The sequence below is a fragment of the Clarias gariepinus genome, chromosome 17 (genome assembly GCF_024256425.1).
Source record: "Clarias gariepinus isolate MV-2021 ecotype Netherlands chromosome 17, CGAR_prim_01v2, whole genome shotgun sequence".
In the NCBI taxonomy this organism is placed as follows: domain Eukaryota; kingdom Metazoa; phylum Chordata; class Actinopteri; order Siluriformes; family Clariidae; genus Clarias; species Clarias gariepinus.
The window spans coordinates 17,232,459-17,809,174 of record NC_071116.1 but is presented as its reverse complement, the minus strand read 5'-3'; the positions used below and the strand labels follow the sequence as shown (position 1 = coordinate 17,809,174).

The 576,716-nt window shown below is 38.3% G+C and overlaps 4 protein-coding genes across 8 annotated transcripts; 2 read left to right on the top strand and 2 right to left on the bottom strand.

Annotated features, from left to right (window-relative positions):
• Nucleotides 1–120,367: 120,367 nt before the first annotated feature.
• On the top strand, nucleotides 120,368–502,365 carry cadm2a (cell adhesion molecule 2a). 4 transcript variants are annotated; one of them, XM_053476343.1, is made up of 11 exons: nucleotides 120,368–120,642; nucleotides 399,753–399,779; nucleotides 419,377–419,526; nucleotides 453,909–454,061; nucleotides 456,061–456,198; nucleotides 474,524–474,685; nucleotides 477,080–477,170; nucleotides 477,386–477,564; nucleotides 481,861–481,965; nucleotides 495,522–495,644; nucleotides 496,272–502,365. In XM_053476343.1, exons 1-11 carry the CDS (start codon nucleotides 120,582–120,584, stop codon nucleotides 496,388–496,390), a joined length of 1,308 nt encoding a protein of 435 aa, XP_053332318.1. In that variant the 5' UTR covers nucleotides 120,368–120,581; the 3' UTR covers nucleotides 496,391–502,365. The 4 variants fall into 4 exon arrangements, with proteins under 4 accessions (XP_053332318.1, XP_053332319.1, XP_053332320.1 ...); XM_053476346.1 differs by lacking the exon at nucleotides 120,368–120,642 and adding an exon at nucleotides 399,907–399,962 and having other exon boundaries at nucleotides 399,768–399,779; XM_053476344.1 differs by lacking the exon at nucleotides 399,753–399,779.
• A 31,789-nt stretch (nucleotides 502,366–534,154) lies between these two features.
• Nucleotides 534,155–563,312, bottom strand: ltn1 (listerin E3 ubiquitin protein ligase 1). Its single transcript, XM_053516260.1, has 30 exons — nucleotides 563,182–563,312; nucleotides 562,251–562,457; nucleotides 561,958–562,056; nucleotides 560,890–561,120; nucleotides 560,731–560,783; nucleotides 560,381–560,561; nucleotides 560,082–560,255; nucleotides 557,325–557,515; nucleotides 556,416–556,563; nucleotides 554,867–555,625; nucleotides 554,255–554,296; nucleotides 553,428–553,626; nucleotides 552,962–553,201; nucleotides 552,457–552,610; nucleotides 550,637–550,784; nucleotides 550,127–550,334; nucleotides 549,712–549,871; nucleotides 549,409–549,513; nucleotides 547,553–547,695; nucleotides 545,623–545,758; nucleotides 545,048–545,192; nucleotides 544,739–544,952; nucleotides 540,801–541,038; nucleotides 540,542–540,622; nucleotides 539,979–540,165; nucleotides 539,627–539,798; nucleotides 538,247–538,467; nucleotides 536,262–536,456; nucleotides 535,336–535,503; nucleotides 534,155–535,233 (listed from the first exon to the last, which is right to left on the bottom strand). Exons 1-30 carry the CDS (start codon nucleotides 563,221–563,223, stop codon nucleotides 535,171–535,173), a joined length of 5,304 nt encoding a protein of 1,767 aa, XP_053372235.1. The 5' UTR covers nucleotides 563,224–563,312; the 3' UTR covers nucleotides 534,155–535,170.
• Nucleotides 563,303–570,548, top strand: nle1 (notchless homolog 1 (Drosophila)). Of its 2 annotated transcripts, none has more exons than XM_053516261.1 (13): nucleotides 563,303–563,387; nucleotides 564,618–564,776; nucleotides 564,918–565,135; nucleotides 565,570–565,649; nucleotides 565,755–565,831; nucleotides 565,910–566,007; nucleotides 567,639–567,831; nucleotides 568,020–568,155; nucleotides 568,559–568,605; nucleotides 568,690–568,892; nucleotides 569,716–569,875; nucleotides 569,995–570,065; nucleotides 570,170–570,548. In XM_053516261.1, exons 2-13 carry the CDS (start codon nucleotides 564,642–564,644, stop codon nucleotides 570,180–570,182), a joined length of 1,431 nt encoding a protein of 476 aa, XP_053372236.1. In that variant the 5' UTR covers nucleotides 563,303–563,387; nucleotides 564,618–564,641; the 3' UTR covers nucleotides 570,183–570,548. The 2 variants fall into 2 exon arrangements, with proteins under 2 accessions (XP_053372236.1, XP_053372237.1); XM_053516262.1 differs by having other exon boundaries at nucleotides 563,363–563,406.
• Nucleotides 570,549–571,899: 1,351 nt separating this feature from the next.
• On the bottom strand, nucleotides 571,900–576,499 carry slc25a1a (solute carrier family 25 member 1a). Its single transcript, XM_053516491.1, has 9 exons — nucleotides 576,219–576,499; nucleotides 574,791–574,898; nucleotides 574,493–574,592; nucleotides 574,267–574,405; nucleotides 573,942–574,026; nucleotides 573,459–573,563; nucleotides 573,236–573,351; nucleotides 573,061–573,134; nucleotides 571,900–572,432 (listed from the first exon to the last, which is right to left on the bottom strand). The coding sequence occupies exons 1-9, from the start codon at nucleotides 576,418–576,420 to the stop codon at nucleotides 572,318–572,320; spliced, it is 1,044 nt and encodes a 347-aa protein (XP_053372466.1). The 5' UTR covers nucleotides 576,421–576,499; the 3' UTR covers nucleotides 571,900–572,317.
• Nucleotides 576,500–576,716: the final 217 nt, after the last annotated feature.

Sequence of the window (576,716 nt, the reverse complement as noted above, 5' to 3'; positions counted from 1 at the left end):
GTTGCAGTCATTGTTGTATTTACTCTAATGTTTGCTTTGATTCCTCTTTGGGTGCCAATGTGCAACCTGCCATGCTGATAGATTTGTGGCATGAATCAATTAGCTAATTTCAGTGTTGTTAAAGCAAACACTGTGGAACATGGATTTAGCCCCTGTTACTGATCACAAGTGGCAAATATCCTAGATTGCAGAATGCACAGTATGTGATGCTATAAATTCCAGGCTGAACTCTTATTGCAGTTCCATTTCAGCTGCTGTCTCTTCTGATGTGAAAAGAAATAACTGCTATCAAAGAAGCTGTCATGAAAACTAGTTACCCTCTATTTTTTTCTGTTTTTCCTGGTCTCTCTTTTTGATTTAACCGTTTCATTCAGTTTTTATCCTTTTGCCTATACTTCTACCGAAATGATTATGTTGTCTTTATAGAGTTTGTACGGTTCTTTAGTTTAATTCAGCTTAGTTAAGTTTAATTTTAGGGCTTTGTTGGTATTGTTATTCTAGCTTATACTTGAATGTTCATCCATTTATTTGCAGTGACTTCACAAACTGACTTTATGCTGGATATATGGACAGATATTATTACTTACTCATTACACTGTGCTTTGTTACCAGCTGAGACAGATTAATTCCTGCAGTAATCATCCAAACAAATACTTTTAAGAACATTTTTATTTAAAGGGTTTAAATGTTTTTTTTTTTTTTAATTGCCCAGGTAGCCGATATAAAACTATTAAACCATCATACAAAAAAAAAAAAAAAAGGAATTGGGCTGTAGCATATTAGAAAGGGCATCCTGCATGAAAATTGTGTAAAAATCCAAAATGTGCCAGTCAGTTGATCTGCTGCAGTGACCCTAATAGAAGCAAATGAAAAAAGAACAAGATGATATACTTTCATGTCATTATTGTGATTGTTAGAATTAAGTTAATGTATTTTATTTTTAGAACTGATTTATTTCAATACAGCTTTACTATGTGTGTGTGTGTGTGTGTGTGTGTGTGTGTGAGTGAGTGAGTGAGTGAGTGAAAGAGAGAGGGAGAGAAAGAGAGCTTGAATATAGCAGACAGCCTTGGAAATAGAAAGAAGACAGTATATTCATTATGTTAGATTGTAAACTCCCACTTTCAGCTAAGAGTGCAAACTCCATTGCTAGCAACTAAAAATAATGTACAGTATAAGAGTGTCAGCATTTTGATAGGTAATAAGCAACATGCAGCCAAATTTAGATGATAGATCCCCATGAAGGCATGACATTTCTGGGTTTTTTTTTTTTCACCAATATGTTACACAAAATATTGGTGTAAAAGTTGGTAATACAAAAGATCCTCTTTTTCCAAAATTGTAATTTTAACTTGACTTAAATTTAAATGTATTTATTTGTTATCATTCTTAATGAGAATAAATAACTTATTAACAAATAATATATAATATCTTATTCATTAAATTATATTATAGAAATAGATCATAAACATTTTAGAATATTTATTAAATTTATTTATTTTTGTATAGGGAGGTAATATATCCTGGTAAATAAGTGTTCTTCTAATTTCATTTAATTTTGTCAAATGTTAAATAAATTAAAAAAAAATGTCCCACTGAACCAGATTCATCTAGACTGTCTTAAAATAATAATGTGGGTTGAATTGTCATGGTTGGTCCCACATAAGCAGCCTCATGAATTGTTTCAGATGTGCACTGCTGATGGTTTCTTGTTAACAGTCCCAGGGCAGGAACCAGATGGTTCTGTCAAAATTGAAAATTAGGCATACTTGCTAGCTCGTACCAAACAAGAAACTGTTTACACAACACATTTTTTATCTTAATAGCAAGTGAAAACATTGCAAAAACAACACAATCAACTTACATTATTCTGACTACATGGCATTCCTTGTTGTCAAGGTGTAAACATTCATTTGGTGTTTACATTAAAGTCGACTTTGGTGATTTTTTTTTCATTGCAGCATGTCTTCTCAAAACAGTTCCTTACTCATGTTCTTCCTTCATGCTTTACCACAATTTTGTAAACAATTTGACAACACAATGAGATAAATTTCACCCTCAGACTAACCTTTTTTCATTACCAGACATGGTTCATGGTTTTTGGTCCCTAAATATTTCAATCTCTTTTGTTTGTTAGTTTTAATTTTGATGAGTATGGTTTTCTGCTCATGAAAAATCAGCAATGCAATATCTCAAAATATTAGAATATTTCCTAGGTTCAATCACAAAAAGAATTAACAATACAAAAAAAAAAAAAAAAAACCTGAGTAAATGATCACCCTGCTTTTTAGAAGTTGAACTTTCCTGTATTGTTAATCCTTTTTGAGATTTTTGTGATCTGCCATGCTTCATAAGTATTGGATTAAAAAAAAAAAAACTTATTCTTTATACTCAAGCATAGCATAATATTATTTCACATAAAAATAATTTGCTGACATTTATTCTAAATTCTTCTCTAATTATTATTATTATTATTAGTAGTAGTAGTATATTTTTTAGCTAGGCCATTAAAATCTCACCTGACAGAGTCTGGGTGCCTTACTAATATTATTATGGATCCTCAGGGTTCTGTGAACAGATAGTGGCTTTATATTCATCTGACTAATTCTTTTCAATCAGATCAGTAAGCTGAAGGTGAGCTGGGTCTCCTTGTTGTTTCTGTTTGTTCAAAGCAATAATCTCCACACATAAGCAATGTTTCAGCATACCAAGGACAGAGTGTGGTGCAATATTGTGGGCCTGCAAGCCAGAGCTTACATGGCAGTTCAAAGATTCTAAAGATTGTCTTAAATATTTATTAACCCCTCTTAGCTCTCTGACATTTATGAGGACTTCAAAGAAGACCTACATTGCTCTTTAGTTCCCAGTTCTGCCTTACAGTTACAGCAATTCTTCTAGCTCCAAGTCGGTTTTCCACCAAGGAGGTATTTTACTGATTAAAAAATTAATGAAACAAATGGAACTTGACAGAGTTCATGAAAGACTGCAAACATGTTTGCCATTTCGGAACATTTTTATACATTAAACATAATACACACTGAGGACCATACACAGTTCTTCAGCCAGAGATATTTTTAACCAAGGATAAACTTGGTAAGATGTTCAGTTGAAAGTACAAAAATAAATTCGAGAAAAATTGTTATTTGCTATTATTACAAATCTATAGAGACATTTCAATAATAGACAGATTAATAATGAATATTATTGCATATTAAACAGTACATGGCTTTAATCCATCATTATAATTATCAAAGCAGTCTTTTACAAACTCTTGTGAAATATAGCCTTATTAATATATTTTATTTTTACTATACCTACATATTCGGTATTCATCTTTGTCTTTAAAAGACTTCTCTTGTTTTCTTTAACACAGAGCTCTGCTGCGAAGCATTGGGTCAGAGGGGTGATAGTTGGCCTTTTGGAGCTACTGAAGGAGCATAACCAAGTTGTTGAAGTTGCTGTTGTGTTGTAGGGTGCTGTAGTTTATCGTGGCCTGAGTGACACTGCAACAACTTTAAGAGTGATGTTTGGTTGGGTCTGTGCTCTGAACGTTGAATTCCAAAAGGTTGGATGGACACCTTTGAAGCCATTCAAACGATTTTTACTGGACTTGGAGAGACACGCTCCCCTTGGATTCACATGTTGAGGAACAAACTCTCATTGCCATAGATTTTTTTTTGGTGTCTAATACATACAAAAAATATTTTTTTATGCTAAAAAGTAAAGTAAAAAGTAAGAGACTGATAATCAGTTGGTGTTATCCACACTGTAAAAGCTTCAACTGGATAAGTGTTGAATAAATTTATATTGTATTTTTGGCCCAATTGTTTTACAGTGGTATTTGTTAGGACAACAGGTAACACTGTGTTCTTGAAAACTTTGAAGACACTTACTAAATAAACTAAAAAAGTCAAGTTGAGCCACCAATTTACCTTCCCTGAGATGCAACCATGTGATTGGTTAAGTATTTATATATATATATATATATATATATATATATATATATATATATATATATATATATATATTTTTTTTTTTTTTTTTTTTATAAAATGTGTTTCAATTAGGGGAGCATGGTGGTGTAGTGGTTAGCACTGTCGCCTTGCACCTCCAGGGTCCAGGTTCGATTACATGCCAGGCTCAATTCTTGTCTCCATGTTTGCATGGAGTTTGCATGTTCTCCCTGTGCTTGGTGGGTTTCCTCCAGGTACTCTGGTTTCCTCTCACAGTCTAAAGACCTGGAGATTAGGCTAATTGGTGTTTCCAAATTGCCTGTAGTGAGTACAGTATGTGTGTATGCCCTGCGCCTCCTAGGATAGACTTCATGCCCCCCTACCCTGAATACAGGCTAAAGCAGTATAGACAATGAGTGAGTGAGTGATGTTTTAATTAGCTTACAGGTATTACAGATGTGTTTTCCGCTTATCGTTATACGAAGGCAACTTACAGTAACAATACTGAGATGAGCTTAGCTAACATTAGGCTCCATGTTACCCCACTGTACAGGAGTATGGGAGCTACTGTAATTGTTAACCGTATTAATCTTTTTCCAACTTTTGCCCAACAACAGCGCCCTGCTCCAGCCCAGCACACATGACCACCCAAGCGCTCAGCTAACGAAAGTTCGAGAAAAATTTGAAATATTTAGCACTTAAGGAATAGTGGCGCTTTAATACTCAGTTAGTTAAGGGATATAAAAATGTTTGTGTTAGTTTGGCTTAAGAGTCACTAATGCTCATCTATGAGTGTTATACAGTATCTGTTAACTTATTTGTATGAAAACCAAATTTAGCAAATACACGGTTCATTTAAAACATCACTCCAAACATGTAGCTACTCCTGAAAATGACACAGTAAGACCCTTGACATTTTCAAACTCATTCAAATATATGACACAATACTTAGCTTTAACTATTCCTTAGAATTCCAAAAAACAGTCAATTACACAATCTTGTGGTGTATAGCCTTATTAATATATTTTATTTTTATAATAACTAGATATTGTGTTAAATGTATCATATTTGTCTTTACAAGGCTTCTCTTGTTTCTTTAATCAGTGCTCTGATGTGGGGGATTGGGTCAGTGGGGTGACAGCTGACCTTTTGGATTTTCTGGAGAAGCAAGGACAAGCTGTTGGACAGGATTGTAGTTCTTGAGGGCCTTGGTGATTATGCAGTAGCTTTATAGGAGTGAGTTTTGGTCAGATTTGAATTCAAATATTAAATTCCAAAAGGACTCGATGTACGTAGACCTACTGTATGTGAGAGCATGTCTCTAAGCCTACAACCAATATTGCTTGAGCAGACTTAAATATTTAAATTACCAGTACAACTGGGTACATGTTGTTTCATCTAAACAGCAATGTAAAAAATTTTGTTTGGCCAGCAAATTTAAAGCAAAGTAAAGTTAAGTAAATTTTAAAAAGCTGTATTACTAAACTTTTACGTTAAGGTGGTTTATTTTTAATGACCTTTAAGCAAAATAGACCATACTGTAAATTCTCCTGTTTTATGCAAATCACTGTTTTAACTGTGATGTTTGTGTGTTTTAATTGTTGGAGTATTTTTGGACGACTTGTTTTTATAGAAAAAAATATAGAAAAACTTCTTTAACAGAAATCTGTCTTGTCTCAGCTAGTCAGCTAATTAGGTTTCTTAGTTAGCTAGTTAGTTTTGTTAATTTATACCACTAATTTATGTTGTAGGAGAAATATTGTTTCATTTTATTGTGTATGGCACTGTATTATATATATATGGTGCAATATATATATATATATATATATATATATATATATATATATATATATATATATATATATAATTTAAAAAATTTAAACGAGTGAATAATTAAAAGCATCAGAACAGAGACATGTACGGTTTGTTTCAGTACCACCATTATCTCTCTGGCCTGGCTGTGTATTTCGAGCTGAAGAAGGCCTTTTTTTTTCTAGGACCTTTACCAGAGCCCCCAACAGCACCCCCTGTTGGTCATCTTTACATGTGTATGCTGGCCAGGTTTCACTTTTTAAAAGTAGTGCTTTTTTGGAGGAGTGGATAAATAGTAATAAATAGTACCTGTTTTTAACCAAAATGCCCAAAAGTATTATATAATAAAAGGTAATTGTAATACAATAATATAATATATGATATTACTCATATGATATCAATCAAAAGTAAACTATCATGTTATTAACTTAGACACACACGCACACACACACACACACACATATATATATTGTATATGTCATTATATTGTATTTAGTAGACGGATGATTTATTTAGTAAGGTTTTATTTTAGATACATAATTTACTTAAGTGTTTTAGGAATTAGCTAAAATAATGCTTAAGTACACTAGCTAAGTTAGAGGGGTGTTGAAGTCAAACTGGGACTTTTGATTGTGCCTAGTAACAAAACACACTATGAGGTCATGCAATGTCCTGCAAAATCAGAATGACTGCACTGGGCTCTGTATGGTTTTCTTTGAAATGCTTGCACCATTCAAATGTTTTACTGTGGCTAAGCATCTCATCACTGTACTAGTCTTCTGTAAATGTAAATTGTTTTTTGCACCTTCATTCATGAGAAATTTGATCACAAGTCCCAGTTTGGCTTAAATGCCTCTTATACAATTACACTGGTACATCTATCCCTTGTGTAGAGTTAATATCATACTTGCTTTGTGTAAAATTACAGATTTTGCTAAATTACATTCAGTATTGAACTTTTGGTAAATTACAATACAGCACTGAGTAAGAAATACTGGGTAGTAGTATAAGTATACAATAAATATATCACTGCATATCACGATTTTTCCCTAGGGAACATATTGTTTGCAAGAGGTGGATGTCATGTGTGAAGCTTATCATATACCAACTGAAAGGCCACTTCGGCCCAAAGCACTTGGCTTTCAAAGGTCAAATGTCACCATCATTAAAAATACGATCATAGTGTTTTGAAGTCCACTTCTTCCCAGAATCCTCCTGTCTTAATTGAGATTTCTGTCCTCATTATCAACCACAGCTTGTCTTAATGTCTGTACATGCACATCTTTTTCTGAGGACAGAACAAGGACTAATGAGTACAAATTGTGAAAATGATCACCTTGCTAAAGTTTTACTGTCCCTTTTTCTTTGAATTTTTTCGACTTGGGTTTTTAGATATATGTGTGATCTTAAAAATTTAAATGAGAAATTCTCATAAGACCTTGTAGTGACCTGTAGAGACTAACATTACTTTCTGTGTGTTCTAGTACACACACACACTGCACATTTTCATATTGAATAAAAGCATTTGTACAACACTTTTTATGATCATCACCAAAAACATCCCCAAATTTCACATTATTAAATCGCTTTAAATAAGAACAGGTCTTTTGGTGGGAACTTAGATTTTTTTTCTTTGTGTTTCCGACCAAGGCACTTGAATAAGGACGCAAAAAGTCTCATTGTATATATTGTTGTTGTTGTTGGTCTTTTGGCTGTTCCCGGCAAGGGGTCGCCACAGCGGAATACCCAGTCCGCACTACAACTTGGCACAGGTTTTACGGCAGATGCCCTTCCTGACGCAACCCTCCTATTTTATCTGGGCTATATATATATATATATATATATATATATATATATATATATATATATATATATACATACACTCACCTAAAGGATTATTAGGAACACCATACTAATACAGCCCCTTTCGCCTTAGAACTGCCTTAATTTTACGTGGCATTGATTCAACAAGGTGCATCCCAAAGTTGCTCTATTGGGTTGAAATCTGGTGACTCTGGGGGCCATTTTAGTACAGTGAACTAACTCATTGTCATGTTTAAGAGACCAATTTAAAATGATTCTACCATTTAAATATCTCAACAGAAATTGAGACTTATCAGACCAGGCAACATTTTTCCAGTCTTCAACTATCCAATTTTGGTGAGCTTGTGCAAATTGACCCTAGAAATGGTTGTGCGTGAAAATCCCAGTAACTGAGCAGATTGTGAAATGCTCAAACCGGTCCGTCTGGCACCAACAATCATGCCACGCTCAAAATTGCTTAAATCACCTTTCCCATTCTGACATTTAGTTTGGAGTTCAGGAGATTGTCTTGACCAGGACCACACCCCTAAATGCATTGAATTAGATAATTGCATTAATGAGAAATTGAACAGGTGTTTTTAATTATCCTTTAGGTGAGTGTATACAATATATATATATATATATAGATAGATAGATAGATAGATAGATAGATAGAAAAAAGCAGAAAAAAAGAAAAGGTATTAACTCAAAAGTTTTTAAATAATGTTTTGCAGTTGAGCAGGTATTTGTCTAAAAAAAAAAAAAAAAAAAAAATATTAAATGAGCCCAAAAGTGACTACTGTAAGTTTAGATTTATTTGGCGTATTTGGGCCAGGTATCCAAAATGCTTCAAGTCTATTACCTTTTACCTTACCTATTTCTCAATGTACCTGTTTTTTCAAATGTTTTTCTTCTACATGCAATTATATTCAACCCTCTAAAATTTTAGGACAAATTTACATTTACAAAGTCTTTGACTTTTTAGAGGTATTACAGTACATAAATAAGGTAAATAAGGAGAGAAATTAAAGACAATGGGGACTTAGAAATACATGCTGTTGATCAATTGAAAGAAAAATAAGAATGATCTTTTCCCCCTTTCAATTCAATTCAATTCAATTTTATTTGTATAGCGCTTTTAGCAATTTTCATTGCCGCAAAGCAGCTTTACATAGTCAAAAGAATTATTTAGGTTTGTATGAAATGTGAATTTGTATGAATCAAAATGGTCAGTTTGTCCCTGGTGAGCAAGCCGAGGGCGACAGTGGCAAGGAAAAACTCCCTGAGATGGTAAGAGGAAGAAACCTTGAGAGGAACCAGACTCAACAGGGAACCCATCCTCATTTGGGTGAAACAAAAAGCAGTAAATGATCTGCATTTATACAGTGTGTAGGGTGGGAGGCAGTTCAGCTATAATAGCTGATGTTAATTGATGTTAATATGGAGTCCAGGTAGTTATTGAAGACCCAGGTAGACTTGTAAGAAGTTCCAGTCATGAACTATCGAACTGTCAAGTCCCCAGAGAAACAGTTGCCAACACCAGTCAAGGCCAGAACCATTTTCTAGGTAGAGAGAATCATTCCCAGACACCAGACGCATCCCAGAGAGACACACGGGGCATCCATGTGACGAGATCTTCAGCCAGAAGCGGGGCACCAGGATGGGTCAGACAGGTCCGGAGGGCAGAGGGAGTCTGGATCACTGGCAGCTCAGGAACGACATGTGTAGCTCGACAGAGAGAGAGAGAAAGAGTGAAAGGGGGGGACAGGAGGAGAGAGGAAAAAGAAAGAGGGGGGGAAAGAGAAGAAGAGGAGAGATGGCAGTTAGGTATGGTCACAGTCACACAATGTATAATGTGAATGTATATTAACTGTAGCGTGCAAGCAGAGACTCCGGCAGGACTAAGTATGACAGCATAACTAAAAGGGAGGAGCCAGAAGGAAACACAAACATGAGGGCTTCCTGACATGTAAAGCAAACAATCACCTCACCGTCAGCAAACCTGAGTGATCAATGAGAGTGAGGAAGACAGCATCCAAACATACCAGTTTACCATAATACTCTACGTCCATGAGTCCCCCAGATCTGCTCCTTTACCTATGGCAAATCTATTTATAAAAATGCTCGGCTAAATAAATAGGTTTTTAGCCTGGACTTAAACACTGAGACTGTGTCTGAGTCCCGAACACTATTTGGAAGACTATTCCATAACTTTGGGGCTTTGTAAGAAAAAGCTCTGCCCCCAGCTGTATTTTTCATAATACGCGGTACTGACAAGCAGCCTGCATCCTTTGATCGAAGTAGGCGTGGCGGATCGTAAGACACTAGCAGTTCGCTCAGGTACTGCGGCGCGAGACCATTTAATGCTTTATATGTCAAGAGTAGTATTTTAAAATCAATGCGAAATTTCACAGGGAGCCAATGGAGTGAAGATAAGATAGGGGTGATGTGCTCATATCTTCTGGTTCTGGTGAGGACTCTCGCTGCTGCATTTTGGAATTGGTGCCCAACACTATCACAAAAGCATTTGAGCTACCGGCAACATCACTCAATGTTAGTGTTTAAGTTCCTGAAACAATTAAAATGGCAGTAAGGTTCACCCCAAGGGCTGAGACAGGCAGGCATGCATTTATACTTAATAGGATCAGGACACTTCTGATGTCTCTGTGCATTCTGCTTCTGAACATCTCTGATGCAGTCACTCTAATTAGCATGCATCATAATGCCAGAGTATACTCCTTTCTCTGGATTCAAATTTAACAAGCACTTTAGAATATGAATTATTTGTTTACAGAGACCTCATGGGAAATGCTGATACTCCAAAATAGTGCATTTCAGAGATCCAGTCATTCGCTGTAATTTGACTGTTTGTGGGAAATAATGAGTGCAATTATTGTAGACTAAATAAAAAAGATTTTTATTGTTAATGTATGTAAATTAATGAAGAATATTTAACAAGGACAGTAATTTGCACCTTTAAAAATCCTTGGCATATTTGAAATGTGTTACTTTCTTTATTCCTGTATGATTTTCAAAAATGGTATGTACATAAAAAACGATATCACTAACAGTCACATTTTTTCGAGCCTTCTAGTGACAGCATTTATTGCTTTCTTTTTTTAGTCTTTTATTCCACCCTGCATCTGATTCTCTCTCTCTCTCTCTCTCTCTCTCTCTCTCTGTCTAAAGCAGAACAATTTCATCACTTCTTTTCTGGTATGTTTAGTATTGGCTGTGAGTTTTGTTGTCTGTCATTGTTAGATCTGGCAATTAACAGCTGCTAATTATAGAATAATTCACAGCATTGTAAACGACTTATTGGTCTTAACATTAGTTTATTCATGTTTATTAATTATTTTATCCTGGTCAGGATCATGGATCTGGAGGGACACACACTGCAGACAGCATGTACACAAACATGTACACACACACTTAAGGGAAATTTAGCTCAGTCAATCAAATTAACAGCACGCTTTAGGCAGAAGACCAGAGAACCCATATTAAAACAGGAAAAGGTAATACATTACAGTCAAAATTAAACCAGAGATCCTGTATAAAATAAAAATTGAATTGAATTAAAATTGAATTGTATCTATGAGATGGAAATGTTACCTCACATTGCACCACTAATACAACAATAAACAGGCTAGAATAATTTTAACAAATGACATAAATGCAAAAAAAAAAAAAAAAGTGCAAGTGGAGACGGTTGTCACAAACTCAGCCACGGTGACTCCCTCCGATCACCACCAGAGGGAGCCATCGCCGGAGTACTAGTTCCCATTTGAACTCCATTACCCACAACCCCGTGCTTGGGGCTGATCACCAACACAGGTGTCAGGCATTATCCACAAACCTTAAAAGAGCCCACTCACACTAACCATGTCGCAAAGTTTTGTTTTGCTGTTGTGAACATTTCTGATCATTTAACCCTGTTTTGATTTCTCGTTGCCAACCCCGATTGTCTGTTCATTCCTTACTGTCTGCTGCCTGTCTCTTGACCCTTGCTTTGCTTACTGGATTTACTCTATTGGATAGCCGCCTGCCTCTTCTGCCTAGACTTTTGACTCTGCCTTTGGTTAGCCTAAATTGCTCGGTTTACTCCTACTTGACCCTGATCTGCATAGTTATTAGTGTTGTTGTTATTAAAGTTGCATATAGATCATAACCCTGCTGACTCCGCGTCACAAAAGACTTTGCCGTCTAACGATCCAGCAACTATGTTCCAGCTCATCCAGTGCATCGAATACCGTGGTCTTAACGAGATGAGAAGATGGCGGCGTGGCAGTAGCACTCAGCGGCCGCTCCGGAGCCAAAATGGTGCTACGTTGTTTACGTTGTTTACTTTTTGTGTGTAACGCGTTTATTTTACTCTGTGTATGGATACCGTCGTGACTGGTGTCCGTACATACAACAGCCAGACACTTTTGTTCCTAAATAACCCGGGTAACGACATCCATGATGAGCTGCGGGAAAAGCTACCCGACCTCGGCTTGCTGCGCGAACCAGGCCTCAAAGCCTTGGCGTTGCCTGATGCTGGCGGCCGGAGAAGGGGACTTCGGAAGCGGTGCGCGAGGAAGCGGAAGCGCGGCAAGCGGGCGGGAGTCTGTGCTAGGCTAAAAACAAACTCTAGTCGGCCGGCTCTCCCATCCATTATCCTATCCAACGTCTGCTCCCTGGACAATAAACTGGACTACATCCAACTCCAGCAGGCTGCACAGCGTGAGGTTAGAGACTGCTGTCTTTGTTTTTTACGAAGACAGGGCTCAGCTACAGAGTACCAGACGCCGCTATTCAGCTAGACGGGCTAGCCTCGTTTCGCGCCGACAGAAATGCAGCTCTGTGCGGTAAGACTCGACTTTACATCAACACAAAATGGTGCAAGAACTCTGTGGTAGTTTCTAGTTATTGCTCATTGCCAGTGGAGTTTGTGACTGTTAGATGCAGACCTTTTTATTTACCACGGGAATTCACCACTGTTTTCATTATCGGAGTGTACATTCCACCTAGCGCTAATGCTAAGGAAGCGCTATGGGAACTGTATACTAAGATCAGTGAACTGCAAAATAAACACTCGAATGGACTGTTTATTGTTGCTGGAGATTTCAACCATGCAAATCTCAAGTCAGTGCTTCCTAGATTCCTTCAGTATGTCGACTTTGCAACGAAAGGGGAAAACACGCTGGATCTTGTTTACACAAACATCCCCGGCGCATATCGGGCAGAGCCCTGCCCCACCTCGTCTACTCAGACCACATCTCTGTTATGCTAATTCCAGCATACAGACCACTCGTCAGGCGCTCAAAACGGGTTCTAAAGCAGGTGAAAACCTGGCAAGCAGGAGCCATCTCTGCTCTTCAGGACTGTTTCAACAGCACTGACTGGAACATGTTTAGGGAGGCTGCAACTTACGGCGACTTTACTGACTTGGACGAGTATACGTCATCAGTGACCAGCTACATCAACACGTGCACCGATGACATCTCACGTTCCAATCAGAAACCATGGATTACTGCGGAGGTGCGTGCTCTTCTGAGAACCCGAGACTCTGCCTTCAGAGCGGAAGACAAGGTGGCTCTTAGAAGAGCAGGGGCCAAACTTTCTCAGGCCATCAGAGAGGCGAAGCGCGCACACGCCCAGAGAATCCAGAACCACTTCATAGACAGCGGCGACACACAGCGCATGTGGCAGGGCTTACAAGCCATCACTCACTACAAGATGACATCACCTGCCTGTGACGGTGACGGCTCCCTCCCAGATGCGCTGAACAACTTCTACGGTCGGTTCGACAAGCAGAACGACGTGGCGGCGAGGAAGACCATCCCTTCTCCGAACGACCAGGTGCTGTGTTTCACTACAGCTGAGGTGAGGAAAACTCTACGGAGAGTCAACCCACGTAAAGCTGCTGAACCAGACAACATCCCAGGCAGAGTGTTCAGAGAATGTGCTGAACAGCTGGCCGATGTTCTCACCGACATCTTCAACATCTCTCTGAGCAGCGCCGTCATTCCCACGTGCTTCAAAGCCACCACCATCGTCTCTGTGCCCAAGAAATCTACTGTGTCTCAATGACTACCGTCCCGTTGCACTTACACCCACCATCATGAAGTGCTTCGAGCGGCTCGTCATGAGACACATCAAGTCCCTGCTGCACCCCTCACTGGACCCACTGCAATTTGCGTACTGTCCTAACCGCTCAACAGACAATGCCATCTCCACTACACTCCATCTTGCCCTCACACACTTGGACAAGAAGGACACATATGTTCGAATGCTGTACATAGATTTCAGCTCAGCATTCAACACTATCATTCCCCAACAACTGATCGGGAAGCTGAGCCTGTTGGGCCTGAACACCTCCCTCTGCAACTGGATCCTAGACTTTCTGACCGGAAGGCCTCAGTCAGTACGGATCGGGAACTACACCTCCAGCACCACCACACTGAGCACTGGGGCCCCACAAGGCTGTGTGCTCAGTCCCCTGCTGTTCACACTGCTGACTCACGACTGTGTGGCAACACACACTTCGAATCACATCATTAAGTTCGCTGATGACACGACCGTGTTGAGTCTCATTAGGAAAAACGAGTCAGCGTACAGAGAGGAAGTGCAGAGGCTAACGGACTGGTGTAACAACAACAACCTGTCTCTGAATGTTGACAAGACAAAGGAGATGGTTGTTGACTTCAGGAGGACACGAGGCGACCATTCTCCGCTGAGCATCGACGGCTCCTCTGTGGAGATTGTTGAAAACACTAAATTCCTGGGTGACCACCTGGAGAAGGACCTCAACTGGTCCCTCAACACCAGCTCCCTACACAAGAAAGCCCAACAGCATCTCTTCTTTCTAAGAAGACTGGCCCAGCTTTCACCACCGATCCTGAAAACCTTCTATAGAGAGACTATCGAGAGCATCCTAAGCGGCTGCATCACTGTCTGGTTTGAGAATTGTGCCATATTGGACCGCAAGACCCTACAGCGGATAGTGAGGACAGCGGAGAAGATCATCGGGGTCTCTCTTCCTTCTATTGAAGACATCACACGCTGCATCCGCAAAACCACCAGCATTGTGGCTGATCGGACACACCCCTCTCACACACACTTCACACTCCTGCCATCTGAAAAAAGCTTATTTCTTTTTGCACAATATTCATTACTTTTTGCACTAATTCCTCAATTCTTGCTTCTATGTCTACTACCTCAACACCATATTTTATGTTCTGATATGTTGTTGTCGCACTGTCACTTTGTTGTTGCTCGTTTGCACATTTGCACGTGCACTTTATGTTGTCTGTAAAACCTGTAGATAGTCTTCCTTAGTTAGTTAGTTAGTTAGTTTTAGTTAGTTTTTGTTAATTTATGTTGTAATTTATGTCAGGACTATCTGTCTTGTCTCTGCTAGCCAGCTAACTAGGCCTCTTAGTTAGCTAGTTTAGCTGCTCTGTTAATTTAAGTTTATGTTGCATGTAGCACCTTGGTCCTGGAGGAACGTTGTTTCGTTTCACTGTGTACTAACTGTATATGGTTAAAGTGACAATAAAGCCTACTTGACTTGACTTGACTGTCAAGTTCCGCTACCCACTCCCCCTGGTCCCGGAGGCCTTGGAACAACTACGCACTGCCAAGTTCTTTACCAAACTGGGTTTGCACAGTGCCTACAATCTCATTCGCATAAAGAATGGGGGATGAATGGAAAACCGCTTTCTCAACTAACACTGGTCACAAGTACCTCGTCATGCCTTTTGGACTTGTCAACAGCCCGTCAGTGTTCCAGGCCTTCATCATTTATGTCTTCAGGGACATGCTTAACCACCGGGTCATCGTTTACATTAAGGATATTCTTATCTACTCTTACTCTCTCCACGACCATGTAAGTCATGTCCGATTAGTACTTCAACGTCTCCTGCAGCATCAATTATATGCAGAACTAGAGAAATGTGAGTTTCACCAGACTAAGATATCGTTCCTAGGCCCATCAGTCCTGAGGGAGTTGCCATGGACGACTCTAAGGTACACGCCATGGTTAACTGGGCCCGACCTACCCTGATCAAGAAACTCCAACGCTTCCTAGGATTCGCCAATTTGTACAGCAACTTCAGCGCCATCTCCGCACCCTTAACATCAATGATCGGGAGAGGTAAACAACGCCTCTCCTGGATGCCACAGGCCATCAAAGCATTTCAAAAACAGGTTCACCACAGCCCCTATTCTGCACCACCCAGACCCAAATCTGGAGTTTATATTGGAAGTAGACGCTTCAAATGCAGGCATTGGAGCCATACTTTCACAAAGACAGGGCAATTCTCCTAAGATGTACCCCTGTGTGGGCATCATTATTTAAATTACTAAACATTAGTGTCAGCCTTACATCAGGGTATCATCCACAGTCTAACAGCCACGCTAAAAGACTAAACCAAGAACTCAATCGCTTCCTCAGATCGTATTGTCAACAGAATCAAACAGACTGGAGTCGTTACCTCCTTTGGGCCGAATATGCTCAGAACTCTTTCCGGAAGCCCTCAAACAATCTCGCACCATTTCAGTGTATCCTGGGATTCCAACCACCACTCTTTCCATGGTCCGGCGAGAATTCCAAACTCCCAGATCCGTCGAAGCGAGAAGACGTTGAATCAAGCACACCAGGGAACAGGCTGGTGAGACACCCAAACCTCACCTACTGTATCATCCGGGTCAGTGGGTTTGGCTATCTACCCGAGATCTCCGCCTTCGGCTTCCATGCAAGAAGCTCAGTCCCAGGTACGTGGGTCCATTCAGAATACTTAGAGAAATAACTCCGGTTTCATTCAGGTTGGCTCTACCCCGAAATTACCGTATCTCACCCACTTTTCATGTCTCTCTTGTTTTGCTGTTGTGAACATTTCTGAGCGTTTAACCCTGTTTTGATTTCTCGTTGCCAACCCCGATTGTCTGTTTATTCCTTACTGTCTGTTGCCTGCTTCTTGACCCTTGCTTTGCTTACTGGATTTGCTCTATTGGATAGCCGCCTGCCCTGACACTTCTGCCTGGACTTTTGACTCTGCCTCTGGTTAGCCTGCATTGCTTAGTTTACTCCTACTTGACTGTGATCTGCATGTTTATGAGTGTTGTTGTTATTAAAGTTGCATATGGATCATAACCCTGCTGACTCCGCGTCACAACGGCTCTAGTAATTTTAAAATGCAATTATGTTTTTTTCTTTATTTGTTGTGGCTGGGTTTTTTATTACTTTTTTTTACTTTATATAGAAACCTTCTGTGTGGCGGCACAATGGTTTAATGGTTAGCACTGTTGCATTGCATCCTCAAGGTTCCCTGCCTCGGGTTTGTGGGCATGCTGTTTGCATGTTCTCCCTGTGTTTGGTGGGTTTCCTCCGGGTACTCTATTTTTCTCCCACAGTCCAAAGACATGTAGATTAGGCTAACTGGCAATCCCAATTTGTACGTAGTGTGTGACTGTGTATGTATATGTGTGTGCCCTGCAATGGATTGGCACCCTGTATAGCATGTACCCAGCCTCATTTCTGGAGCCTGGGATAAGCTCCAGGCTCCAGGCAACCCCCTGACCCTGTATACACGATAAAGTGCTATAGATGATGAGCATTATGTTGTTGTAGTGATACAGATACGTTTTTGAAAAGTATCTTAATGTTCTAAAGGGACAATTAATTAGTCCACTTACGGCTTTTATGCAATTTAGTTTTTCTGTGTGAATAAGTTCAAACAGAGTGCATTTCTTTGTTATTAAAATGTATATATAGTGTGGAAAAATGCACATTTTACCAGAAAGAACAGCTAGTGGCTGAGTATGCCAAAAATATTTTACAAGGTTGAGGTCACAGTTAGTTTGTTTTTATTTCTATAAAGGCATCTCTGCTTTATTCCATTTAAACTTGCTCTAAAATCTTTTGCAAACATTTGCTTTGCACAGATGATAGTCAGAGACAAATCAATACATTTCCAAGTAGTACAGAGTGTGAAACTTTTGGTTAATGGATTGTCTTTAGAGCCTACTGACAAAAATATATTGTGGCGTGGGCGGGGCGGCGGCTGACGACCAGCATGCCTTGCGGGGATGTCGGTGTGTTCACCATGTTGGGGAAAGGTGTTTTGGTCAGTGGCTTCGGCCCTGTTGTGTGTGAGGGGGTGGTGATGTGTGAAATGTGCTCCAGTTCAGGCTGACGCTGAATTGGATGTAGGCTCCTGAGTGAAGGTGCTGCTCATGCCATACCTGCTGTGTGCTAATAAAGTACTCCCAGCCATTGCATTGGGCACCAAAGAAGCTCACTCGTCTCTCCAGCATTCTTTCCGGCGTAAAAACGCTACATTGGTGTCAGAAGTGGGATGGAGAATAACGGGTTCGAGCGCACAAAGGAGGACCTTCTAAAAATCCAAGCGGGCCGCCGAGTAGCGGAGCGACTACTCGCGCAGAAGAAGCGCTTCCCTGGCGGAGCTAGCGCGAGCACACCACGTCAACCAACGCGGAGCGGGAAGCAGAAAATCCCGGCGCTGGATCTCGGGGCGGAGGCTGGCGCTGCGCAAGCGCCGGAGCAAGATACAGTTCCGTGCGCCGTTAGCCGGCAAAGCGACCTGCCACTGCGCGAGGCCGAGCGCGCTGAGCCCATATCGGCGGCACATCGCGGCGGAAGAGCCGAGCGACCACCCGCAGCTCAGTGGCGCTCGGTTCGTGAACCTAGCCGGGGACAGGGCTACCCGTCGCGTCTAGGCAACGAGCAGCTCTCCGACGTTTCGCGGCGAGGCGACGGTAAGTGGCGCTTGGTAGGTGAACCTAGCCGGGGACAGGGACCGCCGGACTACCTAGCCGGGGACAGGGACCGCCGGACTACCACTGCAACGTTCTCAGGCCTGAGGGACAGTCGGACTACCGCTTCAACGTTCTCAGGCCTGAGGGACAGTGTACACCAGCAGCTGCTAAACTAGCGCCGGGTGGACGGTTGGGGAGCCCCGCGGGGCTTTACATTGACTGTGTGCCGGACGGCGTCTTACACCGCTGCAAGACTTTTGGGTGGGGGCACCTATGGTGCGAATGGGCGTGGACACTCACAGCCAGCTCGGCTCTCCGATGTCATCTACCGGGTGCGGTTGGCAGGGCGGGCACGAGTTTTGCTCCACCGGGACCGTCTTGCGCCTCACCAGCTGCACGCAGGGGAACCATCGAACTCTGGAGACTTCCCTCCGCCTGCGCCGACCGCCTCCACGCCGCCAATACAAAGTTCGTCATGGTGACCAGGGACGGTCACAGCTCGGGTGGGGGCAGTGTGGCGTGGGCGGGGCGGCGGCTGATGACCAGCATGCCTTGCGGGGATGTCGGTGTGTTCACCATGTTGGGAAAAGGTGTTTTGGTCAGTGGCTTCGGCCCTGTTGTGTGTGAGGGGGTGGTGACGTGTGAAATGTGCTCCAGTTCAGGCTGACGCTGAATTGGATGTAGGCTCCTGAGTGAAGGTGCTGCTCATGCCATACCTGCTGTGTGCTAATAAAGTACTCCCAGCCATTGCATTGGGCAGCAAAGAAGCTCACTCGTCTCTCCAGCATTCTTTCCGGTGTAAAAACGCTACAATATGTAACTCTCTTTACCATAGGCTCGTGAGAGTAAGGGTTCTGGATGCTGTGATTAAGACAATTCAACCCACTGTCTTGATTCTGGTATCAATCCAAATAATAAAAGGTACATCTTATTGTAAAATAAACCGTCTAGGGTAAATTATAATTCTCGCTTTATCCTGGGACTAAATATAAACCCTTGGGCACCTAACTTCTAACAACCTAGGAAAGTAATTTACATACATACCACCTGTTTAACCTTCAAAACTTTTGCATCGAGAGCATGCAAAAGTTGACAATTGCATCCGTGGACACGAGGCACGCGGTTTTAGAAAGCTCAGTCCGCATTCAGCAAACTAAACTCCAAATTTACACACTCTGGAGCGTATCACCTTGCAAAGAATTTATAGCATGTAACAAAAAATGTTCTTCGTTATATTAAGCAAAAAAAAAAAAAAAACAGTGCACTCGCAAAACCTTGACAATATCCACTCATATGTGCACGGCTTCAAGCTTGGGGGACAGCATGCACAGAGAACTCTAAATGATCTCTATCTTGCCCCGAACACGGATTTCTATGTTTTGTCCCATCATACTTTTGACATAGAGCTTTTACTCCTCCTGGAGATACCTCCTCCCACTGTCCTTTTGCTACAGTGTGGACGGCGGGTCAGAACGTCTGCGTCAATGTTTTGAACTCCTGATCTATATTTAAGGTTAAAATTGTAGGTGGATAAGGGAGCAAGCCAGTGATAGCCCGTTGCATCCAATTTTGCAAATGTCAACATATAAGTTAACAGGTTGTTGTCAGTTTTCACCTCAAACTTTGCCCCATACAGATAATCATGCAATTTGTCAACTACTACCCACTTAAAAGCCAAAAATTTTTATGAGCAGGATAGTGTCGCTTAGAGGGTGCAAGGCTCCGACTTATAAAAGCAACTGGTCTCAACTCTTCACCTTGATCTTGGTAAAGCACACCACCTAGACCTTCTCTGCAAGCATCTACAGTATATGCAATACATAGGGTAACTGTGGGTTTGCAAAAGCCAACACAGGTGCTCGAGTAAGCATCCCCTTCAGCTCTTTAAAGGCCTGCTTACATTTTTCATCCCACCTTTGATCAAAAGGCTCTGACGGACTTAGGTAGGTTTTGTCCAGATGTCTTGCCAGTTGGGGTATAACCTGACAGCAATTGGTTCAGCGGAAATGCTACTTTGGAGTAAACCATGGAACGATCTCAAAGCGGATACACTGGTCAGTCGTGGCCAGGTGGTGACTGCTTCAGTTTTCTTTGGGTCAGTAGAAATTCCATCCTGAGAGATAATATGACCCAAATAAGTCACTGATGGTCAACAAAACTTGCCTTTATCTCTCTAACAATCAAGCACCTTTAATAGTCTTGTCTCATGTTCTTTGAGTGAGAACCAAACACGATAATATCATCAAGATAGAGTAGAACCTCAAGAAGATTCATGTCACCAACATTATGTTTCATAAATCTCTGGAAGGTAGCCGGAGCTCCGGATACTCCTTGTGGCATTTTTTTTTTTTTTCATTTCAAACTGATAGAAACCAACTGGGCAAATGGAAGCAGTTTTGTCCTTGTCAGTCTTATTTATAAGAACTTGGTAATACCCACTCCAGAGATCCAACACACTAAACCATTTGCTGCCACATTGTCCCCTCAAAGGGTTCATCAGGTGAATCTACTAGAACAGCTTCAGTACATGGCTGTCTCTGAAACTTGGGTAAAGGATCTGTACAGCAAGGTCACTTGAGAACCAGTCTCGAGCTTTAGCATACATGCCCTTAATCTGCACTGTTATTGCTAGGGCCACTAAGGTTTCGGGAATAGCATTTTCTACTTCCTTCGCTGAGTTGATGCATTTTGTGGACCGTGTCTTTTCAACCGGGACACCAGGCCGTTCCTCTACTGGGCCTGATAGTTTCCCGTTCTTCCCGCCTAAGTTTTATGAGGCGCTTGTTGACTTTTTTCAAGTTCTCCTCTCCGTCAAAATCTCACTTAAAATGTCCATCCTCCCCACACCTGTAGCAGAACGCTCCAGATCTCACTTCCTTTGAATTAGCCCTCTGGGAGGGTTTAAATCTTTTATGCCTAGTCTTGGAAGAAATTTCAGGCTGTGGACCCCTAGTATCAGGCTGAGGTGTAGCTAAAACCGCTTTGAGGTTGCTCATTTCAGCTTTTATCACGCTAATATCCTTTCTCAACTGTTCTACTCCAGGATCGACTTTATTTTCAGGAACAGGCTGAGCAACTGGGATTATGGTCCTTGACCATTTAGACTTTCAACTATCCTCTGTTTTTTTGCCTTGTTACGCCATTTCTACAAAAAATGGATTGTCTGTTCTGCCCAAGCTTCATACTCCTCTTCCCCACTTGGGGTGTGTTTTACACCGAAAAATAAGTTTTTGATAACTCTGTGTAGCAGCGGGCACCGCATTACATTTGTCCATTTGTCCACTAGCAAACTAATAGCATTAATCAGCGCAGTGTTGATGTCTAGGGGTGAGGGATCAATTAAACCCTTTATATCAGTAATAGTCTTTCCCTCATGCTTGAGGAATGACATGAATTTAGTTTTAAACTTTTCCCCCTCAATGGAAGCAGAGAGCACTTAAACAGGCCAAGGACCAGCACTTCCAGGAAGTCCAACATGATCTGGCACAGTTTGCATAGTTAGATCACAGGACATCTGAAACAACACAAACTGCGTTTTAGGAACTGTGCCTAAGCAGCGGTCAACTATTTAGCTTTCACAATTACCTTAACCAAATTCAGAGCTTCAAGCTAAATATCATCAGTGACATCATAAACATTTCCTAAAACTAGTGCATTTTTAGGAGCAAACTACACTTTTTTTTACACCAAGTTTCTAATTCAGTGAAATCCATTGTGTATGTTTTGAAAAAAATAAAAATTACATATGTTTAAGCACACTGTGAAAGTGTTATTCTATCAGCACAGCCCAACTGAATGATCTACAGTATACTAAGCAAAAGATAAATCTGATTGCACACAATTATTTTTTTAATTTAACATAAAACAATCCTGGACGATGGCCTCAAGAATGTAACCCTTTTTACCATAGGCTCGTAAGTGTAAGGGTCCTGGGTGCTATGATTAAGACAATTTAACCCACCGTCTTGATTCTGGCATCAATCCAAATGGTAAAAGGGACATCTCAAATTCACACACTCTGGAGCGTATCACCTCATGAACTCAATAGCGTGTAACAAAAAATGTTCTTCGTGATATTAGGCAAAAAAAAAAAAAAACAGTGCACTCGTGAAACTTTGACAATATCCACGATGCACTCACACATGTGCAGCTTTACTACACGCCATATTCTCCTCTCCTCTTTTCTCTTCGCTCAATCCACTTAACTTCTTGTGCACCACCCCAGGAGGGAAACTAGCCTACATTTCGTATTTAAAACATAATTCAGTGAAACATTTTTAAACTAACTTAACTCAATATAACTCGTAAATGCACTTTGCCTAATGCACATTAACATACAGTATAGTTTTGTATCTCTTCCATAACCCTTAAAGAAAAAATAAGAAACAAAAGAAATGCCTGATGCAAATCAGTTTGTTACATATAGAACTTTGCAGAGAATAGAATAAACTTTACACTATAAAGTATTAATAAAATGTTACATCATTGTGGTCTTCACCATTTGCAAAATGGCTACCTAATGTTTTTTTTTTTTTTTTTTTTTACAACTAAATTAAATTATCCACTAATTCCTAAACAGAGCAAGCTTGCTGGCTATGATTTAGCTAATAAGCCAAACCCTCAAAACCTTAAAGTCTTAAAATCTCAGCTTTCTCTTATAAGGATGCAATTCTGGGTTCCTAACAGTTGTTAATAATATCTTAACCTGCTTTCATAATTGTGGCATGATGTATAATGTATGAGTCCACACATTTGTGTCACACCTGACCCAACTGCTACAATTTTAGGTCATATTTCCTTTTTTGTGTGACTTGCAGCAGTGAATGAGCATCATAATTTAGAGTATTTAATGTTTTTCTTCAAAGTCTTAGTTATGCAATATCTAAATATTGTTGGTAATTTGTATTTTTTAAAAGCCTACTTCAGCAGTAACAAATTGTGTTTATAACCAGTTTTGTATTTGAATGTATTATTTGTCCTACAGAACCAACATACTGATTCTATTTCTTCCTGAATTAGCTGTCACATGGTAAAAAAGCCAACCTTTATTTTTAGTGTATGGGCAAATCTATGTCTGAAATAAATGCACACACACACACACACACACACACAGACACAAAGGAGAAAGTTTTATAAACAACCACAAAGGATTATCCATTTTAAAAACAACAATGAGCTTTCTTGTCGAATCTTACTTTGAAATGGTGCCACTGAGCAAACCGCTTTCATCAATGGCTTAAACACTGTCAGAATTTCTCCCTAAATAAACACGCTATAAATTCGAATGAAGAACAAGCTCTAAAATGATGAACATTATTATTATTATTATTATCATTATTATTATTATTGTTGTTGTTATTTCGATTGATGAATGTAAACCAGTCCAATCTGGCAAAACTTTGGCTTAAATATTGAAATCAATATTGGCCAAACTATATCAGAGAAATACACTCACTTGGTAGATTGGCACATTGCTATGTACATTTTCTGTACCACTTTGGCTTTGTCTCCTTAAGACTTTAAGTCATGATGATGATGATGTGGATACTCTAAGCTGCAATGTCTTTACTTTCCTTTTTGCTGTTTTGGTAAGGGCAATGGCATTTGGACTGACTCAGTGGCATCCAATGCAAATGTCACAGTTCTCCATCAAGAAGTGTGTAATTGATTTGTGTTTGCAGACACCTTTGTGGCATCCCTTTGAAAGGGCAGGGCAGAAGAGGGTAGAGGTTGGCCTTTTGCACGCTGATGATCTCGACTGGTCTGCACACACACCCACACACATACACACACTTACTTCTTGGACAAAAGAGGCCCAATTTAAGGAAGCGTCTGTCAGTTAAAAACCTGCCAACAGCTCTGGCGATTAAATCGATGTGACTGCGAATGGAAAAAAAAAAAATTAGGCCAAACAAAATGAATGTTTGCTATATTTGGAAAGGTAAAAGAAAATGTGTTTATCTATGACCATGTGACAACATAATGTATAAAGTCAGGATGATTATAAGTCAATAGCCATGAAACATCAGTCTGTGCACAAGGAAGGAGCAATTTACATTTTTTTTTTATATTCCATTCATTTATTCATCTTTCTAATCACATTACTGCAATCAGGGTGGCAGTGGAATTGGAGCTGACTCACAGAAATAAACCCTGGGTGGGATGCCAGACTATAACATGGCACACATATACTGTATACTGTCATTCCCTTATTTCATTGTCTTAGCAGTTCTACAGTACCTGCTGGCATGGTCTTGGGAGATGAGAGAAAAATGGATTACCTGGACTAATTCCCAGTGAGCACATGAAGCACACAGAATTAAATCTAGTATGTAATTATTTGTATTCTTATATCTTAAAAGAATCTCTGATTATCCAGTTATGCATTGCACAGCTGGGTTACCAGTGATCTGCACTCCTTCTACTCTTTGGACCTAAATGATCCACCCGGTGCCCTACTTGTGGTAGGAGACCACTCACTGCTGCTGAAGATTGCCCTATATGGTCTGCTTAGAGATACCTGTGACTCCTAAGGACAGTAGAATCAATTATAAAGATCCATTTTGAATCCATTGGATAGAGTTTTGCTTATTACACTTTTAAGTTGACATAAGTTAAGTGTTTATTTTTCATATACTGTATACACATTACAGGACAATGAACTCCTTTTATTTTCATTTCCCAGCTTGGGGGCTGAGCACAGGGCCAGCCATGATATGGCACCCGTGGAGCAGACAGGGTTAAGGGCCTACAATGGAAGGCTGGTGGAGCCAACCTGGACAGTAACACAGAGCCTTAAACCACTGAGCTACCAAATCCCTAAAGGAATTTGAACCATGGACTAAAAGTCTGATGCTCTACCGACTGAGTTATCCAAACTTGTACCTACATCTCCATCAGTGAACAGTAACCTCCTCAAAGTGGAATTTGTAGATGAATGGATGGATGGATAGTATACAATATACAGACAGGAAATAAACACCAGCAATAAGGTACGCTAGCAAGTTGGAATACTAATAGTGAGAATAAACTACCAAGTTAAAAAATATATTTAAAAATAAAATAAAATGTATAAGAATAATATAGCACACAGTTTTAGAAAGGATTCATTTATGGTCACAGTATCCAACATCACCCTAATAAAGATGTGTTCTTTTTTGGGACTGGTTCCTCTCAAGGTTTCTTTCTCACATCTAAGAAGGTTATTCACATTGGTAAAACTATATAGCTATAAATCTACATATTTCTTAATTTTTAAGACTCATATTAGAACTTGCTTTGTGACAATACCTATTCTTAAGATATAATTAACTTAAAGTGATTGGCAGTAAGGAAAAGACATCCTGGATTTGTATTGTACATTAATGCCACACTATAATTAATTATTCTCTTATGGGTTGGATGTTGGTTAATTATTGAAAAGTTTAAAATAGACTATATTATATACTGTATGGTGTAACTCTAACTACCAGGAAAATGGGTTTCTAAATAAATCTTTGATTGATTAGTTGTTAATTATAATTAAATAGGTTGTTCTATAGAGGTTTATTTTTGCCGGGGCAAGTGCAAAGTTGAATCACAACAAAGCAAAAAGAATCTAGCACATTCATGTTGCGTGATGAGTGGGAACAGAGAGTTGCTGATCTGACACTTATTGAAAGCCTGTGCTATAAGCGAGTGCTACTGTATACTGTATGCTGTGTGAAAGGTCTAATTAGAGGATGTTGTTATACCAAATTCAAAAGATTGTTCAGCTGAAATTTTAAAACTGGAGCTGACAACATGCTTTTTTTTTTTTTTTTGCTTATAGACAATGATTACATTGTGTTGTTTCAAGTTTTACAGTAGAAAGTATTCCAAAATTCAGAGCTTCCTCCACACACGTCTGTTATTCTTCCCACACATGCACATCCCACAGATACATGGCACTTAGCAGATGCTAGAGTCATGTTGAGTGTGATACTCCAAACTGCTGTGCTGGAATGAAGCACTGACAGTGTGCTTTCTCTCCGAGCCCAGCTTCCCCACCACATATAACATGCCAATATCTGTCACTAGAGAACTTCCACTGAATAGATCCCAAAAATAAAAATTGGCACTAAATGAATGCCAGATAAAAATATAGTAAGCAATTTTATATGTTTGTTTTATTTATTTTTTTAAATAAGATACAGCTTTTTGGGTTGATGGTTTGCTCTTAAAAGATTGTCAGACCTAAAATGCATTGTGTTTCATTCAAATTGATATTATAAACTATAACCGAACACTACAATAGAAGACTTTTTTTGTGCATCTTCCTGAATGTCTGACTATTTCCCTGTTGTTGTGACATGCAGAAGTGAGAGTACAGTAGGTGTTCATCAAATGTGAGGCACCAATCTGTCATGCTAGTACTTCTTTCATTCATTTATCTTCAGCAAATGCTTTATCCTGTTTAGGGTTTTTGTGGATGCAGTAAATTCCAGTAGACACAACTGTACACCTAAGAGCCAATGGGAAACTATTGGAACTTTCAATTAAAATTATTTTTAAAAATAGAAAATACGAAGAATTAAACTTGTCTCCCACTTTATTTTAAACGCTTATATGATAATCATGCATAATTATGCACTTAACCAATCTGCCAATTATGTTGCAGCAAAGCAGTGCATAAAATCATGCAGATAGAGATTTAGAGCTTCAGTAAAAATGTTTGGCATCAAACATCTATGCAAAAAAAAAAAAAATGTATTTTTCTGTGTGATGTAAATCATGATTTTACCACATGGTCTAGTTTGAGTTTTCCATAAATTTCTGAATCACTGGGAGTTTCAGGCAAACATTTTTAGAGGCTTCCCAGAACGGTGTGTTTAAAACAGACACACAAAGAAACAAATAAAACGTTAGTAATAGGAGGATCTGCTGGCTGAAATGGCTGAGGGAGGTCTAACGAAACTCAACTAAGAATTTTTCACATCTGTTAAGAACGGAAAAATACAACGCATCAAATCAGGCAAGCAGCAGATGATTGCATCAGATTCATCAGATACTGTAGTTAACCAAGAACAGGAATGTGATGCTCCTCTATCATAGACACAAACTTACCAAAACTGGACAGTTAAAAACTGGAAATCGATTTGTTTCCTAATGTTCTTGTGTTTTACACACATTTCTATTTAAATTCTAAAGACTGTTGTTCCCATGAGAGCAGCTGTTACTAAAATAATCAATTACAGGCCTGCATTGCACTGCTGCTTTATGATTGGCTGACTGGATAACTGCATGAATAAGAAGCTGTAGTGGTGTTCCTAACAAAGTGGATAGTGAGTATGTATTATAGCAGTGAACACAACAAAAACCCTGTAAAATAGTCATTGCATGCATTGCATTAAAGTGTTTTCCCAAGAGGAACAATTCAATTTGAATATATAATCAGACATCCCAATACTGTTAACATTTGCATGTAGTTGATGGTGGCCTGGTAAAAGTAGACTTGCCTGGACTTGTTTATAAGATTATGTTGCATGAACGTTATTAGGAAGAATATTGCTGTGCTATTTCTGGAATGATGTTAAGACCTATGGTGGTTTATTAATTATATACTTTAGAGACTTGAATGAGCCATGGTATGTAGTTATTTTTGAGACAAAAATGAACAAATAAATAAATTAAAAGTATGATGGATAGTGACAGTGGTTAATTCACATTTTATGATTTGTTTCTCTATATCCAATGTTTGTGCATTATATGCTTTTAAAATAGCATATAATTTGTAATTTCGTAGAACTTTGTAAAAGGTTTTTACAGAAGCTTAACTTTAAAGTTAAAACTTACCAGAAAAAGATCAAGCTTTTGAGATGCCAGTGAAAATGTAATATATTTTTCTTAAAAATATTGATTTGCTGATATTAATGAGGTAAAATCACCAGTACATCCCAGTCTCCCAGCTTACTCCAAGTGTCTTCATTTGCCTTTGTGAATTATTAATTACACTATGGAGGTGCTGCTTTGAAGTTCTATGAATTTGCTTATTAGGCTCAGAATCATTAAGTAACATGTTGCAACAAAAATGCAAATATCTTTATAGGATAAAAAATGAGACAGTGCATAGCTGATTTAAAAGCGCATTAGAAAAAAATACTTAAAACCTTCTCTCTTTAAGCATAATAAACCATATAGTGAATCACTTTGCACTCTTTAATATCTGTCATGGATATGCAATGTCAGTGTCTGAACATTTGTGGAGAACTCTTATTCACTGAACAGCTCCATGTCTAGGTTTTGCAAAGGTCACAGCAGGAGAATAAATACACAGACAGTGCATATTAGTGTGAATCCTTTCACAGAAAAAGACACACACACACACATACAGAAATTCTGCTGTAGTTTTGCTAGGCACACTTTCAAACTGCTGCGACTGAGCAGCAGCAGAGTAAATATGCTTTTCCCACTGCTATTTGCCAAATCTCATATCTACTGCCTAAGTAACAGGGCTGATTGTGCTGTAGTGAAACAATGACAGAGACTGATAGACCATGTAACAGAAACAACAAGCAGTATTTGAGTGGAAAAGTTTTTTTTTTTTCGTTCCTTGAACAGCCTCAGATTCGCAGATTCATGCAACTTTATATTCTATTCTCCATGGAAAAAAATATCATATTCGCTCATACTGTATGGCATTTTTACATGGTCATACAGAAAGTGACACAGTTGCCAATTTTGAAACAATTTTACAATAAAAACTCGATTTCAATGTCAGTGTTAGGTGCAAAACTAAGTGTTGGCAATGAGGTACCTTTTTATAACATTAATAAACTCCATGCATATGAAATCCAACCATGTCATTCATGTTTGTTCATATTGGTACAAAAATGGAGGTTGTGAATCTCGAAAAATTTAGCTTCTTTGGCTTGAGAATGTGAATCGATATAGCCCTTGTTCTGGGGTCAGAGATCATTATATTTGTTCTTTTAAAATGGCTAAAATAAAATTGCTCATACACACACACACACCCACACACACACACACACATACACACACACACACAGAATCCTTCTCCTTTGTTCGTGACAAGGTGAAGAAGGTGTAAATTGAATTCTGTGGTGATTTCTGCACGGCCATTAGGATGTGTGCTGATTGAGCGACCAGTTCTCTCTGTGAGACAGCTTTGATTTTATGTCACTTTCTGAGCCATTTTCCCCCTAATTTTATCAAACCTCCTGTTTCTTTACAATGCTCACACACATTTAACTATTTAAACTGTATATACTTTGTAAGCGATAACCCCTGAAGGGTGCTACATGACCCATAGGACTAAGTGTTTTTTTTTTTTTTCAATTTGACATGGGTGTTAGTTCTTTTTGCTGCACAGTTTTCTGTTTCAGAAATATTTTTGTTTAGTCTTTTGATTATTTGTATTATTTAAGCCCTGGGTTAGTTCTGAGTCTTTGTATTGCATTTGTTATGTTCCATGGTATCATTTCCTGTTAGTTTCCTGTTTTCTGCACTACTGTTTCGGGTCTTGTTTCTATATTGTCTTAGTTTATGTTTGTTTATGCTCATTACTTTAAAGTCTTCTTATCTGTGTTTATGCCTTGGCTGCAACCATCAATTTCATGACATACTTCATTAACTTCCATCTATATCCTTAAGCACACAAATACTGTGCCAGTATAGCCTCAGATTCCCATTCTGCTTCAAAGGTTCCATGTTTTGTATTCTGAAATGCTTTTCTCCTCAACATGGCTGTACATAGTAATTATTTAAATTTCCATTGCTTCTGGGCAGTTCTAGCAAGTCTGATCGTTTTCCTCTGCCAGGCTATTTTGTGCATCCATACCATGGTCAAATTCACTGAGAGTCCCCTTTTTTATCTATGTTGATGTTTAATATAAAAACTAATAATAATATAAAAACATATGAACATCATTTTATGCATTGTCCCACTGCTACATAATTGATAATTTAAACAATGTTGTATGTTCCTATTAAAGTGGACAGTGAATTTGAATAAACCAAGCAAGGCCATTTTACTGTAAAATGGAATTTCTATTCAAATGATGTGGGCAGTAATGTGGACTGTGCTTTATAATCCGTTTAAACAAATCTTCCAAATGTAAACCTTTGAATTGGATTACTTTCGCAGTTGGAATATTTACACAGATTGTGAAAAAGAGCTTTTCCATTATGGTGCCTACTGAGCAATTCGGCAGGTGCAAAAAAGAGCTAGTGTTGTGAGGAATATTTTATAATATTCAATTGTCAACTGGAAATTCCACCATAGATAAACTTTGCTCTAGTCCATGCCTCTAAAATGTTACAGTGTTAGTGTTATAATCAATTAAAAACACTAACAACATATATGGTTTCATTTATTTTTTTACCATATACATTCACCTAAAGGATTATTAGGAACGCCTTAACTGCCTTAATTCTACATAGCACTGATTCAACAAGGTGCTGAAAGCATTCTTTGGAAATGTTGGCCCATATTGATAGAATAGCATCTTGCAGTTGATTGAGATTTGTGGGATGCACATCCAGGGCACGAAGCTCCTATTCCACCACATCCCAAAGATGCTCTATTGGGTTGAGATCTGGTGACTGTGGGGGCCATTTTAGTACCGTGTACTCATTGTCTTGTTCAAGAAACCAATTTGAAATGATGCGGGCTTTGTGACATGGTGCATTATCCTGCTGGAAGTAGCCATCAGAGGATGGGTACATGGTGGTCATAAAGGGATGGACATGGTCAGAAACAATGCTCAGGTAGCCCGTGGCAACGATGCCCAATTGTCACCAAGGGGCCTAAAGTGTGCCAAAAAAAACATCCCCCACACCATTACACCACCACCAGCAGCCTGCACAGTGGTAACAAGGCATGATGGACCCATGTACTCATTCTGTTTACGCCAAATTCTGACTCTACCATGAATGTCTTAAATTGAGACTCATCAGACCAGGCAACATTTTTCCAGTCATCAACTGTCCAATTTTGGTGAGCTTGTGCAAATGGTAGTCTCTTTTTCCTATTTGTAGTGAAGATGAGTGGTACCTGGTGGGGTCTTCTGCTGTTGTAGCCCATCCACCTCAAGGTTGTGCATGTTGTGGCTTCACAAATGCTTTGCTGCATACCTCGGTTGTAACGAGTGGTTATTTCAGTCAAAGTTGCTCTTCTATCAGCTTAAATCAGTCGGCCCATTCTCCACTGACCTCTAGCATCAACAAGGCATTTTCGCCCACAGGACTGCTGCATACTGGATGTTTTTTCTCTTTTCATACCATTCTTTGTAAACCCTACAAATGGTTGTGCGTAAAGATCCCAGTAACTGAGCAGATTGTGAAATACTCAGACCGGCCCGTCTGGCACCAACAACCATGCCACGCTCAAAATTGCTTAAATCACATTTCCTTCCCATTGATAAGTTTGGAGTTCGGGAGATTGTCTTGACCAGGACCACACCCCTAAATGCATTGAAGCAACTGCCATGTCATTGGCATATGATTAGATAATTGCATTAATGTGAAATTGAACCGGTGTTCCTAATAATCCTTAAGGTGAGTGTATACAGTACAGATAATTCATAATTTAATTACAAGCTTAGTGACATCTGCCTGTTTTCTATGGTTAAAATGTAAGTGACATTTTAATGGCCATATAGCATAGCATTTAAGTTTTACAACATAATTACAGTATGTCATATAATTTGTAGTGAGATGTGCTAGTTAAGAGAAATGAGCACCAAGTAAAAAAAACATTACTGTAAGTAAATTTTAAGAGAATACAAAATGCAAATATAAAAAAGCATGATATTGCTTTTTTTAATTGTTATTGTTACCAAATCCAGGCAGGCCAAGAAATCAGAAAAAAAAAAAAAAAGCAAAAACCCATTAAAAATCCATAAAATCTTTATTGGCGCTGTCTGCCTTTCTGCCGGTCCCTCTGTGCATGGCTGTCATTCAGTGTAAGTGCGTGTTTCAGGACTGGGCAAATACAGGTTAATGCACACTAGTTAATGTGCGTTACTCTTCTACAGTAATCAAGGCTAACTATAGTGCGCTGCAGAGAGATGCTCAGTGGTGAAGAAAACGGCAAAAAGTAAACAGGGGCTAAAAAAATTAAGAAAGCATTAGAAGCACAGGCTTTCAAATGTATAAAAAAACTAATAAAAGAAATATCCTAAAGTGTCCAGCCATGTTTTTGTGGAGAACATAAAAGAAGTAAGATGAACATCAAATTATAGGCTAGTCTATGTGTTTAGTTGCAATTTGCGTGTGCTTACAAAACAAGCTCGCTGATAGACAACACTTTATTTCATACTGTATATGCTGATGCATTTTACAAGTATGTGTGATGGAATCTCCTGGAGTAGACATTATATGCCTTTGATATTAAGAATCACCTATCAAGGATAAAAGACTAGCAACTGGTAAGAACTATGATGTTTACTGGGCTATAAGCTTGAAACTGCAAGCCTATACCGTGGGACAAAAAAGTATTTAGTAAGCCACCAATTGTGTAAAAACCTTGTGAAGACTTACAGAAAATGTTTGACCTCTGTCATTGCCAACAAAGGGTATATAACAAAATATTGAGATTTTTTTATTGACCAAATACTTATTTTTCACCATAGTTTGCAAAAAAATTCTTTAAAAATCCTACAATGTGATTTTTCTGGATTTTTTTTTTGTTTTGTTTTTTTTTGTCTCTTATAGTTAAGGTGTACCAATGATGGAAAATAACAGGCCTCTCTCATCTTTTTAAATGGGAAAACTTGGATGACTAAATAGTTTTTTCCCCCACTGTATATTTAAAACAAGCACATGAATTAAAAATACAACAACAACAATAAAATAATCATAATAACAATAATTATAAAAATTAAACTTATTATTATTATTATTATTATTAAGTTTAGGCTTTTAGTATGATGGCAACAGGAAGACATCCTTTTGACTTTTATAAAAATACATCAGTTCATGTGTGCAGTTACTGTATGTTTCCATTTATATATGTAAGACAGCCTTATTATTAATAAGTAATGATTTAAGATTTGTGTTGTTTAATTTTATATTAATGAAAGAAACAAAAAAATATCCTTTTTGTGTAGGATAGTGTTGCAGTGTATACTTTTCTTTTTTACTGTAATTGTATTACCTGCCTACACACACACACACACACACACACATAACTGACTGTAGCTACTGAGAATTACAATTGATACAGTATGAGCCGGAATTAATTAATAGTTATTGTAAATGAACCATAGTTAGCTAGCAGTTGTGTGAGACAAATGTCTGACTCCCTGTGTAAGTAAGACTCAGTGTAAGACCCCCTTGACTTTAAGACTTAGTAATTTCGACTTTGGACTCAATTACTGCTTATTTAATAGCAAAGACCCACCTATTAACAAACCTACTCTTTTGTAGTTTCATTGTAAAATATATAATTGTTCCTGAGTTGCAGGACAGTGCATTAGTGCGTTACTGTTTATTTGTTTGTTTGTTTGTTTGTTTGTTAGTTTTTTAATTAATTTAATTTTAATTTAATATCAGAGGCAATGCAGTAGAAAATAAAATTCACTTTACCTGTTAGTTTTAAAATCAAGCTTAGAGTTTTTTTTAGTTACTTTGTGTTTCTGCAAAACACTATATGATTTTGAATCCTGTTCTTCTAGCAGTAGATATACCCCCTCTTTATGGAGAGAAGCCAGACTAGGAAAAAGCAGAGCTGCTGCTCATATGTGTGGGAGCGCATATGCACCTGTCCCTCGACATGAGCCGCTGCCTTAGATCCTAAAGTTTTAGCCCAAATTCAGTGCTGGAAGAGAATCTTAAAAGTTGTGTATTTTCAGGCACACCCACTCCCAGGCAGAACTCTTCAACAGAATTCTAAAAGAGAGAAAGAGAGAGAGACAGAGAGAGAGACGTTCTGTACCACATAGGCTCATAGTTTTCCTTGCCATTGGCTTTGCAGTCCCCTTGTGTGTAAGGAATAGTTCTGTAAAACATGCATACACACACAAAGAAATAAATACAAACCCGCTCTCTTCTTTTGCACAGCGAGCTTTATATAAGCTAGAGAGGAGGCGTTGTATCTTCCAGAGCAAGTTCAAGGGGGAAGTGAGACTGTGGATGAAATTAATGAGAGTAGGCTGCTCATGTTCATCACCCACGTTGTGCAAGTGTTAAATATTGAAATAATAAATAAATATTTACATTAACCTGTGATTTGTACAGTAGAATTATCTGCGAACATTGCACAGATTCTGATGATAAAGCTCCTATTTATCCATAGCATTTTAAACTGGTTGCGTGATTCTTAATGACCACAGATTACTGTTAGTGTGTAATGACAAAGAAAATTGGAGCTAATTAAAAATTAACGTAGCGGTCATGGATATGCTTTTGTAATTGTCTTACAGTCTATTAGCATTAATTTACAGTATCTGTTGCTTATTAAGAAAGCATTAATGAAAGGCCTCCAGCAAAACCATAAGCATCAATGAGCCGTGTGTGTGTGTGCGCGTGTGTGCATGCACGTGTGTGTGTGTGCGCGTGCCAGTCTTTGTGAAGTGAGGCTCCAGAAGGTAGAAGGTGTTATTGAGGGCAGAGAGAGGGTGAAAAGAAGAAGCAGGGCATGGTGCCCTTTCAGCCATATGGGCACTGCTAGGACTGGGGCTAGACTGAGCCTGGTCCGGCCTTATCCTCATCACCATGTCCAACCGGAGAGAGGAGCCATCTGTGTGCTGTGCCCTTTGAGCCAGAGGGTCATCAGCTCAAACGGAGTTGACAGAAACATCCAAACTTCTTTAGGGCTTTTGCTCTCTCTCTCTCTCTCTCTCTCTCTCTCTCACTTTGTTCTGTCTTTCTGTTTCTCTTTGTTACTTCAATTAATTTACCCTCTTTGCAGGATTTTGATTAAAAAAAAACATCCAGTGCTATGCCCTACACACTTCTACAAGTTAAAAAATGTCTTATACTTTTAAAGTTTTGTTTCTATCAAAAGCTTTGTTATACCATGGGGCATACATAGATAGGATTTTTTTTTTTTTTTTAAGCTGGCGCTTGTAATAAAGTTAAGCTACATGGAAATGAACTTGATTCAATCCTGACGTTGTTTTGTATGCCTTAGGATCAGGATGCCAAGATGGGATTATTTTTTACATTTACCTTTTAAATTTGTCCTGTGTTTTAAAAAGCTGAATAAGTATGGATATGGATATGGCTGAGCTAATTTGCTGTGGATTTAAATAGCTAAGAAAGCTACAGAAAGGTGGTCTCTGATGGTCTTATAGCACAGCCTACACATTGCATTGAGTCTTTGCTGACATTCACAGAGGCGCACACAGAGGATATGAAGCTTAGCCATATCCACTTCCACAGATGGCACAGAGATGCTAAAACTGGGTGTTTTAGTGTGTATTTCCGGTGTGGTGTCATTGGGTCATAAACAAGCTAAGTCTTGCTGAATATTACAGTGTGCAGTCTGCCTAAAGCAAAAGAACTGCAGCTGTATTTGTTTTTGCCTAGAGATTGCACTGAAAAAATATGCAGTTTATGAGCTGTTTAGAAGCCCAGAACATGGGAAAATCCAATTTTCTCTCTGTTCTTACCCTGACCTGTAAACTGACCGCTGCTTGACACACAGCTTAGAATTGTTTTGTGTTCTGAATTTCACACAATATCTATTTACTAGCCAGGATGGCCTAAGGATTCAAATAGCTTTATTGAAAATGTAGGCAATAAACATTGTTTTTTTTCCTCTCTCTCCTCTTTAAGTGTAGGCCTTCAGAGTTGATGAATTTTGCAATATTTGTGTAGGAGTGAATTTAATGAAAACCCTTGTGTCTGCAAATTCACACGGAGGAAAAAAATACTGAGTGTTATTTTTTTTTAATGATTTTATAAATTAATTTTCCTTATTAACTGGGGAGGGACGCTTCAGATAAAAGGATGCAGATCCTTTATCACCAGCGCACAATTCCACTAGGCTAAATTTAGCCCAGGCCTCAATAGTCCAATAGTGTATCTAAAGATGTAGCACAGTCAAGAAAATTACTTAAGATATACATATATTAAAAAAAAAAACAAAACAGCTAAGATCCTGTACACAGTTATAGTGCGGTTTGCCTTGGCAATTAAAGGAAGAAAAAAAATGGCAAACAATGCTTTTCTTGTTATGGTATCGGTCAGTTCACGAACTAATTGGATCCCAAAAGTCCTCAATCTTGGGAAATTGTTGCCAATGGGCTGAAGCCTTCATCTCAGTGGTTTTTCCCAGTCATACACTCAAGTTGTCAAATTGTGGTTTTACGAAGGCAGAGTTTTTTTTAAACTGTCCTGAATGACTCTTTTAATATTGGTGGATTGCCATGAATTTCCCCTGGAATAAATGCAATACACAGCTTTTCCCATTATTAAAAATGTTAATAAAAAGAATGTGTGTTTGTTATTCGAAAGATAGAAATGAATTTTTGATTAGAGCTTTTGCATAGTCAGGTCTCAGACTGTCTGTGGTTCTGAAGGAGTTTGAGCATTCAAATTAGATTAGACATTAATAAATATGGAAATGCGGGTAGCTTTCTCATTGTCAGTCTAATTTGACTTTATCGAAGTGTATAATTCTGCTTGATTCCAGCTTTAGTGCTGGATTGTGTTCATGTCCAGGAAAGCTGGGAGACAGTAAAAAGACTGTGTGAAAATATCACTACACCAAAAACAGACCCAGTTTGCTGGATCTACTGCTAGAGAAACTGCAACACAATATTACAACAACAAAAAATAAAAATATATATTTATTTATTACATAATAATAATAATAATAATAATAATAATAATAATATTTTGTGATATTATTATTTCAGGTTGAAGCCCACATACATCTCATAAAATACAAAGAAATAAAAATTTGTGAGGTGGAGTATTTTACTTCTTGTTTACACTTTATTGTGATTCTTTCATCTTCAGCCAAATACACTCGCTGTTTAAAGTAGATTATTACATCCAGCACATAACTTTTTATAACATCACTTTTACTCAACATTTTGATTTGAGCAGCTAACACTCTCAGTTCAGATATTTTACATGCCCTTCACCTCGGACTTGTGCAGATATGTTTGCTCTAATGACCTGTGTTTTATCTCATAAGAGTAAGATTTCATTCAGTTCTGTCAAGCCAATTTTGCCTGGTGCTAAAACAAAATCTGCTGGACAGATATACAGCATAGATTTACAAACAAAAACTTTTCTATATAGATAATAAATTACTGAGAAATATAAGCATTTTAATAGAAGGGATGACCATACACTATTTTTATTGAAATAAATTATATTAATAAAATTTTGACAGTTGTAAAATAAGGAAAAACGTCTCAGGTTACTTTACTGTAACCCTGTTTCCTGAAAAAGCGGAAACAAGATGCTGCGTGAACACATTATGGGTGCATATTTCTGTGTTGCCGGTTGTGAAGCATGTGTGTATCAAACACGCAAAATTTTGACATATATAACCTCGGTCAGGTGACATCATCTGATGAAGCACACTTGCAGGTTATAAATAGCAGTGAACCAGAAACATTCCTCAGATCAATTTTGTCTGAAAGGACATCCAGTCATGCAAGCAGTGCGGCATTGGAGAGCAGCATCTCGTTCCCGCCTTTTCAGGGAACAGGGTTACAGCAAAGTAACCCGAGAGGTTCCCTTTCAAAAGCTACACTCGATGCTGCGTGAAAATACTATGGGAACGAGAATATCAACGCCGCCGCACTGCAAGTGTCTGGACCCCCAAAGTTGTGTAGCGTGTGCACACAAGGGCCAAGGAGGTCCTAGAGCTAGCTTTGGGAGGCTAACTTGCGGAAACGTGAGCCCGGAGTAGCATGAACATCCAGACTATAGAATCTAACAAATGTGTGCGGAGAGGACCAACCTGCCGCATTACACACTTACTGCAGGGGAACACCTTTTGCCAACGCAAAAGATAAGGAAATTTCCCTGGTCGAATGAGCCCTGATTCCTAGAGGCAAAGTGAGACCACGCACCTCATAGGCTAGGACAATAGCATCTCTCACCCAAGATGACAACGTTTGTGCAGTGGCGGCTGTCCCCCGGTTGCGACCACTGGCTAGTGCGGTGGACGTAAATCTGAAGAGCACGTACTGGACACAGTAAGTGAAGTCTTTCCTGCTCCAGAGCTGTAAAAGGCGGAGGACAGAATGCTTCAAGACCAACTGGGTGCATGGTTGAGAATGGAACTTTCGGAAGATTCGGGTTAGGATGCAGAACAGCTTTGACTAACTCAGGGGCAAAGTCTAGGCAGGATGGGGAGACTGACAAAGCCTGCAGATCTCCAATTCTCTTCAGAGAATCAACGGCCATGAGAAAGACCATCTTAAGAGTCAGAAACTACAGTAGACTAGCAGGCGCTGACTCTAGTGGTTCGAAAGGGGTGTTAATCAGACCTTCAAGCACAATAGTTAAGTCCCTTCCTGAGGACAATGGCTCTTGTGGGCGGCCTCACCCATTTAGCTCCACGAATAAAATGGGCAACTAAGGGGTGCTTACCCACGGAAACCCCATCAATCAGAACATGGCAGGCAGAAATAGCGGCTACGTATGTTCTGAGAGTACTAGGGCATAAGCCCGAGGACAACTTTTCTTGCGGAAACTCCAGCACTGAAGCAATTTGGAAGTGGACTGGGTCTACATGTTTTGCCATGCACCAATTTTTAAATATGTTCCATTTGAGGGCAAAAGTTTTTTTAGTGGAGGGAGCCCTAGCACTTAAAATAGTTTCAATTATGCTGGCTGGAGGACCAGTATCTCTTAGTTGGTCCCCTTTAGGGGCCAGACATGAAGGTTCCAAAGCTCCGGTCGGGGATGAAATATCGTCCCCTGCGCCTGAGACAGCAGATCCCTCCTCACTGGAATCACCCAGGGTGAGCCGTCGAGGAGAGAAATTAGGTCCGAGAACCACACTTTGGTCGGCCAACGGGGTGCTATCAATAAGAGACGCAAACCCTGTCGACGAACCTCGCTAGGACTCCCGGGAGTAGAGCTATTGAAGTAAAGGCGTAATTTGGGCCACGTATGGGCCATCGCATCCAGACCCAGGGAAGCTAGAGGAGTCAGAGAGTAGTGGAGGGGACATTGTGCTATCCCTTGGGAGGCGAAGAGGTCCACCTCTGCTACGTAAAAACTTTCCCAGATTTGACTGACTGCTTCAAGGTGAAGTTTCCATTCCCCGTGTGTCACAGCTTGTCTGGATAGCTAGTCTGCTCCCACATTCATATGCCCTGGAATGTAAATCGCCCTGAAATGTTAATTGAGATTTATGCCCTCAAATGGAACATATTTGAAGATTGGTGCATGGCGAAACATGTAGACCCAGTCCACTGCCGAATTGCTTCATATACCCTGGAATGTAAATCGCCCTGAGGGACAGGAACTTGTTCTGTGCCCAAAGCAAAACCTGGTGCGCTAGCTTGTTCAAGCGGCGCGAGCGCAGTCCGCCCTGGCAATTTATGTATGAGATCACTGTAGTGTTGTCCAGCCGCACTAGGACATGGTAGCCTCTCAACTGCTGGAGGAAGTGCTTCAGGGCCAAAAATAGAGCCATCATTTCGAGGCAATAGATGTGCCAAGCGAGAAGATGGCCTCTCCAGCTTTATTGGGCTGCACAGCAATCTAAGACTGGCAATGGTGCCTCCTACAGAGGCACCATTGAAAGCATTCTGACCAGCTGCATCACTGTGTGGTTCGGCGCCTGCAATGCGTCCTTCTGGAGAACACTCCAGCGACTTGTGAGAGCAGCTGAGAAAATCGTTGGTGTCTCTCTCCCCTCCCTCCTGGACATTTACAACACCCGCCTCACACGAAAAGCTCTCAACATCGCTCGTGACCCTACCCACCCGACTCAGAGCTTCTTTAGTCTGCTACCATCAGGGAGGAGACTAAGGAGTCTCCAAGCCAGGACAAGCAGACTGAAGGACAGCTTCATCCATCAGGCGATCAGGAAGCGAACTCCCTTCCAGCTCTGCCTTCCCTGTGCTCTTCGGCCTCTCCCACCGTTATACTCTAAATCCTTCATTTCACACACACACACACACACACACATGCACAGACACACTCATTCAAACACACACACACACACACACACACACACACACACACACACACTCAGACACACAACACTCACACAAACACTTACACATACACTCAATCACACACTTGCAACTGTCACTATATGCGCCATGCACCATATTTTTTTTAAATGTACATATCTTGTTCATACTGTATTTGTACCCTATTTTGCTATACTCCTTTAAATTGCTCTTTATTGTCACTTTAATCAACTAAAATAAGCACACTTGCACTGTTCCGTTTTGCTCTAAATCAACCTTCTGTGTTGTTAACTGTCCCTTTTTGCAGGAAAGTAACTCAATTACCTCACCTCTGTTGTTTTTTATTAGCTTGTGTTATTTAAGTTTTTTTCAGTGTTATTCGTAACGAGGAAGAGAGAAACATAATTTTGATTCTCTATATGTATGCACTGTACATGTAGCAGAATTGACAATAAAGTTGACTTTGACTAAGACTGCGCCCCAGCCCGTAAGGGAAGCGTAAACCTTATTTGCCCTCGGGGATTGGCCTTTGAGTGAAATACCCTCAATCACAACTGAAACGTTGTCATGTGCAGGAGGCCCAAAGGTATCACCATGGATGCAACTGCCATGAGGCCTAGAGATCTTTGAAAGTGATGAACAGTCATTTTCTGGTCTAGCTTGATTTCCTTTAGGGTATTGGGAATAGATTTGACACAAGCTGGAGACAATTGTGCCTGCATAGTGATCGAATCCCATGTGACACCCAAGTATTTTGTCCTCTGAACCAGAAAGATAGCTCTTTTCGTCGTGTTGAGTCTCAATCCTAAGAAACGGAGATGAGCTAGGACAACATCCCGATGTCGAAGCGCTAGCTCGTGGGACTGGGCCAGAATCAGCCAGTCGTCTATGTAGTTCACAATACGTATGCCCCGGAGTTGCAAGGAACCCAGGACTGCATCCATGCATTTTGTATATGTGCGGGGTAAAAAAGCTAGACCAAATGGAGTGCAGGAGAGACCTCTACTGGTAAGCTTCGCCTTAGGAACATCCTGTGTTGTGGCAAAATTTCTATGTGAAAATATGTGTCCTTCAGATCTATTGTCACAAACCAATCTCTTGGTTGGATTTGTAAAACGATGATTTGGAACCTGTACAGTACTTTTTGAGATCGCGGTTCAGCCTGCGAAGATCTAAACTTAGACGCAGCCCCTCGTCCCTTTTGGGAACCAAGAAATACCGGCTGTAGTAGCCTGACTCTCCGTCTGGTAGGAGAACATGTTTTATAGAAGAAGGGGTAGAAGTTTGGCATCCTAAGCTACAGCAGGAAATGACCGAAGAGCTAACCTCATGTTGGAGAAACACCAGTGGTGGCGGAGCATGAACACCGAGCTCCTGGGGGTGCCAGGGAGAGCACTTTATTCTTAATGGAAATTTTAGGTGCCCCTCCCCTGGGGGAGCCACCCTCACAGTCCTGGGCGCATGAGCCTCAGGGCTTCTTCTTAGTGTACAGTAGATGACAGTGCGCCGGTCCGTCCTCTTTGAGGCGGCTTGAGAAGGGTGGCAGGCCGTACCCCAGTCTTTACGAAGGTGTGTGCGGCTGCTAACGCTCTCTTTCTGCGCCTCTCGCCTGGCGAAAGTCAGACCTGGTATATTATATAAACAGGCCTTCGGGAGATTTCTCCGTGCTCAAGAATCGGGACTGTCGGCCATCCAGTCCCGATTCTTGAGCACGGAGAAATCTCCCGAAGGCCTATTTCTATAATCTCGCCTCCATAAACCTGGTGGTCACAGAATTAATGGCATCACCGAACAGGCCAGAGGGCGAGATAGGGGCATCAAGGAAGAATGCACAATCCTTATCCTTAATGCCAGTAAGGGTTAGCCACAGGTGCTTCTCAGTGGATAACAGGGAAGCCATAGAACGGCCGATAGCACGGGCCGTCTGCTTGGTTACGTGGAGAGACAAGTCTGTAGCTTGGCGTAATCCGAGAAACGCCACATCATCCACAGTGTCGCCAGCACTCAAGTCTTTTAGCAGATTAGTCTGGTATGCTTGCAAGACCGCCATGGTGTGCAGTGAAGCACCAGCCTGACCTGCTGCCTGAAAAGCTTTTTCCACCAGGGCAGATGAAAGACTGCACAGCTTGGAGGGAAGTGTTGGGTTTTTCAGGGAGGATGAAGTCCCAGGAGAAAGATAGCCCGCACGCGTCTCTTCTATCTGGGGCATCATCATATAACCTCGCGTTTCCACATCAACGATATTCGAATAAATCGAAGTCTGTGGCACGAAACCACGGGATGAATAGGGCTTGCTCCAAGAGCGAGTTAATTCACTATGGAGGTCATTAAAGGAAGGGAGAGAGCGTCGTTGAGGCTCTGTCCCCCGGCCACCCGACAGTTAAGAGTGCTTGGGGTAAGCTTGCTGCTGCGGTCAGTCAATATGCAGCCGCTCAACTGCACGTGTTATTACTTCAAGTAGCTCCTCAAACTCTCTGTCTTGAATAGAGGAGGGTTCTGAGGAGGCTATTTCCATTGCCGCAGAAGCAAGGGAGGAGATCTCTCCTGCACACTCACAAGAAGTGCTGAGGCACGTTTGTGAAATGGACGGAGAAACTTCCTGATCCGGTGAGAGCGTGAGAGAAAGAAGAGAAGACTCCGTCTTGTGAGCCTCTTCCAGATCTGCACGTGAGCCCCAGGAATGTACCACGGCTCATGGTTTCTTTTTAAAGAAAGCGAGGCGTGCGCGAAACACTTTTATGGGAAGGAGGTCAGAGTGCTCACAGTCTCATTGAAGCCCACGGAGAGCGTGATCTTCGCCCAAACACTGGAAATAAAAAGTGTGGAGATCGCCCTCCGGAAGAGGTGTATCACACAGAGGCACACATCTCGCTTAAAACTTATCGGTGAGTTAAACACTTTTCTTTCTTTTTTTTTTTGCTTGTACACACATGCGAACACAATGCGGTCCTGAAGGCAAAAAGTTGCCGGTTCACTCCTATTTATAACCTGCAGGTCCACTTCATCAGATGACGTCACCTGACCGAGGTTATATTTGCCAAAATTTTGCGTGTTTGATACACACATGCTTACAACCGGTAACAAAGAAAGATGTTCCCATAGTGTTTTCACGCAGCATTGAGTCTATGCTTTGAGACTTAACTGTCTTAACTGTCTGCGCCTAAGACTTTTTTGCTCTATTTAGCACTGTATTTAAATTCTAAGTTTTTTCTTTTTTTTCGTGTCTAGCATCTTTTGCGTTTACCAGCCTGGTGTTATTCCCAGAGTTGGTATTTATAGTAGCTCCTGTTTTAAGATCTAGCTCCATAGTGACTGTTCCTGTTTGTGTTATCCACAATGCTGATTAAACAGAAATTCTGCATTTGAATCCAATACTTCCTTTGTTTCTAACGCTTTAATATGATACAATATAATAAGCAGTCCAAGATTTTTATCTATCAGATTATAATGCCAAGCCAAATAATATTTGATAAATGTGGAAAGAAAATGTAACATATACTTACTCTCTTCTTTATTAAGAACCATCATTGGCATTAATTGAAGAATAGTCTGACTTGAAAAATAGTCTGCCCTTTTCTTGGCTGAATGTGGTCTTCTGATGTTGTTGCAGCCCATCCACCACAAAATTTAGAGTTAATCTGGAACTCCTGTCAGCTCAGACCAGTCTTTGCGTTTCCATCTAATCTTTCTCTCTTCTACAAGATATTTCATCCTGCAGCCCCTACACTCACAAAATGTTTTATTTAGTTCGTTTTGCCCCAATCAATGCTAAACTCTAGAGACTGTTTCATATTTTCCCAGTTCTAATGTTTGATGTGGACAATCACTGAAGCACCTTTCTTGTTCCAGCATGACTTTATGTATTGTACTACTGCCAAATGAATAGTTCATTGGATAACTCCATAAATGACCAGTGTACAGGCATCCTATTAAAGTGGCTGGTGCATGGCAGCAGTGCAATAAATAAAACAATACAAACACAAAGTGCCTTGTTTTTGTTTGTATTTTTTTCTCCTTCCCAGACTCACAATGCAATGTAGCTCAGTGGTTAAGGCATTGGACTACGGTTCGGAAGATCCCAGGTTCAAACCCCACAACCACCAAGTTGCCACTGTTGGGCCCTTGAGCAAGGCCCTTAACCCTCAACTGCTCAGATGTGTAATGAGATAAAAATGTAAGTCACTCTGGATAAGAGTGTCTGCCAAATGCCTAATTGTAAACGCTTTGTGAGACCGGGTTGGAGTTTTCAATCTGTAGAGTTTATGCAGGGACAAATTAAGACTCAGTGCCTTACAGAAAATGCTTTGTTGTGGTCAGAGGAGAATGGCAACTGGTTCAAACTGAAAAGATATGGCAATGCAAATAACAGCTCGTGATGAGCAGGAGAACACTTCAAGCCTTGAGAGCTTTGAACTTCTGTCAGTCAAAAACTGGAATCCAGGGCTGCAATGGGCAAATGCTTATTGAAACTGGACAGCTTATTGAAACTCTGAAACACTGAACTAAATTTTACAGTATATGTGAATTTAAAGAGTCTGTATCATTTGGTCCAGAGGAAGGTTTAGTATGGGTGGAAAAATAAAGGTCAGAAGTGTCAAAGAGAACAAGCAGGGAAAAAATGGAGAGTTTAGACCTGTGAATTATTTATGGCAGCCTATAGACTCTATGTGTCTGTTTAGTCCTAGTAGGCAGTAGATTACTACAGAGTGACAGAGAACCTGCAGAGATAGTGAGGTACTGATGGTTAATCTAAAAGTGTATGAATGCGCTGTCCTGGGCAGAAGGTGCACAATATGTTTGGAGGAAAAATGATGTTCCACAAATGTCAAGCAGGTTGTTACAACCATCAATCTGTAGGTTTTATACTGTATAAATGACAGTTTAGCCAAATAGGTTATAAGAAAATTGTGATCATAATCGTACATGAGGACATGACAGCGCAGCACTTCCGCATCCATAGTGTCACAAAGAGACGATGGCATTACAAATCAAAAACAGTACTTCCATTAGACAGGTTTTGACAAAATAAACAATGTAGGATCGCACTTGTAGGTAAGCAGGCCTCCTGCAATATGCCTAACTGTCCCTCTGAGTTACTCCTAGAGAGGAGAAAGCAGGGAAAACAGAAGGCCAGAAGGCCTAAAATGTCATCTAGCCCACAGGCCAGGCAGCTCAAGAGGCTTAAGTTGTGATATTTATCCTGGAGGTCTGAAGGGGAGGGCAGAGGGGGGGAAGAGAAGGGGAAAAAAAAGAAAAATGTGTAATTTCACGGTGCCTTCAGGAGAAATTTGATTTCTCCTCAGTGACAGGTTGATAAATAGCAACACAGCAAACACAGTGTCCTCCCAAACTTGAGTCTGAAAAGAAATCTTTGTCAGAGTGTGTCAAGAATAAAGTAGAGACTTTCTTTACAACATATAGTTGAAACATAAATAGATATGAAGAGTTAAATGAGGTAGAAAATTATTGACTTTTCCATGAGTGGTGTTTCTTACAGATAGTATGAGGTATGAGCCTACAGAGATGTGTTATTATTTTCTGTTTATCCCATCATCATGATTCTAGATCACTCATTCAGGGTGAATTACTCGAAAGAGGCCCCGAATATTCTGTACTTAACTCTCGATAGGACAAAGCAATCTGAACGAAGCAACATGCAATTGTGCTCCTAAATATACATATGGAGCTTTAGACACGCCAGGATGCCCCTGAGTCAAGTACTGTACCAGACAGCCATTGCACGTGTAACATTGTACCTCTTCACTCAGTCATGTGACTTTTCATTAAGATGGTGGTGTACAGTAATGAGCACCACGTCTTCATAGTGTGAACCTATTGGATCAACAATTTGTTTAAGCGATGTTGGAGTAAGTCCAACAAGAAATATGGTGTTCATGATGTGTCCCCAAAAAGTGGTATTGAAATGATGGTACAGAAACTGGAAATAATGGGATCGATTGATCCCTTCTCATGGCGGCGGCTGTCTAAAAATGACGCAGGACACAATCGGTGACGTGCAACTTCGTCTGCAGCAATCGTCTACAAAATCTCTGAGACGCCTCGTACAGGAGACTGGGAGCTCTTATTCAACAGGTCAAAGAGTAGAGAAAAGGGCAAAATTGCATGCGTATCATGTCGCCATCATTTAGGAGCTCAAAGCAAGTGATATGGAGAAAAAAGTCAGAGAAAGTCACTGATTTCAAGATGTTCAGGAACATAGAGCACTGCATCAAAATATGTCTGGCAGGAACCTCTTCTGTGTGAATCACTGTGTGCATTTACTGTATACAGATTAAGAAATGTATAAAGGAAGCTTCTGTTGCTTTTTATCTGGCTTTTACAATAAAAAAGCATATGAAAATTCTGTTACCTTACTATATTTAATAGCCTACTTACTATAACTTTAGTACAGTAGTGTTTAGTAGTGTTTAGTGTTTTTGGGTCAAAATATGGGCCTACATAAAGCAAAGAAAACAACTAAGGAGATTTGAAATAACGGGCATGGATTAAATCAGATATGGAAGCCAATCATACAGTACCTGAAAAATCTGGCGTCATTATTATTTTGCGTTTACAAAATAATAATGTGAATGCTGGCCAGTGAGGAAGTTTAGAGGGGGAGTAATCGTTCCTGAGCATGGTACAAATCAGTCGTGCCTAGTGTAAAAGTGCCCTGTTTAACTCCTTGGTAGTCAAACTAATCAGAAAAAAAATAATGAAAAAGGGCTTAATTTTTCTAGGGAGTGTAAAGATTGTACTTTGAAGCAATGATAAATGGTCATGTGGTCTGATGAACCCAGATTTGCCCCATTCCAGAGCGACGTGAGCCACTGCAAACCTCTGGAGACAGTATTACAATGTGTGGTTGATTCAGTTGGTCAGGTCATAGACTCAGAATGCAGTCACTGAATGTAAAAAATTACCAGGTTACCCCATTCATGTATTTTCTTTCTGTGAAAGAAAGGCCATATCCCAGGACTAAAATTGTGAAAGTGTGATTATGGCAGAATGAGGAATTATTTTGATAATTGAACAATTGAATAATTCTAGGATTAAACAAACCTTACAATGTGAAATCTTTTTTTTTTTGGTAAGGCAGTGTATTTTATATCTAATATTGTAGCTTCAGATCTTGAGATCATGTTACTGTCCATTTGGAGTCCATGTAGATTTTTTCTAGGTTTCCTTCCACTTCCTGAAAACTTGTTTATAGATGTATTCGTCAGTTACTGTAGTAGGCAGGTATGTACAGTATGTGTGTGTCTGTACGTGTGTGCATGCTGCCCTGCAATAGACTGACATCACATCCCAGGTGTGTTCTTACTTTTTATACACAGAGAATAGAAATTACTTCTTTGAGTTGAAAAAAAAATTCTCTGAGTGAAGAGGTTGTTACAAGCGTCCCTGTTAAGATGATGAGCCTGGGCCAGGGGAATTGTATCCTCCCAGAAGAGTCCTCCCATAAATCTTGCATGCTCACTCCATTAAACACTTTGAATGCTAAGTAGTCTAGTAGGATCATCTTTTCATGCAAACAATTAAATATTGGTTGATCATAGCCTTCTATATCTTAATATTTGCATGATTTTTTAAATCATTTGGAAACAGGTTTATTCTGCATCTCCCTCTGGCATCCCTTGATATGCAATTCTACTAGAACACCTACATTTTCCCCTAACCACCTTTTGGCAATAGTTTTAAAGTGCATCTTGCTAAGGTTTTCTAAAACCTTATTTTGCATATAGGCCACAATTTCAGATTTCAGAAGCACTGGATGTTCTTATTTGCAAAAGAACATCTAGGCCTTCTTAAATCTGTAATACTTCCTACCTTTTATTCTGTGATGAGGACAAAAGGACCCACTTTACATTTACATTAATGTTCAGCTAATTGGATCTGAGGGTAGTAAGTTTAAATCATGGTTAAAAATGGCTGAGAGGCACCTGAGTGGCATGACATAAAGGAGTTTATGCTTTCATCAGGAATGTGAATCCAGAGACCGCAGCAGCCATCTGTGACTTGGAGCCTAAAAGAGCCAAACTGGCCATGTTTTCCAGGTGGGAGACTAGCCATTGGGAGGGAACTGGCAAATGACAAACTGGGATAATTTTACAGTAGGTATTTTTAAAGGATCTTGAGGTCACTGCTGTATTCTCTCCATCTCTAATTTCTCCCATCGTACTCCCAGACCTACTTACTAAGCCATGCCATAAAAGTTAATAACTTATAGATAGCAATATTTTCTAGTTAATAGTATTGTACCTTTGAAGTCCAATAAAGGTTGTTAATTTTACATAAAAGAAACATCATCTTTACATGAAACACTTTTACAGTATCTTGAGGATTAAATTTTTGTAAATAAAATTGTAGATTAAGTTAAAGTGAGCATTGCAGATTATTCTAACAAAACAAATCCAGATTATTGGTCGAACTGTCAGCACATTTTCTAAACAGGGAATGTAACAGTAACAAAAATCTTGTCATTATTCTACTAATTCAAACCTAAATAGCAACATAAACGCATGACGAAGTAGGCCACATTTTTTTTTAAAACATCATATCTTGCTCACTTTAATCTATATTGAAATTGAAAGCAACAAAATTAATGGCATATTTAGTCATTTAGTCATTTAACATTTTCAGGCATAATGAGAGAGACAAATGCTGGTTCTGAAAGTCAGTGGTCTAGATACTATTGAGGAATCCCATGTTTGATCCTCCATATTATATTCATATTCACTTCCTGGCCTTAAAAAGTCACCACTTAAATTTTACTTAGCAAATAGGTTGAGCTGGTGACAAAATTATCATAATTATTTAACCCTAACAGATGCAAGAAGATGGCGGCATGGTGGTGTAGTGGTTAGCACTGTCGCCTTGCATCTCCAGGGTCCAGGTTTGATTCCCGGCCAGGCTTGATTTCCGTCTCTATGTGCATGGAGTTTGCATTTACTCGCCGTGCTTGGTGGGTTTCCTCTGGTTACTCTAGTTTCCTCCCACAGTCCAAGTAGTGTGTGAATGAGCGACGATGGATTGGCAACTTGTCCAGGATGTACCCCGCCTTATACACTCGACCCTGAATACAGGATAAAGCCGTATAGAAGATGAGTACAGTAAGTGAGTGATGCAAGTGATTTTTCTCATTAAAAAAAAAAAAAAACATGTCAGAAGACATATAGTATGCTGTGATTGGGGCAAAAATGTTACTGTTTTAAAAGGATCAAATCATTGTCTTGAAAAAACTGAGGAGATTGCTGACAATACTATACTTGGGTTAAGAACTGTACTGTAAAACACATTATTAAAAACTGAAAGGATATTGTTGAACCATCATCTTCAGGGATAAAATGTGGATGGAAAAAGATCCTGTATTCGCATAATAGGATATGAATTAAATGGTTATTAAAATCAAATTGTAAAAAAAGAAAGAAAAAAAAACAGTAGAACTCAAGTCTATGTTTAATACTGAAAGTTATACAGGCATATGTGTACAATGCAAAGAGAACTCAAGGGAATGGGACTAAACAGCTGTGTTTAGTATTAGAGGCTAATCAGAAAAAAGGCTTCAATTTGTTAGGAAGCATAAAGAATGTTTTAGGGTAATGGCACATCAGGGTAAGAAGCGAGGTGGAGGCAGTGATGCACCCACCATGCCTAATGCTTACAGTACCATGCAACACTGTGGGGGCAGTGCTATGATGTGGGGTTGTTTTTGTTGGTCAGGTCCAGGGTTACCAAAGTTATATGTGCCCAACAAATGAGGTCAGCCGAGTACTAGGGTTTTCCATCAATTGATTTTTTTCTTCCCCAATGGCATACACATATTTAAGATGACAATGCCTGGCTTCATCAGGCTCAAGTGGTGAAAGAGTATTTCAGGGAGCATTTTTACATATGGATTGATCAACACAGAGGCCAGACTTTAACACCATTGAGAACCCTTGGGATGTGCTGGAGAAGGGTTTACACGGAGGTCCATTGCTTCCATCATCAATACAAGATCATGAAGAGAAAATAATGCAAAATTAATGTTGTGACATTTTATATCTGTAAGCTAATCAAAACACTGCCACAGCAGTCAAAGCAAAAGGTGGTTCAGCAAAATATTTGTAACTCTATCTTTGACCAAGCAGTGTATATACAGTATAGTACATACCCTGGGTACATACAGTATGTGCTTTTTATGCAAATGTTTCGAGAAGTTTTTATAGTTTCATGCTGCCACTGACAGTTGAAATAATAAGACTTGGCCAACCTTGATGATGCGTTTCAGGTTTATGTGTGCTGCATGTGGCATGTTCTGTTGGCTGTTTGGACACTCAGCCAGACCAGGAAGCACACATAGTATGTGATGTTTGGAACAAGGCCATCCCTGTCCTTTGGGAGATCAGGAACCTGAAGCGGGATTTTTCAGTGTGGCACAGGGAGATGAGGATACGCTGGGTAAGGCACAAAAACAGGTGTCCTCTGACATGCTTTAGACAGCAACATCATTTGTTACTGCGTGTCCTCTTTAATCAAGAAAACAAGGTGCCCTCTGTGTCTGCACTGAAGAGCAGTTTGAATGGTTTGAAAAATATGTATATAGGACTTTGCAATTATATCAGATAAAACAACAGAGACTTGGAGACTCTTTCTTGTTCCTTCCTCTTACTTGTCTTATATTCCTAGGCTGACTCTGAGAGTTTTCATATTCATGGGTTGCAGGACTTATGCACACATTGGGTACGACACAGCACAGGCAACAATGGAAGATTCAGTAGACCAAAGCTGTGGTACACAATTCAGAAATTAAACATCAGTGTTGGAGTGTTTAAGTTCTGAATACAAAAAAAATATTTCTTGTTGATATGACACTCTTACTGGCCCTCACACTCTCTCCATGTTCATTTGATGAGGTGTATCTCAATAAAATTGAATATCATAGAAAAGTTAATTATTTCAGTAATTTTATTTAAAAAGTGAAACATAAATTATAAGTAATATTTATATTATAAATTATAATATACACACAAATTGATATATTTCAAGTGTTTGTTTCTTTTTATTTTAATGATTATAGCTTACAAATAATAAAACCCCAAAAATTCTGTATCTCAGAAAATTAGAATATTAATTAAGACCAAAAATATATATATATTTATAAACACAGAATTGTTGAACTGCTGAAAAGTATGAATATGTCCTCACTCAAAACTTGGTCTGGGCTCTCTTTGCATAAATTACTGCAGCAACGCAGTGTGGCATAGAGGCGATCAGTCTGGCGCTTTTGAGGTGTTATGAAAGCCCAGGTTGCCCTGATAGCACTCTTCTGCATAGTTAAATATAATAAAAATTATATTCTTATCTTTCTTGACCACAGATGGCACTTAACTATATATATATATATATATATATATATATACAGTATAACTAAGGACTGTTCAGAAAGCTGACTTGCAATTGTGATTTCATGGGTTGTTGGGTGAATTAATGTCTCGAGACAAAACAATTCAAAGCGCTCAGCTTTGTTTGGTTTGCTCATGACCATCCGTCTTCATCTTGATCACAGGCTTACTATGACAGGGTCATTATCTGTCAGTCTTTCACTCACACCTTGATTTACTTGTCTGTGTGGCATGGAACATTGTCCTGTTGGGGGGAAAAAAATCAGGTTTTTAGAGTTGGGGGACATGGTAAGAGCAGAAGGAAGCAAATGTTTCCCAGGAATACCTTGTACATGCCTTGACTTATTATATGTTTCAAGACAAATTCAGCTTTGCTGAAGCACTGGACTGCCTCTGCATTTCACAGTTGATGTGAGACTCTACCTGCTGTGCCAGGTACCTGCTTAATCTTAAATGACCAGGTGTCGGCCCAAGCTGAAAACTGGACTCATCAGAAAATATGACCTTACTCTAGTTTTCTACAGTCCAATACCTGTGGTCTTTTGTAATCCTGGCTCATCTTTGATTCTGATTGAAAAAGGGCTTTTTTTCTGGCTTTGCATGACTTTAGCCCCACCTCTAGGATCCTGTTCGAACTGTCATCACCATCCACTTCACCCAAGCTTTAGTTTGCCACTATGTTTGTAGGTCAATCCTATGTTTATTAAGTGACTTTTGAATGAGTTTTTGGTCATCCCTGTCAGCAGAAATTGTTTTTTTGCCTTCAGCCAGTCTGTAGCATTGATGGCCTCAGTGACTGCTTCTTGACCTTGTTCTTGTGTACTGCCATATTTAAATTTTTAAGGATGGAAGCGTGATGACACTCACTGTATCTACAGTATGTGTCAGCAAAGCCAAGACAGAACCCCTTCTCTTCACTCCAAACATTTAAACATTTCAATAACAGTGGTTATTTTTAAATTTCTCTTTACTTTTGAAGTACTGCTAGCACTGTTTTCACCTTTCAGCAACAATGGTTTTTATACTTTTCCTGAGTAAATAAGATTTGATTTAGGTGATCAGGGGTGTCAATTGTAGAGATTCTTATTTAAGAAAGACTTGCAGTGGTCTCAGAGGTGCTGTTAATAGGTGATTTTAAATTCTGATAACTAGATGAATTTCTCTGCAGCAGAGGTAAGTTTCGGTTTTGCTTTCCTTGGATGATTTTCATGAGATCCAGTTTTATCATGGTGCTTGATGGGTTGTGCAAATGCACTTGACACTACTGTTTTTGCAAGAACTGTTCCAAACCTACAGTAGGAAAATGATCTAGGACCACATACACGGAAATGACTCAGATCTGATGTGAAACACATCAGATTTGTGTGTTCACACAGCCCTGTGTCACATTCACACTGTTAATGTGGAAGTAGTCTAAAAGTTCATGCTTCTTTTTGAAAACTTACTGATCTTACTGATATCTTACAGTGGTCAGATACTGTATAAAGCTTGAAGTGGTGAGAAGATATATATGAAGTTTAGAAGACAAAGAAAGTCCACGATCATTAACATGAACATGGATTGTGTAATGCATTTAAACTTTTCCTTCATTCACCATTGATAACTACCTGGTTTACATTAGGCTGCTAGATAAAATATGTACAGTATATTCTGAAAAATAAAATAAGTACATTTGTTATAAAATACCATGGGTGATACAAACAGGAATAGTTTCAGGAGTCATAGGGTTTATACTAAAATTAAACATTTACTGTTTAAATGCAAACGCAGATAAAAGTTACTGTACATACCTACAGAGCAAATGTTCCTAATATTTATTTTCAGGGCATTATTGTCACAGGGGGGCAACAAAGAGGGAAAAGATAATGTACAGTAGGAAACCTAAAGGGTAGAAAGCATTCATAGATTTTAATAAAAAGCCTGTCCAGAAGGTCTATTTTGAATGGCTAAGATCTGTAATTACAATGCATTATGCATTCTGCACTTTTTCTCTAAAAAAGACTCAAGCTAATGGTTTTTCTCCAATTTTTGTTTTCATCTTCTGTAAGCTGCTGGTCCAATAATCGAACTTACATTGGGTCAGTGTCTATTAGCAAAATTACATTTCCACATGCTTTTCAGAATATGTTGCATATTTTTTTTCACTCCATTTTTACATACTATAAACCATCTAAATGTAAAAAAACAAAAATCATGTTTAAATCTAAGCACTATTCAAAAATATCTTACAAGTAATTAGATTCATTTCTAAGCAGTATTGTAAGGTTAAATTTAAGGAAGGTAATGGAAGCTATTGGGAAAATTATAGCTGATGAAACCACAGAGGACAGCAGGTTCAGCTCAGCTGGAAGTCAAGAGATTTTGTTTCCTGGGATTAAAATGGCAGGGTATGTCACCTTTATATTGAGGAAATGAGCTAGATAGAGAAAGCCAAGAAATAATAAACACTTTGGCATTTATTTTCTTCAATTTGAGTATACCCCCTCTGGCCTGTATTAACCTATTTTTTTTTTATCACAGTTTTCCTAAATTGCTAAGTTCACTTATTTCTGCTTTTGCATTGATAATTTTTTGCCTTGGCATAGCTATGACAATTTTTTTTTCAGTCTGATCTTAGGTTTCATTTAAGGATCAACATCAGTGAAGCATATCAGCATCTCTGGAACACATTTCTTACATTACAGACTTAGATGCCTAATTATTCAACTGGATTGGCAAGTGGTGATATATAGTACTGTATATAAATATATACAGTATATGTACCTTTGACAAATCTCACAGAGACTTTGGCATTTATGAAACAATCAACTTTTGAAAAATACTTGTTATTTGGTTTGCTGTAAATATGTTAATAGCTCCTGAAATATACAGACCATTCTGGAGATATAAGCACCTTAAAACTGTCATTCCACACATAATGTGCAAATTTTGCTTTGGTAAATTTAGGTTTTTTTTTCCCCATCCATCCCTATAAATAAATGAATAGTGTACTATGAAACATCCTTTATATTTTATTGTCATGTTCATGAAATTATGATTATCAACATCACTATCACCTTAAGATGTATATATATATTTTTTTTTATGAATTAGTGCCTTTCCCTATTATACTGTAGTCCATACAAAGCCATTTGGCTGGGTCCCATGAGGCTGGCAATGTCCTTCTTTTTGGGCAAGCTGTTTGAGTTCATGACTTGGTGCTCTGGAGCAGAACCATGGACAGGCAACATGACATTTGTTGCTGGTGAGGGTTCAGAGGAACACTGGCCAGTTTGAGGGAAGAGACCACAGGCCTTGAGGCCTCCCGAGGCCACATGGCCATGACGCATCTTCCCTGCTGCCACTTCAACACTCCTTCATCTGGTGCAGCAGAGCCTTCTCAACAGCCCTCACACTACCCTCCAGTTGGGTGGTTCATTGGGGATTAATTAGGACAAACAGAGTTGGCTAGAAACCTGCACACACAATGTGGTTTAATACAAATCAGTCTGGATCACAAAAAAAATCTGATGAGAAAAGATCAGCAGAATTGCAGAAATCTTGTTCACTAAGTCATTATTTTATTCTATGATACATCTTACTGTAAGTACCTGCCATAACTGCTTTGCCCTTGTCCGGATAAGCATGCATGCACACACACACACACTCACAAATGCACAGGGGCATTTTACTGTATAATACCCCGAATTTACCAATAATACAGTACATCCAGCAAGTTTTGGAATCCAAAATATTTGAAATAAGAGAAAAGCCGATCTAGTCTCTGCACCATTCTACTTCCCAGAACTGTTGTTTTGCATGTCATTTATTTGACTGATTCTTTCATCATAGGAAATAAAGTGAAGCAGAATATATTTTAAGCATCTAATTATAAAAAGAGTTTACAAGGATATAACGTTGCAGAATCAGGTTTCTCTCCACCTTACAGAAGCAAGAACAGGACAGTTATAGGAATAACAGTAAGAAATCCTAGTATTCAGAATGTTTAACAAGGAAAAAAAAAATCTTCAAAACGATGTCAAAGGGCAAGTAAATACTAATGACCTGTTGTTGTTTTTTTTTATATATGAACAACAATTGGACATGATTTTTTTATAGTCTCTTTGTGCTATCTTGGACCCCATAATTATTGCTTTTTCTTCTTACAAATATACTGTATATCGTTAGGTATCAAACTTCGGCAAATACAGTAATGGTTTCAAACTTAGTGCCACTAGATCATTCTTGGGAACGTCTGCAAGCAAAAGTAAAATAATGTTTTTTTGGGCTGCTAATACACGCTTAATGTAACTGAAATCCACTTAATTATTATCATCATCATCATCTTAGTACAGCACATTCATGCTATTGTGTTAACACTTAAAAAAAAAAAAGTAATCAGTTCTTTTCGATATCTTAAGTTGCCACTTTTTAATTGCTATTTGCAAGAGACCGGCGGCACATATTTGTGTAGCCATGGTAGAAAGGGGCCAATATCAACATCTGTGCTGCCATCTCCAACAATGGTGTTCTCTGCAACATACCCTGCTGCTAGTCCATACAAAACAGAATGCCTCAATATATTTCTGCATGCACTGAATGAAAAACTGATTCCACCTACAGACAGAGGGCAATTGAGGTCTAACAAGTCTCTGTATGTTATCATTTAGCAATGACAATGTAACCTTTCACCACTCTCACCCTGTGATGGAATGGTTGTAGCACACCCCCTGCATGATGATGCAATACCTTCCAGCATACTTTTTTTTTTTTGTAAACCTAATTAAAGACTTTTTCTTTGCTTTGAGATGAAAGGTGAATGATAAATGATCATATGACCATATGCACTTCTCGGACATATTAAAAGCAGTAGTTTGCATTTTGTTGTCTATTTTGTAAAGATGAATTTACTAAATTAAATCATTTGAGCACAATTTTTGGTTTTGATCTATTCCAGCCTCAGGGTCTGTGTGCATGGAGTTTGCATGTTTATATTTATATATATATATATATTTATATATATATATATATATATATATATATATATATATATAGATAGATAGATAGATAGATAGATAGATAGATAGATAGATAGATAGATAGATAGATAGTTTGACTACATATACTCCCATGGTTTGTGGTCCCATAAGGTTATAACATTTTTTTATAACAGTTCATAAATCCCAATACAGAAAAAGAGTAGCCGATATGAGCAACATAGCCCAACAGCTTCCTACACCCAGCATATCCATTTCAAGTCTCTTGTTCAAAGCTTGTTCTCTTGCATATCTTCAAAGTGGTTTAACAATATCTCTTAATTGTTTTTTTAAAATACATAGATTGCTTAAGCCCATCATTCCTCCCAAATGCAACAAATCGGTCATAATGATAGCAGGATCAAAAGTAAAAAAACATGCATGATTTGGAGGATTGCACTGCAAACTTATTTTACCAGAGTGGCTACATTACAGTATACCACACAGCTTTGGTGAATATTTTACATGGTCTTCACACAACATCTAAAACCCACAATGTCCTCTTGCACAGAATGTATCAGGAACATTAGGCGAAATATACAGTACTTGTTCGTTTCACTGATCATGTGACAGAAAGAAGCTATGCAATTGGATCTTTGGAATGTGTCAGCTTTTGAACTGAAATGCAGCTACAACCTGTCAGGGTTTGTCTAAAACGTAGACATTTAGGGCTTAAAAGTAAAGGAGTAAAAGTCTGTGTGTATTGTTGCACTTTTTTAAATTAAACATTTTGTTATGAACAACATTCAAAGAAAATTATTTGCCAAAATAAGTAAAAGTCTGAAGATGGCATTTATTGCTTTTGCTGTCAAACTATTTACATGCTTTGTTGTAATTATTTATTAGCCAACATTAGAGCACTTTGTCAACAAAATTTATTAATTTGTCCGATAAATTCAGTTTAGGCCTGGGTGAAAACAGTTTTTCAAGAAGGAATTTTTTTGGACAGATGTGTTCCTGCAAATCAGAAAAATTGTAAGTGATATTAAAGTCACTTTAATTAGCAGATTTATTTAAATACATTTTAGGAGATCTTCATTGAGTTAGACTTAATAGTAAAATGTATATTCTCAACCTGGCCATACTGCTGTGAATCCTATAATAGAAAAAAAGCTAAATTTAAAAAAGCACTATTTTTTTTTAACTATGTGTTTTATAAACCATATTTAGACCCATAATTTATTCAAAAGAAATTAGATAGTTAAATAATCTGTTTTAATCTTTGTTAATTATTATTTTTGGCAGGTAACCTTGAAAAAATGTGTAAAAGTAATTTCATCCTCATTTTTCCTTAAAATGTGGACTTGTTTTTATGAAGCTAGCTAAATTATTTTTTAACCCTGGAGCTAGGTAGTGATAAAATGCTAAGTCATAAGTTGTTAAAATATAATAATAGTTTTATATATATATATATATATATATATATATATATATATATATATATATATATATATATTCAATCATATGGTTCTTGGTCAAGCCAATTTCTGAAGGAGAAGTGAGCTGCAAATTTTTACTGTTGTGTAATTTCTACTGTGGCCTCTGACTAAGAAATGCATGTGGGAATTACTCTCCAGTAGATCTGGTAATATAAATGCCTAATGACACTGAAACAGAATACTGTATGTTATTGCAGGTTTTAGACAAACAAGGAGAAGCGAAGTACCAATGTTTGCACACAGGACAACTTTTTACATGACTTGATAATTTCAGCTTGGGTTGTGTGTCATGTGTTTAACAGGAGATTAACATGGCAATTAATGTGGTAGTCAAAAACTTAGCACTGAACAGCATGTGTGTGTTAGTAATGGGGGGCATTTTTTAGCATGTCTTATGTGTTTGTGTATTTGTGTTTACATGTGTGCATTGGGGCGATCAGTGAAACATGAAAAGATATTCGTTGTGGTTGGAGAGCGGCAGGATCTTTTGGGAGGGGTGACAAGAGGTTCAGAAAAGAGCAGATGGCTTGAGAGAGAGAGAGGGAGAGAGAGATGTACAGTAGCCCTAAGTTCAAGTTCAAGTTCAAGTAGGCTTTATTGTCATTACAACCATATACAGTTAGTACACAGTGAAACGAAACAACGTTCCTCCAGGACCAAGGTGCTACATGCAACATAAATCTACAACATAAATTAACAGAGACACTAAACTAGCTAACCAAGAGGCCTAGTTAGCTGGCTAGCAGAGACAGGACAGAGAGACCTAACATAAATTACAACATAAATTAACAAAAAAAAGTTGTAAGTCTGTAAGCTCCGATTTATTTTTTTAATTTAAGGAAGGTTTTCCTCTGCATAGACATCTAAATAATCCGGACACGCTGCTGACAATAAATACTACAACTGATTCACTAAATCACTAATTCACTATTAGTAAATGTTATGTAGGTGCGTGGCAATTTCTTTCTTATTTAAAGATTTAGCACATCAATTTGTTATGCTTTAACAAATAGATTTTAATTGTGCTTTTATGAAGATATGATTTTCACTTTTTGCTTATATTCTTTTTTTCTTTCTTAACATAGAAGCTTTTCATGGTTTCAAAAAAATTTTGTGCGCTATATTTACTGGCATGTGCTTTTAGGATGAATAAAAGCATGCCAGGTCAAAAACTGCCTTTTATATGTAAAGTACAGTATTTGCATTGCTAAGAGAGTCTGTACTCTAGTGGGGTGTGAAGTTTTACTAATTGCCTCCATCTAAAATGCCAGAAATGCATGATTAATTATCCTGCTTATCTAAAGCAAGTTACAAGAAATGCAATAGATATCCAGTGTGACACATAATAGGAGGAACATCTATTAGCTCTCCATCATCCTGCTGTCATTGGCTACCTAAAAAGGCCAGCCATGCCTCAGTAGAGTGGGTAGTGGATCTTAGGTACAAAATTCTGGACACTCTCCCACACTTACCGAGGAAGGGTAAGCACCAGACTGCCTCCTCTGGTTCCTCATCTTTAGCCTCCGTCAGCAGTGACCATCCAGTTCAAAAGCCAAGGAACTGCACTCTCTGCACCTTCCTCACTGACTCTCACCCCTCATCCTCTTTTCCTGCCACACTTTTTTTGCTAAATATAACAGCACTTTTGTTCCTACACCTCCAAGTATCTGTTTTTTTAACTTGTATATAAGTTTATATATAAGTGGAAAGTTTGCATTAATTTAGATCTCTCACTAACTATAGTTAGTTTGAAAGGACAAATACTTTATGCATGCCACAACAATTGTTTACAAATACATTACATCATTTCACTTAGAATTCAATATATCTAATTTCCAATAAATCAAAAGTTTACAAATAAACAGGACCAATATTTACCTAATTTGAAATACTGCTCAGAAAGAGTGGCACAGTGGTAAAGTGCATCGGCCTGTTATGCTGTAGCGTCTCTCAGCCAAAGGCCTAGAGAGAGCTCATTGGCTGAGCTCTCTCAGCAGAGTGGGATAGGAGGCACTTAGTGCTCTATTCTTAATTCGGTCTCTATGGACAATCAGAGCTCTCCTCCGAGTTTGCTACGCTGCCCCCAACAGTGCATGAACATGCAGTTCGAAAAGATGCAGTTGGCTGTCGTCACGTGGTTCAGAGGAATCACGTGATAGTTTTTAGCCCTCCTGACTGAGTGGTAGTAGGGTGAATGTGGGAGCCACTAGTGATGGGGAGGAATTGAATATGACTAAATTAGGGAGGAAATCTGAGAAAAAAGGATGAGGCCACTGCTTTAAAAAATTGCAATATGTTTTTTTCCTGCACATGGCAACCTTATTTTGGAAGAAATGTCCTTCGGCCATCATTGTCTGGAGGGCAAAGGGAGAAGCTTGCAAGCCAAAAACACCATCCCAACATTTAAGCATGGGGGTGGAAGCATCATGTTGTGGTCTTTGCTCCAGAAGCGACTGATGTACTTCACAAAATTAAAGGCATCATAAGAAAAGACGACTGTGTGGATATATTGAAGCAACATCTTAGCCAGGATGTCAAAGCTTGATCACAAAAAATTGTTCCAAATAGACAGAAACCCCAAGCAAGCTTCCCAAATTGTGCCAAAATGGCTTAGGGACTCTAACATTAAAGTATTGGAGTGGCCAATAGGAGCCTATTGTACAAATCAGTTCTGTCAGATGAAATGGTCTAAAATTCCAGAAGACATTACCACATACCTGATTAAGGCATTGGACTATGGTTCAGAAGTTCCCAGGTTTAAATTCCACGGCTTCCAAGTTGGCCCCTTAAACAAGGCCCTCAACTTTTGACTGTTCACATGTATAATAAACTACAAATGTAAGTTGCTCTGGATAAGGGTGTCTGCCAAATGCGTACTGTAAATGTAAATAATAACTGTGTGTATGTAAACTTCTGACCCCCTGGGAATGTGATAAGAGCTGAAATAAATATTTGGCTCTACTATTATTTTAACATTGCACATTCTTAAAATAAATTCCTAAGTGTATTTGGCTGATATATATATCAGCCTAAGTGTATTTGGCTGATATATATATATATATATATATATATATATATATATATATATATATATATATAGTTTGACTACGGGTGCACCACCGTCACAGACATAAGGCAAGATCCTAAACAATGTATTTTTTTATTAAATGATGAAAGGTGCAAGTGAGAGACATAGGGAGAATCAAATAAATAGAAGAAACCTAAAATTTAGAAAAATATAATTAAAATAATTAAGAAATATAGTGAAGATGGTGAAAGTGTGCAAGTTTGGGTCAGGAAAAAGGCTTGATGTGGTAGCGGAGGCTAGGTAGAGTCAAAGATAAAGAGATAAAGAGCCGATGTGGCCATAGCAGTTCATAGTAGCTAGTCAGTAGTGGCCGCATATTTGAAATCTGAAATGAGGAAGCGGCTATGGCTGTTATATTTTTGTGGTTGTGCTTACTGGTTGCAACTAAAGGCATTGCCATGGCAGGTTGACAAGATGGGCATGTAAGGCATGGAGGTGGCACTCGCATGCTCGTTAGCAGGATGTCTGCATTGGAGCCCTGAAGACCATTCACAGTTTAATGGTAGAGGCAACAGGCCAGGTTTAAAAAAGCAAGTGAGCCTACATATTGTAGCTATGCAGTCCAGTAGTGGTGACAGCTAGCATTAAAAGCATAGTAGCCATTCATTGGCAGTGGTGCTGGAATATCCTGGAATCTGACACTAGGAAGCAGATGTGACTGCATTCCAGGGGCTACGGAGGCAGTTTGGATCTGGGGACATGCATTGTTGTAGTGACTGATAACTTTAACACGGCTGACTAAGCACAGGGAAAACATTCAAACTCCCTGCACACAGACCAGAGAGAGGAATCGAGCCTCGACCCTGGAGGTGCAAGGCCCATCTGCTTACTACTAAAGATAACATCCCAAGGAAGACGAGATATTCAGCAGGGCACTCACAGCAAACCATTTCTAGCCCAGCGTTTTACGGATTTTCTCTTAAATGCTGAACTGATCTTTTTTGCTTCCTTTTATAGAAAGGAGAATGTTCAAGGGGCTTCAGCCATAATGCAGTGCCAGCCATGTCATGTTTATTGGCCCCAGCTTTGAAATCTCAAGTAATGTTCAAGAATGTGGAAAAATAAATCCAAGCTTGTGTCCAAACTTTTGACGGGTGCGCTACAGTATATTTACAGTGGGGAAAAATTTATTTAATCAGCCACCAATTGTGCAAATTCTCCCACTTAAAAAGTAGCGGGTATAAAAGATACCTGTCCACAACCTCAAACAGTCACACTCCAAACTCCACCTTGGCCAAGACCAAACAGCTGTCAAAGGACACCAGAAACAGAACTGTAGATCTGCACCAGGCTGGGAAGACTGAATCTGCAATAGGTAAGCAGCTTGGTGTGAAGAAATCAACTGTGGGAGCAATTATTACAAAATAAAAGACATACAAGACCACTGATAATCTCCCTCGATCAGGGGCTCTTCACAAGATCTCACCCTGTGGGTGTCATGCACACTTGGCCCGCGACCGGCACTAGGACCCGGAAGTTAAGCGGTCGTATAAAAGTATAAAAGAAGAAAACAAACCATAGCACCTCGCTCAGTCATTGAGTCTAGCCGATGCTACGTCGGATTTATTCTTCTAATCGTGAGTATTTACTTTCTTGGCTCTATTTCCTGATCGAGTGCGTATTTATAGGACGCGGGTTAGATTGTGTTTTTCCCTTGCTCCCCATTTGTGAGAGTCCTTAGATCAAATAGCGTGATTATCCTGCCTATTCATGTTCTTCCGCATTTGGGTTTACCATTCACGCAACAAAGGGCTAACCGCTAAAGCTACGTCTTCTGGTCACCTCAGGTTAGTTCTTGACAGAGGGGTCAAAATGATCACAAGAACTGTGAGCAAAAATCCCAGAACCACACAGGGGGACCTAGTAAAAGACCTGCAGAGAGCTGGGACCAAAGTAACAAAGGCTACCATCAGTAACACACTGCGCCGCCAGGGACTCAAATCCTGCAGTGCCAAACTGTCCCCGTGCTTAAGCCAGTACATGCCCAGGCTATCTGAAGTTTGCTAGAGAGCATTTGGATGATCCAGAAAAGAATTGGGAGAATGTCATATGGTCAGATGAAACCAAAATAGAACTTTCTGTTAAAAACCCAACTTGTCGTCTTTGGGGGAGAAAGAATGCTGAGTTGCATCCAAAGAACACCATACCTACTGTGAAGCATGGGCGTGGAAACATCATGCTTTGAGATTGTTTTTTTGCAAAGGGACCAGGAAGATTGATCCGTGTAAAGGAAAGAATGGATAGGGCCATGTATCGTGAGATTATGAGTGAAAACCTTCTTCCATCAGCAAGGGCATTGAAGATAAAACGTGGCTGGGTCTTTCTGCATGACAATGATCCCAAACACACCGTCCGGGCAACGAAGAAGTGGCTTTGTAAGAAGCATTTCAAGGTGCTGGAGTGGCTTAGCCAGTCTCCAGATCTCAACCCCATGAAAAATCTATGGAGGAACTTGAAAGTCTGTGTTGCCCAGCAACAGACCCAAAACATCACTGCTCTAGAGGAGATCTGCATGGAGGATGGGCAATGGGCCAAAATACCAGCAACAGTGTGTGAAAACCTTGTGAAGACTTACTGTACAGAAAACGTTTGACCTCTGTCACTGCCAACAAAATGTATATAACAAAGTATTGAGATTTTGTTATTGACCAAATACTTATTTTCCACCATAATTTGCAAATAAATTCTTTAAAAATCCTACAATGTAATTGTTTAAATTTTTTTTTTCTTATTTCAAATTCAAATTTTCAAATTCAAATTTCATTTGTCACATAAACAAATTTTGTCTCTCATAGTTGAGGTATACCTATGATGGAAATTACAGGCCTCTCTCATTCTTTTAAGTTGGAAAACTTGCACAATTGGTGCCTAACTAAATACTTTTTTGCCCCACTGTACAGTATATACTATGTACGTACACACACAAACCACTTTTCTTGATTGTCTTTTGTATTGATTATAAGAATAATAAGAGATACGATCAAACAGCTGGGTAATATTTTAAGATTATATATTTAGACTCACTATCCACTTTATTGTTTACTACTTATCAATGGCTGTCCATGATCAGAGCTTCAGTTAATGTTCACATTAAACATTAGAATGGGGAAAATATTATTTTGTTGTGTATGTAAATCCCAAAAGATTATCAGCCCATCTGGTTCCAACAACCATGACGCGCTTAAATCACAGTGATCACATTTTTTTCCACTGCGATGTTTAATGTGACTATTAACTGAAGCTCTTAAGGCTCTGTTTACACATTAAATTGCTGATTCAGGTTATAAAGTAAAATAAAATGTTTGCAATGTTCTTTGCTAGAAAGTTTTTATTCATTTTTATTATAGTGTAGTGCAGGAAAATGCAAATGTACAAAAGTTGTAGCAGAAGCGGTTTGGCAGCGGCAGTAATAGGGGACTATGCAAAGGACGTTTGTATAGCTCATTAGCACATTTTAAACATGCAACAGACATTCAAGAAAAAAAAAAACGTGTGATTTAAATAAAGTGGGGCCTGTGCCCCAGTGGAGCTTTATGTTTAACAATGTCCCTGATCATAGCCAGCAATAATTTTTTTTTTAGCAATTTGTGCATCGGTAACTCTAGTTAATGTTCTGTCTAATTTGTGCATCGGTAACTCTTGTTAATGTTCTGCTCACCACACACAAAAAAACAGCATTATTTTTGTCATGTGATCAATAATGCATAACTTCCAGCTGTGCGAAATAGTGGCTACCATGAATAAACTAAATAAGTTCAAAGGAATTTTGGTGCATGATCAAGCCAAAAAAAAAGCATTTAGTGGATGTTACTGCTATTGCAGTTACAGCCTCCTATGATAAGGCACAGTCACCAGCTTCTGAAATAGTACAGTACTGTAGGTGCAAATGTGGTATTGCTAATCACGACAATGTTGATAATGCATTGGAAACTCAACTTTTATATTGTTTTAGTCTATCTTGTGATAAACAATCTTTGAATTTAGAAAGTTTTTTTTATTGTTCGAATTTGCTGTCAGTATGACTTTCTACAAAAATAGTAAATGAATCACCGCACGAGTTTCTTACTGTATACTGTAGTAAAGTATACTGTGTTTAAACTCAAATCTTAGAATTTCTTTTGTATATTTTAACTTTTAACACCCTTGTGACCCAAGGCAAACAAACAATGTACAAAATAGTATTTATAACTTCATTAAACCTTTGCAAAAACTCTCAATCTGCTAGAATGGCCAAGCCAAAATTACATTAATTTATCTGATTTTGTAATGAAACCCAACTTTTTGATACTAAATTATATATAATCCCTGAAATGAAAAGCAAAAATGAGCATTTTGCAAGACAAGCAAAATTTTAAAATACATTTTAACTCCATAACCGAGCCTGGTCTTGATATACGATTACTGTATATGTATACGCTTTAATAATAATAATAATAATAATAATAATAATAATTATAATAGATTTTATTTGTAGGTGCCTTTCATAACACTCAAGGACACCTTACACACCATAAAAATAAATAAATAAATGAAAAATATATAATAATAATAATAATAATAATAATAATAATAATAATAGACAATATACATACAATGCAGTGTTAAAAGTATGTCAGCACCTGGTTTCTTGAGTATAGGAGTCATTGATGCAGTTTTAAAGAAATTGGGGACGATGCCAGAAGTCAGAGAAGAGTGGATGATCTCAGTGATGAATGATAAGAGAACCGAAAGACAAATTTTGACTAATTGAGTTGGAAGAGGGTCTAATTGACAGGTAGATGGTTTCAATTTCCGAATAACAGAAGGGATCTCATCAGCTGTAGGTAGTTTAAAAGTAGAGAGAGGAGAGTTGAATACATGTGAAAGAGTGAAGGAAAAAGGAACTTGAAGAGGATCAGAAACGAACAGAGATTTATGTATGTTCTCTGTTTTTTCAGAAAAAATAAATGAGAAGAGTTTTACATAGTTCAGCTGTATGTAACTGTACAAGTAGAGAATCTGGAGGCTTTGAAAATTTTTTAACAACAGTAAAGAGAGTTCTTGTATTACCTTCATTAGATGTGATCAGATTTCAATAGTATTCAAATTTAGCTGTCCGGTTAAAAAATACACAGACGTTCTAGATGGCGACCTTGAGCTTTTAGCCTACGCAGATCAGATGTAAACCAGGGAGCAGAATTAACAAATGAAACAGATCTGGATTTTATAGGCGCATGCATATGAAATGATGACTGCAGCGCTTCATTGTAATGAGGAACCAAACCATCCGGAGTTGCTAAATAGTCTTTCATAAAAAGAGTAGTAAGGTCAGATGTAAATGCCATTAAGTCAATCTTCTTAGTATTCTTAGTGGCCTTTCAGATGAGTTGGAAAATCAGTGTATTGCTGTATGCCAAAACTGTCAAGACAAGACGAAAAATCCTTTGTGCATGCACTAGATTCATTGTCAAAATGTATGTTAAAATTACCAACCAGAATTACATCAGGAGACAGAGAACTAATATAGGTTAAAAATGTTAAAAAATCATTAAAAAAGTTATTATTAACCTTAGAAGGACGATATACATTAACAAGAATGGTCGGAACTGGACTATTAATTTGTATAACCATGGACTCAAAAGAAATAAACTCAGGTGCAGAAACATTTCCATTTCTCGCGATAAATCACTGCTAGACCTCCACCGCGACCAGTTGTGCGAGGTTTGCAAAAATAAGTATATTCTGTTGGAGTAGACTGATTAAGCTTTGTAAAGTTATCCTTATGCTGCCAAGTCTCAGTTAAACACAGGAAATCAAACTTATGTTCACATAGTAAATCAAGAAGCACAGAACCTTTAGTTGTGAGTGATCAGATTTAGTGACCTTTAGTTGTGAGTTAGGCCAAAAAAGAGAATAGCACTAGAAACAGTACCTGTATCAGCAGACCTGATGGGGTGCGCCAGCACGTTGTGGTCAACAGATTGTATAATTTTTCTTGGTGGATGAGGTTTTGAAGTCCAGAATGATCGCATTGCGAAGTTGTAATTCTGACGAGAGCCCCGGTGGACATATTTACGGCGAGGTATGTAAATGATATTCTTATATGAGGGCAGTGCTGATGGTGGCTGAGAATGACAAGACCGAAGTTGAAGAAGTTCTGATGCCGTATACAGTATCGTAGGATTGAAGCTACTGGATTAAAAATTAGTGAGAGAATGATCCAAGCAGATATAGCCAGGACCTGCAAGTCAACAAGCCTCCTATTCCGCCGAAAAAAACTTTCTGCTCCAACAATCCTCATCTTGTGGGTAATCCTCAAAAGGAGGCAAAAGCAAGTGTCATTAGAAGGTTCTATGTTAAAATTATACAAAAGGAAGATTCCAGTAACCAGACAGAGAGCAGTGATTTAGCTATTTGTTGTGCGAGTGTGCGCGTGTGTGTAAGTCATCCTACAAAGTAGCCCTTCTCTTACTCTTTCTTCTCTTGTCTTATACCAGCCACGATTCTTTTCAAAGGTAAAGTGAAGGTTCATTTCTTTTATTTTTTTCTTTATATTTTGTATTAATTATTTTTCTATGAATATTTTTGGGTTGTAGAACAAATCATCTGAGTTTCCCTTATTTCTTATGGGAAATTCTGTTTGATACATGAGTGCTTTGATATACAAGCACATTTCCGGAACAAATTATGCTCGCAATCCAAGGTTCAACTCTGTTGATTTGAGGCACATGAAGCTTTACAACCAGATCCTTTTAAACAGCTGCTTATGAGGTCACAGGGCAACACTATCCCAGATAGCACACTGCCAAAGGGCCAAAGCTGGGCCAATGGCAGTGCATACATTGGGCCAATGTTGGCCTCATTTTTTGACCCAATGTCATTTTGTCCATTGGCCCAACGTTGGCTCATTGGTGGGGCCAAAGATAGGTTGGCCGAATGTTGGCACAACGTTGGTTCAGTACATAATGGCAAGGTTGGCCCAATGTTGGCACAATATTGGGTTAGTTGATAATGGCAGGGTTGGCCCAATGTTAGCACAACATTGGTTTTGTAGATAATGGTAAAGCTGGCTGAACGTTGCTTTAGTAGATAATGGCAAAGTTGGCACAATGTTGGTACAATGTTGGGTCAGTAGATAATGGTTGGCATGATTGGAAACTGGAAATGAAATTGAACTATTTTCATCATTTCCAGTAATACGAAAACACAATTATAAATCCAGAAATTTATTTTTTAATTTTATTTGTGACAAAAAGTAAGAAAATATATGTAACCATTATAATGATAAACTACAAAATAAACACCTAGTGCAAACACTTTTTTTCTCTCAGCTAGGATGAAAGTCTTTGGCTCTGCATCCTTCTTATCGTCATTCACCTCAGTACTTTCACCATCAGCTTGGTCACTGTTGCCCAGCGTTCTTTATTATCATCATCTTCATCGTCAACATTACAGCACTTTGGAGAACTATTATTCTAGTCTGTGTAAATACATCAGTAATTTAAGCATTATACAGTACATTAAAATGTACTTTAAAATATGTTCTTCTAAATACGTATATTTTTAACCAGCAAAATGATCAAAAAAAAGCAAACATTTTTCACATTTGGCTTAACTCAAACAGTTCCAGTACTACAGCACACATATTTTTCCCCAGATGAAACAAAGTAAACTTAGCAAAATTGTCAAATGATATGTTTCATATGCCGACTACCTTAGTACATGTATTCAACATCCGCATAAACATACAAAAATGCAGTGCCCTAAAGCAAAATAATATGTATTGTATTTTAGACCTTTAACGTTTCTGACACTTACTATGAGGACAATCCCTATGGTTTTAACCTCGCTATGGCTCTGTATGCCACTGTATTCACAGGCAACAGGTCAAATAGCCTAACATAATGGTGCATAGCTAAATATCTATCACCACATTACAGCAAAACTACTAACTGCATGCTTTTCATGTTATTACCACAGACTTTCCCTCTTATATCTTAGTTAAGGGTTTTTACATCTCATTTGGAGGAATATTAACCCACCTGTAGTTAGGAGCAAAGAGGCACAAAACTTTAGCTGTGTTTAGCTTGGCTAACATAATCAGCAGCACCTGGCCTCCATGGGGTTTTAGGTTACCCCTTAGCGATAAGCGCCATTTAGTGACCTGTTTGACAGTGTTCACAGTTGAGAACAAAGTACAACGGATTTAACATTTATCATTTTAGAAAATATAATAAAATAAAATTTAAATATTGGGGTGTTACAGTAGTTAGGGTCCACTGAGTTAAAGATATAGTTCTTTCAATGGCATTTATGAACTAGATTGATAACCAACCCTTACACGAGTTCCTGATTTGATGACATCATTGAGAGAGCCTGAGCCACAAGGCTAAAGCAATATAATTTAATTCTCAATTTTCAACTTTGCCATTATCTACTAAACCAATGTTGGGCCAACCTATCTTTGGCCTCAACAATAGGCCAACAGTGGGCCCATGGACAAAATGACGTTGGGCCAATCACTGATGCCAACATGGGCATCAGAGCACTGACAAAAGGTTAGCATTATTTTGCTGACTGCTTTGCTGACAAAGCAGTGCTATTTGGGAAAAGACACTGTAAAACACACTATCTACCCTCTTTCAAATACAATCTTTGTAAGCAGTTTCCTGTTGTAACACTCAGAATCCTGTACAAGTTTTAAATTAGAACTGATAAAAAATATTATATAATCTTATAAACGTAAAGAATTCACAGCAGCTGTTTTACTCAAGTCTACAGTCTATTATGCGGTGGTTACTATTAAATGTCTGCTATTAAAATACATATTTTTAAATTTAATATTGCTCAATGAAATATTTTGTGATAGCCTAGAGACAAATATAAATTCTGAATAAACTTGTCTAAACAATCTGTTGGATTTTTAAGGCTGGGTGCCAACTATGTTTTGTCGGGATATGTTAATAATCATTCCATTCTCGTTCTACTCACATTTTTATTCTATGTCATTTTTTTTACAATATCTCTGCTTGAGTGTGACAAAGTATGAAAATATTCTATTTAAAAACAAAATGTTAAGCATGTGGAATTAAATGGAACACAGATGCAATTCATTTAATCTAGCAATTAAGAGCCTACATGCCTTTATTCAAAGGTGACTAACCCTTATTATTATCAAAGTTTGTGAAAAGGAAAACTAGAGAGGGAAAGGAGTAAAAATTCCAACTATATTTTAGTGAGTAATATAAGTAATTATGCATAGTGCATTCAAGGGAGATTGCTGCATAAATAATAATTCATGTATTTTTATAACAAGGGCATATGCAAAGGTAAGTGTTATTTAGATTAGGGCAGAAGATGAACATGACAGTGTTAGAAGGTCAAAAAAGAAAGTGAGATGTTGGGGAGGTGAGGATGTTTTCGAATGTTAATTAGCAAATGAGATGTGATAATTAGAGTTATTTGTCCAATTTGGGCATGTATATTAAATCATGCATATTCATTTCTGAATATGCATGATTTCTGTTTTGGGGCTGTGGTTGAAGCTGTGAAAAATATTTGTTAAATGTGATATAGATTTTAATTTGATTTGCATATATTCCTCCCATTGGACGGCATGGTTCTGGGTACAAAAAGTGTTGACTTTATGTTATGTGCTTTTATGTACTGTATAGTGCCATGAGCTTTTGTATCAGTGTCCACCCTTGTCCTGTCTCTGGTGTGTTTCCTAATTGTGACTAGGTGTTTAGTGACAAGTCTTCAATTACTTGTCTTTATACATATATTTTTGCAATAAGACCTTCACCAATTGGTCTCATTGCAAAGTAAGTCCAAATCCAATATTAGTTTTATATTGTTTTATTTGTATAAATTTGATTTCCCCTCTCCACCCCTTTGTGATTATAGACCACCTTGACTTATTTACTAATAGGAAAAGTCTCTTTAAATAACAATATACGTTACTTTTTCCCATTATTCCATTCCATTCCATATTATGACATATTGTCTGCAGCTAATGATGGTATTCATAAATTTTCTGCAACTTTTCTCCAGGTATATCCATTGTATCCTTAAGTCTTATTATCACAAAAAATTGTGAAAGTATATTTTTATCAATGCATCCAAGAAGATCATTTGTAAAATTATTATTGCCTCATTTCGTCAGGAATACATAAGGTAAATACATTACACTTTGCTAGTGGCGAGCAAAATACTAATAATCTGTTCCGAAAAGAAAGTAGAGTTACCTGATAACATGCTACTCAATTAATTGGCGTCTTCTAGTCACATACACTGCCAAGCCAAAAACCTTTGCACACTCCTGTTTATTGTTGGACCAGACTTACTGTAGCTTTGATTATACTATACATTCACCATGGCATTGTTTCAACAGCCTTACACAATGTCATAACATTTATTTCTATCCAGAATTGCATTATCTTTGGCTGAGGTCCTGTATCGACGACAGGAGAGTTAAGTCACTCCATAAAGTCTTCTTCAGCACATCCCACAGACTTTCAATTGGGTTATGGCCAGCAGTCTCAGGCAGCCAATTTATGCATTGAAATGATTCCTCATGCTCCCAAAACCAGTCTTTCACAAATTAAGCCCAAGGAACTTGGTATTGGAATATGACTGTGCCTTCAGGGAAGACAAAACTTTGAGGGGCAAACTTGGTCATTCAGTAAGTTTAGGTAGTCAGCTTCATTAACCATTTGATGAGTTTAAACTAACTGAAGCAAACCTGGATCATAACACTGCCTCCAGAGACTTGTACAGTGCACACTACCGTAGGATGGGTGCATAACTTTATGCGTTCCCCTTTTTTATCCATCACTCTGGAATCGGGTAAACCTTGACTAGACACATAGCCTTTTCCATTGCTTCAATGTCCAATCTTTATGCTCCCTGGCAAATTAAAACGGATTAGCTTTATTAACAAGCTACTGTATCTTATGGCCACACAGCTGTTTAGTTCCAATCCTGTAAGTTCTTATCACATTGTGCAGATGAAAATGTTTTTAATTTTATTATTTAACTAGCTGTGATTTTTACTGTCAAGCTTTTTCAGTGATGGAACTTTTATTTTTAAGTGATCTCCAATCACAGTCATTCTTTTTTCTACAGTTCTTCTTGAAAGTTAATAGCTCAGCAGTATGCTTTTTTTAAATTTTAATGTTGACAGTTGGAACGTTTTTAGCAAAATTTTAGTAATTTCTTCAGTCTCCTTTTTCATAATAATGCAAAATGTCTTTCACCGTGGTTGTTGAAGAAATAGAAAGCTACACATTGTATTAGTTAGAGTGAAAAGAATTGGTACCAGCTGAAACATAGCAATTACTGCAGTAATTAAACAAACAAATACTTTTTGTATTTGTAAATCAGAAAAATTGATTGATTGATTTAATGGTTAATTGATTGATTGATTGATTGATTGATTGATTGATTGATTGATTGATTGGCTGGCAGGAATGTAATTACTAAGTTAAAGTGTAAACATAACTGCTTTTTACTGTACTTAAGGATTTCTAACAGTTTGGGTTTGACATACTGTAGTAAGTATTGCTTGACCAAAGTGCCACCAGTACTGTAAGTGTGTCTGACATTCTGTTTTTCCAAACCACACACATTCCAACTCCATCAGAGCTCCCTAATGAATTATGCAATTAATATTTGTGTGATGACATTTATATATTAAAATGAGTCCCATTATTGCCCCTGCATTTTCTAGATTAATTTTGATTACACAATTTAATAACAACATTTCCATAGCTAATGAGATGAAAATGATCTGTGATGTTAGGGGCAATTTTCCACAGCTTTTCCCAGAGAGGATGCTAGCTAGCTTTAAAAGGGTGCAAAATGCTCTAAGAGTCACCTAATTTGATCAAACCCATCAGAAGTTCATGATGCAAGACACTTTTTGAGGTTTGATAATTCTGCAAGGTCAAAACTGTCCATTTCATCTAGTTAGCTCTGATTAATTTGTCGTAATAACTCAACAGACATGGTTTATCTTTATCTGTGCTGATAATTTTCCCTATGATTTTATTATGATTATTATAAACAAGACAAAAATAAAATAAAAAAAAACATGTTTGTTTGTTTGCCTGCTTGTCTCAAAAAAACTGCCTGTGATATGAAATTATTTTTAATCATCAGACTTATAGTGACTGGTTCCAATTTATTAGCAAACAATCATGTCATGCCTCTATCATTAATTACTTGCTAATGTTAAACTCTAACACCATGTTTGCTTTGAATGACCCAAATTATAATTGCTAAATCCAAAATTTGGTCTAACCAAGATGAGCTTGGAGTACACCAGCAAACCAGTGTGAGAGCATGTAAATAGGTTCATTTCATCCAAACCTGGCTGTGTATAAGTACATGCATGCTTTCATCATGGCCACATGTGTAGTATCTTATTCATTTGTGATTGTGTAATGTAGAAAAGCAGTTGAGCTCCCTGATCTCTTCTCATCAGTGAGTGCACAGAGGCCCTAAATGTGCTGCTGGAAACCTTGGAGAGCAATTTCATGCAGTGCCATGGAAGGTAAGTGGCTTCTCCAGAAGAACAAAATGGGATATGCTGCGACACAGTAACTCTGGTGTATACGGTAGTGGTGTAATAATAAGCTAGAAAGGCCTATAATGGGACAAATAGCTACCACGTTCCATCTTTTTCTATATTATGAATGTGTATCTATCAGTAATATGTGTTTACCTTCCAAGTTTTAAAAGTTTGTTTGCCATTTGTTACCTGTAGAAGGATGGGTAATCGAAATTAAACCTGCCTGCAGCACCTAGAGCCTATATATAAAATGTATAGGCAATGTACAGTACAACATACAATGTACATGACACACACAATATTTTATTAGAAACACAAACTATAAAATGTATTTTAAGTAGGTAAAGTGCATAATGTGCACGTTAGATTTTAGTATGCAAACAGTTCATACTTTCAGCTTTTTACAAATGTGCCTAATTCAATCATACAGTAAATAAAAGCCAAGAACTCAAGTATCTTTGGTGGAGTGATAGTGTGATGCTATAACAAGGTTACAGCATCTCACATTGTTCAACTTGTCCCCACAGTTTTTTTTCTCTGTTGTCTCCAGTTTATGATCTGAACCATGGTATCTTACTATAGTCAAGAATACTCCTCTTTTCTGTAAACATGTACAAGAAAAGTAACAGAAAAACAAAAAGCCTTCAGAAATGAGTGAGTAGCTGTGAGTGAATCTGTGTGTATAAATGCTTGAAAAAGGGACAAGCCAGAGTCTACAGCATCAATTTTCAAAGCATCCCATTGTGCCGCTGGCATCTACTGTATCACACAGACAGAGAGTGGTGCAGCCAGAGCCCAGAGGACTTGAAACAGGGAGTGAATCTAGGTGGAGGTGGAACAAACCGATGAGGTATGAAAAACCAGGAAAAAGGAGAGGCAGAAATAGAGGGTAATAGAACACCTGCTGGGCTCTGTCTTTCAATTACTTCCTACACAATTTGAAACTAATAAGGTTAATTAGCCGCTATAATTAGTTAAACTTTTTTTTTCACTGCAATAGAAATGCTCAGCACTCAGGTTTCGTTTTATTCCTGGGAGTTCTTTTTATTCCGTCTGTATTTCCCAGTAGTGCATGATCAGGTTAGGGCTAGCATAAGTAGGAAAACCTATGCGCTAACTGCTGCACCTAAAGTACTTAAGATTTTCCTTTTTTATGCAAAAGACTCAGACTCTGATTAGAATATTGGATTTGTAGACAGCCGGAGAACATATGAAGCACAGACACTTTTGAGGAAGGCCGATATGAAAAAATATGTTTTTCAATAATGAACCAAAATACCACAAACATAATAATGGGGGGGGGGGGGGGGTATAAACTCAGCAGTAGCAGATAGTTTAGTCAGCAGCAAAGGAGGAAAATTGGTATTTGTTTCTATTAACTGCTTTAATGACATGATGGATAATTGTTTAGATGCCATAATAGTTATTCGAGGTATATAAATTGTTAAATATATTTAGGCCAAGATATTATATTTAAAACTGTCAAAAACAATTTGTGCCATGGTCATGAATAACTCTTTAGTTAATGAAGTCGTAACCATGTATTGTATAACTTAGCCTATGACTTGTGGGAACATTATAATTTACATAAATTTCAGTTTTGGCTGAAAATTCACATTGAGAATTAGTTCAAAATGAGACATGCAAATTGTACAGTATATTCATGTTGCAATATTGCTGTTACTCCTGTCTGTGTGGTATGTGTTCTTTTAGTTTTAGTGTGGGGTTCCTCCTAGTTTCCTACCACCTTCCAAAAATACATGCTAGTAGGCAGATTATTTACATGAATTCCCCTAGGTGTTAATTAGTATTTGGGAATGGCTGTATTGGTGCCTTCCGATGGACTGGCATCCTATATACTGTATGGTTTATTCCTGTTTCATGATTAGTGTTCCCATGATTGGGTACACGTGGCTACCAGATCCTACATGGTGGCCAATCCACATGTGAAAAACATTGCTGCCATATGCTCATGCAATTAAGGGGAAAACTCCATACCCTGGGCATTCAGTACATTTAAGTAGTAAGCAGACTTGATTTTATTGCTATATTACATTGCTGAGCCTAGACCTGACCAATTGATGCAATCTTAGATCATAACACTGCCTCCAGTGTGCACAATGTACAGTTGGTGCTCTCTTTCTTATCCTGACATGCTCATCAATCTGGAATAGGGTAAATCTGGACTCATCAGACCATATGACCTTTTTGTGGTGTCCCAAAGGCTAATCTTTTTCTACCTAGCAAATGCCAACCTTTTTTTTTTCAATTATCCATACTGGCAAGTGGTTTTCTTATGGCCTTCTTCACAGTTTTAATCATGTGATGGACAATTTTTAACCCAATTTCAGTATTTTTTAAATGTTGTCTTTACTCGATCCAGACTAAGACCCTTGTGCAATGGCAATTTTTTTTGCACCAGGCAGTGTATATTACTTCATGACCACACATTATTAAAAATAATTACCACATCACCTCAGGGGCTTTGTGTGCAACTAAAAAAACTACTGTACTGTATGGAAACCAATAATTTTTCTTTCTATATTTCCTTTAATTGTACTTTTTTTGCTGCAGCTGCCAAAGAAAAAAAAGAGATTCTTTTTCACACAGGACATTAGCAATGCAACTCTAATTGACATCACATAGTCTTTTGAAATAACAATAATAAAACGGATGAAAATTTTGTGATAAAAGTTTAATTAATACGAAGCTTTGGAGAACAGTAAGGAATTTTAAATGGAAGCAGAAATGTGAAGAAATAAATGTCTCTTGGAAATAAGCTTGGCATTTAACGGTGGCCATTAGTGATTCACCACAGGTTTACAAAAACCTGATTGCAAAAGGAGTTTTTTTTTTCTCTCTCTCTCTCTCTCTCTCTCTCTCTCTCTCTCTCTCTCTGATTTCTAGAATCTTAAATCAATGCCAACACTACAGTTGCTCATTTTTCATTTTCTGATTCTACATCTTATGGGCACAGAAGGGCTCATTGAGTTCAAGTGGCAACACTTCATTGCATGGACTGTGGCTACATTTCAATTCAGTGTGATTTCTCACAGTTTTTCTCTGCTTTGTAAAACATGTTGCATTATATTTAGACATCCTGAGATATATAATTAGGAAGGTATATTACATAGGCTTATGTTCTGAAGGTACTCCTTCTGTAATCTGAAAACCAGCCTTCTCCTTTGCAGGCTTCTAGATTAATGCAGGCGTATTTGCATTTGTGGTCTTCAAATTAATATGTATAATTAAATGTGAAGTCACAACCATTGTAGCAGCACATACTTTAGCCTTAGCATAGTAAAAGAATTCCGCTCCTAGCTAGCCTGCCAGAGTGGTGCTGAATAGACCACTCCGGTGTAGCATAAGTGGACAACACAAAAGCAAATGGCTTCAGGGTGGGGTAGCATGACTCAGCTTGGATCAGTGTTTACCTTCCTGAACAGTATAAGACCTCCATTTATAACACTGCACAGTACAGTATAAGACCTATATGTATTTCAGTACTTCCTTTAACTGCAGATCCCTATGTCTGTTTTAGGATTCTAATAAAAAAATAATAATAATAACACTATCTTCCCAGCAGAAGAAAATGTTGGGACAGAGCCGCCCTTACCACCATTTCTCCATGGTACACGTTGCCCTGGACAACTGCTTGTGGAAGCCTTTTGGAACTAACCTGAACCTTTTTACTGCTTTCTCTCTTCCTTGTTTGCCCTTTATTCTTTTGCCCTCACACTGCTGATTACATGGCATTGTTCAATTTTACTGAGCAATGCATTTTCCTGAATTTGTGTGTCCTCACATGCTGTGGGCTAACCTCCTGCAACGTCAACTCAATGATCTTTTGACAATAATAAAATACTCTATGCAGCTGACCAACTGTTTCACCAGGAAATCACAGAATATGTAGCTATGAGTAAGTTTCTCAGGGCCTTACCTTTGAAAGAGATGAAATAGAGAAAACATTACACCAGTGTCCTTTCGCATCTCCTTTTTTTGTTTACAAAGAGTTATCCTCATGTGCCCAACCAACACAAGCACCCCACTCGATAAGCTCATAACTGAATAAACAGGCTACACTGACACCCAAAGCTCTTGCTACCAGGTTATATGCATCACTTGCTTCTACAAATCCACACCCCGACCACCACAATTTAACTCTGCCTGAATGGCATTTTCATTCTATTCATAACCCTTAGCCCTCCCTCAAAAAGTGAAATCCACTGACTCATCAAAAGGTTCAACCAAAAGGCACAAAAATGCACAAATCCTTACAGCAAGTGGCCAATAAAAAGTGCAGAAACTGGGATTTCTTCCTGTCATATGTCCTCTTTGCTGTATGGGAAACACTGCAGGACTTCATACAGGATTTTACTACCATTGTGCTGTTGTTTGGCCAAAGGCCATGAGGGATCCTCACTGTAGCCAGAGAAGCAACCTTCTTCATACTGGTCCCTTGTCAAATATGTACAATAGAAAAGTAATCACAGTCACCCCAATTTTGCAAAGACACAAGAAACAGGCCCAGGCCAACCATAAAATGTTTATAATCATCCTTCTAACTCTAAAGAATAACAGCTGCAAGACCAGATAAAACCGTTGCTCACTTCTGTTTGGGTACATTTTAATTGTTATAATCCTAAATTGGTATCACCACAGCAACAATCGCTGCTGACCCCATCGCAGAACTGTGGTCTCATTTTCATCAACTTGGATTTAAATAACAAACATTATCCAGAGATGGGTTGCTTTACAGATGAACACCTTTGTGCTTTAGCAGCATGGCCAAAAAGGTTGAAGTCTGAGAACAGAGTAAATCAATCTGTTTTTCTTACTCCATCAGATCTTATTGAGTTGAACAATTGGTGCCTTCAAACCTCCTATAGTGCATGTTCACCCTCTTTTACTTCTCTTCCCTGTCAGTCCAAACCATGTCACTTTTTCTCCCCCTTGCTTCATTGTGCTATAATCCTCTCTTTGTAACTGTAATCTTGTTTGTATTTCTGATATAATGGGATGAAGCTTGCTGTCATTGCAGACTGACACTTCAATTGTTGCCCGCAAGCCTTGTTTACACCGGTCTCGGCAGTGCTCAGTGCATTCTTTTCTAGGAAAGAATGGGATAAAATAAAAGCAAGGACAAATTCTGATTTTGAAGCATGTCAACTGACCAGGGTTTAGAATCAGTTCTTTCTGGGACTGGAAGTGCCGGATGACAGTTGCAGAGTTTGACAACACATGCTCATATTCTTGCTTTACAGCATGCTTGACAAGCTAAATGGCTTTTGCCTATATTCATACATGTTTACTGGATACTTAAAAAACATTGTAGTAAAGTAAGGCAGATTTTTATAACAGTATATATTTTTTATTTTAATATATGGTCCCCGAGCTTGGTGGGTTTCCTTCGGGCACTCCGGTTTCCTCCCATAGTCCAAAGACATTCAGATTAGGCTAATTAGCATTTTAAATTGCCCGTGGTGTGTGAATGACTGTATAAGTAAGTGTACAGTATGTGTGTGCCCTGAGATGGATTGGCAACCTGTCCAGGGTGTACCCTGCCCCGTGCCCTAAGGTCCAGGTCCCCTGCAGCTCTGGATACAGAATAAAGCGGTATAGAAGATGAGTGAGTGAGTGTAATATATGGGGGGAGGGTAGAAAAAGCTACATATACAGTATACACTGCATGTGATTTTACATGCTTCTCATGAACGCCATCAAAAGCAAAAATATGATTTAATGTCAGTTGTTATGAACACACCAGGACCAGCACTCCAAGACACTTCCCAAAACACTGCATGGTATAGAGGTTCCATGAACTTTAGCATACGTTTGCTAGATCTTCAATACTGATTCAATACTGATTGTCCTCACTTGTTGCAAATTACCTCACTACCCATTATATGTTGCCAAATTCTGATTTCCCTGTTTGTTTTGATCATTTGTGCTAAGTTTTTGTTTAACTCGATTCTACTTGTACTTGTGTCCCTCAGCCAAACCCCTTACGTCCTTACATCAAATGCCCAGCAAGAGAAATGATTATCAGGTACATGGGATCACTTTTTCTGTTTTGCCTGTTTGTTTGGCGGCATGGTGGAATAGTGGTTAGTACTGGTGCCTTTGGCAGGTTTGATTCCCGCCTCGAATCTGTGTGCAAGTTTTCATGTTCTCTCCATGCTTGGTGGGTTTCTTCCAGGTACTCCGGTTTCCTTCTACAGTCCAAAGACATGCAGAGTAGGATAATTGGTGTTTCCAAATTTGCAAACGTTCCCTTATGCAAATGAGCGTGTGTGCGTGTTTGTATGTGTGCTCTGCGATGGATTGGCACCCCATCCAGAATATACCCCGCCTTGTTCCCATGAACCTGTATACAAGATTGAACCATGTAACAACTGACCCTACACTCCCCATCAATAACTAGAGACAACAACTTTTGAATAAATGTGTCTGAGCTTTTCACTCTAACCCTACAAAAGCGCATGTTGTGACATTACAATGACATGTACAGTACCTTCTTAGTACTTTATTAGTAGAGCCATCAAAACTTTATATAATAAAGAAAAGCAGGGCAGTTTGAAGATAATGATTAACAGAGGCATTGTGGCAGTCATGGTTACTGGAGGAGTTGAGCAACAGACTAATGCTCAAGGCAGTTTAAAATTCAAGTACACATATAAATGTTATACACTGATGACGTCAAAGGGGTAAAAATAAAATGAGCCAGAGTTGTAAATGCCATCTCCGCTGCTTGTCTGGCAAATCCTTTTTCCCTAAGCAAACACCAACCAGCTCTTTATTCCAAAACATGATCTGGCGGATGGTTGACTTTTGAAGTTTGGTTGAGAAGTGGGGGACAGCAGGCAGCTCAGTGCAATTTTGCGCTAGCAAAAAGACAGGAGCGGCACAGTTGGGTCCCTGATGAACTTCCCGCTGAGCTTATTATCGGAATCAAAATTCATGTCGGGATGCATTTTCTACTATAGAACTGGTCTGTGGTGGGGGTTGGGGTGGCTGGGTGGGTGTATGTGTGTACATGCAGTAATAGCAAAAAGGGGTTTTGAATGTCCTTTTGTTCATGCCTCTGTGTGCATACACCCAAAGGATGAATGGACTGGATGTGTGTGCATGACATTTCGTGCTTCTCCCCTGTGTGCATATTAATGACGTTTGGTATTTTTGAAGCCCTATAAAATATGCCCCTTGATCGCGGCATGGGGATAGTATTAGAGGCAATGGGAGTTCACTGGAAGAGCTGCTTTCAAAGGTGACCTGCCTGTTGTAGGGTCTTCGAGAACACTCACAGTGTGATTGGAGAGGAGCGCTGAATGCGTGCACCTGTCTCAGTGGATTAGCCTCACTGAACATCTGTGGTTTACCAGAACAGATATGGTCCACTTTGTGTGTACATAAATGGGTGCTACCCTATGTTTAAAATTTCATTTTACCAGACAAGGTAAATAGATGTCTTTCCACTTATCTGAAGGGCCTCATTAGTTCTGTTAAATGAAAGACTTTTCAAAACATCCCAAGCTATTCAGTGTAAGAGAAGCACCTTTGTGTAGAATTTATCCTATTTGAATCAAACTCATGTCCGAGACTCATGTTGAAAGAACATGGTTAGGTTAAATTGCAGCAAGAACAAGTGCAAAGCCTTATTCATCCCAATAGCTGTTATTCATCCAAAGAGATAAAGTAAGGGGCAATGTTTTATGAAAAGAAAAAAGGAAGAAAAAGGCTAAATTGTGGGTTTTTTTGCAGTTATTTATTAGCCTTAGTTTCTTCATTGATTCCCTGATTCATTAAGTCATCACTTCATTCAACAATGTGGAAACTACAGTATTTGCACTTCTGGTAAATGATAAACTTGCTGAGCATCTGTACTATGCAATGGCAATACAGTTAAATCTATCTATCTATCTATCGAATTTAAACATATAAGAGTATATGGAGTTCTCAATATCGATTCAAAGGATTTTATGGTACTTCAATTCAATTCAATTCAATTTTATTTGTATAGCGCTTTTAGCAATTTTTCATTGCTGCAAAGCAGCTTTACACAGTCAAAAGAATTATTTAAGTTTGTATGAAATGTGAATTTGTATAAATCAAAATGGTCAGTTTGTCCCTGGTGAGCAAGCCTTACTTTTACTTCAATTAAAACATGTTCTGTTTCCTGTTCTAAAGTCATTGTTAACCAAATATTAACTTGTCTGTCTTTCTTGTTTGCTGGTTTAACACCAAAATGTAAATTTTTTAAAAATAAATTATATACAAATATAACATATATTCTTCCTTTTTTTGTTTTTGTTGTTTTTAAAAAACAAAATGTTGTACATTGTGGGATTGTTAAATTGACTTTAAAATAAGGGTATTTTTTATGTTTTCAAAAATAATTATTATTAGTAAATGCATTTGAAACATTATGTTATGGTTATTTATATAGTGTTATCCCCATGTCATTTAACTGAATTAAATTTTTAACTTTCAAAATCAAAACTGTCCCGATGTGTTTTGGTTGGATGTCATTGAAACCTAATTAGAATGTCTACAACAATGTCAAACAGAATTAGGGCTCCTGCTGTGTGCTTTACAGTAAAGCCTTTAAACAAACAAAATCAACACACTGTTTTCATCAAATTATAGTGCCAGAGCTCAGCTTCACTTGCCACTCACATTAATCCAGGTTGTGGAAACTGTACTCACCAAGGTGGTGGGAGGATTTAGAAAGTGATGATAACAGGCTAAACTGTTAGATGTGACCAGACAGGGAACAAATGATATACTATAGTTAATAGTACCGTGAAAGTTAAATTTACATATATTTTATATGTACTGTATTTGCTAAATTGTATGTATTGTTTGTTTGTTTGTTTGTTTGTTTGTTTGTTTGGTGATTAAAACTTGCTGTTTTTTTCCATATTTATGTCCAGTGAGTAAAATATTTTTTTTGCCCTCCACCTTTAGTATATTCACTGGTAAATGTTTTTGTTTGGTTTGTTTAATTGGCATGAAGATGATATGGAATGAACAGAAAACAAGATAAACAAATTTATTTTACTCTAATTCAGATCATGCAGTGGCCTTAGATTCAGTCCAGAAAAAAAATCTTTAAAAAAGAGGAAGATAATCACATTCTGCATGTATATGGCACCTGTGTGTGAGCGAAAGCCCAGCAGCAGCTGTTTCTGATAGGTTTGCACACACACACACACACACACACACACAGACAGTGTGTGTATACACAGCGGGAAGTGTCTCTCTTTTCCTCAACATTATGTGTCCGTTTATTCAAGCTTTTGATTCCACTCATCCCCTTTTCAATTCCTGTGACATCATTAAGAGGGTGCTCTATATGCTATTTAGTAAACCTTAGTTTATCCAGCCTGGCAGGAGATATTAAGAGGCCTACTACAAAATGGTTTGAATGAGATTTATTTCCTACTTTCTGGTACAATACTGGAGATTTCAAATCTATGAAATTGCACATATGGAATTAGGTAATTATGTACCAACAACAAGCACAAGTCACGCTTAAGATATGAAGGTCAGCTGTTTTGGAATAGTTCTTGCAAGAACGGTATTGTCCAGTGCATTTGCAAAAACCATCAAGCACCATGATAAAACTGGTTCTTATGAAGACCATCCAAGGAAAGCAAGACCAAAACTTACTTCTCCTGCAGTTCATTTAGAGTTACCAGCCTCAAAAATCACCAATTAACAGCAGACTAGAGCCGTTATGAAGGCTTTATGAAGCATACAGTAAGTAGCAAACATGTCTCAGTATCACTATTCAAGGGAGATTTTTTTGCATATTTTGGTCTTTGTCATTGCTATATAAATGTAGAAAGAAATAAAAATCAGGAAAGACCATTGAAGTAGAAGGTGTGTATACGTCTACATATATTGTGTAAATTCTTTAAAAACACCAAAAGAGGCCTCTTGAGAAACGACTCCACAAGACCTCTAAAGGTGTGCTGTGGTGTCTGGCACCAGGACATTAGCAGTCCTTCAAGTTAAAAGGTGGAGACCAGATAGGATCCGCGGATCAGACTTGTTTGTCCTTCACATCCCATGGATGCTTGATCGGATTGAGATCTAAGGAATTTGGATCAAAGCCGCATCAACAACCTTGAACTGTTTGCCTGCTAAGCCCCTGATGCAGCAGACTGTGATGCACTGAGTGTTCTGATACATTTCTATCATAGCTGCCATCCACCTTTTTTTGGCAATTTGTGCTACATTAGCTTTTCTGTGGGATTGGAGCAGTTATCCCCGTTGGCATAAATAGGCGCCCATGATTCTGACACCAGTTTACTGGGATATAATTGATAATCAATAATAATGTACTGTATGTTGTATGTACTATATATACTTAATGGCTCTTTTAGAATTGTTTTCTCTTTGGGTCTACTGAATTCCTTAAAAAAATGACAATAACTGTATTGATATTGAAAACAATTATCTCAGGTAATTGAAGCTTTGCATAGGAGAAGAGATAGATTGGTGTTCTGTGTTCCTGCAGCGAGCAAGAGTGGAATTTCTGTTTTTAATGTGCTTTAATGATTTAATTGAAAGGGATGGGCCATGCTGTCAAAGCTCCTGGGCAATGCGACATGCAGGGAACGTGCAAATTGAAGAGCAGAGGCTATAATTGTGACTCTGAAGCTTATCACATTACATCAGCATGTAGGGATCACATTGTCTTCTAAAGAGTGAATAGGTTGTTCGAAGTTGGAATATCTGAAAAATCTTATGACATAGGTTCACTTTTCCATATAACTGGCCTTCTGACACTTTCCTTACTGGCATTAAACTAGAACTCAGTTCAGTCCACTGTCTTATCATTTAAGAGCATAAGAATTTTGCATTTGGAAAAGCATTAGTCAGTTATATGATGTCGTCTTATTAAATCAAAGTTAACGTCACCTGCTGAAAACCATAGCAAACTCTGACAAAAACACTGCCGTCTTCGTTGACGCCATCTGTCCAGTGACAAATGTTACTGATCCCTTCTTTAAATGTTAGATGCTTGCATGGTTTGTTTATAGCCATTGACATGGTAGTTACAATCTGTTGACAAGGGAATGCGTTTAGGTGGCAGATCAATCAGCAATCTGCCAAGCATATTTTGTTTTCAAAATGGACATGGAGGATTAAAGTACATTAATAACTGGTGTCATTAATGATTTCCTCATCGCAAGTTAATTAAGCAGATATAAGGAGAAATGCAGTACAAAAATGCTTTATAGTTTAAATTAGGCAGAATTTTTGTCTTTACATTAAAATACAGTACAGTATAACAAATTGCAAGTTCAGGTCAAGTGGAACTCCCACACACTGTTTCACACACTGAGAGGCATGTTTGTAAAGGTAATCTGGCATGAATGTTTAATTGCTGTTGTTCTTTTAATTTGATATATTTTGGATGTCCATTTTTTATGCTGTACTGTGGCATGATGGCATAGTGGTTAGCACTATGCCCTCGCAACTCCAGGGTTCGATTACTGCCTCAGAATTACCTACATGCATGGAGTTTGCATGTTCTCTCTATGCTTGGTAAGTTTCCTCTCACAGTCCAAAGACATGCAAATTAGGCTAATTGGTATTTCCAAACTGACTGTAGTGTATGTGCTTGAGTGCACTGTCATGGATTGGCACCCTGTCCAGAGTATCTGCCTCATGCCCTGAGTCCCCTGGGATAGGCTCCAGGTCCCTGCACCCCTGTACAGGATAAGCGGCCCAGTGAATGTGTAGGATTTGGGAAAAAGTTAAGTTTCAATTACTTGGACATGTGACCCTTAAGCCCTTTCCTGCTGGGCCCCATGTACAGGGGGCTGTGGTGCACTGGGTGGCACCAATTTACTTGTACAGTGGGGAAAACAATTATATGAGTCATTACTAATTATAGGTCTATAATTTTTATTATAGATTTATTTTAAAAGAGAGAGACAGAATGTCAACCAAAAGTCCAGAAAAAGTACAGTATACAAAGGTTATAAATTGATTTGCATTGCATAAAATATGAATATAAGTATTTGATCCCCAAGCAAAACACTTAAACACTGACTTATTGTAGTAACTGATGGAGAGAACCTGGGTGGCAAGCCCAGAGGTAAAAGAAAAAAAAAAAAAAAAAACAATGGTTTGTTTGATGACTGTTGTCCCAGCTGCCTTAAAATCATTATCAAGCTCTTCCTGTCTAGTTCTGGGCTGATCCCACACTTTATTTATGATTCCTCCTACCCCATGAGGTGAAAACGTGCACAGAGCTCCAGACCAAGGGCAATTGATGATTATTTTGTATTTCTTCCATGCGAATTATCACTCCAATAGTTGCCTCCTTTTCACCAAGTGTCTTGTTGATGATCTTGTAGCCCATTCCAGCCTAGTGCAGGTCTTCAATCTTGTCCTTTTAACAGCTGTTTGGTCTTGTTTATGGTGGTGAAGTTTGAATAGGAACTAGAGATTCTGTGGACAGGTGGCTTTTATACACATAATAAGTTGCTGTTAGTAGCACCTTCATAAATTCATCTGTGTACCACATGAGCACATAACCAGTTTGTGGGAGACAGAATTATTGTTGGTTAGTAGATGGTAAAATAATTATTTTACTTACTGAAATACAACTCAATTTATAACATTTACTATATTATTATATTTTTGGATTTTTGATTGATATTCTGTCTCTGTCCTTTAAAATAAACCTAGGATAAACATTATAGACCCTTCATTTCTTTGGAAGAGGGAAAATGTACAAAATCTGCAGGGGATCAAATAATTATTTTCCCTACTGTATATAATTAATAATCAATATTAATGTTTTACTGTTCTGGCTGATTGGAGTATGGGGAAATAAATTTTTTTGGAACATCCTTCCACATATTATTATGAAAAACATACCGTTTTTCAGGCACTACCCTTGCCTGAGCTTTCCACAGCTTTGAGAAAAGTAAAGGACGCTATTTAATAAAAGGACACTAGGTTGTATCATGGGCGTTTATCCACTTAATGTTGCCTCTAGTCAAAACAAAATGTCATATAAACATTCGATTGGTTGTAATTGTTTTCCTGTACCCATGAGATATAAACTTGATTGATGCTTTATAATCTTAATTCTGAAGTGTCACAGTCCAGTCAATGCTGATCACTCCATTGACTTTGATTTGACCATATTTGGGTAGTTTTATTATAAACTGAACCAGAATTAAATAACAATGCTATGAAAGAAAACAAAAAGCTTTTTATTATGTCAGACTTTGAGATTTGCCCTTCACCGGGCTATTTGGATGCTCCAATCTAAATGAAGGTGAACATATATAGTATTGGATACTGAATCGCATTATGTTTCTTCTGTGGTCGATGGGCACTCCAATAAAGCTGGATGCAATCCAGCTATTAAAGCAACCTGCAGCAGACTTTACTATCATTCCCATAAAAATCTGTAATGGTGGAAATATGTAAAGGTTTATGAGTTCACATGCAGACCTGCAAATGCTGCTTTCCAGGTGAATAGTTCTTAGAAAGTGAATAGATCACTGACCCTGAAGTGTGGTAACAAACACAAGGGCAGGCATTTTTCTTTCTTTACAACTCTCTGTAAAAGTTATTAGTTAAAAATTTTAAAAGTAAATGAAATCCTGATTTTGAGTGCAAACTTTAAAAATGAATCACATTATTTTTGTGTAATGTGTTTTTGTTCAATGGTATTCTTTGAAAAATGAATAAATAATCATACACTTTTTCTTGCAGAACATGCCTATTTCTGAGATATTCTTTGGCCATCTTGCACGCACAGTTTATACTGTATGTACTTACCCCTTGCATTTCTTTATTAGTTAATAGTGACTTTTAAGGCATATTTAAGCATTTTTAAGAGTATGGTCCGGGGACATTGTCATGTTGTAGAAGGCTAACAAACTTATGGTTTAGTTTTTGCATACAATTCAATTCAATTTTATTTTATTTTATTTGTATAGCGCTTTTAGCAATTGTCAATTGTCAAGGAAGAAACCTTGAGAGGAACCAGACTCAACAGGGAACCCATCCTCATTAAGGGTGAAACAGAAAGCAGTAAATGATCTGCATTTATACAGTGTGTAGGATGTGAGGCAGTTCAGCTATAATAGCTGATGTTAATTGATGTTAATATGGAGTCCAGGTAGTTATTGAAGACCCAGGTAGGCTTGTAGGAAGTTCCAGTCCTGAACTATCGAACTGTCAAGTCCCCAGAGAAACAGTTGCCAACACCAGTCGAGGCCAGAACCATCTCCTAGATAGAGAGAATCATCCCCAGACACCAGACGCATCCCAAAGAGACACACGGGGCATCCATGTGACGAGATCTTCAACCAGAAGTGGGGCACCAGGATGGGTCAGACAGGTCCAGAGGGCAGAGGGAGTCTGGATCACTGGCAGCTCAGGAACGACATGTGTAGCAACAGTACAACAGTTGTTCAATTTGTTGTGAAGTTACAAGTAAGGTTTTCTGATGACTCTTTCAGGCAGATCAAATTTGTGCAAGCAACACTGCATACTGAATACTGTACATGTTTCAGAGGGCATAATTTCTTTGGGCAGGGGCATCAGCATGCATATGCACCTTCTGGAATGTAAGCAGTTGTTAAAAACTAAGTACTTCATTACAATACTAAATAAAGTTAATTAAGTAATAAAATATATATGTAAGTTAATGTAAGGCTGAATATAGCCAGTGCAGATGGTCACATGAAGATGTGCAAGACACATTTTATTCTGTAGCATTAAGTGAGTGTGATGTGTCTTTCAAAATATGCTAACATAAGTCACACCAGCCACATCATTTTTCACTTGCTGAGTAGTCATTCTATCTACTTGTTTTGACTGATAGATCCTCATTTCAAAGTGTAACTTTTGCATTCAACTCAGCATTTTCCTCCTTTATTCTATAAAATATATTGGCTAATTTAATTTAAACACCTATGCATTGCTTTAAATACACTATGTACACCTCGATGTACAAATATAAAAATTCAGCCAATCATATGACATCATGCATACATGCGTTTTACAATATATACGGGTAAAAGGAAAGAACTGTGACATGAGTTGCCTTGACCATGGTTTGGTTGATACTGCCACAAAGGGCTCGTTTAAATTTTTCAGAAATGGCTGATCTGGGCATTGTTGCACACAACCATGTATAGGGGAAAAAAAATCACCAGTTACCAGATTGCAGTCCTCTTAGATGTTGTGTTTACTTGACAAATCTGCAGCTATTATTTTATTTCTGTCATGTCGCCAATGATTAAAATTTCAAAGGAAAGCTTCCATTATTTTGTGGAATCTGTGAAATAAAGAAGATTTTTGTTTAGCGGGTTTGAGAGAGCAAAAGACCTAATAAAGTGACCAGAGAGAGATTAGTTTTTTGGTTGTCTTCTATTATTATTATTATTATTATTACAGTAGTAGTAGTAGTAGTAGTAGTAGTATGCAGAGACACCTGTATAGCAAATGTCGTGTGGTGTAGTGTAGTGATTGATTTTACCTGATACATTTCCATTCACTAGAAAAGTCCATTCAGATTTATGTTTATTATTGAATTAGCATGAATGGAAATACAGAGGGAAGAAAACAAAATAGTATAGAATAATGCTATAATTTCTACAAAGGTTTTCACTCACATCTTGAAGTTGCATTGTTGCTATGGCAATCTATACCCCCTGTGGTTAAACACACTCACTCACTTACACATTCACTCACACATTCAGGCAGAAGAAGAGATGAAGAGAAGGAGAAAAAGCATGAGCAAATGACAGAAGAGTGCTTATCGGAAAATTTAAACTCTTAAACCTTGTTACGCTTGAACTGTTTTTTTTTTTTACACCTAAAATGCTCTGTGAGAGGAAATACGTCAAGATCACAAATCACAGACAAAAAGGTCTGCATTTTGTTAGTTTCAATGTTTTGTTTTGTTTTTTGGCAAATTTCTTGCACTGCAACAAATATAATGTACCTCTCTTTCTCAGCATGAGTTGCAGATTTCGGTGCAATGAGCCGTGCTTGCTTTTCCTCCATGTGCTTTTGTTTATTTTACAGGCATGTGGCTTTATTTTTGGTTTTAGCTGTGTCTTCATGCTTGTAAAATGATTGGTGTGTTACCCAATTACACTGCCTTGCCAAAAAGAATTATAATAATTTCATTCAATCGCCTTTAGCTCTGCTTACAGCACACTGTGTGCTGGCCAGTTCATGTGTGAAAATGATTTCTCATGTTCCCAAAACTAAACTCTTTCACAGTTGTCCTGGAATATGCCTGTGCCATCAGGGAAAACCTCCACTGATATGATAATCTGGTCATTCATTACATTCAGGTCATCAGCTGACTTCATTTTATTGCTATATAATGTTGTTGAGCCTAGACCTGACCAACAAGGCTCTCTTGACAAGACACACATGTGAATTGAAAACCTTTTATCTGAAATCTAATGAAAGAATTCGATGGGTGTGCTAAATTAATATCTAAGCTAAGTAGCTAAATGTATCTATTTTGGACAATCTTAAATATGAAACATTCTGGGTTGTTTAACATTTTGACAAAAGTTTTCTTCATAATTACCTGTATGTTCTTTTATATTTTAGATGTTTTCAGTATTAATATATAATGTTTAAATAATATTTATGAAAAAAATAATAATAAAACTGAAAGGTGTTCCCAAACTTTTGACTGGCTTAGTTTTTACTGTTGATTTTTACCATGAAACTTCACTTGATGATTTATCGTTCACCTTCCAGGGTTTGAAAATGTGTTGAGTATTCTTTAACCAGTTCCACTAAATATAAATCCCCTTAATTTTTTTTCCTTTGCTTGATGCAACCTAATAATTTGACCATTCTGAAAAAGATGATTTATTTATTTTCTTTCTACAGTGTACAGTATATTCTGTTCTGTTAAGCTTTTAAATAGTTTATTAATTTATACCATGCTGTGTCTTAGTCTCACTGTGAAGTTTCTTTGACTGTCAAGAAATCTTTCTTTGTATTTTAGCCTCTACTGTACTATATGCTTTCTGGTTTTAACTTTTGCTTGTGTTTTCATTTTTAAGATGGATTATATCTGTCTATTGATGTCTGTGCATCAGATTCTTAAGGGGACAAAAAAAGGTCTGGTGGACTCCATGGTGGCATCTAAATCCCTTCTGGCAGACATCTATGTTGTAGACACTTTTCTTTTTCTTTTTCTTTTTTTTACTCTTTTTGTAAACTCTCTTAAGCTAACATGGCAAATGGTGTTAGTGGGGGAAAAGCAACCATGTGTGAAACAATGTGTGACATGATCTGAAATTATACAAAAAGCAAAATAAAAATAACAGAAGAGAAGAGAAAAAATTGCCTGTAAACTTTAGCCAGATTGGCTTAAATAAGTTGTGAACTCTTTTTTTCTGTATCCTTTTTAAGCATATAAACACATTAAATGTAGAACACATTAATGTGTTTATATAGAAATCTTTCTTTGTTTTTTTGCCTTGACTGTACGTTTTCTGTTTTTAACTCTTACTTGTGTTTCCATTTTTAACATGGATTATATCTGTCTATTCTTGTCTGTGTTTTTATATAAACACATTAATGTGTTTATAGCTAGCTTTTATAGTTGGTTCATGCCACAGGGGCTTAGTGGTTATCATTGTTGCCTTGCACCTCCAGGGCCCCGGTTCCATTCCCACCTCTGAGTCGGTGTGCATGGAGATCGCATGTTTTTTTCCCATTTGTAGGTTTTCTCCAAGTACTCTTCTGGGTACTCCAGTTTCCTCCCACAGTTCAAATATATGAAATGGGAGTTTATACAATGGTCACCATTGGCCTTTACACTCCCTAGTTGGATAACAGAGGGTCCTAGATGAATGATAGATGGTCATACATGGTTAGGGAGAATTAGATAACAAAATGCTAGCTGGCTACCACAACTAATGCTATGACCCTAAGAGATGTGGCTTGGTAAACATGGGCATGAATAAAGTCAAGGAGAAAACCTACAAAGCACATATGCGGTCTCACTTTTTAACTATCAATCAGGAAAAGGGTACAAAATGTTGAAAACATTAAATGGAATGCAGTGAAGCCATCATCAGAAAGTGGAGAAAATGGGTTACCACAGTGACATTACCAGGAACAGAATGTCCCTGCAAAATTGACAAAATGACAAAAGGGGAAAACCTATCAGGAAGCCTGCCAAGAGACCTACAGTAACAGCAAAGGAGCTGCAGGGATAGTTGGCAAGTATTATCACCCTTACCCATGTGACACACAGAAAGAGTGGAGGTTCAGTTGCTCTTATATGCATTCCACTGGTGGTATACTGAGCATTTCACCATTTTTCAGCCAAAATCTTGACTATTGTTAAACCCTCATTTTTTTATTGTTTTTATTCTTTTCTCTTTCTAGGTATAAGAATCAAAAGGCTTAGCAGCATCTGATATTTTTGCCAAAAAGCAGCTAAGTTAATGAAAGTACAGTAAGTAAGCAGTGTCTCAATCAACATATAAAAAAAACACATTTTTTAAATTAATGCAAATAATTTAACATATCTTGCAAAAGTTATTTCACCTGGTGCTGATATGTTTAAGATACCAGTCATGGTTATTACCTTTTCAGTGATTGGCAGTTGGTTACTAGGTTACGCCCCATTAAAGGCCTATTAATCTTCATAAAGAGAAGATGTGCTTCCAGGGAATACAAATAAAAGAGTGCACCAACCAATAAATACTGAGATGTTTTTTTCTATGCAAAACCCACTTGCCCACACTCATTCACCCAAAGTGAAGCCTGTGTGTCCAGGCACGGCTCAGAATGATAGAATGGGCTGATTTCCTTTGTCCCATTAAAACACATTGTACTTAAATCTGCCATGGACACCCAGAAACACATGGGCTTCTTTGAGTGTCTTTTAGCACAGTGTCAAATGCTTCAAAGAGTTTTTAGTTGTTGTGATATTCCTGAGATATTTCATAAATTGATTCATTAAATGTTGAATTCCATCGCAATTGTGAATAGTATAAAATATGGATTTCTTATATATAGTAGTCATATAGCAATCACCTGTGACTGAGACAAAGGTAAAGCTTTATGGCCATAATACTTGAAAATGTTGCACACAAAAATAAGAAAGCAAAGAAATCTATTTTGGTACAAAAAACTTGTTGGTCTTTGTTAAACAGCTGAAGAGAAAGAACGGCACCACAGTCGGCCCAAAGAGAAATCCAAGTCCTTGACCATTCGGAGAATAGTCTGAAAAGAAATTCCTCAAAGTTTCAAAATGGTCCATTTAAAGTCCAGATCTAAAACTCATTAAAAACCAGTGAAAGGACTTCAAGATGGCTGTACACAGGAGATACCCTTGCAAATTAAGATTAGATCTGAAGCAAGTTGGAGTAGAATAGAATACAACAATTATAATGACTAAGTATGTTTTAGAAAAAAAATTCTAGAATTGTATTGGTTAAAATCACATTAAAGCTGCAAAAGAGTCATTTTTGTTTGTTAAAAATGTATGCATTTTCACATTTAAAAACTCCTACAGTATTTTAAAAGCATTGTTCAGTGTTTTATATTCATGAGATCTTTATTAAGCACATTCAGTAATACATTAGCAATTCTGCTGTGGGTAAACATTTTGGCAGCAAATTGGAATTATTATTATAATTCAGATTTCTCACCTTCTCTTGCTGCAAACAAAGTTTGCCATGAGCTCGACATCCATTCATGATATGCTCATATTGGACATAGTTTCCACAGTTACCTCTTTGTGTTTATTTTCCCTATATCCTGTAACAATTTATAATATTGTAGCGTTTTTACGCTGGGAAGAATGCTGGAGAGACGAGTGAGCTTATTTGCTACCCAATGCAATGGCTGGGAGTACTTTATTAAGCACACAGCATGTAAGGCATGAGCAGCACCTTCACTCAGGAGCCTACATCCAATTCAGCACTAGCTTGAACTTGAGCACATTTCACACGTCACACACTTCAACACACACACAACAGGGCCGAAGTCACTAACCCAAACACCTTTCCCCATCATGGTGAACACACCGACATTTCCGCAAAGCATGCTGGTCGTCAGCCGCCGCCCCGCCCACGCCACACTGCCCCCACCCGAGCTGTGACCGTCCCTGGTCACCATGAAGAACTTTGTTTCGGAAGCGTGGAGGCGGTCGGCGCTGGCGGTGGGAACGCCGGCGTCCTTTGGCAGGTGAGAGATGAACGCAAACGTAGTCCTGAGGCGGTTCGGCCTCCACAGAGTTCAATGTTTCCCCGGCGTGCGGCTGGCAAGGTGCAAGACGGTCCCGGTGGAGCAAAACTCGTGCCCGCCCCGCCAACCGCACCCGGTAGATGACATCGGAGAGCCGAGCTATTACCGTACAGGGGCCCACCCAGTGAGACACACGCCCGGCCGAGAGCCCCCTCCTTCTCCTTCCGGAGGAACACACCCACACCTGCTCGCCAGCAGCAAAATCTCGCCCCTGGCTGTGAGTGTCCACGCCCATTCGCCCCATAGGTGCCCCCACCCGAAAGTCTTGCAGCGGTGCCCGCGAGCGCTGGGTGGGGCCCTTCTGCCTGGCGATGAGCGGTTCACAGTTCAGCTGTGAGACCGGCGGAGCGACTGCGGGTGACGCAGTAAGACGGCTGCATGCTGGCTTGGACGGCTGATCACCACCGGAGGGTCTGGAGGGCTGCACAGGGGAAACGTCCTGCGTCGAGGGTTCTACGTCGGCTACCGGGAGTTCCATTTCCCGGTGTGCTGCTAACCTGTCCGGCTGTGGTTTGGGTCCGAGCAACCTGGCTACCCCGAAGTTACCACGCAGAGTTCCGCTGGACAAGTTCAGCACCGCACCCCATCTATGCAAAATGTCCAACCCCAAAACGCAGTCCTCCTCGACACTCCCCACTAAGAACTCGTGTGCGGAAGTTCGACCACCCACCTGGACTCGCACCGTGCGACACGCCCGTACCTTGACGCAGCCCCCAGCAACGGTGCGGATGCTGAAGGCAGGATCAGGCCGTCGGCGAACACGCTTGCTTTGCCCCAGTACTCCAGAGCGCAGCAGCGAAACAGTGGAGCCGGTGTCCACGAGCGCCCGCAGTAAGACGCCATCCAGCACACAGTCAATGTAAAGCCCAGCGCGGCTTACCACGCGTCCTCCCGGCGCTAGTTTAGCGGCTGCTGGTGTACGCTGTCCCGTGCCTCGGCCTCGCCGCGAAACATCGGAGCGCTGCTCGTTGCCTAGCCGCGACGGGTAGCCCTGTCCCCGGCTAGGTTCACGAACCGAGCGCCACTGAGCTGCGGGCGGTCGCTCGGCTCTTCCGCCGTGATGTACCGCCGATATGGGCTCAGCGCGCTCAGCCTCGCGCAGCGGCAGGTCGCTTTGTCGGCTAACAGCGCGCGGAGGTGTCTCAGAGCAAGAGACACCTCCGCGCGCTGTTAGCCGGCAAAGCGACCTGCCGCTGCGCGAGGCCGAGGGCGCTGAGCCCATATCGGCGGTATCGGAGGGATTTTCACCTCGCCGCTCCGCGTTGGTTGCCGTGGTGTGCTCGCTTTAGCGCCTTTGGGAAAGCGCTTCTTCTTCGCGAGTAGTCGCTCCGCTACTCGGCGGCCCGCTTGGATTTTCAGAAGGTCCTCCGTTGTGCGCTCAAACCCGTTACTCTCCATCCCACTTCTGACACCAATGTAGCGTTTTTACGCCGGGAAGAATGCTGGAGAGACGAGTGAGCTTATTTGCTACCCAATGCAATTCAGCACTAGCTTGAACTTGAGCACATTTCACACGTCACACACTTCAACACACACACAACAGGGCCGAAGTCACTAACCCAAACACCTTTCCCCATCATGGTGAACACACCGAGATTTCCGCAAAGCATGCTGGTCGTCAGCCGCCGCCCCGCCCACGCCACAATATCTACTATCCACTATCTTGTCACTCAACCCATTTGTCATTCTGGGGGAGATTTTTTTATTTGTTTTGTTTGTTACAGATCTAAACACAATACTACATACAGATTTTTGTTAAATCTGCAATGTAAAAAGCACAAATAACTAATAATTTAACAAAATAGTTGCATAAATGTGTTTAATAATATTGTTATCCACTAATTTCTATGTAAACATTCAAGACATTTATTCTGGCATTGGATTTTCACATAAAAGTATTATTTAAACGAACACTTTAGTCCTGGTTTACGTAAGTTTTTACATGCTTTGTAAGAGTAAAATTTTATATATAACTATTTACTGTAGGTGCTAAAATAAGTTGATTATCATATGGTCTTTGATATAATTTTTTCATACACATAACTGTATGCTTTATCATTGTTGCCAGTTTCTAGTCGAGCTTCTCATTAGTATGTTAGGGTGAATGTGCATAGGGATTGAGCACACCAGGGATGTACTCTTAGCCTCTGGCTTTTCCATCGCCGCTGTCTGTCCTTTAATTACCGTGCACAGGTTTGCAAGGCCTGCAGGTCTGTTTAACCATAGGTGCTCTACCCATCCTGTTCTCAGAGCTGTAGGGGAACAGGCTCTGGGCAACTAAAATGGTCCTTTCAACGGGATAATTGTTTAATCATAAATTGTTACAACTACATCAGAAAATAGGCTAAAAAAATCTTATTAATTAGTCTATAAGGCATCTATAACACTTTTTTTCTTTTTTTTTTATGCCATTACAATTTTATGTTCTTACTTTGATTGTTAAACCATGCCTAGAGGTATCTAGGAGAGTTTCCTGTGCTCTGCAGCATAAATGATGGAAAAGGCTATGACTGTTCTTATATATGGTCTTTTAAATGGTATTATGTTCAGTAATTGTTATTAAAATGGAATTACTAATCCAAATTGGAAGCAGCATTCACAATCTTTTTTTATAATGAAACCATAAAAATGACACTGCTGAATTGTGCTCCAAGAATAGCAGCAGAACATTGGAACTAATGCTACCACACTTAGCACAGATGTGTAAGATACAAGATTGGAGATGAGAGCCATTAGATTAATTTTTTTCTTAGTGACCTATTGCAGCAGGCCTGTTGTACTACTCTGGCAATTAGAACATTGGCTTATGTATAGTGTGGCTGATTGTGCATTCTTTAAATTTTTGTAAAAAAATATATTTTTTAATTACTGGTGGTCAGTTTTACATGTGATTCTGCAATCATTTTTGATGTTCATAGCAGTCTGGGTCTCTTCTGCGTCCCCCAGCATTGCGATACTTTTAACCTTAACGTTAATTTTCCTTTTATTTATTATATATAGAAAAGCACACATTAGAAACCCATACCCCACATTTAACAAAGAAATTCACCACACAATTCAAATCATTGTAACAATTCAAATCATTGTCACATTTATCATTTGGAGCTAACCCAGCCGCTTCTTTTTTACTAAGACTGTAAATATACACAACATAGGCTTAAGTAAATATGACAATATTGCATATTTTGATGTAAAAAAACATAAACATACTCTATATTTTACACTTATATCCATATTAATCCATAGAATACACATAAAGTATACTTTTTTTTTTGGGGGGGGGAGGGGGGGGATCAGGGAAAAAAGGCAGTATGTAGACTTTTATTCTGTCAAAGTTTTTAAACATCAATACTTTGTGATTCCGGCTTTGTGCTACAGTATCTAGTCAGAATTGTATGAGTCAGAATTAAATTTCACCCGAAACTGATAATCATTTTCAGTGATCTTGGTTTGTAAATGTAATTAATCATTGTCATACAGCAGAGTCAGATAGTGTGAGTTGTTTATTAACAATCCAATCAGCAGATAAAAAAAGAAACAGGAATTGAACTTCTGAAACAAAGTGCTAGGAAAATAAAATCACAATGAAGTGAAGAACAATGTCAAAAACCAAAAATAAACATGCCCATTGAAATCCCTAACCCTATTTCATAAAGATAGGTAATTAATAAACTAATATAGATACATAAAAAGCAAGCTAATGTGTGGAGTGTAATTTATTATGGGTTTGTGTTTGATTCTTGATGGCGAGAATTGATGGATGCTGAATTATGAATTCATGAAATAAAAAAAATAAATGAATAATAATAATAATAATAATAATAATAATAATAATAAATTAAATTAACTTTTCAGACATCACTGCAACATGAATTTGTTTACCAATAGATGTCAAATATGTACAACTTCAAAGGGGTGATAAACTGAACAATTCTGCAGATTAGTATGTGATTAGGTCCTTGACAACATAGATTGAATGGCCTTTTACTGAATTAAATAAGTTTTTTCTTCGTACATAAAGGACACTGCCTTGCCGGCATATGGCACATTCACCATGGAGTCACAAACTTATGGAACTTCAAATTTATGTTCATCCAAAGTTAGAATAACATTTGGCCAAAATATTGCATTGATGATGGCAAAGTCAAACCACTCCATAATGTCCTCTCCAGCTCATTCCAAAGACTTTCAATTGGGTTGAGGTCTTGATTCTATGGTGGCAAATTCATGTATGAAAAAAAAAATTATTGTGGTCCCAAAACTCTTTCACAATCTGAGCCCAATGAACCTTGGCATTGTTGTCCAGCAATATGTCTGGTAAATCGGTACATTTAAGTCATAAACCATAAGCATTAAGTCATGAGCTGACTTAATTTTTTTGCCACATAACATTGCAGGGTCTGCTGACCAATTAAAGCAACCCCATATCATAACATTGCCTCGCATGCATGATCAGTGCATTGCTTCTCTTCTTGAATTGGCATACCCATCCATCTAGTGTAGTTTACATCTGGACTCATCAAACCACATGACCCTTTTCATTGCTCAAAAGTCCAATCTTTATGCTCCCAAACGAATTAAAGCCTTTTTTTTTTAATAAACCTCCCTAAAAAGTGCTATTCTTATTGCCACATAGCTGTTTATTCCCAATCCCATAAATTCGTGTGTGTGTGTGGAGATGATTTCCAATGGTGGTCAATGCTGATTTTTGTTTTTTGTCTGACTACATTTTTTGTTTCAAGTTGGTGGTTGACTCAAGTAACTTAAGCATTACATCTCATTTATTTATTTATTTATTTATTTATTTATTTATTTTGATACAGGACAATAATGGACATTTTTCAAGACCAAGGTTGTTTAAGAAATCAGAAGCTACTTAATGCTCTTAATGCAAATATCTAAGGCTTTAAAACTGTTCTTACAAACTGTGACTTTTTTGCCCAGACAATATATTTCAAGTTTTATAGAAATGAGAAAAATGTTAAATTCTAGAGTTTTTTAAAGACATGTTACATAAACAACACACAAAAAATGTTAAACTTAAAACTTAAAATTTTAATTACATATAATACATTTAAAATAAATAAAGTAATTAATATGCATGATTTAAAGAAATGGGAACAAATATTTTAATGTGACAGGCTGCACAGTGTCTTAACATTCAATTAAAAAAAAGAAATTATTGTTTATTAACCAACCTCAGCACCAACCTCATTTACCCTTTCATCTGTTCCAAACACTAAACATTCAGCATCACCAGTATACTAATAAATCCCTGGTTCTTGCCTTATGTTAGACTTTTTTTGTGCTTCAATGATTCATAGGTCACTGTCTGGCATAACAAACATAAAAAATGTATTTGAAACTGGTCAGTTAGAGGGACTGGACTTAAAAATGAAAGCCAAAAACTTGCAAAAAATGAAAAGCAAAAAAAGTCCTTCAGAAAAAGCCTAGAGAACTATTGCTCAACACTACATTAAGAAATACAAGAAAGTCTGGCTCTTTGGAAACAAATCTGAAGAAGTGAGGTGCAGCTTAAGACTTGTACTTTACTTGTACTGCACAGTACATTTTAAATGAACATACATTTATACCTCAAAGACATACTGTTGTAAAAAGTAATAACATTTGTTTCTGTGAGCTATTTGACAAACCACAAGATAGTCACTGCTACAGGTTGAGACCAGTGAAATATTAACATATTGTAATTTAATACAATAGAAACGTTTAGATGCTTTTCATAACTGTGGATTCTGGCTGTCAGGCAACATAAAAGAGTCAAAATCCATTTTATAAGCTGCTGAATAACATATTTATACTCAAATCTTAAAGGTCAGAGTGGCCACTTGTTGGCTTTTGTTTTAAGCCTGTATAAAAAATGAATTTTATTTTAAGGCGCACATGTTCCCTGGGGTTATTAGGATGGCATAAAAAAGGAGATCACACGGAGGTCAGAGCTTCAATATTTCCCTGCCATAATCTCAGAATGGACTTCATGCTCCTGCTGTGTCAGTGAGCGTCTACAGTATGCCTCTCTGGCATGCTTAACTAGAGCTCAAGAGAAACCCTTGACCAGACCAGTCCAAAATGAGTCATCATTGTAGTTTTATATGCAATAAATGTAAATGATGTTTTTAAGTGCATACATTCCCTGAATACGCTGTCTAAGATATTTGAATATATTATAATGAAGGCAAAACATGGATGGACTCTCATGTACTTCAGACAATACCATGACTTGGTCTATCGCAAAATGATCTACACCACTATAGAAAATTTCTTAGGAGTATGGAAAAGTAAATTCTTGCTGCATCATTGACATTAAAGAAATTGTAGCAAATAAAATGTGGCTCTATCACAACTGTACCAGCTCAGTGGTTTTTCTTCATGCAGCCAAACTGAAGGAGATGAAATGAAAGAGGAGCTTAAAAGGGCAACAACCGTAAGCCTGACTTATACAGCAAATGCCTAGTTCTGATTTTCCTTCACCGTCTTAACCTTGAGAAGCACTGAGAATCATCTGAATACCTTCTTGTGCATATGTACAAGCATAACAAGACCTTTAACAAAGACGGTATGGCATGGTATTTCATGCATAATATTATTATCATAAGGTCACTTTTCCATTTGTTTTTCACTTTATGCATGTGCTGGACCCAATAAGTTTACCGGTGTCTTCAGTCACTATCAGAAGTGTCTGATAGACATCCATCATTTTGTACCTTTGTTAGCTTCTTAGCCTATAACTTATCTATCACTCCTGCTCTGTGTAAACGTTAGCTGAAAACTGATCTGTTGCTCAGTCAAGCACCAGGTGTGCCTTTAAACTCTCTTTGGTTTTTCACATTGCCACTTTTCTGTAAGTATGACGATTACATTGGCCACTCTCAGTAATGTAAGTGCAGAAGTCATGTCAAAACACCTTACCGATAGGCAAGAGCTCTTAAACCTGCATTCACCATTATCTTTTAAATAATACATAAGTTTGTCATCCCTTTGTCCCCTAGTGGCCAAGCTGTCCTTGTACTGTACCTTGCCTAATGACAAACAGTGTCTCTGCCAGCAGTCTTTAATGTACAGTAGGTTGGCTCGCTGTTATTATGGGTGAAAAATCAAGCTAAATATTTTTTGTCTATGTTCTGATTCCGGTCATTGATCAGCCATTTCCTATCTTGTCATGGCTGTGGACATACGTACATTCACTTTTTACCACACTTAGTGGCCATTCACAGAACCAAAATGATAGCTGGAGCTAGCATGCTACGACCCTGGCTTGTTGCCTTGCAGGTGGCATGGGTTGATTAAAGTGCTTGTCTCAGCATATACTCTGAGACTCTAATGTAGCATTAAACATTTAGATTCTGGGTGCCCATTAATGGTAATAAGGTAACCAGGTGCAGGGCAATGAAGATCAGTGTGATCGATGAACACCAGTCTTTCCTGGATTATATCAGTTTGTATCAGTGACTTCTCTTTAGTTTATGCTGTGTTTAGATTCATGAGCCCTTTTTGAAGTAGTGGTTTTAGTTATACTCAATTTGGTGCTTACAATAAAAAGCTTTGGAAGGGAAAGATAGCTGGTAAAGATGAAAGAGAATGTAAAAAGCAGAATATTAAAAAAAAAGTAATTTAGGAAAGTGTTCACGGTTGTAAATGTACGACTATAACTTATCTCATATTCGGATATTTTCTGGGGGGAAAGATGAAAGAGTAATTGCACGTGTGTGTGTGTGTGTGTGTGTGTGTGTTTGGAGTGGTCCTTTTTTTTTTACCTCATGTACTAGTGTTAAAATTAAAACGCTACCCCTGCTGTGTTATTAAAGCACATCAATCACAGTTTTGAACTCCTCTACAACCGACATTACTTAGCTGGTGACACTGCTTCAAGCTTGACTCCCTTGTTACATATTCATAGTCCACGGTGGAGATTTACCCAACGTTTAAGCTAGCAAAAGACAAAAAACAACCAAGAGACAACCCGTCGTATTCTGTGTATATCTACGACACAGTGAATTCAATGACAGGTGTAAAGTGAAAAATCCAAATAATTGGCACAAATTGTTCCTCCGACCTGTCCTGAGGCGCATGTGGTCCAACATTTATTTAGCACAATTTTAGATTCTATCCTATTTATTTACTATTTGATGTGTGCACATGAAAGAGAACCTTAAAATATTGAATTTGTCTTATTTTGGTATTAAAGAGCATCTCTTATTACATTTGTATAGATATATACAAAAAAAGAATTGAGGACAGAAGTAGAGATTATTGTGTATTATATTGCTATTGTAAAGTATGTACTTGAAATTATTGTATGTATATTTACCCTGCTAATATAATTAGAATCAATAGAAGTTACTGTGTGCGTGCGTGCGTGCGTGCGTGTGCGTGCGTGTGCGTGCGTGCGTGTGCGTGTGTGTGTGTGTGTGTGTACAGTGGTGGCCAAAGTATTAAAAGAAACTGAAATTCAATGTTTCAATAACATTTTCAATTTTTCTTAATAATGACAACCAATATAATAAGAGTAACCTGTTTCCGATGCAATAAAATTAACATATCAATATTTAGTATAAAGTCCTTTATTCTTTAAAACTTGATGGAAATAGAAGATGTCTACAGTACTTTGGTGTCACTTGTTCAGTCCACATTATATATGCAATTCACAATTTACTTTAAAATTAATTCGGTTTTAGATCTTTTAGTATAGACTTGGACACCCCGGCTTCTGAAAGTAAAAGTCTTGCCACATATTTATTTGTTCCTTTAGCTAAAACCAGCTGATTATAATTAGCAGCTAGATACTGTAGCAGCTAGAACTAATTACTGTAGTGACTGTAGTCACCTGTTTTGTGCACAGGGAGAACTACAGTATAATAGACAACATATGGTGACTAAATACTGTTGGACACAGCTGTATATTTGCTGTAATACACTGTTATATGACTTAAATCGTAGCTTGTGGTGACAATACGTTTTAGTGTTTGGACCCAACTTTTGATGTTGCCTGACATGCACTCCCATACATAACCCAAAAAAATGAATCAAAGCATGCATCTTAAAAAAAATATGTTTTACCTGCTCATGGTGCTATTTTATTTGCCTTTACTAATTGTAGATTTTATCATATCTCTTTTTTTATCATGTTTTAACACACTTTTCAACAGCCCATAAAATATTTGTCAGGAGACAGGTGAGAAATTGCATTGAAAACTTCTCATGTTCTCTCTAAGTGAAAAAACACATACGCACACACACACACACACACACACACACACACACACACACACACACACACACACACATTTCATACTTTAGTTATGGTGTAATTATTTGGTAAAACTCCAAATTCTGCCAGTTAAAGCAAATGTACAAGGAGAAACATATTCATAAAAAGAATCAATCTTACTTCAGAATAACTAATTTCCTTCATTGTGAGAAATTAAATACTCAAGACTCACTGGCAAACAAAGCACACTCGACAACTGGCATAAAATGTAGTGATGCCATGCTGGGGCATTTTCTTTTTAGCATAGTTAGTGAAGTGATCAGAGGGTGTAAAAACATCAATTCCACTCCTCACACAGAACGACAGATGATGTGTCCTTTCACTGGACCATGGGGAATTAATGGCCCTCCTGTGCCTTGAGAATTGATTGACCATGCCGCCTTCAGCAGAATGAAAAAAAAAAAAGGATAGAGAGAAAAAGAGAGCAAGGCCGAGAGGTAGGAAAAGATGGTTCGGAAGTGAATAAAAAGTGAAGTGAAGATAGTTGCAAAAAGAGAGCAGTTGCTGACTTTGTGACACCCCACTGGGAGCTGACAGACACAGAACCCGATGGTGTGTTTAACCTTCAAATATCGTTCGCTCATCTTCAGTGGTTTATCGCATTTCACACACATTTTGAAAAAAGGAGCTTTTTTATTCACCAGACCTAGGCCATACTCCCAGGACAATGGGACCCAAATGGCCTCTCTATTCTTGACGAGACTGCTTGGAGGGCTCAGGCAGGATTGCATGAGGGATCAGAATAAGACTCCATTGTATGACATTCACAGATATCATGACATGAAGGGATATAGTCCTACGGCTGAGTGTTTCTCTTAGGGGCCATTCTAAGCCTTCTGTCATAGCAGGCTTTCAGCTTTCCACTTTAAATCATCACCTTTGTGTAGTAGAATTTGTATATTCAGATTACCTAACAGCCATATTTTAAATACGCCATCTGAAGCAAGAGAGTCTGATTTGAAGGTATGCAAAAGAAAAAGTGTTCAAGTGTACTATTTGATACAGCAATGTGGTGGTACAGTGGGTTGCATTTCCTTTTCACAGCTCCAGGGTTTTCACTTTAAGCTAGGTCGAAGCCTTTTTTGTGCAAGTTCTCCCTACTGGATCTTTGCACGGGTATTATCAGCTCATGCCCAGTGTTCCCAGGATGAGCTTCCGATCTGTAAAATTACCCATTAAACGATACTTTTACTTTTACTCAAGTGTCACTTTCAAGTACTTTATATAAGAAAGCTGGGTTACTTGTCATTATAAAAATGTAAGTGAAAAGTAAAAAAAAAAAAAAACTAAAATTTAAGTGAATAAATAAAATAAATTTAAAAAAAACTAAAATTTAAGTGAATAGTGGACACTAAATGCTCACTTTTAGTCACATGGCATGTCACATGGCTTAACATTGCATTAAAATAGAATCTTGAACTTTTTTTCAAGTTGGTTTACTTTGATTACTTACTAACCACATTAGCAAGCAAAGCTATTTTAAAATGTTACTGGCATCTAGGCGGCACAGTGGTGTAGTGGTTAGCACTGTCACATCGCACCTTTAGTGTTCAGGTTTGATTCCCGCTTCGGGGTCTGTGTGTATGGAGTCTGCATGTTCTGTCCATGCTTGGTGGGTTTCTTCTGGGTACTTCGGTTTCCTTTCAAAAATATGCAAATTAGGCTGATTGGCAGTCCCAAATTACCTGTAGTGTGTTAATGAGCGTCTGTGTATGAGCACTGAAATGGATTGGCACCCCATCCAGGGTGTACCCTGCTTTATGCCCTAAGTCTTCTGGGATAGGCTCCAGTCCACCCCGCAACCGTGTATACAGGATAAGCAATATAGACAGTGAGTGAGTACTGACATCTATGCCCAGTAGATGGTGCTATTTTTTGAGGCATTTACCTAAAGATTCTGATTTTGTCTTTTTTTTATATGTAAATATACCAAACAAAAGCTCATTGGCTGTGCTGGGTAAATTTGAGGTGATTGCGGGTAGGTGGCCAATGTAATCAATTTAAAAAATTTAAATTTATGTTTTCGCATACCTATCACCTGATAAAATTACTACCTTAATATACAGTACATACAGTACACCTTAAATGTGGGTTACACTGCTACAACTGGAAGTAAACTGAAATGAAAACTAATACCAGTAATATTTCCTTCTCTAATTAAACCTAGTAGGAAAACAGATACATTACAGTACTGGATGCGCAGTCTACCGTGTACATTATATGACTCCATTATGTTGATGAAGCACCATGATTATATCTCAGTAGCATGTAGATCGCCATAGGAAATCTCTGCTGGTAGAAACCACTTACTGCTTATTATTCTTGATCGGTGAAAGCCGAAGCAAGAGACATGAGAGTGGGATGTCTAGGTGAGAGTAGTCCATAGAGAGACTGTATAGCAGCTTTAAGGACTTCTTAATGGCAGAAGCTTGAAGTGGAAAGCATTTTCAGGCGGTGCATATTCTCCTGCCTTCTTAATGATACTGTACATGCAAAATCTTTTGAAGGAAAGGGTTTTTGCAGAGATTAAGATAAGTGCACATCATGTAAAAAACTTGGGCTATGGAATTTTTAAACAAGTGGTACTGTATATGGCCATTGCCTAGAAGACAGAAAAAACCTCAGTGTATAAAGGGTGTTCAAGTCAAACCAAGATTTGTGATGGATTTTTTGGTTATTGATGAAACTGATTGATGAGACAGTGATAAAACTTTTAGCTGCAGCAAAACATGATCAATGCAAAGCAACAGATAACTTGTCACCAACTTGTACGGAAAGGATGCATCTGTCTGTAGAAACTGTACACATAGTCATTCAATAAGACCACTTGTACATTACAGGAGCTCAACTGAAAATTATTGCCATATCCCCTATTTGGCAACAGACAGGGTCATGGATCCAGCATACTGAGAAATATAGTTTAGTATAGTACAATATAGTATTCAAGTACTTGTGAAACACCGGAATAAGTACATTAGTGTTGCAGGGGATTATGTAGAAAAATAAAGGTAGTTTTTACTTTACTAGAATAACTGTGTTCTATTATTCTGCATAATCAAAAGCCCCAGTACAAGGCACAACTATTCTATCTTTTCCTTGAGAAAATCAGATATCTTAATGCTCTTACATTCTCTGAGTTTACAGTAACTACCTTACAAGGCCTAAGCTGATGCACAAAGATAATGTTATTTAGATTAATGCTTTTCCAATAATTCCAATTGTTTTTTAAATCTCTTCATCAGCTTAAAACTATTTGTCTAAATTTGTTAACTTGCTCATTTTCTCCAGCTCTCTTAGCCTGCTATAATTGTACTAAAACTTTATCTGTTTTAATTTGATTTAGCCTACTGATTTCCATACTCGTATTTGTGGTCACACACTTGACACGATATTCCCCACTCATTTGTGTCCCTGGTTTTGTGCGTAGGGTTTCTGATCACATTTTTATTGAAGCTTGTTTCAATTTCCCGACTATGTCTAACAATCGTTTCTTTCTTATTGTAATAAAAAGAGTTGGTCAAACTGTCAAGCATCTCCCCTCAATACTGTGACTAAACGTTCCTGTTTTGATGAAAATGTTTAACAATATTATAAGAATGCTAATTCCTGACATATTTGTTCATGTGGATCTGCTACAGTCTGGGCGTTTTGCCTCAAACCGCTTCTCTCTGGGGGTTAGTCCTCAATTCTATGTACTGACAGCCGCAAGTTGGTGTCTATAGTATGTAAATAAGAAAATGAGTTCTATTATTCTCTAAGTATTCTACTTAGACCATATGCATATGTATAAAATAGCTGTACAGTAAATACAGCTATTTTCTGGCCAAAGTAATGGAGAAAGATGTAGCTTCAAAGCTACAAACCTTAGAAAGTAATAATCATCTTGTTTGAACTTCTTTAGTCTGGTTTCTAAACACAACATTGTACTGAGAATTATCTTCTTCATCTCTTAAATGATCTTCTCTTCATCGCGCATCATTCCTCCTTGCTCTCCACTGCCTTTGATATGGTAAATCACGAAATACTCATTTCTCTTCTCAGTTATTGGGGTTACAGGTTTTGCTCTTGTCTGGGTAAAATCTTATCTTACTAATAGACATCATTTGTCTCCATCAACATAAATAAACCCAACCACTACTACCGTGGCTCAGGATGTTCCCCCAGGCATAATCAGTTTTTGGGGCTATCTTTTCTAATATTTACCTTTGGCTCATTTTATAGTACACTGCTATCTGAATTTTCACACCACCACATTTATAAAACCTCTTATATCAATCATTTTATATATTTAATATACAGTACAAGTGTAGATGAAATCTTAATTTTTAAAACCTGGTGCTGCTTAAATGTTAATTGCTTAGAGTACACCTAGCTACATCTGGCTATCAACAATGAAAGGTGTCATTGTTGTACACTGTGGCTGTGTTTTCAACACAAAATAAATAGTTTCTGGTCAAACATTGTTCATACAAAAATAAAAACAACAACAACACAAAAACACATATTTTACAAACTCTCTGTAAAGGCCAAGACAATATATTGAAGAAGCAATGCCAAAAACTGAGAAGTTTAAGTGTAAACATCAATAATTCTAAGAAACGTCTCAGTTGGTACAGAAAACCTTTCGAGACTGGACTGGAGTGTGACCGTTCTATTAGTTGAACCACTAATTCAACTTCAAAGCTTCACCCTAAAAGTTAATTAAATGCATGTTCTCATGTAAGAGACGAAATTAATACTAATCATACAAAAGATAGACTCTTAATGTTACCACCCCAGTGACAAGGAAAAGTCAAATTTAATGGCTTCATTTTTAAGACTAAATCTATAGTGCAAAAAAAAATTCTCTCTTTAGTTCCTCCGATCCATCTATCTAGGACATCTCTAGTCCTACTAGGGACTGTGGAGGCCAATGGTGACCATTGTATTTATTCCCATTTTTACAGCTGTGGTAGGGCATCTGGTCAACATTCACACATTGGGGGCAATTTGGGAATGCCAATTAGTGTGCATTGTTGGTCTATTGTTGTGTTTTGAACAGCAACATCAGAAACTAATTACAACCAGGATGGCTCACATGCTGAGCCCAAAGAATGAAACTTTGGTCCATGTTTTTATCACTACTTGATTAGTAAACGTACCACTTCATTAGGTTTCTGGCTAAAATGAAGTAGCAGCAGCGATCAGCATCCAAACTGCTTCCAAACTCCCGCTAATAACAACACCTTACATGGTTTTGTTCAATTTCATCTCACCTTCCTGAGCCCCTGCATCCTCACATCTCTGTACTTACTGTCAGATCTTTTGACACTTCAAGCTGTCACTTTTAGCTTGTCAACTGTGGGAAGCAGAACATTTAGTGTCTTAGCACTTAAACTTTGGTACACAATCCGTAAATCAGATGGGACCTGCTTTTCCATTATCTCTTTTAAACCTAAGCTGAACTGTTCTGTTTCTCATCTAGTTTATAGTACTTCCTCTGTAATATGATCTCGGGTCTGAGATAGGTGATAGTTTTCTTAACATGATAAATGTATTCATACTGACTCTCCATTAAATTTACTATTTGAATGATTTCATACACAGAATGTGGAATACAGAAGAATTGAAAGCAGTCTTTCTATTAAAATAGCCTACACCTTTTACTTTAAAAATCTTTTTCACACTGTGGGCTGGCTGTGTACCACAATTTTATTCTGAACCTCTCAAGCCCCCACCAGCACGAATACTTAAATCATTCTGCAGGATATTTTGCATACAAGCTATGTGCAGTTGACTCTCTTATGCACTAAAATGATGGAAGCTGGTTTTCTAATTTCCATCTTGTCCTTAAATAAAATGCATCTAAAAAGTGTTGACACATAATGCTGAGCAAATACTTTTCTAAACAGGAACTGCTAATTGGGGAAAAAAAATTGAATAAAAAGCTTCCTCAAAGGTGAGAAACTTAGAGCTTTTTAGAGTTGTAAATTGAAAATGTACCAGGTCAGGTCACATTACATAATTTTCATAAAACTATCATTTTAAATGAAATGGTGAATTTTTTTACAGCAATATATGAATCCCTCTTTTTAAAAGACAAGACAAGATTTATATACACCGATGAGCCATAAAAAAATAGATTCACACCATTAAGCCTAGTATTTTTGGATTCCCCTTGTGCCACTAGAGCAGCATTGGCCCCGCATGGGCCTCTGTGGCTCTCTCTTGTCCTGCGCTCCTGAGGTGCTTGACTGGACCAGGGTCTGGGGAATTTTGGAGGTTGGCAAACACCCTTGAATTCTTAGTCCAATATCCGACAGGCAGTAATGCACCATGGTCAGGGATAGCTACAGTACTTGGACTACTGATTGAAAGGATTCTGGTTTAAACCCCAACACCACCAAGTTGCCATTGCTGGGCATTGCCCTTAACCCTCAATTGCTCAGATATTAAAAAATGATATTACATGTAAGTCACTCTGAATAACTATTACACATTTTCTCACATTTAAGTAGACATCTTAAAATAGTGCAGGATCATCACTATTAAATATTTAAGAAATGCTATTTTTACTTTCTGTATTTTAAATATTTTGAAAACGTAGATTTAAGATTTATGCTATTTCATTATATATACAGTATGTGTTTCGGCACAAGAGAATGAAGTAGGTGAAAGAGATGAGACTATGAGCAGTTATAGTCATTGTGCTGCCACTGCTCTCAGGTTGACAGAAGCAGCGGACTAGAACAGCTGTGGTTGTGCGGTACAGAACACTCATTTAGGGAATGATATGGCAGACAGGCTGGCATTTAAGCCACGGATAAAACGGCAGAGAGACGGCCATGGTCACGAAATTGGATGAAACTCAGCATGGCCAGGCGGGATGTTAAACCGAGTGTAACATCCTCAGTGGTCTAAAGCCAGGACCAAAGGGTTGAAGCAAGCTTGGTTTATTGCAGAGAAGAAATACTGTCCAGACATTTGGAAATGAGATAGATAGACCACTTCAAAAAATAGCACAACCCACGGCAAAAAAAAAAACCCTGGGCAGAGTCCAGAGTACAAACAGGATAAGAGAACAAATATAAATCATTTACAAACCTTTGGAACATGTGTCTGACCAGGAAGTCCTTATATCGTACTTAGCTGAAAGCAGACACACATGATTGTGGTTGTTCCCAGAAGGAGGTGTGACAGGTGGATTTTTAGAAAGCGAAGGGCTAGTGGTCAGTGCTCTGGCGCCACTTCAGAGCCCCATCTGTGAAGTGCCATTCTCCTATTTTTCACCTGGCACAAAAGTGTCCACAGACGAGGACAAAATATGCCAGACTCCAGTCTCAATGCCCACTGCACTACGGTTCATATCAATCTCTACAAGCATATGAATTAATACATTAAATGATGAAAAATATATATAATCTGACTTTAATATGTGAGAAATGCATTTACAAATCATGCTAGAGAGCTAGGCACACATCAGCACACAACTGTTATAAAATGGCCACACTGTAACACTAGAGATCAGACATAATCTTAGGTTTATCACTTGATTATTTTGGAATTGTTTAGCTATTCTCGCTGTGATCCATTTAGTTGGCAGGTCATTTTTGGCACTTGGAAAATAGCTGGCTCTTTAAGTATGGACACTGGCATCTCTCACCCTAAATGAGCCACGTTATTGCTAATCTATGGCTACTCAGAATCATCCTGGAGTTTACATAATGCAATCCAGGTGAGAGATGTATTTAGTTTTGCACATTTGCATATTCATATTCATGAGAACATTTTCATCAAAATGAGGGAAGGGCTTGGAGTGGCCTTCTGGAGTGCTCGCGCCATTGAGTAACCACTTCTGCATAAGAGAGGCTCATTCGACCCTACATAGCTCCTTTCCCCCTATTAAACCCTTCACTCACCCTTTAACCACTTTCATTTCCTGCCCTTGTTCAAGTAATTTTTTTCGCACAAGTGCGACTAATCATTTTGTATTAATAATATCTTGGTATCCAGCACCTTTTTGTCAAATTGCACCAAAGAATTGCTTTGTTTGGTTTATTTCATTATGATTCATTTTAGCCTTACCATTATAATTTCTCTATTCATAAGAAACAGGAAGACTGATTACTTAATACTTCGGCTGTGTAATTGTTATATATACAGTATACAGTATATATACAGTATATATATATATATATATATATATATATATATATATATAGTATACAGTGTGAATATATATATATATATATATATATATATATATATATATATATATATATATATATTTATTTATTTATATATGATGTGTGTTTGAAATAGTACTTACTGTACATATGAAACAGTTTAACATTCAAAATCATTATTTATATATTTAGTTAGTTAGTTGATTAGTTATTTAGTTCGTATTTTAGTTTTATAAAAATAATAATAACAGGACTTATAATATCCTATAGGTGTAAAACACATTAGCAAAATAAAATGGACAACAGAGAAAAAATTAATTTGCCACAGCAAATTTAACACATGAATATTAACTTAAAACAGAAGGGATAAGTTCTTACTAAAGCTCACATGCTTACTGCTGTTATTTAATCAGCCTAAAAATAAAGCTTTAATTCAAAGTGACATATTACTATCATTATTATTAGTAGTAGTAGTATTACAGTGAAGGGAGAGATTTATATTGTGATCAGTTTACGTTGATAATGTGAATTGATAATGTTCACTTTATATAATTCGATTTTGTAATAAGAAACTTTTTATTAAGTATAAATAATAGATTTCAACTTGGAATTGAGGATATTGTTGCCTCCATATGTTGGCACTGCTATTCAGCAGAAATTCTGAGTATATCAAAATTTTAACTTTTTCCAAAAAAATTATGCAAACTACCGTATATCCAATATATTCTCTTTAATCTTCCCAATTACATTGTCCCTTTTTCAGAGTCAGAGTTCTGGTTTGAGTTAGGGTTGATACAGTATGTTTCTGATTCTGCTGTTGTGTTTTCACATGTTTTATAATGTTTTCATCTTTGTCTTTTGTATTGTAGCGTTTTTACGCCGGGAAGAATGCTGGAGAGACGAGTGAGCTTATTTGCTGCCCAATGCAATGGCTGGGAGTACTTTATTAAGCACACAGCATGTAAAGCATGAGCAGCACCTTCACTCAGGAGCCTACATCCAATTCAGCGTCAGCCTGAACTGGAGCACATTTCACACGTCACACACAACAGGGCCGAAGCCACTAACCCAAACACCTTTCCCCAACATGGTGAACACACACCGACATCCCCGCAAGGCATGCTGGTCGTCAGCCGCCGCCCCGCCCACGCCACACTGCCCCCACCCGAGCTGTGACCGTCCCTGGTCACCATGACGAACTCCGTTTCGGAGGCGTGGAGGCGGTCGGCGCTGGCGGTGGGAACGCCGGCGTCCTTTGGCAGGTGAGGGGTGAACGCGAATGTAGTCCTGAGGCGGTCCGGCCTCCAGAGTTCGATGGTTCCCCGGCGTGCGGCTGGTGAGGCGCAAGACGGTCCCGGTGGGGCAAAACTCGTGCCAGCCCTGCCAACCGCACCCGGTAGATGACATCGGAGAGCCGAGCTGGCTGTGAGTGTCCACGCCCATTCGCCCCAAGGGGCCCTTCTGCCTGGCGATGAGCGGTTCACAGTTCCACAACCCGTGGGAAACAATGGAGCCGGTGTCCACGAGCGCCCGCAGTAAGACGCCGTCCGGCACACAGTCGATGTAAAGCCCCGCGGGGCTCCCCAACCGTCCACCCGGCGCTAGGTTAGCGGCTGCTGGTGTATGCTGTCCCTTAGGCCCGAGAACGTTGCAGTGGTAGTCCGGCGGTCCCTGGCCTCGGCGTCGTCGCGGAATCTCGGAAGCGGTGTCGAGGCCTAGCCGCGACGGGTAGCCCTGTCCCCGGCTAGGTTCACGAACCGAGCGCCACTGAGCTGCGGGCGGTCGCTCGGCTCTTCCGCCGCGATGTGCCGCCGATATGGGCTCAGCGGCAGGTCGCTTTGCCGGCTAACGGCGCACGGCGCTGTATCTTGCTCCGGCGCTTGCGCAGCGCCAGCCTCCGCCCCGAGATCAAGCGCCGGGATTTTCTGCTTCCCGCTCCGTGTTGGTTGACGTGGTGTGCTCGCGCTAGCTCCGCCAGGAAAGCGCTTCTTCTGCGCGAGTAGTCGCTCCGCTCCTTTGTGCGCTCGAACCCGTTATTCTCCATCCCACTTCTGACACCAATGTAGCGTTTTTACGCCGGGAAGAATGCTGGAGAGAGGAGTGAGCTTATTTGCTGCCCAACGCAATGGCTGGGAGTACTTTATTTAGCATACAGCAGGTATGGCATGAGCAGCACCTTCACTCAGAAGCCTACATCCAATTCAGCATCAGCCTGAACTCGAGCACATTTCACACGTCACACCCACCTCACACATAACAGGGCCGAAGCCACTAACCCAAACACCTTTCCCCAACATGGTGAACACACACCGACATCCCCGCAAGGCATGCTGGTCGTCAGCCGCCGCCCCGCCCACGCCACAGTATTTATACTTGTACAGTTAGTAGAAATCACAGGAATGCTTAAAAGTGAAAGCGTTTCCACACACAATGTGACAAGATTAGGACTAAACCACTGTGTGCCTTAAGTTAAAAATTTGACAGTGAGACTAATCAAAACAAAAGGCTTCAGCTTCCTAGGTTTAAATAAAAAAAGGATTTTTCAGCAGTGGAAAAAGGTCATGTGGTCTAATGAGCCCAGACTGACCCTATTCCAGAGCGATTGACGTGTCATGGTAAGAAGGGAAGTACAATAAGTGATCCACCCATGCGTAACATTATGATGTGGGGTTCCTTCAGGTGGTCAATGAAGTCAGCTGATGACCCGAGTGTACTGAATGTCCAAGTTCCACGTCACGTGTCCACGTCAGTGCATTTTTTTGTTTATTCCCTGAACATTTTTCCTTCAGGATAACAATAGCAAGATTCATTGGGCTGAGATTATAAAAGAGGGGTTCTGGGAGCATGAGGATCCATTTTCACACATGAATTGGCCACCATAGAGTCCTGAACTAAACCTATTAAAAGCCTTTGGGGTGTGCTGGAGAATATTGTAAATAGTGATTTGACTCTCGGTATATGCACATCGTAATAAAAGTTGATCAAACTAAATTTGTGACTTGTATGACCAGGTATTATATTTAAATATACAAGAAAAATGTTTTCAGTTTTCCAAAAGGGTCATAAAGATGATCCTATCGTATAGTACTTACAGTATGTCTTTAAAGATTTCACACATTTTATTGGTCTCTCACTCTCTCTCTCTCTCTCTCTCTCTCTCTGTTACACATGCTGTAGTATGTTTTCTCAGTAGGGAGATGTCATCTGAACATAGACTCTCACAGATGGCAGAGGTGCTTCCTATCGGCAATTTGTTATGGTGACATATATTTAGTGTTCTAGATAGAAACACAGCAGCATTTTAAAAGGATATTTTATAAAGTCTTCTAAATGCATTCAGCAAAGGAATTATGAATAAAAATCTAACAAAGTGGAAAAAACACAAAGAAAAGCACTTTGATCCTTGTGTTATTAATTAAAATATTCATGAAAATGCTTTTTATTGATGGCTTAAAGGAAGTTTTTAACATCACTTCATGTTGGCTTGAAAAAATAATAACCTAAATCAATATGCATCATATGTTGTACCAAAGTGGCTCACAAAGAAAAAAGAAAAAAGAAAAAAATCTTTCAGCATGTTCATATACAGATTGTATGCTTCTCATTTAAAATGTCCAAAGTGTAAATTCTTTAGTAACAGTCTGACTGGTGGTGATTACTCAACAGCATGGAGATTTGTCATGCCAGCAAGGAAAAAAGAAAACATCAAGATGCTGTATAAACTGTCGGATACATATTTCATATATCTCGTTTTGTCTGTACAACAGGTTGAATTGTTGTCAGTGGCAACCAGATTTTGACAAACATTACAGGGAAATGAAAATGCGTTGGCACCAGTTTAGATGAGGATGTGTGAAAAGCATGTTCTATGGTCAAGCTGCATTACTCCTCAGAAAAAGATGTTTTTTTTTAAATGCTCAGAAATTGCATTTTCTTTTAGAAAGTAAAGTAAAGTCTGTAAAGTGCCTGTCTTAGTCAAAGTGGCTTAAAGATTTATTATTTATTCTTGAGCTGGTGAAGTTGAAATATACACTGAGAGGTCCTATTCAGACGTTCTATTATGAATGGCAAGCAGTTATATCTGATTTCATTAATTTTCTGGTATTGCCTGATTAAATGCTTGCACTGGGACATATGTCAGAATGCATGTACAATTAATCTGCTGACACATTTGGATCTGTCTGAGCCAGGAGATGTGGAATGTGCCTGTGTGTTCTTTTTTCACTTGTTATTTTTTCTTATTTGGTTGCATATTAAAAAATGTCAACAGTTATACTGTTTCACTTGATTGATAATCTTGTACTGCAATCGTTCAATAAAACAGTGTTTACATAAATGAAAACTGACCTACTCAAACAGCCCCTTGGGAGTAAAATCCCCTGTGGTCATGTGAGCGTAATATCAAATTTCTATCCAGTGGTTTCTGGTGATGCTGTACAGTATAATAGTACAGTTTGTACTATATATTAAGTACATTTGTAAATTAAAGCCTCTTTCCTCCCAAAGACCTGCAGGTTAGGCTAGTTGCCGTTCCCAAAATGCCTATAGTGTGCGAATGAATGTGTAAGCGAATGTGGCCAGACTGATGTAACTGTGACATACATGCTCATTTTATACAATTTGCAAGGGAAGGGGCGCTCACCTAGCACCCTCCTCTGTACATTTTTTTTTCATTCTTTACCAAATTATTAACCCATTGTAATCTAATTTTTTCCAATAAATTCACCCATTATAATTACACCTCGTGCTTATATTTTTTCCCATTATATTTTTTTTTCTTACAAATTACTTTTCATTATCTTGGCACTTCTCTTGTTTAATTACAAAAATATTGGGGTGGCGCTTATTTTTACTTTACATTCCTAGTTTTTCCCGGTTTACTCTACGGTTCTCAAGAGACAGGCCATGAGTAAGCATCTTTGTCGCATTATTTTAATTACTAGTCACATTTTTCCCAATTTGTTGTATTTACATATTTTATTTTTTATGTTATGGCTAATTGTAATTGCTCAAGTGCTTACTACATCCCTCTGGATGACTCGGACAGCCAGGGCAGTCCGGATTACAACCCTACTAAGGACTACAACCCTACTGAACCTGTCATGGGCTGGGCCTTGGTGAGTTTTATCGAGGATAAGCCTGAGCCATCTGGATCATTGATGCAATTTCTACAGGAGAAAGGGCTTACTTATTTCAAGAAGAATGACTCCAAACTTGGTCCTTTTTTGGTCTTTCCCGTGCTTTTAGACCTGTAAGGCCAGAATTTAGTAAGACTTCAGGCCCCTCGGTCCTAAAACCTGTTTGTCATGTCAGTGTTGGCACTTAGACCGATTTTAAGATGTCCTCCGCCGCCTGTGCCACTGTTAGATCGCGGCATTTCTGCTTTTGTTCCCCTCACTGATCTTCCAATCGGTGTTGTTCTGCCTCAGAGAAGGTTTGATATTTAATTTTATATCCATTTTATTTTCCTATTGAAATCAAATAGGATCCCTGTATTTTTATACTTTTATGTTGGGCCTTATACTTTGTATTTTATATTACTCAATATGTAGATGCACATACTATTTTATTTTTGTGTCCACTCTTATTAAACTTTTTATTCATAAAACTGATTGTGTGTCTTTTTGGTTATTGTCTATGCTTCTTTAATTAGGTATGTGTACGCAACTGTGGGGGCACATGTTGCACGTGTATCCAACACCTGTTACGTCATAGTTAAGATCATCCCAAGATACATCATGTCCGATCTGCTGATTTTACATCACATCTGCTGATAGTAAATTATGTCTGCCAAGCTTATATCGTGTCAAGGGTTACTATATCATGTATTTGGGTATACACTGCACACTGAGCATCTCATGTCTAAGATGGCAACATGTCTAGGGTTCGTTGAGTACATACTGTATACTGAACATCAATACCTCATCATTACCTAGTCTTTTTCTACTATGACATCATGTCTTTATGTCGTTTGCATTGTTTCGTCACCTTATTTAACTGAGATTAATATTCTATCGGTTATATATTTCAACAAATATATTTCATTAGAATATGCTTACAATACCTTAAATGAACTGACATACACTCTTATATTACTACTACTACTATAAGCTACTTACTACTACTGCTACCACCACCACTACTACTACTACTACTACTAATAATAATAATAATAATAATAATAATAGTAAATTGTACATCAGAATGTGGAAAAGTGATCACCATGACTGTGGCAAAATAACAGACTGTTTTGACTATTTCAAAAACTGCTGTGTTTATGCAGAAACAAAAATGTATTTTTGATAATAGTGGTCAGGGCAACAATGACCAGACTGGTTCGAGCCAGCAGGAAACCTTTGGTAACTCAAATTACAACTCTTTACAACTCTGTTTGTAGAAAAACATCTCAAAACACACCCATATTACACATTAAAAGGGAACCTATTATGCAAAATTTACTTTTCAATAATTTTTAGATATTCAGATGCCACTCCAATGTATGTGCATGAAAAAAAAAAAAAGTTTTTTCTTTTCAGTTTTTGTATTGACCAGGGTTTAACCAAGACAATTAGATTTTTCTCATAATGTGACCTCATATAAAAAGATCCCCCCCCCCCCCTCCTCCAGCTTGTTGCTCAGCTTTGCTAAGCTGTATTCAGCTCTGGTGTTTTATGGTGGGTCATATCTCAACAGTATCTCATTTACAGAGACACTCATACAGTGCATTTTGAAGAGAAGTGAAATACACAGTGTAAGGTATGAAAAAAGGCCTTATCTGATGGGTTTTTCAGCTGAAGTATTAACACACACACACACACACACACACACAGATACACTTTGGGGGAGTTCTGAGACCTATGGTAACTTGTTAAAGAAATTGTAAAATATGGGAAATTTAAGGCATGTGGCTGCAACAATAGAAGACTACATTGGCTTTCACCCCATTAGCAAAGAATAGGAATTTGTGGAGCTATACTGCTTTACCCAGTATGGTGAAGTCAACAAGATGTTGGGGGGGAGTCAACTCTGCACACTGTGAGAAGATTAATGCATCAGTCCAGTATGTTTCAATATCTTGTCCAACCATATATTAATTTGGTAGGTCACATAATCTTCACATATGAGCAAATCACATAAGATTTTTGAACACTTCGAAGAGTGTCATTCACTTTATGAGAAAAATTTAATTGTAACGCTGGTCAATACAAAAACTGAAAAGAAATTTTTTTTTTTATTATTTATGCACATACATTGAAGTGGCATCTGAATGTCTAAAAACTATTGAAAAGTAATTTTTGCATAATCGGTTCCCTTTTAATGTTTTGGTGGCTCATTGTGTGGTTTCTTGCATACCATGCGCAAGGCCTCAGTTCAATTCCCAGTCAATGCCCAAACCCCAGCCACTGGATGCAGTGCGGTCCCAAGCCAGGATAAAATCGAAGGGTTATGTCAGGAAGGGCATTCGGCGTAAAAACCTGTGCCAAGTTGTTGTGTGGGTCGGATGGTCCGCTGTGGCGACCTTTCAACAGGAGCAGCCGAAAGACCAACAACAACACATTTGTTTACATGCAACTGATTTTCTGCATGCATGTCTAATTCTTTTCAGATGATTTTATACACAGTTTATTTTCTATTACATTTGTTTTACATGCATGGCAATAAGGCATAATGCCCTTATGGAAAAATTGCGTTTACATGATTATATTGCTTGCTATAAATCATTACATACATATGATGTGGAAGTACAGTTCTATGTTATACCGTGAAGCCGCCAGTTGTTTATTCTCACAAAGTCAAAGAAACTGAATGGAGTCTAACCACATCACCCTAGCTAGTTTTTTTTCATTGGATCTTAGCACCTACATTTAAAAACAAACACTATTTTTTACACTATACTGATCTTCCCAACAGGGCTTTTTAAATTTACTTTATTATTATTATTATTATTATTATTATTATTATTATTATTATTAATAATAATAATAATAATAAATTATACAGATAACGCTCTTAGTCCCTGGACTAGTGAACTACTATAAAGAAGTGGTTTTGAGACAAACCACAACACACTTCTGCACATCACTCTTAATAAGGGCATACATTTAAATGCAAATGGAAATAGAAATACAAATGCAAGCTCACGTCAACAAAAGTGAATATGATTTTTCAATAAGAGCACCTTTACATAGTGTACTTTTCCTTGTGCATCCTCAAGGGTACATCATTTGTATGTATAGAGTGCATCTTTTACCTTTAAAGCCAATTAAGGGTCCATTAGTGCCTTTAAGGTCCAGATATGTCCCTTAAATCGTTTTAAAGGTACATTACATTCACATTAAAATGTATGCCTTGCACATTAAGGTACACAAGATGTATAAGGGAAAGTTACAGTTTAGTACTTTTTTTTTTGAGTTTCAAAGCTTAAAAGTAGAGAAACGCATTCAAAAGCCATGCAGACACTTTTGCATGTGTGTAATCTGCTAAAAATGGTTCATCGATCGAATACAGCTCGTTTTTATTTGTTATCTGTCAAGAGCATGCTGTAATAATATATTCTGTAATATATTCCGCTCGCGCATGTAGCGGGTCGCGTGTGTGAGCGTTGATTGGTCAACGTCCTCGGTCTGTCAAGCTGCGTGGGCGTGGTTTCGGCTGCTCGCATTCGGAGGGAAACGAGAGAGGCACAGAGCTGCACTCTCTCTTTCGTGCACACACACACACGCACGCACGCACACACGCGCAGCGCTGCGAGCCAGAGCATCGCTCCTCCGGTTGCACAGCTCACTTCTTTCGCCTAAGCCGACAAACGACGCGGAGGGAACTGAGAAGTCGCTCTAAGGAGCCGGGATCGATCGCGACGCACACCTGGATAAGCGCGCAGGGAGCAGCGAAGGGGGCCAGAGCGCGTCGGGTTTGGAACGCGTAACATCATGCTCGGCAAGCAGCACATGCTCTTCGCCCTGTACGGCATCTGCGGGATCCTGCTGAAAGGTAAACGCGCCTTTCAACTTCTCTACACGCGACGGCGGCTTGCTGTAATTACTGTTACTGTCTCGGGGAAGCTGGCTCAGCATCGCGCCGCGCTCGAGACGCGCACAGTGCACAGGAATGCCGCGCGCGCGCGCACAGGCATACACCCCGCGCGCACGCATGTACATACAGTGCATACATGCGCATACAGTATAGTGCTCTTTTATTATTATTATTGTTAGTTTATTTATTTTTGTTTTGTTTTATACGTGCTGGCGATGAACCTTACACAATTGCACATGATTGAGCCTTTAGCCAAAGTGGAAACTCGTTCTGTCTTGCACTCCTGACTCATGGTTTGTATTCCTGAGCAGCGCATATTGATATTTCAAGCGCAGGAAAACTTTGCGTAGGCTATTTGATGATCGGGTTGGTGAAGTTACCACAGGGCTGAATGGTTTGCTTTTTGGGAACGACGTGAGCATTACGTTAATATGCCGCAGGGAAATGCATTAATTGGCACAGCTATTGTAGTCTGTTTTCATGTTTAAACCAGAAGCATTGTCATTTTTGTTTAACAGTTTTATTATTCTCTAGTGGTTAAAGTGTTACAGCAAATTGATGCTCCCTCAGCACAACTGCAGCACTCGATGCCGGTGATTATTATTTTTCCTTCCCCCCACTATAGTTACACTGGCGGTTGTAACAGAAAATAGTTCTCAATCGGGAATGTTATTTCCATCACTTGGGGTCGTAGTAGCATCAGCTGTATGTATGCACGTATGTGTGCATGCATACATGGATGTACGTATTTATTTATTTATTTATTTATTTATTATTTTGTTTATTTAGCCCAACCCTACGACCTGGCTGTTTTTTTTAAAGAGTAAGCACAAAATGAAAGGCGAACCCAAGCAAGCCTGCATTAATAGCTGCTTAATGAAAGCATCGGAATAGTGAAAGCACTTAGTGATCTAAAGGGATCTCAAGTAAATATCATTATTGAAAATACCCCCCCCCCCCCACACACACACAGTCACACACTAACACTTCCCCCCAATATTTTAATTTCATGACCTCACATAACTTTTTTCCTTATAAAAAAGATCAATCTTTTGATCTCCTGTATTTGGGGAAAAAACCCTCACATATCCATTGGTGTGTATTTTAATACGTGTTTATTGCTTTAAAAAGGGTAACATATAGGATACCTAGCCTCAAATGGCCTCAAATGATCTCAAATGGCCTTGTTGTCAGGGGATGGGTGTGGTCACATATGTCATTCTGGTCGAGGGGCGTGACCATTTTACAAATTAGTGTCTTTGACACTAAAGATAGAAATGTTTTCCTCACAATAGACTAAATCGCCAATCTGTCCCTAATGCTCCGCAATGTTCTAATAAAATAAGGAAAAAAGAATTAGGAGGAGAAACTGACGATAAAGCAGACGAAATGTGTGAAAGCAAACCAAATGTAGGATATGTGTCCCTTGTTTGTGTGACCTTGATTCCTAGCTTTTTGTGAAATAATGAACAGGTTTATAAAAACAACAAAAAACAATTCAGATCTGATGTACCCGTTTTCCTATATATCATGCAGCATCTCTGACTGAGTGTAGCAGTGAACTGTGCTGATTAGCCCATGTGCTTGAGATGCATGTAATCAGTTTCATCTGTCATATCCTTCAAATGAGTGTAAATATGACTCTACTGTCGCAAACTGTTTACATATCAAACATCTCAGCTCGAGGCGCGTCAGGCATCTGTGTGCTCAGGACACATGCTGCCGTGCATGAAGAGTGACTCGTGTTTGCTCGGGTGAGGGGGAGATTGAGATAGAGAGGTACGTGCACACATGCATGCGTGTGACGCTGCATGTTTTTGGCATAATACCTAGAGCTGCATGTAGATGCTCAGTTAGAAAAGGGAGTCCATTAATAATCACAGATAATTAAGCACATTCCTCAAGGCAGCACTTTTAATGAGTTGTCTGTGTGGAGCGACGTATTGATCTCCCAGAGCCTTCTCCCTGCCCGTAAATCAGCCTGTCCGCTCCACCGAGTGAGAGAGCGGCCAACTGAGCCCTGTTGAAGTCCAGCTCGGCTCAGACTAGCCATGGCAGCACAACACATCCTAAATGCCAGGATGAGAATTTTTACAAGGAACAAAACCGTTGCAGACCTAAACAGTTTGTGTTTGCGAAAGTCAAAGTTTATATTCTGAATATTTAAAAATAGAAGCCAGTAAATGTTACGAGTCTTACGCAGGGAAGGCAGTTAAAATGCTGTTAAACAAGTCACATTCCGATTGTGTCTGTGCAGGATATCTGCTTTCATAAAATTCTGCTTCATAAACAGTGCCAAATATGAATTATAACATGTACATCAGTACAATTCCGTACATGAATTCAAACTATGACGAAGCATTTCCTGTTTAATCTCTATGCAGCACCTTGTGGCAACCGCCAGCAAGCCCCAGCTGACATTCATACATCCATTATTGATGCCACCTGTACGGATGGGTTTTCCTTTCTCTGTTGTAAAACTCAAGTCCAGGCAGACAGTGCTAGGAACTGCAGCCAGGTGATGATGAGCATCATGCTTATGGGGAGCTTGTGGCATGCACAAGCGCCATTCCCTCCTTCCTTCTGGGACTAGAGAATAGCTTAAATCCAAGTGTTATCATCCACCCTTATACTGCCTGGGAACAGTATCGTGCTGCACAGTTAAAATCAATTGTTACATAGTCCTGAGTTAAATATTGACTTATTTCACGACAGTAAATTTACTTAAGTAAATTAAATGTGATGGTTTTTACCATATGTTATGTTGTACTATAGGAATGCATAGTGTAATGCTCATTGATATTCACTGGCATTAGAATATGATTTTTTTCTTTATAACTATGATTAGAATACTGATTTTATAGTCACATTTTTAAACAGGAAAACTTATTTTCACATGTTCACATCATTTATGTGCACACATTTTAACTTATTTCATGCACATGGTTCCAATGTGGCGTAGTTAGCACTGCACCTCCAGGGTCAGGGTTCAATTCCCACATCGGCGCAGTGTGCATGGAGTAGGCATGTTCAATGCAGGTTAGGCTGATTGGCATTCCCAAATTGCCCGGAGTGGGTGAATGACAATCCGCATCATGCTCATAACCAGACCGATGAAGTGACTGCCATAGAAATGACAGCTAGTGGGGAGTATCCAGTGTCTCATGTACAGATGCCACATGGATGGACCAAAATCTTATATACTGTACTATATACTTAGCAATTGGCCATGTTTCTTTCATATTCTATGGTTTTCTTCCCACTTTTAAAACGTATCTGTAGGTGAATTGTTGATTACCACACATATCTGTTTGAAAGGTAATCCGAAGTATCTCTTTTTTGTATTTCGGCCATATGTCTAGGCTCTGAATCCTCTTTGACCCTGACCATGATAAAGTGCTTACTGAAGATGAATGGCTGCTGAAGTTTTCTTTTTTTCTTTATTCCACTTTCGCATATTCACGTCGATAATATTTCGGAAATATGGAGCCAAATGCGTCTGGTCAACCTGCCCTTTGAGTTACAGTAGACAACACTTGGCTATCAACAAGTAGAGCAAAGACAAATGCAAAGGCAGATGCGAGTTGAAAAGCTTCTGGCTCTTTTGAGCTTTGTATGTGTGTGAGCGAGCGTGTGGGTGTGTTGGGAGGTAATAGCTTTTTCTTCATCGTTGCTCTTCTATCTTTGTCGTTCAGCAATAGTGGGTCTGTGTGTGTGTGTGTGTGTGTGTGTGCGCGTGCATGTGCAGGTGAGCATCGGCACAGGTGAATGTGATCAGACAGGTGAGAAATGGAGAGGCACGTTGTGGCCTGACTGGGGTGAGCTTTTGTTCGGTGTTTATTTCTAAAGGAATAGCCTTTGTTTTCCTTCGCAAGCAAAGAGACATAGGGCGCATGGCCCCTCTCCCTGTGCGCTCCCTATGTGTTTGCTTGGTTGATTAAACTGGATAGAGAACAGGATTACAGGTGAATATCCTCTCGCTTTTTTACCTCGGCGTGTTTCCGAACGGCTCACAGTTACCGGTCTGTTTGTATCTTTTTTTCCCTTTTGTTCTTCCCTCCATGTTTTCCTTTCCTCTGTCACTCTCTTCTAAGCATCTGGGTTTCTGAAATACCCTCCCACCCCCACCCCACCCATAATGTGCCAGCGTAGCTGTGATCAGGCAGGATTTCCCGTGATCAAAGGCCCTCTTTTGTTCTTCCAGGTGTTGAGGAAAGTTAAAACAGAAAGTAGGCGGAGGCATCATCGAGTCCTCTTCAAGAGAATTTTTCTTTTATATTCAACGTCAGTGTTCACTGTCATCAGCGCTAAGCCCACCTTTCTTCCTCCTACAGTAATATCCGGGACAGAGTCAGTTTGATTCGGAATATTGAAAAACTAGTGCAGTTTGCAACTTTTATAAGCTCTTCATATCGGCCAGTCGGAGTCAGTATACATAACCGATTGTCTACAGGTTTTTTTTTTTTTTTTTTTTTTTAAGTCAAGTAAAGGAAATTGCATTAATACATGATGGATTTAAGTTCCAGGAAATACCAGGGTTGGGCAGTATCCAGTCTTTGATACCGTAAAATCTTTCCTAAAATATCCGGTATTACCGTCTGCCTCACTGACTGAGGAATTACTCATCCTGTATACGCCTGGATTTCCATGAATTGTTGTGTGTTCACTTGTGAACTTTTAATTCTTAATTATTTCAGGTTACTGTTTTGTACAAAATTAAAACGTGTGGCTTTAGATTATCCAGGAAAAACAGGTGTTTAAAGGTGTTTGTCTTAGAAGAGTTGCATACTGTTTTTTTTTAAGCATCCATCCTAACTTTTTTGCTCATTAACTAAGTGGACAGAGATGCCAAGACACTTAAATCTAAATCATATCCACTATTACCAGATCTCTAATCGAGCAGATTACATCGAGCTGTTGAACAGAAGCTCACTGTTATGCATGCACGCACACACACACACACACACACACACACACATGCATGCACGCTCGATCATTCATCATTATTATTAAAGCACTTTAAATTACTTTTCCAAAACTTTTTTTGATTTTTGATGACTTTTCCACTTTTTCCACTAAATTCCGTGATTTAATGACCATGTGAACCCAGCTATAAAAGTTTTTTTGGAACATAAACACCGTGCATTAAACGACAGTTTTTTTATGACAGTAATAAAAGTGATAGTATTGTTTTTTTTTTTTCTTTTAATACCTAGGGATACGCAATTACCACCCAATCCAGGAAGTACCCCATTTAATATTGACCATGTGCTTAATTTGCCTCACACTTTAGCATCTGTCTCAACAGTGGATTGTTCTCTACCTGTGTGCACCTGTTATTTGTTTAGCCCTTGAGTATTTAGCAGTTTTCCGCATTGTTGTCTCTCTTTTTTTTTCTTTCTGTTGCTACCAGATTTATTCACCAAAACTATAAATTGTACCTTCCTCAACTAACCACATTCATTTGTAAAGAAGTTACTGTATGATAAGTTGCATTTACATAAATATTACTTTTCGGCATGGTTCCATAGCATCTGTGCAATCTCAGTGAAGACACTGTAAAAAAAATGCATTGAAGCAAAGTTTGTGCAGATTTATCACAACATCAAAAGTCTCAAGTCTGAAAGGGATATAAACCTCCCACAAATATGTCTGAGTCTTTACATCAGAATACTGAAGGACAAGGTCTTCCGTCTAGAGCCTTGAATAGAAGCTATTCCTTTTCATGTCTTATAGCCATTATTGAGACAGAGCTTTTCAGGCATTTTATAAGTCGTAGCTTTTTCAAAGAGACAAACCAAAAACAATATTAGACATAGCCAGAGGATGTGACCCTGGGAGAAATGAAATCAAAATTAAGACCTTGGAGCACTGGAACTGAAAGAGAGCAGTTATCTTGTAGATGTCGTTGGAGATTTGGCTGTTTTAATAATGATTTCTTGGAGAATTAGTGACCTTCTCTTACAAATGATCTACTCTTTTTTTTTTTTTTTTATTCCTCCATGATCTTTCAGAAAAAGGCAATACCTGCTGCAGGGGCTTGTGGCAGGATTGGGCAATCAATCACGTTTATTGACGAAGCCAGATGAAAGCAGGCGTGCGATGGAAACAAATGTCCGTGGCAGAGAGGGTCAGTAAATCAAACGGCCTGAAATAACAGCCTCCGGCTCGCCTACGCCTTGGATTACCTATAGAAATCTGTTAGCCTCTGCCATCGACCATCACTCCCTCTGTAGCAGCCAGCTTTTCTTCCATGCATAGACAGAGACACATTGTTTAAAGTTGGACACATAAAGGAGCGAGACAATTAAACTTTCTGCTTCACAAGCCCAATATTGCTGCCAGCTAATGCGAGGTTTAATGACATTCGGAGTCACACTGAGGACATCATTAAATGGCACTACGATAAACAGACCTAAATTCTCTGTCACCCGCCGGTGGATGGATGAATCAAATGGAAAGCCTCGTGTAAATAATGACAAAGCTACACATAGGTCCATGCAGAACACATCCAATAGCCATGACAAAGACGTTTTTTTTGGTTCTGTTCTGTCTTACTAGGTTTCTACTTCAGCATATTACCTCGGAGCAGGTGTGTATACCAGCAGTATAGCGTGCAACGTGTACGCCTAAGTCGAAACTAACATGTGGTGTGTCCGGTCAGGGTTTCCAAAGGCCATCTGCCTCTGCTAGATGAAATTTAACACCTGCAAATACAGCAAACAATCAATTAATCAGAAGCTGGGGGACCAGCTATGGGGACCGAGTACCTGCCGAAGTCTGCATACACACAGATGCACGCACACATAAAATTGCATGCTTACTCATTTTCACGCTTATGGACACACAATCAGTTATGCTTACTTTTTAAAGCCACACACACACACACACACACACACACACACACACACCAGTTTTTATATTGGAATTTCATAGAATAACATGTTCCTACTTAATTATTATATGATTGACAAGCGGTATGCATGTTTTTTTTGGTTGTGACATCACTATGCAATGGCAAAATGCGCAATGAAGAGGACGGAGGAAATCAGTAGGAAAATCTGTTGGTTAATCAGAAACCTGTCTATTAGGTTTAAACATTTGTAAAAAACGTATAATGTAAATAAACATATCACAAGCAAGTACCGGCTTTTTTCTTTTAAAAAGAGTCAAAGAGGTTTATTTAAAGTGATTTATATATAAAAACACACACACAAACACACACACACTACCATTCAGAATTTTGGACACACCTTCTAATTCCATTGTCTTTCCGGATATTTTCACTATAATCTACTCTGCACAGCTGGGATTGAGATGTATTAACTGTGCAAAGAAGGTTATTGCATAAATATCTAGAAAAAACATATATAAGTTAATATCTGCTACTCATGTTTTGTAAAGCATTCATAACAGCTATACTGTACTGTATATAAACCTATAGGCATGGTTGAATATTTAATACTTGGAGAAGAATGCATGTTTAAACCATGGAATACTATGAATAAATATGCGCCAAATTGTATGTGGAAATGGTGGGTTGATTAGTTAATTACAGTACTGTTTGGAGAACTATCAGGTTTACAGTTTAATTAGGCAAACTTAGGGTTATACTCCTCCAACACACTTCCAGTTTGCTTATGATGTATCCTTTATCATATAAGAGAATCAAATCAGTCAATCAATCAATCAATCAATCAGTACTCAGTGGACCAAAAAAAAAACAAATTATAATTTGATTTGCTTGAATGTGTGTGGATCCAACTCGTTGCCTCGATAAAAATTCTGTATTTCACCTGATTGTTTACTATAATAAGAGATTGAAACGCCTGTATGTTTTATGTTCCGTGGTCAGACTGGTTGTTGTGAAGTCCGAGTAGTTGTGTGTGTGTGTGTGTGTGTGTGTGTGTGTGTGTGTCGTGTATGTTAGAGGTCTAGAGTATGTGTTTGGTATTTTTATATCGTTTAGCGCAATGGCATTTTCTTTTTCAGAAATGGACAGTAAAGTTATCAATCATTTAATGGCATTAATGAAAATACTTAGGCTTAATTCCGCTTTGATATCTAGCCTAGCTAATGAGCTGCCATTATTTAAAAGCTATTAATGGTAATGTCACTCAACAGTGCTTACATGTGACTTATTCCTAATTTAGAGCAAATAATGTCTACACTTACAATTTAAACACATAAACAGCTGTCCATTTGAAGACAGAAGATTTTGTTTGCCAGATATTCAGCGAGCCTCTTGAGAACTTGGCTAGGTCTGGAGACATCATTTTGTAAAGTGTCAACAGCCCACTGTCAGCGGTGCCGTTCTTGGACTATGATATACCGTCAGACGTGGCCAAATTTTGTACAATTTTGCAAATTGGAAAAATCATCCATGCCGAACACAGAATGTATACCATCAACAGGAGACAGGATTCTGCCTGCTGACAAATTTAGTGTTTGTAGAGGTTGTTAAATAGGTACATGGATATATGAACTTAAAAAATATAATACACAATTGTATTATTAATATAAATCATTATAGCATGAACCTGTAAATTGTCAACAACTTTTAAAAATGATAATAAAGATGCCCAATGATAGAAAAAAAATATGAGGGGTGTTCAAGTCAAACTGGGACTTGGGATTTCTCATGAACAAAAAGGTGTAAAACTTGACAAATTGATTGAAACTTGTTGCTAACTTTCATCTGTAGGAAGTATACACACCATCATGCACATTAGCACAGAAACTCGGCTGGAAGTTATTGCCACATTCCCAGTACTGTCCTGACCTCAATTCAAGCCTTTTCCATATGTTTGGGTCATTAAAGGAGTCCCTGGGAGGCCAGCTCTTCAGATGTTAACCAGGCTGTCCAATTATGACTACGGCGTACTGAGAAAACTTTCCAAATTGGTGGTATCCAACCACTAGTGAAATGCTGAGATTAAGTGCATTAATGAAGCAGAGACTTATATACAGAAATAAAAGGTAGTTTTTACTCTCTGTGTTCTGTTATTCTGCACAATCAAAAGTCCCAGTTTTGACATCTGCACAAACTTTTGTTACATGAGATGTAATACTTTCCATGTTCAAATGACAAGCTTAGATGAATTATGTTTTAAAATCTACAGAATAACCAGCTGAACCAGCAGGCGATATTTCAACGAAACAAACATTTAACATGATTAGACTGGCAATTCCAAAAAAACTTTTTTATAATTATTTAAAAGTTGCAGGTTTCTTTACAGTATATAATAGTCATCCTGAAAGATTAAAGATAACAATGTTGAATTATATATGCTATAGCTTCCAGTCAGCTGCAAAAGTGAGTAGTAGTACTGCAAAAAGCAACAGCTCAAGATGCATTTCAATTATTAAAAAACACACAGTATTCCTAGCAATCGATCGTAGGCAGATTTTTAGTCAGTTGACATATCCTGCATAGCTTTCTGCTTTGCTGATCTTCCAGTGAAGTGTACAATGTTGAACATACTGTACACACTGCATTTGCATTGATTCTAAATGTAGAAAAATGCATAATGAACCTATGGTTCAATTGGTTATTGATCAATTAGTTGTTTTGATCTAAGCCCGATCTGCCTCATGTTTCCAGAATTTTTATAGAACAACGGTCTGTTTATTCTGCAGGCAAGCTCAATTATTCAAAGTTCTAATGCAAATGTATTCAAATATCCAAGAAAATAAAATGGCACAACTCGCTCTTTCCTTTCATAAACGTGTGCGAAAATGTCTATCGTCGAATCATTCACACGTTCCTGTGGGGAAGGGTTGCTTTGAGTTTGTTTTGGAGACTGAAATGGTATATGCAACGAAAAAGCAAAGAGACAGAGCGAGTGAGACGCAGAGAGAGTCATGCATTTGTAATGGTTATAAACACGTGTCAAACTCGGTGCCTCTGGGCCAAATACGACCTGCTGCCTCATTTTATTCAGGCCTCAGAAACTTGCAAAGAAAAAAATACCGAGATAGCCTGTAGTATTCAACATTTTCACACTAAGCCTGTAAGTCACACCAGACCCAAAGCATAGCAACCAGCGAAAGCAGCACGGAGCTTCACAGCACATCTCGGAGCACTCATATGAATCTCAAATGTCATAGCATTTCTTAAAAACACTGGTTAAAACAAACTTTTTTATTTTTTTGTTGACCAACTTCTCAGAAATATGTTGGGGGTTACTAGTGACTCCGAATGCTCAAATGTATCACTCAGTGTGGAGTTAGAAAATAGTCGCTGGCCTGCGAAAACGACAGAGGGCAATTCCATGCAAAGGTCAACCTTACTATGGGAGACAAGCAAGCATAAAAAACAAGCAGCCATACTAAAACTAAACTCTCTCTTTCTCTCACTCACTCACTCATTCTCTATACTGCTTATGTCATACAGGGTCAAAAGAAACCTGGAATGTATTCCAGAGGACTCAGGGAACTCATGTACACCCTGTATGGGGTGCCAGTACATACTCACTCACACACTACGGGCGATTTGCATACGCCAGGTAGCCTAATCTGCATGGCTTTATGGGAGGAAACCAGAAGGCCTAGATGAAACCCACCAAGCATGGGTAGTACAAGAAAACTTGCATGCAGACCAGAGATAGGAATTTAAGGAGGTTTGAGGCCACAGTACTAACCACTGTGCTGCATTCTCTATAGTCTATAAACTGTTCATTCTAAACATGACACAAACATGATGAAAACCACAAAGACAGAGGAAAGGACCAGAAACATGTCAGAAATTATTGATGATTTAATAAATTCATAGTGTTTTTTTCCTTCATGTGATTCATGTTAAAATTTTTAAGCATTTTTTTAAGCTATAGTTAATAGAGGACTGATTCAGATGCGTCACATCTATAACATGAAAATGGCACAGCGATAACACCAGTTTGTCCTGAATCATTTATTCAGAAAAGACAATTACATTTTTTTTCATGGTACAAGTGTAATGCATTTTGCAGTTGTTTTTTAATTCACAGAGCTTGTAAAAAAAAAAAAAAACTTGTACACTCTTATGAATGTTTGTCATATTCCTAACGCTGATAATATGCAATTTATTTTCAGGATGTAAAGATTATATGCATTTCAAGGAATTCCTTGTATTAGCCCAAGGAGATTACATGAAAAGTTATGCAAATGAATTCAGTGTTCCTTAGCTTGTTCATGCTCTGATGATTTTTATTTACCAATAAGCGTCCAAATGTCAGATCCATATCACTGGAATCACCCAAGAATGTGGTGCATGTGCTATTCTACATTTATATGAAAACAAAAACATTAATAATTTTACTTTTATGGAGCTTCAGACGCTTACAAATCTACTGAGCAAAAATTTTTATTTACCGTATAAACGTTAAGCGTGGTGGGGAGCACCTGGCCATAAGGTGAGTATATTTGATGTTGATACCTCGTATATGCTGTTGTGTTGTCAGAATCCCCCAAACCATCTGTCTCATGTTTCCACAACACTGATTCATCAACCACTCTACAGTGTGTAAACAGGCCCGACTGCAGCCTTTAAGTATTGATTTAATGTTACGAGAAGGCTGTTTTGTGTCTTTTAAAAAAAGTCCAGAGCTTCTCTGTGTTACTAGGACAAAAGAAAAAAAGAAAACAACAAAAACAGAGCACAAAGATTAAGTTTATGCTGCATATCAGATCCCTGCTGGTACAACGACTACTACTACTAGAACTATTAATACTACTACTAATAATAATAATAATGATAATAATGACTTGGTTAATGGTTATATATTTGTATGTTTTATCCCCATTTGAGCTAAATTTTCAGTAGTGCCTTAGTGATAACAGATTTAATGTCACATCCAAAGTGGACATCCCTTTACATACAGCTACTATACTACTACATACAGATTTATCCCAATTTAGTGATAATATCTGATTGGTTTGATTGATATCTAGTGGTCCTAGATTGGAAATATGGAAATACACCTGAAATACCAAATACACAAATATATATTGCCAAATTCATATTACACTTTTTATATATGGGTTATAAAATGCACAGACAAAAAAAGGTCACACACGCTGCAACTTCACTGGACTGCTTTTGCTTCGATCAGCTGACATTATTTTTTGTTCACAAAATGTTGCTGAACCTGGTAGTTCTTATTGCATTGTGTGTGTGTGTGTGTGTGTGTGTGTAAATGTCTTTGTATGGTTTGAGTTCACTAAATGTTTAATCTTTCAAAATTACATTTCCTTCTTAAAGATGATGGTTCAGCACTATTTCCACTTTTTCCAGATTGATGGACAGCAACAATTGCTTCTCTAAGACCATTGCCCGTGTCTTTCCCTCATGGCACTGTGTTAACACATACCTGACTGCCCCAGACGAGCCAAAATGCCAAAACTTCTGCCTTTATAGAAATCTCCACACCTGCTAATAATCAATTAATTAAGGGCTGATGATTAGCTGCACCCACTAATGCAGCTAACCCTCTTAAATCCTGTAGAACCACTCAGCAGGTACTTAGTATTTCCCACTTGTTTTTTTCTTTTTGGCTTTTTTTTTTTTTGCTAAATAAATAATGGCACAGTTAAAAAGTTATATTTTGTTTGTATTTGCCTTATACTGAGACTTTTACACATGACTTTATATTTTTTTAAATAATGCTCCTGGTCAAATAAACGGCAGTCAGAAGAGACAAAAATAGTGTCTTACTCCAGAAATTTACTTTGTACTAAAAAAGACAACTTTAAAGTTTACTTGTCCGCATTTTAACGAAGACCGAATCAACAAACGAAGAAAGAATAAACATTACACTGTGGCCCATTTTTCGGAGACCTTAAGTGCACGTCAAGCAGTCCCAAATACTTGTCCCGTTCAAAAGATCTCTTACGGCTGAGGAATTTTTCGTGTGTTGCTCTTATTCTTGGGCCCGAGTACATTTTTTTGCCGCTTAACTGTTTAAAATTTAATCTTTTAAAAGATTTTGTTTCTTCAATAGATATGTCATAAGTATACCATTATAACCTTATGCTGCCCTTTCTGCAGCACTCTTAATTTTTGCCACTGTTATTTCCTAAAATGGTCTCCGGTGACTGATGATTGTGTACTGTCTCTCGATTGAAATTTTATTTCCCGTTTTTCATTGTCTGGCTGCATCTCAGCTGGAAGTGAGATAGCGAATGGATCTGAACGGTCACAACTGGCACTTATGTGTGGAGCCACATGAAGCAGCTTTCATAAGTGATTAAGATTGGTCATGATTGGACTCAAAGCCCCAGACTAATCCAGCCTTTTTTCCCAGCTCACCACTGCTCTGTGCCTCATGGGTGATCTAATTCAGTCTGTATGAATTGAGTTAGTGGCTTTCAGCTCTGCTTTAGCTGTACTTACACTTCTGATGTCCCATGACTGTATGTCTCTGTCAGAACTATCCGCCCACTGAAGATGTTAAAATATAGAATAACACTTATAATCTGTTTAATTCTTGTCCCATCGTTTTCTATGTGCAGTCTGGTTGTGGTGGGGGAAATGTAATTAAATGAAACTTGACTTCCCAGAAGTTCCAGGAACTTTTCATTCATGGTGGATTGTTTTTTTTCCCCCCCCTCCTCAATTATGACCTTTTGAGCTTTGACCTTTCATCTGTGCTTTGTAGGTATCTTTTATGATCCATGACAGAGAATAAGATGACGATACAGATATGGATTAAATTTTTGGTGGCACGAAGTGGCTAAGTTAGAGATCTATGCTATAATTCGTTCACATTTCTCAGAGGGCTTAAAGGCCTTAACAAATGTCATGAAAAATGAGCTCAAGATTGAATTAAAGTAGGATTTCAGTTGGATTTTGGCATTATTACCCGGTCTTTTGTGCCAAACAGGCAATCGTTCTAAGACCAACAGAAATTATACCACTAACTGGTAAATATTCCTGTCTGGTATATGCAACATATTGACAAAAAAAAATTATGTACAAATTACAGGCAGCAGCTTTTGTATGATGATCATCAACACCCTGTCACAATTATTCAAAACATATCAAACAGACCACTCGTTCTGTTCAACATAGCCACACTCGCATCTCCACTGTGTGAGTAAAAATGATACATAAATATTTTAACCAAACTCTTAAACATACTGAGCTCATTTAATGTGCAATTGAGTTATTTTCATAGCCTGTAATTAGACTTAAAAGCCTTGTTAAATGAGCCTAATTTTTCATCTTCTCAGCCGTAAAGACAATCAGGCTTACAGGTCATGTGGTAAAAGTCTTTTTTTTTATCTTTACACAATCACCCGTTCTTTTACAGTATTCATTCCGGTCGTGTCAAGTAGGTGTTTTACACAATGGGACAATAATAATAATAATAATAATAATAATAATCATAAAGCACTTAAAATATTGATCATGATTTTTTTTTTTTTTGTTTATTTCTGTGCAGTTTTTTTAGGTAGATTACACAACCTCAGCAGAGGAAATAAAGACTGTAAGGATGGTTTTCTATAATTCATACTGCATTTCTATAATTCATACTGCATTAGATGTAAAAAAAAAAGTAGGTATTTTAAAAGAAAAAATTAATAGTTAATGGCTTTTATTATTAATCATCATTAAAAGTTTTTTTGTTTTAGCATGTTATGTAAAACATCTGCTTAAAATAACTAGGGCGGAATTGTCCAAATGAGGAGAAAAAAAATCCCTACCCCGTGACTTTCAAGCTGTCTTTACTGTTGAGAAGAGAAGAAATTAGGTTTATTTAATGAGCCTTTTAAGTGTAATCATATGTCGCTGAAGCACTTAAATACTTAATTATACTTATACTAAACTAATAATTTGATACTAAATTATAACATATCAATCGGATTTAAATTGCATACCGGAGACATGGGCATGCTGTTTCAGAATATGACATAATGATCTAGTGTCAGTGACATTGACATTGATACGATACACTGATTTTTGACTGTGTGCTTGTGACAAAAAAAAAAAAATTGATTTTCTATAAGCTGCAAATAAATTGCATGCATTTTGTAAATGGTTTGATATATCGCAACACTGCATACAAGCCAACTCAGAGCTTTTTTTAAGCAGAGCTAAAAATAAACCCTGGTCCTCACGATTACACACAGTGCTCAGACTGACCTCATTCTCTGAATGCACACGCGCACACACACACACACACACACACACACACACACACACACACACACACACACACACACACACACACACACACACACAATAAATGCAGTTGATAAGTCAGCAAATCCTGTTTGTTCAGCCTGTATGTATTATGTTTCCAAAAAAAAAAACCCTTTCAGTTCTTTCAGCTAGTACTAACAGCACACAATTCAGTTTTAATAAACCACTGAACCATTGTAATTGAAGGTGCAGATTTAGCTAAACCCGGCGAAGGTATTCTTTCAGTAGGTCGTAGTGAAGCCGGGCCTCTGTGAGATGCAGCAGCATCTCTGTAATTGCTTGTTTATGGAGAGCTTAACATTTCTTCACACATCTAGCCTTGATTGCTGTCTGCTTAATGAGCATAGATCAAGGAAGCTGATGGGGCCATGGAGTCTTGGCTTGGCTTTAGTTTACTGCAAAGTTTTTTTTTCATCATGACAGATCTTCAGGGGTCGCTGCTCAAAAGTCAGACAAGTCAGCAATCAAAAGTTTGTCTCGCTGTTCTTTCTTGTGGGTTTGGGGTGGAAAAGGCTAACAGTTGGGTGAAGACGTGATGGCTGCTTCTGCAGTTAGGAGCTTTGATAAAAATAGTAGAAGAGGATTCTGGGTAAAATAATGAACATAGTATAGCAGTGTAACCAACAGTTAGGGCGTTATGATTTGATAAAAAAAAAATCATATTGAGATTATTTTGACTCTGATATTTAACTCATAAATTTAGAATTCAGCCATATTTATCTATGCCAACCCCAAATAATAGCACAGATGACAACATTAAGAGATTTTTGTTAATATTAGCACCACAAAAGTTATTTAAAGAAATAACAAATACTTCAATTATTGACAAACCCTACATAAATTTATCACTATGCATATATCACCAGAAAGAAAAAAATTATATACTGTAGAACGTCTTTAGTAAAAGAACTTGAGTGTACTGCACAGAGCCCTGACGTCATCCCCAATAAACACCTTTGGGATTAATTGAAATGCAGACTGCACCCCCGCAACATTAATGCCTGACCTCACTAATGCTCCTGTGGCTTGATTAGGGCTTTAAAGTTGGTTTAATATATTCCTCTTGTTAAATATATGTTCGATTGCAGTTAGGATTATTATTATTTACAATTAACTTTAGGTCTGTTCCTATAGTTAGCATATCTACAAGACATAAATACACAAGCCTGTTACTCTATGAACGAAACATAGGGTACTTAGATGACGTGGTTGCAATGGCACAATTGAACAGGTAATTTCCTATTATGATATCTATCATATAAGTTTATATCATCTTCTGGTTGGGATTACAAAGCAATTGCAAATAAAGTTTGTTAATGTAATATGTAAATAAAGTGAACAGCATATAAAACATACTCATTTCATTTTTAGGACTGCAAAAACCTTGAGTAAAAAAGTTAATTAAATAAATTGAAATTGAATAGGGTGAATATGGGACTTCTAGCATTTTTATTACCCAATAACTTCTTTATTAAGACTTAGAATACAGTAGATTTGTGATCTTGCCTCACTAAGTTAGCACCCCTAATCAACATGCTTTTTAAGTGCTTGTTTTTTTTGTTTATTTTTAACGTAAATGGTCATCACACACAATGTGGATTTTTGCCTGTTGCTCAAGTGAACTGAACTATTGTACATACAGCCCATCTTCTGATTGGTCAACTACGGCAGTTTATGTGCACAGCAATTTTCTCTGATAAAACCGAAGAGCACACTCAATAGTAATAGTGCTATTGGTTCTTACAAATTGTGATTTCAATAAATAGGGGGTCAGTCTTTCAGCCTTAGCCTAAATGGCCAAATACCAATAGCCTATCTCTAAAATCTGATGGGAACCCTTACAAAAGCATGAGAGGACATTATAGCAGCAAAGGGCACTAAATCTGAAATGGGCTCTGTATCAAGAACGGTATGCACCAAAATATACAGGACCGAAACTTGCACATCTCGGATGCGCAATTGTCAATGGGGTATGGCTCCAGACACATTTGTTCCCAGTAGTGAAAAGGAAGTTATGTTGTTCATTTGGAAATGAATCTCTTGACAGAGAAAAAAGTATTCATAGTTGAGTATTATTTCCGCTCATATGCATGTGGTTGTGAATGGGGACTGAGTTTAAAAAAGATAGCAGAACAGTTCATTCCCATACCCGTCCCATTCCTCAGATCTTACATCACCTGATGTCTACTTGTGGAGAATATTAAAGGAGCGTGTGTTCAACTGTAAAGATTCGCCAAGAACTGTGCCTGCGTTACTCCCACGAATAGTCTCCTTTTGCAGTAGTCTGCAGCAACCTTTGTTCAGGGAATCCAGGTTGAGAATCTGCATGAACGATATGAACACTGTCTACAGCGCAGTGGTGCACACACACTTCAAACATTCTGTGGTGAATTAATACACTAATAATGTGTATGTTAGTTTCTTCCAAGAGACATAAACTCACAGATGACAATGAGCTAATATTGTTTGTCTTTTCATTTCAGTACAGTTTATATTATACCCTATTTTGGGACGTAATAGTCAGGTGCCTAAACACTTTTGCCCATCAAGGTTGTGCTATTGAGGTATTTTAGTTTGATTTTTACTGGATTAAAGTAGCCTGTAAAAAATATCATGGTTCATGGTATCCTGATAATAAGAGTCTTTTATTTTGACTTTTATTTAGAACAATAGCCATTAAACGCAATCACACACCATGATTTATTTTTATGGGGATATTTAAATTTCTTTAGTAATTCAATTCAAAGAGAAAATCACATATGGATTAATTACAGTCTGATATATATTCTGATATTGAATTTTAAATAATTAATTTTAATTAATTTATAATTATTTAAAAAATCTATATTGGAGGCCTATGGTGTTGCACTCAAAGCAGCAAATTAACTCAAAACACCTTCCTGAGCCTTTGAATGGTCTCCCAGTCTGGTTCAGTAGGCCATACTGTAAAAGGTCATTGCTAAAGGAGCTGGCTGTTCAGAGTGCTGCATCCAAGATTGAATAAAAGGAAAAAATGTGGTAGAAAAAAGGTGCACAAGCAACATGGATAACCGCAGCCTTAAGAGGATTGTGAAATGAAGTTCATTCAAGTATTTGGGGGAGATTCATCAGGAGTGGACTGCAGCTGGAGTCAGTGCTTCAAGAGCCACCACACAGATGTATCCAGGACATGGGCTACAACTGTCGCATTCCTTGTATCAAGCCACTCTTGAACCAGAGACATGTGGTGGTGTCTTACCAGGACTAAGATAAAAAAGGACTGAACTGTTACTCAGTGGGCCAAAGTCCTCTTTTAAGATGGAAGTAAAATTTGCATTTCATTTGGAAGTCAAGGTCCCAGAGTCTGGAAGAAGAGAGGAGAGTCACAGAATCCAAGTTGCCAGAGGTCCAATGTAAAATTTGCACAGTCAGTGGTGGTTTGGGGAGCCATGTTATCTGCTGGTGTTATTCCACTGTGTTTTATCAGGTTCAAGGTCAGTGTAGCTATCTACTAGGACATTTTAGGAGACTTCATGCTTCCTGCTGACCAGCTTTATGGAGATGCTGATTTCATTTTACAACAGGACTTGGCACCTGTCAAAGTAATAATTTCTAGTTCAAGGACCATGGTATCCCTGTGCTTGCCTGGCCAGCAAACTCACATGACCTAAACCCTGTGGAGAATCTATTGCGTAATGTGTCAGTAATTTATACAAAGAAAGCCCAAGTATTGGGTGCTTGGGTGCATCTTCTTATATGAGGTTACAATTGGCTTGTTTACACCCTGGCCAATACAGTACATGCTTGGAGAAACACAAACACACACATAATGGTGTCTGATTATTGCCATACAAGAAATGAAGAGAAAGGATAAGGATATAATACAATATACCTTACCTCCTCCCTCCATTTTTTATTCGCTTTTACCCCTGTGTATCTGTCTGCTCCCTTTTGCCTTCCACCACAATAACCCTGGCTCTGATGCTGTGCTTTGGCCCCTTGCTGGTGGGCTTGTTGCCTGCTGTTCAGGCAACAGAGATTAGAGACTGATAAATGTGCCTTCAGCTTTGGCCTATTGCCTCACTCTATTTTATTCAAATACAGACGACCCTCATTAGACTCAGGGCACTGGTAGGTCAGCCTCGCCTCTGTTGTGGACGGTGTGACCTGATGGTATATCTGCTGTGTTCTGCGGTGTAATGATATGTGTCTCAGCAAGCAAAGAAGTTCTGCTTCATTGATTTCTCTTAAGGGAGTTGCAACTGTTAATAGAAAGGATGCATGCCGGTCGGACAGCCAGCAACACCAGTGGCTAAAGATAGCTATAATTTAACCCTTATCATCTGCCTAGCTGAACATTCACTGAGCAACAATTTCCGCTCTCTATCTCGGCTCAATTTCGCTGTCTCTCCATTGCTTTTCCTCTGCCTTCATCCATCCTGTCTGCCTGACTCTCTGTCTTGTTTTCTGCGTGTCTATCACTCGCAAGCATCATCCCTAGAGCAGGCCTAGAAAATCCTGCAATGAGACTCAGTGACAAATAGAGGAATAATCTTCTGCTTTGCTTCAACACAGGCCTCTGTAACGAAGCCTGAGTCACTTGATCTTGCACATACATACACACACACACACCCACGAAATTAATTGAGGGTCCAGTTTATTGCCACGGTGGGAGAATTCTTCATCCTTGGCCTTCCGATTAATCGCAGGGGCCTGTGACTAACAGCTTTTATACCAGATCCATTTTTCATTTATTCAGGTTCTCGCCATTTGCCTCACACTGTGTAGTGTTATCTCCTTTCACTTTCATTCAGTATTGATTTACTCTGCTAATACATTAATTATGCACAATTAAATAGCCAAGTGAAAGCAGTCTTTGTGTCTCACCATTTAAAATGAATGACTTATCAGGCATATTTTAGCACAACTCTCAGGCAAGACTTTTTTTTAGCCCCGATAAGCTACATTTTGCACTTGAATATGTGGTTGTTTAGACCTCAGAGTACCTGACTATTCAGCCAGGCTTGGGATTGCCTGTGGTGCTTTATAGTTAAAAATGTGCGACAGTAACCTTACGACTAGTGCTTTCCGGGACATTGGAAATAAGGCTGCACTCAATATGTCCGTGTGTGTGTGTGTGAGAGATCCCAGGGTTACGCTGTCTACAGTCATAGTGCTATTGAGTAAGGCTTTTAACCCTACAAAAGCCCTAGAGTCCTGGCCTTAGTCCCAGCATCTGCCTATACGTCTATGCATCTTTCAGCTCTGTGGTGTGTGTGTGTGTGTGTGTGTGTGTGTGTGTTGGGGGGAGGGGGGAGAAAGAGTTCTGACTATATTCATGTGTTATGATGTTTCCTATGACCTTACCAGTAGAACCGGACTGTTTCAGAGTTTTATTGTGTTGGTGAAAAATGTAATTCCTCAATTGTCTTTTTTCCATGCTGAAAATAAATTAATAATTAAAATTAAAATAAAATAAAATCTCCCTTCTCTACCAAAAATATGACAAAATAGAATGGCATTTTTCAACGGTAAATAAAACCAAGATGAAACCAAAATGTCAGATCCATTTGGAGGAAAGAAAACCTGGCATTCAATTACTTCCAAAAATAATTATAAACAAATGACTAATCCCTGACTAAAACTATTCTGTATACAAACAGCATGTTGCCCTGATGATCCAAAATGCTAAAAGCTGCTCAATTCAATATAAGAACCTTTATAGAAAAGAAACTAAAGAGAACCTGTTTTGGCTTAATGTTAAATCAAGTGAAATAAATGTAAGTCGAAAATACTAAACCAACACAACCATGTCAGAATAGCATGCAGTAATTCAAATTCATACAGATGTAGAAATATCCTCCCCTCAGTTGAGCTTTTTGTTTTTAAACGAGACTCTTCATTTCAGATTTCTACTGGACGTTTTCAGTATATGTGCTGATTATTTATTCAGATTTTAATGCTGGTTTCTGCCTCAATTTAGGCATCTACATACTGTATTTCTATACTTTCATCTTTTTTAGGACAGGAGAAGCTAATATGCATGTACGTAAATGAAATGATGAACAAAGATGTGTAAATGGAAATGGCTGATTTTAGGATCTCAGCATTGTGTGTTTATTGATACAGTGTGGCATATTATGTAAGTACTGTATTTTTCCCTCATATGAAGTTTAATATTTTAGACCCAAAATGGGTTCGAAACTAAGGTGATCGAATTGAACCAGCCCTAACACCACTTAGGTTTTGTTCTTCAAGGTCATCTAAAGTCCATCAGGTTTGACACCGAACAATCATTGTACTAAAAGAAGGCAATGATCTCTGCTTCGATCAACACCAGTTCAAAAACATTTCGAAACGTTCAGGTTTTTTTGTACTCAGTGTATTCATAGCTGCCGAAATCTCAGAGGCTATCAATTTGAGCATTTGCTGTAATTTACGTATACTTTTAAAAACATTTTTGGGATCAAAAGGAAATATACATAGCATGTAGTAAAGTATTATAAAATGTACAATAAACAGCTGTGAATATGTGAATATTTATTATAGTAATTTACAGTTACATTTTTTGTTTACTGTAAATATGTTTTTAAATATGTTAAGAGAGTGTGCACTGCCACCGGATTGGCATCTCATTCAGAGTGTACCCCGCCTAGTGCCTTGAGTTCCCTGAGATAGGCTCCAGGCTTCTGCCAACTCTCTACTGGATAAGCGATGTATAGAACGAGTGATTGTATAGAATGCATTCAGGCATGCTCAGAGATGAGGTAACGTCTAGTCTCTGAAACAAGATTGCCAGGCTTGAAGTGAACAACAAGCACAATCCATGACTCTGCGAATACGGCAGGTTGAATTGTGGTAGAATGTCACTGCTTTTGCTTTAGCTCAGCCCCAAGTTCAGGCCTTTGATCAGTTAAAACCCCCGATCAGTAATAAACAGATACAGACACACGTTCTGATTAGTTATTTGTGGCCATTGCTCTGGTAAAAGAAAGCTTTTATTACTCGCCTGCCCTTTGACTAATCACTGACACAGCCAAAAAGTCATCATCAAGCTGCTGACTAATGAAGCCCAAGCCCACAGCTCCCAATAAGCCTTTTATTTAACACACACACACACACACACCTACACACACACACACCTACACACACACACACACACACACACACACACACACACACACACCTACACACACACACCTACACACATTTACATTTAGTCATTTGGCAGATGCTCAGACATTTTTATCTCATTACACATCTGAGCAGTTGAGGGTTAAGGGCCGCGCTCAAGGGCCCAACAGTGGAAACTTGGTGGTTGTGGGGTTTGAACCTGGGATCTTCCGAACCGTAGTCCAATGCCTTAACCACTGAGCTACCCCTGGCCAGTTATGTATCTTGTGTCAAAACATTCTAATTTATACATAGGATTTCAAACTGGATTCACATTAAAATTTGTCAAAAATGAGGTGGATAATCATGACATTCATTAAGTCATACATAATGTCAGAAATTCAGAGGTGATGATTAGTCAAGAAAAGAAAAATAATGGGATGAAAAATACAATATTATGGCAGGAATAGCAGTGAAGATGGGACAGACTGCTTGAACGTTCGTGAGTATCACTTCAAAATCTTGTCCAATTAAAAGAAAGAAAAATATATTTCATATTTCATAGAAATATAAAATAAAAACCTTTTTTACTTATTTAATTTTAATTGATATGGACTTAAACAAATTTATAAATCATGTATCAATTTATTTTAATTTTCTACATTTAAACATTGTTTTAAAAATTGCAGATTTATTTAATAAATATTCTGCCAGCTGGTACAAAATCTAGAATTTGGCTTGCTGGATAGCTAAGTTTAATAAGCCTGTTGGAATAGTATTAAAAAAAAAAAAAAAAAACGACTTACTGTAGCAAACTTAAAGTTAACTGTGAATTTGATAGGATGTCTGTCCTTTTTATACAGAATGGTCTCGTTTTGTCATCAGATGAAAATTTTAGATTTTACTCAGCACTTATGCAAAAATGTGAGATGTAAAAGGTATATTCTCAAGTAAGAGGGTAAGTACTGTATTCAATGGTTAAATGACAAATCTTCCAAAACAAAAAAACATTTCGTAATTTGTTAAATTAGCTAAATGATCAGTCGTAAGTTAAAGCCATGCATAAGATGTCATAAGCAAAACAGGGCATGATCCAAATAAATAGCAAAAACAGGGTTTCCTTTTTGGTTTGAAAAAAGAGGCCACACATTGTGATATCAGCAGGTGTTTAGTTTTCTATCGATCCAAGCGTTTTTATAGAGAAAAATAAATACATATTGACAACGTCTCTCTCTCTCTCTCTCTCTCTAATTCTCTCTCTCTCTCTCTCTCTCTCTCTCTATATATATATATATATATATATATATATATATATATATATATAATTTTATATCATATTGGCTTATCATGGGGTGACCAAATGGCATGTGGTATCAAGGAACCTAAAAGGAATTTTTTTATTATGTCATTTTAATTCTCAGTAGGTAGGGAGTAGCTTAAAAGTGCTTTAATTTCACTTAAAATACAACAAAAACAAAAATAGAAAAAAATGAAATGTATTATACCTTGCCTCTCAAGTGTAAACGTGTTGGAGAATTATTCATCTTCTCAAGGCTGCAGGAATTTGGGGTGTGAAAAGAGAATGTGTTGAAAATGGAAGGTTTATTATTTTTTTTTATTATTCATTATTTTTGAATAGGTTTGTTATGTTAATCAGTAAAATCATTTGAATCAGGAAGGTACAAAAATGTTTTGTTTGTCAAAGAAGCTTGTCATAAATGTATCTACTGTACATGGCAAATTATAATCTTAAATATTGCCAAATGTTCTTATGAGATTATCAGTTAAATAAAATTTTATTCTGTCAGTCTTTACATGCTTGCACATATTTCAAACTTATTCTATTGACAGATTTGTTTGTTTCTGGAAATAAATGCTTAAAATGATAAGAATTTATATATTTTTTATATGATTAGGCATTTAAAATTAGTAAAATGTTTAGGTTCAATAATAATAATAGTAATGACTATTGTGATCTTATAATAGGACATCCTAAATAAATTATTCTATCTTTAAAATATATTTTTGTTATAATCTCAACTTACCTTATCAGAATAAACTGGAACATTCTGTTTTCACTTGCTATCATTGTGTTAGACCTTCATGAATTTCATGGATTTGACATTGATCTTAAAGCAAACTTGGTGTCTTGTCAGAGATTTGTACAATTCCCTTCTCAGCAGGTCAGTCAATAACTCTACCATTCGGTCAGTCACAGAAAGATTTATAGCTCACGAGTCCGTCTCTGTAAATGCCTGTGTTCATGGTGGCAAACTGTGTAGCCTTCTAATGATTTCACCAACTGTTACACAGTCCTCTTTCTAAAACCGCACAGGCTGCATTTGATTACTCAGCCAGCAAACTGCACCTTTATCCACTAAGCTTGCTAAATAAACATGTGGCACTCCTTTAAAGAACAGCCATGAGAAAGCGCAGTCTCTCACTCTGATCCATTACCTGTCCTGAGTGTTTCAGGCACACTCATTACGCTAAATATCTTACATTCACCGCCGCAATCAATTTGAATGAATGATCCGTTAGATTCAGAAGTTTAAATTGCCCTTCCGCAAAATTAAGAGCATCTCTTTTGGCCTTAAATAATTGAAAACATGAAATGAGTGCTGTGGAGGAGAATCTGGCCGAGACTGGAGGCGCGCACTGCTCAAGTATTGGATTCCCATTTAAATTTTTCCATCTTTCTTTCTTTCTTCTCTCCTCAGCATTAACTTTTACAGGCAGTTAATTTCATTTGGAGCTTAAAGCTGTGATTAGTTTCTTCAGGGCAGTAGCGTTCGAGAACAGACAGGTTCATGTTCCTTGTGAGCCGTCTGCTCCTGTCAGGAACAGAGAGAGAGAGAGAGAGAGAGAGAGAGAAATTAGCAGGTGTTTTTTTCTTTCTATGCATTGCTGTGTGTCATTCATACTCATGGGCAACGTTTTGTTCCACCAGCCCTGGATATGAGGTTTTATATAGAGAAACGTTCATCATGAGGTCCTTTCACGGACACATAAATTTATCACCAGCATCTTACTACCCTTCTTTACTTCAGTTAATGTGTCTCTTTCTCTTTATAAAATATTTAGGCCACTTCAGCACTTTTAAAGTGTAGTATAATCATATTACAGACATATTTTTGTATCCTAATGCACTTTATAACTTAGCAATATTTTAGGTTGCTGAAATCTTTGCTCAGAATGCAGAATAAAATTTAAAACATGTAAAATAAAAAATTATTGTGTTTATCTTGGCCTAATATGCTAAATATTAGGGATTAGTATATAATATTACTTACATCATTATTTTTCCTCTCTTAAAACAAGAATAACATTTAAACAACTTTAGATAAAAGAGTTTGAACAGTAAGCTTAGAATTAAATTAAACAGAAAGCAAAATTTTTACTGAGTAAGCATGTATCCCAAGTATGCGGGCGTGCACGGCTTCTTACGTGGGTGAGTTTCGAGCCTAATTTGTGCTTGTGGTGCTTTGAGACTGGTGTAAGTGAGTGGGTTTCAAGATTTATTCACTTACAGAGTGGAGAAAAAGGCTGATCGAAGACTTTTTAACATTTGTAACTTTTGATCATGTAATACAATAAAAATGCATTCATTTTGCCCCACTAAGAAGCTTGTGCGCTCAGCACAGAATTGGTTTTATCAGAGGCTAACCCTAGAGTAAGCTGAAAACCAGCCATTTCTGGTCACTGGCTGGAATTTCTATTATAACTGTAAAAAAATGTTTTTGGTGTCAATCTGGTGATACATGAAGCACTGCACAAAACAATCGCGATTCATAACTGAATCGATTTTTACACTACACATGTACTGTTTTATCTACTTATCTGTCTACCTTTATATATATCTACTGAATGTACACAACCATTTAAGAGCTATTGTTATTCCCATTGTTATGTCTACAATGTTTCCTTTGTTTTAGATGGGAATAGACCCAAAAGTGACTTCTGTCAGAGAGGTCGGAATATCTTGAAATTCTTTCTTCCGTTGCCAACAGAATTGTAGTTGAGTTTAAAGAAAACATTTTTACAACCTGTCCCTTTTGCTAGATGTCTTTGTGCTGCTTCGAAGATACATTTAGAACAAACCATATTTAAAAGATATAGAAGTGACAGAAACAGTGTCGGCTGGCTGTGAAGCATAGGCGACACATAGGGATGGTTGTCCTGCCTTGAACTTGTTGCTGTTAAGCATCTCTCCACAACTGTGGAACCATGCTTTTCAAAACTCCTCTGAAAAGAATTCGACACCAATTCGATGTCACAGAACATTAATTAAAAAGTTTAGATGCACACTAGATGTTTACATTTCTAATAAATGTATGTATTTTTTTAAACCAGCGAAACTGATACAAATTACATCCTCAAAAGTATGCAAGATCTGAATATCAGGATCACTATTTCAAATATAACATGAACTTTGCTACAGTATATTCATTCATTACATCATTCATTTTGTAATTTATTTTTATTTTTTTTTAAAAGTTTTAGCAACATAACTTTTTTCCCCTGTATAGCATTAAAAAATGTAGCATGTTCAGTGCGAAGGAGACAGGAGAATCTTCCTTGGAAGACTCATGTCTATTTCCGTTTTTGTCTGTGCAGGCAAGAGATCTGAACAAATATATATATATATATATATATATATATATATATATATTTATAATTATATATATATTGTGTTTATCTTGACCTTATAAACATGTCTGTTGACTTTTTGCAGGTCTGTTCTAACGTGCTGTCTCCTTGCACTTTAATAGGAACACCTGTACCACTGCCAACTTGTGCAGCTATTCAGGCCGTTTATACGGCCTTTAGACTATCATATCTGTGCAGTGCATAAGATCAGAAAAAATACAGGTCAAAAGCTTCAGTTAACATATTAAAAATAACCCATGACCACTGCAAAATTAATTGCATGAATCCGCAGGGATACACTCTTTTAAGAAAAAAGGTTTCTTTTAAAGTGGCCAGTGGTCAGACATGTAATTCATAATAATATTATTCTGGTTTGTGTAGATTGTTGAATATGCTCAGACATGTTTATACAAAATATGCAAATTTATATATGCTTTACAATGTATTTAAATACACACAGAACATTTATACTGTATAGTTGTAGTGACCCTAAATTATATATATTTATTTCCATTAACAAAGCAATTTTAACATGCAAATGTCTGTAGATGCAAGCAAGAAAAAAAAAATCAAACCTAAGAATATTTCTCCAAAAGCTAAAGAGAAATTAAATATCCAGTGGTATAGTGTTGCTTTGCAGGAGCTTGTTCAAATCCCTCCAAAATTCGGTCTCAGTGTGCGTTGGTTTCCAGGCCAACAGTGAGAAAGCGTGCTGGAGTGTATTGTAGTGCGTGCATGCATCAAGAAAGAGGGGGCCTCCCTCTGTTCCTCCATGAACTCTTGATTAGCTTTACCACCATTTAAGTCTCTTCCACTGAGCACCATGACATTGAATGAAGCTCTCCCTTTCCTGCTTCACCTAAATATTTCCATGTTATTTCTCCGGTCAGCGCTGTGACATTTTGCTGGAGCCCTCCAGCTTCATTTACATTTCTGTCCTTGTTAGTTTACGGAGACAACCACTGCTTTTCCGAGGTCTCTGACAGGCTTGGAATTCATGTAGGACTCCTTTCATGCTTGGTGAAATGGCAGTGGTGAAGGCGGTTTGGCATACACTCACTATACTCACACATCTTCCACTTTTCCATCAGGGGGGATGGGGGGGGGGTGGTCGTGAGAGTGTGATGAAGCATAGATCCACTTCTTCAGTGCAATTTCCCCAGCCTGTGTAGCGTATTAACTTGGAATTAATACTGATTAAATTTTATACTTGGTAAGAAAACATGCTCCATTTTCTGTTTTGCAGAGAAAAAAAAGGAAGCTCATTTTCTTTGGATGAAGGACTAACAACAAGCCAGTGAGCAGGAAGCATATTGCATGTTCCCAATTACTGTTGCGCGTTCAGGCATGCGTCTTGGACCACTTGTGCTTATCAAGCAGCGAAATACCAAGTGAATTTAAACAAGCGTAATTGGACTGTTATCAGTCAAATGAATCAATTACGTCTGATACTGGCTCTGTAAATCAAGCTCCTTCTGACTTATATAACAGCAACGTGCTTGTGTGGGTGCACCCAGAAACTCAATAAAACTTTCATGACTTTTACACCATTTTCTGATTGTGATGCAAGTGTTGTTGTTTTTTTTTTCTGAACCTAAAGTGCTCACATTGATCCACTGACAATATCTCAAGCAGAATTGAATTAATAAGCGTAAAAAAATTATACATATTTTAATACAGTGTTTTTAAGTGCCGTACTTCTTGTTATAACAGTCTTAGGGTGTAGGCGTTTCTTTCTCTCTTTCTCCCTCTGAGCCTCTGATCAGAGTAATGTGGTCTGAAGAGGAGACATGGCCTAATGAGCAAATCAAACCTATTCCTTTTGCTGCTTGCTAGATTTCTCAGTATGACAAACAACACCTTTCTACTTCTAACTGGGTGTCACGGCGTTGTTCCCTCATGCCGAGGTCACTTTGATTCAAGAATGATCACCTACTGTATATTGAAATTTAGACAAGTAAAGAAAAAAGAACTCTGCAGATGTTTAGATTATTTATGTAAATTATGGCATTCTAAAAAAAAATTTCTAATGCTTTGATTTTTGGTTATAGCCTTTTTACAAAAAAATCCATTATACATATATTTTTTTGCTAATTAATATTTATTACCTATTCGAATGATGAAGAAAAACTAACAAATACAATGCTTCAGGAGATGAAAAAGAAATAATATGCAAATTAATAAATAAATACATAAGCAAAAGGTAGGATAACAAACGTTAAAGTTATACACATGGCTTTAGTTGACATACCACACCTAATTACTTCATCAAATCTTTGACAAGATCTATAGCAGCTGTCCAGACATTAATTGTTCGAGATGTAGCCTTTTAAAATCTGGCTGTGGCACGGTCTAAAATTAAAATGTCTAAAAGATAGGACAGACGACAAGTGGATATGTGCTTTAAACCAACCTTTCAAAATAGTCAATTTGGAGGCAGTCATTAATATTCCAGCATTAATATTGTCTTTTTCTGTAAACTGAAAAGTGTTATGTCAAAGTATTATGGTCTATCAACCATAAAAAGTATGGAAAGAATATTTACCACATATAGCCAATTTCCCTTGGGAGTAATAAAGATTTATCTTATCTTAAAACTCAAGATGAGTGAGCATTTACAAAACATATTTATTTAATCCCCAATAGAGCTTGCATTGCATTTATTTACAATTCTGTCAGTGGCTAGTTTTAACAAATATGCTTTGCATAGTGTTAAATAAACTTGAAGTATATCAACTGATGACCTAGACGCTGTCACATGTTGTGATAGTTAATTATGGTCTAACTAGGACAACAGTAACTGCAGCTTTGGGAATGATCAAATGGCCGGCACTTTAATACCCCGCCTTGTCACAACATTCTAATGCTGTTCACACCCTGTTGTAGGTGGTGAGGAAGAGCCAGGAGCGTGAACTTAGCAATAGCCCTAGGATAGCCGATTAACATAGAAGGCAGAAAACCCTCTTGCATAGGGTTTAGTTTAATGTAACAAAAAAGCGCTGCTACCTTGTAGCATTATTTGGCATTACCGCTTATCCACATTACTAAGCTTTTGATTATTACAGCGTAGACACGAGAATGTATTCCGTATGAAATTCTCATGCACACGCTGTAACAAGAATGCATTCTGTATAAAATACACAAGAACTGTAACCAAGCAAAATCAACATCATTATCAGGTATTGGCTAAAATATAATTTTAAATATATTTTCATAATATAATTAATGGTTAGCACTCTGGCCTTTCATCTCAGGATCTGGGCTCGATTCCCGCTTTGGTCTGTGTTTGCATGTTCTTCCCATGCTTGGTGGGTTTTCTTTGGGTGGTCCGGTTTCCTCCTATAGTCCAGAGATATACAGATTATGTTAACTGGCCTTCCCAAATGTGTGTGAATGTGAGTGTGTGCCCTGAGATTGATTGACACACTATCAAATTTGTACCCTGGCTCCAGAGTGTACCCAGTCTCCTGGGATAGGCTCCCTGTATACAGGATAAAGCGGCATGGACAATGAGTGAGTGAGTGAGTTGGTTCACAGTCAGTACATCATTAGTTGTCAGTATCTACAGTAGTTAGTCTTTAAGAGTTTTTCGATTATCTTATATAATATAATATATTATATATATTATATATTATATATAAGTACATATTTAGTAAAAACCTTGGATTACGAGCATTTGTTCCAGAAGTGGGCTCGTATTCCAAAACACTCGTAAACCAAATTGAATTTTCCCATAAGAAATAATGGAAACTCAAATTATTCATTCCACAGCCCAAAAAATATAAATATATAAAAATAATTAACACAAAATAGGAAGTAAATATAAACAAATTAACATGCACTTTACCTTTAAAAAAAGTGAAAATAAATCCTGACAGATAGGTGTTTCTGTTTGTGCGTGCAGGCGCTGTGTGTGTGTGTAGAGCTAAAGTAAGGAGCCCCTCCCTCTCTCCCCCTTCTTATCTTACACCCCCTTCTCCACTCTTTTCACCCACCTGCACGCACACAACGGAAACACTGTTTTATCGGAAAAATAAACAAGAAATCTTGTAATGACACTTAATTAAGCGACACAAAAACTGAATCACTGCTGTAAAGTAAAAATAAAACAAATTAACCTGCACTTTACCTTTGAAAAAAATCACAACAGAGCAGTGTTTCTGTGTAGAGCAGAGAGAAAGAGTGTGTGTGTGTGTGTGTGTGTGTGTGTGTGTTTCTATGTATGTCTGTGAAGGCGTTGTGTGTGTGGCACGGTGTCCAATGACGTTTGCGCACACAGACATAAAGAGCAGCCTTAAGCAGAGAGAGAAAATTGATTTTTAACCTTTCTAATGAGACTTGCTTTTGCTTTACACGCTCGCTGTACACACGCATACAGACACCAAAAAAAGGTGTTTTACACACACACATGGTCACAGTGTTATAGTAAACAGTACACGCATTCACGGATGTTGATTATACCAGTGAGAGTCGCGCAATAAGACTAAGACAATTCCGCAGCGCAAGAAAGAGAAAAAAACTCAGGTGTGATCACGTGACACTTGGCGTCAAAACAAAAATCGAATGAGTGATACATAATACTCAGTACTCGTAAACCAAGACTTGTTCGTTTTCCAAGTCAAAAAAAAAAATAAAAAATCTTCGCTCGTCTTGTGGAACACTCGCAAACCGTGTTACTCGTAATCCAAGGTTTCACTGTACTTAAATAAAATAAAGCAAAAACTTAAATATAAGTATTTTTTCTGTTTTTATTTTATAGTTAATAGTTCCAAGTTTTCTGTTGGGATGTAACCAGAAAAAAGAGGACAGTACTCATGTTCTATGTCCCAGATGTCATGTTCTAATCAAATATGAATACAAAAACATATCAAAGTTGCACTGTTCTTTTTCGTCATCAAAGAATTTGTCTTATGGTTTATTTCATAGTGAAGTTTCAGACCCAAGCATAAGCAGTAGGTGTCCTCTGAACTTGTTCATCTACGCACAATGTGTGTGTCTATGTGGCTGCTGGCCTTGGACTGAGTGCAGCGTCGTGTCTGTTGATATCATCATTGGCAAGTTCTGCGACTATAATACTCAGTCTGCTGTGACACAGCCTGTCTTAACTACAGTGTTCAATAATATAATTTAATTTTATTAAAAAAAAAAAATTTACTTTGATTGCACAATGCTTTGTTGCTCTACTTAGTTTTAAAGACTTAAAAGACAACGATGAAAAGTGACAGTTTTTTCTTTTTTCCCCAGTGTTTCTGGGGACTTACTGATAGGGTTTATGGATTTAGGATTTAAATCTGAAAACAGATGCCAATTTGAATATTTGAAACATAAACAGATACAGGTGCAGACAGTAATACAATACCCACAGGTACCACAAATGTGTTATTTATACTAGCTTAATTAAATGGAATATTTATACACCTACATCATGCAAACACCTCGGTATGACCAGTGTCACCCGACCCGACCAGGCCCGATAGGAATGAAATTTTTATCAAAATTAGAGGTAACCTTTGATAATCTGTTCAATAGAATATGATTAGCGATATAAACGCTTCATCTGATCATTTCTCTCTTGTTGGAAATAATATATTTTTTCTGCACGTTTGCCCTACGTGAGGGTGACATACAGTGACGTGACGAGTTTCCCGGGAGGAAATTGCAGCTGCTATTCCTTATCGGTAAACTCTGTGAGAACAACTCACTCCCATCAGTCCTTACATTCATCCACTGGGTCTCTGGCGGAGGAATAAGCACTGATTGGCTGGCCATTTCATACAAAGTAAAGCATCTAACTAAGCATAGATGATACTGACTACTTGGATCAATCATAATTCAGAAGATGTGGTTTATCAGGTAAAGATGAGAAGCCTTACCTAACCTCAAATTTGGAGGAAATGCATTGTCCTTTTCTCTTTCTGTTATATTGACAAATTAAATAATTCACTTTGCACATATCAAAGTAAGATTTCTAAGAAAATGCTTTAAGGATGTAAACACAAATCTTATTGGACCATATAAACAGTTAAGCTGGGGTCTCCAATTGTAACGATTTGAATTGGACTGAAGAAAAATTGTCCATATCAATGGTATTAGATTTTCCTTTGTTTTTCGTCAACAAATGAAGTAGCAGGGCCATGTGATATATAGGCCAAGGAACGATCGTTCCTTTTTATGTTCTAATATTGTAAAAGAAAACATCCTATTTGCACAGCTGTGCCTGGCTTGTCATTAGCTTCATACACACATACACACATACACTCCCCTGACTCAAGGTTTTAAAACGTTGAATGCTTTTATACTGAGACACAGCTCAGCCTCGGCATGAGCTCAGCTCCCTCTGCGTGATCCTGATCAGATTTAAATGTCGCTCGTTGATTATTTACACCTACTCATCTGAATCCCTGGGACATCAGAATTCATATTGTGTTACATTTCAGTATCAGGTGTAAATAGCGTCTGAGTGTCTTGTGCACTTGTGTAACATCAGCCACACGCACACAGCAGGTGCCAGCCATGAGTCGAGAAAGCCTATCAGGGATGTGTTAAAAATAAAAGAGTGTATAAGCTCTTGGGCCTTCCACATTGTATTTTTAATATTTCTTCGTGGCTTTTGTAGCACAGCCGAAGGAAAGATGAAACAGCCCTCGTGTTTTGCTAACTAGACTAATTTGATTAAGTATCTCTTTCACACCGCTGGCAGTAAACATCTCTCCAGACACACTATGATTCACTGTCTTTTGTACCAGGTGCACAGACACACACACACCCACACACACATCATGATGTATATACAGGCCTGAATCTACGTACCAATTTACGTTCTCCTTGTCGCTCTCATTTCTTTCTTTCTCTCGTTTTCTTTCTCTGAACTACTCATCCTGGTTGGAGCCCTATTAACCTAATGGGACTGAAATGAGAAGCAGTGTGACTGTCATCTCCTCCCCAGGGCAGCCGGGTTAGCATTAATCCAGCCCAAATGAGTCCGAGGCTGCGCTGCAGTACTCTTCATTGCCGTCTCGGTGGCTGCAGCATGCACCAAGTTAGATTTAATCAAGGCCTCATTTTTCACTTCACACTCATGTGAGTCTCAGCTGGCTAAATTGAGCCGAGCATGACACAGATGTAGCCATGACTTCTGCCGTCCTTTCGCTCATTCTGGTCCACCACAGCCTCCTTCACCGCTTACAGCTACATGACTGCACTGCATCAAAGAATCATATATCCTGCTTCTTTTGTTAAGCTCCAAAAACGTCAATTTCCGCCTCAATGGAGCTGGTTTCACTTTTCTCTTGTAGTAGTTTCTACTACGGGTCATTCCTTCCTGCCTTACTCCAGCTGATTATGTGTCCACTTCTTTATACACATTTGTTTCCTCCCTCCTGCAGTACATTTGGTTCTCCTTCTCACTGCAATTGATTCCTTTCTATCTTACTAAATTTCTAGTCAGGACATTTATTACCTTCCACGCTGCACAGCTGAATGTGTGGTTGGTTTCCCCTTTTATAACTGAGCTGGTCCCTCTCTTATCTGCTGCAACTGGCCATAGGTTTGTTATTTCCTACTTCAACTACAAATGGATTTTTAGCTAAAGCTGGTCATGTGGTTGATCTTCACTGGAGATGGTGCCTTCCTCTATTACTCCACCTGGTCATTTGGTTAATTCTCCCCCCCTTTCCTGGAGGCGCTCCATCCCTTCTTTATTCAAGATACTGTAGTCATGATGTTGGTTTTTCACTGTTTCTCTTCATCTTTTAAGCTGATCATGAGTTTGGTTTTTCCTTCTTTTATTAGAGATACTTCTTTCCTTTTTCTTTACAGATTCTCCATTGGTCCTTCACTGGAGATGGTTACTCCATCCTTCACTACAGCTGTTTGTGTTTTTGGTTCCCGCTTCTTTTACTGCAGACGGTTATACTTTCTCTCACTGCAGCTGGCCATGTGATTAATGTTTGTTTTGTTTGTTTTGTCCTTTTTTCACTGAAGATGGCTCTTCTTTCCCTCACTGTAGTTGCCCTCAATGCAGCTGGCTATTTGATTAATTTCACACTCCTTCACTGCCTGTGTTTCGGGTTCCCTCTTCTTCACTGGAGATGCTTTTTCCCTCCTTCATTGCAACTGGTTATGTGCCTGGTTTCCCTTCTTTCACTGCATTTGGCTTCATGGTTCACTTCACCAACCAACTATTTTCCAGCATTTGGTTCCCCTTCCATCTCTTCATCTGGATTCTATTGCTTAACTATATTTGCCCCGTCAATGCAACTGCTTCCTTCTCAATTGAAGATTGTTTCTTTCACTGTGATTGTGGTCTCTCATGGAACAATTTCTTACTATAACTTGTTATTTAATCCTCTCTTGCATTTTTTATAAAGAACAACAAACGCAAATCATACTGTCATATAAAAAGCATCATTACAATTAGTGTAGGAATACGGCCCAACCATAGCATCTGTTTATTGTTAGACTTTGTGTTGGTGTCAGCCCTTCAAGTCCCTGTTAATGTTCATTGTCATTAACAGCTTCTTGGCCCAAACTTGGCTCAAGTATGCATTGTGGATGCAACTGCCAGGACTATTTTATAACTCCCATGGTTGCCTGGTGCAAACTTGTCAGAGTGAACATGAAAGGTTTTCTGACATTGGCTGAACTCTCCCATGACTCTTCCCATTCCATCTCTTTTTGTTCTTAAACAGACCTCCAATTGTGCTTTATCATACTTTATATGGTAATACCTTATAAAGCCTGTGTTTAGATGATAACAATTCACCTAAACTGTACTGTTATAGTTGTTAACAACATAAATAGTGATACAAGATCTTTGCACAAAATTTGGGTTTCACTTGTCATGTCACTATAATAATGCTTGTATCAGTCATTTTACAATCTGTGGTTAATCAGTTATTTTGAACATTAAGCACTGTGTTGTCAGTTTCATCTTTGACAGTGATGCATTTTAGAGCATCTGTTGTCTTAAGTATCTTAGTGGCTGCAAAATGATGACTATCCTTCATGCATTATCACCATCACTCAATGACAGGGCATATAGTTTTGCTTCCTTATACTGTACAGTAGCTGACATTCAGAAATTGCATATACTGTAACTCTTTCAATGAAAATGAAAGCGCTTGGATGAAAAAATAGAATCACAACTGTAATTACAGTTATTTTCTGTTAGTGTTCAGGGCCAGTGTGGTCAGTACTGGTCAGACAGTCGGGACAGGAAACTTCTCTTCCATCTGTAAAAATGCACACAAGAGACAATATCGACGGTAGAGAGTGTAATTTTGCTTTAAGTATCATGTATCAGGTTTTGCCGTTAGTAGCAAAAACTATTAAATAGTATAGAATAGTATATATATATATATATATATATATATATATATATATATATATATATATATAGTGCACAGGGCAAATATTGTCTAACAATTGACTTTGGCTAAAGCTTATGAACCTTTGCTTATACACACCACAGATGAAAACTAATTCTACAAAATTGTATTTAATTACATCTTCTTATTATTCTAAGTGTACCTAACTGTACTAAATATCTGTACTTTCTGCTTCAGTACATTTGTGCATGGTGTTACAGTACATAATGACAGTGGTGTGTAGCATTTTAAGTGGTAATATTACCACCCACTGGCTTTTATACGTAATTGTGTGATTTGACAAAAATTTGGTATCAGGTGATCGAAATCAGAAGTTGGTCACAGACTGCGATGAAAATAGCTCTTTCACAATTTGAAAGCAGATAGAGAGAGACTTTTTTGCTATGACTTTTAATGGCTACAGTGAGCTAATACAAGCTAAGTATTTTTTTAAACTTAAGAAAAATTGAAGATGAGAACTTTTGTACTAGAAATGTAAGTAGAACTGTAAATAGAGGACTTCTACTTTTAACTTGAGCAATATTTTACCTTGGCTCTCTATTTTTTTTCTCAAGTAGAGAGTCATGCACTTTGTCCACCACTGACCCTGGGTCGATTCATGGGTTTTCCATGACATGAATTTCGAGGACCTGAAATTGAATAATGTAAACAAAGGCGTGAATTTTACCTTCACACTTAAATTTTGTAAACGTGAATTGCATAAAGCCAATATAATCAAATTATCTAAAATTTAATAAAAGATTTTTTGAGCAGTTAGTGCATTGTTCCAAATAAATACCCAGCACTAAAATGTACATTCTAGTGTTTGTTGTAGTTCAAGTTCAAGTTCAAGTAGGCTTTATTGTCACTTCAACCATAGACAGTTAGTACACCGTGAAACGACACAACGTTCCTCCAGGACCAAGGTGCTACATGCAACATAAACTTACAATATAAAGTAAACTTACAACATAAGCTTACAACATAAACTTACAACATGTAGCCCTGAGGGAGAAGAAGATTTCCTGGCACTAACTCATTATGGTCATCGACACTGGCATTAATGCAGTACTGGGAGCTCAGGCACAGACCTAGAGACTGTATGAGTTCAAATCAGTAAAACAGAACAGCAAAGGACAGAGTGGCTCAACTGAAAGTTTTATCATGGTGAGAGCCTAAATACATCTACTTAATGTTCCCTGATTCTCTTCAAGCTACATCTATTCATAATTATCTTTGTCCTCATTCCTAACACCAATTTATTATCCCTCCCACATCCTCTCCTGCCTCTCACTCAACAAGTGCTAAATTACAAAAACAACACACGCACAGAGAAGTGCTAAGAAATGGAGATGGGCTGTGGACATGCTTTTTGGCAAGTCTGAGTATTTACATGTTAATAGGTATGAATTGTGTTTATTTCTTCTAAAAATATTACAGAAAGACGAGCAGTGTTTTTTTCTGTTGCTTCCTGGAAGATAAGACAGCACACAGAATACCGTGCATGGTTCTTGATAATTTGTCTAAAGGATCATAAAATTAGCTGGTTTTACCGAAAATCACAGGATTGGATGTTGTGCATAAGAAACAACAGAATTTCTGGCTTTATGATCTGCTGAAACATTAAGAAAAACAGTTACCGAATAAAATCACTTCATCCGATATCACAGCCAGAGAATTAGCGATATAAAGACTGGTCTTCCACTGCATTGAAAGATTATAAAGGGTGGTTATATAAAGGGGGTTGCATGTGCTGGTCCAGGCAGGGGATTTGGCTGGCGAATGTTGGCAGTGACGGAGTGGCAAAGAGTGTTGACGTGGGCAGTGGCTCCAGCCGGTCCTTTGACGCAGCTTTACGAACAGGGTCTGCCGGCCCAGTCTAGCCATCCAGTTGCGCATCTCCATGACTTTACTTGACTGGCTTTTTTTTCCCCGGCTCTGAGCAGTGGCTGGTTTGCCGGCTGACACTAGGCAGGTATGGAAACTGCTGCAGCGGATAGTGCAAGCCTCTGCCTAACTTTGTCTAAAGCGCCACTTAAACAGCAGCATTCATCGCTTACGTCTTTGAAGTTCCTGTGGTGTGTGGCTTCACCCTTTTTACATGCCGCAGGTGGGTCAGTAGTGTCCAGTCCGTCCACCTCTGTGGCACAAGCTTGAACAAGTCAGTTAGTAATGTTCAGTCCATCCACTTTTATGTTGTGAGCTCTGTCCGGTGAGTTGAAGGTGCTCAGTCCAAGTGTGGGAGATGACGGCACTCAGTCCATTTGCCTTCATACACGAGCCCCAATAGGTGACCCGGCGGCACACAGGCCACTTGTCTTAATTCACGAGCCCTAACAGGTGACACAGTAGCACTCAGGCCACTCGCGTTTAGATACTGAGCTTCGACAGATGACATGGTGGCACACAGGCCATTTTCCTTTATACAACGAGCTAAAGCGGGTGACATGGCAGCACTTTGTCCTTTAAACTTTATCCAGCGAGCTCAAACGGATGCAGTTGGATAAAAGGAGCTTAGACAGTTGAAAGGGCAGTATTGCATGCTTAGGCTGGTGCAACGACAACATAGCATGCTCAGGCTGGTATGATAACAGCATAGTGTGCAACAGGATAACATGCATGGGGACATGTGCAAAATTGTCCTTGTTGATGGCTATAGAGCATCAGAGTAGTTTCTCCTGGGCAGCAGTTTCTGCAGGCTTTTAGTGCAGTTTTAACCCGCCATTCTCTGGAGCCTCCAGCTTGCCCCGTCCATCCATCCATTGGCGCAGACTCAGCGTGAGCCCTTGTGACTACTGACGTCCGGGCAGCTTACACCGACTGGGAACATGCATACGCCCCTTCACACACCTGCATAAGGGGATACTGTCTCTGTAGGGAGCCTTTGAAGTGAGCAAGGAGCGAAAAAATTTGGGCACATATTTGTCACTAGTTCATGCCATGACAGGTGTCACAGTTCATCATGCATAATGCCTGATCACCACATTAGAACAGTTAAAAAGAGCTCTTTTGTATTTTTAAGCAACACCATAGCTGGGTCTTTACAGTAGTTGAAATAGGCTGTGTAAATCTGATGGTTTATCCAGCTTTGGAGCTCTATTTTCATTATGGGGATGATTATGTTTTAGTTAATTACAAAATCCTTTTTTTAAATAAACCCTTACGGGAGATACCATTGATGTATACTAATTTTAAGTTATGATAAACTCATAACCAATTCTACAAATATGACAAGAAAAATGAACAGGGATTTTGCTTGTGAGATCTGGCAACTCAGTGAGCACAAAGGAGCACCCATGATGCATAGGAGAAATTTTTGAGCGAATGAAAATATAGTTTGTTATAGCAAAAGCCCTTTGTTCAGCAGTGTGCCGAAATATAACGGCATGCATTAAAATGTTCAATTATTCGGCAGTTCACATGCATGCCCCAACCATGGGAGACATCTGTATGAATCATGGATCCATGCATTACACCTCTATTGCTTACAGTTTTAAATAATATTGTACACAATATAATATGCTATATTACATTACCATAAGTCATTTCAGTCAGAATTATCCTTAATTTAAATTTAGTTAGCATTTTTAGGGAATTAGACTAAATTAAATTGTGAAAGTAGTATAATTGTGAGCAGAGTGTGTGGTCGTGCCCCTAGTGTAAAATTAATTTTGACTGCTCACATTGCTTGTACGAGAGTGTTTAGGCTGTAAGATAAGATGTATCATTTTGTTTGATACAAGGCTTATAGATTGATGCATCGTGTTACCGAGTAATACATTTATAAGACTGAATAAAAAAATAGGCTATTCATCACAAAGTAATGCTTATATTATGTGAGCTGAAATAATCATTTAAATTTAATCAAGGCAACACTCCTTCCTCTAAAGAATGTCTTTTCATAAAAATGCTTGAATCAGCATTGATTAAAAACAACTTGCATGCTGTTTTTCATGATCTACTATACCAACATATGCATCTAAAAAAAAAAAAAACAAACAGAAAAGTCCCCCAGAACATTATGGTGTGGTGCACAGAAACAGTTTATACTCCTATATATAATTCCTGCAATGCAGATAGACTGTTAAATTTGACTAAACTATAACAATGTACCAAATACCTGTTTAATTATGTATATTGTATTTTGTTAAAGTTGCATGGTGGCTTAGTGGTTAGCTCTGTCGCCTTGCACCTCCAGGGTCCGGGTTTGATACCCAGCCAGGTTTGATTCCCGCGTCTGTGTGCATAGGGTTTCCTCCGGCTAATCCGGTTTCCTACCACAGTCCAAAGACAGGCAGGTTAGGCTAATTGGCAATATCAGATTGCCTGTGAATGAGTCTGTTGATGTGTATGTGTGGTGTGGCGTTCATGGTGTACCCCGCCTCGTCCCCTAAGTCTCCTGGGATAGGCTCCAGACCCCTTCCCCCGGACCCTTTATTCAGGATAAAATAAATAATAAAAATGGTACAGACAATGAGTGAGTAATTTTGTTGCATTCTAATGCACAATTTGTTTTTATTCTATATGCTGTTATAATTTTAAACACTGCCATCAAGTTAAAATTATTGTAAGTCCATAATGTTGAATATTTTGAAGTAATTGAAAATCGGAAGGTAAAACAGATATTTAGGGCGATGCTTTTTTTTTTATACCACATTACCGAATTCAAATTTTACAGTTCTACTTAGTGTAACATTTGAGCATTATTCCATACAAAACATGTGCATAGTGGAGATATGCATGGTGCAAAACCTTATTTACTATTATGCAAACACAGTTAAGCTTTGCACAGAAATGTTTTTCTAATTAACATCCCATCTCATGCTTTAAGCTATATTTGTTTCAGATGACCCAATCTGACTTGTTCATAATCATGTTTGTTCACAGACCTGATTTTGGTCCATAAACAAATTGGTTTTACATAAGATGACGTCAGTGAGATTCAGCACCAATTTAACCTCTACTCCACTGTCCCTTTGCAAACACCCAGTCCTTACTACAGGTTTACTTCAGACAAGTGAGAAACATGTTTTCTCTCTGTCTGTGTGCAGTAGGATGTGCTTGATACAGCTTTAGGGGGACCTATTCAATGGCGTTCTTGTAACCTGCCCAACCCTCAACATCTCAACATAAAGGAGCAGCACTGCTCCCAGTCTTTCCCGGAATGCCTAGCTCATAACTCTGTCACAATGAGGAAACCCAGAAACCCTGTGGATGAACCTAATTTCCACTGCCCTTACTCACAGGTGAAGTCATTGCCTATAGCATGTAAGAAAAGATCTAAATCAAATCAAAAACAAAAGTCTTTTTTTTTGCCAAGTACAGTATGTTGACACACACAAGTAATTTGATTCCAGCTGTTTGTAGCTCTCAGACTACAGACCAACATATAACACTATACATTTGTTGTAGACAAAACACTACACACAGGAATTACACAACATTTATTAACTTTATAGATTTATAGATAGATTATTAACTGTATAGAAACTTTCCTTTTGGCTGCTCCTTTCCAGGGGTCACCACAGCAGATCATCTGATCCATGCACAATGGCACAGGTTTTATGCCAGATGCCGTTCCTGACAAAACCCACCTTTTTTATCCAGACTTAGGGCTGGCACTGCTTGCAGTGGTTGGGTAACACAGGATGTGTAAACCCACCTAATGCAGGGCTCGAGCCCAAATACTCAGATCCTCAAATCAACAACCTATCGCCTTAGCCAGCTAAGCCGTCACTCACCTTTACGAAAAGACGAGAACGGAGAGCAGATAAATAAATGAATGAATTAAATAATGAATTAATGATGTTTTGCCATCCCACCTGGGCTGTATTCTTATCTCACACCTTACCTCCACAGCTACCCTTAACAGGATAAAGTGGTTTATTAAAGGTGAATGGAAGAAGTTGTTTATTGACTTGAAAACCATTAATTCCTGGAATCCTCAATTCCAGTTAACTCTTTTGATCTGTCCATCTATCTCTCAAGCTGTAGCTTTCTGTCTAAACTGTCCACCTTATAGGTTTCCTCCGGGCCGTAGCTGTGGAGAAATAATTGGGGGTTTATCGGGAGGTTTAGCACTCTGTAATTTGGAAGAGGTCAGCTGATGCCATCATTTTATGACCTTTTGCTTCTTTCCTCAAAGATTGAAGCAAGATCGTTTCTTGGCCTGGTACAAAAGACTCACCTTTTTCAGAATCAATCATCTGACTCGGCGTGCCCCGACCAAGGGCTAAATAAAAATCAAGGTATTTTTGCAATTTCTGTATCTCACAATACTTTAGACCAGCTTCTCTTCTCCTCCCCCCAGATTTTGCCACCGGATGCCTCTACTGTTTAAGTCGTTATCTTTAATTTTTTTTTTCTGTTTTTTTGGCTTGTTTTGCTCAAATGCTCTTTGCTGAAGTTTGCAGTGAGTTAGATTGCCTGGTAAGCAAATTAAGGGTAGAGTAATTTTATTACACTGAGCTAGACTGTTGTAATGTGTCGCGTACAATATGTTGAGTTTGATAAATGGCCCTGTGGGACGCGGAGACTAAAAGCACCAGTCCCACCCATGAAAAAAAAGCATTTTAAACTGAGTCTAATTGCCGCCGCTCTCTAGTGCCTCTTAATGAAGCTGAAGTGAGTCTGTCCTCCATCTACAAAGTCTTTTAATGACCTTAATAGACCTTAAAAAGAAATCCAGAGAGATCAAGTGGGTGCGAAATCTTCTCACTATGCAGCTAGTGTCTGTTTCGTAGGCAACTAGCCGAAACGATGTTATACATCAGTGCAGCACCTAACATCATACTCATGCGTACATGCATGTAATCACATGTAGACGGGATATACGAGGTGTTACGGAAGACGGGAATCTGAGCAAAGAATGAGCGGCAGGTCAACATGTTTTCATAACATTTGTGTTATTCCAGCACGGTGCCTGCCAACGGAGCACACTCAACAGTCGTCTTGTGTACAGAGGCTGTTAAAAGGCAACAGCAGATGGCTCTGGCCCTTTTAGGGGAAAAGAAACCTTGGCCTTGACATTTTCACTCTCTATTTTTCATCTCCTTTATTTATTTTTTAATGCTCTTACTCTTAGCCCATATAATAATTCATAAGTGCATAGTTTTGTGTATTATTTAACTGCAGACTTCCATCACTAGTGTCTATGCACATGAATTAGTTGCTTTCTGATAATGTGCAAAGATGTTGTACTGCTACTGTATTTCCCAATTTTTACAGTGTTCCACACATTTTTATTGTGTGTACCAGAGTCAAGCAAAAAAAAAAGAAGTTCATCTTCCTGTTCACTTGACCTAGGCTTTATTTTCTGTCTCTGACTTTCTCTTTCTCTTTCTCTCGCTCTTTTTTTTTTTTTTTTTTGCTTGAGAAACTTTTTCTCCTCTCTTCACTCCAAGCATATTTTTGACTCGGGTGAGCACTTCTTTTCCGCTCTAGTTGTCGAGCCGCGATGCTGCACTGGAACACAGCCCTCGGGAGGTTCACTAACTCAGTATCTGACATTCAGGATTTTCTTCAATATCAGCTCTCCCACTTTCTCTCTTTCCCTCTCCCTGCTTCACTGCAGGACTCTGATAGCCTCACGTCTGTTTGTGTCTCTTGTCGTGTTCAGGAGTCAGCTTGCTGTCATTTGCACATGCACTCGGAAAAGAGCGGCAACTGGCCTTCATTAGGGCTGCCTGCTTGACAGAGGGATTATACGGCACCAGCAAAACGAAAACTCTAACAATCAGAATAAACCTGGTTAGGCTTTTTGGCTACATGTGGCAGTTTTTACTATATGGAAATGTATTTGAATACAAATGCAGATATAGAGGTCATACAGTTGTGAAATGTTTACTACATCAATAAAATAATCGATTCTAATAAGCACTGCTGGAAAAAATCAATAAGACTATTGACTCTTAATCCTCTTTTAGGCAAATATTTACATCAAGAACTACCAACAGCAATTATGTGTAAAATTACTGTAAGTACTGTATTTATATTTGTACACAGATGCAGGTTCTGAAATCATCACATTTCCCTCCATATATTCTAAGAACAACGATGCTATGACATCGATTTTATGATAAAATACATTAAACCAAAATTTGATTGAATTCTTAAATCTGATCGGTCAAAAAGTGCAGATTAAATGTTCATAACAGCTCACATCCGGCAATAATAGGTTTATTTTAATGCTCTCCGTCTAACACGATGCCGTTTCTATAGTAACAGTCTGACACTTCACATAATAATCTAAACCTCATAATAAACTGATTAAAGTGACATTGTTTAACACATATAATCCATGATACGGTGAAGGCTTTAGTTTGGAGATGTGTTTGTTCAGAGATGTTTAAGAAGATACTCAGGTGTCAGAGTTTTGTAACAGCCACAGTGCTTTATGATGACTACCATCTAGGGAAATTCCTCAAGATGTGTTTCTTTAGTTGGTTAGTTTCCAAAAAGAAAATAATGTGCTGGTGAGAAAATTACTATAATTTTTTGCAATCTGTTGCTTTTTAATAAAGTTAAGATGTAATTTTTGGCAAATTGTTGTGGCACATGAAGAATTTCGCACGAAGATTATGCAGTTCGTGTAGTGTTATTTTGTAAAAAAAAAAAAAAAAAAAGTTCCTTGGTTCTACTATACTTCGTGTATTGTATAAAAATGTTTTTAGTAATTTTTTCACATGTAAAAATAGACTATTGATCTAAACAACATGTTCAAAGTGAACAGTAGAGAAAATTATGTATGCTCCTTCCTTCCTTTCCTCTTGCTGCACTGGGACAGGAATCTCAGGAGACTCACAGCCTAGGTGCAGGTTAGAGATAAGCTTATCCGCATCCTAATCGATGGCCTGTAACAGCCGGCCTTGATCTGGCCCAGAGGGCCTATTGAGTGCATTGAATGAGATTTGTGGCCAAGGTGCTCTAAACGTAGACACAGTCTATGTCCTGGAATTCATGAGCCACCATAACATGGCATGAGGTTCAATTTAGGGTCGTGATTGGGTTTAAGTGAAGGTTAAGTGTTGAATTAGCATGGGGAATGTGGATAAAGCTGGTGCATAGAGAGAGAGGTTAAGACCTTGGGCCATAGGGCGTGTAGAATGTCAGCGGTTTGGAGCAGCAGATGGCACGACTCATCCCAAAAGTAAAAGAGTCATAAAAAAACATCTGGTAGGTGCCTTTGTGCAGATGCACAATGGGTGCCATGGGAGAGTTATTACGGCTCGATACATAGGCTGTTTGTGAGTGTGTGTATGTGTGTATGTGTGTGTGTTCCTCCTGCCTTTGTTCCCGTGTGCCTCAATGGTTTGGACCTTTAGATAAAAGGTCACTGGATACACTCTTCCCTTGTCCTCTTTTATTGGAGGACCTTTGGGAAAGACACTAATACATGTTGCGCATTTATATCCTTCATTGCTGATTCTTCTGTTGAAATGCCTCTTCCTCCACCTAAAAGCAAAAGATGACATTTTAAATTTCGATATGTCGCACAATAGGCCTAGATGCCCCGGTAGCATAAGTGGCAAGATGTGGTTTTCCAGACAAAGGCCATTGAGAATGCTGCTGAGAACAGCACAATCAATTTAGACTCATTTTGAACTCTGACACAAATATGATTCCATTACACAACATGCCTCAGCCTGTGAAATGCCTTAAGTCTTTATTCAAGTACATATTCTATTCAAGTTCAATTCTATTCACATGGCCTTCTGCAGTAAATGGCGTTAGCTTTTCTAAAACTCTATGAACAAATAAAGTTAAATTAAACTGGATTAATTTGATGAAAAGCTTGTATAGTTTATAGTTAAGTTTTGAATGTAAAGATTGTGTTGTAAGAGTACACAGTTTTCACAGAAGACCTTCCACATAATACACTCACTGCAACACAATTCAACCAGCCATATCTATAGCATATGGTCTTCACCTGTCTTATATTCTGCCAGTCTGAATGTCACCAATTTTCCTTTTGTGTTTTTTGTGTTCATGCCTGTAACATTCCAATGCTCGATGCCCGACTGAACATTAAAATTCCTCTATATAAATAAAAGAAAGGCTTTGTCTGTACATTGGTCAAAGCTCGCTTTTTCAATTATATATTTATGTTTCATACATTGGATCACCACAACCCAGACTCAGAAAAACGTCTGTCTGTCTGCCTGTCTGTCTTTCTGTCTCTATGTTTTCCAGCCAATTTTGTCACAACATTACGAAAAACTGGCTCGACAGAAAGTATTGAAACTTTGTCAGTTCTTCGGTATTTGCCTAAAGTTAATTGAAATCTAAATGTTAGGTAAAAAAGACGTTATGACCAGGTATGTGCCAAAAAAACGCTTTTTTGGACCTGCAGTATATAGTGCTTTTATTTCCCTTGAGGTGGGCGTGGCTATACACATCACTCAACAGAGCCAATCAACACAATAGTTTATCGTGTATTGACAGAGTATGCGGAAGACACAGAAACGAAAGTAATGCACCTACAAAGCGGCCAAATCCTCACCAAACACAATTGAATGTACTACATAGCATGGCTTACTCCAAAAAAGGAACAGTAGACTTTGAAAACTGAACCGTCAAAGATGTATGGATAGATCATTGTACAGTGTTTTTGGTCAGAATTGTGAGTGAGCCCACTCCCTTGGATGAGAAGCAACCCCACACATGAATGGTCTCAGGATGCTTTACTGTGGGCATGACACAGGACTGATGGTAGCGCTCACCTTTTCTTCTCCGGACAAGCCTTTTCCGGATGCCCCAAACAATCGGAAAGGGGGATTTATCGGAGAATATGACTTTGCCCCAGTCCTCAGCAGTCCATTCACCATACTTACTGCAGAAGATCAATCTGTCCCTGATGTTTTTTTTGGAGAGAAGTGGCTTCTTTGCTGCCCTTCTTGACACCAGGCCATCTTCCAAAAGTCTTCGCCTCACTGTGCGTGCAGGTGTGAGCACATCTGCACGCACAGCCATTCCTGAGCAAGCTCTGCACTGGTGGCACTCCGATCCCGCAGCTGAATCCTCTTTAGGAGACGATCCTGGCGCTTGCTGGACTTTCTTGGACGCCCTGAAGCCTTCTTAACAAGAATTGAACCTCTTTCCTTGAAGTTCTTGATGATCCTATAAATTATTGATTTAGGTGCAATCTTAGTAGCCACAATATCCTTGCCTGTGTAGCCATTTTTATGCAACGCAATTACGGCTGCATGCGTTTCTTTGCAGGTCACCATGGTTAACAATAGAAGAACAATGATTTCAAGCATCATCCTCCTTTTAACATGTCAACTCTGCTATTCTAACCCAATCAGCCTGACATAATGATCTCCAGCCTTGTGCTCGTCAACATTCTCACCTAAGTTAACAAGACAATTACTGAAATGATCTCAGCAGGTCCTTTAATGACAACAGTGAAATGCACTGGAAAGGTTTTTTTGGGATTAAGTTAATTTTCATGGCAAAGAAGGACTATGCAATTCATCTGATCACTCTTCATAACATTCTGGAGTATATGCAAATTGCTATTATAAAAGCTTAAGCAGCAACTTTTCCAATTTCCAATATTTATGTAATTCTCAAAACTTTTGGCCACGACTGTATGTTTATTCCTCTTGTGGAAAGTTTAAAATCAGTTTGTCTCATATGTTCTGAAACTGGGGCGTTAATAACAAGCAGTAATGTAAAGTGCCACTGTAAGCTAAAACACCCAGGGTACCAAGATCCCAGTGTTATGCACTCAAATCAAAATGTTAAGTAAAAGCAATGTTATGAACAGTTATGGGCCAGATTTAATAATCTACTTTAAAATAAGCTATTGATTATTAATAGGCTACTTGTTCAATGTAAACAAACACTTGCTCCAATAAATATTAATTGAAAAAGCTAAATCGAATAGTTTTGGTATTAGTTAATATTTTCCTAGCTGAAATAACAGAGCTGAAGTGGTATTAAAGCTGATTAGCTTTTTTTTAGCTTTAACCTTTTAACTATTTCTTACAAAATTATTTTCCCATTAGTACTAATGCTAGTTTTAAATAAAGAGATCAAAGTTTTATGCTTAATGTTATTGATATTTCAGGAACATGTGTACGGAGTGCTCCTATATATATATATATATATATATATATATATATATATATACTATCCACAAGTCCTCCTAAACCATTCTCCAGTTTTCTCCCATAGTTGAAGACATGCATTTTAGGCTAAATGTCATTACTTAATTGCTTGTAGTGTGTGCATGAGTGTGTATGTGTGTGTGCCCTGCAATGGATTGGCACCCTTTCCATTGTTTACCCTGCCTCGTGCCATAAGTCTCCTGGGAAAGGCTTGAGCCCCCAGGCACCCTGTATACAGGATAAAGTGGTATAGACGATGAGTGGGTGAGAGTTATACTACAACAGTCAGAGGTTTAGTAATTCGCCTATACGGTAATTCCAAATAATGCCACAAGGTGCCAATTCCTTTTTATTGTGGACCAGAGCTGAATTTGTGTTTAGTAGACATTGTTGACTATGAAGGCACTCTGATTAGCTACCTCGCTGAACTTACTATTCTAAGTAACGAGCGGTGCATTGCTAAGCCTAGACCATTAGTGGAAATTTGACCAAACCTAGGAATTTTAGTTGTGCAATAATTATAAAATTATCATCTTCAGAGGGTAGGCAACAAAATTTTTTAGTAGGAGGATTCAAATTTTGGGATTAAATCTAAACCAGTCACTTTACGGATAATTTAGAGTTGTATTGCAAGATGCTGTTTTCAAACATTGCTATGGAAAAGGGATAATCCTTTTTTTCACAAGGGTATAATCAGACTTCTAGTAAGACCACAATGCCACAATGCACTATTCAGCAGAGGCTCACTAAAGAGAAAGACAAATCTTTAAAAGGTTCATGAGTTTTAAGTACATACAAAAACAAATGTACACACCCTTGTGCACACACTGCAACACAAAGAAGTTTTGCAATTTTAATTCTCAATAATAAACGATGCTGCAGGCAGACAGCTATGGAAAGCATGCAATTTTTCTTTTTCTAATATCCCTAGGTTGAGTATACAGTAGTGGATGTCAAAGGTTAAATGTGCAAAAAATGTGTTTTTTCACTGTTACAGTCTGTTATAAAATACTGTTCTAGAAAAAAACTCGCATGGAGGCTTTTATAAGAGCAATTAGCCTCCAAGGACCCAATGTGCAATCCAACAGCTAACTTGCTCTAAGATTATGAAAATTTGTACAGCTTTTAAGATACAGACGCAACACGTTCAGCCTTTCTACTCGAGATGCAGTTTAGTCGGATTCAGTTCAGCTTGATCTGTTTGTTTTGAAGATGTTTTAAAGATGCATCGGCTTACAAAAGAGAACATTTATGGTTTATGGAGCTGTCTGAAACAGATTTGAATTATGCTCTCTCCTTTATCATGGTACACCAGTTTCCAAGCTTGTTTGCTTATATAAACATGTTACTTATGGCACCTCTGTATATACACACTGTAAGGAACATGTTGATATGGAACACTTAAAGCCTAAGTATTTCTAAAGGTACTATTCACTGAGGATTTTTAAATTAAATTGGTTGCAGATAAAGACATCATTCTCCAGCTATGATGTCAGTCTAATCGCCCACTCGTACCTGCCCAACCCAGATGGAGAACCCTATGTAGGAGGGATGCTTTAGAAAGTCTTGAGCAGACTGCAACAGCAACAACAACACACTGGCTCAAATCAATGCTTTTGAAAAAAATGCCTTTAGCATAAGTATACAAAAAAATTTACTACAAAGCTCAGTCCTCTCTTATTTGCAGTTTTCTGTTTGGCTCGCATGTAAAGGAACACCAGGAATCCTATCCAATTGGACTCTATCCAAAATCGCCTGTTCTATTAGATGCTTCTCCAAGAATAACTTGTTAGGTCATCTCTATGCCTACTTTCTTAGCCCAGCACTAATCATTTCTAGCCACAAGGCAACTTTTGATGGCCATATTAATGCATATCTGAAATCTATATGTCACAAAGATGACAAAGAAGGGACCTTATGACTTAATTACATTGATCACAGGATAGATGTAACTGATACCAATCACAATCATATGTTTGACCTTATCTTCAGAGGAGATACCCCCACATTAAGGAAGCCCTCCTACTATTACCACTCAGTCGGGACTATCACGTGTTTCCTCCGAAGCACATGATGCCAGCCGACCGCATCTTTTCGAACTGCTCACTCACGCACCGATGGGGGCAGCATAACACACTCAGAGGACAGCGCTATCCGCTCCTTCCGCTCGCGTGAGCTCACAGACGACCCTGATTGGCCGTAGATTAATGTTGCAGCACTAAGTACCTTCAATCCCTCCCCTCTGAGAGAGCTCGGCCAATCAGTCTCTCTAGATACACGGCTGTGAGAGATCCCAGCATCCCAGCATCACCCGGGAATCAAACTCGCGATTTCTGGAGGATAGGGCGAGCACTTTAACACTGTGCCAAGGACAGCGGTCTCTTGCTATACTATACATGCAGTGTCTGGCGAAAAAGTAGGAACTGGGCATGACTAAATTAGGTAGAAAATCGGGGCATAATTATGCTTCAGTTTAAGCAAGTTATTTAACCCTAATTGATGAAGAGAGTAGCTTCTCATTTCTTAAGGAAACAACCATACCAGAATACATATCCTCTGGTCATGGCAAAGATGTTACTCTGTTTCAAAAGGGTCAAATTATTGTCCCGTATTAAAGCAAAGCAAACAACTAAGGAGACTGCTGAAACTACTAAACTTGGAAGAAATGTGGTAAATAAAAAAACACCTGAGTGAGCGTGATGGGGTATTAACTTACTTAAATTTAATTTAATTTGCTTAAATGTTATTGAAATCTAATTGTAAAAAAGAAACAAAACAGAAAACGTCATTATTTAACAGTGAAAGTAAGAACCTTTTCACATCACAATGCAAACCACAATAAGACCTTAAGGGACTGGGACTAAACAGCTGTGTAGCTTTAAGAAAACTTAAAGTCTAATCAGAAAAAAATACTTCAATTTGCTAGGCATTAAAATGGGAATGTGGAATATTGTATAAAGGTCATGTGAGTCCAGATAATTTTTTTAAGCATTAGGAACAGGAAGAAGTAAACAAGGGCCACATTCCTAATACTATGAGATCACTATTATTGACTGGGCTAGCCAGCTGTCCTTTTTATAGTAGCTTGATGAGGAATTTGCAATATTTTGTGGACCAGTGATCACATTCTTATCTTCTCAAGGCATCTCGAAGAACGCCTACAGCTTGTACAATTGGTACTCTGACTTCCTCTATTAACATCTGTCACACTGGAAATCTGCACATTAACTCATACGACCCATAATCAACCTAATGGAACTGACATGCCTTCTGCAGCCACGAGGAGTCACCCTGGGGTGAAAAGAGCACAAGGGGGAATTCTAGGAATAAGATCTACTGTAGAGAATGTAAGTGTTAGAAGACAGAAGGGTGTCAGGAGCAAGCTCTTTATCGACTGATGACATCGTTCATTATCTTGAGAGGCAGTGCCTTTTATAAGAATACATCTTTGCTTGCCTGTGTTTATAATTTTATTTATGATTCATGGTTATCATGTCTGGCTTTTTTTTTTTCTTTCTAACCAATCTACCACCCTCTTTAGTGGCAGTTGCAGTTCTCATGAGACAGAGAGAGTCTAAAAAATAATGAGTAGCAGTGAGGTTGGGGTCTTTAGAGAATAAGAGCCAAGAGGGATTAATCAGTAACAATAAAACAATGCTTAAGCATGAATATACTTTTTTCCCCCCTTTCACTCTTGGGATGTTCCAGGTGGCAGCAGTTGCTGTTAAAGAAAATTATATAAAACTAAAAGTATCCAGGAACTTTTATGTTAACACTTTCTGAAGGTCTTTAGCACAGTACTAAAGATATTTGTCTACTGATTAGTAGGTTGTGAGTTCAAATCCCAGACCTGCCAAGCTGCCAAGGCCCTTGACTGCTCAGTGTATAAATGGGGTCAGGAGATTAAAACTCTGGTTAAGGTTGAATGGTGTAAGATTGTTTAACTAATGTAGAATAATAGATAAGTTAAATTTTAAAAGATAGATTAGGAGAACTTTCAGCATGGCATTTGTGAGTGATATCCCTGGTCAGGATAGAATAAATAAAAGTTTAGAAACAGGGATTAGGTGTGTCGAGTCAGCGCTTTACACTAAACCATCCACGTATATCTACCACCCAGGGGGCCAGGGGTAGCTCAGTGGTTTCGGAAGATCACAGGTTCAAACCCCACAACAACCAAGATGCCGCTGTTTGGCCCTTAACCCTCAACTGCTTAGATGTATAATGAGATAAAAATGTAAGTTGCTCTGGATAAGAGCGTCTGCCAAATGCCTAAATGTAAATGAATTGCCGTGATACCACTGAGTTAGAGAGCATTTATAGCTAAATTCAGAATTCCAATGCATTAACATCATCCTGATATTTCCTCTCCATACACTGAGCTGATTTCCACACATGTGGAATGGTATTTTCCCAATCTGGCTTCCCGCATCTTTTTCTGAATAACATGGTATGCCAGTGGTAATAACATAATGTAGCCAGGGTAGTGAGGGGAAGAGTTTGGATTGTGATTGAAGAAGTATATGGGAACATTTTTAATTTGCATTGTACAGTAATGCATATTCATAGATTCTTACATTCTTCATGAGTGCAGAGGTTTTGAGATGTTCCCAGGGCATTTAATAACTCTTTACACATAAAAAAAAAACCCTTGAACTATTTATTATTCAACATAGACTTTTTAATGGTTTGAAATGACACATTTATCTGTACTTGAAATCTCAGGTAAAAAAAAAATACTTCAAGGTTTTGGTGAGTTTTTTGTCACAAGCGTTATAAAAGATTGAATAGCTTAATAAGAGAAAGTAAAGACATTGATTTTTCCAATCCAAGGTGCCAGGATGCAAAATGAGAACAATTTGTGCAAATTTTAATATAGGTACTTACAGTACCTTGTAACCTCTGTTCTCAGTCACAAAAGTAAAAAAATGAATTAAAGCATGTGAAATCAAAATCGACCTATTAAAAATAAATGCAATGCACGCTTACAGTAATCTACAACATATGTTTTATGGAAAGTGGTCTTTATATATAAACAGAAATGTAGCTTTTAAAAAAAAAAAATAGCAGACTTGCATTTGTAAGCAGTGGAAGCTTTACGGTCCTGGTTTCTGAGACTAGGTGTTGAGCATGGGAATGGTTGCCTGTAAGTAGCACTGTAAACAAGCTGCACTAATGCAGACAAGGCTGTTTATGGTTTTGATTACAGACATCCGAGTCTGGATGGAGAACGGCGCTGCGCACTGTGTGATCATCATCATCTCCAGTTTATTGCTGTTGATAAGTGAGGGATATACCATTGTTTTTTGTTCCTGGTAAAGGTTAGCATTTTCATTCTGTGGAAAATATGGAAAACACTGTACTCCGTAAGATATTAAGTACATTTACTCTCACTCACTTACTTACTCACTCATTGTCTATACTGCTTTATCCAGGGTCGCGGGAGACCCAGGCAATGAGGAGGGACACACCCCGGATGCATAATCCATCGCAGGGCATACACACACACTGCATGTCTTAGTCAAACTGCAAACTAAACTTCATGTCTTTGTTCTGTGGGAGGAAACCAGAGCACCCAGAGAAAACCCACCAAACATGGGAAGAACATACAATACAAACTTCATGCACACAGACCCAAGGTAAGATTTGAACCTGGAATCTGGACGTGCAAGGTGACAGTGCTAACCACTAAACCACCATGTCACCATGTGCATTTACATGGAGCCTAATATTCCACTAATAATCAGAGCCCAGTCGGAATGAAAATGCACCATGTAAACACCGCAATAAGAACAGTCCGACCCGATCTGTTCCAATCAGAATTATGTTTCAATCAGAATAAAAGAATTGGTGTAAACTTTAATAATCTGTTCAGTAGGTAAATATTATAAATGCAAACAATTTAAATATATTCTTTCTGCATGTGTTTGACCCGTGTGAGGGTAACATTAAGCGACCCGACTTTCATTCTTGATCAGTAAAGATAAGAATAAACTCAACCCATAAGATCAACTCTGTCCCACCTGTGATTGATTTCCTCCACTGGGTTCTTTTACTGAGGAGGAGTCACTGAATGGTTCTCCATTTCATATATATTAAAGCATCTAACCAGTCAAATATCAGACTGAATTTTTGTTAACAAGCATGATCCAGAAGGTGGGATTGATCAGAGATTAAAGATGAAAGGCTGAATCTAACCTCAAAGTTGGCCAAAATACTCCTCCTTTTAATTAATGAAATGCTTTACAGTTGACGGAACCACTTCACAACCACAATGCACAATTTAAAACATTTATAATCTGATTAAATGCTTTGAGTATGTAAACACACAACTTGTTGAGATTAAGATTCAATTATATGTCACAGATACCTTAAAGTGAAAATCATACACAGTGAAATCATTTTTTTGCATATCCCAGTTAGCGCATGGTCAGCCAGGATACAGCACCCCTGGAGCTGATAGGGTTAAGAGCTTTGCTCAAGGGCTCAACAGAGGAAGCCTGGCAGTGCTGGGGCTTGAACCCCCGACCTTACGATTAGTATTCCAGTTACCCACAGCCTTAACCATTTGAGTAACCACTGCCTCAATATACTGGTTCTAGCAGAGGATGGTTTCGATCCATCGACATCTGGATTATGGGCCCAGCACGCTTACGCAGTGCCGCTCTACTACCCACAACTACCTATGGGGGGCTCACAACCTGGGTTAAAAGGGCAGTGCCTTATCCATTAGGCCACTGGGGATTTTTGGATCAGCTCCATGTAGACAGTTGAAATCTTTTATTTGTAATGCTTTTGATCGTATTGGAAAAATACCGTGCATGGAAACATAGCTATTGACACATGGAAGAGAATATTGCCATCACTCATAACTCGAGGGCATGGCCAGTTTTTCCTTCTTAGATTTTCGGGCCATGGATAGCTGTGGCATTGCCAGGAAACAAACAGTGCAGCTCCCATTCAAAGCTTTGTATCTGTTAATTTCATATAAGGGATTTGTATTCAGTTACATTATTTGCTCAAGCACAACAGATCTCTGCATGTCTTAGACTGTCTCTGCAGTCCTAAAACCTAATCCCATGTTATATTTTTAGCAACTTTTTTTTTCTTTATTACAAAGTGCTTGAAAACGTTGGTAAGATGATTGAATTTTCTGCTGTGATTTTGGCTACTAGTGTTATTTCTTCTGCCTCCATAAAAGTGTATGTCTGGAATATTAAAATGACCATTGAATTAACAGATCTAATGCTGGTATTTTGCATATTTTGCAGTAGGTTACCCTGTGCCCCTTAATGGCCCCATTATCAATCTGTGAGCTTTTAAACAAATTGATTCTCTGGTGAAACACAGAGAGTGTTATGCAGTGAGCTTATTTTTGATCAAAGAGTTTTCTGCGAATAATTTTGATCACTGTGTCAAAAAGCACTTGCTCTGGTGCAGTGCAGTTTTTGATGATTTTTATGCCACCTTAACTGTGCTTTTGATGTAAGTGTGAACTCAGGGTGAATCTATTCATAGAGAAGAGTCTGAGCTCTGGATACTGAAGCTTAATTGCATTCAGTGTCCCAGCCTGTGGGAATTGGAGGTGTGCTCGCCGCAAATCTTACTTCCTGTTTAAAAATGTGTAGGATGTGCAGCCATTTCATATTCGCACGAGTGCTTTAAATCGCAGTAGCCTTGGAATTTCAATGTTAGTCATTCAATGTTAGTTAGCGCTTGGCAAGGTGAAGCGTGCAGCTGTAGGTCTTGTCCCTGTCTTCCTCTTTGGCATCTTCTTCAGCAGGTCCCAGCAGGTGGTCTGGCCTCTCTTCACACCAGTAAAGCACCATCTGATTACGGGCATTTAACTGGATTAACAGGGTTGCTTGCTTGGCTCTTCACTTGATGCTTTGTGGCTCTAAATGAAGCTAAGTGCATCATACACGGTATGAGGGAAAACAGGGGGAAATAAGAGATGTCATATTAAATAGCGATATACTGAAATATATATAAAATATATACTCAAATAATTTTGAGCCGAAGCTTTGCAGCAACTGTAGAGTGTTTTCTATCAGGTCGGTTAAAGTGCTGCTACTTAATGCATGCAGCAGCTGCTTCCTTATGGAGGTAAAGACAAGGCCAAGGTGAACAGTTTTACAGCATTTTACTAGCATCGCCACAACGAGCTGAAAGTCTGTTGCCATTTCCACTCTGCACATCCAAATTAGATTTTGACATTTAGCAATGAGGAAGGAGAGCAAACAAAACAACAAAATGTCAACAGAACAGAGCGGCATTCGGTATTAAAGAAAGCAAGTTTGGTGTTTTTGACTCAGTTTTAGATAACACCAGAAGGCTTTCACATAAGTACACGGTTATAAATTAGTAATCATCACCAGACTGTCGTAGAGCAGCTTTTAGCTGAGGGTAGAGGAGGCCACTGTCATTCAGGTCAGCTGTGTAATGTCTTTCCATTTGCTGTCTTTCACTTCAGCTCAGTGCCCTGGCTTTGCCTCGTTCACGCTGATTCCATGCCTCAATGCTTCACCGTATTTCTCTGAAGTCTGGAACGTCTTTCAGCAGATCCACCATTTTAGACTTAGTTCCTCACGGTTTGATACAGATGTTGCTTTTCTCAGGTTTGATCTGGTATTAGTCCCCTTCAAAAAAGCCAAATTCAGAAAACAAGGTGAGTGTTTAAATCGTTTAAGTACTTAACCCTCCATATAATTTTCATTCTATTGTATTGCTCCAATGTTACACAAAATCTCAAGCATTTAAAAATCTACTGGTAAATCCCATTTCTCAAATGTTCTCACATACTTTAGCAAGAAATGTGTATCCTTCCTCTCAGGAGGCATTCTCTGACTACTTCTTAAGGTTCAACTAAGGTCAAGGATTTCACTGCAGGAAGACAAAATTCAAGATTAATAAGATGCATTTGCTATTTTTTAAACCATCTTAATGTATGGTTAATTCTGATTCTATAGGCTTGTGTATGGTATTTCTTTTGGTATGCTTTTAAGTCAAACATGAATGATTATTGTATAAGTACTGTGCACAAGTCTTGAGCTACATCATCATTCAATCATCTTACCATCTAGCCACATTGGCTTTTGAATTGAGTCAATTAAAGAAATGGGCACACATCCTCTCCTGTGACATTCTGCAAAGTGTCTACAGATACAATTTAAAAAGTGCTTGTTTATGTTACAACCTCAGCAGCAACCTGATTTCCCCTCTCGTCTGTTCTAAACTCAGCATCATCAGTATACTAATCATCGGCCTGATGATGCTGAGTTTCATCCGTCATAATATACACCTGTTTTTTCCACTGGTTCATGCCTTAAGTTGTAAATACTGTCACATTTAATTCCTCATGACATGGCAAAAAATGATAAAGGCATAACCTTAATTCTGAGTTTAAGTGATCATCATAGTGTTACTGGAATAGACTTTTAGTATGAACCCTGATGCTACTCTGTCCCACAAAACAGAATGATGCAGGATGACTTGTAGTGTAACTTCCAGGCATTTTCTTGTTGTCTTGTGAATTTGTAAAACAAAAATAAAGAGAGAGAGAGAGAGAGATGGAAAAAGAAAGAATGTCCTCGTTTTACCAGTGCAATGCCCACAAACACCTCATCTAATTTAATTATTCCTTTTTCAAAAGCAGTGAGGGCTAATCCTGGCTTACTGTATGAGATCACCAAGATCAACTCATTCAGTTTTAACATTGCCAAAGCTTAACTGCCAGTCGATTTACTGGTTATAGACCATCCGTGTATTCGCCGCAGTACATGCGTGCCAAAAGCCTGCAAACAGTGAAGCAGCAGCATTATTATCAATCATGCAGTCTCTATAGACTCTGTATGTTCATCTGCGTGTGTGGGCGTTCATGAGGCTATGCAGCATTGTCTTGTTTATCTCTTCAGCTCCGGCTCTACCTCTGCAAGTGGGGCGTATAATTATTTTAAACCTAGCACATGAATCACCAATGCAGCCATGTGAGACATCCTAGCAGGGGCTGTTCTTGCTCTCGGCTGTGTGTGGGACTGGACTGGATTTTAATTTTAATAATACTCTCTGTTTGTTCTTTGCAGCAGGTCAGAAAATATTCAGTGTTTGAAGTTTTAAGACTTAGGTAATGAACTCGGGGTGCCAACATTTAGTCATAGCATTTACTTAAAATTTTAAATGTTTGCTTTTGTAATATAAGAGCGACTGTGTTTTTTTTGTCTTTTCTTGCCGATAAAGCAGCAGGTAGATCAAAAGAAAAATTCAGGTAGAAAAGGGAAAATTGCAAAAAAGAGACAATTTGTGTCTGGTCATGGTAACATTCACTGTACACCAGATCTAGATAAATCCTGACATGTGTGTTTCCTGAGTCTTGTGTGTTTGTTGGAATACAGTAGTTTTTCTTTGGTTGCTCAAAAAAAATTATAAAGAAGCAGTCACGCCATAAGTTTATTGATACATAAACTGATACATACAGTATTATTAATATAAAAAAAGGAACCCTGTCTTTCCATATATGCTTATTATATATATAATTTATATATGTCATTTATATATTATGAATAAAATTAACTGTCCTTTCTCTCACCCTGCTAGGATATTTTTGTCATTGTTAGAAATATTAGTACCTCTACTAAATTGTGATTGGATGGCGAGATTACAGCTGTAATAAATAATTAATAAGGTCTTACAATTTTTGAACAATTTTCACATCATAATATTCTGTCATATAAACAGCACACAGACAAATTTAAACTAATACATTCAAATAATCAACGAACCAAATAGCAGGGGTAAATTTAATGGCAGTGCTGGGACATCAATTAAGGTTCTGGATTACTTATATGAATGTTCAAAAATATTAGAATCTAGTGATACCTTATTAAATAAAAATAATGACATAAACACACACACACAAACAAACAATTTCCTGGTAGACTGATATAAAATATTTTGGTTTAGACTTGCATTAATTTTGACTACATTCACATACGGACAAAGATTTTTATTCCATTCCCTCACATTACACTAACTTAAAAATGCTAGAAAAATTTATTTTTTGATAACGTGCAATAACTTGACAGGTCCAAAAGAAAACTATGAGTGTAAATCAAATTTATATATAAGTGAGTTGTCAGTGTTAAATTCTTTAATAAATCATATTTTACAGAATTTTGTTACTTTACGTTTATTTAGTTAGGATGATAAGTATATATTTTTTAAATTCCTTTAAAGGTTACTTTACCATTGTAATAATTTTTTGAATTAAACATGCATATTTTAGGTATTAAGTAATTAAGTATTTATCAATTTTCTCTACCTATTAGTAGTTGAGCTAAACTGGTAAAACTATATTTAAATGTTTAAATCTGATTTATAAACCACAAAACGTGAAAAATGAAAGCCATAATGCATTCAGGATTGATATTTGTTTTTGATATATTTACAATGATTTACCTGTAGTGATAAAATTTGTCACAATACTTTATGGCTTGATAGTCGACGGCTTTAGATCTGGACCTGGAATATCTGTTATCAGTCATTCAGTTAATCAGTTAGCAAAAATTCTTCTATCTCTTGGCACAAGAATAATTCATCTACATCTTACAAGTAAGGGCTATAGAGCAGCCTGCTGGTTTACATCCCTATATGTGCCTGTACCAGCCTCCTATAACAAAGCTCAGACTGAGGCTTCCTCAAGGCCAGAGCTTGCAGCAAACACATAAAAAAAATCCTCAAGGAAGAAAAGCTCTTTTCTTATAGAGATGAGCCTATTTTCTCTATTTGTCTCTATTTATGTTAGACGGACAAGGTTAGCGCTTTGAAAGGTTGCAGGTGCACGGGGAGCAGAAATGAGCTGAAGATAAAACCTGTGCTGGAAGGCTCTGTACCACTGACTTGATTAGATTAGAACTATACAGAAAGCTGAATAGTAGAGGAAACAGTCGAGAAGTTGGGATCTACAGTCTGCTTTATTGATCACGTAATATACATTCACATGTTTGATTTCGTGCATTAAGCTTCTGTGTAAAAACATGTTTTTCACAGAAGAAACACGTTACAAATCCGAGAGATAATCACAAGCTAGACAGCAGTGCTCTAAGCCTCTGTACCTAAGCTATTCAGTTTTAATCTGTTGCATCTGATTTTATGACTAGCCATAATTTATCATTTACATCATATACAGTGGTAACGTCTTTTCTCTTTCTCTTTAAATAAATAATAAAAAAGAAACATCACCAAGCTAAAACAGCAGCAGAATTAACCTTTAATAGTGATAACTAAAGGAAGTGATATTTTTGCAGGCATACAGTGGTGGTCAAAAGTAATAAGAAAATTGATGCCATGTTATAGTTCTCCCTTTGCACAAAACAACTGACTTCAGTTATTAATTCTAGACCTTCGGGCTGAAAAGTTGTGCTAATTAAAAATTAAAAATAGTGAAAAACTCTTTATGTGATGATGGTGCTCTGCTTCACCTGGGTCATCTCTGGATCTAAAGCCTGTTGAAGAATTGTGATGAAGGATGTAGCAGTGAAGAAACCGTCTTCTGTACATGATCTTCAGGAAGCAATCAAGTTACTGCAGACATCTTTTTGACTCTATGCCTAGCCGGATTCAGCAGATTTTGAAGAACATTGGACTTTATACTAAATATTGATTGTTGTTTAGCAATTTTATTGCATAAAATAACAAATAATTTTTATTATATTTATTGTCATAAGAAAAAAGAATTGGTGGGTCGTCACACCCCATACTACGCAGCCACTGCATTCAGTGTTGATCCCAAGCCCTGTTAGAAAAATGGGAGGGTTGTGTCAAAAAGTGTTCTGGAAAAGCCTGTGCCAAGTTGTGTATGGATCGTATTTAAGTTAATTAAATTTTTTTGATACGAAATAAAATTCTCAATAAACAGACCCAAACACAACTACATACACAAATTTTGGTTATAGTTTCAGTAACAGTAATATTACAATGAAACGATTCGGACCAAAAGACTTATGAGAGCCGCTCAATTCTGTTTCCTGTGTAATGCACTACATAGCGTTTATGGGGTCATGTGACAAAAGACTAAACGACTTGGACCAAGACTCGAGACGTTACTACTCATTTGTGTTTCCTGTACGGAGTTTTTGCGATGCCAGTGGAAAACGAACGAATCACTCTCTGAGATGACTTGTTCTTCCGAGTCACGTTAAAGATTCGTTCAAAAAGAAGGAATCGTACATGAACGACCCATCACTAATGGATCGGATGGTCCGCTTAAAAATGTGCGATAACTTTACAGGTCCAAAGAAAAATATGATTATAAATACGACTGGTTCGACCAGAGCAGCTGAAAGATGACTTGACTTAAGAAGGGCATTAAAACATTAAAACTAATTTTACTTTTGTCTCAATACGTTTGTCCATCACTGCATTTGAGAATTAAACCCTAAACAGAATATGAAAAAAAAATGTTTTAACATGTTAAAAAATAGAATCGTCAAGGTAATAAGTTTGAACAGCTACCTGGTACAAGTGTTAACACGCTGCTGTAAATGAGCCTTCGGCTCTTTTTTTTGTAGGGAGTATTTATTTACTACATTAAGATTCATTTGGAGTTTACCAACATGTCCTCCTTCTCAGAGTCATTTTTATTTTACTAATTACAGCTCATAATCCTTAACGCTGTCATAGAGAGCTGCCATAATTGTTTTGTTCCATCCATTAAGTAGTGTTAATGGTGAAGCAGGGGGGGTGGAGAAAATCTGACTGTTTACTTTTCAATCCACAGAAACTTTGGATCACCAGATCTCTCTCTCTCTCTCTCTCTCTCTCTCTCTCTCTCTCTCTCTCTCATACACACAAACAAACATGCATCCGTACACACACTTTCTGATATGCTAGAGATGCACAAAAAGCTGTGGTAATTAGAAAGCAACAATACAGAGCAGTTCTGGCAGTTTTCTTAGCTCTGATCACCATGCCGCTTTTACATAACCTGTTTGTCAGCGAACAGAAATGTGTTTGTACTGTCCTGGCACACTGGAGTGGTTTGGCCTGCGTGCTGCATTCTGAAAAGCCGGGAGTTTCGGCACTACTCAGAGTGCCTGCGGACACGGCCGAAGGCTCTAGCACGGGCCTGGGAACCGAACTCATCAACCTGTATCAGAAAAGCTGTGCGAAGAAGGAGCCGTGGAGGAAAAGGCAGATAGTGATGTTCACATTCAGCACACACACTTCGTTAATAGACACTGTTTAGGATTATCACTGAATCACTTGAATCACATCTTGCCTATTTGTTTTGCTGTGTAAAGGATGAATGAATTGTGCCAGGGTGTCTTTCTCTCTCTCTCTCTCTCTCTCTCTCTCTAGCCCACATTCCCACATCTATCCCACATAAGACCCACATTTAAAACCAGTCACAGAAGCACTTTCAGGAAGAAAACACAGCTAATGAAGTTATGTCATATTAAACAACACTTTTTTTCTCCTAAGTAATCGCTTCAAAATTGTCCTGAATTGCCTCTGAACCGTCCATGTTCTTCTGTTCACAGACAACACAAGCTGCATCCCAAATCCCTCTCGAACCCCTCTCGCTACTTCATGTGTAGAACAAGGGATTGTTTACCGCACACTAGCTTTCCATTTAATGCTTTGTGGAATTTAACCCCAGACGAGAAGTTTCTCGGACTGTTTACCACCTCAATGTTTTTTTTTTCTCCTCACCTTTTGCACACATAGTACCAGGAAGAACTTAAAACTACCTTCACTCCTGTTAGTTACACTACCTGTCTGTCTCTAACTGTCAGTCGCCAGCTCTGACAGTCGCGATAGTATGTTCTGCTAGGCTTGGAAGGAGCTAACAGGTGTGTTGGCGGAGCAAGTTAACTGGTTACATAAAAAAAAAAAATCATGTTGAGAAACATTTAAGTGATTCCAAAAATATTTTACGTGAATCATTTTTTAAGAATTTTTATACTGGTTTCTAAAACAATTTAGTAATTATTAATAAATGCCAAAAGGATAAATTAATAACTGTGATAAATTGTTATTGTTTAAAATTATTTACGTTATATTGTTTTCATTTGCTCATAGTTACCTTAGTTATGATTTCTGTTTCTACCTTCAAGCCATGGTTACAATAAATATAATATAAATTAACTATAAATAATAGTAATACTAATAATGTTGTTATCGTTAGTCTTTAATAATGATTATACAATTGATTTTTGCATGTTAATAGTTTATCTAGTTTACTACAGTAAATTATGTTTGTACATGTACTTAATTCCGTTAAATTATTTTGCCCTAAACACACAAACATACAAAATAGCAATTAACATAGTTTAGGCCATAATGGAAAGGTCACCATGCCTGAAACTTTTTAAAATATTTTATTGGACCCATGAGCTCATGATGTGCTAACACAGCGAGGATGACGGTAAAGGAAGGAATAAAAAAAATCTCCAAACATGTCAATAACATCCTAATTTGACATGTTTAAACCTGGCGTGCATTCAAATTCCCCAGAAATGCTCATCAAATGACTACAGCTGGTTAAGATCGTTATAGCAGCCAATAAAACAACATAAATTCTGTAATTTGTGATTCGCCTCGACATTCGACACAGCAGCTCTACATACAAATATAAGGATAACCATTAAAACATTAGACTTGTATAATACTGAGTGATTTACTCAAAAGAGGTCCAGAATATTCTGTAATAACTTTTACTAGGACAGAGCAATCTAAACGCAACAATGTACAATGTGCTTCTTAGTACTGTATGTGGAGGGATGATCTTGAGTTAACGGAAGATTACTTCCAGCAAGATGGAGCAACATGTCACACATCAGCAAGTAGCATGGCAGAAATTGATTCCCTTCTTTGGCAACAAAGGAACTGGAGCTTTGACCACCAGGGTCGCTTGACCAGACACCACCAGACTTCGTTCCTTGTGGTATGCTCGAAGGAAAAGTCTATTGGAACAAGCCTCGCACTGTGAAGATTTGAAGGAAAACATCCGACGTAAATAGCTGCTATTTCCCCCGATATTATTGCCGATACGTTCAAAACATAGAGCGTCACATTAAAATGTGTCTGGCAGAAAACGCGCCTGGAGATCACTTCCAGCATCGCACGTAATGCACTCTATTATACTTATGTCAAGGTATATAGCGTACTTTTTTTGGGTTAGATTGCCTTAACATGGCAAAGGTTATTACGGAATATTTCACCTCTTTCAATGAAACAACCTGTAAATATATTATGCAGCTCTAATTTGCGCATTTAACCATGTTGGTCTTGAAATTTCTTTCTTTGTGTTTATGTGTGGCTAGCTCTTGTGGCATCTTCTGTGCCTTTGCGCATGTGGGTGTCTGTGTGTCTGATTTGATTACATGTGTGTGTGTGTCAGTGTGTGTCAAGGCTATTAACCTTAATTTAGGTGTTTTAACCTTGTTTAAAGATGCACTCCCTGCACAGCACTTCAGATGTGCATCCCTTTGTATGTGGGTGTACCTTGTTTATCTATTAGTTCTTTTTGGTTATTTACATATCATTTTCTGTTATTGACTTTTGCTCCTGCATTAAAGGTTGACTTGTCAATTTGTTTCCAGGGGACTTCTTTTTCAAAATCACTTACTTGAAAATGTGCATATGCATACTGTATAAACTGTATTATACTGTTTAAACTGTATACTGTATAAACAATGTGTCATTAAATTTGTCATCTGTCATTTGTTGCAGGTGCTCAGGTGAAAGATGGGTATACTGTAAGCAGCTTACGTGTTGGGTTGTTACAGTACCATGGTTTCATGGCCCGTCATAGTGTATGACTAGATGATTGATTACCTCGCTACTTGTTCCCTAAAATATAGATATACTGTAAATGCATGTTTTATAAATATTCTTTTCCTTACTGGGGGAATTATAACAAACTCGCTTGTTCAGCTTACAAACCCTACTACCAACAATTTGCCACTGTTGGGCCCTTGCGTAAGTCCCTTAACTTTTTTTTTTTTTTTTTTTAAGTAGGTTGCTCTGGATAGAGGCATCTGCCAAATGCCGTAAATATAAATGTCTACAGGGTTGACGGGGGCTTAGAGCCATGAGACTTAGGGCACGAGGTGGGGTACACCCTGAATGGAAACCCACCTAGCAAAGTATGCAACCTTCATGCACAAAGACCCAAGGCGGGAACCAATCATGGACCCTGGTAGACTAGAGACTTGGCCACCATCTACATGCCACCCAGCACATCAACCGATATATATAGTATATCCCAGCCTGGAGATGTATCCGTCGTTTCTGTGGCAGTTACTTGCGGGGTCAAGTTGCCAACTCAATACCTGATTGTATTTGAGCACTTCGGGGTGAAAGACCTTGCCCAAGGGTCTAACAGTCGCACCCTGGTGGCTCAAATTGGGAACCTCCTGATCAGCAGTCCATCACCTTTGTTTGTTTGTTGTAGTCCTGCCCAAATTCATCATGCAAGTCTATTATCTGCCTTATTGAATTCCCACCCGTGTTAGGACTTTACTCATCAGCAACAGCTACCAACCCTGGAGGGTGTAATCCAACCATTTTGGAAGAAAGCACTATCCGCCCCTTCCACTTGTGTCCTTGATTAGCCTGGCTGTGATTGAGTTTGGAGTGCAAAAATCCATCTCTCTTTCTAGGCTCCCAGCTACGGTTGGCTGTAGCATTACTTGGGAATAGAGCTGGTGACCTACAGGTGATAGTGGCGAGCACTTCACCGGTGCATCACTCAGAAATCCATGCAATTTATAGATACATATGCTGTTAAAGATTCTTATGGGAAGATTAGAGCCCATGAGAAAGTGGCCTTTTGCTTTATCTTTAGCGTATAAAGGCATTTAAGGAAGTGAGGTAATTAATATTGTAACTGTAACACTATTACTTGTTATGTCCGTTTGTCAGAGCTGGGTCTGCTGGGAGAAAAGCGAAGTCTCTGGAACCTGGGGTATCGAATGCATTACGGCATGTGCACTTTCAGTAAATGGCTGTGTATGTGATATGATTTGACTGACAGGCAGATCTCTAGAGGTAATGGCTATAACCCTACACCATCCATTTCCACATGACTCCATAGTGCGCTCCGAGTCCTGGCGTGTCAGCTGTAATGTGCCACGGGAGACATTCTTACTGATGCGATTTATGATTGCACACATTTTGTTAACAGTAACACACTGTGTTATTTAATACAGCTCTTGTCTTCAGCAGTTCTCCCCCTTTGGGTCCCTCGTCGTCTGTTGCCTATGTCAGATGATCACGTATGTTGATGTAGAGACGCATCTCTTGGGAAAAAGCAGCTATTACTTCAAGAACATAAGGAAAAATAAGGGCTGCATGCCTGTAGTGTCGTGCTGTGTGCACTGACACTTTGATTAAATAGGTTTTATAACATAGAATAGGAGAACATAGAGGTTGAGACTATAATTTAATAGCGATACACACACAAACACAAGCTTCTTTCAGTCTTTATGGCTCTCTTATTTTAATGTCCCTGGAGCACTAAAGTGTGTGTCAGAGCACTATGATAAACAAAGACAACAGTAAGAAGCCAGACACATAACCACATTCTCATTCACTTTCTAGATTTTTGTCTTTCCTGCTCAATCTTCTTTTTTCTCTCTCTCTTCCTCACTCTCTCCCTCTCTAGATGAAAGGAATAAGTGTATTTGTGACTCGTCACATTTGACATGACTGAGAAAGGCAGCGAGCGCACGGTTCAGCCTCATTTATACACACAAACGTCCTATTAAAACCTTTTCATTTTTTATATTGTTAGTAGATTTCCCTCCACTTTCACGTGTTTTTTTGTTATTTTCTGACTCTCAGAAACACATCGGTGCTTGGGATAAATGAGGCATTAGTTTTCACTCCACTCCCAGTTTCCCAGAAGGTTCCACGGTGCCAGAGCACAGCATGGCAGACTAAATGCTGTTGAAACATTCATGCTATAACGGTCATGTGCTCCTGATGAGAGCAGATGTGACATGTTTGTCAGCCGACCTACTTTTGCTCGATTATGTATTAAAATTGTATGACTAAACGTGACTTGATGAAAAATGCAAGCATGGGGGGTTAGGCATGTGGCCTTTAGCAGGAAGTTTATGGTGCACTGTTGGACTCTTCATTTATATTCGCTTATGCTTGTCGACTGGATTGTTTACAAGACAAAGCCTTTGAGCTGTATGTGCCAGTATAGAGAAATATCAAAAGCTAATTCTGATTAAATATAACAGTGCATTTGCACAAAAAAAAATTATATAGTACACATACAGTATACATATATAGAGGTAATTAGATATCAGATGAAGCTAGTGCTGTTAAGAAGCGGCAGGTAATAATGATGGAGACAAAATAATTGAGAGAATGGAACGAGGTAAAAGGATGGCACACTTTTCTCATTCTTTTAACATAAATCATTAAACCATCGGCACAATTCTAAAGAATTAGATATAAAGAATTTTATATATATATATAGCCAATTGTATTAGTATTCTAGAACCTAGACAGTGTTTGAACAAATTGGTCTTACCATGACCAATAATCTCTCGCAACTGAATTTATTTGTATGTTCTGTGGGGGACTGTTAATATATAAATCTGTATAAATTCAAAATTCGTATCATTAGAAAATACAGGTAACCTGCAACACCAACATCAAATAATTAAAACACAGTAGAACAGTGACAATACTGATATATCAATGTAGAGGCATTGATTTTTATCTATCATTTATATCACTGGTGTGACTTAAAGCTAGAACCATTATAATGAAGCTGCCATTACTTGAACACCCGAGTGTTAATGTAACCAGTACAGTGTGAGGATCTATACTGATGTAACTTCAGGTTTTCAAAACCATGCATGGCATATGGTAATTTTAAAAAGTCATATTACTGTAATTATGTAACGCTTTCAGTTAAAGCTTTTGATCATGGACCTTATGAACTGCACAGACTTTATCTTGGTAGAAAGCCTCATAAATGCTGTCTAACTTTGCAGCTAACCCGTAAAAACGGTCAGGCATTTGCCAACGATGGATGAATAAGTATATTTTGACTTCACACTAAAAGAATGGAAGTGCAGACTATTTAAAGTGTACTTGTGATTTTGGTAGAATCAGATTGCCAGTGATTGTGATTGCTAGGAAATTGAGTTAGAAATGTTGAATGCCGTGGAATTCCAGTGGAGTTGTAGTTTTTGGCTTAAGCTAATGGTAACTTGACAGCGGTAATCAGCACCACAAATACTACTGGATGTGGTACATATAATAGTGTAGTGGTGGGTAATATGGAACAGAAAAACAATAAAAACGCACAATTTATATATATATATATATATATATATATATATATATATATATATATATATATATATATATATGTTAACAAAGTAAAAATCAGATTTCTGTTGCATTATTACTTGATTATCTAAGGAAATCTAGTAAAAGCAAAAAACATTTGGTTTCAAACAAAATACAATGCATAATTAGGTTCAAAATAATATTGTTTCTAATCATCATTGCAAAAAATTACATCTTATCAAGGGAAAATGTCTTGGATCTTGTCAAATGTATCTAATATTTCTCATTATAAGAAACAATAATAATCAATAAACCAGGAAATATATTTATATTTCTAAATGGATTCGACTCATTTTAAGTTTTAATTTCCTCTTATATTGGCAGCTAATTTTTTTGGTTTATAGAAATAAATGCTTAAAATTAGTAAGATTACTAAAATGTGTAAGCAAAATGTTCTATATCTTTTGTATATACTTCTAAGTAATTATTATTTTTAAATTGCCTTCCTAAAATTACATTTTGCACATTCTGCACTGTGTATTATATTTATTTACATTTTAATTATATATATTATTGTAACTTGTAAATCTACAAAAATAAATTGTAGATTTGTACATTTCATCTCAATTTATTTATTTTACATTTTTCTTTTATTACAGTTAACCCCTTCAGTCTTCCTATTCTATTGTATCTTTCCATTTTAAGTCACTAACTGCCGTATTGGCATTTTACTGCGCATCACACTGTGTATGGCTGTGTACATCAAACATAAAATTAACAATTTTTCTTATTTGATATTTTGTTTGCTATGATCTTATATTAGATGAATTAGTTTAGCTAAAAGATATTTTCACTTGCTAATATCATTTTTTGAATCTATGCAATTTATTTCATGTAATCTATAAAGATACTGAAGTAAGAGTGGCTTACCGGGTAACTTTCTGAAAAACAAAAGGTTTCCAGAAGTGATATTAATGTCTTATTTGCATATGTCTCAAGTTCAAATAGTTTTAAAATGTGGTTAACCCCAAATGTGAAAAAATGTCCATTCTATTAACTGGTACACTGAATGCACCAGTGCATTTGCTGCATTTATAAACCTATTTATCCGCTGATAAAAATGGAAAATCATTACTGCAAAATCGTGACACATTACTGCCACCAAAATTACATTAGCAGTATAGTATAATGAGAATTTTTTTTTTTTTTTACGTTTTATAGATAATCACAAATAATAATAATAAAAAAAACAATAGAAATAATCTAAATTGTGTTTTTATTAAATCTTGTTATATTGTGTAAATGTCAAATATATATTGACAGCTGATATTTAATTACAACAGGGGTGGAGTTTAAATTTTGTCTCTGCGTGCAAGTTCTCACCATGCTTGGTGAGTGTTCTTCAGGTACTCAGGTTTCCTCCCATAGTCCAAACACAGGGCACAGCAATTTGACTGGCATTTCCAAACTTTCCAATTTGTGTGTGTGTGTGTGTGTGTGTGTGTGTGTAAACGGATGGATTTTTGACAGATCACCAAATGTCTTTTTTATAAAGCAGGAAGCGTCGCCCTATGTCCCACTCGCTCCAGTATCCTCACACCACAAGCCTAAAGAATGCCAAAACCCGACCCAGAATGCATCTGTGTCTTGCACAGTCATTCAACACTCAGTCAAAATGGCAGCATGGCATTTTGAGTGGAGCGGGATGCAATCTGAGTTGAGCGCTGAGCGATAATGAGCGGAGCAGCCTGATGTGGCTTTGAGCGGAGGAGCAGCTCCGTGAGCGAGGAGCGGAAATTCTCACCGCTCTGCTCCGCTCATATACTTCGGTCTCTAGGGCCACCTTAAAGCGGCATAAATAATGGATGGATGGAGAACTAATTACAAATTGAATTTATTAGGCTTATGTCTATTTTTCTCTAGCACATTTGAAACTTGATCAAAGCTTCACATTCACAATTAACTGGTTAAGTTTTAGTCATCTTTAGGCAAACAGATTGTTTTTTACCAGTATGTTTGTTCAACTGGTTCTTACGCAACATGATCACTGAGGAAAGATACCAAGGTGAGGTACGAAAGTGGCTGATAGGTCTTTCTGATATATTTATTTTATTTTTAATAAAATCTCTCTTTGTCTTCTGCCATATATCTGTAAACCCCCCCTCCCTGCGATTCCTCATTCCTCATATGGTAATACTTCCTATAGCCCCCAGGAGCACTTTTGTTCTCCCCAGAAAATGTTAATGTGCTTCCTATCCCTGTCTGTCTCGGGGTCTCCATACAACATCATCTCTTTGTTCTACCGGAACATGTTAATGACTTTTGTTCTTTTGATGTAAAGGAAGACTTTAAATGCGCTCTCTTTGCTACAATAAATAGAGAATATTCTACACTCATCGTGTGTGCATGTATTACCTCGGATTTCCTGACATCGATAGACGTATCGAGGCGTGGGAGACATATTAAGCAATATTTCTTCCTTTAACTCTTTTAAAATTTTGGTTACTTTACTTCTTTTATCGTTGTTGTTAATAGAAAAAAAATTGTCAAAACTTAATTTTGTGTAATTGTTTTCCTCTTTAAATTTAGTGCACAGTTTTTGTGTTTTTTTTAATTTATTTATTTTTTACAGATTTTCATACAGTAATGTGTCATAATTATTCCAAGTCTTGCGGTTGCTTTCAGATCTTGAGACAGTTTTATCTGGTTTGGACCGAATTCTCTGGTTCAAGGTGGATCTGCATGGATATGACGAAGCTCAGGCTTCTCAGAGACACTGCCACACCGGGCCTGAATAACAATGTGAATGTCCCAAGGCAATGTGTGAGCCAGGACAAATAATATCCTGTTGACCTTGCTGTAAAAGTTGTGATATATGACATTGATTTTTCCATCGTCTCTTACTTATCATTTTTATTTTTCATCTTTCTTTTCTCGCTTAGTCTTTAATACCTCTCAGACACACATGCAGTCGGAAACCTATTGCGTTTAGAAAGCGAGTTTAAATTCGGTTTGGAAAAAAAAGAAAAAGAATTCAAGACATGATGGATGTCATGTAGTGAGATCATATGATATGTACCCACCACTGGATTACTGTTAATAGATCTTTGAATGCCTCGTAAATAATCTCATCAAGAAAGTACCAAGTTTACTACTTTTGAAGAATAGTGCATTAGTGCTTGGGGTTGCGTGAGCTCTTTCTGCCTGTTTTGACTCCTTTAATGTCAGAAGAGACTTTTAGAAGCATTCACATCTTGGCGGTAACAATGTTGATGCCTAAATAAAGCATGCAGTGCGAATCCCTGTTAAAAACCCATGAGGTATAAACTTTGGGGTTCGGGGTTTTATGAGGCATTGCACATACCTTTTATTTACTTTCTTTACTGTGTCTGCTTTGTAGATCATTTCAGTGTTCGTGTTTCAAGACTACAACACATACTGTTCTTATTCCAGTGGAAAGACCAAGACGTGATGATGTGACTCATTGTTTTGATGAATAAACCTGTTTCTCTTTGTCTCACGCAGTACTCGGGGTGGAGGAGAACAACTGAGTTTTAGAAGATGTCTGTAGTTGCTATGACAACCTCATTTATATAAACCGCTCCCTCACTTTGTATAAGCATCCAGTATTAGTTGAAGGAATTAAATGTTTCTTGAGATATATAATGCTCTCGTTTTTATACTAAACCTCTGGCTTTGATAATGAAACGGTAATTAGCAACACAATACCAAATCATCGTGACTGGCAATTAATCATGGAAAATAATTAAACGTAGTAAGAGGATAGTAAACTAATAATAAAACAGCTCATACATGGTAACTGAGCACAATGCACATGTAAAACCAGTTTACCAGCTGTGTGTTCATCGTCTCGTTTTAATAATAGCAGTTAAGATATAACACGCCGCTAAAAGTCACTGCTAAAGAGCATGTGCTTCTGTGTCATTCTGTTCCTGTTTTGTTATGTCTGTACCTTGTCTCATTATTGCTTTTGTTTTCCTAATGTTCCTCATATCGTTGGCTACTCACATTATCAGCCTGAAGGGACTCAATTCTGATTGTTTTAGACTAATATGATACCAGTCTGGTTTTAAAGGCTGTCTGAATGCCCAAATCTAATGTTTTTCAGATCGAATCTGAGTCATTAAGTATGCTTTTTTTTTTTTAGATCATATATATATATTCGATTTACTGTCATGTGACTTGAACGAGAATGCACAGATTGGAATTCATAAGACTTTTTGCCTGTGCACATATGTAGCACTCACTGAAGTCAGTCACAGGGATTTTATAGCAGTGCTAACAACAGCTGATAAAACATCTAAAGCAAGCCGCCTGGCTTTCTTCCTTCTTCTGGACGTCAACAAATACAGCCGACTAACCGTCTGCCAAAATCCCAAGCATATTCTCCCTAAAATCACACCCATTGTTTGAAATGACTGAGTGGTCGCACAAATATGATGTGTTTAAACCTAGATAACGTGATCAAAGACGTTTCAATATGTGCATGCATGCTGCTTCCGAGGACAGACGGGTCCACATTAGAGTCAGATAAAAGTCACTTGAAATTATGAATGTGAACCGTCATGCCAAAAAATTGTAATTGAGCAATGTGGCTTGTAATGTGATAGCCATTGTCACACCTCTTAGATTCAACCCTTAACCATTTTCTTCTTACATGAATATGAATATGTCTGTGGTGTCCGAGATCACAAACATGATGCGCTCCACTGAAAATTTTTCCAGAATGATATAAGTACATAACATTACAGTCCTTCCTCTTCGCTGGAGTTCCTAGACTTGTTTGCTTTTTGTGGTTTGTGGTTATTAATGCAAGCACATAGCTAATAACCTTAAATTGCTGCATTAAAACAAAAGCATTACAAATTATCATGATATGCCGGTAATTTACTCAGTAATAATACATTTATTATTTGTCCAATCAGCCACCCAAAAAACTACAATTGGAAACGTTTCTGGAACCACAACCATATTCTCTAAATTAATCTTTTATAATAAATTCTGTTATATGGTTAGTTTCCTTTGTTTTATGAAAACATAGATCAAAGCAATAGTTTAATTAGTTTTGGTACTGGCGTGCTCTATGAACCCTATTCTATTCTGTGGTGAAATCTGTAAACTGCAAGAATTAGAGCTGAGCAATTCAATTTATTTACTTGATTGATAAAATATTGATTATATTGCATAATCAAATAAATCATTATTTTATTGATCAATTCAATTAAGTGAATCAACTATCCAATCAACAGTAAATAAACAGTTTTTTCAGTTGTTAGTTCAGTATTTAAAATATTAAATACTTTAAAATGCGTAGGAAATATATCTGCTTAAAACAAATCCAGCATTTTACAATAGTGCTATTGAATCAAATTGAATCAACATTTATTAATAGTGCTATTAAATCAAATTGAATCAACATTTATTAATAGTGCTATTGAATTAAATAGAATCGGTAATGACGATGCCGCATAATCAAACCGCAACAAATCAACAGTCTATACAGTATATGATTCACAGATCTAGTCAGAACAAAGATGTATCTACTGTATATACAGTGTAAATATACTGTAGCGCTTTGCGTTTTGTCAATAGCGTGATAAGTTGCCATGGACCACTTTTTTTTCCTTTTTTTTTTTTTTGCCGTACATGCTTACAGAGCTCAGTTGCTCTGTTTCCTTTTAATTAGAGTCTCTTTTCTTTTGTGAGCAGTGAAACGCATGATGTCTGATGAGCCTTGTTTGCTTTATATGTGTTTTCATTGCTGCCGTTTCGTCTCAAGCCGATATCACTTCACTGGTTCTTGGTGAGATGTCAGGGTCAGATGAGTGCGGTGAGACGCCGAGAGAAAACACAAGTTGCATAACGTTGTCTTTTTTTTTTCCTCCTCAGACTCATTTAGCTTTTAACACAGCGTTTTGCTTATGCAACCCTTCATCAGTCGTTGACAGACTAATTACAAGCCTCTTTTAGATTAGACATCGTGATTTTCTTTCTTTTTTTAATCTCTGCAATGGCTTATATAATACTATATCCTTTGTGTGCGAGCTTTTCACATTTTTAGAGTTGCGTGTGCCTATTATCTACTGTACCTATTGTTTTTTTTGCTTGTACATTGTGCATTCTTATTGGGCCTGAGTGCTGCACATGGGATTATTAATTATATTTTTATTTATGTATTTCTAGGTTTACGGTTTTGTTTGTGCTGCAATATCATAAGATTATGGATTAGGAATGGATGAGCAAGGTCAACTAATTACTGTAGTTGGCTGCCCACGTTGGCAACGTTGATGTTTTCAAGCTCAGGTTTTGTAGTCTCTAATATTTTAGTCAGCATTGAAATACTCTCAAAATGCCTATTTATTTAATTGCTTAATTGTGACTAATTTATCTCTTCTTGTGTTAAAAGCAACACAATCAATATAAACAGGTTTGAATTTCTTGCCACTCACCTCTTCTGCGCCCCGGCCACACCCTTGCATCCACAAAATGCCCAATGTTGTCTCTAAGCTCTTTTTTTATTTTATTTTAAAAAGTATTAAGACCAAAGCCATGCATGCAAAATAACTTTTCAAGGCAATTCCTTTACATGCTCTCAGCAACATTGCAATTTTAATGAATAATCCATCACAGCCTCAGGTTTTTATGACAGAAAAATATTATTTTTAAAATATATGAATACTACTTCTGCATATCCCTAAAGCAGATCAGAAGCTTTCAAACATGATCCATATTCTCATTTGTTCCTGAAAACAGAGAACCTCACTGCCAGTAAGTGCCCACTCCTGCTGTGAGTTTTGAACAAGACGGAAAGATGAAACAAAAGACTCGATTTACATTTCCAATAGATGTGTTTCAGCGGCGCCTTTTCAAAGTGCTCTCAGAGTGTGTTCACTTCTCAATATTTTATGCAAATGAACAAATTAGTGTAGCTTACTTGGCGTGTGAGCCAGCCCAGGGTTCTAAATCTTCACTGCAGAGGAGTTTGTCCCCTCACTCTCTCTTTCTCCTTTTTTTTATGTCATCATATACACTCTGCACTGCAGGGAACCTCACAGCAGTGTTCACTGTCTGGTTGAAAGTTTGTGAACTTAGTTGTTATGGCAAACAAGTTGTCAAGAATTGTTCTGTTCTTTTTCGAAGTTTCTCTCGAGGTCAACATTTAAGATTTTTTTCTTTCCCTTTTGTTGTCAAGAGAAACTGTCATATACAGTATAGCATGGCATGGAGGATCAAAATTAGATTTTTTTGCATTATGGCTAATCAGAATAACTGTGTATCAGGTTAATGAGGTACAATAGCTTCACAAAAAAGTCTGACTGTATTTAAGTAAGCTTAGTGTTTTGTGATCTGGGTAGGACATACAGTAGAAGCTTGAAAAAATGTTCTTGGTAGCTGTTGGATCATTTTCCTATCAACCATTTCTCATGTTTCATCTCTATTCTAGAACAAATTTTAAGATGGTGCAGAGCTTCAGGGTACCTGGTTCGATTAAGTGCTCGGGTTACTTTCTGTGTGAAGGTTTGCATGTTTTTCCTTAGAAGTTTCAGTAGGTGGATTGGCGATTCTAAATGGCCTCTAATGCTGTCCTAGCGTTCCTAGGACAGCCTAACTTAACATGAATGAATAAATGAATGAATGAATGAATAGGAATCAGTGATGCCAAGACTTGACCTAGCCACAATCGCCTCCATTCATGACTGAGCTTCACTACACACCCTTTTTAACTCTTATTTACTTATTTACTCCTAATTTATTTTTAAAGCACTTAATTAAAGAGAAATTACAAACAAAAGAAATTATTAAATACTAATATATATCTTCTTGCAGGATGTCATTGAGCACTGAACCATTACCATTAAAAAAAAAAAACTCCAGTTTTAGTCATTTTGCTATGATAAAATCTGTTAAGTCCCTAATTAATTCCTTTAATTGCATACTTTTTAGTTTGGTAAAAAAAAAAAAAAGGAGGCATTTTGCTTAATAATTTCCCTTACAGTACCAGGCAGAGTGTGTTAACAGGAGCATTTGACTTCAGGTTTAAGCTCTGCCCTTACCACAAGTTTTAAGCAAGCCAAGACTCTCGCTGGGACCCTGTTAGCTGCAGCGGGATGCGTGGGGTTAAATCGCAGTGACTCTCTGAGCAGCACATTTTTTCCACAACACTTTATAAAACCACTGGATCGGTCTTACATAACAAAGCACTACCCACACATCCATATGCCTACTCATTGTGGCAAGGAAACCTTCTGACCTTGTTGGCAAGTACCTAAAGATTTTGATTTGTAAGCCAGTTTTTCCGTGCAAGTGTGTTCGACATGAAAGAGAGGTGATGCGAATCGATGCGAAACCACCCCCCCTTCAAAAATAAAAGTTTACTTTCACTCTGACTTTGTTGTATTTTACATTTTTAAATGTTACATTTGCAAATTCAACTCTTAGATGTAAAAGTAAAAAACCTAATTATTTAATAACGTGATTTAAGGTGAAGATCTGGATTATGAGCTACGAGGTTGCTCAGTCGTCCTGTCAGTTTTTGGCTTTCTCTTCTGATTTATTGAAATTTCACAAGCCTTGTTTATTTTATTTTTCATACCTTCCTGAAAATCTTCAGCTTCCATCCTCTCCAGAGGTGTAGCTATGATTTCCCACCAGTCTGTGATCAATGGAAATGAAATTACTCACTTCTCCAGCTGGACAGTCAATATTCTGCAAACAGCTCACACTAAATGCCAGGCATGCATATATGCACTCTAAATCAATTTGTAGCGTGGGAAAGAATGATTGAGCTTGAAGTGGTGCATCAGTTTATCTGAAGGCAATTAGTAGCTTCTTGTTGCTTGTAGAACTTGACCTTTTACTCTGATGTACCACCAGATTCCTTTATCTAAATCTTGACCATTAGCTTCAGGCAGTAGATAGATGACAGAGCAGCTTTTAGATTATTGCCCAAACAGCGTCCATCATGGTGTTTTGACTCGAAATTTGTGCAGAAAGAAGTCTTTTATCATAATCAATAATCATAGAACCTGTCACTGGACATCTTATATATATAGGCCACAGTACAGATACCATGTATTTTTAATGCTCATATAAAAGATTTATGAAAAATCTTTAGCTCCCCTTTCATCTTTTTGTCAGATATATGGCTCGGCAATGTTCTGTGGGCCAGCGTGCGGTCCTACAGGTGTGATTTAATAGCTATTGTTGCATGAGGGTTATAACTGGAAGCCTGGAGGCTGTCAATTAGGATCTCAATAAAGTGACTGTGTGTGTTGTGCAAAATTGATTCCATTATCCACATGTCCGAGCAGCTCTTGCCATCCATGCATCATTCTTGGGCCCCCGTCCATCTACTGGCATCCCTCATCCGCGCTGATTACGACACCCATCACCATGAAAAATGAGGAATCGATACGGCTCTGGTGCTGAAACATTCCCCCGGTGCTATGGGTAAACATTTGCAGGTGGGCGCTGTGCCAACGTTCTCTTCGTGATTTATCAGGCTGAATCATCAGGGCTTATCCAGGTGTGCACATTCAGCCCTTGCCTCTTAAATGCTGTTAAATTGCTTCTACAATTGATGGATACACTGTGTTTTTGCAGCAACCCATCGTGGTGTTGACTGCAGCTTCTCTGGTTCTTTGTGTTGATGATGAGGTACTTTGCTTCGAGTGCCATCTTTGAAAAGTAGCGTGAATGTGTGAATTGTTGACGCATCTGTGCTGTTAATAGAGCTGATGGTCACTTGGTGAATGTCCTAAGTGGTGTCTGGTGTCGGTCCAATTAATATAATACATGCTTTAAAACATGCAGTGATACATGCTGCATGAATAAAGCAAATAAAAAACAATCCATACAGCCAAAGTAAATCTAGTAAAATATCATTAGATAGCTATTTGTTGTCGATTGTAATCTGAATACCAATTTTTTTTACTTTTTTTTTTTTTGTTTGGCCTAAATGCCCAGCGCCATGTTTGTGGAAAAGCTTGCAGTTATTGAGATGACCATAAACTACCTCTAGCATTCTAGAGGTATATGTGAGGCCATCTGTCCAACAGCTAAACCTAGGTCAAAAGTCATACAACAGGACAATGATCTAAAGCACACCAGTAAATCGAGGTTTTGGAATGGCCCAATCAAAGTCCAGACCTCAACCCAACTTAAATTCTGAGTGAATGCCCAAAAACCTTAATGAAATGAAGCAATGTTGTAAAGAAGAATAGACGAAAGCAATGTGAGACACTGATAAAGTCATAAACGAAATGATTGCTTCAAGTTATTGGTGCCAAAGGTGGATCTACAAGCTACTGAATCATGAAGGATACTTTTTGGCTTGTTCTTTTGTTAAATAAATAGTGGCACAGTCAAATGGGTAATGGGTTTTAAGCTGTTCATTTGAGGTTGTATTTGCCTACTACTGAGACCTGCTACTATCAGATGATTTTTATAATGTTTCTATAAAAAAATTGAATTAAAAGAGAGGCACCCACTTTTACACATGACTGTACATACAGTATACCCAAACATGACTGTACATACAGTATACCCAAACATCTGCTATGTTATTCACATGCCAAGGATGCTGCTGGTGGCAATGATTTCCCATAATGCAAAGCTGATCTGCTCCATTTATGGCATAAAATTGAGTGTCCTATAATTGCTGAATATAAGCATCTCCTCTTACACCCCTTGAAAGATAACAATTATCTTTATTGATTAAAAAATATTTGGGATTAGGTCTGGTTCTTGTTTTTCCCTGCAAGATTTTACAGTGACCCTAACCCTTTTCAACTTGGCCTGCTGAGTTCATGTTAATCCACGCAACAACAAAGAACATTTAAATTATATTTATTATATTATGTATCATTATCAAATGATTAATGTTATTGCCAGTAGAGATAATATGGAGGGAGATGAGTTGAGGAAATACACATCTTCAGTTGCTCATTTCAATGCGGTGCAGGTACAGAATTAACATTATTAAAATAACAGATGGACTTTCCCCCCCTCTAATGAGGCATTGTGCAGCAAAATATGTCTGATTGATTAATGCAATATTTCAACCTTCAGGGTTGGGCTGATTAAAGGATGGTAGCAGCACATCTGTGTTTGGAATACCAAACAGGACTTTTCAATTCGTTTTCAAGTGGTGGCTATTTTCCTTCGGAAACTGATTACGTACGTACCAGCATGCACAGACTGACACTATTATGTTCAATGGTCTCATTTACACAAGTAACAGCATTGTTTATGATAGAATATGTCACACGTTATTAATCTCTGAAGGGTAATTAGGGGTGCAAAACAGTGGAAATAACTTGTATTGCCCTTACATTAATTGCATCATGATGTATCTATTGCATGTTCCAGATGAACAAAAAGCTATAATAAGTCAATAAGTCAATAAAGTGGATTTTCCACCAGGATGGATAGAGTGTTATTAAAGAGCCCTTAGAATAACATAGCCCTTAGCCGTTGCTTGAGTTCTTTGAAGCAGTCCAGCCTTCTGTTGTTAAATGAGCTTCAACACTTCATCAGGCTAAATTTGCAGGCTGGGCCACCTTCCTCATTTGTTTCTGGATTTTTCTAAATGTGATACAAGTGAACTCCCAGGTAAGACATAGAATTTTCATAGAACATATTTTTCCACAGTCAATAAATTTCCTTTGTCATTGGGAGGTCGACCACTGTACTTAAAATTGGCCACTAACTGTATTATGCAGTGTATTACAAAAGGTTTGTGGTTTCAGAGTACAGTAATTATCAGCCTGTCCAGATGATACAGACTAGGTAAATAGTAGATACTGACTACTATCCGATGTTGCTAAATCTTTTTTGGCGAAAAGAGCTAATATTGCATGCCAAAAAGTTGTGGGTAGTTACCAAATGATGTCATAGATTTAACTGCATATTCAATAAAATTTATATTATCGAAAACTGTACAGGAAGGACCATCTTATGAAGACTCTTAGAAGGAAACTATTGCAAAAAAAACAATTCTTTATATATTTTTAAAATAGTAGCATTACTTTTACTTATTGAATTTCTTAAATAAAATTAATAAAAAAAATAAATAAATAAATAAAAGAACTTAGCAGGTGGGACTAACACTAGTAATGCATGATTTTTCATGAGGATGCCTGGTTGGCAGTAATTGGTCGTTGCAACCACACTGGTGGTCAACGATTGTTTATTGGGAACACTGGTGGTCAGAAATTGGTCATATGTAACTAGCCTTATTAGATGGCAACAACGTAATTGCTAATTGGGTAAAAATAACACCAAATAATATAAAGCTATCATGTTTTGATGCAAATTCCTGATTATGTTTGGAGAAAAAAGACTTTGAAAAGCCAGATCTGCTACAGCTGTCTCTATGGTTCCTGGTTAAAAAAAAATTAAGTGACAGTATTTTTTTATGTGCTCAGTTTAATCCCTTGAAATCTGCTAGCTGATGACCCGTATTAGAGTTAAAGCTTGCCTCTGGATTCTAGCTCTGTGTCAAGACCTGTTATATAAAAAATTCAATAAAAACTGGTAGAAACATTCCTGGCTTGATTATTGATGACAAATATTCATATAATACAATTCATTTTTTTTTATTTATTTATTCTAATCTACATCTACTGCATCTGTAGCTAAATATGTATAATTACAACAGGCAAAATTATTTTAACACATTTCTCCATATTGAGAAAAGAATGAAAAACATGTTGAGTCAAAACTTACAGTGTAATCCTGAGGGCATTTGTTGATGCACTGAGTAAATGCTTATGCAAAACACTCATTTCTGTCGAGCACTCACATGAATTCTGCCGTCAACAGTATTTGTAAATTAAACTCTAATTCTTTAGAATTTATTATTTAAAGGATAAGACTACTTTTTCAAAAAGTATGTTTTATAAATGTTAACACATCCAAGCCTTAGTTTTTAATGATCTGTGGATGAACACCACAAAATGGTAAAAAAAAAAAAAAAAGATAAGACTAAATGAAAACAGTTACGTAATAGTTTAACCCAGGGCAACCCAAATTTGGGTTTTTGACAAATTAGGTAAGGTGAGAAATTCAAAATCTTTTCATGTGTTTCATGTATTTAATTCAGAAATACTAATATTATACCTGTCTTACATATATTATGTGTTTTTGAATCTTTTTTTCGTTATCCTGACAAGCTGCACCAGTGTAGGAGTCCAGCAATAAACTCGTAAATATACCTCTGTTAGTTGATTCAATAGAACATCAGAAGTCAAGGAAATTGACTTAAAAACACAAAGCGTTTAAAAAATATGGGTTTAAAAGTGCGACAATAAACAACAAGGAGAAAACACAATGCCTCATACAGTATGTGGCCGGGTTTCAGTACACAGAGATTTCTTTGCATGCAGTGAAAATGATGTTCCCGTTTGCAAGCACCTATCTGTGTGAAGCAGGATTCAGCACTCCTGCCCGCATTAAATCCAAGTATCGTTCAAAGCTAAATCTGACAGCGGAAATGAGATGCGCCCTTTCAAACACACCTCCTGACTTTGAAAATCTGTGTCAAGAAACGCAAGCTCACCCACCTTTCTATTAGACTGGTGAGTCAGTGCAGTGAAAATCCCTTTGTTTTTTCTAAGTCATTCATGTTACACATACTGTATTTCACTAACATATGTAAATGTAGCTCAGTATAAGAACATGAATATGTAATATCATGTATCAATATTATGTAAATATATAATATCATATCATTATATAAATTTTTGGGTCCTCTTCCAAACAGTTTGAGAACCCAAAGCCTACATCGTTAATCGTTTGAGTGTATACATCGATCAGCCATAATATTAACACATTAACATTGCTTATCAGTTATACCAGTACAAATATACCAGTAAACTGGTAAAAGAATCATGGACACCTAAGGCTCACCCATGTGTGAGGGGACCAAAGACCAGAATGTCTAGTCCAATCCCACAGAAGAGCCAATGCAGAACAGATTGCAAATTGGCAAAAAGTTAATGCCAGCCACAATAGCAAAGCACCAGAACCCCCAGTGCATTAGATCCCACCATGCAAAGGGTGTTTTTTTCTTCTTCTTTTTTGCTCCCTAACCATCAGTTGGTAGATCGGTTTGTCTTCTTTAATTTGTTTGATCCAAGGATTCTTGGGTGCTGCACATTGGACCCTTCAGTGGTGTGGTCGCTCCCTCGGGATGATCTTACATGGCAGCCTATGTGTACAGGCTGTAGCAGGTACAGAGCCCAAGGCTTCCAGCCAAGACTCCATACTTACCAGATTCCAATCAGAGTCAGCACCCGTCAGATGTGCCAGACAAACAATTCGAATCCACAAAGGGCCGAACCCTGAAACTCTAACCATTCACTATACTGTAAATGTCCTGGGGCCTAACAATACACTACACCCCCAAAGGTCTTGTGGAGTCAATTTCTACAGGGGCCAAGGCTGCCCATGAGCCACAAGGGGAACCTACACGATACTGAGCATGATGTTATGGGTTGTAATGTTATGGCTGATCGTGAACAGTGATTATAGTTTTAAATCTTAAACAGTCATTCTTTCATGTTTCTAGTGGAACATGGTTGTTTTAAACTGTCTGGTTTTGGTGAGTCTTAGCCTTAGGTTCCTGGTACTGGTTGACAGTAGAGGAAGGCCGATGTGACAGTTTTGCTGTTGTAGGCATCTGCATCAAGCTTTATACTTACACATATTGAGTGTTCTGGGAAGGTTTCTGCTTACTGTGGCTATAAAAAAGTGGTTGATGAGTTACTATAACATATCTTTCATTTCAAACCATCCTTATGTGGCCTATTTCATCAACAAACTGTTTTTTTTTCATAGTCCTGTTGCTTTTTTTCCAAGAAATTGGCACCAACAACCAAGTCTCTGTGAAAGTCACTGGAATTGGCATTGTATCAAACCCATCACGACCCTGACCAGGACAAAGTACTTAATGAATGAAAAAAATATTTAATAATTGAATAAATGAATGAATGAGTAAGGATGATGTATAATGATAACTTTAAAAAGTAGTGTAGCTGTTCATGTGGTTGCGATCATTTTTAAGGTACCTTATCATTACTGTGTAAAGGGAGAAAGCATCCGAGAGAGAGAAGCAGAGAAGCATTGTCTTGCTTTTTGGTGCTCATGGCCTATGACTTGTATAGAATCTTACTTTGAGCTGAGGTCCTTTTTCTGCTGATGTTACAGTTCATTCTGTTCCTCTGTAGCAGGATGATATCCTCAGTCTCTCTGGCTGATACCCCCACCCCCCCTTTTCTTACACACACACACACACACACACACACACACACACACACACACACACACACACACACATCTTGCTGATCCAGATGCATGATTACGGGGTTCCATCTCCACAGGTCAGGGCTGAACTATGAGCCAGGGGAGAGCAAATGCAGGGAAAAATGTAATTTTGTAGAAGTGGAGATGAGGTGCGGACCACCTCTCTGTCTTGACCTTGGGCCAGCATGCTGCCGATTTCTTTGGTACCAGCGGAGACAAGATGAGCAGAATTGCTATTGCTGCCTTCATTTCTTCAGCTCGGTTTAACATCACAACCTATCATTTTTTTAGCTTGGGCACGAAGCATATGGTGGTGCAAACTATAAATAAGGCTTTGCGAAAGTTCTAGTATTAAACAGATCCAAATCTGTAGCTTGTGTTCCCCAAGAGACAGCAATCACTTGACTGCTAACAACATGAGCAAAATAAAAGAAGGCAAAAGTACAGTATGATTTTAGACCACGTATTTGTTCTTAATTGTGTAGTGATGGAATGGTGGCACTCATGTACAGTATACACTCATGAATAAAAGCAATATGTTTGTAGCTGGAGTGCTTTAACCGCTCATATCTTTAACTGTCTCTTTTAATCCAACAAGAGGTATTCGTGTTGTGGGGGAGGAAATTGCTTTTGCTTTGCAACCCTGATGGATTGGATAATATGGGGAGCTTGTTCTCAACAAGCCTTTTGATCCTTATGAAGTTCACTTGTAATCCAACATCACAGAGTAGATACAAAAAATTCACTACAAGCAATGACTGTCCCGAAATTGTTGTTGGTGTTTTTTTCTTCAGTAGAACAGATAACAAATTTAATGTCAGCAAATCTGGTCAATTACTACCAGGTTCTGTCTATGTTACATAATGTACTATACAATGTTCATTCACTCACACTTATTAAAAATGCTTCGATTGCAGCGTGATACCAGGTGATGTGATGTGACATAAGCTAAATGTACTGTATGCTGTCACCCTAATGACATATTTCATGATCAGTGATGCCTGTTGAAACCAAGCAGACTGTTTGCAAACTGGAAATATAAAGAGGATTCCTTTATAGGATATTTTCCTGCAATGTATGTAACATGATGGAAACAGCAACCAATGCTCCAGCAAACTCTCATTAGAGGCAAAGAAAAAAGCCTTTACAGACTTTCTCTACAGTACAGCTCTTCTGAACTGAAACAAAACCTTTTCTCCATTGCAATTGCAACCCACTTTGCCCTAGCTGGCTAATGAAGCTAGTGTGACTAATACATTTTATTTAAAATCAACTTGTTAATGTTATAAAAAAAAGGGAATCTTGTAGACACATCTGCACTTGTCATACCCTCTATACAACCTGCTTTAAAAACGCATAAAAATATAATTGTCCGATGTTCGTTCTTTGGTGAATATCATCGAAGACGATGTGCTCATATTGTGTACGAAAAAATGGTAGTGACGCACCCCTAGTTATGAAACCAAACAAACCTAACACAGTGAAACCTAATAAAATCCTGGCTGCAGTGGACAGTCCTGTAAATGTCAGCTAACTTTCGGGGTTCTGGGGTTGAATTCCACATAGCGTTAAAATGGAAAGTACACATTATACTGTACGTCGTGCAGTCCTTTTGTTCCAGGTACCAAATAGTGTTCTTGATCAGGGCTTAGAAAGCTAGTTAATTCAAAATGAATTAGAAGCAAAAAATTGTTGTTTAAGATGACGTAACGTTATCAGCTGAAAGTTTTTTGATTGTGGCTTTCGGCAGGCAGCTGCCTGTCCCCCTTTGCATTACGGTAAACAACAGTTAGCGCAATTAACAATTGTAAGAACATCTGTGACGAGGACTGATACATATCCCAATCCCGTTACCCCATATAACATCCCAGTGCTGTCATAACCTACCATGGAATTCCTCTCATCCAATCAGATTACTCGGTCGGAACTAACTGTTGTATAAATTTCATTTTACCACAACAAAATGATTTAATATATAATGATTGAACTGCAGATTTTGTGGTCTCTCTTGAGACTGTCAGCGGGTTGTATTGACCCAGGCTTGCTGTTGTGTGTGTGTTTGAGCTGATGCATAATGCATACGTTTCGTTCAGTGTGCCATATTTTAGTGCCTCATAATCTATTACTGCTCCCTTTCCTCATTCCTCCTGAAATTTTCTCCGCCGCTTGTATCAGATTATAAGCTTTCTCATTCTAACCCTCTGATCTCTTCACTGCACCGTGCACTATATGCATCAAGTCACAGGGAGGGATGATTGCTTCCTGTCCAGCTTGTTCAGTGAACTTTCCTTATGGTTAGGAACTGTGACTGGTCCTTGTGCTCCTTACATCCTGCTGCTTTCCCGACTTGCTCCCTAGAGGCTTCACTACCCATAACTGCATGCGGTGTAAATATGGCTGCGTTTCTGGATGACCGCCTGTCTGTCCATTCGTTCTGCTTTAAAAGCCTCAATTCCCACACCATGCTTACTTTTTACCCGTTTCCTCTTTCTCTATACCTCTCATAAGGTAAAGCTCTTTCCAGACTGCTCAGCTCTTTTTTTTTTTTCTTCTTCTTCTTTTCTTGCCCTGCAGGTGCTCCCTCCACTTACAGCCATTTGACTCTACTTAGAGAAAGTGACCGAAAGAAGTATACAGCATTACAGCTGTCACTACTAGGGCTGTTAAGAGTGTGAAATTTTCCCAGTATGACAGCCTAGTCTAAAAATATTATGGTTTCATTTAATTGACCATTTCAGAACACACAAGCCAGTGGTAAAACTTAAAGCACAAAAGTGCCACATACTTTCCATAACATCTCCTACAAAAAAAAAATCATAAAAACTGAAAGAAATTATGGCTGTGTGGAAAATTACATAGTACTTCTGAGCTGAACTAAATGAAAAATGTCATTGTTGTCAAATGCCGTGTTCTTCTGTACGTTTGATAACCATCATGAAGTTTCGACATTCTAGGAGCAGCAGCAGAGGTAAAAATGTGACGTTTATAATGATAGTGGATTACACAGCCAAAGTGTGTCAATGCAGATACGAGCTTTTCGCTGAGAAACAAGAGGTTGTTTGAGATTGATTTAGGACAGAAATATTGAAATGTTTGCTCTTTGGGGTCCACCTCTTAGTTTTTAAAAAGCCCCCCTGTGTAGTTCTACATTGTTTTTCTGCCACTGGATGAGCCATTTTAACGCATCAGGGCACAATCTTTTTCGATCAAGATTTTCAACTAGTAAAAACAGTGCTCTTTTTAACCATTTCCATCTGGAACATTTTGCCAAGCAGAAAACAAACAGAAAGCAAGGCTATAGTCACATCACAAGCATGTTGCTTAATTCTAGTTAAGTTGTGATGGTTTACGTTCTTAATTACAAGGGACTTTTACTGTATCTGACACTGATGTGGACGCATCTGTTCTCTAAAATGACATGCATGCGCTCATAGATTTTTTTGCTCTTCTGGGATAAAATGCATCATATTTTTTTGACCACTTATTCATTTTTAAACAAAGGATGCTATTTTAGTGAAAATATGCATGGGGTTTTGCTCTGGAATACAGCAAGCAGTTAGTCTCTATGTTTTTTGAGGTCTAAAAGAAGAAAGTAATCCTTACTTTAGCTCTTTTATCATACACATAATATTGGCAAATGTATTTGCTCGCCTGCCTTCACGGCATATGAACTTTAGTAACATCCAATTCTTAATCCATAGTGTTTTATATGATGTTGTTCCACTCTTTGCAGCTTCAACTCTCCTGAAAATGCTTTCCACAAGGTTTAGGACTGTGTTTATGATCATTCTTCTAAAAGCACATTTCTGAGGTCAGACATGGATGTTGGACGAGAAGCCTTGGCTCGCAGTCTCCTCTCTAAATCATCCCAAAGGTGTGCAGGCCAGTCAAGTTCTTCCACACCAAACTGGCTCATCCATGTCTTTATGGACCTTGTTTTGTGCACTGGTGCACGGTCATGTTGGAACAGGAAAGGGCCATCATCAGACTGTTCCCACGAACAATTTCACATGCAAAATGTCTTGGTGTGCTGAAGCATTAGGAAATTCCTTTTACTGGAAGTAACTTAAAACAGGTTTATTGGCTAAATACTGTCGTGTTTTTTTGTATGAGAAAAGCCAGGAATATACAGCAATATATTGTCTGTGTATTAAAATGTGGAGCTCCTGTGCAAAATGTGTAAAGGTTAGCAGGTCTGATACAGTCTTTTAAATATTTCATTACCGTGACAAGAGACATGCCTCAGATACGTCCGTAATGTGGGGGGAGTGCAGCATGAGGGGTTTACAAAATTCTAAAAACCCGAGACAAATTGGAAAAAGAGACCAAATGAGAACTGTAATAAATGGAATTATATTCTAATTGTTACTTTGATAACATTCAGCAGCGAAGTGATCTTCTGATCATACACCATGAGTCACTATGAAACCATGACACTGTAACAACCGTAGTCACTACACACTGTACTTTTCTAAAACCTTTCCATATTGGCAGCAAGTCATTGCAAAAATGGGATTTCACAGGAAGTCATCAGTTATCGTTTTTCGCAGTGAGCCGGTAGCTCCCATTTTAATTAACCACTAGGACGGCAAGTCTGGCTGCTGCAAGCAAGTAAGAGGTGTAAATGAAATAAACAGGACTGCATCATGAAGCAGACGTGCCCCGTTTTATCTCCTGAGATCTCCAAGAAACTATTATAGGTTCACAGGGAGATACAGAGACAAACAAATGACAAAGAATAAACCACACGAAAGCGGCTCCCCTGTCGTACTCATCCCTGCTCACTTTGGACTCCATAAGTGATTGCCACAAAGCACTGTTTGTATTTTTTGTACATGTTGGTTCATACCTGAGGGCATAACCTTTAAATCTGCCAGGCTCATGGCTGGGTAATGGCAGTGCCTGTGTTCTGATGTGACTTGCCTCGCTTGCTGTGGCAGCAGCAAATGCACAGCCAGGGGGTTGGAGCTATATTTAACTGTGGATGGGGAGATAACTGTTTATTGCACTCTAGTGTGAAGTCTCTTCATGTGTCTGCAGACAGCTATAATTGGACCTCAGCTTGTTCTCCATTTTGTGTCATTCATGTTTAACCTGCTTCATTTATGCTCATTTATTTGTTTATTTGAGTGGATTGTGAGAAGTGGCTGATTTAATTGAGGTAAAAGACTGCTGGCTATGTGGTCTCTGCTTTCATCTTTATGCACTGAAATCTGAATTTTTACAGTAAGTGGGAAATGCATAAATGGGTTGTATATGATGCATGCTCACTGTGCATTCATTTGCAACTTTAATCATGCTAGGCCAGGTGATGATGACCATATATGGAAAGTGAAACATTCATAAGTGAAAGGTTTTTTGATATTGTGTGATCTTTCCCATGCCACCCTCTATGTCCATAAAAAAATGATGTTGTGCTTCCTCTTTTCTTATAAGGAAGTACTTCCTACAGCTCATCCCCAGACAAATATTCATGCAATGGCTCGCTGGAACCCTTTTGTCCAAACGGAAAATGCTAATGTGTGTCCTGTTGTCTGTCTGTCTCTGGGTCTCTGTATGACTAACATGTTAATGACTTTTGTTCTTTTGATGTCTAGGTGACGTACACGACACAGGGCACCTGGCCAAAAGGCTTAAATATGCTCTTTTGCCGATAATAAACAGAGAGCTTCAGTCACATCTTGCGTGCGTGGGTGTCAGACACATCAAGCAATAAGCATCAAGCTGTAAAAAAATGTATTAATTTTAAACGTAATAATAAGATTGTACAAACTGTAATACGGGCGGCCTAGGTATTAAACTTAGGGTTCATTTGACAAAATTCATGGAAGATTAAAATTTGTATTAGGAGACAAAATACTGGTAATGTTTAGATTTTTGCAGCATCAGACGGATCCATACTGTATGTAGCTTGTGGTTGGGTCTCCACAATTATTTGGAAATACTCCGTAGAATCTGTATGATGTAAATGAACTCTTTTGTCTTTCTGTATTTTTTCATTAGCAATATTGGTTAAACTATGCATCTGACCCCCTAAGCCAGGCATCTTCTGAACTTTTTACATTTGGTAAAAATGTTTCAAGTTCTACTTTATAAGCTACAGAATCATTCAGGCCTTCAATCTGTCTTGCTGCATCCATCATCCCTGATCACTGAAAATTGCAGCAGCGTGTAGTTCTCTAATAATATATTTTCTCTACGAGTGTCTGTAAAAAAAAGCAATTCACGCAGAATATTTAATGGTTTCAGAATAGATGGCCACTCTGTGCATTTAAATAGCTGACCCTCCAGCAGTACAGTATGATGAAGTGCAAATGGAGACTTTAAAGCATTTTTTGTTGGGTTTCGCACAATATTGCAGGAGGTTCCATCAAAGTAATTGTTAAACGTGATGGCAATAGACAAATTTACATTTGTTGGACTGAAATGGACATTGTAAGTGAAAATAGAGAGCTTTAGGCTATTTGAGTTGCATTAATATGCATTTTCTGCAATCTTTTTTAGGATCTATAGCCATAGACCAAAGGTTTGCTTACCAAAGGCAAGTCCCTAAACAAAACCCACGTATACAGGATAAGATAAAACACATAATAATATAGTGACAGTACAAATGAATAGATGCAAGACAGTTGGTATTTTGATACTTATGTACTTTTTATATACATATACATATTACTTTTAAAAGGGCAGTAATTGCTTTCTAATAATTTCTGAGGCTTTTGGCTGATTGCACATTATTACTATCTGGGAAAGTCTTTGACAGAGATTTGAAATGATGCACCCTCCTTTGGTTTGACAACCAACAAATTAAAAAAAGAAATCTATATTTAAAGAAAAAAATAAGTCGCTCAGTTATTGGGCGGTTTTATTTGATCCTTCTGTCACCATATGGTGAAGTGTGATGTGGGTAAAGTCAATCTTATTTGATGAACATGGCACCAACCATTTATTTTCTTAAGAATAAACATCATGGTACCATCTGGCATCTGCTTCTGCATCACCTGCTGATATTTTTAAATTAAAAGAATGTGGAATGCCATTGTTCTTAGATGATGATTGGTTAACTTTACTGCCTGATGCCATTACAGCAGTAAGGATTTAGATTTTCAGTGTACATACAGTATTCATGGAGTGAACCTTATGGCAGATACATCCACACTACATTCTCTTAACCCTTTTTTTTTTTTTTTTTTTTACCTTGCCATCCCTAATATAGCTTACAATTAACATATCAAACTGGACAATGCATCAACTAATGGCAGCAATTAATCTTTCAAAGCAACTGCAAGTGGCAAATTTTATCAATACATTATTGACTCTATAAATCATCACAAACCTAACTTGATTCTAACTTGAAAATGTTAATTAAATCATTTAAGCAAATCAAATGTTAAAAAAGTGAGAAAAAATAAAACAAAATATCACTGATGAAAAAGTAATTGTTACAGAAACAAGCAGAACCTTTAAAAGGCATAGGGCCTTTTAAAGGTTCTGCTTGTTTCTGTAACAATTACTTTTTCATACCTTCAACTAGGTCTTAGGCATCCCTTAAAAGTGCAGCGTAATGCTCCAGCATTCCCCAAACTAGTGTTGCAGGGTGTACCAGTACTAAAAGGTAATTTCGAGCATGATACTATACCAACATTTTGAAATAATCATTAGTTTTACCATGTGAATGTCTATTGGATCTGTCTAATAGGAATCAGTCTCTTTAAGCACAGCGCTGACAGCAGTGACATTGTGTGTAACATAGCAGAAAAACCCCTCACTGAGTTTGTAATATGAGCTGCGGGATGTGTTAAATGAATCACGAACACTTTTTTGTTTTGTTTGAGACTAGACTTGAAGGGACGGCTACAGCAAAAAGGCAACCTGAAATGAAATATGGAGATATATTCAGTTAAAAGAAGGCTATCCCTTTATACACAGCAGCACCACTGTGCATTTGCTGTTTTAAAGTGCGGTAGGGTTGGTTTTACGTTAGGATATTCACTGCACATTCAAATGTTATTTTGCTTTTTTTGTTTGTTTTAAAAGTGCATGACCTGAGCAACAAGATTAAAGTCAAGTAAAGAGTGATTCACTCTAAAGTGGCCTTGAATATTCTCTGATAACCCTTGCTATGATGAAGCGAACTAAATCAGAAAAAAAATCATCAATCCTCCTTGTTTTATTCCTGTCCCATACATGCTATTTCTGTATAAATAAACTACTACTGATCCATGCCCCACCAAGATGAACAGAGCTGGGCGGGGCTGAGAAATAAGTTGGGGAGGATGTCTTCTTTTATGAAGTCACAATAGGGGGAAAACTAATTGGCTCGTTTAAGGCCCAACCAGTACAAAAATAGAAAAAAGACAAAAAGCTGTTTTTTTCCCCATACACACACACACACACGCACACACACACACACACACACACACACACACACACACACACACACACACACACACACACTAAAATTCCATCTGGATGTCTATGCTATTTTGCATAATTGGTCCCCTTTAAGTTGCAGCAAAATTCAACACTTTCCTATTCCTACTTAGTGAGTTGGAACCAAAGCATTGTTCTGGCATGCTTGTTAGACTTTAAATCTCTCACAGTAAAAGTAGACTTTTTTTTAGCATTAATCCCATCCCTTTTTGCTGTAATTGTTCTTTTTTACCTGCTTATGATACTTTCGTTTAACTGAATTAGCTCTAAATCACAAAATATGAAAATAGTCATTTGAACCGTAATGATCCTGACTAGAATAAAGCGGATAATGAATAAGTAAAGCACATTGTACACCAGATGTCATAAAAAGAAGCAAAAACGTAAAAGTGTACAAGCATGCTTAGATAACCTTTCCATGTGAATTGAGTTGTGTGGGAGTGAGCAGCTTTTCTTGCTCATATAAGCTACATATAAATACATCAATTTTCCTGCTAAACGTTTAAACACGCTTGAATGAAAGCCTGAGGAAAATACAGCTTTCGAGTTAAACCTACTTCCCATTGTTCGAGGGGGTGTTCTGTCACAGCATGTCATTTGTGTAAATTTATAAGAATGCACTTGACCTGTACTTGAGAATTTGTGAATCGCTCAAAGCGATACACACTCCGTCTACATAGCTAATATGAAAACTAATATAGTGCACGGAGATCATTAGTCCATCACAAAATGTTCTGTTCTGCGTGGTGTTCTCGCTATAAACATTAGATGCCAGAAAAAAAAAAGAAAAAAAAAAAGCTCAGGGGCCCCAATCCCACAATGCAGCTTAACGTGATGTGGTTTCTTAAACCCAGTTCAGTCACTATGTGTATCTGCTGTCCTCATCTCAGTAAACAATGTCCTACCAGGCATGTGAGTGGCAGAGGTGATAGGACTGTCCAAGGGTAAAGCTGCCTAGGTCTCATTACTCAGAGGTGCAGAGGGCAGTGTTAATGAATAATTCACCAGCATGTCCTCCACCTACTCTAGGGTCACGTGGATGACATCACTCACGGAGAGTGTGAAAGGTGTAAGGACGAACGAGTGCAGGCTTGGATCTCTCTCTCTCTCTCTCCAGCAGGACGTGATTAGATTAATTAGAGCTGTGAGAGAGGAGCAACGTGTGACACAGCAGGCCGTGGAGAGAAGATGAGGCATTTCTTTCACTCCACCATCGATCTGTCCTCTACTTACTGTCACCCTGCTCTTTTCTCTCTCTCTCTCTCTCTCTCTTCAACGTACACTCTTTCTTTCATGATCCATTCACTGGAACTGATTGAATCCTTTCTGACAGATGTTACTTATACACCTGTGCAGTGGATTCCTCCATCTGTAATCTTTTTTACACCTTTCCCCACGTTCCCGGCCTTCATTTTTGCACTCAGAGACATTTTTCAATAAAACACACACAACTTAGTTATGCAAACCTTCCCGGCAAAGATCATTTCCTCTGGTTGGTCAGCTGATAACATGTCAGATGTTCCTGATTTAAAAAAGAAGAAAAAAAATACCAGGACTTCAGTGCATATACATAGTTAATACATAACTGTTGAACATTAATTCATGCAAATTTAGATCTATATTTTCCAATTATATCTATGTGTCATATCTCAGACCACACAACTGGTGTGTGTATTTTGAAAATTAAGCCTACGTGGTTGCTATACCAATGTAGGCCATAGGGGCAGTATAACACAGTGTGGTGCAATGTCAGCGGTTTACATACAAATGCATGTATGGTATTCTATACATGTATGTACACAAGTGCATACATTTACATATAATATGCCATTGTCTCTCAAATTTGAGCCCATCTAAGAGGCACATGACACATTCCTCTGGGTTTTGTAGGTTACTTATTTATCTTCAGAAAGCACTTTATCTTTGTCAGGGTCATGGCGCATCTACAGCCTATCCAGAGAACACTGGGTAAACAATACATCTTGGATAGGATGCCGGTCTATCACATGCCATCATGCACATGTTAAGGCATGGTACTGGTGTAGAGTTGTTAACAGCATTCCAGATTATTTCAGAGATGTTCAGTCTGGTTAAGATCAAGACTGTGCAGGCCACTCGAATTCTTCTATTCCAACCTTAGCAAACAAATGTCCTGTCAGGGACATTGTCAGTTCCACTGAAGGGAAATTGTAACACTACAGGATATACACTGATCACTTATAGAATTTAAGCCATTAATATTAAAATCACCTAGGTTTTTGGGTTCTCCTTGTTCCACCGTGGTGGCTCAAGCCCCTTGGTTGTGGCTCTACATGTCTCTGGGGGTGAGGAGGGGTAAGCCTTGGGTGTCCATGATCCGGTCATCACTTTGTTGTTCAGTTCAGTCGTGTTATCTTATGGTGTTATCGTTGTAAAGATATTCTGTTCAGTTGTCCTTCCAACAGTTATGGCTTAAAACCTTTGGCCACACACAACAGTATACCTTTTAAGTATTTTCCACAGTGCTCTCCAAGTAATTGCTATGATATAACTTGCATTTATGCATTTAAATGTATTGATTCCTAACAACACCCGTCAACCAGATTTTTAAACCATTATAACCCCCTACTGGATATCATTCTTAAACACTCAGATGTACAGATGTTAAGTGGTATGCTGATTCACATCAGTGGCCAAGACAGCTTGACAATTTATGATACGTGTAACATATAAGGTGATCATTCATCTTAGCATTAACTGAGCTCAGGTGCAGGAAAAAAGGGAAGGAGGGAGAAATCAGTCCCTTCTTTCTCTTCCATGCTTTACTGCCAGCTCCTAATTATTGCCAGTTCAGGCCGCACTGGATATAAGTTCATCTACAGAGTATGAATTTTAGACTGAACCAACAGTTTTTGAGTTAAATACAGTATAGCACTTAAAGAGTAGAGGTCGTTTTTCTGGTGTCCATCTTTAATAATTTGTGTGTGAATAGGACTGTACTGTATCATAGAGAGTGTGTATATGTGTGTGTATGTATGTGCAGAAGGTGTAAGGTGAATCTTTCGTCCTGGTTATAAAAACCAACTAAGAAAACAAGGAAATAATCGCTGAAAGGAGGCATGTACACCTGCCGCTACCTGCAGGAGCCATCATCTCCCTAGCTTTCATTCTGAGTGGTGCATTAAAAGGCCCAGCTTTTTAAATCACTCTTAGGCCATAATTTACTCAGATCCCAAATAACAAGCACTGCAGTGCATGTGTAAGGGAATAAATTCCCAGCACAAATAGTGTGTGTATGTGTGTGATTTACAAAGAAAAATTGTGTGAATTATGTCAAGTGTAAAGTTGTGGTGGAAAACCATTTGTCTTTTATTTCCTCAGTGAGTTCGGGTCCCTGAGAGACTCCTGGAAGGGTCAACTAATAATTTTATATCCAGTGTCCCAGCAATTCAGCACTGTGAGATGTGTTAAAATACTGTACAAAATGTGTGTTCTTTCTCTTTATGAGATGAAAATGTTGTTTGAATGGTATTGACATTGGGTTGGAGGTCTACAAGAAGGGGATTTAAGCCAGCATAAACATTTATTAGTTTTGCTTTGTTTTTTTGTCTTTTTTTTCACAGAATTCTGACTTTAATCTCAGAATTCAGACTTTTGATATTTGAAGTGAGAATTGTAAGAAAAAGATGAGAATCCTAAGAGTGAAAAAAATATATAAATATAAAAAAATAGATAATAATTTTATATCCAGTGTAATAGCAATTCAGCACGGCATGATGTGTTAAAATACTCAACACAATGTGTGTGCGTTATCTCTCTCTTTATGGGATGCCAATGTTTTTTTAAATGCTCGTTTATATTGGATTGGAGTTATAGAGAAGAGGATTATGGCTACAATGTACATTTGAGTTTTTACTTTTTTCCCCAGATTATTTACTGTAAATATTCTGAGAGAGTTAGAATCCTGAAGCAAAAAAGTTAGAACTTTCACGGAAAGTTATTGCCATCATTTTGTGCTTTCAAGGCAAAATCTTGAAAAAATTTTTTTTCCATATATTACCATCTTCAACCAAATGGACGTTTGCGAATGTGCTGCTTGCATTTCAAATGTGTTATTTTGCACACACAATCTCTGTACATTTTACATTTTAAAAAGGTTAAAATGCCCCGAATCGCATGAACATCAAAGCAGGACACAGCACATGCTATTTTGCTTATATGAGAGTTAATAAATCGGCTTACGCATATTTTGCTGATGCTAATAATCCGTGTAAATTTGAAAATTAGGACCTAATGTCTCGTGAACTGCTCTTTTTTATACCATCATTACAGCATTAGTAGCCAGGTCTATTAATAAAATATATAATTTGTATACCTAACCATTTTTAATAAACCTCTATGTAAATTAACTATTGTATTTCCAAAGGTTAACAGTTAGCCTTGCGCAATAATTATGTTAATCCGTCATCCTCTGTATTTAGATTGTAGCATGATAGCATGACATCAAGCATAGCCTTTACTATCCATGTGCAGTTTTGGAGATTTTTATTGTGTTTGGTCAACAGGTGTTTTGGTAAATTGCTCACATTACCTCGCTTTCGAGTGACCGTATTATTGCACTTCTGAAGGCAGGTGCTCTTGACATTCACACCTTCGATCATTTTGTTCTCATCATTATTCCTTGCGAGTAGGCGAACAATTCTGAAGTTATGAGTTCGTGGCTGTAAATCTATTGTGCAACCATGTCCCTTGAGAATGCTCCAGAGCACAAAGAGAATGCGGACTTCAGAAATTAGATATCCTCAAGCATCAATTGAGGAACTGTTAACGTCTGACGTTATCGATACCTCATGTTTTATTCATGCCAAACTGGTTTTCACTCAACCAGGTCCTAGGGGAGATTTCTCCTCCTACATGAAAATGTATTTCATGGTGGACCTTGCTTATTAAGCAATCAGTCATGTAATAGCAGATAATTAGTTCATCAGCCAGACTTCCCAAAGAACATATTTCCTGCTTCAACTATAATGAGTGAAGGTAAATTGTGCCTTCAGTTTTTGTGATTTTCTAGGAGTGGAGCACGTCAGTTTAGTGCTCCAATTAGCCACATCTGTTTTGTTTCGATTTTTCTCCAGGTTGTCTATGTATCCATGAGTCTTGTTCATCATATGTTTGAGGTGCAAACCCAGCAAACTGGGACTTGTGATAAAATTTCTCATGAATGAAGTTATAAAACTGCTTGACATTTACAGAAGACTTTAAGCAGTACGGTTATGAGACTCTTAACTGCAGTAAAACATCTGAATGGTGCAAATGTTTTAAAAAAGGCCGCACATCCATGAATGATGATCCCAGCCAAGGTGACTCGGAGCCCACTGCAGTCGTTGCCGTGAGCATCCAGCAAGTAAAACGCCTGATCATTGAAAAGCGATATATACAGTACCTTGGTGCCCACTTACATACAGAAGAGATGCATCTGTCTGTGGGAACTGTGCATTTAATCATTCATAAACACCACTTGCACATTACGGGAATTATTGCCACATCCTCCGTACAGTCAATAACTCACAACCAATCATTTCTACATATTTGAGCCATTACGGGCGTTCTTAGGTGGCCACGGTTTTAGATGTGAAGCATGTTGTCTGATCATGGAGATCACAATGAAAAAGTTCTACCTTGATGTTATCCAAGCACTAGTGAAACCCTGGGATAAGTGCATTAGTGTAGGCGGGGATTTATATAGAGACACGAAGGTGGTTTTTACTCTTATAACAGTGTTCTGCACAGTAAAAAGTCCCGGTTTGACTTGAACACTTCTCGTACAACTAAACTATTCAGTTACTAAGGATGAAAGAATAAATTCTTTAAGTGCATCACATATTCTTGAACATGGTATTTATTTACCCTGACAGCTTGCTCACGCCCACAGGGAAGTGAGAACCTGGTTAGCTGGAGTTTTGGTAGCTGTCATTTGGCAAACCTGCTGGTCAGCTTGTCTTCAACAGAAAAGTGTGAAAAAACTGGACTGGTTTTGTTTTATTGTTTTCCGTTACATAAGTGTCTGTTCACAGTTTCTTGTACAAAAGCCTACACTTTTTTTTTTTTTATTCTGGCCCTTTGTACTGATTGGGGTTAGGGTGCGAGATCAGGGAGAAAAAAAGAACCGCATTCTCTTTCTGAACTTCAAACAGGTGGACATTCAGGTGAAACCCCATGGACCATGTCTTACTCAGCATTATTATATAAGGACATTCATGGGAGAAAATAACATCTTAAATTGAAAGGAACACAAAGAGTATATCTATATTCCGTACGTGCGCGCGTGTGTGTGTGTGCGCATGTGCCTGTGTTCTGAAGAATATCAAAATGGTTTCAGGGATGCAATTATTTCTGGTATTTTTTTCATTTACTTGGGGGATTGCTTTTGTGTTGTGTGCTGTAGTTGACATGAAGAGGCAGCAGGCTTCTCTCTATGGCACTCAGAGTAGCACAGGAAAAGAAGCTAAAAAAAAAAACAAGCAGCACAAAAGAGAATTCCCACAGGCACGAGTGTGAGCACACACACTGAGCGAGACACACGCAGAGGCTCCCATGAGAGTGTCTTGAACGGCGGTTGATTAGATCAGATCTTCTTGCACATCTTTAGTCATGTATGACATGACACCCTCTGTTGTCACGAGTGTCCTTTTTTCTACTTCTATCTCATCTTTCACTTTATTGCCTGTAGAACCGTCTTGTAATTTAAGTACATAAAAAAAAATCACCTTATTTAGATAAAAAAAAAGAATCCTGTGACAGATTTCACTTTTATCTCGTAGTAGCTTCTAAAATGCAAATGCAGCAGATTTTGAGCTTTCTGATGTCATTTAAATGCAAATCGAGTTTGGCCAACAGTATTAACGAATGCTAACATAGGTGGAAGATTTCATGCTACTTATTTTAGACACTATTATTACATGGAAATCACATTTCTTATCCATAAAAAAAATATCCTGAAAAGTCAAATATTACTAAAGCAGTCAATAGTAAAAGATAGTAAAATTCGAGGTAACCAGGGACTGTACCACCATTGTAATGTTTCTAGCTAAACAATATATGAGCGATTGCATTATTATTTGTGTTGCATCACTACTGCATAAACAAAGTTTGTTTATCTAAAGAGAAAAGAATTAAAACTTAACCCTTAATTAGGGAAAGAACCACATTGGGTAACTGCGTCAGTGCCAGTATATTTATAGAAAATGTTTTAATTATTATTATTATTAATATTATTATTATTATGCAGATTTATATGCGTAAATAAAAGTGCTTTAACAGTTATTTTTTTAATAATTAAAAAAAAAAGTTATTTACCTAGACAGGTGCTGGACCATGAATGGTTACTTCACTGACCTTGATTTGCACCAAATTTATTTTTATTATTATTATTATTTTTTTTTTGGCAATAACCACAGAAGTGAAAATGAAATAAATGAATAAATATTTGGAAAAAGTCTTGAAATGACATTTTTAGTGTTTCGATGACTGCCCTATAAGGTTAAAATTAAATGCCTTATTTTGGGGGAAAAACAAATAAATAAATACATAAATAAACAACTATAAATTTAAGCTATCCTCAGCTTCCTGAACAAACACTTTACCATGAGATTTATTGATTTAAGCCCTTTAAACAGCATAATGATTTTTGCAATTATGTGCAAACTGTCTAAACGTCTGCTTTCATGACTTGTCTGTCATAATTTACTGATAAAAGGAGTATTTTATGTTCCCACAACCTGAACACATACACCCATATACTCATACACATGGACTTTTAAATGTGCAAAATAATAGAAGACAGTTATGAGTGTAAAAACAGTGTTTCATTAGTGCTTGGATACCACCAATGGAGAAAAACCTTTGGTAGGCCAGAGCCCTGTACATTATGAGACTACCTGCATCATGTCTTAAACACTGGCCTCCCAGGAAATACTTTAATGGCCCGAATCTAATCACAGTAGTGGGCTTGAAGTGTCCTGTAAATGTCACTCGGTTTTATGGGTTCATTCGCGAGAACTTTGATTTGACAATTCCTGGGTTGACTTGGATGCTTCTTGGAGTTAAACAGAGTTTATGGATTTGCTTATTCTATGGTAAAAAAGGGACAAAAACTGTTGACCATGTTCCTTGTTTCATGTTTTAATGTTGATACTCATTTCAGAAGAAAATCAAGCAAAAAACTCGAGATAGTGAGAGAGAGGGAGATATCTTATGCTACTTGGTGTGATTGCTGAGCTGCTGTTGCTGAGCGTGGTGTACAGTACATAGAGATAGAGATAGACGGGGGTGGGGTAATGGAGGAGCAGAATACTGGACTAATGGACCTTGGGCTGAAGTAAAAAGTAAAGCGAAGCTAAGGGTCATTTGCTGCGATCAGCTGCATGGCAGCCTAATGACTTGGGCCTCTCAGTTGTTGCTTTGAGAAAAATACAGTTTTTCTACCAGTAGTCTACCAGCAACACGCATCAGCAAAGCCTTTCCTCCCGATTTCTGTCTCTCTCTCATACACACATACACACACCCTCACACACAGCTTAGCACCCATTACCAGAGATTTCTATCCATTTCTCAGAAGTACATTAATGTCATCACTTGGTCTGGGCGCTCTTGACTTTGTCGACCTGGACAAACATGTTATGAGAACGGTCTCAGTGAGACAAGTGTTAATTGTGTACAGCATCTAATCGAGCGCGCTCCGGCTCCAGCCATCAATCTGTTGCCTGCCACTCGTATTGACACGTCTGAATAAATGCTTAGCTAATGCGCTGATGGCTGTGTGTACACAAAGAGCTGCCTGACAGGGGTTGGCATCACACACTATGACTGCCTGGTAATTCGCCCTCTCCAGCGCACGAGGAGATTTATGGAAATGATGTGGGTGCCTGGGGCGTCCTAATGACTCTGTGCCAGTCTCAGGATGCAATAAATTACACCAAAGATGGGAAGGTTTTCTGGAGGTATATGTTTATCCTACACTTTGTTTATATTGTGTTTGTAACTAATCTTTCTATTAACTGTTATATTATGGAAATGACGTTTATGTCTGTTTGATCAGAAAATAATATGGTACAAGTCGTATCTCGTATTTGCGTTCACACTAGTGTACTAATGCAATGACTGAAGTTCCAATAGGCATTGTAGGATCAGTCCAGTTCTGTACAGTTTTAACCAAAATCAAAGATCAAAGAAAGATCAAAGATTAAAAAGCATTCTGCCTGCTGTTAACAACAAAAACATTTTAAATACTTAAAAGTTAAGCCACCATATCTTAAACTGAATAAAAGACAGGAGGCAGAGTTGGAGGTAGCAGAGCTGAAGATGTTGAGGTTCTCTTTGGGAGTGACAAGGATGGATAGGATCAAGAATAAGTTCATTAGAGGGACAACCCACGTTAGATGTTTTGGAGATAAAGTCAGAGAGGCCAGATTGAGGTGGTTTGGATATGTTCAGAGGAGAAATGGTGAATATATTGGTAGAAGGATGCTGAGGTTGGAACTGCCAGGCAGGAGGTCTAGAGGAAGACCAAAGAGGAGATTTATAGATGCAGTGAGAGAGGACATGAAGTTAGTTGGTGTAAGAGAAGAGGATGCAGAGGATAGGGTTAGATGGAGGCCGATGATTCGCTGTGGCGACCCCTGAAAGGGAACAGTCGAAAGACAAAGAAAGGCAATGCATACTGATAAAACACTTACATGGCACGGTGAAGCGTATGGACAAGGATGTGGAGCTGTGGTCATTTATCCTCTTAATAACTTAAATATTTCTCCTTGGTGTTTTGCTTAAAACAGGAAAAAAACAGTCCTCTTATATTATGAGGGTTATACAAGGATATATAGACAACGTGGAGAATGGGAGATGGGAGAAAATTTAATCTCCTCATATAAGGTCTCAAGAGGATAAACTAAAAAAAAGTTGAGGTCATTGTCTTGTGACCTCCACAATCCAAAGTATTAAACTCGAAGTCCTAAACCCACTAAGATTAAAAAAGAAACTCCTATTAGACTGATAACCTCTTTGTCCTTGTCTGATGAAAACTATGAAAGCCTGGAGCATCTAACCTCAGCAGGGGGTTGAGGACCTCTTTATGTGTTCATTGTGCTGTTTCTTTCTTACTGGGCACCCTGGAGGGTGTCTGTCTTTACTCCTTGAATCAAGTGTCAGGTGTGCAAAGCATCCTTGGTGGTGGTGTAAAGAGGCCTTCATCCGGGCAGGCATACGACATGACAGGTCTGGCTGAGTGAGAGCGGGTGGAGAATGAGGTTACTGAAGGCTTGTTTGTTAATGAGTAGAAGCTAGCAGGTGGGGATGCTTCACTGCTGGCGCCACTGTGGGGGAGGAGACACAGTTACCTGGGTAGATACTGCGTAACTGAAACAGAAGTTCTTTTAACTGGAGCATTTATCCAGTTCTGTTACTATAAAACCAAAACTATGATCTGGAGAGCATGCTTCTATTAGGATGAAATGATTGAATACAGTGTCTTGCATACATTTTGACTCAGTACTTGGTTATAAAATTGTAGCTGCAGTCTTTTGAGAGTGTGTTTATATCTGCTTTACCTCTACTTTCCAAAACACAAAAATGTGCAAAAGTTGTGGACAGATGACCGTTAGACCCGTATGTACTTTAGGTCTTCACCAAACAGTTTAAAGCACATGGTTATACTGAAGTCTTTGTATGGAATGGGATTACATTTACGATTTTTCGGTAATTAAGAGGCACACACGTTTCTGTGCACAAAGCAAGATCCATGAAGACATGATGGTAAAACTGGAATAGAATGTTCAGAATCAAACATGTGGAACACCTGTGGCATGAATCAGAGCGCTGACTGCCAATCCTTCTCCCCCAAACATCAGAACCTGACCTTAGTAATGTGGCTGAATAAAGAAGGAGGTAGTGTTCGGCTTCTAAATGTAGTACCTTCTGCCAAAATTTATTTTAGTCCCATCATACCAGATAGCCCTTTTCCACATGATTCATAGCAGAATTAAAAGGGATTTTTACATATTACACTCATAAAACCTGGCTTTGTGGAGTGTCCAGGTTATGATGGGTATCTTATGACCAGGATCTGCTGGCCGAGGAGAGGACCGGGACATCAGTCTACAGCAGTTGATCTCAACTCCAGTCATGGAGGACCATTTTTGCGTTTTCCCTGCTCTATCACACCCACTTCAATTAAGAAAAGGCTGCTAATTAGCTAATTAGGTAAATCAGGTACGTTGGGAGATAGGAAAATGCTAAAATGTGCAGGAAAGGTGGTCCTTCAGGACCGGAGGTGAAGAATCACTGCACTGCGATCCATAATTTAAAAACCAAACACTGATTTATTTACTTACTGACTTTTGTCCCAGACATGCCTTTATAATACTGTTTGTTTAGATATGTTCTACGCACATCCAGGGTTGAGGATTAGTTTCCCGCTTCAGGTCTGTGTGTGTGTGGAATTTGCATGTTCTCCCCATACTTGGTGGGTGTTCCAGTTTCCTCCTACGGTCCAAAAACATGCAGATTAGTCCAACTGGCGTTCCCAGATTGCCTGTTGTGTGTGTGTGTGTGTGGACGTGCGTGCCCGGTGATGGGTTGGCACCCTCCCCGGGTGTACCCCACCTTGTGCCCAAAGTCTCCTGGGACTGTACAGGATGAAGTGGTATAGAAGATGAAAAGGGTGAAAGATTGTTCTTTAGCAAATGCTAGAGCTAGTGTTTTATTTGTGAATAAGTTTGCAAACGATACACTGCTGTTAACAAATGCCTCCATCTCTAATGCCTATTGAGGCTAAAGACGTGCGACAGATAGCCTTGAAAACGAAGCTATATTTGGTGCACGTAGGAGGTCGATTTCTCTCCATAAGAATTGTGTTCGGTTTCATTTAAAAAACATTCTCTATACAATCTCATATTCTCCTGTATAAGTCTCTTTTTCTGTGGCTTGCCAATTGAACTTGTCATTAATCACTACGTTTATCAGAGTCTAAAAATAGAGTTTATCAGAAATATGAAACAGCTCGTTGTAGATCAGGATGTCACGATCCTCCTCAAGGGCTCAGATCTCAAATATATCCTGTTTTCATTTCAGCCAGATTGAAGTGGTCTGTAGTCCACTCGAATAGGAATGTGTTTGATTTGAGCCACTGAAATCGGTCCTGGCAAGGGGGGGGGGGGGGGGGGGTAATATTAAATCCCAACTACAGTGTGAAGAACGCCATACTTATTTCTATGCTTCCAATTTGCTCCCATAACATACTATGAAATGGTATTAAAAATTAGAACAGCAAATTTTAGCCAAAAGCACAAACACTTGCTGATGAAAATGAGCGTCTTTTAAAAAAAAAAAAAAAATTTATAAATAAATGAGGTTCAATTTCTGTTTTCTGGGAAGATTTAAAAATTACAATGCGAGACCAATTATTCTTCTTATTTGTCTCCTATCTGTAATTATGTTTGACTGTTGAAGTCGGCAACACGTATGATTTGTTAAATGACAAAGAATCCATGCATTTGCCAATTGTCTTTATTTGTAAGCAGCTTATCGAGTGTTGTAATGTAGTTTAACTGATATAATATTAACATTAAAAGCACATAGCATTTGGGGTCTTCTCTGGCCCCTCAGGGTGTGGCCCCTCCGGGTGTGCATCTTGGGGTGTGTTGAGGCGTCTAAAGTTGGCAGCGGATACTTTGAATGCTGTGGGTTGCGGGATGGGACCACTGTGGTTTGGACTTGTTTGTCCAGTGCATCTCATGAGTGCTCGATTGGATTGTGATCTGGAGAGTTTAGAGGCGCGGTCGATGGCCTTGTGTGTGTGGTGAGCTGTGATTCACTGGGTGTCCTCAGAGATTTGTGCTGCATTGGCTTATTTGTGGGATGATGCCGGATGGGCTGGCCTTTGCCCCCCTCAGGTATGGGTGAACTTTGGGTGACCATCATCCTTTCACCTATATATCAATAAGAAATGAGAGAATTGCTGTTATAGAATAAAATAACCTGATCTTATGGTCTTCTGTTATCTTTTAGCAGTATTTGTAACCTCAGTTTAAGCGAGTAGTAAACAGGAGTATTTTATGTCTAACCCAGTTTTTCTCTCTGTTTTTTTCTCCTAGGTGAGTGAAAAAAAAAATGACGATGTGGTGATCTCTTCCAATACTTTATTAACTCCAGTGAAGGAATCTTCGATTGTGAGTTGTGTGCTTATTGCATCACTGTTTGTTTTCTCAGACGTACAGTACAGACTTTTTCTTACATGCCATCCTCAATTCTCTACAGTCCCGTCGCCTTTTTACTCACACACCACTGGTTTTCTTTCTCGGTCTTCCCCCTTCTCTCTCTCTCTCTCTCTCTCTCTCTCTCTTTCTCGCTGTGACTCTGGAGGGAGTTGAGGGCAGTGCAGTGGAGTGTATCCTCCATCAGCTCTGTCTCAGTGATATAGTGAATACATTGAGGCAGATAATGGTGGTGTTATATTCTGCCGAGACGGGGAATGTGCACACTTCCCTTCTTATTCATCAACATTGATTATTGTAGGAATAAAGAACACACGCAGGCGCGTGCACATATCCACATGTAAAAAATCAAAAAAAAAAAAAAAAAAAACAGCCTTTGTCTCAGAATTTGTAGGCATTGTTTTGAAATCTCTTCTCGTGAAGTCCGTACTCAGCTACGTAGCTGGTATTTAACATGCCAGCAGACGAGGGAAAAACTACAAAGAAGGAGTCTCTATTTCATGATCCGTGTGTGTGAATGTCTGGATGTGTGGGTGTGAACACGGGCATCACTTAGAGAACACCGCATTGTGACCCCTACACTCAAGCAGTAAATTGTGACAGTCTGGGTGTCTGTGTCAGAATGTGTGTGTGTATGAATGTGTGTGTTGGGTGTGGTGTGCCTCGCCGCCAGGTCTGTGCCGCAGGATTGAGGCAATAATGAGTGTTTGGCAGAGATAAAGCTTATCGGTTGTGCAGTCTTATTGGTGTGACCTCTTTCCCTGACTCCCCAGTCTCTCTATTAAAGAGTCCCTGTGCCGGAGCTGAGCAGTGAACTAGAGAATGAGACAGCTGTTGTGTTCTTCAGGACTCAGCTGTGCGTGTGCATGTGTGTGTGTGTGTGTGTGTGTGTGTGTGTGTGTAAGGACCTAGAAAAAATGTGCTTTGTGCATGGCTATGCCAGATTGGTAAACTAGTGTAGCCTATCCTGGTCTAGGGAAGGTGAAGTCACTATTTTTTGTTTTTTTTCCATGAACCCCCACAAAGTTTTGTCTGGTCTCATTTGGTGCATTTGGTCAAGTGTAAAAGTTGTTGCTGTATGTGGGTGTTTTCTTGACCGTGGTGGTCTGGGGTTCACTTCAAGTGAAGTCAGGTGCAGCTACACCATGTGTGAAAATGGGTTGCCAGGTTGCCAGGTCTGCATGGCAAAACCAGCTCAATGCCCAGTCAATCCCATTGGCAAATATAGTCGATTAGATGAAAAAATGTTTTGTTTTTTTTCCAACTGTCCAATTTCAGTGACCACTGCCCCCTCTAGCCTCAGATTCGGAGTGAATTCTTGAAATGTGGTCGTCTGGTGCTGTAGCCTGGTACAGCTTGTTTTGCATTATGTGATGCTTTTCTGCTCACTATGTCAGGCAAATTCTCTGTTATCTACTGTACCTCAACAACAATGTGCTTTCACACACAAACCTGATGCTCACTAAACATTCCTTTCCTAATATTCTGTGTAAAATCATAAAAATGAAAAAAAAAAAAAAAGTTGCCATTGCAGAAGGGTCAAATAATTGGACTGCCTCAATCAAAGAAAACAACAAAGGAAATGTGAAATCCCTGCAACTGCGTTAAGAACATTTCAACACAATATCAAAACCTAGAAGGATAATGTTGAACTTTGTGGAAGAAAAAAAAATCGTAAATGGATATCACGTAAACACTTGGTGATGGGATTGGCAATGTAAGAAGAGAACTACTGTACATAAAGCGATGCACCTCATCATGCACAGTGGCCACTGTACAAGACTCTGGGTTCAGTGTTATGATCAGTGTGATGATTTAGCTGGGCAGCTCGAGGCTCAACAACAAATGGCAATACAATGAAATCAGCTGATGACCTGAATGACCATGTATGGAATTTTGGCACGGTGGTGTAGTGGTTAGCACTGTCGCCTTGCACCTCCAGGATCCTGGTTCGATTACCGGACAGGTCCGATTTCAGTCTCTTTGTGCTTGGTGGGTTTCCTCCGGGTACTCCGGTTTCCTCCCACAGTCCAAAGACATGCAGATTAGGCTAATTGGCGTTCCCAAATTGCCCGTAGACTGTGTGCATGTGTGTGCGGGCCATGTCATGGATTGGCACCCTGTCCAGGGTGTACCCTGCCTCATGCCCTAAGTCTCCTGGGTAGGCTTCAGGCTCCCCGTGACCATGAATACAGGACAAAGCGGTATAGAGGATGAGTGAATAAGTGAGGTTCTGGGAACATGAGAAATGATTTTCACTCATGAACTGGCGACCACATTGTAGACTGTAATCAAAGCTCAAGGAGATTTAATAAAATCTTAGATTGTGTGACTTTTTGGTCTGGCAGTCTATGAAACTGCGTTTCTCAAACTACGGTTAAGGACACTGAGCCCCCCTGCTCTGAGTTAGGCTGAATCCAAACCTTAATAATTCAAAAACATGTGGGCCCAAAAATAAGGTCAAGTGGAACCCGATGTGTTCTGCTGATGTGAATTTAAGGAATAAAAAGGAAAGAAATTGGTTTCACGAAAACAGCCATAATGTTAATGTTCAGTGAGTGTGATCAGGATCCGAAATTAACTTTTTGATTCAGCGGCAGCTAGATTAAAAAAAGTCAGCCAAAAGTACAAATTGCTTTTTTGTGTCACCTACACATTCCTTTTAGTCGTTATACACACACACATTATATATATATATATATATATATATATATATATATAAAAAAAAATGCAAACTGAAAAAGAAATTTGAAGCAAACTCTTCTTGCCACTGGCATGTATGGTCCTAAACAGTATTTTTATCTTCATGCTGGTCTGCCCTGACATCGCCATTAGCACCGTCACAGAGGATGTCGAGAGGAGAAGCTCAGACAGAGCCGGGGATACGTGGCACTTGCAGCGTTCATGGTCGCGAATGCTCTCCAGCTTCATAGTTTTATTTCTGATGACAAATGAGTTGTTTCTGTTTTTGTCTTTGGCATGCTAGGAACACACACCGCAGCTCATCACCGCAGCCTCGGCATCATGTTGTAGTCGGTCTCATGAAACACTGTCATCTCCAAACCACCATTTCTCACCATTTCAAACTTGGTTTGCATGTCCTTTCACTGCTTTGTCCCCATTTTCTTCATTGGCTGTGTGCTTTTGTCTGAAAAGCTGGCTGACTCTCCTGAGCAGGAGAAAGAAGCGGCAGCTTCATCAGAACAAAGTCGTAGAAAAGAAAACTTAATTACATGCCTATTTTCGTACAAACATCTACCCCTCTGACACACACATCACTTCATACTTCATGTTTCCATTATACGGCTGCTATCATACCCACATACCATATTTTTTTACTTTTCTATATTTTAATCTTTTTATACATCAGTTATATTTGGCATATTCTGTAAATTTTGTGATTTATTTATTTTGATATATTTATTTATTAATTCCATTCTTTTTATATGATTTGTATATGACAACCTAAATTTTTATAATTATTTTTTTTATCTTTATTTGATCTTTAGCTTATGTTTCTATTCTGTTATATCTTTCCATTTTAGGTTACAGAGAGTCATATAAGCATTTTACTGCATATTATACTGTTTATGGTTGTTAAAATTTTAATTCGATTTACTTAAAGAACAGAAAAAACTATCGCATATGGCGCCTTGCATTTTTTTATTTCCGACCCTGAGTTTGATATTTAAACAGTTTGATGATGTACATAATCCAGGACTCTTGAAATCTATATAACAATTACACTGATACCTGCCTGCAAAAAGTTGAAGAAACCTATGATCCAGTGCATGCAAAATGTCTACGACTGAACTTGCCGAAAGAGGAAAAAAAATAATCACCACACACCAAGAAGATAAAGGTAGCCCCATTTTACAGGAAAACCAGAAACCTGTTACATCCTTCTCTAAATGAGCCCAGAATCGATTCTAGGTACAGACTACAGCAGTTTGAACAAATGCCTAAAAATCTATAGTTAGTGTCAAGGCTATTTTTCTCCTCCTTCAGTTATCCAGTGCACAATCCAGGCATTATGTTCTATACCAGCGCATGTTTTTAGTGTTTCGACCTCTCCACTCCGAATTCATTTTACTCATCACCCAATCATAAAATTCTTAATGAACTTAAATGAATGATAGAGCAATATTAGAGCGGAGCTGTTCTTGTTTCCTCCATGGCTGGACTCGTCTATTTCCTGCTGCACTCTATATACTCCACAGACAGCCTTTGTGTGCTGTGGATAGATTGTCCTACTGTGCCAGATAACAGGGCAGTGTGTGTCAGTGACCCAGAATGCACAGACTTACCCACAGGGGACTTTATGAATATGCCAATAAATTTGAATAAGACAACCATTGAGCAGTGCCTGTACTTCTTTTGACTAAAAGAGGGAGGAAAAAAAAAGGGAGGGAGGATAAAAAATGTGCCGCATGCTAATGAAGTTGTCACGTTGGAGAAGACAATTAGCATTTAATTCCTTTGATGAAGGAAGAAAGACAGAGGGGAGGTACCTTCTAATCAGCTGCTCTTGCCCGTGCGTGGTGCTACTCCTACGCTAATGTGACAAAAGGGTATAAACAGAAAAAGTTTTATGCATGGAAATGACTAATAATACTCTTAGTTTACCGCACTCTCGCGTTCATTCACTCACCAGACAGAAATAGAGGTGCACAGCGTATAAGAATGCGTAGTGCTTATAATTAAAACCCAAATGATTTTCTTTCTCTTTTCTCAGTTTCAGGAAGTCACGGATATTAAGGCTGTAATGCGGCGCTCGTGCGTGTCGCTCACGTCTCATTCAGAAAAAGGGATGACGGGGATGAAGGACAGAAATATACAGAGTATATGATGATGCGCCATCATGTTGCTGATGCAGGCTTTTCCACAAGCAATTATATGACCTTGATTATTTTTCAGACGCACGTGCTCTCTCTATCATGGTTAATACTCGGTTAATGAAGCCAGAATGGATGTGTCAATTAGGCGTAATGGCCTCCTGAATTTAGGAGAAGCTTTGACTTTTAAACATTTATCCAATGCAAGCTGAAGCACGAATAAAATAACTAAAGTTTCTCAAAGAGCGGAGAGAGTTTTCTATTTCTGGGTATATTTAGACACACTGTGCTTAACTTGGACGCAAGGGATGCATTTCTCTGGATGATGTTAACCACAGTTGGGTTAGACCGAGGGGCTGGGATGACAAAACAGAATGTGTGTGTGTGTGTGTGTGTGTAAGTGTGTGTGGGCTTACAGTGATAGGCTGGTGAGTCAGCTCATCTTACCCACAACTGCACCCTTTACTGGAGCCTTTCTGTGGGTTTAGGCTAGAGAAAGAGTCCAAACCATGGGCTTTTATATCTGTGAAGCAGGCTCGCTCAGTGAAGAATGGAACCACATCAACCTTGTTTTTATTATGGTGATGTATGAGCTTGCGGCTGCCATGAACCATGGAACAGTTTGTTTTGGTGCCTGTGTGCGTATGTGCATACTGTGTGCCGTATGTGAAGGAGCGGCTTTAGGTTCTCTGCTCCTGTGGCTTCATTATAGCAGAGCTTCCAAGTGAAACCTGATGGATAAGAGGACAAAAGCAACAACAAGCCCTTAAACACACATACGCACGCAAGCGCGTTTTCTCTCCAAGGGTGCTCTGATCTGTGAACCATTTGGCTCATTCTGATTCATCTGCTATAAGGAAACACATGAATGTTTCATACAGCATAGCTTCACAAACTTTCCGAAGCGTGGATGTACTGGCAAAATGACCCCAGTGGACTTTAAGAAACAATGTGGATGTCTACAGTATGTAAATAATCAAAGGCCTAGACAAAAAAAAGTATCATCTATTTACTTTTAGATACTGCTTTACTGAGGAAAATGGTGCATCCTGAGCCAACCAAGGGCCACTGGGTATGAGGCAGGAATGTGATCGAGATGGGATGCCAGTCTATTTCAAGTCAGCATGCATACATTCACACTGTGACACCATCATGTTGCATACTGATGCCCAAAATGAATTTTCTCAGTGCACGTTTTAACTATTCATTTTACGACTACTTGCCAGATCTCTAGTATGTAGCATGGAACGTTTCATCTGTTTAGCCAAGAATCATCTACTTTAACAGAATGAGGCAATTTCACTCACATGGCAGTTTACCAAACACAGAACACTCTCTGGGTAACTGCTTCACATTAATTCTTTAATATGTTGAAATCTCCAGTCCAATTAAAAAAAATAAAAAAATCAATGTATCTCGTTATGAACTTGTATTACAGTTCTTAATATTTGTTTTGTCAAAGTTCAAAATTTAGTTTTTTTTTTTTTAAGGGCCATTAAGAGTGCAAACTTCATGTTACAAAAGTTATCAGATGTTCTGTGGTCTGCCTGTGGAGCCTTTAATGCCGACAAGCATTTATTACCACCTTAAAACTGCGGTTATAGAAAGCGTACAGTACAATAAGTAGGGTATAACATCATGTTCCTCTTCCTAATGTATAGTGAGCTTAAATTGTGTAACGGGTCTGACACACAGAAAAAAACCACACGGGAACCAGATGTCACAATCACAAATGTAGCTTATTTAATAAGCACTTGCAAGCAGGTTATAAGAATGCAGTCTTGGTGATGTTACGCTCTGTATAAGCAGGACGGCTCGTGGGCCGTCTGGGTGAATACCGTGGGTTGAGGCTCAGGAGGTGCGAGTCATCGGGGGCGCACACAGGTGCACAGAGCAGGTAAGACAAACTGCAACAGTCAAGCAGGCGGCGAGATGCAGGAAGAGGCAGAAAAGTGTATGTGAGAGTGGGAGGCAAGCCGTTACAATAGGAATAAGAAGCTACCAGACAGCCGAACACTGGATGAGAATTGTAATATAGATGGAATGATGTCTTGACAGCATGCACTGGTTTGGAAAAGTTATAATAATTTTCTAAGTTAATAACGTTGAATGCTTGACCCAAATGTTGCAAATATTACCTTAAAACAAAGAAATTTTAACCTTTTATTTGGAGCATTCATGCCAACATTGTCACACAATGTCCAAATACATCCATGGTGTCTTAAATTTTTAACAGTTTTTAGAATTCCCATTAAAGATTGGGAGAGACCCAACAGATTCTCACGTCACGCATCTCTTAGTGTTTTAACATTACCTTCCTGTTTCAATTTCTTTCGGAAATATTACTCTAAGGTTCCCAAATTAAAAATCTTAGCTTCCAAATTACTGGATTTGGATTTGGATTACTGAATCCAAATTGGTGAACGTTATCCCATAGTCATGTAGTCAACACTGTTCCAACATCATTTCATCAAAGTCATTGTAACCTTTAAAACACAAACAAATGCCAACATTGTTCGTATGGCCAGAATTTTGTCAAATTAATGTCACCAAACGAAACCAAAAGTTTCTGCAGGGGATGCATTCGGGATTTTTTTCCCACGTGGTGAAGAATGTGGTAATTGGGAAAAAATTTTAGTGAGGTCTATAGTGCAGAAATCTGACCCAATTCATATTATATTACACAATGTCTTTTTTAATCTGTTATGTCATGCTATTCCCTTTGCGACTGTTCATCCTTCTTATCTTTCTGCTTTCCGCTCTAGCAACATAATGAGGACTTTGCATTTTACCAACTACTTAAGCCAGTTAACATCGTAAATACTTATTATATTTATAATGTGTACATTTCTCATAGTAATGCCAGGAGTTTCCTTTTAATATGCATAGCTTCAAGTCTAAGCAAGTACCTCTAACATATTGTGACCTCCTTAGCTGATCTGAGAAGATCTGGGATGATCTGGTGGGCAGTCATCTCCGCTGACGATTATAATAGACTGCATTCTGGCATTATAGCATCAGGTCATTGCTGTTTCCATGCTAAATTAGTTTCAAGAGGTTAAAAAAACCAAACCTTCTATTACTACTGAAGTACAGGATATTTGTGTCCTTATAGCTGGTTATAGCTATGAGTCTAAATGAGTACCAGATGGTAAAGTGACATATTAACAAAAGGGCATAACTGTGAGTAAGTGGAAGCAAATTAAACTGAAATATTAAAGATGATGATAATAATCATGTTGTTTTGTTAGAATTTGCTGAAAATGCTGATTGACATTTCCAAAACCACAGACAGCTCTAGCAGAAACAGTAATCAGGCAAGAGAATGATTTGTTAATTTTTTTTTTATGCTTTAATCCCGGCTTGACTGTTGCAACCTTTGCAGTGTTGATTCTGATACACAATATTGTCCACTCCAGTTCTATTTTGAAAGAAGTTCCCTAAGTGAGATTAATTTTTAAAATACTTGTACCATTATCCAATCCAAGAATCCTGTAGAGTCTATTGTAAGACATTATTGTTTAACCTTATTTTAGTGAGTTCTCCCTTTTATTCGTACGCCATTCTGCCATGTGGAGATTATTAAATCTTGTGGTTTTGGATAGCAGTGTCTGTTAGAATTTGTGTGGAGTTAAAGATCTATTTTTTGCATGTGTCTCTTTAGAACATAATCCCCATAAAACCCTCGAAATAACCCCACTTAATGATACCATCTGACAGTTGGAGATGATGTGTAATCCTTTTTAATATTGCCTTAAATGCAACTCACTGTACTAAATTCATAGTAAGGTAATCTATGGTTCAAAACAGCAGCCTGTTATTTATTTTTTTTAAACAAATATTTTTTTAGCATTTGTCCATTTTTCACTTGATTCCGCTTAAATTTTCCACTCCTGCAGCCCTAACATGGACCTCAACCTCCAATCTGTTCGAAACCATCTTCCTCTAATATACGCAAAGCTCGCTCTTGTATCTTTTCAAGCATGATCGTGGTCCTGCAGCGTGCTTCTGTGACCGCGTCGACACTCTTATTGGCTGCTGTATTGTTTTGCAGCAGCAGTGACAAAATCATCCTGCCATGCCTTCCTCAAAGAGAACACGGCCAATTACGGACGCTGCGTGGCACAGCTGGGGCTCCAGCTCCACTCAAAGCAGCAGGGTTTTCTTTGCACTGCAGAATCAGTGTTTCAGGCTGGAGTGGTTTGACGATGTAACAGCTGGAGTTTGCCTGTTTACTTCTGATGCTTTCAGACTAAACACTAAACCGTCTAGTGATGGAGGAGCTCCAGCATGTTGTGACGCCAGTGTCTGAAAGAATATAACTTTTGTTTGCACAGCAGAATGCAAAAATGTGAGTTCACTATCAAATAAGGTTGGTTGTTATTAAACACTATATCACAAAGCTGATAATAATAATAATAATACTAATAAAGATTTATTACCACATTTTTATCTTCCCATACTAGAATCCCCGACACCTGTCTGAAATTCCAACAGTGTATAAATTAATGCAAGATTTGTAATGTATTATTATTTCTAAAGAAACATATACATTGAAATATGTATTTAAGATGCTGCACATAATTGAATAATTATGAGCCATTTGCTAAAGTATTTTTTTTCCTTATTAATGTACACACAGCACCCCATATTCACAGAAAAAAACAGAACTAAAATATCACATGGACCCAAGTATTTAGACCCTTTGCTCAGTATTTAGTAGAAGCACCCTTTTGATCTAATACAGCGATGAGTCTTTTTGGGAAAGATGCAACAAGTTTTTTACACCTGGATTTGGGGATCCTCTGCCATTCCTCCTTTCAGATCCTCTCTAGTTCTGTCAGGTTGGATGGTAAACGTTGGTGGACAGCCATTTTTAGGTCTCTCCAGAGATGCATAACTGGGTTTAAGTCAGGGTTCTGGCTGGGCCATTCAAGAACAGTCACAGAGTTGTTGTAAAGCCACTCCTTTGCTATTTTGGTTGTGTGCTTAGGGTCATTGTCCTGTTGAAAGGTAAACCTTCGACACAGTCTGAGGTCCTGAGCACTCTGAAGAAGGTTTTCGTCCTTCAGGTCCTTCAGGTGTTTTTTAATGTGTCCTGCACTGAGGAGAGGCTTCCGTCGGGCCACTCGGCCATAAAGCTCTGACTGGTGGAGGGCTGCAGTGATGGTTGACTTTCTGCAAATTTCTCCCATCTCCCGACTGCATCCTTGGAGCTCAGCCACAGTGATCTTTGGGTTCTTCTTTAATCTCTCTCACCAAGGCTCTTCTCCCCCGATAGCTCAGTTTGGCGGGACGGCCAGCTTTAGGAAGGGTTCTGGTCATCCCAAACGTCTTCCATTTAAGGATTTTGGACTCCACTGTGCTCTTAGGAACCTTAAGGGCAGCAGAATTTTTTTCGTAACCTTGGCCAGATCTGTGCCTTGCCACAATTCTGTCTCTGAGCTCTTCAGGCAGTTCTTTTGAACATGATTCTCATTTGCTCTGACATGCATTGTGAGCTCTAAGGTCTTATATAGACAGGTTTGTGGCTTTCCTAATCAAGTCCAATTAGTATAATCAAACACTGCTAGACTCAAATGAAGGCGTAGAACCATCTCAAGGATGATCAGAAGAAATGGACAGCACCTAAATATAGTTAAATATATGAGTGCCTTAGCAAAGGGTCTGAATAGTTAGGCCCATGTAATACTTTTACAGTTTTTCTTTTTTAATAAATCTGCATAAATGTCAACAATTCTGTGTTTTTCTGTCAATATGGGGTGCTGTGTGCACATTAATGAGAAAAAAAAATAAACTTGATTGAGTGGCTCCAATATAACAAAGAGTAAATATTATACAGTAAATACAGTGTGTGTGTGTGTATATATATATATATATATATATATATATATATATATATATATATATATATATATATATATGTGAAAATCTTAAATGTCATTACATTTTTGGGAGAATAAGAGAGAAAAACAAGTTTTTCAATCACTTTATTACATATCTTTGCACATATATCACAGAATATGTTATATTCTGTGATATATGTGCAAAGATATGTAATAACAAAGATATGTAGTATAACATATTTTATATAAAACTTACAGTATATAATAGTCTTGTACATATTTATTTCCCCCCCCCAAAAAATAATATATAACTTATTTTTATGCGATTGTTTTTTTTAATCAAAATTTCTCTTTTTCTTTTTTTTTATCTGCACAGTCTGGAGTTTGTCACATTTTACTACTTTAACTGTAGCCGCTGTGACATAAAATAACATGACCTAACTTGACTTCTGAGAATTCTGCACAATTAAATATAGCTACAGTACATATAACTGTTAAAAGTGTAACATGCTGAGATCTAATGAAATAATAATCGTACATCATGATCAGTGTGATAAAAGGCTTTGGAGCACACTGTTATTGGAGCAGATTTCATTTCTGGGTGGTAAGGGCATCAGACCACATCACAGCACCCTGTCCCAGTGGTTATTTTCCTGCTCAGTTGTGTTTTATTCTTTGCGCACACGATTTAAAACCATACAGATAACCACGGCCTTGTGTGCCATGTGGTCTCGGGGCTGCTCAGACATCGGTGGTGTGTCTGTGCTCACTTGTGTGTGGAGTTTGTGCAGCTATTCGCATCCACTGCGTAGCGTTCTGAGCCGTGGTCCCCGGAGGCGTTACAGCTGTGCAGACTAGAACCGCGTAAGCCTTCAATGGAACTATGAGTGGCTACTCTACTGAAATTGAGCAGTTTTGGAAAACTCAGGTTTTTTTTTCTTTTTTTTTTCCTTTTTTATGGGTTTTGTTTGCTCTTTGTAATTGTAAAGCAATCTCGAATGTGAGAAACACACTATATAAATTACTCCTCCTATTATTATGTCTGCAGGATAAAATCCCCACTTTAGAGCATTTAGAGCATTACTTCTCCTCTCTTTTTAAATTTTTTATGAGAGTTTGTTTCCTTTGAAACACACACACACACATAAAAAAGAAAAAAAAAAACTATTGAGCTTACTAATAAACCAGAGTTTGCAATGTGGAACACTTCCTCCCATCATCAAAGCACTACTGGTAGTTTTATTGTTCTGTCTGGTGCATCATTTGCTCTATTGTATTGTATATAAATCATCCACCATCTCGGTGGCCCATATTGCGTTTTTTTTTTTTTTTTAATCCCATTTCTCCTGTAGGTTGCACCATAGCCAATTGCTGTATCTAGCTCAGAGGTGTAAAAAAAAAAACAGTATTATTTGTCAACTCTTATAGGTACAGAACAGTAAAGTAAACCTGATTGGAATAGTATTAGGAACTTGCTTGGTTCTGTGATGGCACTCATGATGTAGTGTTCATGTGTGATTATAAGATATGCACCGTCTTAACACACAGTATGCCTTATTGTTCATTCTCGATGAATATGATCCTGTATGGTTTCTGTGGTACCATTCATTAAATTCAGTTCAAGTCAATTTTAACAACGGTCATTGTCTCAAAGCAGCTTCACGAAAATTTATGAAAGTGTGTATGTGTGAGAAAAATATGTCTAGATAATAATGAGATTGTCCCTGATGATCAAGCCAAGGGTGAAGGCGACAGTGGCTGGGAAAAACTCCCTAAGACATCTCTATATTTTTCTATGAGAACAAATGTATTTGACTTGCATTAATGAATAAAGCAGATCGGTTGTTTATTGATTGATTGCGCACACAGACTTTTAAACTTGACTTCACGTCTTATGCATATGTTTGTATAGGGTCAGAGGCCGACTGATATGAGCAGTCTTCCAGCAGGACCGTCTATCTGTTTATCTATCTCCACACTTATCTCAGTTTGATATGTGCGCTGATGTAGCCACACTGACCTTGGTGGCGTTGTCAGGGCAAGAATCAAACACCTAATTGGTGTGTATAATTATTTGAGCTCTCGTGGTTTTATTATGCTGAATGGCATTGCTCTGCCTTGGCTAGCATAAGCTAATTAGCCCTAGCCAGAGGGCCGATGTCAGGCAGTTAATCAGCATTAAAAGGCCCGTTCGATGCTGTCCATAACAATGCAGGCCCTCTGTCTACCGCTGCCCCCTCTGTGCCATTGTCTGTATCCATATAATTGTTTGCTCTCAGGGCCGTAGCATTAGATTTTATTTTATTCGCCATGACTGTTTGGTTAAAATCAGGCCATTTGCAGTTTTGTCAGGTCTGCTGCTGGAGTGTGCTAATTTGCATGCTGAGAGGTGGTTAAATGCTGGCCTGTTTGCCAGCTTGTTAGCGTTATAAACAGCTCCAAAAGGCAAGGGAACTGCCTTAGACTGAAGTAATTCACTGACACTGAGCACATTCACCTTGGGTCTTGTAAGGTGGTGTGAAATGTCTTGGGTTCTTCTCTGTGCCCTGTGCTGCATCTAATCATAGCCGTATCTTTAGCGTTCAGGTTCCACTAAAGGTTAAGGAGATGTACAGTACTTTGCCGGAGGGCATGTTCCTCTGGCCGGCGAAGGAAACGTGCATGAATACAAAATAGAGAAAAGAAATCTTTAGCTTTTGATTCACGGTGCGATTATAAAATGAATCTTTCTACGATGGTTCTGAAACACAACATTCTTCAGATTTTTTTTTTTTTTTTTTTCTTCATCCATCAGGAAAACTCTATTAATCTGCCATTTGGCTTCATGTGTTGACATTTTGAAACCATTGAATTTCAAGGCTGTTCATCAGTTCTAAAATTTAAGAAATTGTGCCAAGCTTGAAACCCACTAAGTATCAACCAACCACAGGTTTTCAGCATCATTTTTTTTATACTTTAGCAATATTTTCTGTAAAATGTCTCTTTTGTATAGTGAATCGATCTAAGAATCAATTCTTGTTTTTTTTTTCCATCACACACAGGTATATACACACTTTTGCAGAGAACAAAGCAAAGCGATAACCATATACTGGGTTTATCGAAGCTTAGTCTGTATATCACTGTGATACGTAGTCCTGTATGTATTATTCTGTCTTTTCTTTGACAGTGACGATTCCCACATAGCTAATCTCCTTTGTACAGCTCTGATCTGCTTAGAGGAGCTCTGCCTGAGACATCAGATATTCATCTGAGCTCTGATTCATGGTTCGAGCACCCTCACAGCTTTCAGAGATGATCCTGAAGGTTAGTGGAAGTAGCTTTAGTGCTGCCGCACATGAAGCTGATCGGCTCCTGATCACACCTGCTGCCCTTGCTCCAGCAGAAATGCTGGATCATGTGACCTGTTTAGAGCCGTACGTTCTCAGGGCAAACATAGACTTTTATTTGCTTTGCAAACCCACTTTCCTGGTCTAAGTTTTCTCCTTGAATCATTCCAGTTCTCATTCATCTGCTGGATAAACATTACCAAAGTCCTTATACTGTAAGTCCGTATTGATGATGCTCCCGGTCTGCTTTTTCCAGTTATACATGACCAGGCTCTGATCTGTTTGATTATGGAGAGACCCCTAATCTCAAAAACATAGATTGATAAATTGATGTTTTGAACAATGATCTTGGATTTTGGCACCAATAACAACAAAAACGTTGTGTTTTTTTCTTTACATGTAGCTCCTGCTACTACCCGTGTACTATATTGTTCTATAACTGATATCCTATCAAACTTATTTACTGCTGTTTCTTTGATAATGCATAGAGAGAGAGTAGTCTGTATCCTAAATGGTTATATATTCTCTACATATGTGCATTAGAAAGAACAAAACGTAATGTCTCCCTCACCGCATGAACCCTGTTTTCCCAGGGTTCGACTCAGCTCCAGCTTTTTATGTTTCTTTTCCATTACAATTTACAAATACTGTGTTCAGCTGAAAATATGGTCTAAGCTGAAACAAAATTCATATTAGCAATGAAATCTTTATTGTCTCTGTTTTTTTTTCATGATCATATTTATCGTGGAAGTTTAGTTCCTGCTTTTGTTTTGGAGAAAAATTAAAGCGCAACATATTTTTAATGAGAACTTAAATGACAATATTCTGTGTATGAACGTTTCATAGTATGAATCATTGAAATAGTTCAGTAGGCCTGTGTTTTTTTCTTCATTACCTTTCACTAACAAGGCAGTCGACCCTTTTTATTCATTAGCGAGGCTCCCTTAATACTTAATAATGTTTTTCGAGGAGTGGCCTATCTCTAATCACTGTCTCAGACATTAAACAAAGTTCTTGCATTGTCTATGCCAACTGCATACACTTATGTGTGTGATGTCAATGTGTGGTGGGTGCCCATCCATCGCAGGGCACACACATACATAAACACACACATACTCACTAATACACACTGGAGGCAATTTGTGAACACCAATAAGCCTAATCTGCATGTCTTTAGACTGTGGGAGGAAACCAGAGTACATGGGGAGAACATGCAAACATGCTGACTCCAGGTGAAAATTGAACCCAGACCCTGAAGGTGCAAGGAGGGTGGTGCTAACCACTAAGCCACCATGCAACTACCAGTGAGCTAAAAAGTAATGTTTTCATTCAGTTTCTAATCATTTAGATTTTATTTTATTCTCCCGCATATAAAGACCATGGTTTAGTATTTAATATCTTTAGAAGGTGAGATCATCCAGACAGAACTACCATGTCCTGTTATCTCTGCTGTAGGTTTATTGAGGCCTGTATTGACGTTTTGCAATCTTCTCTCAGTTTTCATCATGCTGCCATGTTGATTCATGCACACACAGCTCTCAAAGCGCTACTAGCTACCGTTCATGCCCAGTCACCAAATAAAACGCAGATGACAGTCTGTTTCATGTGTCCATGCACGTGACTTTTTAATCCTTGTTACAAGAACAAATAAAACCACTGATTCAATGAGTGCAGTGTGAAAATGTTTTGCAGCACACCCACTCACATATGCACGTGAACTTTATACAGTATGTCTATTGCATTGGTACGTCTTTCACATCTCCTCTAAAGAGATGCAGATGTGGGACAGATGGAATCGTAATTAAGATCAAAGTGGCGTTGGTGGCAAGAGACCGATGTGTGGTTGCAGGCTGACGGTTTGCTTTGGGGGAAAAAAATATATATAAAAAAGAAACCACACAGCGGCCTGGAACACTATATGGAGTGTGGTCTCCGGCTTTATTAGTCCTTTCTCTGACTAAGAACAGATGAAGTGAAATTAACCACAGCTTTCAGCTTTCAGCAGGATATTTTAAGCTGATGCTTTAGCACATATTTTCCTTTTTGTGCAGCAGTTGACTTTGTGTCCTTCTTGCTTATTTGAGTTGATTTGCTAACTGAAGGACTATGGAACCTGTCTTGTGTCTCACAAGTAATTGGTGTACAAGTATGTCACACATATGTCCCTGGGCTTTTTGTAAAAGCTCTCCTGCTCTCTTGTTGCACCCTATTGTCCATATTGTCCAATTCAATTTCATAGGCCGGTCCTAGACTAAATATGGATTCAAATTTAAATTTATGCTTGCGTAGACTTTACATGTTCTCCTCATGCTTAGGGGTTTCCTCTGGGTGCTCAGGTTTTCTCTTAGAGACATGCAGAGTAGGCTAATTCGCATTTCCAAAGTTCCCATATAGTGTGTTTGCTTGTGCTCTGTGATTGATGGCACCCAGGGTGTACCCTAACTAGTCCCCTAGAATAGGCTACAGGCCTCGTCCAACCGTATACAGGACAAGCGGAATAGAGTATGAGAGAGAGAGACTTACGTACAGTATGTTATGTAAGAAGTATTCTGATATACAGTGACAGAGAAATGTGATCCGTTTCGCCAACTTTTTTTCAATGCAATGTACCCCAAAGCTTGCTAAAAAGTCTTTAGATGACACAAAATGATGCCACACTTATTTCTATATTGATTATTTCATCATGCAGTATTTCCAATGCAAGCAGCAGCACACACTAATGTTGTTGTGCATACAGGAACCGACATCAGATCATTTCTGCCTATATGTGGGTAAATTTCACATTTATATTTCAGCATTTGGCAGACGCCCTTATCCAAAGTGACTTACCGTACATTTTTATTTTATTATACATCTGAGCAGTTAAGGGTTAAGGGCCTTGCTTAAGGGCCTAACAGAAACAACTTGGTGGTCGTGGGATTTGAACCTTAGACCTTCAGAACCAATGCCTTAACCACTGAGCGAGGTGCCAAATGAAGCTGAACCTCAAAATATAGTGTTTCGGTCTGTGTCCAGTGGCTGGGGGGGGCACTGGCTGGGAATCGAACACGGGCCTTCCGCATGGCGGGCGAAACACCTACCACTGAGCCACCAGTGCCAAAAAAATGAAACAGTCAAATTTAATACAGTGAATAACAAGAAAGAAAGCAAACAGATTTGTGATTGGTCATGAGGAGCTCTGGCGTGCGCATGCACAACTCATTCACGTCTCTGCCAGTGGCAGTGCAGTTGGCTGAATGCACGGCTTCTCTCTTACACTCACTGACTGGCGTAGGACCCGAGAGGGGCATTGTTGCATCCGGCAACTAAGACTACACCCTCACAGGCAGTCATGTCGACTCTCCTGTAGAGAAAATTGCTAAACTCTATCCAAAAAGTCACTCGGTTTGACGCTAGTCGCTTTTTGAAAACAAGTCGCTAAAGGGGTCTCCAAAGTTGTTAGAAGTTGGCAGCGCTGAGTGTGATACCCTAAAGTGGATTGTTTTCCAATAATAGCAGATCCTAAAATGTTTACTGTGTCATATACCACAGCAATTTGCAGCACTACTAATGTGCTTTAATCTTTTTACCTGCATCTTAAAATGAATAATATAGTCCCTCTTAAAATGTAGCTTGTTATGTTACCAGGAAACGGCAAGAGCCCTGAAGACCTTCTCAAGTTGGAAAATTTTACAGCTTTACCTCTGAATTAGGCAAAGTGCTAAAACTTAAAACTCCTTCCACAGAAGCTCAATAAACTCAATAATCCTCCTCACAAAAATGTTTTTTAATCAGTTTACTGTATGTGAAGCATGTATCGCATAACACTCTATAGACTATAGATAATGTCTTAGTAGGAGTGCTGGAGTGCATTAATACAGCAACACCTTCTGATCAGTCCACAGCATCATGGTACAAGATGCCTTTATATTTGTTTACATATGATACTTTTATATGACCTTTATATGACCTTCTGTAACTCTTTGTATTGATCTGTACCAATCCATACACATATTTGTGCATGACAGCACTTAATTGTGCTTACTATATTCACACAGCGCTCCTGGGCATAGGGAAATGAATGTATGACCCGGTAACTTTTTCCGTCAGGCCGAGGATGTTGTTGTGCCCTTCATAAAGATCAATAAGGCAGAATTGACTCAATAAAGAATACACGGGCATGTCCCGTGAGAAGAATGTGGAAGTGCTGCACAAAACGAAGACCGAGTCATCACAGTTCAGCCAAGACTGTAATAATGTTTGGAAGGAGGTTGCCTTTCACGGATTTGTGAGCACGGAGTCTTCTTTCCTCCCCCCTCTAAGACTGCCAAGGGTATTATCAGGTGATTTAAGATCTATATAATAAAGAGGGATGTAATTTGCCGCTCCTACATTACGGCTATCTTAAACCAAAATGCCGCATGTAAGCCAATAAAATGTGTCTGGATGACTTTCACCCCCAGGGAAAGTGAAGGCTATTCCTAATTTTCTGCTTGAGGTTGTGGATTTGTGGGGTGACAGATTTCACGCAGCACCTTCATGGCTGGTTAGAGAGCAGCGGGTGTCAAAATGAACATGAACAGTAGATTCAGCAGCACGTCCCGACTTTTGAGACAACCGGGGTCAGTGCACTACACTACAGCACTTACAGGTGAAAATCTGACTTCAGAAATGGACAAGAATGGACAGTTTCATGAACGGGTTGATGGCCGAGTGTATATCCGGATAGGGAATTACTATAATAATACTAGTGTCTTAGACTGACATATTTTAATGCAACTGAACATGAATTTATTATTCAGATTGAGCAGATAAAATGGGCAGGTGAGATACAAGGACAGCCACAAATAGGAGGCACACTATTACGAATCTGATGCTACAGTGTCTGGCTGGCTGTTCTCCTCTGAACTCTAATCTACAAACAAGTGATTTCTGGTTTTCAGTTTGATTGGCTATGACCGGTGATTGGCTGATCAGCCTCAGATATAAACGATTCTGTAGGACTTCAGGAGTGTGGCGCAACAGAAACTCATTTTTCTGCATGTTAACAGCCTCTGATCGGCCTTTTTCTCCAAACTCTCTAAGTGAATCAGTCTCAAACCCACTCATTATACACACTTACACCAGTCTCAAAACACCATGAGTGCAAATTAAACGAAAATCGCAAGCATTAGAAGCCTGCGTGCACAAATAAGATGCATGAGTTTGGAGGCGTTAGAGGCAGTAAAACGTCGCCATTTTTCAAAATAATTCTACAGGTAAACAACTATTTACACTTTTTTTTTTTCATGTGATAGAAGTGAGTTATTTGCTAAGTTTGAATTATTATTAGCAATAATATTAATGGCAGAGGACAGAAATACATGCTGCGTTATTCAAGGTTATATCCTTGTATTTTAAGTTTTGTATTTTATTTTTCTAATGCTGCGCTTAGATTTTAAGTGAGAAAACTAATATTAAAGAATGGGTTACATTCAATTAATGGTTAAACGTTAAAAATCCAACCCGGACCCTAGAGGTGCAAGGCGACAATGCTAACCACTACACCACCGTGCCGCCTTAGGTAATTACATAACAACAAAAACAACAGTAAGTTGACACAAAGGTCAGCCACAGAGGTCAGCCTTTCTGTAATAGTTCTTGCAAGAACAGTATTGTCAAGTGCATTTGCAAAATCCGTCAAGCACCATAATGAAACTGGCTCTCATGAAGGCCATCCCAGGAGGGCGAGACCAAAACCTACCTCTGCTGCAGACGAGAAGTTCATTTAGAGCTTTAGAGCTTTTTTATCAGCCTGAAAAATGACCAATTAACAGCACTTAGGATTAGAGGCGTTATGAAGTCTTTACAGAGCATAAGTAGCAGAAACATCTCGATATGAACTGTTCAAAGGAGATTAATGCATTTTTGGACGCCTTCAGCATTCCTTTACAATGTAGAAAGAAAAAAAAATCAGGAACGATCATGGGGTTAAAAAGTGACCCCAAACTTTTGAACGATAGCGTGTATATATATACTGTACATGTAAATCTGTTCCTAATAAACTGTCTAGTGAGTGTGCATTATGCTTTAGATCTATTTAAGGTTTATGGAGCTGAAATGACAATATTTTTCGGGCTTTAATGGAGCTGCTTGAAGTCATGCAGGAAGCGAACAGATGACCTTAATGAGTTAACGGGCAAAATGAGAGGCTTATTAATGCTAATCAGACAAATGAAGGATTTGATTAGCCTCCATTAGTGGGCTGAAATCGTGGTAAATAAAATGGCTGTGTCTCTGGAAAGGAAGGGGTAAGGAACGGTCCAGTGATTTAGCTCCAGTTTCTGACTTGGGTGATAGGAGGAAAGTCTGTCTTAGTGTTTGTCATGAATATTTTACAAGGAAATAAAGGGTCATTTAGCTGAAATGTCTCACAGAAATGTTACCAGTGAGAATCTTAGTCTCCCATTATGGCAAGAACACTGTTTTCTGTCTGAGCAAATGTGTGTCTAGACACAATACCTGTCATGTCATGCTTATGTGTGTGTGCACTAATCTGTATGAGCATGTGCGCTTGTTGTGTACCGTTCACAATGGTTGAGTAAGGCAGCGGTCACGAATACCCATATGAACGGCTGCTAACTCCATACAAACAATTTTTTGAGCATTTCCTACATTCTTTTTAAAGCGGCCTTATAAGAATCCATTGTTTGTAGCCTTGTTGTAAGTTTGTGGCCAGGTCGATGGTCTTGTTCAAGATTTTTTCAGACCGCGGCATTAAATCTACTCCTCAATAAACTACTATGTTTCTACAAACTACTGCTACAAACTACCAGTGCTCTAAGTGGCACATATGGGTGCCGTATGACCATCCTAACACATAAATTTTCATAAGATCTACATAGGTAGGCTGTAGGAAGGTCCTACGGTAAGCTTAACGCAAATGTAAGTCTACGGCCACCGTACGATAGAAAAGTTAACTTTTTTCTCAAGAATTCCTTAAATTGTTGTTAGGAATTAAACGGCAGATGTACCAACTTTCTAAGGAGGTTGTAAAAAAACTCTGATCTCCGCCACGAATGCCGTTGGAACAGGGAGATTCATATGAGCCTGTCGTTCATAAGAATATCTGAGACCGAGGTATAGTGATTACACTTAATGAGGTTTGACTTCTTTCATCATTCCTGTGTGTGCACGCAGCTGTGTGCATGTGTGGATGTCATTGACAAGCCAACATGCTACTTGTGTAATTATTAGCACCATTACTGCTGATCATTTCTGACATTAAGCCAAATCACTACTGAGATGGCCAGAGGAGACCTGGCATTCTGTTCCTGCCTTGAACGATAGTGCACAAACAGTATGAAGATAGATTAGAGACAGAGGGGCCCAGAGAGAGAGTGATTTATATTGCATAGTGCTTTTTGAGATCTTTAAGTATGCTAGGCTTTGTCAGACAGGTTCTCTTTAAGTGATTTCTTGATTCAGCAGGTCTGGCAGTAATCAGGCCTGGGTGTGGGAAGTGAAAAAAATTTTCAGTTCAAAAAAATTTGGTTAATCATGGTTCATTTATGATTTAGCGGGGGGGGGCCCGGGGGGAATTTTTCCCCGTTTCTTTAGGGTTTTTTATATACATTTTTTTTTGTTTGTAATATTAAATTAAAAAGAGTTGAATGTAAAAGTTGTATATATATATATATATATATATATATATATATATATATATATATATGTATGTGTGTGTGTGTGTGTGTGTGTGTGTGAGAGAGAGAGAGAGAGAGAGAGAAAGTGCAACTCTTCTATAACTATTTCATAATTGAAGATATTATAGGAAATCATGGCTATTACCCATGATGCTATAACTGTACAATAGCTTTCTTTAACACTGATACTGGCATTATCTTCAAAATGATCCATTACTCACACTATATTGATTGATGGCTTTAGAAACATTATCAAAAATGATCCAATAAACCCTGAATTGAATTAGAGACAGAAAGACGGAAAGGTGAAGAGATGATGGTGGCTTTAAAGACTTGAAATGGCCCAGAGGCTAGCGAGAAGTAACCAGTAAGTGTTCTTCTAGCAAGCAAAATAAACCTAAAGAGGCCTGAGAGGCACAACGGGCCACCAGCATGTGTGTGCTTTTATATGTGTAGCATTACCTTTCTGCCTGCTATATTTAGTCAAGCTAGCGCTGCTAGTAGTGCTAACATGGTCTTATTTATATTCACCATGTATTATATTACGTGCAGATCAGAGCTGAGTGGGTTCCTTCGTCCTCTGAGGCATGGCTTTAGAGAGTGAATGCTGTGCTGATTTCCATACCGCTAAACCAGCCTGAATGCTAATGCATTGCGTGGCACCATTCTTTCAACTCTCCTCTCAATCAGACACCTACCCCACAGCATGATGGATGGGCAGCGTACTCTGTCTGCTAGTGTGTGTGTGTGTGCGTGTGTAGTATTGTTTGTGAACTGGAGAGGATTTCAGAGGCAAAGAAAAAAAAAAAACAGCTATTTGAATTGAGACATGTCCTCTGTTTCTCAGTAGTCACTTTTGGCATGTACACGGCGGACTCAAGTGGACTCGAGCGGCTCCGGCTTTGCTCTCCTGTCCTGTGCAGCGCTGACATGCCCGCTGTCTGTCCGTAGGCCCTAACACAGCTGTCCTCACTCTGTGACGGGGTGACATTGGCGTCCATGTGCTGCGGTGCGGGTGACATCGGTGTGGGTTCCTCGCTGCTCTCCTGACAGCGCTCCAGAGGGCTATTCGCACTCCGTGAACCGAACAGATTGTCTCTTTCTGTCCTGATACGCACACTCCCACTCCACACGGACCCCGATGCCTCACACCCTGTCAAGGTCTTTATTATTTTCCCAAATGCACTCAAACGACACTCAGGCACGCACATACACACACAGGTGCGCTAAGAGTGTGACTCAGAGGGTAATGTTTTTACCACAGGTCAGGTCTGATTCCAGGTGCTGAGGATTGCTATGATAGAGAGGTCTAGCCATGCTTTTAGTCTCCCTGGGAGGTATCATACTCCGTTAACTGACCTTGACCCAGCTGGAGGAAGCAAGAGACAGAAATTAAGTCCTGGATTTGTAAGAAACAGTCTTGTTACCTCAGGTATCTTACAATATAATGAGCAAGCATAGTTGATTTATAGTATAGGACACAAAAAAAAAACAGAAAAACAAAGAGTAGTGTATTACTTTGTACAGTGCATCAGGAAAGTATTCATAGCGCTTCACCTTTTCCACATTTTGTTATCTTACAGCCTTATTCCAAAATGGATTAAATTCATTATTTTCCTCAAAATTCTGCAGATAATACCCCATAATAACAACATAAAAGAAGCTTGTTTGGAATTTATTAAAAACGCATTTAAAACTATTAAAAGTTTCTACTGATCATCTTTGAGATGTTTCCACAACTTGATTGGAGTCCACTCATGGTAAGGCACACACCTGTCAATAGACTCCAATCAAGTTGTAGAAACATCTCAAAGATGTCCCACAGTTGACAGTTAACAGTGCATTTCAAAGCACAAACCAATCTATGAAGACCAAGTAATTGTATCAAGGCACATATTGTAAATATTTGTAATACAACTCAATTCGGCACCTACTTACCATGATAATATCATATCAGGTGATCCCTGGTGATTTCCATCAAGTTGTTGAAACAATGCAAATTTCTATAAAGAAATTTACATTGATAAATTATTGTATTATTTATCATGTCCAAGAAATTAATCAGAATATTTTGATAAGAGAGCAATTATCAAGTTCTAACAAAAAAATAGTGTAATGATATAAACAATAATAAAAAATTGCAATACTGAAGTTGTTAATGTTGTCTTGTCTAAAAATGGTGCAGTAACCATTAATAGCATTTTCTAAAAAAGTTCACAGACTGATTAAATATTTCTCGAGTCAAAAATTGATCTGGCTGCGCAACTGTTGAGTGATAAATAAGAGACAGAAAATTGTTATTGGAATTATTTATTACATTGTTGAAAATATTTTAAGCACATAAATTAAATTTTGTGTTATTATTTCCACATTGTTGGCTTCCCTACCTAATGTTATGTTCAGTTTAACCTCTGGCTACAGACATACAAAAATATTTAAAGGTTTACACAGTTGTGAATAAAGGCAAGTCATGTGCTGGGTAAGACACTGCCTAAGACATTAAAGACACAGAATCAATGATTATACTAATATGTGGGCATAGACAAGAGTAAAAGGAGAAGTAACCTTTAAGGACAAAGTCAGGATAGAAAGACGGATATACCATAACTTAAAATAGTACTGTAGGACAATAGTCATATTGGTCCTATTGTCCTACAGTACTGTGCGTGTTGGAGATTTTGCATATGAAAATTTGAATTTGCATCCATGCTTCATCGCAGTGTTATTGCAGCTTCATTTATTTGCCATATTGTGCTTCTCCAGTGGTGACTGATCTGCATGCCAACTTGCCAGGCAGCAGACGGCACCGGGTGGCTGGAGAGAAGGAGTGCTGGCCTCCCTTCATCACAGCATGTCTGAAACAGGAAGGTCAGGTGGAAGAGCATGAGCTAGACCTCAAGCATCTGGATCTGAAGATAACAGATTTAGGCAACTTGCATCTCAATTCCCACCCAGGTTCTATTAGCGGAAGCAGTTGTTCAAGAATGTACCATAAATGGCTTTATGACCCGTGGAGTCTATCACGGGTGTGGTGGACATGACTAGTGGGCGTTTTAATCATTCAACCTCTTCAAATCTTTTTAAAATTACTAGCAACACAAGACGTAAAATGTTGGAATATATTTCACTAAATAGTGGAGGAGATAAAAGGTATACCCATCCATAGCTATCCTAAATTAGTTCTAGTATAACCAGTAACTTGGAGGACCTGAAGAAACTGCACATGAACATGAACTCCACATATACAGCAACCTGAGTACAGCGTCAAACAAGGGATCCTGTAGCTATTAGACAGCAATGTCACTCAAAGTCAAATGCCAGCCTCTGAACATCAAGCCACTGTATTTGATATTGATCCTGTAGGGAAAAAAAATCTATTTTTTTTAAATCTATTTTTTTCCACCGAAAGTGTCATGAATATCATTACAAAATATCAGCAAAAACAACGACCAGGTGCACTGTTACTCTTCCATGGTGGAAAATTCTTGCCCGAAACTCTGCCTCCTAACAGAAAACTTTACCTTTAATCCATCCTCACATGCAGTCTATCCCAAGTGGGACATGGCAGAGGACACCCTGTCCGGGTGATGGGCACAAGTACACATACACTCACACACCCAATCATTTCCTACTGGCAATTTGGAAACACCAATCAACCTACACAATAGCATATGTTATAGCATTCATCGAGGCAGATGTTTACCGTACACGTTTTTACAGTACATCTTCCGGTCCCACATGAACTATCATGCACATGCTGTCCAGTAAGTAAAATGTCTCCATCCTCTATCCTCTGTGGGTGGAGAGCGGTACAGAGGCAGCTTATGGAAGGGAACAATCTCTTCCTTAAATCTTCACATTTCATTTTACTTATGAATGCATTTTTCCAGCGTTGTCTAGTGTATCTGCAGGTCTGCTTGTAACACTGAGAGGAGGGCAAGTGATTGAAGTACAGCCGGTGATTGACAGCTGTGGGGGCTGTTTGGCAGAACATCATGCAGGTAGCTAGAGGGAGAATTTGGGGAAGTCAGAAAGAAAGGAAAAGTTACTTTAGCAAGCAGTTATAAAATACCACCACCAGCTATAACTGATATCTCTCTCTGACATTTTCTCAGACTAAAAAAAAAAAAAAAAATACACGCATTTAGGAATCCATAATTTAAATAGGAAACCAATTTCGTGCAGATAGTCAACTACATCATATTAACTTTACAATGAGAAATATCAAAAAAGCAGTTTGTCTTTAGTTTGAGGAGCAGTAAGTAAGTTTACAGCCATAAAGAGCATTGTAATTGAACTGAGTAGCTTTGTTCCAGATGAGATGAGAGTTAATGTGCAGGCCGGAACAATCACAGTTTTTCTAAAGTATCTTTAAAAGTATTCATTATAGCTTAAGACTCAACAAGTAGATGAGGTACCGGTTTCTTGCTCCATGCTGCCCCAAGACACTAATGCCGACCTAAGGTATTCCATAAGCATTTGGGTTGTTTTGGGACTTATGGTTTCTTTCCATCTCCTAGGAAACATGGTTATAAACTGCCCCCTAGCTGTTAAGGAGTTGGTATGTACGTGTTTGTGGTGTATGCCCACCTCATAGCAAGTGTTGCCAGGATGGCTCTAAGTTCAGATCCTCTGCAACCCTTAACAGGATAGAGTGTTAACTAGACATAAAGCTGTTTGCAAAGTTCAGGAGGATCTATTCCACTATCTGGGCGCCGTAACAGGAAGGCTTTAGATTCTTGACTTCCTTGTTTCTTGGTGGGTGGCAGATCAACTCCAGCTGTACTTGAATAGCTTGAGGTACATTGCTGGATCTGACTACTGCTTTTAAGTGGGCGTTTTGTAGGCAAGCATCAGAGTTTTAGCTCTAACCTATGACAAGAAAGGAGTAAGAAAGCAGCAGAAAGATTGTAGAGATTAAAGAGACATTGGCCTGTGGAATTCAGGACAATTTGAAAGTATCTGACGTCATCAGATAATCAGGCACTGAACTGGAACCTCAGCAGCCTTGCTGGGAAAATAAATTGACCTAACTTCTTCGATAGTACAGCAGAAAATCTTTTTTTTTGTGTTAGTGTGGTACATTAGGTAGCATCGTGGCTTCATACTGTAGCTCCAGAATCCATGGTTCAATCCTGAGTCTGGATTACTGTCCCTATGGAGTTTTGCTTGTTCTTCTCATTTTCTCATGAATTTCCATTTAAATAACCAGTTTTTTCTCTTCCTCCCACATCCTTGCTAGGTCATCCTCCAATCCTAGTTGTTAATTCATATGCACATGTGATGCCAAATAATTGACTGGTATCCTATTTGTGGGTTTTCAAGATCTGTTGAGACCACAAAGATACCACAAAGTTTTTTCAGATTTCCGAGATCCAGGAACTCTCAAAGGAAATGAGGAGATCAAGGTGTAAGTACGCATTTACGGAGATATATAACAGCCTGGTCCTTCTCAGAGCCAGCTTTAGACGCTGAGTTGCCATTCATGATGAGATGTCTGCCAGACATGCCAGACATTCAATTCAGTTGTGCAGACTGAAATCAATGTCTGGAATTTATGAATGCATAACCGAATGGAACAAAGAGCGTGTATGACCTGAAACACTTTTTTTTATTCGGTTCTGTCTTATTTATTTCTTTTCTTTGATACTCACACATTGTGTGTGCAGATACAGTGTAATGATAGGGCTGCGGGAGAATGCCATACGTTATGTGTTGTGCAGTGCAATTGAAGTGTGTATCCGGCAGGGACAAAGACCGTGATAGAGAGACTTGTGGTTAAGGTGTGTAATTTGTTCCTATGTCCAAGTCTGCAGCCTAGAGAGAGAAAAACGGCGGGTCAACGTGGCTCTGTGATGAGACAAGCAGTGTGTGTGATAAGCTCCTCCGTATTCTTGGCAGTTTGAGACACCAAGAGACAGACAGGAGAGAAAGCTTGATGGAGAAAAGTAAGCAGATGGGAATATTGTTCCCTGCTTTATTTCCAATGCTGTCTCAGAGATGTTAGTGATCTCTTCATGTGCCCATTTACATTAGGCTAAGTCAGCACCTCTGTACACCACACATATTCCCCAACGGTTTCTTGTCTGACCTCCACAGCTTCACATGCCAAAACACGTGCAAACAAACAAGCAATAAATAGTGGGTCTCATCTGATGTCAGTTTTGTGCAACTACAGTGGGGCTCTGCTCTGGAACTGTGCACATTCTCCCACTTAAAAAGATGAGAGAGGACTGTAATTTTCATCATAGGTATACCTCAACCATGAGAGACTAAACAAGAAAAAAAAAAGCCAGAAAATCACATTGTAGGATTTTTAATGAATTAATTGGTAAATTCCTTGGTAAAATAAGTATTTGGTCACCTCTGGCCTTCACAGACCTGGAACTCCTTCTTGAAGAAGCTACTCTGTCCTCCACTCGTTACCTGTACTAATGGCACCTGTTTGAACTCGATATCAGTATAAACGACACCTGTCCACAACCTCAAACAGTCACACTCCAAACTCCACTATGGCCAAGACCAAAGAGCTGTCAAAGGAAACAAAATTGTAGATCTGCACCAGGCTGGGAAGACTGAATCTGCAATAGGTAAGCAGTTTGGTGTGAAAAAATCAACTGTGGGAGCAATTATTAGAAAATGGAAGACATACAAGGACACTAATAATCTTTCTCGATCTGGGGCTCTACGCAAGATCTCACCCTGTGGGGTCAAAAAGATCACAAGAACTGTGAGCAAAAATCCCACAACCACACGGGGATTTGGGTGAATAACCTGCAGAGAGCTGGGACCAAAGTAACAAAGGCTACCATCAGTAACACACTGCGCCACCAGGGACTCAAATCCTTCAGTGCCACACGTGTCCCCCTGTTTAAGCCAGTAAATGCACAGGTCTGTCTGAAGTTTGCTAGATGCATTGATAGAGCATTTGGATGATCCAGAAGTGGATTGGGAGAATGTCATATGGTCAGATGAAACCAAAAGAAAACTTTTTGGTAAAAACTCAACTGGACAAGAGAAAGAATGCTGAGTTGCACCCAAAGAACACTATACCTACTGTGAAGCATGGGGGTGGAAACATGCTTTGGGACTGTTTTTCTGCAAAGGGACCAGGACGACTGTTTCGTGTAAAAGAAAGAATAAATGGGGCCATGTATCGTGAGATTTTGAGTAAAAACCTCTTTCCATCAGCAAGGGCACTGAAAATGAAACATCTCTTAAAACTAGTCTTTCATGCATAACAATGATCCCAAACACACCGCCCGGGCAACGAAGGAGTGGCTTTGTAAGAAGCTTTTCAAGGTCCTGGAGTGGCCTAGCCAGTCTCCAGATCTCAACCCCATAGAAAATCTTTGGAGGGAGTTGAAACTCCGTATTGCCAAGTGACAGACCCAAAACATCAACAAGAATGGGCCAAAATACCAGCAACAGTGTGTGAAAACCTTGAGAAGACTTACAGTAAACGCGTGACCTCTGTCACTGCCAACAAAGGGTATATAACAAAGTATTGAGATGAAATTTTGTTATTAACCAAATACTTATTTTTCACCATAATTTGAAAAAAAATTCTTAAAAAATTCTACAATGTGATTTTCTGGAATTTTTTATTTTATTTTTATATTGTCTCATAGTTGAGGTATCCCTATGATGAAAATTACAGGCCTCTTTCTCATCTTTTTAAGTGGGAGAACTTGCGCAATTGGTGGCTGACTAAATACTTTTTTGCCCCACTGTAATTTTCTTACTATGAATTAAACCCGACTTGCATATACACTACGAGTCAAACAATTGGACACTCCTTCTAATTCTATGGTCTTTCGTGACATTTATTTCTATCTACATTGTAAAACAATGATGTAGGGATCAAAAAGATGCAAAAATTGTTGTTATTGAGATGTATCTGCTACTTATGCTCTTGATAGTGTGATAATGGCTCTAGTTCGAGGTGCTTTTAATGATTCTTGAGGCTGGTAACTCTAAATGAACTTCTCCTTTGCATCAGAGGTAGGTTTTGGTTTTGCCTTCCTAGGATGGTCTTTATGAGAGCCAGTTTTATCATTATGCTTAATGGGTTTTGAAAATGCAGTCGTCAATACTGTTCTTGAAAGAACTTTTCCAGAAGACCCGAACAACAAATTTAGTATTGTTTAGAATGTAGGAAATAAATCTTAATGTGTGTCCAATCTTTGACTAGTATAACTTAATTAATTTATGAATTTACTATCTGTATTACATAACAAGTACAATATTCCATTTAAACCAGAACCATAAACACTAACCAGTTTTCGCATTTGTATAATTAGTATTTAAATTTGATAAAACACATATAACATCCATTAAAGTTCTTGCTTTCGTAAGCAGTCTTCTAGATCTTCAAGTTTCAGTAAATCATTTTCAAGGTCAGAGATTTCAATTTGTGATGCAGCTTATGACAAGAACCACATCGTTGGCAAAAAAAAAATGTTTAAGATTACTGCGCATAAACAAGCTAAACTTTTAACAGATTGACTTGGAAACCATGTGATAGAAATGTTTTGTCTTTGATGTGCCATATAGTGGATGTATTCTTTTAAATTATTATTATATTTCCTTTTGATTACTGAGATTAAAGTTATGTTTATGGTTAGTGTGTATCATGTCTTTGGAACATCCTTAGGGAAATTGTAAACGTGTGTGTGTGTGTGTCTGTGTGTGTGTGTGTGTGGGTGTGTGTGTGTGGATGGCTGCAGGCTTAGTTTTTTTTTTTATTGAAAAAAAAATTAGGACTTGGTTTGGCTTGTATGTTGTGCTCGTTATCCTGTTCTTTCATCAGACAGGAAATGAGAAATCGTTCCCTCTTGCGTGCTTTCTCTCTCTCTCTCTCTCTCTCTCTCCAACTCTCCCACTCGGCCCCCCCACCCCCCCTCCCCGTCTCCCAGACTGAATGGTGCATGTCAGTAAAAAATTATGACCTTCGGGGCCCACCGTTAATTACTTATCATCTCTGGCTAATTTTCTCTGATCTTTTAATCACAATCTTTTCTACTTGATCCATGAAAAGAAAACCATCATCGGTTTTGACTGAACTTATACTCAGCTATATCCATGCTCTATATTATCCCTACCCCGAAAAATGATCTTTTCTGTGTTATTTTATAGGGTTGTGTAACCAGTCTTAACTACTGTATGTTCTTCCCATGTTTGTCAGTAAAAGCATTTGCCGTCTGTTCAGCGCACAAAGTCAGCAGGTAGTCAATGGATAATGCCAGTCATGCTGACCATCTGCCGCGCATAGCTATCAGATTATAAATACTGCTCACAACACAACTAATCCAATTAACTAACCTGAATTATGGAACATATGACCCAGAAACGGGTACTTTAATGGGCAAGATACAAGGTTTAATTAAACAAATAAAAAGGCCTCGAAGGGTGCAAGTTAGTCGGACTGGTGATGAGATGAGAAATCCTCCTTGAGTGTCCATTGGGGCTGGACAAACAGAAACAAATTTCAGTTTCTGTTTACTCCCTACAGCAAGGCCAATATGCTTTAATATTAACTACATGCTGACCGTGCCTTGCTTCTTGCTTAGAGACATTGGTTTATGTGCAATCTCTACGCTCGCTGGTTATTCTTCTTGCACTGCTTTTTCTTCAGTACTGTAACATTTGATTTCAGTCTCTTGAGCTTGACTCCTGTGAGTGAGTCCGTCTATGTGCACAGTCAAAGCAGGACCCTATTCACCTTCATTCCAAACTTTTTCTACTGATTTATTTTTTTTCCTCCCTCCTGTAGAGGCAAACTGATCCAATGTCTCTTGACACGTTCTTATCTTCTGTCAGCATGATCTTAAAAGATCTTCAAAAAAGTTAAGGGCTAAAGATCTGACATTAAACGGAGTAGTTTTAATATAGATACAAATGGGAGACACATTCAAGGAAAGGTAATGAATGCTCTGTTATGCTGTGGGAGACATCGTGCTCTCATTTTTTTGGATCCTCTTGACCCCATAGAGGGAAGAATAACTGCAAATCAGCTCAACATTATTCAGTCCTGACAAAAGCAGTTTGTTCCAGGAAGGCTACGCCCACCATCACCAGTGCAGAAGGGCTAACTGAATGGTTTGATGATTATGACAGTGAGTTAAATCATATTCCACGGCCTCCACAGACTCCAGATTTCATTCAAACTACACACATGCTGTAGCATCCCACAAGAACCTTTCTAAGACACTGTGTGTGTGTTTTTTATTTATTTATTGGTTTTTGTTAATCTGGTAATCTGTTTATCTTGAACGTTAACATTTTTTTTTCTTAAAATCCCCTAAATTGTTCATTTTGTAATAAAATTATTCTGCAAATGAATTGACCAATTTTCCACTTTTGTTAAAAAAAAACAACAACAACAATTTAAACATTTTTTTTAACTCAAGTAAAAAAGAAAAAATGATGCATCATTGTGTTACTTGTCAGTTTGGCCTCCTATGTGTGAGTGTGTACAAATGTGTGTGTGTGTACAAATGTGTGTGTGTACTGGGCAGCTCATTTATATCTCAGTTCTGAGGTGAAATTCTCCCACCTTGTGCTCTCCTTTACCATTTTGTCAGTTCTGTCAGTTCTGTCATAGAGTGCAACAATAACCCGGTGCTCCTCCGGCTTTTCACTCCTGAAAAAGAGAACGAGGGAATGCCCAAATATGAGCAATGACTTGACCAGATATAAAGTTACTGTATGTCAACAGAATATAGGGAAGGGCAGCTGAACAGCGGTCTCTTCACATCCATTAATGTCAATGAGAACTGTCTTTGAACAGTCCTTGAATTTGTTTCTGACTTTCAACTTTCTCTATAGGAAGACCACAATCCACAAACTTTTTTATGTCACCGGTTATTAAATATATGACATCATTTTTCAATGCGTTATTCAGTAAATTGTCTGAGACAATAATGCAGAACCCACTTGATATACACTTTACCTTAACTTCTCTGGATGATACTGGTTAGTAAGATTATACATTACAGGTGAAAGCATTCCTGATTAATAATATGCTTTGTTGCATAAAGCTAAAGGATTATACATAAATACAATCTGACAATCTGTGAAATGTGTCTGCTTCCTGGGTTTTTACATCTGTTATGGGTCTTATATTTGACATTGAAATTTCGAAAACAAAATTTTTATGTTGTAAAGTAAATAGGTGTGGCTACCATGATGCAAGTTGAGTAGGAGAGTCAACCAACCATGCTCTGAAGTGAATGGGCTACCATAATGTAAGATGAATGGGTGGAGCAAGCATGCTGTGAAGGTAATGGGTGGGGCTACCATGCTGTAAGGTGAATAGGGACAGGTCTGATGTTTAAAGTGAATAGGATGGGCTACCATGGCATATAGTAAATGATGCAGGGTGGATATGGACAGGTCTGACATCCTATGAAGTGAACGGTTGAGGCTACCATGGTCCAGTATATAGTGGATTGGTGTGGCTACCATGCTATAAGGTGAATGGGCAGCGCAATCATGATGCAAGGTGAATGGGTGTGGCTACCAGGCTATAAAGTGAATGAGTGGGGCTACTGTAATGTAAAGTTAGTGGGAAGGGCTAGCCTGAGTAACTGCAGTAAAGTGAATAGGTGGGGCTAATTTGCTACAAAGCAAATAGAGGAGGTTAATCTGCTGTAAAGTGAATGTGCGACTGTGTTGTGCCAGTGTGAGGGCTATAAAGACCACATGTAAGGAAAATGAGTGTGCCAAACCCTGCCCAATGTAGCAATCACCGAACAGTTGTTAATTTAATGTCAATGCAGTTCTAAATTTTAAGCTTTTTGCTTTTTTTTTTTTTTTTTTTTAAATGTTATGCCTAAATTTTAATAAATATTTTTTTCTTCTCTTCTATTTTTGCTTTTGGATTAGGTGCCACAGTTGTAAAGTGTGTGCTTACCATCATTGTGCTACTTAAAAATAATTGATGTTCTCTTGTATAATTTAGTTTTCATAAAATCGGATGCTCAAGCAAAATTCGTCAGCAATTCAACACCCAAACAAAATCCATTAAAGGGCATTTAATTACAAAGAGCCATCTTTCCAGGTTTAGGCTGTGCTACTGTAGTATTTCCAGTATTTGTTTTTCTTTGCTGATCTTCATTCATCTTAATAAACAGCTAACATTTGTTCAGGACCATGACATAGAGTTGGTTAAATAATTTGTAGGCAAAATAACTTTTTTTTTTCCCCAACAGAAGCCACCATGTTAAGAGTTATTCATAAGCTTATTGCTTTCTTTCTTTCTCATCTTTTTGCTCTTTATTTGGCAATGGCTGCAGGCTTAGAAAGTCGAGATGTGAAGCTAATGTGATTTGTTTCTGTAATTACCTGCGCAAGCCTTTGTCAGCAGTGTCACTAAAGACGCTTCTCGAAAAAAGCTGAGTTGCACTGATCTACTTTAGTACAGACACAAATGTGAATTTTATTATGAGTTTCTTTTTTTTATTATAATTCCATGTAAAGGTGCCATCCTATTTTGTAGTTGAAAAGATTGTTTGATACCGCATGTTCTGTAATGTACTACTCCATTGCTGTTTTTGGGGATTTATGTAAGTGCTGATAAACATTTTGTTAAAAAGCAGCGAAACATCTAATTATATGTAGTGGCGGAAAAATAATAAGCAAAGTGATAATTAATTTTTGTTCACGTTTTAAAGGCACTAATTTAAACAACAATATACAGTTTATTACCAGTTAACAGACTTTGCAGAATTACTGCAACCATTTGTAAAAAATTAGCAAAAAGTTTTTTTTTTTTTCGAGCTTACAAACAATAATGAAAGATATACAGTATATGGTTTAGGAATTAACACCATGTGCACAAGAGCCTGTAAAAAAATACCAACTCAAGATTACAGTTTTAAAAACAATCTCAAGTTTCACTCGACTACCTTTAGCATTGATTAGGGTGCACAATATTGTGGATAATTAATGTGTGAAAATGATGTCTCATACTCCTAGAACCTGTCTTTTACTGTCAGGTTGAAAGACAGTTCTGAAATTTGGCCTGGGCCATCAGGAAAAATAAAAAATCTATTGATGACATGGTCATTCAGCCATCTCCATGGTCATTCCATACATTCAGATAGTCAGGTGACTTCATTTTATTGCATTACCCAGCATCACCCAGGGATCGAACAAACGATCTCCGGATGAAAGGGCGAGCACTTTACCACTGTGCCACTCAGGGGCCTACAACCAAATTACTTTCACAAAGTTGACGGTTCACCACCATCATTCCAGGGTTAATATTGTCTTGGGCAGGTGAAGATTTTACCAACACGCTCCCAATTCAACAAAAGCTATCAGACTTTTTTCAACCCAAGGTCTTTACAAGTAATGATATTTCATCAGATTTTAATAATTCTTTTAAAAATCATGTTGAGTTTCATGTTTTCCGGTACAGAGAAACCTTATTATGAACTGTAAGATGACCGTCGGAGAACAGCGGAGCTTCATAACCTTGTGTGAAATGGGCCTGTGTAGTAGTTTAGAGGGGATTTGGGGGATTTAGGAGGTGCGTGCTTGTGTGAATGTGCATGCTTTGTCTGTACACCACACCTGTATGGCACACTGTTGGCAAGGTGTGATTTAAATCTCTGCACATTAAATCTTAATCACAAGAATAAATTAAACACCTGGCATAGCACATTTCCTGTAGAACATGAGTAGAACACACACAGACACACACACACACACTTTTCTGCATAGCTGTGGGAATCCCTGCTGATTCTGATGTAGTGTGTGTTTTATATTCAGGCCTGGGTGACCAGAGGTACAAAACTGAGTCAACATAAAGGTGATTAAGAAGCAGTTCTACATTGTGTTAAGGATTACATTTCATTTATACGAAATGACCCTTTATTTGCGATTAAACATTCTTCTTAGATTACATTAATAATCCCCTCATACACCGTCTGCAAGATAAAAAGAGGGTATTTCAGCTCTCTATCTCTCTCTCTTTCTTCTCCACCTTGCTTAATGCAACGCTGTGAAATATTGCGCCCTTCTTAGACCTGACTCGGACAGATTTATGTGCAGTTCACTTCACATGGTGCTGATATCCAACCCAGAGCTGGAATTAACCCCCCCCCCCCCCAAAAAAAAACACACTAAGGTTAATTGCAATTCGGCGAGTCCTGCTTTTTTCCCATGCTGAATGTTGTAAGGTACTGTAGAAGTGTGAGCTGTAGAAGGAAAGTTGCACTGTGTTAGAATATAGACTTGCTTGCACAGTGCAAATACTAGGAGTGAGTCGGCACAGTATGAGGCACATCCTGATAAAGGCTTCATGAGACAATATTGACTTGAGACAACATTGACACAAAAAAATATTGACAGCAAATCAAACCACTGCGATATCAAGTCACTTGTCTTGTACGAAGCCTAGATAAGCGTTTATAATATCAGCGGTAATTATTTTAATATTGAATAATTTTCAGCTTCACAAAATATATTAACTTTTTTTAATAAATGTTTTTTAAAATCTTTTTTGCTTTTTTTTTTTTTTTTGTTTCTTTAATTGTAATTGAATGGTTTTTAGATGTGAGTGTGACTAACACTCAGAAGATAATTTCAGCCAGCTGCAGTAGAAACTAGAGCGCAGGTATAAAGATTACGATAAGGCTTTTAAATCTGGCCATTTTTTTTAGCTCAGTATTTGAAATTGATTGATTGTACTGTACAAGGGCTTCCTGCTAGTCTCAACCGAAAGCTCCATTCCTGCACAACACAATTACACACTCTTTTTTGTGAAGCTTGATAGTCCGTACATACATACCATACACAATACAGTCCAGTCAACCATAATGAAAAGTCTGGCTCACTCCCACGATTTTTATTTCACTCATAATTGATTCACAATCGCAAACCCACACTTAGTATGAGTCCGCTGCTCCAGTGCCTTGTCTTCTGTCCTGTCTCAGTGAAGACATGGCTTCTCTCCAAACTAGTTGTAACAGCATGTTGATTTATGGGTGCGTTGCTGTGATGTGACGATATCCCATTTCACTGCCGGATGAGGGAGATTGATGAGCTCCCGCTCTGGCCCCTGACACGCACGCGTTTAGAGACGGCGGTCCGGCTTTCCGCCACTGTCTGCTATGATTGCTTTTGAGACCTTTGAGGAGTTTAAGATGAATTACTCCAGAGAGTGGCCAACAAGGGGGACGCAGGTGTGTGCATGTGATGCAATCTGCTGTATGGGTATATATTTGTGAATGTTCGGTGGGTGTGTTTGTGGGGAATGAAAGCACAGTGCAGGTTCTCTGTTCCATGCACAGTACCTGTGGTTATATAACCTGTCCTGCACTTCTTTATAATACTACTTTTTATATAATACTTTAATACAGTCACACACACATAATGTTTTTTCTTTCTTTCTTTCTTCCTTTTTTTTCTGTCTGTCTTTTATGTTTTGAATACATAACCACTTTATTTTTGCAGGTGTGCAATAGACTTTTTTTTGGAGTTAATAAGCACGTTTTTTTGTATGTGGAGCCTACCTGGAGGCAAAATAACTCCCTAAGCTTGGTAACTTACTCATGTTTTTTTTTCATGTTTTTCTTACTAGCGTTTGTTATTTCGATAGAGAATAAGACATAAACCCAAGCTTACACAGTAACGTTGGTAATGCCCATATCCTCTTGTTATTACTCAACAGAAAATTAGGTAGCAGAGCAATGGCATTGCACATCACCATTCAGGTGCTTGGAGAGTAGAGTGAAGTTGTTCTTCTTAGTTCCCTAATTTCTGAGGTGGCACAACACGAAACTTTAGATCCATGTCCATACTACCTACAACAGACCACATTCTACAGTAGTTAACTTTACCTTATGGGCTACAAACCCAGGCCTATCTGATCATTGCCTCAGACGAATCCTTTAGCTTAGAGCTTTTAACCAAGTTATTTCTGTATATTTTTTTATTGCCAGTAAAAGCTGATATGCAATAATACCTAAAGTTATAGCTATTACTCATTCAATTATCCACCCAACAACCCAGCAAGATGACATTTTCAGGATCTGCTGCATCTATATTTCTATTGTTTTGCCTCCAGGGAACACTGGCATAATCATGACATAGACTTTATGACAGTGTATTAAAATAATAACCAAGTTTAAGATGCATAAAAAGAAAGTGCTAGTTATCTACATTTGGTTGTCCTATTTTTTTTATGATGCACTTGATGATCTTAAACATTGTCTGTTGTAAATCTTTAAAAATATTACATGAAGCATCCAATTGACGAAAACATAGAGAGCTCATTTATGCACAAGTCGTTGTCATTACATACACACAAAAAAAACAATAATGAATGCATTTTTTCTTTACAAAAAAAAAAAGGTTATTTACGTCTGATATACGTTTAAAAGACCTGCAGTAATTATTAATACCACATATACACATTTTCTATAGGCACTTGTGGGTATATTAATATTAAAGGCTTCAGGTTCAGTTTTGCCTCAGTTAATTTTACATTCAATTACACCACTGTGTCCGAAACATGCTCATATCGGAGATATGGGAACTTTTCAGATGAGAGATTTTCCCCCAAATGTGAAGCAACTATTGCTTGTGCTATACAGTTCACTGCAATTTAAATATAGAAATTGGAAATTACTTTGGCTGGCCCAAAAATAAACATCCTTTGGATTTAATATTAAAGAAAATACTTAAGAACCTTTGACCAGATAATTATAGGCTGCATCAAGCAAAGGAAACAATTGCTTGAGATTGCTTAAATTGCTGGAATTGGGTTTCCGGACTGTCTAACACATTATTAAATCCTGGACTAAACAGCTATGTGACATAGGAAAACCACTTGTTAGGTTTTAGTTTGTAAGGGAAGCATAAAAATTCGACTTTGGATTAAAGGAAAAAAGTCATGTGATTTGATGAAAAGGTTTTATATAATTTCAAGTTTTCCATGTTTTATTATGTTTCAATTGATTTAAATCCATTTTTTCCCATTCTTCTACACACAACACTAAACACTAGTTTTTGCATTGGCATTATACAGCATTCTATGTAATAGAATGATGGGTAATAAAAAAAATTTGTCTATTTAAAAAAAATAAATGAAGGGGTCTGCAAAATTCCATCTGGACTGTATTCCAGAGCAATGGGCATATCAGTAAGAATGCACCCTTTAGGCATAGTGCCCATTGTACAAACCTCTGGAGGCAGTGTTATGATCTGCGTTTTCATCAGTTGGTCAGGCCTTGGCTCAGCAACATTATGTGGCAATAAAATAAGGTCAGATGACTACCTGAATCCTATGAATTCTTTTTCTTCCTTGATGGCACAAGTGTATTCTAGGACAACAATGCCAAGATTTCTTTTCCCTTAACTTGTATAAGGGCTATTTTTACACATGGGTTGGCCACCACAGAATCCTGACCTTAAGCTAGTGAAAGTCTTTTTGATGTGCTCAGGAAAATTTCATCAATAGAAGGTCTCGGCCGAAATGGGTCAAGCAACTTTGGACAAAAATCTATATACTGTAGCAACGTTGCCTCAGGTCATTGAAACAACGCTATGGAGAATGTGCTCCATAATAAAATATTAGAATATGAATGTAGATTTTTTTTTTCCTTTTAGGATTTAAAGTATACAGTATATATATTTTTTTTAAATTGTAAAATGTCTTTACATGTCCTGTATTTTTGTGTCTTTTTTTCAAGATCTTTATCCAAGCTGGTTTATGCAAATGAGAAAGGATTGTATGTGTATAGCTAATTAAATTATCCCAGAGATGTTATAACTGCTGCCCACAGTTTACATACAGTAAATAGCCAGTCTAGCAGAGATACCGGTCTGTCAGTCCTCCTACAGGGCTTCCCTGAGGTCTGTGCAGCAGCTTGGACATGTCCTTCAATCCTGTAAATTCCTTCCAGAGCAGTTTGATCGGGTTCAGCCTGGGTGAATAGACAGGGCATTTCATTACAGACTGCACTGCCTTGTCCCTCTCCAAATATCTCTGAGGATGTGTTCAGGCTTCTGAAAATAAAACATTAATCTCAACATTAAGTTTTTTTTTTTTTTGTCTCTTAAAGAACATTGTGTTTATGATTTTTCTTCCACTTTTGGTCGAGTTACAACCTGGAATTGAAGTTGGTTTAATTATAGATTTTTGCCTTATTCTTAAGGGGGGAAAAAAAACACAAAATTGCTTACGCTATGTCAAATTGGCCGTGAACCACTGCTGAACACTGGTAACTTCTTTACCCGTAGTCTCCTGGGACTCCTGGGATCCTAAGGGCACAAAGCAGGATACAGGCAGGGTGCCAGTTCACAGCACAAGCACACACACACAAACTGTGGGCAAATTGGAACGCCAGTTAGAGTAACCTGCATGTCTTTGGACTATGGCAGAAAACCAGAGATCCTTGAGGAAACTTTTTATTTATCACACTGATAAGGTTACATACATGGAACTTTCTATATTTTTTATGTCTTGTTAGTTTCAAATGAGAAAACAGATGCAAAAAACAAAAAAAAAAGCAAATGTTTATGGAACATAAAGAAGGTAAGAATCAATTTAAGGTTATAAGAAAAACCCCACTTTGCTCCAGGCCTCATTTTACCACATTCTCATTAGTGACTTTTCTCTACCAGCAACTTCCATTCTGATTTATTCATTTGTCTTTAATGTGTCTGTACTGTATATTTGGAGACCTTTATTGCACTGCCTGTAACATAGCTACTAGAAGAAAACAGTTCAATTTACTTTTAATTGGCAGCTGTAAACAGAGGTTCAATGTCAGTTCGCTCCCATTGTTGGCATGGCGACCGTGTCCAGGGAGACAAGCTCAGCTTAGAGCAAAAGTGTCAGGATGTGTGTAGGAAAAAGTTCTCTTGGAAAAAAAAAAGAAAAGCAGCTCGTCTCTTGAGCACCTTTTTGCCCTGCCAATATTTGCAGCTTGCTCTGTAGAGTCACACCGAGTTTGGCAGATTTTGGCTGGATTATTTGTTCCTAAAGGTTTAGAGAATAGCAAGAGTCTTTTGTTAACATTGTGTGTGTGTGTGTGTGTGTGTGTGTGTGTGTGTGTCTGTGTGTCTGTGTGTCTGTGTCTGTGTTTTCTGGGTGACAACACACAGGATTTCTCAAAGCACAGAAGATATGTTTTACTTCAGCATTCATGCATCCTATCCACATTCTCTAAAATAATCTATGCAGTTTAGTTGCAGTTCTTTATAACCTTCTTGTTTTACTACATATTTTGACATTTGATCATGTTAACATGTCACAAGCTTCGAATTAATGCCTTATCTAAATCAATATGAGTGAATTTGTCAATCTGTTTTGTTGTCAAAGCCAAAGGGGTGTTCAAGTCAAACTTTGACTTTTGATTGTTCTGTTATTTTGCACACAGTTATGAGAGTAAGACTTTCTTTATTTCTCTATATAATCCCCTGCTACATTAGTGCACTTATCCCAGTGTTTCCCCAGTGCTTGTATACCATGAAGGTAAAAAGTTTTCTCAGTATGCTGGAACAGTGATCAGACTGCCTACTTCACATCTGAAAACCTGGCCTCCCAGGAACTCCTTTAATAGCCCAAACATGTGGAAAAGGTTCAGACATGGTTATGACTACACTGTGCTTAAAGTCTTCTGTAAATTTCAATGGATTTTATGCCTTCTTTTATGAGAACTTTTATCAAAAGTCCTGGTTTGACTTGAATGCCACTCATTATGCCCATGCATAAATGCCTACTTTTTTTCTTCTTCTTTTTTTTTTTTTTTTTTTTACAAAAAGTGCACTACATAAACGAAGCAACAATCTTGCTCAGTATCAGCCATCATTTTGACACTTGAAAAATCTGTGTGAAGTGGGAATGAAAAGGCAAATGGTGACAGCATATGTGATCCTGTCCCTTTTATCGACTATTTTATATTGCATCTGCAAAGTAAACAGAGAAGTAAACCAGACTTGATGCTGCCAGCAAAATTACAGTTATTAATACCAATTTATTCATGCATTTCCAACGGCTTGCCATTCACATCATGTCTAATCAAGCTGTCATCTGTCAAAAAGAACCTCTCTGGGGAAATCTGGTAGGATGGTGACAGAGTTCTGGTTAACACTGTGTGCTTTCTGTTGCGTACATAGGCATACACGTGCACTCACCTCCTGCAGTGTGGGTTCTGGCCTGTTGGTCAGGCATACGTTGATCAAAAAGTTGATTTTTCACACCTTTATGCTCTTCAGTCTCAGAAGAAGCCCTGTTTTTCAAGGTGACTGAATATAATGCCCTACCAGGTTAGGATAAGTCCCAGTGTTTGCAGGGTAAAATAGGAAACACTGATTCAATGCACTCAGTTCCACAGTGAAATTGCACCTGAGGCAGGGTTTATTGTGCAGTTCATGTCTGCTTGAATCTAGACTACAGGCAGCTGGCAGGCAGACTGAACATTGCTAGAGAGACACAGGCCCAGATGGAAGCATGGGGCAGAAGTAAGTGCAAAAAGTCAGAGATAGGTTTCTCTCAGACAACACCTCAACAGCATGAAGAATGAAAAATATAATGCAATAATAATAATAATAATAATAATAACAATAATAAAAAAATAGTCCAGCTATTGACTGGCAATAATAACAATAAAATAAAAATGATATACAGTCTAGTGTTTCAGAACACACATATAATTACCAGGCCAGTAAAATAGAAAAAATAATCAGTTTGCCAAGGCCCATTTTAAACCCAGCTAATAAGAAATAACTCTCTAACTTAAGTGGATAACTGATTGTGGTCTTTACACAAAAAAAAAAAGAAAAAAAATTATATTACATTTGGTACAGGGGAGAGTTAGTCCAAATTTTCTAAAACGGTGATTTTACGAATCATCATTTACGCATTTTAAAGCACAGGTTTATGAATCATCTACTTTTTTTTGGTCCTGACAGTATTTTAAATTAAAATCTAACATAATCACAGTTATATACAGTAAGGTCAATAAGTATTTGATCACCCTGTGTTTTTGCAAGTTCTCTTACTTAGAAATCATGGAGGGGTCTATGATTTTCAGCATAGGTGCATTTCCACTGTGAGAGACAGAATCTAAAAATCAGGAATTTGATCACTTGAGTCCAAAAAATTTAATATTTGGTACAAAAGCCTTTGTTAACAATTACAGAGGTCAAACAGTTCCTGTAGTTCTTCACCAGGTTTGCACACACTGCAGGAGGGATTTTGGCCCACTCCTCCATACTGATCGTCTCAAGATCTGTCAGGTTTCGGGGCTGTCGCTGAGCAACATAGAGTTATAGCTCCCTCTAAAGGTTTTCTATTAAATTTTGGGCTGAAGACTGGCTAGGCCACTCAAGAACCTTGATATGCTTCTTACGAAGCCACTCCTTGGTTTTCCTGGCTGTGTGCTTTGGGTCATTGTCATGTTGGAAGACCCAGCCACGACCCATCTTTAATGCTCTGACTGAGGGAAGGAGGTTTTTGCCCAATATGTCACAATACATGACCCCGTTTATCCTCTCCTTAATACAGTGCAGTCGTCCTGTCCCCTGTGCAAAAAAACACCCCCAGAGCATGATGCTTCCAGCCCCATGCTTCACAGTAGGCATGGTATTATTGGGATGATACTCATTATTCTTTTTCCTCCATACACAGCGAATGGAGTTAAGACCAAAAAGTTCTACTTTGGTTCAACCTTCCGTGCGATGCAAGATTTAGAACCATGACGTCTTAGTGTATTACTGATAGTAGCCTGGGAAATGATGGTCCCAGCTTTCTTCATGGCATTGACCAGCCCCTCCCGTGTAGTTCTGGGCTGATTCTTCACCATTCTTCATGCATCATTAATACCCCACGAGAAGAGATCTTCCATGGGGCCCCAGTCTGAGGGACATTGACAGTCATCATTAGCCTTTTCCATTTTCTGACAATTGCTCCAACAGTTGTTCTTTTTTCACCAAGCTGCTTGGCAATTGCCCTGTAGCCCTTTCCAACTTTGTGAAGGTCTACTATTTTTGTCTCTTGTGTCTTTTGACAGCTCTTTGGTTTTGCCCATGTTGCTACTTAGACTTTGGCTGATTGTGGGGTGCACAGGTGTCTGACAGCTAACGACCTCAAACAGGTGCTACTAATTTAGAATCATGAGCAGAGTGTAGCTGGAAAAGCAGAATAACAGGTCTTTGAGGGTCAAAAATATGGTTGATAAGCAAGTGATCAAATACTTATTTGACACAGTAATTCACAAATAAATTGTAAAAAAAAAAATTGTTAAGTTGGAAATTTTGAATATTTAATTGGAAATTTCACAAAAAAAACCTTAAAAAAACAGCAAAAATATTATTGTATAGTACTGTAATATTATTGTATTGTAAATAACAGGATGTTTATATTGCAAATTTATTCATCACTTTACAACATGAAATTTAGTTATTACTACTTTATTGATAATTCAATTACAGTCTGGATCTGGATGTTAAAATACTGTATAATGTATTTTCTTTTCTCATAGTTGCCTTTTTATGACAATGTTGCATTTTTATGACGTGATTGATCGAAAAAAAAAAAAAACTGACCACATCAGCCTTGCTTTTGAAATCTCTGATAAATGTTCATGAGACCTGAGCCCCTCCTTAATGTCATTTTATTTTTCCTTCATCACAGGCCCAATCATTCTTTGTAATTCCCTTGCAAGTAATCAATGATAACAGAAAGCAGTGCAAGAGAGAGAAAGAGAGAGACAGAGAGCAGGAAAAAACAACCGGAATGCACAGGACAAAACAAGCATGCTATGTCTAGACATAACAACACGTTGCTATAAATAATGTATTAGAAGGTTAAGTGACAAACATACAATCAGGATTGAAGTCTAACACTTAGAGGCTACACCAACGATTCTAATAGGTGTGTCTTAAAACACAGAGGTGTACCTAAGATCTTTCAGCTTCTTCAGTGAGAAAGGCAAAAAAAACAAAACAAAACATATTTTTGGGTAAATCTGATCTTTTTTTACTGTTCTCTTTAAAAAAGCAAGAAAGCAGAACCCACAGAAGGAGACAGAAAGTGAAAGAAAGACATGAAGAGGCCATAAACAAAGGGAGCGAGGGAAGGAGAGGAGAAAGCGTCTAACGATGGGGAAAAGCCGGGGGTCTGGCTGTGTCTTGGGCCATTGGCGCTCCTTATGTGTGCTCTCCAGCACTCTCATTATAGTGGCGTGACAGAGAGAGCCATTCAGCCAGACGCCATTAAACTGCACTTCAGCATGGACTGCACTTTATGCCTTCCTCTTCTCTCCTCAGCCAGGACAGACCCAGATTTAACACTCATGTTCTGTTCACAACTTTGCAATGAATGTCCTGTTAACTCAGATCTTTTCCTATGACTTAAAAGCAATAAAATAATTTCTTCTGCCACATAAATTAGACTCAAAACTTAATTACATGACTGATCTATCCACTTTTTCCCCGGCAAGGAAGTTATGATGAGTTTAAAAAGATGAAGTGAATTTGGGGGGAAATGAAGGCTAGTCAAAGTTCCTGATGTAACATTAAATTCATCTCACAGACAGCAGGGGGCTAAAAAAATACATATTGGTCCTTTAAATTACACAGTCATAATTAGTTTTGAATAATATAAATAAGAAATTTTAAAATGTATGCACAAAAATCATTCACATGGTTGAGTTTACAAGAAACTTTCATGAACTGGTATCACAGCTAAGGGTGTATTCTCATTTCAAGGATTCCTTTTTGACCATAATGAGCATAAATTAGTAACTGATTATAGAAATACTTTATATTTTTCCCTACTGATTATATACTACTTTTATATACAGTACAATACAGTGCAAATGGCTTGAGCCATCCCTCATTTCTTCATACTTTGCTTCCAAATTGGCAGACTTTCAGTGATTAGTTTACTGATCTATAGTGATGCAAAATTGGAACAGATGAGAGAGGATTTTTTTTTAATTGTATCTTTTTTTAAAGCTTAGTATAACAATTTTAATTGTAAATAGGTACTTTGCAGCCAGTTGTAGTAAAACATTTGTTTCATTTCCATAATTTAACATGAAGAAATGAAATGGGTAAGTCAGTGGCTCAAGCCTTTTGTACAGTATACACACACACACACACACACACACAGTATATTAAAGGGAATTTCAAGTTAATCCAGGGCCAAGTGTTCCAGTATATGTATTTTCCATCTTACTATTTTTAACCATTTAATTTCTGTCCTGAACCAAATCCAGGATTTTAACCAAATGAAGGGAGGGAGATGGACCACTTCACCTTCAATAACAAAAGGTTTAAACAATAGACTCCGATCTGAGAGCTTCTTAAACTTTGAACATATATTATGGCTGGGAGAAACGCTCTATGCTTGTGCCCAGCAGTGCAGTTTATGAATGCAGTATGAATGTTTAGGCAATGCATTTCTCTCTATACAGTATATGTATATCTGTCTTTCTCTCTCTCACTCTCTCTCCATCTCTTTTTCTCTCCCACTGCCTTCAGCTGACATGAGCACAATTCTCCTTGACAGTATTGGCTGCTAGAGGGAAGGTTATCTGGATAGACCCACAGTGCTTTAAAGGCCTGTGCCAGAGTAGAGAGACGCCCTGTGTGTTTGTGCTGTTGATATTAATGGCCTTTTGAGGTGCTGGAAGATTCAGAACTGTATTAATGTGCCAGTGAATGAAATACTGCTGCTTGCAATTGGAGGAGATTGCAGGCATGACCTTGCACATGGAAGCAAAACAGAAAAACATCCAGAAACAACACCAGCCTGTGGCTCTGCCTAATCAATATTATTATTGCTTACTCTGAGCTGAGTCAATAAGTCAGTGATTCTTGTTGAAATGAGAATCATGTTTACTGAGATGACTCTTTATTTAATTAGGCATTTTATCCACTCAATCATTTGGACAATGATATGTAACCCTTAAATACATCTCCTTCACTCCTTCACCCATTTGAACTGTTTTCCATTGTTAAAATGGCGAAAGTATAATATACTGTATATCCTGTGCGTCGGATGATTGTATTTTGGATATTTGACTACAAACTGCATTAAAAGAGCCTACATACTGTATTAATGATATGTAGTAGCATTAATTTTGTTTTTAGGAAAAGAAAGGGCCGACAATTTAACACTGTTCTTTTACAGTATATAATATATATTTAATGTTTTATTTAAAGTGCTTGGTCTTCAGAGGTCGCGGTCCCCTTCCGTTACATTGTGTTTTTGCTTAGTGTGTCCTAATCAGTTTTATTGACAGCAATTTGTTTTTTGCTGATAGAAGAAACAGATATGATTTCTTTTTTTTTTACATAACGAAAGAAATCAAAAAAAGAAATCAAAAAGAGCACACTGATGGTAGGGTTGGATGAGGCGATGCAAGCTTCTGCTGGATAAACCTGTCTAATGAATAAAGATCCATCCACTTCAACTGACAGATAAAGTGCTCTCATTTATCGCAGTCAGGGAACTGTTTCAAATTCAGAGCGGCCCCTATCTCTCAGCGCGCAATCTCTTATCTTTCCGAGGTAAAGTCTAATTTCTGGACCCATGCAAATGTCGGAGAGTAAAAGTGCTGATCATAGATCAGCTCCCATCCATTTGCTTACAATAGCATTCATTTTAAGATAACAGACAAACCAGTGACTCGAGGTCAGCACTTCCAATTCAGAGCAGAATCTTTGTTAAACTGGCATTTTGCTTCAGTTATTGAGAGAAAAAATCATGTGCTTTTAAAATGTATTTCATTTTTGATGTGAACCTGCCATGACTTTTATATGAGGAAAGATTTTATCCCGGCACTCTTACGGAGATGAAATGATCGTCATTTCAGAGATGGCCTCAACCATCATACGTTTATTATCATCCGCTGAAACGTCAGGTGTGAAAAGTCACCAAATGGGTTGAGGAAGGCTGAATGGAGAGACAATCTCATTAATCACACAGCTAATTCTCCAGTAAAGGAGCCAGTGTGTACAGACTAAAGAACAGTGCTGAAAGCTTACTGTTATTAGGCTCTTAAAAGCCTCAAAGTCAAGGCCAGAAAGGAATGAGATTTACAGTAAGTCCTCAGCATCCAATAATGACCATCCTCCATGAGCAGGAACTGAAGCGTGGCCTTTTGTCAGCTTGTTGTATTTATCTGCACCTATGCCTCCTTAACTTTTAAAGATCAATAGCTACATGCTTATAGGCTGTATTTCACCAGATTTATGTATCTCTGGCCAGTGTGCTGGGTATACACAGTTATACCAGGGCAGTTTTATTAAATGTGGAGTTATTTTGTTCTAGCCTTCAGAGGGCAGATTAAAATGAACTCTTAATCCTCAGCCACCTAGTTGTATAAAAAATAATAATTTAATGAAAGAAAACACATTTAATTAAGTTTTATGCACATATAAAATCATCTTTCCAAAACAGCTGAAGTTAACAACTTAGGGAAGTTTTAAGGAAGCTTCCATGTTGCATAAACTTCAGAAGTAGTTTCTTTGGGACACACATTTTCTGTATTCTATGTATAACATTAACGAAATAAAATCAGCACCAGTAATGTGTTTTAGCTGATTACAGTACATTCAGATACTGTTTTTAGTTGATAAATCATCTAAGTAAATTATTTTACATTTTGATAAATAAACTCTAATCATTCAAAAAAGCATACATTTAATTGAAGTATAAACTTACTTTATACTAAATTACTTACTTTAACACCATTTTTTGATCACTTATCTTTATTGTTTTGCTAGTCACTTAAATTAATTTAGCTAGCAATTTTGGCTTACACACAGAGGCATAATTTTTAGTTAGCTTGGCTTTGAACCTACTTTTAATATGTTAGCTCACAAAGTACACATTTATTTACACAAAACATTACATTTACACAAAACTATTCTAGAATTAACCATTAGTGAAAAGAAACATAATATTTGTAGCATTATTTAGCTGCTAAACACATTACGCAGGGCTTCAGTAGCTGGTTAGCTTAGCTAATGCTGCTGCTAATTACTGTAGCAGCTTACAGTACCAGTCAAAGTGGCATGTGCTGTTTTCACTTACATTTTTTATATTAATTTACCTTGTTTTTAAATTAAATTTTTTTTTTCTTAGCCTATCCAAGTTTTGTTTTATTATTTATACACATAACACTTAGCAGTGTCCCTTACTTATGTCAATTATTTAGAAAAAAAATTTTTTTTTTCCATACAAATTTGGCAAAGCAGCCTTTGTGAGGATAGCTAAGGCACCTGTTTTTTTTATTTTTTTTATTCGCACTGTTTTTACTTAGTGTTTTGCACATGTTGTCCCACTATACAGAATCTCACGTTGAAACACACGTATGCATGTTTCAACGTGCTAGTGTTTCAGACCTAGCGTCCAAGGTCTGACCTGAACACGACTTCCCGGCCCACCTGCATCATTCTCAGTCAGCGAGCAGCTGTGTGAAGCCACACAAAGCAGATGTGAGTGGCCTCCTCACGCAGCGCGGCTCCTCCTGGGACAAGATGAATGAGTGCGAAACGAACAAGTGACCTCTCTCCTTCAAGCGCAGTGCGAGGGTCAGCCTCTCAGGAGCTGGCGTTTATGAATGCACTGCCACATTTCTGGCAGCCAGGGAAGCCATTACTGCAATTAATTTCCCTGTAATTGTGTTGCCATGTATCAAGTAACTCTCTGGGCATGTGCGTTGAAGGAGATTGGGAGGAAAAAGGTGATGTGTGTTTAATTAGAAAAGGGAGGAGACGACTCGCATTATCAGACTGAAGTAAACTGATTAAATAACCATTATAGGTTGTGTCAAGCCTCGCGGCAACTCTGTCACCTCCCTCATATTTCACTGTCGTCTAAAGATGATTTGAATTGATTGGACGGAATCAAAGATCTCTCTCTCATCTTTGTTTTTCTTCTTGTCTCTCTTTCTCTTTTATTTTTCAGGTAAGACCCCTGCTGTGACCTCTTCACCTGTCTGTCAAAGTAGGATGCCTCATTTACTTTGTGGTGACATCGCCTTACTGAACAGAAGGATTTCAACAAAGCAAACTGGGTTTATTTGTTCAGTGCCTCAAATTGATCCATTGTGAAAAACATTGCAGTGGGTGCCTTATAAAACTGGTCATGTGCTCAAAATACTGAAAAGCATCTTAGACTTAAATAAGTCAAGTCAATAAGTGTTAATAAGTCAAAAAGATGTGGCACATTAATAAGAATGCTGGTAGACTGCGTTTTTACTGTGTGATGTAACGTGGAAGAATACAATGGGCGGACAAGTCAAACTGGTACTTGTGATGAAATTTCTCGTGAATGTAGGTGTAAAACTGACATTACCTGAAGAATTCAAGCATATTTCTGTAATGGTGAAATTAGCAGCAATACTTAGCAGAACTTAACTTCCTAGCTGAAGTGGCTCTGTGCTCATAGTGCCAGCGGAATGTCTGATACTTTAAAATCAATAGATTGCCAGCTTGCAGAAAGGAAGCATAGGTCTGTTTGAACTGTGCACACAATCACTTACCAACACCACTTGCACATGACAGGACCATGGATGGGAATTACTGCCACATCCCTTATACAGTCCTGACCTTACTTCCAGCCATTTCCACATGTTTGGGCCAATAAGGGAGTTCCTGGTAGGCCAGTGTTTCAGACGTGGAGCAGGCAGTTACAGTAGATCATGGTCCTGGTGTAGTGAGGAAACTTTCTACCTTAATTGTATTCAAACACTGGGGGTGCAAAAGTGTAGCAGGAAATTATATAGAAAAATAAAACTACTCTCATAAATGAGTTCTGTTATTGAGCACAATCGGTTTGGTTTGAATGCCCCTCTTAGAATAGAATAGATTGTTTGTACTTTGTCCAAAGTCAGGAATTTGTTTTTGACAGGAATAAATTTGACCTTGAGTATTTTCATCATTTTCAGGTGCCCCTCTATGATTTTATTTTTGTTTAGATTAGCCATGTCTGTGTTTTTCTCCATCTTCTTAGTAGAAAATTACATACTAAATCACCTGTTGTTGATGATAAATAACATCCACTACCCAAATTGCAGTAAAATGCACGCATTGGGACGGTCTTGTGACAACTTTACGTGATAAACATACTGCCTACTGTGAGCGTACAATAGCAGGAAAAAGAAAATAAAAATAAATCAACAATATTACATTAAAAGGCTATTGACATTAAGTCACTATTTATTCACATAGAGTATGTCAGACAGCATTTTTTCCCCCAAACATGAGCGAGTTTTATAAGCAGTTTTATCGCCTTGAGTTTCTTAATCATCTAGCTTCAGATGCTGCCAAATAAATAAACATGATCATATAACCATGTGTGAAACAGCCATCCAGGTTCATAGACAAAACAACTTGGCAGAAACTCGTCTCTCCTAAGAAGTGTAACGCACATCTTAGTTAACTACAGTACTATTGGATTTTTATGCTAGAGGGATGGTGTATCTGTTAACACTTCTGACAGTGTCCATGGCAATCTCAAATTGCTGTCTTTATAGTATGTCTTTTTAGGATGCTGAGACTTACAGGCATCAATTAAAAAATCAACTCATTTAAAAGCAATATCACATGAGCAAACGTGCAGTTATACTGAATATCAGCGCTGACTGCTGTGATTTAGCTGTACACATGAGATCACAAGGCAAGGTAGTGTTGCAAGTGTGTATTGTTTACTGTTTTTGCAACAGTACTATAAACATGAAATGAAAACAGTATAAGTGATATTTCAGACCAGATATGGCCAAATACTTTGTCTCTTTTTGCTACACTGGTAAAAATAGAGCCAGACACACTTTATAGCCCTGTCAGCTAGCTTGCAAGTTCACGTTGATTTGTGCGTACTTGTTAATAGTACTTCAAGTAAAACTGCCATCTGCCATGCTTTTACTGTATATACTCGTGGACAAAAGAATTGCTGCACATATACATTTATTACGCAATATTTTCCTGTCAAATAAATTAGAAACTTTCTAATTTAGATCCTTTCTGCTAGGAAAGGATCTAAACGCCTCCGACTCTGTACACAGAAAAAAGCGGTACAGACGATAAGTGAATGCGTGTTTTATACAAAATCTGTGCGTCCGTGACCACGAGAAAGTCAAAACAGCCCTAGAGTTCTAAGGTTGCATAAAGTTGGTGTGTTCAGCATTCATGTTTACAAAGTCAATATTGAGTGAATGAGCCCCTGTTATTAATTAGAGCTTGACAATGCACACTGGATTGTCTGTACGATTTCTCAAACAATCCTATCAAATAAGTCTGGCCTTGTCACTTAGCCTTTCAGACGCATGGAGATCAGACCTGTAGCTAAAGCATAGGAAGCCACGTTTATTTAAGGTCAAAACAGTTAAGCCAAGGATAAAATAAGAATACAGCTAAAACATAGGTTAAAACAGTTGGAAAATATTGTTTGCATTGGTACTATTAACTAGTGATATTTAGTTAAAATGATTATAACGTGAACATACATAATGTGAACACAGTGTACACAGATAATAATGATTCATGTGTCAACATATTTAAAATAATGGCAAAAAATGGCACAAATAATTCACCCCTAGTAAAATATGTAAGTGGGAGTGAAATAGATATTGGTAAATGTATATGTTAGAAATTAATTGAATAAAATTAAGTGCAAATTAAATTAAATTCATGAGTGGTGTTCAGGTTAAGCCAGGACTTTTGATTGTGCAGAATGACAGAACACAGTTATGAGAGTAACTAATGCACTTATCCCAGCGTTTCACTACTGCTTGGATACTATTAAGGTAGAAATTCTTCTCAGTAAGCCGGAGTCATGATCACTAATGAAACACTGGAACTGGCTTTTAACCTTTTCACTATTCAAACGTTTTACTGTGGCTAAGATTCTTGTCACCGCTTCAAGCCTTCTGTAAATGTCAATCAGTTTTACACCTTCATTTCCGAGACGTTTTCTTCACAGGTCTTGGTTTGACTTGAATAGTCATCGTAGTTTAGTAAAACTGAAGTAATAGCAATATGTAAAGGATACACAAGGCCAACATTTTTATTTGTCATGGATCAGGAGTCATGGATCAGGAATGAAAAAAAACCTGGAAGCAGTGGGTAAACCTGAGGCTTCCAAGCTTAGAGCTGATGAATAGATGAACATCACAAATGCTTTACCCGTGGCTGTGTACTGAATTTCAGTAATGATGTTGCTATGCAATAGATAAAGGTCAAATCATGACTGAGGTGTACTGTAAACACATCATCCAGTGTAAACACAAGCAGACAGTCCAACTCTATGCACCATCATCCCAAGCCTAGTTTCATGCATTATGAACAGAGAACAGCCTTTCGATGGGTTTAGTTAATTAACAGCCAATGTTATTTGTTCAAATGCGTTTTTGTATAAAGATGTGAAGTGCACATTTTTTTTAAATGATCAAAGACTCTTTGCTTTGCAGCATCTACAGTATTATTGCTGTACACCTCTAGTCAAAAGCAGGACTTGGTGCAAGAACAACTGAAATAGGATTGTAGTATTTTTACATTTATTTTTACCAGCTGTCTCAGAGCAGCTTTATACACATCACTGCCTTACCCTACAATGAACAAGCAAGAGTCGGCTATGGCACCGACAAGCATTGCTAACCATATGAAATCGTCTTTAGGGTCATGAAGACCTGGAAGCTCTCTGTCTCTCTCTCTCTCTCTTTCTTTCTCTCTGTCTGTTCATCTCCCTCGGAGTCAGGCACTGTTTGTACCTGCCAAAACTCTCTACCATTCTGCCTATGAAATGAGAGATTTGTTTTCCTCTCATTCAGGCAAGACAAATTATAGCTTGATTACACCTAACGGATGTTTAGAGAGAGACGAAAAGTGTGCTTCTGAGAAATAAGGACAATTTTCATTCTGTATAAGCAAACATTTTAAAATTGAAAATATTGCCATTACTGCGGTGAAGGAGGAAGAAAAGAACAATAAATATGATGCATTTCATCTTGTGATGCATTTGGTTAGCTTAGCTAACGGGGGGGGGGATCTCTCTAATTTCCTGTTTACAACACGAAGTAAAATGCAGGGAAATTGTTTAACAATAATTACATTTGCATTATGGCATTCTGTGCGAATAGAATACAGAAGAGCATCAGGATATGTAAGTGTGTATGGATCTGTTTTGTGTGTGTGGTTTTTGTCAGCTCATTTAAAACGGCAGTCGTTCTGATGCAGGCTTGTTTTCGAGTCAAACTATTTTAGTCATGTAACCAGACTAGTGGCTTCAAAAAGGCGCAGCATACAAATGACTTGTAATAAACAAAGTGTTTTATCTTATGTCCAACAAGATGAAAAGAGGATTCAATCAGGAGCCGGTTAACGACCGAGAACAACCCGCACTGTAAAATAAGGGCTGTATTAGCTTAATGCAATGCACTTTAAATTCCTCCAGAAATGGCCTTTGAAGACAAAAAGTGGGTCTTATCATACTGTAGGAATGGCAGCTCATTTAATAGCGATTATATTCTAGTCTTAAAATAAGGAGATGTAGTGCCATTAGGCAGACGTGACGTACAAAGGTAACATTGACGAACATCTTGTATTCCTGCTAATCATGGAGACAGACTCAGTCCACCGATGAACCCAACATTAGTAAGCTCGTGCTAAATTATTAGGCATTGTTGTAATGTTTAAAGAGCTGAAAATCATGAAATATTTGAAAGAATATTTTTTTTAATTGGCTGTAAGACCGTCTCGTGGAAGATGTTTTTAGAGACCTAGTGCACAAGGCGGTGGTACACCTTGGACAAAGTGACAATCTATCGCAGAGCACACACACACACACACATACACATGCTACAGGCAATTTGGGTACACAAATCTGCATGTCTTTAGCGCCATGAGGTTACTCGCTAAGCACGGGGACAACACACACAGACCTGACTGTAATCCAAATCCTCGATCCTCAAGGCCACAGCGCTAACCACTACGCCACCGTGACGCCATTATTATTATTATTATTATTATTAACTTTATTACTCATGTTTACAAGTAAGGATTAGCTGTTAATAGTATATTATACAACAGTTGGTTCTAACGTAGTAATCTGATGAGTGAGATGCATTCCACAAGTGGTGACAGAGCAAAACAGCACTGGAACGCTTAACTACTGTACATGCATCACTCTGCTGTCAGTTGCCAGCATGGGTGAAAGTATGGTATAGTTCGCAGTGCTCGAAAGAGGGAGCACAGCAGTTGTTTTGTACACGGCTGTTGGATGCTACGAAGCTAACTAGATCCCAAATTCCTCTCTAACCCCTGATTATGGGCACTGCTTGGTGTGTAGGACAAGTAGTGAAACCATGTGGTTCCTTGGTGTGGAACATTTACTATTTGGAAACCAGCAGTTAATGTTGCTGATATTCTAAAGCAGAATAAGTGGACATAGAAAAAAGCAACTTAATAGAATAGACCTCCATTGTTTATTCTTCTTACCCCTTGGCTACAAAGTACCGGTCAGAATTTAAAACTACTTTCACCCCCATTACTTACAGTAATTGTCAGTCACTAAATGTCAGTTATACCTCCCCTAATCGCAGTTAGTTCCTCCAGTTGTGGAAGGATTTGTATAAGTGAATGAAAATAATTTTTGTTTAAATAACAAAAAACATCACAACCTCAGCATACATTGAGAAGGTTATTGTTAACAGATCATCAAACATGCAAGGGTCGACAAGGTCGTTTCATCCTTTTCCTTAAAATGAATTAGAATTATGTTAGCAATAGAAAGAGGGTATTTAAAAGTAGAAAGGGGGTGAGTTTAAGATACCTAGCTATCTTAGGTCTCTGACAGTCCAGCCTCAGACTGATCAACAATCATTTAAATCATTTTCACAAGATCATAGAAACACTTGATGCGCATTTTGTTGCTGCAGTAGTCTATTGAAATATTTCTTTAACCCGAACTAATTCAGTGAAATAGGATTCATGATTTTAATACAAATCACAAGAGCATTTTTTTTTCCTCTGGACTTGATAAGGATTAAATCTTGTATATCGCATCAGTCTGTTTAAATCTGCTTTAACATTTATTTGATTCAGAAGTGACACTGGATAGCTCTGTTTTTTTTTTTTTGTTTTTTTTTTTTGTTTCCCCCAATGCTGTTTCGTGTCTTCCTCCCAGGATCATCTATTCATTTATTCATTTATTCTTTCATTTATTTATTGCCAACGCAAGAAGCATTTGTTTTGACAGATGCTTGCTCCGGGGTGGCTGCCAAAGCACAGACAGATTTTCTGGGGATCCGCGCTACAGCACACAGTAAACACAGCGGGTTAGGCAAACACACTCGACGCAAGTCAGATTTGTGAGCAATTAGCTGCTCTGGCCGGTGAGACTTTTGTCCTTACTGAACAAAAGGAAGGTTAGAACAAGGCTGGGTGCACCTTAGTACACAGGGGAGAAGTTGGGAGGTGTCTGATTTTAATTAACAGAATATAGGAGAAAATGGAAGAGGTTTATTAACGATCTCAAAATCGACCGTTTTAAAAATCAAAGAAGTATCAAATTATCCAGACACTGCGAAGTGAACACAGTGAAGCAGTTTGAGAAATAACAAAACCCAACCTATGTAGTTGGCAAGACTTCATGAGCATATATATGGAAGGTAAGAGGGAAATTTGGGGGACGTCCATTGGCATTGGGACTGACCTCCTAGTTTGAATCATCTCACCTTGGTGAGTGTGTTATAATGATGGCTGTTCATTCCTAAAGGCTCCTCCTACTGTTAGTGATCACCTGCAGCAGTGTAAATTGGTTTCGGATCAAAAGTGAGACCGCTCAAGTCATGCGCTCTCCCGAGCTTTGAGCTCACTGTTTTATGAGCTTTAGGCATATTAATGGAGCAAGGGAGCTCTTATCAGACCCCTCCACACATCCACAAACATACAGTACCTGCAGAGGAGGAGTCATGCCCTTCAACACAGCTGATATTGTTTTCAATAATTAGGTACTCGCTTATCATATTCATATTACATTTCCACTCTCCACCTATTTCTCTAGGTCTCTTGTTCACAGCAGGTACACAGTTTAAAAGACTTTTTCTTTCTTTTAACTTGTCAAAAAGACAGCCAGGCTTTCAACCTACCGCTTAATTTTAGTGACATGAACCAAAGTATAATCGTATCTCAGAAATAGATTTACCTTATGAAGTGTTCGAAGAACACACAGAGCTCGACTGTGGGTTTGTGTTTTTTGTTCAAGCAGGCCAAATGTAATCTGTAACAAGACAAGGTAGCATATATTCAATATCTGTATTTACTGTAGCCTTGTCTTTTTGCTGTATATGATAAGGACACATCTGGCCCCGTAGATGTTTCCATTGTTTCCATCGAATGCGAGCGATAAGCAATGAACTACATTGTCACAAACCGAAATGTGCGTGTTGCAAAACGCCTACTCACCTGGTGCCAGGATGATGAAATTATGTAATTATTTAATCACAGATGCTTCTGGATCAGGTTTTTCGACTCAGGATGGATTGGAACAATGATTAATCTCATGTGTATTCAGAAATTCGTTCGTTCGTTATAAATCATAAATTTGACAAACACTCGACATGTTTTGAAGGAATTTTCCAGGTCATGCCTCCTTCCCATTTTCCTTCATGCCTGCCTCTGTTCTGTTTCTGTTTTGTGCTGTGCCTAAAATTGTGCATGTGCTCTCTCGTTCTTTCTCTCTCAAAGTCTCCCGTCTTCGCCGCATTGATAGATCGCTAGCATGCTGTTCTCTCCGTAGGATTAGTAGCTAATTATCAGCCAAAAATACATCAGGTTAGTAATAATTATGTGCTCTGTAATTCTCGGAATCACACCGTCCCTGTGAGACAAGTTGGCAAGCAGTCAAGCATCTTTGCTGTCACCTTGGGGCACACTCTGCACTCTGAGGGGGTGCTCAGGGTGAAGAGGAGATGCATAACAAGAGGCAGGAAGAGGAAACAGTGGCACAAACCTGCCAGTGATGCCATATTTCATGGCATCTAGGTGTCAGAGCTGCAGGTCTGAGCTCACACACTGTCCAGACAGACTCGCTGTCCATTTAAACAGTTTCAAGAACACCTAGCTTTTGTGTAACATGTCGAAGTTTATGATAGATTTTTTTTTTTAGTCGAGTGTATGTCCAGAGAGACAGGAAGAGAGAAAGAGAGCGGGTAGCTAAATTAGGCACTACATGTGCAATGTGCAAGCCATTGCCAGTTTCCCCTTCTGCTGTGATACACAGGGTTTTTTTTTTTTGTTTGTTTTTAACAACCCAAATTCTGTCTATGAAGGACAGTTTACTGATTAAACAGTAATATGGAAGAATGCTAAATGCTGTCATATTTTATTCCTTCATCTTCAGTGATCTATTTATTCTGCTTAGGGTCATGGTGGAGAATTTACCTTTGATGAGACACCGGTTTATTGCAGAGCAGCATGCACACACATCTACACCTAGGGGCAGGTTAGACTAGCTAATCTTTGGAGAACCCTGGGATAACTTGCACTCAGGATCAAATGTTGAAGGTGTAAGGCGCCGCTGGGGCAGTTAGTTTGCTTCTGCTTGGACATTGGTGATGTTCCATCATGAAAACCATTCATATATAATAAAGAATGGCTGGAATCCTTAGATGTTCATTTACTGAGAACTCGCATAAACTCAATACTGCATCAAAGCCATTCAGAATCTACTGTTAAGCCATTTTAAAATTAGAGCATGTTTTCCGTCTCGGAGTGGAGAAAGACAAGGTGTGATACGCAGGACAGTGTTTTGCTGTATAAAAATATGCTTGATTCAGAACAAAACCAGACTGTCTCTGCATTTATTCATAGTTACAGCAGCGCATATCAGTAAAAACTCGATCCCTCGGTAGCTGTATGAATCCAATTTAGTGTCCGGAATTAGTGTTTCATGAAGCCATATTTCACTTGAAGATCCATTACCTCTCATTAGCTCAGAGGTGACTGTGCATATTGATTCAAGACCGTCTTAATGCACTCCTTTTCAAATACCCCTCCCCCCCTCCTCCCCTGTAACATGCACATGCTGCTATTTGAGAGGTTTTTTTCTTTTGCACACAAGCAAAGCTACATGCTAATGTCTTGGAGATCAATTTAAGGATCATTGATTCGTTACAGTGATTAATCTTCATTTCAGAGTCCCCTGAGATTATTATTAAAGAGCAGTGTTTGGATGGGTGGATTTCTTAATTACAGAGGGAGAATATGCACGGTGACATGCTGAGCCTCCAGGGTATCGCTCCTCCGAATTTCCACTTGTCACTGACAGCGTGATGTTGGCCTTCACAGGAAGCGCTCATTTCCATCTGATTAGGCCACACTTTTTTATGACTGCCTATAATGACTCTGTGTATTAAGAGCTAATGACAACTCTTCACACTTGCCACAGTGACAGCCTGTGCTTTTTTAAGACACCTCCCTGTCACACCCTCGTCACACTCGTCAGGAGGAAAATGATCCACAGCTGCCATTAGCATCACAAAGAAAAGTTATTAGTGAAATCTGATTGATTCCTGATTCCAGATAAATCTTTAAGATATACATGTAACGGTACAGTATGGAGGCAATGTTAGAGCGTCACCCTTACAGTTATGGTCTCATTTCGGTTGAAGCAAGCTCCAGTCTCGTCCTGAAAATGAACGCCAGAGGAAAAGAGCGATGACTTTTTTAAAGCTCGACTGCCCCTGTTGCTCACCTCATGTGATGCAGAGCAAAAAGTCTGCTCCCGGTCCAGTGTGACATAGAAAGATATAGAGCTTTCATTTGGAATGGTCCATGGGGATTTCAGTGCAATAACTCAGCCGAGTGTGTACGTGAGGAGACCAGGAGAGGCAAGGGAGAGAGGGGAGGGTGAGAGTTCGTGCCTTGTAATGCAGTTTCAGTTACTAGTGTCACCTGGATGTAGATGGTTTAAAAGGATATGAGAAGAAAATGATTGTAAAGTCAAGCAATCCACGGAACAGGAGAAGAAAATCATGTGCTATGCCAGGGTTTGTGATTTCAGCAAGCAATCTGTTTTTGATTGACAGAAATGTGGCACGTCATAATAGGAAATTGATGATGCTCAGTGGCGGGTGGCACAGCCCGTTAATTGATTGAGTTCTCTTCGAGGGAGCAAACCGACATCTGTCCCATGCTATAGAAAAATCCTTAATTAAGTCAGGGGGAAGTGGTGATGAGGTGGAAGATCACACCGGCTGTCCTCTTGAATGTCTGAGCCCGGCCGTCTCATCACAGACTGGCTTACAGCTCCTTCGGGTGTGAAGGCACATATACACACACACACACACACACTCCTCAACAATAAAATAAATGTATCAGTAAACTATAACACTGCATTTTTACTTGTGTTAGTGTAAATCTATGTAAAGATTACAACATAAATGACGCAAGCAGCCCATGACACTGAGAGCAATTATAGGCTGGTGTGTTTGTGTTGCTCTGCAGTTACACCACCAAACCGCTAGTTGGCGCTTGGGTTTCTGTATCGCTCTGCTGAGTCTCTTTACCACTCTATAGTTAGTTTTTTGGTGTACTACAGTACAAACAATGGTGAATGAAACTGGGCGAATCTTGTTGGAGTTGGAGCTAATAGATGTTGAACAAAAGTTACTTTTACTGAAATTACGTCAGAGAAGATGATCAGTACAACCTTTAACTTAATTCAAAATTGGAAGTGTAAAAAAGATGTGTAAAAAAGATGGAAATGCATTTAAACCAGATAGACCAGTCACAGTTTTAAGTTTTATGTTGTTGTGGTCTGCTTTGCCACGATGTGCAGCTACAGTTTGGGGAAGTGCATGTCATGGCTATGCCATAAGCAGAAGCATGAATCAGGTTACCTGCCCCATCGTTTTCTCCTTCAAAGCTCACACCATCTCAAAATTCAAAACCTTCTTTATATTACCCCTGGCTTCAAATGGAAAATTGAGTCAAAGCACCTGTTCTCACCGCAGCTTTACTCAGCTCATGGAAAGACATTCTGTTTATTGAAGAAAGATCTGTTTGCTGCTTTAATTTCTTTTCTGCCAGAACTGAGAACCTCTTTGTTTTGGCATCTGTACAAACTGTTGCCTTCCTCTCTCTTTCCACATCAGACCTTGGTGCGACTGGGTTTTTGGTTGAAGCCTGAGAGGAAGACAGGCAGGTTTATATTCAGCTTAACGCATAGCAGCCAGGCTGCCCTGGAGCTTTCCTCCTTCTTCTTCCAGTGTTTGATGTAGATTAAGACTGGGGTGCTTCATCCCTGAGCTGCACAGCAAGGCACAATCAGCTTTGAGAAGCACACACAGATCAGTTGCACACAGAAACACACACACACATACACACACTCCATCAAATACTCACATCATACACACTGATACCCAGCAATAATACTAGACTACACATAGCAATAGCACGCAGAGACCAAACACCCTCGGATCAAATGCAACGATATCACACAGACTATTTGGATCAATAACAAAAGCACAATAACAGGACAGTTTAACCAGAAATATCTGATCACTGTATCTGGCAACCAAAAATAGTTCTTACTACGGGAATAAAGCTGAGTAGCATTTTAGACCTATTTTAGTACTTAAGAACTAAAATCTAGTACGTAAGTACTAAAACACTAGCGGGAACTAAAGATCATTGGATTGCATTTTAATTTTGTAATCAGTGTTTTACATAATTGTTTTTGATGTTTTTTTTTTAACTTACACATTATACAATCTAAGGTCAATCTTTTAAGACAATATCTGGTTACATACTTTTCCTTTTATCTGTTTTCCTCAAAAGAAACTACTTGCTTTACCACAGAAGTAGCTACACGTTGTACTTCATAAGTAGCTTCACCCCTGTTTTGGAAACAATTTTGTGCTTTACTTCAGATGTAGCTACAAGCTTTAACTTGAGTAGCTGTCTACTTAACCTCAGGGTTATGTTCAATGTTTAATTCACAGAGATCCCCTTTACCATAACTATTCAATGCTTTAATATTAGCATTATTCAACTTTTTTTTTCTCTCATTAGCACTTAAACCAGACCTCAATACATAGCGCCTTAACAGAGTACCAGCTCACAGGTTTATTCAAAGAAAGCAAATAAATGCCAATTAATTAATTATGCTGTTTTTACAACCATTGAACACGAACAACAAAACATTTACAACCATTAAATCACAAACAACAGAAAAAAAAATCACTGTTGCAAACAGGGCAGCAAGCAGAGACTGCTATTGTGTTCAAAGCTATTATAGACAGGAGTACACTTAACTGTGTACTTTGGAATAGACTGAGCTTTTTTTGCCATTGAATGGCACTAAACTGGATTGATGAAGAGAGAGAGATGTTGAAAGAAGAAAAGTGATAGTTGTGTTTAAAGAGCCCGATGAAAGACAGAAAGAGAGATATGTTACATATTTAGGCCTGGCCACTAAGAACAGTAACAGGATCACTTATAAAACTCTTTCTTTCTTGCTTTCTCTCTCTTTCTGTCTCTCTCTCTCTTGCGCGCGCTCTCGCTCTTTCGCTTCCAAAAATCTGCTTCCAAGATATGAATTTCAGACACCATGGAGCTGCTATTTACTATGTGGGAGTCTCCCGGACCTTCCGGGAGGGTGGGATGTCTGAGCTACTAGCTTAATGTCAAAACTTACTCCACTTACGTTTCCTCAGTAGCTAACAGCTTTATTATAGCAGAAACTACGATTTACTTAAGAATAGCTACAGTACCCATTTTACGCCATAAGTAGCTGCATTTTTTATTTGAATACTTAAATGATTTATTTGACAGATTTATTGATATATATTTTTTATTTTTATTCATTTATTTTTCACAGCCTGTGCTTTTCCCAGTCCTGTTAGTGCCTGTTTGAATCAGTTCAGTGGGGGAAAACACCTTAATGATTAATTAGCTCCAGCAACTGCCTATTTTTTTATGGATCTCTCGAATGTGTCTGGAATTCTCTGCTCCATTTATCTGGCTGCAGAATCTGAGTAATCCTGTGATGGATAAAAAGACAGCCATTCAAGCTGAATTCCACGCTTAGTCCTTCTTTTTTATAACCAACAGCATATTGAGCAATGTGGTCTCGATTTCACCTTCTCCTTGATAATACCGGAATACGTGAAGCTCACGTCCCAGCTAATCAGATGTTTATTATTGTTATGGTCTGAGTGAAGATAGCAACATGTCGGATGCTTTGATTAATGCACTCTCTAGTTTCATAATGGCCATCCAGATGAGTGTTATGCAGGCTAGCAAGTGGGAGGTGGAGCTCGCCTTTTTCCTCATTTAGGGATGTCTATGAGGCAACTTGGAGTGCAGCGCTCTAATTATAGACATTGTCCACAGCCTATGATATAAAAACTGTTCCGTCTGATTAGGGAATCTGTCAGAGCTGGTGAAGGGATCACTTACCATGACCCATTTTATCAGACACACACACAGACACACACACTCCTACGTTCAAAGCTCAAAAGCAGAGAACTAAAAAATGGCCATTATTTCAGCTAGCAGCCTCTGTGAATTAGAATGGCAGAGGATCCCAATGTGTGTCTCTAGCTAAGCTATGGGAGGAGGAGAAGCGAATCAGTGCAGATGCCAATGACTGGAATTTTTTTTGCCTTTTATTTTAAGAACTTGTGCCTGTTCATTTACGCAAGCTTGGCCAATGTACGACAGAAGGCTTTACCTATTTTTGCAGTTTGTCCCTCAGAGCATGGTGATATTCATCTCTGACTGTGGGCGTAGTAAACTTTTTGAACATAAAAGTCACAAAGAAGTCGCAACATATGTTTAATGAAAATACTCTGCTTGGGAATAAAATATCTAATTATCTTCCAGGCATTAGGGTTCCTTGAGCTTTGCATTGCACTCAGGCTACATACTCTTCAGACACTTCATTCTATATTCGATTAGCACCTTCAACACTCATTGCATATGCTGAAATCCGCATTGCATGGTGGGGATCAGAAATGATGAAAGAAATGGGTTTCCATTTGGTTGGATAATTGGAGCTGCCGGACCTGATTGATGTCTAGGGGCTGTAAAAGTCTGGGGCGGCGATATGCGTTGGGCGCATGCCATTTAAAAAAAAAAAATCGAACTTGTTTCCTCCGTGACTTTGTGTGACCTCGCCGTGTTCGCTTCCATTAAAAATTAACGACGTGCAGCTAATTGGACTAGTCAGGCAAGACATCACGTGACATCTATAGATCAGAGGCAGGGTGACCAAACATCAGGTAAAGCTGTCATTTAAAGGGCATCAAGAAAATTTAACCCAATTGGATAAATTACATCATTTATTTCTCTCTTGTTCTGGATTCTCAGACATTCAAGGGCTGTCAAAACTGATTTCTCAAGGTGAAAGTCATGCTTCCTGCTACAAATCATGTTAAATCCGTGATCTATTCATCCCTGATTAATTGCCTCAACAGGTGTTGTCACTCATTTCAGTTGAGAGGTTTTGGAAGATAGTGACTACATTCATTATAATGATGACCTAACAATAAGTCCTTTGCAGCAGTTACGTCACACATTTGGTAATTAGTGCATTGCTGCTTTGTATAAAAGTTATACCTTAATTCTATTCATTTTAGAATACTTGTTATATCACTTTTAGCAATAGACCTGGTCACAAAATAGCTTTACAAAAATCTGGATGTAGATTTAGATGCTTAATGAGGAACCCAGAAACAGCAGATAAAAGAAACGCTGAGATAAAAAAGGAAGAAGTCCTAGGAGTAACAGCATACAACATCATTACAGTAAATCTAGACAGTGTAAGGTGTACAGCACAAAGTGTTGCTGAACATTCTTGTGTTGCAAGAATGTTCGGTGTGAGCATATTGTGGATAGGAGTAAAGGGAGGAGCATTAAACCGTTTTTTGTGATTGCACCACCAGTTCTTATATGTATGTATGTATATCTCAGCAGAAGATTTTTGTTGTAAAACATTGTCAAACTGTTCTGATGATAATTTTGCAATTTTATTGACGTTATAGTTAGATTTTTTTTTTGTTTGAAAGACTTTGATCAAATGACATTTGAACAGCATTGATTACAAACAAATCCAAAACAGTATTAATTGCAATCCGATGGCCTGAGCAGGATTCAAACTGTGGCATCTGCGGTTGCTTAGCACTGCATGCCTAGCATTGGTCACTAGGGAACATGTTGGTGAGATGATTAAATCCACATACATAACAACGAGCACCAAAAAAAAAAAAAGTCCCATAAAACAGCAATTTACCGAAATATTGCATTGGAAAGCAGCCAAAAAAAATCCTGCTTAATGTCAGAGATCTATTCTATAAAAACAGATGTTACACAGTTTGGATGCTGTGCCAACACCATATTACAGTACAGTAATTTGGGAGATAAGATGCACCTACATTTACATTTGGCAGACACCCTCATCCAGGGAGACTTACATTTGTATTTCATTATAAATGTAAGCAGTTAAGGGGTAAAAGGCCTTGCTCAAGGGCTCAACAGAGACAACTTGCCAGTCGTGGGATTTGAACCTAGGACCTTCCGAACCGAGCCTTAACCACTGAGCTATCCCAGACTAGGAAAATTTAATTAATTTAAGAAAATTTAACAGAGTGATAACATTTAAAGCACAAAAAGATATGTGATATGTAATACACACACTGTGTGTGGGAAGCTGTTGTGTCCATCCTACTTTTCAGTCAGAATTCTAAACCATGTGACCATGGATGAAGTTGGACGTTATGCAAATGGATAAAAAAAAAAGCTAAAATATGCCAAATAATGCATACAATTTGATTGTTTTTCGGATTGTATTTGAAATGTTATATTTGGTTTATTCGTTCAATGTTGAAAAACAAACAAACAAAAATTGCTCGGACGATGGATATAATGGTTACTTCCTTAAAACTATATTCCCTACTGGGAAATCCATAGTACTTATGTGAGATTTTGCACTGAAGCCTAGGATAAGAAACTGCAGAATATTCCTTTGTTGGTGTGCAGAGCAAGAAAAGTTATATCGACCAAGACCTATGGTAATGTACTTATATGCGCCTCAATTTTCATTTAAGAGAGACATGAAAACCCCAAAACTATCCCTTTAGGCAAATTTCGTTAGAGCCAGCAGTGCTTTTGTTCGCCTTTAACAGACAATGCGACGGTGTTTTATACCAGAGCCTGTTTTACTTTTAAAGGCCTATACTTTCAAAGTGCTTTCCCCTCCAGTCAGATAAAGTGCTCCTCAACCAGTTAATAGCAGAGACAAAATGGCTACAGGGTTTGAAACAGGCAATAAGGCAGGACTGTGACCTCCTTCTTCCTTAGCCTGAGAGTTACATCATCCTGGGCTCGGCACAACATTTCCGTATCCCTGGTCGCCCTGGCACTTTTATGTCAGCGTAAGCTAAACGCTATGACGGTCCTGCCAAGGGATGCACTCAGATGTAGAAGACTCGTACTTCTCATTAAATCATGGGTTCTTTTTCACCCTGCTTATTAAAGAAGCTCTAGCTGTATACTGCAGAGCTGCTTGGAGCTGAGAAGCACTTTTCTGAGCGTCACGGGCCCATCGAGGGCATTTGGAGTTGAGCCGAGCAAGCTTGGAGCTTTGGGTGAACTGAGGGGGTGTCAAGAAGGCAACATTATGTCCCTGCTGACTCAGATTGTTCTTTTATTGCCACTCAGGGTTTTTCCCCAGAATTGTTCTTTTTTTTTTCTCTCTTTTAAGGTCTGAAGTCTTTAGGATGTCTGATACGGCCTTAGAGCATCTGATAAAGGGATAAAAGAAAGCGTATCTGCTTATGCATTTGAAAAATGTGGACTGGAAATTTCATTTATATTATTTAGATAAAACATAAATGCAGAAGGGTGCTGTCAGTGGTTTATTAATGAGATTCACTCAAAAGACTGACCTTATCTCTAGCGCCCTCCTGCCAGTGCCCATGACGGTGGACTAAGGATTGTCACAGCATAGTGACCTCCCTTGACTCTGGTAATGAATTAGACAAATGAAAAAAGATAGTTGAGCTGCCACATTTGATTTACTATGGGCACTTTGATACGTGCTCCCATAATGAGGTTGGCGAAGAGTGTGTGTGTGTATGTGTGTGTGTGTGTGTGTGTGTGGATTTGGGCGGGTAAATATTGACATGTAAACACAGGCTTTTGTCCTACACACAAATGTCCTTTTGTTAATCTAATGCTTAACTGAAAGCACTTCCAACAATGAAACTTTTAGCAATTTCTGATTATGTACAATTTGTAAGTAGCTTATGTTTTTCCCCCCTTAGAGATACAAGAATACTTTAAAGGAATGCTTCAGGGGTTTATTTTATTTTTTTTAACCTAATCTCTTTTGACTGTATCTTCAGCATGTACATAATTGCCACAGACAATGACAACACATTTCCCTGTAATACAGAAATTATCAGAAATCCTGATTACTTGAAGCTTACTTAAAATGGAAGCCTAAGGGCAGTTTTTTCTTTCAATAAACATTACAATATTTGAGTTATGCATGAGTTCATAACTACAGCCAATTTCACACCAATTCGTTAAAGGTCTCTTGATTAGACTCTTGAGAGAAAGTCTTACCAACGCCATTACAATGTATCTAAATTTTACACCTTGGTGCTACACCCAAGCAGTTCAAGTTATTTTCCAGATTATACAGTATAAGCAATTTTGTGTGTGATCAGATGCAAGACATACATGTTTACTTTTAATATTACTTTAATCTGTGTTGACTACTATGGTGATGCACAACCAGAAATTAGGTCCTTTCTCTAAAAGGGCGACTTCTAATTAGAGCCATGAATTTACAATTATATTTGTTCATGAAAGCTGTTTAGAAAAGTATTTGTATTGTAGAAATTTATTGACTGCCATAACAGCTGTCCTTTTGATTTCCAGTATACAGTACATTTAAAACAAAAGTCTATGGTACTGCAAAAGGTACAACAATATTTTTTGCATGATTAATATTTATAATAATAATTATTATTATTATTATCATTATTATTATTATTATATTTTTTCATTATTATTATTATTATTATTATTATGAGCTTATAGGTGCACAACACACACAGAGGACGTATCATTTTGTCAAATGGTAAAGTATTCTATTAAAGAGGTAGGAAAGTGGTCCAACATGTAACATTATGATACATTATAAATTATCAAACTGCATTATAGTCTTTGTATGTGTACTGTATATACAGACTTCAACATGAAGAAGATACTGTATGCCTCTCTTTTGACGCTCACGTGATAGCATCAACAATGGTGCGACTACTGACATCTTTAAAGGAGGAAACAAAACATTTTCGACATTTATAGTCCATTTATACATTTGAACATTCATGCACATTTGCATGCACCCTGGACATTTCTAGACATTTAATTTTGCATACTTTCTGGACATTTCTATTCATTTCATTTTGCACAAGTTGCACATTTTCCATATTTTGCAAATTTGTACAGCCATTATTGTGTATATTTTGTACAGCTAGGTTTTTCATATCCCATATTTTATATCTTGTTCTTTTTCTCTGCAGTTTCTATATTTTAGAAAGAAGTTTTCTATATTTTATTGTTCATTCCATCCCCTAATTTATTTTTATTGATAATTTTAAAGTCACGAGCAGTCGTATAAGCATTTCACTGCATATCATACGTTTCATAATAGGTAACTGTTGAAGTGTATACATTTTTTGGGCCCCTAAAAATACACACATAGGGCACGAGGCAGGAACCAAACCCTCAACCCTGGAGCTGCGATGTCACAGTGCTAACAGCTATGCCACCCTGCAGTCTATACAGTGTAGAGTCAACCAAAAAAAATTATACAAACTTCAACAAAATAAAAACTTGTATAAATAATTTACCACTCAGTTTTGTGTATACATTTTTTGAGAGATAAGAAAAAAAAAAAAAAACACAATGTGGGTAAAACACTTTAAATCCTTTTTTTTTTTTTTTTTTTGTATATCTTTTTTATATGTACATTTCCAAGTAAAACCTGAAAAATCCACCCCAGGGCAGAACAGTGTGCTGTATCTGTAATTAAAGAAGCAAATGACCCTGTTTAACCTTTCACCCCTGCAGATTGGGGTCGCAGCCAGCGAGGAGTGAGATTAAAGCAGTGGAATAAATTTGAGGAGTATACAGCATCCAAGCTTTGTGTGCCTCCTGCTCTCGTCTTGTGTAGAAAAGCTTCCTTTAAAGCTCTGTGACCTACTCATCATCGTGTTTTTATCTCAGTGAGGGAGCTAGGAGTGTTCTTACACCGCTTCGCCTCTCTATTCAAACCTAGGTCTAAATAATCTTTATTCCCTCCGTTTGCACTCTTTTATTACATAAAAAAGATGCAGTGAAAGGTTGTCTTGATACGGTGCCGTGTCTGGCCCATTTTGCACCGAGTTAGTGAAATGAACTCGGAAGGAAAGTACTGTGTCATTTTTTTTTTTTTTTTTTTTTTTTTGCGTGTAAATAAGCTGCTTATGTGAGTGTGACCGTGAGTGCCTCAGTAGTAACTTGATCTGAGTGGAATAAATAGTGGTAGAACAAGTCGAATGACCTTTGCTTTGATACCGGCATCGGTAAAGGAGCAGATCTGAGAGCGGAGGCTGAAGCCGCAGTGGGGATGGCGCTTGCATTGACATGCTCTGTAGCAGATCACACCCCTGCAGGGCAAACAAGATTCAGTTCTAAATGGCTCGTGTCAGTTGGGGGCATTATGTGTGTGTGGGTGTGTGTACCTGAAGACGTTATAAAGGCTGATATCTCTTCAGATATTTCTATGAATTGCTAAAGCACAAAATAGCATATGCCACAGCTTGAAATACTGTTTAAAAGGCATCAGTAGGCCGTTTTCTCTCTGTAGAGCATACCAGAGTTTGGCATCAGTGATCAAGGACTGCATATTTCCCAGTGGTACTCTGGAATGAGGCTGACAGTACTGTTTATTACTGATTGATTAAAGGATCACAGCATAGGATCACAGACAATATCATAGATGAACACAAACACAAATTAATAATAATAATAATAATAATAATAATAATAATAATAATAAAAATACAGCGTCACGGTGGCTTAAGGCTTAGCACTGTCGCCTTGCACCCCCACGATCCGGGTTTGTTTCCCAGCCAGGCTCAAGTGATTAGTAATATTACTAGTAGATGATTTGTTTATATTATATTGTATTATTTATTTATTTATTTATTTATTTATTTATTCCATTGCTACATCACATGTCGTGTAAAACTAATGAAAGTATTTGGAATAAAGTTAGGATTTGCCTAATATTATAAGTCCACCATAAGCCATATACTGTAAATATATATATAAAAACTGATTATCCCTGTTTCTAGATATATTTTTATTAATTCCAAACTATGCAGTATAAAAATGCTAGTAAGTAATAATAAAACAGATAAAACTATTAAATAATGATACGTTAAGCTAATAAAATCTGTCAACATTTCAAGCTTCAAGTGAGAAATGAAGGCTAGACATTGGTTCAATAATTTTAGATTTGGTTCATTTTAATCTTATACTATTAAATATTAGCTAACTCGGACTAAAACATATTTCCAATTTCAATGATGTAATTCTTCGAAGTGCTGTACTGAAATACTATTTTTGAAAAAAACTGACTTACATAAAAAAATGTTTGTGTAAAAGAAAAATAAATATAGCCTAGCTCTTTGATGGGCCGACAATGCTTACGCCAATTTAATTATAAGGAGCTCGCATATCCTGAGCAAACAAAACATAATCATTACATAACAGATGTTTAACCGTCATTTGCATCCTGTCCGAATATGCTTCATTTAATCTAAGGGCTGATTGGACAAATGACCAATGTTAATCAAATCAATTCTTTCATGATGGACTTGGTGTCATTGTTGGATGGTGTCATTGGCATAATGGTAATGCAATATTTTTGGTGATGTAACTCTTGGTGAAAATGTATTAGAACCCCAGTTCATGTTCTTGAAAGATTTTTTTCCCCCATCTTTTTTTCCTATTCCCTTGGGAAAAGTAATGAAAATGTTTCCTGTGGCATATGTTTGTGTAGCTCTTTATCCTTGGCTACAGGTAGCCTGCAGAGTCGTTGTGGAAAGTGCTATTAAGTAAGCTGGCTGATAATGACACTCTTTTACAGAGTCATTAGCATAATCTGTTTTTATTGCCTAATGAAGAAAAACAGCAATAACACAGCAGGGCTATCGCTCACAAACACGGTATGTAACCAAGCAACCAGAGGAAGAAGTGTCTGGATTTGTTAGCATGTATGTGTGTGTGTGTGTGTGTGTGTGTGTGTGTGTGTGTGTGTGTGTGTGTGTGAGACCTGACATGAAGACAACACAGCATCATAGTCACTCATCTTTGACGTAACGGTCAATCTTAGATGCCCCCGTCCATTCTGTCAACATGAGATGTATTGTTAATCCTGCAGAGGCTGCACGTTACTCCAGCAGGGCACAGATCGCTCTCCGCTCCCGCTAAACTAACCAGCATGAGCAGCAGAACAGCTGCTGTGGCTCTGCGTGGATCAGAGGGTTAGGTTCTTAGTGAATCTAAGGTGAGCAAATACTGGATCAGATCAAGTTCTGGATCCGCTTAGTCTATTAGCCACTGGTTATCGACCCGAGATATGTTACAACTCAAGCAGCTACAAAAAGAAATCTATCAAGGTCATTTTAAATACCTAGCAGTGATAATTGCTACAGGAGAATAATAATAATAACAATAATAAGAATAATAATAACAACAGCCATTTTATCACCTATTTTTGCAACTAGGGGTGACCAAACAATCTATCCATGTACTAAAAAACGCATTAATATATTCAGAATTAATATTAATGTACAGGGTCGAGTCAAAAATTATCAACTTTTAGAAAATACAAACACTTAATTCCTAGACATAATCACCTTACTTTTCAACCCAATTTGTCCATTTGTCAACAAGCTTTTATATTCCCAAATTTTTTTTTTTTTTTCAATTAGCTGCTGTGAGCCTCAAGTGCACCGCTATCCTCATTGAATCTTCGTCCTTATACGGGCAGCTTTTGGGGGAGCAAACAGGTGAAAGTCCAATGGAACAAGATCGGGACTAAACAGCTCTGTATTCTGTATCCTCCCTATAGTCCTGATCTTTTCCATCTATCCATCCATCCATCTAGGAACCTCTAAAGTCCAACTAGGGACATACAGTATGGTGATAACCATTGTATTCATTCCCATTTTTGCAACCATGGTAGGACCTCCAGTTAACATTGTCTTATTAAACTATTAAATTGTCTTAAAAAACTTAACATGAGGGCACATGCATTATGTTCAGCTGGATATTGTTTGTGCATTTTATTATTTTATGCAAATTGACATATCATTAATACCATCAAAGAAAGAGTTGTGCTTGATACACCAGAGCTCAGAGCTCTTTGTGCTCTACCCAGCTCAGAATCGTAAGCAATAATTACTACTACTGCGAATTTGTTAATCACACAGAAATATTTGGGGGACAAATCTGTATATTTAATTTTGATACCCTGGGTGATACATTGGTACAGAAGTTAGCATTGCAACCTCAAGGCTTCAGACACCTCGGTTTAACCATGATCTCAAGTTTTCCTTCTTGTGTGATAGACTGGTGTCCTGTGAAGTTTCTCACCTTTGAAGCCAATGAAACTACAGTAGCTCCGTATCCACCATGATGCTTGCCAGATTAAAACCACAACTGATGATAATGAATTTAAATGCACACATCCTGATCATTTGGGAACAGAAACAGTATGTGGTCTTTGTCACAGAATTGCTTTTAAAATAGACAATGCCAAGGTCTGATTCATATTTTTGCATCTTTGTATTTGCGAACACATATGTGAGTCATGCTCAGGTGGCCACATACCAGGCACAATCAAGTCAAACCAGTTCTTTTGATTGTACAAAGTAAGAGAATGCGGTTATGAGAGTTAAAACTTTTTGTTTCTCTGTATAATCTCCTGCTACATTGATTCACTTATTATAATGATTTAATAGTGCTTGGATACCATCACGGTATCAGTAAAGTTTTCTAGTATACCGGAGCCATGATCGGACTGCCTGTTTCATACAGTAGAAAGATAGCTGGATGGATACTTTATCAGTCCGGAAGGAAATTCCAGAAATCCAAATTCATGTCTAAAACCCTGGCCTCCCAGGAAATCCTTTAATGGCCCAAACATGGGGAAATAACTTGGAGCGAGGTCAGGACTGTACAGGGGATGTGGTAATAACTCCCGGCCGAGTTTGTGTAATGTACAAGTGGTATTCGTCAATTATTGTGTGTATAGTTACCACAGACAGATGCTTCTCTTCTGCAGGTCGGCAACAAGTTTTCTATTGATTTTTAATGATCAGACTTCCACTCGCTGAATGTTTATGGAAATGACTGAAGAACTTCAAGCCACGGCTCCAAGCCAAGCCTTCTTTAAAACCTTTGCATAATTCTATTGTTTAACTGCGTCTTAGAGTCTCATCACGGTACTGTGTTTGAAAGTCTTGTGTAAATGTCATTTATTTTTACGCTCTGATTCATAAAAAAATTCATCACAAGTCCCAGTTTGATTTGAACACACCTCGTGCAGTGCAAAGTCTGCCGTCACACTTGAACTTAAGTAAAGGTGTCCACTAGGGGGCAGAAAAGTGAACAAAGTGCTTCAGTTCAGAATGAATGCATGCTTAGGCCTTAAGCGAGCTTGATTTTTCCTAAAGGGCTTGCACAAATCTACTGTAATTCATGCTTTAACCTTTGTGTTGATGTAAACAAAGAGACATCAGCCAATGTTAACGCAGACATGCAAGTTACAGCTAGCAGTTTAAGTTTGGTAGTAAATTTTGTGTGTAAACCATGTGTTCCACGCAAACAGTATCCCTATTACATTTCTCATTTACACATATGATGATTATCATAAGGAAAATGGATATTTATATGCAAAGCTGTGTATTATGTCTGCCCTCTATCAGTAGCCTTGTGCAGTACTGGATAAGAAAGAAGAAAGTTTTTTATTTAATTCAGTGTTTGTCCCAACAATGCCTTTCACAGTGACTATAAATCACCTTGAAAACAGACTAAACCTTATTTGCACGGTGATCTGTGAGCCTTTGAAGGTGAGGTGAGGAACTTAATTTTTTTTCCCTCCTCTGTACCTTCCTCACTGACTCTTACTCCGGCACTTTCTCTTTTCCCTGTTAATGTAACTCTGTCGTTCCTTACTTCTTTCCTCTTCTTTTAATTTCCTGTATACTCGCAGTTTAGAACCCACACAATTTATTAAAACACTGCGACCCTCATTTATTCCACGGTTATTTATTAGACAGGCTGTCTGTCAGCCCTGGTGTAGTGAGATTGTGTATATCATGTGGGGGAAAATATGAATGGAGGAAGATGTGTACAGACAGGTGCATAACTCAGGCAGAGGAAGAGAACACACTAACAGCGCTGGCGCGCCTCCAACACCGGTGGTCACACAGCCGGGAATGTTGTTGTCGATGGTGTCTGTATGAGTTTTAGTGTTCCCCCTGTTTCTAAGAGCTGGTGTGGGGGTTGGATGCTGAGGAACAACTTAAAACAAACCTTCAACTATTTTTCTCGTGGTCATCACGCTGGACAGATGCACTGAAATGCGTGTGCACAATGATAATAAGTAGTGTGAGAAGTATATAAGCTTGCAAAGCAAGGCAAACACTCAGCATGCTCTCACAAGGCGAGGATGCAAATCAGAAATAACAATGAGTGCAGCACTGTTCCGACCGCGCACAGGTGTTTTAAATCTTCATAAGAAAGTCTGTGTGTGTGTGTCAGCTGCGCTATTAAATACTGTGAAAATGCTAGCTTCTTCACCAGGCCTGGGAGAGGCAGAGTGGGGTATCTGCAGGTATGCACAGAGATTAGCTTCCAAACAGATAGGAGGAAATATCAGGACTGTTGGCAGGAGTAGCCGGTTATATTCAGCCGCAAAGATTAAAAGACAGCTATCAAGTCGGGCATGTTGTTTCTGTAAACTGCTGCTGCCACCAGTTGCAAGCATGAGCCAAGGCAGGTTTACTTTAGGCAATTTACTACAAAATATGTGACAGAACATCAACAGAACAAAAAGTCAATTGAAATGTCTGCGTTTATTTAAACAAATACTTTTTTTCTCTATAAAGATTAAATGCCAGTATTGTGAACAAAGGGGCATGAACTATAATTGTACCAAAAACATTTTTATTGCATTAGGCTATGTGCTGTTTTTAATACCTATTGTTCATGTTTTATTTCCTATTAGTATTCTATGTTCCTAATTCATATGCCTGTCTATTCATCTACCTTATGTTATTTCTATGGGTAGTCTAACAATAAAACCAAGATCAGCCACACCACGGAAATCACTGACAGATGAAGTGAAAAACATTGATTATCTCATTAAAGTGGGAACTTTTAAGAGGTGGCATATATTGTATTAGGCAGCAAATATTTAAAGGCACATGCAAGGTTTAAAGCATTTTCAATTCAAATTGTTGTCAAATTGTGATGGCTAAACAGCTGGGCCAGACCATCTTTAAACAGGCAGGTTTTGTAGAGTGTTCTGGGTATACCATGCTTAGTACCTAGCAAGCCATCCAATGTGAACAGGCAGTAGGGTCAGGGTGCCGAAGGTTCACTGTTGTACATGGGAGTAAAGTCATCCCTGTCGGTAGAGATTTGTTTTCGCCCTCTGCCAGTCTGCAGCTTTGTTGTTCTCAATGTCTGCTGCATGACCTTGTTCTTGCTTATTGCCGTCTTTGAAATTTTAAGGATAGAAGCAAGCTGACGCTCACCGGATCCCTGTGCCAGTAAAGTCTGAATTGAACCCTCCTGTTCCTTGCTCAAAGCTTTTCTTTTCAACTTCTTTGGAATGGTCAATGGTTATTTTTAAAATTCCAATTATCTTAGTGGTACTAGCACTGTTTTGCCATCCCACTGGTCACATCGCGAGAGGAGAGTGATGATCACAGCAGTGGGTTTTATACTGTTCCTCATTAAATAAGATTTGATTTAGGTGATCACCTAATCAGTACCTTATAAAGCAGAATGAGGTTTGCTTGTGTTGGAATTCAACTGATACTCTATTGGAAGGGTTGTCATGCTTGTAGAGATGCTGATTAAAAAAAAAACAAAACATGAAAACATTCTGCCCAGTTTTGTATGTGCGGTATTACTTGATTTTTATTTCTTTCTGCTACTTATGCTCTGTTAAGCCTTCATAAGGGCTTTAATCTGAGGTTTTGTAAATTGGTGTTTTTTGAGGATGGTAACTCTAAATTTTCTACAGCAGAGGTATGTTTTGGTCTTGATTCCCTGGGATGGTCTTTATGAGAGCCAGTTTCATCATGGTGCTTGATGGGTTTTTACAAGAACTATTCCACTATTCAAGGCTGACCTTGGTGTTTTAAAATAACAGTTGACCGGTGTTGTTGTAGTCGTTTTTACCTAATACCATATACTGTTATAGTTTTTGAAATCTTCAGTATATAGTGTATACAATGTGTATATGTATGTGTACATATACATATATATGTATGTACTGTTAAACCTTAAATTGCAAGCATAATTGTCCTGGAACATGCTTCTATATCAAAGCACTCATATATCAAAGACAATTTATTTGTTCAAAAATATTTCTATACAAATTATTATAAAATATAGAGTAAAAATAAAACAAATTAACTTGCACTTTACCTTTGATAATGATCATGTCTGAATTAAGACAAGAGAGGACTACTGTGTAGAGCAACCTTCACAAACACGTGTGCATGCACATGAACACGCGCACGCATTAACACACGTGCATGCACAAACACACACACACACACACACACACACTAACAGAAATGCTGCTTTGGGTTTTTTTTTTTGAGGATTTCGCAAAAATGTGACCTTGCATTGTCGTTAAACAGATTCATCGCCCAGACTCCCAGACTGTTACTAAATAACAGTCACTACACTTGGACACAAAATAAAACGAAAAGCTTTATGGCGCGCACACATTATAGTAAGAAGTACATGCACACACAGATGTCGACTATACACGTGACGGGGTTTTTATACATTTTTGCTTGTCTTGCAAAACACTCCCGTTACTCGCAATCCAAGGTTCCACTGTGTGTGTTGGTGTGTGTGTGTTTCCTCTTTTTTTTTTTTTTTTATTATACTTGTACAAAATCGGTTTGCTTTTGAATGACAGAACAAAATTACCTTCGTCCCCGTGTATTGGATGCAGAAAGTGTGTGGAAGAAATGTAGATAGGCAGCTTCTCCATGGTTTCCATATTGCCAGATCAGATCGGCTGTGTTCTCAGGGGTGGTACACGGCCTAAACGTTGGCTGTGCATTTAAGCAGCAGATCACAGCTTCCCAGGTTAACTATTCTCTCAGTCGATATTTGCAACACCTTTTTCTGCAAATCTGACATCTGCTGCAGGCTTTTTTTCCCCCTCTACAAATCAAATTTGAACCTTACAATGCGAAGCAAAGCCTTTTCAAACGAGCAGACTGAACATCTCTGCGATAGTGATATTCCCATCCAAGTTAATAGCAGGTGAGGTGCAGCACTTTGGGATAATGTCCATTACTATGTTAATGGACCATAGAGCTGCTCATCTGTCTTCCTACTAATTACATATAATTCATGTATTAACCAATCCTAATCCTTTCAGTCTTGCATATTCTATGGATATTATTTTTCATTCAGAGAGCTCTTTTGTACTTCATCAGCGGCAGCAGTTTCCTCATACTGCCCTCACACAGTGGCTTTTTGGCAGCGCTGATGATAAAAGACATTTTGGCCATGTGAGAGGGGATTTTTTTTTTTTCCTCCAGTGACAGCAATGCAATGTCCCAGATTAACCTCAAATAATTTTGAACGTCTGTTCAACTTGCAAGCCTTAAACCACATGCTATTTACTTGGCTGCCGGGTTATGGTTAAAAAGAGAGACCGGGTGTTATGTTAGGCTCTACTGTAGTGTATTTGCAGCATTTTGGCAAAGGTGGAAAATGGCAGGGCTGACAAGACCGCTCTCATTCCGGTCTGAGCTGGGAGGGAGGAGTGTCGGGTTTCACACTCATCCTGTTGTGTAGAAGATCCTGTTGTTCGCTTTGTGTTCGTGTACATGACACACTGATTGCTCCAGTGTTCAATTGCTCTCAGGGGGATAATATGGGCAGGTTGGCTAAGGTGACTAGAGTTTGTCTGCTGACGTGTTCATGATGCGTGCATGTGTGTGTGTGTGTGTGTGTGTGTGTGTGTGTCTGAATATGCATATTAAAATATGTGTGTATGCATGTGACTAAGCAGGGCTGTTGTTCACCTGTTGTTAGCACGAGTAGCTACTGAACATACTACAGTTCAGCTTCTTATTGTCATGACATCATACACATCAGAACTCCTTACACACATGCACACACACTTACCACACACTCTTGTGTGTGTGTGTGTGTGTGTGGTGATTGACAGGGCTGCAGGTGTTACTGTAGACTCCCCAGTTTCTGCCAGAATGACACAGCTGTTACCCGCTTGATGTGTGAGATCCTTGTGAGCAAGACCGAGCGGAAGGTGTGTGTGTGTGTGTGTATCTGCTTTTGCATTGTGTGATGCTTGGCCTGAACGGCATGCAAGGCGCTGATGAGACAAGACAGCTGTCTTACATGGTTTACGGGGTTAAACATGAATTCAAAACAACGAGCCAGACACAAAGAGGTCTCAGCTACAGCTAGAGCTACACAAAATCATTCCAGTCCATCAGTGTCCAGCCTTCACTTCACCAGTGCATTGTGTGAGCTTTGTGAGGTTCGCGACTAAGTAGCAGACTCATTAGTTTAGCAATGGTTCTCATTAGCAGGAATAATTGCTTTCTTAAATGTGGGAAAATGCAGAAGTCTTCCAAACAAATCGATTTATTGCTGTTTGTGCCAGCCAAAAGTTTTCTTTAATTACTTTTTCTGCATGTTTTAGAGCTCGGGTAGACGTTTCTCATATCAGAGGAGCAGCGTTTTCGGAGTGCACACTGACCTGCAGAGTCACTCTGCATTTACCCGCCGTTACATGTGCCTGCACATTTCCAGGTGTACTGTACACTGTTCCAGGAGCAGTGCGTGGGTCTTGACACAATGTGAAGAAGATAAGCTTCGACAGCAGAACGGGTCTCAGGGGACAGATTATATGGTGAATGAGAGTAGGACATTTATACAAAGCGAGTTCCTTACAGATAGTGGGTGTGAGAAGAGACAAAGGAGAGAAACATTTCCACTAACATCGACAACTTTTTTTTTTTTTTTGCAGCAAAACAGTCACAGTCCTTAACTGGCCTCTCCTCTCTTTTAATCTCTTCACGTGATTTTTTTATCTCTTCTCCTTCTCCTCTTCCCTTCTATCCTTAAGTCTCGTTATCTCTTATCATGTCTCTGCTTGTCATTTTTTTTTACACTTCTCTGCTTGTTTTGTCAACACATCTCATCAGTCCTCATTTTTTCCTTGCCTTGCCTATTCTCATGCTTTCATTTCTCTCCTCTTGTCTCATCTTATCTTCTGTTTTCTCCTTTTCTCCATCCTCTTCTCAAGTTTACTTTTCTTTCCTTTTGTGTCCTCATCTTCTGCCATCTTGTCTTATTGTCTCTCATCTCTTCTTGTCTTTTACCATTTCCTCTTTTCTACTCTCTTTTTTCCTTTTGCCTTATCGACTTTTCATCGACTCTCTTCTCAATTCCTCATTTCTTATAATCCCTCTTCTCCTTTCTTATGTCTCCTTCCTCTTCTCCTTTCTGTCTGCCTCTCCTAAATATCTAAATGTGTGAGTGCTTACAACTTAGAAGGACAGTGTTCACCTGTCGTCACCATACTACACTTCATAGCTTCTCATTCTTATGACATACACATCAAGCTCCTCTTACTGTACATACGCACACTTTGCCTCTTCTTTCTCGATTCCTATTGTTGCTGTAGCAACGAACCACATCTGCTGGAAAAACACATCGAGGTAAAGAAATATCACAGTCGTCCTCTTATATAACATAATGATTAGATTCTCTTTGAATTTGGATCACATGCATCATCAATATGATCGGAGATAGTCCTTAAAGGCTTAGAATTAGAATGCTGAAGCTGGATCAGAAGCTAAGTTATCTATTATATTAACATCTATGAAAATCAGATGTTTCTGTCTGCTCTGCTCATTCTTTCTGGTCAAATTGCTCACTGTGTATGTGTATGTGTGTGTGTGTGTTTGTATAGCCATTAAAGCCATTTTCCACTTCTGAAGTCACCCTGGCCTGTCACATTCACTCGATCTGTAATCAACACCGATGATCGATGACTCTACAGCGAGCCCTCATACTTCTATCAGTAAACGCTGATATGTTGTTTAGAGTGCGACATTTATGTGGAATTTAAATTGAGACGGTGAACCGCAGACTATAAACAGAATATGCAATGTTAAAGGTTAAAGGTTGTGTCCAAATTTTTGATATAGACACTGAATACACCAGTCAAAAGTTTGGACGCAAGTTCATAGCTCAAAACTATGAAATAACATCAACAAGCAACAAGAACAACAGTCAGTTGTTAGAGTTACCAGCCTAATGTCCTAAATGACCAATTAACACCACCTCAGCCATTATGAGGGCTTTACAAAGCATAAGCAGACTCATCTCAATTGTTCAAAGAATATTATTGCATATTTTGGATATCCTTAAGGATTGATTTACAATCTAGAAATAGTGTGGGCGTAAGGGGTGATGACAAACAGCTCCACATACTCTGCTGGATTCAGTTTCAAAGTTGGAGACAGAAATTGGGGATTAAATGAGAAGAAGAGGTTTTACTTCAGAGAGTTCCAACAAAACATGTAAATAGAGATCCAATTATGAAACAGAAGAATACCAAGTACAGAAGGCAAGAAATAATATAAAGAATCCGATCCAAAGGGGTTTATAAAATAAATGTTTCAAAAATGTAACAGTCTGGACAGTACCTGAGCTGGCACTTAAACAGGGCCATCCTAGTACCAGGGCAGCATAATGTTTTGGGCAAAAAACATAGGGAATCCATGAAAACATAGGGAAAAGTTGTTTTAATGCCCTGGTTTAACCTCACTGTCTGGCCATTGGACTTGGTGTGAAAACCAGAGGAGAGGCTGGCCAATGACCCCTTCAGACAATAGCACACCCTTTGGTCTCTCATTTGAAATCAGGTCCTGTGGGAGACTTGGAGCACAAGGTTAAACATAAGTTTAGCAGTGACTTGAGAAGAGAGGAGTTTAGGTAAGGGGATTATATAGCCTGCTCCCAGGCAGGATAGATTCTTCAAGGCTGGATATTTAATCCCTTTACCTAAACTCCCCTCTGCTTAAATAATGTTTACACTTGTGCTCCAAGTCTCCCACAGCACCTGATTTTAAATGGTGGGCCACAGTAGGAGCTGTGAGGAGGGAAAACTGGTCACTGGCTTCTTGCCGAACCTCCTTTGAGTCATGATAATTAGTAGGACTCAGGAAAACTTGAGAGGTCTTAGAAACTTATTCGACAAAAGCAAACATCTGGGAAAATGGTATATGGCATGGCAGATGTGACCCCACCCCACAAGTACTACAGTGTACCATTCTAGACTAGGTTAGTTTGGCTCATCCTCATGATGAGTATTGATGGTAAGGTACGCATGATTAGCGAGATGGTGAAAACTACTGTTAAAGTTTGCGTGAGTTTGACCAAGAAGATTGGGAGATTCTTGGCAAGGAAAGTACATATGAAGTTGTTGGCAGTTGCCCAGAAACTGAAGGGTGAGCTGCTTGCTGGAACAAGCTGAAGACCAACGTCCCCATTGTCTTTTAGGGAGTCTAGTGTTCAGCTGAGTTGAGAGGCCGGTCAATGCATTTAAATCTCTCTTGGCATTCCCTGAGGCCAGTTTATTCATTATGGGGTCTGAGATATCTTTCTGAAATACTGGAGTGTCTCTAGGAGTGCCTCCTCGTGCCCCTGTCTCTTATTAGCCAGGAAATGAAAAGCAGTGGTGTGGGCAGCCATACTACAACTGCCTTGGTAATTAAAACATGAACCCCTTCCCCTCTCCGAATAGCTGTGGCCCAGGATGGTGCATGATGTATGGAATGTATGGTGATGTTGTGTGGAGGCTTTGACTTGTAAGAAATGAAGGTGGATGTCTGGAACTTAAATGTAAGAAACCATTGGAATAGAAACCAGTAGCACCCTCTAAATTCCCATAAACATTCAAGGGTCAGGTAGGCATGACTCGGCCCTGAGCTTTGGAAATGGGGGCTGGGCTTGGACCAGAAGTAGTGGTTCCTAGGAGATTGGTGGTTAAAGAGTGCTGACACCTTGGGGTTAGTTTTCCTTGATCATGCAGCACGACAAAGAAAGAACGATGAAAAAAGGAAAGGTTGTAATTATCCTGACAAATCAGGGACAAGTTTATTACTGCAAAGGGAAAAGATGGAAGGTCTCAATTTAGTGTCCAAAGTCTCGACAGTAGAGAACTTGGTACACTTTTGGTTGGTGTTTGCATTGGGTCATTTGCGGTCCATTTATTAGCATAAGTAAAAAAGAAAAAGAAGAGAAAAACGACAAAATAAGCAGAGAGTACTCAGCCAGTGTAGACTTTGTGTGGCACAGCAAAGTGTCTCAGGGTGTTATAATGTGGTTGGAAAATAGTGGCTCTCATGTCAGTTACCACCTAGGACAAAAAATATATTTTGTTGCAGTATTTTTTTACATTCATATTTGCAATTCATATATTGAAAGTTCTTTGTACAATATCTCTGTCAAATACATTTTGACAGATTAAAAAGTACTGTACTGTACGAGTGCATTACTTTCAGGTTTAAGGTTTTGCTGTTTACTGCTTATGGACTGAATGCTTTGTCTGTGGCTTAGAAGCATGCAATGCATAGCTCATAATCTCTTTTTGAAACTTGTGAAGATATAAAAGAAGTAATGGTCTCATAACACACACATAACTGATGTGTTTATGAGTTTATGCTTCACTATGTCTTTTTCACCTGAAGAGACTAGTTTGTCACATGGCTCTGTTTCAAAAAGAAAGCCCTTTGGGTGGGGTCTTATGAATTGTTTTACTAAAAAGACATGTAAGACTTATGGCTTCAAATTAGTGTTGCACAATTAATCGCATCGAAATTGTAATTGCATTATGAACCCTTGCAATTATCTAATCACAATTTTTTTTTTTTTTTTACATGTAATGCATACATAGTCAGTCCAAATCAAAAGCCTTATTTATCAGTGCATTTTTGTTTTAAACTAGTGGCATGTCTGTTGTTTTGGTGACCAGGAAAGGCTAATTTTCCTCTAATATTTATTTTGCACATTAATAAAAACAATTAATATAAATCACCTACAGGCATTATACTGAATGAGAAAACATTGAAGAGAAAAGAAAATTACAGATGTTGTCACATATTACTTAGCAAAGGTCATGGTGGCCAATTTGTGAAAGAAGGATTTCAGAAAACTAATAAGCACATGAGAAATACACAGTACTGCGAAAAATAAGTGACCTACGAATCATTTAAGCATAAAACCATACTAACTTTAGGCTAACCCAGTGACATCAAAGATGATCAGGCCAATGATTAGTATACTGGTGATGCTGAATGCTAAGCGTTTGGAACAGATAAGAGGGGTAATGAGGCTGCTGCTGAGGCTGTTACATAAACAACCAATTTTTAATTTGTATCTTGAGGCACTTTGCCGCCTGTCACAATACAGCATTTGTTCCCGTTAAATTTAATATAAATAATTACATTTAATTTAATGTAATTTTATATAAAGGATTTGGGGGTTGTCTCAAAACTTTTGCACAGTACTGTAAGTTGCCTTCATGCAATTACTTCTAGTGCCATTATTTGCTTCTAGTCTTTATGAATAAGTTTGAAATCTGAATATGTGTCAAAATAATTGCAATGTGATTTTTTTATTAAATCATATATCCTGAACATGGCTTGCTTTTCCATCAACGCAATTACTTGAATGCTCACTTTAGAAATGCCCTTTTCATGGCGCTGTCCATCATTCTACGTCTCAGTGTCATAACATGGACCATTCTTAGACATCTAGGTCAGATAATGTATTTTATTATCAATAACCCCCTCAGAGAGAGGGAGAGAGAAATAGGCAGACAAAGAGATAAGAATCACAAAGTCCGTAAAGGCCACATCAACTGAGTGAGCAGAGAGTGAGGAGGGCCTGCAATGTCATTTTCTCAGCATGCTGCAGCAAGGGCTTTGGGTGACAGCTTAATTATGTGTCTCCACCAATCACAGCGAGGCTCTGCTAACCTCTTCAAACCCCTTCCAGCAGGGTGGAGTGTGGAGGGAGTAGGCAGTCCTGATGAGAGACCTAACTGGGAGAAGCTTTAGAGCACTTCCTTCTGTTTCCTTTCTCGAGTTTGCTGACAAACACTGATAAATTGGCCACTCAGAGCTCCTACCACCTACAGTAACTGTTGTACCTTTAGCTCACTTTGTACAAAAGCTTGCTGATTGCTTAGACTCCAAACAACATTGGTTTCATTGTTTGAGAATTGAAACCTTGAGGCCATATCTTAGAATGAATACAGGGTAAACATGTTGCATGCTGTAGCTACTGTTTCGCAACACATGCACCAGCAAAACTATAAAGGAAAAAAGAGAAGGTAGATGTTACGTTATTCTGAAAATAAAAAGGTATCAAATGTTCCTACATGGTGCAACATAATTAGGTCTTGTTCTATTTCATCTTCAGTTGTTACTTTCGATGCAACCTTGAGTCTGGAATTAAAAGAAAAAGTGAAATATTAAGGTGCTCAGTGGGGGAGTGGTTAGAACCATGGCATTGCATGGCTGGGGTTCGATTTCCACCTCAGGTCTGTGTGCATGGAGTTTGCATGTCCTCCGTGTTTTTGCCAGTAGTGACTTTTGGGCCACACAGTGCAGATGAGTAAGGGAAAGAGAAACAGCTTGGCAGAGCTTACACAACACACACTGGCCAGACACACACATCACACATCACACAGTGGAGCATGAACTTGAAATTGATGGAGGGAAAGCTGTATGTATGGAATGTTGTTAAGCGTTTTTTTATTTTATTTTATTTTTAGAATTTTTAAAAGTGCACTGAAAAGTGAGGACTGAATATATGCAAGGCCAGAGCTTTGTTAAAATTGCACCTCTTTGAGTTATAGCACACCATTAATCACCAGGGTTCTAAAGTGGGTTATCAAGAGACTTTTTTTCTTTTCATTTTTCCAGGGGTCCTCAACCCAGGCCTTGTGGGACCCCCTGCCATCCCTCCGAAATGTGGTGGGTTAGTGTGCATAACTGAAAAAAAAATGGTTCCAGACCAAACCCTTTCAATCCATACAGTGCCTGCGACTTCGTTCATGTGGAATTGACTTGCACAGTTATAAGCAAAAAAATTTTTTACGTTACCAGAAAGTGCTTAGAGTGAAGATGTGAGATCGAGTTTATTAAGTACATTTCAATTGCAAATTCATAAGTGCATTTTAAAAATTGAAATCTGTTGAATTTTGGGATGAACTAATGATTTTTTTCGTCTTCAATGTAGAGACATGCCAACTTTACAGTTGTGTGTGTGTGTGTATGTGTACATATACACACACATGCATGCAGACTTGGCATTTCCAAATTGCCCATAGTGCATGAGCGAGTGAGTGACTGTGTATGTGCTTGGGACCCCCATCCACCCTGTGTAGACCCCAAAGTCCCCTGAAACTCCATATCTTTTCAGCAAATCTGTATCTTTAATCATCCCAGTCAGCCATTTACCCACAATCTCCCAATCAAATGTGTGCCCTTACACCTGTCCCTTATCTCTACCCCTTAATTCAGGAACCAGATCTGTACTGCCCACCCCCTAGCCAGCACTGCCCGTTCAACCCCAAAATCAATATGTACTCAAAACCTCCCCCCAAAACAGTTCTGTATCTTTAACCCACTTTAAATCAAACATCTAGCTTCTAACCTTGAAACTAGATCTGTACCCTTAACACTGACCAGATCAATACATACAAGTCTCCTCTGACAGATCTGTTTCAGCATTTATGCCTTTATATATCCAATATTGTCGAGCATCTATTGACCTAAAACAAATCCACTTAAAAGCCACTTGACATTTTCCAATGAAGAATATGAAAATTCATATCGTGAATATTTTATGTATATAGGTGACAAAATGACTCTTTTATTGCTTATCTGAGTTAAAGCGAACGCTGACAATTTGGTCTGCAAAGTCTCGCACTCGTGGCTATTTGTCACATTACTGGTTATACCGGAGTAATTCTCAGCGCACGGAAGGAAACAGCAGACCACCTCTGCTGCTGCTGCTGCGGCTACATATTAAAAATACATACTGTAGACGTGCTGTCCGTCCTGGGGCATTATGCTGGCTGGCACATGGCAGCCTGATCTGTGCAGCTGCCAGCCTCATGAAGCTTTAATGTGACGTTACATATTGAAGGGTTCAGGCAAGGCTTAGTCCAGACTTATAGCCAAAAGCTGTCAGGAAGTGTCCTCTCCATGCCAGACTCTGGAGCTGTCAAAGTAAGGCATGCTACCATCGTGTGTGTGTGTGTGTGTGTGTGTGTGCATGTGTGTGTGTGTGTGTGTGTGTGTGTTGTTTAATGGACACTGATAGGGTGAGAGAACTCTACCCTGTAATCACTGTGATGAGAGGAGGTAATTGTGATAACGGGAGAGAATTGGGCAGAAATTAATCACAGTTCCACAGTATGACGGGCTACACAGAGAGGAGAGCAGAAAAAGCCTGCCACTCTTTCCACACACACACACACACTACACACTAGCACTAGGCAATTAAGAATTTGGAAAGTAGACATGCTTTTGTATTTTTTTTTTGTATGCAGCTTTTTATCTTATTGTTAAGTAAAGCATTTTTAAAAAATATATCCACAGATACATTTACGATATATCTTTGGACATGTTTTTAGAAAGCAGGAAGCAAAGTGTGAGCAAATGTGCATTTTGATGAAGAATGTTTTTCTCAAAGTAATGTTTTAGGCTACAATATAATCTTTGAGCCATAGCTACAGTAGGTATGGTGTGTGTTTGTGTTTGCAATGTGTGTCTTTGTACACATGAATTCATGCATTGAAAAAATACTCTGCGGTATATGATTTGCCTCCCAGTGTGCCAGCTTTTGCGAGTAAGACATAACAATAATGAAGAGCACAAAAGCATGAAAGCAAACAAGCAGCAATGTGAAACACTATGCAATAGCCTCACTGATCAGAGCACTATGCACCAGTTCCATACCATTAAAAACTCAATAAGGAAATGCAAGTAATCTACTGCATCATATTAAGGGGAATGTTTTTGCAATGTTTTGCAATTTTAAACACAATTTAGTTGGTTTATCGATTATGTTGGGGCTAAAGGTGCAGTTGTTGTTTAGGGGTAAAGGGAAAAGAGCATTGTCAGGAGGTTGGAGGATACAGATCTATATGGGGAGGTTGAGCGTACGGATCAGGTTGGGGAGGTTAATGGTAGAAATGGTTGGAGGGTTGAGGTTACAGATCTGGTTTGGGGAGAACAAAATGTTGAGAGAACATACTTGGTGTAAGAATTGAGGGTACAGATCTGGTTTTGGGTTTGAGGGAAAAGAGCATTGTCAGATACAGATGTGTTAGCTGAGGTTGATGGTAAAGATGTGGTTGAAGAGTTGAGGGTACAGATCTGGTTTGGGGGTGAGAAAACATCTAGTTTAGGAGTTGAGGGTACAGATCTGGTTGTGGGGTTATGGCTACAGATGTGAGTTTGGGGTTGAGGAAAAAGACCATTGGTAAAAGAGCTGGTTGAAAGGTTGAGGATACAGATCAGGTTGTAGATGTTAATAGTACAGATCTTCTAGGGGTTTTACAGTACAGATCTGGTTGGAAGGTTGAGGGTACAGATCTGGTTTGGGTTTGTGGGTACAAATATGGTTTGTGGCTAACGGTACAGATCTGGTTGGAGGGTGGAGGGTAAAGATTTGATTTGGGATTGAGGGTAAGGTTCTTGTTTGGGAGGTTGTGGTAAAAGATCTGTCTTTGCGGTTGGGGGGAACAGATCTGGTTGGGGGTTAGGGTGCACATTTGATTTGGGCAGTTTGGGGTATAGATCTGTTTGAATGTGATTTAGGGTCCAAATCTGGATGGGGTGCTATCACTGTTATTTTTATTAACCTCTATTAGCTGTTATTATTAACACTCACATTTCAAAATTTTAGGCTTCAAAATTTGTAAGATGGATCAACAGATTATGCACAGGGTGTCTGAAACAGTTAGGAACAGACAAGAATAAACTGCATATTATTTTCGACTGGTCATGTTTACCTTTAGGCTCTATGCACTTTCTTAGGTGCTGTATGATGTTTTTGTGGATTTTGCTCACAATATTCCCAGAGGTTCCTGACTTTTCAGACACTCCATGTTGCTAATTACTGAACAGGATGTGCTTGTTAAAACATCCTGTTTCTTTCTTTGTCTGTAAGTGAGTGGGAATAACTGGGGATGGGAAGCTAGCGTGGGGTAATGTAGACTCTGGAATTAGCATGGTAACTGTATATTAACACCGTCTCTCTCTCTCTCTCTCTCTCTCTCTCTCTCTCTCTGTGTGTTTCTCTTTTTCCTTCCTCTGGACGAATGATTTATTAGTAGGTGCTGTACGGCAAGCTTTAATTGGGTATTATGTATGCTTCTATACAGAACATATCCAGGGAGAATAGTGTAAACTGGCTGTATTTATTCTCCCAAGAGACGTGAGTGTCACATTAAAGCTAGGAGGCAGCGCCTCGCAGACGCCTGTAATTGCTTTATTTTTCTTTCATATGTAGCTGCAGATTAGGGATTTCTCCTGCTTTCTCACCAAGACATGGCAGGGAGAAGCTAAAATTGGCCAATGTAAGTGTTCAGCTAATGGGAAAGACAGAAGGAGAGATTGAGAGTGCTCAGTGTCAGCTCCTGAGGCGAGACATGTGGTTCTCACTCCTCGTTATGTCACTGGAAGAGCAAATTCGATGGTATGTGTGAGTTTTGACATTCTGAATAAAATTGTCTGCTAAATGTAAATGTTAAAGAACTAAACGTGAGTGTGACTGTATATGTGTATATGCTTGTGTGGACAGTTTATATTTGGTCAAGTGCTCTTGTAGGCCAGATGCAGTATAGTAGCATATTCTCCTCCAATTTGCCCTTGAAGTAGTTTTTGCATACAAGGTTGGTCAGATTTGACCAGATCTACAGCTATTCCACATTGTTATATTGAATTATTATTATTATTATTATTATTCTTTATCTCCTATACCAGTTTAATCATATACAGGGTTGCAGGGGGCCTATCCCAGAAGACTTTGGGCACAAGGTGGGGTACACCCTGCGCAAAGTGCCAGTCTATCACAGAGCACACACACACACACACACACACACACACATACACACGTTTTCCCCAGATCCTTACACTGGGTTACTAACTTACTTCCACCTGCAGTTCCAGTTAGGAAAGTTGGTTAAAATGGTAAAATCTGTCCTGTTGGGCATTTTCTTGTTTTCTGGTTTTGTTTATATTTGATTGTTAATCAATCATCATCATTTGTAAAACAAACCTTTCTACTGGAAGCCTGAAACAAGCAGATTACATACTGTACTTGGCGATTAGTATTTTATTTACAGGATTCTTTTGCAATTCCTTTTGTCTTCCAACAACAAGTGAAAAAACTATAATCCTTATTGACTGTTGCATGAGGAAAAAAAAAAACATTTAATCTGGTGTTTTTGTTTATTTTAAATAATATTTCTGTCTTTTCTCTTATGCACACAACACAATGTTACATCACTTGACAGAGAAAGAGAGAAAGAGAGAGAGGTTAAAGACTATGGCTATGTAAACCCATTCCTCTGTTTTATTCATATGCTTGTTTTCCATAATCGCCCATTAAAATCGAATTAGTTAAATCACAGTTGTGGCGTAGTGGTTAGCACTGTGGCCGAGGGTTTAAATCCTGCCTCTGGTTTGTGTACGTGGAGTTTGCATGTTGTCCTTGTGCTTGTTTAGTTTCCTCCAGTTTCCTCCCACAGTCCAATCCCACAGCCTTGGTGTTTGCCTGTCATGCCTTATACATGGCCTTAGTCCCCTGGCATAGACTCCAGGCCTCCTGCGCCCCTGTACAGGATAAGTGATATAAAGAGTGAGTGTGCAAGTGGCAAGTGTAATGTGGGAATGACAGCACATTGGAATTTGTTTGCAGGCTGGGTTAGCTGAATTTATTGTCTGTCTACCTGTGGAATTATCGAGTGAGTTTAGATGTTTTAGAGGTGTTAAAGTGAAGTCAAGTGCCTGAATGTACAGCAGAACCACAATGTTTAGTAAATAAATGCAGAATAAAAGTTATTTAATCATCATCACAATCTTGTTACTGTAAATTGGTTTAGGTAAGGATTGATCCTCGGGCCTTGCCAAAAATTCTCACTTATTGTGCTTAGCAAATAATTAATGCAGAGCAATTACGCAGGCAAGGCCAGGCAACAAGACTTATCTGATGTGTGGTGAATAATCTCTTCAATTAGTCAGGAAAAAAAAAATTCAGTTCCCTCTCTGCTGAGTGGGAAGTTGACCCTAGGGTTACTGTTCGCCAGCGGGCCTTCTGGCACCAATGCACTTCAATCAGCAAAAACGATCTCTGATTCAGTCTTACTGCCTATTTCCTGCCTATCATAATGAAATATCTACTCCCACACACTGGTATTATTTATGACCGACAAATGCCAAAATGGTTCACTTTTCTGTGGACAGCGTAACAAAGTTGCATGGCTAAGCTGTCCTTCAGCAATGTTTCGATATCAGGCTAGTCATGTTCATGAGTGTTATGTGGAACAGTGCATTTACAAAAACACACGCAGCCAGCTGATTGATAATGACACAGACATTTTGTCAGGCTACCAAGTGACATTAAATGCATATTGAGTAGCTCACTCTAAATCACTTTAACAAGCGAAAAGTCAGTTTCCCTTTGAAGTATGTTATAGTGTATGAGTGTACAGTAGTATACCTCATTCATTTATTTTCCATACAGCTTATCATGTGTCCTTGGAGCCTATCTCAGGGAGCTCAGGGCACAAGGCACGGGACACAAACCCGAGGGCAAATTTTCAAGTCCAACCCCCTGGAGGTATGAGGCAACCATGCTAAGTTCTGAGCCACCATGCTGCTTGTGAAGCATCGTATATCTGCATAATAGAATGACAAGGGAAATGTCACAGGTTCCTAGCATCTTTATGGCTGGATTCGCTGGTCAATAAAATTTAAAAAGAGAATGTAAAAAAGCTGTATTATGCAATATTTAGTTTCATAACAGCATAACAGCACAGGGACATTTAACTATATCTATCACGCCACATCATAAGTGTTCTAACAATTGTTGATTACAACAACTTTCCGTACAGTTTGTTGTACTAGAAAAAGGGTAGATCAGCTGCCTGCCAAAACTCCCATTTAAAACTCGTCACGGAAGCACTTTCAGTAAAAAAAAAAACACATCTAATAACGTTATGTCATCTTAAACATTACTTTGTCTCATTAGTAACTCCTTCTCAGTCGTTCCGAATTGCCTCTGAAACATCCATGTTGTTCTGTTTTTGGCTAACACAAGCTACAAAGCTAACCAGCTTCAAACACAAGGCTGAATCCCAAATCCGCTTTTAACCCCTGATCAAGAGCACTTTTTGGTGTATGGAACAGTGGATTGTACACCCTACATGGTGCACTAGCTTTCTATTTACTGCATTTTGGGACATAGCCCTGGAAACCTAAAAGTTTCTTGAGTTTCCTCCCATACGATATTGCTTAATTTTCGTCTGTGCTGTGGTTTCACATACTCTAAATTTTATCAGTTCGTATGATAACAACCTAATTATGAATGACTTCCATGTTCACCTTAAAGAACAGTGGATATTTGTTAAGGAATAAAACCATGTTTTTAGTTTGAAGCTGGCCTGTATTTCATTGCACTTTAAATATGGCATGCATTACTGAAAGGACTCAGTGCTAGATCCTTAACACTTTAAATGTGTTAATATCTCATCTGATATACAGTATTGTGCTTACTCAGATGGACTAGATGGTTGCTGCTTCATTAGTGTGTATTAAGAAAAGTCCTTTTTAAAGTAAAATAATAACTCAGTAGCCTTTTTTTATAGTCAGTGCGTTGGCGGACCTTTTTACTGTCAAAAAGTAGGCACTTTTTTATGAAGCAGAAGTACAGTTAAATCTTGGATTGCGAGCAACATTCGTTTTGGAAATGTTCTTGTAATCCAAAGCACTCATATATCAAAGTAAATTTCATCATAGGAAATAATGAAAGTTCGGATGATTCATTCCACAACCCAAAAAAATTATGAAAAAAAAAATTTATGTAAAAATTATTAATGCAAAATATAAATAAAATAAAAAGTAAAAGTTTTATAAAATAAAAGTAAATATAAAACAAATTAGCCTGCACTTTACCTTTGAAAAGAATTGTGGCTAGTGTAAAACCAGCCACAGAGAGATAAGGAGGATATCACTAATGGAACCACTGCGATCTGTTGGCTCACTGTAACCTTTTTCTTTATGTGTAACTGTAACAAGGAACCTTTCTAATGACACTTGCTTTTGCCTCATTTTGAGGATTTCTCAGAAACATGACATGTCTTTGTTGTTAAACAGATTCATCTCCCACACTGCTACAGCCTTTTTACTCTTTTTCTTCTTGAGGGCCGTTGTTGTAGTACAGTTACTAAAGAACAGTCACTACACTTGCACAAAATGTAAAAAAATTCTCAACGCAAACACAAACATGGTCAAAATGCTATAGTAAACAGTATACGCGCACGGATGTTGACTATACGACTGAGGCATGTGTACAGAGACAGAGCATGGGAGACAATTACCCACAATTCTACAGCGAGATAGAGGGAAAGAAGAACAACTGGCTCAGTTGTGATCACCTGACGCTCAGCAGACCTTGCTAATTTATCACGTTAAAATTTATTTTAATTTATTATTTTGCTCGTCTTTCATAAAACTCGCAGTCCAAGGTTTTACTTTAAAGTAAAGAGATTTCCTTTTTTTCCCTCCTCTTATTTATTCATTCCTCCCTACTCATATTTTTACTTTCTTTCTTGCTTTTATCTTGTCCCTAAAACTCACCCTCTGACCAGTTTATTTAAACTAACTAAAAGTAAATGAAGTGAATCAACATCATTAATGGCTAAAGAGTTTTTTTATTTTTTTTATTATTATTATTCAGTCAGTATGTTGATTATGGTTCCTGCTTGTAATGCACTCTCTTACCTAATCCCTTAAATATCATTTGATGCTCTGCCTGTGAATAAATCCTAATAGCCACATAATGAGTCTTTGCACTTTGCTGGCTAAAACATTAGTACTGTAGAAAGCTATTTAAATGTACCTTTTTCAAATTCTATAGTGATCACAGTAGTGTGTATCAGGATAACTGCCAGTTTAAAATGCCTCAGAATGTCACGTTGGTCATCTGCATTTATGTTTCGAATTCTTTTTAAGCATTTTGACCCTATAGAGTGTGCGTGTTGTCTCATTGGGCTGATTTTCCGAGCTCATTAAGCAGGAGTGAGCACGTCTTTAACACTCTGTGAAAGAAAGTTAACCGGGCGCCTTGATGAAGCCGTGAACGGATGTGAATAACAATGACTTTTTATCCTCCGTTGGGTGTCTGACCTAGCACATCCCTCCTTGACTTCTCTGTCTTTGTTCTTTTCTAATTAGTTCATGATGAAGAATCGATTTCCATTTTTAGCCTTATTTGTATTTCTGCATTCTTATTTGAGTCATGACACAGGAATGAACATAGATATAAGTTTGTGTGTGTGTGACTTGACAATTTATCTGTCCATGTTTGAACCTCTTTACCCCCTAGGAAGCGATTTATATGCTGATGTGTGAATTATTAAAAACTTTTCAATATACTGTCAAGGTGTTTGCTTCTTTTCCTTTCTTTTTTTCATTTTTCCTCCCAAGTCTGTTATGAACATGATTTTAATCTTTTACAGTACAGATTCTTAGCAAACTTGAAACCACATCAGCATACAGTACGTTTCCACACTGACAGCAGTTTGCTATAGTTATAGCGCCTTTTTCGTTTAACCCATGCATTTCAACCTGCATTCCATCCATCCTTTCCAGCAGTCACTCTAAGTAACAATAGAGGACTGTTATAATATGGTTGTAACGATGTTGTGATGACTTTCAATATCTGGATGTTTTTGAAACCTGATAGAAGATAAAATGACGTTGAGATAATGTTGAATTCATTAAATATTTACATTTTTACATACATCAGTGTTTAGAATTCCGATCAGAGAATGCAATGGGTATAACACATTTTTGTGCACAGCGTGTTTATCTCATGCATATCTAAGTGTTGTAATATGAAGTCTCTGTTTAATTTTCTTTAGCAAATATTACTATGAGTTGCATCTTAACTCCACTATACTTTACTGTAATATGATTTTTGCACAGCTTTTAAACCACATCATGTCCAGTTTCACAGACCAGATCTCAGAGGTAATGCATTTTTTTCTACACATCTGGCTAAATTTTTCAAATTTAATATGTATTTTTTTTTCTTTCTTTAGTGGCAATAATAATATACTGTACACGCATTTATTAGCCAAAGCAGCATATTCACTATTGGTCAAGAGGTAAGCAAGCAGTTTTCCCACTCTGGAGACTGGACTTGGAGTCCTACTGAGATATTAATATTAATATTGTTTTAAAGTTGTTTTTGCAACCTTGTGTTATGGCATTCGTTCAACAATAGCAGACCATTATGTAGTCAAAGGTCTTTCGATGTCATTTCATCAAAGTCATTCTAATTTCTAAAAACAACCTAATACCCACGTTGCCCTAACGTCCATAAGATTGTCAAATCAACGTCACAACAACACTTTGACAACCAAAATTTTGTGCTAGGAGAGAACCTTTCTCACTGATTCCCTTCTATTAACTAAAAGAGGCATTGAGACACATTAATGCATGTTTTAAACATGCAACCAATTCATACTCTAAACAGCATAACAAAGTAAGTGCATTAGATTGTGCATTAGAATATAATGAAACATGGTTTGTAAAACACCAGCTCTCTGGCCAAGGTTGCTACATTTTGACGCAGCAACATCTCAAAAACGTCACAGGAAGACCCATTCATTCATTATAATCATTATACATAGATTTCATGCATGTCCATTTGATAGCGTAAGCATAAATTATATAAAATAAGCTATAAGAGACGTTATAAGAATTTAAGGCCTTATTTGAAGACTCAAATATTTTGGCAATGTGCCTATGTTTAAAAAAAGGTGGTATTGTTTCCATGGTTTTGGCACAAAGACGTTTTAAACATACCTCTGTGCTGCAACAGTGAAGCTGTTTCCATTTACGACCACAAAAATAGCAACAGAGTGAAAATAGGAAAGAATTGGCTTACACCCAAACAAATTAGCAAGATGACAGGGTTGTATCATGTTATATCATTATGACACTTGCAAATCACTTTTTTCTGGGTGCCTACCATCATATGTATAAACACACACACACACACACACACACACAAACACCACCATACATCGCTCAGTCAGCGGTGTAATACATTAATTAACACCTTAACATTGATTATTAATTATATATCAGCCTAATAATGCTGAAATGATCATGGGCACCAAGGCTCACCCATGCCCATGGGCACCAAACACTAGCCTAGCCCACAGAGCAGGACTGCAGCACAACTAGTCCAAACAAGTCCAATCGACAGAGGCCCCCCACAGCATATAAAGGATCTACTGCCAACATCCTGGTGCCACGCAGGGTCTGAGGGTCCCCAGGTCGCATAGGAGAACCTACACAATACTGGACATGATTTGCATTGTAATAGTAGGGCTGGTATATATGAGTGTATGACCCTAGTGTTTCTTCTACACTCTCATCACAGGTATGCAGTCTCCATGAGGGACTTGTGTGAATTGTGCGTGTGTGTATTATAACATACAGGTATGTGGCCTGCTGGGAGCAGTCTCTGCAGGCTTTTTAGTTTTAGACCAAAGCCGATCCACAAACACAAACTCTGTCTGCATCACCCTGAGAATTATATCTTCTTCTGTATGGGTATAAAATATAAACAATAAACAAGTTTTTATTAATGTTTGTTTTAGACTGTTATCCCAACAGTGTAGCAGGGTTGTGCAAAAGAGTCAAATTTCAAATGTTATTCAAATTCTAATATATTCACATATTCGAAGGCAAAATAAAATCCTACCATTCCTATTCATTCAAAACGTTTTTTTTGGTAAAACTAAAGGCAGTAATCGGCATCTGTGATTTCCTAAGGCTGAATCTTAAATGGACTTCTAGTGCGCAGATACCCAGGAGCATAAATATTCGGACGGTGCCAGCTGTTGGTATTTTAGCCCCTATACAAACCCCCAGTGTTACAAGAAACCCAATGTTTAATTGAATTATGGACTTATTATGGACAGCTTTAATTTTAGGGGTTTCAACAGAAATACTGTATTTTCTTTTAGTACAGGAAGTGCAGCCATTTTGAGCATAGTTAATCCATTTTTACAGGCCTAAAGGTAATTGGACAAACTAACAAAAAATGTATTTATAAATAGTCTGAATATTGAACCAAATGCTTGAGTTCCCTTATTTGAGATGCTTTGCCAGTTGTTTACTTCATCCGGCCCTGAGTTGATTCCTGTTTGCGGGTCTTTGTGCTGTTGGAAACTTTTTCTTTTGTCGAAGCAGAGACCAGGAGACGTTGGGTTATCTTTCAAGCAGAAGTTATTTTATTGAGAACTCACTGTGCGTCGCTGTAGTCATCCAAGTCTGACTAAAACTCACCTCTGGAGAGTTTATACTTTTCAAGGGGGAGGGATACCAAGAGAAGGAGACAATCTAAACAAAGCATAGTGAATTTTAATTTAAATTTGTGTAGTTACAGAAGTTTCCCAGCCCTGATCTCATCAGCATAACGGTTCCTTTCAAATGCATAGGTGCTAATCTATTCAGTCTGACAGTATCGCACAGACCTTCACATTATCATAGAGACAAAGGCACAGCCTGGCCTTGAGATTAGCATTCACATTTACCTTGGGACCCTACCCAGTGGTCAGGAAGTACATAAAGACAAAAGGTTAATGTCTCAGACACCTGGGCTACCTGACTTGATCTTCTTAGAATGTCATCATCTTTACCTCAAAATGTAAAACCCAATGTATATAACACTTTCAGTTTTTATACTATTACATTGGAAGCTAGATTTAACATTTTATAATCCTACAGTGCCATCAGTTTAGTCTCCAGAATTATTATTTTTTTTATTTTTTCCCAATTTTCTCCCTAATTTTCAGCACTCTCTCAACCTCCAGCTGCGAGAGGTTACAGCATCACCAGGGTTCGAACATGCGATCTCCGGATGATAGGGCGATCACTTTACCACTGTGCCACTCAGAGGCCACCGGCTGGGTGAATGTTAACATTCCATTTCTTCACCCTGTGTTGCTTTTGTGGTACATCGTGGGTCGAGTCAGTTAGAAATACCAGGGGTTCACACAAAACAAGGGAAGTGCGCTTTTAGCCATTATGCTGCCCGCAGTTGGAACCAGCTTCTGGAAGAGATTGGATGTGCTAAAACATTAGGCACATTTAAATCTAGACTTAAAACTCATCTGTTTAGCTGTGCATTTATTGAATGAGCACTGTGCTACATCTGAACTGACTGTACTGTATTTTATGTTGCTTTATACTTTCAACTGTTTTATTTTTATTCTAAATCAAATTTTCAATAGTTTTAAAAGGGCCACTACAAACTGTTTTTATTTATATTTTAAATCAGATTTAAATAATTTTAAAAGTTTTACAAAGTTGTAGGGCTATTATTTTCTATTTCTTTTATGATTAGTTTCTTCTCTTTTATGTAAAGCACTTTGAATTACAATTGTGTATAAAATGTGCTATAAAAATAAACTTGCCTTGCCTTGCCTTACATTTTGGTCCAATAACCATTTGTACTGGTAAATGCTGTCCTATAAGTTTAGCAGCATTTGACTGAATATGAGCAGTATACAGTAACTCCATAAACTTACAATGCTTCTTGTCTGGCATGCGGTATGTCATATGGTTTTTAGATCATATGCCCTTTTATTCCGTCTCCATCCTCTTCTCTTCCAGTCATTCTGAAAGTAAGTACAGTGGAACCTTGGATTACGAGCATAATTCGTTCCAGAAGTTGGCTCATATTCCAAAATACTTTTAAACCAAATAAAATTTTCCCATAAGAAATAATGGAAACTCAAATTATTCGTTCCACAGCCCAAAAAAAATTTATACATAAAAATAATTACCACAAATTATAAAGTAAAAATAAAACATTAACCTGCACTTTACCTTAAAAAAATAAATCCAGACAGATAAGTGTTTTCGTTTGTGTGCGCAGATGCTGTGTGTGTGTGTGTGTGTGTGTGTGTGTGTGTGTGTGTGTGTGTGTGTGTGTGTGTGTGTGTGAATCTAAACTCTCCCCCTTCTCACTCTTTTCACACACAGGCACGCACTTAACGGAAACACTGTTTTATCGGAAAAATACAGAACAAGAAATCTCCCTAATGACACTCGATTGGGAGACACACTAACGCAATCACTGCTGTAACGTAAAAATAAAACAAATTAAACTGCACTTTACCTTTAAAAAGAATTGCGGCAAAGCAGTGTTTCTGTGCAGAGCAGAGTGTGTGTGTGTTTGTGAAGGCAAAAGTAAGAGGGGTCTGTGTGTCTGTGTCAGACACAAAGAGCAGGCTGAGCGTTGAGCAGAGAGAGAAAATGGATTTTTAATCTCTCTAATGAGACTTGCTTTTGCTTTACACGCGCGCTGTACAAACACACGCATACAAACATAAAATAAAATATGTTTTACACACACACATGGTCACAGTGTTATAGTAAACAGTACACGCGTGCACGGATGTTGATTATACCAGTAAGAGACGTGCACTAAGACCCTGTAGGGGGTAACAATTACCCACAATCCGTCAGCGCAAAAGAGAGAACCACCGTTGGCTCAGTTGTGATCATGTGACGCTTGGCGTCAAAACAAAAAGCGCATGCGTAATACATGATACTCGGTACTCCTAAAATCTTTGCTCGTCTTGCGAAACACTCGCAAACTGCGTTACTCACAAACCGAGGTTTCACTGTAATCTTACATCAGGGTCATGCAGGCTTTATTTATTATTTATATTATTATTATTATTATTATTATTATTATTATTATTATCAATATCGTTATTATTATTGTTAAAATCTTAAATTTGATTTGCATCTTTAGGATAGATAAGATAGATAGAAATGTAGGTAGATAGATAGCTTGGATATTTACTTGGTAAATGAGTAAAATGATCCATGGGCTGGTGTTGAGGGCCGAGACAAATGTGGAGCATCTGGATCTGCATGTGCCAAGGATTACCATGCCCACTAATGTAGGTAAAGTCAAATTGCAAGCTATTATAACTTCCCGGATGAGCGATGAACCATCTTACATCTGTTCAGGTCACAAATCACTTTAATAAAAGTAGTGACATTATGTTTTACAGTTATTTATTAAATGACTGTGAAACACATTGTCAATGCTTTTAATAAAGTGATTTGCGAAAAAAGTTTACTTCTTCACACCTTCCTTAAGGGCTGTTTCTCATGCTCCATTTGAAATGCGCACGCTAGTTATCTCATGTGTTCATAAGCACTGCTGATTGTGTGTCCTATTCCTGGAAATGTCTTGTGGTGGACACTATTAAGTTGCCTTCCCTCTGGGAGATGGAGTGACCCTCAGTGTTCTTCTTTTTCTGCACCACAAGCCCAGCTTCATTAAGGAAAAACAGGAGCTCAGCTTTAGCTCAGGCGTGAAAGGTTTCACTGAGGCAAAGGGAAGTCGGTTAATGTCTGGGTTCACTGCTTTACTAATGGCTCTCGATACAAACATCCTCCAACAGTTATAATAAAGTCAGGCTTATATACTGTACACTACGACATTATAATGCATATCTATCCTACATGACATTAGGAATCAGATTCAGATTTTGTATTCATGCAATGATGAAGTGCTGTTTGTGTGAAGCATCAGGTGTTATGGGTAAAGTGCGCGGCAGAGAAAGCAGACTGAATCTATAAAGTTTTGATTCCCAACTGCACAAAGCTGATCACTAGCAGATGGCAGCCTTGCACACACTTCAGCCATTTTGTCGATCTGTGTCAAGTCAATAATGCAATCTAGCCTATACCCATTCCCAGCTCTCACTCTCTCCCTCTTTCTCTCTCTCTTTCTCCCTCGCTCTCGCTCTCTTTCTCTCTCTAACACATTTATTGACAAAGCTTTAGCAACAGATGGAGAGTTTTTGTTGCCTGTGTTGTTCAGGTTTGTACCTGCCTCCCAACAGGAGGTTGTATCCCTCAGTTTTATTGTCTCTGGAAGACGTTCGAATTTACTGTATACTTAGAAGTATACATAGCATTTTTTCTTATTGGAATGGTATTCACACTCACCTCCAAGCCTTATTATTTATTCTTAGTCATTTTCTTCAAGCATCTTACTGTTGAATTGTTCAGTCGGATTCATCAGGAGGTGATCATTTATTTTTCATAACGACACATTTGAACAGTAATTCCAATTACAGTTTTATATTAATATGCTTTTTCTAGTACATTTTTTTTAAGCAAAAACAAGTACATAGCGATGTGCATGATGGATGCTTTGTACATTCAAAACCAAAATGAAACTTCTTGTAAGAGGATGTTAATTCTTGCTTAGTTGCATCACGCTACCCTGTTGTTGATTGTTTTCCTATACCAGCATTCTCAGAAATTAACCTCAAACTACATTAAAATTCAATAAATACAGTATATGTGTGGTACTCAGGTTGAGCGATAATGCACTATGATGTGACCTACAGTACCAGAAGCAGAACATAAAATACATTTTAACTATTTGCATACAGGGACACGACTGATTAACAGTAAAAACTGATAAATGAATGCAGAGCATCCCAGTTTTAGTTCCACAAGGTAACATTGCACCTTTTTCTCCATCAGTTTGTGGGTTTTCTAGTCCTTTAGTGGCAGTATGTACTGTATGTGGTGACTTTCCCTGTTGCAGAATAACAGAACACAGTTATGAGAGTAAAAACTCCATTATTTCTCTATATAATCCCCTGCTACACCAATGCACTTATCCCAGTGTTTCACTAGTGCTTGGATACCATCAAGGTAGAAAGTTTTTTTTAGTATGCCAGAGTAATGATCAGGCTGCCTGCTTTACATCTGAAATACTGTCTTTCATAGAAATACTTCAAAGGCTTAGAGCAGGGTCAGGCCTGTAGAGAGGATGTGGCAATAACTCCCAGCCGAGTTCATGTAATGTGCAAGTGGTGTTTGTGATGTGTGATTGTGTGTACAGTTTCCATAGACACATGCATCTCTACCACAAATTAGCGACAAGTTATCAGTTCCAAATCAGTTTAGGATTAGACGTTCCAAATGATAAATGTTGACAGGAACGACTGCAGTGGGCTCCAAGCTACTTTTACCAGCATCGTCATTCAGGGATGTTGTTACGAACCGTACACTGTTTTTCCTTGTGTATGTTCTTTTGTTCTATTTTCTGTTTAGCACTTCTAGGTACCGCCTACTTTCAGGACACTATTGGTGGTTGACACTATCATCGTTTGTCACCTGTGACGTTGTGTGGTCTCCACCAATTGCGATCTGCTCCGATGCACTTAAAACGGAAGCGGCAACGGGAAGATGGCAGCTGCTTGACTTGGCGTGTCACTGGTTGTGTTGTGTTGTTTTGTCCGTTTTCTGCTACTACTTTAAACGCTTATGAGAATTTCGTGAGAGTTGTTAGAATGATTTGTGTAAAGTTTGTCTCTGGTGACATCTATGTTCTTGTTGAATGAGTGCCTTTGACACTATTAGCCCGCTCAAGCTCCACTTAACTAACTGCTGTCTTTCAGACAACAGAGACGTGGAACAGCCTAGTAAGTCACCTGACATACACACCTTGCACGCAGGAGTTTTTTTATGTATTAAATACACTAGTTTAGTGAAGTGCGCTAAATATGTATTTTTGTGTTTTTTAGTTAGAGTAAGTTTAGGGCGCATGGCGCTGAAGACTTTTCTTATTTTTTTTTTGCTTATTTAGAGGCAAAATTTAGGAGGAGACAGTGGGGGTTCTTTTTGTTATATTTGTTTCTTTGATTTTCTAGCGCCACTTCTAGTTCCCTCTCCCGTTTGTCTTGGTTACACAATTTATTATTGTTTATTACTTTTGTTTTCTTGAATGTTTGTAAATATTTATGGTTTTGGAAGCACTAAATCTTTTGCGGTGCTAACTTGAGTGTCCCCTGTTTCTCTTGCCACATACTTAAGCTTCTTCCCTTGGTCATCTCAATGTTACTCCTTTTTAAATTCCTAGACAAAATCTCCATCAAAGGTCGTAACATTTAATGGGGGCTCGTCCGGGATTGTTTAAAATAATTTTGGGATAGATATTACCGGATGGATTGTTAAACCCGTGGGAGGTAAACAAAAATGACCAAAGAAATAGCTACGTTGGTGGCAATAGAATTGGTTGGCTGTGTAGTAGGGTTTGTCATAGTAAGTAGCAGTTTTGTAGCACTTTTGAGCATGTGACACTTTAATTTAAAATGTTTAGTTTAGAGAAATTTGTTCAGAGTTCGTCGTAGGATCTGCTTAATGTTTGTCGGAAACAGGACTTGTTTTTGGTGGTTGATCATTTTAAATTGATAATTAACAAGCAGGATCGTAAAGCCGAAATTAAGCAAAAGACAATTGACCAGTTACTTGAGCTTAATGTACTTCTCACGCCAAATATTGAAATAGAGGAGACGGCTGATCGTCTAAACCCTGGTGTTGAGGTGTTTTGCTTCTTTTGGAATGGGAGATAAGAACGTGTGTAGTGGCAGAACTGATGCAGATGCAGGGGTGGAGGCCGTTGCAAAGCTGTTCAATGTTTTACTGCCGATAAAAGTCTTAACATTGTACTGTCCTTGAAGTCAGTCAGACAACTCAAAAAATCTCAAGAACTTTGAATGTATCCCCCAAGTCGGTCACCAAAACCACCAACCCAATGCTCTCATGAGGCCCGTCCCAGAAAGGGAAAACTAAGAGCTATCCCTGCTGCAGAGGATAAGTTATTAGAAATACCAGCCGATTTTCATATATGCACGTAAATGCTTCTTAGAGTTGAGACATATTTCACATCCACTTTTGTTGCAGAGGAGACTGCATGAGTCAGGCCTGCATGGTTGCATGGCGGCAAAGAACAACAAGCAGAAGAGACTAATATATGATGTTGAAAAAACAATAAAAATGAAGAAAAAACATTAAAGGTGGGTCCGAACAAGTCAGAGTTTGATAGTTTGCTTTGAATGCCCTATATATAATTCATTCCATCTACTGAAAGTTTTTTTTTTTTTTTTTACCTTAGCACTTAAGGTAATATGATGCAACCCACTTCAGATGTCTACTACTTACTTCCTATATGGCTTACAGGCAATCTAATGTTTACCAGCTGACTTGAGTTCACATGAACATAAAGCCAAATTAAAGCAGGAGAAGAGAACCGGAATTTGCGTGTGAATTCTACTTGCGCTCAGTATAAAGATTTACTATTTGCTCATTCGTGTACTTGAATAGTTAACAGTGATGTAAAATAATGTAGCAGAATGCTTTAAATAGAGAGAAGACACATCTATGCTTCTAGAGTCTCTGATTTTGCAGTAGGCTGCGCATTTATGGAAAACTGCTGATGGTGTGCATTAATAATGTCGTTATTGAATTTCTTTTGGTCAGTATACCGACTGCACCTCACTCTCATCCTGTTTCAGCTCCGATCCTTTTCATTTCACATTAACTTCTGCAATTACATGGATATCATCACACCAGAGGACGCAGTCAGCAGGACGTGAAGCAGGCTACGATACTTTCCTGGCCCTCCTCTTTTCACTTTAGTTTCAGGTTATAAACATTAAAGGCAGACATTAAGCTTTGGACTTTACTTTCCTTTAACTCCAAAGCTCTCTTTGTTCAGGTCGAGACTTTGGTGTTAGTCTTGGTGTGAACTTGACAGATTAGACAATAAAGTGGTGTGACCACCTCAAGGGAAAAAACACGTTTATGTCTGACTAGATTCTTTTTTCCGTTTTCTGCCTTTTTATCCATCCTGCTAGCATAGTTTTCTTACAAAAACATAATGTGATTAACTAAAATAATACATTAATTTATTCTTATTATTTACATTAAAAATGATTAGTGTGCCTTTGTGATTATGTTGGACATAAATCTCCACAGATGTGATTTATCCTCGTAAGTGTTCATACAAAAACAAAATACTTTCTCTTTTCTGTATTTTCTGTGCTATAATCAAGGCCAGATTACCCTGACACGCGTCATACCTCAGTTCCAGTGCTGTTCCGTTCTTCTAAACAGTATATTAAGCTGCTCCTTTACATTTCTGTACCTGCAGAGCAGCTTTCTTGGAACACAAAGAAGATTTATTGCAGTAATATGGTAATTGTGTTCATTACAGTCCCGATGACCCAATTTATCCTTTCACGCCAAAAATCTATTTATCATGCTGAATAAGTGGGACTTGTTATGCGTTCGTAGTATTTCATTGCTCTTTATTTATGAGCATTTGACTGGGCTTAGCATGCTCTAAATGTGTTATGTAACATACTGTGCAAAAGTCTTAGACAGCATGTTATCTTTTTTTATAAACTTGGTTATATATCTTTATCATGTCTGCATTATTATTATTATTATTATTATTATTATTATTATTATTATTATGTACAAAACCATTTACTATTTCTGAATATGACTTTAAATAAATAAATAAATAAATAAATAAAGTGGTAAGTTTCTCATCTGCCATGTGGAAGGCCCGCGTTCGATTCCCACCCAAACCCCAGCCACTAGATATAGTGCCAGTCCCAAGTTCAGATAAAATGGGAAGGTTACACCAGGGAGGGCATCCAGTGTAAACCCTGTGCCAATTGTGTGAACCCTCGAAGGAAGCAACTGAAAGATCAATTATAACAGAAGACATAATTGTGTCATGACAGACCAGTTTTCATATAAATAAAACAAAGAGCCAAATTTTAGCTCCTGGGTTTTGCATAAAAATAGAAAGCAGCAATAGTGACAAAATTATAATTTTTTATAAAAAATTTTTTTTCATTTATCACACGGAAATGTTTATTTAGCGTTTTTACGTTCGCGGTGCAAAAGAATGCTAAAACATTAGATTTAGCAGCCTGACCTTTTTTTCTTTTAATGATGTAAATTTCCGACCTCAATTTCCCCCGCAACTCGTCTTCCATCTTCACTTTTATTTCTTTGTTTTTGTTGTGACTGGCAGCGATAGCTGCTTGGCGCTTTCGTGACTTACGTGACTTCACGTGACATAACCTAAATGGATTTTAATTAAAAAAATTTTTTTAATGACCCGCCCCAACCCTCCCTGCAAATAAAGTGACAATTTCTTTACCCGCCCCAACTTGACCCATGGGTTACCCGCGGGGTCCGCGGGTTACCAGGTGACCCGTGCATCACTATTGTGCAAGTCTTAAGCACATACTGTACAAAAAATTTCATAAGCAAAGATGCTTCTGAAAACATTTCTACCCAAAGAAACTTGTATAAGGAGTACTAATGAGTAATAAAATAAATAGTTGATATTTGGTGTGAAAACTCTTTACTTGAAAATAATCAGTAGCTTTAGATACAGATTTGTGCAGCTTTATAAGTAAAACAGCTTTATATATCTTATATATAAACAGTATATAGATATATATACACACATACGTGCGTGTGTACAGTATATTATATACAGTATAAATAGCTTGTCAACAGTCAATAGTGTACAGTGGCTGTTCTAAATAATCCAAGGCTAATAATAAACAGATTAAAATTTGGGTTGCTATTAAACAAAGAGCTTTTTATGCAAGTCAGTATATTTTATACCTGTGATGACAGTCTTAAGTCTTGTGCTGTCTGGTTTCTCTGCAAAATAAAAAGCTGTAATTTTTCATAAAAAAAAAAAAAATCTTATTAATTTTAAAAGATGAGGTAAAATATAGTTGTTACTGTTATGATCAAATTTATAAATCATATATAATGTATAGCATTGTAAAATGTAAGTGATACAGTGAACAGGAATTACACTCCTTAATGAACCCTGGCATATTGAATGCTTTAGGGCTGTGATTAAAAAAAATAATCATCTTCATTGTTGTAAGCTTATTTCCACATGAATTCAAGCTGATTGTGATATGAACATTTAATTGCCTCACCAACATGATGACTGCGACACTGTATTAGTGTTTACGATGCAGTGATTAATGCAGTATTTAATTCTTATCTGTGGCATGGCCTTTTTATTACATATTACATACTGTACTAGTATATAAGCATATACTATATATTGCAGCTACTGTAAGCAAATACTGTAGCTAAGAGGCCTTCTATTTGATAATTACTGCAGTGATTAATACAGTATGGTTCAACTGGCAACAAATGATTCAACCCTAATGGATGCATTGAGTGGCTTTTTACTGTATTTCTTAAACAACCATGTCAGAAGACATTGCCTGTAATCGTGGAATAGCTGTTACCCAGTTCCAAAAGGATCAAATTCTTGTCCAGGAAAAAAGGAGACTGCTGAATCTACTAAAATTGGGTTAAGAACTGTAAAACACATTATTAAAACCTGGAAGGATAGTGGTGAACATTAATCTTAGAGGAAGAAATTGTCAGAAAAACATCCTGAATAGGCGTGATGGGAGATCATTTAAATGGTTAGCAAGATCAAAAAAAAAAAAAAAGCAACAGTAGTACTCATGGCTCAGTACTCATGTTTATGTAATAGTGAAAGTTAAAGCATTTCCACACACAGAATGTAACAGTTGCATAGCCTAAAGAAAACAACTCATCATTGAGGCTGATCGAAAAACAATGCTTCAATTTTCTAGGGAGCGTGAAGACGGACTGTGAAGTATTGGGAAAAAGTCATGTGGTCTGATGCGTCTAGAGTGATCGGCGCATGAGGTTAAGAAGAACCGATGCCCCTATTGTGTTCAGTGCCTTCTGTGTAAGGATGTAGGGGCAGTGCTATAATCTGGGGTTGCTTCTGTTGGTCAGGTCTACTTTCAGCAACATTACTGTATGTGCCCAAAAATTTTTATCAGCTGATGCCCTGAGTATACAGAATGACCAGGTTTTGACTCTCCCATTATTAATACAAGATTTTGTAAAGAGATTAATTTGAAATAAATGTTGTGCCATTACATAAGCTAATCAAAATGATGCCACAGCATTGATCAAAGCAAACAGCAGTACAATAAAAATTATAGAGTGAAGAATTTCAAATACAATCTGACGTACTTGAAAAACGAAACAAATAAAGCACAATTTTTTTTTTAAGTTTTTAGATATACTAGTCTCTTTCTATCTTCTCCTTTTTCCAATCTGACTGAATGCAGTGCACCTAATCCATGTTTAATCATCTCGCAAATGAGCCCTTGGCTAGAGCAGCCACCCGGGCACGACTCTACATACACTGGCTTAAGATCTAGCAGAATTATTTTAAAAAAGAGTCACCTCTGGCTCATGTCATTTTTTTTTTTTTTGAGAAAGTGATGAGAAGATCTTTTCTCTTGCACCTGTACCTGGCAGCATTAAAGTTGCAGCTTGCTATCATTTTAAGGGTCTTGTCGGGCTCACATTGTTTGACTGATTTCCCTGAGTCTTACCTAAACTTAGAGAAGCCTTTTAACCTGGTCACTGCTCTGCTCTGTCATACTATTCATAGTGAAAATTTACATTGGGGGGGGGGTTATTCTCATGTCCGTGGCCGTGATAATTTATTTAAATCTGCATGTTAGGAGTGCAAAAAGCACTCAGCTATACTACAACAGCCCAATTAAATTTGAGCTAAAATCCATAATAGTCCAATATTTCCATTACTATAGCTGGAGGCAAGCATAATTAACTCATAATCTTTTTAGGAGGATAAGTGCCAGTTTTTTTTTCTCTCTCTCTCTCTTTCTCTCTCTATCTTGGACCTGTCTCTTGTAGATGAGGGTAAGATTGGTTTTCTGCCAGAGGTAAGTGACACCCTCTATAAAAACCAAAAAACGCCCGAACAGCCATCTGGAGCGATGGGCATGGGATCGAGTGTGAACGTGGGAGTTGATGTGAAACTAAACAATCAATTTCTGCAGATTGATTTATGAAAGTGGGTGTCCTGGAGGAACTTACTCTATCAGAGCTAATAAACAGCACTGGAGGTCTACCCACTAGGCTCATTATAGCAGGACAGTCGATGAGGACACTGAGCCGAAGTTAGGCTCTTCTATGTAGATAGAGTTGTTAAGACACACTAAATTAAGTTAATTAGCACTTGGATATAATGCCTCTTGTTGCTGCGTTATTTGCTTGCAATTAAGTTTCATAAGAAGGAACTGATAATGCAGAGCTGATGAGTTTGCACGGTCGGTGCTTACTGCTAATGAACATATAAACGGTGTGTAGTTGCATATGTGTAGTAGCTATAGAGATTGCAGTAAAGGACGTTGTCATTAGGGCAGTTAGTTAGTGTTATTACATAGTAATTGAGACTTATTGTCTGTGTAGGGCTTTTTTTCTTAAGTACACTTCACTTTCCTTTGGGTTATGCATTTTTTTCCAAACTCTTAAAAATATAGGACTAATAGAAGGATAGAAGGACAACTAGAAGGACTGGTTATGCAAAATAAATTATAGCCCACATGGTGCACTGCATAGGACACCCGTATCCCATCAAGGGTGCATTCTTTTTTCACGCCTGTTGTTTACAAGATAGGCTCAATAAGTACACACTACAGCATTAGTGTGAAGAATCTCTCATTGCCCATTCTCATTTACAGCTACATTTATTAACTGTTATTCAGTTAGCCAGATAAATTATAAAATCCCCCTTTGTTTTTTACTCAATCAGTTGTGAGGCCAAAACAATATTTACCCTCTTAGCTAGGATGTAACATCTACCTTGCTTTCTTGTTCCTCTCCAATATAAGATATTTATGTGGATGCATAATGGATAATGGACACGTTTAAATAAATGCCATATCTTTACTACTTATGGTAGTTTCCTGGAGCTGACTCTATTATACTGATTGTTCCTGAGAATGATGGGGTAACTTAAAGGACACACAGGGATATTATGGAATATATGCTATGATTATTTAATCAGGACGGCATGGAGGGACAGCGGGAGGTATTGCCACGTCACATGTCCACAGTCCCTAGTTTGATTCTAAGTTTGCATAGCTGTCTAGGTGTAATTCTGCATGTTCTCCCCATGTCTGCAGATTTAACCTCAGAAGATAAATGAATGAATATTTAATCAAATAGTTTAACAGGAGCACTTTGGATGCACAGGGGACAGGATATTTTCTGTTTTCTGTGCTCCAATCATATTATCATCAATCTCATCTCATGTCTAATAACATTTCATATTTAATACAATACTGATGACCTTATGACAATAAGGCAAATTGGTCTGTAGGCAAACATAGAAGCAAGGACATTATTATGATTTGAACATGCTCACTGTCACATGGAGGTTTCCATCAATACCAATATCCCTTCCTGTAAAATGATGAATTTTAACGATTTAAACAGAAAGCTCATAAAAGACTGGTTTAAATGCAGTTCAATTAGCTCGGCACAGTCATAATGACTAAAGAAATATAGCTTGCTGGATAAGCAGTATCATATTCGGATGGCGCACGGTCTCCTGCCTGACGTCTATGATATATCACCCTACTGAGTAGCTTTAACGGCTACTTATTCAAAGTGATGATGAGATCCAGATCTGGCTTTTCAGTCTGGCCTTTTTCAAAGCACTTATTCAATCATTTATTTTGGTTCTCTGTGGAATAGAAGGATGTGTAGTGTAGTTATTCGCCTCTGAAATATGTGTTTTTTTTTTTTATTTTATTTCGCCTTTAAAAACATATGGGGTTTCACCAGGAGGCCTCGAGGAAAGTTATTTTCTACAGTCTGCTCTTGGTTTATCTCTGTGTGAAAGGAGGTAGAGCAGTCTTCCTTTTGAAATGAAAGACACCATGCTCGTATTTCTATTTCCTGTGCCTCACAACAAGAAATCAATTTACTTTAAGCGCACATGTCCCTTTATCGATCTCATCAACTGGAACAGACTGACATCAACAGTAAAAAGATAAAGGGAGTATAAATATAGAAAAATTAAGAAATAAAATGGGGAACATTTTTTGTCATTGATCAGTATTTTAGAAGCATTTTGTTGTCATTTATTTTTAATACAGGCGTTGTTGCTGACGCCAGGATGCCATTTTGTCATGTTGTTTAAAGAAAATTACACACAATTTTTTACAGATTGCTATTTTGGATTTAACTGAATAAAAAAGAAAAAAGGATTTGCTTCAGCTATTTAAAAACCAGCCAAGCTTATTATTTGCCTATTACTAACTTTCAACCAGTGAACCACTATTTTAATACAATATGCATGTACTCAATAACACATAATATTTGGTCATCAAAACCATGTAATTACATTCAGGACCAGAAATAGACATTTAGACACCGACTAAATTTATTTTAACTGTTAACCCCAGTATATTAAAGTTTAAATAATGATCACATTCTTTAATGCAGATATTAATTCGAGGGTATTTATATCCAGATCAATTTATATCCAGATCAGTTTATATTTAGATTAATTTGGTATGGGGCATACAGTAACTTCAGCCGCACAGGTTCCCAAGGAAAAGAAACAGGAGGTTGTCTTGTGCATTTGTTGCTTTGCATTGGTTGAAATGGGTCTCTCGACAGAAGTTAAAGTATTCATAGTTGAGTATTATTTGTGAGCATATGGAAGTGGTTGTAATGGGAATCAAGTTTGAATTATTCTTGTTAAAGGCAAGTGTTTGACTGTAAAGATCCGCCAGGAACTGTGTCTGCATTACCCAAGCAAATTGTCCCCTTTTGCAGAAGTCTCAGTAACGTTTGTTGTGGGAATCCTTGTTGAGAATCTGCATGAACGATATGAACACTGAACTAAAGAGGCGGTGCACACACACTTCGAACACCTACTTTACGCATACCGCGGTAAATCAACACGCTTATAGTGTGTATATTAGTTTCTTTGAGGAGAAATAAACTCACAGATTACAACAAGGTAATATTGTTTATCTTTTCATTTCAGTACTGGAATATTTAATCGCATACTGTACTATTTAATACTAAGTTTTTTCCTTGGTGATGATCTATTTGTTTTAGTTTCTTTTCAGCTATCTTGAATTCTTGCTTGTTCTTGGGTCATGCTGCTTTCAGTAGTGCCGTAAGCAAGTAGAAGCATGCTCTATTAAATTCCGGTCAGATGATGGACTTGGCCTTTGCAGAACATTTTTTTTCTTGGCCTTAAACACATCTTGAGTTGCTCTCATAATGTGACAATGAGTCATTGTCCATTTCGTAGTATGAATGCACAATCCTAAGGGATTTAAAGCATTTGGGTGCACCTGAGCCGATAATGTAGCACTTACACTGTTGCTTTGTCAGCAGCCACATCATTAAAAAATACAAAGGAAAGAGTTCTTCTGGCAGTCACACCTGCCCATACCATAAGAAGAGGTAGTATTCCTTAGATCATGAGCAGTTCCTTCCTTTCTCCATACTCTTCTCGACATTCTGGCACAAGCTGATTTTCTGTGAGGTCAACTGATGGTTAACTTGCAGTACATAAGTAGTACATCTTGTGGTAAAACTTGGACACGGATACACCAACCACCTAAAGGGTTTTCTTGATCCGGCCAACTGTTTTATTTGCATTTTGTTTACGTTTTTAGAAGGATAGAACTCTTCTTTCATTTGCCACAGTTGTCTGTGCTCTACCAGGTCTTGTGATGTTCCTGAGCCCACAGGTACATTCTCTCCTTTTACAATTCTACCAAATAATTTTGTGGTTTAGTAACATCTACAGTTTGGTGACTTCTAATTTTCTATCTGATGGGTTTGTTTTCACTTTTTTTAGGCTTTCTTTATGGGTACTGTCAACTCTTTGGATTTTTATTGAGATCATTCCTGCATTGTTCATCCAATTTGGATTTAATTACTGTCAGCTTATTACTGTAATGTAGAACGTATGCACAGTTTCCATATTCATTATTAAAACTGATCAACTTCAGTATGTCATGCCAGACAACTAACAATTTGACCATTACGTTGTCGAATGTCCAAATATTTATGAACTAACCTGTAGAATAAAAGAATCTACTTTTTGTTAGTTGCTTTATTTTACTGCATTGTTCTTACCAGATTATTCCACTCTATCGAGCGTCACTTTTAATGGCGCCGCCTTACTGTTTGAAAGTAGGAATCAGTGACTGAAAAATATGGCTCAGAATTGATAGTCATTTCGGTTTTTGAAAGGATCCCCAGCTGCTTAAGCGGGATTTTGTGGATAATCCACCCGTGCTCTCATTCAATTTTGTGCCTAGATGGCCAACACGTGGCAAGTGAAATCTCTCCTCAGCGTGAAAGTAGCTGAACCGGATGTTTGGGAGAAGGTCACGTCGTGAGCCTTGGCACTTCTCCTGAGCAAGGCTTTATGCCAGAATTATGCCAGATAAAATAGTCGTCTACCAGCCACCTTGTGCCGTGATAATTTTTTTTTTTGTCCAAAATATAAGCTAGACCACTACCAGCTTTATCAATATTCCTTTTTCTTTTTATTACAAGGTGCGCTAAATGTTTTGTCACTTTATTCTATGCTAAATACTTTTCAATTTATTCTTTGTTACTTTATTCTAGGACATTTTTCTTATATTGGGAATGGCAATGAATCTCAGTTATATATTTAAGTAGTTGGGGTTAAGGCCCTTGCTTAAGGGCCTAACAATGGCAACACAACTGTGGCGGGTTTCAAAACAACCCTCCCAATATTTGATCAGCAATAACCAGACCCTTAACCATCTCGGCCACCATTTCCCTAACACTGAACAAAATCATTTAATCCATTATTATAAAGTGCAAAGATTCCAGTATGATAACAATCAGCATGTCGGTAATGGTCCAGTCTTATTTGTAGTTAATTGTGCCTCATTTTAAGTAAACACCTATTAAATTGCTGATTTGTCCATGGAAACTATAATGACTTAAAAACTAAAAATGTTAATGTAATAATGTAATACTTTTCCTTGTGCAGCATTAAGGCCCTCAGATGGTAAATATCAGTCAGTCTATTAAATCTCTTTTAGAACTGAACATAACAGGTAATTATTTCAATTAAAAAGTAATGCACATTATGAAAGAAGAGTGCTTCTCTTTATAGCTAACCCCCAAGCCGTGTTTCATTGTGTTCAGGAAATAGCTCTCTTTCTGTAGCCTTTGTCTTTTAGACTCGGTTTGGGATAAAGTTATCGTGCATGTAGATTGTAAATTGGTCTAAAATCTTAAAAAGGGGGGAAAATGATTCACGATGTAGCAAAAAATACAATTATTTCCATTTATAAAAGCTGTACATAGCTGTCCAGTGCAACTTGAAGGGTGAATTTGGTGTTTATTCGCCAGGCTCAAAGGACCAATTTAGTGAAAAAATGCTAATGTTATTACTAGTGAGTGAAAGCAAATTGCCACCGATTAGTGCTATGCAAATGACATCTGATTTGGTGGCTAATAGCTTTCATTCATTGTTAACCACATTAGCATGTTTAGTTGAACTATTGGACTCTTTGCCCCAGATTACATTAGGCTTATGTTGGAAGCAAGAGATTTAAATTGTTGCACCTAGGGGTAGGTTCAACAAGGCTTGCAAATCAGTGTCTGAGTGGGAAAGAGAGATATCCCCGGCAAGGCGAAGACAAGATAATGACTATTAACTCCACTGCAGTTGAAAAGAGGATGCCAAGCTATAAGACTAACTTTAGCTTTTTCGGAGAGGGATTAATTAAGCGTGGTTCCTCTACCCTTTCACAAGGGAAATAATGCCAAGAGTGACATTTTATAAACCTTCCTTTATTGTGTAGCCCACCATTGCTCAGACTGATTTGGAACACTGATCTGACACGCTGACAGAAATATCAATACAAGTAACTTATGGTTCCGTGGCGTTTTAGACGGACACAAATAAATGCTCCGGAGCAAAACAAAGGAGCTTTGAACTGCAGTTTAATCGGAAGCTCATTGAAAATCCTTCCAACTCAGCAAACTTTAGCGTGCAATGGAAGTAAGGCGGTACTGTGGCTCCCGGATATTAGGGCAGCGCGATTTGTTGAGTGTGTCAGGGGAGCACAGAGACCAAGCTGTGAATTTGTGATTAAAGCAAGGTAAATGAGTTCATTAGAGGCGGAGTGTCCCTGAAGACATGCTGCTTTGAGTTCAAGTAAATCATTGTGGCTAATTTCTTTCCCTCAAGGGCAGGACGGAGAGTGAAGGAGAGAGAATGGCTTTGTGAGGGGAAGATAAACATGAGCGCCTGCGTTGAATGAGGAAATATATATCCGTTCTCTGCAGTTTGATATTTTATGATCTCATTTAGATTGCCCAATCCATATTTCTTGTCGTCGCGTATACCGTGTTAAATATACGATTAATCCATGCTCTCACTGAAGTGAAACGATGGCACACTGCAGGACGGTAACACACCAAAAAAAATCTAACAAACACACACACACACCTCAAAGGTATGACCTGGCTTCACATCATGCAAGGTGTAGCTTAAATGTTTGCATTAATAAATCACTGGCATATGCAAATCTCCTTTTATGAAGACATGTTTTGAAGGATGAAAAGGATGTAGCTCCTTTCGAGTGACCGCTCCATGTGGCCCATGGTGGGAGAGCCTGGCTGCATCCCCAGCAAATGGCTCTCCTCTGTCCTGCCCATCTGTTCCTCTGGCTTTTATCCCAGCAACACACCACCCGCAAAACACCAATGTTAATTTTGGCTGGATTTTAAATAGTTTTTTTTTGTTGGTTATAGCTTTTTAAATACTTTTTATTTAGCATTTAATTCACCTAAACCCTATAGATTAAAGTTATGCCTTCGTCATCACAACTCAGTCGCACATATCCAGGTACAAAGATTATTTCTATTGTGTTATCAGATTAGATTAGATTAAATTTAACGTTATTGTGATTGTACAAAATACATGTACAAAGCTGATCGAATGCAGTTAGCATCTTACCAGACGTGCATAAGCGGCCCATTTACAATAAATAACAAATATAGAAAAATACGGCTATCAGAGTGTGTTTCTTATCACGGTCTTGGAGGACCTCAATTCAGCTTATTAGTTAAATCAGGTTTTCTGCCAGGGTTGAGAACGAGTGTCTTCAATAAACAGCAGCACTTAACCTAACGGCTGTCTTCATAAGGCTGCATGTTGCCTCCATATGGTTTCCTCTGTCAACACGGACAAACCTGCATCACTACTTCCCAAGGTTCACATCTCAAAACCTTTCTTTAATTAATGTTCCCTAATACGGTTGCCTCAAAAACAAATGAGCTTTTTACAGTATGCATCACAGGTAATATTACAGGCAGCAGGCCCAACATTCACATAAATTAAAGGACATTTTTCGCTGGTCTCCCAGTTTAACTACAGACTCGACTACATGGATCATATTACTAAAATGCTTGCTACCATGTATCTGCCAGTTTTCTTATAGATATAATCAGGAAATCTTGCATGTAGTCATGTAAATCGTGTCATGTTCCCAGTTAGTTTAGAGCGATAATGCTACAGACAGCTGGCACGGAAGCCTGAATTTAGTACGAGTTGCATCAGTAATCTGTCCTGCCTCTTCTGTAATCCATTATCCAGCCTCTTTATTCTTCTGGAGGAGTTCCTCTCACGGCTGAAACATGATAAATCACCCGCTGTTGTGTTTGAGTGCAGATTACTGTCTCCTGGATAAATTATGGTGATGTTGTAGAGGAAGCTAACATGATGGCTGAACAAAGCTCAAGCACACTAGGAGTTATTTGGATTCCTCACCTTTCTCTTTCATTGAGACAGGAAAAAGATATGAACCAATAGAGGCCATGTAGCTAATATAACTGACTAAGTGCTGTTTTGATTCCTGGTGTTTTGGGGTAGGTCAGAAGAATCAGACTAGTTCATTAAATAATGAGGTAAACAATGAGTTCTCTGAATTGTAGTTGAACAGAGAATAAAACAAAGTGCATGCTGGTATAGAAATCGACACTGAACAACGGTGTGGTGAGAAGTACAGTATTCTGTTTATTGTTTCTTCTTTTAAAAATACAGCAATTTGCCTAATTTCACACCTACAGTAGATCAGCCATAACATTACAGTGCAAGACATTATGCCCTGTATTGTACAGGTTTCTCTTGGTCCACCAGGAAAGCTCTGCGGTGGTGTTGGCAGCAGATCCTTTGAGTGCTGTGGATTTCAGGGTTCAGTCTTAGTGAATCAGACTTGTTTTTTGGGCACATTCCATGTGTGTTTCAATCTTTTCTGGCTGGGCCCCATGTACAACTGCAGTACACTAGACATTCTTGATCCTTTCTATTGTGGCCAGAATTTACCTTTTTTCTGGATGTTGTGCTGCATTGGCTTTTCTGTAAGATCAGACCAGACAAGTTCTGCTTTTGCTCTCCACATTATCTTGTCACCAGTTTACTGGTATATAAATGATAATCAGTGTTAATTTTATGACCGTATATAGTTATATTTAATGGTACAGCACTTTCATGAAAGTTAGTTCCTGTTGTCACTTCTGTTATTGCAGCTATAAACAGTCGTCGCCTCAGGTGAGCAGTAATGAAGTGTGTGTCATTTGTTTCCTTTATTTGTTTTTAACTATGTGTTTTATTTTATTAAAGTATATAAATTTTTACAGTTTTTATACATTTATTCTACTACATACAAAGCAAAATATCCTATTTTTAATCTTTTTTTAATTACTTAATGGGTTGCCCAAAATATATGAATATGAATCTCTTACAAATTAAATCAAAGCAATTACAATGGAACTATTGGCAGAAAAAGCCAGCTGTCCATTTACAGTGCCATCAAATGACATGCTGCTCTGCACTATTAAAAAAAAAAAAACAGTAGTCATAAATACAGAGATGACATGCACTTAGTTATGAAAACCATTCTTTTCTGAATCAAGCTGACGCTCATTTTGAGCCCTTCGACATGAAGGTGTTGGAAAATGTAAACTTACAGCTAAAGCAATGAGAGTTATAACTAATAAGGAGTCCCAAAATACCAAATTATATAAAATAAGAATTTCTGTGTTGTTTTTCTAACTTGGTATCCAAATAAATATTATTGAACAAGGAATCTAAAAATATGCAAAAATCATATCATCCAAAATATGACTTCATACCTAATTTGATGTGATGGGTCACATCTTTAAATCTAAGATAGCAATAAAGGAATAGTAACATATTAGAGTGAGATGATTAATAAAAAGAGAGCTATTGTCTGTTCTAGTATAAAAGCTCCTAATAATAAGGAAGCTTATTTGAAGGAATCACTGCAATGTGCTCAGATATTACTGCCAAAAGAATAATTATTTAGGTCTTCATTTGCTTTTTCAATACAAAAAAAAACAGCACTTGACATTGTCACTGAAAACTGAGACTTGTACAGAGCACACTAATTATAACATTCATTGCTTATAAAGCTCCAGTGTCACTGCCATCAAGGCACTATTCAGGCAAAAACAACTTTTAAAGGCCTGTATAATCTGTATAAAGATCCTGTATAACTTTTTATTCTGTGAACAACACATATCCAGGGAGCATGTTTTTAATGAGCAGATTATAAGTTTAATATCTTGTTTATTGAAATGACGAACATTCCTATTCTTAGTCGTTATTAATTAAATGTGTACCAAATTCACACATCCTTAGGAAATATGTCATTTGACTCTAAGCCTGCACTGAAAAAAGGAAACACTTAATTAATTCCTGGATTAACGTGTTTAAATTAAGGGGCAGAATTTCCATATAAGTTAAAAAGAAATATGCAAATTTAAAAAGCAGCAAATAAGGACAGGTTTATGCTAAACTAATTAAATAATAATATATTAATTAATGAAAAAATGTATACATTATCTTAAATGAAAAGACTTGCATATTTTGTCATTTCTTTAACAAGTTCACATAGGTCTGAGAGATCCCCTAAAGAGTGTTCCTCAATACCACTTACAGTATGTAGTGCATTATTTTTTTTACCTCACATTTCCCCTGGTTCACTCCTCTCCTGAACATGCCATTTCAGTGTCTACAGTATGTTCGAGCCACGCCCCACCAGACAACAGCAGAGTTGAGCAACAAGCCAGGCAATAGTGAGGCTTGATTGAACCTTGGCCAAAAAAACAGATTTATATACTTTATTTTATATTATATAATAATACAATTATATTGATTTGCAAATGCAAGAGTGTGCAAAGATCATATATTTTCCGTCCTCTGCTCAGGGTGTAAGGACCTATCAGATCTTGGTGTCTCGCTTATTTACTGCAATTACCTGCTGTTTTATTTATTTTGTTAATTTCTTGTATAATTACCAGATATTGTTTACATCCTAGAGGCAGGTCAAACACATCTTCATCTATCAGTTCCATGATACAAGCTCTGCCTTTAAAAAAGATCTCGTTTCACCTCTGTGACTCCCCCCACTGCTGGAACAGCAAGGTGTAATGAAGGCACAACAGTCCCGCCTTGAACAGGCTGTGTGAATAAGACTTATGACATTAGCTGGGCCCGACTACATGAGATACTGTCACTGCACAATTCACACTCTGTCTAAAACAGCCTAATTACACTGTGCTACAAGGCTTATATCAAACTGAATAGGCAACTAGTCGATTAGACTAATTAACATCTGTCTCTTGTGATCAGATTGGATAAATATAGGTGTTAATGGGGTCAAATGCCTTCTGTGATCCGATCAAATAAAAGAATGTCCTTGTGTCCCAGACATCATCAAATGGACAATGTAGATCCCAGTTTCTATAGCTTGATGAGATCTGGCTTTACAATAATCTGAGAGATTTGTGCAATGTATAGACTTTTACAATGTGATGAAGTTTATTTTTAGAACAGCATTTGCGAAGGACAATTTTGTGTTAAAACTGAATGTGTATTTATTTTAAAAAATCTAAGCAATTGTAGTTAAATTTATGTAGTTTAATATTAGACTGTTTTTGGGGTGCTGGTTTTATTATGGTCATCAGTTGATTTTGGTACATCTGGTACTGTAGACTGGTAGAAGAATTCTTCTATGCACAAAATAAGAACATCACTAATACATGGAAATTAATTTAAGTCACAAGATGTAACAAATGTAAACCTCTGTCTGACTCAGCAGTTTACATGTTAGCGAATCACCCAAGATGGGTGTTAATATCAAATTGGAACAAGGCATTTACCCGCCTTATAGTCGATTTTAAAAATACACAGTACTCCTAAAACACCTTCTATTATACATATCATAATAGCACACAAAGTTATATTAAATTGTGTTTTTACCTAGTATCGTTAACAGCAATTCCAAATCTAATTTCAAATGTACTGGGTTATTTTTTTTTTTAATGCGAATTCTTACAATAATTTAATATAGCTAAAGACATGGTTTCTAACACTCCTGTTTGTTTGTTTGTTTGTTTGCTTGCTTGCTCATCGTTCGGTGGGTTTTCTTATAATTCCTTATTTGTAATATTCATGGGCAAGGTCTATTAAATTTCCATTCCAAATTAATAGGTGAGAAAAGGAAACAAATCAGTCAGGCCTCCCTGCTCTGGGGTTTGACTTTGATGCAGCAATTTTTTCCCCCCTAGCAAAACAGCATCAGTCTTTTTATGTGACGTGAATGATTACTTTGTTTTGGCTTGCAAAACAAGGCATTTTGATGGTTCATTTCGAAAAATCATAGCAGTTCTCAAATTTATCAGAATTATTCTGTGCACCAGGCATGCACAATTAGGCCCAAGCTTTCTTCCAGACAGTCTTAATGAATGTATTAGCCCTACCATTGGAAACACAAATTAGGCCACAACGAATTGCACAGAATTATAATTATTGAGCATGTAGAGAGTCCAAGGCCAGCTTGTTTGTTGGGATATTTTTGAATTCTCGTTTATTAAAGTTCATATCAAATCAGAATAATTGCCCCAGTCTTCAGAGTGCATTAATTCACTGAATCGTAAATTGTAATAAAAACATTTGCTATTTTAAGCACCGTTTTATCATAGAGTTCTTTGCCCCTTACATGGAAAAACATCTCCAATTACACTGTTGCTTAATCATCCTGGTGATGGATTTCAATAGCAGCACATTTTCTGATATTGCTAGCTTGACTCCTGACAGACATACACCCCTGCGCGTAGGCATAATTTCCTAATCCATAATTTAGTCATTGTTGTACTCCAGATCATTTCAACAACCTTTCATGGACAGTCAGCATCCACCCCACTCTTTAAGTTGTCTTGCTGCTTTTTGTTTGGATGTCTGTTCTTTTATCTTAAATGGCCCATGAAATAGTTTGAAATGCTAGAAAACTGTTTACAGTTACACAATGCTATATTATCCGTAAAAGTCATTGGCACTGTCATTTAAAGTATCGATCCTTTGCACTGGGATACTCAAGTAAGATGAACAGCTTCGGTGGGAAACTTGAGTGAATACTCATGGATGTGCTGATTTGTTTCTTGTTTCCATGCATCTTTTAAAACCACAGCACTAATGGGTCTGTCTGACTTCCTTGACTATTTTAGTCTTTGTTAAGCATCCTGGGAGCAAGAACCGGTGCTGGAGAAAGCAGCACTCTTTATTTTTGCATACAGAGGTTTAGTAAGATTTCTGCTTATTAAATATTAAGCTCTAAATGCAGATGATCAGAATGTGTCCTAATCATGCTCGGCTTCGTAAAACAGGTACGTATTGCAATAGATGTCCAGTAATAGATGTACAGTAACTGGACTTTAAATTGTGCAACATATATATTTATTATAGAGTCTCAAAACCCTGTTTGAATGTTTGGGTAACCTTTAGATGTTAATGGTGTATGTGTGGGCAGGTGAGAGGCACCAGTTTGTGGAGCTTGTAAAATCTTATTTCATAAAAACCACAACCACCAGATTAAACATAAAATGTTTCTTATCCTTCTGCTTTAATGGTGCAAATGTACTTCTCCTCACCTATCACAATGGCTTGCTATACGGTATTTCTGATACAAACTACATTTCTGAAGGGAGATGCTTGTTGGCCATTGACAGTAATAACCTAAAACAATGCTCTATCTTGGCAAACCATCTGCTTACTATACATATAAATAAATAAAATTGGTGTCTTTCTATTTGGGTATGAGCACCATTGGCCAGTAGAAGCACAGTGAGTATCACTGATACAGAAATACAAATAAATTATTAAGTACAGTGGGGCAAAAAAGTATTTAGTCAGCCTCAACTATAAGAGACAAAATTTATTTGCAAATCATGGTGGAAAATAAGTATTTGGTCAATAACAAAATTTCATTTCAATACTTCATAATATACCTTTTATGTATAACAAAGAGTATATAACAAAGTATACCCTTTAGGTATAGGTCAAACATTTTCTGCAGATCTCCTCTAGAGCAGTGATGTTTTGGGGCCGTCGCTGTACAACACACACTTTCAACTCCCTCCAAGATTTTCTATGGGGTTGAGATCTGGAGACTGGCTAGGCCACTCCAGGACCTTGAAATGCTTCTTACGAAGCCACTCCTTCATTGCCCGGGTGGTGTGTTTGGGATCATTGTCATGCTGAAAGACCCAGCCACGTTTCATCTTCAATGCCCTTGATGATGGAAGGAGGTTTTTACTCAAAATTTGACCAGAACGTTCTGTCCTTTACATGGATCAGTCGTCCTGGTCCCTTTGCATAAGAAACAGGCGAGGGCATGATGTTTTTACCCTCATGCTTCACAGTAGGTATGGTGAAGCATGGGGGTAAAGCCATTTTCTCCTCCGAACACGACAAGTTAAGTTTTTACCAAAAAGTTTTATTTTGGTTTTATCTGACCATATGACATTCTCCCAATCCTCTTCTGGATCATCCAAATGCTCTCTAGCAAACTTCAGGCCTGGACATGTACTAGCAGGGGGACACGTCTGGCACTGCAGGATTTGAGTCCCTGGTAAGTTGTTACATGGTGCAGGTTGGAGAGCTGCAGCACATGATATGATAATATTTATAAGAGCCCTAACGCAGAGCTTCTAAGGGGGTCAACGAAATAGGAGTTTGTGAGAGTGCTTATGATATGCACAGCAAAAACCTCCCGTTTGGAGATAGCGTGTTATTATTATTTAGAAACTAAAAAGGAAACAAAACAAAAATGAAAACAAAATAAAACTGAGCTCCACCGTTTGCGCGAGACCAGACGGGGCTCTGGAAACGAAAAATAAAAACTTATATCCTCTCAGGGCCTGTATGCATACAGAGGATTTATAGGAGAGAATTTTGTGTTTTTAATACAGTGAAACCTTGGATTACAAGCATAATTCGTTCCGGAAGCGGGCTTGTATATTAAAACACTCGTAAATAAAATTTTCCCATAGGAAATGATGAAAATTCTAATTATTCGTTCCACAGCCCAAAAAATTAATTCATAATTTATAATCAATTCATAATCAAGTTAATACATAAAAATAATTAACACAAAATATAAAGTAAAAATAAAACAAATTAACCTGCATGTTACCTTTAAAAAAAGTACAAATAAATCCCGAAGGATAAGTGTTTCCGTTTATGCGTGCAGGTGCTCTGTGTGTGTGTATGTGTGTGTGTGTGTGTGTGTGTGTTTCTCTCTTTTGCGCTGCGGAGTGTGTGCGTTATGTGTGTGCACATGCATGATTTGACACTGTGCCAGTTCACGCACTCTCTCTCTCTCTTTGTCTCTTTCTATCTCTCTCTATCTCTCTTTCTCTCTCTTACCTTTAGTGTGTGTGTGTGTGTGTGTGTGTGTGTGTGTGTGTGTGTGTGAAGCAGAGAGGGGGTGCTTCACAAACACAGCAAACACACACACACTAAGGGCAAGAGAGTGTGTGAACCAAGAGAGAGAAAAAAAGTTGGCTCAGTTGTGATCGGCGTCAAAACAAGAAGCACATGCGTGATACATGATACTCGGTACTCTTAAACCAAGACTTGTTCGTTTTCCAAGTCAAAATTTCTTTAAAATCTTTTCTCGTCTTGCGGGTCCTACTTACTTACTTGCAATCCGAGGTTTTACTATACTTTGTACTTAACCTGAGAGCACACGTTTAAAGGATAGCGTGCTTCTCTCTCTCGTCGGCGTCTTAGGAGAACAGAGGCTGGCTCTTTGCCTTTGTAATTTATGTACGCTTTGTCTTTTTCTTGTCTTTTTCTTTGTCTTTGGCCCTAATACCTTCCTGGTGCTACCTAACTGATGAAGTGCAGAGGTATCAGGACACTTAAATACATGCCGCCACGTGTAGCATGTTGACACTGATTGCCTTTGCGGCAGTGTTGCCTGGCAACCACAGGTGTAGATGACCGCGCCTCTGCCTGTTCTGAACTCCGCAGGGTAGTAGTCTGCAGATCTGCCCATTCTAAACCATGCAGAGTATTTTTGTGCAGCTCTGCTTCTCGTGAGACACACGTAAGCTTAATATTTCTGTTGTATTTACACTAGCTTCAAAAATGCTCATTTTCCACATTCACATGTCAATCATCCATAAATTCACAAGCACGTGCACAGCCTAGCTGATTTCCACATAGTGGCATCCACAAACCATATGTGCACAAAAAATGCACATATGGCTATGAATGATCAGAGTACAGCTTGAAAAACAGAGGAATTTATGGTGACTAATTACTCAACTCAACTTTATTTGTATAGCCCTTTAACAACAAGAATGCCCCAAAGTGCTTCACATAAATAATAAAATAATATAAAAGACATAATTAAAATAACATCACACACATATCTAATCAAACAGAATGTATAAAATCAACATCTCATGTTGGTTTAAACACCAGAGCATGTAGAGCTTGTACAGCATGTTGTTCGTTATTAATAAATAAAATGAACAATAAAGTACAAGTATTTCCCTATCAGCTGAGGCATGAACAGCTTACAGCTACAATCCTAATTTATACAATGAAATTTCTTTTGTCATAATTGAATGACTGTTTTTGTATTTGTCTTAATTTATGGACTTGTGTTGGCCTATTTAATTTATTTTTAAATATGTTAAATAATTCCAATAATAAAAGATGACCTTGATTCCATACTCAGTCCCTGATTTAGGGTACTTTTATGATAAGTGTCTTTGATGGTGTTACATATATTAAAGGTCGCAGGCACCTCATACTGTAAGTGGAACATACAACCTAACAGCTAAACTTGTACACCAGTGAATGGAAGCGGGAGCCACAAGACCAAAAGTCAAAATAAAAGTTGCATCAAACATCAGAGTCCAAAGGTTTGGGGCACAGGACAGGAGCTTGGCATAGGGACAGAGTTGGAATTTTGGCAAGATGACAGAGCTGAAGCTTGGCACTAGAAGTGAGTTGGACCTTGGTGCATGCATGGAGCTGGGGTTTAGTGTGAAGGTGGAGCTGAAGATTTTGTGCGAGAAGGAAGCTCAGTGTGTGAATGAAGTTAGAGATGTTGTTTCTTGGGCTTTAGGCAAAACTGTTGTGCTGGCATGACCAGCACCAGCATGGCGTCAGTGTGGCTGGGCCTGAATCCTGGTGGGGACTCAAGCATGACGGCATGGGGTGTGATGGAGGCATGTAGTCCTTAAACTCAGGTGATGGACTGAGAATGATGTCCTCACACCCAGAAAAAGGAATCTTTGAATCATACAGTGTAACTGTACTGTATGTTTCCTGTGCAACATTGTCCCCGTTACTGTACCATATGAAAATGTAGGATAATGTCACAGCATTGTAATGGCACTTTTATTTATATTTTGTTTGATTAAAAATTAGGTTGAGTATGGTTTTGAGGTTTGGTATTTGATGGTTTAATCAAACATTCCAGTAGTGCACTGAACCAGATTGTTAGCTTTCATGACGTTCTAACAGTCAGCTTGGGAGGTGTAATAACAACTTTATGTCACTTGATTTTTTCACTTGGCTTGAGGTGGTTTTTCAACTTGACACCTGACTTGACACTTGACTTTATGCGATATGGTCCTTTAGTAAATCTGTGCCTGTTGCCATGACTGACTTACTGTACGTAGGTATTACATGTCTCTATGGATACTGTTCCACTGGAAAATGTTACTTACTTAATTCGTTAAAATCCTTGAAAGATCATATTATACAATAATAGACAAGCTATTTTTCTTTTGTTTCATTTATGTCCATGTACCATTTGTGTACCTCGGACATGAATCACTAAGTGATGCAGCTGAGTTGGCTAATCATTACTGATGATAGATATCCAACACCCAAAGGTCACCTCTTCCGCGCCAGCCACATGACTCCAAATGGTAGTACAGTTCTCCAAATTTGAGTGTCTTCCTCTCCTCCGTACCCTGCTTCTGAACACCGCTGGGCCCCATTTGGCACCGGATCCACTCAGAAGAGGCCCCTGGCATTGGCATTAGTGCCAATTCACGGCTGGAAATGGGCAGTTTAGCTTCAGACTCTTGCTGAGGCATCACAGATCTTGATGAGAAATGAATTGCCAGCCAACTCTAAAACCCTAAGCTGCCTGGCATTGGCCATGCCAACCCAGCCTGATAACCATGCCAATAGAAATGATGGGGAAAGCATAAATGTAAGAGCCAGCAACTGCCCATGATGTTCATCAGAGCTTTGGACATCGTGAAGCAAGCCTCTCCTGATTTCATGTGACCAACATCTATGAGATAGAAAGGAGAAAAGATATACTGTAGGTCATGATTTTATGTTTCTCTAATAGTGTGGATCTGCAGAGAGATTTTACAACAAACAAAGATCTAATCAAAGCTGTTCATTTTCTGATTACTATTTCTTGTGTTCCAACATCTAGGCTCACTGCTACTGGACGAGGAGCCAACAAATACAATTTTGGGGACTAACAGAGCAATATGGCAGTTGTTCACTGCTAGTGGGATATCACACCGTGCCCATGATTTCAGGAAAGAAAATTGCATAACAAGAATAACTAAGGCTACTTTCACATTGCTGGCCAAAATGGCCCAAATCTGGGCAATTGTTATGCTCATATGTGATGCAGACTTGTGAACAGTCCAAATCATATGGAACCTTTTCAATTCTGATCTGGGCCACTTCCATACGCGGTCCTAAATCAGATACAGATGATTCAGATACAGCCAAAATGTATATGTTACAAGGTAGGCTTCACACTTTACACACATACTTAACTAGAGGTCAAATATGACCGATAAATTGTTCCTCCATTTTCACACATCAACTAAATGAAAACTAACTGAGGTTAGGAAGTGTAAAGGGGGAAGATTTGTATTAAGAATCATTTGGGTCAGATGTTTGCATTTGTCACTTTAACTAGTACTTTGCGATCTCCATTCCATTGTTGATGTGTTGCTTTCTAGTGCAAAGTAATGCTAGTCAAAATGTTTTTTTAAGCTGCACTTGAAGTGTAAGTTTAGGAAGTTCACAGTTAAGTCTAAATTCTGCCCATGTTCCTGTCTGGGTTTTTTTGTTTCCTTCCCCTAGTCCTCTTTTTACACTTTTTGTAGGACTTGCTTTGTGCCAGAGCCTTTGGCTATATATCTGTTTCAGGGTCACACTCAGTGCTCTGGCCTTTAGCTGCTGGCTATCTAGGTGCCGTGCTGGGCCTTGGCAGAGCAGGTGACAATGATTCCAGGCATGTCTGACCCCTTAAACCCTGCCCTTCTCTAATACTGACTTCTGGAAACACACATACAGACTACACAATATCCTTAATGTTGGCACTATTCCATCATGGCAGGGAACCTTCCTTTCCTCGTCTCCTGTTGGTTCTTACTGGTGACCATCTGACAGACGAGATGGAGTTGCTAGGATGGAGCAGGTATTCTATAGTAGTTTTGTTTTCCCCCAGCTTGACCTTTTCACTTTCAGTTCTACAAACTGCAGCTTTGAGAAGGCACGGTTTATTGTTGATGGATGGTCCGTGTTTATGTTTGTACAGCTCTTTGGCCCTTCTATCAGTTTATGACCCTCTTTCAGTCATACAGAATAAAATGAAAAGCATGAACGCCACCAGCCCTTCAAGCCCCCTCTGCTTTGCACAACTTATAGGCTTCTTGTGTATCTCTAATATACTGTAACTGTTCCATTATTACACTATCATATACAATATACTGTTGATTTACACCTTTATTAAAGCAAGACTTTACTTATGAATCCCAGGAAGATTGCGCAATCAATTGGACTTTTAAGAGTCTGTGCTGCATAATTTGAAACTGCCGTCCCAGCAAGTAGATGGAATAAAAACATGGCTCAGTTTTGCACACACGAGAGCTGGGATTAGAATTCGGGTAGTCCTAGCTACAGTAAGTACACTGCAGGTAATCCAGGAGATGCTGACAACTATCTGATTCCAAGGACAAATTTCAGCCTGCAAATCATATATGAACTATTTTCCTTTAAATACTGCATTTTAAATTGGCTTAGAAAAAAGAAAACACTGAGAGCTACAGTATGTGTACATGAACCCTTTATGACCCTTCAAATAACCATTTAAAAGGCCTTATGTAGCAAGTGTCAGGTTCCATAATAGTGGCCTGTCATATCAAATCAGGTATTGTCACATGTTTTGGGTGATTTGAGTTACTGTATGCGTATTTTCATATTCCTGGTCCAATAAGCTTTATTCCCATACCAACTTCATTATTCTATCATGGCAGGTTGCTGAGATATTTTCAGTGATAGTTTTTTAAGAGTCAAAATGCTATTTTTACAATATTTGAATGAGGATTCCGCGATGTAGTACAAAGGTGGAAACCCTTAGCCTCAGTTTGACATTAGTTTTTTGCTGCTGCCCCTAACAATAACTTTGCTAGCAGTCTAGCTTTATGGCCAAAAAAGAGAAAATGCATGTGTTTTTTTTTTTACATAAATGGAGTAACCAGCTTAGAAAGTGTTTATTCAAGTGACTTTAAACAATGTTTAAGATTAAAACTTTGTTCCTAAAAATCCTATCTTTAAATAAAGCTTTACCAACCTTGCCACTGTACATAAACATATACTAGCAGACTCTTCTGCCAAATAAATATGAGCCTTTTTACATTCAATTCAATTAAAGTATATTTATATAGATTTAGCAGTGGACTTTGTCGCAAAGCAGCGTTGCAGAGATAAATATACATTTACATCTCTGTAACCGCTTTAAAAATGTTTTTCACATCTTTTCAAACTGTTCACTCACACACCGTTGGGGGCGGCATAACACACTCAGAGGACAGCGCCATCCGCTCCTTCCACTTGCGTGCGCTTAGAGACACCCATGACTGGCTGTAGAACCATGATTAATGTGAGAGCGCTCCCAAGTGCCTCCCATCCCACCCCGCTGAGAAAGCTCCCAGCTGTGGAAGGCTACAGCATCACCAGGGAATCGAACTAGCGATCTCTGGATGATAGAGCAAACACTTTACCACTGTGCCACCCAGGGGGCAGAGCCTATAGGTTTTATCATGTACATTGTTTACTATATATATATTCATAATTATATTTTTATTTGCAATATCTGTTGATGAATCGCATATGCTGAATCCTAATTGAGTTTAATAAGTACTAATTTTTGTGGGTTTTTTTCCCTCTCTCCTCATGTGCCAATGCTTTGCCTGGACTGTTTCTTCACATTAAAGGTAAGCATGCATTAGATTCTGCATAACCATGTCCAAAAATTATCACATTTAAATTTACCCTTAAGAACCACCTTAAAGAGGTAAAATAATAATGGAGGGCCAGGAATATCACTACCAGTACTAAACAGCATATGTTCAGGGAACACAAAGAAGGCTTTAATACAACAGTACCTTCCATTACATCCCATCGCATTGTCACATAACAAACCAGCACTCCACTGGATTGATTAAGGGTGGACTCTATGTGTGTGTGTGAGTGTGAGTGTGTGTGTGTGTGATAGAAACACTGTGCGATGGTGGCTCAAATCCATGTGGTTAATGTCTGAAATCAGGGAACATTACCACCAGTAAATATTATTAATAGCTGGCAGTAAGTTCTTTGCTGATCTCTAAAGCCAGTGTATTCTGTGTGCATACATATTTTACTGTACAGATAGTCCCAGACTTATTGCAAATCGCATAAGTCGGGGTTGTGAATTTCCTGAGTCAAACAGAAGATATTCACTGCAATGCACCAGATAGCAATATTTACAATTATATACAATATTTTCAGTTTATAAGTTGTAGAATGTAAAATTTCTAAAGTCCAGTATATTGTATGTGTATGGTGGTGCAGGAGAAATAAGCCTTACTGGTTTCGATAAATTAGTCCGGGAGCATGATTATTAAAAAAAAAGGCTGTCCTGTAAAGCTGTCCTGTTGGTGAATAATCCTAATTCCGGAAAAACCAAAACAGAATAGAGTTCACAGTTCAATACAGTGGAAAACAGCTGACAAAATGGTCTCTGGAATTCCTTTTGCAATTTAAAGGCACAGAGACAACACTGTTACATTTTACATACCAGTAAAACCTTGGATTAAGAGTAACTCCGTTTCTGAGTGTTTTGCACTACGAGCAGTTTGTATACATTTTTTCTGCTGAGCCAATGATCTGAGACAATGTTTCTTCTCTCTCTCTCTGTCTCTCTCTTGCTGTGGGATTGTGTGTAATCATCTCCAATGCTCAGTTTCAGTGCATGTACCTCACTTGTTAGGTCAACATCTCTGTGTGTGGCATTCCCCTCGCAATTTGATGGTGCAGAAAAAACACTGTGTGATTTCTCAGTGTGTGAGATTCATTTTCTTGATGGCAGTGTGGGGAAAGGGGGCAAAGATTTAGTTAAGTGGATTGGCATGCTTTACATAGTATATTCGTGTCAAAGGTGTATTAGACAACTCACTTTGTTGGACATAAAAACAAATCCAACTTATAAACGTGCTCTCAGAATGGAACTCGTTCGTAGGTAACAGACAACCTGTATCTGCAGTGTAATCAGGAATGTGAAAAAGAAAGAACTTAAAACCAGCTACAAGTACATTGTTTATAGAGCGATCAGCCCTAACATTAAAACCACCTCGGATTTGGGATCCACTTGTGACACCGGGGTAGCGCTGGCCACTAGAAGCATAGCTCTGCAGGGCCTCTGGAGGTATGCTGTGGTGTTTGGCTCCAGGACATTGGCAGTGGATCTTTAGGGTGCTATGCTTTGCGGGATGGGGTCTTCTTTGTCTGGCGCATCTCATAGGTGCTCATTAGGATTCGTACGTAGGGATTTTGGCTGGGTCAGTGGCCTGCTGGGCATCGTGCGTAGTGGAATATAGTGCACTGAGTGTTCTGCTGCCTTTGTATCATGGCCAGCATTTTTTTTTTTTGGTGATTTGTTCTTTATTGGCTTTTCTTCGGGATTGGACACCTTTGTGCTTTTAAACACTGAGAACAATGGCAATTAGACACTCTTTCCAGTGAAGATCATTATTATGCATCTTTTAGGAGATACTGTATACAGTGCATGCATATGTCTATATGTTACAAGCCTTAACCATAAGTTAAGGTGTTGCCTACTGCTACTTTCAATGAGTAGTTAAGAGCTTACGCTAGGTGGTTAGGGGCATCATAGCTTTTTTAACATTCGTAGAAAAAAGAGATGAGTGACTCTCGGCAGGAATTGCTTCTGATTGGCTGAGGTGGAGAGGAAGGAAGCTTGTAGGCTATTCTATTGTCAAAGTGGACCAGAGCCCAGTGGGTTTTATTATTACCAGTCAGGTTTTCCCATGAAAACAGGACAGCGCACTTGGAGCTGAAAATCAGCTCGTTAATACTCTGCACATGTACTCAGCAGCAAGTAAAACAGAAATGAACGACGAAGCAAAGCAGTATTTCCACTGAGACACCAATGTCTAATATCCCCTTCCACATCCTTAACTAATTTAATGTAAATATATCATGAGAGCATTTCAGCAAAGCAAACAAGTTTAAAGAAATGCAACAATATATTGCACTAGAATAAACCCCTGGTGTGCTCCAGCATGTTAGGAATTTTTGACTGAAAAGCAGATATGTACGCATTCTGTAGCCAGACAGACTGTAATCAGCCAGAGATGATGATGATAGGTTATGATAGCTGGCTGAGTGGAGAATCACACCAGGCTATAGTGGAGCAGCAGGTGACGGCTGGGTCACCGTATCTAGTCTCTGTCCGGCATACACCTGAGCATCTTTGGCTTCATGCCCGAGCCAGGGTCATCTAGACTCATATAGCAGGGGCTACTCTCTTTGTCTGCCAGTGAAACTGTAACGTCACTCCCTGTCTGCTTCTATCTCTGTTTATTCTGTATTGCTGCTGTAGCATTCATGAACCTGTCACTGCACGAGATAACCTTTCTCTATCTCAATGTAGTCTTCATTTGTGACAAAGAGAATGAGAAGACAGCGTTCGTCGGGAGAAAATAACAGAAATAAGACGAATCTCTGTGGCCTCCAGCGGTTTTAACCACATTGTCTACACGGATTCTGTGTAATGGTCACCCGGGGCTGGCCAGGGAGGCTGCACCAATTAAATTAGGTAGCAGTAGAACAATTCTCTCGCACCTCCTGACTGCATCTTGTTTACTGGCAGTCCCCGCGGAACCTCACCGCTCCGCTCCGCTGTGTACAGTAATTGTATTTAGCTGGAGTAGCTGCACAAAATATGCTAGAAAAGCAGGAAGAAATTGCCGGCATTGGCTTCTAACCGCATTACCCATGAGGCCGTCGTATGTAAGAGGAGGATGTTAGTTTGAGAAAAAGGCCAGCAAAAGGTCAGGGAATGTAGTTCATTAAAAGACTTTAATTTTTCTTTTTGCTTTCTTTTTTTTTTTCTAAAAGGCTTTTAGTTTTATATAATGCAAGTACTTAAATGTAGTATTCAAGTTAAATAACACTTGCATAACCTCCTTATCATGGCTGGCATATACTGTACTGAAATAAATATGCATAAATGCTAATTTCAGCAGAATGTCAGGCTGCCTTAATCAGTCTAAACTCAAGTCATAAGATTATACTGTGTTGTAACATTTGTTTGAGCTGATGAATGCTATAATGGCCTGACAGCTAAAAGTTAACTTAAGCTAACTTTTTTTTTTCATAAGATTGTCCTTTGTAAAGTCAAATTCACTTTTCTTGTGGCCCAGAAAAAATATAGATAATTATGTCACTATATATATCCAAGTATATTGCTTAGTAATTCTAAAAATTGTATATGCCGAATTAAGAAAGACAACCGCAATTTTGTAATGGTTTTGTGTCATTTAAACAAGTAAGGACGAGTATTTGGTAGTCACTGTGTAATTTATGCCAGCCCCGTGTCAAAGCACGACCTTATATCATCAAAACCCAATGGCACTTGACATGGGTGTCATGTCGACATGACATTATGCTTCTGTGAAGTTACCAGCTGCTGTATTTAGAGTTACCAGACTCAAAATCACCAATGTACAGCACCTCAAATTATAGTTGTTATGAGCATAATGTAGCAGACACATCTCAATATCAAGTGTTCAAAGAAGATTATTGCATATGTTCAATGACTTCACCATTGTTTTACAATGTAGAACAAAATAAAAACCAGGAAAGATCATGGAATTAAAAGGTGTGTCCAAACCTTTGACTGGTTTGTCATGAAGGGCAATGTACAGTACACAGCCATATGAAACTACATTTGCATAAATTTGTACTGAAACACGTTTGCAATTATTGAAATGGTATAAGTTTTATATGTATACACTTCCTGACCATGTCATTAGGTAAATTTGGCCAGTATTGGGCTGGACTCATTATCGCCTTCAGAACTGCCTTAATTCTTTATCTCATAGATTTAACAAGGTGCTTAAAACATTTCATAAAGATTTTGGTCCACATTGACATGATACTACAGCCTCACACAGGTGCTGCGGATTTGTCGGCTGCACATCCGAGATACCAATCTCCTGTTTCACCAAATCCCGAAGGTGGTGTATTGGATTGCGATTTGGTGACTGCGGAGGCCATTAGGGTACCTTGAACTCATTGTCATGTTCAAGAAACCAGTCTGGGATGATTTTAGCTTTGTGTCATAGAGGGATGATGTGGTCAACAACAATACTCAAGTAGGCCATGGAATGTTCAGTGGGTACCAAGGGGGCCCAAGAGTGCCAAGAAAATATCTTCCACACCATTACAGCACCAACAGCAGCCTGAACCATTTATACAAGGCAGGATGGATCCATGCTTTCATGTTGTTTATACCAAATTCTGACTCTTCTATCTGAATGTTTCAGTAGAAATCGAGACACATCAGACTAGGCAACCTTTTTCCAGTCTTCTGTTGTCCAATTTTAGTGAGCTCAGGCAAATTATAGCCTCAGTTTTCTGTTCTTATCTGACTGGACATGTGCCCAGTATGGTCCTCTGCCACTGTAGCTCACCTGCTTTAAAGTTTGGCATGTTGTGTATGTTGGCATACCTTGGCTGTGACCAGATTTTGTTTGAGTTACTATTGCCTTTCTATTAGCTCGACCCAGTCTTGCCATTCTCCTTCAACCTCTGCCATCAACAAGGCATTTTCGCCCAGAGAACTGCCACTCACTTTCTTTCTTTTTTTCACACCATTTTGTCTAAACCCTTGAGATGGTTGCATGTGAAAGTCAGTTTCAGATATAGTTAGACCAACCGTCTGGCACCAACAGCCATGCCATGTTAAAAGTCACTTAAATCACATTTTCTTTTGTATTCTGATACTTGATTTGAACTTTAGTAGCTCGCCTTGACCACGTCTACGTGCTAAAACGCATCAAGCTGCTGATTTACATTAACAAACAGTCGTTGAACTGGTGTACATAATGAAGTGGTCGGTGAGTTAAAGCTGTTGTTTACTGTGTAACTTTCTACTTCCTGTATTTTTATTAGTTAGTTTGTTTGGATTCTTTTGACTTGCATTGAGTGCAAAGTGGCTCAAGTCCAGGACAATCTGTCGGGCTCAGAGATGCTTTCCAACAGTTTTGTCGGACATCCACATAGTCTGTTGTATTGTTTGAGAAAGATTAGAGTATCTCTTCTCTCTGTTCCGTCCAATCCTCTGCATTTCTAACAAGGATGGGCTTCTGGCAGTGCTAAGTGCTCTCTGTCAGCCTCCTCTCAGGCTACAGCCAGCAAAGCCGCAGAGACAGGTTAATTAAACTTAAATAATTAAAGAAGTAGCATTAATGACCTGTGGTGTGGATGGGGTTGAAGCATATGGCACCAGATGACTAGCTGTCTTTACAGAGGCACTCTATAGACTGGGATGGATTACATCCCCTCCTTTACTTACTTTGATGATGTTAGTAGATGGGTTGCCCAGGTGCCAGGGTGGCATTTGATATGCAGGGCAGGTGGTATAGTAAGAAACAGAAAGAGAGTGGAATAAAGCGAAAGAAAGACACACAATAGCATGGCACCATAACAAGAATCAGACGAAATGCTTCACCATCTGCTGCTGGGCTGCTGGGCATAACTCACTGGACCATTAAACATCATGCATAAAGTTTTGGGTTGAAAGACATTTCCTCACATTCTTCAGTTTCTGTCTCTGTTCTGTGTTTCTTTTTGTGCTATTTACCAGTTTCTACTTCATTGAATCTTTACTATTCGGTTGTTTACCATAAATGTTATTCCTCCTTATGTCTAATGATAGCTATTTAACATGAGCTAAACTGAATGATTAAGTGGAATTTGTGAGGCATATTATATTACTGATGCGTAATCACTAGGCATGGTAATTTGGTGGGATTAAGATAAAAAGTTATTCAAAAATCAATGTGAATTCATCTTTTATTTCTTCAGTCAAAAGTCTTTTTCAAAATTTGAAATTAATACAATGGGCATTAACACAATCACCAGGCTTTCACACTGTAGGAAAGAGAAAAGGGAAAAAAAAATGTTGTTTTGTTCTTCAACTGTTCTTCAACTTCAAAAGTTGGTGAAAAATTGACTACTGATTGATGGTTCTTTCGTTTTCAATGCCGGTTGTGTGTGGAGGCAGCTTATTCTGTTGCTGACTCAGTTTCCTGTCAACTGCATCAACATGCTAACGTGAATAAATGCATAAAACTGAGCTTAAGCAACACACAGTGCACATTTTTCATTGGGTAACACAAATAACATTTTATGTATATGATAATTGGACTATCTGGTAATCTAATGAGATTTGATGAAGATTTTGAGTCTCTGGAACATTTGACTCAGATTCTAATATTTCAAATATAATAATAATAATAATAATAATAATTAGCCAGTCATTTTTTTTAATAGCACAGTTTTGTTGTTAATTTAATTAGTATCAGATTAAGATGGACTAAATGCACTATAATGTCGACATGCAATTTTACTTTTATTAAATGCTTTAAATGGTTTCTATAGGGTCATGATTACGTTCTCTCGCCGTCTTTTTCTCTCCGTATAGTAAAAAACATTACGTTTTTTTTCTTTATCCCATCTTGTCTTGACAGTCTACACATGAGACAATGTGACTGGATCTTCCTGCAATCATATACAGTAATGTTACATAAAAAAGGATCCGTTGAGCGGATTTGCTGTGGTCAGTCTATGTGTGTTTTACAGTGATTGTGAAAAAAAAATTCTGAGGAGGGTGAGATCTGAAAAGCAGCCTCAGTTCAGAGGCCTTCCTCCTGGGGCAAGTGGATCTGTGTTTCTCCCTCGTCTTGGTCTCCTAGGAGCTGGCCTCAACATGAATATATCAGTTTACAACCTCTTTTTCCACTCCCTGTCTTTCACTCTCTTACCCACATTGTACTCCTTTTCACCTCTGTCTTGTAGACTGCAGTACGTCTGATCATGAAACACAGTGTCATCGTATCCAACCATATCTACATTTATAATCATGATGTAAATACAAATACTAAAGGACATTACAGTTCACGCAATTAGGGAAATTGTTTTGGTGATCAGTTTCCTGTCTGCTTTGAATGGAAATTAGTCGCCACAGTGAAGGCAGCTGTTTTAAAATAGACAATGAAACACAGCGCAGTCACTGCTGACACCAGGCGACCACGATGATTAATCAAGAACTCTCCGAGCCCCGCAAAGCGTGGTTCAATCACATATAGGAAGTTTACTGTAAAGGGTACATTTCAGGTGTGTGTGTGGATTGTTTAGGGAGCTAGCAAACTGCACTTTGAATAAGCAGCTACTTAGACCATGTGTGGATGACCTATTTCTGTTATGTATTTTTGGGGAATAGCATTAGGCTGACTTGAATATATAAAGGTGTGTTGTTATTTAGGTGGCAGAATAGCGTAGTGGTTAGCATTCCAGGGTCCGGGTTCGATTCCCACTTCGGGTCTGTATGCATGGAGGAGTTGGCATATTCTCCCTGTGATTGGTGGGTTTTCTCCGGTTTCCTCCCACGGTCCAAAGACATGTAGATTAGACTAATTGCTGTTCCTGTCCAGAGTGCACCCCACCTCATGTTATTCCCCGTCTCCTGTTATAGGCTCCAGGCCCCAACGTGACCCTGTATACAAGATAAAGCAGTATAGAAGATAAGTGAGTGAGTGTTGTTATTTACAGTTGGGTGTTAAGGAAAAAAAAAACTGTTTTACCGAATGCCTCGACGATGATTATGTAACAATATTTAGGAGAAATACATTTTCAAATGGACTTAATGTGCAAGCTTGTTTTCACAGGAAACGAAAAGGCCATGCTGAGTGCATATTAAACAAAAAGATATGCAGATAAAATAAACAGCAGCAGGCATTCTATAAGCAGCCACACTAGTTCATTTACTAAGAACAGCAGCAGGAACTGTGATTTATTTATTTAATTAAATGTTTCGCATTAATTTTATTATTTTTCTCTCTCTGTTTTTATCAGTCATTGCTGTCCTCAGGCATGTTCTGTCTCAAGAAACCTGACATTGTCCAAAAGGGGTCATATTCACTGCATTATTTTAGTAAGAAACGTCCATATGCGTAGTCAACTCTTGTGTTACTCACCACCACTGGTGCCATCTATTAGAAGGATCTAATTGCTATGTGCTAGGCAGCTAAAACTTAACAGTCTGTTAATAGCTAGTTTATGCTCATTTCTGCCTGTTGCCTAGCAACGGTGTTCTCAGAACCTTAACCAAGCATGTCAGGTTTGTCTTTTTATTTTAAAAAAATAATAAAATGCACTGGGAACAATGTGGAATTTTCAGACATAACATCTGTAAATGTTTTGACTATTGCTTAGGTTTGTTGTTAAAACACACTCCACTACAATCAGCTTTCCTGATCATTGATAAAGGAAATATATTAAATTGATAACCTTGAAACTTCCACAATTTGGACCCGTTTTTTTTCGACCCAGACTGTATAACCAGTAAACAGAAGCAGATTTCGGTATCAGGTTGTAAGACTGCGGGGGTTAGTGGAAGAAGATTACAGCCCGGTGAATGGAATACAGTCTTCGAAAGGATCATGGGCTTTATCTCTTTCTTTCACACTGCTTGATAGACTACACTCCATGTGCTGATCAGCCTGTCAGGAGGTCATCAGTGATCAGACTAAGCTAGTCATGGCTGTCTTGTCCTTGGGAAAATGTGTAAAAGGAGGAAATCATTACATCATGAGGCAAATAAGGAATGCATTTCTTTTTTTTTTCCTTGCGAGATACTTACAGATAATCCCTATGTTTTGCCTTCCACCTCTTCAAGTGGAAGTTTATAGAATTGCAGCACTTCTGCCTGAGTAGTGCTTTCATATGGCATCTTGTCATGAATGAAGAGTAAGCAGCATGAATATAATGCCTCTTAGAGATCTGCTTAATGTTTTCAGACATCTTCTTTCTTTTATTTAGTAGCTGAATTAATCCGGATCGATAATTGTTCTGAAGTGAAAAGTGGTGGAATAGAAATTAATTAGAGAGCTGGAACAGAATACAGTCTTCAGTCAGAAAGAAAGGGTTGAGGCTATATACTGTCTCAGTCTGCAGAGGCCTGTATAGCATTAATCTTCCCGCAAAGGCGGGGGCTGTCAGCCTGCCATAATCCTGAGCAATGGCAGAGCCGTGCTGCCGAGTTTAAAACATGAACCCGCTCTTCCATCCATTTCCCAAACTGCCTCCACACCACCCACGGGCTGAAACGACGTCTCAGACCTAAAAACCGTCAGTCCCTCTACAACGCCTTACAGCGCTGGTGCACGCAAGCTAATACCCAGTAATTGTTACAAAGTGGGAAATCAATTGAGGTTTCTGAAGGCCTGGAAACGGTAGTAAATCGATCGGTCTACAAGGTGAAGGGCCCCCAGTGCATTTACATGATACAGTACACGCTGTTCCTGGTGACCCATTATTGATCCCAACTGATGTGCGGCTGAGCCTAGCATGTCCCTTCAGTGTTCCTTGCTTCTCTTAAATGAGAAGGTAGAATTTTTAAGATGAAATCTATGTCTCAGATTTACCTATATTGATATATTGATAGTAAAAAGGTTTCTTTTATTGATTCTAAGAGGTGCAAAGCATTTTTTTTTTTTTACCTGACACAAAAGACTCTGCAGATCAGATACAATTTCCGGACATTATGGATTAGAGATTAATTATTACCAGCATGCACGGTGCAGAAAGAGAAGAAACAGATACATATAATGTATTCAACTATGTACAATTTATAAAGTCTAAATTTAAGGATTTAAAAAAGCATGCACTCAATGTACAGTCCATAATATAATCTTACATTTGCCATCTGCAGACACAACAGCCCTTTGTGCAGAAACAAAAGGCCAAGTTGCAGCGAAAAGCTCTTTGTTTCGTGTTTTCCATTTTAATGACCTTGAAAAAGGTCAGTTTGAATGTCCTGACAGCCTGCGAGTCCCCGGTTGGTACACTCACACTCACACTCTGCACCCTGCCTCAGCTCTCCTGTTCAGTGCATCTCCAGAGGGATGAGGAGCAGAGAACAGTGGCGGAGTGAGGGGAAAGGAGCCGAGGGGATTGTTGAACAGCGCTAATATGCCGGCCAAAAATTTTTTCCTGAACAATGGTTGGATGGTTGTCTTCAAGGGATTGTGAACCTGGTTTCTTATCGTATCTTCAAGATATTTAACAGAAGATAAAAAGGGGAAAAAAAGACAAAAAATGTGCCTATGCTTTTAAAAATAATCATTTGAATTGCCGTAGTGGGAATATCTGTTGCCATAATGCTTTTAGCTTTGCCCGGTTTATTTTCTAGGTCTGTGACAGCCATTTGGCATAATGCCTAACAGATGGATGCCCATTAAAAGTCTATTGACTCAGCAGTCTGTAGTAAATTCAATGAAAAGTAAAATAAACTCCCTGTTACATGCCAGTAATCTCTGTCTTATGCATATCTGCTCCTGCACAAGACTAATACCTGTAAATCTCAGAGTTTTAGATCATCAGTCCAGAGTTCTGTCTCCTCTGTGGTCGCTGAGCTTTTTTTGGAAGTAGGATCAGGAACCTGCACGAGAGAGCTATGGCTATGATAATGGATCCAGACATGAGTGATTTATAACCTTAATTAGAATTTTCCTTTCTCTCGCTCTCAATTACTCTATGTTTTACATGACACAGCACCCCTCATTAAAGCCCTAATCCATGTCTTCTCAGTGCTCCGCTCATCTTTCCTGACACTTCACGTTATGAGCAGTGAAGCAGTTGGGTGTGTCGCCGCTGGCCAAGCTGCACGTCAAACCTGCCCTTTCCCCTGAACTCCATTTAGAGTTTACTTCCTTTTTCTAAAGTGCTCAGAGTGGGTACTGTTCAGCTTGTCTTTTCATTATTAAGCTGTACACTTCTTATTCCTGAGAGGCTTGATTTGAACATTACACAGCTTTATAATGCTATTGTGAATAGATTCATATTCAAAATCTGTTATGTGAAATGAACGCTCTAGCTCCACTTAACACAATAGGGGTTGGCAAATTATATTTTCATTACTAGTAGTGCATGGAAATTGCATTGTATTTGGTGGAACAGAAAAATGGATTTTTGCTTGATCGAAATATCATTATTAAAAAAAATGGTAATTAAGAAGAAAAACACTTATTAATTGGAAGTCCTTTGGGAAAAAATGTAAAAATTTAAATAATAATATAGCATCATGAGTTACAAGAACAGCACATTCTTTATCCTGGATTGCTTTGCAACAAATTAACAACAGTAAACAGTCAGTCACTTCATCCGTGATTATATATATATATATATATATATATATATATATATATATATATATATATATATATATATATATATTAGTCATCTAATCTACTTATTGATGGAATTATTGTACACCTGTGTACTGAATGTTAAGATAATGATTTCCCCTGATCCTTTACCTGACCTGCAACCCCATATTATATATTTGTTGGGAAATTTTATGGTTTTCTTATCTTTATATATTCCCTTGGAACCAGACAACTAGTTCAGATTTCTGAATCCTTACGAAAGATCTTTCACATCCAATCATCCACACTCCATGATGACTGTAGGCCCATGTAGTTTTCTTCTCATAAGGTGTTTCTTCTCATAAGCTGGTTGTTTGTTTGGCTCTATGTAAATCCCGTTTCATTCAGCTGATTTCCTACAGCTGTCACAAACATTGACTTTAGTTTCTGGCAATTTTTTGTTTGATTGTGTTTTTTTTTTTACTTTTGAGGCATATTTTTTTAATTTTGCGTATTGTGAAATTTGCGTGTACAGTATGGGCACAACCTTAAGACAAAGTAACAGTCCTCACTGTGAAAGAGCCCATTAATATGGGACAGGCTAATGGGAAGGAACTGTATGTGTATATGATAAAGTGGGGAGAAGGGCTATAATCCCTGTGCTCTTTTAAAAAAAAGTTTAAATAAAACTTTGCATTGAAACTTTGCAACCTCAAAAAATAAATAATAAAATAAAAATAATATAATAATAATAATAATCATAATAATAATAAATGAAATTTTAAAAATCGGTAACTCATTGGCCTCAGTGTCATCCTGCATATTAAAAATATTCTATTCTGGCAAGCGTGTTTATTTTCTCTGGATATAGTTCACTGCAAGGTCTAGCAGGAATTTTATTTTGCAGTTTATTTCTGCCCCGTTTCATAAGTGTGTCTGCATGTTTCCTAATTCAAAGGGAAAAAAATATTAATTTCAGCTTAGTATTGCTTAGTGAAAAACATTCTACTGTTATACATATTACACCACAGCCAATATAGGTAAAGCAGCAGGGATTAAGATAGAGCATCGGATGCTATAGTTAGACCATCAAGGTGTGCACATGACTGAGAAACACATTATGTTCCAACATATGCATCAGATGGAAACCGTCAATAGATTTTTTTTCTATCCCCGGGTGCTGAATGAGTGATCTTCACCTGACAACAGTAAACAAAACACTCAAACACTGAAAATAACCTACTTGTCCAGTACTCCTAGGGTAGTAAATTGCCCACCCTGAGTCATAAGTTGGGTTTTACCAAATTATTAGTGTATGCTTCTGTGCATGTATGAGGGAAAATTCAATACTGTTTCCTCAAGCACAAAAAAGTGAATATTGCTCACATCAGCCAACTTCTTTTTCAATTATTGTTTGTGTGCGTGTGTGTTCAATACAACATATTTCAAATGTGCAATTTCTTTTAAGGTTAGTATCAACGGAAAGGCAAAATATACTGTACTGTATATACAGTATACATATATAGTTTAGTAATAAAATAGCGGCTAAAATTATACTTTACCTTCAAAATCCTTTAGGATGATTAAATTACATATAGTACTTACTTATATACAGGGAAAATCAATAATCAACTTACTGTACATAGTTAGATTTGTACATCTGCATGCAACTATTAATAAACCAAGTAATACACCTACAAATGTATTAATACTGCTATACACTGACCTAAAACAGGACATTTAGTTTAACAAACAGTTTTAGAATTTGGAAATATTTCAGATGGATGCAATGGATTGGCCTCGTCTCACCTCATGCCATAAGTCTCCTGTCACATGCTCCAGGCCCCAAGACTCATGACTTTGGCACACAACATGTTTTATGATAAAATGCACCAATGTTTGATGCTCCTGTTTTCTTTATAGTATATTATTGTATAATTGCAGCAGTGATTAATAGGTGTTTTAGTTGGCAACAATCAGTGTTTCAGTTGGCAACAATTGTTTTAAGCCTTACTGATGCAGTGAGAATTTTCTAATTTTCTAAAGATGTACCCTGTGGTCATGGAAAAGGTGTTCAGAAGGTTCAAATTATTAACCTGCATCAAACAAATGAAGCAAATAAAACAAATAAAACGTTTCCTAAAATTACATGATTTGAGTTAAGAACTGTTCTGCTGCAGGGGTCCATCACAACACCTGTTACCGTTGGCCTTTCCTGATCAGCTCAGCAAGGGATGAAAACAAATATACAAATCAGCAACAGCAGCCTACCAGCCTTAAAAAGGGATGTACTGGTTTCTTTGTTGTAGGGTGGAGGTAAGCTTGGATAGCCTCTACCTTCTTCTTCTAGGAATTGAGAATACCAAATAAAGATTCAGAACCCCAGGTAGCCTCCCTTTGTCATCCCCAAATTAAATTTGAAGGGTTATTATTAGGCTTAGGCATTACCACGATGGGGGTGAGAACCTCCTATGACACCAATCTGGCGCACCTTGTCAGCAGATCTCTGCCAAGCTCAGGGCTTGGAGTAGGGCTGAGCGTCTATAATGGGGGCACAGGGAGATTAGGAACTATGCCAACCAAAAGGAGCCCATTCTCCCCTCTGGTCACCAACCCAGTGCTCAGCAGCAGGGACCTTCTCGACATCTTGTCATATACTCCTCCAACAAGTGCCAGAGGTGATGGTCCTACTGTAAATAAAGTTGGGTCTGGGGGAACACCCATGGTCTCGGGCTTTTGGATCCTACTGTAATTTCTATTAAACTTAAAGCAACATGGAAAAAGTGTCTTATTTCTGTCCTATAATGGTAGCATGTGAGTAAAATGCCTAGATCCCAATGCGTGCAGTGTTGCTTATTTTAGAAAATCTTGCATAAAAAGGGGGTTCTTTGCCTTTTCTGGTTCTTAAAGGTTCAGTAACTCTCTCTCTGACAAACAACAGCAATTACATACGTCAGCATGCAGCAAGATTAACTTCCTAACAGCCGTGAAAAACATCCATTACCAAGCCTTGCAGTCGGAGGCTAGAAATGACTCATTCCGAGCCCCTCCCTCTCGCTCTCTATCTATCCATCTGTCTGCTCCCCTCTCTCCGATCCTTCTCACTTCCCTTTCATGCACTTTCCCTCTTTTTGATTTCTCCCCTTTCTTCCATTTTCACTTTTTTACATAGCTGTGAGGTATGCTGGCTCCCCATTTATCTCATTCACAAAAGCAGTGAAATTCCTCTCTCTGTCTGCCAGCACTGCATCTCCTTAGTAAAGGGTCGGCAGTGTGAAATGAAATGAGAGAAATGTGCAGACCTTGACTGAGTTTCATCTTCACAGCATGTTTTTTTTTTTTTTGCCGGTCTTGTACCAACTGGGAACCCAATTCCTGTTGCATAAGATGTTGACCAAAAGAAAAAAAACAGCATGCCATGTTTTAGAGTGCTCCCTGTGCACAAAACAGGTAATGTCATTTATGAGTTTGAGCCTATCTGGCTAAAGAGTTGTGCTAATTAGAATCAGCTGGTTTGGTTAATGAATGGAACAAATATGTGGCAAGACTTGAACTTTCTGAAAAATGGCTAAAACTAGGGAGTTCTCAAGTGAATTGCAAACTTCTGTGGCAAATTTCTGTTCATGCTCTTCAAGCAGCAATCAAGCAGGTGTGGATTGAGCAAGTGACACCGGAGTCCTGCAGATGTCTTTTTGACTCTATGCCCAGCCGGATCCAACAAGCATTGAAGAAAAAGAACTTCTTACTAAATGCTGTTTTTTGTATAGCAATTTCATTGCCTAAAATAACAAATAATTTTTATTATCTTATTATTTTAAAAATGTCATCTAAACACTGAATTTCACTATTGTCAGTACTGAAGCTCAAATAGGCATCATTCCTTTAGGTACTATTATGACATCCTCAATCCCAGGTGACATTTATCCTAGACAATGCTCTGCGTGCTTACTACATGGCCTGCATCTTGACACTGAACCAGAGAACCTTGACTTACATTAATGAACATGAACTTTTATGAAAGGTTGCAATAATCTATCATCAGCCAAGATGACCTTATATTAGAGTTAAAACATGCCTGCTTAGTAGACTAAGAGTTTGCTTTGTTAATATTTGTTAAGAGCCTTACAAGGATCATTTTTAGTCTCTAGTGAACATGAAGTGGTAGCAACTGTTATCACTACTGGGACAATTTTGCGTTATGTTTTAATTTCATAACGTGTACATAATACATGATTTACTAGCTGTATTAATTAAAGTATGTACAATGTTAAGCATTATGTCTTTGCTTCTCAGTAGCTCAAAATTGCCATGTTGGATGGTCCTTAGGACCTGACAATGACCAGGATATTTTCATCGCGTTCCTAAAATATCGAAGAACGCATTAAGATTGGATCAAAATGGAGGTCAAAAGTTCATACTACTTCCTAGCCATGGTCATGTCAGGTTCTCAATGCATCTTCAATTTTATCACTAATCATGTTGTTTCCTACCGCGCACATGACATGACCGTGCTCACCAGGTCCAGGGAGATCAAACTGAATTATTACTATGTCCAATCAGATTGCACCGCGCGCTTACCAGGCGCTTATCATTGACATTTTGTTCGGCGGGTTGGTATAACTACCGTGACAATGCAGTGATGGTGTAAGGAATTGGATCATCAATTTTCACTCAATTTTTTTGGCGGACGTAGTGGGAACCTGGCTTGGTGTGACGGAATTCTAGGTTTATTTATTTTTTTTAAAGTTGCCTATATTCTCATGTGGGTCCACTATCACCTCCCTTGGCTATATCATCATCTCCTTACTGAGCATGTTCTTTCAGATGCTCTCATGTTGCCTTGAACTGTACAGGTCTATTCTCAGTATTTTCAAGTCAAGATAAGAATAGAGTCAAGATCAAGTGAAATGTCCAAATATTACAGCTAGAATTATTTCCACATACTTGGACATATAAAGAAGGTTTTGCTGTTCTTAGCAGCACTCCTTCAATAAAAATTAGGGGGTAAAAAAACCTATAATTAGATTTTTTTCAAGTTTAAAGTGGCTTCTTATGAAGCGTCTTACTTCTCAACACTGTATTGCATAGGTTTTTCAATTTAGTAGACATTGTAGGTTCGAGTAGGTTCACAAAAAAAGTCTGACAGGTGAAAAGGGATTAAAATTTTTCTTTTAATATTCAGTAATACAGAGTGTGCAAGACTCTAAAGTAAATTCATTTAACAAAATATAAATTCTGTACTAATAATAAAAAAAAATTTAGCCTTTTTTAAAATATAATTTTTGCACTGCTGTCCACATAATATTTCACTTTATCAAAGGAAAAGGAATACTCTATTGAAAACTAACTTCTAAAAAAACGTCCTCATTTGAGCTAACATTCTCAGGAATCTATTCCTTCCTTACTTAGAGCTTCCTGTGCCTTGTTCCACTCCAGCAGCGGCTTCCATCTGAGGCATTAATTGCAGGAGCGGATGAAAGCTCGTTGTGGCCTCATTATGTTTGCATGCAACAGACAGAGCCCACATTTAGTATGCCAATTGCAGGGTGCATTGTTCTCCACCCGTGCTTCAAAGAAAGTTTGGTATAAAAAAGAAAAAATTCAAAAATGTGCCCTTGACTCGGTGGGACAGAATGCAGTATCAACACTGAGCCTGTGCACGTCTCCTCTGCTAGTCGTGCAGGACGTACAGTAATAGGTCTGCTCCTGCTCGCTGTGCCTTGTCTAAAATCAGCTTGAACTTTTTAAAGTTTTCGCCTTAAGTTTCATCCGAATGTGTCGACAGTGATGTGAGCCTAAGACTTGTGTGCATAATGTATTCTAGATTATATATTCCGTGCCCTTTTTCTCTCTTTCTCCTTGTCAGTCAGCCTCAAGAGCTGTCTATACAGCGAGGGATTATAAAAACGGCCTCTGCTCACTTTCGAGGAATTTGATTGGCCCATACTGTGGAGTGGGTGTCAAGGCTTTGTTCGTGCTGACAGGAAGTCGGTCCTGAAGGATATGACATCGTAATGAGTCGGCGTTATCGCGAGCATTAGATGGCCCGCACAGCGCAGTTTGAGTGACTGCTGCAGGGCGGCTGGCGCTAAACGGGGCTCGGAGATCCGTCACACGCGCTCACTATTGTGCTTCTGCTGTAGAGGGGCTGCTTTTTTAATGCTAATTGATTTTGTTTCATTTCAAGGGGGTGGAGGGGATATGCCACCAGGCTCAATGATGAAGGCATGTGATTAGGCCTGAGGCTCATTTAGATTCCTTACACAGTACTGAAAACATTGCTGCTGTGGAAATGATGGAGCAGATGCTCTCCAGCCAGGCCCCAGAGAGGAAGTGCAGGTCCCATGAGCCCAGTGTGCACGTGCGCACATACACACATACGCGCACCACATACCAGCACACACTCAACCTGCCATAATGGAGACCTTTCTGAGTGTAAAATACCAGCTGTGTAATGCAGCCATCCATCATCATTATAGCCCTGCTGTCTGTGTAGCAGCTCGCCAAATGCAGCAGACTTTATTTATACAATACCTTAATTACTCATACTTTTCACTTCCGCTTTTAGCTTAATCTTTCTTCTCTGTTTCACATGTGCTTTTTCTCACCCAGTCTCACTCTCTCTTTCGCTTTCTCTCTCTCTCTCTCTCTTTCTCTCTCTCTCTCTCTCTCTCTCTCTCTCTCTCAGGTAGTAAATTGAAAGAGACATTTTAATAGCCAGTATACCCTCATACCTTGGTAATATAGCTCAGGTTTTTAGAAACTTCCTCTAACAGTTTTATGGACTCTTCAGGCCACCATCGTGTGCCGTGTTTGCTATTGCGTTGGCAGTTTTGTTGCCGCTACCTCAGTGTGTTTTACTGAGCGAAGCGGACACAAACAGATGGTACAGTGTTCTTCCGCAGGTATTAATGTTTAATTATGTGTGTCCAATTTGCACTTTAATAAAATGCTAATAATCGGACACAGAGGAAGAAGCAGGTTGTGGTGAAAAAAAAAAAAAAAGAAAAAAAAAATGCAAGAGGTTCTGCAGCATTTTGATGTTTAGAGTTCATCCTCTGGGCGTTTAGACGTTCCAGACGAGTTAATGTCCAGGCTGTGAGCATGTAATCAGAGCTCTGTGACAGAGAAAGACAGAGGTCAAATCTCATTAAACGAGAGAACACAATAAGGCTGTTGACTTTTTCAAATGAGGATGGTGATAAAAATTTGGTTCACATTGAAAATGTTTTCTTCTTTTAAAATGAACACACTGTAGCAAAATCGATTTAGTTTTCTTTGAAATAGTCTGATATAATGATGTATAGAAAGTAAAGGAAAAATCTATGCTCAGTGATTTACAGATCAAAGTAAAGTTTGCTTGTTTTTTCTTGCAGTTTAAGTTCCTTCCTGTTACATTCACTACAGTAGCTACTGTACAAGTAGGGATATAGTCCTTACTTCTCTACCTAAATAGACTGTACAGCTGTAATGTAATGCCATCATCATTGTCATTTTATAGACACTAAACTTAAGTATTCAAGTACCTGCTGTAACTCAGTACAACATTAGATTTGTAGCTGTATTGCATTTTGGTCTATTTACTTCTATGTTGGATTTCACATTATCAGGCTTTGAATATAGTTGGGGAATTTTGAGCTTGAAAATATTGCTGTTGTTCATGTTTATAGGAGCAAACAGCAAAATCTTATTATTATCCCTTCATGTTTGAGCTTATTAAATATTTTTGTTTACAGCCTTATAACTGTGCTAGCAACGTCTACATGTTACATTTCACACATAATTTCACACGGCAATAAGAAAAATACAGCAGAACCAAAAAATGGCTTTCAAGATGGATTTTTCCTTTAAATCTTAGCCAGCCTTTCATTCTTTTTTGTAATGATTCTACACCCATCTTATTCTAGGGAGGGCTATTTTCAGAGCACAGTACTATTTCTTGATTCTGCCTTCTAAAAAAGGCTCATGGCATTGTACATTACTGTGCAAAAGTCTTCAGTAAGTCTTCTAGTACAAACTTTCCTATAGATTTATTATGATGATGATGATGATGATAATAATCATAAGTCATAATTTTATTTAAATTTTGATTGTTATTATTATTGTATTATTATTATTATTAGTAGTAGTAGTAGTAGTAGTAGTATGATTTTTAAACAACTTTATTATCTAGTTGGTCCGGATACATTTCTGATTTTTAAACATCAGTATTTCACAGTATTCCACCACAAAATTGAACACTAACGAAATCTCTGCTTTCTGACAGAGAGAGACTCTGGATCTTTAACAAGACACCTCTCCAATGACACTTGCTTTTCTTTACGTGCCCGCATACACATGTGGTCACAATGTTATAATACTCACACGCATGGATGTTGACCGTACAAGTGATGTACACACACTGATACAGCATGAGATACGATTACCCATAATCCCACAGCGCAAGAGGGAGAAGAACCATTGGCTCAGTTGTGATCACAAATTTTTATTTCAAAATTTTGCTCGTCTTGCAAAACGCTTGCAAACCAAGTTACCACTGTCTAGGGTTCCACTGTATACTTTACTGTATATAGTACCATGCCTTTTCCCATTTATATTCTAAGACCTTGACTTTTTTATACTTGCATAATGGTGTTTTTATGGGGACTACAAATGACTTTTATAAGTCTTACATATGCAGATGTTATAGAGGCCTAAAGTAGTAATTTAGGGGAAAAAAATTGGGGGAGATATCCATTTGTCACTCTTCATTTTCTAACACTCATGTAGTCCAAATCAACGTTATGTGCATGTGTGAGGTGTCAGTGTTACCATAATAACGAGGAGCACAACTCCTGTCAGAGCGTTAGTTCAGCATTGCCTGTGCTCTTAACAAGTTTTAAATGATGTCCAGTCATCAAAGTGTCCCCCAAATGTCCTTACTGAATGGACAATGAGAATTTCTGAAAGCAGTAAAATCCGGTATTAATATTCGTCCAAGATCTGGCATAGACACATTGGTTATTAAGAATGAGTGAAAACATACACACTGATTTACATTATTTATCTTCCCATCAATATTAAAAGCTGATTTTAATTCTAGCTAAATGATAATTATGTAAGGCAGTATGAAAACCACTAGGACTGAATTTGAGAAACCAGACATGAAATTTCCCCAGTAATATTACAACCATCTACCTAATAATGAGTAAGTCAACACTCCCTCCCACTTTTTCCACCAACACAGTGTGTTCTAACACTGTTCTATTTGAGCAAGTATAAACCTTTCAACATTTTGAGCTACAATAGTTCTTCTATTAGATTGGACACCAGCCTTCACTCCCCATGCGCATCAATAAACCCTGGCAGCCCATGACCCTGTTGCCGGTTCACTGGGTTTTCCTTCCTTGTAGCACTTGTTGAACATCCCACAAAAGCTGCAGTTTTGGGGTTGCTCTGACCCAGTACTCTAGCCATCACAATTTGGCCTTTGTCAAAGTCACTCAAATCCTCATACTGTACTTGCCCATTTTGTCAGCGTCCAACGCATCAACTTTAGGGTTAAAATGTTCAGTTGCTGCCTAATACTGTATATCCCACTCACTTCCATTGCCATCATGATTTGAAGTGTCATTTGAATACCTGCCTCATTTCATTTGAATGAGATTGTTCAATTTACCTTCCATAAGTTGGATAATGTAAGATTTTAGATGAAACGTCTTTAAAAATATCTTTAAATGTGATTTCTTTTGATTTTCTACACTTTCAGGGGTAACCAGATTTCAAAATGCAGAAAATCTATTTCATGTTGAGGGGAAAAATATATATATTTCTATTAAAGAAAACTGTAAATGTCAAAATTTCATGTGAAAGCTTTTTGCAGGCTGCTGCGCGTATCATATAAGCAGCTAACTATGTCTTCACATTTTAAATTCGATATTCAAGGCCAAAACATAATATGAACTATGATTTTTTTTTTCCCAAGATTTGCTCCAGCCATGTAAAATGCACATGCACAGATTTAACACAGATTAGTGTGAACTCAAAGATTTACATAATTACTATCATTCTGTTAAGCCAATTGTTAAGATAATTGCCTACCTCTTTTAGTATAGGTTTTGGAATTGGTCAATTTACTCTATTCCAATCCAATGCTATTATTCTGTTGGAGCTAATAATCAGATTATTAACAGATTTGTGAGCCATTTTTAGCTCCTGGGACAAGTATTGATACTACAATTTTTAAAAGTGTGTCTTTGTCTATTCCATACAACTTAATACTTCTTTTTTTGCCTTTATAACACTATTAACCTTTGTACCATACAAATGAAGCATTTTCTGTAAAATTGTGTCATACTGCAAAACCCTTAATAATGACTCATGTATAATTGTGAATTATCCGCAAATCTCCAGCGTAATAGAAACAAGGCAGACCACGTGATGGGACCAGCAGCCAACAATTAACGTAGTGGCTTCGTAGCAGGCTGAAATAGTGGTTCTATTCAAATTATTGTAAAGTTGCAATTATGTGCGCTAAATCTCGTTGTAATTACTGCTGACCACATGGGGCTACTTTTTTCCGGCACTAGAGGGAAGCGGTAAAAGTACTGTAATATGTTATTAATGTAATCGCCTTTCATTACTGCATTGCAAATATTGTTTTAATGAAGAAAGCTTATGTACCCTAAAGTCTCTAGTGCTGTGTACACAGTGGTAGCGAGCCCACCAAATTGCATTAAGCCTGGAGATAGGAAACTATATGAGATGTCAGCAGAAGTACATGGATGGATCAGTGGGCAGTGGTGGAAATGCCAGGGTGTCCAGCTGAGCGCTAAAAGCATAAATTAAGTCTGGGACAATTGCTGAGCTTCATCTGCATTAAACTGGCGATACTCCCACTGCACCTGCACACCAGGACTCACTCAAACCATAGCACATATATTTGAACTACATTATGCAAGTATATGAGTGTTAAAGGATGCTCAAATCTAATTGGTCAATAGGGGTTGATTAAGTTGCTACAACAGCATGTTAAAGTTCTAAAATTCATATAATAGATTGTAGATAATAGACATATAATCAATGCACTACTTCAAATACATTATCATTTTTGTAGTACAGTACATGATTTCTATAATCTAATAATAAAGAGAATAAAAAAGTAAGTAATAATAATTGAATCTTAAAGCACCATAAAGACCAACATTACAGAGAAGTATAAGGAGGTGACGCATATGCGTAAATCTTATACACGTCCATCACAGGGCTTTTTGTTGAATTATATGGCATATCGAGAAAGTCTTGAATAATATAACTAACAAACAGGCTATTGTTACACATCAGAATTCCTACATGTCATTGCTGGATGGACGATGAGACCTCAGTTCTGACCTCAAATCAGCTCTGGCGGTATGCTGGAAGCCCTGGGGTCTCTGTGTTGTTGGCCCTATGCTAACTGGCTCTGTCGAACCTTTGCTTGATGCATGGACAGCATGTGTGAAGTGCAAGCTGCAAACCTACTCCCGGGTGAGAGAACCCCATGTATGTTCCATGAATAATATAGAGAGATTGGAAGCAGCACTGACCCAGCACTGTCATTTGGTGTAGACAGAGAGAGGGAGATTGCTACAGTTTTAGTAAAATTTTAGTATTACCTAAATGGGCATGCAAGAAAACTTTGAAGTGCTCAAGCATTAAGTAATCTAAGAAATAAATGTACTTACAAGTCAATAGTGATGAACAAAATAAGAGTGTGCTTTTACCCTGTGGTACTTCTTCATTCTGCCAAAACTGAACCATCCTGTTTTTGCCTTTAGCAAAAGCCTCAATTATGTATGTCCTTCGTGTTTACCATTCTAGGGACCTTCTGCTCAGTGATCTGCTTTTGCAAGATCATTGCAAGGGCATTTAATCTTTCCTGAGAAATTGTATAGCACAGGTATGTTTCATTAACTTCAAAGAGGAGAAACTCTTCTCCCCTGATGCAACGGTGATTGGCAAGAGCAAAAGCAGGCACAGAGCTATGCTTAAATTTGCATAATGCTCCAAGAGATTCTGCTTGTAGATATAATCTAGCATGTCTCCAGGAGAAGAGATGACCTTTTTTTTAATATCTCAGGTCTGTGTATTTGCATGGTCGCCCTTGCTTCTTTTGTGTTATAAAGTGGCTGTGAGTATTGTACCACATTCAAAATCTTTTTGTACTTACACTATCTGATTGCGATTTATTTCCTCCTCATTATTCATTTTCATGTGGAAGGACTCAATAGTGAACCAATAGATGTTGTCATTATTCTGGGGTGGGGGGGCATCAGAATCTTTTATTCATGATTGATCTGATTGCAGCGTTGTTTGGTCAGTCAACTGTCCTGGCCAATGGCCGTCAAAGAGGATGGTGGAGGCATGGACTCCTGTGAGGTCTAGAGATGTTCACAGCAGATTCCATAAGTTCTGTAAATTACAGATAGGTCACATACTCATTGGATCAGATGCTCGATTGTATTAAGACCTGGGGATTTTTTCGGGCAAGCCAACAAATTAAACTCTTTGTAGTATGTTCCTCAAACAGTTCCCAAACAAACCACACTATCCAGCCAAAAGAGGGCACTATAAATGAATACTGTTGCCATGATTGGGTTACTTGGTCTGCAAAAATCATAAGATAGGTAACATTCACATGAATACCAGGACCCAGATTTTCCCAGCATGACAGTGTCCAGAGTACCACATTGCTTTTGCTGACTTGACCTTTTCCCATACTGCATCATGGTGTCATCTCTTCCCCAGGTACCTAATGTACAGGCACCTGACTGCCAACATAGCTTTATATGGCATGTACCATGGCCAGCATTGATTTTTTTTTTAAAGCAAATTTATGGTAAACTGTGGGATCAGACCGAACATGCTCACTTTTGCATTCCTCAACCATCAGTGAGCTTTGAATGCCCATGACCCTGTCACTGGTTCAGCACTACAAACCACTGCATTTTCTAGAAGTCCACAAGTTATGCTTGTTTAAAGAAGCTCTGACTTGTCTAGACGTTACAACTTGGCCCTTGTCAGAGTTTCTCAGATCCTTATACTTTCCCCAATCCTTCTGCTTTCAACACTTCAACTTTGAGGAACTGTCTGTTTAGACTTCATGCTGGAGATACCTCTTGACAGGTTCCATCAACATGAGGTAGTTAGTGCAATTCATTTAACCTGTTGGTGGCTTTAATATTATTTCTGAGCAGTTTGATATTCTCTTCTGAAAATCATCTTGGCATCCCCTATAATCCCTTATATCAAAAATGCTTTTTATTTGCATGTTTTTTTTGTTTTTTTTTGCCATATGGTGCTAACTATACAGGCTGCTCTGATATAAGTGAAAATCCCAGACATACAGGTGTATAAATATTCTTATTCAAGTTGCCAGTGTATACTTTATACATGATATCTTATAGGATCGCTTTTTTTTTTTTTTCTTTCTCTCATTTCTTCCAGGTCCTTCAGCCAAAGTGTAACTATTTCCTTAGGTTTCTTTTTGGGGTTCATATAGAGGGCTTGATTCATTTCCCACAACTGTCCCCCCCTGCCATGATGCCCTCTTTTCTGACTTTCCTTTACATCTATCTTTCTTCCTCTGATTCTTTCTCGCTCTCTTTCCTCATTAAAAAGGAGACTGCACACATTCACAATGCCACCCTATCACCATCGATTTCCCCGGTCACAGAGGATGAGCGCTCCCTCAGGAGCTTCGTCCAGCTTCAAAACGCGGCTCAGAAGTCTTTGTTAGCAACTTTCCCCCCAAAGTGCACAGTGGATAAAAAAGGAATAAAAGAAATGGTTTGAAAATGAGAGGCCAGGGCTTGTTATGAAATATTGACAGGCTGACATTAGCTCTGTGTTACCTCTATTTGACGCAAAACCTCTTTCCACACTTTCCCCTCTGTAGATCTGAGGAGACTGAGTACAATAGGGTTCTCTTTGGCATCACATATAATTGGGATGCCCAAATAAAAAGGAACGCAGATACATGCCTGTTGCATGAACATTGATTTTCTGAATCTGTGGTGGGTCATTTATCTGACAACCAACCATGCAATGATACTGCTCTCAAATAGATGTCTTTTTTATTTTTACTTCTTTCATCTTATTTGGTGTTTGTCAGCACAAAGTTTGATAGTGCATCTGTTGGTGTTCACAAGAAAAGTGTATCCTTGTGGACAGTCCAGTCTCACACTGCAGCTGTAAGTACGCTACATAATGGTTGTATGGGGAAACCTGATTATTTGTGCATGCAGTTTACAAGCTAATCACACTGACTAGTTGCACAAATTATATTAGTTGCATAACAAATTATGTTATGTAAGAGGATAGGGTTTCTTTCTTTTTCTTTTTTTTTTCGTTGCATATGATTTAATGTTATATAACAAGCTACGTAAGATCTTAAAGAAACTCTCAGGAAAGTGAAAATAAAGCGTCTCACACATACAGTATAATAAGCCTGTTCTCAAAATAGGTAACATACATTGATATGCATACAAACCTTAATTTTTTTTTTTACTAATGCTGTTGACATCATCATTGAATGAGCTCAGAACATGCCTATTTCTTTATTATTTCTTTACAATTAATGTACTATAGATTTATAATTACAATTTACAATTTATATCCAATCTTAATATATTTCAGCAAAGCTGATTTGTAGTAATGTTTATTGTTAAAATTGATTCACAAATAAAACTAACTTAAATAAAATATTTTTACAATTTGAGACATACACTATATAAATAAAAGTCATTTACACACCTGACTGTCAGACTCATATGAGCGTGTTGGACATCTCATTGCTTAAAAGCATCAGCATTAATAGGCATTATCAAACTGGTGGTTTTATAGGCTTTGTACATGTACTTTAAAAAAGGAGAATTAAGTTGACTCTAATCTAATCTAACTAATCAAATCTAATCAAGAGGCCTCTGGCCTTCCACCCTCCACCCCAAACCCAGGCTGACATTTGTCATTGTAATTCATGAGGTGCTCAGTGTCGTTGGGGGGACAGAACTAACCCAGCCCAGTGGAGTTTACACCAAACTCATCAAACATGACTTTAAAGGCATAGATTTAAGCACAAGAGGATATATTGCTAAAAATGAAAAGGGCGAACAACACAAATTATTTAATTGAAATATTTAGTTGTGTAAAATATATTTTCATGTTAGCAATTGGTTGAGCTGAACTGAAAAGTTAATAGTTATAATTTTAGATAGAAGGATTTGTTCAATTTTTTATTTAGGACACCAAAATGCATATCCATTAATGTTTTTCTCATTTCATAAACCCCTTTAGTAAATTAGCTTGCAGGTGTTTGCATGTGTTTTTGCATATTAAAGGAAGTAAGTTGCGCTAATTAAATCGGGGCTTAAGTATGAATTTACAGTATCTAGTTGCACAAGGTCTTTTACTCAGACTCATGCCAAACGCCATTCTACCCAGTATGTGATACCTGTTTGAGTTTTTCGAGCATCTGAAAGATTCATGATTTCTATATCTCTTCAGAGATTACTGGAAATTGGACTGTGTAGTGGCCCACATAAGGCATCATAAAGGGCTGTGCTTTATAGGGATGCTGGGCGGGCAAAGAGCTGCAGGCCTTCTAGCCTTTCATTGATTCCAAACAGCATGGAACATGGCTCGGGGAGATGCGCTAAATATTTAAAGGCTGAGATATGATGGTCATTTCTTGACTCTGTGTTTCCTATCAAGAAAATATATGGCCAACTGCATGACTACAGATTACATTTGCTGTGTCTTCAGGCAGAAAGATTGTGTTTGAATTGTCGTCTCTTTTCTGTTGGCACTGAAGTGCAGTGGTACAGTTTACAGCAACTTTACAGCAATTTAAACTTGTGTGGTTTATAAAAAATGATAGACTACTAAATACACATGGTAAATTAAATTAGAATCATTTGAATAATTAGAAAATCTCAACAAAATAAAAAAATGGCAATCATTTTGATCGTCACATTTATCATCACAATTATAACACAGGTCAGATCAAAATCTGCTTAGCAGATATTATGAGGTGTTTCATCGTCTGCACATATTTTGTTAACAAATCACTTAGCTAAAAGGGAAATGCAGTACTATGCAAAAGTCTTTATCCACCCCACATTACTTCATATTTTGCTTCCAGAGCCAGACTTATAGGGGGGTTTGTTACAGAAACAATAGATTTCGCAGTTTGCAGCCTGTCACATTCAATGTTTCATTTAATCTACATAATTTTAATTTAATTTAGGTTAATTAAAAAAAATAAGGGGTGGCTCGAGACTTTAACAGTATTGCATGTATGTGTATAAACAAGGACTTCACTAGTGTAGAAATGTACTTCCTTTAAGTAATCTAAATCAACTTTAATAGTTTTAATAGTAAGATATTAAAAAATGGAAACTAAAAAATGGAACTACAAGCATAAATGCAGAACAAAATAAATAAAAACTGTAAGCCCAACCATAAAGGTTTTATCTACAATGACGCTAATAGGAACATGTATGAGGTCATCCCACCAACTGGTCCTCAGAGTACAGGAAGATGAGAAAAGATCTTACTAATTTAATCATTGCCTATAATAAATAAATGCTTTCCTTACCATGAACCATGGCTACCTGTTTATAACATCTTGTAGCTTCGCTGCATTCATTTCGTCATTGCTAACACCTGCATGAGCTGAAATGTCAGACCGGCCTGGCCTCCAAGTGTTCCAGTGTTATTTCTATTATTCCCAAGTTTAATCTTGTAACCTTATTAAAGGTTAGACTGTTTATGTTTTATTATGTTTTGTTTTTTTTTAGTTTAATTTTGCCCGAGAACGGTGACCCTTATGTACACTTGAGAATTGAGACAAACATTTAGACAATAAGCCATGAATAAGTCATACATAATTACCCACAGAGGAAGGGGTTTTGCTGCAATCAGAATTGCCAGATTTGTGGTTTTCTTTTATACTCAACTTTTTTTCTTTTTTTTTTTTTTTAGCAGACTACATATCATCTCAAAGCTTTGACATTACTTCCAATGTACACTTTATCTGTCAGTCGGAGACTGTTGGTTCTTAGACCAGTGCTTTTAAGAATCTCCTAGCTTGTTTGTCCAAATTTGTCATCTATAATAGAAATACATGCTCCCACATGTAATGGATTGGGTTGTTTAATGATGCAGCACCAGTTTCAATCTAACTGATAAAGCAAATGCTAGCTAGATAAAGCAAACACTCGCTACATTCTTCAAGTAACTGGTTATATGCTGTACAGTGGGCTCCAAAAATCTGAAACCACATTGAAAATGTAGGATTTTTAAATGAAAAAAGGAAAAAAAAATTTTTTTTAAAAATGGATATTTAATATTTAAGGTTCTGCACTATTTCTTGGTCCATATTTACTGTAATTTTCTTAAATCTGTGATATTCACCATGTTAACTGCGTTGCACAAAAGGTTACATTTTCCTCAAGCCAGTCTCTTCTACTGACGCAAGTACTCACATACCACTCTGTTGGATTTAATCTAAAATAGATCACTGAACACAATAGATTTTATACAAACATGTGGAGTCAATGTGAGCCTTAATGCACACTCACATTATAGCAAAGAATGGACATAGCATTCCTTTTTATTTAAGTTGTTTTATATTGTATAATTTGTAATGAAAATTGTTGCATGAAATTATAAAAGAATGCAAGCATTTTCACTAGTGGTCTAAGACACTTGGGCCCCATTGTATATTAACTGGTATATGGTTTATTAAGAATCCCAGTCGGTCCCAGTTTTTCGAAATCATCCTACAGGTTATTTGAACTAGTAAAGAGAGTGTTCAATGTGATTTATGTTTGTGATGTGTTATTCTACTAAAATTTGTGAAGATCTAGTTATATAGGAGTTGTTGCCTATGAAGATCCGGATATGCAATTAACATGCCTAAATGACAGCAGTTGCCTCTTAAATCAATTTAGATCGGTTGTTTTTTGCATGAAAGTGGCAATTCACATTGCTATTTAACCAGGCCCACAAGATGAGGTTGATGCCGGGAGAAGAGAACTGGTAGGTCTAATTCTATTATTTTTTGTCGGAGGATAAATTGGTACATCTCTTCTATTTTTTCTCTTTTTTGTCTTTAGTTTCTAATCAGAAAAGAGGGGAACAGTATAAAGAAGTCAAAGTTGGAAGTCATGGTCCTATACTACTAAAAAGCTTTAAGTGCTTTCTAGAATAAAATCCTGTTGTAGAAATGAACATTGAATGCAAATTCCCAGTCACCACCATACACCTGAACTTTTGATCCACCATTGGCCTCATATAGATATGAATAATTGTAGATATATATTAATATCTACTGCATGAAAATTATGAATACGTTAGTTGTTTGAGCATTTTACATAGTCACGATAGGTGTCTTACCGGGACTTTTGATTGTCCAGAATAAGGAAACTCAGTTATGAGGGTAAAAACTCTCTTTATTCTATAATTCATGCTACATTAATGCACTCATCCCAGCATTTTACTAGTGTATGGATACCATTAAGGTAGTAAGTTAGTTCAGTAGTAAGTAGTAAGGTCAGGACTGGATGGGGGGATGTGCTATTAACTCCTAGACAAGTTTGTCTAATGTGCAAGTGGAGTTTTTGAATGATTGTGTGCACAGCTCCCACAAACAGATGCGTCTCTTCTGCTTGGTAAATGTTCATGGACATGACTGCGTTTTTTTCCAAACCAATTAAGCTAGGATCATCATTCATGGACATATTACCTTCTTAAAAATGTTTCCACCATTCACATGTTTTACCGTTTCACATTTAAACGTTTTATCTGTTATATGTCTTTATCGACAAGAAATTTCACCAAAAGTCCCAGTTTGACTTGGACGCCTCTCATACAATAATATTCACCACATTTCAACGAAGTGTTTTGTAAACTCTGAAATGAAATCAGAGCTTTAAATCAAAGTAGTCATGATTTGTCATGCTGATAGGATTGTACCAGCAAAGCCGATCTATTGTTAACAGAATCTCTTAAACAGTGTTTATATGCGGCTCCGGAGAGTCATATATTTTATGGTGAAGTGACGGCTTTCTGGGAAGCATTTGTTTATTTAACTGATGAACAAGCTGGTGTCGAGAAATGCAAGCATAATCGCTTTAAGGAGAGTAAATCAAATATTCACGATTAAATGAAAACCACATATAACAGCGCCGCTTTGTTATGTGAGACGACGGCAGATTTGGCGAGATCTAATAAAGATTGTTGTGGAGAAGCTTATTGAAATGGGCTAGATTAGATTTATTAACCCATTTGCATGCAGATGGCCTTTGATTGTTTATTAAGAAATGAATTGCAGTCTCATGGCACAATGCAGAAATGCCCTTGTGAAACCACAAGCATTTATTTTGAGTTTCATCAGTTTCAAAAATCGTTATATCATAAAGTTAATGCAAAGACATGGAGAGCATAGAGCACGTTTTTAGAACTCGATGACAGAGGGACACTGTCTTGGAAGACAAAATGCATTTATGAGTGCCATGCTTTATCTGAATAGCAAACTTCGTCAACAAAAAAAGTTTGAATTCCACTCAAACACTAATGTCATGAGTTTGCCGCTTGTCCTTTCCATGTAGTTTGTATTTTGAGGAATGCTCTTTTTATATACTTCCTCCTCCAAAGGCATGTCAGAATCCACCAGGTTTGCATTTAAAACACCCACTAATACATTTCTAATGCACCTTCTCACAGTCACTACCGATAGTGTGTTATCGATGCGCCCTTGTGCGTGTGTAAACTTGTGCACTACAGGTGATTATGGCATTATGAAAGGAGTTGTGTTGTGAGAGCAACAAAGTCATTAAAGGCCAGATGGATGGGTCACATGACCGTTACAGTACCAGGTTGTACACAGAGGACAGATAGGCTTGACTGATCAAGGAAGTCATGGATCCACTGAACTCAAAACAACAGTAACAAAATCAGAATATTTATTTATTTATTTAATAAAAATGGAAATTAGAAACGAAAAGTCTAAGACATGGCATAATTAAGAGTTTCTTTTTAAAGCTCTCCCGAGACTGGGCGTGTTACAGTAAGAATTGGAAAAAGGGAGAAAACCTTAAACACTGAGCCATCTATCCATCCACCTAAGAACCTCTGTAGTCCAACTAGGTACTGTGGAGGGCCAAACTTTTTAAAGAAGACTGTACATCTGTGCGATGGAGGCAGAGGTAGCTCAGAGCACACTGCTGTTGGTCCTGTGAACATTTGGCAGGTGGAACCTTGATCCTTTAAAATTGATGCGTAAGTTGACAAAAGGCAGCGGAAGAGACGCATCAGTCTGTGGGAACTGTACACACAAACATTCACAAACACCACTTGCACATTACAGGAACTTGGATAGACGATTCCCCACATCCCTTATTCAGTCCTGACCTCGCTCTAAGCCATTAAGGGAGTTCCTGGGAGGCCAGTGTTTCAGATGTGAAGCAGGCATTCCGAACATGGCTCTGGCGTAGAAAATTAAGAAAACTCAATGGAACCCAAGCACTAAAGAAACACTGGAAAAAGTGCATAAGGGGGGCAGGGGATTATGTAGAGACATAAAGGGAGTTTTTACTCTCAAAACTGTGTCATTTTGTTCTGCACGATCAAAAGAATTGAATTGCTGTGATATACTGTATATATACCCAAGGAAAATTAAAATAATTATATAATTAACACTTAAACTGCTTACAATTTAGAATCCCGTCTAAAAGGCTGATTTTAACTGTCACACATATAATGTTGTTGTTCTTGGTTTTATAATGAAGAGGACAGACACCTAAACGAGTAGCTCCACCTTCAGACAGATTATACTTCACTAAAGTGATTTCAGTCAGTTTCATCAAAGTTAATTATGAAAATCGCAATCAAATACACACAATGTCCTGCTTTTGATTCTGTATCATTATGTTTATGTTTATGTACTGTGTATACAGTGAATACAATAGCCCTTTATTAAAGAATTACGAGCATGCAAGCTTCATAGAAATGCTGCGTGTGACTGATTTAGGCAATAACAATTATCTCTCGCTGCAATTTTCTAACATCACATTCCTGTGTCTGGTTTGTTAAGCCATTTGTAAAATCATAATAAAGGCTAATTGTGACAGCTGGTGTTTCAATTGTGTGATTACCAGCTTATTGTGTTTTGGGGGGGTTTCTTCTCCTTCATTTTTTTTTCTTTTTCTTCGGAACCAGTGACATAATGTCAAATTGAACAGTTTTTGAAATCGACTTTGCTGCTTGTAAGATGTACGCTACTCTAACTGGAATAGCAGGGTATATCGCAGATGTGGCTTGGTAGGTTTTTCCTTGTTAATTGGTACTGTATTCTGTGATTTTACCACAGGTGTTCGTTCTAACGCTAGCGAAATTGCTTAGCAGTGAAGAGAGTTTCCGGGGCCATGCATATTACGAGGAAGAGTCGGTGTTATGTCCAACAGAGCCGACTTTAATCTCTTGTTCCCTGAGCGTACTGTGGTGGAGCTGTGACATTTGTGGTGTTTACAAGAAATAACTAGGATTAACCTGGATTTACAGAGCATTTCACAATGATCTGAGGACCATTTACGCCATTATACATACTCCCGTGTCTCCACAGTATTTACAGTTAATTCGGAACGAGAGAGAGAGAGGGAGAGAGAGGTTGGAACAGAGGTAGTGACAGTAAGGCAAAGAGGAACAGATGCAAACAGACAGAGAGAGAAAGAGAATATTTATGAACGCCATGTTAAATTAAACAACTGGCCGATGCGTGACACGCAGTGAATAAGCACCAGGATAAACACATCAGCTCGCATTTCCGTAGCGTGAGGTGCGATGCTTTTTTTTCCTCCCTGCCGTATGCTTTATTCTGCCTTCATCCGGCCATTACTGTGTTTATCAGGCCGCTGCATAAAGCGCTGTGCTGCAAGTATATTTTCTGTCACAGAACAACGAGCAGCTCTTCCGTTCCAGATCTCGCTATAAATACTGTAGGATGGGCTTTCATAATGGGGCTGTATTTTTCTGCACTGATAGCTGAAATGGCGAAGACTCGCTCGGTGTCATGTCTGTGTGTGATCCATGCATGTTATTGTCTCATTTAGCATCCAGCTTAGACCGCTGCCCCCACAAGAGCACCGAGCTAATGAGCCTGAAGCGCTGGTTCATCCTGATTTTATTTTGTGTTATTTCATTTGATTTTATGCTATTTATTTTCATGCACACACTCTGTTGCCATAGCAGAGAGAGTGAGAAAGCAAGTGAAAGAGAGGGAGAGAACGAGCAGCTATGCTAACCTGTCAAATTACCATTGTGAAACAGCACAAGCAGGATATTAGCAACAAGGCCCTATTGCTTTAGCTCCCCCTCCGAGGCTTTAAGGGGCATAGAGCAATAGCTTTTTTTCCTTCTGAACTCACATTGGTACGTTAATGCCGCTTTGTTCAAACAGTTTAGGAAGAAAGCAAAGGAGCGAGGAGATGGGATATTGCAACGGAGCGTTAAAAGTGCACTAATGCCCACACGGGGAAGTGTGTAAGTAATTGGACAGTGATGCAGCTTTTGTTGTTTTGGCTGCATATGCCAGTACACCCAACTTCAACAATAAATTATAAAGTTAAAGTGCAAACTGTGACTGCCTGCTTTAATTTGAGTGTCTGTACATTCAACCATGAACCGTGTGGAAATTACAACCCTTTTTACACATAGTCCATAGTCCAATTTCAGGGAGCGGTGAGTAATTGGGCAGTTGTTTCTGCTCTGTTGTTTCTTGGCCATCTGTGTGCCATCGCATCATTAGTTTACGCACAAGAGAGCTGACGAAAGGTCCACAGTTTGTTCTGGATGGGGCATTTGCATCTGGTGTTTGCTGCTGTTGTTGCTCAACATGAGCACCCAGGAAGTGTCAGTGAATTAGGAGGGTTAGAAATTAACATAAATCGCTCACCAGCCATTTTAATGGGAAAGCCTGTACACCTGCTCATTCGTGCAATAATTAATTGCTTATATTAACCTTGCAACCCGGTTTAACCTTGTAAAAAGCATCGCATTGTCTTTTTCAGTTCTTCAAATACGGTGAGCCTGTTCACACTTTAGCCTCAGATTTTTGTTCTTGGCTGACAGGAGTGATGCGGTCTTCTATTGTTGTAGCCCATCCACGTCAAGCTTCAGCAAGATCTGGATCCTAAGATGCTTTTCCGCTCATCATAGTTGCAACGGGTGCCTTTTTGAGGTACCATAGACTTCCTGTCTGCTCGAACCAGTCTGCTTTAAAGTCTCACATCAATACGGCGCTTCCACCCACAGAACTGCTGCTCACTGAATGTTTTTCTTTCTTTTTTTTTTTTTTTTTTTCCACACCATTCGGTGTAAACTCTAGCAATTGTTGTGAAGGTAAATCCCAGGATATTAGCAGGTTCTGAGATATTTCCACCAGCCTGTCTGGCACCAACATCATGCAATGGTCAAAGTCACACATTTTCCCCTATTTTGCTTGATGTGAGCATTACCTAAGGCTCTTGATGTATATATGGATGGCTTAATGTGTTGCACTGCTGCCACATTAAGTTATGATAAATGCATAAATACACGAGTGAGCAGGTGAACAAGCATCCCTATTGAAGTAACCGGTGGGTTTTTATATCCATGCATTTCTTTCCCAATGCTATGGCTTGAGTTCTTGATGTTGTCAACAAGTTTCTCAGATTCTTTATCTACGTAATCTATCATGAACACTCCTCACAGGCTTTATAAATTCAGCTGTCTTTCCACTTTTCCACTGGGTGAGTTTACAGCCTATTTTTAGCCGATTTCTTGTTTATGAAGTGAAGCAGCAGTAGTTTAATGGAGTCAGGGTGCAGTGGAGTGTTTCTCTTAGCTGCAGGAAAAGTGAGTCAGCATCAGAGACAGAGCAAGTCGAGTCAACATGATGGCCTGAGACATTTGGGATGTGAGGCATGTAAAGAGGGAGTTATGGAGTTTTGGGTGCGTGAACATGTAAACGTTGCACATGCAGGGAAATGTATTTTAATGTGTAAAAACCATGTGAAGAAACCTTACTGGTAAATGTATACATTATGTACTTCATCAGTTGTTGATTTCTTATGCGAAAATGATCTTTTAGAAGATTTTGTTTTTATAGTCTCTCAATCTCCCTCATCAAAGAGTTTTTTTTTTAATGACTTCCATTAGTCTTAAGGTAAAATTAAGTGTACGGTATTTTCAACCTAATCGCCTGACAAATAAAATGCAGAAATGTGAGTGACATACAGTGATTTGCTTTGAACATTTTAGGGCTGAAATTGCCCTGAGCAGTTTGGTTTCCAAGACTCCATCAGTGAACAGTTAGTAACCTCAAAATGTGGACTTGTCAAATAAATTTCCTGTTATACAGCTGCACTTTTGACAATATAGCACACATATACCGTAGAAGGGATTTATTTATGGTCATGGTATTCAGTATCACTCACAGGAGAATGGGCTCCCTTTGAAGTCAGGTTCCTCTCAAGGTTTTTCCCCATGTCATCTTAGGAGCCTGTTACTTGCCACCATTGCCTCATTAGGGATTAGTTGATACATCTATAAATGTATTTATTTAAATCTTTTCTTATATCTTTAAAGTTGCTTTGTGACAGTGTCTATTATTAAAGTGTCTAATCTTAAAATGTATAACTTTCAAATGGAGTTGTGCAGGTAATAGAAATATTTTATAGTGTTAGGTGTTCCTAGCACAGGTGACACTACTCCTCCTTTTCATCACACAATCTTACAGAATCACTTACATAAACCGATTTCGATGCTGAAATAAACAACGAACCGAATCTGATCATTTTCTCGAAAGATTTTATATTAGTCTGATACAATTTTTTTTTTTATCAGTCTAAGGCTTTTTTTATTTTTACAATGTAAGAGTATACTTTTAACATTTGTTTAGTGTCAATGATTAGATTGTAATGGTTATGGTTGCATCTTAAATTAGTTTAACCATACACAACTTGATATATAAATATACTTTTCCTAAAAGTGGAAGCAATAGTCACAGACTTTAAGTACTCATAACCTTTTTTATAAAAATTATATTTTTAGTTCAATATCAGTTACATGTCATGCTAAAATTAGTCTTTCATGCTTAGTGGAAAAAATTGCTCTAAGACATCAACTTGAGTTAAAGATGTCCTGTTATGCAAAATTCACTGTGCAAACAGAAATGTTAAGTGAAAAAAAAAAAAGGAAATTTTTTGTAATTTTTTAAACAAGCCAAATAGATTTTTACCCTATTGTGACCTCACATAAGAAGATACCCTCCTATTCCGTGTTGATCAGCTCTACTGTTCTCTGATGGGGCATGGCTCAGCAATCTCTCATTTACTGTACATAGACACTGAAACAGTATGTTTGGTGGAGGAGTGGAGTAAAGGGGATTAGTGATATGAAAAAAAAGTGCGTAATCAGACACATATTTTAGCTGAAACATTAATGCAAAGAAACACTTTGGCAGATCGTGGAGACCTATTCTAACTTTTTGAAGGGGACTATTTAAATTACAGTAAATGAAGCATCTGTTTCAGTGCTCTCTTATGTTTAGATTTTAACAATATATTAATCAATACAGCCAAAATACATAAAGATTTTGCCTATCGTCTGCTTGTACTGTGTTCTTATTAGAAATTGTTGCCTAGGTTATTTCTAACAGGCCCACATCAAGTTCATCCTCGCTATTAAGTAAGTTAGTGATTTTTAAATGCATGACCACAACATATCCCTGTGCAGATGTTTTGGCGCTATAGGAAGCAAGGATATTGTTTCGTTTGATTTAATGCACAGGTTGTGTTAATTTACAGTGCTAGAAATGGTCACCTACAGTAAGGTACTTTATGCCCTCACCTTTTGATCAGAATATAACACCACATCAATAATAGAGAGCAAGTGAATTATTTAATGTAACATCAGCCACAGGTGATGGAGGAAGGTGTCAGGGTGATCTACAAGGGACCTTTGTCACCTCTCTGGCTATAGGGCACAAAAGGACCTTTTCTCTGCCATTCTCCTACTGTACCTTCATCTTTTCCCTAATATCATTTCTGCTCATGTCTTCAGTGTTACCTTTCCTTCATCTCACTATCTTCTGACTCTCTTCTCCCATGATCTCCCGTCTCATCTGTCCTCCTTCAGTCCGCTTTCTCTTCCAACTGTTATTTTATTTTCCTTTCCTTTCTCTACCCGCTTTCTGTCTCTTATAAACAGGGCCTTAGTTTAACTTACTGTATGCCTGATGAATGAAGATATATGATTCCTAAGGAAATTGCAGTAATACTTTATTTTGAGTGTTACTTCCGTAATGACTTTCTATCACATTTACAAACACTGTATAAATATTTTATTAAGCAATCCCGAATATTTTTTGCGAAAAGGCTTATTTCAGAGCTGCCAGGGAAAACAGACATCAATTATTATTCTGAGTAGGTCAATCAAAAATTTATGTTAATTATACACGTTTATCTTGCAAGTTAATTTGTATTTACCATCAGCACATTCATAGGAAAGTCCTAGATGGTAGATGTTGTGTTTCATAACATTATAAATACAAATTTGGATATTTTAATTTTAGGGCATTCTTATGGCTGTCATATGATATTCATTTACATAGAATGATGATCCCATTAACATTTAATACTTGCATAAAAGACCAGGTATGTTGATGTTCCTATTAAAGCTGCTTATGAGTACAGTGGAACCTTGGATTACGAGCTTAATTTGTTCCGGGAGTGGGCTCGTATTCCAAAACACTCTTAAACCAAATTTAATTTTCCCATAGGAAATAATGGAAACTTAAATTATTCGTTCTACAGCTCAAAAAAATAAATACATAAATATAATTAATACAAAATATAAAGTAAAAATAAAACAAATTAACCTGTACTTTACCTTAAAAAAATGTAAAATTAAACCCCGACAGATAAGGGTTTTCGTTTGTGCATGCACTGTATGTGTGTAAAATGTGCGCGCACACACAAACACACACACACACATTAACGGATAGACCGTTTTTAAAACCATTTAAAAATTAGCAAGGAACATTCCTAGTCACACTCACGTGAGTGCATACTAACAGGATCACTGCTGATGTTGCAAAACAACAACAAAAACAAACAAAAAAAACAAATTAAACAGCACCTCACCTTTGAAAACAATCGCGACAGAGAGAAGTTGTGTGTTTATTTGGCAACCTGAGAGGAGGGGGGATGAAGGGGGGCTCGCTCGCGTTTACGGCCCCCTTCTTTCAGGTTGCCAAATAAACACACAAACTCCCTGCCTTACACAGACACAAACACGCGCACTCAAAAACACTGCAAGCACTAAGACCCAGCAGTGGAGACGATAGGTCTCGGCTTTACAGCTCCCCTTATCTCAGGTTGCCAAATAAACACACAAACTCTTCTTTGTCGCGACTGTTTTCAAAGGTGAGGAGCTGTTTAATTTTTGTTGTCGTTGTTGTTGTTGTTTTACTTTACAGTAGTAATCCCGTTAGTATGCACTCACGCGAGTGTGACTAGGGATGTTCCTTGCTAATTTTTAAACGGTTTTAAAAACGGTCTCTCCGTTAATGTGTGTGTGTGTGTGTGTGCGCGCACACGCACATCTCACACACACACACACACACAGCGCGTGTGTGTATTCACCCAGCAGGAGAGACGATTACCTACAATTCTGCTGCAAGAGAGAGAAAAACCGTTGGCTCACTTGTGATGACGTAACGCTCGTTGTTAAAACAAGAAGCGCATGCGTGAAACATGATACTCAGTGCTCGTTAACTAAGACAATGCTCGTTTTTCAAGTAAAAAATTATTAAAAATTGTTGCTCGTCTTGCAAAACACTCGTAAACCACGTTACTCGTAATCCGAGGTTCCACTGTATATGAAGTATTATACTATATAGATGTTCAAGTCAAAATGGGACTAGCTGCAGTAAAACATTGGAATTTTGCAAACGTTTTAAAGAAGGCTGTATGTCTGTGAATGACGATCCAGGCTGGGGTGGGTTGAAACCAACCACAGTTATTCCCCTGAACATTCAGCAAGTAGATTGCCTGATCTTAAAAAACAATGAACAACTTGTGTAAGTTGGCACCAAGGTATGAACACCACTTCGCGGGAAGTTATCGACACATCCCCCTTACAATCCCGGCCTTACTCCAAGGGATTTCCTCATGTTTTGGCCATTGATGGAGTTCCTGGGGGGCCAATGTTTCCGAAGTGAAGCCAGCTATCTGATCATGGCTCTGGCATACTCAGAAAACATTCTACCTTGATGGGATAGGTGCATTATTGTAGCAGGGATTATATAAACAAATAAATGTTGTTTTTACTCTAAATAACTGTATGTTCATAATCAGAAGACTTAAACAGCCCCCCCTAGACAAAATACTGTACATTCATTTCTTAAGCATTAGGATGACAAGACAATTTTTTGTATTTTACACTTTTACTGTTTATTAAGGACAAACATAATGTTTAAAATAAGGTTAAAAATTACAACTAAAACAGACTTAACCCATAAAGTAAGTAAACAATATAAACAATTCTTCCTTTAAGTAACTGTAAAATACTGTATTTCATAAAAACTCTGCTAATATCGTTTGATATTCTGATTTGTACTTAGTCATTAGGTAAATGCAGTGCTTATTTTATAGCTGCTACGTGACTTCCATGAGTTTCAGCAGCTCATAGCTGACCAAACCTATAAATTAGGCCTAAGAGTGAAACTAAGGAAGTGAGAAGTAGGAGGTCAGACACGTAGGCTGACTCACATCAAAAAAACGAAGCTCTTTAATGAGACAGACTTAAACATGAAGAAATGATTTTATCACATCTGAAAAAGCTAAGAAGGGAGTCTCTTTAATGAGACAGACTTTAACTGCATTGAAGAGATATTTTATTTTGTGTTTTGTTTTTTTTTGCTTGATTTTTAAGGTATAGTTTTCTTTTCTTTACTTTAGTTTAACTTTCCTTTAAGCAGAAAAAACTGCTTTACTGTTTTGCTTGAGGCACTTAGTGAATAAATAGAACAAAGGCATCATAGAGATATTTGACTCCTAGTGTATTTTTGGTTAAAATAGGATTGCTTTTTAAAAAGAACATTGACTTTTTGTCTCAAAGCAGCTAGTTTCAGTCCTCCTTTGCATACATAGCTCATGTTCGATAATTTGAATAATAAATCCAATTTTTTTTTTCCAGCTACAGTATGTCAGAAAGACTTTTTTGAACAGACTTATAATAGGACTCAGTATTTCTTGACTAAATGTTCACACTCCCTCAAGCTCACTCCTTTAATATTTATACATTGTGAAGAGAACATGTAATTACACAGGCAACACTTGTGAGAACAAGTTAGCAGGTCTTGTAAATGTAATTGTTTGATGAAACTGTGTTGGTTAGCCTAAGGATTTGTTTTAGCACACCCCTGGTATTTATCGCACTGCTTGAGTTTATGACACTGGCTTTCTACTAACAGCTACTGGTTAGCTAGCCAACACTGTAGGTTAGCACTTGTGCAATGTTTACTATGTATAAATTGTTATATATGTACTGTATACTGTATATAACAGCCAACCACTTTATCGTGTTTTATAACAGATGTTACACACTATTACATACTTCTATTCTCTTTGTTCATTGTGCACTTTTTAGAACCACTTGCAATAATAGTTATAATATTGTATTTTATAGTTTTTTTATTTTATAAATTTTGCACTATTCTACTGTTATTATTATTATTTACTGTACGTATTGTATACTGTTTTATTATTATCATTATTATTTACTGAACTTTTTTTTTCTTTTTTTTTTCTCTTTTGTTCCTTGGCTGCATTGAGCATGTTTGCGACAAAAGAATTTCCCTCGGGATAAATAAAGTTCCTCTTATTTTATAACAGCCGACCACTTTATCCTGTTTTATAACAGATGTTATAACAGCCAACCACTTTATCCTGTTTTATAACAGATGTTATAACAGCCAACCACTTTATCCTGTTTTATAACAGATGTTATAACAGGCGACCACTTTATCCTGTTTTATAACAGATGTTATAACAGCCAACCACTTTGTAGTGTTTTATAACAGATGTTATAACAGCCAACCACTTTATCCTGTTTTATAACAAATGTTATAACAGCCAACCACTTTATCCTGTTTTATAACAGATGTTATAACAGCCGACCACTTTGTAGTGTTTTATACCAGATGTTATAACAGCCAACCACTTTGTAGTGTTTTATAACAGATGTTATAACAGCCAACCACTTTATCCTGTTTTATAACAGGTCTTATAACAACCAACCACTTTATAGTGTTTATAACAGATGTTATAACAGCCAACCACTTTAACGTGTTTTATAACAGATATTATAACAGCCAACCACTTTGTAGTGTTTTATAACAGATGTTATAACAGCCGACCACTTTAACGTGTTTTATAACAGATGTTATAACAGCCAACCACTTTATCCTGTTTTATAACAGATGTTATAACAGCCAACCACTTTATAGTGTTTATAACAGATGTTATAACAGCCAACCACTTTAACGTGTTTTATAACAGATGTTATAACAGCCAACCACTTTGTAGTGTTTTATAACAGTTGTTATAACAGCCAACCACTTTACTGGGTTTTATAACAGATGTTATAACAGCCGACCACTTTATCCTGTTTTATAACAGATGTTATAACAGCCAACCACTTTAACGTGTTTTATAACAGATGTTATAACAGCAGACCACTTTATCCTGTTTTATAACAGATGTTTTAACAGCCGACCACTATATTCTGTTTTTTTAACAGATGTTATAACAGCCGACCACTTTATAGTGTTTATAACAGATGTTATAACACCCAACCACTTTAACGTGTTTTATAACAGATGTTATAACAGGCGACCACTTTAACGTGTTTTATAACAGATGTTATAACAGGCGACCACTTTAACGTGTTTTATAACAGATGTTATAACAGCCAACCACTTTAACGTGTTTTATAACAGATATTATAACAGCCAACCATTTTATTGTGTTTTATAACAGATGTTATAACAGCCAACCATTTTATTGTGTTTTATAACAGATGTTATAACAGCCAACCACTTTAACGTGTTTTATAACAGATATTATAACAGCCAACCATTTTATTGTGTTTTATAACAGATGTTATAACAGCCAACCACTTTAACGTGTTTTATAACAGATATTATAACAGCCAACCATTTTATTGTGTTTTATAACAGATGTTATAACAGCCAACCATTTTATTGTGTTTTATAACAGATGTTATAACAGCCAACCACTTTTAGTGCCAGGATACAGCAAGAGCAGATTCAGCCTTAACTATTTAAGCCACCACTACCCCAGTGTACTTTAGTTTTCTGACATTAGGAAATCTTTTCCTTCTTTTTGTATGTGTGCATGCATACACTAATGTGCTAGGCAAGCGTTTATTAATTTAAAGCTTAGTGGAGGAATGTGACAATAACACTACTTAAATTTTTCACATATTTACATAGTTTTTTGTTCTCCATCCTATTTAAAATAAAAGGAAAAAAAATGATTAGCACGACTTTTCTTGTGGGACTGGCTAAGATTCTTCACGCTCTGTGGTTTACAAAATTGGTAGATCTATTGGTATTCATTCAATGCACCAGTCCACATGGTGAGGAGAATCTTATTGAAACAATGTGTGTGTGTGTGTGTGTGTGTGTGTGTGTGTGTGTGTGTGTGTGTGTGCGTGCGTGTGTGTGTGTGTGTGTGTGTGTGTGCGCGTGTGTGTGCATGTGTGTGTGCACCGCCTACAGTATGTGTGTTCAGTTTCTGATACCACATATGCTGTATGAGACAAATAAAATATAATTAATGTAAGGAAATAGAACATTTAAAGTAAAATTCAGAGAGCAAGTAAAAGCTATAATGTGCTACACGGTACGATGCGCCTAAGTATACCTTTCAAATGAAGTTTCTAATGTATCTAATTGTGTTTGACTATAAGTTTGGTGTTCTGTCATTGTATCATGCCCAAAAGAACCTTATTTAAGTTTGAAAAGTGTCCTCATTCTCTTTAGTTATGTTTTAACCGTGATGGTCATGAAGAGAGGATCAACAGGAGCCTGATGATTAATATTGAGTCAATCTTAATATAAAAAGTAGTATAAATAACATGACTACGGTGTCATCCTTTTATTTGATGTGACTTACTTGTACATGCATACTTTAGTTTATTCAGGATCTAGTTATGGAGCATCTTGCCCTGTGCAGAATAAGTTTGTAGGAAGTAAAATCATTTTGCATTGTCTTCATACTGACATAGTAAACGTTTTGGAAGTCTGGACGGTGCAAACGACAGCCACACAAACAGATCAAAAGATCAAATGGCATAATTATGTTAATGTTTACCCAGGCGTGTTTTCCCATGAAAGCATCAAAGACATGCGTTGCATTGCTAATTGGGAGGCTCTTGCGGAGTGCTGTTTGTGATCAATAGCCAATCAGGAGCTAATAGCACAGCGAAGCATCATTGTTTGCCGGAGCTGTCATGCCCTTTCCACAGTGGCAGTCTGACACGCAACTCTTATTCCATGTCTTTGCCAAAACAATCCCGGGCCAACCAAGCTTGTCAGGAAAACAATTCTATTGACACTGTTGAAGCAGTTCAACAGATGCATTGCATCTTATTTTATTTCCATAGAGTAAATATGTGTTAGTTTTCAGCTTTTATTTACAAGATTTTCATCAAATTAAATTATATGCAATCACAGATGTGAGTTATGAGAAATCTGTGAATGGAATCACTCCAATAGTTTCGTAGTTGAAATCTAATACACGATGCACCACACTCTGAAGGGATATTTATTTATATAATCAGTTTTGTGGAACAGAATAAATAGTATGCTAGATGGCTAGTGTTGAAGTGTAGCTTACTCTAATCAATTGTCTTCTCCCCTTTTCTCTTCCTCCATTTTCTCTCCTCACCCGTTCTCACCCTTTCCCCCATGTTTGTGCTCTGCTGTTCCAGCGGCGGCAACGAAAAACAAAGTGAAAGGTGAGTGGAATGCTCCATCTTTCCAGCTCCTTGATTAATGGTAGGACATCGGTCCCAATAAACTGTGTAGCGATAGCTCGCTTATCTTTTCTACAAGCCTGCCAGACGCTGCCTTCTCCTCCCACAGAGACCAGCGGGAGGAGTGGAGTTCACTACCCAGAGTTCCATGCAGCTATCCATTCCGTTTGTCATCCCTCTCCTCCTAAGCCTTTCATTCTGTTCATCATGACTTCCACCTTGCATTGTTTATTATGCTTCTTAGCACCTCTAAGCTTCACTTTTGCAAAGGGCACTACAGCATGCCGTAAAATCAAGCTCCGTATTAGCACTTGTGTTATAATTTATGGCAATATAAATAGCATCATGTTTTTTTATGTAATTTTTGGATTTCTTTGTTTGCTGCCAGACCACTTCATGTTCTAGGAATCCATCGGGTTACATGAACAAAGGAGTAACTGTCATCTTTTTGAAAACTGAGTGGTGAAAAATATACCTGTCAAACCCCTCAGTGGTCCCACTGTTGAACAAGAAAAAAGTTTCAGGATGGTAAAATGTAAAAAAAAAAAAAAAAGAAGAAGAAAATAATATTGAAAGAAAAAGACAGATCTCACTTAAAGAGAAAAATCAGTGCTTTTAGTTAATAATACAAAATTGTGATACAGATGAGTGGGTTCAAGTGATTATATATATATATATATATATATATATATATATATATATGGAGAAACATATGGAAATATGGAATGCGCAGGAACATAATATTGATTCTCGAATTACAACCACTGGAATAGAGTGCAATTCATTCTAGGAATGTGAAATTGGATATTCATCCATCCAATCTGGGCAGGAATAACATTACATGGTTATTACTGAGGAAATTTTATATTTTACAGGTGTTCCTCTATGACTTTATTATTGCCCAGATCAGCACTGTCTGTTTTTCTCTGTCTTCATCCCAAAAAAAAAAAATTAATTTGGAGCCAAAATCAACTACTGTTTTCCTCCAAACCCAGCGCTCGTCTAATACGGCGATGTTAGTCCAGATGCACATGTCCATGATTTTTTATGCAGCTGTCGCCTCCTGTTGGAATCCATGATGTTTGACTGCTGCTTCTTGCTGTATTCAGTCATGCATTATGGTGCACATCATAATGACCCTACCCCAGACAGAAAACGCTTTGCCATTTTGCGAAACAAAAAAATAGATGCTTTGTGTATACTGTCTTTTTGATTATTGATTTACAGCCTTTTTTTCAAATGGTTTTGCACCAAAGTTAAAGTGTGTCTTTTTTTCTCCTTCATTGGTTTTACGACTGCGTCGACTCCATGTGAACAGAGAGTGATTATATTATAATGTAACGTAATCATCCGGGATCATAGAAAATAGAGCCCACTAGGTTTTTTTTTGTGACTGCTTAATCCTGGTCAGGTTAGAGGCAGATTAAATAACAAACACTGGGTTGTAAGGTGGAAACTCACCTTGAGTAAGAGGCCTGTTCACCTAAGGCCACCACATACACACACATACTCACATAGTCATTCAGATGTTTAGAGTTGCCAATCCACATACCAGCATGTACTGTATTTCGGAGGAAAGACGAAACTGGAGAATTCAGCAAAATCCCACACGGATACATTCATAAAGAAAGCAGAAACCGTCATCTCCTCAAGAAACTGAGTGCTGAGAAATCCACCTGTCAAACCCCTCAGTGGCCACACTGTGAAACACGAAAAAGTCTGAATGTGGAGGAGGATGTTGAGTTTTTTTTTTTTTTTTGAGATTTCGCACAGACAGCAACCTGGGCTACGATTCAAACTAAGGAGCTTAAAGCTGTAAGGCTGTTCGCTGTGTTGCAATGCCATATGTCAAAAGGAATCGTACTTAAAAGTAGCACCTTTTATGTTGAGGTTACTTCCTACAAGTGCTAAGCTTTTTCTGTATTTTCAATAAGTTGTAAATGGCAGATATCTTATTTTAACCATCTAATGATGCTGATATACAATATGCACAATCCACTGCTACAAATTTCTAACAAATTTTCAACATAAGACGAATTAAAAGGGTCATAAAACAGATATAAATATGCCTATTTACTCGCGAAATTCAGTGATTCAAAGTCCAATATTTATGCGTCATTTAATACACTTCCTGGCCGAAAAAAATTGTTGTACACTACTTTATTTCAGTTAACTGCCTTTGATCATGTATTGGCCAATTCAGATGGCTAAATGAGGCCTCGTGCTCCCAATAACACCCTTAAATCTGGATGTTGTAAAATCTCTGACATCAAGGAAGAAAGAAAAAAAACATAAATAATAACCTGGTCATTCCGTACATTTAGGGCATCAGCTGACTTAATTTTATTGCCAAATAACATTGCTGAGCCTAGATTTGAGCAACCCTAGATCACATCTCTTCTCTAGCCTGAACACATCTATCACTTTGGAATAGGGTCAGTTTGGACTCCTCAGGCCATATGGATTTTTCCATTGTTCTAAAGTCCAATCTTTATGATCCCTTGCAAATTTGGCAAAGTTTAATAACGCAATAATTTTAATGACTCATTGGAACTGAGTTGATGCATGCCAGTAATTTGACCCTTCTGAATCAGCAAGTTTTTTTGGCCAGGCAGTGTAACGGGTAGTACCGGGTTCAACCTTAAGTGCACGGACGACACCATGAAGCACGGACGAGATGAGGTCTTAAGGGAAAAAGGGTAATTTATTTAAGGAAAAAGGGCTAAGGAGGGAGGATGGAAAGTAAGGGAAGAAAAGATTGTGCACATGCAGGTCCGGGGCAGTGCCACGCTGGCATGCAAGCACACAGCTGGCGACAGGTGGCGGTGGGCGGAGTGGCAGAACAGGGCACGCTGAGGCAGCGCTCCTGCATGCTCCCTGATGAAGGTGCTTTTCCCGCTGTCGATGGCCAGCCTAACCCCTCCCAGCTTTCTGTGGGCGCGGCCTCAGGCAGGAGTCCTCGCTGACGTCCGTCGGCTGGGCAGCTTTCCCAGATGGGATTGGAGGCCTTAACGCTGTCCTCCTTGCGGCCTTTTTCTCTTTGGCGGTGGGGACGCGAAAACGGGCTCAGTGCGGGAGTGAAAAGTTCTTTCCCGCACTGTCCTTAGCGCAGAGATCAAAGGGCGGAATTTCAGTGTCCTTGTTTAAAGTCCCTGGGGGGCGCGTCACATCGACCCCACTTGCATGGCACTCTCCTATGCTCCACCGCATCACGTACTTCTGTGCCTTGCTTTCATAATGCGGAGCAAGCCCGAGATTTTATTAATGTTAATTATCGCCAGCTGGCCCGAATAGGTGGCTCCGACCCTTTTCATGCCTGCAGAAGGGGGTGCCGCCTATCCAGGGAGCCTACGGAGTAAGCGAGGAGCGATAGTAGATTTGGGCGCACGGCGTGACAATATATATCAACTACTCACAATAAGTTAGGGATATTGTGAGAGACTTATACAAGTCATGTATGTCATACATACAGTGTTTCTTTCACAGACATTTTTGGGATAGGAAGGCTATTGTATTGGGGTGATAGACACACCTCATTTTGTGTTTTCCATGTAATGGTCTCATTGTGTACGGGTGTCCCTTATATTTTGGGGCCAATCCCAAAAGACAACATTTTTCAATGTGGCATTAATTTCAACATTCTGTGGGTATAAAAAGCTGGTTTTGTCAGTAAGTCATTCCAAGTTCATCATTTAAACTGCCATGAACACACAACGTCACTTAATGCACGAGCAGCGCCACCTGGCCATGGCGCACCTTCGGGTCAGTGGCAGGCAGTCAGATGTTGCTCGTGAACTTGGTGTGTCTCAAAGTGTCATCAGGAGACTTGCATCAAGACACAGAACTACTGGTAGAGTTCATCACAGGTCCAGGAGTGGAGCCACACGAGTGACAGACCACAACAGTGACCAGTACCTAAGGACCTATGCACTCAGACATCGATATGCAACTGCCACACAGCTGCAGATCCGTTGATGCGAGGGATGCTAAGGTTTCCAGACAAACCATTCGCGACCGACCCCTCCGCTTTGGCTTGAATGCCAGACGACCGTTGCAGGTGATTTCACTGACACCGAGACACTGCCGTGAACTTTTGCAGTGAGCACCAGGCCGTGTGACCTGGACAATAAAGCAGTGGTCTACAGTCCTGTGAACACAAATGATTGTCGTCAGCGTTGCTGGAGAAGGCGAGGTGAACAAAACGCTGAGGTCAACATGGTCCCCAGGGTTTGCTTTGGTGGAGGAGGTGCAACAGTCTAGGCAGGCATCACCAGTCAGCGCAAAACAGATTTGATTATTGTACATGGCTCAGTCAGTGCACGTTCTTACCTCGGAGACATCATAGAACCCATCATCATCCCCCAGTTCCTCCAACACACCCCCAACTTTCTGTTCATGGATAATAATGCTCCACCACATTGTGGCAGAATTGTCACAGCTCAACTTCAGGAAGTCGGAGTGCCTCATATGGTATGGCCATCAATGTCCCCTGACCTGAACCCCATATAGCACGTCTGGGAACAGTTGAAGCAGTGACTGGATGATCGTATCCCACCTCCACGTGACCTGACAGAACTGCGTGTAGCACTTGTGGAAGAGTGGAACGCATTGCCTCAGAACATCATCATGAGGCTAGTGAGGAGCATGAGACGTCGCTGTCGAGCTGTCATTGTGACAAATTGTGGAAACACCCGCTACTGACATTGTCGATTTTTTGGGGCTATCCCTTTTATTGTCTAAATTTTGGGGGTAATAAATATTAAACTAATAAAAATGGTGTTTCTTCCTATACATTATTAGTAAGGGAACTTTTACGTATTTCATTCAAATTTTGAGCAAATAGGAAAAGTACTGTAAGTATATATATATACTTATTAACTGATGCATTATGTATTTTTCTTTAAGGGGACCTTGATAGAAAGCTTTATCATTGTCAGCCGTATACCTTTGTATAACCCTTTATTTCAAAAATGATTTTTAAGCCAATATGTGATCCATAGATGATTCACTTCTAGCATTAAATTAGAGGTGCTGCACACAAACAAAAAAATCAATACAGATCTAGGATGTGCTATAAAAGAGTTGCATGTTTTCATTCTTCATTCAAAGAACCATACTGGCAAGATTTTTAGTGTGTTTAGGGTACTTGAGTCCTTGAGAGTTGAGCTCTGCACCGTAGTTTTGCTTTTTATGTCCCACACATAGAGTCCCTGAGGATAAATTGGATCTGTGTATGACTTTCACTAAGAAAAGTGCAGTTTCCGGACCCTACATGCACAAAGTAGACATAGTATATTTGAGCACTGACTGAAGTAGATTACCTTAGAGCACAGAGGCAGGTTCTTCAGGCGGATGATGCTGACGGCAGATTCAGTTCTAACATCCGGTCAGGATCCTCATACCATTGACATTTGCATGATAAATACTGCACAGTTGATGGCTTTCTGGCAAAGCTAGGCTTGTGTAGTCTTGTTTTGAAAAGGTTACCTTGACCTTTTTTTCCATAACAGCTTTGGTAATAGCTACAGCTTTTGTAATGGTAATGACAAAAGCAGCAGCTGAAGCAATGCCATCTCTGATTTGTTTCAGTTTGGTTCAAATGGAGTTTATGGATGCTTTGGCTGCTATTAGTTCATTTGCCAAACTTGTATCAAGCAAAACTGATGCATCATTTGTTGTTTATCTAGTATCTGGAAAAAAAAAGTTGAAGGGCATTTACATCTTAAATTGTATCGGAAAATCTTTTTTTTTTTTTATTACTAACAAATTTCAGGAAAATGTAGACATACTCTATGAAAAATAATAAAATAACTACATCACGGAAAACATAAATGTTTAGACGGTTATATACTGTAGGTAAGTAGAATAGTAGGATTTTGTATATTCATCCAGCATGTATTTTCCCTTTTTTTATTTATTTTTTTGCCGATACAAATATCTAAAACACATGCCATTTTTGCATAAGTCCTTGGGCTCTTTTTTCCCTCATAGTTCAGTTCAGCAGCCTGCATCTACAAAACAGAAATGTCTCCCACATCCCATAATATATGACATGTTAGGTTCAATTCACTTCCTGCAGCTGGGTTGATGTAGGGTCAAACCACTTCACTGCAATCAAACCACGCTAGAGTTCTCTTGAAGCAGAACTGAGACGACCTTGCTCAGACATTTTTGGATTGGTTGTTTTGGTCCGCACTCCAGTGCGACTGGGGTGTTCTCATCTGCCTAAACAAACCGCACCCAACTCGGTATCGGACAGGGATCCATGTCTAGTGCAATGCATCTCTTAAAACAGTATAGGAAATCCATTGTTCTAGTAATGAGAAGGAGGTGTATTGTAGATCACAGAGCCAAAGAGACATCCCCTCGTCTTATTTGCAGTCTAATTGCGTTATTGGCATCATGCACTCAGTTTCATATTTATATTGATCTAAATAGAGGTGTGCGGTACTTGTTTGGCAGCCTTAGTAGCAAAATCATTTTTCTAGTTTTGGAGAGCTTTTGCACTTGCCCTTATGTCCTGCATTTTGGTGATCGTACTGTATGACATAATGCATAAACTTTTTCCAGTCATCAGCTTGTAAGCAAAATCATTCAAGAAGTACTTTGTTTATTAAAAATAGCTTCTTTGTTATTAAGGAAAAGTGCAGATCAGGGTTTTACTTCTGACTTTTATTTTACTAGGTGTTACTCTACTTTTATGGCTTCTACTCTTTTCTTCTTTAACACTTAAAGTGTCCTTCACACCTCTGTTATATAATTTCATTACTGCTGTTTGCAACAGTGTTAACCATTGAATCAACAAAGTACTGCAAACCTTACAATAAAATATTAATGAAAAATTTGATTGAGTCGTTAAAATAAGTAAATAAAAAAATAATTGTGAGGACCTTCAACTGATATAATGATTAATGCATCTCATTAGTGTTTGGGCTAATGTCATTGAATTCACTTCATCATCAGTTTGCTACATCTGGAACTCACATTGTCAGGATATATTAAATAAATGAAGTAGTTTTTGGTGTGTTTTTTATTATTTTATTTGATTTCTTTTTATTTATTTTTTTTGTTTAATGTAAGGACTAGATAAATGTCAAACTTTTTTATTAGAACCTAATAGAATTAGTTGATTTTTTTTTCTTATTATTAAGTTTTCCGAGTCTTAAAGCAAATACTGTTTCTTCCTTTTTCATTTACTAAAAGTGAGGTTTTTCCTCTCTGCCTCTATTATTGGCTTACTGTCTCTATAAGGCTACTTTTTTTTTCTTTTTCTTATTTTCTTCTTTTGTGCTTTTCCAATTTTCTTCCCAATATTAGTCTTAGCCAATTTCTTTCCCGTCGTTGGGGGCTCCCACATTAAGGCTCTTACTACCACTTAGTCGGGAGGGCGAAGACTATCCCGTGTTTCCTCCGAACCGTGTAACGTCAACTAACCGCATCTTTTCAAACTGCTTGCTCACGCACCCTTAGGGGCGGAGTAACACACTCGGAGGAAAGCGCTAGCCGCTCCTTCCGCGTGCGTGACCTCACAGACGTCCCTGATTGGCTGTAGAGCCGTGATTAATGTGGGAGCGCAAGTACCTCTCATCCCTCCCCCCTGAGAGAGCTCGGCCAATCAGCTCTCTCTAGACCTCCAGCTGTGAGAGGCAAACAGCATCACCCGGGGTTCGAACCAGCGATCCCTGGATGATTTTATGAGCCTACTTCTACCGGATGGCCAATTGACATTTTCTTACATTTCAGGCCAGTCTCCAGAACTCAACCCCATAGAAAATCTTTGGAGGGAGCAGAAAGTCTGTGTTGGCCAGTGACTGCCCCAAAACATCACTGCTCTAGAGGAGATCTGCATGGAGGAATTGGCCAAAATACAATATATATTATATTATATTATATTATACCATATATATTAGATTATATTAAATGAAATTATATAGAGTTAATTTAAGAAATGGAAACAAATATTCCACTGTAACAGGCTGCTAGATGCTTAAAGATAAGATTAAAAAAAAAAAGTTAGATGTTTTTTGTATGTGTCTGATTCATATAGTAGATCACTGTATGGCTTAACAAACAAAATTCCTCTGAAATTGCTCAGGTACAGAACAGGGACTGAACTGAAAATTAGAGTCAAAAACTTCCCCTTCCCTCAGATAGTCTGGAGAACTAGTCCTCAAAACTATTTTAAAAATACAAGATATTCTAGCTCTTTGGGGAAAAAATGAAAATAAATTAAAGTTAGAATTTATTTGTCGTATTTATTTCTAATGAGGAAGCCAGAAAAAATGGGGGCAAAGAAAAAATAAAAAAATAAATAAACCTTGAAAGGAATCAAACTCAAAAGGAAACTCATCATACTCATGGAGGTGATGCTGGATAGTATAGCTAAATTTTCTTCTCTACCTGTGTGCTTATCCATGATGCATATCATTCATAGTTATTTTTTCTTTAAAATGAATTATTTATTCCTATTTAGAAAGTGTTTTAATCTTGGTCAGGGTCATGATTGATTCAAAGCTGATCCCACTTGGTGTAAAATTGGAATACTGTACATTCTGCATTTGACATCAGACCATTTGTGAGTATCTAATAGGTGTTACTGATTGACACACTGATCAGCCATGACATTCCTGGACAGCACAAATCATTATGCCCAAGTTTGTGTACTGTAGGTTCTCCTTGTGCCAGTGGGCACAACTCCATGCTACCTGGATGTTGGCAACTGATTTTTTGCAAGATGAGGGTTGCTGGGTGGGGCGTCTCTGGAGTGGATTTATTTGTCTGGCACGTCCCATGGGTGCCTGTTTGGATTGGGATCTGGGGAGTTTGAAGACCTTGGGCTCTTTGCCTGCTGGACCTCGTGCGTGGCAGGCTGTAGTTCACTGTGTGTTCTGGTGACTTTCTGTTGTGACCAGGATTCAAGTACTATAGTAATGTTATAACCATGGATGATCTTGCAGTGATGGTCTTGCAATTAGAGGTACTAGGCCATCCTTTCCCTTTGCCCATGTTTATAATTATCTGTACTTTCATATTAGTTTCATATGTGACTGTTTCTATGCATATATATAGAAATATGGAAATATATAAAATATAGTTTAGTACACAATTTGTCACCTGTAAGAACTCCAACCACCCTTGTATGCATTCGAAATCCATTATGAAAGACAATGCAAAGGTTTTCTTTATATGTTCCTGGGTTGACTTCATCTCAAATGAATGCATACAAATATTTGTTCCAGCAAAAACAAAAACACATCACCTGCATTTTAGACCTGAAATGACCTGCTGTTAGATGCAAAGTGGGCTGGGTGTGTGTGTGTCGCAGTTGACGCTAAAGTAATCACAACCACCTGTGTGCAGTCTAAGTGTGAAAAACACATAGTCATTCAATAAACAAGCAGGGAGCGATGGCAGGTTTATCTGTGTGCATGAGTGGGTGTGTAGCTGTGCATATGCATTCGTGCAGGTCTGTGTGTGTGTGTGTGTTCATGGGCTGATGGTGCTCAGGTTCAGCTCGTTTCAGCTTTATCTCACTTTCCCTTGATCCTCCCTTTATAATGAAATGATAGCCAGCCTCACTACAATTAACAAACTGTTCAATTTTGCTGTTTGTTTACAGTGGCAGGAACAGCTGTGCACTGCTCTGATTGTGTAAATGAGAGTCGAAGTGCTGATGCCAGTGCATTTGTTGCTTGGAAATTAATTAGATTTCTCTAAATCAAAAATTACAGTGTCTCTTAAAAAGTGTGTCCTGCCTCGTGTCTGGAAGTAGCATGTCGCGTTTCCTGGGTGTAATTAAATTTATTCACAAAATGAACCCTGGAAAATCATCGCTATTTCCATGTTTGTTGGTTCCCTGTGCGCTGGTGCATTCTGGGAAAACTCTTAATTAGGCAACAATAATGCAGATGTTAGCAATTAGGAGTCAGTAATAAAATGCTCAGATCAAGTGTACATCGATAATTAACTTAGTGCATGTTATCTCCACGCTCGTTTATCAAACCCTAGTGTCAAAATGGGTTTATTTAACATTCGCAGTGCCTTTTGTAAGTGTTCACCCTATTGAACTTTCCCACATTTTTGTAGTGATACAGCATGATACTGAATTCAACTTAATTGGGATTATATGTCGTACATAAACGCAAAAAAAAAAAAAAAAGGTAATTATTTTCCATAAGTGTGTGTGCATGTGTAGGGGTCGGCATGGGGATATTAGTGCACCAAGGATAAAAAGATAGATACAGTATGGATCTCATCCGAACTTTTTCCCCAACATGGGATTTCATATTTAATGGGACTCCTTTACCCTATGCAGGAAAAAAAAGGCTTCCTTTTGTCACTCTTTAAAAAAGTCCAGCATTATGGAGTGGCTGGGTTATGATTGTTCTGCGAACAGCTTCTCCCATCTGGGCTTTGGATCTCTCCAGCTCCTTCAGAGTTATCCTTGTCCTTCTGGTTTCTAGTCTGACTAATGCCCTCCTTTAGGCAAAGTAATGGTTGTTCCATATTTTTTTATACAATGCTTCTCTACCAGATGTTCGAGAGAGGTTGACAAATCGCTCATTGGTCTTCATGATGCTGTTTGTTTAGTTATGTCCTTCAACATAGAGGACATAGTTATGCAGGGTTCTGAGACGATGTGACACTTTAATTTCATACTGGTGAACATGCAGCTAATTACATTGTTGATATGGAAAAGTTGAAAGGAGTGAATACTTATGCAAACATCTAGTTTGTGAAATTGCAAAAATTGGCACAGCACTGTGGTGATGCTTACTGACACTATGGTGCCTGAAGGGGAAAATAGAGTATAGGTAACAACCATATTATACTTTTTCCATAGTGATTTAGTTGTTTTTGTTGTTGGTGCCGAATCAAAATCTAGACTGCCACCTGCAGAGACACCTGAATGGAGCTGTAACCTGAGACTTACCTCGCTGCGAAACGAGATAGGAATGAAGAAGCTTTATGAGCCGCAATAATTCCGAATTTATATAAAACGAGAGCGGCTCAGTTTCAGTCTGCATAACAAGCAACCCGATTCCTCTCACCACGGAGAGCCCCGCCGTCCTCATTAACTACCCCATCGATCCCGAGAAAAGCCTGTCTCTGCTGGGGAAGGAAATGATCAAGGACAGGTAAGCTTACGTCCCACAGCTACCCCCTGCCTGCCTCCTCCAAATCGGAGAAAGGTGTTTCACAGCATCTCAGAGCACCTCGCAGGGACAAGAAAAAAAGTTATTAAGCTCACATCAGTCCTATTGTGACATTCTCACTGACGTTTTGAATAAACGGTCTGGGTCGAAAGCATACGTAGTTGTCTGGAGCTGTGTTTGTTGAAACTGGAAGGGGGTAGATGGGATAGATCACCCAAATGCCATCTGTTTTTCCTCTCCAGGCCTTGGCACACAGCTCCAAACATCTGGCCACTCGCAGGACGGGGTTGGCAGCCTCAGCCCTCGCACACCCGAGGCCATGTCCCTGTCTGTTGGGGTCTCAAATCTGTAATAACTTCCCCCGCATGGGCCAACCTAGCTAATCAAGGGGATGAAGTTGCTGAGCTGGATTAAAATTGATATTTCGTCTAGCTCCTTCGACCAGCATATGGCGGACTGCAGAAAAGACACTTGGTTTCGTTGATATGCATGATAAGAAAATGCCATCTTGCTTGTACCAAATGTAAACTTTGCAGCATTATTTATCCCACGTCTCTCATATTAGCAAATCTTAAGTAGTAAACCATGCTGATCCTAAAGGTGACCTTTACTTAACTTGTATTATGTGTATGTGTGGGTGTGTGGGTGAGCATGCATATGTGTGTAACCAGGCTAAAGGTTAGAAGCTTGTCTTCCCCCGGGCAGTCTGCAGGGTCTTGCAGAGGTAGGGCAAAGCTACAGAGTCCTGCTAAAGGTCAGCTTGTTCAGGCTCCTCTCTGAAAGGTTACAGCGGTGTCCAGGTTTTAAGGTGCAGGCCAGCATCTCTCTCTCTCGCTCTCTCTTTCACACATACATAAACACACACAGACACACACATCACTTATGTGTTTTGCAGCATTTTTCGCCTAAACTCTATCGATAGCGTTTTCAGAAAAGAACAGAAAATCAATTTATTTATGTAGAACCGACATACAGTGAACATCAAAGGCCATTTTATAATAATTTATATTCATAAGTCAAGTTATCCCAGGATTTGTAACAGTCATAGTTGTTATACTGTATGTGTACAGTAAGTCATTCCAGTTAGTTACGCTTGTCTTAAGGTTTCCTGAAATGCGCGCCCTTGATCAGAACCACAATAACTCATTGGCCAGAAGTTGGCTAAAAAAAGTATTCACATATTTCTGTTCATAAAGCTTGAGGAAAGCATTTATTAAAAGGAAATGTAATAAGTAAAAGTAAAGCAATTAAACATGTCGTGCAGATGGAACCAGCCTTGTTTGGCAATTATTGCAGAGCTGATATGACTAATATTTTGAAAATGTGGCAAAATTAGTCCATTATGAAAATGCACCGTATGTGACGCTTCCAAAAGATAAGTAAATTCTTAAAGATATCTGATATCACAGATTCTTAGCTGGTTTCAAACCTTTAAAACAGACTGTGAAGGTGAAAAGTAGAAACCATGACTACACCATACAATATATTTTTGTACATCAATGCAAAAATATGCATTTATTATAAATGTACCAAAAAAAAAAACACACACACACACACACACACACACATAGTTCCCTCTCTGCTTTTCTCTTGTTTTCAACTTTTTTTCTTGTTTCACAGTTCCTCCCCGCCTGTCTCCGTCTTTCTCTCCCACTGTGGAACAGTTGTTGAGGATATAGGAGAGCAGGGGGCTTATTTTACACATGGAGTTGAGAGACAGAGAGCATGAGATAGTGAGAGGGAGATAGTGAACAGAAATGAGCTGATTGACAGTGAAGGCTATAGTGAGAGGAGGGATGGAGAGTGAGACACACACACACACACACATACCGATGGAGTTGGGTTATGGCCCTCCTCAGACAGCACCGGTCCCTAGGGAGGCCCATCTCAATCAGCCGGGCCTGGCTAGAGGGAAGAGCGGAAGAACTTAGTTCACTGCTCAATTAAGCAAACACTGGAATATGCCAGTTCTAATCACATCACCACAATGCTCCGAGTCTCCCAGGAGAAGCACCGCAGCAGGGACAGAAGGGCGACAAAACTCATGCAAATTCTCCCATCATTCTTCAAACACACCGTATAGTCTATGTACACAAGTAGAGAGAAAATAGAAGCAGGAATGTCGGTCACCCAGATAATACTAAAAACAGCCCCCATTTTCTCCTGCATAGAGAAAGACCTGGGCTTTAAGCTTTTAGTCCATCCCCTAGAGCAGTGGGAATAGTCTCCAGAGCTTTGATTTTGTGCTTTTGAACAATGTCACAATAATAGGCACAGGCAAATTAGAACAGTAAGCCTAATGTGGCGTATTAAGCCCACGATCATGCCTGGACCACAAAGCGTGACCTCAATGCCCCGGTGTCCGTCAGTCCATTATTCCATCTCTTGCGTAACTCTCTGTGATGTTTAATTGCTTTTCTCCAGCAGCTCAAGGCAATAGTAGAGTAAAATTCTACTTCATTACAACAGCCGTGCCCTGCTCTGATTGCTCTGGGCATTGCTGGAGCTAGTCGAGATCAGTGGTCCATTCAAGACGTTTAAATGATGACGTGTATGAACACAAAGTATTGAGCAATAATGAGTTTTTCTATTCTTTTTTTTCACGGGTTACTTGAATGCTACTATTCAGGTCTGGTAAATGAGGTGTAAAAGTTTCCTCAGGTTTTATGCATATTTAAGGTCAGGTTGCATCATAAATGTTGCATTTCAAGTCAGACACTACATGCTAAATGCAGTTCCAGCCTGATATCTGAATGCTGAATACACCTAGCCTATCTTACTTTTTTTTTTTTGTCATTTTCTGCATTTTGGAATAAAAGTAAAGGCTTGAAAATATGAAATATTGACCACACTTTTCATAGCATACATTTTAGATTCTTCAGAGTTAGCCTTGATGACAGCTTTGCACATTTTGGAAGTTCTCCCACCAGTAATGAGGGAGAGAGAGAGAGAGAGAGAGAGAGAGAGAATAAAGTTATAAGAGGAGAGTAGTAGAGGGAATAAGGGAGAGTAACAGGGTGGGAGGGAAGAATAGTGAGAGAAAGGGTGGGAGGAACGGAAGAAGGAAGAGACACTTTCTGGCAGGCAATGCTTCACGCAAAACCCTTATGAATAATGCATGCTCCCTACCTAGACTAACATAGATACTGCTCTCCCTCACTTTTTTCTCTTTTTGCTTCTTCCATTTTTAACTCCCACTGTTTCTGTGGAAGAGTTTAATCAGCGCTGGAAATGACACATCCTCCTTAGAGGGACTTGCCGCCACTCTTCAGTATAAGGCTCATTAAGTCAAGCCCGACACTGGTGTCAACATAGGTGAAAATGGCTCTTATGTGTGCTGTGTGGTTCATTAGCCTCTTTTTTCAAGCAAAAGCAACACCTAGTGTTAATATACCACCAAACTTGAATAAATATATTGTTAAAAGAGAATGCTAGCTGTTTAAAATGGCCATTATCTAATTCTGACAAATTAGGTAACAACCAGTGCATGACTCAAAATATGACAGATGGGACACAGAAATGTAGGACAGTCAGCCAGACTTTTTTTTTCTTCTTCCAAAATAAGCCTATCACCCTAAAACCATCAAATTCTACAACCATCAATTTATAGTAGAAATTGTTTTGGATCCAGGTATCATTGTAATGTAGGCAGAATGCAAGTCAGTCAAAATCTGTTATTCATATTTCTTGAAATAAAAATGACACCGGCCAAGAAGAAGCACAAAATTAGCCACTTTGAGTTGGCAGCAGCTTTTTTTTTTTTTTTCAAATTTGAGACAATTTTTCATACTCAACCATAAGAGGGCAATGGAAATGATCTCACACACATACTGTACTTTTCTCTAGCTAGAGACAATATTAAATAATATATTGGTTATTCTATAAGGCAAGATTATTACTGGATATGAAAATCCATTTAACATTTTATTCGCAAAATCCCATTTCCTATTTTCTATGAAATAAAGATAGTTAATGTAGTATCCATAAGCTAATATAATTGCATTTATAAAATATATAGTATATAGTGTGTTATAATGTCTGGTATAACCTTAACCTATAATAAATGCAAAACATTTTTAAAAACAGATTAATAATGTCATGCTGCATCCAGTATTATAACATTTGTTTAAACAGGAATGTGACAGTAAACCAATGGATTATTTGGAATGATCAGATAATGGGTCCTAAACAGATATGCAAACATGAATACGCACACATTTGGAGTTTTTTCTCTTTCTCTAGCTAGCTTAATAGCTCAGCCATACATGTGATGTACAAGACGCGTTCAAGTCAAACCAGGACTTGTGAAGAAATGTCTCATGAATGAAGGCACAAAAACTATTAACATTTACACAAGATGATGCAAAGTACAGTGAGAACACTCTTAGACGCAGTATAACATTTAAATGGTGCAAACATTTTATAGAAGGCCATACATCCATGAACGACAATCCCATTGAGGTGGCTCACAAACACCAATCCACAATACAGGAACTCAGCCACGTTCCCCTGGCTTCGTCACATGTCTGGACCATTAAAGGAGTTCCTGGGAGGCCAGAGTTTTAGATGTGAAGCGGGCAGGCCAAGATTTCCTACCATGAGAGTTTTCAAGCACTAGTGAAATGCCGGAATAAGTGTATTAGTGTAGCAGGCAATCATATAGAGAAATAGAAATAGTTTTATAACGGTGTTTTGTCATTCTGCACAGTCAGATGTTCCAGTTTGACATGAACGCTTCTTGTGGTTTTATAATTTTTTTATTATCAGGAACAAGTCATCTAAATGTCCCTTTAAAAGCTTTGAACTACACAACAGTAAATAGTCATAAATAGTCGCAGTAGGTATAGCAAAGTGAGAAATGTCCAAAAAAGCCAGCAAAACTAATGACTGGGAAAACCAGCAGCTGCTTCGATTTAACAAATTTCATTTAGTGGACTTTTTGAATGACTTTAGAATTTTTATGCCAAAAGATGTTTACAGCCTGTTTAGTTAGGTAATACTATAAAAAGGCACTGTACCGCTATAAAAGTGAAACTCAATCTGGTAGATAGGAAGGATAATGGTGTGCTGCTGACAGTGACTGTGTTTAGGATGTACTGCAAACTAAACTTTTTTGAATTACTTTAAAGTTTCTCATCATCTTAAATGATCATTGTTATTTAAAGTTTTTCCATGCAACAAAATTTAGACTTTTTATATCTGGCTCCTATTTGCTGCGATATGATCATACAGTATACTGCATATGATTGAAATAAATTTTTTATTTATATTAACACAAAGGCTATCTAATTCATCAATTAGGACAAAACTGTTGGAGATGGATTTATAGCGTTTTGCACAATAATTCAAACATCACATTGATATTACCAGAACACTATGACTAAATACTATGTATTTTTTGCCTTTTAACACTCTTGTAACTCAAAGAAAACATCATTGAATAAAAACTTCTCTCATAACCCGACAGCAACCAACAGGAGCAACAATAAGCAGTGAAAAGCATGTGAATGTCCTATGCAAGAGTCATTTGCTGAAAAAATACAGAAAAGCCAGATAATGAGCATTATCCCAAGAAGACCTTTCACACAATGTTGTAACATAGCATACTAGAAGAGTATTCCATCTCGTGGGACAAGAAACTGGGAAGAGGTGCATATTTGAAACAAGAAAGTAACCCCAAACAAACAGTACACCAAAACAACTCAAGGAGGCCTTAAATGGCCTAGCCAATCCCCTGACTTCAATCCATTAAATAAAATTTACGGAGGATTTAAAAAACATATGGACCCACATAACTTTGGGAAATTGTAATCAGTTTGCTAAAAGGAATAAGCCAATCACGATCCAGCGAGAGCTTCGCAACAAGGTACTGAAGTTAATTTGTAATGTCTGAATAGTTTTTCGCCCCATTATTATGACTGGAAGCTTTATTTGGGTACATAGTGTAAATTTCATTGTTTTTTCACTTAATAATTTATTCATAATTAGTAGCTTTGTCTGCTTCTATCACACAGTATTCACTAAACATGTGTAATAGTGAACTTATTTCAAATGTTCCCTAATATCAGGTGCCTCTTACACTTTTAGATATACAGTATTACTAATGCTTTGATCAATGCATGTATGAGAGAATAAGGAATATGATGAAGGACTTGGGAGGCTTACATTTGTAAGTCTACAAGTATACCTTTAAGCAGAATTCAAGTATGCCATAGTCGAAGTTTGTTGCCATGGTGACAGTGTTATTGTACTATATTTCTCGTGTTTGTTTAATATGGAGGAGAAGAGAGACCTACTGAGAGTATGGGAAAAGATCTTTACTTTTATAACTGGTTTTTACCACTAGAATGGTGCAATTCTTCACAAGGTATTGATTCATTTTCTAGAACAACATGGGATTTGTTATTAGTTCTGGCTATAAGGCATATTTGTGCTTATACTGTATAATACTCTCTTTATAGTAACAGCTCATTCACAGGAACTTGTATAACGAATTTCCACATAATTTAGGCTTAAAAATAAAAAAGGTGACTTTTAAAAGAGGTTTCTTAGTAAACAGAAAATGCACAATTGTTGGTGGCAAAGCTTTCTTTTGGCAAAGGTTTAATAACATTTCTATAAGTATTTTCGAGTGTCAGAGCTTTCCAACAGTTTTCTGCCACAGGAGAGTCTTCAGGACAGAGGGCTTTGTACTGTCAGATTTCTCACAAGCTCCGTTTTTTTCTTTTTCTTTTTTCAAGAGTAAATGTTAGGGTGGCACAGTGGTGTAACGGTTACCACTGTTGCCTTGCACCTTCATGGTTTAAATCAGGTCAGTGTGCATGGAGTTTGCATGTTTCTTCCTGTGCTTGGCGATTTTGTTCCAGGTTCTCCTCCTTCCTTCCTCCTACAGTCCAAAGACATGCAGATTAACCTAATTGGCGTTACCAAATTGCCTGTAGTATGTGAGTGTATGTGTGTGCCCTGCAATGGATTGTCCAGGGTGAACCTGACCTTGTGCCCTAAATCTCCTGGGTTAGGCTTCAGGCCCCCTGTGACCCTGTATACAGGATAAAGTGGTACAGACGATAAGTGAGTGAGTGAGTGAATTTTAACTTAAAATGAGAGAAGGAAAAATAAGGGTATGGTTATAATGAAAGTAAGATCAGGAACTAACTTGTGTTATGGATCTTCCATAACATTATTTGTGACTGGAAGTTACTGTATAATCAGGATGGTAAGAGTCATGACGTAGCAATTTCTAATAAATGAAAAACCATAAAAATTGTCAAAGCACTGCTTCATGTTGGGGCATTTAAGAAATAAAACTGCTCTGCACTGTCCATGTTACACCACCTTATCACTGATTATTATCGTTATCAGCATTCCTACATCTATTATCTTATATAGTCTCCTCAGACCCAAGACTCTAAGTGCTGTCCCCGAAATCAACATAACCATTTCACCTAAGGTTTTTTTTTTTTTTCACTAGTTTTCTATCACAGACGTTGGTGCACATATGTATGACGGTCTCTTCGTCTCTCTCTCTCTCTCTCTCTCTCTCTCATTCACGCCCTATTCCTCCTGTCCCTTATTGTCTCAGTGTGATATCCCTCACACATCCCGACTGCTTGTTAGAGACTGGCTATAGCATAGATGTTGACCTGTGGAATGAGACAGGCACACTATAAATACACATGGATTATTCATCTATCACTTATTCTCCAGGGTCTCCTTTATATATGCACACATTTTCATTATCTCTCCTCTCTGCATTCCGCGTCGGTGCAAGGTCATTTATTATTGGGTTCTCCAACCCTGGGGTGCCGCAGAAGATGTCAGTCTGTGCATAATTTCTTAACTGAGCTAAAGCTTTACTCACTTCTCTCGTTAAAACTTGACACCTGCGTCTCAGGGACTGACCCTGATGGATTGTTTTTTATCATTATTTAGTCGCTTCATGGACACACACGGCGAACTACTCATTGTGCCTCAGCGTCCAAGATGATTTTTTTCTGTGCCATAATCATGTAGACCAGGACAAACTACCTTGCTCAAGGGCACTTAGGAGACAGTTAGTCTCTCCCCACTCCCCCCCCCACCCCCAGACAGCCACGCTGCCACACTTAACTTCCCAGTCTTAAAGCCAATTGCTGAGCTCCTTTTGTCACTAGGCAACATGTTGAAAGTTGAACAGGTACCCCAACCTGGTTTCCTCATATACCCAAGTCAAGGTTTTTCTCGTTTCTCATGTGCCAAACATCAGTGTCACAGATTTCCAAAAAAAAAAAAAAAAAGCAACATATTGAATGCTTTCCAGAAGAACACACCACTATACATTTTTGCTCTGGTACTCTTAGTAATGTGTTTTTTGTTTGTTTTTTTATGGTGAGGTCACTTTGTGCACACACCTGACTGCTTTTCTCTCGGTGCTTGTGTCCCAGGAGCCCAAGGCCAGTTTCCAATCGTCCAGAATGTGACGGTGACAGAGGGATCGACGGCCAACCTGACCTGTCGTGTGGATCATAATGACAACACCTCCCTCCAGTGGTCAAACCCAGCACAGCAAACCCTCTTCTTTGGGGACAAGAAAGGTGAGTTGGGGTGACCCGAGGATATTAGCACAGCAGGCATCCTAGTGACCAGTGAGTTAATACCCATGTGGTTTCTGTTCTTATTAGTTGGTAGATGACTGTGGGAAATGTTAAGGTTCTGCTTCTTGCAAAATATTGGCATTCAATCGATTTATGGAATTTGTTTGCTTGTTTTCTGGAGTGTCTGTGCGTTGTTTTATTTTGTTTCCAAACAGTTGGATTGGGGTAAAAAAAGAAAGTCTTATTCAAGAAATTCTAGGAAATGTATGTGCCTTCAAATGAGCACCCTGTCAACAGTATACAGAGAGGTAGAGAAAGACTATTGTACCCTCTTTCTTTATCTCATGCCTCTGGCTTTGTCTGTCGTATTCCTCTGCTCTCTCTCCCTCTCTCTCCCACACACACACACACACACACACACACAGCAAACTAGGGCAGTGGCATGATTTATGTTGTGAGCTGCTAACGTATTACATTTGATAAATGATGTAGGACACCATCCTCATCCAGTGGCTTTTAGAGCATTTACAGGTTTTTGATCACATCACTCCCTTCAGAGCATCAACAGCTTTTAAATCAGATCAATGCTTTCAAATATCTGCATGCCTATTAAGTCAAATTTAATGCTTTAGGTCATCAGTTTGATTGTAGGTGAGACTGATGCTTAGTCTACATGCTTCAAATAAAATAACCATTCTTGATGGTGTACTAAGCGACACGGTGGCTTAGTGATTAGCACTGTCACCTTGCACCTCCAGGGTCTGGGCCAGGGTCTGATTCCCAGACAGATGCGATTTCCACCTTTGTGTCCATGGAGATGTTCTCCTCCGTGCTCGGTGGGGATTCCTCCGGGTACTCCGAATTCCTCCCACAGTCCAAAGACTGATCGGGCTCTTTTTTTGTTCCTAAATTTGCCTTTGTGTGTGCCCTGCAATGAATTGTACCCTAACCCGCCTTGTGCCCTAAGTCTCCTTGGATAGACTGAAGGCCCCACGTGACCCTGTACACAGGATTAAGCGGTATACAGTAGACGATGAGTGGGAGTGATTGATGATGGCCTGCCATTGCAACACCTTGACTTTTAGGAAATTTACAGAAAGCTTATCAGACTATCATTTTGGTGCATCTGTATATACACCAATCATCCATAAAAATAGAACCACAACTAGATGAATTGAATAACATTGATTATCAATTATATACAAGTAAACTGGTAGTAGGATGAGGGCTCTTCTACTGTATGCCTGTGGGGAGCAAAGGCTAGCCTGCCTGGCTTAATCCCACAGAAAACCCAATGTAGCATAGACCGTCGACAAAAGTCAATGCTAGCCATGATAGAAAGGTATCAGAACACCTAGGGCACCATAGCCCGCAGCATATGAGGCTCAGCAGGCAAGGTTGTTGATCTGGCCTCCAAATTCCCCAGATTTCAATCCAATCCGTGCAATGCGCCAGACAAACAGATTGATCCACAGAGGCCCCACCCCGCAACCCACAGGATCCAAAAGATCTGGCACTTAAGTCCCAGTGCCAGTCACCACAGCACTCCCCTCGTTAAGTCTCATGGAGTCATGTCCCGAGGGGCCAGAGCTGCCCGGACAAGCATAATGTTTTAAGTTTTTTAATGTTATGACTGATCGATGTATGTCAGATTGAACTTTTGGTTTTACATATCCATAAGATCTCATGTTATTTTGAAAACCTAAATAAAATAGTGGTACATACTGTAGTCTGTCTTAGCTGTGACTTTCTGCCAAGTTTAAAATAGTTGGTATTTTATGGTATCAATATCACAATATCAATAATCAATCAATAACTGGTTTGCTGGAGATCTGTGTGTGTTTATCCCAGTAAACATTTTACATCTAAAAGTTGGAGCTTATCTTACCACAAGAAATGTATCGGTTGACACGGGATAATGTGTAGGGTACGTATCACGAAGTTTAATCAACTGCATTTGAATTAATGTTAGCATGGTATTTTAGCCAAATTAAAGCTAAGCTCACTAGCTTATAGTTGGTAACTGAGCTAGGAAGGCATATAACAAATCACAACCAGGCTCAGTTTGTTCCACCCATTTGCTCATTTATGGGTTAACCGCGGTGTAGGTGAAGTCAGCTCCTGCCAAGATGTAGACTACCACGCCCAAAAATATGGGTGCTGTCACTGAGGGTTTTTTCTGTGCTTTTATATACAGTCTATGGATAAACTGTATGAGGTTTGATGTGTTACATTGGAAGATGCCCATTAAAAAAAAAACCTTAATTTTCATGTACGGTTCAGGACCTCCCAAAGACGCCCAGATTACAATTAGAATTAGTTCTAAAGTAGATTTCTAGATGTTTAGTGACAGGGACCTTATGGAATGAAAAATTTAAAAACATCTTATTAGACAGCCCTAAAAAAAGGGGTTTACAGTTTACAACTAATACATATTTTGGATTTGTCTCCACCACCGTATGCAAAAAAAGTCAATAGCAGCATCTCATATAAACACATTATTAAACCTTGAACTGCATATTGGTTGAGATTGTTAATTAAACATATGCTCTTGCAACACAACAACTATGAATGAACACAGTACAAGCTGTCACGTTGCTTATCATGCATGTTTTGTCAAATATAATCCCAGTATTTTTATCTGTAGAACACTGCAATCATGATATTGTGGCACAAATGCGAGTTAAGTAGGACTTGACATCCTTTTGTCTGTGGAACTTTTCAAAACAAAGTTATGCTCGTGATAATGCATAATAATGTCTTTAATCATTTATTCATTTATTCATAAATAATTTCGAACAGTTTCAATGGATCTTACTGGCATTAGTCAGCATTTTACTTGAGTTTCAAGTTCACGTTTCTCTTCTGGGAGTCTCTTTGATATGATTTATTTCATAACGTACTGCAACTACTGGAAACATTTAACTCACACAAAAGTCTCACTTGACATATAGTTTATTCTGATTTTTTTATTTTTTTTATGGGATGTAATTCACATAGTTATCTTTTGGAAATCACCCACAACACACCAACTATTAGCAGTTGATTAATTGCACTCAGAATTCAGAGCAAATCTTTTAAGATCTTTTTTTGGCCTATGTATTTAATAAATATTAAATAATTTAAATCACTTAGAGATTCAGGGATGGACTAAATATGTGCGCACATTGCATATCCAATGTATTCCCACTAGTGTCTACATTGCATCTCACAGTGTAGTTGAAACCCACGCTCTGAGTTGTTTGTTTTGTGAACCTATGCATTTTGTTCCAAGGGCCAAGAGTAGATTCGTAGCTGTTTGAACTCTTCACCTTCGCCTGTAGCTTTCAGTAAAGTGCTCTGTAATTCATTTGTGCACCTCTGCACTCGGCACCAAGCTGGTAATACTTGCCCTGCAATTACACTCTCCCAGGCGAGGGGTGTGATTGAAGCAGCAGCTGATGGAGTGCGTGTATTTGCTTTTAAATGTGTGTTTGTGTGAGAGACACAGGGTACTGGTGCACTTGTCAGTGTTATAAGCGATGCTACGCTGTGTTGATTGCACTAAGTGTGACTTGCAGGTGTGTGGAGCCTGAACTACTTTGGAAAGTGTTCGGAAAAGAGCTTTTTACAGCAGTCAGCCCGTCAAGGTTAACTCAAGTCATTGTGTGCATAACTAAAGAGTTCTGCATCTAATAAATTATGTAATGGAGAAACAACACAGTTGCAGAGGAAGTCATACAGCAGGAGTTTGAGTGAGTCTCAGTAGTCCAACGCAGTAGACCGTCAAGTGGTGGACCGCCGACCAGGAAGTGTTGTAGCAGACCAAACATGGCAAAAAATAGTGTAGCAGAGATGATAAACATATGAATTTGAAAAATGGCTGTGATTCAGTTACTCTAGTTGTTAAATCATGAACTGTCTCAGCTTCTATAGCACATCATCAGTTGTGACATGTAAATTTATTTAAATTAATTAGCAAAGCAAAGCTGTATGAGTCTTAGTTTAGAGAGTGGAGAGTTTTCACAATACTTCATAAACTGCTAATATGGCTTGTTAAAAAAACACAGTGGATAGTTACGAGGGGCGTTCAAGTCAAACTGAGATTTCTAATTGTGCAGAATAGCAGAACACAGCTATGACTCTTTATTTCTTTATTTAATTCCTTGCTACATTAATGCACTTATTTCAGGGTTTCACTAGTGCTTGTATACCTTTAAGGTAGAAGGTCTTCTCAGTACACCACAGGCATTTTTAGACTCTCTGGCCTCCCAGGAACTCCTTTAATGGCCCAAACACGTGGAAATGGCTCGGAGAAAGGTCAGGACTGTGCGGGGGATGTGGCTATAACTCCCAGCGAGTTCCTATAATGTGCAATTGGTGCGGTGGGCAGTATGAGGTTAAGATTTGTCCTGGAAAGACCTTGTCCTGCATTTGGTGATCAAACCATGACATTCTTTCTATTAAAGGAACGGGTCAGTAAAGGCGTTCCTGGGAAGCCAGCATTTCTGCAGTGATAATGATGTGAAGCAAGTGGTCCAATTATGGCTAAGACCTTGTGCATTAGTGTAAAAGGGGATTATATAGAGAAAGTAAAGGTATTTTTATTCTTATAACTGTGTTCTGGTATTCTGAACAATCAGAAGTCCCGGGTCAACTTGAACGGCTCTCGTACGATCGTGGTTGTAATTGTGATTGAATATGGATGGAGAAGGTTTCTCAAACATCTTCACACTTCTGATAAGTAGATCTTTTGTTTTTTAATGTGATCCAGTCCAAGTCTAGCTCAGGAGCCAAACCACAAGCTCTGTCTGTGGCTGAACAATGAAGTGCTTTTAGCGGAGATTGCTCAGGAGGCTGTGTGTGTGTGTGTCTGTGTGTGTGTGCGCTTGTGTAAGTGTGTGTGTGTGTGTGTGTGTGTGTGCGCTTGTGTAAGTGTGTGTAAGTGTGTGTGTGTGTGTGTGCGCTTGTGTAAGTGTGTGTAAGTGTGTGTGTGTGTAGGTGTGTGTGTGTGTGTGTGTGAGTAAGTGCAAAGCGCCTCATTCTGCTCCGTGTTATATAAACAGGTGGCAAGAGATTTTTTTTTTTAGCCCAGTGGATGTGTGTGTGTGTGTGTGTGTGTGTGTGCCTGTTTAGCCCAGTGGAGGAGTGACAATGAGAAATGGGAGAAAGAGAAATGGCAGACATTTTGTTCCTGCCTAGAGGGGGATTGTGGAAATGTTTCTCCATCAGCACTTGTTTCTTGAATGTTTTTCATTTGTGCCTGTGTGTGTTTAACATATGCTAGCGACATTTGCCTCATGTATAGTGTATTGTGTTGTCTTTTTTGACTCAGTAAAAAAAAAAGAGCAGAGATAGTAAATAAATTCGAGTTCTACTTCGCAAGGGTGCTGTGGAAAATAAAAACTATAAAAGTGCCGTTTAATGTAGATAACAAAATACAGATCTATATTATTGTCTTTTTCTATGACCAGTAATTAGAATTAGCATTGGTAGTTATTAGCTAATGAATGGTATCTTTTGCGAACCAAATTGGTAGGCTGAACAAAATGTTTGGGTTTTTTTTTGACATTTTTTAAATTTCCCTTCGATTTCTAAAAATGGTCAACAAATGTTGTTTTCCTGTTTATACATATACTGAGAGAATAACACACCACACACCAATAAGGCAGGTTTGCCTGCTAGCTAGCATCCAGATGACTAATTAGCAAAATTATGAGTATGATGGATAATAAGGCACATCACTGATCATTTAATCATTTAAGCAAGTGTTAAATGTAACATGCTAAATACAAGCCAGTTATTACACATAAGTTTATGTTTTTGTCTTTTTTTAATTGTCTTCTACAAATAGTAACAAATATCACTTTTTTTCTTGGCCTTATTCCCTTTGTCAGGTCCCCATATTAGATAATTTGATCTGCAAGTTATTGGCACAGGTTTTTACACCGGATGCTCTTCCTGTTGCAACCCAAACATTTTTCTCAGGCTTGGGACTGGCACCAAGGATGCCATGCATGTCCTATCTGGGTATTACATATGAGCATAAGAACCTTGAGAAGAGCCCGAAGCCAACAAGGGCCCAACCGAGGGTTTGGCCAAAGGCCCATAACGGCCACCAAGAGCCCAACAGTGGCAATCGCGCAGTAGGTGGCTTGGACTCCCAACCCTTTAATCAGCAACCCAGAGATTCAACCACCTGAAACATACAGTATAGCATTTTTTTGTATTATTATTATTATTATTATTATTATTATTTTATCTTATGAAGGCATTATTGTTTATGGTTACCAATTTAAATTACTACCTCAAGCCAATAGAAAATGAGATGTGGATGTCAGCATGTCAACATTTCTTGCAAACAGAAAGTGACTGGGTATTACATATGGGCATATTACATTATGACACGGGCCAGCAAGAGCCTAACAGTGCCAACGCAGCAGTGTGTGGCTTGGACTCCCAACCCTTTAATCAACAACCCTCAACTACTTGAGCCACTCCTGCCCCTACATATAGCAAGTAAGCAAGTATTCTAAAGAAAAGTGTTCCCTGTTGTGAATTATTATTATTATTATTATTGTTATTATTATTAATGTGTATTTTTTCCTCATGCTTACTGAAAGCGTTATTGTTCATTGTTAAAAAAAAATAAATAAATCAAGCCAACCGCAGATAAGATGTGGATGGTAAAAAAAAAGAGTAAAAAAAAGTGCTGCCTTTGAGGTATTTTGAAAATAGAAACCTGTAGACCATTTCTATATAAAAGTCATATAAATTCTGAAATATAAAAACTTTTTTTATTTGAAATATATACAGATATATACTGCCTGTGTGTGTGTGTGTGTGTGTGTGTGTGTGTGTGTGTGTGTGTGTGTGCATGTCCGCTCTGCAGCATGTAAACAGTCTGGCCCCCAGTGAGTGCAGGCAGGCTAACACCACATGACTTCTCCAGCTGCTCCATTCAGCCCAGAGCCTGGCTGCCTCCTCCATCGCTCATAATTACATCTCCCATAATTACAATGCAGACGAGCTGGCCTGCTCTCCGTTGGTTTTGTTTATTGTTTTGCTTTTATTCTATTTTCTCTCTTTCATTCGGTATTTTTTTCAGCATAGGAGTGTAATGATGTGTTCTTAGCCAAATTAGTCAGCATTTTTAGAGTCATTCCTGACTCCTCTGCATCTGTTCATCACGTTTATTACAAATTCGTGTTCGTGAGGATGTCATTTATATCACTTATTGCACCTTTTTCTGGTCTATCCTGTCATCCAGGCCTTCTGTCATAACACCATACCATCCCTTTTCACACTTGATTTTTTTCTCACGTTCTGTCTCTCTCTCTCTCTCTCTCTTAATCACACACACACACACACACACACACACACATGCACACACAGACACACACACATACAACCTGAAACAGACTGACCGTTTAATTCAGCATTAAATAGCTATCTTTTTATTTCTCTGAGGGCTGCTGCTCTTTGCCGCTTAATAGTTTCTGATAAAAGTATGTCAATACCCATAGTTCCTTCTGCACTGTGTGTGTGTGTGTGTGTGTGTGTGTGTGTGTGTGTGTGTGTGTGTGTGGGTGTGTGCGTGCCCATCATTTGCCTATGAATTACTCTGCAGTGCAGCTTCTATGCTCACCTGATCAACAAAACTCCTCATTTACAACATATAATGGTGTATTCCTGATTAATACACATACAATATGCCTTACGTGTACACGAGTGTGTGACTTTATTGTACATATCCTTGGCAGATTCTGCCTTCAGGTCCCAGCTAAATGAATGACCTGTTAACTAACAAGATTGTGGAGAGTGGTTGCTTCTGGCTGTTAGAGATTTAGTTAGGGTTTGATGAGGAAAGCTAAAGCAGAATGTAGCTCACGGCTTTTTTTTTTTTTTTTTTGATTTAGCTTACAGCTCATTTTTTTAGATGGAGCAAACAGGAAGTTTCTCCTTCTCCTGCTATTTTAACCACTCTTAGCTGTCTAGAAACTGGCAGAGTTTTCTAAGGATATACCAATATCACTTGGTCATACACCTAAGTCATTTTTCTTTTCTTTTTTTATCATATTGCACTTAGTTCATGATTACCTAAAACCCTACAGCAATAAAATATTACTCCCCGTGTCCAATACCTTAAGGCCACCAGCACCAATTGATGCATGGGCAACGAGAGTTCTCCATTGTAGAGAACATTTGCTGTTTCCGTAGTGGTTGTTTTTTCCGGGGCGGGTTGCTACCCCAACCCTTCTCCTTTTTCATCCAGCACTTGGAAACCGGCAAGAGCGAAGCTCTAGACCTCTGGCTGCGAGAAGTTACAGCCTCACCCGGGAACCGAACCAGCAATCTCCGTATGATAGGGCGAGCAGTTAACCACTGCGCCACTCAGAGGCCCATCCTGTCCAATACATATTGGGAAAAAAATAATGTTAGTCATGTATATCTAACCTAATTTCACATGTTTGACAGGGTTTTTGGTGCATAATATGAAATGTGCAACAACAAAAAAAAGCATAGCAAACTAATGAATTAGTCAGAATACATTCTGTTGAATTCAATGGCGTGCTAAAAAACAGGTTTTAAAAGTGGAAATTATCACAAAGTTAAGCCAACTATACTGTATAGTTCTTACTCGACTGCACCTTAAAATCTCTTATTTCGTCTCATACCCCATTTTTGTTAGGAGGCTGGGGTCAGAGTGCAGGGCAGCTATTACTATGGCACCCCTGGAGCCAACAGGGTTGAGGACTGGGCTCCAGGGCCCAATGGTGGCAACTTGGTGTTGCTGGGGCTCACACCATACGACCTTCCAATCAGTTACCCAGAGTCTTAACACACTAAGCTGCAACTGCCTCTTTTACGGAAATATATCATTTAAAATTGATAACATTATTTCTAATGTGCACACCAGAGTTGAGAGGAGAGTTATACAAAATAACACAACATAGAATAAATCTCTGTAACTTGACTCTGGTCAAAGTTTTATAACACCTAAACATTGTCAGAAGGATAATTTATGTAGCTTTATCTGACTTATTAGGAAGGGTTTATATATAAGTTTCATGTAACCCTACGAACACTCATCATTTAGTGTGTTACCATTTATTCTAAAGCGACTCAGGTGTTATCCCTGCTGTCATTTCAGCTTGACCTACTTACTGTAGAAGCCATTAGCAAGTAAGCTGAGCGGGTTTGTATGATTTAAATGCTTTTAATAAAGTTTAGCTCGAATAACTGCTGTAAATGAATAGAAAATGAAGAGATTTTATTTCCATCATCTTTTAAAGTTCATTAAAAGCCCTTCCACGCAGATTAGAGTCAGTCGTTTTGAATACCCTCACACAATTGGCTGAACACTGCCGGATTTAGCTGCGCCATGACCGTCTTGGACTGCATGGATCCAGAAGAGCTTTATAATGTAATGCATAAGCTGCAAAGCACCAGACTTGAAAGTGGCCACATGATCTAGGATTGAACACACTGCTGTATGGCAAACGAGGACAAGCAGTAATTTGTAGGACTAGTAAAATTGTAGGTCCTTATGTCCGGGGTACTAATGTTTAGTTTCTTAGCAAGTGAAAACTGATGCTTTGTGATGGACGGAAGAGAAGCGAAGACCTTAAAGTAAAGGAGCATAAAATGTGTGTGTGCGCATCAGAAACACATAATCTCTCCTTTCTCTTATTTGTCATTTAAAAAGGGCACATTATGGGTGGAAATGATGGAGCGAGGCAGCCAATTATAGGAAGTTAAGTCACTGGAATCGTATTAAAAAGACCTTGTGTCACTTTGAATGCGAGAGTGAGAAAGAGAAGAAGATGGCATGCATGAAAGAGGAATATTCTTCATTCCTCATAGTCTTCCAGAAGATTCCTGTCATAACCTTGTGCAGATAAGAAGATACAGAGCTGTTTGACGGAAGAGCACATCATTTTTGGATTTTACTCAAGTTGGCAAATAATTTGAAAACAGCAATTTAACCTTATTTTAGAAGATTTAAACTTCTACAGTATTTTTTGAGCAAAGCATGACGTGTCGCCATCAAATTTTTGAGCAACAGCTGACCCATAGTGACCAGCCAATTGCATCACTTCTTTCTGTCACATGATCAGTGATGCAAAGATACATGTGAAACATGGTGGCTGTGAAAGTGGTTTAAATGTGTTCAAAGGGTTTTAGGAGAATGTTCCTTTTACTGGCATAGCAGTCACTCCATCAGTATTAAATGACAGGTATTGTCTGTAATATATTCTGTAAATAGGACTCAATATGATATGATTTGGACGTTGTTCAAAAAAAGTTATATACTTAACGAAATTATGCAGGATACTGCAGTGAAGCAAAGAAATACTGTTATAAAAACTAAAATATGCACGTGTATACACAAGACATGAGATGAACATGCTGTGTGTGGAAAGCCGGTGCACATGCTGTTTGGGGAGGCTGTTCCATTCGTTCTGTCTGGTTCTGTTGATATTACTGGATTGTTATAAACCTTGGGGAACAACTGATGCATGAACAGATGTCAAACGGTGCAGACCTGTACTATGATAGGAAGTTGGCAAAATATGATACAGTGAAACTAAGGGTGGAAAAGGAGAAGTTTGATGATGCTGCTGTTAACTGAAATTTTTGTATATCTTATAATGTTTGTCATAATTTCAACAAAACTCAGCACTTTTCAAAAAAAACTCTAATTTGCTAATTTTATCTAATCTGCTGCCACTACTTTTGTAGACTCGCTACAAATTCACAAAGCATGAGTTTTTTTTATTTATTTATATATATTAATAAAATTCACAGTCATATAACCTAAACAATTTAAACATGATATTGTTGGCATTTGGGTGTTTTAATATACTTGTAACAAAGAAAGAAAACACACAAAATATTCTTTATCAGATTGCAATATTTTGTTTTTCTCAAAACGGCAAAAATTTAGTTCTCATCAAACTGTTCAGTTATACCGTACACTTCTTAACATGTCCGCAAAGTGAATGCTGCCTTTATAAGATTTTTAAAAAATCTTTTTTTTTCCTAAATCCTTTGAATTTGCCGAGTTTCGATGTAGTTGAAGAACAGAGACTGGCACAAGCTGGCCATAAGTTTCTTTGCTTCCCAATCACCCAGCAAGAACTACAGTACCTGGCTTTAGTGCACATTTGCGCTCCCAACCTCCACTTTCTTTCTCTCCCACTATTGTTCGGCTGACCTGTCTCACTAGTATATTATGATGTCCTTCCTGTTCTCTTCATTAGATTCTGGCTTGCTTTTTGCTTTTGGCAGCCCCACAATAACTGCATTTATCTTGCCAGTGAACATTTGAGCAAGTCCCACTGAGGCTCCCAGGCTCTCGCTTCATTGTGTTCCTCTTTTGCGGCTCCACTTTTGAGCCCAACATTCAGGCAGAAATAGAAAGTAGGGGGAAGGAGGGGTGGAGGGGGAGGGGAGGGAGGAATGATGGCTGATAGAAAAGAAGAAGGAGTCAACCAGAGTGTCAGTGAGCTCATGAAATTAGACCAAGTCGCTACACAAAATGTATAATTATTCCATGTTCAAGGCGTAGTTACAACTGGTAATTCCCTGCCTACATCCAGCAAAGTACTTTTTCAACTTTTAACTTATCAACAGAAGGTAGTCTTCTACATCAGCATAGTCTGACATTTGCACTAGGACAGGCAAACATTTCATAACTGACGTCGGTACACAGTCAAACTACTGCGTGGCTTGTTATGCATATAGATACAATAGCAGATGATAACAGTGAGGAGCTTGCCATAAAGCCAAACAACACAGTGAATCAAAAAGGTTTCTGAACACTCTGTGCTATATCACATGCAGGCTGATGCATGGTATTTGTCTTTTAAGCAACTTTTGCACAACTTTTTAGTCGTCCTTAAGCAACTAAAGGACACTTGCAGTTATAAAGTCTGTTAAATGTCAAACATTAGTTTATTTTATATTGTTTTGTTTTTACATGTACTCCTTTAAAATTCCTAATTTAATGTGTACAATTAATTTCATGTTAAACTGAAAACATATAAATGCAATTTATATTTTTTTATATAAAGTCTTATTTGCTTTTATTTGCAATAAATTCATTTGTGAGGCATAACATCATTTGACATTATGTGACTTGCAACATGTCATTCATATGAGCTTTGTGCCTAAAATTTATTTAATACTAATCAAAATATAATAGAATTTATTTACTCATTGTCTGACCTGCTTTATCCTGTATTCAGGGTCGTGGGGGGCCTGGGGTCTATCCCAGGACACAGAGGGCATGAGGCTGGATAGGGTGCTAATCCATCACATGGCACACACACACACTCCGAACAATTTTGAAATTCCAGTTAGCTTATTTGCATGTCTTTGGAAGGAAATCGGAGTACCCGGAGGAAACCCACCAAGCACGGGGAGAACATGCAAACTTCATGCACACAGAGAAGGGAATCGAACCTAGCCATGAATCAAACCCAGAGCCTGGAGGTGCAATGCGACAGTGCAAACCACTATACCATCGTGCCCCTTAATAGAATTCAATAAAATATATTTCTTAAACCCCAGGCACTGGAGCCAAGTTGTGTGTGCCGATCAGATGGTTCTCTGTGACGACCCCAAAAGATGAAAGACCAACAACAATTAAACGTATTTCTCACAATCATTTTATTATCTCCCAATACTTTTTTAACTATAATTGTGACATAAATATAAACTTCTACAAAAATGCCAATATGGTAATATTTTTTAACTTTGTTAAGAATACTAATTTGTTGCAAGCATTGTAATAATAAAAGTGTACGTGCATGTTATTCACAAGTTCTGACGCGTGTCTTTTGTTACACAGTGTCACTGACGACTTTCGTTGATTTTTTTGTCTCTTGTTTATTTTCAACATCAAAAACAACGGTTGTTACAGTTTCTTGCATAAATCCACTGTAGTCACGACAAGTCGCTTGCTGTGTTCTGTAGCTTCGATGGATTACAGTTACAACAACTTATTTTACTGTATTCCTTTTAGCTTACTGTCTCACGGCCAAAAGCTTGTGTGCTCCACACCTTTCTGTATCCTTCCGTGTCTTAACAACAACTAACAACTAACGTGCGTGATAGACATGGAACTGCATAACTGTGGGATGATGTCACAGAACAACTCATGAAATGATGTCACAATACAAATTATATGTATGATACTTAATGCTTAATGCTTAACTAATAAACTGAAATAAGATAAACATAACAACAAATCACAAGAATGAAATATGGCCCTTACAAAAAGTTACAAATATTTTTTTTGCACCTACGTACTGTACAGTATCTAATATTGTCCAGTTATTTAATACTACTCAGTGTTTTTTACTGTTGCTGCTATACAGCAATTTCAGCCCAAAATGTTGCATAACATAAAAGTTCACCATAGTATATACAGTAGAACACTACCAGTAGCCACTTGAGCCTGAACCTGTCGAAGTACAGTGAAAGTCAATTTTCATGAGCTTTATTTTATTTCTCATAGAGCAAGCAGAAGATGTCCTTTCGTATAGGTGTCTGGGTTTTTTCTTCCACTTTACATTTCAAATGTTTCAGGGTGGAAAATGGTGTTATTACAATTTGCTAATTCACTATTTACAAAACACCATGAAATTCAATTTCCTAATTTCCCAACTAAAGACACATGTCTTAGATGGGAAACTAATTAGCCTTGAGCGGATTTTCTCAGCATCAGTCATCACGAATATACAGTACGTGTCCATGTGTGGGAAGCTTTAAAATCTGTAACCCAACGTCCCTTCGTTACGAGCTCTGTATGTGTACTCTCTTTTTTTCTGTGAATGCTATAGCCTAGTTGATCAGCTGCTGAGAAGCATCCAATAACTCCCTGAGGCAAATGATGGATTTTCTAATAAAGAACCAGTCTGCTCTAAACATTTTTGCAATGAAAAAAAGAGCATAACTGGGGAAAAAAAAGCAATCAACCATCTTTTCCAGGTTTATATGCACTTATATTATAATCCTCCCACTTTTTTTTGGTTTCAATGAGCTGACTTAGCAAGTAGGAGTCATTGCCATTCCCTTAAAAGGCAGAAGAAACTGTCCCCTGTGACAATACTGTGTTAAATTAGAGGGGGAACAATCCACCCACGTCGCAATCACTGGAACCATAGACTAAACAATAAACCCGGCATAGACTCTAGCCTTTATTCTCTCTCAGCTGGCCAATTTATCAGATATTAAAGCAACTCCTACTGAATAAGTTTAAAATAATGGTGTATGAATCATACCAGCTTCTAATTGTTCAAATAAACAACCACAGGGAATTATATCTGCTGCATTCATTATCTTAGTGTGGGCTTGTGATTTTTATGAGGTCATAAGATTTGCTCAGTGTCACTCTAGTTTAATTAAAATGCATCAGCATGCTGCACACTAAAATTCTATCTAGACTGGTAAAGGAGGTTTGTCTCACGTTAAACATGTTGCAAAAGGGTCTCACATCTTGTGATTTTTTTCTTCTTCTTCGTTTTGGTCTTCAGGAGTCCAGACGCTTTGATACAGGAAAAAATATTACAGATTACAGAAGAACATATATATATATATATATATATATATATATATATATATATATATATATATATATAATGCATAGTATTTCCACTATTTTGATTTTAGAAACTAGATTATGAAAGATTTTATGGACTATGTCTGGGATGAAGAGAAGCCCATATGTGGTGTAAAGACCCACAGGTTAACACTGTTGATACCCCACTGAGACACAGTATGGCTTTTCATCACCCAGCCCACAGCACCACACGGGCTGGTGACATCTTGGCTCACTATGCCACATGGTCAGCTGCGTCAGAAAATGTAAAATAGCACTGACAAATAACACAGTCTTCATCACATGAGTCCGATCACGTTTCAACTTGCCATACCACAGAGTCCAACAATGTCAATGTACAGTACCATACCAGTGTACAATCATATATCAATTTTCTACACCACAGAGTCCAATTATATCTCAACCTCTTAAAGCACAGTAGCCAATCACTTCCCCCATGCTACACCACAGACATCACATAACATCTTGACGTACTACTCCACAGGGTCCAATCACATTCCAACTTTTTTTTTTTTTTCACTACAAAGTCCAACCAACTAAACCACAGATTTGAAGCACACATCAACTTACTATAACAAATAATCTATGCACATGGTAGCCTACAGTAACACATCACAGAGTCCAGTCACCTCAGGGGTCTAATCAGATGTCAGTTTATTATTTACTACACCACAGAGTCCAGTTACATATTGCCCTACAAAACCACATGATTCAAACATGTCTTACCCTACTATAAAAGAGAGTCCAATCAAAGGTTTCCTACTACACCTTAGGGTCCAATTACAACAACTTCCTGGAACACAGGGTGTAATCACCTCTCAGCCCGCACACCCACGTACTGTACATGTCATCTTCATTAATTAAAGACATATCTTTAGTTTAGCAAATTGTTTAATATTCAACGTTTCTTACATTCTATTGCATTGCTACTTGATTTCTTAATGTATTTCTATTCTTCCTTTTATTGTTAATGAGCAGGCAGGGAGCGCATCAGTGCATAGACAGAAATATGCTGAAGTCTGGTTTTAGGTTAAAAAAAAACCATACGAAAATGTACAAGGTCACATTTCTTAAGACCCTACACAGTTGCAGTGTATCAGATTTAACATGGCTATTGTGCAGTAAATTCTAATTAGTCCTTGGATAAAATGCCCCCAGTCGTTCGCTCATTTATCCATGGTTTATCTTGCACTGTTGGGGAACAAGGAAAACCCTGCTGACCCTCCGATAAGCATGACTGATCAGACCACACACCTTCTCTATATATTAAAGCAATTAGAGAGACGGGGAGTCTCTGAAGGGGAAGAGAACATGGTATTAGCGCAGCCATCAATTCCAGTTATCCAATTTTAGTTTTCAGTGCATAATGGCTCTCGTTGCCAGGTTATTTGTTAATGGTATTGAATGAGCCTCACCCATAGCCTTATGTCTGAGACGGTATTGATTATGGCTTACTTCTGTCACCACTGTTTATTCTAGAGCCGAAGGCAGGCAAGCCTTAAGAGAAGACTTATGCTTAATGGCTTAAACCTGAGTCATTTTCTGTGACAAGAGTTTTAATTTGCAGCTTATTTCTTTCTTCCTTTTTTTGGGGGAACAACATTCCATCACTTTTATGCATGGTGTTAGAAGCATACTCAGATGGATATAAAACAGCTTTGATGATTCTCTCTGCGGCTTTCAAGAAAACGCCTGAAACTGAAACCAAGCCTCACTAAGTATCCCATTTTGTCCTTATTAGGGCAGAAAATGAGATCCATGCTAAATGCAGACAAGCATGGGCGCCAGAGGGATTGTATTTTACAATCAATGTAAAACAAAAAGAATACGGGCTCACCTTACAGCATGCATGAGGTTGTTTACAGTCCACCTTGACTGAACTGTAATCATCATATTGGTGCTTGGGTGACATTTTCTGAAGTTATTCAGAATATCTGTTTTAATATACAATAACGCTGAAAAGCAAATGTTTACTGAGTCAGTCGTGCCCTTTGAGAAAAGTATTACCCTAAAAATGGTCACCTCGAATCTATTTCGATAATGTGTGTGTCAGCAGTGTATGACAGCCTCTTATTGAGCCAATCCATTCCACTTTGCTCTCCTCCCTCAGACGACACATTATCCTCCAATGTCATCATTAAATCATCTTTTACTATTTATGGCTTGTGTAAGTGTGTGTTAAAGAGGATAAGTGATGAATGCAGTAGGTGGATAGTGTACTTCTTCCTCCGCTCCCCTTTCATCACTTCAAAGTACAGTAGGCAGAAATATTACAATTCACCCACAAGAGAGGCCTTTACAGGTTACTGTGTACAGTTGTACATTAATTAGTAGTTAAAGACATAGAAAAATATTAATAATACTTTTGTTATGTTTTCATTAGAATCACTGAAGTACGGGTTTGAGGGTTTGCTTGTTACCGGGTGTTGGCAACCTTCAAAAAGGGTTCCCTTTTCCTCCTCCTGCTAATACAATCATCTCCTTTTAATACAAGTCCCACGTGATAAGAAAACAAAGACAAACATGGACGGCAGAGAGTAACACCATGTCTACAGCTCGTCGCTGATTCAGCTAGTTTGTTAAGCAGATGCAGGTGCTTTCTTTTGTTTTGCATTACAAAAACAAGCGGAGGTGTTTACCTTAATAAAAATGTACATACTGTAAGCCTGGTTTGTTCTCTTCTATACCAGGGTCAGATTAGAGTATAGATTGGTGCTTATCTTACTTGGCCCTTGGCGTACTGTATGCCATCATGAATTTTCCTAAGAACTTTCCTTTATTTAAAGGTTCCATATTTTACTGTTTCTTTAACAAGTTAGGATGAGTCTCAGAGGTCCCTTAAATGTGTCCAGTCGGGTGTAACGCGTTACAAAGTACTCAGAGTAATCTAACGCGTTAGGTTCTGCCATTTAAGTACTCAGTTATTTAGGTATTTTTTCAAAAAATGTACTCCGTTATTTAAACTATTTATGTAATCCATGAGCCAGACAGCAGTCATTCCATTATTGTGTGTGTGTGAAAGTCGTCCTACAAGCCCCGGCCCCGATAACCCCCCCCCCCCCCCTCTGTTATTCCTGCTGTTATATCCCAATCTCACCTGTTTGACTATGCGAGGACCGACACGCGGAAAGATAGAAACGTAATCACAGCGCTGTCAACACATCGCGGTAAATCATGATGAAATCAACTTACAGCCACCACGTAAAACCGCGTAGGTGAGATATAGTTAACAGGTAGTAGTTACCAGATTATAGGCCAAACTTCGCTGAGTGATGATGGTAAAATAATTATAAGAGTCTTGACTAAAACATCATGCATAAGGGATTAACAAAGGAGTTTTTATATTTTGCAATGGAAAAGTACTCTAACTAGTTACATTTATTAGAAAGTAACGCTGTAATGTAACTGATTATTATAAAAGACCGGTATTTTATAATGTAATCCGTTACTTTAAAAAGTAAGCCCCCAACACTGTCCAGTAGTAATGCTCCAGCAAAATCATATCTCAGATAATGCCTTTTTTTTGTATCCCAATCTCTTTTTATTTCACTCCTTCTCCAAACACTTCATCTTTCTATTACCACTTATGATTAGCACCACAGACCCTGGACAAAAGAAATGTGAAGGGAAGAATGAATGCATACTTCTGTGTCAAATTTTTTTTTAACTAGTTATAAACAATTTTTTTTTTAATAAATGAATCGATTCTGCTAAAATATTTGCCAGATGTCATTGGTTTAAAATATTTCGCAGGGTTGTATTTCGCATCTGTGCATCCTGATGGGCTGCTGTTTTACATTCCTCCATTTCATCACACTGCTTGCAGTTATTAGTAATTTTTTTTGTTTTGTTTTGGGGTTTGCAAAGCTCTAGAAGAGTTGTTTGTGTTTTTATTAAATACTAGCTGTGCAATTATAGGCTTGCATTCATGTAAACATTTTATATGTGTTATGTAATTGGTCACATAGTCAATTACTTCAAGCATGCACTTCATGATGATGTATGTGTATTAGCTCTATAAATGGAAGTATAGACTGGTGAAAAATTACAGAGGAAGCACAGATGATCCTTTTTGACTAAAACAGATGATCTTTTTTTTTTTTTTTCCCTAAAAGAGACATCTTGCTCCTGTAGTCTTGCTTGTCTTGTTAGAGGGCAGAGTCACTGCAAATTATTTTTCTGATAGTTATTCTGGCCCATCTTTTTTATCATTTGAATGAGTGTTCTCTATAAAGGATGACTCCACCCTTATACAAAGGGCTCACTGAATGGTTTAATGAGTACAAAGTAATGTACATCATATACTGTGGCCTTTAGAGTTACTAGACCTTAACGTCCCTCAACCACCTTCATCAGAATACCCACTGAGAGAATATGTTTTGGAACAATAGCATTCATCCCAGTACAATCCCACGGTGCATTGAGGCTGTTCTGGCAGCTCATGTTTGCCTGACACACTACTAAATCATATTCTGGTGTTGAATACATAATAAATACACAAAGCACATTTGGTATAATATATGTAATCTTTCATTATTAAGGATAAAATATTTTTTTAATATTCAATTTTTTTGGTATTTCGGTATATATTACATACTGTACAGTATATACTGTAGATTACTTACAGTACATTAGGTTACTACACATGCAGTAGTATGTTTTATTGGGAACAGTACATAGACAGTACAAGTATTAACAGATTTTTTTTTTTTTATTGACGCTAGTTAGTGGTTCTGAATGATTATTTATAAATGTATACATTTCCACTGGTTACACATTTGATTAAGAGTAACTTTACATTTTCACTACCTTTTACTGGTTTTGTCACATGGCCGTACAAGTCTTTTGGGATTAACCGTGGCATTGGTTCCATTGTATGTATACTGTACACCATTTGGCTATAGAAATAATAAAAATATATCACTCAGGTGCAGAAAGAGTTCTTAGAGTGATGTATGGTGAGACTGTAGGATTCTGACACACCAGAGAGTCCTGGGCCTGGAGAGAGTTACTCATGCATCTAACCTAGATTCTCTGTCTGACCTCTTCTGACCATTACTCTGACCCAATTAAATCATCACTACAAGCCTTTTCTCTTTCCCTCTGTATCTTTTTCATGTCCATTTTTCTGTCTGTATCTACTTTTACATTTAGGCATTTGTCAGACATTCTTGTCCAGAGTCACTTACAAAAGTTTCTGTTATTGGATAGATACTTATACGTACTGCCTTAATAGGTTACTAACTAACAGCTAAGCCACTCTGCTCTGGACAGCGGTGTGGCTTAATGGTTGGCACTGTCATCCCGAATAAAATGTTTGATTCCCGCCTCGGGGTCTGTGTGCACGGAGTTTGCATGTTCTTCCTGTGCTTGGTGGGTTTTATCCAGGTACTTTTCAGATCAGATTACATTCAGATTAGGCTAATTAGCGTTCCCAAAATGCCCGTAATGTGTGAATGAGCGTATAAGTGCGTGTATATGTGTGTGTCCCCTGCGATGGATTGGCATCTGAACACATGGTGTACCCTGCCTCATGCCCTAAGGCTCCAGGCCCCCCTCGACGCTGTATACAGGATAAAGTGGTATAGATGATAAGTGAACGAGTGAGTAAATGTGTGTCTCTCTAAACAACTCTACTCACTTTTACTTGTGTCCATTTGTCTCTCTCTCTCTCTCTCTCAATTAATTATTTTTTTTGCAGGGAATTATAATCACTTTTATTCAATAATAAGTCTATACAACTGGATTTGCATATAATCATAAATATAAACATCACCTGTTGGCTTATATATTATCATGCCTCTTTAAGTTTATGGTGCATGTTCTCTGAAAACAAAAAAAAGCTTTCCATTTCCAGATGTTCGATAACGGATCGTTTTTCGTGTGAAATACCGGCCCTCACAGCGAAGCATGTGTGTGTATTAGATATATGTTTTTGTGCACTAAATGCATGAATTATTTATAGCTCGTGTGCGTCTCCCAGGCAGCGATTCAGTGTTAGTCGGTCTGTCGCTCCTGTTCTCTCTTTATCCGTCCTGCCGCACTCCCCTGTCTCTTTTTTGTTGTTCTCTGTATTGTGGCATTTATTAAAAAACAATTCCTCCTACACTAGGTTGGGCTGAGGCACTGTGAGTGGCAGGCCATTTCTCCATCACCAGTGTGTGAGAGTGGCCTAAAGTGTTCTGTTTACCAGAGCACAGTTCCACTCTACTCTGCACCACTCTTATCTCTTGTATCGTTAGTCCACAAAGGCTGTTACTGATTATAGAAATCCGAGGAAAGCTGACAATCATCTAGAGTTATATATTTATTATGAAAAAAAAAATAAAAATCAAATAACCTTACTGCCGCCCTTCACAGTACCTGCTGCCAGCACTATCTCTATATAATAAATCTGATACTGGTGTTTTGACAGAATTGCTTTACGCTTTGTTATTCATGGTTATTTTATGGTTTCCTTGAAATTCTCTGGAATCTGATAAGATTTTATTACAGGTTTGATTGAATCTAGGGGTTACCCCACCCTTACGCCTTAGTAAGCTCATGTACTTGATAAGTCAGCGCAGATTTATTAGAATATATTAAGCGATATTTCTTGCTGTTCCACTGTCCAAAGGTGAGCGGCACGAGACGAGGTCAGGCCGGCGTCCGAAAGTAATCACGGAGCAGTCTTGTGAATATGAAACTCCAGCAGCCAGCAGATTTATTATTCAGCTGTATCCATCTCGCTGTTCTGCTCGGTGCTGCGCTCTGAATCCTCCTCTCAAATCTATTAGTTAAGGCTTTGATGCATTTGAAATTTGCCGTGCCTGACTTGAGATGGAGATGATTCTTGAAAGTTTGGAAAATCTAAATTTGGTAACTACTCGCCCTTCGGGGAAAGGAAAGTTTACTTTCTGGGAGAATATCGTGTAAACACGTTTGATCAACTTCCTCGCAAATCAGATTTTCCAGCTCTCCGTAGGGCATGCCAGATATTACAGTATATAGCGGATAATATTAATTTTATCACCGTTTTTTAAAAAGGAGCTTATTTCACAATGGCAGAAAACACAGGCTTGTCATAAATCTCGCAGCATCCCGAGGACGTCCCCGCTTCACCGAAACCATAAAGCAGTGTGCAGCCTCGGTAAGGAACGTGGCCTGAGGCTAAGCCCGAGAAATGAAGACACCATTTTACAGTAGGTCCCAGCGCTTGTCATCAATCTGTGAAGGACAAAAAGTGAGGAAGGAACTTTACCTTCTCTTGTCTTTTTTCCATCGTATTTTTTATTATTATTTACAACTGTGCTCAGATTCGCGCTCACACAATAAAAATTTCAAACACATTAAAACTTAAAGTAATGATATTTTTAGAATTTGCATAGAGTGATGGAAAGGAGACTTCTCTTTCTGAAAGTCTGCCAGCAGGTTGGTGTTGGAGGAGGAAGCCCGGGTAGCGACAGCTCCTCATTACCTCCATCTCTTCCTGAGTCTCTCTCTCTCTCTCTCTCTTTCTCTCTCTCTCTCAGCTCCGTTCGAAGAACACACTCCTGAGAAATATCACTTTCTCTCCCCAAGCAAATACATTTCCTGGAAAGTAGTTGGGGCATTATTAAGAGAAAAAGTTTCATAGAATTCATAGCCGGCTTCCTCCACACCTGCATTTCATTTCTTTGCCTTGAAGATGAGCACTGGGGAGAACTTTTCTTAAAGCTATTGCCATACTGGGTCTCATTGGAGGTGCTTTATCACTGTGATCTAGCTTTATTTTTCATGAGATAACATTACGTTTGCTCACCATCCTAGATGGTTTCTCTTTTATTTGCTTTGCTTTCATTTTGTTTGACATTTTGTTTGCAACTCGTTTTTTTTTTTTTTTTTGGCCACAGTACATCTCTCAGGTGGCAGATAGAAAGGGTAATGAAAAATCGAGTGAAAAGTGGTGTGTATTCTTTTTGTTAATGCTTTGATAATATTCAGTGTTTGAAATCCTCTCTCAAGCAGGCAGAACACGAGTGAGCAAAGCTGTAATGATTTTGATTTAATATTGCCCATGAATATTCAACATCCTAGGAATTATGCCAAATAAAGGGCTGGTTTTATCTAAGTACCTGGGGCATGGGGGGTGTGTGTGTATGTGTGTGAGTAAAAAAAAAGAAAGTCAAGGAAGACATTTATAGAGCCAGCACTTTTTTTCCTTTTTTTTGTGCATGCATATTCATTTGATATAAAGAAGCAGCTAAACACATCATATCCCAGCATCAAACACTGCCAACACAGCAGTGCTGCTCATGGAGCAAAAGGACGTGGAAATGTTTTTATTTAGGTTACTTTCTACCCTTGCCTTTGGACGTCTGCCTGCAAAAGCACACTGGGTTAAGAGCCAGTTTAACAAACAAAGTGATAAATGCTTTTCTTGCACAATGAATGTCAGAGTTGTTGGTCAGCTAAATCCCACAGCAAAATGCATGTTTGTGAGATTTGTGGCAGGATACTATATGTACAGTATAAAACCTTTTTGTTTTAACTAGGTCAAAAGAAAAGGGATAAACAGATGGACATAGGATACAGATGGGGAAAACATTGGCATAGGATCCATGAAGAGAATTTTAGAGATTTTTCAAAAATGCAAAAATAAATGCAAGCTGAATGAAAGAGCATTGCAGGACTTGAGGCGAGATGTTATGAATGCACGAACTTAAGTTCCGTTACTTCTTTCCCTTGAAAAGGTGAGAAATGCAGTATTACAGAATAAAAAAAAAATGCACACTTCATAAAGCAATTTATACCACCTTCCAAAAGTCAACATAAATCAAGTGGTTTAAGAATTTAAAAGGTTGTTAACGTTTAAACCAGGATGGCTTTTTATGAAAATATTGACACCATATAGCAATTTAGCACCATGTGCAATTTTGTGGCCATGGATTCTACAACACACTCACTCTCACTCATCGCTCATACCGCTTTATCCTGTATTCAGGGTCATGAGGGGGCTGGAGACTATCCCAGGAGACATGGGGCATGAGGCGGGGTACACCCTGGACAGGGTGCCAATCCACCGCAGGGCATACAGACATACACACACTACAGGCAAATTGGAAATGTGTCAGATTGCCTAATCTGCATGTCTTTGGACTTTCTGGAGTAGCCGGAGGAAACCCACCAAGCACAGGGAGAAAATGCAAACTCTACACACACAGGGACGGGAATCGAGTCTGGCCGGGAATCGAACCCGGACTATACCGTTTTATGCTGTATTCAGGATCTCAGGGGGCCTGGAGCCAATCGGCAGAAGGCAGGGTACATCCTGGACAGGGTGCCACTTCACTGCACACACTATGAGTAATTTTGGGAACACCAATTGGCCTAATCTGCATGTCTTTGGACGGTGGGATGAAACCGGAGTACCTGGAGAAAACCCACCAAGCACGGGGAGAACATGCAAACTCCATGTACACATAGACAGAAATCGAACTTGGCCAGGAATCAAACCCGGACCCTGGAGGTGCAAGGCCACAGTGCTAACCACATCACCACCATGCCACCATTATATGACATAATGTAAAATTAAATGTTAATATTAATAAAATGCAGGGCATGGTCTTTTTCTTTTTCAAAACTTCACAAAGGTCATCCAGCTAAAAGCATGTTCAGTGTCACAATGGCTTTGTGTGTCCTTATGCATCATTCCAAGTAAAGTGGAAGTACACCACTGGCACCAAAACCTATACACAGATCTGCCATAACATTAAAACCACTGACAGGTTGGGTGCCAAAGTGCCACCTGCCAAAGGGTGGGATATATTTGGCAGCAAGTGAACAGTCAGTTTCCGAAAATGATGTGTTAGAAGCAGAAAATCTGGCAAGTGTAAGACTCGTGCCGACTTTGAGCTAAATTTTGATGGCTTAGCAGCTGGATCAGAGCATCTACAAAATGGCAATCATCCTGTTGTAATGTTCCAAGGAAGGACACCTGGTGAATTAATGACAAGGTATTGGGTACTCAAGGCTCATTGATGCAGGTTAGGATGTTGGTCCAATCAACCAGAAGAGCCATTGCACCCAAAAATGCTGGATATGTTCATGCTGGATGTGATAAAAATGACATCACAGAATATGCTTGCTGTGATTGGTTTGATTGTCCATGCTGATTCTTGTCTTTAGCTGTACGCACCTACAATAGAAACATGAGCATCAGAACTGGACTGTAACTGTCGCAGTGGAAGGAGGTGACCAGGTCTAACGAATCACGTTTTCTATTATATCATGTGGACGCCTGGGTGCCCGTGCATCACCCATTTGGGGAAGAGGATGCACTATGGGAGGAAGAAGACCCAGAGGACACATACTGTAACACTTACATATTTATTGTTCCAGACCAGTTACATCCAGCACGATTGTGTGTCCTGCCGCACCACACAAATTGTTTAGGAATGATTTGAAAAAATGGACCATGAAAAAGAGGTCAAGGTGGTGACTTGCCCTCCAAATTCCTAAATCTGACTGAGCATTTGCAGGATGTTATGGACAAACAAGTCTAAGCCATAGATGCCGCATCTCACAACTGCCAGGATTGAAAGGATCTACTGCTGACATTTTGCTGCCAGATACCACAGCACACCTTCAGAGGTCTTGGGGAATCCATGCCTGTACAGTTCAGAGCTGTTTTGCGAGCACAAGGGTGACCTGCACTACTGTATATTAGGCAGGTGGTTTTAATGTTGGCACCACAGTGGCTTAGTGGGTAGTGCTGTCGCCTTGCACCTTCAGGGGCCGGGTTCGATTTATGCCTTAGGGTCTGTGCATGGAGTTTGCATGCTCTCCCCGTACTTGGTGGGCTTACTCCTGACTCCTACCAAAGATATGCAGAATAGGCCTATTTGCGTTTCAAAATTGACCGTAGTGTTTGTATGCACATATAAATATTGACCGAAGGTCTCGCAAAATAAAATGGGCAATGAATGCAACGGTAATCACAATGGCCTCCACAGTCCCTAGTTGGACTACAGAGATTGAACTGATTTGTCTATTTGGTCTATTCTGTAAATCTTGGCCTACTAGATTTACAGTATGGATCTACATATGGGTTTTAATATTATGACAAATTAATGTATATCTGTAACGGTATGATAATCCTTTATTTATAAAGTAGGCACAGTCAGATATTAGCAATAATAAATATTAGTAAATGAGCAATTACGATATACTGTACTGTAATAAAATTCTCTCTCTCTCTCTCTCTGATTCTCTGTAACAAGCACCGCAATACTGCTTTAATCGATCTGATAACCGAGATATCTATTAAGTGACTAATAGGCAGGTATTGTATATGTTGTTGATAAGTGGGCAATAGGATGATTCGTGTCTCAGGTGGGAAGAAGCAGAACGGCACAATATTTTTTATCGCAATGCCCAAAATAATGGAAAATTTAAATCTGGTGAATTCTTTTATTTTGAGAGAATTATGAATTCTTTATTTTGTAAATTTTTCATCCAGCCAAGGTTGGGGTAACTGAAACTGGAACCAGTAATAAGGAAGGATAATTAGTCAAATCCTTCCTTAAGTTCTTAAGTTGCCAAAAGGGTCAAATTCAGTTAATTATTCTTCAATAATTCTAATTTAATGTTCAGTAATTACCATTAGTTAAATACATCCTGGAGAAATCATTCACTTACTCACTCATCATCTATACCGCTTTATGCTGTATTCAGGATCACAGGGGGCCGGTTGCCAATCGGCACAAGGCAGGGTACATCCTGGACAGGGTGCCACTTCACTGCACACACTATGGGTAATTTTGGGAACACTAATTTTTTGGGCCTAATCTGCATGTCTTTGGACGGTGGGATGAAACCGGAGTACCTGGAGGAAACCCACCAAGCATGGGGAGAACATGCAAACTCCATGCACACATACTGTAGACAGGAATCGAACCCGGACCCTGGACGTGCAAGGCGACAGTGCTAACCACTACACCACCATGCCGCCATTTGGAGAAGCCAGGGAAATGTTAATATGTTCAGGCTGCATGTTAATCTTTACATAACCACAAAATAATATTTAAGGCCAATAATATTTCAATCAAGTCACTAATACAGTAGGAGAAACTTAACTTGCATCCAAAAATATTAATTTATGGCTTCATTATATTATAATGACAACCATGTCACATCAGCAGCTCTGTAGTGATGTTGATGTGACATGTCTGTTGTGTGCTTTTCAGTGTTTTAAGTTAAGTTGAAATAAATCTTGTCACTGAATGCACAATGTGTGAGATGACTTGTAGAAGGGCAGGCAGTAACAGAAATTGTGTCATGGACATAACGGTGGAAACTGAGTCAGATAAACCTGAGGCTGCTATTAGGAATCAAATAGATCAGTATAAGAAAAGGGCCATGAAAAGGTCTCAGAGTCGAACCAGAAGCAAACAGATTTAGGTTATAGTCATAGTGACCAAATACATAATTAAAACGTGTTATATCTTCAATCACACTAGGCTTGTGACCTTAAAGTCCTCGAACATGCTGATTAACAAGCGATAAACAGTAGGATTTGCCCAATTAGTTTTGCATAAAAATCTAGGTCAATATACGGGAAATATGTTAGCGATAAGTAAATTATATACAGTACAGTATGTAGATATAAAAAAGCAATCTAACATGCTTGGGTTTGACATACAGTACAGTGAAATATTTTCTTTCTTTAATACAGTGTGTAACTTATGGACTTAAAATAACGGCAGTCTTTTGTCAAGGGCTAGTTGTAACATTGCTGTCACTATGGTTACTACGTGAGAGATGCAGGCGAATTTTCTCCTGTTGTAGAAAAATCTGTGGCAGTTCTGACCTTTCATATGGGGAAGTAGAGAAGACAGATGGAGTGTACAGAAATTTGCAGTCTGCTGTGTGAAAACACATTTTATGGCATTTAAATTGTCCAATTTAATCACCGTAGCAATAGCTTCGATTCCTGATACCGTCGTCAGCCGGCTGAAGCCTGTTTCATATATGCATACACGCCCACACACAGACAGGCTTCTCTGTGTTTCTGAGCTCTGCTTGACCTCATACTCAGTAAAAAGAACTTCACCTGTGCAGCTTCAGGCACTGTAATCTAAAATCAGTAGTTTTAAAATGGTTCTGCTTATGTAAGGAGTCCTATTAGTGTCCTTCACCGGCTGGAGTGGCCGTCCTGCAGGACTCGGCGTCAGCCGTCGGGACAGAAAGACAGAATATCTTGTCTATTGTGAAATTTTAATGGGCCAATTTTCTGTCAAGTCCGTACCCACAAACCAGAATGATCCAGGCAGTATTTTTTTTTTTATTTGTTGTTGTTTGTGCTCTAAATCCCTGCTTGAAAGCCTGAAACAAAGCCAGCGCTTTGAATAACACACAAGTCCCACTGGTGACACACCATCACCTCAGCCAATGGTGCAAGAAATTCCTCCACCAGCTCCACTCAGTCCTGCGAGGTATCAGCCGCAACACCTGCCATCTCTCCAGACTCTGTGTGTGCGTGCATGTGCGTATGTGTGTGTGTGCATATATCTATGTGTGAGTGTGTGGGTGATTTTTCTTTTAAATTTGGGACGCATCTTTCGATGTGCGAGACACATGGGAGCTGGTGGTCAGTGTGTTTAACAGCGTTACCATTCAATCACTTGGCAGACGCGTTCGCCTGGGGAGACCCGTCCAAGGATGAGAGATGCCTCGGCGATGTGTGCAACAGAACGGCTCGCCACACTCGGAATACAAATCGCGGCTAAATGATGATCCGTGCTAATTCAGCAATGCTAAAGTAATTTACAGCAACAATAATAGCCTCCATTGCCGTAGCCCTGAGGGTGATTGATTGAATTTAAGCCATCAGAGGGTCATTTTTGTAAAAGTGTGCTGGCACAGATTGAGGCTGCAAGGTCACGCAGCGACCACGGCGTTAAATAAATCCTGTTTCTGTAATGCAGCAGCAGCAGCAGCAGCAGCGCTCCTCGCACGTAAGGTAAGTGTGGCCCACCGAGAAACGTGTCAGACAGAGACAGCAGTTGTACAAACGCCATTTCATACAGCGCCTCCCCGTCTCTCCCTCCCCGCTTCCTTATTCATATAGCTGTCTGCTGGGGTAAAAAAAAAAGACAGGAGGGTGCTACTTTCCAACACACAGGGTGGGGGGTGTATAGTTGAAGCGCAGGGGGTAATATTTGGCTGTTTTGACTGGCAGCCTTGTAAAATGAGAAGCTCAGATGCGTTTTCCTGTAGATGCCGAGATGTCAGTTAGTGTTGGTTATACTGTGACATGAAGGCTTAATGAAAAAATCTTATGGAATATAAGGCCAGCTTGGAGCATTTAATGTAGAGTTGCAGGATTGTTAGGGCAACATCAAGGTCTGGGAAAATCACTAAGATAGTTCTTTCTCTTGCATTACATTCTCTAAAATAAATGGAATTCATCTGCCAAGGTTCAGTTGCATTTAATCATGCAGTATTATAAATTCTGCATCCTGGCGTGTATTTGTACATTTTTATATGCTGTTATCTAACCCTAAAGGGAACAGTTTGTCATTTTACAAGTACTCTATTGCCATCCACATCCACTATATTGCAATTTTAAACATTGACAGGTCTTTCCCTGCATTTCAACCAATCCCGCCTATTTCATTTAAATTCCAAATCCTTCATGGGCTGACTCTTAGGGAAAATGGGCAGACTAGTTCTGTATAAGCTGGGGAGAAACAGGCCAGAATCCTGTTGGGAAGGAACTGACAGAAAAACAAATAACGGATCTGTGTGAGGGGAGTTTGCATGTTCTACCCATGCTTATTGGGTTCCCTCTGAGTATTCCAACTTCCACCCAGAGTCCATATAAATGCAGAGTAGGCTTACTGGCATTCCCAAATTGCCCGTAGTGTGTGCGTGTGTGCCGTTCGGATGGATTGGCACCCTGTCCAGGGTATACCCTGCCTCCTGCACAAGGTCTCCGAGGACGACGGGCTCCAGGTCTCTTGCAAACTCTTTACAGGATATGCGGTAAATAAAATGACAGAATAAAGACAAATGTCAGGCAAGACACATGTTTTGTATTCGGTAAACCTTACGAGATGTTAACTAGCCTTTGAATTTAGTATGGTGCCTAGCTAGCCCTAAACATCTGCTAAATGAAATAAATTTTGACTGCTGCAGGTAGGTTTAATGTCTGGTGAATATAATATGAAACAGTTTTGTCTTTTAAATAAAACCTGCTCCAGCTCATATCTGCTCATGTGAAATCCTAGCACATTTTGGATTAGAATGCTAAGCATTTTTGTTAACCTCAGGCCACTGTTTCCTCAATGACCCTGGTTTATCTCTGTCTATACTGGCTAGTTCTGTTTTCTTTCTACATGCCCTGGATAGCTAATGTATGGTGTGTGTGTGTGTGTGTCCTCCTGCATGCTGGCTGCAGCTGAGTCATCCAGCTGGACACTACACCCATATTGGTTGTGCCTGAGCGATCAATGTATTCCCGATTCATTAACGTGTCAAGAAAAATGCTCGTAAGGCCCAAGCACAGCACATTTTTCATGGGCCATTATCAGCACTGTATTACTTGATCAATCGCAGCACTATTTATGCATGATTTATGACTGTGGCTACTCACTGGTGAATGGATTCAAGGAGCAAATTTTCCATAATGAACACCATTTGTTAATGAGGGAGAAAAATGGGTGTGACTTTTATGATTATGGCTTGTCAGATTTCACACCATTTCCCTATCATTAACATCGGCGAAGACAAAACTCATCCTATAGCACTGCTGTGGCAATAGAGAGTAGGATAATATAGTGTAGTGCCACTACTTCACCGCATCAACTGAATAGATACAGTATCATGACCCTAGAGAAATGTATTTTATCCCTAAATCCTAAGAGTCCAGTGGTGCTCTGATCTTTCCATGTGATAGATCAGTCTGGTTATCAGTATGCCACAGATTGAGCTTTGAGAATCAACAGCCTTCTGTTGTTTTGTGAATCCATGTTTAGTTGAAACATCTGCCTTTCCTTTACTAAATGGACATTGGCTTTGATGAAGCTCTATGATTGAGGTGGGGGGGTGGGGGTGGGGGGGCAGCTGTTTAAGCTGTATGATGGTATTAGTTATCACGAGCATGTGAAGTCTTCTTCCAGTTCTTCTGTTCTTGTAATTCTGATCCAACCACCTTCACAGGCAATTAGAGGAGCTCCGTTAATTATCAGCTTTGTTGCAACGAGACGGGCACTTTAAAAAATCCACAGGAAACGTCATCAAAGGAAGAGATCCACAGGAGAGTGATTTAACGCCACTTTTCTGGCAGCTTAAGATTTAATGTCTTTCTAATCAAAAGGGATCAGTGTTTTTCATCCCTGATATTCAGAGCTTTTATTGAGTCTTTATTAAGTCTTTTGTGGGTGAACGTCTGCGTGTGTATGTACATGCACGAGTCTTGTTTTGATGTGCTTCATGCATATTGCAAGATCAGTGCAGCCAACATCATTGGATTAAGGAACTGTTTCCCATGGGTGCACATGACACTGATACGGAATAAATGATTCTGTCAGGGTACTCGAGTCTCAGAGCCACCATGCCAGCCATATGAATATAAACACGCAATCAGCGTGCAAGGGATTGTCTTGGAGAATAAAACAGACTTAATTTGCAGGCTAAATATTTTTAAACACCCTACTGTAAGTAAATACAAAAAGATCTCATTTTGGGACATCATTTCTTTTGAAAGTACAGTCTATATTTATTAATAGAATTCTACTGTAGGAGTGTATTGTAATTTTTTTGGGTTTTTTTGTGGGAAAAGTCTGGGCTTGATGCCAGATTTCGTATGTGATGGACTGTCTTGCCCTGTCCAATAATAAAACTTTCATTGAGTTTTCAGATTCGTAAAAAAAAAAACATGAAAAATTGGTGAAAGATTGTTTTGCTCCATCCTATTAGCCGATGTAGGTATCAGGGTTGGGCAGTACACTTGAGTGTATCCCTACTGGTTAAATGTGTCATCAATTTTGACTAAGACAAAATTGAACAGTATCACCATCAAAACACCCTCACACCATCACACCTCAGATGGCTTCTTTGTCTCAAATCAACCACGAATGCCTGACTCATGCAGTATCATCCAAACGGTGGATGAATCTGAAACAGTCGGCTCTAATCTGAGGTGCTGCAAATCAGTAGTTTCTAAAACTGGCCAATCTATAATAAACTTATCCTCTGCAGCAGAGGTAGCTCTTGGACTTCTGGGATGGTCTTCATGAGACCCAGTTTCATCATAGCGTTTAATGGTTTTGGTTACTGCACTTGGGGGAACGTTAACGTTCTTGAGATGTTTCTGATTGACTGACTTTCATTATTTGGTGCTAATAACGCCAAGGTCACGGGTTCGATCCCCGTACGGGCCATTGCCACTTTCATTTGATGGACTTTTATGGACTGTCTTTTTACTTTATTTAACTGAGCATTTCTTAGCATAATTCCATACATATTGTTGCTCAAATATGAATTTGTACAGTAGTTGTGGTAACACTAATAGGACTATTGACTCTGTACCCACCCTTCCTCTGCACACAGCAACTGGTGTTATAAAGTGCAAAAGACATTTATATAAGTTATAAAGACATTCCAATGAAAAATAATGTTTTATATTGAATAAGACAGTTTGTATTTATGATAGCAAACAGATAATGAACAGATCATTCCAAAACCACACAACTGAATGTCCTAATCACAAAATAATGAGTCTATAATGTTTTGCTGATTACCACTTAAATTAAATGAAAGGATTTAAGAAGACTCCCTGCAGCGTGTAGATATGCGTGTTCTACATTTCAAATACATCTCAAGATTCTTCTTATTTTGTGAACCTTTTTCCTATAATATCATACATATGCAGTCATAGTGTATTATCGTCATGTCCCTTAATACAACATGATCCGGTTTTGTAGTAAATAATAAGGAAAAGGGTGGGCCAGAGTTCGGTAGTAAAAGTTCTCCGTCAATAGTGGAAGAGAAAAAAAAATCTATGGAGGCAGTAATTTTCAGGCTGATACTGGATGTTAATGAGGCCTGAAATGTCTTAGAGAATTTGATCTAGAGCAGAAGGTGGTGATGAGTGACCTTGGATCTACTGATTAAATTATATTGCCACAAGGTCAATATTTCTCACAGTGTGTTTCTGCTATTCTGCAGGCTCAGTTGTTAAATTACAGACGAGTGGATGAAAGACAGTCCTGTCATTTCCTGTTCTCCAGCATTAACCTTTTACCTTATCGTAAGAGATATTGATGGTAGCAACTGAAAGCTGTCAAACCTATGACATTGTCAAACCTTGGCATATGTCAAAAATAAAGTTTTACTTTGTTTTAGAGTAGATTGATAGAAGACAGGCATATTAAAAAAAAAAAAAAAACAGAAAGACCAAAAAAAAAAAACATTAAAGAAGCCGAATATTGAACTGTCAGTACTTTTTAAATAGGTAGCTACAAAAGGCAGTGATACATTTATTGGTCTATATTGTAAATCTGTGTCATTTTATTGATTGGAATGATGCTTGAATTTAATCAGAGAGTGATCTATATTTCATTTTCTCTTTGATCGAAATGATTCAAGTAGTATGTAGCAGTATTGATTTTTATTGTTCACACTGTATGCACCTGCAGGATTTAGAGTTCTCTTTCTGCATAAAATCATTGTCAGATAATTGTTTAAAAAGGTGCATGACGGGACTTTTTTTTTTTTTTTGCAATTCAGTGTCTATGTTTTGTATGCATGTTATAGTTAAATAGAAATAAATGAGGACAATACAGGACAAAAAGTACAGTACATTAGTCATTAGCATGGTGGCCTGGTTGTTAGCACTGTGGCCTCCTATGTCCAGAGCCAAGGGTTCGAGTCTGTGTGTGGAGTTTGCATGTTCTTCCGTGTGCTTGATGGGTTTCCTCCGAGTGCTCCGGTTCCCTCCCAAAGTGCAGAGACATGTAAATTAGCCAAGTTGTCATTTCCAAATCGCCTGTAGTGTGTAAGTGTGTGCGTGCATGCTTGTGCCTTTCAATGTATTGGTACCCTGTCCAGGGTGTACCCCGCCTAGTGTCCCTTGGGATAGGCTCCAGGTCTCCAGAGACCCATAACAAGATAACAGTATAGATAATGATTGACTACAGCACACTTTTTGGCCTCTAAATGATCAAAACAATCTTGTAAGTTATGTAATACCTAATCAGAAAGAAGACGAAGGAAACAGCCACTTGGCCTTTTTTTTTTTTTCAGATTTCTGCTCTTAACTGACAGGAGTGGAGCCCAAAGTGGTCTTCTTTTTAAACACAACAGTAGTAAAAACTGGTTATTTTCGAGTCGTCATAGCCTTCCTGTCCTCTCAACCCATCTGACTCTGATTTCTGTTATCAAGAAGACACAGAACTGCTGCTCACAGAATGGATTTTTGTTTTTCTCACCATTCTGTGTGTGTGCAGGAGATCAGCAGTCTCTGAAATACCTAAACCAGCCTGTGTGGCACCAGCGTCTATGCCACAGTCAAAGTCACTGAGATAACATTTTATTACATATTCTGATGCTCCGTTGCATAAGTAGCAGGTGTTCGGGTGTTCCTGTTAAAGTGGATAATTTATACGGAATCAATTCTTGGTTGCCGAAGCACATGAGGTTTCTTTTTTTTTTTTTCCTTTCCACACTCTTTGTGGCACTATTGGCTGTTGTGTTGTGTTTTGTTGTAAGCAGATCTCTCACCTGTGCTGTTGTATCTCACCCACAGCTCTGAGAGACAACCGGATTGATCTGATCCGAGCCTCATGGCAGGAGCTCACCATCAGTATCCGCGAGGTTACGCTCGGAGATGAAGGACTATACACTTGCTCTCTCTTCACCATGCCTGTCAAAACAGCCAAGGCCTATCTGACTGTACTGGGTAAGAACTACAGGCAGTTCACACAAATCCTAACATTCTGCTTATCCCTAAGGTGAAGCCGTCACTTAATATCGAAACTCCTGCTGAATCTTTTTACTATTTTTATATGCAACCAAGAATTTTCATTCCGCACCTTAGGGGAAAGCAATATTGCTTTATTGTTGCAGAATTTTTCGGTTCCTTTTAATGAGTTCAGGAAATTCTGAAAAGCTTGACAGGAAACCAATATCACCACACAAGAATCATGTAAAATTAGGCTCTTTGAGCCGATAGATAATTAGATTTCAACCTCATAAAGTGGTAGGGATATAACAGATATAACGTTGTTGAGGACCCCAGTTTAATGAGGCAAATACAAGCCGTCGGAGGCTATCGCAGAAAACTGGTCGGAAGACAGTTTAATTAGTCTTTTCTATTAGGCTTCTATTCTTTTCTTTAAAAAGAAAAAAAAAACTTCGACAGTTGAAAATCAAACAAATGCCATTACACTGTTACTATGTGGCATTCTGGGTAATGTCAACACTGCCGGCCCACAAATATTGCTTCAATCCTAATTAGGTGCCCAATCACTTCTTATAATTTTAATTATGTACTGCATGTCATTAAAATCATTATGTGAATTACAGTTAATGTGTGCATGTGTGTGAGAGCAAGAAAAAACCCACACAATATTATAGATTACCCATTGTGAATCAGGGTGTAATTAATTAACTGTCCATGTTTAATGTCGTAAGAAATATATGCAATTTATACGTTTATAATCATCAGCTTTTTCAATTCATAAGGCTCATTTTAAAACAGTTTTTCAAACGATGATTAAAGCTACTGACATTATAAAACAAGACTTAGGAACATCAATTACCAGTGATTATTTCACCACTTCAGTTAATCAAATGTATCAAATGCTTGAATTTATGATCCCTAACTTGACTTGTTTCGTGGTTTCTTTACAGTTCAATAAAAGTTGTGAAAATATGCCATTAAAAAGAACTGAAACCAAAGACTATTGAAACAGATCAAGGTTACATATCCTATTTAGTGCAAACTGCCCAAACAAAAAAAAAAGAAAAAACATTTCAATATTAGTCCTGCTTGATAAAGTGTTCACTAACTGGCAAACCTTCTAAATGATGAAGATATTGTATATCATGCATGTTTTAGGTGTTCAAAAGAATGAAAATTCATTCTGTCTCTCCCTTGGAGGAACTACTCACACTACAACAAGCCTAACATCAGGACTCTTCTTCAATTAAAAACTTTGCAGTATCTCCTTACCCTCTATATTTCTTAAGTAAGGTTTAAAAAATATATTTTTGTTTCTGTTCCTTTTAATAATTACCCTTAAATTATCACCAAAAAACAAAGACCTCTTACATGCTTTATGTAGTATATGTTTGCTTTATGTATAAGTTTGCTTATAAGTATGATCTTTAAAATGTTCGAAATACAAAATGTGGAATTTTCTAATCAATATTGTTCATATGAAAAAAATCTAAAAACTCTTTAAAAAATTAAAATAGAGAACAGTTTTTCTTGCAAAAACACATCTGTGGTGAAGTAAAAGAATGATAAGTTTAATGAAATCCATCTATGTCACAACCTCCATTTTATCAAAGATAAAGTTTTACTCTGAAATGCTATTACAATATGATCAAATACCAACTATGAAAAAAAAGGTGCGAATTTAAATTAACCTCAGTGGAGGACAATGCCCCAGGCTAAACTGTTGGATTTAAGCATGTGATTGTAGAATACTGATAAAATATTTCAAATGTGTTCATGTTCAACTGCAGCAGCTTTAGAAATAGCTACTTTAATACAATTTGTCTGGGGGCCTTTTTCCCCAAATGTCATAGCCTTCAGGCAGCTTTTTCACAGACCACATTGAATAGAGACTCATGGTCCTGTTATCCATGTTTGGGCACATAATACCACTTTTCCACTTTCAGGCTAGTTTCGGCTTAGTTTTGGATTACTTTTTCTGTGCGTGTTTCTGTAGGAGTACCAGAGAAGCCAGAGATCAATGGTTTTACTAAGCCGGCCATGGAAGGAGACCAGATCACCCTGACATGTGTGACTTCAGGCAGCAAGCCAGCCGCAGACATCAGGTGGTTCAGGAACGAGAAGGAGATCAAAGGTAGAGCCCAATTTGTGTTCCACCATGATATCAGTCGAGTATAAATCATGTAGTAAATGGATCTCACCATGCAGCCATGTTTTGTTTAATTAGCTCTTGTATCTTTATATTTAAAACAGCAGTAAACACCAACCAGCCATAACATCATCACAACATACTGCATACAGCAAGCTCATCTGTGCGTGTCGAGTGCAAATAAGAGTGAAAATAAGTCAAAGCTACCCACAATAGAAAGGCACCAGAACACCCAATGCAACACAACCCACTGCACATGCTGTGCTGACAAGCAAATTAAATATCAAGGTCACTGACCTACAGTTCTAAAATAGATTATAACTTAATATACAGTACACAAGCTTTGCTAATTTTAGACCGAACATGTAAGTTTAAATTCATACTAAGAGCTTAATCTGATGTTTTAACAATAAGCAGATTATTTTTTCTCGAAATTCAGTTATAGCTATTTTTAAAAATCGGTACACAAATCCAGACATGGATTTAGAACCATAATCAGTTAGTAACCAGTATTACGGTGCAAAGTATTAAAAGAATACTCCCTAAGATGATCCATGAGGTAGAGATCTTGTGTGTCACCAGACTCAACCCCTCCTAGCACATGATTGTTTTTAAGATTACAGGTACAATTACAGGGGAGGTTATACAAAACAAGTAAAGGTGAAACCCCAAAGTGTAAATCTGTAAGGAAACTTATGTGGGTCCAACCATGACAACAGAACGGTAGTCACGGATGGAGAAAGTTCTGAGACGAATCAGAGTGTCAGGATGAATGCTGAATCACTTGTCAGCTCGCGCCCACACAGCAAACACACGTACAGTAAGTTATAGACATATATACAGTGCTGTGGCTCAAAGTAATAAGATCATATATTCCATATATTATAGTTTCTCCCTGTGCATAAAATACAGTAGGTGATTTTAATAATTAGTTCTAGCCTATCTGATTCTATGATTGTGCTAATTACCTGAAAAACTAGTGATAAACTGGTTGACAGTGAGAGTCAGCATTTGGAGCCATGTCTTGGGTCACCTAAACCCAATCGAAAACTGTTGGACAATGTGGAAGAAGGTTATAGCAGTGAAGAAACCGTCCTCTGTCCATGATCTTCACCAGTGTTTTACATTTTTTAACAAATAACCCAATATATATATATATATATATATAGCACAATTATTAAAATCTGACATAACGTTTTACTGAGACCCTACATGGGCACCATGTCTTTCCAGAAGTAAAAAATGACAGCGTGAGTGATTTTCTTACCTTTGTGCCTTTCTGAGTCTTTTTCTCATGCTGCATTTTTTAATTTGCAGTAGCCCTGCATGTTTACCTGCATTTTTCTTTTTTTGCAAGACATTTATAAAGTTCAGTCTTTCTGAGAAGTTTGTTGCGTTTCCAAGCAATGTACACATTTTGACCTTGCACATCTCGTGAAATACCGCCATCTAAACGGTGTTCATGCTTTCTTTAATCTAAATTACTGCGAAACTACAGAAAGAAAACTTTTTTTTCAGCACTAACTGACTCCTACCACTCCTCTGCTGTATTCTTGTTATTAATCTAAAAAAAAGATTGGCCTTTTTCGTTCCTCAAAACCACACACACACACACACACACACACACACGACTAATTCAAAACAAACAGTTCAGTTTTAGCATGAGCCCTACACATGCATAAGCCATGTTTAGTATAGTGTAGAAGCTAAACCCTACATGGATTCCTGACTATGGATGTATTACTTGCAATATATATTGCAGTCTTTTGCTCTTAGATAATTGCTTGGATCAATATAACAAATTCGATTTTTATGTGATTAATTGTCCAGAAGCTCTGTAATAATTATGAATCTTTTTGACACTGTATTGAAGTGACATTCTTCTTCAGATACACAGCACACCTGATTTCTGTCTGATATTTGGCATAAATGTCTCATTAATAATGATTAAAGCTAATTTCTTGTCAGTCATTTGTTAACCTTAGACAGTATAAATAGCATGGGCCATTCTGTGAGCATTTATGCATGCAGCGTATGTGCACATAAATGTTTTTGCCCAGTTGTCTTTCTGGTAATCGAGCAGGTAAAAGACAGCAGAATACCAGGAACGTGGCAGCACGTTGAGTGATCGACGCCCGTTTTTCTCTGCTATGCATTCCAAGCAGGAGGCATTGATTGCCTTTGTTTGAGCTCTGTGCAGTGCGCTAAAAATACAGCTGTTCTAATTTGCAACGAGACCGTTCTGCGTGCTGTGTGATTATTGCCTCTCTGCTGAGCGAGAAGTCAGAGGAAGCCAAGCCAAGCTGCCTGTTCATTTCCTTGTTAGGACTTTATGCTTGAGTAATGGTTTTGGGTTTGGTTGAATACTCTTTTTTATATATATTTTTTGCAGAACCCTCCCTGGTTGATTTTTTTTATGACTTTGTCGACACGATGAGGGTGTATTACATCAACCAGTATTACAAAAACCAGAAATTTAATATTTAGATTTGTTTTTGTTGATTTTTTACTTTAATTTGAGTTGTGTACTTAATTTTAAACATGTTTACAAACAAAGCCAGATGATATAAATAACCTACAAGGGAGAATTAATAAATGAATGAATGAATAATGTTTTTTGCCCATCCCATATTATTTGCTGTTGGCAAAAGGTTTGTTTTTGTTTGTTTGTTTGTTTTATACTGTACAGTGGAGACTCTACAAAGAGAACAATACAGTACCACCAATGCGCTTATGAATTAAACTCGTGTGCTTGGTGAGTCTAGTTTAAGGGAAAGTCACCTTGCAAGAGATGCACTTTAAAGGCAAATTGTAAGAATACAGTAAGGTACAGTAAGTATGGCCCAGATGTTGAAATATCTGGATAATGAATATAAATATTTTTGAAAGCAGAAAATTAGGTATTTACTGACGATACTCAATGGCTCTAGTATTGGACAGTTGGGGGGTAAATTATGTAAAAGTTGTTTTCTTTTTACTCTAATAGATTTCAAATAAAGAACGGATAACTTTTGTAGATATTTATTCATTTATACATATTTGCAGCAGGGTTTTTAGCAATCAGACATCTAAACCTCTTGAGATAACATAAAAAAATGAATCCCTAAATGACAGTTTTATCTACATCGATTTGAATTACACAGTAGTGTGATGTAATCCTAATCGTAAAAAAAAAAGAATTAAATAGTTAAATAGCTGATATTTATAGATAAGAATTTTCATTTTGCACTTGGATTAATTATTAAACTTTTATTGAATCCAGGTTGAAGCTTATACTTTTATTGATGCCACAAAAGACAGCAGTAATGTAACTTCCCACATTCACCAACATAGTCACATAAGCAGAACAGATGGGACGATTGTAGGTTAAGATAACATCTCACATGGGCATAACAAGGACATATTACTTAGATGAAATAGAATTAGATATGTACAGAGATAAAGAGCTATTCATTTAACTCTGATTAATATTCAAATATTTGAATAGGTTTTGGTTTCAAGTTTCAAGAAAATAGACAAAAATAAGATTCAGTAGAAGTATATTTATGAGAAAGTGCTGAATCTATAGATGGCAAAAAAAAATCAGCTGAAATCAGCTTATTTGTTTTTAATCCTTATTTTTATCCTGATGCTCTAATGCGCTCAGGATTGACTGAAAAAAAATGCTGATTAAAAACCAGCTCTGGTGAAGCAGAATTGAAATTCGTATTAAAGGGGATTGTTCGGGTTGTAATGAAGGTGTTGTCGATGCTAGGAGTGTATTTATAGTGTGGGATATCAAAGCAGGTGTTGCTCCTGCAGAACATCCTGTAAAATGCTTTCATGTGCATTTGTCTCACTGATTTCCTTATAATTGAAGGTAGGGCTGTCTTTAGGGGATTTGAAAGAAGTTCATATTTATGAGTGTGTAATTATTGCATGGTCATGGATATATATGGTTACCCCATTTATTATATATTTGCAGCTTGTCTTAAAGATCTATACATTAAAATAAACATATGTAACAAAACTTTTGCTGGTCTGAGAGACGCAGCAGGTCATTTGTGGCTTTTTCCTCTAAGTACAGTATTATACTTGGTGTTTGCAGAGGTCTTGAAGAATTGCTTTATTCTTTTTTTTAATGCTTATATTCTTTATTGATCGGTGACCAGCATATGCTAGATGTTTTTGATTATTGTGGGTTTCTTTTTTCCTCCATCATAAGTCACAGAAGAATCTCATTCCCAATGCACTTAAGACTAGTTTTATTTGCGGATTTATGAGCAGGTGGCTTGAATCAGATTCAGGATGGGATATGATGTGTAAATATGTGTTGCGCAGTGCTCAGCATTGTCAATCTAAAACTTCAGCTCAGGGGAAACATTACGCTCCCTGTGAAGATTGTGGTGGAAGTATTCATCATGAGCACATGCATATACAACAGATATAGATTCAATAACACAAGCAAAGCCCCGGCGTGCATAATGAGTTTGCATGAAATAAAAAGGGAGGGCAAGATGGAGATGGAAGGAGAAAGAAGGATAACTTTCTAAAGGAAAAAAAAACATATAAGAATGCTTATGTCTGATTAATCACTCACTCTCACTCATCATCTATACGGCTTTATTCCGTATTCAGGGTCGCGGGGGCATGGAGCCTATCCCAAGAGACTTGGGGCACGAGGCAGTGTACACCCTGGACGGGGTACCAATCCAATCCATCGCAGGGCACACACAAATTTACACACTACAGGTAATTCGGGAACACCAATTAGCCTAATCTGCATGTCTTTGGACTGTGGGAGGAAACTGGAGTACCCGGAGGAAACCCAACAGGCATAGGAAGAACATGCAAACTCCATGCACGCAGAGACGGGAAACGAACCCAGACCCTGGAGGTGCAAGGCGACAGCACTAACCACTACACCACCGTGCCGTCCTGTCTGATTAATATGAGAATTAATTAGTATACTGTATTAATCAAAGAAGCATCATTAAGTGGTGGATTCAATTGACTGCTTTGTGCTAGGAGTTTTTGCAGCTGTTGTTTGGTTTGGGATTAGGATTTGTGTGTGTGTGTGTGTGTGTCTGGACATTCACACACAGAAGAGGTGACAGTCTCTGTCATCACTGATTTCAGCACCTCTCCACTACACTCATGTTGTAATAAAGGCGTTTATTTTCGAGCCCTATTGAGGGAATAACAGTCACATGAAAGCAAAACACTGGCATTCTGGCTTCTATTAAATTTTTAGTCACTAGGTTGTAGGCCCTCTCTTTCTTTCCTTTTTTTTATTTTTTGGTTAAAACAGTTCCCCTGTGCCTCATATCTTGCCCAGCAATAAGTCTGTATTTTTCCCCACTCTAAGCAAATCTTTTGAGATCTCTGAGATCAAATATTGCAGAGTGCTACTGCAAAACATTTCTCACTTTCACATCCTCTTTCTCTGTGCGTGTTTGTGTCCATGCTGGCCATGGTGCTCACACACTAACTCGGAGTCGCGCCTGAACGATGAATAAAACATGGGCTGAGATCCTGCTTTCTATCACATGCCAGTAATGCACTCCTCCTCACATTCCTCTACACGGCACAAAACTTATATACACGGTAATCTTGAGGATACTGGAACTTATTTGCAACAAACACCATCTACAGATTGAATGTACCCTTGCTTTTTTTTCATGGTTGTCAGATGCATGGCCTTTTTTGCACCCTACCTCAGCATGGAGCAGATTAGTCAGTTGGAAAAAAAAATATTCCACAACTGAGCCACATAATTCTCTGTAAAGACTACAAACAGTATCAGGAAGCAAACACAGCAGGAAGTGTGCTAACTAATTTCACAGTCCCATAAGCAAGTCAGGTATGTAGGTCCGGATGCAAGTGCAGTTATGCAGGACTTTTTTAAAACTTTGCAAACAAATCAAACGTGAATCAAATTCAAGGTCAGACAACAGGGAATGGTCAGGTGATATACAAGCAATATGGACAAGGGCAAGCAAGAGCAGACAGAAACATGATTAAAACCAGAAAGACTATCAAAATGACAAGGCATGGCAAAAACTTTTCAGCATTTGAGGGTACGCATATGCTGCATGGTGTGTTTGGGTGCAGGGACATGACATCGGTACGACAGTGAACGTGATTGTGAGAGTGCCTTTGATTTCTTAGTATCTCTGTGAGCGCTGTTCTCAATAGGCCTCCTGTAGGTATGGGTCCTGGAAAACTTTGCGTGATGTTCATGAAACTATTTTCATGGAAGCATGTTGAGAAGGTTGTGAGCTGGACCCTGTGCTTATTTTCAGGGCTGTAGCCACTCCAGGTTTTTTTTTTTCACTTTTTTTTTTTTTTTTTGGCTAGTGGAAGGGGAATCTGAAAGGAGACCTGGCATGCCCGGCTTGAGCTGTAAGACATGAAGTAGCTCTTTGAAGTACTTTAAAAAGTCCTGCATATCTTTCTATGTGCCAGCATTCTGCACTCCTATTCTGCATGAGATCCTTAGTTGAAAGCCATACCTGATCGCCAGGCTCACACACTGATGTCTCCCTATGCCACAAGTCTGGAAAACTTTTGGTGTTTTAGACTATCTCCTAGAGGTCCTGCTGAGCCTTTTTCCATACCTGCTCACACATCTTCAACCAGCTGTCTGCACCAGGCGATACTATGCGGATGGAATTCTGTGCATATTCTGCAATCCAAAGGATGAATCCCAGTCTTACTGAATGTCGGTGCAGATTGTGTGAAAGAAAATGATTTTTGTGAAAGAATGAAAAAGTCAAATATTTTGGTACATTTTTCATTGGCGTAAAAAATTATAATTAAATATAAGGCTCACCATGACGCTGAGCTTTTTCACGAAACCTCTCCAGAACCTAAAGGTAAATTGGTGCACTGGGCACTAACTATGTTCTCTAGGGAAAAAAAAGAAAAAAAAGATGCTTAAACATGCATAGGATTCATACCTTAGAAGCATTCTTGATTTTTCATCAATTTTCAAAATTTTTATGGTCTCATGTTCCATGAAGAACTTGCTCCAATGCTCCAGTGTCACCATTCCTCCAGGGCTAGCTTTTCTGCTAAAGTTCTCAACTGTCACGATAATGATTTTGCTTGGCAGGTGACAATTTCCTGGCGATAAAAGGCATAGGATGGAGTTTAGTATTTTTTTCTGAGTCATTGTGACAATTCAGCCAACACACCCCAAAACACCCCTGATCCCTCACAGTAGTAGGATTCGACATGTGAGAGACATGACCCCTTTTTTTATGAAGAAAACCCCGCAGAGCTGGTGAGGTTAATGTAAGGGAGTATTTTTACACCCTGTTGAATTTTTTTTTTTTTTTACCAACTCATCCATGGCTTTAGTTCCTCAGGCAGAGGTGACAAATACAGTTGCGAAGAGGCAAGGCTTCCACCAGTCATGGGCTCAGTATGACAGGAGCCAACTAGCCATATATGTATTTGTTTTCGCTCCAAACTTATTGAAATTCACGGAGAATTTCCATAGTAACTTGACACTCAGGGGGTCTAAATCATGTTGACAGTGGTCACATGTAGACCTGTAATTGAGTTGACAGTGTGTGGACCAGTGGGATTTCCTGTTTCTTACAGATTATCTGAGGATAATGAATTTTTCGTCCTTGGGAAGCCTAGAACCACTGGGAATTCTGTGGTGTCTGTGGTGATGGGGGATATCTGCTCTTGATAGAAGGCACTGGCCTAAAGAATGACAGGCTCAGAGTAGTGAGTGACAGACCGCCTTGCTTTAGATCGGTTATCCAGTCCTTGCAATTTGAGGGGATGTTGTAGTTATCATAGTGGCAGCTGGAGTTCTCTGTCAGAGAGTGGTTGATTATAATTTTATTTTATACATATATAGTATAGCATCCACACAGTATATAATTTGGACTGGTACCACAAAACCTGGGTAAAACCGAATTAATTGTACCTTGCTGTGTTGGAGCAAGTCATGAGTGTACTTTGCACAGATGTCAACTATTTGGCTTGGGATTTGAGTCGTGCATCACACTATGCCTTTGGTGTTGTAGACTGCCACAGTAAAAATGCTGAAACCAGTGCAGAATGGCCCCTTGACACTTGAGCAGAGAATCAATGTGAAGGGTCATGTCAGTGAGTATCGGGGGTTAACCTTTACATTTAACTCTTGGTAGGAAGTGCCTGTGTGTGCTGGTTTGTTCCACTTTCACCAGTTGTGTTAGAGCAAGGCATGAGGGTACCTCTCTCAGATGTCAACTGTTTACTTGGAATGGGGTCTTGGATCGCACTTCACCCTTTGGTGTTGCAGACTTACACAGTAAAAGCACCATCTTTCCTGGTACTGTCTTTGTTGTCTTCTCATTCAGCTTTATCTGTCTCAATTGCACAGATTATGTTGTCAGTGTTTCTGAAAGCAGTGCAGAATCCAACCTCATGGCCCTTTGACACCTGAGCAGAGAATCAATGTGAAGGGTCATGTCAGTAAGTATCAGGAGTTAACCTTTACATTTAAACTTGGTAGGAAGTGTCTGAGTGCTGGTTCATTCCCCTTCCACCAGCTTACCTGCAGGATCTGAGCGCAAGTTCTGCAGCAACCCGGAGTCCTATTTTAAAGACAAAGAAGTGGCTCAACAATCTTTTTGTCCTTTGGAGAATGGTTCAAAACTCTTTGGAAAAGTTGCAGAAAGCCTAATGGAAGCAAAAGGTCCTGTGATCCTTTCAAATGCTTTGTCCATTAAACAAATTTATAAATTGTGCTATCTTAATGTACTCAGCAACTTCCTGCTGGATTGCTATAGAATGGCACTGGTTGCTGTGGGTGCTGGCTCTGGTGTGGGAGCTTGGAGCTGGGCCATGGAGAGGTGAGCAGTTCGATTTCAGTGGTGGACAGATTTCTGTCACTATCACTTGTCATCCAAAATGAGCTGCCATGTTACAGTGAAGTATTCTGTCAGATATGTGGGTCTGGATGGAAGTGCAGGTACAGTATATGCAGGTATATAGATTTTGATTAACTTTTTTAACAAATCAGACAGTCAAGGTCAAGAAACAGGCAATGGTGATCTATAGGCAACATACAGTAGAATAACAAACAGAGAAAAACAGAAACAGCATGAAAATCAGAAAGACTATCAAAATAACAAGCCTTGGTAATGCTTGCTATCAAATGATCCAGCCTGTACTTTGTGTTTGGTGAATTTGCTGCAAGTACTTATATACAGTCCTGTATGGTGTGGTTTTGTGCATGTGATCAGTAGTCAAGTGAACATGAGTGTGATGATGAGTGAGACATAATAGTTGTGTTCTGTTGCCCATAGTGGCCATGTTTGTGGGCCATAATGTACATTGGGAATTTAAAAAAGTATTAAGCTTATAAAAGTATAAAGCTTATTCCAGCAATAATATAACAATGCACAGCATACAATACAAAACAATCTTTAGAGCATGAGTGTGTATCATTTGCTCCATTAAGCCAAGTGGTGATGCTAGTCATAGTCATTAAAATTGTACTTCTGTATAACAAAGTGTTGCTCCAGTATAACAGTTAAGTCTCAGTATAATATAGTGATGCGCTGGTAAATTATAACACCATGATCTTTTGTTGTCGCACAATGATGCTCCACTTTAACACAGTGGTTCTCCACTATAGCAGTGATCATCCAGGCTAGCACAGTGATACTTCAGTATAACAGAATAATTCTCTGGTATAACATAGTATTGCTATCATTTTTATCTATGTAAATTTACAAGAAACCAACATAATACAATTAAGTCCAATCTAAATGGGTCTGAATACTTTAAGGATGGATGGAAGGTTCTTAGTCTAATTTTATGACTATTTAAATGAGTGGCACAAAAAATCCACAAAGGTCACATCCTACATGCATATCTTAATTTTAGCCAATATGGCACCTTGTTTTAGATTTTAAACTCCCTAGAGGTGTGGATTTCTCCAGATTGGGAGCTAATACAGGACATCCATGCGCACCCTTTTGAACACTAGATGAGAAATAGAACATGTTTTGAAATGCAGCCTATCTCAAAGACCTCATGTTCATGTGTTAATGAGGACTGCGAGTGTGTCTTTTGCACCAGTGGGACAGACTGCAAGCAAACGCTATTGAACTGGTGAATGAGCAGGCAAGCATCTTCATGCTTCTTAAGCTTTCATCTTGTCAAGTGGGGGTGGGAAGACACATACTGTACTTCTTTTTGGTAGCTCTTCTTTTTGGATCACATACCAGCCATTTAATTAGATATGAAACTCTCGTAAAGAGGCTTTACACACTCTTCAAATAAACAAATAACATATTATTAGGTTTTAAAATGCTAAATGATGTAATACTGTAAATGACAGTAACAAGAAGACATTTTCAACAACACAAAACCTTCCTTCCAGCATATACAAATTTCACTTAAATGAAGAGATGACGATGAGTCCTACAGTATGTCTACCTCGGGCGACAAGACAGACACTGATGTTGATGTGTGTGCATCATTATGTGATGTGCATGACATTTAAAATGAAAACTCATGTCATACAGTGAATGTGTAGTTCCTTAATTAGATTACATTATGAATGTAGCTGTCTTTCAGATGCTTTCAGAACTGGAATGAATTCTTCACCTTGGGTGGTAAAATACCATGGAGTTTAAAATACCATGGCTAACACCTAAATGTACTGTACAAGACATACTTTCCAGTTTATCATAGATTTCAGAACTGTATTCAAATTCAAATATCAAATTCAAATTTTATTTGTCAAATACACAGTCATACACAGTACGATATGCACCCGTGACCTTAAAAATGTAAAAGCAATTAACAAGAAATAAATAGTGGTATGAAATAAGTTTAGCTATAGAAACCTAGCTGTAGAAAATATAAAAAATATATATACAGTGGTGTGAAAAACTATTTGCCCCCTTTCTGATTTCTTATTCTTTTGCATGTTTGTCACTCAAAATGTTTCTGATCATCAAACACATTTAACTATTAGTTAAAGAACTGCATTTAAAAACTGCATTTTGAACTGCATTTAAAAACTGCATTTTGTGTTTACTTGTGTTATACAAGTAAACACAAAATGCAGTTTTTAAATGATGGTTTTTATTATTTAGGAAGAAAAAAATCCAAACCTACATGGCCCTGTGTGAAAAAGTAATTGCCCCCTGAACCTAATAACTGGTTGGGCCACCCTTAGCAGCAATAACTGCAATCAAGTATTTGCGATAACTTGCAACGAGTCTTTTACAGCGCTCTGGAGGAATTTTGGCCCACTCATCTTTGCAGAATTGTTGTAATTCAGCTTTATTTGAGGGTTTTCTTGCATGAACCGCCTTTTTAAGGTCATGCCACAACATCTCAATAGGATTCAGGTCAGGACTTTGACTAGGCCACTCCCAAGTCTTCATTTTGTTTTTCTTCAGCCATTCAGAGGTGGATTTGCTGGTGTGTTTTGGGTCATTGTCCTGCTGCAGAACCCAAGATCGCTTCAGCTTGAGGTGACGAACAGATGGCCGGACATTCTCCTTCAGGATTTTTTGGTAGACAGTAGAATTCATGGTTCCATCTATCACAGCAAGCCTTCCAGGTCCTGAAGCAGCAAAACAACCCCAGACCATCACACTACCACCACCATATTTTACTGTTGGTATGATGTTCTTTTTCTGAAATGCTGTGTTACTTTTACGCCAAATGTAACGGGACACGCACCTTCCAAAAAATTCAACTTTTGTCTCTTCGGTCCACAAGGTATTTTCCCAAAAGTTTTGGCAATGAGATGTTTTTTAGCAAAATTGAGACGAGCCTTAATGTTCTTTTTGCTTAAAAGTGGTTTGCGCCTTGGAAATCTGCCATGCAGGCCGTTTTTGCCCAGTCTCTTTCTTATGGTGGAGTCGTGAACACTGACTTTAATTGAGGCAAGTGAGGCCTGCAGTTCTTTAGATGTTGGCCTGGGGTCTTTTGTGGCCTCTCGGATGAGTTGTCTCTGCGCTCTTGGGGTAATTACGGTCGGCCGGCCACTCCTGGGAAGGTTCACCACTGTTCCATGTTTTTGCCATGTTTTTGCCATGTTTTTTAAACCTTCATTTAAAAACTGCATTTTGTGTTCAATTATGTTATCTTTGACTAATAGTTAACGGTTTTTGATGAGCAGAAACATTTAAGTGTGACAAACATGCAAAAGAATAAGAAATCAGGAAGGGGGCAAATAGTTTTTCACACCACTGTATATATAAGAAATATTTAAAAAAAACGTATATACAATGTAGAAAAAATATAAAGATGAATTCAAATGGAAATAAGTGGGAATGTCCAGGAAGTGTGCAAATGTGCATGTGTGTATAGATGTCCATGGTCCATAAATGTCCATAATCTGCAATGTGCAAAAGTGAGATGGAAAGTTAAGGGTTAATGCAAATGTATATTGTAGAAAATGTTAAAAATTTCCAATCTGCCACTCATCAGTCTTATATGGTTATGGCTACATATTATGGCCTTGAAGTGAATCCCCTTGTCATATGCAGTTTAAGATACAGGCTACGAATTACTATATTTGCTTTTGTGATATTGAAAATAAGAGCTTAAATGAGATCTGATTTGTTAAATTGTGCCTCATTATGATAGTAATTACACTCACAATGTATGTTTAATAAATACTGGAGACCCTCTCTCTCTCTATGTGTATGTATGGTCCAGCAGACGTCCCCTGAGCCTTATGAAAGTGGCTGCATTATGTGAATGAGAGAAAACTGTTAAGTGTTAAGTGCAGTGTGAAGATAAATAATAGAAACACAGAGAGAGAGAGAGAAAGAGAGAGAGAGAGCAATCATTAATGTCAGCCTGGCCTTTATAATCATGCTGCCACATCTCAGTCTGTTATCGGAGGCTCCTGGCAGCAGTGAAATGCCTTGTGTGGATTGGAAGAGATAATATTACTGAGCAAGAGAAGAGCTAAAGCAGTACAGTGAAGCTCACCTGACCCAGTCACACCACATCAGATGCAGGATGTATAATTCATTATCACAGTTTTATATACACACACACACATAAATACTCACTCATCGTCTAAACCGCTTTATCGTGGGTCCTGGAGGCCGGGAGTCTATCCCAGGAGACTTAGGGCATAAGGCACGGTACACCCTGGATGGGGTGCCAATCCATCGCAGGGCACAAACTTACACACTCATTCACACACTACGGGGAACGGCAATAAGTCTAATCTGCATGTCTTTGGACTGTGGGAGAAAGCCGGAGTACCCGGAGGAAACCTACCAGAACATGCAAACTCCATGCACACAGTGGTGGGAATCAAGCCTGGCTGGGAATCAAGCCCGGACCCTTTAGGTGCAAGGCGACAGTGCTAACCACTAAGCCACCATGCCACGCATAGAGAGAGAGAGAGAGCTTTCCACACGTTTTTGAACGTGACAGGTGAACAGCATCATGTAAACTTTTTGTTATTACAATGTCTTGTGCCATCCTTTAAGGCCAGTTTGTTTGCCAGTGGCACTGTTGTCTACTACTATGTAGGTTTAAATATATTTTGTCTCAGACTGCCTTAAACATTTATGCAAGTTGCCTTGAAGTTATAAGCAAATTCAATAAAAATGCTCATCACCAACCGAAATTTGAAATTTGAGAACCACTAGCCTGGACTATTGTCACTGCTAGGCCCACCATATGTAACTAATAGTTCATTACTTTATAATCTTATGGGAGCATATTTTATTAATGTCACTGCACGCAGTTCAGAGTTGCGCTATGTTGAAAGTGATCTGTAAATGTTCATTTGTCCGTAGTGATCTTTGAAGAAAGGTGCAGCCAACGTGTTAGTCTGGCGTAAAATGAACGGACATGACTGCATGTCTGAAAGGGGCATTATAGAGATTAATCACAAGATCTTATTGTTCAGTAATACAAACAGGAAAAAATGTATATCTATAGGACACTGAGTGGTCATGGTCCTTGATGGTTTGGCTTTAGAATTCTCTCATCCTTGGGACATCAAGTCTAAATTTCAGTATGTTTATGGGTTTCCTAACATATCATACCAACGTGTCTCTTTAGCCTTTAATAATCTATATTATAAGCAGCCGCACACAAATATGTGCAATGAACGTATTTACTCATACAGTAAATAAAGTTAGTATGAATGTTATGAGCTGTGTATGATTTTTATATTTATGTGGAACAGGTTATTTTCTCCTCTTTCTCTCTCTCTCTCTCTCTCTCTTCTCTCTTTTTCTCTAGTGGAGGATAAACTGGTTGACTCTGCCTCCAACCCTTTTCCCTCCTGTTGATACGAATGCCTTGTGGTTGGAAATGTGTATTTAAATTCCAGTCTGCTTGCAGCTAAAATGAAATGCTAATCTTTCGCCTCTTCTTCCACCTTTCCCGCTGCTCTCTGTATTGACTTATGCTTTAGCTGTATCTCTGAATGCCAGAAAAATCTGGTGAGGCGTATCTTAAAAGTGAAATTAGCACTGCGAAAAGACGACGATGATTCGCACTAGCTTGTATCCAACTATGAATATGATATTCAAATGCAGTGTATGTTTAATAAAGATTGATATTTGCACAAATGTGTGTTTGTGTGCATAATGTTACGTGTGTTAGTTTATGTGTATGACACTGTGTTGATTTTTCCTTCATAAATATTCATGCAAAACTTGTTGACCTTAATTTTGAACCTCACATTTGAATCTACTGTATGAGGGACTGAGAATAGGAAGTAGGTAAGAAAGTAGAAAGTTAAGTAGGAAGTCAGTCTCCTCCATAATGCAGATTATTTCTAAACTAATGATTAAATGATATATCATTATATAAGCAGGATTTCCAGAAGTCAGTAGTGAAAATGTAAAAGAATCTGTTTTTACAATTTGCAAAAATCCTGAAAACGACATAACATTATTAGCCACAAGTAGCATTGTGATGCTCCGGGGTCTGTGAGCTTTGATCTGTGCAGAACCTTCTTTAAATGGTTTCTTTCCAGCCCCAAACATGTTGGGAGTTTTTGCGGAATTGCCTCTAGATGTGTGAATAAGTTTAAGAAAGTATAAGTGCATGGTCCTCTGCAATACCCTGGCATCCCATCCTGGGTGTTTTCCTGCCTCATGCCCGATGTTCATGGCATAGGCTTCTGAATTGGATGATGTATCATCATTTACTGTAAATTGCCTTTTCATTAGTATGTTTCATTATTATGCATAAGGATTTGTGACTTCTGACCATGCGTACAGTATGTAAGAACCACTAGCGGTGGAAAAGTGCAGTAGCAGGTAAACTAACTGTGCAGAGCTTTTATATCAGGGGTCTTCAATCCTGTCTGCAAATGACTGATGTGGCTGCAGGATTTTATTCCAGCCGGGCAGGAGTCCCACCTATTTCCCCTTGTTTAATCAGTTCACCTATCAAGGATGCCTTCTATTTGGCTGGAATGAATGCCTGCAGCAAAACCAGCTCTTTGCAGACAAGATTGAAGGACCCTGTTGTATATCATGTACTGTCTGTCATATCAGCATAATTGAGAGTAATTTTTTTTTTATTTTGGTGCTCTACAGAAAAAAACTGTATAAAAGGCAATTTAATGAATGGTGGTCATTATGCTTTATTCGGTAATTTGGCTCATGCAGCTTTGTGGAAGGAATGTGTTTTTAGCACCACTGGAAACTGTATGCTGAGACGGAGGAGTGGATCATCATTCAGTTTAATGTTAATGCAGTTTTATTTGATTTCAATTTAAAGGATTCCAGCTATGCATGCATAAACAGACATTGGAGAGAGTACTGGCATTTTCCCACCAACTTTAAGTTAAATTATGACACATAACATAACACATGACATAAATCACTTACAAACCACCAGCAAGAATGACAAAAAAACTATTTTCATGCCATCACAGGGTTTTATATATAGAACACAAACACATATCGATCTATCGATCTATCTATCCATCTATACGCATTAGTTATAACATTCAAACCACTGTAACATTTAAGGATTCCCCTTGGGCTGACTTTGGTCCCTCTGGGTGTGGCACCAGGCAGTTTGCAGCGGATGCTTATGTTGCTATGGTTGCAGGGTAGGGCCTTTGTGGATTGGACTTGTTTGTCCAGTGCATTCTGAGACTTTTCTATTGGATTGGGATCTGAAGAGTTTGTTGGCTGAGTCGTTAGCCTTGGGCTTTTTGTCTACTGGGACCCATGCATGGTAAACAGTAGTACACGGAGTGTTCTGGTGTCCACATTGACTTTTTTCAGGGAGTTCTGCTGCATTGGATTTTCTGTGGGATCAGACCAGACAGGCTAGTCGTTGGTCCCCACATACATGGGTGAGCCTCTGGTGCCCATGATCCTATCACCAGTTTGATGAGGTATGTTAGTGATCAATGTTGTTCAGTTCACTTAGCAGTGGTTTTAATTTTATGTCTGATCAGTGTATTAAACTAAATTACTAAACACTAAATTTTAGTAAATTTTATATTAAATTTACTGATAAACAAACAAACAAACTGATAAACAAACAACTAAATACAAAGATACATCCATCACATGACGTGTGGCATCTTTTTACATCACATCACAGGACGAAACATCCGCTATAATGCCAGTTCTATATTTATTTTAAATTTAGGTCTTAGATAAAATGGGTCTTATTTGTTGGAAACATCATCTGTGAATGCTAAGCAATGTTTATCTTTTTTTAATTTGGCTTAATAGAAAAGATTTCAATCTGTGTGCTTTTCGGCCATCATGTACACAGCTGATTGGAGCTGATAAGATTGATTGACAGACTATTGGATGAGATAGCGGGACTGGAGTAAAAACAGACAAACTGACTGGCTGACTGACAGAATGACAGTCTCATAAACTACAGAATTGCTTTATATTCTGTGCATAGATCCCATCACATTCATTTACATTCAGTTAAAACTTACATTCAAATGTAGTACATTCCGAGTGCTTTGTACAGACAACTGACTAATCAAATTAAATCTGAATACAAATAAGCAAACGGTTGTGCTGCTTTGGCTTTTCAGCAGTTGTAGTATTCTGTCCAGCTCTACTCCATCAAAAAGATGAGATTCATCTAACTCAGTTCATCAAAAGGCTTTTTTTTAGTTTATGGCAAATCATAAACCCTCATAACGAGTATGGTGCTGAGACTAAAATCAGAATTTTTTATGTACTGTAGATAAGCTTCCAGAGAAGCACTGTAATTTGATGCATTTAACAAGTATTTTTAAATAGTGTTCTTTGGTTATTCAATTAAACTTGTATTTAATGCAAAACTCCAGGTACTATGAACAACTCACACTTACTGTATGGAACAGACCTTTATTTCCATTGTAGACAAAGAATTTTAGCATTTTTTACAAGCACATAAAGTTCATCAACGTATAAATATTTCATTACCCTGCTTTGTGGGTCACATGCTTAAATAAGAGAATTTAACCTAATTTATTTTATTAATTTAGATTTAAAAAGCTCTTAAAATAGTGTTAGTAACTTTTGCAGGTTTCAGACAGTCACGATAATTATGCACTAAATACAATATATAACTCATAGTATTCTAACACATATTTGTACATTTGTATGTTATTTTACTTTGTTTCCATTTTAATAAGGAGCAATGCATCACTTACCGTCAGAGGTGAAAAGAGTAATAAAATTTTGTACTTAAGTAAAAGTACTGTTACTTTAGTGAACTTTTACTGAAGTACAAGTAAAGTTACCCTTATAAAAATCTACTCAAGTAAAAGTAAAAAGTAGCTCATTAAAAATTTACTCAGAGTAAAAGTTACTAAATAATTTTTTATTTATTTTTTTTTAACAGCAGGGGTGGGATGGGGGATGGAACACCCTTGCATAATAAATCTGTTCCCATTGTTGTGCTTCAAATCAAAGTGGTCACTTAAATATGACCAGGGGTTTGCTTTATAAGAATTGGTTGGCATTTCACTTTCACCTGTGTCTGCATCACTGGCATCTGTTTTGTCCGTCTCCATCGTTCTTGTGAAGTTTGTTCTCCACGCGCATCAATCAATCAGTGCAGTGGTTTTCCTTCCCTGTTGTATTATTTGTATAATTTTTCATTTTCATTCATTTATTTTTTATTCTGTAGCGAATATGATTTAAAATGTAGTGAAGTACAATACTTTAAATAAAACATACTTAAGTAAAAGTAAAATTACATATTTTAAAAAACTACTTTAAAAAGTAGAAGTACACAAAAAATCTACTCAATTACAGTACTGCAAGTAAATGTAATTAATTACTTTCCACCACTGCTTACAGTTAAATGTATTGTTTGCCTGTATATTGTTGTGCAGGGGAAAAAGAGGTAAATGCCAGCGGGAAGACATTCACGGTCAAGAGCTCAGTACAGCTGCAGGTGGACAGGAATGATGACGGTGTGGCCTATACGTGTAAAGTGGTCCACGAGGCACTACGTTTTATCCCACAGCAAATAACCGAGGTGCTGGAAGTGCACTGTAAGTCACGGTCTCATATAATCCTGCATCTTTCACATAGTTTTTATTTTCATATTAGCTGTAATTATTATGTAGTGTAATTTATATTGGTTAGTTTTTTCACTAGTAATTTTTGATTAGCTTAACATTTTTAATATGTGTTTATTATGGAATATCTTGTCATTTTGCTTTAATATATTATATTACATATCTAATATATTATATTTTAAAAATACATATGTAAAGTACATAAACAAAACATTTAAAACACGAAACAAGTACAAAGAATTTTCTATGTTCTACAACTTCAGTTTAAAGTTCGGTAAGAAAACCTTTTCTCTTACTCACACAAACACACCATATCTAATAAAAAAAAAAAATTAAGTAATCAATTATTCTTTTCACCATATTTTGCAGTATTTTTAGGTTGTTTTAATGTTTACCAGATTTATAGCTTTAATTTTTTTATATTTTATAGGGAATTAAATGGTCATCATATCCAATTGATTTATAATGACATCATAATTATATTTAATATTATTGTAGCTTGTAGTTCATTATAGTGTGAATAAATTAATAAAATAATGTAATTGTATTATTGTATCAGACTGAACATCAGATTCACATTTATATGTGGCAAACATTTCTTAATTATTAGGAAATAAATCAATTATCCCCAACAACATCCAAACCTCCATTAATCCTTTATTACTACTGATACTTATTTTTATGTTGTGGTAGTCACAGAGTCTGACAGGAGAAACTAAACTCAACTTTATTTGTATAGCACTTTAAAAACAAGAATCATTACAAGGACTATATCAAAGACTATGGCTATGTTCACATTACCACACACATTGTTTAATTAGTTTTTTTTTTTTTTGGTCAGTTCGGTATTTGTCGTGAGACATTAATAATTAAAAATGACTTTTACCTAACTCTCATAGGGTTTCGTCTATCCACTAAAATGGCACATCAATACATCTTAGCTCATGCCATCTAGGTTAAAACATCATATTTGTGTAACCACTCATTTATTTCAAACAATGAATGTGATTTTAGCAAAAATATGCTTGGAATTTCGCTCTGGAGAACGGCAAGCAGTTAGTCAGCTGGTTTTGTCGAGGTTTGGAGGAAAGAAAGCCAGACACCTTGCTTTAGCTGTTTTAGCAGATGTTGCTAGTACTGCTATGAAATCCCCACACTGCAGGTGCTGCCTGATGATGTCAGCGCCTTACAGAGGCCTTTGCCTTTCCAGAGGCAAAAAGTCACAGAAATTCCAAATCTGACCATTCTTATTTAAGTAGCATAGTCACGCCTCAGAAATATATCCAGTCTCCGACTACTGTACATACGAAGGAGAAAACATTAGATTTGTGCATTCGGACAGCCTAAAAAAGTCAGATCTGTGCCACATTGGGCTAAAAATTAAGATTTGCGTCATTTTAGGCTGGTAATGTAAATGTAGCTTATGACATCTCTTCGATCCTAAAAATATTACATAACCAATTAGCCAATTAGATAACAGTGGCATCATTGAGATGTGAAATCATGATCACCCAACAACATTTCTTGTAGTCACACTTCTTGTTGTGACGCGTTCTTTTTGGGCCACGCAACTACCTTAAAGTGTGTTCCTGAGTGGACAAGAAAAAAAAACGTCATATCATAAAAAAATCATAGAGGAGAAACGAGAAGTGGAGGGGAAAATGTTAAATAAAAAATTCAAACACTATGAGCTAGTCCGCAGAAGCCTGTAAATGTTATGTAAATGTAAAATTGTAAAATTCTGGGAAAAATGTCCCTAACATCATTTACACCTGCTTATCATTATTGCTTTTCCAGACCACTGAATGAGGAATTATTTTTTTTACTCTAGATAGTATTATCTGTTTAGCCAGATTGTACCAATTTATTATTTATTTGTTCTTTTTTACATCAAATGAGTGTACGGTTCATTTGCAAATTTATGCACAAATTAGCATTACAGTCTTGTTTGCTTGTTCTGTAAGTTCATGCATCTTTCTGTCTGAAGCAAAATCTGTGCTGTTCTTGAGATTGAACTGCACAGATCAAAATCAGTTTTTTTTATGATCTTCTTTGCAGTCCGACTTTTACTCGGTATACTGATAATCTAAATATTATTAAGGGTTACAGTTGCGTTATACTACTAAGGTATAGAACAAAACCTCGCCTCCAGTTCTGGCGGGCTGGTGCTCAGTGAACCTGGTAATTAACAGATTAGTTGAATCAGCTGTGCTTGAGCAGAAGAATCACCAAACTCTGCTAAACGTCCGCCCTCTAGCACTGGAGTTCAAGAACCCTGGTGTAGGATTATTATACTGTAGGTGTATAAGGAATATATGTATGCAGTGGTCTGCTTTTTCCTGGCTGAGAAGTTTTCTGTCTATGCAGATGCCCCTCGAGTAGAGATCAGGCCTAATCCATCACTTCCACAAGAAGGAGATGCTCTCAAATTGGAATGCTTGTCTAATGGAAACCCTTCGTAAGTCTTTCTTATGTACTGTCTCAAAAAGACATTTTACTATTTAGTTGCAACCTTGGAGTAAGGATTTTATATCTTAGTGAGTTTTTTACGAAGATGTCAATAAGTGAAATCATTATTCTCTCTGAACATATGCATGATTGTTAGCAACACTTACAACAATTTCGTTAGTTTAGACATGGACACATGGATCACTTTATTCTTCCTTTTATCAGGCCAGACCCAGTGAAATGGACAAAGGATGGAGGCAAGCTGCCAGACTTGGACCGCATGATTGTGGACGGCAGAGAGCTCACTTTCATATCCTTAAATAAAACGGACAACGGCACCTACCGCTGTGAAGCAAGCAATCATCTGGGCACCAACCATGCTGAATATGTTCTCTTCGTTTATGGTAAGTGCTAAAAAGGCTAAAAAGAGTGTGATCATGTTGAAAAGAGACCTTTGTGATGGGTTTTCTCACCCCTGCAGGGACCTAGCACTATATTGTCCAACTATTCTACAAGTTTCCGCATACCATGATGTGTCTGTAAAAATCCATCCCATACATCAGAATATCTTTAGGATCCTTTGAAATCGATGCAAAGTGACCTTCTTGTTTTTCACAGAACCTGATTCTAAAGCTAGCACAAAGTTTAGAGGTTATTACTGTGAAAAACCCATTAAAACTTTGCAAAATATTGGTAACAGAGTGCATGCCTGCTACTAGGTCATTTATTATATATTGATTTTTGAATATGAAGAAAAGCATCAAATTTCAATCTCTTCTGTTTGAAGAATTGCAACATTGCAGTGCGTTCTTTCTGTAAGGGAACAAAGTGAAATACCACAATGTGCAAAATCTCTGTCTAACCCATCCTACAGGAACTTCAAGAACTAGTGTGTCTCCCTAGCACACTCTGTTCGGTTGCATTTCTCTTCCCTTTGCTTTTTCGTATTTGTGAGATTCTGATGGAGAATTAATGAGCAAAAAGGGTACATTGTAGAGGTCCCGACTGGGGATTGCAGAAATGTCAGAGCGCTGTAAGGACACACATAACCAAAGCTACTAATGATGTTGGCACTACAAAGCCTGACAACTTCCTGGAATAATAAGCTAACTAGATCACAGATTATAAAAAAAACACCTATGTAGTAATGTAAGGTCTGTCAAGTTTTTTAAATTTCATTTACAATAAATTGCATTCTCACCTTCATAAGTATGCATTTCAAGAAAGACGTCAACTCAAAAACTTGGGGCTAAATAGGAAGTGTGGCTAATTACACAGTATAATTGATTTAGGATGTTCAAGGGGGTTCAAGTCAAACCAGGACTTGTGATATGAAACTCTTTGCTATAGAAAAAAACATTTAAATAGTGCAAATATTTAAAAGAAGGCCGTACATCCGTGAATGATGGTTCAGGCAGAGGTCTCTTGGAGCCCACTGCAGTCTTTCTCGGATAACATTTAGTGAGTAGAACACCTGATGCTTGAAAATCGACAGATAACTTATCGCAAAATTACAGAAGAGACACATCTGTCTGTGGGAACTGTACACAATTATTCATCCCCGGTAAAGTCCTTACCGGGCGATTTCCACATATTTGTGCCATTAAAGCAAATCCTGGGAGGCCGGAGTTTCAGACATGAAGCTGGCAGTCCGATCATGGCATCAGCATACTGAGAATACTTCATATCCTGATGGTGTTTAAGCACGAATGATATGTTAGTTATTGTAGCAAATATCTAAGGATTATATACAGAAATAAAGGTCGTTTTTACTCGCATATCTCACTCTCTTCACCACTTATTCTGTACAAAGTCACAGAAGCCTATTCAAGGGGGCATGAGGCGGGATATACCCTGGACAGGGTGCCAATCCTCATTCCACACACACAGACTACGAATTTGGAAACCGATTAGTCTACCCTACTGTATATGTCTTTGGACTGTGCTACGAAACTGGTTTACCCACAGGAAGAACTGTGCAAACTCCATGCTTACAAACCCATGGCAAGAAACAAACCACCAGCCTTAGATATGCAAGGCCACAGTGCTACCCACTATGCCACCATGCCACCTTCTCTCATATCTGTGTTTTATTATTCTGCACAGTCTAAAGTCCTGGTTTGACATGAACACCCCTCATAGTAACGTGAAAGCAAAGAGGAGTGAGAGCAGGAGCATTATTACTGTCCACTTTCCAAAATCACCCTGAAAGTTTGTACTATGCTTGAACTTAAAGCAGTATGGTCAATGCTTTCAGGTGCATAGTTTCCTATACAAAAAGTGAAAATGTTTTAACATTGAACAAACTTTTGTTTTGGAATTTATTAGAAAAATATTTTTTATTGCTATTGTTTAGGAATTTGAGAATACTTTATTTGTGACATTGTGAAAGAAGTAATCGCGCCACTACAGTACATGATTGAAGCTTCTGTACAGATTTTGCAAACCTGGTCATAGTGCATACGGTAGTACAAACTCATAAGTTGTCACATTTTGAATTAAGTCATTCAACATAAAAGAATTAACCTTTGAGCCACTGTGAATGTCTAAAATATTACAGGAAAAAAGGAATACAGTTTATTTAAGCAGAGTGGGTTTTGCAGGCGGTTCCAGGTACAGTTTGTGTGATGAGTTACAGCCTTAGGAAATGAAACATCAATACCAGGTGTATTATGAGCACATTTTGCAGCCACATCAAATCACATTTTGTGCTGCGCCCCATCATATACAGTTTGTACACCTTAGTCTTTCAAGGTGTAGATAATACCAGTATAATGGTGAAGGACATTCAGTAGTGTGTGTATTTTCTGCATTATTATAGGGCAGGAATTTCTCCTTATTGAGTGCTGCCTCTAATGTGTCGCACAAACAAGTAGAAAAATGCACCATACAGTATAGCTCTGAAAGTGGATGAGAAATGTTTTCTAAACCTAGATAAAAGATTTCATTTTCCATAGTCTGTTATTTTTCCTACTGAAAACTGCGACTGGTCAAAGGCAATTCATAGCCAACATTTCAGCTAAATCATACTTTATATTTGTGTTTCTATACAGAGCAAATAAAATGATCATTCATTCACCAAAATTGTTCTTTTTGTTCCGTTCAGGGTAAAAGCAGGCTGCAAAGCCTTATTTCCTCCACTTGTTCCCACATCAGCTCCTGAAAGACATGAGAACTGTTTTGCTCCTGTGAGAACAGAGTGTGTGTTTAAAAGAGCAGGCTCATTAGAGAAAAGAGCAGACTGGTGATTCACCTTTTCAGCCTCCGTCCAACTTTATCAGCAGGTCAAACACATTTTATGCATTTCGAAGGGCTGTGCATCCTGACTAAAACACTGCCAGGGCACACTCAGAATGAAGAAAATCCTGAACATGACCTGCCATTTCCAAAGCCAGGGTCACTCAATTTCAGCTGTAGCACATGCCGATATTTAGTTAAACCTGACTGGCATGGACTTTGCTTTTTGCTTTTCTTTTCTTTTTTTTTAATCGGAGATGGTAGATACACATCATATACCAAACTGGCCTGTTCTTATCATTAGTTTTAAAAATAAAACAAGGCTTTTTAGCCATTTATACAACCTTCAGTTTCAGTCCAATAATTTGGTTGGAAAAGCAGAGATGCAAGAGTGCTGATATTTTAGAATATCAGCTCTGTTACATTCTCCGTTTGTATCACTACGTTTGTCTTTGTTGTCCGTTTTCAGTGTCATGTCTGAAATGTCAGTTATTCAATATAATTTTATTGTTCATTACACATGTGTAAAAGCAACATCACACTCACAATCATGCTGTTTGTTGTACGGAACAGCCCTATTGCATGTGCGATTTTGCTTAATTATGACATTTCTGGATTTCTTAAGGTAGCTGGTATTCCCAAATTGCATGCACAGTATGGAAGATGAATGAATGCACGAATGAATGAAGATTTAATTTTTCATAATTCGATGTTAAGATGTACTTTTTTAATAAATGTTTGGTTTTTCTTTCCAGCGAATCCAGTTATTGGCGACCATTTTTTTTCCCGGTCCTTGTTTCGTTTTAAGATAAAAGAAGGGGATTTTTTTTTTCATAGACTCATTAAAAAAAAAAAATTGTGTGTGTGTTTAAAATAGCCAACTTGACCTTTGTGGTTTTTAATTAAATTGAGTGCATATATGCAAAACAGAGCATGGCCTGAACATTAGACTGCACCTGCATTAACACTGTATCTGTAATTGGTTGGTAGAGATGTTAGTGATGCAGGAGTGGGTGTAGTTGAGCAGCCTAATCAAGAAAAGTTTGTCCTCATATCCTTAAATTGTAATGGCTGGTCTGGCTACCACACCACCACCACTACCACATCACTGTGTTTCTGGCTACAATTTTACTTCTACTACCACTGATGGTACCAAAAATTTAATAATATAAGTAATATTATTGCATTTGGTTTGAAATGCTTGTTATCTATTATAATTTCATATATATATATATATATATATATATATATATATATATATATATATATATATATATATATATAAACACACACTGTATATCCTCATTTATCCATCATTAATATAATTTATCCATCATTTTGTATTCAAGATAAACCATTTATGTTGTGCATGTTCCATTCCTATGTTGATGTTTTGTTTTTTGTGTTTATGTCTGCGTCTGTCCCTGTGTATTCGTTTTTGCGTGATGTGTTCCATTGACCAGATGCCCCCACTCCATCCACAACTCCTCCCCCTGTAGCCATCCTCCCAGACACCACAGATCCATTAGACTTCAAGCATTCTGGCTCTGCAGTCACCGGTCAGAGAGGTACAGTAACCCCGCCACCCTACCACCGCTTCTTCCGTCTCACACTCACTACTGTTCCTGATTTTTCCAAATCCCTCTAGTGTTGCCCTCCTGTTTTTTTACCTACCATTTTTTCTATGTTTGTGCTAATGTGTGTTTGGTCCCGCCACCATCTTCTATTCTGTGTAGCCCTGTGTGGACATTATTCTCTCAACAGGTTTCAAATACATATGTGTACCACATGTATCAATTCTGCATCAAATAATACTTTGACTTCTACAGTATGGTACTAGAAATAAAGTGATGATACCTTAAGAAACCACCCGGATAACAATGGTAGTAAGGGTGAAAGACACAACATTTCCGAATTACCATCTAAATCCCAAAAGCAAACAATAGGCATGGCACAGATCAGTGCACAGTGATGGCAAGTATAGTAAACACATTTCACAACTTAAACAAATTCTGGGTCTGGCAAGAGTTCTTAATGCTGTATTGCAGTTACTAGAGATGATCATTTTTGCTTTAACTGCACCAGCTTACTGTTCTTTCTTCTAACACCCTCAAAGATGATACCTAGGATATGTTGTTGTTGTTGTTGTTTTTTCAGAGCGATGGTGTATCCACCCTCTAGGAGCGTCCTGTCACCTGATTTTTCTAACAACATTTTAAGAATCGGTACCTCCATAAAATGGTGGATACCATTGATTTCCGGGCCACATGCTGAATGAGTTAAGATTGATTAAATAAAATGATATCAGTTCTAGTTTTGGAAAGCACACAAGGCTGTACAAGATTCAAGGAAGAAAGCGTCCTGAAAATAGTAGTCTCTGCCGGCAGGGAAATGTAACATCACAGGTTGGGGTGACATACACTTAACCCCATAGGAACTATGTCTCTCATAACACTCCCTTTTGACTTCCAACTTCTCTTATGTGTGCTGGAGCAATACATAGCAGAACTTGTCTGTCTCATTATTTTATTTTTTTTACTGTTTTAGTCCTGCTGCATATAGATTTCTATGATTTATAACAGACATTACATGTTCTCCCTTCGGCCTCTGCCTGAGGTCATTTGAAAGACTTCCTATTAATTGAGTTGCCCAAGAGGTGCAGTGCAGCAAGCAGCATGGCGTCCAACTAACCCTGAAACTCTGTAGGTTTGGCAGCTGGTTTGCATCAGACTCTGGGCACATACCGATAGAAATTACTTTTAGCAACTGATATTACATCATTTAGCACGAAACTATCTCGCTCTGTTGTTGTCATGTTAAGCAGAAGTTCTTTGTACTTAACGGAATCGTTTTCAGGCATGTTAGGCCATTTTAGCTATTTCCTTCAGTCTGCTGGTCTCTGGCCTGCATAGCTAAGCAGCCCTTTGTAGTTGCTGTACCATGAAGGGTCTAGAGTGTTAACTGCACTTATTTCCCTCGGTGCATTAGCCGCCCATCTCAGCGTCTGCGATCAATGGTAGGATTTCAGCAGCGGGCAGTCGGGCTTAATGAGCATAATAACTCTTCCGCACAGAAGCGCCGGGCCCAAACGATGTCATCAGAGTTGCTCTCATCCGCGTTAAATCTGCCAAATGCATTTTTATGGCTTGCAAATTAGCCGTGACCTTATGAAGCTGAAAGGTTGAATAAAGTTCTTGGGTTTCAGGGAGTTTTTTAAATATTTACAGCTCACTTTTCATAATCAGTGCATGTCCACCCTATCTCACACCCACACGGCATTATCATCCCACTGAGGCACTTCCACAGACAGTGATTGGTCATGCCTTTTGTCTCAGGGTGGGCAGAAGAGAAAGTGCTAATCTATCTTATTCAGGGAGGGCATGCTTCGGGTTCATTAGCCAGGGACATAATAAGACAGAAAATATGGGAGGAAAACAAAACACAACCCTAAAGCTGTGTAACTGCAACAAAACTTTAATTCAGGTTGTCAAATGTAATGCCAGGTTTTTTGTTATTATTTTATTTTATTTATTTATATATCTTATTATTATTATTATTATTTGCCATGCTGATAAAACTTATAAAACTTTAGTACTATCTATTTTTATTTTTTATTAAGTGTAACAGCAAAATGATTCAATGCTAATGGAGCACTTTAGTAATGGGATTCACTTCCTTTGTTAAACTTACGCATCACCTCAACTTTTAACTGGGGAATGTTAGTTAAAATGTACAAAAAGCGCTCAGTTTGTTCCCTGTAATACCACAGACTTTGAGCTCACTAGAGAGCCCTACATCCATTTTCACATCCATATTGTCTTGTTTGCTGCGAACGAATGACTTTTATCAGTTGCAACAAAAAAAAAAGTTGACCAGTATGAAGCAAAGACTGAATCCTGTTTCACATAGTGGAGTGCCTCTAGAACGATGCACTAAGGTTAAATTATTTGAGCATGCTTGGCTGGAAGATTAATAACAGGTCATCATTAGTAATCGAGATAACACACCTCAAATACAGTAATGGGTTTGATGCACGTGAACAAGGTAGATTGCTTTCCAAACCACTGATTATTAAACATGACTTTGAAGTAACTAAAAGTAAATCATTAAGCAAGCATTGTCTAATCAAACTAAAATTACACGGAACGTTGAACCTGGGACTAGTTGTTCTTTGTTATAAGGTGTAATTATTCTGTTTACCGTACTTGCTACCTGGAAGAGATATGGTATGATTCAGACGTTACCTTAAAATTAGCAATCATGAATCTTTTTCATCTGGCTTTCAGTAACTGTGTGCATTATGTGTGTGCGTAATAGTATTGTGAGACCCCATGGTATACGAATCAATCAAAGAGTAAAACTGTTTAGACTTTCAATCAATATGAAGATCAATTATTACTGGATACAGTGTGTGTGTGCATGAATGTACTGTATATATGCATACTACCACTCAAAGGTTTGGGATCACTTGCAGATTTCTTTGTTTTTGTTTAGTGATTTAATTTCTACGTTCTACAACAATAATGGGTATTTTAAAACTATGAAATAACACACATAAAATTAGGCAATTATGTAACAACAACAACAGTTAGTTGTTATTTTAAGACACGGAGATCAGCCTTTCTGGAGTAGTTCTTGCAAGAACAGTATGGAGTCATCAAACCACCCATAAAGCACCATGATGGAACTGGTTTTGATGAAGACCCTTCCAGAAAAGCAAGACCAAAACGTACCTCTTTTCTCTAAAGGAGAATTTCATTTAGAGTTACTACGCTTAAAAATCACCAATTAACAGCACCTCACAATAGAGCCATTATGAAGGCTTCACAGATCATGAGTAGAAGATATATCTCAACATTAACTGGTCAAATAAGATTATTGCATATTTTGGACGTCTTCGGTATTGCTTTACAATGTAGAAAGAAATAAAAATCAAAAACGACCATGAAGTTAGAAAGTGATCCCAGACTTTTGAGCGGTAGTGTAAGAAACAAGTGTAACGCTTGTTTATCTAACAAGCCAATCATGTAGCTGCAGTGCACTCGATAAAATCATGCAGATATTGGCTACCAGAATAAGGAACAAAATGTTATCGTTATCAGTGATTTTGACCATGCCATGACTGTTAATGCCAGATGAGCTGGTTTCAATATTTCTCTAACTGCTGACCTCCTGAGATTTCCTCTAGTCTCTAGAGTTTCCGCATAATGATGCAATAAAGAAAAAAAAACATCCAGTATGTGGCAGTTCAGCAGACAGAAATGCCTTGTTTATGAGAGAGGTCAACGAGGAATAGTTAAACTGCTTCGAGGTTTCAGAAATGCTGAAGTAACTCAGGTGAACACCAATTGTGATGAGCAGAGAGAATGCACATCTCAGAATGGACATCGTTTTGAACTTTGAGGCAAATGGGCTACAACAGTTCTTCTGCTCTCAGCCAAGATCAGCAATTGCTAAAGATTGGAAAAACATGAATTTTTTTCAAGACTGAATTTTTTTTCCTTTCTGCTGAGGCACACAGATGGGAGCGTCACAATTTGGTGCCAACAGCATCAGTTCATGGATTCAACTTGTGTGACCTGTGTCAACAGTCCAGGTGAATTTTTTAAATGTATTTATGGACAAACAGTATGATAGAAATGCACCCTTGATGGACACCAGTGCATTGCAACATACTCTTGCAACATAAATACAATTTATCATAGTTAGTCCACTAGCATGACATTTTTTGTAGGTGAGAGGAAACTCAGACACATTGGCAATAACCCAAGCTCTGGATTAAACTGGGGACCTGAGGACAAAACTGCTGTGCTACCATGCCGCCCACATCTTATTAAAAAATTTACAAGCTAACAGGCATCAATAGAGGCAGCCCCATCAGTCAAAGTGCCCTGAGACTGACAGGAGGAATTGTGTTTGTTTTTATGATGATGCAGATTTGAAGTGTAAATGTTGGGCTTGAGTGATTAAATCAAACAGTTTTCACATGGTCAGTGTAGCATCTCCAAATAAGGCTGAAACATATGCATCTTCATGCACACAGCATGCATGCTCAACGGGGGAGTAATGGGCTGACAGCAGCAGACTGGACGCGCCCTTGTTCACGGGCTCTGCTCCCAGTGAGACACAAACAAATGAGGAATCCTCTGAGCACCATTTGCAAGTTCAAGCATTTTGTTCCTCAGTGGCTGGCAGAATGGCTCACCTTGGAGAGCTTTGCTCATCCAATTAGGACTCTACATGGTGCCTTGTCCTCCTTTTCTCTACTATCTCTAGAGCTGAGGTGAGCGGTATACATATGCATACTAGTGCATCAGGGACTTTTACAGAGGTTCTATGCTGACTGGTCAGTAGAAGAGCAGGTCTTTGCACGCTGTCTGCAAGCTTGAACACAGCAAGCTTTTACTTCACTGTGGATTTGGATGAATTCTTAGAGAGAACGAAAAAAAGGAAATAAGAGAGGTCAAGTAACTCTGAGTATATCTTAGGAAATGTAATGCATCATTCCGCAGGGATGGATTAGGGATTGTTAGCTGCATATTGATTTAGTTAAATTTTCCATTGTTCCTGTCAGTGGGACAAAATAAAGTGGAACAGTGGGGAAAATGTCTCCTTTAAGTTTACACAAAAGGAAAATAATAATAATAATAATAATAATAATAATAATAATGAAGCACTGTCAACTTGCACCTCCAGGGTCCGGGTTCAATTCCCAGGCCAGACTCGATTCCCGTCTCTGTGTGCATGGAATTTGCATGTGCTTCCTGTGCTTGGTGGGTTTCTCCGGTTTCCTCCCACAGTCCAAAGATATGCATGTTAGGCTAATTGCCGTTCCCAAATTGCCTATAGTGTGTGAATGAGTGTGTAAGTGTGTGTATGTGTGCGTCCAGGGTGTACCCTGCCTCACGCCCTAAGCCTCCTGGGATAGGCTCCAGGTCCCCGCGGCCCTAAATACAGGATAAAGCGGTATAGAAGATGAGTGAGTGAGTGAGTAATAATAATAATAATGATCATAATGTATTTATTTAGTTACTTAGTTATTTATCTTTGAAAATGTAAGGCACAGTTAGCTGCCATATCTCTCCGGGAAGATTATTATGAGACAGCCATAAAGAATGCGATCCCTGCCCACTGTTCAAAATGCAATAGAGCGCAAGGGCAATAAAAATGTAATAATGCAAAGGTCTTTGCTAAATCCTGCAGTATAGTCACTGATGACCTACCATACGAAGTAACATAGTTCTATGAATTATTGCCACAATTTAAAATAGGCAAAGGATGGAAAAGAGAAATCATTAAAACTTGCTGCTGAATAGAAATGAGGGCTAATAATCCTTCCATCTATTATGTTCTAATAGCAGGAGTCACTTTAAGTAATTGTCTGGAATGAACCCCACATTTTCACCCTTAATTTTGTCAGTGCCTCATCTAGTTTGGAATTTCACTATGTAATTTTATTTAAAAATTATGATATAATGTGTCTCTGGACCTTTGGTGTCTTATCATTCTAATAACAAGCATCTTAAAGATATCACATTGTAAGAAATAGAGATATGTGAGATAAAGTCTGAGGCTTCTTTTTCCTGTTTTTTACAGATTGCAGGTTCACACAGCTTATTACTGACAATGATGCCTAGTGATTACACTTGGTGAAATTCCCTTAGACTAGGATCATAAATCTACTAACTGGTGCTTGGCAGTTGGATTTGCTATATTTCTATAAGGATTAAATTCACCGCACATGGTTTTTAACCTAAATGAAAGACTGTAATATATTATGAAGTCCTAATTAAACCACCCAGGGGGGCAGCATTGTCCCTGGTGCACGCATTTAAATAAAATGTTTAAAATATTTCACTTTTAAATCACTCTGTGTGACTAGCACTAGTTTATTTTTCTCCATGTGTTCATGCATTTGTGTCTCTCTTTTTATTTGGAGGAATGAGTGGAAAGTGTATGATCTCAGGTTCTTCAGATGTTAAATCCCTCTGATGACTCACATGTGAGTGCAATGGAATACAAATAACATCCCCGAGGCTTTTTCTATCCCCTCAGCAATACCTCTTCACATGAAATCCACACTAACAAACTTCCAGCAAAAAATGGACTATAATAATATTGCTCAGTATACAGTACATGTCACATGTCTACTCATTTATGTCATCTTTCACATCTTTGAAATGTCATAATTTGCATTTGTTTATTTTATCTATTTAATCCAGTGATGTACTTCATGCTTGTCGTTGCTAGGCAGGGTATATGGGAGCTCATACAGTATCTATGTACTCTTTTATAATAATTGTGGAAGCTATGTGTCATTACACATACTTATTTTAAATGTTACCTGCAAAATAACTTTCAGCTTGGAAATAATATTTATAATATTTACAATGCCTTTAAAGTGTCAGAAGCTTCCATATATTCAGGATGAAAGCCCTATTATGAATTTAAACCACATTTATAATCAGTAAAATTATAGATATTTTTGCATCAATAATTTGGCAATATATTGTGTGTCAATATAAAATATCTGATTAGATATAAATTTTTATATTCACCATCGGTTCATTCATATTAGAAGATTAGTTAGATGTTTTGGAGATAAAGTCAGAAAGGCCAGATTGAGATGGTTTAGACATGTACAGAGGAGAGATTGTGAATATATCGGTAGAAGGATGCTGAGGTTGGAACTGGCAGGCAGGAGGTCTAGAGGAAGACCAAAGAGGAGATTTATGGATGCAGTGAGAGAGGACATGAAGTTAGTTGGTGTGAGAGAAGAGGAGGCAGAGGATAGGGTTAGATGGAGGCAGATGATTCGCTGTGGCGATCCCTGAAAGGGAACAGCCGAAAGACAAAGAAGATTGGTTCATTCATATCATACCATGGTCATGTTATTGAATTATTTTTCAGTTTATTTATCTCTCCTACAAAAATAATAGTTTTCACAAGTTCATCTCCCATCTTCATTTTTCCCCAAGTTAATGGCAAGTGTTTGTTCCTATTAAAAACACACATTTGTTCATTCACACTTCATAAAACTCTGGCAACCTACTGTGGAGCCCAAAATTTTAAAGCATGTTCTATTTGTATATACTGTAGCATACATACAAAGTATGCAGTGGAAAAAAAGGGCATGAATTCTCTACTTGAGTAAAAGTAGAGATACCTTAAGGCAAAAGTCATCCATTTATATTTCTACTTAAGAAAGAGTACCCAAGTACTCACCTTCAAATTTACTTGCATATCAAAAGTACTGAATTATATTAGCTCAGTAGAGCCTTTGAATTTTAGTAAGAGTCTCTCTCTCTCTCTCTCTCTCTCTCTCTCTCTCTCTCTTTCTCTGAAAACTGTAAACAAGCTGTTTTCATTACAGGTTGCAACCAGCTCCACTTCTGATTTCAAACACCTGCTTAATGGTTAAGCATTTATCGGAGGGAAGGCAAATCACACAATTACATATAATATGCTATTAGCTATTGACTCAATTAGCTAATTGAATCAAATGCTATTGAATCAAATGCTAATGCTAATGATATTAACTAACTTTTTAACTATTAACTACGCACTACATACCACTGTGGTTATGTAATGCAATCCCATGCACAATTATGCACATGCATAATTAAGTAGATGGCAGAGATCTGTGTAGTGTAGTAAAAAAATATATATATTCACTATCATTGTCATTATCGCAAAGCAGCTTTAAAGAATAAAAAAATATGAAAATAAGTTTGAAAATTATATAATTTGTAAAAATTATAATTATTAGATTGTCCTTGATGAGCAGGCCGAGGGCAACGGTAAAAGGACAAAACTCCCTGAGTTGGCAATAGAAGGAAACCTTAAAAGAAACCAGACTCAACAGGGAACCCATCCTCATTTGGGTGATATGAGAGAGCAGGGACTGATCTGCAGTCATACTGTGTGTTAGGAGGTTGGAAGTTTGGTATCACAGGAAAGGTATTTAAGTTAATATGGAGTCCACTTTGGTTGGTAAGGGCTCACGTACAAAACTGCTTGTGGGAATTTTAGTCCTGAACTATTGAGTGACTGCAGTCACAAACCATCAGAGAACAGCTCTCTGCATCAACTCATGGTCAAGTGGAATCGTCCTCAGTCACCACATGCATCCCAAGCAGACCACATGGGGCAATCCTTAGCAGCGAGCCAGGTCTGGAGGGCAGAGGGAGTCAGGATCACTGGCAACTCAGAAGTGTCATGTGTAGCTCGACAGAGAGAGAGAGTGAGAGTTAGGTATATACTAACAGTCACATAATCTATAAGGTCAATGTATATTTGGTGCATGGTGCAATCAGGGCCTCTGGTAGTGAAAACTGTACTTTAGTATAGTAATGAAGTACGTTCAATAACAAAGTAAATGTACTTATTTACCATAGCTTTCACCCCCATATCTATGCTTAATATCTGAATACAGAGACAATTCTTAGTGTAAATATTGATAGACCGTTTGAACATACAGTAAGTCATTAAATTACAGCATTATTGCCCTAAATATTGCATTACATGACATTTTAGGTGTTTAAACTGTACTGCATGTATAGCATTTTTAAAACAACATATATGAGCACATTGCTAGATACTCAAGTCAAACTCTAAGTCATACTACTATACTTTAGATTTTATAATGAAGTGATGTCATTAATGAATAAGTTGGTCTTCTTGTTCCAGTGATTTTGACAGTTAGCCAATTTGTTAAGTCGCCATTCCAATCATACAAGATTCAGTTGGAAAAGCCATTTGAAACTGATCTAATAACTTTTGTGCCCTTATTTTCTATAAACAACAACAGATATGTGAGGCTTCACTTTGACTTTTACATTGACTTTTAAACAGAGATACAGTGGTGTTGACTACGCGCACCCAACTGTGCTCCTCTATACCCTTCTATCGACTAACACACCACTGGTCACCTGAGACGTGCATGTGTTCATCAGAGGGAGAATAGGAGTGTCCCTTTCTGCATGTTAATAAGAGGTTTATTGTGCTCAGTAGGTGAAGCTCTGCAGCTCAGCACTTTTTCATCAGAAACACTCGATAGCTCAACTAAGAAAAGGAAGATCAGCACAGGGTCTCACACACACACATGCACACACACACTTGCACACGCGCTTGCATGCGCACACACACAATTTGCTTATTCGTGTGTATATGGTTCTAACTGCAGCATTCAACCGAATACATCAAAGATGCAGCGTTAATCCCGAACAACTGCACGGGTAATCCTAGATAGCACAATCCTTGCTCTTCAGGTGCTGAATTACAATGTGTCATAAATATTCATCTTAACCTTGAACTGTCCTACTAGGAAGAGAGGAAAATGTTGGCTCAGGTTCTCACCACTCTGATGTTTTGGTTTGCATCAGCATGTTTTAGTTCTCTGCTTGCGTCTTGCCTGTGGAAAGAGAGCTTCCACATTTCTTGCCGTGCCACTGGCAAGGAGACACTGTCAGAACATCCCTGCTTAAATTCATTCGACTAATAAAACATAGAGCCTTAAAATTATGGTGACAAAAAGACCAAGACGTACTAAGATCCATCCTGCTTTTAGACATAGTTAAGTGTCACAGTAAATATATTATATATTTAAAAAAATCTGCAAAAAAAAGCCTACAGTAAGTGCATGGTTTATGTGCAAGGTGCATGGCAACATCTCGAGTGCTCTACTCTCTCGTCTCATTATGCAGTCTTTTCAATTCCCTAAAGCCTAAAAAATAAACAATTCGTTAGATTTGTGTAAAAAAATCATCTGCCTTCCAAAGCCACTTAAGTCTGTAGTTTTCCCACAGAGTTAGCATCTGGCACAAGTAGATTTTGTTTTTATCATCACAGTTTTGAATTACAGCACATACGTTATTAACACTCACTTGTTCTGCATTTAAAAAGAGCTTTAGACCTCGATCCTATAGGTGGCATGTTGGTGTAATGGTTAGCACTGTGGCTAAGTACTTCCAGAGTCAAGGGTTTGAATCGGTGTATATGAAGTTTGCATGTTTTTCCACGTGTTTAGGGGGTTTCCTCTGGGTTTGTTGGATTCACCCCACAGTCCAAAGACTTAGATTAAGTCCAAGTTGGTTGTAGTGTGTGTGCACCAGACCCTAGGATGGACTTCAAATCCTGTTAAGGATATTCAGTATACAATAAGCATATAGAATAAATAAACTTTAGCTTTTGCTATTAAACATGCATTTTCAATTTAGTTCCAAGCTTTTTGATGGTTGACCATTTGGACCATTTCACAGCACTCCACATGGGTAACATGTAGTGGAAAATAATGTGCAGTCTGCAGACTAACTACAGCTTTAGGGAATTTAATATTAATATGTCAGACGCACTGGGAGTGCATTTTGTGGCCATTTCATGTCTCTTTACAAAAATGTGCTCAAGAGAAAGAAGTATGCATTGCTGTTTCCTTGTTTTCACAGCTAAGCTAATCTCACTACAGCTAGGAAAGAGATCACTGATTAGTTTAGCCAGTCAGACACAGACGGACAGGCACGGAGGTGGAGATTCATATATTAAACTAGCACATTTCTTGCTTTAACAGCCAATTGCTCTAAACAGAGCAGGACATAATGAAATGCCCCGCGTTGGCCATATCAATCTGCCTGGCTGTAGAAATTACTTTTCATATCGTTATCATCTGCTGGGCTGCACAAAGAGTTTGCCATGTCAATAGACTTGCCCCAGGAAGGTTCTCATCACATTGGCCTCATTGGCTGCTGATATAAATAGAGCAAGCACTGAAGATATCCAATTATGACAACCCCGAAGCACATGCATGAGGTGCCTGTCCCTATCCTCATCACTACTGAGATATGACTCTCGAACACGGGGCTGTGCGAATGACTTTAACACAAGCGTAAGCGCCCTTGAAATGGATGTTATCGAATATGACAAGGTGGATATGCTAAATCGGGACAACTTTTTCTGTAGGTAAACAAGGTGGACTTACACACTATAGATGCTAGTTTACATCACAGTGGATATCGAGGAGAGCGGCAATAATTCCACAGCTATCCATTGTTGGGAGTTCGGCTGTGCTTTTCATGTCGGAGGAATGATGTTACTCATGGATGTCTACGAGAATGTAGAAGAGGGATGTCAGCTGTTATGTTGCCCTGTGACATACAGTAGCATGTGCAGAGGTTCGAAAAAGATGCAGTGCTCATGTCTTGGAGGAAGCACATTAGCCTTCACTCATGGTTGATGACTGTTTTTGTGTGTTGGCAAAATGACCAAATTGTGAGAGGAAACTGAGTAAAAGAAAAAAAGAAAGTCAGAGAAAAAGAGCAAGACGAATGTAATGCAGCTACATCTTTGAATTTTATTCCTAATAACTCCCTACTGTGATAATTACTCCCATTTATAACCAGCCTTCAATTCTCAGCCACACTATTGTTCATGGACTGTTGAACTGATATTTTACACCTGTTTTATCATGTGCGCTGATAAAGACTCACATTAGTGGATGCTTACATGCTGGCTGAGAATATTCGTACGAAGGGTGTTCAAGTCAAGCTGGGACTTTTAGTTGTGCAGAATAACTGAACACAGTAATGAGAGTTTAAAAAAATGCCTTTATTTCTCTATATAATCCCCAGCTACAGTACATTTATCCCATCATTTCAATAGTGCTTGGATACCATCAAGGTAGAAAGTTCTCAGTACACCAGAGCCATGATTGAATGGACTTCCTACAGTACTTAATTTGGGAAATGCCTCCCAGGAAGTCTTTTAATGGCCCAAACATTTGGAAATCCCTTGGATCAAAGTCAGCACTGCGTGAGGGACGTTGCACGTAACGTGCAAGTGGTGTTCCTGAAGACGAAAAGTCCCAGTTTGACTTAAACACCACTTAAATAGTTCTTGGCACGTTTTGGGTCGATTAGTTTCGATCAGTAATTGCTTAAATGCCACAGTCAGTTTGGGTATTGTTGTTGATCATGTCCATTGCTTCATAATTTACAGTTGACAGTTTATCATGAAATGGCTACTTTCTGCATGATAATACACTATGTAAAAAAGCAAATGTCACCTCATACTGGTTTATGACCATGACAACGAGTTCAATGTTCTTTAGTGCCATTTCCTTTCACCAGCTTCACAGCATGAAAATTCACCTGAAAAATCATCTGTATCAGAATCTTAAAGCAACGTTTTCAAGATATTTTGGGATCCATGAAAAGAAGGAATTAGGCTGTTTTGAGAGCAAATGGAGGCCCTAGCCATTATTAGTACAGTGTAATGTTCTTAATAACATGCTCAGTGTGTGTACTTGTAGCAGAGATGTTGGAGGCTTGAAAGTAATGTCTTTTTCCTTCCCTCTTTTATATGCAAATGTGTATGTGTAGAGATGTAATCAGTAACTTATCACATGACCAGCATTAATTAAATTGTATTATAAAAAATCATAGGCGTCAATAGCATAAACAATCTGTTGTGCTGTACACTTTCATAAACCTTTTGCCAATCGGTCTGAATTACACCACAAGCATTCCAATAATGCTGTAAGACAATGAACTTCTGTAATTGTTTTTTTTTCTATAAAGAACCTTCATTTAGGCATGCATTGTGTTAAGTCTGTTGTGTTTTTTTTTACAGCAGTTTTTATTCTGCTTTATAATTATCCATGTAACATGGTTAGATCTGTCTCTATCTGAACAGTATGTACTAGCTCTTTCACAATCAGCTGACCTTGAACTTGTTAATGATTTTATTTTTCTTGTGTTTTCTCTGTATGTGTCTGCTTGTTCTTTAAAGCCTAGTTGCACACCGATGAATGTTAGAGTGCTGTACTTTTTTTTTCATTATCATAATTTCAAATATTGCAAATCTTAACACTAGCTTGGCCAGGGAAAGTTGAGATTAAGAAACATAGTGCACTGATTGTCAGAAGAGCAAATAGCATTTATTTTATCCTGTGCCTTCAGTATACAGTATGAATTAGGGTACTTCTTTTATTACACGTACATAAATATTCATGCATTTATTTTAGTATGTTCGTTTGCAAGCTTAGAACTTTGCTCCTCTGGGATTGTAATTTCTGTTTTTCACCTAGTTTTGTTTTTCTCGCTAAAAGCTTTCTCTCCCTCTTTCTCTCCAGATCCTAATGCTTTGGGGCAGCATGGTCCAGATCACGCTCTGATTGGTGGAGTAGTTGCCGTTGTTGTCTTTGTCACCCTGTGTTTAATCATCGTCCTGGGCCGATATCTGGCACGACATAAAGGTGAAATTCCTCAAATATTTATGGAATTTGCTCAAATTATTACAGCATTCAAATTGTTCATGAATAACTAACTAGCAAAAAAAAGTCCAAAAGTTTGCAGTCACCTGACTTATACCTCCCAAAAGTAAAAGTACACAATTCTTTAGGATATCTTTGTAATCTGTAGCAATATAATTTCCTTACACTGAAACTAACAGGCCCAAACATTTCCCCCCACAAAGTATGTTGTAAGAATTTGTTTTGCCGAGTCTTAAGCGGAAGAGCCGCATTGCCTCGCACAGAGTTCTGATCTCGACCCCAGTGAACACATTTGGGATAAATTGGATGCTTACTGTGTCCCAGGGCTTCTCGCCTGACACCGCTAATGCTAATGCTTGTGGCTGAATGAACACAAATCCTCGGAGCCACACTTTAAAACCCAGAGGAACACCGTCTCAGAAAATTTAAGGTTATTATTACAGCCAAGAGAGAATAATCTAAAATGGGCTGTTCAGAATGCACATATGGGTGAGATAGCCAGGTGTCCAGAAACGTTTGGCCATAAAGTGTTTGTATAATGCATTGAGTCTTTATTAGTAAATCATAATATGTTTAATTTAAACAATACAATTTTTTAAACCGTGACAGGTACATATTTGACAAACGAGGCCAAAGGAGCGGACGACGCCCCTGACGCAGACACAGCCATTATCAACGCAGATGGTAACCACGCACATACAGAGGAAAAGAAGGAATACTTCATTTAGACTGCGCTCCACTCGCTTCTCTCTTGCCCCCTCTCTCTCTCTCTCTATATATATAAATATCACTCTCTCTCATTCCCTGCTCCATGTAGGAACCTTGTGTGGCAGCAGCGGACATTTCTTTACTCATGCCCTATGTTCTTTATTTGCATCTGTGGGGTTTTTTTTGGTATTCTTTTCTTTTATCAGCTTGTACTGAATCTCACCTGCTACTTTTTCCAGACATGGCTGCTGATAATCTTTGCCTTTTTTTATTTTTTAATTCACACTGTTCACATTGTGTCTGAAAAAAAGTAAATCGTTGGCCAAACCACCAAAATCCAGTTCAATACTTCACTTTAATTTCATTCAGACATCCCCTACCATTACTTTTTCACAGTGCCTCAATATAATATATAGACATCCATCCGAGGTTTTAGTCAATGCCTTCAGTTGGGTTGAGTGTTTTAGGATTGGCTGCTTGCTTTTTTTTATCTTCAGCACTATTATGAACGCAGTATCATCTCTAATGTATATATGTATTTTTGTTTCTTTTTCTTTATACAGTCCATTTCAACACTGTTGTAATTTTTCTTCGGTAAAAAAAATATATATATACAGGAAATCTTTTTCTTAAAAAGAATAGCTGATACCCATTTAAACTTACAGAAAAATGCTGATCAGTGATTAGTGTGTGTTTCATAGTGCGCGTGAAGATTCACGCAGTCAGACTGATAGCTCGCACTCGTATTAACCAGTATTTGTACTTGAAATGTAGATATTGGCAAGAAGCCTCTATGATAGTTTAAGGGTCATTAAGAGTCAACTGAATACTCCCATGTTTTACATTATGAAAAAGGTAGCTAGTATGATAGAAGTGCAAGGGGTGTAGGCTGGGGACAAAGTGACTTTAAAGAAGTTTCCTTACTTTCCAAACCCATCAAGTTGCTATGTGTATGTGAAATACTTTGTCAATGACTGATCTGTATTTCCCTGCACTGTCTCACTGAAACTGTAGGATACAGTGACTATGTTCACATTACAGACTTTTATAGTGAATCCCACAACTGTTCACATCTGCCTGCCATTCTAATAAAAAGACATTGAGTATACAGTAGAAAAGTTTAGTTGTTACACACAAAAAAGAAAAGAAAGAAAGATAGAACCTTTTCAACATTAAAAATTAGACTATACATATAGGTAAAGGGGAAAGCTGTAGATGATGCGTACATTCTGGTTTATAATATCTAACATTTTTCTCTCTTTTTTTAAGATAAAATTGTCTTAAAAACAATGTTGTTGAATTCTCAAATCAGATTTGACAAAAGTTGATTAATTGTATATAAACTATCTCTAGACCATAGAGTTTGCTGTAATACAAATTACATCTTCATTATAATGCTTTAATACTTCATACTATGATTTACATACAGTAGTAATATCTCTTTCACAGAGACAGAGGCAGATTTACTTTTTTCCACCAGATTATTATTTTTTATTTATATATTGAGTAAAAGAAAAAAAATCTTTGTCTTAGATCACATATATCATATTTGCAGACTGGCAAAGGACTACATCTCCACCATCATGGAATAATAAATAAGTAACAGTAAGAAAATATTACTTAAAAGAATGTTTAAATATTTTTTTGATTTTATTTCAAAAGAAAAGTAAGAACAGTAAGAAAATATCCCATTCACAGAGACGTGTATCGCAGATTATCCATATGCAATAGTTTGGGTCCAATAGAGGTATAGTTCCCCCGCAGCAAGCATTTGAATGTACAATTTAAATTTGAAATATTTCAGTTGTCACAGATGTTTTGTGCATATGACAAATAAACTTGAACCTAGAGATATGTATCATTTGTATTCCATATGAAAGTGGCCTACATATCTAATAAATGAATCAGACTTTTGGGTAATATTTTATTTTGTTGACAAAACCTGCAGGAAATGTGTCAGGAAGCCAATCATATGACCAATTTAACAGCGCAGTACGAATTTCTTATAAATTAGTACACCTTCAACAAATTCCATACAGACAATAGTCTCTCAGCAGCTTTGGTGTTCAAACTTTGCAGAGCTAACCGACTATAACTAGACACTCAACAAAGAATCATCAAGTAGGACAGTTCTGTGATAATTAGTAGATAGTTACTTAAAAAATGTATTTGATTAGTGTTGTTAATTTTTTTGTTAAAAAATAGACCTGTCTCACGTGTAGGCATGTTTTGTTTTTCTATCCTGTAATGTGAACATAATCAATCACTGCATTGTCATGGACATGTGTTCATCGCTAACTGCTTCTGGAGTTTACATCATGAGCATCAAACATGAACATTTTAAATGATTAATGATCAGTCAGATTTGATTTGAGAATTAAAGTGTAACCGGCTTTTATCTAAATGTTAGAGTAATTATAATCAATTCCAGAAAATTATGATGGTGTTTCATGCCATTTAGTGCAAGCTTTTTCTCCTGTCCACATCATCATCTAATGATTAGAATAAATGTAGAAGCACAACAGAGTTTGGACTCGCAGAGTTAAAGAGTGACTGTTTGATAACACACACTGATTATGGCGGTATGTAGAGATTAGAAAACATCACTGAAGCTAATCTAAAACATTTGTAAATCAGTGAACATGATGTAAAACATATATTATGCCCATTACATCTCATCTGGCATTGATGAATGATTACAGTGTTCTGTTTTGTTTTTTCACATTCTTTCTTTTGCATTTCTGTAATCAATAGATGCCCTTGTTAATAAGGCTGTATATTACATCTGCTTAATGTAGTAAGTAGTGAAAATTGTTTGTCAGACATTGGGACCCCACATATCAAGAAATTTGTATATTAGCCTATTATTCACATTAATTAAAATGATCGCTTCTTTTTTGTTGTTTGTTTGTTTTTGGTTCAAGGGGAATTTTAACAAGCGCGCTACATCTTTTTTTACACAGTTTAATTTCAGCATAAGGTGTATATACTGTACAAGTATTACATTTGTTATAAAAAACATTTTGATGTGATGATTTTATTTCAGATCTTATAGTAAAAATTGAAAAAAAAAACAACTTAGGTATGAAAAGAGTAAATAGAAGTTAAATATTCCTATAAGGACTGATAATAGATGCTGCAAATTAAGGTAGTGATGGAAAGTGGAAATTTAGCACTTAATTTAAACCCTTAATGTACTATTGGTCAGAGTGCATACTGTAGTTAATGGGCTTGAGGAATTGATAGCTCAGTTACTTATGTAAAATGAGAATTATTAATGCTGAGGAAATGATATGCAGTAGAGTGGATAAAATGGCTTTTATTAAACTCCTAGCATACAACATACTGTACAGGCAGGCTCAAATGTTATATTTCTATCTTCACGCCTCATCCTTATAAGCTTTTCATTAAAAAAAACAACAACATTCAACAACAGCATGACATTATTGTACAGTTTCAATAGGTTGCAAACTTAGCCAGTTGTTGGCCAGAATCTGATGAAAGATGTAGCACTGAGGAAGAGACAAAAGCATTTGATTTGACAAAAGGACATCTGTGAAAGGAAGTGACTCAATGTGTTTGTATGTCACTTCAGACAGTATAACAGGGTTTAAACATTTTTTTTAATGAGAAAAACCTGTGGGATTGTTTAGAACCACAGCTGAAACACTGCCATTGGTCCTGACAAATTGTAGCTGAAATGTAGGCCTAGTTCGTAGAAGAGGATCTGACAGGATTGGTGATTTCTTTAAGATGAGGTTAGGCATAGACTAGTATTAGGAAAGTAATGACACATGCAACTTTTTTTTTTTTCCTGCATGTTGTGTGGGGTGAGAACAGTCAGGTATTTGCTAGAGACCGGTCCAGAATGACTTCTAATTTAGGAAGGAACAACAGATGTTGCTGTGACAAGAGATGTGCAGGAAGCTATAATGCCTGGTTTCTGCCTTCAACCAATTATGTCTTTTGTCAAAACCTGCACTTACAGCTACATTTACCCACCCTTTCTGTCTTTGCGTTTGACATGGGAGGTTAATTTTGATGTTTTGATGGATAATTCTGTTTTCTATTCTTTTTGTAGGCTAAACATACAATAATTGAACCTTCCCGTGAGTCTGATACATCTGATATTGAGGTTGTTTCAATAATAATTTCTTGCTATAGTTGACTTTCTCACATCTTGTTAATTTCTTTAAGCATGACAAGACTGTAAGCTGTAGATTTGTAATATGGCCTATAAGAGGATTTCAGAGTTCTCTGACTCATGGATTTAGCTACTGAAGGAAACAGAAAATTACAAGATTATTTTGTTGTTGTTCCCCCCCTTCCTTTCATCAATTCTTATTTTTCCACGCTACCAGATTTTTATTTAGCAGAGTGCACATTGTTGTACTGACAGCACAGGTGCCGCTGATGTCTTTGAGCTTCGTCATTAGGAGGTTCATCTCAGCACAAATGTTTGCAGGTGCTGCGGAGTGTAGCTTTTTTTGAAAAGCTGTGAAATTTCCTTCAGTTCAAGCGTAACCTGTAATTGGGCCTGTAATATGTGAGGTGAAATGATCTTTAACACACCTGAAAACTCTCTAACTCTCAAAATTTTATTTCTGCCCTACTAGATGCAGCATGTTACGCTCTAAAACATAAAAATAATGAAACACACGCTGAGATTTGCCAAGTGTGTAAATCGTGATTATATGTAAATGGGTTTTGTTCCAGAATTTTGGCACATAGCTTAGATACAGTACTTTATATTTATTTTATTTTTCCTAGCAAAAAAAAAGATTTTTTTTTTTTTTTTTTTTTTGGTTGTAATAGCTATTTTTCTTTATAAACAGACTGGAGAAACCCCTATCCAACCTGTAACTATTATTTAAGAAATAGCATTTTTTTTTCCATACAAAACTGCCTGTTTATGTTGTTTTGATAGCAGGACATCACAAACTACTCTGTGTTTAAATATGAAGAAATACAAGCACTGTATCAATGCAATTTCTGTACAAAATGAATATTCAGTGTTTGAATCAGAAATTGGCTGCTGTATATTACAAAGAGCATGTGATTCCATTCCTCACAAAGAGCTTGTGATTTCTTTTTTTTTTTCTCCTTTTTTTTTACTTTTATTCTCAGGAATGATTCTTTGGGGTTTTTTTATATATAATTTGATTTGACAGATTTGCAAAGCACTTCCCATCTACTGAAGCTCTGAAGCTCTGTATCTGTTACATTTCCAAATAGGCAATCATAATGTTAATAAAAATCTCAGTGTTTATTTAAGGGTTTGTTATCTACTGCTGTCCTTTTTTTTCATGATCGCATGAGTTTCACAAGAACAGACTTCAATGGTGTCACCCATCCCATAGTGTTTGTACAAAGAATTACAATGGTCTTTTGTTCATTTCTCACCATAAATAAAACAATAAAGATGATAATTACAGAAACATTAACAAACAGTGTCTATATAAATAAGCATAAAGAAAAGATACACAACAGTGAGAACTGCATATTTAATAGATGAAGTATGATGACATGTTCAATCTGTGTAAGTGTACAGTATAAGATTTCCTTTAACTGGGTAAAGGATATGTTGTGGGAAACCCGAGCTAGAACGATCATATACACCAACCAACACCTACTGCCTTATAACCATCTGTTATAAGTAAAGGCAAATCTAGGATTTGTGGAGATTCAGTATGAATTAAGAGTGTGACGTATTAAGCGTGTTAACAGTGAGCACTTCTCTTCATGCCGAGTGGATCAGGAATACAGGAGCAGTAGGTAGCGCTTTTGGATCCTCAGAGTAACTTGCTTTAGGCGAGTTGGCCTTTAGATGACAGAGGCACCCGACAAATGACGGGATCTGTGCTTCTTGAAAATGAAAACGCATCATTTTAAGTTATGTCTTCTGCCTCTGTGTATTCATTTGTTCTGCAATTTCTTTTCAAGTGTAATTAATATGTATGGAATGAAACTCTTGAATAAATAAATGCCAAAATCACTAGCAGGTGGCTGAGTTCATCCTTTTCTCTTTCTAATGTGATTTCATATTCGTCCATCCATCCTGCCTAATTAACACTGCGCTTCAATTCCGTGATGACATCTAAAAAAAAAAAAAAGCTAAACATTCAAAGGTTGTGTGATTGATCATTATTTGCATTGGTGCCCATTTTGTCTCAAGATTATTGATCCCCTTTTTCGATGGGTTTAGGGTTTAAAACGTCCCTGTTCTAGACCTGGGTAAAAATATGACTGAAGATGACTATAATGCTATTTCTTTTTTTCAGTTTAGATCGTAAATTACACTTTTTAATATTTGGTTTAATATTTTACATTTCATACCCGTACCTGTTGTTATGCATGGCAATAATGAGTTAACTTTCCCAATAAAAAAACATCTCCTTTTGCAAACTCATATTGCAATGGCATTTTAATAAAAAAGAAACTTAAATGACAAAAAAAATTGAAGGTCCTACAGTATAGTTGACTATTTCTTCCACAAGGTAACAAGGTCTCAGATGTCCCCCGAATTGTTAGCTAATGCTCCTGCTGAAACACCGCTCAGATTATGCATTCCCGCCTCTGGAGTACTCTGAGTACTCCACCAAACATGCTGATTCAGTGTTTATGTAAATGAGCTACTGCTGACCTACGCCCCCATTAGAGAACAGCGAAGCTGAGCAACAAGGGAGAGAGGAGGGCATCCTCCTATATGAGGTCACATATACATATATATTAGGCCCTGGCTAATCAAGAAAATAGCAGGGGGGGGGGGGGATCTCACATATTCTGTTTGTACTCCCTCACACACTGGAGACAAATGTGAATGTCTAAAAAATATGACTAAAAGGTGTTTTTATTCCCCCCAAAATTGGTTTAAAGTTAATTAACATAAATAGTTAATGGTTTTACTTGATAGCTAACTGCTTATTATTTTATGTTGGCCAGAGTTGTGACTGTCATTTAAAATGATGTTCTTATGTTAGTTTTATAATGTATGCCACTAAGCTCACCGCTGTTATGTCAAATTCTCTCACTCACACACTCACTTACTGTCAATGAATTCTTTATCCCTGGCAGGGTCACAGTCCATCCAGGGAATTCTGGGAGTGAGACAGTAATACACCCTGGACACCAGTCTATTGCAGGGGGGAAATGCACACATTCACACACACAGGGGAATTTCTTTTCTATAGCCAACATGAAGTTTTCAACCATGAATTTTTTGGATACAAGGAAATTGAAGAACCTATATGAAAATGGTACTGTAAGTACAGTACTACAACAAATTACCACAAATACTTACTGTAACTTAAAGTAACCCTTGCTTAGGCTAAAAAGAGCTTTCAGCTTTGAGGAAGCAATGTTTCCTGTAAGAATAACTTGATTTCTATAAAGTTATGATAATTGTCCTATCACATACTGATTTTTTTTTTTTTTTTTTGCATGAATTCTTTAAAGTATGCCTATTTTTATTACTTCTTTTTGCCCACCAGACAGCAACAGCCCCCTAGTGCACTTATAAAATACTTGGGCTATTTCCCAGTTGTTATGAGTTTTGTATAATTGGAGGATTGAGTTGCAAAGGAAATATCCTTTCTTCTCCCTAAAGTGCTTGAGTGTCTTATGATGCTGTAAATTCAGGTAAGATTAACATAACTGTATTTAACTGTATATAGACAAACCAGCACTTTACAAATGTGCACTTGCTCTACATGCAATAGTTTATCCCTCTGCATGGATATAATGGAGCACTTTCTTGCCTCAAACTCTGCAGCTGGTGTTAAAAGTAAAAGTAGTCCTGAAATAGTACAAATATCACACTGTAGACGTATTCATGGCCCTGCTGATAAATGATGGAGTCTGTTCCTGTGGAGAGGCGAGACAGGTGCCCTAAGGGAAAAGAGCAGTGATCAGCAGGACATTGCCACAGGGGACACTTCCTACACTCATCCCTGCACTAACACTGGCACCCTGCCTGCCAGCCAAGCTGGCACACATGCCAACACACTCAAAAGAGGACATGAGAGATGGCCTACATATCCCAAAACAAGCTTTTACAGAGATACGAGAGGCATCACTCACGTCCCAGAAACACAATGCAGTCTGATCTCGGGGTCAAACACAGAATTTAATAAACTATCTGTAATCTCCTGGGTTTTGTTTGTGTGCATGGGACGGTTTGTTCCACTTAGCAGTTGCCAGGTGCTGATTCAGAGTGTTAGCTGAGCTGATATATATCCTGCACGTACACAGGATTGGGTAAAAAAAATAACTTTTGTTAGCATTTTATTTATTGGTGATGTTTATAGGGCTATGCAGCATCCTTTTACGAAAACTGATATAGATCTACATAAACATTTATAAATGCTTACGCCAACAGGTGTCAGGCTGTTTATCGATTTCAGTGTCAGGTTGATATAACACCTAAGTCAAGTAACATTGATTTTACTTGACTTAAGGTTGTTTCCAGACTTATTTGTATTTGAAAGCCATGACAGCTGTTTTTCTAGTTCAGTGCACGTTTGGAGGTCAGCCACAGTTTATAAATACCAGTGACAATGTCATGACACTGTAATAAAAGTTACCAGAGAAGCCAAGGGAACCCCACGTGGACACGGAGACAAGATACAAAACAACGCGCAGACATAAACAAAAGCTCAGGATTCAATTCAATTCACTTTTATTTGTATAGCGCTTTTAACAATTGACATTTTTGCAAAGAAGCTTTACACAATCAAATGAATGATTAAAGAGGACGCAACAATAGGTAACAATATTAAAATAATGTAAGGTAAGGATACACTGCAGTGCATCATAATCTTGTATTAACATCTTTTATTAGTCTTTTATTATAAAGAGGTGTTACCTCAATTTAATCTTACTTCTGATTAAGATCCTATATGTTATTTAACAAGTTAAAACAGGTCTTAGTGGTTCCCCAAAGTGTGCATGTGTGTGTGTGTGTGTGTGTGTGTGTGTTAATTTTCCAGCTGAAAGACTCCTCAAATAATGCATTTTGTGTATCTGAAATTCTCCAAATGTGCCATTTCAGTTTCTATGTAAATGAGCTAGTACTGAGCAACGCCCCACCAGAGAACTGTAGAACTGAGCAACAAGTTAAGGGAGGATTTCCTCTTATATGAAGTCACATTAGCGGGTCACATTCTGTTTGTTTTCTTAGGTTTTAAGGCTGGTTTGCACAGACACTGGAGATGTAGCTGAATGTCTAAAAAATGAAATTTATAGTCATTTTACTGTACTGTAGGTGTCCTTTAAATAATAGTTGTATAGGTCAACAGTCGTGCAGGACTGTTATACAGTAGGTGCTTTAAATGATAAGTATAACCAACTAAAAAGTAATGTATTAAAAAACGTTACCACCTAAATTGTATTTGATGCATCTTTGGATTAAGCAGAATAACGGAACACTACCTTTATTTCTCATCCCCTGCTCCACTAAACTAAGTGTTTTACTAGTGCTTGGATACCATCAGGGTAGAAAGTTTTTTTCAGTACTCCAAAGCCACGATAAAGTTCCCTCAGCCAGGATTGTCATTGACAGATGTGCAGATTTTTTTGTTAATTGTTTGCGCCATTTAAATGTTTTACTGCAGCTACTGTAAGAGTCTCATCACGAGACTGTGCTTGAAGCTTTGTGTAAATGTCAGTCGGCTTTTACACCTTCATTTACAAGAAGTTTCATCACAAGTTGTTCTTGTGATGAAACTTTTTCAAAGTTTGTGATTCTGATCATTTTCTCTCATTTTGTCAATTCAAGTAGTTCTTGAGTTTATACCTTTCTCTGAAAAAAATATATGAATGAGATTTTACACACCTGAAGACTAATAATGGTGAGATTCTGTAATTATGCCATTATGCATGCACATTCTGTAGTCCATCATTCTGAAAAGGAAAAGTATGGCATGTTTATTAAAGGTAATAAAGGATTAACTGCAAATGACATTACCTGTCTTTTTCTATATCTTCCAGATTGTGTTTGTCATAATAGCAGGCTAGTGTGGGCTGTTCCCTGCAGCAATGCTGTCTCTTATGGCATGTCTGCCAGGCTTGGCTTTTTATGATAATGAACTCGTGTGTCTGCTGGAGTTTTAACTTTACCTGAGATGTGGCTCAGAGCTTCAGCTGACAGCACGCACACACACACATATATATACATACACACACTCACACAAAGCAGTCTGCAGTTCAGCATCTCAGCTCAGCCCATAGTAATATACAGCACACACACACACACACACAAACATCATCTAGTATCCAGTGGCTGGGGTTTGGGAATCGAACCCAAGTCTTCCGCATTGCAGGCGAGAGCCCCACCACTTGGCCACCAATGCCCTAAATTAATTTTCAACTATTAAGTGAATAAAATGTTTAATACCTACATGCAGAAAAAATCAGCACAATTGGTCATTACTTTAAAAATATATAGCATAGACTCACACTGCTTAACTGAAACTCCTTAAAGAGCCCTTGTACATCACAGGCATATTTAAAAAATCTCAGTAGAAAGGATTTTAATGAGCTTTTTCACCTTTCTTCGCTTTAGTCTTTACCGTTTTCCTTTGATTTGAATGATGCCGTCTTGACAAAGTCACACACAATACATTCTAAAGGGCACAGCAGCGATGGTCATTAATATTAAAGCACACAGGCTCCATGTGGCATGTGTCTGCCTCTTTAACCTTGAGCTTAACTATGAAGCATGTGTCTGATTTTACATTCTTATGTACAGCATGTCAGTTTTGAACAGCTGGTGTCTGTATAAATACGAGCTCTCCGTCACCATGCCTTAATCTCAACACCTGTTGCAAAATAATATCACTTCTTTTAATGCTGCCAAGCATGTATACAATGGAGGCTGCATACATTCGTACACCTGAACGTATAGACCTATACCATTGTGTCTGTATGCAGAATGCTGCATCGCATTGTGCTCAGAAATATGCAATAGAACAGACACTGTTAATGTGTCTTCACAGTCACGATCCACCAACATAAACAACAAACGTGGCACATTAAAAAGTACAAAGGATTATTCTCTTAGTATCAAGGTGAACTTTATAAGGCATAATTACAGTATACAGTATACAGTAAACTGTAAATGCACTAGCGTTTGTATCTGAAAAGCACAAATTTTTTCAGAATGAAGAGATAATATGTTCTAAAATTATGCAAGTGCAGACAGGAAGAGAAGGTGTGCTGTTCTTTATTTTATTGATATAATTTTTGGGGGGTTGGTGAGGCAACCTTCGTACAGGGTGATTAACTCGAAAGAGGATCCAAATATTCTGTAATAACTCTCGCTATGATGAAGCAATCTAACCAAAAAAATATATGCTACATACCTTGACGTATGTTTATGATGTGCATGACATGTCCATTCCGATTGCTTTGTCCTAGCAAGAGTTATTACACAATATTCCGGGCCTCTTTCAAGTGAATCACTCTGTATCTGTGACCCGAAACCTTAACCACAGTGGTGAATTCAGAGGTAGAAGTAATGAAATCAGTGCAAGCTATGTACATATACAGTGTTACTGTGGTGTAGTTGGCTCAGTGGTAAAGACTCTGTGGTAAATATCAGTAGGTTTTGTGTTTAAATCCAAGTAATTCCATGCTGTCATGCTTTCACCCTTAACCTTTGAATCCCAGAGCCACTCTTTTATGCCATCACGGAAGGAAATAAATCAGTTAAAGAAATAACTTTTCGATTGGCGTCTCTAATTAGTGATTTTCTTGTGGCCACACAGCTGTTTAGTCTCAACCTTTTAGTATTTACTATACTGTGTGTGTGTGTGTGTGTGTGTGTGTGTGTGTGTGCGTGCGTGCGTGCAAATGTTAAAACTTTTACTGTTAAACATAGTTCTAATGTCTATAGGTTTTAACAGTGTATGAGAAGGTTTTTAACCGAAAAAATCTCTTTTATTGTTCTTTCACTTGATGCATGCCAATTCGACCCATTGCTCCTTTGGTAACAGTTACTTTTTTTGGCCATGCCATTTATGTTTTTACATCCCAAGTTACTTCTAAAAAGTAAAATAAAATAAAAATTACAGTGGAGTTTAACCCAAGACGTAAAAGTACTTGCGAAGTATGTGCAAGTTAAGACCAATGATTTAGGCCGTGTGATATATTGTAGCTGAGTTTGAGGAACTGTAATACCAAACTGTTGTCAAAACTGGCCAATTACTTTTTCTTCACTATTCACCTATTTGTAACTAGCATAAGTATTCAATTTTGACAGCAAAGATGTTTGTAGGAATAGTTAAAAGGTTAAAGCAAAAGATAAGCTGATCAGCTTTTATGTAATCAGTGATATTATTATTCCACGTACATGTCTGCCTGTCTTTTTGTACAGCAGAACTTTGCCTAATTTCTTAACACAAAGAAACAAAATTTTGTAAAAAGTTTAGTATCTTATGCATTGTTTATGCTAAGTTGTACTTCTTTTGTTGTCAGCCAAATACACTCCCTGTCTGGTAATCAACTAGTAAATCACACATGAGAAAAAAGTGGATTGGATAAAGATTAAGTTTTGTCTTTAAAAAAAAAAACTTAAATTAATCATGTTAAAATTTACTTATATTACTTCAGCGGTTATTTCAGCTGTGAAGATATTAAGTACTCTCAATTAAATAAAAAAAGGTTTAGATTTTGTAATTAATATCTATTAGAGCAGGTGTTTGTTTACATTGAGGAAGTCTCTTATTTTAAAGTCTATTAATAAATTTAATACTTAACATTTTGACTTCACTTATGGTGCAGTTTAAAATTCAGGTGGATATTTAAGTACTGCAAAAGTTTTTTTTAATTCTATCCTGCCAGATTTGTGTGATGCTGTGAATAATCTGCCATATAACTGCTCATAACTTCAGTACTACTTAAGTGCATAACATTGGGCTCTCAGCGCAGGTGATGGTATAAAACTTCTTGCAGGAGGAATAAACATATATTGATCTTTCTATTCAACTTTGCAAGTTTAACTTCAGGCAAATACCTAACTATTGCTATTAATCAATTAAGATTTCAGACAGACGTACAAATAGACTGACTGAAATTTTTAGGAGACTTAAAGGTTTTGGGTGCTCTGATGTGTGAAACGTAAAAATATCATTGAAGTTCTGAGAAATGTACGAGGAAAGAAAATATTTAAATGTTATTAACGATTTAATAACTATTTTTTTATATTTATATAGATATAATTAGGGTTATTTGTGCATTACACTTGATGGGGAAAGAGTTCCTAAAAATATTCTAAAGTAAGCTGATCAGCTTTAATGTAATCAAAGATATTATTATTTATGTTGCAGGTTAAAATTTGTGCAGATAAATACTGCAAAAGTTGCAGTAAATTCTGTTGTCAGTTTTGCTGTGACATAATCTGGCTACAGTTAGACTGACAGGAAGTTTTATGAGACTGGTTTTGAGTCCTCCAATGTATGAAACATAAAGACATTGTTGAAAGCGCGACTTCTAACAGACAAAACTGTAATGTGGCCGCCCGCAAAACAGGTGAAGCCGCGGGGTCCATCCAGATTTATAGACAGGCAGAGGGGCGGACGGGCGTGGTTGCTAGGTAACCCAGTCACGCTGGCAATTCGAGTAAACGCGCTACACCTGGCCGGTAGGCTAATTAGGAAACAGCGCACCACGTGCAGGCATTTACGGGGGGAAATCTAAGAAAAGGAAAGTGAAAAGAGAAACTGGGAAAAGCGAAAAAATAAATAAAAGAGAAAAGTAAAAAGATGATTTATAAATTAATACAATTTAATTTCACAAGAGAAGGAAATAAACATCCCACAGCCCAAAGCTCTTTACTAAGTCGATTGGGTTCTCACACTTAACAACATAATTTGTGGCGCCATATTGAAGCGCCCTGTCGTAACAAAAACCTCACTTTTATTTATTTAGATTCCAAATTGTCATTCGATTTGACATTCAAAAACTCTTGATTAACAGTGTTTTGTCTTATTACACAAAATAACTGCACAGAAAAATGCAAACTTAATGACATGACATTCTCGACGTTCTATTTGGCTGGCATGCTTGGCCAAGTCTTGCTAAACGCCACAGCCATTTTCAGTGTTTGTTTTCAAGGGCTTTCAAATAACAATCTTCTTTTGAGTAAGTTAAATACATGGTTGATTGGATTTGTACTTGGGAAATCACTGAGACAGTCCACAGCTTTCCACTTTCCTTTTTTAATTATATTTTTTTATACAAAAAAAACCCACTATGTAATTTGGCATTACTGCAGTGCAATGTTGAGACAAAGGCAGCAGTCTGCCATTATTGAGATATTTGATAGTACTGTAATTTCCTCCATGAGATCTTTCCTCAAACGGGACAGTGTGTCCTGATTCAACACAAACTCAATGTCTGTCCTTTCTCTCCATCATTTTTTTAAGCACCTGTTTTCCAATAACCGTAATCCTGGCTTGCATGTGTGTATGTCAGTGTGCGCCTTCACTTTAGAAAAGTCATTCTTTTCCCAGGAGATGCAAGGTAAAATGCTTCATTCTGCTTGTCCTTCCCAGATCTCATTATTCTACATGGTCCATTTTCCAGTTTTCCCTCCTGCACACACACACACACACACACACAGGTTCATTTTTATCTCATTCCTCATTTACACCTCAGTAGTCCACGGAATAATCCATGGAAAAATGCCTTGCCAAATTTAGATGCTCGCCACCCTCAGCCACTGTATCTTACATTTCATTTTTCTCTCATTTTCGTAATGCAAGTAATCAGCCCACTGACACTGACTCATGACAGAGCTGTAGGAATTGCCTACTCGTGGTACAATCAATTCCTTCTCTTCAGTCTCCATTTCGGTTTTTTTTTTTTTTTTTTTTGTCCACAAGATAAAGAATTCCCATCCTTTTTCCCTCTATATTTAAACCATTCTCAAATTTGCCAATTCATCATACGGTAGCACTTTGTTCATTAAGAACAAATGGTTCTGTGTAAAGCTTCTCTTTTTGGGAGCCATGACATCTTAGTTATGGAGAGGAGAAAAGAGGACAAGAAAATTTGGTACTCAAGATTGAAAGACAAATGGGGCTGTAATGTTGTCGTCTTTTTTTCCCTACCGCATTAGTTGTTTGTACACGGTTTCTTTGCATGAAGATTTTCATTGTGTGCACCATGCCGAGTTCTCATTTTCTCCCTGAAGTTCTAAACAAAGCCCATTTAATGGGAGCCATCATGCATATGGATGTAAAGGTACATCTCATCATTTTCAGCATAAAGCCTGTCATTTGCATGTAGTAAGACCTCCTTCCTGTATGCACAATTATGCCGCTTGTACCGTTAAATGGTATCCCTTTGAGGATTTTAGCATGTGGCATTGTAGATTCAGGGCTGCTATCTTGGAAGAAATAGGAGACTAATTTGAGCAAGACTTCTTTCACATGATCCATTAGGGAACAAAAGTCCTTTTTGTTCCTCAGTCTCCAGAGACTCGTGGCAAATTACTGCCACCTATGGATAGAAAGCCTCTCTCTACTGGTCCTTCTTTCTAGAGCAGATGACACACAGAGGTAAATGTACTTTTTTGAGTTTTGTTAATAGCATGGTGCTGAAAGATGTACAGCATGGTGTACTTATATATAATATGTCTGGTTACCCCCAAAGCTGAAAGAGAAAGTCAAAATGTAATATCATGTTTAATTTCCCCAGAAAGACACCCACCTGCTTCTACATTTGGGGGGTATATATTACTAAGAGATTTAAAAGATTTATAGGTTTACAATGGGAAATGGGTTCTCACTTTAATTATCAACATTATCTACATATGTCTCTGTTCATCATCTGAGGTTAAAACAAGCCTCATTATCATATTGTCTTTTATTAGGTCAATTTAGTCACATTTGTCAGCTGTTGTTTGTACAGAGTGTGTCAAATAATTTCCGAGGGGTGACAATTTGAATAACCTTATGAGAGAGTCATTTGATGATAATGATTTCCGGCATGACAGAGATTAATGGCACTTTAGAAAAGTGGGAGAATCTGACATTCTTATCGATGTGTTATACAAAGACGAAGAGCCCGAGACAAACTGTAGACATAAAGACAGGTGCATGAAGCATGAAGTCAGACTCCATATTGTCTATTATGTCTGTTGACCTTGTTGGCCCTTACTGAATAATGTTTTAAAGATCTTCTTCCTGTTTTTGTTTTTTATATATATTATGTCTCAGGGCTATCTGCTCTAGTGTCACAATACCAGAGCGAACAGATGCTGATTGAGATGTAGCTCACATTTCCGTACTTTCTGTGTCCGGGTGCCTAATTGAAGAAACAAGGGTATCTATCACAAGCTGATAGCATCTACAACGTGCAGCCGATTATTCTGTCAGCAATGCTCAGTGGGCTAATCAGTTAGCAGCCGAACAAACTCCACAAAGAGATCTGATCTGGCTGTGACAAGGCCAACAGAAGAAAAATGTATGCAGCTTTTTATTATGAAACATCCGAATAGGGTGATGGATGGCCCAAATTTCACTTCAGCAAACTTCCCTGAACTGCCATTGATACAGGCTGATTAACGACTATATGAGTCGTCCAACAAGGAGACAGAGATGAGAGGAAAAATTTAGAGTGAGAGTAAATTTTTTCAGTATCAAATCAAACTTTTCACTTACTGAAGCAAGTTGCATTTTTCATTATTTGGGTGTAGTAGATAAGATTTTTATTTCAAAAAAAGATGGAAAATGTTCAGAGTGATAGATGATCAGAACTTTATTTATGGTTTAAGCATTCACCAGACACTTTAATAACACCTGTACACATTCTCTTCCATGCAAATATCCAATCAGGCAAAAATGCCACAGTGGCGCAATGCATAAAATCACACAGGTACAAGTCACAAGCTTTAGATAAAATATTACTGAGAAGAAAGTATGATCTGGGTCACTTGAAATCTGAAAGTTGCATGCTTATTGGGGCCGAAATGGCTGTTTGAGTGTTTGAGAAATTGCTGATGTGGTCTTTTTTCCAGATTCAACAGTCTCTAGGGTTGCACAGAAAGAGACTGTTGAGACTGTAATGTGAAAACATCCAATGTGATGCTCTTTTGCAGGCAGAAATGGTGTATTGATGAAAAAGGTAAGCTCGAGCTGACAGGAAGGCTATGGAAACTCAAATCAACAATCTTTACAACCACAGTGTAAAGAAAAGAAAAGAATCAGAATTTACAAGAGATCCAACTTTGTGGCAGATGAACTACAACAAAATGAACACATTATGTTTCACCTCTGTCAGATATAAACAGGAATCTGAATTCCTTAGTAGCACAGTAGGAATGAGTAGTAGGAATTTTTAGTAGCACAGGTTCACTTGAGAAGAAACATTTGGGAAAACATCACCTCGATTCTGGACTTAATGCACACCCCTAGTCTTATCCAGATGCCCTGTCAAATGTTTCTGGACAACTTTCTTTAGAGTCTTAAAGTAACTGCATCTCATTTTACTTCATTTCGTGCACTATAAATGCACATGTGATCGAATACAATAAAAAAAAAAAAGGATTGTAATGTCATTTTGTCACATTGTCACTTCGTCACTCTTGTTTGCACACTCTGTTAACTTAAAAAGTCAATCTGTCCTGTCCCAGATAGCCAGTTGCAGTAATTAGGTCTCTAAGTTAGCTAGTTAGGTTTTTGTTAATTTATGTTGTTAATTTATATTGTGTACTAAACTGTATATGGTTGAAATGACAATAAAAGCCTACTTGACTTGACTTGAAAATGCGATTAATGAAGAAAAATGAATAGTAGGGAAGACCGGGGCTTCTTGTCACATGGGTTATTTAAAAGCAGAATACTACAGTAGTCTTGTACCTCTACATGGTCTGATGTCTTATCCTCTAAAGTGAAGCACCCTGTTAACTAATGTGAGCACCAATTTGGCCATATCCAAAAGCAAGTCCAAGAAAACTAGCCCACCAACCGAAAAAAAAATAAATAAATTGCTGTTCCCACTGACACATGAGTAAAGGAGGCACTTGAGTCTGAAAGGCAGGCACAAGGTGAAAAGCGTCTCTTCCAAAGGAAATGCAAAATGAGTAAAAGGCAGGCAAGAAGCAGAAGGTATAAAAAGAGATGAGTCTGAATAATGAGGTTTGGCACATGGTTTAAGATTTGCTTAAGTGTTTGACAGGTTTTATCTGAAAGTTTAACTCAAATTATTTTCCAGTTATAGTTGGTAGTGAGGCGGGATGGTGGTGTAATGGTTAGCACTGTCGCTGTGCACCTCCAGGGTCCGGGTTCAATTCCCAGCCATGCTCGATTCCCGTCCCTGTGTGCATGGAGTTTGCATGTTCTCTCCGTGCTTGGTGGGTTTCCTCCGGGTACACAGTCCAAAGATATGCAGGTTAGGCTAATTGGCCGTTCCAAAATTGCTTGTAGTGTGTGAATGTGTGTGTGCCCTGTGATGGATTGGCACCCTGTTCAGGGTGTACCCTACCTTGTGCCCTAAGCCTCTAGGGATTGGTTCCAGGTCCCCGCGACCCTGAATACAGGATTTCAAGTTCAGTGATTAATCAACTTTTTTCTGTAAATTTAAGAAGTAAAAAAAAAATAACACAACATTAAATTGGTACTTGTTTTATATATTGGCAAATCCTATGTGACGTCTTAACCCACACAGTGTGACAACTTACCCACTGATGGGAAAATATGTCACATGTTCACACTCACTATTTAAATGCTTATAAGTCTGTACTGAAACAAAGAAATGAAAATTAAATAAAATGCAAAATATGTGCCTAAGACTGTGTTTTTTCATTTGATATGTAATTTGGAACAATATGATGTATTGATCACAAGATATACTGTATAAGAAAAAGTGTGAAAAGTGTAAACATATGCCCCTTCTTCATGCATTTTGATCTCTTAGAAGAAATTATCTGTTTTAACAATGGTTATTGGAGGAAAGCAGCTTTACACCTCCAGGGTCCAGGGTTGAATTCCACCTTGGTCCCACAATTGCCCACAGTGTGTGTGTGTGTGTGTGTGTGTGTGTGTGTGTGAAGGTGTTCCCTACAGTGGATTGGCACCCTGTCCTCATGCACTGACTCCTGAGAAAGGCTCCAAGCCCCCAGCGACCCAGTATACAGGATAAAGCAGTATAGGCGATGAATGAATGAGTGAGTGTGAGTTTGTCCCTGATAAGCAAGCCATGGTGACAAGGAAAAAGTACTTGAGATGAGAATAGGAAGGAATGATGCTAATAGTTGAGTATAATGGGCAGAGTGTTTAAGTTAATATAAAGTCCACATTCGTTGTAGGATACTCAGGTACAAAAACATAATGTTTATTACATAACATATATTGCATGAGAGCTGGATGTTTTAAAGCCCTTTTCCAAAGCAACACCAACTACAGCACACCTGCCTCTAGGTCAGTGATGTTTATAACCCTAAACATCATGGATATATATGTTCCATTTTTGGCAAAGAACATTTTTGCAGCATTAATAAAAAAAAAAAGAGAAAGAAAAAAATAGCCTACCAGCTGCATAGACGTCTGATTGGGGCTTTATACAGCAGCAGAGGCACTCAGGGAGAGACTCGTTCAAAACATGAAACAACATCTGGCAACCCTCATCAATCATGGCATTTTCTGAATCCCATTCTTCACCCGCCTGTACTGGTGCATCAGATCAGTGTTCACTCCACTCACCGAGATCTCACACCCCTTCCCAAGTAAACACACACACACACACACACACACACACACACACACACACACGCCAGTCCTCAATGTGACCACTCTCATCACACACATCACAATGGATTTAAAGAGGGCACACAGGTCACCCGGTGGCAGTGTTTACCAATGCCCCTTGTAAATATGTATTGAAGAGTGTACTCTCAGTGGAAACGCAAAGGCAGACAATCAGCAAACAGATCATGTTTAACTTTAGTAATACACTTTCAAATGGAAAAACATTGAGGGCAAATTCACAAGAGAGCGCATGAGTTGAAAGCTTGAGTGAGTAAGGACGAATCTATTCCATCCAGTCAAATCTGCTCCTTTAAAATGTAAATTTTTCAACTTCAGACAGCATGATTGTCCTCTAGTGACCTTTCGCTGACATAGGAGCACTGTTCGCGACTATATAAGCACAATCAAATTATTTTCCACTCCATCAGCCTGATTTTCGTTTCTATGTAAAGCAGACATTCAATATGAAAAGTCCTCATCAATCTCAATCTATATGGGTTCAGTTTTTACAATCAAGAATTATTCATTTACAGCGCTCGTGAACTTTTTCTCTGTGACTCTCCTGATGGTTGATCACCAATATTTTCTGCAATATATTATTTGCCATTTTCAATCCACAGTATTGACTAACGGTCAAAAGAGAAAATGAGCTTTGATATGACCTTTCGTGACAGAAAAATGAAATCCCATCAGACACCATCGTACCACTGTCTCTTGCTATAGAACCAACTTCAATCTTCTCGCGCAGGACACATACTGTACTGTAGGTACAGCACTATCATGATTTTATTACAAAGAGCACTCACTTGCTAATTAATTCCAAAGTCACCAAAGATCACCAAAGACATTCAGAGCAGGAAAAAACTTTGGATCATTTAGAGGTTGCGATTAAAAAATGAAATATCTTGTGCTTGAAAGGTCAGTCATCAGATGAGTTATGAAGGTGAAGACATGCCCTGTGCCAGAACCAAGCAAAAAGAAAGAAAAAAAATCCCAGAGCTTCTGTCTAGACAAAGACATTAGGACACATACTTTTTAAAAAAAAAATAGAAATGGTTCATTTTACTTTGTCCTTTTTGTGTCAGTTCTGCATGGAAATGATTAAATGCAACGTGAAACTATACCACTTTCAACTCCATTTATTTGAGTTAATGGAATTTTCATGCAGGAAAAAAAAGAGAAATAGTTTTAAAAGCAAGCGAATGTATGAGTAGGGATTATTAGCTTGCAGACGGTGCTTATTGCTTTGTCCTTATTTGCACTTTTTCCGTCTTGTGAAATGTAAACTGCTATGAATCAAATGAATATATTTAACTTCTATGTCTTTATGCTTTGTTAAAAATGGAAACAAACTCATTTTGGTGAAAAGTTTTGGAGTTTGAAAGATTAGTGATTCTTTTGAGATTTTGGAAAACATTCCCAACCCTTTCTTACATGACCTCTCCTGTGAGACCAATACAGACATGAAAACATCAGTCCATCTAAACAACTTCCTTCAGGCACTAGAACCATCACTTTCCTTCCCTCAGGATTGCTTCACTTTCCTTTTCTTCTCATATTTTAAAGCCCACTATTGGTTTGTTATATTTTTAAGTTAGTTACTAAACACATGCAAGCAAGCATTTCCCTCCAGGTGGGCTTGAACCTGTGGTGGTGTGTCTGGGAGCAGAGGCCCTGGGGATGCCATTAAACTGCAGAAGCTCTTCCGGTCCTGCCGAGCATGACAGCAGGTGAGGGTAAAAATAGTGAGCCATCTGTTAAAGCAGGAGATTGTAAACGCCTTCACCATGACTCAGTGGGGACTCAATTAAAATGTACATTTTCCTCAATGGTTAAAGGGGAAAGCACTCCTGCAGCCTCTCAATCCCTTACAGGTCCAGGTGCAGCAGTCTCAGGTAGGGCACAGGATCCCCAGACTGAGGGGGGTCCAGAATGGCTGTTTTTGTGACAGCAGCACATAAAAAAATTGGAGCTGTTCTTTCTATACAATATCAATGTGACCAGCCTTTTCTTTTTTGGTGGGCAGTGGGAGTGTTAGTGGACATGCTTATACTTCTGCCTTTTTTTTTCAACCTATATCAGAAGAATAAACCTTGAAGACCTAATATTTAAAAAGTAACAAGTCAACTAAAAGCATACTTCGACTCTGCTCTTCTGCTGCAAATTTGCATCATAAGGCTTACAATATGGGTGATCGTGTCTAGACGCCCCGTTTGCAGTTCTGATAATCGTGTTAATCACATTTGCATGTTTGCAGAGCACAGACCTCTGCGCCAATCAGAACAGGTGCACACTCTTGTACACATGTTTGTATCCTACCAGGGCTTCATCATTATCTACTCCAAATCCTGCGACGAATTAGTGCGAACGTAGTGTATATGCCAGCTTGAACGCCACCTGCTGCATGGAATATTCCATACAAGAAAGTATTTAGTCCAGTCAACATCTGGCAAACAATCTCTCATTTGCACTCAGTACAGTGCTCAGTTATGTAATTTGTGCTGTGCTGGATATGAATTCAGACTGGGTAGCTTTTCTCTGAAAGCAAATCATTATTGATTTTCAACCAATTTAACCCCATGGTCATGTTTTACTGTATTAATGCGGTTTAATACTAGAATAATAAGATTCCACTATATTATTATATTTTCATCTCCGTGTCGTCTCGGAACACACTTCATTTAAATCCACCTTTTTTGCAGCATATGCCGTAAACCACCTGACAGTGTAGGTGTCATTTCAGCAGGAAGAGGGCACACAAACATTTTGTGGGGTGCAGAACCCGGACAAAAACTCATTCAAGACCCGGTGTTGACAAATGGTGGTAATCAAGCCATGGCATGTAACAATTGAGCAGTAGATCAAATGGTACACAGGTTCGCAAAAGTATTCAGAGCCTATAGTACATGCATAACTAAAATAAACTATTAAATATTTATTTGGACGAGCAGATGCAGCAATAATGTACAATAAACATAGGCATTACACTATATATGGCGTTTCAGATCCATAATTAACATTGGTGCACAGTGGTACCTAAATAATTTACTTTAAAACTGCGTGCATGTATGTTCAGGAATAAAAGAGATGAACCAGTAGAAGTAGAAGAACGTGCATAAATACACATACTGTACGTATGAACAAATACAGAAGCACAGAGATAAAATCTTCTGGCATGTTCTCTTTTCTTTTTTTTAAACATCTGCCAAGAGGGTTGCACAGTCTCTCTTGTCTCTCTCTAGACTGTCAACAAAACCATAAAAATCCACTTGAGTGCAATCAGGACTGTACTTCCATTGATATTTAGCCCTGTCACTCAGGGGATCTCTGCAGGATTTAAAAAAGTGTCATCTAGAAAGAAAAAAAAAACAAAAAAACAATTTGTGGCCAATCTTTAAGTGCAGGTTTGTTTGGTCCTTGTAGCTTCCTACAGTACAGTACATCAGACCACATGACCTTTTTTCCGTTGCTTAAAAGTCCAACCTTTTTCATTTTTAAATTGGACCCTTCAGTTTAGCTTCACAAACAAGTGGTTCACCGCTATCCTTCCAGGTTTTAATGGGTTTTACACGTACTGTATAATAATTTGGTCTGCACCCCTGCCTGATAGGTTCTAATCCACCACTACTGGGTTATATTATTTTGAGTTTTACAAAAATGCCTGCCACATTTTTCCAAATGTTGTTGTTGGTCTTTCGGCTGCTCCCAGCAAGGGGTCGCCACAGCGGAATATCCGGAATATCCAACAACTTGGTACTGATTTTACGCCGAACGCCCTTCCTGACGCAACCCTCTGATTTTATCCGGGCTTGGGACCGGCACTGCATCCAGTGGCTGGGGGGTTTGGGCACTGGCTGGGAATCAAACCCGGGCCTTCGGCATGGCAGGCGAAACACCTACCACTGAGCCACCAGTGCCCGTTGCCACAGTTCCCCAAATACCAGTATTTTATGTGTTCCAAGAAATGTCTATTCTTCCCATTTGCAGACATTCACAAATATAGCAAACATAAAATACATAAAATATAAACTCTGGCATTACGAAAAAAGTATAAAGTAGATTTTTTTTATCATATTCTATAACAAAATTCATATTAAAGTGTCAGGCATAATATACCAAAATAGATTTATTAACTATGAACACATGAAAACAGTAAATGTGATATGAGTACAGTGATATTTTCATCAGTATCCAACTTGGAAAATGATAACAGTAGCCCATGGTGAATGCCGCTCAGCACCAGAATGGCAGGCTGTCTTGGCAATAGTTTCTCACACCATGAAGCAAATTATTTCCTGTTTCTAAACCATATGGGCTGTGAATTGCTGGAGTCTCTCTCCGATGCCTGACGGCCTTGGTTTTCAGAGAATTGTGTCTATCACTGAGTGTAACTTCGAGGTGGTACCGTAAAGCTGGTGTGATCAGATGGCTTGGGCTTTGCCAGAGAACCCTCGAGCACCTGAAAATAATGAAACAGACAGAATGAACTCGCATAACAGCGCTGATGCTCGGCTAAAATCCACACTGGCATGATAGATGTCTCGCCATTATCTAAAAATCCACTGGGTAACATGATACCTTTTTTTTTTTTTTTTTTTTCAAAAACCCTACCCCTAATAAACACAGTGACTGACATATTCTCAGTCACCATGAGCTTTTGTATGTCATACCTCCATCAACCTCAGTTTCCACTTCATCTTCAGACAGACACAATCCTCCCAGAATACATGCTGCTTTTTTCTAGAACCTGAACAAAATTACTAGGACATGTAATAGCTTGACTTCACAGAAAAAAAAGACTTTTCATGAGCAATTTTCCCTTCAAATAGCTTTGTTTTTAGTGCACCTCCAGTTAACTTCAGGACTTCTGTGTCTTTCTATTTTCTCTGTAGTGGGGCTTCATGCTCGGTGCCCTGAAGCCAGCTACCTGGGCTTTTAATTACTGTTTTTCTAAAAGGACTTTGATTCCTGCAAGCGAGTCCATTCTGCCATGACATAATGACTCTCAGTTAAAAGTAATTAGTACCTAGGGAAAGAGGTATACCAGGGCAAGAAAACACCTGCGACGTCTCCATGGTTAGGTTGGTGCTAACGTATGTAAGCACTCATCAGATGAACAGTGAATGAGAGGAGCTCAAGATCACAGACCAGGGCCAATATTGACTAAGCATCTCAGAGTAGGAAATCGCTCCTAGGTAGCCAAAAATTCTCAGAATGATGTTGTTTTGGTCCTACTTTCAGAAGTAGGAGTGATTTATTAAGATTATTAAAATAGGAAATCACTCCCATCTCCACCAAAATGTAGGAGAGCTCCGGAGTTGTCCCAACTGGTTAGGAGTAGCAAGGAAGTGGCGCTCAGGCAGAGACACGTGCAAAGGAAAGATGTTTAAGTAACACTGCGTAACACAGAGCTCATAAAATTGACATTTGGACAAAATTGAAATACTTGACTGATACTGTATAAAAAATTTGTAACAGCAAAGATGCAACTTTGCAACAGTGACACAGCAGATCATGTGCAGATTTATATATTTCTCCAGCATGCAGCTTGAAATCAATGTTGTATGCATCATCCATGGCACGCACATCAAAATAATTATATTTATATATACCTTGTATGTATTTACATTAAATTATTTGACAGATTTTTTTTGAGATTCTCTGTTATCAGGGCCTCCTCTCACTCTTTATCTTTAGAGGTAAGAATAGGGCCGATTTTACTCACGCATTCATACATTTTGTCTGTGTACATAAACCGTTTAAAACTACAAAACTTGTAAAACTACAACACCCACTATAACGTGCAGCCGAAAGTAAGAATAGGAAGTTTTATAAATAACTTTTATGTCCTGCTCTGAGGTAGGACTATTTTCAGTCGTAAATAAACTTTGAACTTGATTCCTACGAGTGATTCTGAGATGTTTAGTAAACAATTTAAAGGTACATAATCTTATACAAGTCATCTTATACAACAGTTCACTACAGGACCACTAATTTAATTGAAAAAGCAGCATTCCAAAAGTGCTAACATTTAGTATAACAACAGTGGTATAAATCTCTGTTTGCTGTTTTTTATTTTTACCCACATGTGAACATAGATGAATGTCATGCATAAACTACCAAGAGGATTCACAGTACAGTCAATTTACTTTTAGTGAACAACAAGAGTCCATGAATCTCCCAGTGGTAGGATTGGAAGTTATTTTGACTTATTCTATTATTTAGCAGCATAAAAGGGCCATATCTGGAGACAAATTGCACGTTAGTGTGTGTGTCCTGCAATGGATTGGCACCATGTCCAGGGTGTATGCTGCCTCGTGCCCTAAGTCTCCTGGGATTGGCCCCCCCACGACCCTGAATACAGGATAAAGCGGTATAGACAATGAGATGAGTGAAAAAAAAAATGCATTTAACCTTTTCACTAAGGTTTGTTAAATAAGTAAGAGAGATGACTGTTTAGCAAACATTAAAAAATAAATTTATGATAATAATAATAATCATAATAATAATCTATTTCCTAACTCTATGCTTGTGTCCAGGCATGTGGCATGAGGGCATTAAGGACATTCTAATAATGTTCTTAAAATGGAGTGAGTGTGTTCAGCATGCAGGGTTGAATGAATGAATGTGGCAACATAAGAATGTAAAAAAAAACATTTTTAAATAACCCATAAAGAATGACTCATGGAAACAGATGCTTCAGACTTGAGATGTTAAATGGATTCACATATTAATGCAAAAATAATCATGATTATAGTTCAAGCTTTATGAACAAGCAGAAATGTTCTTGTGATTTTTTTTATGTGCTGTATATGGTACTGTATATACAGTAGCCCACACAATAACCAACAGGTTATGAATAAAGTTTTTAACTTCAGTGTTAATGTAATGCAGTAATCTGAGATTTAATGACAAACATGTCCAAGAACTGGACAATGCTATTACCGTGAATGTGCTGTTCATGTGAAGTAAGCACTTTATGCATACTAAAATGGTTTATTTGCAAAGCAGAAAGACTGACACTTTCTTTTACCTTATCCTGTATTGCTCTACACTAGAAATGCAAATGTATATTACTTTTGCATGAACTGTGCTCTGCGTACAAATTGTTGAAAGCCAACTGGTTAATTTTGTTTATGGTATGTATGATGGAAATCTCTCAATGACGGACATCATATTTAATTTATTAGGATATCTATGCACTTCACATCGACTCTATGGTGACATCATCATGCATGATGTGTACAATTATGTATTTTTCGTTAGCATTTAGAAATTACTGATTACAAATCTAAAGTCGAAGTTTATTTGTTGATCACAGCATTCTCTAAACTAATTACAAATGCTGGGAAAAAACAGTGACGTAAAATATAAGCTATGTCCGATTATGGCCTACTTATGTAAAAGTAACACTACAGTAAAATGTAGCTTTCAATAGTAACTTATTACTTTTAATAATAACTAGCACAATACCAGCTACCAAATTCTGATGATCATGTTCCAAGAGCAATGTGTGTTATTTTGAACAGGAATCACATTAATTTCTTGGTGAGTATTGGTTTTCCTGTGCTCAAAGCATTGGCTGTTAACATGGTACTTCACCCATCCACAATACAGTATAGCCCAATGAATACTGTATTCTGCGATAGTCTGAAAACAAAAAAAATCAGCTTAATGATATGTCTATTTGCAAAGCTGACACTATTTTAGGGTATGAGTTAGTTTGGCATCATAAACTCATTAAAAAAAAAAGAAAAGATTTAATAGAATGTGTTACATGCAAAAATTAAGACAAATTAGCCAAAAAAAAGAGACAAAGTAATTATTAAAATAATAGAAATTGTCATTAGAGGAAAGTGTTTGACGCGAATTAAACAACTCTGAAAAGTGTATTTACTTTAACATGTAATTTAATTTCTTTTGTTGGATCAACTGACAATTAATTTGTACAATGGAATCATACTTAACTGTGACAGTAACTGAGCTCCATCCCTTAAGGCTGAGCCTGAGAGGACTCACTGTTTTTCTTTTCTCCAAATCCTGCAACACGTATTTTTAGTAGAACATTTATACAAATTTAAATAGCAGTATGTCAAACAGAGACCCATTTGAAATGATTATCCTCACATGCAGTGAAGAACTGAGAAACATTCAGAAAAAAAACTGTGTCAATTGCATATTTTCTAGATTTGTTTAGCAGCTTGGAAAAGCTATAAAGAGCAGCTTGAATTTGGTGAGAGTTTACTTTTATTTTTGCCAATAACGCTTTTGTAGCTGTGAATGTATGTGAAAGGTGATGAACTCCTGTTTTTAAACCTTCAGGCCTTGTTAACACGGGCGTTAAGTTTTTGGATAAACGAACTTGTTTAGAACGTCCTTGACGTTTATGTTGCGTTTTGTAGTGGCGCTTGATTGACTTTTACACCGGCGTTCGTTTGTCTCTGTCTAACGTTAGCCTGCAGCCCAAATTGTAGTTTGTGTGTTAACCTGTGGGGGCAGTGTCGGGAACTACCGGGTTCACTCTCTGACTGCACAACGTCGGATTAACGGGAGGTTTTTTTTTTGTGGTATATGAAAAAACGCAAAAAATTTTGCGTAAGTTTTTCAAAAAAAAAAATTTTTTTATTTTGCCCTTTTCCGCATTTCCCTATGTATGGCATGTAGGATCATAGGATTTATCCGGTCCTCCTAAGCGTAAAATGAACGTTAAGAAAGCGAACTAGAAGCGGTTTCCTTGCGTTCGTTGGGTTTCGAATGGCAAGAAAAAGCTGCACCTTTTTTTTTTATGGCGTATAAACGTGCAGCTGGATAAACGCACGTCACCAAAGCCCATGTAAACACTTTAATTGACTCCTTTATGTAAAAAACACTCACTGCTTGATCCACGTTCACCGGACGCGACGAACGCAAAAAAAAAAAAACGCTCGATTTTAACGCCCATGTGAACAAGGCCTTATATGGGAACCAGCATTAACCTTTTCAGTGATTTAGCTCTTCTATTGGATCGGCCTGCCTTGGCCGCCAAGGATTCTGTTGCTGGGTCACCAGATGTCCTTCTTTAGATTAACCAATGCAAGCATCAAAAATGGTTCTTGCTGGCCCCACCCACTTCCAGATGCCACTGTAATTAAATATTGTAACTTCAGCTGCTGTGACAAGGGCCTGGGGATGGACAAGGGATGAATGATCTGACAGGTCAGTGCAGCTCCAAACTGCAGCTCTGATGGGAAGTTTCTGGTCTGCAGTGGTCAGGACCTGACAAAAGTTTTCCAAGGACGAAAAACCTGTAAAGCGGAGACAGAGTCATGGATGGCCAAGGCCCATTGATGCGTGTGAGGAGTTAAGGCTGGCCCATGTAGTCTGATCCAATAGAAGAGGTACTGTAGCTCAAACTGAGAAAAAGGTTAATGTTGGTTCCAGTAAAAGGTGTCAGAACACACCGGTCATACTGTTTGGGGGCAAAAAAAAGGGGGGGGGGGAGCTACTGTACATAATATTAAGCAGGTGACCATAATATTATGGCTGAAATATATATATATATATATATATATATATATATATATATATATATATATATATATATATATATATATATTTCAGCCATAACATTATGGTCACCTATATATATATATATATATATATATATATACAGAGAGAGAGAGAGAGAGAGAGAGAGAGAATCTGAAATTTTTTTCAGTTTATTTAGTATAACTGCCTTGCCTACATATATGCAAAAAAAACAATACATTTTCTTATACTTTCTCTTATGTTTAAAACCTGTTTTAATCTCTTTATGTGCATTCATGAGTCATTTTTACATGAGTGTATTCTGTAGCATGGTGTTCTGACCTCATATGTCTCACCACAAGATAAGTGGATGTACTTAGATGTGTACTTATGTATAACATGTACTTAAAGAGATAAATAAGTGGTACACTTTGTCATGTGAAAACCCTTTTATCATACAATAATCTCAGCCTCTCAAAGTATGTTATCATACTAAAAACGTCTTACTGTATATATTGGATAGGCTGTTACAGATTTAGTTTGATGGGAAGAAAAACACGTTGTGTGACCAAGAGACAAAACAGAACTCTGAACAGAAGGTTTTGCAAGTAATGTTAATTTATGTGTCTGGTTAAAGTGCTATTCTTCTGCAAAATCACAACAGTACAAAATAAGACAAAACTAACTAATTAGCTATTGTTTAATTTATATAAAAGAACAGTGGACAGTGTTAAGTTGGCCTAAGAGCAACAATGATGATGACTGGCATTTACCTTAAATGAAAACTGACAGTGAAGAATAAAAGTAAATGTACTGTATATAATCTTTAATAAAGTGTCATGATGTTGATTTTCCAATGTAGATTAGGTTAGAAGTGTAGACATAGGCAGCATCTACAGGGGTATAGGTATACATAAATAAAACATGAAGGAAATAAAAGGAATATGTACAAGTAGATCACTGAAGACATCAAAGCATCAGGATGGAAAAAACAAAGCAATATGCCTCTGAAAAAAAAAAAGGCAAAAACAGGAGTCAATGTTTGTGCCAGAATTGTAAGAAATCATCTGAGTGAAAAGGGATTTACATTCAGAAATGCCAAACAAAAACCAGCACTAAGACCTAAACAGAAGGAAAAAAAGGTGACAGTGGGATAAAGAGAAGTGATCATGGAGTGTGGATGATTGGATAAAGTAATATTCAGTGATGAATCACAAATCTGCACTGGTCAAGAAGATGCTGAAACCTTTTGTCTGGTGCTGTTCTAATGAAACATATAAAGATGAGTGCCTGAAGAAAACAATCGAATTTCCTCACAAATAAATGTATGATATGGGGTTGCATGTCAGGTAAAGGACAAGGGAGATGAAAAATCATCGAAAATAGAAAATAGGTTTGCTGATGATGAAGTAATTTTTCAGGATGATGATGCATCTTGCCAGGGAGCAAAGAGTGTTAAAGTGTTTCTTCAGGAAAGGCAGATCAACTCCATGACAGTCGAGATCTCAAGCTGATTGAAAATTTATGGTGATAATATATAAAAAAAAAAAAAAAAAAAAAAAAAAGGACTATAATAAGGCTGGCTTTATCCTGCAAAGTTGATCTGTCAATTGCTGTTCATTAAAGAGTGAACCACTTTGATGCTTATTTGCTACAAAGCATTCAATCTGGGTAAACAACCTACAAGTGTGATGATTGTACCAGAGTTGTATTATGTTCAAAAAATCAAAAAATGAATACATAAAATTCGCTTGAGATTCAGTTTATGACTGCCATTCATTTGAATTGGGTTGAATCTTTAAATGCTCAAAAATGAAGTTTCTTTTCTTTTCACTTCTGGGAGAAATCTGATTTTTAAAATGTCATGATTCAACTTGTGATGGAAATGAACAAAAGAAAAAACATTCAGGAAAACGGTACTTTTCAGAAGTTCACACACTATTTCACTATTTCAGCACTTTCCCTTGCTATCACACATTTATTATTCAAATCCATCAGGTTATTGTTTGGGAAGAGAGCCGTAAAGTAGAAAGTTCACAAAATATTATGCACATCATAATTCAAAAGAACAAGAAAGAAATATTCATAAGAATATAAAATGCCATATTCAACCAGTATTGATGTGCTGATATCTTAAAAAGTCTCATGTGTAGGCATGGAGTAAGCAAAAAAAAAGAAAGCACAATATTACAGGAATCCTAGGATAATGAGTAATGCCCAACTTTCAGGGGTGGGAAAGCAATCAATCAATCAGTCAATCAATCAATAGGTAGCGCCATACAGAGGAGGTAAAATTTTTTAGAAAGACAGATTTCCCATAAGTTGAAAGCTGTTTTGGACCAGACATTTATCAGTGGAATGAGTCAGCCTCTGTCAGAGCTCGAAGCACCCTGGATATTAACTCTGCAGTGGGCATCATCATCATCATCCACCCCGCTCACATGACCAGCATCGCAATGGGCTGATGAGAGATGGCGCTTCCTTCAGGGCACAGTACATCACTGCGTGGCCTTGCCACATGTTGTCAGTAGTGACCTTGTTTGAATGCGAAAGTGAGACATCCACTTTAAGTCTAAAGCCGTGGAACCTTTATTACAGTTTTTGTCCAGCAATTTTACCCTTGAAGACGGACGTAAATGAAATAAGATAAATCCAAAAACCGTAAGTCGCTCATTACAGAGCCAACTCAAATGCAGCTTTCCTTCGCATGACTTACTTGGGGTTTTGTTTACTTTACAGTGGCTTTGATGTTGAAAGGAAAGTTTGGAAGTAAAAGTCTTATATTTCTGCTTATATTTTGAAGCCCAATCACCATGCTCCAAAGCACTATTAAATGAATGTTTAAAAAGCAGTTGGGATTATTTAATCAAAGTAATTGGCAATTAGGATTTGCTTAATGGTATAAAACAGCACCTAATCTCGAAGTTGTAGTTACAAATCTTCATTTTGTTCTTAAGTACCGAAAAATATAGAATACAGGGAACAAACATGGCTTCTAGTATAAACTTGGCCGAACATTTAGCCGTAGAGCTTCCTCTGCACCAAATAGCAGTTTATGTAGGAAAATGTGTCATAAATAGGATCTACATGAGCCGTCTCCAGCCATTAGTGTCATGTAAGATGTTTTTGGATTTCGCTCCCCCACGAGGCAGTCGCCCCAGGCCCCGGCTCCTTACTGAGCTGCTCTGATCTCTAGACCTGCCAGCTATGACCCCATTAGCATACTGGCGTAAACAGGCTTCACTTCCCATACAAAATAATGTGGCTGATCGGAATAAGCAATGAGTGGCACTGGTAGAGCTTGCCCTTGGCTGCTCATCCCTGACCAGAGAAATGTTTTCTTCAGTAATGACTGTGGTTAGGATTAGAAAAGGTTAGCCTGAGAACAGTGTATTTGGCCCTGTCGCAACTGGAACGGCGCCAGGATGGCCAGGTTTTTCTTTTAGATATGAAGCTACCCGATGTTTATTTGAGAAAGTTTAATGGTTAAGTGATAATACTGTCATTATGCTATTTTTAAAATGAAACGATTCAAAGATTCATAATTAACATGATCCTCAATGGCACCCAAGATTTTGTTTATTTTTTTTTTTTACAACAAAATTCAGTTGAAATAACTTTTCTTTTAAACCTCTTTCCCAGACAAACAAAAAGTCTTTTTTTCCCCTTTTAATTTTAAAACCTTGTTTCCTATTACTTTTTATAGTGTTTATTTAGTGGTTAGCACTGTCGCCTTGCCCCTCCAGGATCAAGGTGCGCATGATAGTTTGCATGTTCTCCTCATGCTTGGAAGGATTTCCTCCAGGTAATCCAGTTTCCTTCAACACAGTCCAAAACATGCAGATTAGGCTAATTGGGGCATTCCCAAATTGCCCATGGTGTGTGAATGTGTGTGTGTGTTCTGCAATTGATTGGGCTGTATCCCACCTCGTGCCTAAAGTCTCCATGGAAATGCAGCACCATCCAAAATATTTGCATCAGAATTATCCACAATCTAAAATCACAAATATGTATTAAATGTATTTCAGGGTGAACTTTCCATTTCACCATCCCCATTTTTATTTATTTAAAGATTAATAATGTAAATGAGAGATCTAATAGAGGCGTGCACTACAAGACCACACTCCCAGTCTAAGTGTGATGCAGTGAAAGTTAGAGTGAGCTGCACAGCTTCCATTGTTAAACGCTCTTCTCCTTCTCCTTCCAAGTGGTAGTCTCTCCACTTGAAAATATTCCTCTGACACATACGACTGTTCAAACAAGAGCTGAAGGCCTGATATTAATGGCCTCCTCTTTAGAAGTCGAGACAAATCACTGGCCTAAACCCCTCCCTAGGCTGCTCCATTTGTACTTATTCAGTGCCTCACTAGCACAGTCACACTGTGTAAACAACATGAAGCAAGGAGAATGGGTTCTCCTCTGCCCTCTCCTTTCTAATTTAGACATCCCAGCTTCACCACTGTGGGACATTAGGGAGCGTGGCTAAGGAGTCGGACTAAAAGCACCGTCAAACTCTAAAGACCCTGTCTTCAACCTTCTTTCCCTTTTCGTCCACATCTAGCGCGCATCCTAGCAAAACGAATCACCCCTGCTAGAGGAGACAGGCACCATGTGTGCTGCTAGAGATAGCAAATGAGATTTATGCAATGAAAGATGAGACGCTCTGTTCAGCAGAACGCACTGATGGCTAAAATTGAATATACAGCGCAAAGTCGAAGACTGCAATCGATACCGAGTATTAAAGCTGAATTTGAATAGAGAAGCGGTGATGATAATAATAATGGTACTCATCATCATTCAGGTTTGTCAGTTCGGAGCGGCCCTGGCACTACGGTCGAAAACTTTTCATGTATCACAATTCTGGAAAATGTTCTTTTGATTAGGTTCTAGTTGTAATATTGAAAGCAAGTGTAAAAACTTGCTGAAAGCTGTTTCAACAACTCTCAGGAAGGTTACCTGTGCAAAAAAAAATTATTCATGAAGGGAGATTTTATTCCCTTCTTTTAGACAGGTGCACAGTTAAAATATTGAGAATAAAAATAAAGTGCAACAAACATGGAGTAAAACATTATTTCCATACCCCCTATGTGGAGAATTTTTTTAAGAAAATTCCTCCATAATTCAAGGAAGAGTCCCAAAGCTTGTAATAATCCATAAAAGACTGAGGAATGGTCATGGGAGGTTTTGCTTGTGATGCATCATGCAAAATTGGAAACTAAACCGAATTTAACCTTCCGTTTTTATTTGCAATGTCCATTACCAAGCTTAGTAATGCAAAAATTCACATCTGTGTTGTGCATCCAATCAAAGATAATGTGTTCGAAAGCACACTGGTAAATTTTTCACAAAATATGCGAGTCATTTTGCTATGAATAATATTTGGCCGGGTTTGCGGTTGCTTTGCTACTGATCCGCTTCCATTCAAACTACTGAATAAATACATATGCAAATGCACTTAGATTTAAAAAAATAATAAATAAATAAATAAAATAAAAAAAAACTCTAAGATCAATAGGACAGATATTCACCATTGTGATTCATTTGACTCAGAAGAGATGTGCATGTACAATGCAAAATGCCAGAAAAAGCATGCATGGGTAAAAATGAAGGTAAGCCCATGCGGCCTTGATATTTAGTCCAGCTCAGCATGAGGTCTAACAGCAGACGACTTTGGATAAACCCTAATCACTTCTCATCAGGCAGTAAACAGGGAGGAAGCCATTGAGTCGAGCAGTGACCCACTCGTCAAACAAGGACATCTTTATATATAGCCAGGAGGATGATACTGAAGAAGACATGTATGAGATTAGCTTCACTAGGAATCAGATGAACTGGTGTAAATTGGCCACTTTGATGATGCTAAAAAGGAAGCGAGAGGGCAGAAGGATGAAGAACAGCTGGCCTGCGGTGTGGTGGAATAATACCGATGTGCTGCTATTTAGAGAGTAGAAGGGTGGCCTAGAGCATGGAGCTGAAGCGTGACTTCATGGTAAGGAGCAGAACACCTCAAATGGGTCAGAATGAACTGAATATTAACTAGAGCCAAGAAGAGAGAGACACAGAGGAGAGAATACTGATTGCATTAGATCAAGTTTCAGAGGAAGCATGAGGAAAAAGAAAAGACTTGCATCATATTACTGAGAGTTCTCATCTTAAAGTGAGTTATTCTTTAATCTAATGGAAAGTAACATTATCCGCTAAGGGAATCACAGGATCACATTTTTTTTTTTTTTGTGCCAAAACTCAAATCCAACTGATTCAGCACGCAATACCATTTGTATAATCACATAGCTCCCAATAGATACTAATGGAAACACTGTGAAGATTAAAATCATTTGTTGTTGCTGACGGAAACCACTGAAAAGTACCAAGCCAGACTGGTGTACACAACTGTTTTTAAACAGCAGGACCCAGACGGAGCCGAGGACAACACAATGATCTACTGCCATCTAGGGTTTATACTAGAATACATCTGTACCTCACACTTGCTGCACACTGCCTTCACCGCATTAAAGTGTAAAGGCCATAGCAGAGATCTAACACCAACCTAAACATTGTTTTTTTTTTTTTAATCCGACATTATAAATTGAGTTCTGACCGATCTCGCTGTTAATGTTAAATATCACGCTCAGTTGCTTTATGACTTCCAACCATGCGACGCATTGAATCCAAGGCTGCCATTATACGAACAAATGACTAAAATAGCAGCAAGAGAAACCCAAGATCCACAAATGACGGCCACTTGGCGCCAGTAGCGGTTGCCTAATCGTGAGGTTTCCAAGAAACAACGGCAACAGGGTAAGGCTTTTCCTGTAAGCAGGAAATTGCTATTGGCATTCCAGGCAGATTAAAGTCAATAAAAGACCACTGAAAGGAAATCAAGTTTATTATGATAGAGCGCCGTCTGAGAGAACTCCTCTTAGGCTTCAACAAACACTAGCCACTTTATCTTTTCTATCGGTCCCTCGTTCACGTCCGCAGGTCTGCACTCATTTATCCTTTTTTCTTTCTGTTAACTTTTACTCACTGCACCACTAATGATAATGTGGTGGGAAAGCACGACTGAAGACATTTCCTTTGCACAATATATTCACCCATGTCTGACTACGCAGCTCCCTTGTTTGGTTGCTCTGGGATTATTATTACTATTATAGTCTTTAATGGTATTAATTTTTAATCATGAATAAGACTACTGGCTGTCCTGGTGAGCTCTAAATCTTTGCACTCTCTCTCTCTGTAGCTGTATTAACTTAGTGCTTTATGCTGCAGCGTAAAATAATCATCTCTCACACTCCCTAGGGTTCCTCTTGTCCGTCAGAAATCCTGAGGCGCTGTTACCACCTGAAGGGGATCAAGGCGCCACACCAGGGAACTAAAAAGAAATAAGCTTTTCTCCTCCTGAGGAGACGACTGATGTAGTAATTAAGAGCTTGCTATGACTGGACCAGTTTAAAAGACTTAACATTGAATTGGTATCATATCTGCAAACGCATCTTGTTCTGAAATTGTAGATATTTAAAAAAATATGTTTTTTTTTTTACACGTTTAACAAATTGTCTTTTATCTGGATAATAAACTTTCATTAATACCCCAAATTTCTCTATCAGTTTTTTGTTGTGGCTTAAACATTTAATTAAGCACTTCCTACTATTTAATACAATAAGTTTTTTTTTTAAATAAGTTGACCTTAAAAAGGTAAAATAATGGGATGAATAGCCATTTTACAGCATTTGACCTATATACACATCGACATGAATACATCTATCAGAAGCAGTGTAGTTCTGTGACTAACAAGAAAAAAAAAAAGTCCAATACACTAATTGTTCAAACTGCAATACAGTAATGGATTCAGAAATAGCCAGGAGTGTCAATGTCATCAATTGGACATTAAAATAAATCCCGAGCAAGTTTATAAGAAACTTGTGGTGAATAGACACTAACAGGATGAACAGGAACAGAATATTATTTATCTTATTTATTTATCTGGCTTACAGATCCTCACTGATGCCCTCTATCAAATAATTACCATATAGCAGATTGTTCAGCTGTGATTTGACTACAAGTTTTTGTCATGTCTCACTATTATGAAGACCTCCAGAGCAGATGTTTTTTTTGCAAAGAATTTCATAACATTTATTAAAACCATCAATTTGTTTGGCAAACACTTGCAAATGACAAATGCTTTGAAATGCTACATTACTGTAATATGGGCATGTTATCTTAAAAGACTATATATTTAATCTCCACTTTCTCAGTGTTCTACTTTGACCATGTGGAGTTTTGCATATTCTTTCCATGTCTGTGTAGGTTTTCTCAAGTCAACATAACGGTAGGTGGATTTAGCTGTGCTAAATTGTGTCCAAGTGTGAATAAATGTGCGATGTGTGTGGGGTATATTCTCGTCTCTCGCCCAGTGTTCCTGGGATAGGCTTCAGATCCAGCGTGACTCTGCCCGAGAAAAAGCATGTCCTTCAGATGAATGGTTTTAGCAGCATTTCCATGAGTCAAATATTGCTATGACCAATGCTGTTATCATGATTAAGAATCGATTTATTGTACCCTTGGTGAGAAGATAAAAGCATTGGATAAAAGCATGTCTGACTTAATATGAGTCTTCAATCGCATTAAGAGTTTCTACATTAATAGGGCAGCAGAATCTATGCAAATGAATACAGAAACATAAATGAACAAATTATCTATAAATCAGAAAAATAAAGTTGTTCTGAACAATGGAGAAGCATGGTCCCACACAACATTCTAATATACAGGCAAACTTCAAAGTTCAGTCAAAACAGAACAGGGATTCATTCATTCATTCATATTCTACACCGATTATCCGTCACTGGGGGCCTAGAGGTTATCCCAGGAGGTTTAGGCCATGAGGCAGGGTACACCATAGATGGGTTGCCAATCCAACGGGGGCACACACTTACACACTGGAAACTGGAGTACCCGTGGGAAACCCACCTAGCACGAGGAGAATATGGAAACTCCATGCACGCAGACCCGAAGCGCAAATCAAACCTTTGACCCTGGAAGTGCAAGGCCACAGCGCTAACTACTATGCCACCCACAGGGATTAATATAACACAAAAATATTTTTTAGGAAATTTAAAGTTTATATATTTATGATTTCATGGATAATCCTCTCCAGGTGATCGCAGAATATGCAATAAAGTTTTTTCAAAGTTCATTGATGAGCATCAGGATTTTATAAAACAAAGTGAATCAGTCATAACAAGGCAGTCAAGATAATGCGGTCCAGCCCAATCAATATATTAAGGAAAATAAACATACTGTAGCTTGGATGCAATGTCAGTCCCTCTGGTCTGAATTAATGGATCCAATTCAGGCTGTTTTATTGAGTCCTTTTTATCACTCTTTTTCTTAATGAGAAGACAGAGGTGGTAAAGTCAGTGCCTGTCTTGATTCCTAAAACAGGCTTTTCTGCCAAAACACCTTCTATCTTAACCAAAATTACGTATACAATTTTCTGTACAAATTATTGTTAAGCATATTTCTTGCTTCAAAGTCCATTCTGGAGGTTAGAAAAACGTCTCCCTACACAGCGGGCATGTGGATTTGTTGCTTGATGTGAACCATTTATACTGAAAAAAAAAAAAGCATAGAGAATTCTTATACACAAAGTCCTTTTATACACAAATAAATTTAACATCTACGCAGCATTTAAAGTGGGATATGATACTTACCAGACAAGCAGAGTGAAACTTCTTCTTACAGGTACGGCAGGCTTTCTTAGGAAGCGAATAGTTGGATCCGTGGATGACGGAGAAGCAGATCATGCAGTCCTCAACTCCTTCAAAACGCTTATCCACATTGTTCTTCCACAGAGCCAGACCTTCCATAATACTGCCGTTCTACACACAGCATAACCAGTACACACAGTCACATACAATGTGTAAGGATTGTTTGAATGTAATGAAAGATTGTTTGAATTTAAACATGAAATACTGAGACAGTTGTGTTTCACGTAAAACTATGAGAAGTCTTCAAGTCAAAAGCGGGATGTTTGATTGTGCAGAATAACAACAGTTATGAGAGTAAAATCTTTCTTTATTTCTCCACATAATCCCCGGCTACACTAATGCACTTATCCCAGTGTTTTACTAGTGCTTGGATACCATCACGTTAGAATGTTTCTCAGTACTCCAGAGCCATAATCAGACTGACTGCTTAATGTCAGAAACGCTGGCATCTCAGGAAACATTTGCATACCACTATGCCTAAGAATCTCATTACACTGGGCGTGAAGTCTTCTGTCAATGTCAATTGGTTTTACACCTTCATTCAGGAGAAATTTCATCCCTCATAATTCATATCTCAAGATAATAGAAATGTTTAAAGCTATAGATCACTCTAAAATTGATTGCTTTAGCCAAAGCAATTGTCAATTAAGAGCTATCATTTATTTTACTTGATTTGCGACCGCAAATTATTATAGTAAAGTGGAGAATAAATCTAAAATTGAATGCTCTACAATCACATAAGGCTTTTCACAAACTTTTGATCACAGTGTTGGACATGCATGGTGGTAAAAATTGAGGGAGAGACTGCAAAATAATCATTTCCGACATCCAATCATTAGAATGAAAGCTGGTATTTGGTCCTACAATACCTGGTGTGTAAGGTAGGTGCTAAGTTGTAACATCCAGTTGCGCCACTGCTGAACCGCGACTCCGACCCTGCAGCCACTCTCCACAATAATGGAACCCAGAGGGTAGTTTTGAGGCAGCTGGATCACTAGCTCAATAAAAATATCATCCACAGAGTATGTCGCTATCACCTCTCTCGTGGCAGAGCGAGCTTTGACCTGGAAACACAGACATGAATTTTATTGGTACACAGAACATTTCAACAGTCTTCAGGTGGTATTAGTTCTCAGGGTGACATCTGTAATAAAATGATTCGGACAGCTCTGAATAATGCGAGAGAAAGCTTTCTTTTAACAGAAAACAGGATATAACACAAACATAACACATTACAGTTATGATTTTGTGGCATATGGAAACAAAGTGAGGCTTTATGTGGGATGTAGTTCTAATATTAATAGACTGTGTTTAATCAGCTTTTGAAATTGCACATTCTTATTTGACTTTCTTTCAAATGGCCCTTAGAGCAATATGGAAGCCAAGAAGCCACAGATTTACTAAATAAACATAACCACTTAAATGTGCATGCACATTAAACACCCACTTTTCTTAGCACCCTGTGGACTAAGGCTTCTTTAATACTAGGCACGATTGTGAAGGGCAGAGCAATCGTACCTGGGCATGGTACGAACCAATCTCTGTGACCAGCATTCACATTATGTATGTTGTTCTGTACCGGAGTACACTTGCATATTTGTATGCTCTGATACAGCAGGTGGCGCCAAGAAACACAGAGAAAAAGAGTACAACAAAGGAAGTCAATGTTCACACTATGCCTAATATTGGCTGCGTTCCATTCGGAAGTGTACTTCACAGGGCGCTCCCTACTGCCTGCTCCGTTTGCAGGGAATGTCGGTGAAGGGAACTTTCCTCGACAAAACTCCAAAACCAAAAAAAAAAACTGATATCATTATAAAACATAAAATTAAAATGTGCTTAACTTGTAATGTATATAAATTATTGATTAATTATAAAAATAATTGATTAAAGATCATTACAGACATTTTTTAATGATTACGAGCCTATATAATACTAAGGATTTCTTGATTCAAGTAAAACGTGTCTTTTTAATATGTCGTCATGCTCGATAATAATGATAAATATATAACATTTTTTCCGCGCAATGACTGATGAGAATTTTTTCATTCCCTTTGAAGTGAACACCTGTTGTTCACCGTACACCGCCCACAGTTACCTTTGAATGGAACATTTTAGGTCCCTGCGGTTTAGAATCACACTTAACATGGCTAAACACCCTGTCAAGTATAACTTCAATTTGGACGCATCTAGAATTAGAATTTTTTTTGGGGAAAAAAAAAAAACATATATAGAAGGAGACAGACGGTGCTGATGATGTCACACTCTATACAGCAGCCTAATTCTGGATTTAGATGTTGTATACTAGCTTTCGAATTTCATTTGATCGGTGTGTGGGTCCACTTGAAATGGTGGTTTCAAGCACACTATAGTGCACTCAGGCAGAGGCATGATACGACAGTGTTCATACTGTATTACGCAATTGTACCGAACTTTAAGGTCAAGCGTACTCAGGTCTGGGCCAGAGACTGTAGCGTGAAAGCAGCCAACTACCACATAAATGCACTCAATTTCTCATAAAACACCACTTGTGCATTTAAATCGAATTGTACGTACCGTATATTGGACCCACATAAAGGTTTTGAGTGCTCGTAATGCAAACCAATAGCGGTTTCCAGCTCGGTGAAGGCAAGCCACTTTAATGCTACTAGTCTTTCTGAGCACACGCCAAGTGTGTAAGCACCGAGACAGAATCAAAGTAGTACTGCTGCCGGCTGCTATGTTTTATTGAACAGTTCTTTTTCAGAGCAGTTCCAAACAAACCTCCACCAGCTAAAGTTTAGTATAAACCATTCTATTGTGTTTGTCACAGGATGTGAACGTCTGATCTCCGTTTCATTGTGCTGTGTCTCACCGTCATACTGTCAAAGGTCTGCGTGCTGGACTGCACCGAGGCGATCTCCTGCGCCGACAGCACACTGCTCACATACTTGCTGGTGAATTTATCCACAGTGCTAACCACACGCTTCTCCTGACTGTTCCACCACAGACGCACCATGGCTGGCAGGTCCTTCAGAGCACTGTAGTACACAGAGCAGGCCAAGTGTGGAACCTCAGACTGCGAGATGTCCATCTCTGTCACACAAGTGAGAGGACACAAAGCTGAAGATACTGTATACTCCGCCAAAATTTGATGCTTTATCAGAAGGGTTTTCAAAGTGTACAATGTACCAAACAAGTGAAAAAAGTGTTAGACTGTTTAAACTAAATGACTACATGTTACAACTGTAATTTAGCTTCATTAAAGAAAAAGAAATACTAATTCAGTAAAACAATTTATAATACCTTTTCTTTAAAATACACTAGGCTAGCCAGTTGTCTCTAAATATTGAAACTCCTTGAAATAGCTGAAGACAAGTGTCTCTAAGCAGACAACGAAGACATATGTAACTCAATCACGCCCTGCACTGCACCTTGCTCCCTTCAATGCTTTAGCACTTCTCGACTGGTTTTCTACCATTTCTCAGGCTAAAGGGAAGGCCTGCAGCTTGAATCTTTTCTGTTCTGGCAGCGAGGTTATAGAATGAGATTCCCTTAGATGTCTGAACAGCTGAGTCACTGGCGGTCTTCAAACGACACCTTTTCCTTAAGCACATACATAAAAAAATAAAAACTAAATAAATTTTAAAAAAATTTATCTCTCAAGTGTTTTCGGACTGGCAGTACTGATGGTAAAAAAATAACTTGGTGAACCAGTTTCAGAATGTTTTTATCAACTCAAACTTTTCTTCAAGTCGCTTTGGATAAGGGCGCCTGCCAAACCTCATAAATAAAAATGTGTAATTTACTGTAATTAACTAGATATATTGTTAAGGAATTTCCCAGTCCAAAGCCACACTAACTATAATACAACTTTTACTGCAGATAAATGAATGAACATAATCTACTATGATTTAAAATATACAGACGCTATCACCAGGCTAGTCATAGCTTTCCTACTTGAAGTGACACTTCTGCCCAACACTGCTGTGGTGATTAGCTGAATGCTTTTGATGAGAGCCTCTTAAGATGCAGAGCTGATGCTGTCGCCCTTCTATACATCGCTAATGGCTGGTTGTGTTGGACTGAGGAGCACTTTCTCCAAACTGCCCATCCCACATTCTATTCAGAATGTTTTTCTTACCTACTGACGTCTTTGGAGGCATGTTTGAAAGTTTAAACCAGCCTTTAAGTCCTCACGGCTGTGTTTGTGATAAGTGAGCTTGAACATGAACCTAAATAAGAATGTACTCACGATGCAGGGAGAGAGACAGGCTCTCGGTGAAGAAGCTTTTGGGCTCTCTGCTGGCTGTTTCTGCGAGCTGCCCAGGCAGAGTCGGGTTCTCGGGCATGAGCCGAAACAGGTGCAGGAGCAGCTTATGCAGTGAACGCGTCTTCTTTAAATGCAGGCAGTATTGAACACGCAGCTGTAACACGACATCATCCCAAGAGGATGAGTAAAACCCACTTACAACCACATTAAATAGAGAAGCACATAAATGCTCATCTGTTTGAAATGCAAATCTGCACTCAACTAAAAAATAAATATCATGTGAGTGGAGGCAAAAAAAGACTAGCTGAGCCTCTGAGTGTGACAGGTGCCATACCTGCGATGGTGCAGCCTTAAAGAAGATGAGAAGAAGTTTCCAGGACAACAGATATCCCAGGATGCAACAGTGTTCCATGCTGAGAGGCTGCACAACGGCAAACTCGCCCACCTCTACACTACCCAAAATATTCTCCACCAACTCCTCTGCTGCTGTAAGTATACTCATAATAGCAGCCGGAGGAGACCTGCAAAAAAAAAAAAAAAAACAATCAAAAAAAGCAGGACTGTAAAGTTGTTTCACATTGATTTTGTTCAATTGCGCTCTGTATAAACACAACCCTTGGGATATCTTTTGATTAATGTGTTGTTTTCAGTTAAAGGCTGAAATGTTTTAAAGTACACAAGTTTAGGTGGGTTTTTTATTTTTTATTTTAACAAATATCTCTTTCTTTATAGCACAATCATTACACTCATAACTTTGTGACCTTTTGATTTCTTTTAAAAGTCTCACGTCAATGCAAAAATTTAAAATGCTAAACACATGGAAAGACTTTTACTGATGTGTTTTCAGTTCTAGAACGGGTCTGGAAAATTGCACAGAAAAACAGACTCAAGTCTTACAAGGATGGCTCTTCCTCGTCTTCATCTTCAGATTTAGTGCTTGCATTTTCGCTGTCACTTTCAGGTAGTAAAGGCATTACCCTGATGGAGGAAGAAGGAAAAAAAAAACAAAACATGAATATAATGAATAACATGAAAACACTTACATCTTGAACTACTGCCTTCATTAGCATTACACATTATTGCATAAATGTTCCTGTTTTGAACTGCTCTTGCTCCACTTCAAATGCATCTACATAATGATTATCCCCCATCTTACTTGTGCAGCATGTGGTAGACAGCCAGCTGCAGTGGCCGGCTCTTGAACAGCAGGAGCGGTGCGAGTGTGTTCAGCAGTGTCTGCAGGGCATCAGGCAGGCTGCTCCTCTGGTCTGCCACAAACCGAGCTGGAAGTGTGTTGTGTGTAAGCAGGTGGACAGGAATGTGCCTGAGAGCTTCACCCACCGCCTCCACCACAGCCACGGGGAACACCGCTTCATCTGGCTCAGAAAACTCCACTACAATAAACAAAACACCATGCTTAGATTTACTCGAGCATTGATGCTTGTGGCATTAAAAAAAATCTGCTTTGCAACAGTTTCTGAATGTTAATTTTAAGACCAGCAATCTTCAGGGTGAAACAAAAAACATCATTTGCATATATGAGTCTAAGCAGCACTAAAACACACCATGTGTTCAGTACTCCAGCTATTCATAGCAATGATAGCTGTTCAGATTGCTAGTTTAAGCAAAGTGTCAGAATAAATTGCAGCCTCATCAGGGGTTCTGATGAATAAAATAAATATATAACACTGCAAGACTTCCAAAACATGTTTTAAAGAGTTGTTTTATTTTCCCCCCATGATGAATAATAAATAAAGTTAATAAATAATAAAGTACAGAGGAACCTTGGATTACGAGCATAATTCGTTTATGGAAGTGGGCTCGTATTCCAAAACACTCGTAAACCAAATAGAATTTTTCCATAAGAAATTATGGAAACTCAAATTATTCGTTACACAGCCCAAAAAAATTTATACATAAAAACACAAAATATAAAGTAAAAATAAAACAAATTACCCTGCACTTTACCTTAAAAAAGGAGTAAAAATAAATCCCGACAAATAAGTGTTTCCGTTTGTGCGCACAGGTGTGTGTGAATCTAAAGTAAGCTCTCCTCTGCCCATTCTCGTCTTAAACAGTTACCCTATCTTCACTCTTTTCACACACGCGCGCACACAATAGAAACACTGGTTTATCAGGACAATAAACAAGAAATCTCTCTAATGACACTCGATTGAGCGACACACTAACAGAATCACTGCTGTAAAGTAAAAATAAAACAAATTAACCTGCACTTTACCTTTGAAAAGAATCGCAACAAAGCAGTGTTTCTGTGTAGAGCAGAGAGAAAGAGTGTCTGTGTCTGTGTGTGTGTGTGTGTGTGTGTGTGTGTGTGTGTGTGTGTGTGTGGGTGGGGCATGGTGTCCAATGATGCACACAGACACAAAGAGCAGGCTGAGCTGAAATGTTTTACGTGCACACACGTGGTCACAGTGTTATAGTAAACAGTACACGCCTGCACGGATGTTGATTATGCCAGTAAGAGACGCACTAAGACCCAGCAGGGGAGACGATTATCCACAATTTCGCAGCGCAAGAGAGAAAAAACGTTGGCTCAGTTGTGATCATGACATTCAAAACAAGAAGCGCATGCGTGATATATGATACTCAGTGCTCGTAAACCAAGACTTGTTCATTTTCCAAGTCAAAATTTATTAAAAATCTTTGCTCGTCTTGCGGAACACTCGCAAACCGTGCTACTCGCAATCCGCGGTTTCACTGTAGTTCCATAAAAAAATCATAAGTAACAAAAGTACTGCTAACCATCTACCCATATCAAGAAATCCATTTGCTAGAAAAACGCTAATTAAAAAGATCCAACCGCAGGGGAACTCACCCGTCTTCTAGACAACTATATTCTGAAACATGACTGCCTCTTATATTTTTATGATAAACTAACTTTTCTCTGTGTGTGGAGTGTGCATTTTTTCCCGCATGCTTGGTGGGTTTACGCTGGGAATTCTGGTTTCCTCCCACAGTCCAAAGACATGCAGATTAGACCATCAGGCATTTCCAAATTTCCCATATGGTGTGTGAGTGAGTGTGTGACTGTGTGCATAATTGTGCCTTGTGATGAGATTGGCACCCCATTTAACAGGGTGTTCATACCAATTTTTTTACCTGCATGTCATGTACATATACTGTGTATATATATAAAATTCAAATTTAAATTTTATACAGTACGATATGCAGTGAAATGCTTAGACAACTGCTCGTGACCTAAAAATAAAAAAATATGAATAGAAATAGGAAATAAATATGAAAATTTAAATAAAGGGTAAATTTAACTAATAAAGAATAAAATAAAATATCAAAATTAAAGTAAAATAAAATAACTGTACAACAAAAATACACAATATAGAAAATATATGAATAATATTTAAAGAAATATAGAACAATAAGAGCAGCTGTACGAGTAGGTATATATTTATGTAATTTGTGTGTGGAATGGAGTTAGAATAAATGGTAATAAAAGAATGGTAATGTCCAGGGTATGTATGTGTGTGTGTATATATATACACACACACACACACACACACACACACACACAATATATATATATAAAGCATATAAAAACCAGAAAAAAAGAGAACATAAACTCACACTACTAAATCCAATTTGTTGATGGCGATCTGCCAACACAAATATATTCACCTAAAAACATGACATAAGACCGTGAATACCTGATATATTTATGTTTATCAAGGTTGATGTTAGTAGTTGTAAAAATGTGGTAGTAATCTCAGTGGAGTTTACACTTCACTCATGTACGAGATAAAAAATAAAACTGAACTGATAAAATAAGGGCAGCATGAGGCACAGACTTGAATTTGTCACAGCTCCATCACGTTTCTGACTCAACAGATGGGGACTAAAACTTGTCAAAATGAAAATGAATGCGATTTAGACGAGACTCTAGGCATGAATTTTGTCCAACATCAACTGGTTTGTAGTAAACAAATTATACATTATGTTCTATTTTATGTTGTAAAATGTATAAATATACCAGGACACATATATACACTTGCGCGCGCACACTCACGTGTGTGTGTGTGTGTGTATATATATATATATATATATATATATATATATGAGAGAGAGAGTGAGAGTGAAAGACAATCCGAGTGGTGTCTAAGTTAAACTGTGACTTGTGATTGTACTGAATAATTATTTCACAGTAATGAGTTTAAAACTCTCATTATTTCTCCATATAATCCCCTGCTACACTAATGCACTTATCCCAGTGTTTCACTAGTGCTTGGATACCATCAAATTCTCCCAGTACACTGGAGGCACGATGAGATCGTCTGTTTTATGTCTTAAACACTGGCCTCCCAGGAACTCCTTTAATGGCCCAAACATGTGGAATTACCATGTAGTAATGTTGGGTTTGTATGGGGAATGTGGCCATAACGCTGAGGTCTTCTAATGGGCAAGTAGTGTTTATGAATTACGTGTACAGTTCCCACAGACAGATGCGTCTCTACCGAAAGTTTGTGACAAGTTCCAGTGGGGCAAAAAAGTATTTCGTCAGGCACCAATTGTGCAAGATTCCCCATTTAAAAAGACGAAAGAGGCCAGTAATTTTTATCATAGGTATATCTTAACTATGAGAGACAAAATAAGCAAAAAAGGCACTCCAGGACCTTGAAATGCTTCTTACGAAGCCACTCCTTCGTTGCCCGGGTGGTGTGTTTGAGAGTCTCCTCTGTCCGCCACTCATTATCTGTATTAATGGCATCTGTTATAGTCTCTCATAGTTGAGGTAGACCTATGATTAAAATTACAGGGCATTCTTATCTTTTTACGTGGGAGAACTTGCATAATTGGTGGCTGACTAAATACTTTTTTGCCCCACTGTATGTCGACTTCAAGCATCAGGCGTTGACTCATTTTATCTTTACGTCAACGTCAAAGAGCTGCAGTGGACTTAGAGCCACCTCGGACCATTCAATTTTTTTTACTAAGGCTAAGAGTCTTATCGTCGTACTGTGGTTGAAGTCTTCTGTAAATGTCAATCGGTTTTGCGCTCCAGTTTGACCCAGAACACCTTTCATATGAAGCCAGATAAGCTGTAAACAAAGCAGGACTCACCAGGAATCTTGATCAGCAGAGGCAGCAGCAGATTGTGGATTCCCTCCATGAAGAACTCCTGCCATTCAGAGCTGAGATCAGACGGGAGCTGCTCCATTACACCAGCAGGTGGCGCTGTGAAGAACTCATTTAGCGTGATGATCAGCCCACAGTTAGCCTGTACAAACTGTTGCACACAAGGGTTCCAGAATGCCCTGCTGCTCTCACAGGCAGTCTACGGACAAGAACATGTACAAACACATATGAGAACAAATCTCTAAAATATATATTGACAAAACAACTATTAACAACAAACAAGGAGCAACTTACCTCTAGCCAAGCCAGCATAGAACAGAGTAGAAAGTCCCAGTGAGTGTTGCAGAGGACTGTGGGAGAATTGTTCACCAGCCAAGACAGGAAACGCATCATCTCCACAGGTAGGGCCAGCTGTGCAGAAGACACCTTCCCCAGGTCACTAAGGTTGAGTGAATGAGAAGAATGAATATTTTTCAAACCTTTGAACAAGATAATTAATACATCTAGCTGTTTCCAAAATCAAACGATGAAGTCTTATAATAGATCTTTACATGTCTTCTTCTTGTGAAAATGTCATGCTGTGGTCCAAGAAATTATGTAAATGGATTTATAAACAAAGGGTATATCTCTGTAATAGCAAGGGACTGATTATGGCAGACAGCATGACAGCAACTGAAAAGTCAAGCTAAAAAGTTAGAGGTTTCACAGCTTGCTTAAGCATATTGTTCTTTTGCAAACATGATTAGAGGCTGAATAAGCAGCACAACGGGAGTGCGCAGTTGTCTTCCTTATACAGTGTACATTTATGAAACAGGATCAGTCATTACACCAGTGAATCCTTTGCTTAGATTATACACCAGTACACAAACCTGTTGAAGAGAAACCATTCCTCTTTGCTGTTGCGCCACTCGAACATGGTGGCCATAACAGCCAGCAGTATCTCTTCCTCAACAGGAGTCTCAGCCTGCAGACAACAGTTCAGCACCGCTAGACACGCCCAAACACCTAAGAGACATACCACCAAACACAGGACAATCTTCTGGGTTCATTTTTGTTTAAATTCCGTGGAATAAGATTTAATATATATTAAAAAAAAAATGTATGCCTTTACAAAACATGACAGAACACTAACCGTGTGACTGCCATGATGAATACTGGACTGTTCGGCTAAGCTTATACTACACTCCCTTGCCAAAAACCGTCACGCACACTAATATAATGTTAGGCCACCCTTTAATTTTGTTAACAGTGCTTATTCTCCATGCCAAGGTTTTCACCACCTTATGCAACATCACAACATTTATTTCCGTCCAGAGTGCATTCTCTCTTTACGGTTATTTCCAGCACATCCCAAAGACGGTTAATGTCAGGACTCTGTGGTGGCCAAATCATATGTGAAAATTATTCCTCATGCTCCCAGAGCCAATCTTTCACAATTTGAGCTCGATGAATACTTCCGTTGTGATCCTGGAACATCCCCATGCCATCAGGGAAGGAAAAAAATTACGGAATAACCAGATCAATCAGTACATTAAGGTAGTCAGCTAACTTCATTTTATTGCCATTTAATGTTGCTGAGTCTGACCAATTAAAGATCCCAACACTGCCTCCAGAGGCTTGTACAATGGGCACTAAGCATGAGGATGCATCACTTCATGCTTTCCCTCCTTACCCTGATGCACCCTTCACTCTGGAATAGAGTCAGTCTGGACTTACCAGACCACATGACCTTTTTTTAAAGTCCAATATTTATGCTCCCTGGCAAGTTAAAGCCTTTTTGTTGTTCTTAACTTCATTAATAAGTTGTTTTCTTATGGACACACGGCTGTTTAGGCCCATCATGCGTGTTCATCACATTGTGCATGTGGAAATGCTCTTACTGAGCATATTTCTTCTGTAAAGTTGATGGTTGGTCAGTATGCATGATTGGTGCACTGTTATGGAAATGCTCTTACTTTTACTATTAAACATACTGTAGCTGTGTATTCTACTGTTGATTTTTTTCTTTTTTTATGACTTCAAAAGGTTTAAGTGATCTTTGATCATGGTCATACATGATCTGTACCTGATCATATATCTTCTCGAACTTGACAGATCAGGACTATTTTTTCAGGATTTAGACAGTTCTTACGTTGTTTTCTTCGTTCAAATCAGGTCAATAATTTGACCCTTAGCTAACATAGTAACATCTTTTCCATGACCACAGGATACATTTTAAGAGACGATTGTTGAAGCTCCTCACTGCATCGGTTGGCATAAAGAACCGTTGCCAGATTTTAATATTAAATAATCATCTAATTAAAGGCTCTTGGGTATTTACTGTATATCGAAAAAAATATTTTATGTTGCTTTCAGACATGTGGGGGGAGAATTGCAGGAGAACAAATAAAAATTAATTAGCAGAAATTTAGTGTGTCCACAGCGTCCTTCTTGTATACACTCCTCATTCGTCATAATATTAATGTACATGCAAATTCATGCCATGATTTAATCAGCCAATCACATGGCAGCAGCACTATGTATAAAGGTACGCAGATACTGGATGAAAATATCAGCTGAGGGTGATTTAAAATGGGGAAAATCTGAGAGCATATGGAGTTAGTGCAGTAACATTTGCTAAACTACACCTGTTTTCTGCCTATATATTTAACTATTTTAGTCATCTACCACTAGTACCACACTGAGTGAGCTGCTAAAAACCCAAGAGGTCTGGGATTATACATAGCTGGTTTCTGATGAGTGTGTAAATGTAATGTTAAAAAAAAAAAAAAAAAAAAACGGTGAAATGATTAAACTTACTTTGTGCACAGTCTTGTTCTCTCTCCTGCCAGTTGAGCAGTTCAGCAATGGACAGAGCGATGAGTGCTTCTCTATCCGTAGAAGTCATATACGGACACAGCACCTGTAAAGTGCTCACCCCCTGCTCTGAGAGTGGGTAAAAACTGATACACACACGAGAGAGAGAGAGAGAGAGAGAGAGAGAGAGAGAGAAACATCAACATTAATGGCAGTGTTTTTAAGGCTTCCAGTGCTTTATGGTTTATTTTAGGCATGCTGAGCTGGGACATGTTAATAATTTTGACGACAGCACACCATGAGAATTGTTGATGAGGTGCTCCAGAAAAGCACTACTACTGAATCAGGGTATCTGCAGGTATCAAGTTATCCTTAAAAAAAAAATTATGTTTAGAAAACAAAAACAAAAATCTAAGTATTAATAAAATACTCCTGTAGAGAAAAACTTGACAGCTATTGACTTCCAGTTCCAGCAGCTACTGTAACACCTTGTCCTAACAGCAAACAAACCAAACAGCAACAGCAACTACAGGGTGTGCACTAATCTTTTTTAATATAGATCCTCTATTTCTAGTTTGCTAAGCTGCTCCAACTTCACACATGGAAAGAAATCATTCATGTGGTGAGGACGAGACTTCCTTTAAACACCCTTTCACACAGGAATCATGCTATAAATACAATAATACGACCCCCATCAATATTGAACATTCTTTAGCATTTTGAAATTTAAACAGAAGCTATGAATTTCGTTATACACCACCTCAGTGTTTGCTTTCAGGGAGCACAAGGCTTTATGATATTAGAGAAGACATGGCATTTAGCATAACAGCAATGGAGTATAGTGTTTTAGTATGTGTTTCATGTTAAGGGGCCATTACATCCACGAGCTATGAAAATCTACTAATAAGTAATTCTTAAGCACAACCTCTAAATCTGATGCTGTAACCATGTCTCTTTTTAAATCAACTATTGTAGGTAGTTTATACCAGCAGACAATCACTAACCCTAACCCTTTTTTTCTTATTTGTACATCATTTTGTAACCTGTATTCATACTGATCAACCATAATATATATATATATATATATATAAAAAAAAAAAAAAAAAAAAGAACACTTAGGGTTTGGGTTCCATTTTTGCCACTCTGGCTCATGGCTCCTTGGAGCCTCTGCTGGTGTGCTGTAGTGTCAGGCACCAGAACGCTGACATTGGATCCTTTTGGGTGCTTTGGATTGCAGGGTGAAGCCTCCATAGATTAGACTTTTTTTCAGTGCATTCTATGTGTACCCAATCAGATTGTGATCTGGGGAGTGTGGAGCTCGGATCAGGCCTTGAGCTCTTTGTTTTCTGGGTCGTGTGCATGGCAGGCTGTGGTGTACCGGGGTGGGGTGTTCTGGTGCCTTTCTATTATGGCCTGTTTTTACTTTTTTCACAATTTGTGCTGCATTGGCTTTTTCTGTGAGTTCAGACTAGACGTTGCGCATGTGACCATGATCCTGTCCCCATTTAACTGGCGATCAATGTCATTCACTTCAACTGTCAGGGGTCATAATGTTATGGTTGATCGGTGTATATATTCTACACCCGTGTGTATATATAGGGTGAGCAGTATAATATAAATAAGTTTGTTGAAAAGAAGCTTCATTCTGAAATCTTCAGGGATGCCTTGTATTTCTTAACAAACCAAAACTTTACAACACTTTGTTATTTCTATTATACCTTCTTCAAAACCAATAAATAAGATCCTTGTGTACTATTTTTCAGCATGCATCACCTTTTTATGAGTTTCTATTAGTGTTCTTTATGATCATTTATGAAACAGACAAGCACACCGCTCCAAACCGTTAGTGCTTCTCATACCTTTCCACACTTTCATAGAGACTCATGATGTGACTGGCAACTGATTTGCTATTCTGAACGTAGTTTGCCAAAGTCAGGGACCAGAGGGCACCCCCTTCTCGTGACCTGTGATTTACCAAAACAGGGAACCTTGGATTAATGGCACTCATTAAAAACAAATCTAACACATCAAGCAATCAAAGAAGGTCATTCTAACATGCATCTAAACATGGATATTAGTAATTAATGACAAACTAATTAGAAACTAATCAATGTGGTGGAAGTTAGGCAGATTAAAACTTAGGCATAGATAAATGGGTTCACCTTGTGAACAGGGTTTCCAAAATGGCAACTTTATTAGAGCTGTTTGTGTGTACTTTCTGGAATATGTCCCATTCCTGAAGCATTTTGTGATATTCAGACACCGAGCCAGGGCGATGTTCCATCTCTTCACACCACTGTAGTGCATAGAGAACTTCTGCAACTGAACATGGCAAGAAATCCCAATTTAAACCAGACGTTCAGGTTTTTATGAGTAACATTGTTTATATCCACATGTCATAAGCTGCTGTCAAAGCAATGTGCAGATTATTAAGCTATTAAGATAACATTCATAATTTTCATTCTCATGTTCCCAGTTGCAGGTCATGTATTGAAATCTCTTTAAATTTATTATAGCAGGCTAATTTCTTTTAGCTTTCTATAATCTTTTTACATTGATCAGTGCTTCATGTCCCACCTGTGTGTTTAAGATCAGACAGCTCAGCGGTGTCTGTCTCCTCCTGCTGCTCATCAGCTGGCACTGCACTGAAGATTAACTTCCCCAACAGAGCACTGGCACAGAGGTGTCCCGGGAGTGTGTTTAAACTTTTCACCTTCCACACGTCCACGCCAGGGGACACACAAATTGCTCTTAAATGTCTGCACAGCAAGGGGCGCTTCACCCACTGCAATTCAAATAAATCAGTTTAGCAAAGAGAAACAATATTTAACTGCTTTACCCGCACTTTAGACAGAAAACATTAAAGTTTAAGACATAACATGTGCAAATTGTGTCTTTATATAAAATAAAATAGTAATTTCTATATGAATTTTTAATAGTCAACTTTAATAAAAAAAAAGGAAAGGGTCCAGATCATTATTATTATTATTATTATTATTATTATTTTATACCATGATTAGGTTAAACAACCTTATATACAATTCAGGCTGTGTTACAAGCAAGGAAACCAGCAAAGTATCTCCTTACCTGATGTGACAAGCCTTCTCTGAGCTTATTCCACTCCTCATTTGTTGGAGTTAAACAGCAGATGAACTGAGACAGCAGACAGTCGCTGGTCTGAGCAGCAGCTAGAGTTTCCGTTAAGCTTTGAACCGCCTCCACCAGAACCTGCAGACTTCGCAACACACATACATGATTATTCTTCAGCAGAACAGCACAATGATTAATAAGAGGAAGATAAATCTTCTAATGGATGTATAAATAACTTAGAGCTGCATCAGATAAATAATACTGTTAAAGTCACACCAGTACACTGGAACTATAGTATTCGTCAGCTCTCATCACAATTCATTACAGACTCAAAACAATAAATAAATCTTTCCTATAAAAGCTTAGTTCTTGAAGACCATTTGTGTAGCGGTCTGGGAAAAGCTCTCAGTCACTGTGGTGACACACACCAAACAACCCAAATAAGAGGGGGGAAAAAAAACAACTCTGGCCAAAGCATGACTTTTCTGCCTACATTATACTTTGACATGACATTTTAAGATGCATTCGCATCTAAAAAATTATAAAATACTGTGCTTTTTTTTGTTGTAATGTAATTCAAAAAGTGAACCTCTCATATAATCTAGATTGATAACAGGTCAAGTGAAATATTTCAGACCTTATGTTTTATTTTGATGATTACTAATTACAGCTCATGATCAAAAATCCATTCAAAATATTACAATACGCCAATTAGTAAATGAATGCATCTCTCAGTCTACTTCAGTACACACATGTGATAGAAAAATGTGCACAAGCAACAGCCATGACCGCAGCCTTAAGAAGACTGTCAAGCAAAACTGACTCGGAAGAGCTTCACAAGGAGTGGAGTGAGGCTAGAGTCGGTACATCAAGAGCCACCATGCAGTAAAGAATATATGGGCTATTCTCAAAAGAAAGATGTGAAACACACAATCCAACATTACAGATGACCTAAAGGATGTTATCAAAGCAACCTGGTCCTCAAAAACACCTCAGCAGTTCAACAGGCTGATCCCCTCCATGCCATGCCGCATTGACCCAGTAATTTGTGATGAAGGATCCCTGACCAAGTACTCAAAAGTTACACAATTCTGTGTTGTAAAATTTTTTATTAATCTAATATTTTGAGATACTGGATTTTTTATTTTCATGAGCTATAAACCATAATCATCCAAAGTAAAACAAAAAAAGGTCTTTAAATATTTCAAATTTAATATTAAGGGAGAAAAAACTTTTCCAAAAGGTTTCCGAACTCTATAATTCACCAAAAAAACTAAACTCTCACTTAGGCTTTCCCTGTAATTTTTTGGGGGGGATAAAAACAGCACTAAAAACAGTCAGTCGGTTTGAACATAAATAAAGGCTTGCATGTGGTTTCCTCACAAAGCAAATGCCAGGATTTGCTTATGTTTTTGAATAGTTAAACAATAGTTACGGAAATGGAATACGCCTTATCGATTTTGAATTGTAATTAGACAAACTGGCTATTATTTCTTTCACTGGCTAAATGTATTAATCAGAATAAAATGTAGCTATATGACAAGAAATCAAAGAATGGCTTACAATCACAACAGTGCATTTATGCAGTCACAATCTCTCTTTTCACTTGTGGAGATATTTTAATTAAAAATTCTAAGCGTGTTTGTGATGCAAGCAAAAGGCAAACAGTTCAGTCAGAAATGCCAGCTTTCAAAACTATAAATATACTCTGCATACATTATACAATTTCACCTTGCCAAGGGTTTTTAGAGGCTGTCACTCATACATTACATCTCAACACTCTCAAGGGCATGAAAAGAGAACCAGTGATGTGGTACCTTTTTACAGTGAGAGGAGAAGTGAGAAGTTGGTTTTTAACCCAGAGAGCGGCATTGTGGAGGACGGTATCCTTTGTCACACCTGCCCCCAAGTGCGTAACCAACGAGTGCACTCCGACAGTGTATGCATGCTTCAGCTTCTCTCGCAGAGTGTCTAACAAACAAACAACACGGAATTTAATTTCACAATGATATCACCGTCAAATAATATCATCATTCTAAATTCACACTGCAGAAATTCGGCTAAATTTAATTTGCGTTGAACAAAAAACTGGAAGTAAGCATAAACAGTCCAGTCCCAACTGTTTTAGCACAGTTTGATGATGCAAATGAGACAGGATAACAAATGCATATGAAAATGAAGGCCAGAAAATGTGTTTCACTGTACTACAAAAAACACAAATACAAAATGTAAAAGGGTTTCTGTGACTTTGCATTATCTTTCTCTTTAATTTTCCACCAATGCTATATGTGCATTAAACAGCTAATGAGCTGAGATGGTTACCCGAAAGGTGTGTAAGCGTCTGATCCTGAGCACACAGCTGGAAAATAGTGAGCAGCAGATCCTCTGCAGCAGCTAGCAGGAGACAGCCTTTAACCGATGAGAAGAAGTTAAAGGCTACGTCGGATATGAAGGAGACCAGAGGTTCCATATTGCCAGCATCAGACATGCCCTTCGCCTCAGACAGTGTAGCATGAAGCCGCTCGATGATCTGCTCTACATACACCTTTCCTATCAAATACTCTGTAAGAAAGAAAAGACGTGACGCGAGTTCTTTTATTTCTCGTTTTAGATACACAGAGAAATATCAAGTCAGAAAATATAATTAGTAGATTACACGAACACATCATCAACATGCATCTGACCAGACTACGGTACCAGAGTACTGGAAGTGATAAGGTGTTTCTACACTAAATTATATTCAGGCATAATTATTACTCAGTGTGCACATTCATCTTTGTGTGCTTACCGTTGTCATGCTGCTGAGATAGAGCCAGACTAATGAGGCGCCAGCTGTGGTTATGCTGATCCAGGGCAGAAGCAGCTGAGGGAGAACCTTTCAGCCCCACAGCACACAGCTCGCCAGCCAGTCTTACCACACGCTCACCTAACACAGACCCTCTTAACCACCCTACACACACCTTCAAATGGCCAGCATCAGCACACGCCTAAAACACACACATGTTGCAGAAACTTAAAGTTTGGAGGGTTTTTTTTTGTTAATCGAAAACATCTTAAAATAAAAACCCAATGGAACAACACTAACAAGACTGACAGGTTTTGTACCACATAGTATTACAAATAATAGGTTTCAGTAAGACCTGATAGTTAAGTTACAGAAATCCTGTTATTTTTAAGTACTACTATTAAAACGACTACTTGTTACAAAAGCTTAAAACATTACCAAAAAAATACAACTGCACTAGTGGACACAATAGGTTTTTAAAATGAATCACCATCATAGTTGAGTGATTTAAAAGATAAGAGCTTTTTATTGCTAAACTGCTAAAATGGGTTAGATCATGAGCATTATAACGGGTATGATATGTTTTTAGTGACTTAATAGGAAGGCAGCTTTTGTGCTACACAAAAAAACCCTTTTGAATGTCTGCCACCTGCCTACTTATCAATCACGCACAAACTAAGGATCTTATTTTTACATTATGTGACAAAGCTGTCAGCCTCTTGTGGTCTGTATATATATATATTTATATATATATATTTAAAAAAAAATTTGATCAGTTTACCATGAAAATATGTACATAAACCTGATATCACCAGCCAGGCTCTACATACCTTTTGGACAATCTGCAGGATAACACTCCATTGTAAGTCCACCTACAGTACATGAAGAGAAAATAAGAGAGATAAAACACTGAGGAAAAAAAAGAGCTTCTATGTAGAGTGTTTCATGGAGTGTTGTGCACACTTCATCATGATACTCATATCTGCTTTTTGAATACTACAGTCCACATTAAGACATCTTTTGCTGATACAATAATCTCCACACTTCTGAGAAGCCTTTCCACTATATTGTATCAGGTGTATTATATCAGGTGAGGAGGCCTGGAGCATGGTGGTGTTCCAGTTCATTCCAAAGGTGTTCAGTGGGGTTGACCTTACGGGTCTGTGCTGTTGTTAAAAGAACCATATAAAAAACAATTATTGAATTTAACCCAGAGCCTTAACCGTCTGCTTTGGCTTAACCCACTCCAGCTTTGGCAACCATGTTTTCATACACCTCATTTTGTTCACAAGGGCACTATCATGCTGGAACAGGTTCAGGCCCTGTCAGAAATTGTAATGCTACAGCATGCTATGATCACCCATACTTTTGTGTGCTTCTAACTTTGTGGCAACAGGTGTCCTTTAAACTTTAGGCCATATAGTGTAATTAGTTGTACTTACAGTGATGTGGTTAAGTACAAGAGTCTGTTCTGCGTTCGAGCTGCAGCACTGCAAAGAACTGAACACCATGTCCACCAGGAAGTCTGTGTCTTTTCTGTCGTCCTGCCTGAGCCACACCACCACCCTCTGCAGGAGGAAACGGATCGCTGGATTTTCTGCCAACTCAGCCTCCAACTCGACCTCAGTCTTCCCATCATCTGGTTTCACCAGCCCTTGGAACACCTGGGTGGTTGGGAAAGCTTGAAGCAACAGAGCCAGGAAGTGGAGGTGCCTCTCAGAGTCACGCTCACTCACATACACCATGTTCAGCTCGGCCAGCTGGCACACCAGTTCCAACAGGTGGCTGCTCCTCAGGGGAGAATATGTCTTCTCCTGCGTGTGTAAGGTCTCCACCGCTGGAGTCTGGCTCAGGGTTTTCTCCACTTGTCCATTCACCTCCTCCTCAGAGAAGCAAACCTTTACAGCTTTCTTTTTCTTCCCCTGCTTGGTACAGCAACTTTCTGGATTCTGCATGATCTGCAACAGTGAGGCAATGCCCTGCAGCACCACCTGCTCAACTTGCTGCTCCTCCTGGTCCACATAACGCACACATAGCCTGCCTAAACCCTCCCAGAAATCTGCTAGGAGTCTGAGGAAAGTGGTGGCCTGATTCCCGACTGCTCGCCTCTCCCATGAGACAAGCATCTCAGTGATCTGAGAGAACAGAGGACTGCTTTGCAATGCATGGCTTCCAAGGGCTTTGTCTATCAAAGGCAGGAGCTATGAAAGGAGAGGTGAAAAAGAACAAAGCAGAGGTGAAAAAAAAAGAAGAAAAGGTACAACCAAAAGCATTCTACAAAGATCTGCAATAAAGCATCATCAATGTAATTCACAAAAAGGCAATGTATTACATCGCAAACAAAAAAAACAAAGAGCTTTTATTTGATAAACAGTTCAACTTTTGAACACTGACCAGTTCTGTCTTAGCTACTGTAACTAAAATATTTAGCTACCTAGTACATTTGGCACAACTTTTTACCACCTTTATATAAGTGAATATGCTTTAAGATTTAGTTATTTGCAATTTATATGTACCTTACAGCACAGTAAAATGATTTTTCTCATATATCCCATTTAAGAAGCTGGGGTAAGAGCACAAGGTGAGCCAGGAAAACACTCTCCAGGAGGAGATAGGGTTAAGGGCTGTGCTCAAGGACTCAATAAAGCAGTTTAACAGTGCTGGTGCTTGGACCCACAACCCAGAGCCTTAACCGTATAAGCCACCACTGCCCCTAGGCAAATCCACATGCTTCAATACATTCATTTCTGTATGTTTCTTTAACCCTTTTACAAATTTTAAATGTACTGCTCCTCAAAGCTATGTATATGATTTTACTACCCTGGTCATTGAAATCTTTAAAGCTGACAAACTATATCCAAAACCTTTGCAAAATTGCAACTTAAACAATAGCAGGTAAGAGCCATCAAAGACTCAAAGAAACATAAGAGTAAGACCTGAGAATAAAAAACATCGCTGATCACTGATGCGCACAGCCCTACAGCCACTCACCTGCTCTGAGATGAGCATGTCCTGGATGGCACGCTGCTCTTGCTCCTCTTCTGCATTCTGTAGCACAAGGAAACGGAGACACTCCATGGTAGCAAAGATGATGGCTGCACACTCTGAGGGGCTAACTAACGCACGCTCACTGGAAAGACTAGAACAAATATCAGACAGTAAGACACAGACACACTCTGGAGACATTCAACAATAGCTAAATACTGTAAATTAATTTGAGGCTAATGATAATACTGTAAAAGTACAAAGTGTCAACGTGTTTTATTCCTGATATACCACAGCACTTATAACAACGGGTAGTTTATGTATTAAAAATTGACAAAAAAAAATATTTTTATTAATATATAGTTTAATAATTCATATGTAGTCCACATTCTACTGAATGTGGAATGACACAAACAAGTGAACATGCAATAAAACATATGAGTTCCTGTTGTCACTTATAAGTTTATAAATAGCCATTTGCATTTCACACATTTCCTAGTGTTGGAATATGCCAAACATCTCTGATAAAAGCTCATTAATTTATGCTGTATTCATCTAGAGGTTCTCTAACTTGCCAGTCCAGACATCCAAACCCAGATCTCCACTGAGAAACTAAGAGTCGTCGCATCAATTTCAAAATTTTCCAAGTAAACATCAAATCAACATGGCTGTGTACAAAAGTGCCAGTCGCCAAAACACCATTTCATAACTTATGTTACCCAAGATATGTTGTATTCAGCATTTGCTGGAGATCAACTGACATACTAAAATATTTGCTTGTTAAATATATTATACAGATCACTAGTTTAAATTAAAGTAAATTAATTTATTCAAAATCATATTTGATTAAAGGCATTTAACAAAGGATCTAAAGCAAATTGTTGATTAAGTGATACAATGATGCAAGTGCCCTACCCTTGTATAATTGAAGAGAAGAAGGTGCTACAGAAGACGAGTTTGGGCTCGGTGACCTCTCTTGGCAGTTTGCTGATTAAAGGAAGCATGTTGGGGTGCAGGGTGGTGGCCAGACCTCGTCCTCCTCCTTTCAACAAAGCGTAAAGCTTGGGCAGCACACCCTTCTGAGCATTTACATGAGACCAGCAATCCTGCAGAACAATAGGGAACTTTAGTTTAACTTTTATTTAATGTTGCACGCAAAAAAAAATTTTTTTTATTACAGACAAAATGCTGAAGCCCTAATAATACTAACTAATTAATCTGCACTTTACCGATTTAAAAAGTATCACGGCAGAGGAGTGTTTCTGTGTAGATCAGAGAGAAAAAGTGTATCTGTAAAGGCGAAAGTAGGGGAAGTCTGTGTGTGTGTGGGGTGGTGGGGGTGGGGGTCACGGTGTCCAATGACGCACGCGCACACAGACACAAAGAGCAGGCTGATACAGAGAGATAAAATGGAACTTTAATCTCTCTAATGAGACTTGTTTTTGCTTTATACACGCACTGTACACACACGCATACAGACACAAAATAAAATGTTTTACACGCAGACACGTGGTCACAGTGTTATAGTAAACAGTACACACGTGCACGCATGTTGATTTTACCAGTGAGAGACGCGCACTAAGACCCAGCAGGGGAGACGATTACCCACAATTCCGCAAAAGTTGGGACACTATACAAATCGTGAATAAAAACTGAATGCAATGATGTGGAGGTGCCAACTTCTAATATTTTATTCAGGATAGAACATAAATCACGGAAAAAAAGTTTAAACTGAGAAAATTTATCATTTTGAGGGAAAAATATGTTGATTCAAAATTTCATGGTGTCAACAAATCCCAAAAAAGTTGGGACAAGTAGCAATAAGAGTCTGGAAAAAGTAAATTTGAGCATAACAAGGAGCTGGAAGACCAATTAACACTAATTAGGTCAAGTGGCCACATGATTGGGTATAAAAAGAGCTTCTCAGAGTGGCAGTGTCTCTCAGAAGCCAAGATGGGTAGAGGATCACCAATTCCCACAATGTTGCGCAGAAAGATAGTGGAGCAATATCAGAAAGGTGTTACACAGCAAAAAATTGCAAAGACTTTGCAGTTATCATCATCAACTGTGCATAATATCATCCAAAGATTCAGAGAATCTGGAACAATCTCTGTGCATACGGGTCAAGGGCGTAAAACCATACTGGATGCCCGTGATCTCTGGGCCCTTAAACGACACTGCACCATAAACAGGAATGCTACTGTAAAGGAAATCACAGAATGGGCTCAGGAATACTTCCAGAAACCATTGTAAGTGAACACAATCCACCGTGCCATCCGCCGTTGCCAGCTGAAACTCTACAGTGCAAAGAAGAAGCCATTTCTAAGCAAGATCCACGAGCTCAGGCGTTTTCACTGGGCCAGGGATAATTTAAAATGGAGTGTGGCAAAATGGAACACTGTTCTGTGGTCAGATGAGTCACGATTCGAAGTTCTTTTTGGAAATCTGGGACGCCATGTCATCCGGACCAAAGAGGACAAGGACAACCCAGGACAAGGACAGGAGGAGAACAAGGACAACGCTCAGCTCAGAAGCCTGCATCTCTGATGGTATGGGGTTGCATGAGTGCAGAAAATGCAGAAAAATATATTCAGGTTCTAGAACAACATATGCTCCCATCCAGACGTCATCTCTTTCAGGGAAGACCCTGCATTTTTTAACAAGATAATGCCAGACCACATTCTGCAATAATCACAACATCATGGCTGCGTAGGAGAAGGATCCGGGTACTGAAATGGCCAGTCTGCAGTCCAGATCTTTCACCTATAGAGAACATTTGGCGCATCATAAAGAGGAAGGACAAAATAGGCCCAAGACGATTGAACAGTTAGAGGCCTGTATTAGATAAGAATGGGAGAGCATTCCTATTTCTAAACTTGAGAAACTAGCCCCCTGGGTGGAAATGGCCTTGTCCCAACTTTTTTTGGGATTTGTTGACACCATGAAATTTTGAATCAACATACTTTTCCCTTAAAATGATACATTTTCTCAGTTTAAACTTTTGTTCTGTAATTTATGTTCTATTCTGAATAAAATATTAGAAGTTGGCACCTCCACATCATTGCATTCAGTTTTTTATTCACGATTTGTATAGTGTCCCAACTTTTTTAGAATCCGGTTTGTACATGGTACTTGTAAACCAAGACTTGTCCAAGTCAAAATTTATTAAAAATCTTTGCTCGTCTAGCGGAACTCGCAAACCGGGTTACTCGTAATCCGAGGTTTCACTGTACTAATCATTAGTGGTACAATATTTTTACTAGATCCTGCAGGTTCTTCACCCTGTAATATATTCTTCATCAGCTGTGCAAAATATTTACTTATTAATCATTCTGCAACACATTCTCATCAGTTATACAATGTATTTATTAACCATCTTGTAATTTATTTACTGTGCAATAGATTTTTTGTTTGTTTAATATATTATTAATCATTCCATAAATTATTTACAGCGCAATATATTCTTATTAGTTCTGCAATATATGTATCAATAAATTCCAGAATATGTTACTGTGCAATATTAATCTAAAGTAGTCATATCATTGTATGTTTTTGAATGATAATAAAGCATTCATTCAATCATTCAGAATTGTCACACACACACACACACACACACACACACACACACACACACACACACACACACACACACACGGCACCAAAGGGCCTGACCTGTACGCTGGAGATTACATGCAGCACAGCGTCCCACAGCGGCGGCAACACAACAGGGTCAGAGTCGTCGATGTTTAGAAGTACGGCAGAACAAACTCGTGCTGCTTCAGTCTGAACAACCTGAGGTACGTGTTCACACAGCGCAGCTACCGCTTTAAAGAACGCCCCTCTAACCTGGAAGAGAGAACACAACTTTAAACCTAGTACTCATCAACTGTCAACTTAACACTTGTTGATGAAGTCCTATAATGCTCACGATGCCCAGGGCAGGATTTTTTTGCACTTTTAATCCAGCTAACCTGAGGGGTTTTGTGTTTGCTGTACTTCCAGAACTTCCCCTGTGAGATGATGTGAGCAAGCCGCGGGCTCAGAGTCTCGCGATCAGAAATGGATATGGACATAAGCAGTTTCTTGAGAGCCAGCAGCGAGCTGGTCAGGACACGCACATATTTTGCCTGTCGCTCCTCTTCTGGTACACTCCTGCATACGTACATCACAAACATCTGAACTGGTGCAAAGCACCTTAAATTACAGAATTAAAACTGCAAAAAATTTTTACTGAACTAAAAAACAATGTAGTGTAAGATAATGATATTCTTCAAGGGCAAAGTTTTACATATGATATTTACAAATACACATTTACACTTACTGTGGATCACTGAGCGTTTCAGCTGTTTCCTTAAGCAGATTGTCTTGGAGAACCTAAAAGAAACGAACCAAAAGACATCTGTAATGATTTGAATTATTTATGCGAATCATTTCATAGCATAATAACACATATTTGTTTAGTCGGATTACTTAGACTTACATTCAGCACTTCATCTTTGCAGAAGCTGAGAGCCTCTGGCTGCTTGTTGAGAGGGAAGGCAGCCTGAAAGGCGACATTAGCAGCAGAGGCAGCAGGGGAATAAGTGTCACACTGAGCTATGAGCCAGTGGCCCATAATTGCCTTCAGATATGGGGCGAGGTTACGCTTGACTTTCAGAATCAGCTGCTCAAATGCCTGCTGCGTGGCTTCTCGAACTCGTCTATCATGATCCTAACACAAAATGGTGTTGTTATTGTGCAGAAGTTATCGTACGCCATTTACAATCACCATCCGCTTTACTAGGAACTATTCCTTCATGCAACTGTCCACTCAGCCATCCATGTGGCAGCAGCTTAATGCATAAAATTATGCTTTTACAGGCTTTTTTTACATGAAAAAAAGTGACTTCACACATCTTGTATTTGGTAACAGGATGGTTAATATGAGGAATTTAGAAAATGATGATCTTCTTAGGTTTTCACGCTCAACAGTGTATACATAAAATGGTGTGATAGACAAAAAACAATCTTCAGTTGTCAGCAGTTCTGCAGGCAGGAATGCCTTATTGGTAAATCAAATCAGAGAATGACAAAATTAGTTTAAGCTAAGAGGAATAAAAACAATTCCTTTTTACAAATGTTTTTTTCCCCAATTCTCAATCTTCAAAAACTATAAAAGTGTAACACAATAACATCACCTGCTGTTGTAGTCCATCTGCCTCACAGTTCAACATGATGAGTTTTGAGATTCATTTCTGCCTATCACAAGTTTAAGGAGTGATTACCTGAGTTGCGCTAATTCCTAACAGCTTCAACCAGTCTAGTCATTCTCATCTCTCATCAACCAGACGTTAAAACCTGGAGATGAGCTCTTTTTAAAAATCCACAAACCAGCTTCAAAACCAGCAACTATTTTTCTACATTCTGTTGATTTTAATATAAACAATTTACCAATGTCAGATGCACAGGTATATTTGAATAAGGTGTACAGTTTGAGTAAGGTTATAAAAGTAAATAATATAGACGGTTAAAACAAAATTTCCAATAATATCAAAGCATAAAGCCTTACCATTGATATTTTACAGTATATGCGTGGCCAGTACGGAAGAACTCCTTTGACTACTTCTGAATCACGCTCTTGACACATAGAGCCAAACTCCTGTGCAGCCTGCAAGGACACAAAGTTATTTCAGAGATCAACTGTGTAGACATTCGACACAGGTTTCCTTCAGATAATTCTTGACTGAAAATAGTTTTACAGGCCATATGCAATGAATGCATTTTTCATCATTTCAGTTACTGCAAACAACAAAACAAGCACAGGACGAAACACCACATGCAAAATTAAACAAGATCATTCACCTTTAATTTCGTGACGGTGTCTCTTTTGGACAATTTCCTTAAAACCAGACGGAAATCAGCATCCACCAGGTTGTCTATTTCCTCAGCACCGTGGACTGCAGGCACATATCCCGGGTCATTTGAGGTTGAAATCCCAAATCCGACAAATCCAGGAACCACTCCATTTTCCCGAGCTAGAAGTTCGGCAGCTCTGCCACTGCTGGATGGCTGAAATGGTAAGGAAACAAGATGTTGTAAAAATGACAGATGTATACGGTATGATGTCACTATGGGCATTGGTAGGTTTCTCGCCTGCCATGCGGAAGGCCAGGGTTCAATTCCCAGCCAGTGCTGGTCTAAAGACCAGATAAAATAGAAGGGGTGCCAAGATGTGTGCGGATCGGATGGTCCGCTGTGGCGACCCCTCGATGGGAGCAGCAGAAAGACTTCATCAGCCAAACAACATACGGTATGATGTCACTGATGGCAAAGCATTATTAATAAACATCTGTGATTAAACAGAGCATTTCTGATTACTTATGATGTGTTTTGTATGGCGTAGCTTGTCCTTAAAGTTTTGTAAGAGTGTTACTTTTGTACAAGTTTCACAAGTTTTTTTCGATTCGCTTAATGACGTCATTGTTGATCAAAATCTGATTGGTTATGAAGGTAACCAGGTCACACTGTATGTGTTTGGTCTCACCAGGTTTCAATATATTTCGACCTCCAGACTTAAATATGGGTCAAATCTTGTGTTTTAGTATTGTTTACTACACCTTTGTATTAAAAGTATGTCGACATAACACACCGCTTCCGGAGTGTGTCAGAACTCTTCACACATCAGGGCACGTTAACCAGCCTGCTAACTAACTAACTAACTAACTAACTACAACAGTCAACCTATCTACCCTTTTAACTTAACAAACCTCCTATCAACTTAAATCCGCCTTACCCGAACGTTCCCTTTCGTCCTCTGTTTGTTTTTGCCACCCATCTTGAGTAATTCTCTTCAACGTTTATCCCCTGGTTTCAGCTCAGCCTGTACAAGGCAGCTAGCTGTTACACCGCTTTAAAACTGTCGCACGCTGATGACGCAGACAGTCGTGGTGCTCACGTCATTTTCCAGTGCCTCTCGAAGATAGCTCACACGTGTGGAAGGTAAATTCATCGCGATAAAGTAATTATTTGTCTGATTTCAGTTTCTGTTTTGTCTTTTTTTAATACATTAATGCGCCATGTTCGTTAGTTTAATATCTAAATGATTTATTTAGTGTTACGGTTAATAAGGATCTTGTATAAAACGAATGACAAATAAGATTCGGTGTTATTATATCACGTTTATCAAGTATTGATCTAGGAAATGATCATTTGTAAGCATCGTTAGTAAATCTATAAATATCAATAAAATTAAATAAAAGTTAGGTATGGTATACCCAAAGATGCAAAGACAGCAAACTAGTGGGAGATAACATTAACGTCAAGACTGTTAATCTGTTAACTCTTTGTTTTTCTTTCAGTCTTTAACGATTACTTAACAAATGAAATAAAAACTAGCTTCCTGAAGTATTAATTAATTAAAGTGTGCATTAATTTTAAATATATAGTCTGTCATTTTTAATTTAACACCTATAATAATTATTTAACTTCACTATGTCTCAGACAAACTAATATGAGGTTAGAGGGGGTATCAAAAGGTTTCGAGATTGTCTGATTGCTTTTCTTCATTATCTAAATTCTAAATGCAGTAGAATTCGCTATTAATGATCCGGCCTGGGGACGAACTGGGCAGCAACATGGCACATATTCAAATCACACTGAAGATTGCCTGAACTGTTCCGTGTGATACACCAACAATGGCAACAGTATCGTGGATTGTTCTCCGAAGATCATTATCCACAAGTTGCAGAATGGTTTCAACATTTTCAGAGATTGAGTTTGTTGAAGGTCTTCCTGATGTCTCGTAGTCTTCCAGCGATGTTCTTCCGTTCCTAAAGCATGAGTGCCTTTCAGAACAAGGGCCCTCTGGAGCTGTCTGACTCGTCCTGGTGCCCCGCTTCTGATTGAAGATGTCGTCGCTTGGGATGTGTGTGGTGACTGGGGACGGTTCCACTTTAACATGGTCATTGTCACAAAGCAGCTTTACAGAATAAAAAATTTGTTCGGAAATTAATTCATTGGTGGCGAGGGAAAAAGGTGATCGAAAGAAACCTTGAGAGGAATCAGACTTAACGGAAAACCCATCCTCATAAGTGTGATATCATTTAGTAGACATTTGTAGACATGGAAAGATTTTACAAATCTTCGTGTCTGCCTTGTTTTGCGTGAGAATTGTTCCAGAATTTAGCGTATCAACTAATAGTATCTCATTCATTCCACCTGTTTTGACAGGAAAAGTGAGAGCGCGGTTTCAAAATGAGCGCGGACGTGGAGCGCATGTTAATCCAGTTTCAGGATGAAGCTGGCGAGCCGCTCGGATCTCCATTCGATGTTCCGCTCAACATAACCCCGGATAAGCTACAGCTGGTCTGTAATGCGCTGTTACAAAAGGTATCTGCAACATAGACTCTTTGTGCAGCTCAAAGCTTAAACTAGATACATGTATTCTTCGCATTTTTGTTTTTATTTGAACTTGAGTTGTGATCATTCTGTGCTCTGCGTTGTGTCTTAAGTCATTTTCTATGTCTTTAGGAAGAGCCGGTGCCACTGCTGTTCTTTGTGCACGATGCTGAGGTGGTGTCGTCCCTGGGGACTTGTGTGCAGACTCTGGCCGTGGAAACCGAGCAGGTGCTGCCGGTGGTGTACCAGCCACAGGCCGTGTTCCGCGTGAGGGCTGTGGCTCGCTGCACCAGTTCGCTGGAGGGCCACACTGAGGCGGTCATATCTGTGGCCTTCAGTCCCACAGGGAAGTAAGTAAAACAATCTTTTTTTTTTTTCCCCTCCAATTTCAATTATGTAGCCATTTATAAAAAAAAAAGCTATATAATGAAAGCAGCTCTTGTGTGTAATAAGATATGATCCTGTCAGCACCCCTGCATTTATCAACTATATTTTTTGTCCTCAGAGAAAACCGTAATATCTCTGGCAAGCCTAAATTACAGTGAAACCTCAGAACACGAGTAACGCGGTTTGCGTGTGATCCGCAAAGATTTTTAATAAATTTTGTCTTGAAAAACGAGCAAGTCTTTACATACCGTACTGTACCTCTAAACAACTGCCTGTGTTTTGAGTTGTGCGGAAATAGGAGTGGGAATTCACCTTATCATAGCCAGTATGATGGTTTATTACTGAAAGTACTAAATAGCTCTAAAGGATCCTGCCGCTGTGTTTAATCTGTCTGTAGATACCTTGCTAGTGGTTCTGGAGATACGACCGTGAGATTTTGGGATCTGACCACTGAGACTCCTCATCACACAGCCAAAGGTTAGCAAAGATATACTTTACTTGACTACAACCCAGTTGACTTTAGAATATAACCAGTGTTCGTATACATTTTAACGTTAAAACAGCCACTATTTGTTTTTTAAGGACACAAACACTGGGTTCTGTCCATCGCCTGGTCTCCAGATGGCAAGAAGTTAGCGTCAGGGTGTAAGAACAGTCAGGTAAGTCTTTATTCTGCTTTAACAATGTCTTTAAACTACCAACAGTATCCATAAAGTTGTATGTATTTATCTGGACAGATTTTCCTGTGGGACCCAGTGACAGGGCAGCAGATGGGGAAGACTCTGACCGGACACACTAAATGGATCACTTGGCTGTGTTGGGAGCCGCTGCACCTGTAAGTTCACAGTCAGTGGGCTGCTGGGTTCATTATCCAGATTTTGAAATGTCGATGAAAGGAATGGCATAATTTGTGGATTTCTTTTATTATTATTAATGAATTATATACAGACGTGTAAAAGTTAGTACCCCCCCCCTTGCAATTTCTATGTTTTTCTTTTATTTTTCTCCCTTGAAACCTAATAATCATTTCATCGTAGCGTGTCTTAGTATTAGGCAAATAAAAACATATAACTTTATTCACCGTGACATTTATTTAACAAAGATGAGGCCAAAAAGGAATATCATCTGGGCAATACCAAGTACCCCCTTACTGATTCCACAGGATTTAAGAGGGTAAGTTTCAGCCAGGTGCTGCTGATTATCAGCTTTTCATTAATTGATCATCAGCAGGTGTGCAGACCTCTGTAAAAGCAGATGTTTTGGCAGTTCAGATGGGTGTTAACACAATGCCAAGGGGGGAAGTTATAAGTTATGGTCTTAGAGAAGCAGTTGTTGCTGCACATCAAGCTGGAGATGCTTATAAAACCATTTCCAAACATTTTGAGTTCAACTTTTTACAATGAGAGAGATTATTTACAAGTGGAAAGCATTCAAGGCAGTTGCCATCACATTGTGCCTGTGGAAATGCTCTTACTTTGGCTATTAAACTGCTTTTTTGAAAAGAAAAAAAATCCTGATCAGAATTCTTTATTCATTGACAACTCAAGCAAAGAAAACCACTAGGACTGCTGAAATTATTGGAAAGAAGCATCCACCGCATTTTTAAAACCTGGAAGGAAGAAGGTCAAGCAAATAAAACAACTAAGCAATAGTGTTTTTTGTCCGACTTTCCCCCTTTCTCGTGCAGGCTTTGGAAAAAGCCCTGGAATTATTTTGTATGGGCAAAGGGCTAAAGGGCCCAACAGTGTCACCTTGGTGATGGCAGGGCTCGAACCCCTGACCCCCTGGTCAGCAACCCAGAGCCTTGACTGCCTGACCCACCACTGCTCCACTACATAAGTCAGGCTTAAAATAATTATCGGTTATGCTTAAAATAATTATTGGTTAGGCTTAAAATAATTAGCCTATTAAAGAAAAATCCAAGCATCGTTTTTTTTTTTTTTTTTTTTTTCTTTTCTTTCTGAAGTAAGCGAAGGCATTTGAACTGTCCAATTTGGCATGCGAGAGCAAGGTGTATTGCTTAAGTTCATTATCTTGGGTTGTATTACAGTTTAATTACTAGTGCAGACCCAGAATAGTAAGGAATAATTACATAAGGAAAGCGAAATCTTTGTGCAACTTATTAACTGCGCGCTCGCAGCTCCTAATGCGTCTCTAAATGAGTGTGCTTTATTAAAGCCTGGCAGAGTTGAAGAGTAATTCTATATATTAAAGGTTCAGAGCTATTATTAATTGTAAAACATAAATATGTGGTTCGTTACAAGCTCCTAATTAGTGTTTGAACTGTACAGTATTTAAAGGGAATTTATTTAAATTAAAATGCTAAAATATCGGGTATGTTATATAATATTGCATATAGCAAACTAATACATCTTAATTGCATTCCTCCTGCTCTATAACATCTTTCATTCCTATTTTTTCTTTGATGTATCATATCTGGCATTTAACTTTGTCACTCTACCAAAGGAACCCTGAGTGCCGGTACTTGGCCAGCTCGTCCAAAGATGGCTCAGTTCGGATATGGGACACGGTGCTGGGACGCTGCGATAAGATCCTGACGGGCCACACACAATCAGTGACCTGTGTTAAATGGGGCGGAGATGGCCTTTTGTACACTTCATCCCAGGACAGGACTGTTAAAGTCTGGAGGGCCAAAGATGTAAGAGCAAGTGCTTTACCTCTGTGTGTGTGTGTGTGTGTGTATACATGTGATTGTCTGTTTTTATTTCTTGCCATAAAACTTGAAATATAGAAAAGGTCTACATTCACAATACACATTCTTATAGAAACTGCATTAGTGCCAACCTGAATAAAATAAAGATATGTTGGGATTTCTCCCTGCTTTAGGGCGTTCAGTGCCGGACGTTGCAGGGTCATGCTCACTGGGTGAACACGTTGGCCCTCAGCACAGATTACGTCCTCCGTACAGGTGCCTTTGAGCCGGCCACTGCTACCATCAACCCACAGGACCTCACTGGCTCATGTAAGATGAACAATGCTTTTAATTAATATTTAAAGATGATTAATTTTACAATATTACTGGGCCAAGGTGTGCAAGACTTTTTTTAAAGGTTACTTTAATCAAGTCCACATATGAAACTCTTAGTCACTTTAATAGCTTAGTCTCGCAGGGCATCTTTAAAAGACTTGGCAGTGATGGGAAAACCTAAACAATGCTACACTCACAGGCTTTTCCTTTAAAACATGCTCCAAATTTTACAACCCAAGCAAGTTAAATGAAATCTTTTGCTTTCTCATAATACCGTATTTTGAGGTTATCGTGTTCTCATTAATGCCTAGTAATAAAATAGTCAATACTGTAATGCAATAGTCACGTGGAGCCCGAGGTACCTTTGGATTAATGCTCTTTTGATTGCATCCTACAGTGGACGAAATCAAAGAGAAAGCATTGCAGCGATATACCAAAGTCAGAGTAAGTGCAACATGTTTAATGATGAGATTTCAGTTCATATATTTGCAGTTTTGCACATTTTATTGCTCGGTGTCTCTGAATCAGGGTGATACCCCAGAGAGGCTGGTGTCAGGGTCTGATGACTTTACACTGTTCCTGTGGAATCCAGCAGAGGAGAAGAAACCTGTGGCTCGTATGACTGGACACCAGGCTCTGGTCAACGAAGTGCTCTTTTCTCCCGACACACGCCTGCTCGCAAGCGCTTCTTTCGACAAGTCCATCAAGATCTGGGATGGCAGGACTGGAAAGTATGTAATTCTACCAGATAGTTTATTCTTTTCGGATTATGGCAAGAAAAATGAAAAATTCGCTGTGTGAATGCCTTTACAAATCAGTATCGTGATGGACTATTTTAACAGTTTTCATTAAATGTACTACACAAATTTGAATTTACTTTTCAGTGTATTTAGGCCAATTATAAAGAAATTTTATTTTATTGAATAATTTGGAATAACAGAGGCCTTATAAATACATTATACCATATAATGTAATATTCATGCAAAGTGGCTGTAGAATGTAAAATCATACTGACTTGTATTCCAGGAAAATACAGTAGATGGCGCTGAAGTGTCATTGGTCTTAATTTCAGCATCACCTCTTTTTCAGCCAGAAGAAACTTTCCAACATGTTTTGTTTTCAACATACTCCTTAAAAATGTTAGACTCAGGTTGGGCTATAGAGTAGAAATAAGGGCACGGGTGATTCTGTGATAGGTTTCACACCTTCTATGCAGAAGGCCATGGTTCGATATCCTGCCATTGGGGGTGCAGGACACACAGTGTTGCAATCTTGTGCCTGGGTTAAAAAGTGGTAGGGCTATAAAACCAGGCCAAAAAAAACAAATCGAATCAGATGGTGGTGACCACTTGTGGCATCCAAAAGAACTACGATATAAAAGATGAGATGCCTTAGCTATTAAGCACTTGTATTACCCAAGTAGTCATATACTTGGCTCCTACAGTTTTAGTGTAACAAGACTTACCGTCTCTTACACCAGGCAGATACAGTATACTAAAATCACATAAACAAAAACTTCAGTCTAAGACCCCATGCTGTGTTTCCTTCCTGCAGGTATTTAACGTCACTCCGGGGTCACGTGGCCGCTGTATATCAGGTGGCGTGGTCAGCAGACAGTCGTCTGTTGGTGAGCGGGAGCAGTGACAGCACACTGAAGGTGTGGGATGTGAAGACGGGCAAACTGACCGTGGATCTGCCTGGGCATGCTGACGAGGTGATTCTTTTTGTTTCCTTTTCAGAAAGCCTCCTGTACATTAAAAAACATTATTATAAGCACAGTTCATATTATCCATGTTTGCTAAGAGTGCTGTGTGATGTCAATGTTTCTTTCAGGTTTTCGCTGTAGATTGGAGTCCTGATGGCCAGCGAGTGGCCAGCGGTGGGAAAGACAAATGTCTTCGAATGTGAGTAATTACCTCCATTTTGCCCTACTTTATTCTACTATTTACACCTAAGGGTATACATCATGACATGTGACAACCACTGGTATGTCTTTTTCTTCATATAGATGGAGGAGGTAGCTGATGCATGTTCCTGCCCCCACCACTGTACATTTACCAGCCAATTCGGCAGGTGCCTCGGTGCACCCAACTTTATCATTAAATGACGCACCCCTCAGGATGATTGACAGCTGTGTCAGTATGAGCTTTAAACTTATCACCCAGTGCGTACTCTGAGTCAGCTAAGAGATCATTTGCAGCCCATACTGTCTGACGCCTGAGGAACAGAGAAGCATGGTGTCTTCTTGGCTGTAGGACATTTGTCAGCACTGTCATTGTGTGACCTTAACACAACCAACATGGTCTAATTTCTGTTTTCCAATGACAGCGTGTTCTATTCAGAGACCTTCTTATTAAATAACTAGTATAAAGAATTTTTAAAGAACATTCCTCTTGCCATGCCACTTATTGGAGTGATTCCTGTGTCAACAATATTTTCAGATCATTTCTAACTCAAATGTGTCACATTTTGTTTTTCCTTTCCATCACATGTTGCAGATATACTGGGTCTTAACATCCTTAGAAAACGGAAGCCAGTGTTTGCCAAGTTACACAGAACAACAAAGAAACCACAAATAATAAATACTTTAACTGTTAGTGTAGCGCCACCATTAGGCAGGGGAACTAATACCTACTGACCAAATTTTGTGTTTATTTTACCAAAGAAAAAGAAATTCTCCACTCACTCATTTTTTATACCGCATTATCCTGTATACAGGGTCGCGGGGACCTGGAGCCCATCCCAGGAGGCATAGGGGATGAGGCAGGGTACACTCTGGATAGGGCGCCAATCCATCGCAGGGCACACACACACTACAGATAGATTGGGGGGGGGGGGGGATGCCAATTAGCCTAACCTGCATATCTTTGGACTCTGGGAGGAAACCGGAGCAACCCACCAAGCACAGGGAGAACATGCAAATTCCATGCACACAGACGGGAATCGAGTCTGGCCAGAAATTGAACACGGACCCTGGAGGTGCAAGACGACCGTACTAACTCCTACACCACTGTGCTGCCTAGAAAGTCTCCAATTCATGCTTAAATAAATCCATAGCATTCTACAAAGATAAGCTGACCTCAAGCTAGTTAAACAGTGTTTCAATTCAACAAAATATTTATTAACATGGATTAGGTAAAGAATACAAATAAACTTGATCCTCATGACTAGTGGTTAGATCCACTAGAAAGGTAAAGCTGATAAAAGCTAAGAAAATCTGCAGTTCCTTTCTTCTTTATAGTGTGAGGGGTCATGAGTGGAGTTGAACAGCTGCTTTTTACAGGGTTTTCTAACTGCTTTAGTAGAAGGCTGGTCTGCTTTAACAATAGGTCAAGCACATAAGAACCAATAGAGGGATTTAAGTCTTTGATACTACAAGTCTCCCAAAAGTCTCTACCAATATGGGAAATTAAGTCTTTGCTTTAAAAAAAAAAAAAAAGTTACTGTATTTACCATATAAACTGCTACTGCATTTACTTTGTAAATGTACACAGAATCATCTCTCCTACTCAAGATGAAATCACGTTAACAGGACAGCAGCCTGATCCCACCGTGAGAATGAATTCAATGTTTCTATAGTCTACTTGAACAGTGTATAAACAGAAACACACATTTTATGTGGTAAACTTTTACAACACCCTGTATTTTCACTGCATTCTATTGGGGTCCTGGAATTTAAAGTTAAAATTACACTATTGGGCTATAACGATAATGAAATACTGGTTCCACAAAACGAAATTGTTCGTCCAAACCATTTCCTTTATTTTGTTACAATTATTTCAGTGCAGTTGTTAGAAAATATTAAAATCTATACAAGTTTGATAAATTGAGCGCAAATGAAATGTTTGCTTTGATTTACACTGGGGTTTGCCGCACAAGTGGATTAGTACGGGAGATGACGAGGGAACACAGATGCGTGATTTAACATTGAGTGAAAAAGTGCAACTTACTAACTTTGCATGTAAGTGCTAGACACAAACATTTAGTAGTATGCTGTGCATCAGAATACCACTTGTGAGCTTAATTCTCATGAAAGCTTCCTAACCCAGTGCACTCAGCCAGGGGTCAGTGTAACAGTCAGCCTTGTCATTTGAGTGACACGACCATCTGTGTCCACATTGGTCATCGTTCTTTACGGAGCCAGCCGTTAAGGTCCTCAATCTGTCGGCCAGACTTTGTTCAGAAGCTTTACGACCTCCTCATACAGGACAAAGACGAAGGCGACATCCAGACATACCCGACCGAGCCGAGGAACAGTGCCTTTGTAGAACCTAAAGCACAGAGAAAGCTGGGTTAAAAAGCTGGCTAGATTCTGTAAATATACATTTGCCATGAGACAAATGTCAGTATTGTGGACGGGGAAAACTTAAAGCTGCAGCTAACTAGGCTCTAGGATGACAGTTTGGAACCGCTGTTATACAATACACTGCAGATATTCTGAAATGAATATCTCACTAATCCTTACACATTTGGCTTTTTCTCAAAAATTAAACTGAATTACATGCAACATAGATGAGCTATATATACCCACTTGAGCACTGAAAAAAAGCTGTAAAGCATTCATGAGAAAACAGAAGTGACAAACAAAAACACTGCCTACAGACTTCTGGACATGTTAACCAACTATTAACAGAAAAACACACTACTAATGAGTACATTCGATTTGGATTATGTGGTGCATTTACCATATCACTATAACATCAGAAAATATGCTTTAATATAAATTGGGATTTGCATTACAGCTGGTACTAATAGTGGTGCTGTTATAGAAAATTAAAAACTTCTGATCACTGAAATTAGAGAATTCAACAGTGCTACAGTAAAACAAATCATGGGATTAAAATTCACTATCAGCACATGACCAGTTAAGACGTGGAAAGAGTGGTTAAAAATGCATACGCTTGTGGGCCTTCGTTCTTTAGTATCTGGAATGCACAGTCTAGTGTATTCTTATAACGATGAGCTTCCAGACCCTGCAACAAAAATGTCACTGGTTACTTGGCAGCAAGACAACAGGCTAAAAAGATCCAATTTTGACTTTTTAAATAAAAGCAGTTATTATTGATGAATTTACCTGCATCCTGGTCTTCACTACATCCAGTGGTGTGTTTCCAAAGACACTTGCTGCACCTGCAGTCGCCCCAAATATAGCCGTTACTACCGGATGCATTTCACGTGCAGGGTCATCACCTGGACATGAAAGCAAGAGACTCATCCTTTAATTTCTTTAATCTGATCATTAAAGTACTTTGATATTCCATTGAATCATTTTGCAAGAATTGAGTTCGATACCCTACCTTTATACCAATTGCGCAGAAGGTTCATGACATAAAACCGTATAGCTTGATTGCTCCCCTGTTTTAATACTGTAGCAGTCAGCCCTTGGTATGTACCACGAACACCTGCCAGTAAAGCAGATCGGTCTGTTAGTGTTTATTTCAAAACCATAATTACACAACGTATACTCTGCCAGCATGTCTGAATGGAATAGCTTTTAACAAAGTTAAAGGTGGAGTGTTTTCCAAAACAAATATACTGGGTTTGTGAAAACACCCAACAGACTCATTTCATTTCAGAGCTTTTAGGTTATAGTGATAGATTTGATACAAGATGATATTTATTTTTTTTTTATATTTAGCAAATGTGACTTCATTTTTTTGTTTCACGCTGCATATGGACCTTTACATTAGAAGGTCTGATCACACCTAACAAGTGTATTTAAAAAGAATAATAAATAATTGAATGATTAGAAATAGAATAAGACCTTGACCAACATTTACCCTGATCACGAACTATTTCCCGCACGCCATGGAAGAAGCCTCTGTAACGTGGACGAAGAGAGCACTGGTCATGGATTAACTTGACCTGAGACAGCACCACATCCCTTAAATTAGGGCAAGATCTTCCTTTTCATTTTATTTTAGTTCATTCCAACATTCATTTCCTTAAACAAAAAAAGGTTACCCATAATGCAGTTCTATAATAAGCACTTTTAAACAATTTTAATTAAATAATCCTTAGAATAACAAGGTGTGGTTGCAGAGTACTTAACAATGGATATTATTTTCATTCGAATTTCAAAGACACCGTGTTTATTCCACCAACCTTAAGCGTTTCCATTGGACAGACCACTAGCACTGCTTCAGTAACGCCCGCTCCCAGGCCACACAGCAAGCTGCGAGTGTTATCAAGGCGACCATTAGCATCTCTCATTGGGTTGCTCAAGACCTCAAATGTGCCAAACCTGTCATTAAAATAAACAAATGGGAAAATCTTAAAAGCAATGCCAATTTAAGCGGATACATGAGGCATTTCATATTGCTTCTCGTACCGAATCGCAGACTTGGGGATGGAGCCATATAGAAGCGAGCTCAAGCCTCTGTACAGCCCTCTAAACCCATGATCCTGAACAGTCAGCTTCACACAGTCTCCTAAGCACACATTTACACATTTTACAATCCTCAATTTTAAGGTTTGAATCACTAAATTTGGTACATTAATACCTCTGGTCAATTATTGCACTGCTGATTTTAGTTCGAAAATCCTCACTGAGTATAGATTTGGTTCAGTCGACTCCTAACCAAGGTTTAATGAAAAGCAGAAGGATAAGAGACATTTTTCATCCTCACCTATCCCCCGATACCGGGGTGGATTTGCCCGCTCATCCAGCTGCAATTGAGTCTTCACATACTCTGTGGGGAAGGTGATGCAGATCTCAATACCTCCTGCAATGCCACCTATAAGTATATGCACATAAAAACATTAACATTAAAGGACTTTTCTGTCAATTTCACATATTGTACAAACAAACTGGAAACTCTAGCTACTAATCACTTATAATAGAACTGCAGCGGCAGTTGTTAGGGGGCTTGGCTTTCCATTTTCGGTGTAGAATGGAAAAGCTGTGTTCCATGTAATCCATGTATAATGTACTAAATAAAGAGTGAGAAATAGTTTCTATTGGGAATTATATTTTTGAATGCTAACCTAAATAAGACTTTTGGTGGACCACTAGACAGTGTCACAGTTGTGTACTCCCTCCCGACATTAAATGAGGTGGCATAGTGGTTAGCTCTGTAGCCTTGCACCTACAAGTCAAGTGTTCGATTCTTGCCTCAGGTCGGATTGCAGGGAGTTTGCATGTTCTCACCGTTCTTGGTGGGTTTCCTTTGGGTTTTACTCCGGTATCTGCCCACAGTCCAAAGACACACAGACACACAGGGTCGAGTGACTGTCCTGTCTGGACCCCGATGCTTAAACTTTTCCCCTTAAACTGTCCACATGCTTAACATAGTTACTGAAAGTTTTATTTATGTGGAAATTTGTGGCTTATTTGTTATAGACTTACAATGACTGCAACGTCTGAATCCGAACACAAACATGAAATCCGGGCCTCAACTTGAAGAAAAACATTTTATTGACGGGACATTATTCAGTGGAAATAAAAGATTCTCTGCTGGATTGTAAAAGTTTGTTTTTGGTATTATCAAACCCAAAAAATGTTTAATATAGATTTTTTTGTATTTGTAAATAATTTAGCAAACTATTTAATACCCCTTTTTAGCATTAAGGTTTATTATGGAAGAAATATGACACATTCCACATTAATCCCATTTCCAGTTTGTACACAACAAAATGTGGGAAAGCTCATGATTCTGAACACCTCTACAACACACTTCCAAGTAAACACATAAATACATGTTTATTGTGTTTCTTTGGTAGGTTGGACAGCAGTGATGTGCGCCATGCTAACACTCAGCATGTTGACATAACCCTGAGGATGACAACAGAGAGCTAATATTAGCCACCTCGCTAGTTAAAGCAGTGCAGGCCAGGTCACTGAGATAACACTAGCCGGGTCATCATGTAGCCTTTTAGCAAGTGAATGTAGTGTTATAGTATGTCTTATAGTGAATAAACCTTTATAAAATAATCCCGTCTGAATGTGAACAGGGATATCTTACACGGCGCTGCGTCCCGAGTGTCGTTGTTTAAAAAAAAAAAAACAGAAACAGCTGCATCCTGGCTAATGACCAAGACAACGCTCAAACGTTTACCTGCAAGAATAGCTTTTCCCGGGTGAGTGATTTTCCGCCCGGCCGCTGCAGCGAAACGCCGCCTCCCTTCACACACACTGTGAGCGGGGCTGAACGCGGAGCTCAGCGCTGCGGGATGCTCCTGAGAGCCGCATCCCCGTCTCCAAATCGCATCTTCACACGGTCCAGTGGTAACACTGAATGGCTTGTACAAAGACGACATCTTGCTCAGTGCAAATAAAAACAAACGAAGAACTGCGCTTTTACCGAACACGACCTGCGTCCTGTCCAATGAGACAAAGCCAGCGCAATCACTGGCGCTCCACACCGCAGGGTGGCTCATGAATATTAAAACCACGTGTCACGCGACTCGCCCTCTCATTGGCCCAAACGTGTGGTTTGATTATTCTATGCAAATATTCCACCTGCTTAATATTAATGAGCTGTATTATCTAGTGACGTCAGCTGTGTATCTCCAGATAGCTAGCATGTTGCTGAGAAATAAGTGTGATTGGTCAA

Excerpts from the sequence above, each read along its gene's own strand:
- cadm2a (XM_053476343.1), top strand. The coding sequence starts at position 120,582 with ATGCTCGGCAAGCAGCACATGCTCTTCGCCCTGTACGGCATCTGCGGG. Across the intron at positions 399,780-419,376 it reads AACGAAAAACAAAGTGAAAG|GAGCCCAAGGCCAGTTTCCA; the intron begins GTGAGTGGAATG and ends CTTGTGTCCCAG. Across the intron at positions 456,199-474,523 it reads GAACGAGAAGGAGATCAAAG|GGGAAAAAGAGGTAAATGCC; the intron begins GTAGAGCCCAAT and ends ATTGTTGTGCAG.
- ltn1 (XM_053516260.1), bottom strand. The coding sequence starts at position 563,223 with ATGGGTGGCAAAAACAAACAGAGGACGAAAGGGAACGTTCGG. Across the intron at positions 560,256-560,380 it reads GCAAACACAAAACCCCTCAG|GTTAGAGGGGCGTTCTTTAA; the intron begins GTTAGCTGGATT and ends TCTCTCTTCCAG. Across the intron at positions 550,785-552,456 it reads TCTCCTCTCACTGTAAAAAG|TCTGCAGGTTCTGGTGGAGG; the intron begins GTACCACATCAC and ends TGTGTTGCGAAG.
- nle1 (XM_053516261.1), top strand. The coding sequence starts at position 564,642 with ATGAGCGCGGACGTGGAGCGCATGTTAATCCAGTTTCAGGATGAAGCT. Across the intron at positions 567,832-568,019 it reads AAGTCTGGAGGGCCAAAGAT|GGCGTTCAGTGCCGGACGTT; the intron begins GTAAGAGCAAGT and ends TCCCTGCTTTAG. Across the intron at positions 569,876-569,994 it reads TGCCTGGGCATGCTGACGAG|GTTTTCGCTGTAGATTGGAG; the intron begins GTGATTCTTTTT and ends TGTTTCTTTCAG.
- slc25a1a (XM_053516491.1), bottom strand. The coding sequence starts at position 576,420 with ATGTCGTCTTTGTACAAGCCATTCAGTGTTACCACTGGACCGTGTGAA. Across the intron at positions 574,027-574,266 it reads GTCCAATGGAAACGCTTAAG|GTCAAGTTAATCCATGACCA; the intron begins GTTGGTGGAATA and ends GTGCTGTCTCAG. Across the intron at positions 573,352-573,458 it reads TCTGCGCAATTGGTATAAAG|GTGATGACCCTGCACGTGAA; the intron begins GTAGGGTATCGA and ends TTTCATGTCCAG.